The sequence below is a fragment of the Chlamydotis macqueenii genome, chromosome 3 (genome assembly GCF_036417535.1).
Source record: "Chlamydotis macqueenii isolate bChlMac1 chromosome 3, bChlMac1.mat, whole genome shotgun sequence".
Taxonomy (NCBI): Eukaryota; Metazoa; Chordata; class Aves; order Otidiformes; family Otididae; genus Chlamydotis; species Chlamydotis macqueenii.
This window is the reverse complement of record NC_141558.1, coordinates 58,567,041-59,103,547: the sequence shown is the minus strand read 5'-3', so window position 1 is coordinate 59,103,547 and position 536,507 is coordinate 58,567,041. Positions and strand designations below refer to the sequence as shown.

At 39.2% G+C, this 536,507-nt stretch overlaps 2 protein-coding genes and 1 long non-coding RNA gene across 15 annotated transcripts; 2 read left to right on the top strand and 1 right to left on the bottom strand.

Moving 5' to 3' along the window:
- The first annotated feature begins 26,745 nt into the window (after positions 1–26,745).
- LOC104475935 (vesicular inhibitory amino acid transporter-like) lies at positions 26,746–53,184 on the top strand. Its single transcript, XM_086744595.1, has 2 exons — positions 26,746–26,982; positions 52,033–53,184. Exons 1-2 carry the CDS (start codon positions 26,746–26,748, stop codon positions 53,182–53,184), a joined length of 1,389 nt encoding a protein of 462 aa, XP_086600721.1.
- A 48,565-nt stretch (positions 53,185–101,749) lies between these two features.
- LOC147601256 (uncharacterized) lies at positions 101,750–105,090 on the bottom strand. The gene is made up of 3 exons (XR_015258235.1): positions 104,563–105,090; positions 103,965–104,062; positions 101,750–103,189 (listed from the first exon to the last, which is right to left on the bottom strand). It is a non-coding gene; the product is annotated as an uncharacterized LOC147601256 (long non-coding RNA).
- A 1,127-nt stretch (positions 105,091–106,217) lies between these two features.
- On the top strand, positions 106,218–522,371 carry PTPRK (protein tyrosine phosphatase receptor type K). 13 transcript variants are annotated; one of them, XM_086743658.1, is made up of 34 exons: positions 106,218–106,409; positions 192,718–192,840; positions 240,987–241,258; positions 293,183–293,264; positions 294,985–295,100; positions 309,993–310,167; positions 347,187–347,480; positions 423,671–423,973; positions 434,442–434,551; positions 435,795–435,996; positions 438,939–439,044; positions 447,108–447,381; positions 450,355–450,391; positions 485,731–485,866; positions 486,978–487,019; positions 489,164–489,193; positions 492,669–492,829; positions 494,928–494,975; positions 498,521–498,705; positions 500,472–500,559; positions 501,369–501,445; positions 501,640–501,657; positions 504,048–504,084; positions 505,803–505,900; positions 506,612–506,728; positions 507,493–507,647; positions 508,762–508,897; positions 510,797–510,946; positions 511,518–511,691; positions 514,678–514,809; positions 515,041–515,166; positions 517,128–517,291; positions 518,531–518,666; positions 521,098–522,371. In XM_086743658.1, exons 1-34 carry the CDS (start codon positions 106,295–106,297, stop codon positions 521,149–521,151), a joined length of 4,473 nt encoding a protein of 1,490 aa, XP_086599784.1. In that variant the 5' UTR covers positions 106,218–106,294; the 3' UTR covers positions 521,152–522,371. The 13 variants fall into 13 exon arrangements, with proteins under 13 accessions (XP_086599784.1, XP_086599785.1, XP_086599783.1 ...); XM_086743659.1 differs by having other exon boundaries at positions 485,728–485,866; positions 494,928–494,963; XM_086743657.1 differs by having other exon boundaries at positions 485,728–485,866.
- The last annotated feature ends 14,136 nt before the right edge of the window (positions 522,372–536,507 follow it).

The following is a 536,507-nucleotide window of genomic DNA, read 5'->3' as shown; positions in this document are numbered from 1 at the left end:
GGAGCGGCCGCGTGGCGCTGGGAGAGCAAACCGCCGCCTCTCGGCGGCAGTGGCACGAGGCGCCGCGCGAGGCAGGCGGCACGTGCCCACCTAACGGCCGCGGCACCCGCCGTAACGGCCGCGGCACCCGCCGTAACGGCCGCGGCACCCGCCGTAACGGCCGCGGCACCCGCCGTAACGGCCGCGGCACCCGCCGTAACGGCCGCGGCACCCGCCGTAACGGCCGCGGCACCCGCCGTAACGGCCGCTGCCGCCGGCCTCTCCCCTGCCACCGGCCCGCTGCGCTGGCGGTGGGGCGGGCTCTAGGCGAGGCGGGAGGCAGCGCGGGGCCTCCCTGAAAATTCTCTTAACAATTTAAAAAGGAAACATTTATCGAGTTATCTGGGAGATATAAAAATACCTGTACCGTGGCAAAAAAAAAAAAAAAAAAAAGAAAAAGAAAAAGAAAAAAAAGCTTTCGGGTAGGCGTTTGGAAAACTAGAATTGCAAATAATCCAAATAGAGTTTCCCTGCTGTTTCTGGGAGTAGTGTATCAGTGCTAGCCATGTACGACAGGAAAAAAATCCATATTACTGCATAAAAGAAAAAGTAATGTCACATTAAAATAAAATGCTGATTAAAATCTATTGCGTAATTTTCCTAAAGGAAAAAAAAAATTACTTCAAAAACATCAATAAAAACCGATTTTGATAATGGAAGGAAGTAAACAGCAAGGCTTCCCACCTGCATATAAGCATACTGAAAAAGTACATAATAGATTGTTAGAAAAAGGGAGCTGGGCTGAACTTGCAGTGTATCTGCACGAAGGCACGAAAATAACATTGTGCTGGCAGCTCATTTCTGGCTTGCGTGGTCACCCCTGCATCTTCACAGATCTTGTAACAGCACTTCGAACTGAATGTTCTTTGTATTCCACATAGAGTTTAAGCAATTATAGGTATTTCCCGACATAAGTACTTCAGTATGTGTTTGCACACAAACACATCTTTACTTGCTGAAGTCAACAGGGAACAAGGCTAGGGATAAGTATGCGCAAGCCAGAGTTTGACACATTGTCTGTTTTAGCTCTCAGACCACAGCCTTTTCTGTTGGTAAATTTGTCTGTTGCTCCAAACCCAAATTCATGGAACAGGGCATTTTGCACATAATAGATGGTGCCATACAGCAACACAGCTCGCTTGTTTCTCTCACTGTCATCCCGCCCTGAGTAGACTCGTTCTTTCTCTCCACAGTGACTGCTCACTTTTGAGGTTTCACCCTGAATGGCCTGGGCTCTGCTGCTGGGATTGCTGCTTCCAGACTCCCATTGCTTCCGCAGCCTTCTAGAAACCGCTCCAGTACAGGGTGGCAACAATAATGCTCTTATACAGCTCGGCCATTTGTCACTCGTAAGTCAGTGGAAAATACTGCCGTCCTCTTGCCAAGAGATGATGTAGTGGCTTTCTGCACTTCTTACCGGGAAACCCAAGTTCAAGGTTCATCATGATGGTTTTCATGTTGTCAACTATTTCCTTTGTTGTGGAAGTGTACATAGCCAGTGAGCTATGAGCGGCACAGAGAGAGATGGTGTTTATGGCAACTATCCACAGTTTTTTCGCTGTTACTATTTAGTCCATGAAGTGTTTCCATACAAGCAGTATAGTTGCTAATTTCTTCTGAATGCATCTCTTTCTGCAATTCCCTTCATGCAAAAACTTTGAACGCAAAGAATTGTGCAAATATACAAGAGGAATAAGCTAGTGAATTGTTAAGTAAATTAAATAAAGTAAAACCACTTCAGCCCAAGTATACACCTGTAACTTGGAGAATTCAGTGCCGGCTTTATAGGTAGAGATTTGACTACATCTACATCAGTTTGATTCTAAAAAGACATTTATTGGTTGAATTAGGCCAAGCGTAGTTGCAGCTGCTGCATAAAAGCCATACAAGCATGAGTTGCATACTCCCCCAGCTGGAGAAATTCTTTCCAGGGCTCTGAGAGCTGCAAGTGCTATAGATTAGTTTAAGGTAATGCCCCAGAAGCAGATTGCTGAAACTGGAAGTGAGACCTGAAGGCAGGATCCTCTGCTGCCTTATGTAAAGAAGGTCTCGTCAGGGCTTAGGTAGTAGGCTCAGATATGGATTCGTTGCTTACCGGGGCTGAAAGGGGTTATAGTTTTGACTTTATGTTCAAAACTATCTTAACAACATTTTTATTGGTATCTTAAGATGAGTCAAATTCACACTTGTCAGTGCTGGTTTGTTATGTGTACCAGCCTTTCTTGCCTTTGCAGCTTCTCAGGTTGCTGTTATTCTTGAAAACAAGATAGTACTTTTTCAATGCCTGTCCCAGTATGTTTTCCTCTTTTTAGGTAACTGCAAAATATCTCCATAACTCATGAATTGTTAAGATCAACAGCAGATTGATTGTAGGGGTCCCTACTTCCTCAAATATCAATATTACACCAATATTAAACTCAGCTTATGTTATTTACCTGACTTTTTCTTCAAATGGTCTTTTTCTGCTCTTGAGCCTGTATGACCTTTAATGTGCAATGGCGTTATAAGAACTCAGCCTACTTTCAGTTGAGCTGCACTGTTGTCATACCCAGGTATCTAATCACCAGTCAGAGCCAACACTGGCATCTCTGTAACTGTATACCAGAGCTGTAAACTTTTAGTAGTTTGGGGACATAGAGAAGCAAGATATGCCAGGATAACCTACTGGCTTATTAAATCAACAACATTTTTCACATCTGAACCACAGGAAATAATTTTGTAGTATAAAATGCCAAGCTGTGTCAAGAAGCAGCAAGAGGGGGCTGCTCCGAAAGGGGAGGCAAGTTGGAAGATGAACACAATACCAAGCTGGGCAGAGCAGTGACCTCACCAACAGGGCTTGATCCCACAGTACCCAAATGCAGGAAGAGCAGGTCTGGTGATGATAACCAGGATCAGGCAAGAGTGCAGATCTCCAGACAGCTTCATAGTGAGGGGATAGATCTGAGGTCACGTCAGGAAGTCAAGTCTGTAAATCAGGATCAGTGTGGTGCAAAGCACGGCACACATGTGCAAAGTGCAGACAGAGACTGAGGGCAAAGGCTTAAGCTTAAATGCAGCACACACTCTTTAAATCCAGGGAGGCACCAACAAGGTTTCTCCAAGCTCTTCCTCACACATCACATGTGTCACCACTGCCTGACACAAGGTTATATGGCTGTGCCAGGTCCCAGGTGGCCTTGAGCACAGGCAGCCAAACCCATAGGAGTGGGGAGAAGAGGCTGCAGAGCCTGTAGGTGCCTCAGGGCTATGACAAACTGGACAAACTGGAGATAGATGTGAAGCTCTTTAGCTATAGAACTGGCTAACGGGGCAATAATGATAATGTATACTGAGGTGAGAACTGCTGGGCTGAAAGAAGGATGTGAGCAGAATCAGGTAAGGACTCATCTGGGAACCAGTATCACTTAATATTTTCATGAGCTTTGTATAAAAATGAGAGAGTTTTTTAATGAGTTTTCTGATAAAATAAGATTGAGGAAGACCAATGTATATGTTATAAATTTATACATTTATGTATACATATATACATTGTGAATTTATACAATTTTCATTCTCGATGACTGAAGGATAGAACATTAGAAGATACTAAATACTATAAGATCCAGGGTCATGCACATAAGGACTAACAGTAACAGTTTCTTATGAGAATTACCAATGGAGAATACAGTACAAAGCTCCTAGGTGGAAGTCAATGAGTCACAAGGCATTTTTGAGTTACCGGAGTGATGCAGCTACGAAATAAGGAAGTAGTGCCTAGGATACACGAGGCCAAGGATCAGACAAAATATTTCCGCTGAAGATATGAAAGTTAATACTGTTTCAGTGTTGCATCCTACCTAAGGTATTACAGGGAATTATAATCACCCATGTTCAAGAAGAATTAATTCAGACTTAAAACAGCATATCTAAGCATATCAGGGATGTTAATGGATGGAATTGTCACAAAAGGAAATGACCATAACCAAGATACAAATCAGTATAGGCTGGAAAACTGGAAGATGGTTTCTAATCATTAGGTGTGGAAACAGCCTTCTGTAATGAGAGCAGAGGGAGAAAATTTAATTGATTTAAAAATAGAGCTTGGCACATTTATGAAAGTAATTCTATGACAAACTTGCCTGCGAAAGGCAGGAGGAGTGGATTTGATGACCTGTGCTACCCTGTCCTATGTTCTTAAGAGGACTTTAGTTAAAGGATAAAGCAAATAAACATGAAAAAGAGGTTTAAAGGATAGAGAGAAGAATCAGATACAGCACTTAGGATGAGCTGAAATGTCTGAATCACAACAGTAAAAGAATTAAACCATTTTAGGGGCAAGGTGAGACATAATCTGTGATTTGGTCTCAAGTCAGGAAGAACCAGATGTGTCCTCATGCCAGGGTTGTGTTCATCCAAAGCAGGTATTAGGGAAGGGGCTGGCAAAAGACAAGATAAAGAATGACAAGGGATAAAGAAATTAGATATGTGACTAGGAATCAATATCAAAGCAGGAAACAGAATTCAAGATCAAAGTAGACACAGGAGACATGAAGAAAAGGAATAATCTAACACTGATAGCCATTCTTGTGAGACGCTCTGTTGCCAGGGTCACTGAGTATTGTCAGTTTAAAGGCTGATATGCTAGTAGATGCAGATTAACTGCAGGTAATCCTGTAAAATTAAAAGGGGAAAGAAAGGAAGAATAATTGAAAGAACAGGGGGAGAATAGGATAAACCTGGGCCTAGGTAATAAAGGGAGGGTAAATATGATCATTTGACAGGAAAGGCTGTGAAGAGAAGGATGACAACAATAGCAGTCACTATGTCCTGAAGAGGCTAGAGTCAAGAGCAGAGTTATTACTGTAATCTTTGATGAGCCACAAATGGTATCAGAATGGAGCTCATTTTGTTTCAAACCCTCCTTTTTGCCTTGCTCACCAGCCCTGTAATTAGTCAGACTATGAATCTCACGCAGCCAACCCGCCTACTGCCATTATTTTTTACTAACTCTTACAAAGCTAAATGCTCATTTGTGAATACCTCGCTATTGGTGCTTATGCATAAGGAACAGATAGGAGTCATGGTCTTGCTTGATATTTGATTCTATGTGCCGTTTGTAAGCACCACTCATTTCTTACCTTGACTTCTAATAACTTCCTTTTAAGCCATTGTCCTTTCTGACTATGCTGCTATTTTAAGTGGCGTTTGTTTTAATTTTGGTGCTATGAGAAAAACAATTTGGAGAGCAATGGTAGTGACATTGTGTTAGCTTATGTTTAGCTAAGTATATGAAGCAGAAAGCAAATAGAGTTGCTCAGCCCATAATTAATTTTAGGAACCAAGGCCTTTATATACTCTCCATAAATAATATACCTGTTGCAAAGCATTTGTGGCTCTATTTTCAGGGAATCGGGTAGCTGCCAAAAAAGACTTAATGATTTTAATAGCTACTCATTACAAAAAAAACCCTAGAACTTACTCTGAAATGACACATAATCCTTTCAGTTTTAGAATGCATTTAAAAATAGTCTCCATCATTCATTTATTTAGGAGGTCTGTTGCATGTGAGAAACTGCCAAAATTTTTAGAACTGATTAATAAGAAGAGTTAACATCTACTAATTTTGCCCTGAAGTATAACTTTGCCTCTCATGGAATGGAGATTATGATTGTTTGGCTGAATCATCAGTGTGGGTTTTATGTTTCCCTGCCAGCCATTAATGAATTGTAAAAAATAAAAATTAAATAATAATAATAAAATGGAAGATTAAACCAATTCTGTAGAATTACATTGACTTGCCTTCCTAAAAATGGATATTACTGCAAAACATGCAGACAGGGAGAGAAACAGATGGATGGTATCTGACAAATAAAATTTCCAGATACTGTCCCATCTGTTTCCTTCTACACATTTCAGCTATAAGCTTTTTAGCATTATAGGGTTGCTTAGGTGATATTCCTCTCTGCAATGACGTCACACCCAAAGACTAGCAAAAGCAGGTTGATGCAGTAATCTGAAAGCAAGGATCAGTTCACTAGATTATTACCAATTTATACCCTCGAAAATATAGGCATTACATTTCCCTCTTTTATAATGGAAAGATTTTATCTTCAAGAACTTGTTTGATAAACTCTTTGGTTTGCTTTTGAAAATGTTTTCTAGAAATACTAAGACCAGCAAAATTAGAGAAAAAAAAATCAAAATATGCAGAAAACATTGCTTCACAAAGATAGTAAAAGAGATGTACTTATAAGTATATTGGAGACATTAGGTCATTGTCAATTAAGATGCTGATGATCTCCCGTAGATTTGAAGGCTGTATTACTTTATCTGGTAAAATCTAAATTTTTAGCTCCTCTGCTTAAGTTTTATTATGTTTTCTTCACTCCCTGATACATTTCTAAAAAAAAAAGTTTATTTTTCCTCTCTGACACTCTAAATTACTTCATTTACAAAAGAAAAATATGTTATGAATATTGCTACATTTTACAAGACCAGAATGAATTAACTAGGAAGTATCATGATCCTAAGGAGGATAACCATACACGCTATCCAAAAGGCAACACAGTCCAGACTCCTCCCGATGACTTCAAGGAATCAAAAGCGGCATTAGTCTAGCAAAGTGTTTAGAGAAATGTCTTTCATCACCTGGGTATTCATGGAGACAACTGAAATGAGTATGAAGTGTTAGAATCAGTGAAATACATTACGTGGTTAAAGTTACACACAAGATTACATCTTACTGTGCTGTGGTTTGATATACTAAGGAATTAATTGAAGCTGATGACAAAGGAAGGAAGGAAGGAGAGAAGGAGGGAGTGAGTTCTGAATCCCTTAAACTACCATTGAGTTTTTCCTCAGCTGATTTACTCCCAAACATGAAGGGCCAAATAAAAGCTCTGCAAAGTGGCAGATACAGACAAATACAGGCTGGGCAGAGAATGGATTGACAGCAGCCCTGAGGAGAAGGACTTGGGGGTACTGGTGCACAAGAAGCTCAACATGAGCCGTCAATACACCCTTGCAGCCCAGAAAGCCAACTGCATCAAAATAAGTGCTGCCAGCAGGTCGAGGGAGGTGATTCCCCCACTCTACTCTGCTCTCATGAGACCCTCAGATGGAGTACTGCATCCAGCTCTGGAGCCCCCAACATAAGAAGGATGTGGACCTGTTGGAGAGAGTCCAGAGGAGGGCCACGAAGATGATCAGAGGGCTGGAGCACCTATCCTATGCAGCCCCTTCCCGGAGAAGGCTGCCTTCCAGTACCTAAAGGGGGCCTACAGGAAAGACGGAGAGAAACTCTTCAGCAGAGTCTGTTATGACAGGACAAGGGGTAATGGTTTTAAAACAGAGGGAGGTAGATTCAGACTGGACATAAGGAAAAAAATTTTTGTGGTGAGGGTGGTGGAACACTGTAACTGGTTGCCCAGAGAGGTGGTGGATGCTCCATCCCTGGAAACATTCAAGGCCAGGTTGGATGGGGCTCTGAGCAACCTGATCTGGTTGGGGATGTCCCTGCTCCTTGCAGGGTAGTTGGACTAGATGACCTTTAAAGGTCCCTTCCAACCCTAACTATTCTATGATTCTATACTAAGTGTATTCTTATCTATTTTCATGAAAGGTCAATCTATATACTTTGTTCATTAGGAAAACCTGAAGAATATTGTAAAAGAGTAGTGAAGGTCACATTTTTGTTAAATTGCCTATTTGTGTATGTGGCCAAAAGTGAACTGCTTCATTTAAGCTCTAGCATAATTTTCCATTTCATAAAGAAGCCTCCAGATCTCATCCACAGCCTTAAAACTTGGATTTTAGAAGTAGTTGGCAGAGTAGGTGTTTTTTGACTCACTGGAGTTTCAGTTTCTATTTCTGGAGTAAAAAATGTGAAAATATAGAAACTGGAAATATGCAAAAGGAAGAATTTTGAGTGCCATGCCCTCTTCAAGAGAATAGCATATAATGTACTATTTAGCAAATGCCTTTGTGTACGTCTACAAAAACATCTGTCAAAGGGTCAGTTTCTGTACTTCCTTTTAGCAGTCTTAAAAAGTAAAATTAAGGGATGTTTCTAATGTGTATGTACTTCCTCAAAGAGAAATTGCAACTTGGTGCCATCAGTAAATTATTTATTTTACAAAATTATAATATTTTTAAAATAAGATTTTAAATGGCCAGATTAGACAAGCATTTTTACTTCAAATAAATACCCAGTTGCTCAATCTTTGTTGATAGGTGCACTGTATCACTGTTGCCTGGACGATTATTGTAGTCAAAATTAGCCTATGACATGAATTCTAAATGCTTTCATTATCAGTGTACCTGCCCATCTGTTATCCTGCAGAACTGTGCACACAGTACAAAAGTATATTCTACCTGTTCTAGGCATCCAAAATAATGCCACTTCTGCACAGAACCAATAAAATACAGGAAGAAAGAGGCACATGGAAAGTAATTCTGTTAATGAATGTTCTGTTAATGATCTTGTTCTGTCTTTGTAGGCAAGAAACGGAATGTCTTACAGATCATCTCTCATCAAGCTTTAACTTGACAGCTTGACTAAGATAAACAAGATACACTTCTAGGTTTGTTTTATATGAGGCTGGTGACTAGATGTTCAGAAGAACAGAAGGCTCTTCATTCTGTTTCTCTTCCTCAGTCCAAGGTTGTAGACTTCTAGAACTTGCTCCAAAATCTACTTCTTCATGAAAGTAATGAGAAGAAAATGAGAATAAATGTTTTGAGCTTAATCTAGACAATAGAGTTCTGTATATTCTATATTGGACTGGGTTTTTTTTTTGCTTTCAGGTTATTACCCCAAAGATGTTGAGATAGAGTTATCTGATTTCTTTGCCATGTAACATTGTCTTATGGAGAGTTCATTTGTTCATGGATTCATTTCAATTTTAGGCACTATCTTTTTTTGTTTATACATAGTAAGGAATGGCTTGACACATACCAGAGCAACAAAATAAAATATGACTATATGCACTGGACAAATGCGGGTACTTTTTACTTCTCTTTGCTGGCATTTGTTGACATTTGTTGGATGTAATATACTTTTCTTTAGTAAGACTTTTGGCATCATCACCTACAGGTTTCTCATTGTGAACCTAAAGACACATGAGCTGGATGAATCAGTTGTTAGATGGGCTGAGAATTGGCTGGACTGTCAAGCTGAAAGTGTTGTAATCAATGGCTTGACATCCATATCACCATCTGATAGCAAAATAACCAAAGGATTGTGACTAGGACACATAATATTTAATTTATTCATCAAAACAGATTTGCAGATGACACTAGACTAGTTGAAGTGTCTGACAGAACAGCTGGTAGAGCTTCAGTTCAGAGGGAGTTGTAGAAACTCAAAGACTGACAAAAGCCAGACAAAGCCATGGCTGACCTGATACAATGTTGGCAGAAGGGCTGCATCAGGCAGGAGGCTGGACCATCAAACACCTCATCCAAACAACATTTCTGCCTGTGATTTCTATGATACTTGTATGGCATACTTGCTGTTGCTTAAAGAATGTGAGTCTTTCCTTTATAAATTGTGAATGATCTTGTAACAAAATAGGGAAACTCATAAATTGAAAGAGATAGAAAAAATACTTTTTCTTGGCAGATTATAGTTAATGTACTGCAAACCATTCTGTTTTTAACTAGCTTTGAAATTTGTATTCTACATCTTCTTATCCAATTACTGTGTTGATAAGACACTTGTTTTTACAAATGGATAATGAGGTATTTGACATAAACTGTTTGCGATGTTTGGAATATTAGACTCAATAAAATCTTAAAATACACATGACATTAATATTAAAACCACAGATTATGCTTTAATAACATTAAATATAACAGTAAAATAACAATGTTAAATGTGTGCATATAAATATGCTTCTAACAGTTGCTATATATGGTTTTAATTTTCTGCTGATATATGTGTATATATACACCCAATTGCTGTATGTTAAATACTTGTTTTTAATGAAAGTTACATCCAATAATGTATGTAAATTAATGAGATATATCTCTCATAAACACTATCCATACTATTTAAAGTTTTAGTAGCACCATTGGTGTAAAGTTTACTTGAGTGAAATTGGAAAAAAACCTTAAAGTTTTTTTTAAATTACCTTTACTGCTAGATATAAGGAAGCTGATAAATTAGTATAGGTAACTGCCTCCTAGTTCCATATTTTTATTTTCTTCTACTATAAACTTAACAAAATCTCACTAGGGATTTGTCAAGATTAATCTATTGTTTATGAAATCACTTAAAACCTCCCAGTTCAGATTATTAAATATAAATAAATAAAACCTCAATTGAATATGTTAAAACATAACAAATGTCCAAGAGGAGATTACTGATTCCTTACTGCTGTGGTAGAGCAACTGAAGTAATATTTAGGAAGTCCTATTCTGCAGGATAGATATACATACAGAGTGCAACAACACTGTTAAGTCAGTTCAGTTTCCTAATCTGTGGGTTAAAATAAAATGGATTCATATTCAAAGATGAACTAAATCAGTTAAGTACCAGGACAGCTGGGAACTACCAGCATGCTTCCTCCCCCATTCTGAGGATCTGGCTGCCTGGACTCAGTACCAGCTCTGATACAGTGAAGACCTTGAGGAGAGCTATGAGCAGCCTCATCAGGGAGCCTTCCCCGACTTCTCTTGGGAGCAGGACTTAAGCTCAGGCTCTCATCCTGGTTCTGTGCCAGAGTCATGCTGCAGGTATGCAGGTATGTTGCACATACGTCCTTGATTCTTACCCTGACCCACAGATTTGGCTGTCTGGCCTGGTCCCAGACCTGTCTCAGTACTACAGAGTTGTCTGGTAATCACTGGACTATGTCCAACCATGGCTACAGTCATCAGACCTGATGTACTTTCCTTGGTCAGGAACTTGGTTTGTGTCAGTAAGGCTGTTGCTCTCCCTGCCTTGGTGCTGTCGTCAGCTTCAGATTGTAGACTTTATGAAGGAAAGGGATAAGAAGATAAGCAAGAGGTGAGGAAAAGGGAAAAAAAAATCCTGAATTTTGGCACAGTAGATTTTTAACAGCTAAGATCCTTGAAGGACTTTTAAATATATGTATTTACCACTGCAGCAATTTATTGCAGAATATATTGTATGCATTTGCCAAATTGTATCAATAGTCAGTGCTGCACTCATCTAGTGCAGTCTGTGCTAGCTTTAACCCTCAGCAAGAGCTCTTCGGGCAGTCTAACCATTATTGGAAGTCCCAAAATATTTTTTTCTCCTTTGAAGCTCCACTTCCTGGAGGTAAGTGATTTCCCATGAATATCAGCTTAATTTTAAAACAAAATGTTAATTTATAGGTATATTGATTGCAGAGGAAAACTTGATCTAGGTGCTTGATCTAAAAGAATTTTTAAAACAGTAAATGAAATAACAGATATTAAAAAAATATTGGAATATTGGAATTTGTGAATGCTGGGTGCTTATTATTGTCTATACCAAGTTGAGCCTTTTTTCCAAACAAAATGTGTTTGGGTTAGGATTTGGGGACTGGGATTGGATTTGAAGGAGCAAGAAAAAGCATCTTTCAAGCAAGTAAATGTTCCTGTTGAAAGAGTTTGTTCTTACCTGTGCTTCAAAAAAAAATGAGTAGGATCAGAGATTTTCTGGGAAAACATTCGACTTTTAACTTCTTTCTCGCTTCTGCAGTAACCAAGAGAGCCTCTCCCAGGTTACACAATACCATCACCACCACTTGGCCCAAGGTTACATGCCTGCACCATGTCAGAGCTAGCCTTGAGCGCAGGCAGCCTACTGGCAGCCTACTGGCCTAGGAAGGTGTGCGGCAGACTGCACTCAGAGTCTTGACAAGGACTGAGAAAAGACACTGCCTTTTTCTGTAGGGTAAGTGTAGTCTAACTGTGTGTCAGTACAAAACCTAGTTGCAGGGTTTTCTTTAGTGTGGTTTTGGGGGCTTTCTATGTAGGGCTGTTACAGTACTACACGAAGGCTCTTGCTCTGTACTGAAGTGTCATGGCAGAAATCACAGAGCATAGCAAAAAACCCTTTTTGATTAACTGCCACTGTTACTATCAATAAAGGAAATAAGAAATCTAAGAAAAATATATGTAGATGTCTACCCACAGATATAACAGAATTACAAAATAAGACTGATACTGGTATGTCACCTGAAATCACCCAGCCTTTTTCATTTTATAAGCATGGGACCGAGTAGCCTGAATCTTTTGATAAAACAGAGGAAAGCAAATGAGCATTGTCCAAATTTCCAAAATAAAGGAAATTCAGCTTTGTTTTATCCTTGAGTTACACGTCGACTCAATTCTGAAAAACTGGTTCTCTTTGTAGAATCAGTGTGAACAATGTTGAAGGTTGTAATCAGTATGAGTAAAACAATGACCTTTTTTTTGCCTCATACATGAAAAAGAAAAAACACGTTACAGAAAGTACACATATGAAAGTTTAGGCTTCTGAGTAGCAAGTGAGGATTACTTTGGCAAGATGTGTAGGCATTTGTATCTGAAAAGCAAATGGAATTTAATTATTTTGACAAACCACTGTGGTTTTCAAGATTCATTGCTCATGAAGAAAAATTAATATGCTTAATAAGTGATCATTCTTGTTCCAGCTTAGTAGTTCTAAACTTTTCAGTACTCTTTTCTTAATTCTAGTTAGCATTAAGCGTGGAATTATATAATTTTCAATATATCATTTGAACTATAGTGATTTATTTAGGAAACGTGTTGCAGTCTTGGTCTGAGCAAAAACTGCTTTATCTTCTCTGCTACCAGGTATTAGTCTTCTTTTATCCTCAGATGTGTTTTCAAGCAATATGAGTTTTCTCATTTTTTGGATGCATTTCACCTCAGTTTCTGTCACAGTGAACTCCTCACTCACCTTCCATTGTGGCATAACATACTGTTGGTGCTCCCCAACAGCTCTTATCAGAAAGCTCCTGTATTTTATAACTAGACTGTGGCACTTAAACAACTGCAACACAGAGATCCATGTCTACATTTACAGTGTTCTCCTGGATCTGTTCCAATAGCTGTCCTAACAAGAATATTTTTGAGGACTCACAGCTCCATTCACATCCACACTTCAAATTTCTGGGGCATCTCTGATTATCACACCTGATGTGACTTCACAGTCCTGATTGAGAGGAACTCAAGCATTAATGTTTACTGATAGTACCATTTCATCTTCCAAATTCTGAGCTGATCAACAGTGAGCTACTAATTTCAATATATGCGAGGCCCTCTTCCAGGATTTAACACTAGGTCTGGTTATTTCTGGTCCCCCATCTGAAACCTAAGATGACATTATCATGTTCCAATGGGGAAACATGCCCAGCTGTTCTCGGTTTTAGGCAGATACACATTCCTTCCAACATCTATGGAAAAGAATCCACAACTAGTATAAGTAACTGAAAGAAGAGATGGCTGCTTACTATACTTTAGGGTATCTCAGTCACATCCCATCAGCATTAGACACATCAGCCATGTTTATGATGCCCAAGATTTCTGAAATGCCAAACAGACACCCTACTGTATTGATATTCATTGCATGACAGTTCTTACCTTAATTGTCAGCACTGATACTTAGCATTGTTGAATGTTTAAAGTGTTAAGGTCCACCAGCGTCTTGTGATGTTGGTTTGATGACATGTGCCCTTTATAACCTACAGAAAGCAAATGAGGAATCTTTCTCACTTACATAGTTCCAGTAAGAATGAATGTTTCCAAGACCTTTGCCCACCTGATGCTGTATTAATAGCCTTGTGGATCTGGTTCCATGCGGGAAATATTATCTATAACAGAATCTGCACTTACACTGATTCCACTTGCCCTAACTTACTCTAGAGTCATCTTTCCATCTTTTCCATCTCTCCTATCCTTTATCTCTCTTTCTTTCTGAAGAAACTAGATTTATTTCATTCTTCTTGTAACAGGTGGCAGATTGACTGGGCTGGCTAGAGTAGGGAAAAAACACTTGTTATACCTTAAATGATTACTTTCTGCTTTACTCTCACTTGTAAAATAAGTTTCATAGCACCAAGTCCAAAGTGCCTCTCACATCCGTATGTAGCATCCTGCTGTTGTGCATGCCCAGTCTTCAGAGAAGCCCAGGTCCTGTGAGAGTTGAATGAAAAACGTCATTCTATTCAATGCCTAACATAAGGCATAGTGGGTGGCTGCCCACACATGCTGCAAGTGCCAAAATCTGTCTGCAGGATGCTTCCCACACATTTCCCAAACTTCCCTTGCTCTCCTGCTACTATCCTGAACCTGGAGCCTGGAGTCAGGAAATACTAATCAAACTTTTATTCTTTTATCATCTTCTCTGAGGTCTCTACTTCTAGGTTAAAAACTGATAGAATGTGCAGAGGTTTTTGTCACTCAGCAGAAAGCCATGTAAGACTTAACTCCTTTTACAGGGACTGTAAGCAGAAGGGACAGTCAAAGATGGACTTTGAGGCATCAGTGCATGAAGCACAGGCTTATGTCTCCTTTATCTCTTCAAGTAATCTGTTTCATTTTATAGCGCCTCTGTACTTACGCACAGACCAGTTGCCAGTGTTAGAATTCCTTCCTCTGCTAAAACTTAGTCTCCTGAGAAAAACAAGTTATTTCCCATCTCGGTCTAATCATGAAATTTGGAAGAGGGGAAAGCAACCCAAAATGTAGCAGTGCTGCCTCACTGTCTCTTGGAGGCCCACTGAGGGAATGGGAACACTTACCTCCCTGAAAGCCGTTTCAGGCTGGTGGCATTTGTCCTTAATGGATATTGGCAGAGCAACAATGCTGAAAAGATTTCAGGCTGTCAAATGGCAGCCTGGCTTTGGTAGTCACCTCTGGTAACTGAAGGTGCAGGAAGACGTGAGGAACTCAGTTTCTTCCTCCTCTACATTTTCTTTTGGGTGTTTTCTGGCATAGCCTGACATTCTTACACAGGGTGCCAAGAAATAAATATGTGATGAGTGGAGTTAGGGGAAAGATTATCTCCTCCTCTTCTGATTGACAGAGAAAGGGAAAAGTTGAAGAAATACACGTTTCCAAGACAGAAGACAGCTCCACTGAGGACTGTGAAAAACATCGGAAACATCCCCCATGTCTAAAAAGCGAGCTTCTCTTTCTGTGCAGGACAGTGATGCTTGTGGCCTGGTATTTTAAGCAAGAATCAGCAAGTGAAGTGTTTCTTCTCTGGGACAGAAAAGCAGCCCTATGTTAGGCTGTGTAGAGGCAGCTCATACTCATTTCTTCGGGAAAAAGAAAACTATCTTATTTTGTGAAAGAAGAAAATCTCAGTGGGACAAGAATGAACACTTGCAAACCAGTTAAATATATGAATATTAATTTTTCACTAACTTCCATATTGTTTCCATAAGTTGAATAAAATAAATCATTCTAGGATTTGGTTGCAATGATCCAGCACTGCCTTGCTTTATAAGCGGTACTGTAAAGGGAATATTCAGCCTTCCTTTAAAATAAAAATTTCTAGCCCTTTTGCTTGCAATGACAGAATTTACAATATGTTTAAGTGCTACTACTGAATCCCTAGATTTAAGGAAATGAGCAACTGAACTTTACCTCTGTGTCAAGATACAATTAATTTTACTTTTGTGTCAAGATACAATACACAACTTTGTGTGAAGTTGGAAATATCTCTGGACACATCTTATTTCTAACCCTTAGCCCTCTTCAGAAACAGACCTTTAGCCAGGTCTGTTCATAATGAGAATTATAGGTGAATAGGACTTGCTGAGAGGTGAATTGTGAGAGCAGAACACATGGAAGTTGTTAGAGATGGGGAAAATGTTTGCTTCAGAAATCCACATCAGAAGGCTAAATTTTACTCTGGAGCAAACAGACATGGTACAACCTATACCAACACAACTGTTGTTAGTAAAAGTAAATATTTTCCTGGTCTCTGTCTAAGAAAAGAAAGTTGGGTATTTTCAGCATTCATGAAGTACTCCTTTCAATAGCTTATTGTGAAAATCCATTATACAGATGTTGTGGTTTTGTTTAGTGAAGGGGGGCCTAAGGTGGTAGCTTCTGTAGGAAACTGCTAGAAGTCGCTCCCCTTTGTTCAGTGGACTTGGCCGGGCCTAGGGCGGACCAGCTGCTGGCCAAGGCCAAGCTGATTGGTAGCAGAATGTTCCATGATAACGCCTCTGTGATAACGTATTTAAGAAGGGGAAAACAGAAAAAAAAAAAAAAAAAAAAGAGAATACGTGAAGAAGCGGAGCGGGGGCAGAGGTGCAGAGGGGGAGGCGCAGGCCTCATGGGCCTCTTGCCAGGCGGCCGACTGACTTGGCCCGGTCCGTCTGCAAGAAGTGGAGAGGAGATGAGATGGATGATGTGAAGAGATTCTGAGAGGCGTCTGCCAGCCTGTTGTGAAGAACTTTTCTTGTGAGAGGAATGGCTGCAGATGCCAAGGTCAGTTCAGAAGGAGGGGGAGCAGTAATACGGCCCCTGGCCAATATTCCCCTGCAGCCTGTGGTGATGACCATGGTGGAGCAGGTTGTCCCCCTGCAGCCCATGGAGGTCCACGGAGGAGCAGAGATTAACCTGCAGCCCGGGGAGGACCCCACGCCAGAGCAGGCAGATGCCTGAAGGTGGCTGTGGCCCGTGGAGGGCCCGCTGGGGCAGCCGTTCTGGAGGGACTGCACCCTGTGGAAGAGATGGCCCACGCCGGAGCAGTTTTAGGAAGGACTGTGGCATATGGGTGGGACCCCACAACGGAGCAGCGGAGGACTGTGAGGAGTTCTTCCCCCAACGATGAAGCAGCGGCGTAAAACAACACGTGATGAACTGACCGCAACCCCCATTCCCTCTTCCCCCCTGTGCCACTCAGGGAGGGGAAGGTAGTAGAGATAATGTTAAGCTTGGAAAGAGGGAGGGGTGGAGGGAGGTTATCTTGTTCTTTGTCTCATTATCCTGCTGTTTTTAGTAATAAATGAATAGTTTTCCCCAAGTTGAGTCTATTTTGCCCGTAACGATAATTTTAAGGATTTTCTCCCTCTCCTTATCTCAAACCTGGAGCCGTTTTTCCTTATATCATCTCCCCCTGTTCTCTCAGAGGGTGGGGGGAGTGAGAGAGAGACTGTGTAGTCTGGTCCCAATCAGGGCTGAACTACGACAACAGATAATAGGGATACTTACACTATGCTGTGGCTGCATTGCCTTAGATCAACAATAATTCACCTTAACAAAATTTCATTATAGATTTTCTGCATATGCCAAGGAAATCTTCCTTTTATTATTAATTTAAAAATTAATAATGAGAAGTCTATTCTTATTAAAAATCAGAGAAATTGGGAATATCTGCCAGAGAAAACAGCCGTATGTCCTGACCATATCAACAGGTAATTTTTTTTTCCCATTCTTCTAGTTTATATGGAACATTGTGTGAAGCCCAATATTGCTTTTCAGTCCTTTTCCCTCTTGGTTGCAGCTAACAATCTCTGGTTGGGAAAAGTGATGATGATAATACTTAAGGGTTTCATAGAGCAACAGATGCTCATCAGTCTTGTCTTGTCTTGTCTTGTCTTTGCCTTTCTTTTCCTTTCCCCTCCCCTCCCCTCCCCTCCCCAGTGGTACCCCTCTTTTCAGTGGTACCCCTCTTTTCAGTGGTACCCAGTGACAAGACAAGACACAATGGGCACACACTGGAACACAGGAGGTTCCCTCTGAACATCAGGAAGCACTTTTTTTACTGTGAGGGTGACCAAGCACTGGCACAGATTGCCCAGGGAGGCTGTGAAGTCTTCATCCTCGGAGATATTCAGAGGCCATCTGGTCATGATCCTGGGCAACTGGCTGTGCTCTGGATGGCTCTGCTTGAGAGGGGAGTTGGACCAGACGGCCTCCAGAAGTCCCTTCCAACCTCAACCATTCTGTAATTCTGTGATTCTTCTCATAGGAATAATTTAGATAAGAAACCTTAGCAGTTTAATAATCAAATTTGATCAGTTTAAGAAACAGATTATGTGAGAAATTTGTCCCCAATAAGAGAAGACTAGAACTGATGATCGTGGAAGTATCTCATTCATAGGTGTCCTACATTGAAGTTACCCTAAAAAAAAAAATCAGTAATACCTCTCATTGAAAATACTTACTGATATAGGTAGAAATGAAATATTGCAAATATTAGGAAATTATTTGTGTTTAATCATGCAGTGATATGTGTGCTATGTGTAATTTATGATAGTTTTTTACCTAGCTATTAATGAGCTAAGTATTTTACACACAAAGCTACAAGAAATCTTCCCCATAATCAAACCACTATGTCAAGTCTCTACATTTAATGAGCTAGTTCACTTAGAATATACAGCAATATCCTTTTTTATGGGTAGATGTATAATATAAAGGATCTTGATAACAAAGAAAGAGCTGCAGGAGTTGGCCAAATGTGAGTTTCAGCAGAGGGAATTACTATAGGGACACACTGTTATTTTCTTTCTCATTTCTAACTTCTACTGCTATCCCCCCTACCCTGCTCAGATTCAGAGTTTATTCAGTTCCTTTCTGTGAACGTGGAGTCAGCATCTGGATATTGTACGTACCCAGCCCTCTCATGAGTCTTAATTATGTTATCATCTTATAGACTGACCCTAACAAGTGAAAAGTCATGTGCTTGTGACTCAAAGGGAATTGTTCATGAGGGTCTGCGATTTAGCCAGAAGTGCTCAGTAATTCTGTGTTTAAAATATGAATAACTTCTTTATGCACGATCTTAGAAGTGACAATAAGTCCATTGTATTGTTACTACAGTGTGTTGCAACACAGCCTGTGCACCAGCTGTTCTTGTTTACAACATGAGAAAACCCTTCATCATAAAGACTTATGTTTAAACAGAAAGCATGTCATATATTCTGGTCATGGTATAAGTATGTAATTCTTATGAATGCTTATGTAAGCTAACCATACAATCTGATGATCATTTAGATATAATGAGGTTGTGGTTGAGTGAACCTTGATCTTTCATCTTATATTCTCCATATCTTTCTGTGCATGGATGTGTATATACAGATTTAACTTAGAAAGAACATGTTTTTATTATGCCTGCTCTACTAAACAGGTAGTAAGAATTAATTGCTTTGGTTTAATTAACCGAGTTAATTTGTATCCTCTTCTCTTTTCTCAAAATCAGCCTATTTTTTAATCTGAAAGACTGTGTCGACATATGCAATATGTAGAGTGCCCCTCTATTTATGTAATGCTGATAATAAGCCACCACACAATTCCTCTTAGGTTTTCAGTAATGAAGTGCTGGCATGTGTCTGATTTTTCTCCACATGGTTTTAACGAAGAGCTTTTCAGTTTTACTAGTACATAATTAGAATATATGCATAAATCCCACTCTATTGCTCCAATGTAATTAAAGATCTTTCTTCAAGAAGAAAATTATAAAGCTTTTTTAAGCAGAGTTGCAGAAACTTGAAATCCTTGACTAAATGCATTTTTATGCATGAATCAATCTTCTGAAATAGTTTTGAAAACAATTAATAATGGTCTGCTTACAAGAAATCATCATAGTTGTTTAATGTGGGAGAGGAGTGTCTCAACATTGTCTTCTACAGAACTTTTATAACAGTGTTGTGGTTTAGCCTGACTCACCACACAGCTTCTCGCTCACCCTCCCCCTCCTCAGTAGGATGGGGGAGAGAATTGGGAAGAAAGGAAAACTCCTGGGTTGAGATGAAGAAAATTTACTAGAATAGCAAAGGAAAATTAAAATAATAACAAAATATAGGGATACTGAAAAATACACAAAATGAGCAATGCACGATTTCTCACCACCCGGTGTCCCAAAGACCCATACAGCCAGTCCTGAACAGTGATCATGGAAACGAAACCAAGCAGCAAGCAAAGGAGCGAAAGGGAGCCAGCAAGGTAGAGAGAGCAATGCTAGCAAGCAAGAGATGCCCCTCCAGTGGGCAACTCCCACTTATATACTGAGCATGACATTTATGACATGGAATACTCTCTTTGGCCAGTTTGCGTCAATTATTCTGTTTCTCTCCCAGCTTCCTGCCCCTCCACATTAGCGAGATCTGGAAAGCTGGACAGTGTCCTTGGTCTCATTAGCAACAACTCATATAATCTGTGTGTTTATCAACATTCTTCACATATGAAATTCAAAACACACTGGCTAATGAGAGGAAAGTTAACTCCATCTCTGCCAAAACCAGGACAAACAGCATTAAGAAAAGCAGAATGTTCAGGCATTCTGCTCGTGTAGAAGATGCAAAACCCCTTAGTGATAATTAGCTTAAATAAATCTCTTGGCAGGTAAAGTTATTTACCTGTCTGGATGCCTTATTCTTTATACTTCCATAAAGTAAAAAGGAGAAGACTCACTCTTACTCAAAAAATAAGCATTCTAGGGCTAAACAAGTAATATTTATTTATTTAAACTTCACCTCCTTTGCCCAGGGTGCAGCAAACAGCGGCAGCTAACAGACACAACACTTTACACAGCAATTTCTGGGCTTCTTTTATTGCCTTCAATGATTGGAGGACTTCCTGGAATTTGTATAAGAATTTCGGGGTGTGTGCTGCCACTCAAAAAGTATGAGTACTAGAGGCTTTTGCTTCTAGGAAACTCGATCTGTAAAAATGTCTGCTAGTCTTTCTTGTTCAAAAGGCACTTAGACCTTTTGTCTGCAACTGACTTCTGATTACGGGTTGTCAAACACCCACTGAGCTAGTGCTAGCAAAAGATCTATATAACTACCACACCTACAGTGGAGCAAGTAGTAGCTAATAGATGCAGTAGGTCATGCATGAGAGTGCTTGGAAGGAAGCTGGAAGGCTGCTTAAAACAGCATAGGTCCGTTCGATAAACTTGGGCATGTGCTACAAGGCACAGTCCCTAGCATCAGCTGGCACAACTAGTGGTACAGCAGAGGCCTTGACTCGGAGTTCTGAAAAGCAGATGTGGCCATCCAGGTCTGGGGCTACAGGAAGGGCCTGGTACCACTCCCTGGGCTGGCCAGGAGAAGGTGATATCCTTGCCTGCAGAGAGTGTCCTCTGGCTGAGGACCTGTGTCCTCAACACAGAAGAAGGCAAGCAGATTGTGCAGTGTCAGAGAGCATCAAAAAGACTGACAGGTTCTCACAGAGATCCTGCAGCGACAACTGCTCAAGAGAAGAAGCAGCCAGAGACCCATACTTGTTTAAGCAGCAAGTGAGACTTTCAAGATCAGGAAGGCTGGGACTGATAGGGGAGCAGATCTGTAAGGGAAAGCTTGGGGGTCCTGGTCTTGGGATAAAGAAAACAGTAAAGAGGATTGTAGGAAACATACATCTGCGTGGTGTAAGTAAGAGAAAAGAAGAACAGGCATAGAGACAAAAGGGAAACTGGAAAAATCAAGTATTCAAGGGCAGGGTGTCATAGTATGAAGAACTTTGTTTTTTATTTACATAGAATATTGCCTAAGACATGCCAAAAAAGTCTCCATATGTAACCAGAACTATGAGTTTCTCAAAGTTGCTGTATGCTGAGACTGTTCCTATTTCTTGCAATAGAGGAAAAGAGAACCAACTCCAGCAATCTTCTTCTTTTCTCTTACTTACACCACACAGATGTATGTTTCTTACAATCCTCTTTACTGTTTTCTTTATCTCTCCACTATTGGCTGAATCTCTTTCATGTCCTTTACGCTTTGAATAGCTCCTTCTCCTTCTCTGACAAGAACTGTCCTCTACAAATTATGGCCAATGATCAAGCTCTTTCAATAAACTTTCTAGTACTGATCTGTTCAGTGTTAACCACTCCATTCTTTCCTTTTTAAATTGGTACCACATTAATTCTTTTCTGTCTGGATTTGAGTTTACCTTCTTGGGGGAGGGACTTTATCTTTTGTGCACTTCAAAAGTGCCACATGTATTTACAGTCATATACTTATATATATATTTGCATGCATGAACATAATTTTTAATAACTATTTAAGAGCTGTCAGAGTAATATGCATAGAGCAAGCAATAATACAGAAAACCTTACAAAAGCATACAAATAAATGCAAGTGAATGCAGAGAAACCTTTCCACAAACATACAATCAACTACTAATATTATCTTTCATCATATGCCATGCCTTCTCTTTGTCTGCGTTCCAAATTTGTATAATTGGCAAAAACACCTGGAGAAGATTAATTTTCAACCTGAGCATTCATAGGAAACATCGGTTACAAATATGAAAAAATGTTGCAAGAGTTTGTTTTAGGGATCTGTAGTACCAAAACTACCAAAAAATTACTCATCTCAGTCACCATTAACCCACACAGGGTAAATGTGGATGGATAGTCTGTGATATTTTTTCTGGTTATGTCTGTCAAACTGAACACTGTTTTATTTCAGGTGTTTTTTCATTTTGCACTGTCATTCAGGCAGTACTGAAAGCTAGACTAATACCTAAAAAAGAGCTTCTTTACTATTGAGCTTGTGCTGGAGGGTGAGATAGCCAGGATGTACCTAAACTGCGCAACACGGGCACTCAGTAGTGCACCTGCATTCCTGGTCACTCCATCATACAGCTTCCGGGTTCTGTAGGAATACACCACAGATCTGTCGTCTATCTTTGCGTAACTCTCAAATTTTCATGCTCTTGGACCCAGGTTTCCACAGAGGCTTAGCACCATGACATGCGAAGACTGAAGAAGCCCTTTAGTTGTAAACCGATTCTGTTATGGGAAGTAATAGCAGTCCATATCCTCTGAGTAGACATTTTTTCTAGAGAAAGTGTCTTACATTTCTAGAAGCACTGTATTTGCCCCAGCTGGCCTCATGACTAAGAATGGTGACTACTTAAGGTACCTTTTTTTGTGGAGAGACATCTCTCTTGTGAAAGAGTATGCTAAGCAGCCACGACATGCTACTACCCCATTACTTGAACCAAACCCATATGCCACAGTGAAAGTGAGATTATAAGGAAGACATAGGAGTGACCACTACAGAAAAAGATCTGTAAATACTCTGCTACATGAGATAAAAGCATATGGGGTTGAGAAACTATTTTGTTGACATGCTTTTCATTGCTGTTCTGAAACACTGTCCTTGAAGGTTGTAAATGAATGATCCTACAGTGAAATAGATTTTGAAGAAAACATGGCCAAAGCAAGTGGCAGCTCCGAAGATCTAATTCCCTCGGGCATAAGGAGCTGCACTATGAAATCCTACTGACTAAGAAAGATGTCTTTTCCAAGCCTATCCACCCATTTTTCCTGTTCCTGAAATTCAGCCCTGTCAAGCTTATAAATCACAGTGACAGTCTGCTGTTTACAAGGAGAAAATTTTAATCCCAATTTAAGTACTGAAATAGAAATAGGTGAATAGGTGATGAGGGCAATGATAACAATACTTATGGGCCTACCATAAATCAGGAAGTTTTTCCTAAGAGAAGGCATAAGTCTTATTTAAACTTATAATATTGGCTTGTGTGGATAAAGAACATCTGTAGAAAGAATATGTAGCAGAAGTAGTGCATGGGACAAGTGAAGAACTGGACTACCCTTTGACTGAGTCCAGTTCTCATTTCTTGCCTTCACTGTTTATAGATGATGGCCTGGAAGTAGCACAATAAACGTGAAATTTGCTGCAGTTATCTACACAGAAGTTTTCACTATAGTAATTAAACCAGATTTTATATATCTTCCTTTGCTTATTACTTGTCAGTGAAACAGCTAGTAGATATAGTCACATAACTGGGAGCATAATTTGTCTGCAAAAATCAAAGCTGCAGTAGTATAAAGAATGAAAACTCCATGCCCAGTAGACAAAGAAGAAGGATAGACTCCCAGATTGCCCAGTCTCTATCTGTCTTCTCTTGTTAAACTGTAAACCTTTCATAAAGAAGCTGTCTCCTGCTATTTGGTTTTAAGACAGTTAATCCAAAGGTGGCTGCTAGGATCTCTATGCAGCATTATAAATAAATAATAACAAATACTGTACAATTATAATCCGTATTGTCCTGTGATATGCTGCATGTCAGAGATTAATAATCATATTTCTTTGAAACAAATAGTCCCAACAGGATACCAAGCTTGGGAGATCTAACACAAATATTTTATTAAAATTCAGGTATTTCTGGAAACATATAAAATCTTACTTGCATTTGTATTTGGTACTCAGTAGGGAAGCAATGAATTTAAACCAACTAAAAGTTATTTTTAAAAGTAGATTTTACATTCTTTTTGAAGTTCTTTTGTGTAACTCTGAAAGAACAGTTTTTAACTCTTATTTAGTTTTTCTGAGTTCCACATGTGATGTATCTGGCAGATAAGAGATCGGGATTATTTTCACTGCTGTCAGAGGGCCTTGGATAAAACTGGACAGTTCCTCTCTAACCATGTACTGACAGATGAAATGGTCCTGTATCCAGAGGTATCTCTCTGTTCTTAAACTTGCTTATACTTCCCTTGTTTAAGATAGCTGCAGGAAACCCTGACAAGGGAAAACAAAGAAACTTAAAAAAGAAAAAAAAAACATAAAAATGAAGAAAAAAAAAAAAACACTGAGCAGCACTGATTGCTGTCTCAATAAATTCTTTTAGACAGAAAAAAATGTCCATAAACACCAGATAAACAATGCAATTTCTTATGTAATGCGTTATTTGTAAATAAACAACAAATTTTGCATTTGTTGTAATTCAGTTCCTCAGGATGTTAAAATGGTTCCTACCTATATTTAATTAATAAAAAATGGCTTTTAAAATGCTAATTGTGTGTCCTGTGAGGATATCCCTTTACATGAGATAAAGTCAATGACAACAAAATGCTTCTGTCCAGAAATGTAAACATCTACAGACTGAAAACACATACTAATATTTACCACTTCCCACGGTTCCATTTGTGTATCTCAGACCATTTCATATACATTTGGAAAAACAACGTTGTAATTTTTATGTTATTACTTCCACTCTATAGATATTGTTACCAGATTTACTTAATGTAAGCAGTATATACACCTATCATAGAGCAGCTCCCCCCAGAAATCTTCCTGAAGCTTTCTGTTGGAATGGCTTTGATGAGAGAAGGACTAAACTGAGGTCAAAATTTGCTGTAAAAAAAACATAGTTGTATTTTCAAGCACTTTCCAGGTCAGTCCAGGACATCATGATATGTTTGTGAGATGGCTAGTGACATTCACTTCAGTCTTCAGGAATACCAATAAATGGATATTTTGACAAGCAAGAGCCACTTGTTGGTCAGCTTAGGTGAACATTAGCAGATTTTACAATGTGTAAAAAAAATAGAACACCCAGTGATAAACCCATAGACATGGCCCATATAGGCCCATATAGGTGTCAGTAGTGAGGCTTGAACAAGGTAGGCACAGGAACATAGTTCCGTACTGGTAGTATTTCTAACATATTTCTATTTTTTAGAACAGATGGATAAACTGTGGAGAGCTTCAAAATATTAGTTATGTGATGAGAACAAGAGGAATTTCAGTGTCTGGTCATAAGAGACAGAACAGTGAAGGTTGTCTCCACGTTTCTTTGATCATGAGCACAAAAGAAAAAAACAGACAACAAGGCCTGCATGAAGGATATTTGGTTTTGGAAATGGACAAGACCTGAGAGTTACTAGTGAGACTGCAATTCACATATATCTGTCAGAAAAGTCTTCAGTTCAGAATACTGGTTCAGAATTCCTGAAATTTCAGCTAACAAATTCAGACCATTTACAAGCAAATACTTTTTTTTTTCAGCATGATCAGCAGTGTTGTACCTGTTATTCAGTTGTCAACGTAGAACTATAGCTGTTAAAACCCAGTACTCTTAATAAGGACACAGAGAGGGAAGAGGAATGTAGGGCAGGCATGGGGAAAAAAAAAAAAAACAAAAGAAAATGGGCATAAATAATCCTACAACTGTGTAACCCAACTCTCTCTCTTTACCTTTCTTCCACAAATTCCATGGACCATGCAAGGAAAGAAGAGGATACTTTTGTAAATATTATTTTTAGGATTTTGCAGTGTGAATAGTCATAATGTATCACCATTTACATCCATATAGTAAACATGTTATCACAGCTCTATGTCATTCCTCGAACTGTTGCCAGCAACTGTGAATTAGATATGGTTACCAACAAGATACTTTTATTTTCCTTGCAACTTTGAGCTTTTTTAAGAACATTTTAAAAGTTCTACTGACCTCTGTAGACACTAAAATACACCAGAGTATTCTCACATCTGGAAAAGTGAACTTGTTTACATGCATTTACTTAGCAGTCAGTCCATCAACTCTAGTTTTTAATGAAGCATTTTTTTTTCTTTTGGCAGAACTATTTATTTGTATTAGAAACATGCATAATTTCCAGGAAGAGATTCTTGCAGCCACCTGTAGATGCTTCATGAATGACTGATCTACGTAAATACAATAGGTAAGAGGAAAAATGATTTGAATTGTAAATTGCAGCTTGCAGACTACAAATCTCACAGCAGACTACTCTAGGCAATATGTTGAAGACCCCAGAGATATTCCTTTAGCTGCAGTTGAAACTGGCACAAATAAATGAGCTAAGGACAGCAAACTTCATTAATCATAGCTACATTATTAAGGCTAACCTAACAAAAGGATTAACAATGTGCAACTACTGAAAAAAAAAATGTAAGGGAGGATTTTACTTTAATATTTAGGATGGCTCACCTGAAGCAGACTTTTTCATCTCTTTTCAACTGCTTTAGGGAAACACCATCTCTGTTTTGGGGAATGGTGAGATGGGACAGTTGCCTAGACACTGATGAAGAGCATGTGAATTTTGCTAGAAGAGATGAACTGAACAGAGATCGCAGTGAGGAGAGAGAGGAACCAGATGGACTCCTCAACTTTGAGCTTGATGTTTGCCACCAGGATCCAGAATACAAGTCCCCAGATCCCCAGCCACATGCCCAGGTCAAACTGATCACCAGCTGGGAAGCAGGATGGAATGTAACAAATGCCATCCAGGTAACCTTTTCCTTTTCCAGTCATTACAATCATAATTTGAAAAACCTGATCATCACTTAGCCTGCTTTATTTCACTTAACCATATTGTCATTTTTCAATGTTCTTAAAGGTTTCTATGAATTTATTCCTAACATATTTCAACCTTTCTGCATAAGATTAGCACTCTGAAAAAAAAAATAGAGTTCCAAAGGGAAAAGAAGACAGATATCTAAGCTAAAGTTTAAAAAATATTTAAACTAGATGAAAATGAAAAGGTGGTGATTGGACCTGTTTTAGAAGTGCAGACATTATCTTTAATAAGTATATTTGAATTCAGTGACAGAGATGTTTGATAGAAATGTGAGGTAAACATCTAATAAAAAGAGGATAGTAAGAGCCAGACTGACGTCAGACATAAATTTACTGACATGTAAGTTAGACTAGATATAAATTGGAGCATGAAGCATAAGAAGTGTAATAATACTTGTCAATGTTAAAGAAAATAGTCAGGTTGAAAAGATTGAAAGCATCTGGTCCCAGCATTCTGTGTGGAATTTGAATATCTTTCTGAATCCTTAAATTTAGCATTAAATGTTTCAGATTCTGTTTCTCACTTTTCATGATTCATTTCCTTACATAATTCTGTCATTACCACTAACTTTCTGTCTGACATGATAAAAAGAAAGCAGTATCCACAGACACATCTAGTCCCAGTAACTGTTACTTAAACACTTTTTATGGCACTTTAATTACAGAAAAATCATCCTTCCAGTGTCACACAAATCTGTGATTATGTCTGTGATATATTTGCTTTGTATCCCGTTCAGTCCTAAGCTCTGCAAAGGAGAAGAAGAAGGACAGATTTCTAACCCTGCTGTATTTTCAAACATGAGCACCACCACATGAGAGCCAATGCAATAACATCTAGGGCACAGTAGCATATCATACTCAGAAAGTGCTCAGCTGTGAAAAAAAGTGTGAAGTCCTAAAATACCCGAGCTGCATTCTAGTAACACATTTCATCTTCAGTCTCCCTCAGCTGGGATGAGAGCCCGTTGTTGTCTCTGTGAGTTTTGCCTTTGATTTCGCCGAAGCCAAGATTTCATTCTGGAAGTCAATCTTCTCAATATTTGCTGTATGACCCTTTGGCAAGTCATGATCTCTCTCACTCATTGTTTTCCTTTCTGAAAAACAAAAGTAATAATGCCTCTGTAAATACGTCAAAGTGCCTAAAAATTTCTGAATGTTATTATGTACACAATCACTATTAATTATTAGTATTAATTAGTATTAATTAGTATTAGTTAAAAAATAGACTGATAACACAGTGTAAAAACACTATCAAACCTACAACTGCCTGTTTAAAAACAGAATAAATTTAAGTGAAATTATCCAATCACATCTGTAGCTATGGTTTTAGTCAAAACCCTCAGCATGCTGAGTGTTATATACTACTGTTGGACCTCATTTTGTCAAATATTTCCAAAATCAACATTCAAAGAGCAGTTGGCTACAGCTGTATTGAGCTTTACTCCTAAGGCAGGCTGAGGATAGCAGAGCATGGGAGCTGCAGTTCCATTAATAGTACAAGTGAAGTGTCCTAATGACACATTGTGAAACTACATCTGTGCGTGAACCTATGTACATGTGTGTATTTTTCCTATATGTGAACCTATGAACACATACGTGAACCTATGTACACGTGTGTATTTTTCCTGTTTCCCAATACCTTGGCATTTGGTTTAGGAACAAAGGTAGAAAGCAGAGAAAGACAAGGGGAAAGGCAGTAGAGGAGGAGAGAGGAGCGAATATTGAGCAGGCATCTGTCAGTAAAAAATAACAGTTTGAAGACATTTCTATGAATAGCTTTGAAGAGAAAGTCAGAGTTGTGAACAGAATTATTAAAACAGTCCAAACGTTCTTGACTGGTGCAGACAATCTATGCTAAAATGACAGTTGTTTTTGCCCTACCCAGAGGAAAGGGCAGAAGTGTTTTGCATGGCAATTAGAGGTAAACATTTCAGTAGAATTCTGAAGTGTTCTGAGCAGTTATTCTGATGAATATAATTGGTCTGAAAGTGAAATTATGTCACAATCCAGATTTATTATAGGAACAATTACATCTTTGGTCTCTGAAATTAAATACAAGGATTTTCTTACAGTGTTTTAAATGTAAACATTTCAAACAAACAGGTAGAGATTTTTTCTTTGCTTTTAACTTCAGCTGAAATAATGTGCACTTTTGGTGATGGCATTGTTCGTGTAAATGATTGCTTCAGATATTTAAAGTTTCCAGGGAAACATGCTTCATATTCCAACACTGCACAGGCAAATCCAGTTAATCTAGGTAAGGACAGTGACCGTAAAGCTGAGTTAATTCAAAAGGGAAAATTAACAGCATCATCTGGCAGAGTCATGCAAGTTGCATTTGTTTGTATATAGAAGGAAAAGGTAAAAAAAAAAATTATACTGACTTGTACAGTAGTACTGGAGAGATCAGCAAAGCAACAGTCACAAGGAAGAAGGTAGCTAAATTCTAATGGTACAGCATTTCACAGCAGAACCAAAGCACAACAAAGTCTATTTATTTGCCAGCTACATGTAGGAGGATTGCTGCAAACAGTATGGAGAATATTTGTCCAAGAAAAAGAAAGCCAAAATAAAAGAAAAAGGCACTCCCTCTATAGTGTCTTGAAGGGGAACAGGACAACAAAGAATGGGGAAAAAAGGGAGAGAAAGGGAAGAAGTGAAATAATGGCAAGAAGTGAAATAATGTTCATCTCAGCATAACTGTAATTTACACCATTGTGAGTTTATCTCCACTTAGGTCTCAGGTGCACAAACAAGTTTAACAGTACAAAAAAGTCAGCCACTTTACCAGGCAGCACCAAAGTGCTTTCAGTATTATGATGCTTGTGCAATCTTTAAAATACAGTGTAATATAAGCACACAATTCTTCCCTGGCCATTTGGTAAAACATGATGTATCAAAGCATAGTGAATGAGCTGTTTGATTCAATGCATCTGATACCTAATGTAGCCATCTTTTGTCTCCTGTCACAGAGATTAGGTTGTACAAAGACTAGAAATACCCACAGCAGAGGCAATTTTCTTGTTCCATGATGGGAATAACACAGTAGGGTGCTTGTCTACTGCGAGTGCTTCTAGAAAAAAAAAAACAATAATGCAATTAGTATTATTAATAATTATTTTAAAATGTGTCAGTAATAAATTAATAATTATGACAGTGGTGCTCGTAAATATGTTCGTTGTATTTATGTTCTGTATATCGTACATTAGTTTAGAAAAGACAACACTTCAACAATCACCATTTTTAAAAACTGAAGTATATATCTATATTGCCTTCATGGTGTGCCATTATAGGTACATTTCCATATTGAGTTCCAATTTGTTTCATCTTATTTATGTAAATCTAAAAGATTCACTTGAGAATATCTCATAGTAAATATTTATTTTTCTATGATGTTTCCTCTGAGTTTCCTGCCTTCATCTCCCTAATACAGACTAAATCTTTAGAGTGCTTACTGAATATCAACAACTCCCAAAGACTTAAGTGGAAAACACTGTGATGCTGAGAAACAGAATTAGCAGATTTGCCCCTAAAGATATAAAGGCAAACATCTTTTTAAGATGTCTAAACACCTCTCCCATTAAGCTTTACTGACACCATACTTAAGCATTTTCTAAATATAAATATGTACATGCTTGTGTGCTTAGAAAGCTAAATGTTTTCACTCTCAGGTCATTAGATGCACCAAAATACAAATCTTCTCATTCTCAGCCTTAAATAATTTATTCACATTTAACCAAATAAGCACTTAGGTCTTAACTGTGGTACTTGATCTTAAGTATTTGCTTTCCAGACTTCAGAACAAGGGTCATCCTTTCTGGTACCCAGAGCAGTAGCTTCCTTGAATTATACATGGAAGCTAAAGTCATGCTCTAAACTGAATTATAGATGTCTGAGGGAAACAAACTGCTGCATCTCATATCAAGAGGTGGTACTGAGAATTAAAGGAAGATGCCTGATGCTGATGTCTAACCTAGGACTAGCAAGTAATTCACATTTCCAAATGGAACTAGTCAAAAAATGACAGCACAAAGTAAAATTCCAGGACTGTAGGACTATTTTTATGTGGTGCACATAAAAATGCCAATAAATATGTTTTAGCTGAAATGCACCTGCAGTACTGGCCAAATTTATTTTTTGTAGGTTTGCAACTGCAAATTCATATAGCCACAACTGGAGATCCAAAAAAAAGCCTAGAGCCTGGTGAGAGCCGTTTAAACTCAGGTCTGTTTTTCCTGTGATAGGATGTCACCATTATGCAATGCAATTGATAAAAGATGTATTTTAAGGAAGAAGACTCTATAATTGATGTTTGTGCTTTGGTTTTCTCTTTGGATTTTCTCTTGAAGGAAAAAAAGGTTCCAGACATACATCACTACTTCATATAACCTTTTATTTCAGCTCAGACGCTGCAGTAGATTTCTTTAGTTTCGTGCACATATTCATATATCACAGAGAAGGCAGCATAGGGGATATATAGTCTCTCTATTCCCAACCCTTTTTATCACAAAAGCTTTTTATCAAAAATGTCTTGTCCCACAACAATGAAATTGTATCTACTTCACAGAAACCTCTTTTTAGATCTGGCATGTGAGCACTGTGCAGTGGACTCATTTTGAGTTAACTAACTGCCATTCCCATAAATCTCATTAGAGAATGCACTATATCAGTCTACTTTTCCCTTGGTCAGCTGCAAACACTAAAAGTGTTATGAAGCCAGAACTCCTAAACATAGAGAGGTGGCTCATCCAAAATTGTTCCAGGAAGAAATATTTGAATTGTTCTCATGGGATTTAAGTTGCTATTTTGTAGGTTTTGCATTCTGTGTTGTTGGTAACATCATCTGGACAATGAACAGATGGAGGGAGCATTGAATAGGTTTACATCAGCGTATTCTACTGTAACTATTATGGAAATGTTAGGAGTAGCAAATCAGCTTTCCATAGCTCCTCTGTGTCAGATTTCCCAGCAAGTAGGAATTGTGATATAACATAACTACGCCGCAAATTATTCTCTGGATATGGAGACAGTCCCCAACATACAGACAATTGGTTCAGAGAGCATCATACTAGCTCTTGAAGCATCCCAGAAGCAAGTACATGGGTTGCACTGGATTAAAGTATTGCAATTCTTGCATATTAAAAATCTTTAGAAGCTAAAGCAGTCCTTAGATGATGCTTGCCCACACCATGGGCCCAAAATTGCATTTCCTAATAGGTGAGTTGCAAGACAGTTACCAGAGGTGTCTCTATCTCCTTCATAAATTACTCTAATAGCCTCAATAGTTTGGCTATACCTGATATACAATGCTCTATAATTCATGATGTTGACATGTTTTAAGCTAATTATCATATGAGAAGAGAGGGAGACATTCCAAAATATAATACTCAACATAAACATGGAATTTAACGTGCAAGCTCAGTCTTAAATCTGAATGTCTTGATATTTATTCTTAACCAATACCTTGATTTTCTATCTTTTACTGATCTTTACTTGAGCTTTACTGACATAGCTGTCTAATATTGCATCCTTTTGATAATGGTAGCCAGAAGTGCTGCTCTGCTTAAAGAAATTGGAATAATTCTGTTCCAAACCCCAGATCATAAACTTACATTTCAAGAAAGTATTTATTTGACACTTGATTTTTAGCAATGTCAATTACTTATAATTTCCAACAACTTCAGCTGAAACTCTTCTTGGCTAGTACTTTTGAAATCTATGTATTTCAGCATCTAAATTCCAAAGCTACCATATTATCTTGCATGCTATTCTTAGAAACAGTATCTACGTCACTATAGTGCTTCTTATACTTGTCCTGGGGTTGATGTCCATTCTGTCACAGTCTGGTCAGGAACGTCTTGCAAAATTGGCAACCACCTGTTTCTTGTAAGCAAAGACTTCTTGTTGATTGTTCACTTGTCATATAAGTTTGAAAATCTTTTCATCTGGAAAATCTTTTAGAACAGTTATTTTATAAGTGTGTCATAGTTTAACCCTGCTCAAGACCAAGCTACGCAGTCTCTCACTCACTCCCCCCACCCTCCAGTGGAACAGGGAGGAGAATTGGTAAACAAAAGGCAGCAAAACTTGTGGGTTGAGATGAAACAAAAAATAAATTTAAGAGAAATAACAGAAGAAAACAAAACAGAGACAGAAAACAAATATAATACAATAGCTCAAAGAAAATCTCAAAACTCAATTTCCTCCCATTTAGCAAGAGACTCCCATTACCACCCTCCTCACTTATATACTGAGCAGATGTCACATGGGATGGAAGAGCCCTTTGGCCAATTTCACTAAACTTACCCCAGCTGTTGGCTAATTAGTAACCTATCCCAGCTAGGTGACCCAGCCATAGGGGCCACCAGCTCCAGTTCTCCTCCCAGCTCAGGTGAATGTTAACTCTATCCTAGCCAGAACTAGGACACCCTGCCATTCTTCAAAGGCCAACTACTATCAATGGTGTTGCTAGAGCTTAACAGACAGCCTGCTGAGTGACAGAGGTGTGATTTACATGGACATTTGCATATATTTGCAGAAAGGGTGTGTCAGTTTGCATTTCTCCCATGATATACATAAAATAAATGGCATGTGTGAGTAACACTTCAGAAACTTGAACATTGTGCCTCTGCCTCCCAGACCTCTTTTTCTTTAATTTAATCATTAGGAAACAAAGCAAGCCGGCTTTGTTGGGGGCCCAGCTGAAGTGTCTCCATACCAATGCACGCAGCATGGGAAATAAACAGGAAGAGATGGAGATGAGTGCATATGAGCAGGGCTATGACCTTGTTGGCATCACGGAGACATGGTGGGATGACTCATATGACTGGAGCATCAGCATGGAGGGGTACAGGCTTCTTAGAAAGGACAGGAAGGAGAGACAAGGAGGGGGTGTCGCTCTCTATGTCAGCAACCAGCTGGAGTGCGTGGAGCTCCGCTTGGGGATGGAGGAGGAGCTGACAGAGAGCTTATGGGTCAAGACTAGAGGACGGGAATGGACAGGGGACATTACGGTGGGGGTCTGTTACAGGCTGCCTGGCCAGGAGGACAGAGCAGATGAGGCGCTCTGTAGCCAGATAGGAGCAGCCTCACAGTCACAAGCCCTGGTCCTCATGGGGGACTTCAACCACCCTAACATCTGTTGGAGAGACAACACGGCAGGGCGCAGGCAGTCCAGGAGGTTCCTGGAATGCATGGATGATAACTTCCTCCTGCAGGCGATAGAGGAGTGCCATGCTCGACCTTGTGCTCACCAACAGGGAGGGACTGGTCGGGGATGTGAAACTAAAGGACAGCCTTGGCTGCAGCGACCACGACACGGTGGAGTTCAAGATCCACGGGGCAGCGAGGAAACTACATGGCAAGCTCTCTTCCCTAGACTTCAGGAAGGCGGACTTCGGCCTCTTCAGGGACCTGATGGGCCAAGTGCCATGGGAGGTGGCCCTGGAGGGAAGAGGGGCTAAGGAAAGTTGGTCTATATTCAAGGAGCACCTCCTCCAAGCTCAGCAGAGGTGCATCCCGATGAAGAACAAGTTGGGCAAAAAGGCCAGGAGGTCCGTGTGGATGAGCAAGGAGCTCCTGGACCAACTGAAAGTGAAGAGGAAACCCTGTAGAGGGTGGAAGCAGAGACAGGTAGCCTGGGAGGACTACAAAAAGGCTGTGCAAGTGGCCAGGGATCAGGTGAGGAAGGCTAAAGCCTTAACAGAGTTGAATCTGGCCAGGGATATAAAAAGCAACAAGAAAAGCTTCTATAGTTATGTAGGGGACAAAAGAAAGTCCAAGGAGAATGTAGGCCCCCTCTGGAAGGAAACCAGTGTTCTGGTTACCCGGGACATAGAGAAGGCTGAGGTACTCAATTACTTTTTTGCCTCAGTCTTCACTGATAAGGGCTCTTGTCTCACCACCCAAGCTGTGGAAGGCACAAGTAGGGACTGCAAGGATGAAGAACTGCCCATTGTACTCGAAGAGCAGGTTCAGGAACATCTGAGGAACTTGAAGGTGCACAAGTCCATGGGACCTGATGAGATCCATCTGCAGGTCCTGAGGGAACTGGCGGATGAAGTTGCCAAGCCACTGGCTGTTGTATTTGAGAAGTCATGGCAGTCTGGTGAGGTCCCCGATGACTGGAAGAGAGGGAACATAACCCCTATTTTTAAAAAGGGGAACAAGGAAGACCCGGGCAACTACAGGCCGGTCAGCCTTACCTCTGTGCCTGGCAAGGTTATGGAGCAGATTCTCCTGGAAACCATGCTAAGGCACATGGAGAGCAAGGAGATGGTTGGTGACAGCCAACATGGCTTCACTAAGGGCAGATCGTGCCTGACCAATTTGGTGGCCATCTATGATGAGGTGACAGCATCAGTGGACAAGGGACAAGCAATGGATATCATCTACCTGGACTTGTGCAAAACTTTTGACACTGTCCCGCACGACATCCTTCTCTCTAAACTAGAGAGACATGGGTTTGATGGATGGACCATTCGGTGGATAAGGAGTTGGCTGGATGGCCACACTCAGAGAGTGGTGATCAACGGCTCGATGTCCATGTGGAGACCGGTCACGAGTGGCGTCCCTCAGGGGTCAGTGTTGGGCCTGGCCCTGTTCAACATATTTGTCGGCGACGTGGACAGTGAGATAGACTGCACCCTCAGCAAGTTCGCTGAGGACACCAAGTTGTGTGGTGCCGTCGACACGCTGGAAGGGAGGGATGCCATCCAGAGGGACCTTGACAGGCTGGAGAGGTGGGCCCGTGCCAACCTCATGAAGTTCAACCAGGCCAAGTGCAAGGTCCTGCACCTGGGTCGTGGCAATCCCAGGCACAAATACAGGCTGGGCGGAGAATGGATTGAGAGCAGCCCTGGGGAGAAGGACTTGGGAGTGCTGGTGGACGAGAAGCTCAACATGAGCCAGCAATGCACTCTTGTGGCCCAGAAGGCCAACCGCATCCTGGGCTGCATCAAGAGGAGCATGGCCAGCAGGTCGAGGAAGGTGATTCTCCCCCTCTACTCTGCCCTGGTGAGACCCCACCTGGAGTACTGTGTCCAGTTCTGGAGCCCCCAACACAAGAAGGACATGGACCAGTTGGAGAAGGTCCAGAGGAGGGCCACGAAGATGATAAAAAGGGCTGGAGCACCTCTCTTATGAGGACAGGCTGAGAGAGTTGGGGCTGTTCAGCCTGGAGAAGAGGAGGCTCCGGGGAGACCTGATAGCGGTCTTCCAGTACCTCAAGGGGGCCTACAAGAAAGATGGGGAGAGGCTGTTCAGTAGGGCCTGTTGTGATAGGACAAGGGGTAATGGTTTTAAAATAGAGGGAGGTAGATTTAGATTGGCTATTAGGAAAAAATTTTTTATGATGCGAGTTGTAGAACACTGGAACAGATTGCCCAGAGAGGTGGTGGATGCCCCATCCCTGGAAACGTTCAAGGCCAGGCTGGATGAGGCTCTGAGCAAGCTGATCTAGTTGGGGATGTCCCTGCTCCTTGCAGGGGGGTTGGACTAGATGACCTTTGATGGTCCCTTCCAACTCTAACCATTCTATGATTCTATGAAACTTTCAAACCACCCAGTAGATGGCCTGCTCTGGGTGTCTTAATGTCTAAAAAAAGCTTTTGCATTGGTATGTAGATAACTGTGAGCACACACACACCACACCACTCTGTATTTTTCCTCGCAATAATTTTTCATAAGGAAAAGTATTACATTAATTAATACATAGGTTCACAATCAGCTTCCTTTGCTCTATGCTGCTGTCCATAACCAGGCACACAACAAATGCTGGCGGTCTCTCCTGAATGTTTGCCTTACACCTTCCTCCCTGAAGTGGCCATCTGCAAGCAGACTCAGGCTCACAGGGCTGCTACAGATGCTGCTGAGAGATGCCACATCCTTCACCACCTGTGGGAGCATGTGTTGACAGCAGAGTGTTTTCCTGGGCCAGTTTAAGTTCACATCTTATTTAGATCCCTCTGCTGCCCACATAAAATACTGGTCTGTCTGTTCAGCAGTCAGTAGAAGCAACTAAACTCCTTGTCTTCCATCCAGAGTCTGCCCACATCAACCTCTTTTCACCAGCTGTGAATGTCTTTGTCCTTGCTGCCTTGCAGGCCTATCTATGGTGTCATAAATACAGCATCATCTCTTTGACGATGCCTGTCTATGGCACCATCTTTCAGTCAGGCCTCTTTCTAAATCCTCACACTCAGACTATGTCCAGCTTGTGCTTTTTTTTACTGTAAAATCTCACTAATACATAGTCTGATTTACCAATCCACAAGGCTAAAACCCTTTCTTGAGTGCTAATAATTCCCCATCTGGGTCACAGTAGCACACTCTTCCCTGAACTTGCCACGCTCACCACATGCACACCCACCTGGAAAGCTGATGCAGTTCCATACCCTATGTGTCCAGCAGCACTTGCAAGCACCTTTTCAGTCACCAATTAAAATGTAAACTACTCATCTTTTCTTTAACAATCTACCATTTCTCTTTCTGCATCTATTGACTCCGAGCTCTGTTCTTCCAGTTACAATTACCGTTGACAATTTGTTAAATATTTAAATAAGCATTCCTATGAACTTTTATGAAGATATTTATTTGCACTTGTCTGATCCTCTTAGAAATGTCCTTTGGCTGAAATTTTTACAGTTATAAGTGACATTGAAACCACCACTTACTGTCTTGACTCACAGTTTCCGGTATTGACTCATGGGTTTTTTGACTCTTCTGTCTGCCTGTATTTGCTTCCTGTTATCTTACCCCTAGACTTTAAATTCTTTGGAGAAGATATCATCTTTTTGTACTTTGTTTGCACAGTGCCCTGCACAATGGGATTCCAATCAAGGACTTCCAGGTGCTCCAATAATGAAAACAATTTTTAAACTAAGTCTCAAAATGTTTTCTATTTTACAAAAACTCTTTACAAAATAATGATTGTTTAAGTGTGGCCTGTGATAAATCAGCTTGACATTTGATTCTATTTCCTCTCTTTTTTTTCTACATGGAATGGATTCTTCTTGCTATTGAGACCCATTGTAGGGTCTAATCACAGGATAAATCAGCAGATGAATGCGATAGGAGTACCGTTAGGATATTCAGCCATTCATTAAAATGGGCATTCCATCTAAAAAACATGATTTCAAAAATAAATGGATAGTAGCACTACAAAAATAATACCCTTTGAAATAGTAAATGTTACCAAACAGGATAAAGTAACTGTCAGCTGCTTGAAAGCAATGATCACTTTATTCCATGGGAGAACCCAATGCACCATGACGTGTTGTAGAACAAGGATCTCTGGCTCCCTCAGGTGAAGGGAATAGTTGATGTTCTTTCCTGCTACATTGAAATCAGATTAATCTACCATGCTTTTTGGTCTCATCAATCCATGAGAGCATTTTTAAGAAGCTGAATGAAAACAGATGGTATAATTTCTCCTTTTTGTAATTCATGGCAGGTCACATGGTATTTAAAAACACTATTATTAGGCAACTTTGAATTTCTATATCTGTTACATCTGCCTACTTTATTGTTGTGATATTGACAGTTACCTTTTCAAAACAAAGCCCAAATTACCTATTATAATTATCTACCAGCCTTCTATGCCTGAGATTGTTTGTACACTTGTGCCTCTCTAAAGCACATGCCAATGACCAGCTATCACTGATGGAAAATATTGTTCTTAAAAGTATTCTTTCTGTCCCTATTCTTAAACTTAGGAAGTGTGTAACCTCAGCAAATTTGCTTTAATAAACTGTATGTAGACATATACCTCCTCCCAAGATAACATACCTCCCAAGACAGCAAGAACATAGTGATAGGCAGCAGAAAGTAAAATATTTTGTCAGATAGCATTCCTTTCCTGATTTTTATAAACTTCCTTCACTTCCATTAGCAAATTTTCAGAAGGGAGCTATTTTTTTTCCTCATAAAAAAAGAGTGAGCCTTAGGGTTCATCAAGGAATAAAGATTGACAAACTCAACATCTGCAGGTGTGTATGAGAATTTAATGCTGAAAGTAAAGGGCGTCTGAATTATTATAATGTACCGATAGAATCAGAAACAGTAATGTTTCTCTACTAGACTTTCCAACAGTAAAACTTCTTCCACACAATGGATGGTTAATCTACAGTTTACTTCAACGTGTATTTCCTGACAGCAGGAGATTCACTGAAATGCCACAAGCTCTGTCTGAATGAGCAAATGGAGCTATTTGAGAAAATAAAAAGCCCTACACACTGGTTACACGTGGTACTGAAGATGATATATTGTAACCTAGTTTTAGCACAGTGAGCTGTATAAAACATTTTGCCCCTGATGCTAAATAAAAGAAATTTACTTCTATTTGCATCTATTCTTCCTCTTCTCCCCACACACACCATGTTTCTTGGAAGGCAATATTTCTCTGTATTCTTCGCCAATGGCACTAGTTTTACCATATGTACAATACTGTGTTCACTAAATAGCTAACAAAAAAAAATCAAATTTACTTCTCAAAAACATAAACATATGAGTCAAAGTGAAGAAACATTCACTTCAACTCATACACACATATTCTGCTGTCCATTCCAATTTCTCTCAGTCCATTTCTTGAATTGACACAAACAACAGCACCAGCAGATTATGTTTTGTATGTCCTAGAACAAACATTTCTGGTTGGTTTATGTTATCAATAGCATCAATAGCAATGGTAGCTTCAGCCTTTGTCTTTACTATACCTGGATATTTCCATTCATGGTAGGTTTTTTTATTGCTCAGTTTTGCCCTCCAGAAACATGTTTGATTCAGGCTAGTTCCTCCATGATAAGCAGGGGATTTTTTTTCAGTTTTAAAATCCATTCTCGTTTGATTATTTCAAACTATATCTGAGTATTTCAGAAATTTTGAATAGTTCTACTGAAGCATGAAGAAATGTAAATATGGGTATAAGAATTATATGTTGCAAGATACATGATTTCTCTTTCATAAGAAAGTTATTTCTATTTACAAGAAGTTGTCTTATTTTTTTCTTTTATAATGACTATTAATTGACTTATTTTACTGTGTGTATCATATTTAGAAGATGGCACTGAGGTCTATTCTATCTCACTATATTTTAAAGCCATTCTCTTGACTCATTGTCTGCATGATTTCTGCAACTCCAAATGACATCTCTCCAGCCATCTTCCCTTAAGGGACTTAAAAATCTTCTTCTATGCTTTAATTGGGATCCAGAGTTTAAAATGAGTTCCCCATTCTTGCTCTCGTTGCTTTTGCTTGCCTACTGACTTTTTTCACTTTTGCTGGAAAGCTAGCTGCTCTGAGCTCTTCCTGTATTGTTGTCATCTCAAGTTAAAAATAAAATATCTGCACAAAACTGTAGGCTTCCCTCTGCTGCTTGGATGAGATTTCAGAGAGTCTTTGCTATCTTCTAAATTGTGAGGAGCTGCCATTCCACCCCTGAAGGTTTCCTTTCCTAATCAGAAAGGATAATCAGCTGCATAATTCATACTTTCCCTCTAGCCTTCTACTTATTCCTGTCTTATGCCTATAGTTAGATATTTCTCATATCCAGTCATTTTTCCTCACAGCCTCTTGCCCATCATATTCTCCTACCCCTTATTGCTACTTCATATGTTTCAAAACCTTATGTACTAGTTTACCTAATGACACCTCCCCCGCCCCCCCCCCCCCCCCCCCCCCATCCCTATCTCCTTTGGTGCAGTCAGGTTCCCAAGTTATCCAGCTTCCTGCTCTTCCTTTGCTTTTCCTGGGCACCTCACTGTCTCAGGGCCTTCATAAAGGAATTCATCTCACTCTGTGGATAACATACATAGGCATCTGTCATGGACAGTCACAAATCCTAAAATAAGTGCCCTACTCTATCAGAATGAGCAGTCCTCTGGTGATCCTTATTTCTATCCACCCTTGCCAGAGCTAGCAGATCAGCTTTACTTTTTGTTGTATTTAGATAGGTGAAGCTAGGAATCCCATTCCTAATAGTGTGCATCAAAGCAAGGTAGATTTGTCGTGTATGTCCTTTCTGCTACTGTGTGTACTCATGTCTATTTTAGATAGAAAAAGTTGGATGAGATTAATCCAATACATAGATGCTAAGAAGTTATCATTTCCTTGGTTACCAAAGAGAGTAAAAAAAAAGTAGTCACTTCAGTAACTTTAGTAATAGTCACTGAGTTTTCACTGAAAATCCATTAATTTCACCTCACGAATAAATTGGGATTTTGCCTCAAAATTTGAATGTGAGAAATTAAAGTTATTTAGGAGAAAGGAACAGAAACTAAATGCAGTCTTAAAATAAGTTTCTCAAATATGAAATCGCTACAGCTCTCAACACAGAAGGACAAACAAAGGAGAAATCCAATACAGTTGAGTTTTCCCTGCACTGTCAGAATGGTTCAGGTTAAGAAAAAGAAATTAAACTTTTTTTTTTTTAATATGCATACTTTTACAGCAATTACTTATCTAACTTTGTTTTAATAATGAAAGAAGTGTTTTTATCTCTATCCATACAGAAAATATTTGTATCTAAAAGTTAAGAATAAACCTGAGGATTTTGTCAAAGGTCAGGAATAATCAGGATCCCCAGTTTGTTCATCCAGATTTTGTCAGCTGTTGTTCCCAGATAGCATCCTGTTTCCAAGTCTTTCCAGTGCAGCTGCAGACCAAGAACATGTTTGTTTGGTTTTTTTTTAAAGAAAAAAAAGGGAAAAAACCCACAAAAGTGGAATATTACTTACTTTATAACTTCAGTACTTTTGTTAATGGGCCAGTAGAGGTCAAGAACACTGTGTCACAGTCTTGTACAAACAGAATGAGAAATACCTCCTCAAGTAGTAATACTTCAAGTATTTTACATCTAAAGACCTTAAAAAGACATCTTCAGCATGCATTTTATATGCCATATGCCTGGTTTCACAATGCGTAAGTATATTCAATTTTATTTTTTAAAGGAGAGCTTAAATGACTTTGCTTTTATGCTGAGTATTCAGGGCATGCCAGAAAACTTAGTCACATTTATTTTCTGATCTTTATTTTTCCTCTTCATTATTAACTATACACATTTGGGAATGTTTGTCTAAGCTTGAAATTGGGGGAATTATTCTACTTTATTGAAATTTAAGAATGATGTGATCTTTTATGTCATTACAGGGCAGACACACCTCCATTATTGGAATTAATTTGAAACCTCAACTTTATCTATATCTGTGCATGATGAAATATCAGCAGTAAAATCAGTTGCTGCTTCTATTATCCTAAAGGTAGAAGCCTCTAGAGGTGCCACTGAAGTTTAACTGAGGTTAAGAGAGGAAAAGCAGTAGAGATTTGTTGTCTATACCCAGCCTAATTGTAAGGCAGTATGTTTTCTCATGTATCTCAGAAGAATATACTCTGATACTCCGTATCAGTTTACTGATTCCTAGAGACCAAAAAGAATAGTATACCACTATTTACGTCTTTTATCCAGACTATTAACTGTATTCTCTCCAGGCAGTGCTGTAAGACAAATTTCCCCTTTATACGCCGAGCTCTGGGAGTCATTATAGCTTGAGTAAGAGTCCACCTAAAATCGGTGGTTGGGTCTGGGCTGAGGAAAGAGCAGGATAATATTAGCCCAGGGAGGATTCAGTCACCTTTTATTCTGCATGCAGTCATGACGAGTCCTATGCCAGCTTTCAGAAAATACAACCCAGCTTCCAGAAGACGTAACCTGGCTAAATTTTCAGCTCTCAGAGGTGCATAAGGTTTGTTCCAGTGCAAATTTCTTTGTAGTATGGGTTTGGTTTTTCTATTTCCTCTTCAGCCTTACCTGTTAAAAGTAACAAGATCTGTGGCTTGTCCCATACGGGTAGCATTCAGGAAAAAAAAACTCCTAACAAGCCAAATGCTTTCTCCCATCCTGAGTTTGAACTTTCTATACACTTTACCTCTTCCTTTTGTTATGTCAGTTCACACTGAAATGAAGTTATTTGGCTCCCCACTGATTTGCTTTGCTTTGCTTGTAGTCTCCCAAAGTCCCCTCTCTCCCCTCAAGGTCTTTTGACCACATTTTCATGGAAACTCACTCATGTGTTTCTGTACTGGATGTCTTGAGTACTTACCTACCTTCAGGTCAAAACCTGAGAATCCATGATGAGCTATAATGTGGAAATAGGTAAGCAGCCAGCAAGTCCATGCTGTTGCCACTACTAACTTTCAAAATAATGTTTGTTTTAGTTTTGACTTCCTTACATTTTTCATCTTTTTTTCCTCTATGCTACATAATACGTAACAAAAGCTCTCATTCTTTTACCAAAGCCTGCTTTCTCCTTTCAGACCAAGGAAAATAATATATTTTCTTAAAAGGGAATTTGCTTGGAAGATGCACTGAATTCTTGCAGACAGCTCTGAATTTATGCAAACTAACATTTTCCATCAAACCAAGCAGAATTAAGCATCAAGCATATTATTTCAGTTTTAGAAGAAATATTTAAACCAATAGCAAATCCAATTGGATCAGCTGTCACACTCAGTAGCAGCAATTCCTTTTTTTGTTGAGACATTTTCATTCCTCTGTTCCTTTTCCTAATCTTTAGAAGATTCTTAAGACTAATCTGGCCACTAAAAGGAGAACAAAATCAGTGGCTTCTGTCAATCAAATGGACACATATATTTTGCAGCGCAGATCATGCTACTTCCTTACTTCCTTGTCTTATCACAGCGTCTCCTGAGCAGTCTATATGCCTTATCATCTGCTTATGGGACCTGAAGTATTGACAGAACAACACTTCTAAAGTTTCTGTCAGTATATAAGGTGATTGCAGGCATTAATCACAGCATAAACACCTTAGCCACTTTCCTCCCTGCAGGTAAACTAGGCTGACATTGGCAGAGAGAAAGAATATGAAAAACCAGGGAACACAAGATTGCTGGGGTTTAATTCAACCATCCCTGAAGTTAAAGGAAGATTTTTCACTGACATTAAAGGAGATGGATCTGCTGCTAAGGTCATACAGGCCATGGAGAATATTTGAAGTTTTCCACAGGACAGCTTGTAGTATTTTTTAATTCAAACTCAGCTGAGCTGTGAACAAACCGTGAAGCGAGTGGGGAAACAGGTGAATTCTTTTCCTGATGTCTGTAGAGCAGTGCCAGGAGTCTGGGTAGCCAGCTAGGGAACCAGAAATTCTTACTGCTGGGAAGAAATAAGATATAACTGATACTGCAAATGCATTTATGCGACTGTAATGTAAAAATTATTAGATAAACACATTTACAAAAAAAAGGAGTAGATAAAAGAAGGGAGGGTGGTGCTCTATGTTAGAGATGATTATCTGTGTTAGAGCTGTTGACTGGAAAGAAATTGTGTTGTTCTTGGTGACTTCAGTTTTAAAGACCTATGCTGGAGGTTGTATGCAGTCTGTAGTAAAACATCATTAAAGTTTCTAAAATGATAGATTATAATTACCTAACACAAAAGGTATTGAACCTAGCATAAGGTAATTCTATTTTGAGCTTCATTACATTGAATAAAGATGAGCAGATCAGTGGATCTAATTACATTCATTATGGGAAAACAGAGGACAGAAATATATATACTTGGTACTTCAAAAGAGTGAATTTTACAAATCTGGGGAAAATTATAAGAGATAATGGATTAGGAAGAATAAATACAGACAGAAAATTGTGACAGCAATTTGAAAGCTGTTTAACAAGAATTTATGAGATGTCCAGAATCCACATCTCATAATTAAGAAATAGTATGCCTATGTGTTAAAACCCCTCCTACTTCAAGTGTGAAGTGAATGTATCAATTACAATTTAAAAAAAAAATAGCAAAAGCGAGAAAGTGAGAGTGATCATTGTAAATTGTAAATTATGAAATGTGGCAAGAAAATGAAGGAACCCAAAGACAGTGGGGAAAAATGCATCTCCCAGGGATTAGGACAGTAGGAAAAAAATTTTTAGAAATTAGGAAAATAATGATAGTTTTAGTGTAAAAAATTGAAACAGAAATACTAATAGTGGTATAAATTAAGCTTGAATGGAAATGTGTGTCTCTATATGTGACTGTGTATATTTGTCTAAAGCACCAGGAGAAACAGCAGAACAAAGTTAAAAGGGAAGGTATATGTTAACTGCTACAGAGCACCATATTTGTCGTCTCATTCAAATGGAGAGGTAGAAAAACTGACCTATATAAGTGTTAAGGAAGTGAAGTAGAGGACAGTATCTATAAAACATGCAGATAAGAGAAGTGACAGTACTGTGAAATTTGGGAATTTTGTCTAATATTTATAAGGGATGAGACAAAATAATGAGGCAAAAGATTCAAAACTGCATCTACTCTAAAAGAGTACAGAAAGTAAATCCCAAATCTGTTTGTCATCACTAATGAAGATGAACCCCAGAGACATAGTGAGCAGTTGACTGCCAGCATCTCTTGTCCTCCAAATGATACTGGCAAATGATACTGGCCAAGCCACTAGGACACACACCCAAGTGCTGTCGAGTACGTGGATGTGAGAGCAGGTAAAATCAACTTGGAGGTTTTCTAATGTAAGATCACCTTCCTCTTCTCTGAGATCTCTCACTGAATTTTGCTACACTGATTTCCAACATTACCAGTAGAGGGAGGTTCTAAAATTGTTCTTATCTCTGAAAAAAGATGCAACTGTTCATACATAGTCTCTGTAGACAATCAGGAGTGAGGATGTGCTCAGAGCACAGGAGAACAGTGGGCCATTTTGTAATTTTTCAGGATGGGCATCATTTGCATAAGACTTTTAAAAGCTAACTCTCAGAGTTTCTAAGCTGGGTGTCTACGCTCCGTTGTGTACATATTCTCTTGCCCAGCAAGAGAAACAGGCACCTCTGAAAGGAACTTTGTCTTAGCTCTGCTAATGACCTCTCATAGATAGGTGTGAGTTATAAATTGAGGTGCGTATTTTTTCCAAGCTTAGACTTGAACAATTAACTGTTAGATAACTACAGTTACTATTTAAAACAGCTGTTAAAATGTATCTCATTAATATTTTGAAAGCAGAATGCCCAGCAAGTTTGCACTTGGAGACATAACAAAAGATGCATCTGACCTGATAACACTCTTATTCAATTGCTATTAGATGTGGAATTTTCTGGAGATTGTGCATATCATTCCAATATTTTAAAAGCCAGTTAAATCCTCACTAGTGAAACCTGGCAACAATTCTGAGAAAACGAATGTAATTGTTAATACAGGTTTTAATTGATACAGAATAAAAAGCTAGAAATATAATTAGTGTCAATCATTATGGTTTTGGAGACAGAGTCCTTACAGTCCTTATTAAACACACTTGATATCGTTCTTTGATGACATTGTAATATAGGCAGTGAAAGATAAATAATATATTTAGACTTTTAATAGGAATTTTGACACATTAATACACAACATTCTGATTGAAAAATTAGTGCAACAGTAGAATACATCTTAAATGGATTAACAACTGCCTAAGTGACAGATCTCAAAAAAGTAACTGTCAGTGTGGATCTATTGTCAAAGGAATTAGTTTCTAGTAGGGTTAGGAAGTTATCTAGTAGAATAATTGGTATCTGGTCCAGTATTATTCAATGTAGTCAACAGTGACCTGGAAGAATATACAAAATCAGCATTGATCACAGTAGTGGCTGAGAAAGGAAAAAGACTATAGAGGTCAATAAGTAAGTAGATCTGTTATCATGGCATGAGATTAAGAGGTTTGCTATATTTTTTAATTTAGTACTAATAACATTGTATCTTAATATAAATACCACAGCCACGCAGCCTTGCATTTGTTCTGGAAAATTATTTATTTTAAATGGCAACAAATGCTAAACAATATAATTATATATTTGGTGAAAGTGTATTGAAAAGCAGGGTTCTTGAATTTATCTCCCTATTCTTCCAAGAAGATCCACGAAGGAGGCTTTCCCATATAGTTTCTATGCCTAATCCATGTTCCTTCAGGGAATCAAATACATGGTTGGGAAAATAGTTAGGCTTAAACAAATTGTTCCAGTGGCGTAGCTACAGATGGCGAGAAAGGCAATCAGAGCTAATTCAGCAGTCTGGCATATTAGCATATATTCTGCATATAGGAAAACTGTACTAACAATAATTTTCAGTTAAATTCTTCCTAATTTCTTAATTTATTTTTTTTCCATCTGACTAAGTCTTGCAGTGAAATCTTTTTCTCTCTCTCATTTTTAGCATTGCTTTTTACTACAGTTTATTTTGTTGTCTTTTGGCATGTCTCATCTCTTACCTTGATTTGATCTTCTTTACTTTTTAATTACCTTTCAATCTGCTTTATTTTTCAAAGTGTTATATTTCAAGTTAAAACAGCCTATGAAATGAAGTGCTTTACCTGCGACTAAAAAGTCTTAAAACTGAACATTAAGGAATTTTCGTATTTTCTCAGAGTTCTTGATTGTGCTCATTTATGCATTTTTTTCTAAACACATTTTATTCCTTGGGGAGGTGCTTGCCCTGAGGTGCGGTAGTCTCAAGCAGTGGTATGATAGCAAAAGGCACACTTTTTGCATTCCACACTAATTCAGATATCTAGTGTTTTAAACAAGCAGTCAGCCTTGCTGGTTAGTTGAAATATTCAACCATCGACAAATGCAAAAATGTTTTCATGTACAGATGTGATTTGGATATCTTGATCTGCTTGTTTTGTAGTGTAGGTGGACGGGTAATTTCTGGTGGTAGCTGTCATACCTGATTGCTTCCACTTGGGGGTATTCGGACAAGGCTAATAAATAGCTTCTAGCTGAGACTGACCTCTCCTTGCATGCCCTTTCGGCTCTTTTCCTTGCCATTTCTTCAAAGGATGATCACCAGTTCAGCCCTCAGTCCTTTCTTTTTTCTAGGCCCTGCTGCAGTCTACTCTGACTGTTTGACAAGGACCTCCACCCAGGCGCATGTATTCACTCGTTGACAAAGAACAGCCCACTTTCATCCTCAATCTAGGATGAAAATACTCATGTCTTGCAAACTTCTTGGAAGACAAGGGAAGATGCAACCCACTGGGCAAGCTTGGGGTCCCTCTCAGAGTGGATAGAGTGATGGCAAATAACACAACTACTCCAACTGAGCCCTGATAGAGGACTGCTTCCAAAAACTCCATCTCCCCTGTACTCAACTATGTGAGTGCTCTTTCCCTGTGCTGTTATATTTTGTAAATAGATCACCTTAAAACATTATATTTAGAGCTAATGTATTTGACTTTGCACTGGAACAACTGGAAATAAAACCACTCGGACAGGAACAGTTCCCAGACAGAACACTAAAACTAAGAGCTAGGAGGCAATTTAAGAAATTATTCCTTTTGCTCCTTATTTTTAATTGGTGCCTCACAACTAAGGCTGTCTGTGCCATAATTTGGACTGAGAACACTGGATCAGAAGACTCAGAAAGAGCAAGTTCTGGGGCCAGGCTGGACTGCATGTGCATTGACAACTGGTGCAGGAATTGCCTGTGGCCCTATTCCACTAGCAAAGAAGCACTGAAATGTTGACACACCTTGTCTATGTTCTCTGTACACTCAGTCCTCATGAGAGGGGCACAAAAGCCACCTTCAGCAACATCCATCAAATGATTTCTTTACGGAGGAGGAATTTTCCACAGATAAGTCACTTTAAGCAATGCTCTAAGGTTGTTGAGCAGCTTTCAGATGGAGAACACGGCTTGATGTCTGTACTGTTATGTTGACAGCAAAATAAATGCTTATTAAAGATATCTTTTTCTTTGAAACTAAACTATTTAAACTTGGTGACATTCAGGAAATGGTCCTAACAGAAAGTATTGCTTTTGGAAAGGTAAGAACAGAAGACCAAATCCAAAATGAGTTTTGAAGCCTGACAAAGGGTCTTCCTATTCTTCGAGCTCTCATGGCCATCACTAACATTTTTTGATATTTTGTAGAAATTTTATAATGTGGTGATGCATGAAACTTCTTTCTTTTTAGTAGAAAAGGCATTTCTGATAATGCAGGACAAGCGCTGTCATTTCACCACATACATACTGTACTGACATGTTCAGAGTTCTCCCATTTCTCTCTACTAACCATGGTCTGTATCCAAAAAGCTGCAAAACCAGTTATGTCCACAATGTTTGCTTTCTATTATTAACTGAAAGATGAAGGGCACAGAAACCACAAGTTCCTTACACAAATCTCACCAGCTATTGTTTATAAACTCTAGTAAAAAGATGTCAAAGACATCAGCTGAAAGGAAAACTTACAATTTCTGTAGAAAGGTTCAATTGAGAAATTGTAAACTCACTGATGTGATTTGAAATAGGCAATCACTGAGACATAATTTTAAGAAAGAATATACAGAGTGCAAAAATGGATTTGTTTAACAAGGTCTGAATTCAGCAGATGAAAAAAACCCAACAAACACTTTCCCCCTCCACCATCCTGTTGTTTGTGTTAGGTACCAAGTAAAATTATTTGATATAAACAAGAGAAGGAGATGTTAGAGGTTAGAATTATGTTATGCTCTGATTAAACTAACAATTAAGCATGGAGAAGCAGACACCTGTGGGAAGGACTGTAAATGGCTGTATAATGTGATAACATCTCTGAAAGACTTATGCTTTGGGTTAGGTTGAGGCTAGTCATATAAACGTTAATAGATTAAATTCTGCAGGGGAGAAGCCATTGTGTGGGTAGGTCTGTGCTTACACGTACCTGTGGTTTAATTATACGGTGGCCCTTTGGGCCAGCAGATACTGTTTGAACTCCCAAATGCAGGTTAAGGGGCAAAATAATAATGCTGTGAGTATGGAACAAATGAGATAAGCTTGCTACAAACTGCAAGGAACTGAGAAAATATCATTTTTCTTATGTTAATATGGAAGATGATTCTCTGGCTTTTATCTTCCTAATTTTTTCATAGACTGGGTTTATTTGTGATTTTTTAAACTCCATCTGCTATGTAAAAGTTCTCCAAGGATTGTTTTCATAGGAAAGAAAACACATTTTGTTCTTTAGGCAACTACTTAATGTGCCAGTCAGTCAAAGCCACAATTAAAAATGGCATGATACCAAAAGCGACTGTTACATGTGTGTTACCTGCACTCTGGATACAGCCAGATTAATTTAGTCTTTTTAAAGAAAGTAGATTGTTTGATGGCAGAAGTGGTGGAATTTTGAACACTTCTGTGAAGTTCATGTACAAAAGAAATGCAAATTACCCTGCAAGATAATTTGGTCGTGACACCTGTGTTAGAATGAAGCTGAGCCATTGGAGTGGGGATGTCCCAGCTCCTAAATGAAATGGCACCTGTGACTTATACAAAACCATTGCTGTAAATGAAGTCATTAAAAACAACCAAAAAAGGTATCTAGTCATTAACTTTATTATTATATTGGTAATTGGGGTTCTTCTGTTTCAGCACATAAAGGCATAGACCTTTTTAATTGAAATGTACTAGGGCATGTATTTAATATGATTCTTCCAGATCTAATTCAACTGAAGAAGATATCTGCATCTAGAGGGAGGCCTGGTGAAAGAGGCAATGCTGCTCATTCATATGTTAGACTTGAGAAAAAATACTCCTCTAATTTGAGGACTTCTAATTTTTCTTCTGTGATTGATGCTCATCCCACAATCTGCTCAGAAAGGACTGCTATTTTGTGGCTGGAAGAAAGGGAAAATACTTTTTAAACATTGATGATTATTTAGTGTTTGAAAAATTGCCTCTCTTCTGAGCCCCCCTTATGGATCAGGCCTGGGAGTACTTGTACCATTTAGTACAAGTTTAGAAGTGGGGTACTAGGTATAAACCCTACAAAGCTGAGACAAGCGTCTGCCTTTGTCATGACCTCCCGCAGAGCTGGGCTCCTAAACTGCCCTCACAGAAACTGTCTGCTGGTTATAGAACCTGAGGGAGTTGACAGAAAACACCAAAGACAGAAGCATGCCTGAAGCACTTGTCCCCTACCTGGCCTCATGTCCACAACTGTGGATGGAAAAGTCTAAAATTAAGATTTAGACCGTTAAATTAACTTTTTCTGCTTTGGCTCCTGAAGGCAGTCAGTGGCACTACCCACTCAGGAACTGAGAGAAGAAGAGTGGGTTGCCTCTTCTGCAAGGATGCCTGTTTCTGTGGGGATCTATAGGTTTTGCAGAGCAGATGGAGTTGCTCTGGTTTGGTCAGAAATAGAGTTTAGATAGGTTTGATGTAAATCAAGTCTTTCTGTCAGGCTGGAATAGCAAATATGAGGACAAATGCTCATATTGCATTGTATCATCAGTGCTGTGAGAAATATTGAAGTAAAAATTTCCATGGAACTAGTTAACTGTATTTTGTATGTTTTACACTTATTTTTAAACACCTAAATAAGTTTGCACAGTCTAGAGTCTCAACTGTGAGAAGAATCACTTCAGCAGTGGACTTCACAAGAACAAAGGCTGCATGAGGCATACAGAAGCTGCAGAGGAAACATAGGCAAAGTCTGATGTCACTCTAATGCCATTTTCTTTTCAGAGGTCTGTTAGCAATTTTTAGACTGAAGAGAATTGTCATTACTGGATCTAGCTACAGTGCTATTTTTAATTTGAATGAAACTTGTACAGATGATGCTACAGTTGCTTAATTTTACTGATATTGAACCTGTTTCATTAGTATGCATGTTGACTGAATAACTGCCTATGAACCTTCTAAAATGTGCTTCTAATCACATCAGCGTTAAATATTAACTGGGAACCTGACTCTATCATTCAGTCACATTCACTTTTTCCTAGCTTATCATTACATGTGTGTCAATAGGAGCAGTTATTTTTGCTGATAATTTCATTTATCATAAACAAACACATTTCTCATGATTGTTATTTGCTTAGCTGAATGTAGCGGTACTTCCACCATGCAGTTAGGTAAAAGCAATGTTCAATGGAGGGCAGATTTGGGAGTGTGGCTTCTAGTAAACATTTTGCCTCAGGGATTTTGTGCTATCTTTTCTTTCTCTTTTTCCTTTTCAGGGAATATTTGTTCTAGGACTGCCGTATGCTCTTCTCTACAGTGGATACAGTGGCCTATTTCTTATTGTCTTGGCTGCAGCATTATGCTGTTACACAGGCAAAATCCTAATTTCTTGCCTGTATGAAGAAAATGAAGATGGGCAGCTCGTAAGAGTGAGAGACACGTATGAAGATATTGCAAATGCCTGCTGCAAAAAGCTATCTCCCAAACTAGGTGGCATAGTTGTCAACATGACCCAAGTGATAGAACTGATCATGACATGTATTTTGTATCTGGTTGTTAGTGGGAACTTGCTGTCACATAGTTTTCCATATGTACCAGTGACTGAGAAAACTTGGTCTGTAATTGCATGTGTTACACTGCTGCCTTGTGTATTTATCAGGACCCTCAAAATTGTTTCCAAACTCAGCCAGCTTTGCTCCTTGGTACATTTCATTATCATCCTTGTAGTGATGACTTACTGTCTCACACAAATACATCAGTGGTCCTGGGCAAAATTCAGGCTCTCCATTGAATTTGACGACTTCTTGGTCTCTGTAGGGGTGATCATTTTCAGCTACACTTCACAAATATTTCTTCCCACACTTGAAGGTAACATGAAAAACCCAGGGGAATTTAGATGTATGCTGAATTGGACTCACTTTTTTGCTTGTGTCTTGAAAACAACCTTTGCACTGACTGCATTCTTGACCTGGGGTGAAGAGACAAAGGAAGTTATTACTGACAACCTGCCATCATTTCTTCAAACCGTAGTGAATTTGTGTCTCCTAACCAAGGCTCTTCTTTCTTACCCTTTGCCCTTTTTTGCAGCCACAGAAATTGTGTATGCTTGTATTTCTAGAGGCAACCATTCCAATTACGGATCTCCATTATTTGCTCTGGGTGTAAGAGGCTCATTTCTCCTGTTAACTCTGCTGATGGCCATGTTCATACCACATTTTGCTCTGTTGATGGGTTTAACAGGCAGTGTAACAGGTGCTGCTATGACTTTTCTTCTTCCGTCTCTCTTCCATTTAAAACTTAAATGGAAAAAACTGTCCTTCTTAGAGAAATGTGCAGATATCTCTGTTTTTATTTTGGGTTTCCTTTGTAGCCTTGCAGGTATAGTTTGCTCAATAAAAGGGCTGCTTGAAGTATTTGAAGGAGTGTAAAAAGGTTTCCTGAAAACCAGCTAAATCCCAAATCTTAGAAATGCTTTTACTCTGTTAGTCAGTATATAAGAGATTTTGTCACTAGGTAAAATTAATCATATGCTTGAATGTTTGCAGGATCAGGTCTTTAACTGTAAAAGTTGGCTTTTGTAAATGTGGCTCTAAGCAAATTAGAAAATTTATAGTCAAAAAGTACAAAAATTACCTCTATTTAGAATGTTGAGAGGAAAGGTGGTATTAGAGATGGTTTAGCATGAAAATAATTTTAAACTAATCCTATATGGTTTTGTTCATACACAACATGCACATCCTAAAATGGTTCCTGCAAGTGATTCTACTAGTTTAACCAGAATTTCTCACGGGTTAGATACTGTTCAGTCTCAAAGCTATCAAAGCGAGCTTACAGGATATTATAGAGTTTGAGAGTGCTATTATTGCAAACAGATTAAATATGATTCCACATTATTGGCAGAATGTAATTCAACATGTGAACGGAACAAATCAGTGAACGTCATTTTTCATGTAACACAAGTTCCACTGTTTTATAAATGAGTAGGCAAAAAGAAACTCAGTTTACAACAGCTTTGAAAGCCTGCTTTTATCATGAGTTCAAATGGGAATGCAGTCAGAGTAAAATGGGCACTCTAACAGCTCACAGTCGTGGAAAAGGGAATTTGTTCTGAAAGAAGCTAGAGTCGATGACTGCAGCTTTTCTGCAAGTGTAATTCCTAAGATTCATGCCTCTGCAATGCAGTTATTCTATTGGTTGGGTTACAAAAAGTCTCACTGGTAGCATGAAAAAGTTAGTGTGCAGTTCACTTTCCCTCTCAGGCCGAAAATATTTTTGATCTCTGTATTTTACCCGATGATATTAAAAGCTCAGAGAAGTAAATCAAGTTCAATAAACAAGCACACAGTTAACTTCCTCTACAACTTGCTAGATCTTTAGCTTTAAAAGATATTGGCTTAATAAAAAGATCAACATTGCAATATATTTCACATTAGTGATAAAACATTATGACAAGAAGCAATCTAATCAGAGCACTCTAGTGAATGCATATCATCTTATTGTACTAAATCTACATTATATTAGGTAATTAAAGTAATGATTTGAAAGAAGAAAGTTTACATTTTCATTATGAATCATTTCACACAACCTTCTACTGCATCGTATGAAAAAGTCTTTGCATGTCAATGTAGAACTGGATTATAAAGTAAAAAGCCTAGTAGTCACTGCTTAACTAAACTATTTTTCTATGTAGTATCTTAGCATTAATGCTTCTGTCCTGCATGAGCAACAGTGACCTCTCAAGGCTAATTTGCTGAATGATAAATAACATGCAATTAAACTTAAGAGAGGAGTTCTGATAAGCCCTGTATGTCACCCTGTTCCTTTCTTTGTCTCCTAATGTATGCTTGTCATGTGCAGAATAGTGATGAAAAGTTTATTAAAACAAATTAATTGCATAATTACAGAATTATGAAGAAAACTGAGGAAATAACTAGTCTCTTAGAACTTTTATTACTTCTTTGGTACAAAGGGTCAAATTCTGCACTTGAATCCACACAGTTTAATTTATTGATATTAAGATTTGTGCTGGAACAAATAGGAGGTATGTTTTTAAGGAGTCTTTTTATTTTTATATAGAATGTAAAAAAATACGTTACTCATTGAAGTAGTTGAAAGCTTGTTATTACCCCTATGACACAGTCAGAAGGATATTATTACTTGGATGATACCAATGAAAGGGTATCATTACTTTTTGTGTGGAGAAGTTTCACAGATAAACAAACATGTAGGAACAGTATTTGTTCTAATTATCCTATACAAATCTCTAAGGAGAGAGGGAGGTTGTCCAAATAGTTTTGTAAAAGTTCTTTCAGCTACTTTACTTTAAAACTTTCCACAAATAGTTCACTATTTTTTTCCCATCTCCTACTTTTATTTACTGTGGGTTTTTTTCTAACTCTTCAGAAATTCTAGGAGTTACTTTAGTGCATTTGCTGTTAAGGAAAGCTTAGAAATGGGATAAGCAGTTTTATTTCTCTGGCAGTTTTAGGAATTCCCCTCACCAGTGTGATTCAAAACTGGCTTTAGTTAGGTTTTCTTCTCTCAGTGTTTTCAAGAAGCCAATGCCTATTACTTTCAAGCCAAAGATGGTCATTCCCCACCTCTAATCATGATCTCTCACTTATGCAAGCTCTTTCCTACAAGGGGAGATGATTAATATTTTATAAGTCATGTACTATTATTATCCTTATTTAATCATTTGCATTATGTCAGTTAACATCAGGGAACAGCAAGGAATATGAATAACAAGTAAATACGACTGTAAATGCACAAAAGTGAAAGAAAAGTCATCCAAGTGCAAGGCCTTAAGAAGTCACTTAGCAGAGGCCACTAGAATAAGAGAGGAAACATACTTCAAGATTCCCTTTTTGTGACCAGCACTCAGCAATTTTGAAGTGTGCCATTGCTGTGGGACACAAAAGCTGTATGAGCTTCCCTTTAAAGCCATGGCCAGACATCTTTATGAGGAACTATCTTCTGGGGTCAAGATTAAATGAACCTTCTAACTCTGAAAGGCAGAGATACATGTACAACCCTACAGTTCACACCTGATTGCGGTGCTCAGCACATGATAAAGACAAAAATAAATATTCATGATATAAAGCTGACTCACTGGATTTCATTTCCTAAAACACACAATTGCGTATTTTTAGATATGGACTTATTTCTGAATGCTTGCCAATAGCAAAATTCTATTAATAATGTACATAAAATATTTGCAACTGTCTATATTAGACATTAAAATACCATCTGTATAGTATGTTCACAGAATCTAGAAAGCTGGTATTACTATCAGTTGCAAAACCAGGAGGCACTGTATTTATCTGTATAATGACTATCAGGATTTTTTTTGTCACTAAATTTATACTACCAATCATTAGAATCACTGAAGCTAGAAAAGTAAAAGACTGACTAAATATTAATCTATTATTTTGGCCACTCCTGGATTATTCATCGTAATATGATGCTGCTTTATCAAAATTAATTCTGAAAGCAAACAACCAACAGTAGTGAACATGAAGAAAATGCTAAGGAACAAATGATGTGCTGAAATAGCACATTTTCAAACAGACTTACTTCATTTGTTGTGCCAGCAAAAGTATGAGTAAAGGAACCTGTTTCCTTTCAGCAAGAATATCACAGGCATTGCCCAAAATGTTTCTCCCATTTTATAGACATTGCAGTGTCAACATCAAACCCTGAATTCCTAGTTCTGACAGTAGTTAATGCGGATTTTAGTCAATGAGGTTACTCTAAAATTAAAATACAGACTGAACTAAGGTATCTGTTGCAGGTAAAGTGAGTAACTTCAAGTGTTTATTTATGAAGGCTTTCAGAGGTTTAAATCTGAAATTAGTGTGAAAACCTCGCTCCCACTGACTCAGTGGGAGTAAAATCATTTACTTAGGTGGATCAAGGTTCTGATGTCTGTAGTCCATTAACAATGCTTAATTTACTTTTACGTCAAAGCTTGGTTGTCACTTTACTTCATAACTGGAGGTTCTTTTCTGTATTATCACATCTTTTCTCTTTCTCCAGCAGTGAGATAAATGTTTTCCCTGTTGATGCTACCAAAATGTTAGAGAGATGTCAGAAGAGCTATTGAAAGAAGTTCTTGAGGCTAACACTATTTCTTTAACTCTTTGCCCTTGATTATTCACTTCATTTTTATTTTGTGAAGTGAATTCTGAACTACATGTACAAAATTCACTTTGCATTAACTGGTTACCTTGAAAATGTGGTTGTACAAAAATTGAACAAATAAGATGTCCTGCAAATGCTTCATTAAATCACGTTTCAATTTTCAGAATTTCTTTTCAGAACTATAGCATTTTAAAAACTGAGAGCTGATTTCTAGAAATTATTTATCCAGTTCTTCTGCATTACTATTAATTACCTGGATGGTCCTCGAAAATATTTATCTTCCAAAATTGAGTAGAAAAGGAAATGTATATCAAAAAACATTTTGATAGTAAGTTAAGATTTAGTTGTCCCAAAAGCTCATAAGAGAAATAAAATGTTGGAAAATTTATTGTGTTCTTTAGTAGCTAGCAGTGAATTTGAAAATACACAATTTGAAAACCACGTAAGTATTTTTGTCCACTGCTTAAGTATTTGTCAAGCTGTTGCCACTTTGAGTTAACAGGGCTTTTTTTCTTCTGTGGTGTCATTACGTTTTTTATGTGGTCACCCCCAAAACTTCTAATGTCTTTGTCTTCGCACTGTCTCTTTGAGGGAGAGAAATTCCAAAATCTTAATTTTACGGTTACAAACCCAGTACTCAGAATACAGATGAACCCAAAGAGGAATCCCAAGGAAGCTCTAGGTTAATACTCTTCATTACATCATGCCTTCATGGTGATCCTGACAGTCAACACTTCTTTTTTTTTCTCTCCTTCATCCTTCATTTTATGTCCTCTGCCAGTTTGTGCCAGGATAACATGAAGGTATTTAACACGACAAGCAGCCTATTATGCAGCATAAATATTTCACTGAAAGCTGCCTTTCCCGTTTAACCTTTTTGTCTTTTCAGATAGAAATATAAAGAGATTCGGGGAAATTAAGCAGCTAAATAACTATATGTAGAGAGAAGCAGCAAGTGATACGAAAAAAAAAAGGCACATGGGAGAGAAATTAAAGGTAGAGCAAATGCATCAAAAAAGGCAAAAGGGGAGAGGAGGAGAAAAAGTGTAGTGAGGGTCTGGACAAGGAAAACTGGGAACTGAGCAAAACGGGACAAGTTGAGAGTAAGTAAAATGGAAAAGAAAGATCATAGAAAGGAAAAAGCTTAGAAGGAGAGAAGGGGAAGGCAAAGCAGGGGAAATCAGCTGATTTAAGAATAACATTGCCTGTCACCATTTTCTGCAGTTTTGCACAAGCAGTAATTCAAGCTTCTCTAGTTGATGCAAGTCAATATATTCTGTGTGTGAACAGTTTTCATTTCTTTCACTTCCCCAAACCTCTCATGAATTCAAAATGTTTAAAATAAAATCCTTCTCATTTCCCTAGAATTATCTCTATGTTTAATGTTTTCTGTTTCCCAAAGGAATTTGAAACAATGCTAAATAAATAGTAAGTAAATTCTATTTCTCTGTGCATCCTTATCTATTCCTCTTCCTGACCTCTTCTACAGCAATGATTCAGAGATACGCAATGCTCCTAAGGAGTTATTGCCTTGCAGCCTCAAAGCCAGTGCAAAAAGATCTTAAAATGGGAAAAATCCTTTTGCAATAACCACCACAGAAGGTCTTTTGCACCTTAGGCCAGAACCAAAGATAGTATCCCTGTAGAATTCCCAGGCTGGGAATGGTTCAGGTGCCTGCTAACAAACTCTGGTGAGGCAGGAGCTGGGGAAAGGTAACATTGAGCGGGCATTGGACTTTACCTCCATCGCTCCTCAGGTACGCCACACATGAAATGGCAATTCCCATCAGGTTATAAATTATAGTATCCCTGTGAGCTCCTTCACGCAGGAGTAGGGACCTAATTAGCCGGTTGGTTCTCTGCCAAATCAGGAATGTGTGGGAGTGTCTTGGTTTCAGCAGGGATGGAGTTAATTTTCCTCTCAGTAGCCGGTGTGTTTTGGATTTCAGATGTCAAGAATGTTGATAAACACACTGATGATAGGAGTTGTTGCCAATGAGACCAAGGACACTGTCTGGCTTTCCAGGTCTCACTAATATGCAGATGCAGGAAGCTGGGAGAGAGACAGACAGAATAATTGACCCAAACTGGCCAAAGAGAGTATTCCATGCCATAAACCTCATGCTCAGTTTATAAACGGGGGTTGGCTGGGGCGCATATCAGCTTTCCTGGCATCCATCCCTCTCTCTCGCTCGCTGGCATCATTCCCTTTACCTTGCTGGCTCCCTGTCGCTCCTTTGCTTGCTGCTTAGTTTTGTTCCTCTGATCACTGCTTGGGACGGGCTGTATCGGTCATTGGGACATCGGGTGGTAAGAAAACCTACATTGTTCATTTTGTGTATTTTAATATCCTTATATTCTGTTATTACTATAGTTTTCCTTTGCTATTCTAGTAAATTGTCTTCATCTCAACCCATGAGTTTTCCTTTCTTCTCAGTTCTCTCTCCTACCCCACTGGGGAGGGGGAGGGGGGGGAGCAAGAAACTGTGTAGTGACTGGGGCTAAACCACAACAGGGAGCAAGATCCAGTTCCCTCCAGAGAGTATGTAATACCCCAGCGGGAGATCAGGCTGCCTTGGGATGTAACATGAGTACTAATCCAAATTCTGCATGGGTGCTTCAGAGAAAAGGATTTGCTCCAACATCAAGATGAATTTTACTGTGCACTTTCTGTGCTAATGCTAAGGCATTAATGATGGCACAGAGAATGATAAGAGAGAAAGGATTTATTAATAGCTAATCAAATAAATAAATGCAATGGGAAAGAGGATGTGATAAGGATCCTGAGGAGCAAATTTGGATGTAACTGGAGAAACAAAGCAGAGAAAGAAAATGGAAACACTAAGAGAGCAGTGGAAAAGAAATCAAAAGGTATAAGGTTAATCTTAATTTCACTCTTTGTGAAATTGGATATAATTTAAATAATAGCTGAAATTTAAGTATTCCATCAAGGTTATCTTTTACCCTTGTGTTCTGGCTTCAGTGATAGATTCAAAAGGGACTGAGTTCAATAATTAAGCCTTGCATCACGTTCTTGTCATGGGCTACCATTTAAAATCCTATTTACCCTTCCTACACAAGGCTCTTGACACTTATAAAATTGTTCCTACTCAAAGTGGAAAGCAAAGCAAAAACAAAATGAGAAAAGACAAGAAAAGTCATAATTAGTGATTAATGCAGAGTGCAGCCTACCTTAGGCCAGGAACCCAGAGAACACAGGACCATGGGGCTATGTCAACAGGTTGCCATACTGTTAGTGCTTTAGCAATGATCATAATTTGTGATAATAATGTAATGAGCAAAGATAAGGTAAAGGCAGAAGGATTAAAGGAGACCACTCAGCACACATAAGCCATGCTACATCTACCAAATTCCCAGTGCAGCTGCTTCAGGGATACTAAGCCTCACGCAGACAGCTGCATCCCCTTGTTGCCATCTGTGGCTTGCATCTCTGGTGCTACTACTCACAACAATCTGCACAGTTGCGAAGGCATAACCCTCCATCAGCAGAAAATATCTGCTCCCACACCTGCTTGCAGGGAGCATGGCTAGCACCCAATCCATAGGATACAAGGGCTTTCCTGAGATTTAATCAGCTGGTAACTAATCCTAGGAGTGATGGCTACAGAGGGGAATGTCTTGCCAGCTGAGGCATCAGATGGGAACACAGAGCAGGCATTAAGTTATCAGTTTTATTAGACAACACTAATCTCATTCGTACAGACTTGCTAATTACACTTCAGGAGAAAGTTTTCTTAAGAATGGTGTGATTGGAATCTGAACTGGGTCAAATTTTCAAAATGGGTCACCTAAATCAAAGGTGGGTCAATCTTTTTGTGAGTGTTCCCAGAACTCCTGGAGAACTGATTTCCAAAAATTGTCTTATCAGAGCACAGGAACTTAAACGAACATAGTGAAGTAGATCAGAAACAGAAGATTTATAAACAAATTTCTCCTCTGCCCCAGATGTTATTATTGGGCAGAACCCTTCCTTCAGTTACACCCTCAGTCCTGCAAATCAGAGATTTACTGGGCTGCAACAAATTCCACTGTCTCCCCTTGCTACTTTCCCTCACAGTTAAGGCCCTCACTGGTGTCTGTTCTTCTTGAGTATCCCCTCATTCTCTGCCTGTGTTGTTGAGTGCCTGGCTCTCTCACTTGCACACCACAAGCAACTCACCTCTGTGTGTTTCAGGAGTTTCAGGAAAGAAACAACTTCCTCAGGCTTTCAGAGGCTGCTCTTAATCATCTGTAGCAGCCAAAGCAAAGGAAACGTAAGTGGGCAGCCTTCTCTCCTAGCTCAGTGGTGCTGGTTCAATGTGCTGCTTTTATACGACAATCTGCAAACACATAACTAAACTCATAGGCTGGTTACCACAGGTGGTCATTTGAATAAAAAAAAAATAGAATGCTCCCATCATTTTTCTAATCGTACCAGTCACACACTTTGCTATTTTGAGCCCAGCTATCATCCTTTAGGAACAGAAGTCATGCAAAACAAGTTACTACCAAAGAAAATATATTTTCTTGACCTGAGCTTGATAGTTTATATTTCACAGTGGCTATGTGTGTGAAATGTGATAATATCAGGGCCTAAAATACCAATTCAAAGCTGTAAAGCATCACGCCTTCTTATGCTCTCAGACTCTGTTAGTCACTCAAATGAAAAAAAAAAAAATCAGTATCTTGGAAGTCTTATTATCAATTTTGCCATAACATGGCTATACAGATTTTTCCAGGCCAGTGTCTAATGAATCAATTGAGCCAGTAGTACAGCACAGCTATTTTCAGAGCCCTGGAGCAGCACCAAACAGGACATGAGGAGACAAATTGCAGTTTTGATGCTTGTTAAGGCCACAGACCTCAGAGAGGGAAGAGCTGGATCAGAAGTCCTGAAGAAGTCCTGTACTCCTCGGGTGGACAGTAGGAGGACACTTCTTAAATAAATGTCTAATGCAAAGCATCATCCCTGAATGTTGTCTATTCAGGCTCATCTTGCAGATCCAAACCCTTTAATATGAGTCAAGGCTACAATCTAAGACTCATTTGCAGGCCTGACTTGTCTGCCTACCTGGAAACAAAAGATTGACCTTGATTTTCAATGACACTTCATCTATTTTAACTCCAGAAGCTGGAAATGTTGTTATTTGAAAAGGCCATCAGCTGAAGCAAGTGCAACATCTTACTAAGTGTCTAGCTTTTCTGTCAATGCAGCATTTTAGCCTAAGGCCTGATTAGGATTCTTTTAGGGTGATTGGGCACGGTAAGCTTCTGGAATAAGGCTAAGCCCAATTGGAAGAGGCTTTTAGAGGAGATCTAGCCTCTTAATGACATATGGTCAAAAGGTTACTTTGAAAACCAAGAAGTCTTTCTGCCTTCATTTTTTCAGGTCTGCAGACGTCTTCTTGGCTGAACATGGGGATGTGGCTCTGAGACTTTCTTTTTAAGACAGAATAAGGGAAAGAAAGCCTTTGAATAAGGACTGTGTATGGTAGAAATGGTATATCAGAGCATAGAATTTTAATGCCTGGGACTACTGTATTTTACTGTTTAATATTATTAAAACTACTGATAAAACACTGCTTGATCTCAATGGTCAATTTCTAACACATAATACATAACGCATAGTATATTATATATAAGAACCATAATTTCCTTCACCATTGAACTGAAACAATCTTAGAATATGTAATATGAAATGCAGAATGGAATTGGATAAGACAGGATAGGTAAGAAAAAATAATTTTGTGTCTTCCTGAAAATAGACACCATTGATATTTTAGGGAGGGGTAATTGTAAGATAGTGTGTACTACTAATATTGGTCACATTTAAAAGTATGATTGAATCACAATATGATCAGAATCTTGCTTTTATGCAAGAATGGCTCTGTACAATATCATCTGTTTAGAAACTATAGACCTAAGTCATGTTTATTTCACTGAAGTTTTCCCCCTTTAATTAAACAGCAGAAGGAGGGAGCTCTGGAGGGAGAAAGGTACAACAAATCCACAAACCAAGACAGAGGTCTTTGACGGAATATGGAATTTCCCTGCCTAAAGTATAAATCATAAGCTTTGAAAACCTTAGCTTTGTGGAAAAATACTATTTCATATAAGAAACCTATAATATATTCTACTTTAAAGCTCCTGACAAAAACAGGTGGTAAAAACATCCAGAGCTGTTTTATGATACAGCCTACTGTATGAGAGGCAAAACAGAGAGCAATCTGCTGTTTTAATTACATGCTCGGAGCAAATGCAATATCTGCAGCTTTAATAAACATTGACCATTTAACTGAATGTGCCCTACAAACACATTAATGCCCATCTGGGAAATAATCCAATGAAATAATCCAATCACACCAACAGGGAATGACTGTTAGATTGGCAAGTGAGGGCTCATATACTTTGGGCTGGAGCAGGCTGCTCCCTATTAGCTTGTTGCCAGAGCTGTGCACCTTTTGTAGAATTTTTCATCTTTTAAAAGCAACTTGAAAAACCAGTTGTCATAAAATGAGTCAAACTAAGACCACTGTGAAATTAAGCCCTCCTGGGTTACACAGACGTTAGTTAGCATAAAAATATGTAAACTGAATTTCTCTTTGCTAGCTTCACCCCTTGCTTCACAGAGGTGCTTTTTCTCCCAGCAAAACAGGACGGATGTTGCTATTATATGCCTTCTCTTTAGTAAGTCTGCTGAATGGGGGCTGTGGTTACAGAGAAAAAAATGAATTCAGTTGAGGAAACTCTTCAGAAAATTGATTGAAACCAGAAAATCTCTCAGGCACCCCAAAGGACCCTGCTCAGTCCCAGAAGCAAAGGCTACCTGCTTAACGCCTTTGAGACTCAGAGAACACGGAGTCCAGCAATCAGAAATGAAAATTTTCTCCCCATTACCACACTGATAAGTATTGACACTAGTTGTGCCCAAACCACAATGAAAGATTCAAAACTTTCCAATTTTGATGTTAATACGAACTACAAAGCTGTAACTGGTTAGTATCTCATGGGTAAGTAAAATATCTCTGAATCAGTGAGGTCCAGCTAGACTGATATTATTATTGTATTAATTTAGAGCCAATGCATCCTGATAGTTACCAGGAATTATTGAAATGCAGAGACAGAGTTACATTGGAGGCAATATATATCTGCTGGCATAAATATTAAGCTGGCAAAAAAAATAAAGAGAGAAAGAGAGGAACAGCTAAGTAAGTGATTTGCCCAAGGTTGGAGAAAGAAATCTTGCCTTTCTATTTCCTGCCCAAATATTCTATTAATTCTTCCTATAATGGCATGTTTTTAAATTGCATGTATAGGTCCCTACCTACAGCCCATGCAAATTTTTAATAGGGATTGTCTCCAAGGAGAAAAAGTGAGCTCAGACTCCAGTCATTTGATTCACAGCAACTGGGGGCTGCTAGCGAAGCTGCCAGTCATGTTTCTGTTTGTTTGTTTGAATGTTGATTCTAGAAACCAAAAAGCGTGCAATTAATTCCTGTAAGGTCTCAAGCAATAAGCAGAAGGTAATAGTTTGCATTCATTTCTACCCTCAAAAAGCAGGGGTTGTCATGAAAGTCAAATACTCATCAGCAAAGTGCAAACTGAAGGAGCGTTTTATCCCTACCACCTTCATCAGAAACACTGTGGAAAATGCCCACACTTAAGACACAGGAAAAATTTAATTTTTTTTTTACTTCTTTTTATTTTTCAGCCTCACTTGAATGGTTCCTGGGCACAGACTTTCCTTATGGATATTCTGGAATATTTTGGTTTTGCTCTACCTTCCTTTCAAGAAATTCTCACAGTTGCTCAGATGCATGATGTGTGTGTAATTAATACAAAACAATAATTTATTACTTCAGACCAACACGTTTTTTCTCATTTACTCAAGATCTGATGAAGTAGTTTTGAGAGGTCAAATATTGGCAGTAGCCATGCAAGTCCCTTCATACCTGAAATCTAGCCACATTTATGCCTAAGAGAAACAGAATGTAGGTTTTTAATGACACTCTGCTCACACACCAGGGCATAAGGGACTTCAGAAATTAACCTTGATATCCCTTCTAACCTTGTATGGCATATCCTTATATGCAAATGAGGAACTATAAGCACAGCTTGCTGTATAAGATCAAAAGTCCATCCAGAAGTGTAACACCTCTTTGATAGTGGCCAATAACAGATATGTTGGTAATGGTGTAAAGACCAAGACAGAATATGCCAATACTTCCCCCCAATACTTTTTCGATCTCAAGTGATTAGTGGTTCAGCAAATTCCTGAGTGAGAAGTATTATCTTTATGCTTATAGTATCTGGTGGATTTTTCTTCCATTAATTACCTTTCTGAACAGCTGTACACTTTTAATATCAGAATATCCTGTGGGAAAGAGTTCCACAGTATAACTAATTTTGTTCATTTTCAACCTGCCCCTCAAAAATATCATTTGAGCTCTCACTAGCTTTTGTAGGAAAAGAGTCATTGACTGTTCACCTTCTGCAGGCCATGATAGCTGTAGAGAATTAAGTTGTTTCTCCCTGGCTGAACAGTCCTAACAATTTAGGTGTTCCTCTTATGGAAGCCATTTCATCTCTTTGATCACTGTTATTGGCCTACCTTGAACCTTTTCTAGTTCTGCTCTGGCCTTCTGGGGATGAGAGACAGGAGGGAAGACCAGAAACGTAACACAATATTTAAAAGTGGACATAGCTTGACATGGTGTTTTGTTCTTTATTCTTGCAGTAATAATTTCCTGCTTTTTTATTGGTAGCATTGTTCTTGCTGTGGTGGTCCAAGGACATATCAAAGCAGGCAGTTCGGAATTAGAGGTAATATGTTTATCAGAACAAATGAAAAGAAAAAAAAAAAAACATTTTTGGCATGAGTATTGCAAAGGGGCTTATATGGTGAAGAACAAGTGTAATATCTAAAAACTCTATCTTATTTTGTAGCTGCTTCTTTGACTTTTACTGAACATAAACCTGACTTTTTCACAGAATTATGTGTTACATTTCCAAGACCTTTCTTTTACTGAGTGGTAGCAGCTAGTACAGAGGCTGTCACCCTGCATGTAAATTAGGATTATTTTTTCCACATTGTGTGTTACTTCCCAGAAATCGAAATAACTAGTCTGTAATCCCAGAATGCCTAACTGAGATGCTTGTAAAAAAAGTTATTGTCATAGTCGCCACCTTCCACATCTTTAGTGTAGAGGCAGTTTTCAGGAAGGTAGTAGTTCAGCTATTTCATCCTCAATTTCCTTTAGATCTCCTGGGTAAATACCATATGGTCCTGGCAGTTTGCTACTGTTCATTTTGTATATTTGTTCTAAGACCTCCTCCACAGAAATTTCAGTTTAAAACAGATCTTCTGATACGTCCTTGTAAAGAGGACTTCTACAGTGTGAATCTCTTAGATCTTCCAGGATGAGGAAACATGCAAGAATCCCTTTGTTTTTTTCTCCTGTACCTTATCCTCTCATTGATATGTCAATTGACCTTAATGACTCCAAGGGAGGCTCCTCACTCCCAATGGCTTTGAAGGAAAGTTTGCTGTTCGTTTTTATGCGTTTAGCAAACAGTCCCTAAAACATTTATTGTTGGCCTGTGATTTGTGTAATTATGTTTAATTTGCCTCTTCTCGCCTTCTCTTGGCTTTTGCTTGCTTGGACAAAGCTTAGATTTTTTGAAGGCTATTTTCTTACCTGCCTACTCCAGTAAGCAGATGTTGCAAGTGTGGTACACCTGTGGAAATTCAGCTAAGACAAAAGAGGCAAGAACCATAGCTGTGCTTTGTTTCCAGTACACACTTTGCTGCTAAACTGAAGAAAAGGGAACAGTTATTGAGAAGTGTGTTCCTCTCAATTCACTCCTACTGAAAAAAAAGAAAAAAAAAAGTTTTTTTTTTTCCCCTCTATCCTAGTGTCAGGAAAATCAAATCAAATGAAGGGTTTTTTTTTTTAATCAAACGTTTCTGTATAATTCAGTGCTAGCATGATGCTTCAGCCCCAGATTACGACTATTACTCACAAGCCATCTCTCTAGATTAGTAAGAAAATGGTGACCGAGAACTTGGAAAGATGAGAATATATCTGCTTCTTTCTGTCACTGAACAGGGAGAAGAACTATTTCCTTTGCAAAACCCAAAGTGGAGAAGTGTTTCTTACCTTTGATTGTTGTGAAGAGATAAAAATATGTCTAACAGGAGAGTTTTGTTTGCATTTACTTTCTTACCACAGCTTTTTCAACCGTGCTTTCACTGCCACCTTCCCAGAACATAAATGTATCTTTACCCCATTAGAACACCCCATTAGAATCTACTTTAAGAAACTACTGGCAAAACCTTTAGCAGAAAGGGAGTGTTTCCACAGAACCACAGAACAACTGAGGTTGGAAGGCACCTCTAGAGGTCATCTGGTCCAACCCCCTTGCTCAAGCAGGGCCACCTAAAGCCAATTGTCCAGGACTAGGTTTATTTATTCTCATTGTTTGTTTCTTCATTTTCACAAGCTGATGCTTGTTTATTGTTTTCTGTTTCCTTTCCATCTTGTTACTCAGTGACTTAATACTAAGCACCTGACTTCTTTGATTTTAAGCAACTACACTTTGATTTGTAGACTGAGTTGAAGTGTGGACAAATGAGCAGCTACGGTAAGCAAAAAACCACTAAGCTAAATGAGGTAGATTTCACTATTGGTAAAATGCTAACAGTCAGTCATGTTTTTCACTTAAAACATAATTACAAAACATAATTTCCTTTCAATTACTTATACTGTAAGTTTGCCCTACATTCTTAATTGGTTTTGGCAATGAAATGTGGTAAGTTTGTTTCCTTTTACATGTCTAGCTGGTTTAATTTCCAATTTACGGGTTTTCTGGTGTTACAGCATTGGAAGGATATGTTAATCATTCATGACATTGCTTCTGAACATTTTTCAGCATTTTCTAGAATTGCTTTCTGTCCAAATCAAGTTTGTAAAACGACCTATTTAAAGAGAAAAAAAGGACAAAACTCTTTTGTGAATCATTGTTAAAAATCCTTTTTTAAAAAAAAAAATTGTTCCTTTTATTGTCTTTCTTTTCTCCATTACTTTTTAAAGACTGATTCATTAATTGCTTTCCTTTATATATGTCTTATACTGATATTCAGCTCGTTTATTGTTCTGTTCGTACTTTCCTGCCCTTTGAATTCTTCCTGGTCATAATTTGGTATAAATTGCTGCATTTCTTTACTCTCTGATTGATTTTTTTTTTTGTCAGCTGGAATGCATGGGGCACATTTTTAGGTTCACCTATGTCATATGCTGACTGCAAATGCTAATTATGATTAACATGGAAACACTAATGCATCAGAAGAAGAATGCATCATGTAAGCAAGAATTTTTCCGTGCTAATCTACTGAGTTAATGTATATGCTGTGATCTACACACTTAAATGAAAATCAATAGATGGCAATGAGAAGAAAATACCTCGGGGAGATTCAGGTTCTACTGAGAGCATTCTCTCAAGGGAGTGCAAACGTTTCAGACATGAACAAAAGCCATTGATTGCAAGCTGAAGAGGAACAGAAGTACCAAAAGTTCTTTACAGGAGGCTTATTCTGTCCTGTATCCTGAGCACCCTACAGATAAGCATCAGGTAAGTTTAATGTTTTCCTTCAACTAGTTTAGCCACAGAGAAGAATTGCTGTCCTAAGAAAACATGTGTGAAATGTCCAGCCTAAGATGACTCACCTACTTAGAAGAGAAGACCTATACTTTTATCAGAGCCACAGAAAACAAATTTTCAAAGGATGGAGTGTCTTAGATGACTGATGTAATGAATTACCTAATCAATTTTCTGCTGAAGGACAAGGCAATTTCCTGTCTAGACTGTATTGTAGAAGTGCTTGATACTAATTTTCAGCAAGCAAAAGAATAGTTGTCTGGGACTATTTTCTGTTCACACAAAGCCTGCAGAAGGGTCTGCGAGTTTTTAAACATAATACTGAGCTGACTAAAAACCAGGATACACAATAAAACTTAACATCCTGCTCTCCTCAGTGTTTTTGTTGAGAGAAGACTGTTTATTTCCGACTTAGCAATTGAAAAAAAAATTGTGTTACTAAAACTAACCGTGCTTTGGGTCTTCACTTACAACATCAAGGCTGTATGACTTAACTGTGATACTCTCCTATCTGTTATACCAATTTAATAAAACTATTTGTGAAATAAAATGCTTTTTGAAAGTAAACATATCACAATTTGACTGATACATTGATTTCCCTGCTTAGCTATTTTTGTTTCTATTATTAAACTACAATTCAAAGGACAAACTGAAACAAGGCTTTTTGTTTCTGGACTGGATTTGGCTGATTAAATATACTATTACTCTGCGAACAATTTACTTTCTTTGATTATTTGTCATACACTTGTTACCATTATATATTTGTTACCAGGTACTTGCTGTCTCTCTGGTACAGGGGAATCACCTCTTTAACATTAGTCTTAGTAGTTGTTTGGAACAACTAATTCATAAATTGCAGCACTTCAATATATCTTTATAGGTCACATAGATTCAGCTAATGACATAACAGAAAAAAAGGCTCTAAAAATCACACAAGTGGCTTAGGAGCACTGTGGTCTTGATCAAGGACATGCACACTCCATTTTATTCAGACATCAGGAGCCGATTTCCGTATATCAATACAATAAGATTTTCAGAGGTGAAGCCAAAAGAGAAATAGTTGCCACTAATCCAAGGCTGAAGAACTGAGCAGTAGAAAGGCTCTGAAATGTCTTTTAAATGTTGAGAATATCCCGTAACTATAAATAAGTTGCTCATGCTTTTCAAATGAATCACACTGCAAAGAAGTGTTTTCATTTAAAAAAAAAAGAGTCATAAACAACCTAGGCTGGAAGGGGCCTTGTGGAAGTCATCTTGTCCAATATCTCCTACTTAAAGCAGGGCCAAATCAGAAGTCAGGTCCAAAGTGGAGCTGCCTGTTTTTTCTGCACCCTGAGGCACTCGGCTCTTCACAGCCTCTGCCCTTCTGGCCTCCCAGCTCTGTCCCCTGAAAGGCAGAGCCTGGGGGTGAACCATCAAGGTAGTGATCACTGATAGAAAGGGGAGAGGGACCAGACACAACGCTGATTCTGGCAACCTCTGCAGTCCTGGAGACCACAACCTTTGACTCAGGAGCCAAGGAAACCTGCCCTGGCGCTGCCTCAGAGCTTCTCGACAATCTAAAAGGTGGTAAGGAGGGCACGCGCTTCTTCACCGCTTCAGGGATCTTTTCTTTCTAGCACATAATGCTATTTAAATCCTTAGTAGCAGAGTGTTCAACATCCTTTGATAACAAAACTTCATATGAGATGAACCAATAGGGTTATAATTTAAGTTCTGAGCTCCATTTCCAGAGCAAGTTTTTTGCTACTTAGTAGTTTCTGAATTTCAGCTTGTATTTCCTTGCCTTTGCAGTAATTTAATTTCATCATTTAAAATAAGGAAATCCCACACAGGGTTTCATTGTAGGACCAGGGAGAAAAAAAAAAAAAGATCACTTGTTCACAGAGGTTTTGAAATCCCATCCTGAAATTATGGTTATTGCTATGGCCCTACAGAAAATCTGAGAGTCTTAATCAAAAAAACATGGAGTTATTTGAGTTATTCTGTAGACACTAGAGTGTATAAAACATTTTAAATGCCTGAGATAGATAGAAACAATTACATACCTGACAGTACTGAACACACTGTTGGCACTAAACAAACACAGTTCTAATTCCTGACATGTTTAATCAGTCCTATTCAGAAAAAATCTTCTGACTTCAGGGAGAACTGTGCTGGAATAAAAAGCATGTATGGACTCCAGCGTCTAACCTTATATTAACGAACAGATAAAATGTCCACCATGTAGCCATTGAGACACTAGGACAGAGCTGGAAGGCCAGTGGTTCTGTACTGTCTCAGCACAAGCAAAGAAGGTGGATTTCTAACTGCAAAAGTATTTTCAGCGACTCTAAAGATCAAATAAAAAGAGTATTTGAAGTTTTCCAAACTTAATTACTTTGTTTTATTATGACAGAAGGAGTAACATAGGCTGTCAGCATACAGCTCAAAATAAAATCTGCATGCTATGTAAAATAATGCTCTCCTGCTTCCATGGCACTACTGTGGACTTCCTGAAATAAGACACGGCAGGAATAGCACATTTAATAATATTTTCATGTCAGAATTTTTCAAAAGAGGTGATTTTAAGAATCAAACTTTCAACATCATGTACCTAGTGAAAATCCTTTCCTAGTTATAATCTTCCTTTTAAAAAGAGTCAGATCACACTAAAGAACTACCTGTACACATCTCACCCGTGTATCACAAGTGCAGGATGGTGGTTGCTTAGTGCCAGAACAAGCGTGACTGCAAGTACCAGTGCAGCCAGAGCCAAGCTACAGTTGACTGGTACAGCTCAGATTTCTACCCATCTTCAGGCCAAATCTACTCAAGGCAAATTAATTTCAAATTTTAGGTTGTCTGCTTACAAGTCTTTCAAATATTATTTCAAACTGCCTAGCTGCTAATGCAGTGCTGATACAGCCATTTTACAAGGCACTCCATAACATACTCCATGTGCTGAATGGTGGCAGAGGTGATAAAAATATGGTGTTGTCTACGCAGTAGGCAGGTTGACTGGTAAGTCTGTACCGATAACAAGTTTTTACCTTTGCATTTAGAACATCAAGACCCTGCCTGGTCTTGGAGGCAGTGCTACGGCAGCTCCAGCATGCCAGCAGCAACGGTGTATTGCACAGCTTATGATCACCAGAAAAGGTTACACTCTCCCTTGTCTGGTGCCTTACACAGTCATTTAAATCTGCTCAGTTGAGCACAAACCTGAATCAGAGCAGTGGTGGTGCAAGTGCACACAGCTACACTTTGCATCAGCTGAGCTGCCTCAAGAAGCTGCCACCCTTTCCACCCCAGGCATTTACTGCCAACCCCTGGACTCTCCCACCACCATGCTGGCACAAGTATTTCCTCAACCGTTCATTGATCTAGGATGGGAATCTGTGCTGGATACAACTTAAAAATCAGGCCTTTCATGCCAGGGTGGGATTTTTTTTTTTTTTTTTAAACAGGTCAGTTCCCCACACCGTGTCCATGCAGAGCTGCGCAGACTCCGACTTTAGCACAAATGCAGAGGCAGCCGCACTGCTGCAAACTGTCAGATGGCAGCCTGAGGGGCAGAGTCTTGTTCCAACAAAAGGTGTGTTCAGTAGCGAAATACCAATTACAGAAAAACCTGTCAAAACTGGAATTACATATGACGTTTCCCATAACAGAGGGGAAAATTACTGGAATCTCTCACAGCAGGCAGTAGTCATGTGGCTGGTACCATCATCACACTCCATGTTTCCAGACCTGCGTTCCTGCAGGCTGGCATCACTGAACTTACATCCACTTGTAGAAGTCTTGTAAAACTCCTTTAGGAGAACAGGCACGCGTGCACACACATGCACAGCATACACACGCGCACACATGCACACACACGCGCGTGAGCACTTTCCACAAGAGGAAGATGCCACACAAACCTTTGAGCTGTGAGGCTCTGTAAGACTGTTGACAAAAAATTGCAAACTAAACCTCAGTCCCCCTGCTAAAGTGCACTTTAGCCTTTGCACTCCAACTGACTGGTTGCAAATTTTTGGGTTTCTAGAGGAGGAAAAACAGGGCAATGATCACACTTAACTGCCATTTCCCTGACTGCATCATGTATTTTATGTCCTCTACGTTAAAGAGTAGCAGTACATTAGGTGTGTTACTACAACATCCGCCTGCAGTAGGAGGGAATATGCTCTTGTATTGCATTAGAAAAAGTCTTTAAGTGGAGCTAATGTAGCTATCAACCTGTGTGAAGAAAAGCATGTCTTGAATAAATAAAAACAGGAACTAAAGAATAACCAGCGTCCTATCACATATGCAGAACTTTTCAGCCATCAGTATTCATTTTATTCTATACTAGTTATTTTTCTCTTCTAGTTCTGTGTCTTGTCAGATGCAAAGCTATATGCAGACATGTACATTTCTTCCTGATACTGGCATAGATGATACTAGATGATACTAGTATAGATAGCAGTAGATGATATCTCTGGGCCGGATCAGGAGCTGGAGGAAATTGGCTTCAGTGTATCCCTGACAGTTTATACCAGCTGAGAATCAAGATTGCTATCTCTATGTGAAATGGAGTTTCAAAGACACATCAGAGCACTTTTATAAAATGGTTTCAGTTCCTTCAGCAAAGAATTATCTTTATGCTCCCCAACTTGCCAATAGCTGCTTTCCTACTTTTTCTTCTACTTACCCTAACGATTAGTTTTGTTGATCTTTTTCTCTTCCATTTTTGTGATATGAAATTGAATTTGAGTTGCCATATTAAGAAGGTTACTTCAGACACTTAGATCTAAAAAGTTATTTAGGCATCTGCAAGTAACACACATATACCCAGAATTGCACTCCCTATAAACTACACAAGATCATTATACATCACAAATGATTATTTAAAAAATGTCATACACTGAACATGGAATTGCCTCTACACCAAGAACCACTGAGTCCTAAGGAGTATCCAAAGTAATACCCATCTCTTTAATGTTCAGGATCTAACCAGGGCTCGAAGTCTCAAAACCTCCACAAGAATCACAGAATCATAGAATAGTTTGGTTTGGAAGGGACCTTTAAAGGCCATTCGGTCCAACCCCCCTGCAAGAAGCAGGGACATCTCCAACCAGATCAGGTTGCTCAGAGCCTCATCCAACCTGGCCTTGAATGTTTCCAGGGATGGGGCATCCACAACTTCTCTGGGAAACCTGGCCCAGTGTTTCACCACTCTTATTGTAAAAATTTTTTTCCTGATGTCTGTCCTGAATCTACCTCCTTTTTTTTAACTTTAAAACCATTACCCCTCGTCCTATCTCAACAGGCCCTGCTGAAGAATTTTTTCCCATCTTTCCTATAAGCCCCATTTGGGTACTATAAGGCCACTATAAGGTCTCCTTGGAGCCTTGTCTTCTCCAGGCTGAACAACCCCAACTCTCTCAGCCTGTCCTTATAGGAGAGGTGCTCCAGCCCTCTTATTATTTTTGTAGTCCTCCTCTGGATTTACTTGTAGTAACTCATTATCTCAGGAAATTATGCATTTAGTTCAACACTTCCTCAGTTAGAGGTTTCAGACATACATCTCCCACCACCCAGGGAAGTGCTCTGACCGAGCTAGAGTGCCTGGATGGTGCAGCTAGGATGGCTGTGCGTCCCCTCCATTGCTGGTGGAAGTGGGGCACTACACAGAGGGGCACACAATCCCTATGAGGCTGGGGGCACATGGCTCTGTGGTCAAGAGGTAAGGCACACAACTGCAGAGGAGGGTCTGGAGGAATTTCTTCATCTCTGAATCCAGTGACTCTGCATTTTGTGAGAGATTCCCAGCCTGTCAGAACATATCTATACAACAGGGTAGCTCAAGGCAGCCTCTGTCCTGGAGCCTACCTCTTGCTGCGTGGCGCAGAGCATGGATGCTCCAGAGCAGAAGTACAGGACTCCACACTATCTCCAGGTCTAACAGAAAGACAGGAGGGCCCACTGTATCACGTACCTTCAGGACTAGGAGGCAGTCTGCACAGTAATTTTTCTGAACCGAGACTTTCAACTGGAGCTTTCTCATTTGAGGCCTATTCAGTTTCAACAGGTATCATCTCCATCCCTTATCCAGATACTTCCATCTAAAAGGAGACCAACAGGCTTGTTTTGTGATCTAGATTAAAGACTGTTCTTTATCCATCGCACACAATTTTAGTACTTTTGGTACCACATTTCTAAAAAAGAGTCAATATTTTATTTTTTCTTGGCCTGTACTTGTTACAAGAGAGAGTAATTTCTCAAATGCAATTGATTGCTTGCCTGAATCCTTCTAATTCCTGGATTCCTGTAAAAAATGTTTTAAATTCTTTAAAGTTCATCAAAGTACTTGAGCACATATATGAACCTTAAGCATACTCTCAAGGTAATCTCTCTTCAGAGGTGCTCTTAAGCAACACGGTTTAAGTCTACGGTAACAACAGGTTTGCTGAAAAGAGGATATGCTGCATTAGGTCCCATCTTGGTCTGGTTGAAGTCAGTATAAAATGCTATCACCAAAAGCAGTGACTATTGGATTAGGCTGTTAACCTCACTGCTTTGAGACTAATCTGGGAAAAAAATCTGATGTGCTTAATTCTACACTAACTCTTTAGAAACTCATAGAACTTCTTCCTTACATGTTAAAATACGGGGTATCTTACATGACAAAAAAAAATATTTGTAGCCTCAATTTCTTTAATGTAATTTAATTATTAAAAACTATACCCAACAACAATCTACAAGGAAGTTTCTTGCACCTATGAGGTCTAAAGCCACTTAAAATAATTAATAATATCAATTTATGTCATCTTTGTCAAACATATATATTAGAACAAATTATGTGCTGTGGCTTGTTTGGAACAGAATGATTAATCCCAAGTGCACTGGCTGAGATCACCCGCACAAGCTGCACTGACAGTACAGCACCATTTATGACTTGAGAACATTTAACAACGGCTTCAGATAAATAAATGGGGTGTTAGATTAATTAATATTTGTGAAGTATTCTGACTTCCTAAGATGAAATGTGTCAAAAGTGCACATGCTTACTTCTTATTATTTTGCACTAATGAAAAGCAAATTTACAGAATTGTAAACAAGTGCTCGTCAAGTCAGAGTTTTAAGTTATGCAAAATAATGGGAATTTTCTGCACTATGTCTGGAAATATCTACACACATAAAAACCATCTGGGGTTTTACCCACTGCTGTTGATCTGACTGGTGCTTGATGACCACAGGGCTGGAAGTCAAGCTCAGAGAGAAGGATGCCTAGGTGAGGAGGTTGCTGCCCTTGGTACGTGATGCTGAGCCTGGATCCTGCACCACGGACTCTGATGCTACCAGAGGCATCACGGGCTGTTTATCTCAACTCTCAGTTCTCCCCAGCTACAGCCTAGTTTTCAGAGGAGGTGTAAGAGGTTCCAAGTCTATCTGTTAGAAATAAAGAGACTGCCTTTCATATTTGAATGTGCAGTTTTCACCACTGGGTACAGATATTTAATGTATGTAGTTACATACATTAAGTATATTTAAAAATTAAATTTACAGTCATTTGAAGTTTGTCTATGGCCAAGTCCAAAGAACTGTTTTTGTCAGACTGCTAATCCATTCATAATTTCTGTTTTACTTTCATAAAAGATCAGATTTTCTCTGCAGAACATCTACGTATTCTCATGTTCTTTTTCCCTCCCTCTCATTTCAAGGTTCAGACAGTAAACTTCACCTGCGAGTGTCTGTTGTGTACACACTTTTACTGAAAAGATAATGGACAATCACATCATTCTTTGAATTCGTCCGGGTGAAAGTGAGGAGGGCTATAAAGCAGACTGCCTGTGAACTTGCAGTCCATCTCAAAATGGATAGTCTGTGCACTTGGATTCTGAGAAAAAATTTTTTTTTCATTTTGTAAGTTCTTCTAGATTATACCGGAGATCTAGCATTAGAGTTTCAACACTCTCTCTCTTTAAGCAAGACCGCTCATGCTGTGGCAACCTCTCCCTGACACCACATACCACTGATGTGGCCTCTGTTTCTTTACGGTGGTGTGTATGAGATGCAATAGAGATTGTAACCACTGAGAGGAGGAAGACCTTGCTTTTTTCTACTGCTATTATGCTTAATCTTCCAACAACAGTGCAGATTATTGTGCTGGGTTTAAACTCTAAGAGATTTTTTTTTTTTCTAGAACTTAGGAAGGTAACAGTTGGCCAGTGCAGTCTACTAGACAATACGTAGTTTTCTTGGTCTGGACACACTCCACCTCCTAACTGCAGCAGTCTGGGGAAGATCAAAATAAAGGTGAAAAATTCCTAACATTCACTGCAGAGGGAGAAAAAGGGCTACAACTGCTTTTCTCAAAATACCACAGATACTTTTTTATCTCTGTTAGTTAGGAAGAGGGAAGAATTTGGCAAGCTAGTGTACAATGGCCAGCAAAGCATTTACTGTCAGTACAAAAATTTCCCACAGGGAAAGTTCAGGCTTTCAAGAAGAAATCCTGCAGGAAATAGCTCCTTATCCAGCCACAAGCACCACTCACAAAGTGAAGCTCTGTTGCCAAAGGGTTCCAACAGCAGAGGGAAATTTCACTTTTCTAGAGATTTTCTTACCTCTTGCTGTTTTCTGCAGATCTGTGTAATTTTTAGTGTATCTATCAGTTAAAGGAATCTTGGCACTTGCTGTATCAACAACCCAACTTTCAAGCTGCAGCTCTGTTATCCAAAACCCATTCTCTAACTGTAACCTAGCTATTTATATATGTATTGATCCTATATGGGAAGAAAAATGGCCAGTGTAGTTTCAAGTGGTGAAAGTGCTCCTTCCCTTGATAGATTAGTCAACAGAGTAATAGATTGTAATGTAGGATCTTTTGTTTTCCCCTGTGGGTTAATTTTGCTCAGTTTTGTTCAATATTTTTAGAATTGTTACTCCTGCATCTGAAGCATGGTGTGTGATACCTCACTAACACAGTGCCTATTGTGTGTACGTGTGCATGAAGATTGGCTATTTTATCTGCTGTTGCAAATAAGGTTTAAAAACAAGCGTGGAGCATTGCTTCCCTTGCAGCTGCATGGACCACAGACTCTTATTTAGTCCTGAAATCTTTGGAAAGGTGAAGTCAACAGAAGGTTTAACCTTCTGAATTAAGGAATCTTGATTTCACAGGCTCATTGCTTATAAACTTTGTTTGAAGTAGGATTGAACTCTAAGCCACTCTGCGATCCTACTGTTGAGATTATACGAGGTGAGCACAAGATTTTGCCCCAAAATCCCAAAACCTTTTAGCAGCCTCTAGCTCTAGTAAGACACAGTAAGCTTAGCAGTGACTTCTCTCTTGTGTGCCTTATTAAAATAATTTACAACCAGAAATAGCCTCACTTGCCGAAGTTCATTGCCACCTTCTTCATGCCTTCTCTCGTCCGTCCTTGTTTTTCCTCACACCACTGTAACTCACTGCTCACACTTTTTCAATAATTTGAGTGTTTATGAGGTGAGATACTCTTCAGATTTTGAGTGGGAAATTAATTAATTAGGGATATTTTGCTTTTGAAAAAAACACCGCTTTTTAAACCTTTTAATATCCACATTTTAGACCTTCATCTCTCTTGTAATCTAATGGTTAAAACCCAGAGTGCCACCTTAGTTCAACTAAGGATGCCAAAGGGTGCTGCTTGGTTCAACTTTTAAGCATTAAGATCTCTAACACTCTCACACTAGCTACTTAAAGTTTGTGACAAAACCTTTTGTTTTCCGTAAAACTCAGTAGAATTTGAAAGTTAGGTGTTCCCTGGCCCTATTTATGGCTGTTACAAAGCCTGATCATATTGGTTTTCTGGAATTGTCTCTAATGGAAGAAAAAAGCAAAGAAGAGACAAGAGCGATCCCTCTCACCACGTCATTAGCACCGTTACAGCATTTACCTGAAAGGTAGGCACAGGCCTGGGTACAATCTTGATCTGCATGGGGAACTGGCAGCCACAACTGCACTTGGCAATACCAGCATAAATACCACACCCCTGGCAGTAACAGGAGAAGCTATTTCCCACTACTAATGCTTTCCCTCACACCCAGTAAGTCAACATACTTAAGATGTACAGAAAACTTTCATTCTTACTTGACTGCTGGTCTCTTAATTTGTCACTAAGCACATTTTTCACGAGGCTATAGTGGTTTCTAAAGTTGGTCTCTCCTGCTCTCTTCTTTGAAGCCTTTCTCTCATACACAGATGTGGAAACGCATTGGAACAGAGAGCATGAACTGCAGTCTCCCCGACCGAGCACCCATGTGGCAGACCTCCTAGTCTGGGAGGCTTCCAGATGCTCCTTGGATTGCCCTATAGCTGGTGGTTAACACATTTCTCTGAGAAACCGAAATGACCTTCAAATCCCTGCTTCAGCCCAGGCAAAGGACAGGTTTGTACCCTGTATGCTACCCCCCGTGACTGCTTTCATCACTGTAGCATTGGATTTTGGAAGTAGTGAAGAGGGAAATGGCACATCTCTGCTTTCTCTGACTTAGAAAGGGAAGAGCTTGGTCCTTAGGTCCCTATCATTAAAAAGGATTTGTGGCTGGGAAAAATGCTCATCTCTGTGAAAGGAGGAAAAAATAAATCCTATTTCTCTCTTTGAGATTTCCTTCCACTTAAGTTTTGTGACTGTACAGGGAGCCAAGGCATCTTAGAGCTGCTGCTTTCCCTAGGTTACAGCACGTAACCTTTGTTGCGGGCACCCCTTGAGCACTGCTCAGCGCTATGCTCCTCGAGTCCCTCTGTGAGGGGGGCTCTCAATCTGTTCAATTCTCTGCTGTGTTAGAAGTCACTGAAAAATCACAGACTTCAAATTTCTTCAGGAAGTTATGAAATGTTTTGGATGTCATGTTGCTCATCATAAGCAAAACCTTTGGGACCCAAAGCAGAGTAGCAATAAAAAAGATATTTTATGTTCTATGTTCTCTAATAAAAAAGAGGTAATATCTGCTTTGGAAGGAAGGATTCAGAGGAGTAACGAGACACCTCAGGGAAGGAGTACAGATAGAGATGTGCTGGTCTTTGGTAAGGTCCAATTTAAGTCTCAAGAGCAGTCCCACCATTGCAACAGTTCCCAAAGTGAATAAGCTTCCTTACAGAGGATGGGTGAGACCACAAGAATAACCATCTGCTGTCTCTCTACAAGCCAGCTGACAAACCCTTTTGGGAGCCCTGGAGTTCTTGAAGGCACACTACACTCTTCCTGACCTGGGGAAAGGCTGGAATGTATTTGAGTCATGACTGGCCTAAATTTCTCTCTTATACTTTAACTGTATTATATTGTCTCAAATATAATTAATGGGAAAATTACCTATACTCCTTCTCCCTTCTGTCTATCCGAGATAATATCCAGGGCTATTTCCTTTAGCAAATAACTTTACAGAGGGAGCTCAACTTCCTTGTTTTCCAGATTAATTCAGGTTAATTAATAACAAATTCTTAGTCATTAAACTAAGGATAATTGCTCAGGGAAAAATCCCCTTTTGTTTAATCTCATTCTTTTATCATTGTCCAAAGAGAATTTTCATTTCATAATGAGAAACCCCAAATAATTCTCTTTTGATTAAAAAAAAATCTTACCATATTATTCCTGTAATTTTGCCATTCTTGCAAAACAGCACAGGTAGCAAAAAACACCCCTGAATCAGTCCCAGCCCCAACAAATAGAAGGTGAAAATTGCCCCCTCCACCCCCCTTACTTTTCACAGAGAACTACTTGTATCGGCATGTCAGAGCAGCCTGTGAGTCAGACATTCAGAGATCTGAATCTAGACTTTGTATTCGGAGGCAACCAGCTAAAGGAACCAGGGCGTTTGGCTTTGAAACGTGCATTTTCCCCTACAATACATTTTGGAGGGCCACAATCAGGGAGTACTTGTAGAGTACTCCAAGTGAGTAGAAGTGTCTCAAGTTGTTCGTTTGTGATTTCAGTTCAATAGATTTAGTGACATTTTGGCAGTGACTGACAATCTAGGTATTTAACCTGTCTAGATACAACACAGACAAGGTCATATTAATCAGCAAGGTGAACAGCGAATTTGATGTACTATAGGGGCTGCAAAGATGTTATTGACTAAAAAATGCCAAGCTTAGTTTATTTTAAGTCACCCCAGTGCCAGGAATGTCCAATAAGAGGGATATGACTCTACATGTGATGGGTATAACCGCGTTTGCGGAGGAGGATCAGAAATGTTCTGCTGAAGCAGTCTGTTTCCTGCCACAGCGTACCTTAATGCTTGGGAGCGTACGAAACAGAGCCCTGTTCCTAATGGCTCTATCCACAAAAAAAAAATGCAATCTCTTTGTGTTGATTGCTTGCTCCGGACACCAAAACTCCCTCTAAAAAGAGGCAATTAAAGCTTTCGATTTTTGTGTTTCCTGTAAAGGCGCAGAGGGAGGAGGTGAGTGAGGTTTGGGACTGCAAATACTTTAAATCGTCTCAAAGATTGTTACAAAGGAAGTGAGGCAATTCAGAGGGCAGAATACTTTGTACCTCCTGGCAGCTGTATCTTTCCTTGTTTCAAACTACCTTGTTTGCAAAAGGGCTACGCATGGTGGTACATGAAAGCAACTAAAGCTGTTGTTCGCAGGGTTCCCTAAATACATTAACCTTGTCTTGGAACGAGGCAGGGATTTCGTTTAATGGTTACAGCAGGGGCAATGAGATTCTTGAATTGAACTATGGCTTACATCAATATTTAACTTTGAGGAAGGCTAGAATTCAGAGAGCTATTGCTTTTTTTCCCTCTTGTTTTAATTGGTATCATTCTCCTCTCCCAATATATTTGAAGGTTGTAATGAGAAACATTTAGATCCCTCTTTCCATATTCATTGAATATACTGATATTATATTTTATTAAAGAGTCTCCAATAGCTTACATCCCACTCTTAATAACCCTATGCATTACAAGCTTCTGTTTCCTCAAGCTACAGACAAATCCTATTACAGGGAGTAGATTAAACTGGGCCTTGACAGATCTTTGCAATTCACTGACAAAAAAAAAGGACAAGTTGTCTTACTAATATGACGACATCATGACCACACTAATATTACGCATTTCAGTGCTCTCAGATGCAAAAACTTTTATGCACACCCCCCTAGAGCAGGCACATTACCCAAATAAAAACCAAGCAATTTTCTTTTAACAATAAGCTAAACTATCCAGGAGACAGAAATACTTCAGATTCACGTTGTGTGAATGAGCCATCAGTCAACCACAACTGCATGCTGGAGCATGCCCTCTGGCTCCAGATCGGCAAGGGACCTGGCTCATGCAGATTTGCTTCTGCCGCTATGAATTGTGTGTATGCTTTTGTGTACAAACATCAGCCTGGAACAGAGGGCAGAGCCAGGGCTGAAGGGAGAGAGCACAAAGAAGCATTTTGTTCGACTTTCTCTTAGGCTCCACAGCGTAGCAGAGGATGGACCTCAGGTTATAAATACAAGGGAAAAGGATCACAGTGCATAGAATAAACAGTTGTATCCCTTTAAAATGCTCTGAGCTCTCTAAAAATCCCTAATATGCAGCCATTTTTTTTCTTAATCAACAGAAACTCCTCTGAGTGGTCAGGTGGTCGTAATCAGATTTTAAAAGGGGCCATGTGATTTCTCCACATTGTTTTGATGTGTGCAAGGATAAAGGAAACTTGTGGCACCACCAACAGAGTAGCAGACCAGCATTCAGGGCTGCGGTGGGAGAAGAACATGCCCTCCAGCAGCAGCCCTGTTATCCAGGATTTCCCACTCCTGGAGAATGCCCATGATGGTTAGTAATCCCCGATTCCTTAGATATTGCTGCAGTAAAGTTAATAAAACCATAAACAGTGTATACTGAACCGGGAGACTGGAACTCTTCGAGTTTTCCCAAAGATAGATTTATCAACAGATTTATTAAAAAATACCTGCAAATGATTCTTGCCCTGTTTCTCAGTAAAGGTATCTTACAACAAAACCTTAAATGTTATGCTGTCCCAGAGAAAGGCAGCAGTAACAGATCAGATCAACTACAAGTGGTTGCTTGGAAGAGGGAATTTAAAACGTTGCCCAGGCTTGTTTAAGTACAGTCTTAAGATGGATGTTCTTGAGAGAGAAGCAACGTGACCGCATGGCTAGCCGTGGTTAGAGACAGCTGCACAGCCCTCATGGGGAAGAAAGGTTCTTAGCAAACACGGAGATTGTGCATGGGTATCTTGAATGATTACAGTAGATTACTTCAGCATTATATCAGATAAAACTGGCACTGTCCTTTTCGTTCACATAGGAACCTGTTCACAGAGAACATATGTGAGCAGATAAGCACAGTTCTGAATATTATTTGTGTATTATTTACGTACTCAACCTACAATATACTTGCCAAAACAGATCTGTGATGCCACTAAAGAAACTCTGGCCCCAGCAGCTATTGCAAATGACCTAAGCTCTTCACAGGAGTGTCCCTGTGACCCATCAGCTGTACTCGTGCACTATACACAGATCAACTAGCATGTTTCTAATAGTTTGCAAAATACCCCATTCACTGAAAATAGTTATTCACTCAGTTTCAGAAACGCTTAGAAACCTGACAAAGCATTATAGGCACAGCAAGGTTACTGCATGTTTATCCAGTGTTAGTAAATAACATCTTCTGAGGTACCGTGTCGGACTTTCTTCACATTGCTGTTAACTGTATAAGGCGTAAAATTCACACAGAGGGAGTTACATCAGGGAGGGATTATGGCTGGATGGAAATCAAAGGCACAGCAATGAACCTTCTCCATCAGTATCAGCCCCTTCCTTTGGAGAGATTAGAGATGAGTTATAGGTCTCGGGTACTTTTTCCCTGGAGCCCACAGGATAGTAGTGAAATCTCTTCTGCACAGTCTGAATCTGTAGCTGAAAGAGGAATCTCCTCCTTAAATTTAAACAGTAATTTTAAAAGTGTCTATTAACATATCTACTGCTGTGTCTTTCTCTTTCTTGAGTTACAAAATGATACAGTGGTCATAACACTCTCTTTACAGGCTACAGTGTAGACTTTGCAATAAAGACAGAGAGAATAGAACTGCATTAGGATAAATATGATTGGAGAGAAAAAAAAAAGAATTTTTAAAAAATCAACCTATATTAAAAAATTGACCTTTTACCATGTTCAGCAGCTAGAGCTGAATCTCCACGCAGGAGTATGGATCCATTTTTTCTGTTCCTTTTGATAGCTATTTGTTTTCCCTTTGTAACAGACTGGCAGAAAAATCATCATGCTCAGGTGCTAGTTCAATAAAATTTGGGGCAGATATATAAAATCTGAGACATACACATACAGCAGTATGAGATCCTGTTGCCAGATTCATTTAGGTGTACTCAAACTCATCATGTTTTGCCAATTATAATTTTGTTTGCTATTTAAGACTGACATTATTTTAGATTTGTTACTCTCCCCTTGATGCTAATCATACCGACTGGAGTTCTGTTCAATATTTTTTTTGTCCAAGATCTTTCTGTACACTTTTTTTTTAAATAAAACATAGTACGGGAATAAAAAAATGAATGCATAAAAAGTCAGGAATTCAAAGTTATCGTTCCCATGGCAACATTAAGTCCCTCATGTTGCATTGTACATGCACTAAAAATAAACATGTAATGAAGTACCATATTTTGTATGTCGAGGGGAGCAAGTGACTGCAACTTTAATTTTACCTGCCTGAGTTTTATAGATTTAAGTTCTCAGCCCCAATATTGCAGGAAGGTGGTTTTAGGCTGACACAGATGTATAACGCACAGCATCTATTTACAGCAAGTACATACAGTCTGCTGGATGGGCAGTGCTGATTTACACCAGCTGAGCTCGGGACCATCTGCGCGTATACATTTGAGGGTGCACTGAGTCTGCGGAGGGGTGGGGACAGCACGTTCCTGTGCAGCACGCATTCTGGGGGGGTTCCCTTACAGCTTCAGCAGTGCCAGAGAGAGGGGGCAGGGACACCACAGACCTTACCCAGCCTGTCGTTGGCATCTCAGCACAAATACCAGCAGGAGCAGCAATAAACTGATAAGTCATCTTGCTTTTCTCTACAATTTGCATCTCCTTGGCAATCTGAAGGTATTTCTATATGGAAAAATAATTAAAGAAAAAATTAGAAATACCATGCAAATTGAGAGCTAAAGTGGCTGGGAGTGCAAAATAAGGAATAGCAGCATAAGCAAAGAGCTCCCTTGCACATTAGAAAAGGAAGAAGTATTTTGTAAATACTTCTGGTCTTCAAAGGAATTTAAATGCAATCAAGAACTTGTAGGCGCAGATAAATCTGCTTCCAAGCTATTTTTCCTCTCCAGACAATGTGAAAACCAGATCTTAAGCAATTCCAATATTTCTTATATACGAAGGCATCCTCGAACCCAGCCGGGCAACTGATGTTCAGTCACTGAGACATTATCTCCTTACCTCCAGACCTGTTTGTATGTCTTTGGTGTCCTTTGTCCTTGACCATCTCATCTTTGAAGGAGGGGTTGCTTTCCAGTTCTGGAGCCCCCAACATAAGAAGGACATGGACCAGTTGGAGAAGGTCCAGAGGAGGGCCACGAAGATGATCAGAGGGCTGGAGCAGCTTTCCTATGAGGACAGGCTGAGAGAGTTGGGGCTGTTCAGCCTGGAGAAGAGGAGGCTCCAGAGAGACCTGATAGCAGTCTTCCAGTACCTCAAGGGGGCCTACGAGAAAGATGGTGAGAGGCTGTTCAGTAGGGCCTGTTGTGATAGTGTCGTAGTTCAGCCCTGATCAGGACCAGACTACGCAGTCTGTCTCTCGCTCCCCCCACCCTCCGAGAGAATAGGAGGAGATGATATAAGAAAAAACAGCTCAAGGTTTGAGATAAGGACGGGGAGAAATCCTTAAAGTTACCGTCACGGGCAAAACAGACTCGACTTGGGGAAAACTATTCATTTATTTTCTAAAATTAGCAGGAGAATGAGACAGGGAACAAGATAACCTCCCCCCACCCCTCCCTCTTCCCGGGCTTAACATTATCTCTACCACCTTCCCCTCCCGAGCGGCACGGGGGGGGAAAAGGGAATGGGGGTCGCGGTCAGTTCATCACGCGTTGTTTTACGCCGCTGTATCATCGTCAGGGGAAGAACTCCTCGCATTCCTCCTCTGCTCCAGCGTGGGGTCCCTCCCACGGGCCACAGTCCTTCGTGAAACTGCTCCGGCGTGGGTCATCTCTTCCACGGGGTGCAGTCCCTCTAGAACAGCTGTCCCAGCGGGCCCTCCACGGGCCACAGCCTCCTTCAGGCCTCCACCTGCTCTGGCGTGGGGTCCTCCACGGGCTGCAGGTGGATCTCTGCCCCTCCGTGGACCTCCATGGGCTGCAGGGGGACAACCCGCTCCACCATGGTCTTCACCACGAGTTGCAGAGGAATCTTGGCCAGGAGCCATATTACTCCACCCCCTCCTTCTGAACTGACCTTGGCGTCTGCAGCCATTCCTCACAACAGGCTGGCAGATGCCTCTCAGGATCCTTTTTACATCTTATTCACTTCTTATCTCCTCTCCACTTCTTGCAGCCGGGCCGGGCCGAGTTGGGCCCAGTCGGCTGCCCGGCGGGAGGCCAGAGGGTGAGGCCTGCAAGGCCCATGAGGCTTGCGCCTCCCCCTCTCTGCCCCCCGCTCAGCTGCTTCACATCTTCTCCTCCTCTTTTTCCTGTTTTCCCCTACTTAAATACGTTATCGCAGAGGCGTTATCACAGGACATTCTGCTACCAATTGGCTCGGCCTTGGCCAGCAGCGGGTCCGCCCTAGGCCCGGCCGAGTCCACTGAACAAAGGGGAGCGACTTCTAGCAGTTTCCTACAGAAGCTACCACCTTAGGCCCCCCCCTCACTAACAAAACCAGAACAGATAGGATGAGGGGTAATGGTTTTAAAATAGAGGGAGGTAGATTTAGATTGGATATTAGGAAAAAATTTTTTACAATGCGAGTTGAGGAACACTGGAACAGGTTGCCCAGAGAGGTGGTGGATGCCCCATCCCTGGAAACGTTCAAGGCCAGGCTGGATGAGGCTCTGAGCAACCTGACCTAGTCGAGGATGTCCCTGCTCCTTGCAGGGGGGTTGGACTAGATGACCTTTGATGGTCCCTTCCAACTCTAACCATTCTATGATCCTATGATTCTCCTACACTGAGGATGCAGCATGAAATGCCACATGGCTTTAACTCATGACAGGGCTCTGAGATGCTGTAATACTACTAATGCATCCCATAAGCCACACTAATACAGTTTCGCTCGACCTGCAGTTATTAAATAAATAATATCCCTTGCATAGCTCCATTTAAAATAAACTGATATCTGAAGGGTAACTGTGGCATGAGATGAGTTTAGCTTAAAAACAAATAACTCTTTGGGTTTGAGGTTGTTTTTTGTTTGCTTATTTGTTTTGGTTTGTTTTGAATGACCCTAAACACCAGCATGCACAGAAAGACATAGAAACGTGCATGGTGTAAATGTTGGCAATAAGTATCACAGGCAATAGGCAGAAAAACTGGATATATTTGTTCCTGGAAGAGGACGAAGAGGCAACAGCTCTGTTACTGCACCTTTTCCTGTGTTTTGGAAAGAGGAAATCAAGACACACTCCTGACTTTCCTAATACTTGTAGTTTATGAAAGTAGTTTAACATAATGGCTGTGTCATATAAATATAATTCCTGTCCTACAGGGCAAAAACACTTTCTGAACATTTTCCTGTACTTACTAAGTACATTCGGACTCAGAAAGCAGGTATGAGTCCATAATGAGACAAGGGACATCTCTCCTACAACTGTAATGTCTAGGTTATTCAGAAATCTCTGAATATCTGAGTGGGTGAAATTCAGATGCGTGAAATCCTTTGCTTCTGAGTTATCAGAAAAGAGAACTGACCTTAGAGCTCCTCCACGACGGGTGCTTGTGCTAATGATGATAGGAGAGCCCCTCTCAAAATGTTGTGTTGAAATGGCACACTTATGAGACAACACATTTCAACAGAAAAAAAAAAAATATTGAAATGCTGTGACCTACTCAGTTGCAGAACTGTGACACCTACTTCTATGGTAATTCTAAACCAACTCCCTATAAACCAGTAATTCTCAGAAAAAAAAAAAAAAAAAAACAACAAACCCTCAGCTCTGGAAAGTTCATGACTTCACAATCTTTGTCAGTTAATTTACTTATTTAATTATTTTCTCCCTTTGTCAGTTAATTTACTTATTTAATTATTTTCTCTCTTCCATGAAACCACAGAATTCACTGATCAGTTTTATGTAACAGTAAATATCCACTTAAGACAGCAATGTCAGGGGCATATGCCTATTGAGTCTCAACCTAAGGGGTCAAAAATTAGGTTTATTTCACAGGCCAGATATTAAGTACAGTGACATTCTGTATAACAAGCTTTACTGGTACATCTGAAGTCTTGCTGATGAATGGCACAAGTTTTCAGAAAACATACTGCTAGAACTGGCCCCTCTGGAGTGTGTACCTGAAATGAACTCAGATGTAGAAGCATATTTTCCCTTTTCCAAAGAGAAAACTGTGATTGCAGCTGGATAGCAGAGCTGTTTCACACAGATGTTATTGAAGGGAGAGTTTGCATCTTAGCTGCAAATCAACATATGGTGTATTAGCTACAATTTTATTTTTCTGTCTTTACTGCTACTGACTGAAGTTATTTTTTACTGGCTATTGCAAAACTGAAGGAGGAACAAACCAGAAAGCATTCCACCACCACCACGATCGTGTGAGACACAGATATACACTCACTTTCAAATTGATGCAGTATTTTAAGACACCTCCTTGGCACTCGACAGTGCTGGTGGCATGGATCAAGGGGACATGTCTCACCTGCTTCCCTGCAACCTCGGTCTGCTTTGGGTGACTATCAGATAAGCCTTACCCTTACCTGAATGACTCTGTACCACAGTGAGGCAGAGAATGCGCAGTTATGTTCTGTCAGCAGTAGCAGGTAGTGAGAAGTGACGATATCTTTCTGGTGCAGTTAGCTATGTCCTGACAGAGGTCCATGCAAGCAGCCACTTACGGAGAACAAAACCCAAAAAACCACAAGAATGTTTCGTGTTTAGCTCTTGGAAATTTTTACTGTAGGACCTCTATCAGGCTAACTGCAGGTGTAAACACAGTGTAATTAGATGCATTTTAACACTTCTCACCTAATACTTTTATCTCCTCCAGACCAAAGATATCACCAGTTGGAGAGAAAACAAACACAAAAGCCAGTGCAGTCAGGATGTTTCTGTCTGTTAAGGCAGAGTAAACACTTGAGGGAGCCAGATTTGTGACAGGACTGATCAGTCAGAACTTAGCTTGCAATTCCCTTCATCAACCATAACCAAAATGCCCAGTGCTTTAGCAGGGCAAGTCTCCATCCAGTGCTGCCCCACCACCGCAGTGTACACCTCAGCTATAGGGCACTCACACCATCCCTGTGTCCTGTTCCACTCCTAAAGTATTCTGTCATAACAGGTCTTTTCAATCTTTTGCCTTCCTGTTTATCATAGATTAAATTATCCAGACCTCTCCCCTTGGGATTTATCTCATTATTCTCTTCTTTGCTCCCAGTCCCTCAGTCCTTAGTGGACATCCAGCTCCACAGCAGAAAAAAGCCAAAAGCCAGTGCTCAGCCTGTTGCTCTGCCCTCATCTTCCTGCAGCCTTCTCAACTTCTGCTGTTTACTGCCGTTTCATTTTCTTCCAACCCTTTGGAAAACCTGGTAAGCTTTTTCCTTTCCTTCCAGTTCTCATTTTTTTATGGTGTTTTATCTATTTACATCCTTTGGAAGACTCTTGCAAACATCTCAATCTCTCACTCCCAAGTTCCTTACAATTCCTTGTAAGAAACTGTATGTATGAGAGCATAAACTTACTGATTCACTGATGCTTGTGCACTTTTAATTCTTCTGTATATTTAATTCTTTCTTTCTGTATATCTAACTCTCTCTTCTCTCTAGTTCTTGGGGAATATCTTGATTTTTTAAATGAGATCCATACCAAGGACTATGTTTACTAGTTCAGATTAGCTGATTCTTGCTGACGACTTAACGGTAAGTGATCATGTAAGAAACACTTGGAAAGAAGCACAGAAGAATTTGCGGACCTGAAATGAGTATTTCAGAATATTATAATTGAGCAATGTACATTTGTGACATATCAATCCTAGTAGTTATGTAAGTGCCAAATTTAGATCCTTCTACATAAAGAGGGCTACTACAAATGCTGTACTTGTTTAATGTTAAAATAGTTGAAGAAATACATGTTCTTTGGACCATATACAAAGAATGAGAAACCTCCTAGGAAAAGGTAAGCTGCAGAAACAAAATTCATGTATTGAGAATTAGCTGCTGCAACAGAGATTCAGACTGAAGTAATAAGGTCATTAATTCGATCTTTCTTTAGTTTCTGTGCTTTGTGGGTTTGTGTTTTTAAACATATTTGCACAGTACCTAACTGTAAGTGGGTGCTTCTGCAAAACAGTTTACTATTAATAATGGATATCTGAAGTGAAGCCGACGTAGAGAGAAGAAATTATAAACAACTCATGCAGCTAATATGTTGACTATTAATTAACATGAGTGATTCACTCAGTGCTATATCCAGACATAATGCCAGACTGAAAGATGAAAGGGCAATTTAGAAAAAGGCTATAACTTGCACAGTTATCAGCTGCAGTATCTGAGACCTCGAATAGTGGCCTAATTACAGCTCATCTGAAAGACATCAGGGCCTTATCCTCTACAGGAAGTATTAATGCAAAATTACTTGCTTTTCAAAGCCAATAAGCCCATCTGCAGGTTCCGTATCAGCTCCCACCAGACATATATCTTTTTACACATGGATGGTCTGTCACAGGATGATTGACTCAATCTTGACAAGAAAAAGGATAGAAAAATTATCACTTTGTGCAGATATGACCACTTCAGACTTTGGCAGGTGAGGCAGTCCAGACTGCCCAACACCGACCTAATTGCAAAAGATAACATTTTCTTCAATTCTTCCATTTTCATAAGCACCAGCCAACACATCTACCCTTTCTATGTTAACTAATCCCCTCACAGATTATGACTTCTGCCATATTTTGTCCACGGGGACCAGCCATATAGGTAATGCTTTTATTCAGCAGTACCTGAATGCTGGTGATATTCCTTTGCAAAGCAAAGTAGTGCTGAGTACCATTTTGCTACATGAATACAGCTACTTGTAGCTGAGGTACTTCTAATTGTAAGCCAGTACATTTCATTTCTGCCCTTTTACTAAGGCGATATGTACAATTAAAGACAAATGAAAAACTGTTCCGCCAGGACCCTGGCACCCTGGGTTACAAGCAGAAATTGTGATGCGCAGCTGGTTTGAATACCAAGACCTGAGCAAGCTTGGGAAAAAAAAAAAACATTGCCTAGGATTAGGACATTGAGAAAGTTACCTAGGATGACAGTGCCTGGGGTCAGGGGATCCAAGCCAGTTCTGAAGTGAGTCAGTAGGATATTCAAATTGCCACAAACAATAAGCAGGACAGCATTCGTGCTCCCCTCCCGAAGGCTGGCCATTGACCATTTGACAGAGATGTTTGATACAGTGGTGTAGCTGGTCACACAGATTATTTCTAAACTTCAGTCTTGATTCACTTGCAAAGGAAGCAATCTCTATTCTTGCCTTGTGAACACAGGATTCATCTGAAACCAAAAGCAGGAGGTACTGCTATGCTAAACAGGGCCAATGCTTACTCACATTTATTTATTTACAGAACAGATGCTTTCCAAAAGTAAGGTACAAGAAAGAACACAAACAACTAGTTACCAGATCAGTCTCTAGGCTATGTTTTACAACACCTTTCAGTGCACCTGAATGTCACTGAAGCTGGAAAAAAATAATAAATCAACCACCACAACCTCACTTGAGTAGTAAAAGACCGGCAGATGTGGAACCTGAATATTCAGTAACTACTGAGCAGAAACAGTAAGTGTCTCAGTGTGGGATGTTTTTTTTGTTGTTGTTTATGTTAATTATACTAATTAGAATTAGAACTTCCACCACTCCAATTTCGTGCAGCTGTGTGGTGCTAGCTGCTATTGTTAGCTCTCATGGAAAATACTCCAACAGAGGGCACCAAGAAAATTACTTACAATCTGAACACCCACACAATCCTGTCACATTGGAAAGACTGCAGACAGCATAACTAATAAAGTTATTGTGCTATTTTGAAAGAATAATAGCATGTTTGAAGAGACCATATTAACCCTGTTGTAAAGTATTGATTGCACTCTGTAGTAAAGGAAATGAAACAACAAAGACATAGTGTTTTAATTCTTTTCCTGTTTGCTCTTGCTAGTTTTACTCTGTTTCAATTTACACCTATATTTGAGAGCACAGAAAATGTATCACCTATGGTTCACAAAGACTGTTTTATTTTCATAGACACTCTTTCAGCAACTTGATGCTTTTAAGATTGTACTTCGATTCAAGCAAACGGTTGTGAATATGAAAGAAATCCTTGTCTAAAACTGCTTGAATCCTGTTTGTCATGCTCACTTCTGTGTAAAAAAAAAAAAGTCAACAAAAATGTCAAACAATGTCAGCTGATTGGCTTCAGACATTTTGGTTTAGATATGTTACCAAAAAAAAAAGGTATAATTACCATTTCAGTCTCTAAGGAAATGCTTTAATTCCGTACCAGCGCATTACAAACAAGGAAAACAAGTAGTGTTTCTTTTGTAACAATTTGCTGTTGTTTTGAAAGCACATCTGTGTGCATACATCTAGCAATACAATGGCACTATGTACTCCTTCTAGATGAGGTTGAGGCAGATATTTAGGATGATTTTAAGATTTAACATTTTCATAGCATTTCAAGCACTGCTTCTCTCATGGAAATAACCAGGTTCAGTTAGTTCTGCTAGATTTGTTTAAACTATTTTCTTATTCTGCACTAAACTGTGAGTTTAAAGGCAAGAGGACAGCTGAATTAGCAGAGAATGACAAGCATTTCAAACATCATCTTTTATACACACCAATATATAAAAATCAGTTATCACTAGTCTATTGCAAATGAACATCATTTGTAATCATTCTCTGAGGTGATTTAGGATATACAAAATCACTTCAATGTTTTTTTTCCTTGAATGGTGCTTTTAAGAGCACGATTCCTGTAATTGCATTTCCTTCCTTTTCTATGAGAGTATCTGTAAAGACATTTGGCATCTCATCAGCAAAAACAGCAGATGGAGAAAGGCCTTCCTACATGCTCTGTCAAGGGAATTGCAAGTTTAGGTGGGGTTTTAATAGACATCAAGGATTTAGTGACACGCCAAATATTGCATGCCTTCACTGCACCTATTATTTGTGCCTTTCTCTTTTAATAGAAATGAAAACAATTACTGTGCAGAAAAGATTTAGCTTCTCTTTCAGAGTATCATACCATATGGTATGGGGGATGTATAGCTGACAAAATGAATGTAAAAATGAAGCACATACACTTCAGATGATGCTAGTTGAACTAAATTTATGTTTCAAATTTTAACTGAACTGAGAAAAGTTTACAAATAGCAAAAAAACTTCATATGCTAATAGCAATTCAAATAAGAGATAAAAATACTTGTTACTGAGTTTGGCTTTATATAAAAATGGCCTTGGGGATCAAAGAACATTTCAACAGACAACCAAGTGAGCATTGTAATTATAAGAATGAAAATCAACAGAGTTTTTCTAAATAACAGTCTTGTTATCACATGATAGCACATGAAATTGCAAACAGAGCAAATATTTTTCTCAGTTACTGAGAAAAGAGATCTTCCTGATAGGACATAATGTTCATAGATGAGGCAGGAAGATATTTGTACTGGCTATTTGAGGAGGAAAAAAAATCCCTTTTGCTAGGAGCGCAAACTCACAGCCTGTATCTTGCATATTTCTCAAGAAGCCATTAAAAAAAGCTGTATCCAATGAGTTAAACCCACAGTAAACTTACAAAAAAACCAACCCATCTATCCTGAATTTCCACATTTTGTGTGTAACCAAATGTGCTCCCAGAAAGCTCCTTCTTGTTCTCAAAATCCCGCAGCACATGAAAGCAGTGTCCAAATTCTCCATCAGGCATATATGTGAAATATTTGGGCTAGCACAGATTCTAGAGCTGGATGGAAAGGTTTTGTAAAGCAACTTCAGCAGCTCAAACTCTTTCAGTCTTTCATGATATGAGTTTCCTCCTTGTCTTGGAGGACAGAGGGAATTGCTGTCATGCTCTAGTGTTGGAATACAGAAATAACAGAGCTCCATGCTAGGTAGACATTCATCGACATGGAGAAAATATTCATATCATTGCAGCAAATGTTATTTGTAGAAAATGGGAAAAAAAAATAAAAAGAAAAGGAAGGCAAAATAAGATAGATTTGGGGAGTTTGGGAATAGAATAGCATTGAAATATTAGTTACGGTGTTATAAAAGCACAGGGGAGTTGTACCAAGAACACTGCAGCTGCAGCAAGATCTCTTGAATCAGGTTTCAGACAGCTCAGTATCTGGGTGCACAGGGGAGAAACATGAGCTATTAATTGCAATATTAATCATACAATGCCACCGTAGTAATGCAAGGTAGCACTTCACTGCATGTTCACAAAGACCAAATGTCCCCTCAGTAATTTCTGCAACTGCTGAATTTCTTGCACTAGGCCTCTACAGAACCTCATTTTCAGGAAAAAAAAAATAAAATAAAAGAAAAATAAAAGAGTGTATTTCACATGGGCTGCCTGAGCAGATCCCTGACCAAAATTCACCACAGTCGCACAATCTTAAACTCACTTTCTGAGAATGGCAGTATGACTAAACGCCAGGCATAGGAGATGAAGAAAGATGCCAAGGAGTTTCTCTGGTCACCCTTCCTCTGCCTTTTTTTTCCCTGTCTTCTATTTCTCTTTGATCACAAGAGTTTTCCTGCCTCTATCTCATCCTCTCCCTCACCAACGCCTGCTGTCCTGAGACAGCTGTATGCCCAGCCAATGCGCTCATTTTCCTATCCCCACCCCAGGATGCCAGTTTAATTTTGGCTTCCTTGAAACAGGAATGTGCTGAGAAACCGATCATTAACAATATCTCCTCATTTACATCTCCAGTATACCACTTCCCAAAATGGTACTAAAGCGTTTTACGATCTATAATCCTCCTAATCTGCATCTGTGAAAACCTCTTGCAATAATCAGTGTGCAAATAACGGCTCATTCACTATGTTATTCACTGTCACATGCTCAGGCCGCTTCCCCAGCTATTCTCTCTGAACCCACTGAATTTTATAGCTGTGCAAGAAGAGTCACAAAAAACTCATTGCGTATCCCCTTCAGTTTCAAAGAGGCACCAAAGCACTGAAATGAATGTGATCAGCCCCATGTATCATCAGCTAAGATCCCTCTCCCCGGTCAGACAAATGCAAAATATAACCTCCCTTTCTTTTCCTTTCAGACAAGGGACACTCAGAGTTGCTGGAAGGCTCAGGTGACTGGAAACAAGACATCAAGGCATTTTTTTTTTTATGAAACACAGTTCAAATTCAGACCAGATCCATCTTAAATGAAAGTCACTTCCATGTGATGGCTGCTCAATGAAAGCTGATGTTCTCAAACATCCAGATCACAGAAACTGACATCACAGTGGTGGGTAGCTTCAGCAAAGACAAAGGACCGCATAGCCTGGATAGCTAAAATAACCTCTAGCATCCCGAATGTTTCCCTGGCTGCGTAGATCGGGGCTGAAATAACATTGGCAGGGTAGCTCACGGAAAGTTGCATTTTTACTAGTTGTGTTGTATCTGCACTGGGGATAAACAGAGGGCTTTCAGCCTCCCAGGGCTGTCAATCTGTCATCTTCCACACACAGAGAGAACAGGTTTTGCCTTTTAAAAGAAAGAACACTGTGAACAGAAACTCATCGTTAATCAAGGCTTATTTCTCCACATGAAAAAAAAACGCAGAGTCAAGTCACCATCTTCACATTTGGAACTCTATTCCGCTTCACAAGCTGTGGGTAAAGAATATAAAGTAGAATCAGAAAGTTTGTCCTTAGAGAAAGGAAAAAGAAACACTTAGGTCTCTGTGTGGGATATGCTGGCCTGTGGAAGTTGAATAAACTGGTACAATACACAATGCTATGACTCACAGTGATGGATGGAAGAGCACTGTATGCTATCCATCAAACATTCACTTCAAGACAATCCTTAAAACTTTGAACACAGCAGGATGAGAAGATCACAAACCTCTCTGGAATCCATGCATGCTGCTAGGCACTCTACCTGCCTTATAGCAACTGTGGTTATAAAAACCCCTTCATGTGCTAACCTGAAATAAATTAATGAGACTGCTTGTAATTTACGACTGGATAGGTAAGCTTCCACTTTGTGATCCCCAAGATTTGTTGGAGTACTCTTTGTTAGCATAAGCCAATAGAATAATCTATCTTCTCCAGGTGTTAGAAATGCAAATTTCATCGTAAATCAGGTCTGACTCAAATCCCTGACAGTGGATGATTAAAAAATTACAGTAAAAATAAATTTAACTTAAGTGCTTGCTAACAATGTACTTTTAATAATTTTATTACTGACAACTCCCTCTGAGATCTATAGTATATAGATAAAACAATAATTAGTGTAGGCAAAAGCAAAGGCTAATTTAGAGAGACACTGTCAAGAACAATTTTTGGAACTTAAAGCTTGACACATTTTCAAAATTAAGTTGATTAGTCATCGAAACCCATTATGAGGCAAAGACTTAGACTCTTCAAAAATAAAGACTGAATGCCTTTTCAGACCTTTGATTTAGCTGAGCGTAAGTGTGGTCACTTAACAGACCTGTTACCGACCATGTTACACAGGAAGCCATCAAATGATCCCTTCTAGTGGCCTTAGAAGCTAAATCTTGAAATCTCACCAATTTTTATGGCTACTTTGTATTTTTACTGGTTTGAGTGCTTTAATATATTTTTTTTTCTCTTCCAAATGGTTTGAAAACACCCTCAGAATGGGTGTAGGGGGGAAGTGATGAGATCTGACCCCATCTAGCAAGCCATTATCATCAGGTGTGATGAATGAGGCCCTGATGTCAGTGGGACTACTCACAGTACCACGTGGAGAGGCAGTGTTGCTGGACAGGGCTTTCATTGATTGTGTAACGAAAACAACCACATAACTAGATCTGAAGTGCTAGGAGATGCGCCACGTGAACACATTGAAAAACAAGGGGAACATCTACTCTCTAATCTCTCAGGTATAATAATTTGTAAATGTTACTTGTAACTTCAAATTTTAAAATGTAGGCAGAAGTGAGATTTTAAGCAGACTATACTCCTTATTAAATGAAATATTTAGCAATTTGGAATTAACAATTCTAATCATAAATGCCAGGCAACCGCTTTTGAACTGCTACCATAGCTAATTACTCCAGTGGGAAAGGAAACAGGAGAAAGGGCATTTCAGCTTTGCAAGGACAGGTTCTCTCTGAATCTATATTTTGTCCAAATAAAACCTGTAGTTGGACCGAGTTCTTGGGAATCTTAACCCTTAATCTGTAGGAACTGCAGGGTTTCTGATAATTGTCTTTTTCTTCCTGCTGAATCAACTAGTGATTTTCTCCAAGACTGACATAATTTATATTTGTAGATTTCTTCTTTCATTTCTTTGTTGTCTGTAATCGCCTCTGGGAAAATGATTTAATGATACTGTTGTTTTAGTGGTGCTGTCACAAGTGCTGTCATTATAGTGGTGCCACATAGTCAGCAGTCATTAAGGGCTGGCACTCAGGTGGGCACTGTAAGAGGAGTAAACAACTAGCCACTGCCTCTCATTGGGACAGCAAAAATTAGACAAATGTGCCAAATTATTGTGAATAGGACCTAAAAAGTATTTTGGAATTTCCTGGAGACCAAAATCTTGCTGACTTAGAAAGCCTCAGCATCAGGTCCACTAGAATTTACTATGATACACTTTTTTTTGGGTCAGATTCATTCTTAAACACTTCCTTGAGGTGTCTGACCCTAGAAGAGAACCCTGCCCTTCTTCTCCAGAGGATGAGCAGCCAAGAGGGGAGAGGAATAGACTAGAGCGTGGAGAAAAACAGGCTGAGATCCTACAGATTGACTCAGGTCTCCTGGGGCAGTTTTGACTTAGGAAGATAATAGGCTACCCAAACCCAAGCTTGAGGTGAAAAATGTCTAGTCCTTTAGACAGGAACACCACTTTTCAAACTGCATCAACACTACTACTCTACCAGTATCATACGGATGTAGGCTTCCTTAGATGTTTGTATCTAAAATGCCCCTACTCAGAAGAGACGGCAGTTGATGAACAGCGCGGGATAATGCAGAGTGTAACAATAAGATGTATTGATCCAGCCATTCATGTAGGCCAAAGGAAGATCCATAAACACATAAACACATTTCAATATGGAGGCAAATATTGCTGAGAACCTGAGGACTATGAGTTGTTTGAGGGAAGTGACATCTGGAAAGAGTTAGGAAAAACAAAGGATTTATGAAGGGCTTATTTACAGTACATAAAAGAATGGTAATGTAGCACAATATATTTTTCACAGCCGAGGAAGGAAGGCTGGGTTTGCATTTGCCGTAAGTATTCTTGAACTGTTCTTCTGTCCCCTGGTCTGTCATCGTCGCGATAAAATGGACGGTAATACGGCTCAGCTGAGTAAGCAATAGCTATGATAATAAAGAATCACCCCAGTACAGAGAGAAAAAAAAGCAACCAGGTTCGTTATAAAAGCTGCTAGATTATTCTACATAAAATGTAAAGACATTTTCCTTGGGCCTGCATTAAAATGAAAAGAATTTCAGAAATCAGCAGAGATATATTTTTAAAACCAAAATGAACCATCAGGCCAGCTGAAACATTTTTCTCACATAAATGGCTGTGTGAACCTTCTTTTCAGGAAACAACAAACTCTATAACAAGTTTGCAGATAAATCCCACTAATTCTGCTTTACAAAGTTTTTATTTTTCAACAGTCTCCAGACTGTAATAAATTTGTTATGAAATGTATTACAGTATCCTGTCTCAGCGTTATCTTTCACAATGTTGTTTTCTCCAACTTTTCTGATTTGTTCCTATAAACTAACTCTAGAGAATGAAGAAATATTCTAGGTATTACACAACTTAAACTGGATATGAGAACTGCAAGTTTTAAATTTAGAACTAAAAAAAAAGGGAAAAAAGAAGAATAGAATAACTTTACACAGGGCTCCAACATCCTGATGTACAGTAATTCAGAGTGAGTCACTGCCATCCAGCAAAGACAAAGTATGGTAATTCAACTACCAATAAACTCTTTGGGCAGGAGTTAACCTACTTTGGATAAGATATATACACATCTATTCTTGGAGTAGGTAGCCTTTTCCATTTTAGTAGCTTATTTTAAAAAGTGGGAATTGAAGAGAATACTTTGGCTCTGAAATGAAGGAACATAAAAGTGGAAACTTAGGGTTTTATGGCAGGTATCTGAAAGTCACACTGAAATCTTGGAGTTAAAGTACACAGAACTGAGGCAGTAATATTCTAAGAGCAACCACAAGATAGCTGTCGGACCCCAGAGACAAAGTCTTTATGAGTTTGTAAGATTTATCTGATGAGACTTTTCACTTTGGAAGAGAAGTTTAGTAGCAGCTTATGAAAGACTGTTCTAATAGAGAAAGCTTTTGTGGAATGACATGAGCAATCACTATACCAGACGTCTGTCTGTTATGACTTGAGTCTGCTGAGTATGTATGTATTAATGCGGCTTGATTAAATTTCCTCAGGGATGAAATCTGCCTAAAACTATAGACAAGATGGCACCCATGAATTTTTAGCAATTTTTTCTGCAAAAGTATCTTCAGAGCATTAGCAATTCCTTGGTTTTATATGAGATAAAGAAATAATTCAATATCTACTGCTCCTTCTTTGAGAGGTCATATATCCCTACCCTAGCTGACAAATTCACATGGTAGGCTGAAGAAGAGAGGGCTATATTTTGTTTAGCATCTTTCCCTGCCCTGTTGCAGGTAATGCTGGAAAACCTCTGCCAGATGTGATGTTTCCTTTCCAAGTTGGCTCTCACTGATCGGCAGAATAGGCACAGGTATGAACTATGCATACCTGGGCCCCAGTTTTGCTTTCAGTCAGTAGCCAGTGAGATTGCAAAAATAAATGTGAGTATAGTGCTCGACTTGAAATGCCTTTAATCATACTCTTGTTCCCTTGAGTATGGACTGATGGATTGTGGATTCCAATTTTCACTCCTGGCTATTATTAAAATTTGTGAAGGTAAGGCTGAATCATATACTGGCCTTCTTGAGCTTCTTTCTTATTCAAATCATAGCCATCTCTTGGTTAACAGCAAGAACCTGAATATATTCCTTTTTAACGGATAAATGTGCTGGAGGAATGGGTAAGGTTTGTTATATTGTCACTTACTTGTGCTTGTTTATGCTCAGGGTTGTTTTCGTTAGATCATTTTATATTCAGGCGGACTCCTCAGCTACCCTTATACGTATCAATTTCCAGTTTAACAAGAAGAGGTGGAAACAGGTAAGAATTTGGATCTCATAAAAGTTTTGAATACACCACTGTAACACTAATGATTATTGCAGGGAGAGTAATTGCTCTCCTCCAAGCCAAGCTTAGCTTTCTTTAATTTCAGTAACAGGCTTTGCAGTAATCTACATTGGCCATTTTTGCCCGGATAAGCCAAACAAAGTCACTACCAATCCCAGCAGACCTGCTGAACATTACAGAGCTCTGCATTACTTAAAAGTAATTTTTGACTTACAAGCTTTATTTATTTGACTTCATGGTTTTCTCAAATAGGTCTTCTTTCAGATAAGAGTTCAGCAATGTCTGGTGTTGAGGATCTAATTGTAATCTCAAGAATGCTACTTCCATTAAGGGAAGGAAGACTGAATTCTCAATTTATTGTACTTCTAAATAATTGATTTGCCTCCAAGGCCCCTTAATAAACTGATCACTGGATGTGCCACAACTGGACATAACAGCACTGTGAACGGTCTGGAGGCTAAGGACAACTTGCATGTCATTACTCTCCCGAGATGAATCACACCATTCAAATGAAGTTGCCGAATGTTTTGTTGGTAATGGGGCCAGGGTTTGACATTTACAAATGCATTTCTGATGTCTGTTTTGTACGAGATGTCTCCCCCGCGACCTCCGAATCACTTAAACCTTGTAAAATAAAAAGCATAGGAAAGAGATATTTAAGTGTTTCCAGGCCTATCACTTGACAATGTTCACAAACTGTGTGCTCTTTAAAGGTTCTCAGGAGAAAATTACCCAGCTCTACATTTATTTTTCTGTACAAAATATTGCCATGTTGCTTGTGCCAATCACAACACACTAAGACTGGGTAAGGGCTGGATGGAAAGTGCAATGTGATTTTGGATCACATTGATTCTACTTTCAGTTTGTTCCTTTCATCCACTAACTTTTTACAAACATTCTACTCGCTGAATTTTAAATGTGCATGTTTACCCAATTAAGTCACAAATATATGCAGGTTTACCTAATAAGGGAACAGAAGCAGTACTGTGTGATTTATCCTACTGATCATAGCCAAGTATTTAGCCCAAAAAGCCGCTGCTAAAATGATCTCTCTAGATGGCATATCAAAATATTATCCTTTTACATTCATTTTTCTATCAGCTTCTAGTTTTCAATGCATCAGATTAACACCTGCAAGACCTCATCCAAATCAACTGTTCTCTACTGTTGGATTTCTTTGTCTGCTGTACTTCAGTGGCAACACATGCCCTAAGGCCATCTGTCCATTTTTCTCCCAATGCCTTATGAATCTTTGAAGACACATTGAGTGCCCTTTCGGAGCTGTTCCAAAACCTAAACGAACACCTTCAATTGAGTTCTATCTCAGCTTTAGCATTGTGGACTTTAAAGCTCTACGTGCTTTCAAACCATTGCAAGTAGCAGGTACAGGTACAATAATCTAAAAAGAATTGGCTAATCAGTACAAAAATGCAATATACCTCTGCAAATCCTCAGAAATTTCTTAAGTTTTCTTGGTGTCTTCCCCAATGGCACAAAATGATGTTGCCTCCTATGTTTCTAATGCGGAATATGAGCACACACCTGTGACGAATGGCATGGGGGGAGAAGATGACTCATAAAAGGCTTCTAGGTAATGTGAAAAGATGTATTTGCTTAAACTGATACATACAGAAAATGTGTTGCAAGAAGTTTTTAAAAACTAAACAGTTCTGAGGAGTTTAACGCATTCACAATCACTGATAGACGCACTGTGCTTCACCTACTAACTGCCTCCCAAAGACCAGATCTCAATATTCCTTGCTTTAGCCAAACAGTGTCTTACAGAAAAGGACTCTGTTGAAATAGAGACTTTTACAGAACAGTTTCTTTGATGTTTAGACAAACTCAGAGAGCAGTTTCTTTCTGGGCTGGACCCTGACATAAGGAATGCACAGTACCATGTAATTTTGAAGGGATGGAATTCAGTAAAACAATTTATTTCACAACAAGGCTATCTCTCACTCCTTCTTGAAGGCTATTCCCATGCTATATTTCAGTTGTCAACTCTTCTGTCTGCTCAAAGGAAAAATAAGACAGGATTTGGTCAATAATAGGGTATGTGCTCTTTTTTAAAAATCACAGGCTATTTTAACAGAACTGCAGAAATGACAAGCAGAACAAAGTAATATCCCTTCTCTGGGCAAAGAATGGAAAGTTCTAGCCTGAAAGGTGGACATTGCTGAGAACGGTGGTCAAGTGAGAACAGGAGGCTCAGGATGGGAAATACCACACAGCTTTCTACCATCACACAAACCTGTCACTAGCTCTGATGACACTGGGGCTGGAGAACGTGAACAAGAGCTGCAGAGGTGCCCCTACGGATTGACGGTCACAGGGCAGTTCCCCTGTTGCATGTCTTGTTCCCATCACATACCACAAGTAGCCAGGTTAATGTGGGGTGCTCCCATTTGGAAACTAATGTCCTAGTCCACCTGTGCACACATGATACAGCAGTGAATCTCCATCTGTTTTAGACTCTACCTGCCCCACATCTGCAGCCAAAAAGCAGCTGTATGAGGGGAGGCTGTTCAGAGGTATTAGTAAGATTCTCGGCATTGTCTCCTTCTCTCCAGCCCACGCATCCATGGTTTGTTAAGACAAGAGCACTGGCCGCCAGTTCTCTGTGGAATTAGTCTGCTCTAAAAAAGCCTCTGTGAGCACTAGGCAGTAAAATAATACATTTAATTGAAATTTGCAGTACATTTTACATACTTTTTTCAGAACTCAAAATACAACGAAGATCCTGCCACGGGCATTATTGGAGAACACCAAGAAAACCCGAGTCAATACAATCCTCAGTTTTCTATAGGATCTCCAACCTTGAAGAGCCAGATCTTCAAGGCCTTGGATCTTGCTAAGGCTCATCAAATAAGCAAGCAGATTTTCACAAAGAAAGCCAAAGAGCAGAGGGGTGGAAAGTTGAGTGGGAGCAGCAGGATAATGAGAATCCTTGACTATCTGATCTTTCAGCTAGAAAAATTTCATTTAAATTGCTTGAAATCCCCGTGCTCTAGGAGAATGGCTAAAAGTTCCTGAAAAAAAAAAGAGAGAAGAGGGACATATTTTTGCTGGTTAGGAATATGTATTTTACTATAACGTAACTATATTTTACATACTATTCAAATACCATGGGAAAATATCACATTAGATATGAATTCTATCATATAGTCTTGCAATATTGTTAATTTAAAATATTTTACTATGCAATAATATATTATACTAGACAACTGTCAGTCATTATGAACAAAATTAAATGATAGCCTGTGTTAAAAAAAATTTTATGAGGGGCTTTGTAACACTCAAAAGTATAATGGGAAAGTTTCAACAGGGAATGCAAAGAGGGTAGAGGCATCTAGTAGACTTTCAGAACCAAACTTTCTTGAATTTGACAGAGATTTATTCGAAGCTTTATTTAGAAGTTGTAATTTTCGGGATAAAGACTGCACCTTCCTTAAGTTCCAAACACCCCTTGGGCTGGAGGGAAAGATACTACTGTGGGGTCTCTCCATCTTTCTGCTGTTATGTTTGGCTTACATTTAGCATACAAGTTATTAGCTCAGACAGTTTTTAAAAGATGTGCAAGAGGTGAAATAAATATGCTTTGTTCTTAACTAAAAATGCGAAAGACTGTAAAACATTTAGAGCTCTAAAAACGTTAAAAGCTGGAGCAAAAATAAATCCATTCATGTCATGTAACATAAAAATGATCTCAAACCTGATGTATAAGTTTAAGTATTTGTCAGGATGCCAAGTACAGTAGAAGGACACATAGAGTGAACTACACGTAATAATTTGACAGATACATACCTGGAGGAAAAGTGGGGTCACGTGCGCGTCTCGCCCATACCTCTCAAGCTTGAACTCTCCAGTCAAGGAAAGAAAAGCAATCAAAATCCTCTTTGTTGCTTTTTATTAGGAATGTGAGTAATGGAAAAAGAAGAAATCCCAGGTGACTCCCACTGGAAGATACGGAAACTATCTGGATAAAGCACAGGTGACTGTACATCAGTGGGACCCACCACCTCACTGCAGTGAAACGGAGCAGCGAGGGGCTGCACGTCCGCCACCATCTAACAACCTTTCTCATAGTCCGGGTCTAGCAATCGGCAGTGCTGGTCACCGGAGATACCTGTGGGGCTGCCCCAGTGGTTAAGGGGGAGCAGGCATTAGCCCTCCTCTCCTCTGCCCTCCAAAACCACTCACAAGTTATCTGCCTTGAAGTCATTTTTACAGCATTGGCTGTATAGCTCCCAGCATAAAGGATCTCATCAGACACCCATGCACTCCTCTATCCCTATACCAAGATGAATTGCTGCGGCTTTTTCATTAAAAAATTCCACATAACAAGAAATGGTGATGTAGCCTAGTGCATCAGGAGCCAGGCTGGCACGCAACTTTCCCTTACCTTGCTCAAAAGAATTTCCTGTGTGTACCTGGACTTGGTACGTGGCCCATCCTTCCTGAAACACCAGGTGTTATAAGATCCGTGAGATTCACCTCACCCAGCTCCCATCCTTCTCCAAGCTCAAACAAAGAGCCGGTGTTCACCGAAGCACATCATTTCATAGTTCACAGCAAGCATGGAAGCTGGTTTTCAGCCACTCCACACAAATGGGGCAGTTCCAGGCAGAGCTTTTTTAGGGATTTTTTTTTTTTTTGAGTGTGAAGTACACGTTCTTTTGCACAACAAAGCAAACTGCTGTTTCGCCTGCCTTTTTTTTTTTCCCCGCTGCAAAATCACAAGGGTTTGCTTAGAGGCAAACCTATCAATTGCCACACATTGGCTGGACTGGATTTTGAATCACAGCAAACCTCTGATGAACCGGGATTGAATTTCGAGTTTGCAACAAAACCTTTGAGTTTCCAGTGGTTTCAGATTCTGTTGCAATCATTATACGAAATCTCCAATTACAAGCTGCCATGCAAAAAAAACCCAAACAAACCAACCCAGAAAACAAAAAAAAAAACAATTTAAAAAAAAAAAAGGTTCAAAAATTCGCAGGAAATTTATTTTAAGAGAAATTCCAGCACCGGTGCCTCGATTTGTTATTTCAAATGCTTTTTAGGGTCCCAAGCTCTGGAAGCATACGGACCTCGATTGCTTCCAGAGAGGGGGAACGGGGCCTGTATTGCCTGGCCTAACCGAGCAGGGATCTGGCCCGGAGGTCCTGCCCCACAGCCGGTGTCAGCGCCGCGTAGCCGTTATTTATCACCTGTGGTTATTTATCACCTGTGGAAACGGCCGCATGAACGGCAACACTGCTCGTTACAATCTCAGTTCCGATCGGTGTGATTTCACTGGCATTATGAGCCAGACAAGTGTTGCCAAAGAGAGGGGAGCAAAGAAAAAAAAACCCAACAAAACAACAACAAAAAAACCCCAAACCCTGGCTCGAAGATAACGCGCCGATAACGCGACGCTCGCCGCCAGACCCGCAAGGCGTTCCGAAAAGCGGGGACAGCCACCGAAATCACACCCGGGGCGGCCGGACCTTCCCCCTGCAAACAGCACCCGGGACCCACCGCCCCCCGGCCGCGCTCCCCGCCTCCCCCACCCCAGCTCGGCCGGTGCCTTCTCCCCTTGGCCCCTCTTCGCCTCCCTCCTTCCCCTTCTCCTCCTCCGAGGGCGGCAGCTTGCCCCCTGGGCGGAGGGGATTGCGAGTAGCAGGTGGTCTCGCAGAGACCATGCTGTGCCGAGCCGAGCCGAGCCGAGCTGTGCCGAGCCGAAGGAGCGGAGCTGAGGCGGTGCTGCCCCCCGCGCCTGCAGCAGGAGGCGCTGCCGGGCGCCGCTCCGCCCGCGCCGGGCTGCGGGCCGGAGTCCCACGTTCCCCCCTTGCCAAGTGCCGGGGAGCGGGGGTTGGACGTGCGCACTCGGCTCCTCCCTCCCTCCCCGCTCGCCTAGCAGCAAAGTAACTCCGGAGTACGAAGGGAGCTGCTGCCGCTGCGCTCGTCGCGCCGCAGACGGCTGCCCCAGCGGGCGGCCCCGGGGCCAGCTAGCGCCCCTCGGCGCGGGGCGGGGTGGAGGGTGGGGGGGGTCTCCTGGCGAGGCGCCGGGGCGGGCGAGGCGAGCGCCGCCCGCCGCCGCCGCGGGCCGGGGCAGCCCCGGCCTCTTTTCGGAAACTTCTCCGCGAGTCGGCATGGGCAGGGGGGCCGGCGCCGCCACCTCGCTGCCGCCGCTGCTGGCGGCGCTGGCCCTGATGGCCGGCTGCTCGCCCGCCCTGCTCGGGGCGGCCCGGGCCCAGCTCTCCGCAGGTGAGTCCTCGCTCGGCGCCCAGGTGAGGGTGGGCGGCGCGGCGGGGTCACCGCCGGGGATGGGGAGGGAGGGCCGCGGGTGGGACCGCGCCGGGACCTGGCTCCCGCTCCCGAGGAGCGGCGGTGGGGCTGCACCTCCCCAACGCCCCCCGCCGCGGTCCGGCGGGGAGGGTGACCCACGCGTGTCCGCAGCCTACCGGCGCGGGGCTCGGGCGCCGCACAAACTCTCCTTTCTCCCATCCCTCCTCCTCCTCCTTCTCCCGCCGGCCAGCCTCCCAGGTGGCGTCGGTGCCGGCGGCGGGGCCGGTGCTGCTGCCGCCCCTTCCCCCGCGCAAACTTTTCCCGGCGTTTCCCTGCCCGGCGCAGGGGGTGCAGTCCCCGGGCTGCCCCCGGCCGCTTCCCCACCCGAGCGGGGTGCGGCGCCGAGCTCCCCTCGCCCCGGGGCGGGGAGGAGCGGCCCAGGCTGCCGGGGGCTACCGGGATCCAATCCACCCCTTCAAAAAAAAAAAAAAAAAGAAAAAAAAGGGGGAGGGGGGGAAGAGTGGTGGGCGAGAGAAAGGGGAGGGAAGACAGCATGTGGGGCCGGCGTCTGTTTTGTTTGAAAGCCGCAAATTTCTCGCCCCTTGCTTACCTCCCCCCCCCGCCCCCCCCCCCCCCGCCGCCGGCGCCGCATGCCACGGGGTTTTGCAGAGTGAAAGCGGCGGGGCCGGGCGGTGGGAGCTGCGGCCGGTGAGTTGGCCCCGGGGGAGCCTTGGGGCAGAGCCCGCGGCGGGGGGTCCGGGTCTGGGGCAGGGGCAGGGTTAGGCGGTCGCTGCCGGAGGGGAGGGCGGGGGCAGGGGCAGGGGCAAGCCCCTCCTGCGCTGTGCCGGGGGATGCGGGGCGGTGGGGGCTCCTGTGCCGGACCCTGACCCCCGCTCCCCTGCTCCGTTGTAGTTTACGGAGCGTTTGCTCAGGGTGAGGCTGTAGCGTGAACGTGTGCTTCTTAGTGTTTGCCCTGTGAAGTATTACGCGGAGGACGAGCTGAAGTAGACTTCAGTTGCTTTTTGGTTTTGTTTTTTTTTTTTTTTAAATAGTACTTACAGTTGCACCGAGTGCATCAGTTGGACAAGCATTTGAAGCCTTTACCAGAGGATACTGGTTTCAAAACTGCCGTTAGTAAAAGTATCTGCACTCATGAGACTTGGAAGCATGGTTTTCCTAAGGACTGATGTGCACTTAGGAGGCTTTTTTTTTTTTTTTTTTTCCTGTCTTCTCTGGTCCTCCTATAAATTAATATTCAATTGAGACATTTGAGATGTGTCATCAATTAAGAAATGTGCTGAAGCAGTAAGAGAAATGGTCCTGGTCTGAACAGATTACATCCCTCCGATGTGGCTGACTTTGGTGTGTATGATTTAACATCTGCGTATTGGAATTGTAAAATCATGTGAGCGCCTACAAGCCTTTTTACCAGGGGAAGGGAAGGGTACCACATATGCAGCTGGTATGCTGTAGGAATAGCTAAAATAAAATATGCCCAAGTGTAATATCTTTTCATTCAAAACCATGCTGAAATCAGACCAGTGGTTTTTGCTTTACTGTAACTTGTCAAAGGTAACTCTTATGTAAAGATTTTTTAATCAGCTTGTTCTCTGGCATGAGAAGAGTAGGACGTTCTGATAACTTATATGGTCCGTGGTATTTCATGTTGAAAATGTGGCACGCAGCCCTTTTTGGAACTGCAAGTACAGGAAGCCAAGTTGGTACCGTGGGGTATGTGTTAGGTAAGCGGAGAAGAATGTTCAAGATCCTTCTGACCAGAGTAGGTGAAGCTTGACAAGGAGTTGAACAATTGTATCTAGGAAACATTAGGGTTTTTTTTTGTTTGGTTTGTTTTTTTAATAGAATGTCAGCAGCTAGAGACTTTAGTTTCTATTGCCAGGCATCAAAAAATACTGATGTGTTGCACCAGTCAGAGGTTTATTAATTGCAGACTTACTCAGACTTTCTGGACAAGGAGATCTGTTAGTAGCTGGTGCTTTCACTGTGCTCTGTTGAAGGTACGGTGCTCTGACTCTTATTAATACGTTCAGGATCCACATGTAGAACTATGCCCTACTGAACATTTACTTCTAGTTAATCTTGGTTTGAAGGCTCTGAATTTAACTACTATCACAAACTTTGGGTTTGTTCCTTATTTTAAACCAGTTCCTGAAGTGTGTTTATGTGTCTGTTGATGAGACGTCTTCATCCTGGAGTCAGTGGGTGCAGGACATGAAGGCTGGTGTTTGCCTCTTCCAGCCAGGGCCTCTCTGTAGCCTACAATATGAGATGTTTCTGTATTTGGTGCACACAGGAGCATCTGCTTTCTTCATAGTCATCCCTGCTTAACAGGAGTACTGTTTTTCAAGCACCTTCCTTTGTTTGTCCTCCTCCCTCCTCACCTTAATAAAACTTGCCTGTGCTTTTCTATATTGAACTAACACATCTTCAGCTTCCTTTATATTAGTATTCTTATTGTCTGAATTGTAAGTATTTAAAACTGTTAATTTTTCTTTGCCATTAATGAAGCTAGTAACTCAGTCTGGACCTTTCATAAATCTCTCTCTCATTGTAATTTGATTTTTATTTCCTTTTTATGATGCTTTGTACTATTCCTGAATGTGAACCTCGGCCAGATCCAGAATTCTTCATAAAGACTTTGATATGTTTATTAAGAGTCTAGTCAAATTACAGAGTATGAATTTCATGAGAGTTGGCCTTCTTCGGAAGCACGTGTGCGACGGTTGTTATCTGTTCTTCCTCATAACATATTCCATGAAAGCAAATGAGGAGGCAAGAGGAGGAGCAGCAGCAGCAAGTTATGAAAAGGAACAAGATACATCTTGTAATTTGTTGCTGTCTTAAAAATTGTGCTTGTATATCATCTCCACCCCCTTCGCTCACAGTTGAAACACTGTATATTTTGCTTTTCCCTGCGGATTTCAAATGGAGAGGAAAAAAAAAAAAACCAAACCAAGCAGCTTCTCTCTGCCGCCCTCCGCCATAATCCACAGTGTAATGTTTTCTGGTCTCTGTAGATTGTTTCTTTACACCGCTGCTTTCCATGACCCTTCAACTTGGGTGCGTGCCTGTCAGAATCTAGGCCAAAATGTTTTGGCAGCGCGTTCTCTGTTGAAGTCTAGCTATTCCTTATATAGCACCTCCTTTCATCTGCAACCCCTACAGTTCGATAAAGAACAAGTTCAGCTTGTTTTCACAACTCAGTCACTTTAAACTTAGATTTTATTTTTTAATATTATTTTTAGCAATTTGCATGTTTTCAAATTTTGGAAAAAAAAAGAAAAGGAAATATTTCAATTTTTTATTTTTTTTTTAAGAACACTGCTGGCTTGTCAACTAGCTGATGGAAATAGACATTGCAATGGCTCTGATGATGTCTGTGCAAGTGTGTGGTTTTTTAATACTAAATGAAAGATACGAGCTTAAAAATTCTAGAAACAAGTGTGGTATTTCAGACTGTAGGAATAGTTAAGCATAAAAAGGAGTGCATGTTTTACAAGTTCAAGTCCTTTATTTGAGTAGTTATTCCTCAGACTTTCTCATGCAGGCAAGAATAAATATTTCTGGATTAACCTTTTGTGTTTTCCCCCTAATAAAATAGTTGCAGTCTGACTTTGGGAGAGAATCTAACTCAGAAATTTGGATATTATAAAGTAAAACATACTGTTTTATAAGTATTTTGTAATTAGATAGATTTACAGAGAAATATCTGAGAACTGTAATAAGCATATCTACATTTTTAAAATTTGTAATCAAGTAGTTGAAGCAATTAAGGGCTCTTTGAAAATATTTTAAAATAATACTTTTAAGTAATTAAATTCAAATTAGCACTTTGCTGTCAGAACAGCAAAAGTTGCTTCAGTCATGTTTTACACTCAAATGTGCTACAATTTGCATGTGACATACAAGAGACAGTTGTGCAGGTAGGTGTGTATGTATAAGAGACTTCTCAGTAGCTTTTTTTTTTTCCCCCATCAAGCTGTTAAAATGTATTGACAAATTATGTGTAAGATGAGTGGAACTAAAATTGAAGTTACTTTCTCACTTTCACCCCCACCTTCCCAAATGTTTTCCTTTATTTTATACATTCAGCTCCTTCCATGGCACTGTTGGCTCAGAGATCACTTGTCTGCATGTATTTTCAGATGCAATATCACAACTGTAAGAGGTATATAAATTTTAAAAGTGGGACTTCACTGAATCAGATGGGATTGAAAGCACCCAGAACACAGTGACCCCAGAAGTCTTGTTTAGTCCCTTTTATCTGAGAAATCTTGATCAGTTTGGTAGCGATGTAAGCAGTGCATCTTAAACCAGGCAGATGTCTTGCCCTTATATAAGATCTGCTTAAGACAATTAAAAATAAACTTTTTTTTTTTTTTTTTAAAAAAAAGGAAGGAGGGTTAAGAAATCTGCACAGGATCAGTTCAGTATCTGGACCTGATCAGGTCTGGATACTGGCTCAGTATCCGGTCGCTGACGGTGGGCACTCAGGAGAGAGGGATTTTGGCAAGGTGAGTGACTTCCTCCAAGTACTGTCTGTGCACAGAGACAATGTGTTGGTATTGAATGTTGTAAGTGGATTCTTGTCACCATGATTATGCCTAGAAATATTGTCAGTCTATACTGCTTTTAGTGTTTGCCTCACTTTGTGACAAGGAATCTGTATGTTTTATGGAAAAAGTTACAGTCCTTTTCTTTTTTTTTTTTTTTTTTTTTTTTTTTAAATTGGTAGTTGTGTTTAATATCTCCCAGCTCTTGTATTAAGAGATGGTTGATAATTTCTCCCAATTTACCTTCTTTGTGCCATGGAGGATTGTTCCACCCTCTCTCAACTATTCATTTTCTAGTCAGAGGAGTCCAGTTGTAGCCACTTGCTAGGAAGGTATCATTGTGTATCTTCTTTTCATCCTCTATCAGCCTTCTCGTTCTTTTCTGTTCTACATTGCTCAGAGTATCCAAGAGACGGCTGCCTGATGGATTTACTTAGTGCTTAATAATTGTTTCTGTTCTGTTCCCTATCCATAGTGTGATAGTTCCTGGCATTTGCTTTGCTTTTTTGACAATTTGTCCCACTCCTGCTTGTGAGCTGACACTTCTATGAAACAATGGATTTCATTACCAAGGAGCTGAGATCTTGTGGTAAAATGATGGTCTGTGGGGTGGCTGTGGCAGCAGACAGCAGGACTCTTGGAAAGGGGAGAGTCCTTAACCAACCCTTTTGGCAAGGGGAGAGCTTTTAAGCAAGGCTCTTGAAGGACCTGTGACCTCGTGTTGGAGGTCTGGGAGAGCTGACCTGCTTAATGCTTACCATTGTGGTTTGTCTCCTCTTTCTGAAAAGCTGGTAATACAAGTGAGTTAAAAAGAGTTTATCCTCTTACATGTAAAGATTGACAGTATCTGGATTAACATGCAGAGATCTGCAACACTGCTGTATGGTTGCTTCTTGCTCTGGAGTCTTTATGGTGTCTTTGCATGACCTCTTTAGCTGGAAGACCTTTAGGTCATCTTACCTCTCAGGAGCTGGATACGTCACTAAGTATCAGCTTTGCTTTACATTAGCATCTGTTTTGGTGAAATCCCTACTCTTCCTTTTGCAACAGAGATCCTGTCGAATGTGTAATAGGAAGCTTCCAAAACTATTACTTTAGTCCCAATAACTGAGTCAGTCAGGACACGCCTGGTGTTTTCATGTGTTGATGGGATCTCATCTGTCGTAGTTTATTATTGTCATGGTAAGATGCCGTTGTAGTGCTGCTCCCAGAAGTGTGCGCTCAGATTTGGAGCTTCAGTTACAACCTGTCGATGCCGTTAAGCTAATTTATGTTACTGCTGCTGCAGAGGGAGGCCTTTCCATCACTTGAATGGCTCTTAGGTGTTTGCCTGTGCTAGATCTGGCCACCCTGTGGCCTGTGGGTGAGTTGGTTTAGCTTTATGTAAACCTTCTTGGAGGGAAGATGGGGTTTGGGATTAGTCTCCTTTTGATCGTTGAGTTTAGCTGACTTGCAGGTGCGTGGCCGCATACATTTGATGTATGGGAGGATGAGGGCTAATGGTGTGATGGCTCGCTTTGACAGCAAGTCGTAATGGCAGCACAGGTCATGTAAGATGAACCTGTGCTGTTTGGAGTCATGCTGGCTCCGCTCTCCGCTTGCTGTGCAGCACTTCGTTCACCCGAGGAAGCGCGAAGAGGAGGCAGGAGGGCGTGGAGAGGGGTGGGAAGAGAGGCCCAGTGCTCCCTCGGGTGCTGGAGGGGTTCGGCTGGGTGAAGGTGGCTGAGGCTGCCTTCTGGCTGACTGCATGCAAACCGATGACGTGGTGCCGGCGTCTCCTTCCCTGCCATGCATCTCTGAGTAAACAGGGCTTAAATACGTTGTTTTATTATAACAGATAGCTAGGGCATTAATTATATAAATATACAGGCAAGAAGTGGCCTATTAATGGCACTTAGAGAGCAGGTGTGATGGCAAGCAATAGAGAGGGCTTGGAGGAGGTGACACCTAGATATCAGGCTAGAATTAAAGGGTGTTGTGACACCGAATTTGGGGTGCAGCAGGAACCAGTTTAAAGCAGAGTTCTGCAGTTTCACCTCTTTCCGCGTGTGCCCTTCCCCATCCCCTGGGGTGTTTAAATAGGATTGCCCATGAGACCGGTGGATGTGGGTAGAAGGGGGAAAAACAGTTGTGGTTTCTGAAGGCTGGAGTGAGCCAGCTGAGGAGTGGGTAAAATGGCATTGGTGAGAATTTTGTAGCATCTGGTTGAGCGTAAGGTCCTGCTGCACCTAATTTTGTAGGTCAGAAAGGCCTTTTCCTCGTGCTGCTTCCTGGTTAGGCCTTGACCAAGTTGTCATTCAACTGCGTAGTTTAAAACTATGCAAACGTTGCCTATAGCGCATGCTTACCGTGTAGTTTAAAGTCACCTACAGTCTACTCTTACCAGAAAGCTATATAGTTCAAAGTCATGTTTGCATTTTCTAGACGTTTTATAAATATTAGAAGGTAACAGAAACATGCTGAAATCTTTTCCCAAACAAGAAGTTACTAGTATTTGTGTCAACTCAATGCTATGTTTAAACAAAGAAACAAACAAGCAAAAAAAGCCACATGCTGCTCTAACCACCAAAACACTGAATATGACCAAAAAATACCTGTTTGTTGTAGGGGCTTTTTGTAAGTACATGAGCACATACCCTCAGACTTGAAAAGCTGATGTTGGTGGAATGTGAAACTATTTTAAATCTGTTTTTTCCTTCTGAGTGTTGAGCTGCTCAATAACCATCAAAATTGTGGAACTAAGCTTAAAATTGTCCGTTATAAAGAATACTTATTTACACATTTAAGAGCTCCTTTTAGTTGACTTAATATCCAATACATTTTTTTTCTGTAAATAAGCTGCATTTGTCCATTGAAAGGTAAAAGTTAAGTATTGATCAGTGAATTTGAAACAACAGTTTTTAGGTTTGCTTTTTTTTTTTTTTAACTGGAATTTAATTTCCATAAAAAAAGTTGGAGTTTTTACTAACAAATCTCTACATGTATTTCAGCTAGGAACCATTTATTTGTTGTTCTAACCAAATCTGTTTTGTAACTGCTGTCATGGCCAAATCTTTGCCTTGACAGCCTCTGCACTGTTTTATTTTAAACAGTCTAAAAATATTCAACAGGATCCAATATATTGCCTAGTATGAAAACAATGAACTAACGGCACAGTGCTGCTATTTGTTTTATTTGAAGGGCTGCAGACAAAAAGTTGTGTGAAGCTGTTAATCAAGATAATAGCTGCTGCTGATCAAGTGGTTGTAGAATTGAGGCTGCTCAATTGAGCCTCCACAGGGGTCTCCCCTTAGAGCATGGGATGGATGGTCAGGAATTTGAGTCAATGTATTTATTGAAACATCTGTAGTACATAACTGTATTCTGGGGTAAGAACATAGCAAGACTTGTTGTAGGGTAATGATATGACATATAAATGATGCATATAGAGGAGGGAGAAGTGCTGGTTGCTGCCAAAAGTAAGGAGGGCCTGCTAAAAATCACAGCAAATGTTACAGCAGTGGGGTAACCTTGTACTGATAACTTTGCATCACTTTCTCAAGCAGAATAAGTCATAATTGTAAACTTATTTTCCTGCAGGTTTAAAACTTGGGACCGCATTAGGGTTTTTTGCTGGCATAGATATATTTGCTAATAGGTTTGTGTGTTTCTGCTCTCCTTCCCAGAATACTCAATGGTCGGTGTGGAAACAAACAGAAAAACCTTTGAGTGTGGATGAGGTATAAAAGAGATTCTTTGGTTTAATAGTCTAGAGAGAAAAAAAAAATCAGTATTTTCTGTAAGAATGAATTAACTGCAACATGTAAAAAACTTGTTTTAAGCTAGAAGGTGCTGTGCATGGGCTTGTCAGGCATTTGTTCTTTTTAAGAAGATCATATGTATATGGAATTGGCTGATATTTACAGTAAGGCACCAAGTATATGCCTCAGTAAAAGATTTGAGAGACTGAATTTCTTGAGGATTGGTGCTGTGAAAAGATTAAATTCTTTGCTCAGTACTATGGGTAATATGAGGGTATTTTTGTGAGCCAATATGTGAAAGATTGGACCCTTCAGTTTGCCAGAAAGTCATTTACTTGTGCTACCATTTACTAAAAACATGTGATTGTATTTATTAATTGAGTAGCAAAAGAAGCCATTTCTCAACTGCCATGTCATGAACTTAATTCTCCTGACTTATGAGTATGTTGTGTACTTTAAAACCAAGTTCTGCTGCAATTAAATTATGGTATGTTCATTCTAATTATTGCACACGAGTTACTCAATTTATTCTGAAGTGGAGTTGTATGCTTTCTTTTGTGTGTAAACACTTGTTTTGTAACAGTAAAAATGACTGATGACTATTAACTAGAAGAGAAAAATGTTACAAAGAACAATCATGACTGTAGTTCAAATGAATTCAAAACAGCTCAGAAGGAAAATTTTGACTGGATAGCTAACTTTTTGAACTGCTATAGGTTTTTTTTTTGTTGTTGTTGTTGTTATTTCCAGATATAGGTCATGTTTATTTGTGAATCACATACTGTGATTTAGGGTACCTGTTGCTTTTTAAATGCTTTAAGGATTTAAGTAAGAAGAAAAAAATGTACTGAAGCTCTGAAATTTTAGACTGCTTTTGTCTTCTCCACTACAGTGAAAAATTAAAATTATAAGACCTGGTGGAGACTTGTCCCATAACTATTAATCAGAAAAAATGCTGTGATGTGATATCTTATCACTTCGTTGTACCTGTATCATCTCTGTGTTGTATTAGGCTGGAGTAAGATCAAAAGTATCCTAGTATTATCTTGTTTGCCTGGTCTTTGTAAATGGGAAAGCACCTACTGGCCATGAAAGCACTGAAGAAATGTGGCTGACTTCATAGAGCAGAGAAAAGTCAGCGCTGACTGCACTTTACTTAAAGTGCTTTAAAGGGACAATTTGTTAAAACCTACTAGTGTGAAGTACTGAAGGCAGTTTCATATTTTGTTCAACTTCTGATTCCTTTGAAGAAATGCTTTTGTATATTTGTAGAGGACATTTCTTCAAGTATCTCTCAAATTAGTGTGCTGAAATCTGAGAATTGTATATGTTTTAAGTAAACTACACCAAAAGGTTGGTGTATTAACTTTTCAGTGCTTTTCATCATATCTTTTTACAGAGGAGATAATGGTGTTGGTTTAAAAATAATATTAAATAAAAAACCCCAAACCAAACTCAGAACCACTGAACCATCCCATAATCCCTTCCCTCATCTATGAAAAAAGTAGGTTGTCATTTTGCCACTGTTCTTTTTATCCTTCTCTGCCGCCCCTCTCTTTTTTTAATCTCCTTGGCTCTCCTTGGATTTTGTTGAAAGAGTTTTATGGCAATGTTACAGGGTTTCATGCTGTAATTGAAGGGAGGCAAGGTATAGAAGATACCTTACTCAGAAGTGGTTAATGAGTATAAATATAATTAGATTTTCAGGCAAGTTTTATATGCTCCTTCGCTTAACTACTTAGCTGTATCTGTCTTTGTTCACGTGACAGCATTGTTTGGTGCATTCAATGTTCAGTTTTTCAGGCTAGAAAACTTCTAGTGAAAGAGGCGTTTCACAACAGACATGTAATAAAATGGTCTTTCCATTATTCAATTCAGAAAAGCAAAAAAAATACTCTGCTTGCAGTTACTTTTTACTCGTAATCCATCCTGACCCAACTTGTGCAAACGCTAGAAACTGCAAACTAGTTCCACAGGCTTGCCAGCTCTTCAGCATATGAATGCTTTGTGTGTGTGGTCTTGTTTAGTGCAAAAGGTCTGTTTATATTAAGTTTCTTGCATTTGTAAATCTCTGCAGATTGGCTTTCCTTTTACTTGCTACCTTTTGTTTCAGTTAGCATGACAAACTATTAACAACCCCCACCCCCAATAAAACCTTTAATTTCCTTGCTACATACATACATAAAGCTATAATGTACGTACATATGTAAGTATAAAAGAAGGAGAGACTATTTCCAGGTGAGAGCAAAACTTTTAGTGTGTAATGGTTTGGATTTCTGAATTCGTTGAAACAAAGCTTGGTAATGAAAGGGAATATTATTTCCGTGGTAAACACAGACTAAATAGATGGGTGTAATGTCACAGAATGTAGAGGTGATCTTTTTTTTTTTTTTTTTTTTTTCTTCCCCCCCCTTCCCCTCCTCTCCTGGCTGAGGTGTCTGAAACCTGTCAGTGAAATGACCCTTTCTTAATATTAACTTTTGATATTTTGAAAACAATTCTATTAGTAGTTACTGAGTTTGGATATTGTTAATAGCCAAACTATTTAGCTTATATGTTTTCTTTGATAAAAGTTAGTTCAATGCTTTGATTCATTTTGCATAAGTAAGTAGCTGTTGCATTCTTATGTAGTGTGTTATTCTCAGTACTTTTTTTTTTTTTTTCTCTTTTTTTTTCCTTTCCTTTGAAATCCCTGTATACTGATTTGGTTAAATACTACAGAGTAGGTTAACAGCTCCTTCTGAGTCATGTTTAAGGCATGAAGTGCTTCCAGGTCTGCAGTCCTTTCAGGGATGTGCGAGTTCCTTGCTGGTTTGTGTATCCTGTTTCTGCACAGCAGCAGTTCAGTACCAGGCTCAGTTTATAGATTGTGTAAACATGTTGAAGTAGAAATACTAAACAGCTTTTTTTGGGGGTGGTGGTTTTTTCCCTCTGGCTCACTTATCTGTATTTCTTTGAGTTTATACTGCAAATGTGCAATTCTTCTGGTGATTTATTTGTGTTTCTGTCCACTGTTGAACAAGGAGTTGTGTGAAGTGACCAGCATTTGGGAAGAGCAAGATTATGCTTTCATTTAGAGACTGCACAGATGTTCTTTATGAGCATTCAGAAGAGGGGAGACTGTATGTTTCTTTCAATTTGACAGAAACCATGTATTTGAAAATCATTGGTCTGAGCTTTGTGGGCTACATAACAAGGCTGTGAACCTGAAAGAGTAGCATTTGTGATTAATAATGACATTTGCAGACCCTAGGAATACTGAAATAATCTGTTGGATGGCTTTGCATAGTGATACTATCCAGATGCTAACTATAAACATCTCTCTCCGTTTGCTTAAACGTGGAAATGGGAGGGAAAAGTATTAGATAGTTTGTATTTCAGGGAAAGAATTTTGGCCATCTGTCTCTTAAAACACCTCTTCTTCACTTGTCATCTGAAAGCAACCTTAGGTAATTTATAGGTCAGTCTTAATCTATGCTGTTAAAGTTAAGAGAATTAGGAAAAAAAAAAAAACACAACAGTTTAATGGAAGTGAATGCATGATTAAAAACCAAACAAAAAAAAACAAAAACCCTGCAGTTGGGTGTGAAGCATTTGCATCGTGAGCCTAAACCTAAAAAAACATTAGGCAAGCAGGAACAGAAGCAAATGTCAAAGAAACTGCTCAAATTTAATAAGCTGATGTATTAGACACTCCCTAGAGGACAAAGGAACAAGTGAATGAAGTGGTAAATGTTTAATCTCCCAAATAACAACTTGATTCACTTTTGGAGGTGCACTGCAGTACTGATTAGATTATTTAGTGAGGAAAAGCAGCTGCTCTTGGGTTTGTTGGAGGAAAAAATTATGGCCTGGGATCACAACTTTGTAATAAAAACCCCTTTAAACCATAAAGATCCCAAATATTTCGGTGTTCTTCCGTTCTTGTTATACGTCTCTTGAGTCCTGAGATGGTGTCAGCCTTGCAGCTACGCAAGTGAACTAAAAGGTTTGAAGGAGAAAGTGTTATGTTAAAAAGTGGCAGAAGAGTCTGCAAATCTGTTGTGAAGTTGATGATTTTCTTCAGCAGTGTGCCATCAATGAGGAGGATGGCTTTATCTCCATAGGATGCAAAATGTAGGCTGAGAATCAAAAGAAGTTCAGCCCGTGCTTGTTGCTCCCCTTCACCTTTTGGTACTTTAGGAATAACTCATGTTTTATCATCATCTTGTTACACTGACTATTGCAGGTGTATGGGCAGAAATAAGTAAAATTCCAAACCGCTCCACTTGTGCTGTATGTTGACTCTATCACCAGATTAAACAGGACAGAAAGATAAACCAGCGTGCTTGCCTGTGGGATGAATACCTCCTTGCTTAAGACTTCACTTCGCAGGCTTCCAGCCGCAAGTCAGGGGGTTTTGGTACCTTTCCTGATAGTTCTCCAGTTTCTTCCTTGCTTCTGCTCAGCCTTTGTTTTATTCATGTGGGGGTTTTTAAACTCCCGGGTCAGGCTATCTTTATCTTCCAGTTTACTATATTAAAAAGGCTTCGTCAAGTAGGAATCCAGGTAAAACTGGTTTCTGTTTACTTCCTAATCCTTTTCTGAGAAATTCTGCATCCGAAGTGACTGTGTCTTGCTTGTCACAGTACCCTTCCTGCCCTTCCTTTACTTTCTCTTTTATCTGCTTGTTTACTGTATCCGAACTATAGTAATCAAGCATCTGATTAAATTTACATTTCTTTGTGTAAGAATTAAGAAAGAGAAGGCAGTAGGTGGCCTCAGTATTTAAGCAAATTAGGGCCTTCTGTAAAAGATTGCTGTGGCTATGTTTAGGCCTAGAGAAGTCGCTGTTTCTTTCCTTACACTTTTGAAGTTCAGAACCCAATTTGAAAAAAGAAAAGGGGAAGGAAAAAAAAAAAAAAGAGACCAGACTTCAGAATTCTTCTCATCTTGGGGGAAGGGGAAAAAGTAGAGAAAGTGTAACAACATTGAGAACATTCGAGTTGCACATAGTGAAAATTTCTGTCTAAATAAGTTATAATTAAGAGGATCTGCCTTTAGCAGTATATGAGATAAACTACTAATGATTGTATCTTCTATGTAGATGCTCAGTAATTGATGTATAGCTCATAAATGGACCCAGTGGCTGTTTGAGGAATGTGTTTATACATGGTAAAATACATAAATACTTCTAGGTTCCTTGGAGTATTTTTGGTTTCTTTCATACCTGATTGATCAATTTACCTAAGACTTAGAGTAGTTTGTTCTCAGACACAGTTTATACAGATTCTGACATGATGAAATGTTATAATAGCAGGAGAAGCAGTGCGTGGGAAAATAAGATATTTTTAATGGGGGACTGTAATCAGTGTTTGAAAACTGGTTAATGGATTGTGGAAGATAGTAGCCTAGCAAACAGATAGTCATAAGGACCACGTATGAAAATGCAAACACATGATAACGTTAAATGAAGTCAAAGCTTTGATAAACGTTCTGAAGTGTAACTCAGTTTGCTTTCCCAAAAGTTTTGAATGGAAGAAGTGGAAAATCCACTCACCTGGACAAGTAAGAAGGCTTCCTTTTTTTAATTTAAGCTTTTAACTTGAATGGCTCTGAGTAGAAACACTTCCAAAAATTTTTTTCCAAAGGCAAAATAAGGTTATGTTTGGGTAGGCTTGTCTGCACACTTGGCTACACTGCCTTTTTGCTCTTGAACTTTTATGAGCTGCTATGGCAAGAAGTTAGAAGGATCTTGGCAATTTTATCTGTGACACTATTAACTGTCAGGGCAATTTTGTTTTGCCATGTCTTAGGAAGACTGTGGCTGTATCTACCTTGACAAGCAATTTGATGCAATTTGCTGGCCACTAAACAGAAGTGTTGAGAAAAGTGAGGATCTTGGAACCATTGCATGTGGTGTAGCCAGGCAGGGTTACCCCAAAGTAGATGGTCTCTTTCTGTAGGCCAAATATCTCTGCTGTGTTGCGTTCCTAGAGATCTCATAGTACGTAGTCTACTAACTCTGAACCAAGTTTCCCTGTGAAGTGTTGGAGTGTGCCAGATGTGGAGCTTCTGGTTTGCTCTTCTCTGAACGTGATGGTGTGTGTAGTTCATGTGTGTGAGAGCAGTGGTGAAACACAAACTAAGGTCTGATAAATGGAGGCAATCAGAGCCTCCTAACACAAGTACAGCTTATAAAAAAAAAAAAAGGTAGGCATTAGAAAGGCTCCCTGCAAGAGAGTATATAAAAATCAGTGGGGCAAAAAATTTGAGAGAAACGTGCCCTGAAAGAGTGGTGATGTTTTTGAAATAAAGTGTCTTGCCCTTTTTACGAACATGCATCTCTGTTTTTGATTTAACCATTACGCTAGTTGGTTTTTCAAGTGGTGAGCAACTGGCAGATGAAGATTATGATTATATGTTAATATGATGATAGGGAAAGTGATTATAATTTCAAGACTGAGAAGCAAACCTTGCAGGGAAAATATCCTGGTTCTGGCGAGGACAGAGTTAATTTTCACCGGAGCTGGGGCTGGTGGCATCTGTGGCTGGGGGACACAGCTGGGATAGGGTACTGATAGCTGGGGTAAGTTTACCCAAATTGGCCCAAGGGGTCTTCCACATCCTGTAACATCACATCAGTGTCTACAGCAGGGGCTGTGCTGAGGGGAACCTCTTGCTGCTGGGGCAGGAGTTGGGCATTAGGATCCACTGTGAGCTGCTGGACCGTAAATTAGATGCTTAGGTATTTCCTGTTATTGTTTGTTACTTTATTTTCCATCTCTGTTTTCTTTTCCTGTATTGTCATCTTAAACTGTTTTTTTTTTTTTTTTAATCTCAACCCTGGAGTTTTGCCTTCTTTTCTGTCCTGATTCTCCTCCCCATCCCACTGTGGGGGGTGGTGAGGGGGGACCGAGTGACTGTGTGGTATTTTAGCTGCTGAGTGGGGCTAAACCAGGACAGAAAATCAAAAGCTTGTTTAGATAGTGAAATTAAATACCATATTTGTACAATGCTTTATATTCAGTGGGAAGACCCAAGATATGGTCTGAAAGTGTTTGAGGCCAGATATCATACAGGCTAAAGCTCTCTGGTTCTGTTTTCCTCCTCTGAGATTCTTTTATCCTTTATGAGACTAATATTTGAGAGACCTGAAATACTCTCACCTCATGATGTTCCTGTGAGGTCTGTTTGCACTACACCCCTCATTTTGCAGGAGGACTGCATAACCAGAAACTTGACTGTCAATTGGAAAGTCTACAATAAGGCATTATACTTTAATTTTTTTATGTTCTAGCTTACATCCTAGTTTGTTACGCAGGTGTGGGGTTGTCCTATCCTGAAACAGGCAAGTGAAATTTTATATGAAACAAGGCTGCACAAAATTAAACCCTACTGAGAAAACTACTCCTTAATAAAGCAAGCGTTACCAGTATGTTTGCAAGTAGTGTTGATGTTAATAACACCTATTAACAAGAACACCGTTAACACCTCCACCTAGCAGTAGTGCCAATAACACCTACAATGATTTTGAGGGAAATGGTTGGTGAAAGGGACCAAATCAGTAGTTTTCCTGTGAAAATCTCTGAAAAAGAGGCAGAGGAGGAAGAGAAGAGACTTGTTGAGAAGAGCAAAGTGGAATATATTAAACTTGAAAGAGGAATATAAATCACGGGAAATTAGAATTAATATAAGAATTGACCAGAATTGGGGGGAGCTGTGCACTGAGGCCAGCCGGGATGTCTGCCCCTGTAGAGATTAATATCTCACTGTGTGTGAAGACTCTGATCTGGAAATGAGATTAAAACAAGAATTGACCAGAACCCAGAGATGAACCATTGCACCTTCACAGCGGTGTCCACCCCCATGGAGATTAATATCACACAGAATAACAAAAATCTGATTTGGAAAGAAGATAAACATGCGTTCTCCATACCAAGGGGATGATCTTATAGCACTTGCATAGTAAATAGCCTTGACTTTCTTTCAGAGACGAGTGCTCTGTTGTCTAATAGATTCTTCCAAGGCCATTTGAACATTTTACTTCAGCAGACTTAGCAGCAAAACTACTCTTGATGTTGTATTTATGTTGCAAAGGAAATCATGGCAAGTTCACTCTTCTCATTTAATCCTCTTCCTTACACAGTGTAAGTAATAAGCAGATCAGGTTTCTGCTTAAGCAATGGAGGATCGATGCTGTTATTGACATATCAAACAGTTCTTTCTACCTCTGTCATTTCAACAGCTCCTGAAAGCGTAGCATTTCAGAAGTTAGATCGTCCTTGGGGAGGAGGGAGTGCAAACTTTCCATAGTCTATGTTTATCTGTTTGAAAACTGTGTAATATGTTTTTGTATTTAGTAATTCAATGTTAAAACGCGGCTTTTTTTTTTTTTAGAAAAAAAGTAGGTGTGTGCTTACACTTAGTTTTCCTTAAACTTTATTTTAATTTATTAGGACGAATGTGTTCTTCTTGACACTTTTCCTTAAATGCCTGCAGAAATTGACTTTGAGCCAGCTCTTATTCAAAATACTAGTGTTATGGTTCATATTATGGATGAATCAGGGTAGAAACACAGATCAGTTGAAAGATACTTTTAAAAATTCCAAACTAAAGATTAGTTGCCTCTTTAAGTTCTCCTAGTGCATGTTTTCACTGAAGAAGTCAGAGAATTATTAGTGTATCAAATTAGTGATCTCAAAGTACAATTCCAGATGAGATTTATTTGGTTGCACGCTGGAGAAATCTGAAGATGGGGAAAAAAAATCAAATCCTCCCCTACCCCTGCCAGTTTTTAACTGCAGATCTTTCAGGTGTATAGCTTTGCTTTTGCTAGAAGTTATGTGGTTGTCAGCTCTCAAAGGTGTGCATTTTACTAGGCACTCAGAAGAAGAGCATAACTGTGATTCCTGTTTCAGTAACAATTCCTACTCTACCACTCATTGCTGTCTTTTAATTTTCAATGCCAGTTTTTTAATGGAGGATGACCAGTGCCCCTAACTGTTTCTGATAGGGACTGTCTGTTGCTGAATTGGCATGATTTACAAAGTGAGTTGTGGCATCTCTTTATTCTACTACAGTAGTCATGACGCATGGTATGTTACTGCAAGCCGGAATAGTTTGGGGTTAATAATTTAATTTTGAATGGAGTCATGAAGGGCATCTGGGCAGAGAGCATTGGTGCCTGGGCCAGTTTCAGCAGGAGGAATACCTGTGCCTGGGTGCAGGCTGGATGTGGCTGAGTGGTAGCCTGGACAAAAAGGGGTCTTGGATTAATATCTGACTGACTATAAGCCAGTTTTGCTTGGTTTTTTTTTTTGGTTTGGTGGGGTATGTGGGCTGTGTTGGTTGGTGGTTTTTTTTTTTTTTTTTTTTTTTTTGTGTTGAACAAAGCAAATGGTATACTGGGCTGCACTGGGAGGAGCATAGCCAGGAGACTGGGGGAAGCTGTTGTCCCGTGCTACTCAGTGTTGCTGAGGTGTGTCTGGAGTATTTTGTTGGGTGTTAGGGCTCTTGCCCTCTCCCAGGTCAAGGGAGGAGTCAAGTTACCCAGTGGGGAAACTGGCATGTGTTGAGAAGTTGATGAGGTTGAGAAGCCGAGATGGTTGGGGCCTGGATGGTGTGACCTACGAGAGGCACCTGAAGGGAGCTGGACTTGTTTGGTCTCCGGATGAAGAGTAAGGGGATAATCTTGACAGGAACTTGCAAGAACTTGAAGGGCAATTATGAAGATGACAGAGCTGATCTCTTTTTGGTAGCAGAAAAAATACAGCAAGGGGTAGTAGTCATAAATTGCAGCTTGGGAGCCTCAGAGTGGGTGCTATGAAATATTGCTCATCTGGTGGAGCAGACCAGACTGCCCTGGGGAATCCCTGTCCATGGAGGCTTCCAAGTCTCAGCTAGACAAAGCCATGGCTGACATTATAGTGTTGGTGATAGTTCTGCTTTGAAGGGGGTATTTGCCCTAGACGGCCTCTAGAGGTGCCTTACAAGCAGCAGTTCTTTGATTCTAGTAGAACTGTAGCCTGCAATTTCATGGGGTGTGGAAACAGGTCGATGCAGGTTGGAAACACTCCAGCCTGGCAGAGTGGCTGGTTGGTCTCTGCTCCAGAGAGACTTTTTCATAACCTTTGCTCCTTCTGTGAACAGCCAGACTGGATTTTTTTTTTTTTTTAAGTGATGCATTCCCAGCTAGACCAGTATCAAAGAACTTTCAAAATTATTTGTTGCAGATGAGAAATGAGTTTGCAGAAATACCTACACTTTTTTCCTTTTTGTTTTCTTTTTCTTTTTGTGTTGTGTTTTTTTTTTTTCTTTTCCTAATGCTATGGGTTGGGCAAGATGCCAAGAATTGGACAAGGTCCTGCACATGGGTCATGACAATCCCAGGCGCAAATACAGGCCTGGTGGAGAATGGATTGAGAACAGCGCTGAGAAGGACTTGGGGGTACTGGTGGATGAGAAGCTCAACCTGAGCCATCAATGTGCACTCACAGCCCAGAAAGCCAACCGCATCCTGGGCTGCATCAAAAGTGCAGACAGCAAGTTGAGGCAGGTGATTCTTCCCCTCCACTCTGCTCTCATGAGACCACATCTGGGGTACTGCGTCTTGCTCTGGAGCCCCCAAGATTAGAAGGACATGGACCTGTTGGAGCGAGTCCAGAGGAGGGCCACAAAGATGATCAGAGGGCTGGAGCACCTCTCCTATGAGGACAGGCTGAGAGAGTTTGGGCTGTTCAGGCTGGAGAAGAGAAGGGTCCAGTGAGACCTTATAGAGGTCTTCCAGTACCTCGAGGGAGCTTACAGGAAAGACGGGGAGAAACTCTTCAGTAGGGCCTGTTGCAATAGGATGAGGGGTGATGGTTTTAAACTAAAAGAGGGTAGGTAGAGTTAGATTGGATAGAAGGAAGAATTTTTTTTTACAATGAGGATGATGAAACAGTGGCACAGGTTGCCTAGAGAGGTGGTTGATGCCCCATCTCTGGAAACATTCAAGGCCAGATTGGATGTGGCTCTGAGCAACCTGATCTAGTGGAAGATGTCCCTGCTCCTTGCAGGGAATTGGACTAGATGACCTTCAAAGGTCCCTTCCAACCTTCACCATTCTGTGATGCTATGATAAGATTCATGGTTCTTAATGCAGACTCATTCACAAACATGTTACCCTGAAGGTCAGGCATGAGGACAGCTAGGGTTTGGAGTTGAACTGCTTGCTTCTGTTCTTCAGTACGCATGTTGAGATTAAACTCCTCATGCCTCTTTAACCATTGGCCTTTTAAGAAGGTGAGAAGCTGCCTTTCCAACAGGGAAGACACATGAAGTTTTCTGCCAAGTACAGTAGTGTCTGTAGATACATTGTTCCATGTTGTCAAACCTTTTTTCAAAGTATCGGTGAAGGTGACTTGTCTTTGTATAAGGTCACATTCAAATTAAAAATGAATTTGAAACAGTTTAGTTAAATCATGTTAAACTTCTGTGTGGGTTGCTTTCATTCAGTATTAAAATGATATTAAAATTCAGTTTAGTATAATTCACCTTAGGAATGGATTAGGGTAAATTGGATTAAAGTAAACGAATTCTGGAAAAAGAGGCTACACATGTTTTGCAAAGTGAAATAAATGACTTCAGGGTTAATTCAGACTAATTTTCATTGCTCTGATATGTCATCCTAGGGTGCCTATACCTTGTTTTAATCTTGACAAAGGAGTGCTTATGATCCAGCCGTTCCATGCTCTGCTGTACATAAACCTCAAATCACTTTTAAAAATGTTGAGCCACTGTTCTGTCCTTCTCTGTTGGGAAGCTTCTGAAGGCCCTGTTGAGCCTCCTTCCTCGGTATATCAGGGAGGTACATTTTTAATGTTCTCCAACTTGGTTACTTCAGAAGAATAATTAACTCAGTTGATATATTTTGATTGTTGATATTGAGCTGTGTAGACTGGGTAGCTTTCAGGACAAGGCTGCTTTTCAGGATATCAGTAAGGAAATGTGTATGAAGGGGTGGATTTCCCCAGCAAAACAGCAGTCACTTAACTGAAGGTATGGTATGAAGATAGATCAGCAGAAATGCGTTATGTGTTTGTGCAGTGCTCTAATTGAGACTTGGTTGGCTTTAGCCTCAGAAATAATTCAGATAGCTAATGTTCCCGAGGTATCTGGTGATCTGTTTTGGGGCAGTTTGAGGAGTTATTATTCTCGACTGTCTGCTCCAGTAACCCCCATCAAAGCTTGAAACCAAAACACAGATCATGGAGAGCGAAGTGTGTCTGTTCCTTTGTGGCCGCAGTTGACAGCCTGGCTTCTACTGAGGTGTAGGTGGTGGTTACAGATGATGTGCTGGACTGTGGCCTCCCCAGCTCCCATTTGCAGTTTCTGTGGGCCTTTGCTCAGCGAAGGGGGGAATTAACTCCTTCAGCCGCTTTAACCAAATCCAGTGGGAGTTGGAGCAGCGAGCGCGCTGTGTCGGCAGATTCTGAAAGGGATTAGTTTAAGTCTCCTTGAAGCTATGTACTCTGAAGTTATTATAGGCAACCTTCTCGTGGTTAAAAATCAAGAAACAAGCTGTTGCTTACCAAGGAAAACGTACCCCCTCTCCCAAACCCTCAAAACCAAACAACCCACAGAATAGCACCCTTGTGTGTGATGCATTTGATATGATGTCTACTACTATTTGGGAAGCAAGCTTTATTCATGTTGCCGGAACTTTTTGAGCTAATATATTCAGAGTGCTTGGTATTTGGGACAAATAGTTTACTGGTTTGTATTGGCTTTAATTTATGATAAATTGAATGACTTTTTTTTTTGTCAAGTTAGAATTTGAAACAGAAGCAGTTTCTGTTCCAGAAATATAGGGTTTGTCTTTTTTTTTTTTTTTTTTATTTTTTTAGCAGAAGCATTCAACTTCAACTTTAACTGTTCCGTGATCCTAAAGTCCTATCCTTGTACCAAACCTATGAGCTGTTCCTGCAGCAACCAAAGCTTCAGTCTTTGTTTTGTACAAGATCAGTACCAAATTTTGTAGTGGATAGACAACTTAGTGTAGATTCAGTGTGAAGTTTTAGTATCTGAGTAAGCAATTTTGACTGGTTATTGTATTGCTTGGTGCTTAACTAGAAGATTAAAAGAGTAGATTAAGAGTTCTGTTTTGCTTAGCTGGCACAGAATTCTTCAGTAGTTTCTACAGACAAGATGCCTTCTGTTATGGGACACTCACTACATGAAAAGATTCCTTATAGTGTCATTAAGACTGCAATTTAATATCGTATTTACCATATTTGAAGGAATAGTCCCTCCTTTAAGATACATTCAGTTCAGGGTTACATAACACTAATCTTTGAGACCGCTGTCATTGTAGGCTTTTGCTCCCACTTTTGTATCCCCTGTGTGTATTGTGTGTTGTCTTTCTTTGTCACTCTCTGTTCCTTATTTGCATGCTGCATTTTCTGTCTGGTAAGGAATTTGATGCACATTCTGGAAAACTGAGGGACTAGTAACGTGTTGTCATAAAACACGCTCTGAAGGCAACTATGCAGACAGTCACATAACTGTTACTTTCAAGTTCTGCCTTGAGAAAGATCAGGAGCTTTAGCTGTTTTAGGTGTGGAAAAAAAAAAAACAAACCTCTCTCCCACTGGTTGCTGGTAACATCTCCCATGGAAGTGATAGTACAGGTGACCCAGACATGTCTTAACTTTTTTTTTTTGTGCAGTATGTCATTTCTGATGACTCAGTGCCAATAAAAAATCCAGTAATAATGATAACTGAAATGCTTTTTAAATAGGAAAACTCCAATATTAATGGAAACGAAGAAAGAATGAAAAGCCAACAAACAATGGAAGCACCAAAGCAAGGAGATTGTGTTTAAGGTGGATAATTTTTTTCTTTTTTTTTTTTTTTTTTTTTTGTCCCTCTCAATGATTTAAAAGAAGTATGAAGTTAGGCAGGTGTTAAATTCTGATCAGATACATGAAATAGTACTGTAGGACAAGGTTTTTTTTAAAAAAAATGTTAAGACAGTATTTGTTGGCCTAGACCTTTGAATCCGCTTTTTAAATACTGACAGTGTTAGATCTTGTTAAACAACTTGAAACTTTTACCGTTCTTTGTAATTTCTGGGAAAATGCTTCAACTGTGAAGGATGTTTCTTGCTTATTCTTTTTAATCTGACTGTGCTTAGAAAAGTTAAGCAATACTGTTCAGAGAATGCTTCAGGACTACCCAAGGCAATTAGAGTAAACTTTGTGGTTTCCAGTTAAAACTTCTCTTTTAATTCCCAAGAAAATATCTCCCATTTTTGGCTTACTATTTCAAATGAAACAAAAATTCTCAGGCCTTCCAGACTGGGTTTGTAAAATAATTTAAAATACAGTATGTAGGCTTCTGGCTCACTAGTGGAAACTAGTTTGTTCAGAAGGACGTCAAAACCAATTAAACTTAAGTTCTGTGTGATTTTGTATATTGGAGAATGTTTTGTGTAGGATCTAGAGCTTTCCTTGGATTCTGTAGTGGTAATGTGTGCTGCTTGAATGAGTTGATTAACACAGCTGGCAGTTCAAGTAGAAAAGAAAAACCTGAGGAAAAATTATGTTCAAGTGGGTAGCCAGCTGCAATGTGATACCAGTCTTTAAATTCCTAGAGCCAGATTAGTATGATCTGCTTTATTCTTACAAATACGGGCCTTGGGGCTTTCTTCGTTGTCAAGTAAGTACGTTGAAGTCACAGTTCACTGCAAAGCCATATGTATTATGGATATTACATACTTCTAGCTTGAACGAGGAGGGAAAAAAATAAGGTGTGAATATTTTTGTTTTCGGGCTAGGTTGATGCAAGCTTCTGCTGTAGAGAGAGGCAGTTTTGTAGAGCGTTTGGCACTGTTAGATGAAAAACTCAAATCTGCTTACGTTCAGGAAGACTGGTACTTTATTTCTCTCTTTGTGTTTCTAGGAATACCTTAATTAAACAAGGAATCTTTCAAGCATTGCTGAAGTGATGCTGCAAGACTGTTACACCTGTTTTCACTGAAGCTATATCTGCCTCTTTCTGTAGCAAATTTGTGAATTAAACGTGACTCACTCTCCTCTTTACATGCGACAAGGACCATTTTTAAAAGTCATCAGTAAAGTGTATGTGTGTATATCTCTCTCTCTATTTTTTTAATTTTCTGCATATTTGATTACTATTATCCACCTGCTTTTTTTTTTTTTTTTTGCTATTTCTTGAGCACTCATTCAAATGGCTTTTGCTACTGGGAAGGGAAACCAGGAGAGAAATGATGAGTAAACTTTGGGTTTACTGGGTAATATGGGTTACTTTTTATGCTGGCAAGTTGAAATAATTTTATTCAGGAGCTTTGTTTCTGGGTTTTTCTGGGATAATCAACTGCAAGTTGGACTCCATTGTGTGGTTATAGATTTGCCTGGCCTAATGTAGCATTTGAAGCCTGTTTTATAGTGCTTTTTGGGGACTGCAGGGAGGGTTGCTTCCAGCTCGGCTGAAGTTTTCCAGCACCTGGAGGCAAGTGCTTGAGGGTCTTGGAGTTCCTTTGAAACAGAAACTCCAGCAAGTATGGGGTTGCTGTGGGACCAGAGATCTGTGCTTTTGCCTGTCTCCTTCAGTATTTCTGTGACCTTCCTACACAACCTGCTCTGAGAATGGTAACCAAATTGCCTACAAAGGCTCTGGGGAAAGAAGTGGGCAGAGACTGCCTGAAGCTTCTGACTTGTGAGTTGTAGAAGACTCTCTATTACTCATGGTAGCTTCAGGCTGTCATGGGATAGAGCTTGGGCTGAACTTTACATGTAGGCTGAGTGCTCTGGAAAGTAGGTGGTTCTGCTAATTGCACCTGTAAGCCTACTTCATTTCTATGAATGGAATGTGGAAGTAAGGGTATTTTTTACTTCTCCTCATGCCTGAGTAGATTTTGACTGTTGTCTAAATAACTTAAAAATGTTAATAACACATTTGGGTTAAGATGGGAAGCAGTTTTTCTTTTCCTGGTTTTCTGTGAGGTAAGGTTAGGCATCAGTTCCCTGCCAGCTGACCTGAATTGACTCTTCCCTGGTGCCTCTCTTCTTCTTTCCTTGGCATTAACCTGCCTGTTCCTGGTTTGCCAGTCCAGCCTGATAATCCAGCAGGAAACTATTCCCCGAGGTGCCATGCAAGTGGAAGGGAAGGCCAGGAGTAGTGCTGTGCCATGAGGAGGCAGCGGGGCCAGCAGTAATTCTGGGAGCACGGAGTTGAGCCCCAGTCTTTATGAACTCCCCATCTCTGGCTTTGTGGCTCAGATAAGCATGAGTACTGGCATGAAGGATGGAGGCCAGAGCTGGTGTGGCCACTAGGTAAGGGTGATGAATGTTAAACCGTGCTCCCAGGGTTTCCCTTCATCTATCCTTCTGTTTACTGACAACTCTTTCATTTTTTTTTCCTCATCAAACGTGGCTAGGTAGCTTTTTAGGACTTCAGAGGTAAGGCTGTGTGTATTGCTTTAGCTTGGGTTGACTACTCGCTGTTGGTTAGCAAGGGTGAAGTGCCCAATCCTTGTCCCTGGGCTCCATGCAGTTACAGCTCCAGCTAAAAGGTTGGAAATCCTCTGGAGTCCTCCGTTGGTTTCTGGGGAAAGAATGCCGTTTATTTCATCCTGAAACACTGCAATGCTCGTTCCCACCAGTCCTAGATGCACACCAATAAATTGTACGCTCCCATATTCAGCCGTATGCTGGCTTGACCAACTCAGATGCCAGTATCCTCTCTAAGCCTCTATGAAAACATCCCCCAGCTCCTGTGTTATGTCTCCTGTGGCCTCTTTGACACTTTATTAATATCTGTTTTCAGCTACTCAAAAAGGCTATAATGTTACCTTAAAGGGTTCTCGACGCTTGTAGTTGTGATGTTTATTTTTCTCCTGTGATTTCAAGTGATAAAAGGTCAGAACTGGTAATCAAATCTATGTTCCTTTCTGGACTCAACCTAGAATATATGCTTCCCCTATTATAAATTAGTTAGTAGTCAAACTGTTTGTAACTTTCCTGGGATAGCGTGTGGAAACTTTTTATAAACGCGAGTGTGCTATAGTTAGTATGCCAGCATATTGAATGCGTTTTTCCCATTACATTTTTTTTTTCTAAGTAGTCCTCCTTTAGTGTTATGCAAATAGGGAGGTAGTCTGTTACTGATGATACTAATTTCATGCTGAAAGACTTGGAAAGGGCAGGCAAATGAAATAGTTGAAGTGAAACTTTTTTTTTTTAACTTGAGGTAACTTTGAGATCCCTCTGAACTGCATTAGTCCCATCTGAAGGTTTCTACAGTGAATTCTGTTCAGAAATTTGAAACCAGAGAGTATTTTTATAAAAGTGGACATGTAGTTTGCCATTGTAGGTTAGTACCTTCTTTTTCATAAAAGACTGAAAATGCTGCCTATTCTAGATAAATCATCCTAATTATATCCTTCCACTGTAATTACATGAGTAGTATTATTAAGTGACGTGAAAGATTTGAATGATCAACATTTATTGTCTGCAGATTTATTCTTGTTATTGTGGCTCTATTTTCTGAATTGTTGGTCCTGACAATATTGTGTGGAGGTATAGTCTGCTTCTTCTAATCACAGTTTTGTTTTATGGGTTCCCTGTACCATTTGGTGTAGACGCAAACCGGGTTGTAACTAGAATGCTTTGAACAGATCTATATTTTTCTTGGAGTGGTTGAAGAGGGATAGTGTTACGTTATTAAAACCCCAGAGCTTATTAACTGCACCATACAGAAAGTGTGACCGTCTCTAACTGTAGGATTTTCATCAGTGACATTCTTTTTTTTTTTTTTTTAAGGGTTTTGAAGCAGTCAAGGGATACTAAGTAAAGTAATTTGATAGTCCTATTAACAGGAATATGTCATTAGGGAATGCTCTATACAGTAGCCTCTTTCTGTTACCAGCAGTAATATTATCCGTTAATATGCTACCATATTTGCATTTACTGGAGCTGTGGAGTTTGTTGTTGTTGTTCATTTCATTTATTTATTTATTGAATAAAAAAGCTATTTGCCAGTCGCCACTGTGGCCTTTACAGTTTATTTTGTAGAAAATTAGTCAGGAAATAATGTGTGTTGTATTCAGTACTGACCTTGGGGATGTAAATACACAAGTATCTGATTTTGACAAACTGCTCCTAGAAAATTTTATTTTTAATCTATTTTTTTTTTTACCTGAGAGAATCACCTGAATTTTAGCATTGTGTGTTCTTATGCCTAACCTCAGAATCAGATTTGGCACTTCAAGGGCATTTAGAAAAGAATCTTTGTTTAGAAACTTCCCAGTGATCTCATGGCAAACAGAGAAAGTGGAGTTGAAGATACAGAGTTGAAACTCCTTTCACTTTTTTTTTTTTGTTTTGTTGAAGCAGTGTTGGCTATATTTAGAAAAAACAGTAGAAAGATTTCATATTATCATTCTGTATTGTGCAGGCAAACTAGAATCTGTGGTAGTGACTTATTCTGATCGTTGAGTCATTCATCTCCAATTTGCAGTTGTGGAAAATAAAGGGGTTCTCTGGGAAGAGATAAACATAGCTGAGAGGTTGCTATGCTTGTCAGTACAGCCTGCATTTTGGCTGGCTTTGTAGGAGGGACAGGGAGCACTGTGATGTGTCTGAGAGGTGTTGGGTTTGGGCTAGTCTGTTCCACGTTGGCAATAGTATATTTATGTGATGTTAAATATGGCCATAATTGTGTAAAGACACAAAGCTTGTTTGCTGTTTAGTCCTTAGTTGAAGACTAACTCCAAGTTGGTTAACTCGGTGTTAATTGGAACATGAATTGTTTTACCAGTCGGACTCCTAACAAAATGGGATCTCTGATCTTTGACAGTGGTTGCTAAGGGGCTGAAAAGAAGGTCAAGTCAGTGTCTGGATAGATAGAGCAGCAAGCATGTTAAATATGATGTTCTTAACTAATACTTTGCTACAAAATTACTTTTAAAGGTAAAATTCTAGACTGGCCTCAACTTGAATCGTGTTGAAAGGTCAAAGTTGGTTCTAAATCTTGTAAGAGTCAAGTCTTACAGTATTTCCACTATTATTAAGTAAGATATTACTTTAATGCTTCTGGGAGATCTCAGAATAGATGACTGCGTTTCCTTATCCTTCCTGTTTAATTATTTTTTGTTGGTGATTAAATCTATGTAGATCTCTTTGTTCAAGTCATGGAAGGAGGATGAGACCAGTAGGATTTACTTAAATAATTTATAATGTTCCCGTGACTAGCAATATAATAACTGAATGCTTTATCAAAACTATTAAATTTGATGTTATAACTTCCTTGTTTTTAAATAAGATTTATGGGATTTAATACCTTCTTTCAGAGAATGTCTGCAAATGAGTAGCAGAATGCATGAAAGAAAAAAAAGAAATGAAGTTGATCACACTTTTCATTACACAAATGCATTTTATAATCTCACGTGTTACGAATGCCAAGTATCTGTGTTGGAGGTAATAGAAAACATGAAATCGCAGGTGCTTACAAGCCATGGTTACAGACAAACTTTGGAATTTCAAGGAATGTCAATTTATCTTTTTTTGAAAAGTAGTCACTTTAAAACAGCTAATTGTCATTAATGGCCTGGTACTGTGCTTCGTTGTAGGCAGAGTCACACTCATTCAGGTCTGAAGTGGAGAACCTCTAACTGAGAGCAGTGAAGTAATCTTCCTCTTCACTGACTGCTACATTTATCATGGGAGAAGTCCTTTGAGAACATGCTCCTTGTGTTCCTCTTCATTTTTGTATCTTTTGACTCCTCCATTTGACTTCTGTTCTTGCGGATAATGGAGGAAAGTTTTTCAAGGTACCAAGTTTCATAACTTCAGAGCAGTAGTACAAAGTCTCTGAGGGCTTCTACTATGAGTGGTGGTGACAGCGAGGACAAAGAGTGAACCTAAACTCTGCTACTACGAAGTTTTGGCACAGGTTTAAACTTGTAACTTGTTTTAACTTTTGAATGTTTCTAACAAAGCAATTTGTGAGGGCAATTTGTATGCATGCTGTTTGTTGTTTCTATAGAGCTGTAAATGTGAATGGCTCTTTCCTACACAAAAAATGAGTGCAATTTTCCTTCTGTAAAAAGCTTATGATCTGAGACACAAAGCAAGCTGTGGAGCAGTAGCTTAAATCAAGGAGGTAAAAGAGTGTGAGCAGGAAAAAAGGCATAATCTGCATGTGAGTTCAGATGAAATTCCTGATCTTATTTTCAGATTTTAAAAGGCTTTTCTTAATAGAAGCTTAATAGAAAACCTCTACCTGCCCATTGCAAGCAGCAATTTTTATGGGAAATAGGAAAGCTGAGCATATAGCAGGTTATGAGCCCCTAATTTGTGATCCAATGTGCAAGCACATATGAATGGAATAACATAAGTTAGTAGAGGAGGTGAAAGTGCAGTTTTTCATAGAAGTTAAATCTAGGTTATAGCATTAACTTTGTAAACATTTTCGTAAAGGTCGGTGTTAGCCAAACAGTGAATTATAAGGAATGGCATAATTTTTTTTTGATCAACATCCAAAGTAAGGTTTAACTTCCATCCATATTAGCTTATTAGTTGCTGGTGTTTCTTCCACTCCCTCTTTGTTCCTCGCCTCCCCGCATGCATTCCAAAGATAGCCCAGAAATACTCTTGGGTAAAATCAACTTGAAGGCTCTGGAGCGCTTGTTGTAAGGAAGAGATTAGATTTGTTTGGACAGGAATGTAGAGTTGAGTTGCTCATAGTGTGGTGTCACGCAAGTGCATGTAAATTGTTTTAACAAAGTTGGTCACATTTTATTTTACATGTAATGTTGTTATAAGATCTGTTTCTGTAAGCAGCCTATATTGAAGATGGTGGAAAACATCAGACAATTTCAGGTGTTTATAAATTTGAAAAGTTAGGGTTTTTTTTTTTATTTTGTGAGAGTAGTGGTTAATTTTTTTTTTTTAGGAAAAAAGCTCTTCTGTGTAATTACATGTGCACTAATTATAAATGCAACATTAACTTGAAATGTAACCACAAAATAAATGTTTTGCCAGGTGTTTAAAGTGTGATTTCACAGGTGTTCCACATGTGAATTCTGTCTTTTTTTCTGTTGATGTAAAATCTTGGGTGGCAGTCTTAGGTACAATTAGCTACAGCCACAAGAAATCTATCAGAAGAATTATCTTCTTGGGTTTTTTTTTTTACATAGTGCATACAATTTCATGTATTAATTTTCTGACTCTGAACTTCCATTTCTCTTGAAATTTCAAGCTTTGTATATGCAGCAATTTTCTTTAAAGCTGTGCCTGGCTTATTTGCAGAAGCATGTCCCTTTTGTTAATAATCAGTGACCAAGTGCAGGGAAGTAAAATTATTAAAAAGCATTGGAGAAGTCTTAAGAGAACACTTGAGGTGAATGCTTTGGTCCTCCCCACCTTGCACAAAATCACCTTTTTCTTCTCTAGCTATTTGAGTGTGGACTTGAAGGGATTTCTGGTGTTTCAACATTGTCTTTTTTCCAACTAGCTGGCACTTATCTGAATGGTGGATGAGGGAGACGTTGCCTGCTACAGTAAGGTTTAAACTTTTTCCCAGTTGAGCTCAGGTAGCCATGAAGTTGATGGAAAGCTGTGGAGATTGTCAGTGTGCGTATCTCCTCGTGGCAGCACAACCCATGAAGACCCTGTTTGGGGGCCTTTTGGGGGCCTTTAAGAAGGGAGGTGGCAAGATTATTCAGCAGATGGGTTAATGTCCAGGCAAGCTCTCCCCAGGTTCGGCTTTTAGGCTTACTGTGGAGCAGGAATTTTGTAGGTTCCTGGTGTTTTGACGCAGGTGAAGCTGCTTTGTTTTCTGTTTCAATAAAAACTAACACAGTTTGAGACTATTTTGTTCTCACCCTTTGTCTCTTCACCACATTGTTGGGAATCGGTTGGCCTAAACTTGTCAGGCTTCAGAGCCTTTGTCTCCGTGATCCTCAGCGCAGCAGTTTCTCCTCCTGCCTCCGGTGAGCCTTTTTTCCTCCTTTGCCGGGGGGGAAGCAAAAGAAGCTTTAGAAAAATAATTTTCAAACTTCCTCAGATATTGGTATGGTTTGTTTGGGTTGTGTTTTTTTTTTTTCCCCTTTTATTGAAGGGAGATGGGGAGGATGTGCATGTTTGGTTAGCTTTTGTTTACCCTGCCACTGAGTTTCTTTCAGGATCCCCCCCTTTCCCGTCCCCTTGGTTTTACCCGTCGCCTCCCAGGTGAGCGGCTTTCCCGCTCGTTTCGCGTTCGGTCGGCCTGGCGGCGGCCAGCAGGTGGCGGTAGAGAACACGCACAGGCGCCGGCCGCCTCAACGGTCGTCAGCGGCCGTTTTCTTCCCGTTGGGTGTTCGTTACCTGACGTCTGTTCCTGAGAATCGCTGTTAGAAATGGGGGTGTGTTTGTGTGTGTGTGTGTAACAACGGTTTTTGTTTTGAGATGCTATTAGCCCAAACTAGGGAGGAGAGAGCGAATACTTTAGCAATGTGTGTGTCTGTTTTAACAAGCGTATTCTTTTGAAGCTAGAGTATGGTGTAGACAGATAGTGACTGATTTATTGAAGTGTGAACTTCTTTCTCCTAAATTCCTTATCTGTCATCTGAAAAATTGGAATTCCTTGGATTTCACTTTACCAGGCATCCTTTTTTTTTTGTTTTTCCCCAAACGCTTACAGAAATTCATGAGTTTGAGGTGTGAAGCAGGAAGAATGTTAACAACTAAGGAAAGCCTGCTGGCTTTATTGAAAAGCTAGTGTAGCTGAAACAGCTGGGAATTTGAATGTGGAAACGTAGCAGTGGAATACCTCCTCCCCTGCCACTCCTATCTTCATGTTGTCATGAAAACGTAGATTTTAGTTGATCAATTTACAAGCCTATGCAACTAGTGTGTGCTGTATGAGTAGTAGTTCTTGCACACTGTCTTTCCCAGGCCCACAGCACGCTTGACAAGGGCGATCTTGTACACAATCCTACCTGTGAAGGTTGACATACCCCTGTTAGTAAACCGAAGGTCTGACTGGCTGGTGGCAAGGGCTTCCTGTCGAAATATGCTTGGTAGAAGACAGCATCATGCTGCCCTGCTGTTAAATTTGAATTTTTGAATTCTGCTGCTGATCTGGGGACAGGCACAAGGAAGGACACCTTCGTGGCCTAGGACAGCCTTTGCAATGGCTGGTGCCTTAGCTGTGTGTGCCTGCACCTCAGAAGCATGGGGGAGGCTGAAGCCGACCACCTCCTGCCTTTGGTGGGGAAAAGGCAAGGAGATCCCCTCCAGCTGTCCAGATACTTCTTAATTATCTTAACTCTTAGGTATTGGGACCACATACACTAATTTTAGGAAAGTTTTGCATAACAAATAATCTGATTCAGTCATTTGCAATCATTTCAAGAAACAGTGTGTGCGAACAGTAACTTCAGCGATAACTTGCATAAAAGTATTTGTTGTGGATTTTGAGCAGTATGTCTGTTTGACTTCTGGGACTTTGGCAATAGTTTCCTATTCAAAGTCATAATCAGCATAGCTCATTATTATTTAATAAGTGTAGTCTCTTACGTTCCCTCTGTCATCTGTACCTAGTGTTGAATCACTTACCTACAGAAGTGCAAAGCGATTCTGTTTTCATAGTTCCCCTTTCCTGCCTCTTTCCCTGCATTTTGAAGTTCTGAAATGTTCTAAAAGGCTCTTCTGGAAAATCGATTTGCTGTTTGTGTTGGTTTAATGGTTAACACTGTGTGTCCTTTGTACCGGCAGCTGTGGAATGCTCTGCTGCAGTTGAATTTGTGTGTCTTCCGACATGCTAAATACAGTGAGAAATTCCCTTACGAGAGGAAGGGATTTAAGTTTGGTTTCAGTATTTAAACAATAACTTTTCAAGTGTAATGTTTCGTTACTTCTGTGCACAAATATTTTATGCAGTCTCGTACAACTTTTCCTATGTTGCACTTTGATAATTAATTTTATATTCCACTTGGTAAACTTAAAACCATTTTAGAATAATTTTAAAGCTGAAGTGCTACTGCATTTATTTATATTGCTACCTGCCTCCTGTGTTATAGGAGAAACCTGAAGTAGGAAATGATAGAAGTTGAAGTATGCTAGGTATTGTAAAAGTGATATATTTTATTTTTTTGACTGTTCTTTTTGTTGTTTGTTTTCCACACCATAGGGAAGAGTGAATTATCATCCTGAAAACGTGCTAATTGATACTTTTGTACTTCGTATGATACAGCAAGGCTGACAGGCCTTTTAATGGACTTGCTGCTTATCTCTGGTATATGTTTTCAGGAGACAAGCTCATGTAGAATCTGCTTTGTCAAAAGGAGTAAAGGAAGCTCAGGGAGGTATTAGGAATATTGCCTGGTTATCTTGAGCTGCAGTCAGTATTTGGGCAAAGTAATACCTTAAGTTTTTTGAGGGTTCCCCCCCCCCCCCCCCCCCCCATTAAACTTGTTTTAGACTGTAGGAAAATAATCTAGTGGCTTTTTTTTTTTTCTACCCCCCCCCCCCCCCAAACTGTAACTTCAAAACTTCTTTTTCAGCAGCTTCTAAATATGAATCTTGCTGCTGATTTCATGAAGACGATCAGCTACTTTGAAGTAGTTATTGTCCTTTTGAAAACTGTACAAGGAGTAATGATGTTAGGAGACAAAAGGAGAAATAAACTTTGTAGTTGTTGGCATGTATCTTTGGACTAGCTGAGTGTGTAAATGGGAGGAACAAATGCCTAGTGGCAAGGCTTTGAAGAATATTGAGAGAGACGTTAGTTTAATTTAAAGTGTAATTTAATTTGACAATTGATAAGGGACATTCACAACATGTTAATAAAGAAGAGAAGTAGAGTTCTTTACAGGGAGGTATGAAAAATTGCAAGTGGGGAAATTTTAAATTAGTTAAAAAAAAAAGCTAAAAAAAAAAAAAAAGCTGCACACTAAGTCTGATTCTGATTGTAATTCCTTTAAGAAATTTAGTGAAATGGCTAAAAATGGGAGACATACATTTAAGCCACTGGAACGAATTCTGTGGGTCAGAGATGGTCTCCTGAGTGCTCCTAGGCCGGATTAACCTTAGAGGGTAGAAGCAAAGACCATGAAGGCGAAACTGCCTGTAGAGGAGCTTTACTGGTAAAAATAAGTTTTAAGCTGAGGGCTGTTATCAGTGGCTGGTAACAAAAAAGGAAGAGTGTGTATTTGAGACATGACTGGAAAAACTTCTGAAAACTCCTGTTGTGGAAGTGGGCGGGGGGGGGGGGGGGGGGAATGTACTGTAGACATTAGTTGGTTTCAGTGCTGGCTGCTGTAATCAAAATGAGCAATTTGTGAAGCTTTCTTTTTCCTTGATGCTAGTAGTGAGTGGTGTTTTCAAGGGTTATACTGGGAGTAGATTTCATCCAGCTCATGCAAGAGGTCCAAGGGTATAAATAGAACGAGTGCGTGGTATTGAGATACAGAGTTGCATGCTAATAAGGGCAAGCTTGGACTTTGAAGGACCGTTTTTGTGACCTCTGATGTGCCTGTGGAGAGACACTGCACACACTTGTGCGGTGTTTTGAACTAATCAGGTCTGTGCAGTAATACCTCTAAAGCGTTGCGCTGTTGGAGTGAGCCTGCCAGGATGTTTCGATCCACAAATGCCGTGTCAGCATTGTCTAGTGGAGCTGTGGTGCTAGGAGAAAAACAGGTTTTGGCTGAGAGCAATTATAGTATAGTTAATGAGGAGGGTACAGCTTAAATTCAGACCTTGAGGGTAGAGTCCACTGTAAAAGGATTTTCAAAGTTTGTCAGAAGATACGAGATAAAAAGATGTTCTATTGATAGAGGCTTTCATAGCAGTTAATCAAAGGAGGTAGTTACTGTGAAGAGCAGCTGCTTATACAGAATGCTTTCAAAGACAAATGAGGAGGTCGAACTGTGCAATGAAGGGTAATGCAGCACTACCCTTTAAGCTGGAGGAGGTGGTTCTTTAACACGTTTCTTACCCCAGAAGGACTGTTAGTTAGTGGAGAAAAAGCGTTAAAGCAAAGGTGACCTGGCCTAGCAGTATTCACCATATTCACATGCCGCGGAGTTTGGAGACTTTGATGTATATTGGCTGTGGACTGATGTCTAGGTAGCTTTGCTCTGAAGACCTACTCTATACAAGGAGCAGAATGTTTATGAGGTTTTTGTTTATTCTGATTTGGAATATCCTCAGAGGATATTTCATAGTGTGCGGGGAGGAGTAAAGCAAAAACTCAGGTTATGTTTGCGTATTCAGTGACATCATTTTTTGGCATTAGATGAATAACATAGAGGTTTTTGGTTTTTTAAAGGTTTTACAGTAGGGCGTGCCTTTTGTTTCCTGTAATCTGAGTTGCTGAGGTCTCTTCTCATTATTAGTGAGATGAGTCTCAGTCTTACAACTGAATACAAGAAAGTTCCCCCTAATACCCCCCAAAACTGGAGGAAGTATGTAGTTAGTGGATGCAGGAATCTGTATGTCTCAAAGCCTAGCAGCAAGGTGAGTGACTTTGAGGAGGGAGAACACTGAATAGCTTTTAAACCCAGGGGGAAGACTTCACTACAATGTTTGCCATGCTTGTGCTAGTCCGCTTGAAGTCGTTGGTACTGTCTTCAGGGCTACTGAAAATGTCTTGCATAGATTTTAATGAGATAATAAATTAAATGGGGCAAAGTTATACCAGGAATCAGTTGTGGGGGCCCTGTAGACATGTATCCTATCTTGTAGAAAATGAAGTTTACTGTAGTTGTAGAGCACTGTTTTCCTGTGGTGCCTGCAGCCATGCAGAAGGCCTTGTCAGCCCCAAAGGCATGGTAGCTCAGTGTTATGTTTATAAGTGAAATGTGATTATGGATCTCTTTAACTGTAGGAGTTCAGCTGTGTGAAAACAATGAGAAGCAGCAATTTTTGATGGTATCTGGTGATACTGGTCAGGGGAGGGATAAGTTGTCACACCTGACGAGAAAGGCCCAGAGCAGGATGGTGCAGTGCAGTCCTAGAAGAGTTACCCTCAGTATGTTTGGTGGCAGAGTGTCCACATATCTGTCACTTCAACTACTCTTCCAATGGAAAAAAAGTAGTCAACTATTTTTGAGAAAATATTTTCAATTTATCTACAAGATTATTGCCACCGGGGTGATTCTATAGGTTTGAGCCTTGGCGACCTAAAATTATCTTTCATTTTTAAGTTACCTGCTATTTTATTTGCCCAATATATACAAAACTATACATTTAAGTTTGCAGTGCAGTCAGATGAATTGCTGTGTTCTGTGATTGGCTGTGTTGTGTTCTTCTGTATTGGGACGTTGTCTGCATTGGTGGAGTGTCTCATCTAGTTGGTTCTCTCAAAAGGAGAAGAAATTAATGGAATTAGGAGGGAAAGGAGCCTTTAGATAAAGCTTACCATAGTCCATTTATAAGACTTTCAAATGCTTGTTGCATGTAGCAGAACGTGTAAACAGAGCTGATTACCAGGCCCGTTTGAACAGTGGCTGATAGCACACATCAGTGTAAGTATGAATTCTTGAAATTCCTCTGCTAGTCTCTGTGAAAATATGAAAAAAATGCAATGCTTAGTAGCCAAGCAACATAAAGTTAACATCCTGTTATTTGTACTTTGATCTGTTATATAAACCAGTTGATTGTAATAGGAAATGAAGTAAAGTTGTGGGTTTTTTTTCTTTTTTTTTTTTGTTGAAGACCTAATCCCATAGAGACTATACATGTTCCAGAAACAATCTTCAAGGATTGTCAGCACTGTTTGTTTTTGTCACCTGATAGAGGAAGAAATATAATGAAATAGCTGAAAATGGTGTATCTTTTCTGTAATTAGTTATGCCTTAGACCATGGAAATATCAAAAGATCAGTGTTTCTAGCGTTTTTGAAAGGGGGAAGCGATCTACTTAATTTTTAAAATGTGACGAGCCTAAAATTTTATGAACTTGAACCAAGAATCATGAGTAGTTGACAATGTAATGCCTTAAGAGATACTTTGCTATCTACAAATTAGTGGAAAACAGGAGTGACTCTTTGCTTTCAGTAATAAGAGTGTCATATACTGTACAGTACAGCAAAATATACTGTAGAGTAGCAGGCATTTGATTGTGAATTACAGGAGATGATTGCTTTAGTCAGTCTTGGGTATATGGAAATGTCGAGCCATGCTCCAATGAGCTGTATGTACCCTGCAATTGAAAGGCTTTTATTAGATAGTCCAGATACCAGTTACTTTTGTATTTGAGAAGAGACTCCTCAAATTATGGCTTTTAATCTTGTTTTAAAAGAAGAAAAATGGCAATAATGACTAGAAAAATTGAACGACCAAATACTATTTTTTATTATTATGGTGCGCTAATGTTACTGAGTCTTACATACTGAGTTTGTGTACTGCAACATGGTATACAAAGATTGTCTGCTGTGTTACTTGAGAGGTGAAACAAGTCATTAAATCACACATGGAACTGTTATGTCATGCTGTATTTTGAAGGTAAAACAAAAAGAGAGGAGAGAGCTCAACAGTAAAATTTAAAAAAAAAAAAAAGATTTTGATAAAACTGGTGTCATAGTTTGATTCCAGTAAAAAAAAAACCCAAAGACCATTGTGACTTTATTCAGTCACTTCCTCTAAACAGTTTTTTTAGATGTGTTATTGAAGAGCTGAAATCTGATCTACCTTTAGATATGGATTTTCAGAGTGATATTGGAAGACTCACTAAAAAGTTCATGCAACCTTCAAAAACCTTGTCTTGAGAAATAGCTTTGTGTTCTGTGTTCAAATACTAGCTATTTTAATTTGTCATGTCCTTTTGTACTCTGAATGTGTCAGTTGAACATTCTTGTGTAAATGCATTGGAACAGACTGCAGCAATTTGTTACCTATAGTTTAAGGCCTAGCTTTAAATTGTTGATTGAAATTGCATCTCTGAACAGATTTTTTTTTTTTATTGTTAAAAGAAAACAAAACAAAAAAATCCTAAGCCAAGCCTGAATTTAAATGCTTCAACAGTTATGTTTGTTACTGTAGACTGTACATCTTTACCATCCTCCAGATATACAGATGGTAAGCGAGGAAAATGATATTTCCTTGGAACCTTAATTTAGAAGAAAGACCTTTTTTCCCCCTCATGATTACACTCCCTCCCTCAATCACCCCACCTCCAAATTGATCTCATAGCCATTATGTTAATATGTAAAATTAATCATTGTATGCAGATTTGCAGAGAGGATTCTGCCCGAAATGAAGCAGTGGATGTTCATCACCAGGGGAAGACACCTGGAGAGAAACACACTTTTAGATTCAAGTTCAAGTTTTGTATTCAAGTCAGCTTCAAACTGGGTTGAGGTTTTTAATCACTCATGCTGAATTTTGTTTAATTATGCTAATCAAGGAATAGCTGAAGAATAGCTAACTATTAAGCTATCCTAATGGCTGTTCTATTAACAGCTAAGGGCTAATACAGCAGTTAACTCGCTGAGGTGTACTTTTTTTTTTTTTTTTTTTTTTTTTTTTTTCCCCCTCACCAAACTGTGTCTCTTCCCTTGCTTCTCTTGCACTGTATACCGCGAGTCCCACTGACTGTTTGAAGATGCTAACGGAGTAAAACGTTTCCTACTGCTTATTTGTAGCACTGGTGTAGTGATACACATTTGTTTTATGCAATGTGCTTCTAGCTATGTTTAACTTTCCTCTATTTTTAGAGATAGTGCTTAGAACATTTTAAATAACCTTAGAACCAGATTTCTTCCTTCAGCATTGTATAACTCAGCCCTTTAAAATTAGCAGAATATTTTCCAACAGAATTGAAATACCCGTGGCGATTGCCTGAGTATGTAGATATACTTATCTCCCTCTAACTACAAAGGATTAGATACAGGTCAGAAATGTGCTTGTATACCGTGTCCATGGTTCATGTGCCTGTTTATAAAATGGAGAAGGCATAAACTGAGAAATGTTGTTGACTGTCCTCTTGAATACAGAGTTTTCTGTTTGTATTTCTTAGTCTTTTGTTAGCTTGTGGGTTGGTGAATCAGGTACCGTTTCTCTGCTCAAGCTAAAAGCTTAGGAGCTTGAAAAATAATATTTCAGTATGCCATTAATGGGCTTTTCCTTCCTATAGATGCTTTAAAAATGCATTTTTAAAATTCATAGAATCTTTAATACAGCATCTCTGCTGTTAAGCCAGTCGTTTAGCAAGAGTTGGGAAACTTCGAGTTCTGTCACCAGTGTGTCTAAGCCTTTTGGTACTTGGCTTATCTAAGCAAGGAAATTGTCTGATTCTATTTGTAAAATAGCTGTGATAAAAGGTAGTCTTTTGGGGGAGGGTTAAAAGTTCTTTTGCACTGGGAGATGTTGCACCCTTCCACATAAATGTAATATTTGCTGGAATCAATTAATTTATACTTCTGGTGGAATCCTCTGCTATGTGAAGTCCGCTCGTTCTCATGGTGGATTAAGAAAGACTCAGGGAGGCTGCTCTGGCTGCTGCTTATCACAGTTGAGAGAGTGCAATCTCCAGCTGTTAGTTCCACCTTCCAGCTCTCAAATCCTTTGGTTTTACCTGGCTGCTCTTTCACTAAACCTGTGAAATACAGGTGTTTTTTTGTGAGTGTGGGTTTTTTTTTTTTAAGTGGTATGTTTACTTATTTGTTTATTAAGAAAGAAAATTGGCATAGGGAACACTTGCAGTTTTTTGTTGCTGTTGTTATTGTAGTATAGGTTAGGAAAAGAGATTTAAGTGGCGTATTAACAGTTAGACGAGGGCCAGTGATGAAAATGGGATGGGCAGTTGACAATCCAGATGTAGAGTATGTAGAAACATATATGCTGAAGTCAGGCTGCCTTCCTCACTGTATGTTCCCAGAGAAGTCTACTCCTAGTGATTATCTTCCAGATGATTTTACTGTTCTGTGCTTGCCTGTATAGGAGTTGTTTTTTTTTTCCCTTAGTGAAGGACATGAAAGAACTTGTAGGGCTACAAAAGGAAAGGTCTATTACTTGTAAGTGGATCTTTCCTTTTTATAACACCAAAAACCTCAACATAGCAAGCTTTATGGGAGTAGGAAATTTACTGTGGACGTGGTGGTACTGGTGGAGGAGGAGCCCAAAGGATGTTTTCTGTTTGTAGTGTGTAATAAAAACTTGTTTGCATATACTGTGTATTGCTGCCAGAAGGGGAGAGTTTTAAAATCTGTCCTGCTCATTTGTATCGTTTCTCTGATGCTGGTGGAAGGAAGAGTGTCTGAGGACAAGGCCACCTTTTCCGGGACAGTACCTGTTTATGCTCATTGGCTTTCCCCAAGCTGAAGTGTAGGTCTTGTATAGAGAAATGCAGCTTCAGTATAGATCTTGACAGGCTTGAATGCTTGTCAGTATTGTTTTCCTTTTATTCAAATTTGGCAACTAAACTGTTGGAAGATATGTTGGCAGATCACCTAACTGAGAGCTTTGTATTTGCTTCATTAGAAAAATTTGCTGAAATAAGATATGCCTGACAGATTGGTTTGCAGACCTCCTAGAGGGAAAGATGCCATTATCAGTGATTTAAATGCCAAATTGTAAGGATGTGTAGGATAGTTGTACGTACTGATGTATCTTCATCACATCTCAGATTAATAAGCATTTAAGCAGTGATCTCATACAGAAACAAAAAAAAGATATTGGCACTTTTTGATAAAATGGGCAATTTAATGATTCAAATCTGTAGTAATTCTTAGGTTTAACCTGTATTATTTTTATAAGCACATTTTTGTGCTCAGCATGAGTGAGTATTGCAAACTAGGAATCAGAAGTGGTAGATGTAGGGATTTTAATGGCTTTATTCATGGTTTGCAAGCACACAAAATATTATCTGAATTTATCTGATTGCATTTGAGTTTGGTGACTTCAGGGATATTGGAGAACTGAGCAATAGGACAAACAGTCTGGGGAAAACACCTTTGGAGGCAGACCCTCCTGTTCGTGTAGACCGCAGTTATTTCAGTTTTGCCATGTAGTTTGAAAGAAGGGTTGGTATGTGATGTTTAGCTTGACAACCAATTATTTGCTCTTCTGGAATTGCTAAGTAAAATTGACTAATTGTTAATGAGACTACTTACTCTTGTCTGTGCCTCACAGTTTCTCTGTAATAACTGCTGCAACAGGTCTGGGACATTCAATTCTCATAACAAATAAAGCTAAATAAGAAATACTTGCTGTCTTGCTTCAGGTGTTGTCAGACTCTCCAGAAACTAGTTTTTCAGTAATCCTGGAAGTAAGACCGGGATATAGAAAGCTACTTTGTATAAACTGAGACTTATTTTCAATAGACAAAAGCAACTAGACGAAACTTGTGAATTTCGCTGATATATGCTTACAGTAAGTTTTCATGAAAACTTTATTTCTGTAATACAGGTAGTGGGGTATTGGACTTTTTACTTTGAGATTGCAACTGCTAATGTGGTTCAGTACTCCAAAAGTCATTAGCACATGTGAAAAATAAGATAATGCAAAATGCTAGAATGGTTAATCCAAATTTATGTTCAATTGCAAAAGAATGTAAGAACAAATGCACAAAGAGAGGCTGAGTCGTCCTCTTGGTTTTAGAACTGGTCTCTCCTCAGCAGCTGCATTAGCACAATCACACATGGAGCTTTTGTCTCTGAGTTCCCATGTTGTTTTAGTTTTTAAGGAATAAATGAATGAATCTCACTGTCACTCTTGCAACTGGGAGTATTAAATTACAATTAAAAATGCTACTTGCATAAACAAAACCATTTGGATGCTAGTGGATAATGTGATGTCCAACCTTATAATAAACTTTTATCATAGATTAAATCAGTGTGGTTCAAATGCATAAGTTTTTCATATACCACCTACAGTGAACTATAAAAAACTAGATAGTCTTTTTTCTAGTTTTTTCCTTTCGAGTCTAGGAGAAGGAAACAATTAATGATCATGTGCTGTCAAAAAGTGCAAGGAAGAATGCAGTTACAGAACAATCTCCTGTACAGATATTTAGAGTGTGAAGAGGAGCTAGCGTTGACTCATAGGTAGCATAATTGACTCACACATAGCATAATTTCCCTTTCTTTTTTCATTCCCCCAGGCCTCACAGAACTGTTTTGTATCTTGAAACATGTTTAATGGAGCTATTAAAAAGTAATATCTTATGCTTAGGAGCTGCACTGGTATCATGGGATACCACCAATGAACCAAAATCACTGAGATCAAAGCCTGTTTCTAAATATTTAAAAACAATCTCTAAAGCATCAATTTTATTCCTTTTTTTTTTAATTGACATGACTTAATATATGGAAGAGTTTATTGGGCCCAAATGTCAGTTTGAGGCTTTGTGGATATATTTAGGCTCTTAGAATCACAGTTTTTTTAAATTCTGAAGTTAACTGGCTAACTGTCACAGCTGAATTAATGCTTTAGCCAAAAGAAAAAGTTATTACAGATTATTAGACCTCATAAACTGTGAAGGTAATACTAGATAGTGTTCTTCATTTTGATGTCATTTTGGAAGAGGAAAAGGCCAATTCAGATAAAAATTCTGAATGTTTACATACTTATTAAAAAAAATAAATAATGTGAAATGAGGTGAGTGTGCCTTGATGCTTCATTTGATGTTTGACTGTTATTCTAGCAATTACTGAATGTAAGTAGGTTAGGTTGTGTCCAATCATAATAAAGGTACGTGGTGATTTCTGTTTTGGAGACTTGTGGTTGCCCCAACTGGGTTTACTTTCAGTATTTAGGCGTCAGGGAAGTCCAAGTCAATAGTAGTTTTCTCACTAGGTAGGCTTGAATAAAGAAAGTATAAGGCTTTGTATTCATCTTTTGCAGTCTGAATGGCTGAGAGGCACTGTAGTGGGAGAGGGTAGCATCTCCCAAGCACTACCTTCTGCATATTTTTGGTAACTTTTATTCTGTATTAAACCAACTTGGGTTCTGCTGTACTTTCCTTAGCAAAAAAAGAAACTGAATAATAAATCAAGGTTTGTTTTTTTTTTTATCTCCTTCCTTCTTAGCAGCTCTTTGTTTCCAACGTCCCTGAATAGCTAAAGGTATAGGTATTTGAACAAGTTGCCACAGGATAAGGTAGGGCATGAACTTCAAGCATGCCAATGACAGTAGGAACTGGGGGCTCTGTGTGTGCTGCGGTACGTGTGGAAGGAACCTGGTGCTTAAGTTATGTTGAAACAGGACTTAATGGATAGTCAAGGAAGCAGGAACAGAAGCACTGGGAACTGTTTTCTTCCTTGTAATATAGCACAAAGTTGAAGGGAAGCTACTGAGGAGCAGCAGCAGCAAGAGATGAGGGAAAGGCCTGGGACTGAACTTGCTTTGCATGATTCTGCTTAGGGGGAGGTACCAGTATGTGCAATTATTTCTGCTGTGAATCAGAGGTTATTTGAAAACACTGGTTTAAACACTGTTGGATGCTTCAATAATCAAATATAAAATGACATTGCCTTTGTGGTCTACCAAGGAAATGGTTTGGGAAGGAGGTCTGTAAGACAGAAATTAACCTGGTTAAAGTTTCTTTAAAGTTCTTTGGGCAGTTTTGGAAATAGGAGTGGAAAAATGGCATGAGTTTATGTGATAGAGCTATAGATGTAGAATTATAAAATGGTGTTCATAGAAAGCCTTGTGGCTGTTATTTTGTATTCAAAATATTCATACATGAAGTGTTTTTTAGAGCACAAAATGAATTTTTTCACCATGTTTTACAAATCAAAGTGATAATTCACACACGTTGTTTCTAGATGCCTGTCACCTCTCTTTTATCTGATCATTGTGCTTGGATAAACTAACTCTACAGGAGCTCTACTTTTATGTAAGGAAATGTAAGATGTGAAGAAATAAGTGTGGTAGTGATAGCAGAGGATATGGTGTGTGACTTCATAAAAAAAAAATCAGTTTCATAAGCAACCTGTAATGTGTATGAAAAATTCGGCGTTAGAAAGTCTTGATGCAGCTACATCTGTGATGTAAATTCAGACTTCTCAGAAGGTAATTTAAAGCAGCCTTTTATCTGGGCAGTATTTCATATGAGGATTTACTTTCAGAGTATAAATTCTCATGTTTTTGTCACACTTGTGTTATTTTTCCACCAGATTACTGGAACATAATTTTGACTGTTTGCTTCTTGGAAGAGTCTATGCTCTGCTTAGCTGTCATGATTTCCCCTCTCCCTGCTGACAGTTTAAACTTTCAGAGTAAAGGCAACCTTTTCTGGAGGCCTTTCAGAGCCAGGAAGTGTTACTAAATTAGACTGACTGCCATCAGGTTACCAAATCAGTTTTGTCAGGGTGCATACATTTGACTTTGTCTTAAAAAAAAGGTCAGGTTTGTTTTCTTCAGAAGGTCTTTTAATGCTTGTGAGTTATGATGCTTCTGCTAGTAGGAAAAGTTTGGAGAACTCTTTTTCTGTGTGGAAACTTAACCTAACCTTGAAGAACAACAGGAAATGGGGTTTATTTATTTATTTAGGGTGCCATTTGTTACTGGTATTGTCTTTCCCTTCTCTAATCACCTCCAATCAATTTTATGATGCCTACACAAAGTCAGTGTCTCCTGCCCAGATTTAGTTGACTCTTTGTGAAAACTTCTGGCTTGTAGCTAAGCTGCCTTTTGTTTTCCAGGTGTGAAAATTTAATTGGATAGGGATAGTACGATATAATGTTTGTACGGTAGGTGTTTGAATTCTGCTAAGGACTTCTGAAATTTCAGAAGTGCTTTCCTGTGTTTTGCCTTGAACCCTCTTATTGTGACTTTTGTGAAAGAAGTCTTCCTGGAAGACTTGGTGATGTGCTAGCAGACAGATGTTGAGTGAAAACTTTTGTTGAAGTGGTCAGAATTTTACTTCATGTACAAGATCTTGAAAAACATCAAGACTTGTATTGCTTTGACTGCAAGAGTTTATTTCTTTTTTTTTTCTATTTTCTGATTCACTGAGAGACTTTGATACTTTATAGCTTCATGTACAGTGGAAATATTTTGTCTGTTTTTAAGAGTTTGGAGTTTTGTTTGAAATAATTTCAAATTTTAGTGGATACTTGCTTTTGAAATTAAAAAGTGCAAGCTTATGTGTTGTATCTGATACAGTGGCATTGTGTGCCAAGGAGGTAATGAAATACTAAAGAGGTACTTAGCATTCCATGTATACTTGCTTAATCTGACTGTATGACTGCCAAATGTTTCAAGGGAGTCATCTTTCCTAAGTTTGACTTCTCTAGTGAGCTTTTTGGAGTGAGGGAAACGTTCTATGTCGTTAACCTTTGATGGTATATGTTACACTTTACATAACAAGACAATTAAGTTTTCGACAATGCTTTTTTAATGTCAAAAGATGTGTGCTGCCCGGCAACAAAAGCCCTCTATTTGAGGGTATAGATACGTTTCTTTGCATAGAGTGGCAGTACACAAAGCTATACTGTCTGTAGGAGCTTATGCAAATCCTGGAGGGTGCATGCCAGCATTTTTCTACACTTGGTCAACAGGAGGTAAATAACAGTTAAAAGGAAGAGTGGTTTTATAGGCATAAAAAGCAGTGGTGGTAATTTTCATGCTATGTGTAACAGAAGGCGTTTAATTAGGTTGCAAGTTTGCAGTGGGGTTTTTGGCAATTTCTTTCTCATCAAGCCATAAATCCCTTTCTTCATGTAAAACTAAAGCTAGCTTTGTTTGTGCTTTAAAGAGCTACAGTTTATGCGACAACAAAACTGCCTTGAGTCACTTATATCTGAATGACAACATTGTCACAGGGTAGAGGGGAAGAATTGTTCGTGGTGGCTTTTTTTTCTTTCCTTTTTAGGATTGCCGGTATTGGGATACCTAGTTTATACTAAGCATATATTGGTGTACAGCAATGTGGACTGTTTCTGTTGTTTTTGTGAGCAATGGAACATTGTTGCAGGGACCTGCCTCTTAAGCAAACACAACTCTTATTTTACTAGTAAAATAGAAATGATTTGTTTACATTCACATATTAAGCATAAAGATATGTGTTGATATATATCAAGGTAAGAGAAGATGATAGGCCAGTTAGTAGAATTTATTTTACGTTTGTGGAATGCACTTGTTTTTGCAACATTTATTGTCTTTCAGTTGGGGGTCTAGCAAAATCTTCAGGGTTACATTATCAGAGCAACTTTGAGAATGAAAAGAGCCTACTGAACACCTCTTTGGAATGGATAAATACTGATTATGTACTTTGTGTCCTGCAATTTAAGTTAATGGATTACCTGGTTAATAAAGTTACCGAGTGACTTACCTGGGCCTTGCTGTTGCCTGGGAGTGGGAAGGGAACGCATTAAATGACAGCAGTTTTTGTGCAAGATCCTCCTCTCTGCAGGCTAGTGTTGATGTTTGGTACTTTTCCATTAGCTGGAAGGGCAGATAGTGCTGTCACAGCATTGAATCTTTAGCTCTACATTTTTATCTCCATGATAGCAAAGTGCCTCAGAGAACAGAAACAAGTACAGTGCTACATGAAGTGTGTCTTGCACAGTGTATCCCTGACCTTACTGTCTAGGAGCCACTGAATTCGAGCCAGCCCTCTCCTCTGGTAGTTTCACTGAGCTGTGGCTATATTAAGGTTTGTTTTGTATAGGCAGGGCTTGTGTAAAGCACTGCTGAACAGCAGGATGAAATCTGGATGGTTTTAGCCAAGCATTTGCCATCTCTCTGCTTGCAATTACCTAATTGAAGTAACCTAACACTTTTTTTTCTTGCTTCCCTCCTGAGTAGTTTTGTTACTAAAAAGATCTGGAGAAATATAGTGATGAAAACATTTCTATTTTCTGTATGCAACTTAAAGAATAGCTGTGTACTTGGTTTCAAAAGTAATAAGCAAAGATGCAAGCATAATATTCTAGAAAGCATATATAGTTTTATTTTTGTCCCTATCCCATCCACATCTCCTGATGTTCACTTTTGATGGGACCTGAGGGCAGAGATATTGACCATAGTTGGGCTTAATTCACCTTTGCTTTTTTCTCCTCCTCTGTGTCCCTGTTTGTTCACTGTATCCCATGCCCTTGCTGTTCTATAGATGAATGTAAATATCCTCTTGAGCAATCTCTAGAAGATTAAGTACTCTCTTATTTCTGGATCTCTGCTTTCCAGCTTCCACCATGCCTTAGTTAAAACAAAACAAATGAAAACCCAAGCCTGTGACATACAGCAGAAGCGGGAATCTATAAATAACTGTTAATTAAACTATCTGGCTGAGCAATGCAAAGTGATGTTAAATGCCTAAGGATTTTTCCTTTCACCTTTGGTGTAATCCTAATGATTATCAATAGCAAGTATTATTTTCTAATGAAAACAATTTCCAAACTGGAAAATGTCTACAAAAAGGAGTTTTGTATCACTGTGTTACAAACACAGGAGTGCTGCTATAGGGGAAGAGGAGAAGGAAATATGAAGAATCCCAGGTGTGCTCAAACTCAGGTACGAGTTTTCTAACTTTTAGAGCTGTAGAAGAAAATTCTTAAAAGTTGCAAGGATGCAGACAGGTCTTCCCTTCTTGCTGAAGCTTTGCTATCTGAAGAGGCTACTGCATGTAGCTGCTGTGCAGAGATGACTGCCTTTGTGTCTTCTCCCTCCCCTCTTAATGTGTTCAATCTTCAGTCCACTTGTCCAGATCAGCTAGGCGAACAGTTTTCTGTGCAGTTTTATCTGAGAGATAGATGTTAAATAACCTTATCACCTGATGGATCTGGGAGGGAGTGGGGAGTGATGGTTTCCAGTGGATAGGTGTAAACTCTTCAATCTAGGCTGTTGACATTGAACAAAATAGCACAGGGCTTGGATAGACTCCTGTGCTGTCTGCCTGAGCCTGCAGTAGTTCGCACCCCAAGTTACTGTTTTATTTTTAGTTGGGTCTAACTTAAATAAGGAATTCAAAGTGGCAATGTTCTTAAATGTTTTGGCTTATTTAAGATGTTGAGGAAGGAGAAGGAGGGGTTGGGGGAAGGAAGGAAGAGTTTAGGGATCCTGTGGAGACCTCTCCCAGCACACCAGCACGTGGTACATACTGGTTGGTGTCTCCCACCGGGGGGGGGGGGGGGGGGCGGGGGACAGGTGGCAGTGTGCGCGCTGTGTCTGGTCCTGCTGGATGGGCCAGCACACGTTTGCTTTGGAGAGGTGGAAGAGGTCCGGCAGGATGTCTTGTTTTCCAAAAACTGCAGAAATCCTGCTTTTCAGTGCAAGGCTGTGTATCTCCTGTTTCCCAAGGAAGGCTTAACTTGAGATTCAGTGATCTCTGACCACTGTGGAGAGAGGCAGCTCGCTTGATACGAGAGTGGTGCAAACTTGTGTAGACTCTGCCTCTTCTTTTGTGTGCGTGCCCGTGATTGATGTTTTTCATTGCTGATCCTGACAACTGGCACTACTGTACTGAGGTGAGGTAGAGAGAAATTGTCAGATTGCTTAAATCCCTGTGAAGCCTGACAGCAAAGCTGTGGTAGAGGAAGAGGGAATACAAATAATGTGAGGCTTGCTTATTTATTTATTTTTTTCCCCCAGCCCCCCTTCCTTCTGCCCAGCCTGTGTCTTTGCGAGTACAAGGCCAACACAAGGCGGTTCCATGTGGGAAAGTTAAGGAATTAATGTGCCATGTCTTAGTGTTACTGTACTGGGGCTAAACAGATGGTGTAATTAGCCTACAGCGGTGAAGAGCTATTTTTCTGATAAGATAAAAGGAAGTAGTTGTGGGTGGTGGAAGAAGAGTCTTTTAAATTGGCAAGGCTTACAATGTGTTTATACAAATGTATGAAGTGTATGGGTATTACAGTTCCTTTCCAATTGCAGTTCTTTTTTTTTTTTTTCTTTTTGTTTATTGAGTAGCTCATAAGGGAAAAATATTTTGTTGAATTATTTTTTCAACACTTCTACCAAGCTCATCTGGAAGAGTGAAGGAATCAAAAACAGACATTCCCTGTTCCTGGCTAACAATGATCATATTGCTTTGGAGCAATGGAGAAAGCAAGCTTCCTTCCTTTTGTTTCTTCACACCATATGTGTAGGGAGGGTGTCAGAGGATGGCAAGGGTCTGTAGGAGGTCTGTTCTTGACTGACCTCACACGTTCTGTGTTTTGAACCTGTTAGCTTTTCATTTCTGTTTCTGCCTCCCCCTTATCTTATTTTGGTTGGGATATTTTAAAAAGGACAGGAGCAATTATAAATAAAAGTTACAAGCGGTGAATAAGATTAAATTCAGACTTGCACTGTTTGAAAAAGAAAACTTCATCTAAATGTAAACAGTGGAAAAACGAATGGCAACAGGAAGAGAGGAACGAAAGGGTTATATTGGGAGAAAACACATCTGCAACTGTATCAAGATTCAGTTTTTGTTCATTTGTTTATGTCCTTTGAATCCCTTTTGCTTCCTTGTGAAAAGATACTAAACAGGTATGGTTGCTTTTCAAGCCCAGCTGTTAATGTTCTGACCTTAAATCAGTAGTATCTGGTCTATCAATGAGTTAGTAATTCTGATTTTTTTGGATGGTTTGGTTAAAAATGATACATTTTAGAAAAGACAGTATTGGTGCGTAGGAAAAGTGGCAAAAGCAATTGCTTTACAGATTTTTCCCTAGTATTTTTCTATTCTTTTTCCCAGGAAGCAGTTCGGTTTGGTACGTTGGTTTTATTTGCCCTTTGCTGATAGAGGCTGCTTTCTGTTGTGCAGTGGTGGCTCCTGCTTGTCTTCGGAGGATTTAGTTTCTCCTGTTTACCCACAGGAATCTGTGCCCTCTTTTATCTGCTTGAGAGTATATAAAGTTTCTCAATATGTTGGGTTTTTTTTTTCTTTTTGACGAAAAGAACCCCAGACCCAAACAACCATCCAATCTAAATTTAAGCCTTATTTCACAAGTCTCCTTTTTGCATCCTCCTTCTTGGGAGAGGAGGTGGGTGAGGAGGTCTGTATTTTGGTGATGGTCTGTATTAAAGCTTAAAATACTGCTTCAGGAGTGTGCTGGATTTTTTTTTTTTCTTCCCCTCAGCTTGTAGTCTAAAAAACACTAGAAGATAGTCCACAAAGTGATTTATACTCCAAAGAATGTACCTGCATGTCTCCTTTCACTGAAGCAATCAAAAGAGGAAAGAATAAAAATAATAAAGGAAGGCATAAGACTTCTATTCTCATCAATATTCAACTGTAAATGAACACCATTATGGCAACAGTTTTCATACAGGTTTTTTGGGGTACAGCTTTTTCTAAAAAGATTAGGTAGCCTTTCCATTAAAAATGTCTGAGGAAACATGGTACTAAAAGTGATTTTCATGAAGTCACGGTAGATTACCCCTGCCCCCCCCCCCCCATGTCATCAACATCAGTCGAGTGTCCAGTGTGTGAGTGTGTCATAGCTTCTTTTGGGTGATTAACAGTGCTGCAGAACTTCCAGCTTTCATAATCCCATTTTCCTCTTGCAGCTGTCAAAATTGGGCACATGTGAGTGGATGCAGCCTCTCAGTACTGCTTACTGAGATAATTTCATCTACTTCTGAGTGCGCTCAAACAGGCAAAGGGGCCAGAGGATCCAAGAGGCAGCCTTATGGTCGAACTGCAGCCCCTCGCTGTAGATGGTGCCAGCTGCCTACTTTCCTTGGCTTGGCTGTGTTCTCTGAACATGTCACTCCTGGACAGATGTAACAGGTTAGAGCACTTGAGGGTAATGGAAGAAGATGGTAAAATTTACCTCTCTTCTATACTGACTCCATTATTCCTTCAGGAAGGACTAAGGATTAAATAGAATGAGGAGGAGAAAAAAGTAAGAATGCAGTTTTTCTTCCCTGAAATGCTGTTTGTTTTCAAGGAATTATATGCAATGTAATAATATGTTATGGATATGTTTGAACGTTCACTTAATTCCTGCTTTTTAAAAAGGCTCTTATACACTAGTTGACATTTCATGTACCAGCTTTTAATGAAAGAGAGAAGGCTGGATTCAGGTTAAATGTCTTTCCAAGTTAGCTCCTCCTGCAGTTCAAAAAAGTGTGTGTGTATATATATTAAAAATATTTAATATACATACATGCTATATGTATATAGTATGTATATATAAAACCAATTATAAATAAAAAGCAGGTGTTGTAGGATGTACATTTCTTCTTTCTAGTGTTCTTTTGAGAGGATACAAACTTGAGAAATTGTGATTATGTTAACTTTTATTTGTAAAACAAGTTTATCACAAGATTTAATGAGGTATTTATTGCATCTTTTTCTGACATTGAGAAGGATGAAAAGCAGAGGTGTTCCAATGTCTCCCTGCTAGTTCTGATGTTCTGGAGGGGTTTTCCCAGCAGGTATTACCATAACATGTGTTATAGTGAGTTTCAAGGAGAGAATCCATCCCCCTTGCTTGTTCTTAGTACTGCAAGTGCTCTGTTCTTACTGCTGAATCTGCAGTTTTCAAACTACAGGACAAATTCAGAGTGTGTGTTTTTTTTTTTTTTTTTTTCTGGATATATATTAAGCTAAACAATTTTCTGCTACTATTTCAGCTATTGAATGTTATTTTCTACTTCCTTAATGTGTGTAGTTGTTTCAAATGAAGATTTTTGTGAATAAAAACATGCTTTAATTGAAGAGTCTGGCTTTGAATATCTTCTAGTTTAAAAAAACAAAAGAGGGGGAATTGAAAAACGAAGTATTTTTAAGTTAGAGTTCTCCAGTATCCAGACTGACAGGAGAATACTCAGTGGCATTACTCTTCTTGCTTGAAGGTACATGGACTAGAGTTTTATGGATAGATAATGGATATATGGTAAAAAAGGAACCTGTTTATGTAGTTATGGGGTTATGGAAGTTGTTTCTCTTGAGTTAATGAGCTCATAGTGAGGTGAAATGCATAGGCATTCTGAGAGATCAGAATTAGTCCTTGGCTAATCATTTATTGATTAAATGCGTCTCTCAAACACATCTGAACTTAATAAAATAACTTGATTTTAACATTGTGTTTTGGTTTTTTTTGGTTTTTTTTTTTTTTTTATTCAGCAAAAGACACACGTCTGCTTTGATGGGCTGAAAAAAATTCAGGCAAACTTTTAAGGTTGAAGCGTTGTCCTGAAGTTGATATGTTCTGCATTCTGTCATGCCATGCTCTTTGCCGTGGCACAAATGTGAAACCAACTGTCAGCTTTTGGGGCACAAATACCCTGGCTGTCATTTTCAAAAGACAAATAAATTGCTTTGCAAATAATACAATGTAACATGAGTTTAGAGATACTGAAGGGCAATTCCAGAGCCACTTTTATTTGATGTATTTTTATCTTTAAATAAAGATATTATTCCCAGGGAGGGGAAGACTTCTGGCTGTGGTAGTGCTGTACTGGAAACAGTAATTAGGCCATAGTTGAAGACAATGTATTTCCTTTTTAGTAGCTATTGCTTGCTCTTAAGTATGTGCACAAGCTAGTTTGGAACAAATGTTTTCAGTTGGTTACTATTTTGATATGTATACCATTGCCTAGTTTATCTACTTATTGAGTCTTCTCTCCCACCCTGCTTAACATGATGACAAAATTACAGTCACAATAGCCACTTTCTAGTTAACTATATTTACCTGTAGAGGAAGTGATTTAAATTAAATGCCATCTAAGGTTTAGCTCAGTTCACAAAAATTACTGTGTCCTCGTGCTGCTTTGCTCAAGTTAGCAAAGCTGTGTTTGTAGGCCACAAGCACAGAAGGCCCAGAAAGTTAGAGGTCACCTACTGCAGCTGGCAGATGTGGACGTGCTTTTGCCAGTGTTATCCAGCATCCTTACATCAGCATATGGACAGCAGAAAACGTTTAGGAGGTTTTAATTTATGAATATCCTCTCCCTAGAAGTGCACCAAGGTTACCTACCTTGGCGGAAATTCCCCAGTAAACTGGGACATAACTGTAAGACAGATACCTTAAGGCACTTTCAAGGGACTTAAGATCGATTGGTGATAAATCTCTTGTTTCTTTAAACTTTAGTTGAGAGTTAAAGTTAATGCTGATCTTTTGTGATATATACCTTGTATTTTCATTTAGTCTTTATGATGTATCTCAAAGGACAAACAGTGAAGCTTTGCCATGGTTATGTATCAAATAGGCTGAACACTCTGCTTTCTGTCCTCCCCTGACAAATTATTTTAGGAATTTGGAGTAGTCAGCTTTGATTCATTCAATATATTGTGCTTGTAAACTTCTGAGTTTATTATATTTCAAGAGAATAACAGGGATGATGTTGTGTTAATCGAGGACTACTCCATTTAACTTTTGTCTAAAGCAACATAATGCCTTTCACTTTGACTGGGCTGTCACTGCTACTTGCTGTTCTCATGTCTGGGGACCTGCAGCAGTGCATTGTCACTGCTTCCCAAGAGACTGAGAAAATGTAGAAGAGTTCTTGCAAAAATATGGAAAATGCCAGCTGGCTGTGATTTTTGGATAGAAGTTTGACAAAATCTCCAAGGTCCAAATGACCTGAGGAGTTGGAATAGCACTGATTTTAAAACGTGCTTGGATCCTCTGGCCTCTTTGCCTGTTTGGGAGCACTCAGAAGTAGATGAAATTATCTCAGTAAGCATCTGGCCTTGCAAGCACTCAGGCAAAGTCTTGCTTACCTTTCTAGCACAGAAAAGCAAGCATTTTTCCCATTCCTCCTCTTTCCCCCCATACTTCTGTTGTCTCTGCAGATAGTGCAATGGGCTTCCAGTCATCCGTAGTCACTGGCAGGATGTCAGAATTTCCTTAGGAGCTTTAATAGTGATTTCATGGTGTCTTGAAAGTAGATATACCTATTTATGGAAAATTTAAAACATTCTTAGGGCTTGACAAAGGGAAGTTTGTAGTTTAAGTTATATGTTTTAACTTCAAGCTGAACAAACAATAAAGTGCTGTAACGTTGCATGTGTTCATTTGGTACTTAAAGGCTTTCTTGAACTTTAAAAGTGTTTAATGCTTGAACTAAGGCCACTTTAAACCTGTAGAAGCATCTGTACAGATTTAATTTAAGATTTGTGTTTGGAATTATGCATTCCATTTTCCAGATATCTTGGGTCAGAGCAGCTTGATGAGTGGGTAGAGTATAGTAATCTTGGTTTGAATGGCTGTAGTTTGCAGTGATGCTGTTGCTATTTTTGACTGGAGGCAGATTTCTGTAAGAGCGGCTTAAAAGCACAACCGCGCACATGTTCACATTTTGAATGTTGTTTGCATTTTTCATATTCTTTTTATATCATCTTTTATCTCGCAAAACCAAATGCTTTCGCTCTTTTTCAGAGTACGTAGAAAAACTATTTTTAAAACTTATTTTCCATCTGTTGGTTTCTCTTATTAACAGAGAAGAGAGACAGTGAGGGAGATGGGAAGACTATGGCAGTGCAAGCTGGTATTTAATTCAGCTCAACAAATAAGAAAAATTTTAATTATCTGTACACAGCTAGTTCATTCAAAATTTTGCTAAAAGATTCCTTCTGTTTTGAAGAGCTTAAAATTGAACTGTCTAAGCACGTCAGTGCAGTCTTGAGTTTTATTAGTGGTTGTTCAACTAAGAGGTCATACTACTCTACTGGTGATTCTTCCTTGCCCTCTGCCTCTCTGTGGCGAAAATGAAAACAAAACTGTTCCTAATACTTCAGGATTTTTCTTCTTTAAAAAATGTCGCTTTAGACATCATTTCACAACAATTTAGACTGAATTAATAGCAAACGTGCTTAAAGTTTGCCTCTAGGTATTTTCTGACAGAATTTCAGAACACTATTTAGAACCAGGGGAAAGTCACTAAAACTTTCTAGCTAAAATCCACTTACATTGATTTCTCTGCATCTTAGACCAATAAGCATGTGCATACAAGGAGGAAACAGTATTTGCATTTTTACTAATTTACTGTATAGCGATGGATTTCATTAAGTGAAAGCAATTTTGGTGAGCTGTCCAACATTCAGCTACTTCAGCCTTGTTATAAATTTCAGTTAATGATGGAAAAAGGAATTGCATGCTTGCTGACGTACGGCAGTTTCTTCAGTTGCCCCATCACAGTGCCTCATATTGTTAATGCTAGTGTGCTGATTTTGCGTCCCTGGGGGAAGGGATGTTGGTACTCTTCACTCTGTCGAGGTACAAGATGCCTTGCAGAAGGGTGTAGATAGATTGGAGCATTGGCCAGTCATTAATGAGATGAAATTTTACAAGTCTAAATCCCAGATTCTGCACCTAGGATGGAGTAACACTTGGCACAAGTATAAATTGGGAGAGGAGTGGCTGGAGAGCAGCCCTGCAGAAAGGGATCTGGGGGTGCTGGTTGGCAGCAGGCTCAATAGGAGCCCGCAGTGTGCCCTGGCAGCCAAGAGGGGAAGCCCCATCCTGGGGGGCATCAAACACAGCATAACCTTCCGGTCAAAAGGTGATTATCCCGCTGTATTCAGCATTGGTGCAGCCTCACCTTGAGTACTCTATGCAGGACTGGGCCCCACCCTTTAAGAAGGATGTGAAGGTCCTTGAACGTGTCCAGAGGAGGACAACACAGCTGGTGAAAGGGCTGGAAGGCACGGCCTGTGAGGAGTGGCTGAGGACTTTGGGCTTGTCTAGTTTGGAGAGAAGGAGGCTGAGGGGCGACCGCAATGCAGCTTCCTGAGGAGAGGACATGGAGAGGGAGGTGCTGATCTCTTCTGCCTGGTATCCACTGATAGGATGTGTGGGAATAGTTCAGAGCTACACAGGGGAGGTGGACATTAGACTGGACATTAGGAAGCATTTCTTTACCGAGAGGGTGGTCAGACACTGGAACAGGCTTCCTAGAGAGGTGGTCAGTGCCTCAAGCCTGTCAGTGTTTAAGAGGCACTTGGACAATGCCCTCAACAACATGCTTTAACTTTTTGTCAGCTGTGAATTGATCAGGCAGTTGGACTAAATGACTGTTGTAGATCCCTTCCAACTGAAATATTCTATTCTAAGAAATAGTCATTTGGACTATCTAGTCACCACAATTTCCTGGGATATTCAGCTCAGTTCTTGATGATTGGCCAGAAGCTACTGAAACAGTATGTCCTGTCACACTGGAAAGATAATTGTATGAAATTATGAAGATGCAGTTAAATGTCTTCATGCCCACGCACTCCCCCCAGTTTGCTTTATGCTTTTTCTTTCTTACATGTTTTTGAAATGCAAAGCCTAAAGAAAGGACCAGCAGGGTGGATGCTCATGGAGTAGCAATACATAGGATATGGAGAAGGACCCCTTCAGATCAGGTCACAGTTTGTAGTACAGTACACAGATTGTGGGAGTGGAGTGGATCTATGCTTAGAGCTGTGTGGTCTCACCAGCTTTGGGTTAGGACAATGTAATTAAAAGTAAGCATGTGATCAACCCCTTCATTTACAATGTAGTGTAGCACTTTCTGCATAGAGCATCCTTTTAACAGGGTGAATGAGCTCAGTGAGAGATTAGCGTTCAGTGGAGAAGACTGTGAAACCCCTGTTCTCCCTCTGCCAGTCCTGTTGATGCTCTTCGTGTACTTTGATCCATTCTAAGACAGCTTTTATAGAACTCCATTTAGGAAGCACTTGCATGGCACAGACTTCCTCTTAGGAAATAACTATTCCTGAAATAAAACTTTCTGTAATAGCGACTGTGGGAGATGAGATTTGTAAACCTAGTTATTTTAGGTCACTTGGAAAATCTTTGGCCAATTTTGTGTGATTCTGTCACCATCTGAATGTAGAATAGATTTCTGTTTGTCAAGTGAAACTAGGCCTCTCTTAAAGATCTTACTGGACTTCTTACTCTTGGTTTGCATTTGGATATTTACAAGTTGGGCTGAGTATTGAAGTTGATGAGGAGAAGGGAAGGAATAACTTCAGGGTCATGAAATGTGGCTAATTTCAAACCTTGTAATTTAGTTTAAATTGAAACTTAACTGCATTTAAGTGGATGGGCTGCCAATTTATTTTCAATCCCAGACATACCAGCCTTCTGCTATTTGTTGTCTGTATTAAAGCCTTCGAGATGCTTGAGCTTGACAGCTTGCGCGTGACCAGCATAGTGCAGTACTGCTTGGTTACAAACCTTTCTTCTTGATGCAGCTATGTAAAGTATTTTACACGTTTTAGGTAACTTGGAATTTGGCTTCTGTAGGATTAATTGTCATAGATAAAATTCAGGCCTGCACATGCTTTGCTTTCTCTGTCACTTTGTGTGGAGTGGCAATTCTTTGTGAAGGAGAGGCTGCAGGCTGTGGATGCTGGGGGGAATATTTGAGTTTGCTAGAAAAGTGAAAAGTATCTGTGCTGCCTCTGTGGTTATATACTGTATACTTGCAGTATTTTCTTACAGATTTGAAGCTGTGGTGAGCTTTTAAAATAATTTTGGGTGGCTGATAATCTTCTCTAAAAACGCCAAAGTTCATGTGTACCCTGTTGGTACAAATTTATACTGGTGTCTGTATAAATGGACACTGCTATTAGTGTTTTGTGTCCCGTCCCCCCCCCCCCCCCCCATTACAAGAATAAGAATGCCTTATCTGAGCTTAGCTTGTGAGTTATTAGATACGTATTAATTTGCTTTTTTTTTTTTTAATTCAGCATCTTAAAGTAATTCCCACTAAACAATAGTCTTGATTTTATGCAGACTAAATGCCTCTGTGTCCTATCGTCTCCTCCTTTCTCCCTCCCTTTGTCCACACCGGCAGTTCAGGGCTTTACTCTGTCCTTTGTGACAAAGGTAGTCTTTTTAGTCCTTTGTACTCTTCCCTTGCATTTTCTCTCATACCCTCTAGACCTGTATTATATTTTTTTTCTGTCCTGTGCTACTTTCTCAAATTTCGTTTGTTCTTGTCTATTCCTACACTATTGTCAGAGTAGCAACCTCTAATACTTTTGTCTTTTGTGTCACTTAAAAACCCAAACATGTTGTGTTACATATTTAATGCTTAGTAATGCTTATCATTTAATATGAATTACTATATACGTAAAGAAAAAATACTCCAAGGACTTTCCCTCTTGTTTGGATTGGGAGGGATGCAGCTGTTGCATGTATGGACTCATTTACAGCTTATGACTTGACCCTTCTGATTTAGAAGACTTTCTTCTCAGATTTGAATATGTAGGTGTTTAGTGAATGTTAATCCTATACAGATGCAAGATGAAGAAATGTACGTGATAAGAGCCCTTAATTCTTGTTTCAGCTTAGGAAAGGCTTGTATACGTGCTTGAGAAATTTGTTACTCGCTATTACACTTAATGTGAGCACAACAGATTTTAACTGGCTCACTGTGCTATTGCAGATACACAGAACTGGCCAAGTCTGATTTGGAGTTAATAGCTATCTTAATTTCATCCTCAGTCTTAAAGATGGGACTCTCTGTTTCACAGTGATGTGAACTCAGCTGTTTAACTGGAAAAGGTAGTCTGTCATGTCAAAGATTAATTGGTCTTGTATCTTTTACTAGTGAATTAAGGATGATGTTTTTCTAGGTGTGTTTTTAGTTCCTCTTTGCTTTTAGCAGCAGGGGACTGTCATGGGACTCACTTTTCTTTCCCTTTGTAGTTCAAATTTCTTTTATTTGTTGAGAATTGTGGAGTTTTCTTCAGTAAGCAAGGCAGTAATTGTTATCAAGTCTTTTTTTCACAATGATAGATCCTCCTCTTTAATTATTTTCCTTCCTTTTTTTTTTAAATGATTTTTTGTTAGTTTTGTACTGGATGGAGTCCTTTATCAGGGCTCTCTTTACTAGTCTGCTGCAAAGAGACAGCCTAGTCTGTGAGAACCTGGTTATGAGCATAAATTGTTGGGAATGATTCCATGCTTTTAAGGAGATGCGAGGTAGACTTTGAATGAACTTTTACCCGATGACAGTTAATTCGCTTAGAGACAGTAGGCTGACTTAAACACACCTTTATTTTTCTGCATCAGTCTTCAGAGTAAAATTTAAATGTTGTATGTTGATTATTCAACCACAGAAACAGATGATGTGGTCAGTTGCCTTCCAAGTGGCGTTGCCATTATCAGGCTTATACAAGTGTGTGAAGCGGTGGTCTGGGGTCACAACGGTGTCTTTCGAGTTGGAGTATTCCACGGTGCCAGTATCAAATCTGCTGCTGGGTTGCTGCTATCCCTGCTGGATGAGGAGACAGCAGAAATTGGGTCCAAGACATGTGCCATGGCTAATGTGGGGGCTCTGCGAGTGAGCCATAAGGAATGCTCTTGGTTTCCTGCTCTTTTTTTTTTTTTTTTTTCTTTTATTTTCTGTCCCAGTTTATTCCTCAGGCCCCTCATATGGCAAATGTCACCACTCTGACCACATATGTGGTGGCTGTGCTTTTCCTTGAATGTTCAGTGCTTTTTCCAGAGAGGTGGACAGCAAGTGACCCTTACCCCTGGGTCTGCATCCTCCCCAGGCCTCAAAAGAGAAAGGGCACGGTCGTACTCCGGGGCTGGAAGGGCAGGGGTTTGAGGGAGCAATGCTGCATGCAGGCACTGCAATTCCTCACTATCCTTTGTGTCCCGAATTACAGTAGTACAGGAGTATTGATGTATAATCCCCCTAGCGTGGGAAACAGTGTTAATGTTTATTGGCTTTGTCCTTGGATTGTTAGTGCCAATTCTCGTCTATAATACGGCATGCATAAAGACATTAAAATGTGTAATGAATACTGAACATCTGTACAGAATGCTTTTGAGCTCTTATATGGTAAGGGCCTCTGAAATGCTGACTGACTATTTAAAATACCCACAAAGGAATCTTGTGATTGTAGTGATCTTACAATGTTTTATAAAACTTGTTCTAAATATTTAAAGACAATTTTGCAAAATAGCTCTATCTGGTGTAAGTGCAGTTCTTGGTTTTGAAATGTGGTTTTCCAGTTGGCATGTGTTTGAAAGAGAAAAGTAAGCCAAAATGATTAGATATTAAACTGTATGTGATGAAATATACCTTGGCTATGTAACATGTTCAGTATTTTTCCTGTTGATGTGCCTTGAATTTGAGTGCATTCCACAATAAACCTTTTTTCTTTTTTTCATCCCCCCAATTAGCCATTAGGCTTACAGATCGTTATTTAATGGATAGTGTATTAATGGACTTCCCACCCTAATTACTAAAATGAGTGCCTTCCAAATGCACTAGTCAGTCAATGATTGAATATGTGTGTTGGATCTTGAACTCTCTTTTTCACTGAACTGCCTCAGCTGTTCAGAACCGAGATACCCCGGGAATCTGTCTTCTGAATGATATCTAGAGATACCAGTTGTAAACATTTTGTCAGTGAACTCGATGTTACTGTTAAGTTCTTACCATGAACTGTTGTTTTTGATGTTAGTTTGAAATGGTGATTTTGCTGAATGAGTAGAGCGTTGTTTGCTCCTGCTCCGTAGCAGCACAGTGATAGAACACTGTGAATGTAATAAACTTGCTGGTGAAAATCCTGAGAGCTGGGAAAGCCTTGTTTTCGCCTAGGACCATGCTGCTGAGCCTGTGGCCACACAGGAAGCGAGAGGTGTGGGTTTCGTGTCGCACGTTATATGCTAAGTTGCTGAACACTTGCTTTCTGTCTTTTTTTTATTTTGTCATTGCTAAGAATGTTATGAATTGTTGCTAAGACTTACCAAAACCCCCAACAATTCCAGGTCAGATAGACTTGAAAGAAGATCATTTGCTATAGTGCAAGGCTGGACGGACAATAGTGCAGTAAGGCAGTATAATCCTAGCTTTCAAAAGACATAGTTTTCTTCCCCTCTCATGTGGATTGCTCTAGATGTGCTGAATAGCTTCTTAATGAGTCGTAGGTTGCAACCCAGGCTGTGCTGTGTGCGTAACCCTCTTTCTCCCTTTGGCCAGTTTATCACAGAGCTGACACAACACGACTCTTTCAACATAGCTTCCAGTCAATTATTTTGGGGCCTTGGAGACAGCCAATATCAAGAGATACTGATAAGAGAGCAGGCTTTGCAGAAATGTTAATGGTAGATAGGAGTGCATTTCTACCCCTCCAGGTAACCTGTCTCCTTGAACCCCTTCTGTCCTCTCCTAGTAGGAAGGAGCAAAGGACCTTCATAATTTAATAAATTTTTGTTATGAAACTTACATTTTTATGTTTTTACGCAAGCCTTTGAATTCAGAAGAAGTAAGCATGCTAGTGGTTCTCAAGCAGGCTTCAAAGACTGTTGGTTTTAGAAATGAAGTTTCCAGTGTTTGGATCTTCTGTATGCTTTATTGAGTTTATTCTCTAAGATGACTGTACCTACCATGGCCCAGCCACAGGTAAACTAGAGTTGTCTATCAACAACTCATGTTTGGCTTTTTTATTAAGGTAGATGTTTCAGTGTTTTCGCATGTTCTGAAGTTTTCCTTTTAGAACAGGAGTATCTAGCAATGTCACTGGAGGCGGTACTTGATATCTCAATACTTCTGAGAAATTACCTATCTATATTCTTAAATGAATGTGATGACCATTTTTAGTGGCTTTGATAGACTAGTTGAAAAAAAAAAAGCATGCAATGTTACAAACTAAAAAGATGCTGTATGTAGCTGCACGCCCTGAGTAAGTGTTAATGAAAAATGTCAGTGTTGCAGTAAGTAATCGGTTATTGGTTCACCAATATGTAATTCCAAAATCAAGGATTTGTGTATATGAGACAAGGAGACCTACATGGAGGAGTTGAACCCGTTGCAAAAGGTTCACTTAGTCATTTGAAAATCTGTTGGAGAAAATACCTAGTAAGTCAAACTTTTGGACTTCACATAAGTGAAAAATAACATTCACATAATGTGAAATGTGTATATAAATTTGATAAACATTTGTATATATGTAAAGTAAGCTTTACATAGGTTTATTCAAGAAGAATCTTATGGAATGAGGTTAGCTTTTGATGTGAATACAGAGAATGATGCCAGGATGAAGCAGAGTTTGGCAGAGCTGTAGTACAGATCTGTAGTACAGATCTGTTGTGATTCCAGGTGGGCATTTCCATTTGTGACCCTCTTTGCATGGCTAATGACTTCTGATGCAATGAATGCTTCTCAAATTTTACACTTGTATTATAGACTGGGCTGTTGCATGATCATTTAACTCTGTCTCCTCCAGCTGCTTTTGGAAGAAGTTTGTGTGAGGTAAGGTAGTCTCACATACCAACAGCAATACACCAGATGTTAAAAACCCAGAGTGTGCATAGGTGTAATATAGAGACTAGCAAGGCTAAGGTGATTATAATTTCAGAATGTTATTTAACCTCTATAGGATGCCTTTTATAATCTTTTTCATGGCTTAATCTGAATCTTTGTCATCTCATCCCTTCACGTACATGAAGTAAGTCTAGTTTACTCAGAGATGGAAATAGCAAGAAAGGGCTTCTTCATCCAAGAAGATGAGAACAACCTGGTGGAATGAAATGTAATTATATTTCGAAGAGTTTAGTCACATAACTATGAAAACAAAGATGTAGTGGACCTTGATTAGGGCCCAATGCACTAATTAAATATTTGAAGAGTATATTGATGTGGAGCAAAAGTTTAAATAAACTACAAATCTTTCCTGTGGTGTTTCCCCCCCCCCCCCCATGTCCTTCAGTTGATGTTGTGGCTATCAAAATGCTTCAGCTTTCTGAAATTGGATTAGCTTCTGTACAAGTGGTCTTTGCTTTGAAACAATCTGCTGTGAGACGTGTAATGACAGTTCATTGGACAAGAGACTGTCAGCTGTGCAGTCTCCACTTTAATCACTGTTTCTTATGTGCTGCAGTTCTAGACATGTTATTTAAGAAATATTAGAAGCATGGAAAGACAATTTTTTTAAACCACGATGCAGTTCAAAAATTATATGCTACAGATTTTTCTGCTGTCAACAAGGCATTATTAATCTTTTAATTGAATTCTTCCATGTAAAGAGCTGTCAATCATATCCTGCCCTGCCTTCCACTCCTCCCTCTGAAGAATAAATGCTTATTTTGAGGTGAGAAAGTTATGTTTAGTTTTTAAAAATGAAATATCTTTTTAAGGTGCTCAGGTACAGTTTTGTTTCTATGTGCTTAATCTGTTGTATAGTGACTTTTCTGATGGTTTTTACAGTTTCATCATTTTTTTCTTGTTGGTTGTTAGAATCTTTTGTCTCTGTTTTCATGACATGTACCAGCAGGACTGGATTTGGGAATCTCTGGTTGGTGCCAGTAGAAGCAGCAGCTCGAATATCACTGTTTAATTTCTTCGCAGGGCATTTAAGATGGATTATTTTGCCTTTGGGGCTGTCTACATTGATAATTTTCTAACCAGTTTTAAAACTGGTTGGAGCAGTAGTGTAGATCACGCTCTCTTTTCTTCAAATAGCACTGGTTTGTCTGACCTGTTTTCTGTTGAAATAGCTCAGTAAAATGCCCCCAGACTGCAGTGTTAATACACTCCTTATTGCTCTTCAAATGCGTTAGGAATTTCTTGTTCTACTTAGAGCTGCTCATATACAACTCCAGATTTAAAATCACTTTGCATTTATTTCTTCTTGTTTCAGTACAGTATGCTGTTGTCGAGCTCGTTATCTTAAAGGTCAAAATGATTTGTAGGTGTGAGCACAAATTTGAGAGTGGTAATTTGGGAAACAAATGTAGAAGAAGTCTGTTTGATGCATTTATCTGCTACTAAATTTAGGTTGAGTTGCCTTGAATTGTGTATAAATTTAGGTCAGACCTGCAGAACTGTTCTGATAAAAGATTTGTTCATAAATCTGGTATTTAACTGATAGCACAGTACTCTGTATTGGGAGGTCAGGATTCACTTTTCTCCACTGTCATTACTGCTGATGTAAATCTGGCTGTTTTTCTGTGTTATGTTGGCTTTTTGCTTGAGTGAGACTTTTTTTTTTTTTTTTTTTCTGAAGTGGCAAACTACATCAGAGTATTCTACGGCTTTGAGCAGAACATTTTAAGTTTGGGTCTCCTGCTGACAGCGAAGGATACCTACCATTGAGTCCTCATGGCAAGGAAGCATCATGACTTTTGAGGTTTTTTTTCCTGAGTTCCTCTTCTATGAAAAACAAAACCCAAAAAGGCACTGTGACTGGAAATGTTTTTGGCTAGGCTCTGATATCAAACTATTGTTGTTTACTGGCTTTTTGGTTTCATTTTAAGCGCTTAAAGTGATGTTCTAGTTTAATAGGTGTTTAACACATTGCATGCCAACTGAATGTTGGTTTTTTGGTTTTTGGTTTTTTTTTTTTTTTTTTTTTTTTTTTTTCTTCCTGCTTGAATTTCTAGTATAAGCCATTTATGGGCACTTTTCAGAACTGATGAACAGCTCGCTGCTGCAGTTTTTTCCATGTGGAAGACTGATACTGGGTGTGCCCATAGAGCATAGAGCGCAGCAGACACGGCGGAGCATGCTCCAAGCCTGAGGAGCATCATGTTAGCTGTCATCCAAGAGCCGTGCTGACCCAGCACAGTGCTCAGACCAGGGTAATACGATTTCTTTCCAAGCAGGGCTTTTTAGTTCAGGCTGGCTACTGTGTTAACACAGTTACAAAGCTTTCCAGCAGCTCAGAGTGCTGGCAGGGCAGACCTGCATCTGCTGTGGAGCTGGGGCAGAGGGAGTCCCTGTCTGCCCAGCGTGGATGCGCTGATTGTGTTTAGTGAGCCTGACAAATCGCTACTTTCCCGTAACCTAGTGTTCTGTGGTTATGCCAAATGGCAGAAGCTGGAGGAGAGCCTGCAGGGAAGCGTTAGGGCTGTGGGCATGCGGCTGAAGCGACAGTGGCAGCTTCATCCCTCTAATAAGTAGCTAATGAGGAGCCCACCTACTTTTGGGGAAGCAAGGATTAATTTCATCTGTGTTACTTAAGATGCAGTAACTGTAACGCTCAATTGACGATGGGAAGACAGTTTTTTGTATTGGAGAAGGGAATCTTATGTTTGCGCTCGTTAGAAAAAGATTTCACTGTTCTTCCTGGACTTGGCTTCGTTTCTTCAAAAAAAGATTGTAGATTTCAGTAATTAGTGGGATGTGAGAGTAGATGGTTTTCAGGTAATGGTGACAGACCTTTATCTGCATATGCATTTTAATTAATAAAAGACATAATTAGGCTCAGTGTTCTTTACTCTGTTAACCAAGTTCTAGTCTCAGAAACCGAAATGGCTAAGCTGTTCAGGCTGTCTCATTCCTTAAACCCTGCCAAAGAGAAAAAAATGTAGTAAGTCATAGCTACAGTTCTTGTACTGGACACTCTTACTGCTTTTGATTTTTTACAATTTTAATTCTAATTTTTTTTCTGTCAAGTCTTTAGAACATCCCCTTGCCCCAAGCAACACCAAAAATCCCCCACTTTCCTTAAAACATAGAAGTTTTTAAACTTTTATTTTACAATTGAAAAAGTACAAAGGTAGAGTTGCTCAGAGATTCAATTTAGTTTCCGTCACAAGGGAAGGCATAAAAATGTCCTCTGGAGAGAAGAGATAAATATCCATAAACGCTTTGAGAATTAAGAAAGTCTTAAAAACGTTATGTAGATACTGTGTTGTTTGTCGTACGTGAGAACTCCTTTTTGCTTGTTGTTATATTTCTTAGCAGTAGGTTAATGTATGTTCACTGTTAGGCTGAATCTATACTAACCTTTTAATCAGAACCTAATGCCAGCTGCTAATATCCTCTAGGGTGAGAAATCTCTGTTATGGGTGCCCAGGTTTTGCTTGTAGGACAGAATAAACCCCAAGTATTCTGTTTTGTGTTTTTTGTTTCATTGCTGCTATTTAAAGAATAAATTATAGAAGGAAAACTACAGTTCTTAGCATACAGAGAAATAAGATGGAAGACAATCACAAGTGCTACATTTGGAATAAAAAGCATATACATCTCTCACAGATTTCTCTAATATTACTATCAAAGCTGTTTGGTCCCCATCAGCTTGCGTATTATGGAGGAGAGATTGTGGGACTTTGATAGAAAGTAATGGTTACTGCTTGGGACACACTTCCCTTCCAAATTTGTGCTTTCCTCTCTCTGCTTAGTGAGCAAGAAGGAGGTGCTAAGTGTAGAGTAAGTTGAGTTTGAGTCCTTTAACAACCAGCTGGTTGTTTTGACTTATTAACCAGAAGAGTGGGGGATCAAGTACATCATTATATTTATGTTACTGTATGTAGGGGGAACTTTGTGTCATTTTTTTCCAGGAAGGTTTTGTACTTGTGGTACGATATCCAGGAATCCTAAACATCTAGAATATATGAATAAATTTTATATAGTTCCATAGAAATAGAAATAATTGAAAAAAGGTCTTTTTTTTTTTTCTATCAATTTAAAGCTGACTATCTACTGCTCTTTCTCAGCTAGCAAATTGTGAAGCTGTAATAAATGACTGATGCATACCCGAAAGCGTGGCAGTGACCATCATCACTGAAAATTTAATGTTCTGACACTCCAGAAAAACTGATTAGTAACAGCAGTGGCCCAGCAAGGAGCTGTTGTAGTAGCTGAAGGCAGCAAACCCCATGAGGTATCGTGGGCTCAGAGATGAACTGTAAGACAAAACTCTGATTGTTTAGGAACTGTTAATCCACTCTGTCTTATAGCTTCCTGCGAAAGCAAATGCTGCCTGCCAGTCTCTTGAGAGATTTTAGAAACAAATGAACTGGTAAGAATTAGCTTTGTTTTTTAAGCACAGTGCTGTGTTATTTAAGAATGACAACTGTCATACAGGTAGTGCTCAAGAAAAACTGGAGCTGTTCTAGTTTTTACTACACTTGGTTCTCATGACAGTGAAATGGAGCAGAAAGAGTTGTAAGAGAGTACTTCAAATAGGGTAGGTGAAAATTTCCAAGGCTTTTGCAGGAAAGCCCAAATAAGAGAGGATTGCCGTATCATAGCGGTAGCTGCTCCTGTCTGATCATCGCCCCTCTGTGTAACGAACTAAGGGAGTGAAGCAATGAGCGGTGGCATTTCAGGGCTACAAAAAGTGTCTTATTGCCAGTATTATATGTTAATGAGTATATTAGCTGGAGTGTGCTTTTGAATATTTTTATTAATTCCAATATTATACATTTGATTAACAAAAGAAATGCATAAATTTTACAGCTATTTGATCTCATATTTATATTAGGAGGATATTTAAAGTATTTTTTTCCTGCAAAACAGTACTTGAAGGCTTCTTTGTGTAAATAAGTTGGCCTAAACTTCACTAAAGCTATTTATTATTTTTTATAATTGGTATCTTTACGCACTGGATGCTCCCTAAATTGGAAGTTTGACACTTTATTGTGATAATTTGTCATGAAGTAATTGGAAACAGTGATTCTAACTAGAAATATTCTTTATAGATTTTTCCGAGTATTCATTCTGTTTAATTTGTATTGATGCCTTACATGAAAAAATTCAATATAGAGACTGTCTTATTATTTTTTCCAACAAAAAAATAATAGTAGAACATATAATGCTTATTCACTGCTATCCTTCTTTCACATTCCAATACTTATTCTTAATTTTCCATTTTTCCTTTCATCCTATTAATTTAAAGTAAGAAGCTGCCAATAAAGAGTACTGCTTCTCCTACCCATTCCCTTCTGTTTTTAACAGCCTAAGTTGAAGAAGGCTGCTGCATTAGAAGTATTAACATGTGTGTAAATAGCCCCTGTGTACATAACATCTCAACTTCAAAAAAAATCTGTGTTAAAAAGTTCTTGTAAATTTAGCATCAGTCTGCACTTATGTATTCATACTGTATTTAATCCTGAGTAACAGCCAAAGCTTACTTCACATTGGTTTTTCATATTTCGGGCACAGCTGATGAGAGAACTCTGTAGCCGGATTCTGTCCTAGGGCAGAGCTGTGTCACTCCAGTGCTGCTCCTCAGCTTCTTACTCTTCTTAAACTGACACTTTCTCCTTCTTGAATCCTTTACATCAGCAGCAATGTTCAGCGCTCCCTCCCATAGGCCAAGTAGTATGTTTGTGCAAAATTTTTACTCCTTTCTTTCTGTCAGCTAGTTCCTTGCAGATTAGAGCACCAGTGTGCTTGCATCTTGTAAAAATGTAAGAACATTTGGATTTTCATGATGAAATAAGACTGAACTGTCACCTGGTAAAAGGTCTAAACCAGAAGCCTTCCTGCTGTTACCTCGAATGATGACCACTGCATGATAATTCACTGATAAATTTTTGGATCTTAGCGAGGTAGCAGTTTTAGGGGCTTATGTAGTGACTGGCCAGCTGGAGTAATTTATCCGTCGCTGCTTACTGTGTGGGCTTTGATGATGATGGTGTCATTTGCAATTCTAAATGACAGATTCTTTAACAGATTTTTACCTGATATTCCACTTGCCTGATCTAAAGTATTTAAAAGTATTAATTAACTGTAAGATTTTTTTTTAATTGCAACTTGTGGGTTGAATAGAAAAATTAGAAACTTAAGGTACTAGCTTTTTTCATGGAAGTAGTATGAACTGAATACTACTCTGAGACTTCAAAAGAACCAAAAAAGTAAGTTCATCCTTCTTATACTTTTCAAGGTCTACAGCTACAAATATGAATTTCGTCTTCAGAGGAAAGAATGATGAAACTGAAGCAATTAGGTGACCTGAACATGTGGATTGAATAAACATAACTTCAATTCATTTATGACTATATAATTTAAAACTAACTCAAATTAGATCCTCTTCTGCTTACTTTCTGAAACTGGAGTTGTGAAAGCAGCAGAGAAATAAAAACTGCATCAAAGAATGAAGATGTCGACTTGTTCCTGAGAGCAGGAAAACACAAAATTTTGAACCTGCCTCAGAGTAGTGTTGATGCCAAAAACAATTTGGCCTAAGGAAAAATGTCCTTTGTTCTTTCTTTTGTCTCCTGACATCTTAATTGTTTCTAATTGTCTTTCAATATTTGTAAAAAGTATCACTGGTTTTGGTGGTGTAGAATTAGTATTCTTTTACGTTTCCTCTGTACAGTGTACAAATATAGCGATGGAGTGAGGTGGGAGAAAGTGCCCTGCCTCATCAACCTGGTGAAAGTTGCTTTTCAGAAAACCCACTATGTCCTAGTAGTGCTATTTATTCCTACTGTGGCAAAGGAGCTTTGAGGATTATGTGGGATTCTAATTTTTATTGGTTGTTTGTTTTTTTTTTTTTTAAATTTTTTTTTTATTCAGAGTCAATGAAGACTCTCTTTTTTGTTGTTTTTGGTATTATTATTTGAGTAACTGTAATGTGGTAGATAGTCACTTGTCTTGAAAAATATTTGAGAACATTTATCTTGTCTAGCATTTTCTTTACGAAGTATGGCGATAGATTGGGGGATGTGTGTATTTTTCTAACTGAAAGCAAAAGGACTTAAAATGTTTTCTGGCAGTCAGTCCCCTTCATTTTGTGTTCCCTGTTGACTAACAAATGAATATTTTTTACTTTTAGCACTTATATTCTTTGGCATTTACTATTTCTTTAGTTTATGGATTGAGTGTAGTAGTATTGAGTGAGTTGAAGTAGATGGATTTGGAGGGAGGTAGCAAAATATTTCCATAATCAAGTTTCAAATCCCATTACTACTGTTGTTGATGTATATACAGAAACTAAGACACAGCATTTTTTGAAATGAAATTTGTTGAATTAGACTATAACTGCCCTGGGTTGAAGCCTGTCCTCTAGGAGGCTGCCGCTCACTGTGTCTGCTTGCAGATGTGCCAGCCCCTCTGCTCAGCTGGAACCCAGCTGGGTCCTGCGCTGCCTCCCTGCACCAGGGACCTCTCTGGCCAGCACATAGGCAATTTGGGAGGATCCTGAAGTAGCGAGGCAGAGAAAAACCTAGTTTCTGAGCGCTCTTGTCCTCTTCCAGTGAGTTGCCTCTGACAAACAGCAATGTGACAAAGCTGACAGTAAGGAAAAAAAGTGAGGTTTGATACCAAAACAGATCTGGGTACAATAAGTCGAATGAGCTTTCAATCTTCGCGACTATTTTAGCAAATGTGTGTTCAAAGAGAGCAAATGGCAGAGCAGTATGACTCAGCAGTGGCAGCTGGGGTAGAGATGCCATCTGTAGTCTGAAATGACACTCATAGTAGTGCAGAGTTGCATGACAGCTAACTATGTGTAGGGTAGGTGGGCCCAGAGTGATATGTGATATTCAGGCTGTGGAGTAGTGCAGCATCTGCACTCAAGAGCAGATGTCCAGAGAGTATGAGTGATCCCTGGGTAGATCCAATATTGCTGTGTAGACTGTTATCATGATTTTTGGGTTTGGAAGGAGGATGTTGCATCCAATTTTATCAGATGGCCATGGTAAGTCAGAGACCTACTGAGAGTGATGCTGAGAGAGAGAACAGATGTAGGTTGTTTTGGTAGAGCTGTTTTTTTGGAAACACTTTGCTACCAAGTTGCAAAAGCATTACTAGAGATGGAAAATATGCCAACTGCAGTAAGAATCTGCTGTTAACTGCTGGTTTGCGATTCCTGGTTCTCTCAGGATTAGGAAAGGATTGAGATTAGATACACAGGCAGATGTTGTCAGCATAGATAAGTGTACTGTATGGATTGAAGGTTAACACTGATAAGAGCTTGGAAAATGTGGAGCACTAGTACTCATAGTAACTCTTAAGGTCTGTTTAGTTGAACTGTTCCTGTAGATGCTGAAAATGGTGGCTGGTTACAAGGGCCTTACGCAGGAGAAACAGATCACTTAGGGGTTATTCTGTGTAGGTTTGTTAGCAGGCTGTCTTAGTGTACCTTTTAAATAGAGCAACATGGCATCAATCATCAGTGTTTTTTACTATAAGTTTGCAAAATGGAGTGTCAAATAGAGACCTTCAGAACAAAGCCAGTGCTAAAACCTTGCTCTGTCTTGTTGGCTAGTCCATGAGATGGATTACTGTGATTTATTTCTACAAAATATAACTGATTTTTATCCTGATGTAATGGAGATTATTTTTATCACCAGAAGGCGATTGCTTACATTTGTGAGAGGACTATGAACAAGGAATGAATTGAGCTAATGGGATCAAAATGGTCTTGGTACGGCCCAACTTTCCCCTGCCCTCCGAGAGCACCATACCACAGGATGCATCCCTTCCTGGATTGCAGTATGCGTGTAGGTTCATTTAAAACAACTACTATGTTATGTCAGTAGGTTCTAAAACTGTTGTAAAATGAAGGATATCTCTCTGAGTTTGTATATGTAATTCTGTGTCTGCCAAGTTGACTCTAGCTGAAGCTAATTTGGACTGGAAGATCAGGAGTGTTTTCTGTGAAACTGCGCTATATAAAGAACGAGACAAAGGTGTAATGGTGCGTGGATGCCACAGTCACTGCTAGACAGAAGACTCTCCTTACGATCCAAGGACAGACTGATCACTGTTAAACTGTACCTTCACTGAGATCTGATCTGTGGGCATTAAATGCGTGTAAACATTACAAGGAGTTGTCTTGTACAAGAAGTTGCTGACAATGTGTATCTCTTTTCTTCTGGTGAAAAACATGTGCTGGCAAAGTTGCTCTTTTTCATTTCCAGTTCTCTCTAACTGGTAGGAGATGCAAGCAGTGCAAGACTGCTGAATAATGCTTCTCGACTAGGCTTGGTGAGTTTTGATATACTCGCACTTCCTCATACTCAACCCCAGTGATGGTACCAGGGCAGCTATACTTAAAATTCATCTTTAAAGAGCGGTTGCATTTGTTAGCTACCTGTGACACTTGTGCCTTTGCCAGGTGGGCTGTTCAGACTTTGAGTACATGTCGTTGGCAATGTAGATGAGTGAGATGATACCTGATTTTTGCATTGGCGACCTAGGGGCAATTGAAATCAGAAAGCCTAGCCAACCAAATGGTTTGCTTGCCCATGCTCAACACTCCATTCTCTTTCACCTCCTGCTACGCACATGTGCCTTATTCCTTATTCTAGCAGTGGTCCCGTGTCATCTCCTTTTTCTGGTGCTCATTTGACCCCTCAGTCCCCCTCCTCCTTTAGCCTCTGGGTTGTTCTAACCAGCTAAACTGGAGGAAAGCATATCCAGCAAGAAAAGGGTAGATTTGTGCCAGTTGCTGCCATGAGTTCTGTTGAGTTGAATTGGCTGGCTTTCTGTAAGTGGGCACAAACAGTGAATGGTTATAAAAATAAGTTTGTTCTGTGAAAATGGAGAGAGAGGAAGTGAAAGTGGAAGGCAGCCAAAGCAACGGGCTGTAAGGAGAGTCTTTTCAGCAGTACTGCGAATAGATAAGAGTGGGAGAAGACTCATTTGTCAAGGACAGAGAGGAGATGCTGAAGTGATTGGGTTAAGGGGAGATGAAAGCTGGAAGAGTTATAGAGAAAGTGTATCTTGGAGGAGCTTTTTAGCTATCCTTCAAAAATCAGGCATAGCTGGAGTGAAGGACACAAGAGGGTGGAATGCAGATACAGATGATGGTGTCTGTAATACTTGAGAAGAGGTGCTGACCTGAGATCAAGATTGGAGGAAAGGAGTAACAGGGTGGTTGTAACTGTGTTGTGCTGCTCATGATAGCCAGACGTTGTCCGAAGGCAGGTTCAGTTTAGGCAGGGGGAGACCGCTTTAGATCAGGGGTAACTTGTAGTCAACCTTATAGAGAAAATGTTTGCAAACAGTGTTTTGTAGATGAGGATACTCAGAGATGAGGTGCAGATGAGAAGACCTGGAGTCTGTCTTTGTCCCTTTGAAGTTTGTTTTTCACAGTTTCAGTGATCAACAGAGGACAGAACCCCTCAGTGCTGGCAGATGACGTGACTTTGTGCTTGAACTTAAACCAACAATTCTCAATAGTTTAGACTTCTTGTCCTTAGGAAATTGTGATTGATCTACTGGTATGGGTGGTATGAAAAAAACATTTCCATTTTTCCACTGTCTCAAACTTTGGTCGGATGGACTCTGATATGGCAAGAAATGGGGCAGCGGGAGGGGAAGGTCTTAGTCACACCTTGAGGCTGTTACTTTATTACAAATTACGTGTGTTCCTCTGGTACAAAAGGGTTTCAATTTAAAACGGGCAAAATTTTGTTTCGCTCGTTGCTTTATTCATTGCATCCAGATTATGTGTTAGTTATTAAATATTGATTTTTAAATGGTATTAAACATTCTTGTGCTTTTCTTGGGTGTTGGTCTTTATGAAGTATTCTCTTCTGACCCTATTGCTCTGAATTATGTTCTGTATTTTAACTTTAAAGTGATAACTTGGTACAGAGGAATTTTTACCTATCTTAAAGTTATAGTACAGAAAAAAAATAAGAAACTATCAGAGATTCTTCCTCTGTGGAGGTTTGTTTGGTGTTTTGTGTTGTGGGTTTTTTTTTTTAATATATCTAGTGGCAAGTAATTCCCACTGAAACAACTCACATTTATTCTCTTGGTTTTGAAAAAACCCAACAAACAGTACCCCCTTCCACCCCAAACCAAACATGAAACTCTTCAGATGTTTCCTCTTTCCACATGGTTTTCCTTGTCAGATAAGGTATAGTTTGAATTTTAAATTAATTGATACTTTGTAGATGCTCATCCTGCTGCTGCCTCTTTTCACTTTCACTAGCAAACTGCCCCTTTTTAGGTAATGTTGTACAAAAAAGTAAATACCTATATACCTATTTTTGTGAGTACGCTGGCAAAAAATGATTGAAAAGATGTTGTGAAAACATAGGCACAATATTTGCACAAGTTCTAGTTGAATGTGTGTCTTACCTAGCCTGAAAAAGAGAAGCTAGTGTAAGAGCCAAGTGTAAGACTTTTTTTTTAACTAGGAACAAGGAGTACAGAACATACTTTAGTACTCTGAAAAATGAGTCATAAAATGCAGCATCTTTTCCAGAGTTTAGTTTGATTCCAGCCTTAGTTACGAAGCTCTCAAGTGCTGTTTAGGGGAAAAAGTTATTAGGCGGTTGATATATTAGTGGCTGACACTTGCTGAGAAAACTGCTGTGTGTATCTCTTAATTTTATTTTATCATGTCAGAAGTACATCTGCCTCCTTAACTCATTCTCAGAGCCATGGATAGCTGTTTCCTCACAGAGACCCATATATGCTTTCCTGCACTGGCCAGTACTCTAAGGGAGCCAATCAGCGATTGCAGGTTGTGGGAGAGAGGAGAGTGATGGGGAGTTACCAGCGGAAGCCTTCAGATATTAGGCGACTTAGAACAATGTACATTCAGGACATGACTTCTTCACTACTGGTTTGTGTTGTAGTTTTCCTATTACTCTATCTTATTTTCTTCCATTCAACATATCGCTCCTCCTCTCCTTCCTTAGTTCTTACTGTCCCATTTTTGCCCTCTGAGATAGTTAAGCCTCATAATAGTATCAGATAGTCAGTTATGGCTTTATTTTGTTGTGCATTTCATACATTTTCTTCTTACTCAGTAGTATGTGCTGGTCCAAAGACTGATGAAGCTCAGTATCTGTCCTCCAAATGCCCTGATTTCATACGGACTTGCCAGAGAGGAGAGCAGGTACGCTTTCCCAAGATACTGTCTTAGTGTCACGTGGTCTTCTGAGCCAAAGATCCTTTCTGCATAGTTAGTGTTTCTCAGCTGATGCCGGTGATTCTGTGCAAACACTCCCTCCACCCCTCCATCTCTGTAACAGCCAGAGCATCCAGTGGCAAGGAGGCCCACAGCTTAACACTGTGGTGTTTAATTTGATCCTGAGGGCCGTAGCTGCATTTGAAGCCCTGTAATATTTTCACACACTCACAAAGAAGTGTTTGATGTCTGTTCTCCCCTTTTTGTCACTAAGGACACATCTGTCCTATTTCCTGTGTAATTTCTGACTGAATGTTCCTAGTCTTTTAAGTTATGTCTGATACTTTAAGCATCCTATGATCATCTTTATTGGATGTTCTCAAAGCCTTTTTCATTTCTGCTGTAACCCTTAGGAGATGGAAAACCAGAACCACACATAAGATCTGGATGTGGCTTATAATGTTACAAAGAAATGTTCTGTATTCTTTTCTAAATTTCTTTCCTTATAACTTTTAACTTTTTAATTACATTTAACTACTATTTAGCACCAAGTTGATGTTTTCATGAAAATATCTAACTCAGCTTTAAAATCTTAAGACTGAGTGGTAAATATCTGCTCAGCAACTATTGTCGGTACCCTATCAGCACCTACCAAGACAGCTTTCAGACATAGTTTTTCTTGTACTTGACTTCTGTGCAATGTGTAACATAAAAGAATAAATTTTCACTTGTGTGCTGGAATTGTAAGATTGTAGGAATCGTGTTTCTCTGTTCTCCTTACTGTGCTTTGGGCAGTGTCCCTTCAGGACACAGACAGATGATTGGCTCCAAAATACTACAACTTCATTGCACAGTGTAAAGCAGGATTCATCTAACCTTCAGGCTTATCTATTACACCATTCCACAAAGCCACCCTAGTGAGAATATTTCTTCATTTAAGAAGTGGATGGATTAAATACAACTTCAATCTGCTTGAAAAATACTATTATACAGCTAAGTGGTCTTGTAATAGTTACTTCTATTGAAAGTAAAGTGCAGATTTGCAGATAAAAATACAAGTTTCAAATCCTTTAGTTCAATTCCCTGGGGAGTCACAAAATAACATTTTCTTTGTTTGTTAGATTGTAGTAGCAATACTGTTCTGATTGTAAATATTTCTGCACTAGAACAGTAGTTTCTTGCTAGAGCTTTACACGCCTATTGCAGTTTGTCTGGAGAGGGTATTTTTTTATTGCACAAAAAAACCTAAGTTTGGCATATCAGTAAGCTTTGTCCGAAATGACATGATGACTTGTGCTCTTTGTTCACCAGAGGTCTTGTTGAGGACTGATTGGGATGAGAGGAGAGATACATGATATGCTTACATGCACAATTTATATGTTACATCAGTTCAACAGTAAGCAGTGATTTACCCACAAGATGTAAAGGAAGAGAGTGAGTTGTTACCATTGTCTCTTTCTGTGTGTGTGCTCGAAGTGTCTGACAGCTTTACTGTCAGATGACTCTTCGCTAATGAAACCTACCTAAAATATTTTCCTTACAGGTTATGAAATATTTTGATAAATCTTACTTTCCTGAAGAATGAAGTAGCAACTGATACAAAGAGTAGCATGTGAAATTAATCATTCATTTGGTTTTCATTTGCTGCCATAGGGCACCTTTAATGAAAGACTTGTAAGGCTAAAGAGGAAAGGTGAAAGACATATCAGAAAGAAAGATAAATCTTTATTTTTGTGTGTTTGCTGCACTCAGCTTGTTTAATATGAAAACTTTTCATATAATTCTGTTTTTTTTCTTTTTGTCTAAACTTTTCTCTGATACTTTATAGTCCTTGTTTAAGCAGGATATGGCAGAGGGCAATGTTATACTTGTCTGTGCGATTGAAAAAAAAAGATGTTAAAACTTGTAAGGATGTGCAGAGCTTAATTTTGATATCAGAGAACATATGAAGTATTACTGAGAAAAGTTTAAGATGAGACAATATTTTAATAGGAGATTGGGCAAGAAAGAAAACCCAGGGAAGGAGAGGCCAGTCAGTCTAACCCTAATCCTGGAAAGGTGATGGAACAGCCCGTGCTTGAAACCATTTCCAGGGACATGAAGGACAGCAGCAAATAACATCTGCCTAGACATCAGTAAGGCTTTTATCAGTGTCTCCCACACAGGGAGGGTCCCTCTGAACATCAGGAAACATTTCCTCCCTGCCTCCCCTAGCACTAGTGACTGAGCACTAGCAGAGGTTGCCCAGGGAGGTAGTGGAGTCTCCATCCTTGGAGATATTCAGAAGCCATCTGGACACATGGTCTTGGGCAGCCATCTGTAGGTGGCCCTGCTTGAGTAGAGGGATTGGACCAAGTGACCTCCAGAAGGCCCTTTCAAACTCAACTGTTCTGTAATTCTGTAGATTGAGGGCCAGTACATCTAAAATCTATTATTTGTTGGTCAGTATCTCAGCAGGTCTTTTCTCTAAATTGGGGAACTTGGCTCTTTCCTATGGTTATAGAAATCTTCACTGTGTTTTCAAAATACATTTACATTGTTCTTCTTTCTAGCTTTCTGTTCATGAGAATATTGCTGGTCTGCATGAAAAGGTATGCCAGATGTTAAAATACTTGTGACTGTTTTCTTACTATAAAATGAGAGAGCAGTAACTGTACTTCTGATACAAAAGGATTTGGCTTTTAGTTTAGCAGCGCCTGTGTGTGTGGAGATATATTTTTGGTCTCAATATTGCACCTTACCTCTTTCATTCATGTGCCTGAGTTCTGGGATTCACTACTAGCTTAATTCTTCATGTACCTTCATGTCATTTCTTGAAAGATCCCTTCTGAGAGGTTCTTGTCATCCTCCTGTGACTCTGGATTTATACCATGGCCAAACTCTCAATCATCTCTCCAGTTCCTTGGACTTACCTTCTTTTGTGGGTTCAGAAATGATCTCTTGTAACAGCATCTGTTATTTTTTACATCAGAGCCTTTTCTGTTTCCTTGCATTTGATTTGGTCTTCCTTTTTGCATGAACATTTAAAATTTTATGCACAGTCTTATGCTTGGCTCCCTCGAGCAAGTCCACAGCTTTCACCTTGGCCATATTCCTTTTGAGATCTTTGCTTCCCAGTTTCTTGAGCTCCTTTTATAGTTTAGTCTGTATAACTTAGATTCTTCCCTCATTTCCTCATTTGTTTGTCTGACTTTGGCACTGATGCTGCGGTAATTAGAGATTGTTTGTTGTCCTCAAATGATACTCCTTTCCATTCTTGAATGGTTGCTCCTACTGTCCAGCTGGGAATTCTCACTTTCGTATGTTGAACAAATTTTTCATACCTGCTATCAAAAGATGGTTTTTAGAACAAACTTTAACCAATTTTTTTCCCCGCCACCTTGTTTTATCCTTAAACTGTCAAAATTATAATAGGGTGACTAGTGTAGTTATTAGGTCTGCTTTTGGGGTTGAATTGCTGACGTAATTAGTAGAGCGTTTAGCTGTAAACTTTTTTCTTTTTTTCCTCCAAGACCTTGTTTCATCTTTTTTTTTCTTTTTTCTTTCTTTCTTTCTTTCTTGGAGACTAGGTTACAAAATAACCTAGCACTCTGAATCTATAGAAAATTTAGTGATTTCATGTAATGTATTTGGGACTGTCTTCATTCAGCACTCCTACTGAGTTTAATTGCATTCTTATCCATTAACTCTTAGCAGCATATTGTGAGAACATTTAGGAGAAATGCCAGAGACTGTGACATTTGCATAGGATTTTCTATAAATAAGCACTAACAGTGTCTTGGAAAAAGGTGTTATTTTCAGAAGCAGTGTTGTAAGACCACATATCCATAAATAATCAGTGATTAAATTCTTCTTGGAGCTCTCAATTGTATCCTTGAAGTCACAGAGTTTGCTTGCTGATGTTTTAGTTACTATTGGTGTAGTCATGAAAATATCTATTAATCTCAAGTACATGATTCCGCCCCTTACCTCCCAGTTATTTCTATTCAAGTGGTATAACTCCTCGTCACCAGTGCAATTGGTAAGAAGTCTGCGCAGTACACCAGAGGAATACTAAAGCTTGCAGCCTATGAGCTGAAATATGAAATAGCTTTGGTGTTTTGTGGATGCTGACACTTGCGTATTAATTAAGATCTGTTCATAACTTTGTGAAACTATTAAACCTCTTCATGGTTTCAGAAATATCTTGTGAACTGAAATGGCAATTGTTTTGGTAGCTTCAGTTATATAAAGTGATCTGCGTATGCAGGGTCTTTGCTTTTTGGTGCCTTGCCCATGCCGAGGAAGGGTGAAGAAAACATGAAAAAGGTATTATACAGTTGTAACTCTTCACAGCTACCCATCATTGCCTCACCAGTAAAGAACAGAAAAGCTCTCTTTCCCTGGAGAACAGGAGGAAATATAAAGACACTTTTGTTTAGATTAGATTTTGCTTAGTTTGGAAACTGAAGGACAGATACTGTAACGGAGACTGATCTTCTCCCCCCTTCATCTCTTTCCTTTTTCTATCGTGTTCATTGCTGGTGCAGTGTGGAAGGGTTTCCTGTTGGCTGTCAATATGAACGGCTTTTTGAAATCAGAGATGAAGAAGCCTTTTCCAGGCCTGGTACAGAGGGATGGAACTTAATTTAACAGAAGAAATTTAATAAGTGGCATGGCTAGGTAGACCATATCTAATTGTGAACCTTCGTGCTCTCTCAGAACTTGGGGTTAGGACAAATGCAGGGATTAATAGCGAGATCTTTCCCTCAAGATTACAGAAGAGGATGTCCACATGAGGCTTCCTGTGTTCTTGGTAACTTGTACCCGATCTTTTTCGAGTTCCCATCTTTCCTTTCTAAAATAAGCTACTATATTTTATTAGTAAGGAATATGGAATATTGGTTATGATACTACTTAATGACTGTTGAGGGGTGGGACTTGTTTTTAATGTCAAGGTGATTTACAGCATGTAATGCTTTAGGAGTGGTTTTGTCTGCTTCCTTTTCTGAAAAGTTTACATTTATAGCGATATTTAGATTATTTGACTGTTCAAATAATCTAAACCAACAAACAAAACCACCACCAAAAGCCCTACGAAAGTAAAATGATGCTAATTTCGGAATAGTTGGCCATAGTTAAGTTGTTGGTGTTTACACTCAATTGGTGGTTTTGGATGAGACTTGGAGTTCTGTGTTCAAGTTAATAAGCTAAGAGAGTGATTAAAACATTCTGATAGGGGCTAGAAACAAGGCTAGAAAATTTTGAAAAGGCATTTGTAGATAATTGAGTTTACTTGGCTTTTATTACTTTTAACTGTAATCAGTCATGTTTTGTGTAATGAATTCTAGTACTACAAAATAAAATACTACTGCAAAGAAGACAAATGTTCTTAGTATTTCTTATGACTTCTCCTTTTAGTTAAGTAGCATGGCATTTTCCTTAAGTGCTTCTGTTTTCATGATTGCTTTTTAAAAATTAAGTAGTGCTTCTGACCACCTGCCTTTTTAGATGCCATAGGTTAATTAAGGTTATTTCAGTTACATTTCAGTAGGTAATACTGAACATAAGCATTTTAACATAAGTCATTATTTTTTTCTCAAACTACATTAACAGCAATTCATAGTATATTCTTAATAGGTGTCTGAATGCTCCGCAACCAATGTGTTTTAAAATGCTCATAACAGAAGTCATGTAGTGCCTTTAGAAGATGAAAACATCCTGTGCTTTGAGGCATGCTGTGATAGAAACAGGTAAATTAATGTGGTAGGTGGGCAATTTTTAAAAGCAGAACCTTTTCCTGGATACATGACTGACAAGAGACCTGCTGTAGCACTTTTATAGTCTTCAAGTTTTGAATTCACCAGTCAATGTGAGGAGAAAAATTAAATTTTCACAAGACTTACCTGACATCTCAGATAAACATGATTTTGTACTAGGTTCTTACCATGGAGCTATCTACTTTGATAAGTTTACAGCTAGTCATTATGCTTTTACAGCAGGTGGTGGAGAAAAGTAAAAGCATACTGTTGAATAAAAGGAACCAATTGTTCCAAGTACTCATTTGAGCTGGATGAGAAAAGAGTATTTCATTCCTGGTATGACACCTTCATACGTATGAGCCCCAAAGAAACCATTGATAACTGAGCCCTGTGTAAGGGAAAAGTTGTGATTATAAAAGCTTGTTGTGTGCCTGTAGTACAACTCTTCCGTCATGGTAGAATTTTTTTTTTCTCCCGTATTGGTGATCTGCTTGTTCTTAAGGATGAATTTCTGGGCTTATAACCAGCTCCTCAAAATTGAGGAGCATGAAATTTAAGATCTTTCTAGTGCATTTTGCATAATGCCAGAAGTAGCCAGATGCAAGAACAGATCTCAGAAATAAACTCTAAAGTTGTATTCTTTTGACTGTCCTTCTATACGTGCCATTCTATGGCTGAAAAAAAAAATCCTTTGCAATGCTGGTAGATTATAGAAACAGATGATGAAGAACATTTTGAAAATCAGTTTGTTTCAGAAACCTGATCAGGTACTCCGGTTTCCTTTCTTGCTACCCTTGCCTCAAATCCAGAAGATGCAGTTTTCTTTTGTTGCTTTCCCTTATTAGTTTCTGAAACTTAGTGCCAGATTTTGGTAAGATTGTACTTGGGAGTTACAGCAGATATTGTTATTATAGGAGATTTAAAAATAAGTGCCTTGTTCCTGTTGCATATAATTTGTTATACTGATTTTTCTCTTTGTTTTTAAATCTGTAGAAAGTGTGACATAAAAGAAATATATTCTTTTTTTTGGATTTAGAAAAGCGAATGCCAGCCATTCCCTTTTCCTACCCCTGATGCTAGAGATCATCCTTTTTTGTAAAGGTAGTATAAAGCATGGCCAGTAAATGTGTATTATTCTTCAACAGCTAGTTTTATCAGTAGATATTTCATTTATTGCAATTAAGCAGTTTTCTGAACATTTTGAATTTGTTTTTTTTTACTGTCTCTTTTCTGAGTGTATTTTAAAGGGCACTGGAGTTGTTAAAGTCTAATGAAATATGAAAACTGACATACAGAATTTTTAGGTGATATGTGGGAGTAATTTCTCTTATCTAGAAGTCAGATCTTCAGTATAGCATCTCTATAATGCCATTCATAATAAATGTTATGGTTTTCTTAAATTTTATGTAATATTGGTGTGCAACCGACTGTTTCTGTTCTCAATAGTAAAAGTGACATGACCTCCAGGAAGTGTTGTGAGAGCACTGGAGTTGTTAGAGAAAGATATTTGGTTCAAAATCTGAACCAGTTTTCTTTTCTGTCCCGAGCTGATGAGCTGGGAGGCCACTGTAAATTTGTAGTAGACATCCATTTATCAGTGGGAGTTACACATACTTCTCCTAGTCTTATGGTTATTTATATTTTTACCTGGTGGGGAAAAATCCATTCAGCTCTTCTTTTTTTTTTTTTTTTTTTTTTTTTTTTTTCCTGGATTTGTAATAAAAGAATATAGGATAAATCAAAATCACGCAGCAGTGTCAGTACTGAGTGTTGCTGCTAAGCAAATATCATGCTAACATTTAAAAAAACTGTAATTTGTCTTTAAATTCAAGCATCTTTAAACAGCTTTTTATAGGTGAAATATAAACCTTAAATATATGATCTTTATTAAATTTAGGTTAATCTTTGGGATTTTAAGATTCAGATTAAATTTTGGTTAATCTTAATGACCTTGTTATTTAGTGGAGCTCTAATTTCTATCCTGAGAGTTCACTTATCTTTTAGCAGGATGTTGAAGAGGAATGTGTGAGAGTTCTAGGTGTGTTTAAGCTGAGGTTAATAACATAGTGAAGCTTATGGGAAAAGATAATAGAGACAGTGAACTGTTGATTTGCTTTGATTCTGTGGAATGTAAATGTTTCCCAAATACTTCCTTAGCAACTGAACAGATTGGATTAACCCAAAATACAGTTAGCAGTTTGACAAAATAACCATCCAGACTTAAAATTCCTTGTGTCTTCCTGGCTTACAATTCCAGCTGTTGATAGGGTGTTTGTTTCCGATGGACTAGCTGTTTTTTCTTAAATTAATTGTTGAGGCTTACTTGATGGCTACTGCAAGCCATCGCTTGGGTTGGTGCTGCCCCTCAGCAGAACATGCCGCTCATCCCTGTCCAGCCCTTCTGGACCACATTCTGAGGGCAGTATCATTTGAAGGGAGGAGATACTGCCTGCTTTGCATGTCAGTCCACAAGCCCACATAAGGCTGCTGAGGTCAAAGCAGTTTGGTGTATTGCTTTGCTGCTGCTGCCACGTTTTTCTGAAGCATATTAGAAATGTAAGGTAAACATGGATTTAGGTATTGCAAGATCTGAGAGCACTTGAATGTTGGTGCTTCCAGCTAGGAGATTGAGCGGAGGTGCACAATGCACTGTTTATGACATGGGGTGTGTGGTGTTAGGTATCCATAAATTCCAGCAGCAGGGTTGTATTGAAGACAAATTGCAGATTATACATCAGCTGTAGCTAAAGGAACGTGGTGGTGATACGTAACAGGACACTGGTTGGTAGCGAAGTACCTTTTAATTGAGTTTTGGCAGGAGTTACAGATGGCTGATTGGAGATTTCTAACTTGTTATTTGTAGGATATTAGCAGACTTGTCAAAATGTTGGGCAACAAATATGAATGTGTATTTGAGTTCAGCTGCTGAACCACATTGGAAGGTACCAAACCTTCATCAAGCTGATCCGCTTTCTTCACTGAGCGGTACTGTTACATTGCTGTAGAGAGTGGCCCAGTAGCTGAGTCAGGGTGCTAACAAGTCCTAACTTAGTGTGCTTCTGTCAGATGTGGTTTTATGTTTGAATAGTTAAAGATTGGTTTAAAATTTGTATGGTTTTGAACAAATGACTGGGAACAAAATATATTACTGCAGGTTTCACCCACTCACCACCTCCTCTTCTTGTGCTGTCCACGCAGCGTGTTACACCAGCTTTGTCTCTTAGTATCTGAGTTACTGAAATAGCACGCAGGCAGTTACTGTCAGAGAAGGGGAGAGCCAAATTTACTAATGTTTTAAATCATAAGGAGTAGTCTGTAAGGTTTAAAACTCTTAGTCTGTGTCATCGTGTTATACTGAGTAAATCACTACATCATTGGCTTTTACTTTACTTGCCTTGAAGTTTTGATAAGAGGAGGCAACGTACTACTCCATGAGAGAAAGCCTTTGGTTTAAGCGGTTGTTACAGAGTGGATTTTGTAGTGGGTTGCTTAATCTGTCCTGATAAACTTTGTTGATATGTATGCAATAAACGGACACTTGCTTGTTCTGTGGATGCAGCTGTGATGTGTACACGCAGGAGGTTTGGACTGCTTGCTGTCGATTAATGTTGTTATTGCTAATCAGAACCCTGATAACTAAAATTAATAGTGGGCACAAAGACAAGCAATTAAGGACATTCATCTTCCAAATGAGTCTGCAAGATTCATTGGTAGTTTAAATTTATATACTGAGGGCACTTAAGCCATTAAAAAGGGTAATGGGTGCCCCGCAGGCATGTGCTTCAAAGCCATGTGTCATTTTGGTGCTGGGACAGCAGACAGTGATAACTTCCCTTTAAGGAAAACCGCTATTCATTTATCAGTTAAATGTTGAAGGAAATGTACATTTTTGCTGTAGAGTGATCATAGCAGCGTATTTTAAGTTAAATCAAAGCCCAAGATTTATGCTCTAAGCTTTCTGGCTTTATCATGATAGATGTTAATTAGAAAAGTCTCTCGGTGGTAATAGGGCATTGGAGTTGGGACTTTTAAAGCCATAAATGTTTCTTTGATGTACAAATATTTCTCTTCTCGTGCCTTGCACTCTTTGACAGTGTCACTGATGTAGTAATCAACTTAGTACAGAGTAGGAAATGTTGGGGCTTTGTTGCTGTTGTTGCAGCAGTGCTTATGTTGTCACAGGGTAACATTTGAGAAGATTTTGTTAGCGTGGAGCTGAATATGAAGTTTTAAGATTTTATGGTACAAGGATTTAGCAGAAATTTTGCTACAGCATAGAGTTCTCTTTCTCTCCTCATGTTGTCCTTGCCAGCCAAAACACTGGTTAACAAGTCATTCTGGGGAGTGCCCAGGAATGAGTACCTGGCAGTGGTTTTTGGTGAGGTAGAATTAGCTAAAACTTAGTTTTGTCATTTATTGAAAATGACAAATACTCTTGCAGAAATGTGGGACTTTTTGAGTTGTCTCTAATTGAAGATGAAACATAATCTCAGTTTGGGTCACAGTCTAGATGTGTGGGTGAAATACAGTAAAAGGATCTTTCCCTTCCCCAAATGTGAACACTATTTTTACAAACTCTGCCTGTCATGTGACATTTGAATACTCCATTTAAGTAGGTAAAAAAAATATTTTTGTCCTCAGTTTGGTGATGTATGTGCCCATTCCTCCTTTCCTTCTCTGGCCTGTCCTAGTTCCAGGCCGTGTACGTCCTGTACAGAGGGCAGGAATGAGCACAGGCTGCAGTTCTTCCTGGTTCTCTCTGCAAAGAATGGAGAGAACAGATGCTGCAGAGTTGGATGCGCGATATCTGTATTTTCTTGGTTTTTGTCGTAGTTCAGCCCCGATCGGGACCAGACTACACAGTCTCTCTTGCTCTCCTCACCCTCCGAGAGAATAGGGGGAGATGATATAAGGAGAAACGGCTCAAGGTTTGAGATAAGGACAGGGAGAAATCCTTAAAGTTACCGTCATGGGCAAAACAGACTCGACTTGGGGAAAAAATACTCATTTATTTCTAAAACTAGCAGGAGAATGAGACAGGGAACAAGATAACCTCCCCCCACCCCTCCCCTCTTCTCGGGCTTAACATTATCTCTACTACCTTCCCCCGCCCCCCCCCCCCCCACCCCGAGCGGCACAGGGGGGAAGAGGGAATGGGGGTTGTGGTCAGTTCATCACGTGTTGTTTCATGCCACTGCTTCATCGCTGGGCGAAGAACTCCTCACATTCCTCCCCTGCTCCTTTGTGGGGTCCCTCCCATGGGCCACAGTCCTTCATGAAACTGCTGTGGCGCGGGTCATCTCTTCCACGGGGTGCAGTCCCTCCAGAACAGCTGCCCAGCTGCCCCAGTGGGCCCTCCACGGGCCGCAGCCTCCTTCAGGCCTCCACCTGCTCCAGCATGGGGTCCTTCATGGGCTGCAGGTGGATCTCTGCTCCTCTGTGGACCTCCATGGGCTGCAGGGGGACAACCCGCTCCACCGTGGTCATCACCACAGGCTGCAGGGGAATCTTGGCCAGGAGCCGCATTACTCCTTCCTCTCCTTCTTCACTGACCTTGGCATCTGCAGCCGTTCCTCACAACAGGCTGGCAGACGCCTCTCAGGATCCTTTTTACATCTTATTCACTTCTCATCTCCTCTCCACTTCTTGCAGCCGGGCCGGGCCGAGATGGGCCTAGTTGGCTCCCCAGAGGGAGGCCAGAGGGTGAGGCCTGCAAGCCCCACAAGGCTTGCACCTCCCCTCTCTGCCCCTGCTTAGCCGCTTCACATCTTATCTTTTTTTTTTTTTTTTTTTTTTTTTCCTGTTTTCCCCTTCTCAAATACGTTATCGCAGAAGCGTTATCATGGGACATTCTGCTACCAATTGGCTCGGCCTTGGCCAGCAGCGGGTCCGCCCTAGGCCCGGCCTAGCCCACTGAACAAAGGGGAGCGACTTCTAGCAGTTTCCTACAGAAGCTACCACCTTAGGCCCCCCCTTACTAAAGAAAACCAGAACAGTTTTATGCTCTACTTTTTCCTTGACCAGGCTCTTTTGATTCCATTGTTTCTTCTTTCTCAAACCTCTCAAATCGCTTTCTGTGATCATCGTGTTCTCTTCTCTCTTTTTCCCAGCCTACTTAACTGTCTTGAGTGAAGAAGGTAACAAAAAACTTGCTGAATGAGACAGGGCAGACATTACTGTGTTCCACAGGAGTTTTTGGGGTTTTTCCCCTTCCATCTTTTATATTCCTCCCCCTTGTTTTTTTCCCTGTCACTTCTCCTCACAGCTTTTGTTGTAAGGTTTTAATATCTGCTGTTTGTGTGACCCTGAAAAAGTGCCTTTAATTTATATTCTGTTATGCTAGATTGATTTAATAAAGCAGATTATCCAGTTCATTCTGCAGAGATTATTTCATTTCTGAGTGATTTTAATTATTTTGTCTGACTATTTTTGTGGATTGGATTTTTTTTGTATTTATCCTTGTCGGTATTTGAACCACTTATGCTTTCGGTGCATCAGAGTTGCTGATTTACACCTTTAGTTTTTGAGCCTAATCAGTCGTCGTCTCCACCCCCCCCCCACCCCCCCCTTGGTTTAGATCACGTATAGCTTTTTGTCACGCAGACACTGGACTGAGTGACTCAGCCTGTGATCTCCTGCTCTGACAGAAGGTGCTGTTGAAGGAAATGGGTTGTGTGAAACAGAGACATTTTGAAACAGAGTGGAACACTGATGGATGAGCTGTTTGCGGGTTTTAGCTTTGCACAGGCAAGCCTGTGAACGGTGCCACAGGCTGCGTGGGCTCTATAGTTGTAGTGTGCCCAGGAGGAACACCTCTGCTTGACTCTTGGAAGAGCTCTGCTTCTAAATAAACTAATACCAAGTTTCTTCCCTAGGGGGATGTACGTTCGAAGACGGTCCTGGACCGTGTGACTACCACCAAGACTTGTACGATGACTTCGACTGGGTACATGTCAGTGCTCAAGAGCCTCACTATTTGCCACCTGAGATGCCTCAAGGTGAGAAACCCCACAGATATCAAAGGGATAAGTTTCTCTATTAAGAAACTCAGAGCCTCACTGAATATGGCCTCAAGGCCATACTCTGTGATCTCTACTTTAACCTTGATAATGGAGGTAATAAAATGAAACAAAAATAATAAATACAACAGGTAATTGAGAAACCTTCTTGGATGAAATCCCCCTTGAAAGTTTGGGGGCATAGGGAAGGGAGAAAGGAAGCCATAACCTTTTCTTTATTCTGTGTGAAATTCCTGTTGACTTGCAGTGAAATTCTGCATCTTAAATGACAGCTAATGTATCGATTAAATTATTCAGGTATGCATTAGAACAAATGGTGAAAAAAAGGATACATGCAAAAACCCATACACTGATTCCTTCCCTCCCCTCCCCCCAACTGCTCATCATCTGAAGGTAATCAGAAAAGCTTTGATTTATGGAAATATTGCTGCTGTTAATTACTATTTAGGACAGGTAATGAATAACTGAAGAGGTACAGCCTACATGACCTTGCCTGCTCACCTTTGATGAACAGCTTAATCGGCACTTCCCAGACAGCATGATATGCTGAGAAAATGAAAGCATTTGAAATTCAACTACATTTTCCAATTAATAGTACATTAAGTAATTAATCATGCAGAGGAGGAAAAAAGGTCATGGCTATTTTATTTGTATCTAAAAGGTTTTGTGAAGTGAGGTATATGTGGATAAGGAGTGGGAAGTGTTGCCACACAGAAGTAACCTAACCTCTACACCGTTCCTTCCCATGCCTTTTATATATTGTTGTGCATTATTAATGGTGATTAGTGCATGTAATTTTACTTCTTACCTGCTGTCTAGCTGGACTCCCCCTGCTTTGGAGTCACTGATATGAGCAGCTGTTACCATGCCCCATATCTTACAAAATAGGTTAATTAAGCAAGATCCACACTTTATTTAATGGACTGCTTGGTATTTCAAGTTTACATATGGAAGAGTAAATTTAAGCCCTGAAGCCTCAGCATTCATGATGGTCTTGTATTAACAAATTCAATATCTCCCCTAGGAAGGCTGAAGTTAGTTGCTTTTCCACTTGGATTTTTCAGAGTCTACATGGTTTGTTAAAATGGTTGAAGTATTTTAATTGTGATGGAAGCACCATTTAGCAAAAAATATGGTATTCTCAGACCTCAGGCTCACCTTGTGTAGAAAGAACAGCAATTTCAGGAATTTTATTTTGAATTAATCTAAATGATAAGACTATTTCTGCTTGTTTCTCACAAATAATATACCTGTCATTCTTAGGCAGTTTTCAGAGTTAAATGACAGTGCTCTCTGGCTTTGGCACCTGATTTCTGATCAGTTCTACAGGCCCTTTTCTGCTGAGTGTGGCAGGTGGACTCTTCTGGAGGAAGTTCTTTTTTTCACATCTATGTGTGAAAATGTGGCTGCTCAACAGAACCTAGCAGAATAAAGGAATGTTTCAGAGATAGTCCAAAACAGATATAGAAGCTGCTCTGATTATTATTTTTTTCTTCCTCTAGTTAGAATTCTAGACTTTTTGGACCATTGTTTAAAAGTTTAATGTTTAGTAATTGAGATCCAGATTAAAAGTGAGCAATCTCATCAGATGAGCTGCCCATAAGAAGTTCACAATTTTTTAGATTCTGAAGATTTATACTGTATCTAAATACTTAAGCTCTTTTGGGTTTGAAATAGCACAGTTTTAAATCTAAGATTGTAACACAGTTCTAAAACAAATTCCTCTGGTGGCTCTGCAGGAAGTGGAGCAGCAAGAGGTTCAGGCAAAAGCAGAAGGGAAATAACTGTGTGCAATCTTCTGCTGTGTAGTTTTTTAACATTTCTGACCCTGCCTGATTACTGTTGAAACTGTAGGTTAGAAAGCAGTCCACTGCTGATGAAGAAGTTATCCAAGCAGAATAAGAAGTGGTAATGAAGGTATAGGTAAAATTAAACTACTGCTGTTTTCACTTTGAAAAATGTGGGGTTTACTAAGCTGTAGAAGCCAGGGATCTCCTAGGGACCAATGTCAGCTCACTTTATCTTGCTCAGTCAGAAAATTAGAGGAGAGAAGGGGTGCCCGGAAAAACTGAGCAGCACAGAAACTGAAGTGCCAGAGTAGGGGCTGTTCTCTCTCCCTCTCTTTTTCTCAGGCTCTATAATCCTTCAGGCACAAAGCTCCTTAATGCATGTGTTGACATCCTCTCCATGGACACCCTTTGTAGTGTTTGGAGCCCTTGTCTCTTACATCTCTCTGGAATCCAATACCATGTCCTGGCCTTGGCCTTAGTAGGGGAAATATGTATGCCAGTACAGCTTTGTCCCAGAAGGAGCACTTTTACCAGTATGTTAAAAAGATAATACCCTTATGCTGAGTATGTGGCTTTCAGGACTCTAACATTCACCCAGAACCATTGTAGTCATAAAGGATTATACTCAATTTTCAAATGTCAATTTTTAGTCTTCAAAAAGTCTCAGTTTCAAAAAGTCTCATTAAAAAAAAGAGTGATAGAGACATGTAAAAAATAAGAAAAGGGAAAAATTTGACAGTTGAGTTCATGTTTTACTTTTGATTCAAGGGAGGTATTTAACTCCATGTTGTGCATTGGAGAAGGGAAATTTCAGCCTTAATGGTACATGCTTCAGAGTGCTGTGAAAATGTGAAAACTTGTCCTAATGGAAAGCGTTTTGCAGGTATAGCAATAGCAAACACTATTGGTAAGGCAAGTGTAATTATCTCTGAGTAATTAATGCAGCTTCAGAGTTTTTTTTTATACTCACCTGCATTGTATTTCTCAAATTATGAGTAAAGACAAAAGCCACTTAGATTCTGTTATGGGAAAAATAAATGCAGTGCATCATGATTAATTTTGGAATAAAGTGAACACTTAGAGTAGCTGCTTGTGTACAGCTTTAAATACCAACTTGTAAGTTGTTTGAACTGCAGCTTATGTGATTACTTATTAAAACTTTGGAAAACACCTTATGTCCAACATTAGGTTTCTAAGAGCATATAAAAGTGACTGTGCTAGATCATGCTAAAGGTCTGCTGGTTTTGAGAGCAGCCATTAGCAATTGCGAAGGGAAGAACACGGTGGTGGAACAAATGAGCGTTGATCAGCCTCTGAACGCTCTCCCAATTTTCAGCTATTAGGCATTTAGGAATTTCCTCAACTAGAAACAATCTTTATTTGTGATGTTCTGAATGAATTCATGTTTTAGCCCTGTCACTTTTGTCTTAGTGTCTGTGACCTCCTTCACGACTTGTAGTATCCGCTGTGTCCTATAACAGAGTGCCAGCATTTAGTACAAATAATGGGAAGATGCAGCTCTTTTTACTCGTGTTGAACTTGCACATAGATTTCTGTTTGATACCTGTTGGCCTCTTGTACTGTAACAGGAAATAAGCAAAGGTGCTTCCTAATCACTTTCTCCAACCCATTCAGATTTTTAAATGCTTTTCAAATAAAACGTGCACCCATCTCCTGCCATCATTCTAGGTTGAATGATCCAAGAGTACTGAGCTGTTCCTTATGTAGAAATGATTCCACAGCTGTGGATTTGTGTTCTGTGTGAGGTGAGGTTGGTGACAAAGTTTTATATTTTTGTGCATACGATGATAAAAATGAAGTCAAAGTATTTACCTGTTGGTCTCTGTACCTCTGAGGAAAGACATCTTCTGTATGTTGAAGCAAGCCCTTTAGACCACGCATTATGTTTTCAGGTGTATGATTTTTATATATTATACTATACAAGATAGAAATTAGAGAATGCTATTAAGGTGAAGTTCCTTTATGGCTATGGATTTTTTTCAGTTGTGTTAGAGGACTATTCATTATGTGTGGATAACTTTGTTTTTGCAGAAGACTTAAATTATAGTGCTTTCTTACATCACTGGGGATGTGTGAAGGGGTGGTTTTATCCATATTAATAATACATTTACTGATATTTTTACCCTTACGTAGAGAGAAGATAGTTTATTTACCCTGTTTGGTTTCCCTGTTAAAAGCAGCATTATTCTGAGGCTATGCAGGGTCAGGGCATGAGAGCCTGTAATGGGCTGCATGATGGGGAGCCACTTAATGAAGGGCTTTTTTAATGTAAGGGCTATTACCCTCCCGGATACAAATGCAATTTGAAGAATGTCTAAATTATAGTGGACAATAGAGATGTGCTGAGATGGACGTCTGTTCCCGATCCTCTCAGACGGATAACGTGCCCAGATTGGGTGTGTGCTAATTTTTTTTTTAATTGGTTTTCTAGAAATCTGAGGAAAATAAATTAACATTAGTGAGGAGAGTCTTTAGTTGCACTTCTTGTCTAGCGTGACTAAAGCAGAATAGATTAAATAACTAAAGGTGTTTCTTAGTATTAGAGTATGTTTTGCAAATGCAAAGTTTATCTTTTACAGTGAAGAGTATTGCAGAAATTAATTTTTTACTTTGTGGAAATTATGTATGACCTTACATGTTGCCCAGTTTTAAAGAGAAAAACTAAATTCACTGCTCTTTGAAAAAAGGGAAAAGAAACAAAACAGTCCTGAACAGTAAAACATTGCATATTCTTGTTTAGACTGACATTTTGGGGTCCCTGGTGTTGCAGTTATTTCAGAATGGAGAACATATATGATGAAAGGCAATGGATGTGGAAGAAAGCTTATTGACAAGTAATCTTAGGCTGCACTTTCACAGTAATTTCTCTTGTATGACTCTTGGGTAGAATGTTGCCGGCTGCTTATTCCCGTGTCCCGTCATTCCCAGAGGCATTCCCATGTTGCTGCCTCCTCCTAGTTGTTCTGATGTACCTGTGGTTGTGCAGTAAGTCAGGTCAGGGAACTGGTGTGGATTAAAAATAATAACTTGGGGCAGTTAGGGGGGAAAAGTATGCAGTATGGGTCAGTTCCTTGATGTGCTTCATTGTGCAGCTGTAAAAATCAACCATCAGTTGCTGGTGCAGCTGATGAGGGCCATGGGAACTGGTGGTCTGGGTGGGGACAGGGGTTGTATAAACCTCTGAGGCACCTGAAAGAAATATGAAAATGATACCCTTAGATTTGCGTGCAACTTTAATTTTCCTGAACAAATAATGTTGAGTATTTGTTGTGATCTGGAAGGTCACTTGTGCGCTGTTTAAGTTCTGCCTTGTGCAGAGGGAAATGGCTTTTGTGTCACCTGTGTGACCCAAAATGTGTTTCAGCGCAGGACCAACGTAAGTGGTTATGAAGTGTGTAAATGAGAGAGGGGAGCCAGAAGGTCATGAAATCTGTGTTTTAATATAGATTTCATATGAATGTGGCTCAGGAAGGAAAGTTGTAATGCAGAGGTCATATAGATGAGACCTTTGGCCTTTTACTTCACTTAAAACTGAATTTTTCTCCTGTAGAAATGAAATCACCAGCCCATGAATAAATTTAAATTACATGAATGTGTATGGGCACAGTCAGATAAAAGTTAACTTAGGAAGCAGTATCTGGTGAAAGCTGGATGTTTCTTGAGAGTTTGGAAAGTCAAGCAGCAGAACCCTCACCACATCCAGGATTACTGAGCTCTTCTGCAGAGACACTGCTCCACACAGATGCTTCAACTTAATGTTTTGCATTATGGAAGAGTGAAGTTCAAACAGAACTCTTTCTGAGTCTCTTAACAGACAGACGAACAAAGTTTACCAGTGCACTGAGCAGCTGAGAACTGACTCTTTGCTGTATGGCTCACACTGCCAGTGTAAAGGTAACAGATCAGAGAAACTGTGCACAAGGGAATTTATTGACTGGTCCGTGGATTGGTTAATGCAATTCAGGGAGGTAATGGTGTTAAAGTTTGATCATTGAAAGCTTATCTGGATCATTACTTTATGAAATAAGTTGTAAAAGCGTGGATCTCTATTTGGGGCTGCTAAGAAATTCTGGTTGTCTCTTTTCCTTTTACATTTCTTTATGTGATGGAGTAGATATATTTTATTTAAGGTGACTGAGATAATTTTTTTTTTCTTCCTTACAAACCTCAGTCTTCATATACTGCTTGGCCTCAAAAGTTGACTGATACTTGTTTCCTGTTTAACTTGTCAATATAGTACAGAGCTGAATTTATTTATTTATTTGAAGTACTTCCTTGATCAGAAAAAAAGTGTTTTACTGCTTTTCTTATTCAGTAAGCCTTGTGGTTGGTTTCTTGTCTGTATTATTTGTTAGCAGCATCTTTCACAGAAAGAAGCCTACCTTACTAGTGTAGTGCAATTAATGTCTACCTTTAGGTACAGCTGTAAACATCCTGATCCTATTTGGCTTGCTCCATACAGCGCATTAATCAATCCATTGACCAGTTCCAAGGGTTTGCTGCTATTCTCAAGCACTTGGTATAAAGTGAAGAGAGGAGGGGTGCAGGGAAGTCTTTATAGATAATGCACAGTGTAGCAGTGCTTTAGTACGTTTAGAGAAGCTATTTTTTTATCAGGAAATGTAGGCATGGGATTAGGAAAAGTAAGGTTTTTGAGTAATGGAAATGACTTTCACATCTGAGTAAAATCTGTGTATTGTTTTTTTATTCATTGACAGAGATGGATTTATTCAGTTTCTTTTGGGTAGTGAAGCACAGAACATTTAAAAAAGATTACTTGCTGTGTTTGCACAAAATATACTTCACCTTCAAGACCAGCTGCTACGGTTGTTTATGTAGAGTGATGTTTGGCTGGTTGTGTGTTGGGTTTTTTTTTTTGTTGTTGTTGTTTGTTATTTCCCCTCCCCGCCTCCCCCCCAAAGTACTGTTTTGTTCAGCCATACCTCTTCCATGCAATATGGGCTTCCAAAAAGCTCATTAGTTCTTGAATAGCTTATTGTTTTACTCGCTTTTATGTGCCGAATGAGTGTATTTTACTGGGATTTATTACATTTTAGAAAATCTGTCAGATTGTCGCTTTGAGTATAGTGCAACCAGACACCAGTGGAAGCTATATAAAATGCTGCCTTCTGAGAAACTTCATTCTGTTTCTCCTTTTTTTTTTTTTTTCCTTCTTTTTTTTGTAGTTCGGTGTTTGAGGCATGTTAGTTCATTTCTCTGAATCTAAAGTAATAAATTAAAGCAAGGTGAGAAATCTGTTGCTACAGATAGAGTTCCAAAGTAGTAGGTAAATCTTGGGCAAATCTACCTTTCCCATGCTGTGTCGGTGCTGTCACAGCACTCACAAGAGTATTCTTGCTCATGACGCAGCCCTCTGCTGCGTGATGTGGCTTTCTGTCTTTTGATACCTGTATCACAAGAAATAAAATGGTATTGGCCAGCACTGTTGCGAGGGGAGAAATGGCCAGTTCTTGTCAACTCTTACCACTGTTAGTCAGGAGCCTGGGCTGTGAGTGGTAGTTTTTCATTGCTTATTATGAAGTCAGCTGCAGCTTGGGGAGCTGCAAATGTCAGTAAGAGGCATTACCTGAAGCCGCTATTTTGATAACATAGCGAAGGGCGAACAAAAGGCAAAATGGTACTGTGCTAGCCTTTCAGAGTTGCAGTGAAAACAAGGTTTGAATAGCACCTTGGTAGCTTGGAAGGGGTTCCAGAGTATTTGAGGCTTTTAGTGTTCAGAGTATGCAAGGTTGGAAGCCTGAAGCACAGCTGAGGAACTGAGCTAACGTACCACTGCTTCTCATGTGGCTTTGTTTGGCTCACTCACTCCTGCCCAGGGAGGGAGGTGATTCTGCTTCTCTGCTCCGCTCTCTTGTGAGACCTCACCTGGAGTGCTGCATCCAGCTCTAGAGCCCTCAGTACAGGAAAGACATGGACCTGTTGGAGCAAGCCTAGAGGAGGGCAATGAAGATGATCAGACAGGCTGAGAAAGTTGGGGCTGTTCAGGCTGGAGGAGAGGAGGCTCCGGGGAGACCTTATAGTGGCCTTCCAGTACCGAAAGGAGGCCTACAGGAAAGATGGGGAAAAACTCTTCAGTAGGGCCTGTTGTAATAGGACAAAGGGTAATGTTTTCAAAATAGAGGGAGGTACATTCAGATGAGATATTAGGAAAAAATTTTTACAATGAGGGTGGTGGAACGCTGGAACAGGTTGCCCAGAGAGGTGGTGGATGCCCCATCCCTGGAAACATTCAAGGCCAGGTTGGGCTGGGCTTTCAGCAGCCAGATCTAGTTGGAGATGTCCCTGCTTCTTGAAGGGGGGTTGGACTAGATGACCTTTAAAGGTCCCTTCCAATCCAAACCATTCTATGATTTCCCCCCTCTATCCTTGCTGGGATTATTTTCTTCCCACCTTTCTATATGGTAATACTTTGAAAAGGCAAATCTGTCATTGGTGGGTCACACAAACCTCATTTGCAAGCATGTAGGCTGTGAAGAGGGAATTACTTGGGTAGACATATTAGGGAAGGAGTAGTTTATGTCAGGTACGGGAACAGATTCAGTTGTAGTTCTTTGCTTCATATGTGATGTTTATGTCTGTTTCTGAATCTTGCTTAATCATTAGCATGGGTGATGTTGCTACCACAGATACAGCGACATCCAAAGCTGTCTTCCTTTCTCTGCTTCTCCTCTTGGACTTGAAAGCATAACCTCCTTTAAATATGTTTTAGTGTAGATATTAGAATGTTATTCAGAAATTAAATCTGTGAAGAACATGATTCACTAGAAAAAATACTACTTTTAAAATGCAGTGCATTTTTTCATTCCAAAATGTGTTGCTTCTGTCCAAAGGTGGGTGGATTTTAATCAGATTTAAACTGTAGTTAAATTAGCAAGCAAGAAAACTTGAATTAGATCATACATTTTTAACTTTGATTTGCACTTTGCACAGTGTCTATTTTGGAGAAGAAAAAAAAAAAAAGTAGTGTTCCCCCCCCCCCCCCGCCCCCCCTCCTTCTAGCCTCCCTCTTAAAGGACTCTTGTCTCCTTCAAGAAGCCATTCACCAGAGCTGTCAGTCACATCACAGGCTCAGATGGCCCAGCTGTCAAAAGTTATGTGGCTCTCTGATGAGGCAATGGCTGTGCTTTATAATACTTGGTAAGAAGTTGAGTTTTCCTTGAAGTGTTCAGAATCTCAAACTCCTCCTTTCCTGTGCAGGTGCCAGTAGGAGTACGTGTTGTAGGAAGGGCCAGCACTTGCATCTATCCAAAGGAAGATGATGAGTGTTTTACAGGGCAGCCTGCATGTGGTTTGGAAAAGGATATGCACCTCTTCCCGTCCCCTCTTTTCAGTTCATAGACTCACAGTGTGAGTTTACTCCCACTTCCCTACAAGAGCTTGAACCCTTTTCATTATCGACATAGGACATGTGCTGGTTTCTTTTTCTTCGGAAACCTGGATCTAGGTGCTGAGAACTTGAGATATTTACATAGTGGCCACGTTGCCTCAAGTTTACCACTTCCCAAATGGGGCAGTCTTCTAATGCTATTGCAGCTGTGCTTGTGTCCCAAAGTGTCCCCTCTTGTCCTGCAGTTTGACACATGTGCTGTGCCTGAGGCGTTATACTATAAATGTGTATGCAGAATGTGGGGTTTTTTTCCCCGATAGTGTGAACTGAAGAAAAAATGTCACATGGACAAGTGGTTAACAGCAGGGCTCCAGAGGAGAGCTGGGCCAGGTATGATGTGGTGTGGGAGTGAGCCAGGTGTGAGCCTGTCTTCTCCAGAAGGTGATGAACCTGGCCTACATGGACAAAGCCAGCTGTCACCAGTTAGCTCGGAAGCTAAGGTTCATTCCCCCTGCCACCCACAACAGCAGGATAGACATAGTGATACGCTGCCCAGGTCAAGTTTTCGAAGTGCAAGCAGAAAGAACAGCGATTCCTGGTAGGGCTTGAAGTAGGTTTTATAGCAGAGTCTGTGCATCAGCGGAAAACTATACGGGAAACAAATATCCTACCAGACAGCTATGAAAATTCCACTCTGTTTTCATTTAATGTTTTACACCTGTCCTGCCAGACTTGGAAAAAAGCCCTGTGTGGCATCAGGACCTGACTTTATCTGGGGAGGTATAATTAAGTAGTACACTGGACTAATAAAAGCGCAAGGGTAAGATTCCTTTCCTTTTTTTTTCTGTTTTCTTTCTGATGCGCTTTTGGTTTTGCTCTTTATTTCATGAAGGGAAGATGCATTTATCTCTTGTTTTGTTTCAGAAGAAAGAGCTTTTAAAGCTCTTAGTCTATTCTACAGTATAAAAACAGAGTTTCAGGAAAAAATAGATGAAAGTGCAGAACTTACAGGTACACTTACAATGTACAGCGCAGGATTATCCCGAGAATACTCTAGCTAACGTTGTGTTCCTGAGGTAGGAGAGATGGCCCAGCTCGCCACTTGTTATTGAATTGGCTTGGTTGTGTGCTGCACTGGAGCAGCTGTACTGGTTCAGGGACCTGTACTGCACAGCACTGTGAAGACGTGCTTGTGTTCACATGTCTAATATATTGTGGCAGCATGTATGCACCAAAATGGCAATTACCAAGGGATTCGTGAGTACTATGTCAATGCTTCAATATTTTGCAGTTTAAAAAAAAAAAAAAAAAGAAAAACCCCAAACAAAAAACAGCAAAACTCCCTCCTCCCCAAAACTCACCAAATAAAAACTTCCTCTTCTTCTTTTGTCTTTCTAAAGAGCAGCTGTCAGGATATAACAGCTATTTATTCTAATTTGGATCAAACGATTTTTAACTCCCTTGGGGAAGAAAACTTAGCCATATTTCAACACAAATGAGACATACTGTACCTTTTTAGAGGAAGTCAACAAACAGCATGATCTAAGTGTTCCTCTGGTGCTTTTGGTTTCTCTTAACTAATTCCCATGAATGAGGGATCAGCAAGCACGTGGCATTCAAACAGAATAAACTGTTGTCGTTAATTTTTCTGCTTTGGTATAGCTGACAGGTACTAACCCAGCCTTTACCTTACATCAGCTTCTCCCACTGCGCGTTTGTGCCAAGCTTATGGATCACTTTGAGATTTTGGAACTTGTGGACTTTCTTAAAAGAAATGAAGAAAACGTGCGACTGAGTGGCATCTGCAATGCCAGTAGTGAGTGTCCCTTGTGCACGCTGTACAGATGGCTTCCCGTGCTCTTTGTGCCTGTTGGGTACAGTGACTTGGGAGCAGGTTGCTTTGGCTTTGGGTTTTATAGATGAGCTCTTACCACTTTCCTCCTGACTGGCAGGAACAGCTCTGCTTTCTAATTAGACTGCAGTTGCAGGTAGATATTAAGCCAATGTAAGTTTCTAATTAGGCTACAACTTCACAGGTCACAGTGAGTCAGCCTAATACTTTGCTGTTGAGTAAAGGGATTATTCTGCTTCTATTTACTCCCTCTCCTCCTTTGCCTTCATGCTTCAGCTGGCTTCCCTAGCTAGCTTTACTCATCAGAGCTGAGAGTTGATGTAACTCATTATCCCAGAAAAAAAAATGTTGTTTTTGTTTTTCTGGATTTGTCTGGCTTAGTGAATTCAGTTGAGTCATGGAAAGGTCTGACAAGCATCAGAGCCAGCAGCACAAGGGAATGAAGGAGCTGGAAGGAGAAAAGGTGTAAAAATGAGAGGAGGCGGGGAGTTCTTGGATCGTGCCACCTGTAAGCTGTAAACAACAGCTTGTGTTTGGAGTGTCATGATAAATAGAATCTAATTTCCACCCTTCAGCCCCAAGTTTTTCATTCCATGGTCCTGATACTGCCCTTGTATTGAATCTTGGGTGAAACCAAGAGATGAGTCTGTTCATCTTGTCTGACTTCATTGAGTCAGACAATGGATATATGCATTTGTGTGTAAATGCCCTCTCCACATGTGGAGAACCATGTCAGTGGCTTCTTTGGAGGTTTCAGTCAGGTGTATAGTCCAGATCTTTTGAGTGTATTGGTAGCACAGTGTTGCAAAGAATTCTGCATTGGATTTCACTAAGTGTGTAAGGAAGTTGAGGTTATCACCAATGGAAGAAGTGATGATTCTTTAGAAGTAGGTGACTGGACAAAGAACTGCTGCATTGAGCAAATGCAGCCTACTCAATAAGAAAGTTGGTGTAGCATAGCTTAATGCAATAATGGGTAAAAGTGTACGAAGAACTTTTTAGGCAAAACAAATCAGATTATTTTCTCTGTAGTAAATACATTTTGCAATCTGATCAGCTAAACTAGTATGAAAGAAAGAAACCTTCTTAAAATTACTGTGTGAATTTACTTACATTTGTATAAAATTCATGTTACTCCTAATACGCACAATTTAATTTGCATTTATAATTTATATAAAATTCTATTCATGTAATAGTCATGTAGAATTCATATAAAGATTTTGATTAAGGAGGGTGAAAGAAGCAAAGCTACAAAACAGTAGATAGCTTATGGGTAAGGACCAGAGGATAAATTGGCACAAGTTATATTGCAGTGTGTCTGCTACAGCCTGTCAAGACAGATAAAGCCTTCTTTATGCAGCTGGTGAAAGCCTCACAATCACAGACTGAGAGGTGCTCAAACAGTTCAAACAAGAACTGGTGGCCTGTGGTTGAGGACAACCTCAACTGAAATGACCATGAGACTTACAACCTTGGACTTTTGAAAAGCAGATTTTGACCTGTTCAGGGACTTGTTTGGCAGGATCCCACTGGGAGGTGCACTGAAGGGCAAAGGGGCTCAGGAAAGCTGGTTGATTGAGGACAGCCTCTCGGGGCACAGGGGGATGGACTGTTGCCTTGTGCAGAGAGTTAAACATGGCAGAAAGCCTTAATGGAAGAACATGGTGATCCTGACTGAGCCCAAGCACAAAAAGAGAGTGCACAGAGACAGAGGCAGGGACAGGCTACTTGGGAGGGTATAGAGATGTTGCCTGCTTATATAGAGAGAGTCTGGAAATCCAAAGCTGATCTGGAGTTGGAGCTAGCAAGCGAGGTGGAGGACAACAGGAAAGGCTTCCTCCATGAGTACATTGGCAGGAAGAGGGAGGCTAAGGAGAGTGTGGGCCCAGTGAGATAGGCGTCCTACTGACAATGGAAAAGTTGATGTGCTTGGTGCCTTCTTTGTCTTAGTTTTCACAGGTAAGGCTTGTCCCCATACCTGGCAGCTGATATGATATTGTCAGCAGAGCAGTATCATGGGATGAATGACGCTTAAAGATGGTAGCATAAGTAGGTGTTTTTTTCTTTTTGTTTTATTCAGAGTATTCCTTGTTCTGGTACCTGTGTTCAGTCAGCCATTTATGACTAAATGTATTTGTGGGACTGCGGCTTGAAAAGCGGTGACTCAAAACATTTCAAGAGTCATAGACAGTCTTATAGCCACATACGGATGTAAGTACAGTTGGAGTATAAATTGATGGTGGGCAGGTGCAATTGCATCTGCAATGAGCGTTTGCCCTTGCAACGTTGTCCGTTTCGAAACCAGATGTTGGCAAATGGGAAAGAACAGAGAACAGAGCAGTGAGCAAGGTTAAGGATGCAGAAAGTGCCTCTTAGTGAGACCGAAGTGACGGTCTTGTCAGTCGATCTGAAAGAAATGTCAGCTCTTCTGAGGGTGGCCAGAAAGTGGCTGCATGAGGAAAAGGTTTAATTGGTGACAGCTATTTAACTCAGCCAACAAAGACATTGTAGTATCATAAGCAGAAGTGATATAAATTCTCCTTTGCCTCATTTTAAACATTTCTTTCCCCAGTGAGGGAAGTTAACATTAAAACATTTTTGATTAGTCTAGGGATTTTTTTGTTGCTTGCTTTGTCACTTTTTAGTTTGCAGTGACTGTAATTGGCCTACCTCAGATCCTGTTTTTGTAGCTTACTTATGCATTTATTAGTTTAGACATGTGCAGTCTGAAAACAGAACTATCGGTTTGAAGGGGAGAAGCGATTGCATGGATATGTGCTATGAAGGTGCAAAATAAGGAATGATCCAGAATGCGAAACTCTAAAGGCAGCTAGGCCTGTCCTTGTCTGTGCTGGGGAGAATTTAGTTTATTCAACTTCCAGGAGGTTGCTTGGTGGAAAGATTTGTTGATTTATTTATTTGGTTCCTTATATTGAGTGTGTGGCAGCATTTCAAAGTCCGTACCAGGGATGTCCAAAACCTTCAGATTTGCAAGCTGGGAAGCTGTGATGTGGCCAAGAGTTCAGCACCATCTCCCTAGGCCAGAATCACCCCTCACCAGCCCAGTGCTCCACCACTTTGCCAATCTGTTCCCCTTCCCATCTCCTAAAACCAACCACCCTCTCCATATTGCTTCCACACTTGACTGAGGTTCCTTTTCATAGAATCATAGAATGGTTACAGTTGGAAGGGACCTTCAAAGGTCATCTAGTCCAACCCCCCTGCAAGGAGCAGGGACATCCCCGACTAGATCAGGTTGCTCAGAGCCTCATCCAGCCTGGCCTTGAACGTTTCCAGGGATGGGGCCTCCACCACCTTTCTGGGCAACCTGTTCCAGTGTTCTATAACTCGCATCGTAAAAAATTTTTTCCTAATTTCCAATCTAAATCTACCCCCCTCTATTTTAAAACCATTACCCCTCGTCCTATTGCAACAGGCCCTACTGAACAGCCGCTCTCCATCTTTCTTGTAGGCCCCCTTGAGGTACTGGAAGACCGCTATCAGGTCTCCCTGGAGCCTCCTCTTCTGCAGGCTGAACAGCCCCAACTCTCTCAGCCTGTCCTCATAGGAAAGGTGCTCCAGCCCTCTGATCGTCTTCGTGGCTCTCCTCTGGACCTTCTCCAACTGGTCCATGTCCTTCTTGTGTTGGGGACTCCAGAACTGGACACAGTACTCCAGGTGGGGTCTCACCAGGGCAGAGTAGAGGGGGAGAATCACCTCCCTCGACCTGCTGGCCACGCTTCTCTTGATGCAGCCCAGGATGCGGTTGGCCTTCTGGGCCGTGAGGGTGTATTGCCTGCTCATGTTAGGCTTCTCATCCACCAGCACTCCCAAGTCCTCCTCCTCAGGGCTGCTCTCAATCCATGAGGCTTTGTTCCAAGCCTCATTCAGGTTTTAGATCTTAAGGGATGACCCCCCCCCCCGCTCAGTCGTGTGCACCAGCCAGCGGGTCCCAAGAGTGGAGTCGGGACCTAATGCTACAGCTGTGGTCACTCTTGAAACCACATATAGCTTGAAACCACGTAAACCACATAGCAGTTCAGCCTCTCTTTCTCCTTGGCCCAGTGTAGCTGGCCGTTAGAGGTGCTGGACAGAGACATGCATGCCTCTTCGAGGGACCTGTATGGTATTATATATTATTTGTTTAATATCTGTATGTTTAAGGTATACTTTGGTAAGATGTTAATAGAGAAGCATCATATGAAACTGCTCATTAAACTGTACAAAGCTGCTCAAGCAGTACTGGTAGCTTCTTGGTTCTGGAGCTTCATGTACAATAGAGAGTCTCTTTTAGAGGTAGTAATAGTCTGCAATTTGAACCTTTTTAAGTAGAGGAGCAGAAAGACTCTTTTCTTTGCCATCGTGACAGCTGTGGCAGGTGTGTATTTTGGTGACCAGGCCTTTGTTAAGCCATGGATTTGACCGGATCCTTCAGGTAGGCTTCCCAGCGTCAGCTAATGGGTTACAAGAAAGCAAGTGGAAATTGCGGTTGGGGGTGGTGAGGGTTGTAATTTTTCCATGAATAAATCAGAAATAGTAGCTTTGGGCGGAGAGCAACATGTTGTTGCAATACAGCATTCAGTATTTTCTGCTTAACGTGAGCAACAAGTAGTGATAGCATTAAGAAGAAGAGGGAAGCAGTACAGGTCTTTGCTAAGTGTTTCCTGTCGACTTCTGAAAAGGCAACTGGGAAAAATCTTTGCTGCTCTTTTTTGAGTCATGTGCTAACTGTTACTGGATTGCTTGGAGACTTTATCTGACTTCCCTGCTGGGAGAAACTTTCGAATATATCTGATTTAAATAGATGAACACTTATCTTCCATGTGCTTTGATAGCTCCTCTTAACGAGTTTCCTGTTAACAAAGATACTTGCATTTAAATGTTTTTCTTGCATGCCATCTGCTCCATCTCTTTGATCCTTAGCTGAAATCCTAATTATGATACCGTTTATGATTGTTCCCCAAGTAAAATGTGGTATCACTCATATAGGATCTAACATCACTAGAGCAACATTTGGAAAGGGAAAGTTGAATTTTTACTTGACTATTTTTTTAATTAAAAAAAACTGTACAAGGATTAAAATTTCATGTTTAACAGTGTAAATGAGGTATAGTAAAAGTATTTATTGAACATTCACCTCTATTCAACAATGTTTTACTGAACTGGAGAGAGATGTAATGTGATATGTAGTTGCCAGAACGAATAGGTACTGAATTTAACAGGTGAATGAAGTTTGTTTATTACAAATCTGAACATTCTTCAAGTCTAGAGTAGGTTACATTGTTTGTATTTTATTCAGGTATGCTGCATTGTGTTTTTACTTAGAAAGTTAAGTAAAACAGAAAAAAAAACATTAATTGTAAAAATAATGAAGAAAACCCTTTGTTTGTTGGAGGTAAAGAAAATAAAACTATGAAAGCCAGAATCTGGTGTAACTAAAACCTATGACACTTTCAGAATAGCCTAGAAAATAGTAATTTCTTTCAAGATTTGCATAAGGGTTTTTATAATTTTCATACCCATAATCCTGTAGATAACTGTTCAGGATGCTGCAGGATGTTTGCAGAAGAAATCCTATAGCCTTTAGAATGTAACTTTCTTTTTTGGGTTACTGTGTTAGTTCTGTTGAAGATAGATAAATATGAAAACAACTATCCTTAAGTTAGTGATACAAAAAGTTTGCTGGAGGTGTGGAGGGTGTTACATCTCCGTGATCTGTTTGTCTTCCCTGAGTTTGAGACTCAGCAGGCCTTATTAGAAATGTACTGAAATCTTTTGGGGGTATGTGGGAGTTACAATGAAGAAAATTGACTTAAAGAAACAGAAGACTAAGTATCAGCTGAAAATGAGGTCTGTTTTGTGCTTCCATCCCTTCCTCCAAATATAAATTGTAAATGTGGGACTGAGAACTCTTTAAACTTCTTTTTAAACTTCTAAGTGAGACTGGACTGTTACATGGAAAAAGAAAATCCAAAGTTAATATAAAACTGGAAGTAGAAGTCAAGGAATTTTATTGACAGGATTATAAGATCTGAAGCTGATGGACTGAATATTTAAATTATTTGTTGGGTTTCATAAATATTTCATAATTTTGTTAAAAAATTTATTTTGAAATAAAGTTTGAGAAATAAGAAAAAAAGACATGATATAATCTAAAATAAAAGTATTTTTTTTTTAATGTGGACCACTACACTTCTGTATGTTCAGTTACTAAATTCAGCTCCTAGACCAGTCTGTCCTCAGATCATTTCCAAGAATATTAGGGAATGTTTTATGCTAAACATTAATGAAAAGTTGCTTTTAATTAATCATTTACCACAACAGAGTCTTCATTCTGTAATGTTATCAGCATATTAGTTTTCTGTACCATCTAGAATGCTGTAGATCTTGAAAAAACAAACTTTGATCAAAGATCTGAACTTACGTGTACTAATTCTTCCTGTGTTTGGAGTTGATAGGCTAGTGAATATTTTTTTTCATTAAATAAGCAAGTTAATTTTAGTATTTTTAAAAACCTATGGTAATTTGCATGCTTTTCTAATGCCTCTGTACTTGATTGAAATTTATGATAGAAAGAAAAATTACATATGATGTTTGTGTTTGACCTTCCATGTTAATTAAAATGGTAACTATCTCTAGTTCTTTTTCATCACCTAAATGACGAAAAAGTTTGATTTTGTACTTTGTCATTTCCTAACCATCCCTTTCCTTTTTTACTTTCCCCCCCTCCCTCTACCACTCTCCTGAAATGCTTTAACCTACCCTTACATAGATAGGCACAAGGTCATACAATAAAAGAACATCCAAAGCTGCAGCAGTGTGACTTCAGTGCTTTACAATCAGTTTGTTTACTTACATTAATACATATGCACAAGATCTTAAAGAGTCCATTCTTCCCTTCGTTTCTTTCCCTCCCCCAAGCACCTTCCTATGTGCTAAATGAGACTAAGCGATGCACTAAGGAAGCCTGAGGCAAAAGAACAAGCAAGCATTTTTCATACATATTTGCACCGCTTATCAGAAAAAAAAAATGACTCAAGTTTTAATCTTCTCTCGATTTGATGAGATGCCAGCCGTTTGTAGAATTCTTAATTGACCTTTGAAATATAAATCAAGGAGTTATTCACCAAATTAATTCTTCTGAAAATAAGTCCTGAAGAGGAAACACTCTATGAGTAGGTGGGCTTGTTGGAATACAGTGGCCCAGAGTTTGCAGGATGATTTACTTGCTTTTTATTTACAGAAGCCTGGCTTAACATATAATGATAAAGAATTGCTCGTATTATTTTACAAGCCGGAACATAAACAGGTTTAATGTTGCCCTGGTATATGGCAAACTTTAGGTTGAATGTGTTTGATTTGGAATTTTTGGTCCTATTATGATGAGGCAGAACAGAGACACTTAATGGCTTTCTGCTTCAGGTGGTCTTCTGGTAAAATCAGTGTAACGAAGGCCAAGTCTGCTGGTGCTTCAAGCTTCATAAGATGACTGCTGATCTTCTACATCTGCATGAAATAAAAGGCTAGATTGCCGGTGAATCTATGATTACCTGGATTGGCTAGATTACCAGTGAATATAATTAGATATTTTTACTGAAAGCAGATATTTTTGTTTTTAGAAGAGTTCCTCTACTCAAGGGTTTTCTCTTGACAGCCTGCTTACGTGACAGTTCTTACGTGATGCTTCATTTTCAGTCGTGGGCTTCCTTTCATCTGGTAGGCTCTGTGCCTAACACTAGCACTATGATGATTTTCTCAAAATCTGGCCAAATGTATAGCCTTGCATGTCAGTTAACTAGGAAATTGGGGAGTCTTATCAATGTATGTAAATACCCGCAGGGAGAGTGTAAGGAAGACTGAGCTGAGCTCTCTTCAGTGCAGCCTGGTGACAGGACAGGAGGCAGTGGGCACAAACTGAAACACAAGATGTTCTGTGTGAACAGGAAACACTTCTTTACTGTGAGAGTGACTGAGCACTGGTGCAGGTTGCCCAGGGTGGTTGTGAAGTCTCCATCCTTGGAGAGATTTGGAAGTTTTCAGGGTGCATGGTCCTGGGCAACCAGCTCTAGGTGGCCCTGCCAGAGCAGGAGTTTTGGACCAGATGACTTCCAGAGGTCCCTTCCAACCTCAACATTCTCATATTCTGTGGAATTTTTAATTTGGTTTTCTTATTTTCTCTAACTGGAATATTTTAAAAATAAGATTTACTGCTTCTAAACAGCAAGACAAAGGAGCTTTCCAGCTCTGAAAGAGTTGTCCAGCTCTTTTATTTTTGCTGTCTTTATGTATAGAAGCAGATTTGTTTTGTCTGGACTTCTGTTGGGAACAAAATTGGATCATTGGAAAAACCATTCTCTTCTTAAGTGTTGCACAGCTGTGTTACTTTTCCCATCTGATACAGGCACTGTTGCTCCCAGTAAGTGTAACTCAAGCAAAATGTCTTCATCTTATGCTCCTTTTTTTTTAATAATCACAACTTTAGCATGATTTTTCTGATGGATTTTTCACATTGGCAGTGTTTAATTTATATACAGTTTCCTGAGGCAACCCAGACAGTTTTCTTACTGTTACAGCTTTTCATTATAATGAAAACTCTACAAATAAGTAGCATGCATGTCAATATTGGAGATTTATGAGACAGAGAGAGAGGAGGAAAATGTAGATTTGTTTAAATTTTCTTCAATCTTTGTCTAAGGTTTTTTTTTTTACGTTTAAATATAGTTGTAAAATAAATCACTTTCAAAGATTTAATCTACTCCGAGATAGTACAATTTTGTAAAATTGCGGAAGGTAGGTATAATTTTATTTTTACTGTTTTTAAAGTATGAGGTTTATGACTTGCCATATTGTATTAAGTGTATGCATAAATTGCAGTGCATTGTGCTGTTAACTGGCACGATACAGTAATTTCAAGTCTTTAAGCACTTTATTAAGGGAGGGAGAAATTAGAGATTTTCTGCTATCCAAGAGAAGATAACATAATTAAAGGAGGCACAAACCCACGTTTATAAGATATATGGCACATCTGGCAGCTTGTGTGAAGATAATATGTTTGTTTGGCTGTGGGAATGCCTGCAATTGTATCTGCCAATCTGACACAGCAGGAGTTTAGCTAATGAGGTTGCCTAGCAAAAAGTGCATCAGGAGGAAGTCAGGGTTAAAAATAAGCATACATATGAAGAGAGAGCAAAAGATTTATAATGGATGTAGAACTGTTCCAAGTTGTTATGGCAACTAACATTTTAGACCCATAATTACATAATAACAATGCTGCCAGTCCTAAATAGATTGCATTTTTATGTGATTTTCTTCAATATTTTTTTTAAAGTCTTGAAATATTTTCTCAAATATTCAGTGTTTGAAATGCTCTGTCAGTGATTATGTAAAGTCCATGTATTTTCATTTCTGTTTAAATACAGAACAACAAAATAAACTTAATGGAATAAATCTAAAAACTAAAATACAGGAAAACTATGTGTGATTTTGATACCAAAGCAGGTTTTTTTTTTTTTTGCTTGAAGCTGCAAAACACATCTAAAGATAGAAATCTTAGTAGTATTTGTTAGCTTAGACTTAAATAATGCATTTTTCTAACTTTAAAAAATCAAACTAGTAATGTGTTTACACTCTTGAGACAATTTGTAGGAAAACCTCTGAAAACATACAGAAATAATAACCAGAGTGCATTATGTAGTTATGCCCTAATTGTCTCAAAAGGGAGAATACATCTATTTTGTTCTTTCCACTTCTTGAAGCCAAGTTGTTCAGGAAGTCTATGATAGGTGATATGAGAAAAGTTGTCGTAGTTCAGCCCCGATCGGGACCAGACTACGCAGTCTCTCTCTCGCTCCCCCCACCCTCCGAGAGAATAGGAGGAGATGATATAAGAAAAACGGCTCAAGGTTTGAGATAAGGACAGGGAGAAATCCTTAAAGTTACCGTCACGGGCAAAACAGACTCGACTTGGGGAAAAACACTCATTTATTTCTAAAACTAGCAGGAGAATGAGACAGGGAACAAGATAACCTCCCTCCACCCCTCCCTCTTCCTGGGCTTAACATTATCTCTACTACCTCCCCTCCTGAGCGGCACGAGGCGGGGAAAAGGGAATGGGGGTTGCGGTCAGTTCATCACGCGTTGTTTTACGCCGCTGTATCATCATCTGGAGAAGAACTCCTCGCATTCCTCCCCTGCTCCTTTGTGGGGTCCCTCCCACGGGCCACAGTCCTTCGTGGAACTGCTCCGGCGTGGGTCATCTCTTCCACGGGGTGCAGTCCCTCTAGAACAGCTGTCCCAGCGGGGGCCCTCCACGGGCCACAGCTGCCTTCAGGCCTCCACCTGCTCCGGCGTGGGGTCCTCCATGGGCTGCAGGTGGATCTCTGCCCCTCCGTGGACCTCCATGGGCTGCAGGGGGACAACCCGCTCCACCATGGTCTTCACCACGAGTTGCAGAGGAATCTTGGCCAGGAGCTGCATTACTCCTCCCCCTCCTTCCTCACTGACCTTGGCATCTGCAGCTGTTCCTTACAACAGGCTGGCAGATGTCTCTCAGGATCCTTTTTACATCTTATTCACTTCTCATCTCCTCTCCACTTCTTGCAGCTGGGCCGGGCCGAGTTGGGCCCAGTTGGCTGCCTGGCGGGAGGCCAGAGGGTGAGGCCTGCAAGGCCCACAAGGCTCACGCCTTCCCCTCTCTGCCCCCGCTCAGCTGCTTCACATCTTCTCTCTTTTTTTTTTTTTCCTGTTTTCCCCTACTTAAATATGTTATCGCAGAGGTGTTATCATGGGACATTCTGCTACCAATTGGCTCGGCCTTGGCCAGCAGTGGGTCCACCCTAGGCCTGGCCGAGTCCACTGAACAAAGGGGAGCGACTTCTAGCAGTTTCCTACAGAAGCTACCACCTTAGGCCCCCCCTCACTAACAAAACCAGAACGAAAGTCTATAATAGGTAATATGAGAAACTAAATGTAATAGCCTTAGAGCTGCTGTTCTTCCAAGAGTGAAGAAAAATTTTAAGCAAGAGCTTTTTTCATAGCAGGATTTGCAAGTCTGAAGGAGAATAATGAAGCTGGTGAAGGGTGTAGAGCACAAGTCTTACGAGGAGCAGCTGAGGGAACTGGGGTTATTTAGCCTTCAAAAGAGGAGGTTGAGGAGAGACCTGATCGCTGTTTATAACTACCTGAAAGGAGGTTGTAGTGAGATGGGTGTTGGTCTCTTCTCCCAAGTAATGAGTGATAGGATGAGAGGAAATGGCCTCAAGTTGAGCCAGTGGAGGCTTAGATTGGATAAAAGAAAAAAAAAAATTCTTCACTGAAAAGATTGCCAAGTATTGGAACAGGCTGCCCAGGGAAGTTGTGGAGTCACCATCCCTGGAGGTGTTTAAAAGGTGTGGAGTTGTGGTGCTTAGAAGCATTGTTTAGTGGTGGACTTCGTAGTGTTAGGTTTATGGTTGAACTTGATGATCTTAAAGGTCCTTTCCAGCCTAAATTATTCTGTGATTCTATGGCTATTTCTTGTTTCTTAAGATTTGATATGAACATTACTAAATTCGATCAAATAATAAAAGTAATAACGACTTACACATTTACTATCTAGAAGCCCGCTTGGAGAGTGGTCATAATGTGACATATGCGTAGCCTAGTGTACCTTGATGCTGTTCTTGTTTTAGGTTTTGTCTTTTATTGGAGGAAAGCAGAATTCTATCTTGTTTTTGTGCCTGATGTAATACAGAGATCTTCCTGCATCATTTATGCAAGAAGGATGAGACAAATAAGGGAAGGTAGTCGCTGTTATCCAGAACTTGTGATTTTTTTTTTTTTTTTTTTTTTACATCATTTGGGCTGAAGCAGGGTGGTACTTAAGTTGTTTGAAGACTGTCAAGATGTTGAAGACCACTCAAAGAAAGTAAACTGTTCCAAAGACATGCTTAGGTACAGCCCTCTAAATCTCTTCCAGGAGGAACTGTGGCAAGGCACTGGATATTTAAGCAAAGGTGTCATTCTGCCCATCTCAAAAATTGTGAAATTGTTATCTCAGCTGAATGAAGCACGTTTGTGACACTTGGAGCGCTGCCTTGCTCACTGGCTGTCAAGTTTTTCTTGACTAAGAAAGAAGCAATGTGAATGCACTTAATTCTTCTTACAGCTTATGGTGATGTGTATTCAGTTCTTTAACCAGTTTTTCACATGTGTGCAAGGACTGAATTGTGTAAGTTGCTTGGAGAATGAGTGAGCTTAATATTGTTTGAATCTTACGTAAAATTCCTGTAGTGTTGAAGACTGGATTATGTTCTTCTGTGATTTGTGAAGGTCATTACTAATGTTGCAGAACTATTGGATTCATATTCCTGCCATGACAAGGACAAGCAATTACTTAATACCCCTGAGTCTAGATTCATAAGCTTTACTTAGTATAATGTAGTGAAAACTATTTATTCTCCTGTCTTTATAATAGGGGTGTATTTACAATAAGATGAAGAGAATTCCTGTTGGTAAGTGTGATGTTTGATATATCATAGGCATGTGTGCATAAAATGGTGACATCAGGTTTTCTGCTAATTTGAAAAGTAGGAAATTAAGCTGGAAAGAAAGCTTATAGCCTGACAGAGGGCTTGAGTTGCAAATTCAAGCTTTGTTAGCTATAATTGAAGAATGACGTTACCAGTACTGCTTAGGGTCTTTTTTTTTTTTTTTTTTTAATCAAATGTATTAGGAGTGTGAATTACATACCAATGAGGAAAACAGGAAAGGGTACGGACTCTGGAATGTTGAGTGCAATGCTACAATACAGCTGTCCAAGACAGATTTTTAGTAGGAACTTGCTAAAAGCTTAGAGTTTAATTAAAACCCCAACTTTTTATGAGATATCAGAAGTTAAGAGCTTGGAGGGGGCTGTTGAGGAGAACAGATATTGAAGGCTTTTAAATGAACATGCCAGGTCACCTTATTACAGTGAAGCTGAATGTGTTATTTGAACCGTATATTCACAGCAGAGGAGCTTTTTTTTTTTTTTGTATGAGAACATCTATGGCTGTGTTTATAGGAAGTCCTTATAGTGGATACTGTCCATGGCAAGGAGTCATTGGCAGCAGCGAATAATGCTCCAGACATCTGAAGGAATCTCCAGTGTGAAATTCTGGAATTATCAGCTGGTGCCCTTACTATTGCTGACCCTGCAAGGTGATGAGTCTGGTCCTAGTCTTTGAAAAGGATTAGAGTAGGAAATAGGAAAAATAGCAAGTCTTCACAGTGGGAAAAGTTACCAGTAGGATTTCCAAAGTATGTCCTCTGACCTTTGACGTTACGGTCAGAAATGTTTTGTGAAATGGCGTGGATTATTATTTAGGATGATTAAACCTGTAGCTTATTCCAGAGAGTCGCAGAAGACTCTCACTGAGTGGCTGGATAATATCAAACAAAGTATTAAAGTGTGTGAAGCACAATGCACTGATCCAGTTATCCAAGCTGTGGAATAAGTCTTCATTCACTGTAAAAAGTGCCTGGCAAATGGTCAAATATTGTGTTACTGTGAAAGTTATTGGGTGGGAAAACAGAAAGCATTTGTAGGCTACAAGAAAATTACAGTCTTGGGCTGCATGTGGACCTTGACCAATGTAGGGTAGATGCAAGAGAGACTAGTCTTATTAGAAATTCTTTTGCTAGATGAGGGCGGGGGGGAAACCTGGCAATTACTGGCACTCTCTTGTCCTGGGCAGTTTTAAGTAGCTCTTCTATGCATGTCAGTGTGTCCATGGTCGATGCTTGCGCAGATGGCATGTTTCCAGTCCAACTCAGTTTTTGTAGAACTACCTTTGCAGACATAGGTTGGCATGTATACTGCTGTTACAGGTCTGTTAAAGTACTGGTCCTTGAAACGGCCTTAGCTTTGCAGTAGTTTGTAAACCTTCTTGCATAGCATTGGTTTTCACTAATTTGCTCTGTTACTGTGAACATGCAGGAGATGTATTATGTGGTTAAGGGAGTGTCATCAGGTGGTGGGTTTGGGTTGATGGAATTTTCTTTACCAAAGTGGTTGTATAAATCAGTGGTACTTTAATCTCTTCACATGACTGGATTGAGTATTATCTGAAAGGACAGAACACATGTAAAAAATAAAGAAGCGGAGTAAAGAATGAAAAAGGACTAAAGAGTAATGACTCTATTCTACCTTTAAGTAAAGGCAATGAATTTTTGAAAAACACGAAGTAGCGTAGAGCAGCTTGGACAAGAAAAGTGAGAGAGCGTGTATGTTAGACATTACATACATGTGAAATAAACTATATATGAATATAGGGATAGTTTTTATTAGAATACCAGTAGTAGAGTGAGACAATGAAAACAAGCAACACATTGTAATGAAGGATGATACATATGTATCTTTGCGTGTAATGAGGTTTTTTTTTGACAGACGAAAGTATAGCTGAATTAAAACAGATGCAGGATGAATTAATGAATGATAGGACTCAGCCCAAGAGTTCAGTTACGAAGTGTGGCTCATCAAGTTCCTGATCTGCTTGCTGGAAGAATGAACGTGGGAAAAGATTAGTCCTGTTCTTGTACTGTTCCTTAACATCTCAAACAAACACTGCAACAATTATTATGGTATTTTAATGTTTAATGAAAGAATGTAAGAGATGGTTTCAGGAGTTCCTGCATATTGCTTTCTCTAGCTCTATCCTGGCATGACTTGGAGGGAAAGTGGCTGGTTCTAAACTACCTTTGGGAAGCAGAGGCATAGACATGATAGATTAGTATTCAGCTTTTGATTTTACTTGGGAGATCAAATTATATTATAATAGATCAAAGGGTATTAAAAATAGCTTTAAAGTGACTTGTGAAGCTGCCCCTATAAGCAGGTTCCTGCAAGTTCTGCAATTTTCCAGACAGTAGGGATGGAAGTTATTGTAAAACTCTGATTGTTTTTGTGGTGGGTAATAACAGGGCCTGAATAGTCTCAGTTTCATGCTGTATGGCTTAGTGGCAGCTGGAAGAGGTGTTCTGGGAGCTAGCTTGTAGTCACAGATGTTGCTGAAAAAGTTGGCTGTTACAGGTAAGCAAGGAGAACTGACTCGGTTTCTGCTCTTTAGAGGAGACCTGGATTATTGCAGAACTGTTGTTGTTCAGATGCACCTGAAAGGTATGGGACCTTTTTGGGTCTAGTAACGATCAATTTCCATAATGATCTCAGTGTCTTGCATTAGGGATTCTTGAAGGAGAAGCAGCTCAGAAGGGATCTGTGAGGCTGCATTCATTTTTATGAAACAACCTGTCATTTATTTTCTGAGTGGTAAGTTACATAGTTATGTGGTGTCCTTAAATTGGTAGAAATCTTGTTGAGTAATCAGAAAAGTATGAATCGCTGATTAGCATCTTTATATAGTGAAGAGTACTGTTTTCTGTCTAGAACTAATTAAAATCTGTTTTAATGGTAACAGGATGTAATTGAAACAAAACACAATAATTTTTGAAGTGCATTTAAATGCATTCTCTTTTTGCCATTCCTTCCTTTTTCTGTACTGGAAAGCGCGAAAGCAATGTTCAGCTTTTGTTTTTCTTCACTTAAGGTGTCAATTTTGATTCAGACAAAAATACTCTATAAAAAATTACAAACAGAAGTGTTGACAAGTTGTCTAGCTGTAAATGAACAATCATATTTTTGTATCCCTTTCTACTTCACAGAAGATTTTATTTCATAGTCTCAAGAGACTATGGGAAATTTTTTTTTTTTTTTTTTTTGGGGAAAAAAAATTCTGGATGATGTTTTTCTGCCCATAAGTATCTTCTCCATCTTGTTGACAGTTTAGGCATCAGCAGGCAGTTCCTGAAATTGGGAATGATGGAGAGATGCATCTTCAATCTCTGCGTTGTTAGCAGTAGATCTCTAACAAGGGAAAGGAGTCTGGTAGCCAGCTTCTAGGAAGCTGTGCATGGCAGAGTTGGCTCGTTCATATAACTTGGGTATTTCCCTTCATAGGCTTTCAAAAACTAAGTCTTTCATGTATGTACTGCCTATTCTTTTGCACTGGGAAAATAAACAGTAGTATCTTTCCTTTGTAAGTTGTACAGTCTTCCTAAAGAATGTTTTTATCTTTTTGTTTCAGTAGATGTTTTTCCCATTACTATGTTTCTCCCTAAATTTAGACCGTAGTTTCTTCAGGTTAAGGAATGTGTTTATATGTACAGAAATAGCCATACCCACTTGGATTCTCATATAATTCATTTTCTAAATAAATATTTTTAAGCTGAGAGTTGCAACTGGAGAGGATGCCTGGTTAAAAGTAAGTCTAGTCAGTAACATATGAGCTCAAGCAGCAAACTACTTTTAGATATATGCATGCGTGTTATGAAGGATTTGTCTCATTTCTTAACTTATTACAATGTATTGATCAGTTAGTTGTAAGTACTACATTGTATGAAAAATTAAATTAAAAAAATATAGCTTTTTGCATTCTCATAGCTTTTTGCATTCAATTAGTACTTGAAAAACTCAAGCGTTATCTTTCCTTGTAATTTGTAGTAGTCTGCAGGGTGTTCATGCTAGACAAGAATTGTTTTTTTTAGCAAGTGGTAATTTCACAGGTTCTTAGTTTTGCTATTTTTGCAAAATTACTTTAGCCAGTTATAAAATTAAACTGTAATCAGTTCTTTTATTAGATTCAGAGTTTTTATAGACTTGATCAATGGGGATTGTTATGAAATACGTGTTACTTTCAGTGCATTATTGCCAGCCATTATTGGTGGTGTTCTTCCCTGCTTTCCAGGCTGGTGCAAGCTCTTAGATATTCTTGAGATGTCAATTTCTTAGATATTTTTTTCAGAAGGAGTTGAAATTCAACAGGGAGTCCAGATTTGGCAAAAGAGCTTAAAATTTCATGTGAGTAGTATTCTGTGCATTATATGATGGGTGGATATGGGCTAATATCCTGTGAAATGCATTTTTGTTAGAGTTATTAATAATTTTATTTATTTAAGGTTAATACATAGGGCCCATGATGCATTTGCCTTCACAAGAAGAGCAGTGTGTATTGAGTGGGCTGTTTTAGGCAAGCAGCATTCATGGACAAAATCTTTTTGTAAGAGACCTAGTGCAACTCATACAGACCAGAAAGGAGCCGTGTCAGGCTGAATCACTTCATCAGCCTGGCATAACGTTGCTTGTCAAAAATGACAGCACAGTGTACAAGCTGGTGAGCAGGAAAAAGATGGAAAATAGAACTGGTACTTTGTCAGTGGTGGAAGATATTTTTTATCTCTGTTGCACAAAAAGGGAATCTGGGAATAAGTGGGAAAGGTCTAGTGACAAACAGAATTAAGGGGACCAGGGCTGTGTTTGCTGGGCTGTGCTGTCCATTTATGCAACTGCATTTCTCAGGTATTTCTGTATCAGTGCTGGTCTCACAGTTGCTGAGATTTTCTTTTTTTTCTCAGTTATAAGGTGAATGATAAGATATTTTAAAATGTTGGTAGTGTTTCAATACGATTGGTCGCTGTTGGAGGAATGAAAAATGAGCTTTCATCACCTCCACCCACCATCCAAAGCTGGATGTGGAAATTTCTTGTGAATGTGGGTTGGGTATAATATATATTTTATCTGAAGAACTTAGAACAAACAGTCACCTTCATTCCCTTCACACCCCTGCTCCTACTGCCCCGAACTCAGAAAATGAAGGCAGTTCCTCAAAATCTAATCTATTACAGTGTCATAAATAAAGAACTTAAAATTGCACATTTTTAGGGAAAATAGTTATCGTACAGTAGCATGCCAGTTTGCTTCGTAACGTTCACTTAGTATTGCACATTACAACTGCATCAAATATGTGAGAAAAGGGTCTTTTTTTTTTTTTGTGTTGTTATTTTACCTTGGCACTTACCAGAGTGAACAGTCTTCCTAAAGCCTCAGAATTACTATTAGAACTGCTAATACTCAATTATTTCGGAATGAACTGACAGTTTCTCTTCAACTGTCCAGTTAACTCCTGTTCTCTGCCCTCTCTTCTAGCCTGTTTTACTTACTAGACACTTTGCTCTGCTATGGTTTGGATTTACAGTTTTATTTTGTATGATTATCAAATCTTAATAAAAGACCTAAGACACTAGAGAGGCAAACTGGGAATCTTTGTGATTTTATTTCAACAATTTAAATCACTTTATACCTCCCCTACTCCTCTGTAAGATATCCATACTCTCTGTTTATATATTGTCTGTAGCTAAGCCCTTTACAGAATTACATAACACAATCAGTTAATATGAAGTATAGCAATTTGTTTGGGTTTTTTTCTTCCTAAAACGGAGCTGGAAGTGGAATAAGTAATAAAATTTTTCATTTGCACGTGTGCTTCTGAAATAAAACCAGAGGAATGTTACAGACTTTGCTTATCTGTATCTGAGCAAACAGATGGGAGAGTCATAAGAGAACTAGAAACAATTTAGCGAGAAGAAAAATAAAAAAGAAGAAAATCTGGAAATGTTATGTTAAACAAGCAAGCTTGGCAGCCCTTTAATAGTTACTTCCATAGAACTCAGAGAGAGGCAGAGAGTTTCAGAAAACCTACATTGGTCCTAATGTGTGTGTTCTCCTCCATCAGTCCTTTCGTGAGGAAGGCTGAGGAGAGCCCTGAACAGGGCTCACTTGAGGTTTTTTTAAGGCTCTTTTCACTGCCTATGAAATATTTGAAGTTTTTTTTTCTGATCTGGAGGCTTAATTATCTAGCTATCCACACATAAGGACTGGAAGAGTTGTTCCCAGTCTAGTTTTCTGTGTTGCTTGTGTGCTACTTATGTGGAACAAAAACCTCTTAAGTACTTTGCTTTTATTGCTTATTCACTTAATGACGTCTCTACTGAAATCCAAGTAATAGAGAATTTTTTTTTGTGAGGCAGATATTGGCACTAAGTGTATAGAAGTCACTAAATTGATGCTGTTTACTGAAGTATTATATTGCAAGGTACCTGCTACAACAGGGATCCTGTTCTTGAGTTGGTAGCCTAAAAGTGGAAGGTTTTGCATTCTAAATATGGGTGAGAGCTGTGTATAAGAAAAATGTATCCTGGAACTCTTGAAATATTGTTCCAACGGCATGTTGTTTTGGGAAAAAGATCCTCCCCAGGTTCAATGTGCAAAATCATTTAGCTAAAGCTCTATTGTAAGAGAACTTTAGGATCATGTAGCATCATCTTTGAACCACCCATAGTGCATAGCTGGACTTGAAGTTGTATACTCCTTAGCACTATTTGAACTATAGCTGTCTCTGTCTTGAACCCCTCTCCTCCTGCTTTTCTGTCTTTTCAGCTGTTGGAGTCTTACATCTAAAGTCTTTCATTCCAGACATATCATATTTTTTTCAACTGTATTTCACCCGTTAGTCTCCTTTCCTTTGCTACCCCTTTCTTGTTTGTTGTGCTCTCATTCTCCACTACTTTGAGATGCCTCCCAGCATTGTCTCACAAGCAGTCTTGTGGAATATTACTGCTTTTTTGTACTGTGGTGTAGTCTAGGGCTGGTCCTGTAGCACTCTGTTGTTAACTTCTCTGCAGCCTGATGATTGCCCTTTTAACAAAGTATGGGGATTTTTTTTTTGTCTAGCTATGCTTTTCTTTCCCATTTTTATATTAATTTTCACCTCTGCTGCTCTGTCTGGTTTTGTGATACTTTTTTCCACCAGTGTATTTTATGTGATTTTTATGAAGAGTTTCCGTGTGATGAAAGCCATGTTTATGTGTTAACTTCTACTGAATTTGCTCTTTGTTTATTTTTGTTTGTTGTTTTAATTTTTTTTCCCCCCTCCTTGTATTTATTTTGTTCTGGGCAATAAGATTCTTGCCATAGGAGTATGAGCTAGCTAGCAGAACAGGCCTTAAATGTGAAGATGATTTTTTTTTACCTGCTCATCTTAGTGATGAGTGATCCTGAATAGAAATTAATAAACCTAACAGTGAGTTGTGTGAAATTAAATTTGTCTATTAAATTGTCTAACTCTCAGAAATAATTCGGAGCAGTATTAAGTGTCTGCCTATGTAATTATCTGTAGCTATGTATGTTATTGTCTTGTTCCTTCCTCAGCTTGATTATACAGCACCCAAAATGATTCATGAAAGGTGAAGATGGTTTCTGTCGAATCTGATGGGACAGTTGTGTTTGGAGGGTGATGTAAGATTACCCAAGTGCTTTTCATTATTTTGGGTACTGCAGGTTGGTATGTGTTTAGTTTGAAATAAAAGGGTAAGAGTAAGAGCCTTTTTATATGACTCACTATTAACTCAAATGGAAATTTTCCAGTATGCTACTTTAAGTGAGTCTCTCTGGCAGCATGGCACTTAAAATAATGTTATGATTTATCAGGACGGAATCCTCTTATCATACCAATGTGATGCCCCTTTCAGTCTGGAGTAAGTAATCAAATTTTTAAGGCTTTGACCAGAGGTGAAACTTCATAACCTTTGCTTCTTTGAAGGCGGCAGCAATTTTTTTAATTGTTAGAGATGATAAATAGCTGTCCAAGTAATTGTACCTTGTAAAGATTGTAAGGCACTGATCACTCAGAGTAGCAAATGTGCTTGCTGACCTTTGAATTAAAGGAGAAATTGTGGCAGATATTAAAAATTATTGCCTGTTGGTAGTTTTCCTTCCCAAAAGTTAAGCCTGTCTGTGATTTTTGAACTTGAATAGCATGGTTTAGATAATGTTATCATTTCTTTTTTCATGGAAACTATTGATTCATTAGATATGTAATATGAAAGCTTTAGCAGTCTCAAGCAAATGCTAATTTGTCAAAAATTAATATATTCTCTGAATATAAATTACAAAAAAAAATAATGACAATTGATCAGTTGCTATGAGACATACAGAACTGAATAAGGTCTGGCAAAAGAGAAGCGTAAATTAAGACAGTTTGGAGTAATTGTTTTAGATAGAGTACAGGTGTCTGCCGTTACATAGGTGTTGATATTATGTGCATTCCATATATACTTTCATTTGCTTCTGTTGGCTTCACCCTCCCATATCCCTGTACACCCACAATCTCTGAAGGTGCCTTTTGTGTAGAACTGTTGAGCCTTGCAGGAGAGAGGCATTTCTCTTGATAATTATAGCAATATGCATCATTTTATATGCTGATTTTATCACACATTGTTCAAATTGGTTCATTAAAATTAAACATAATTGAATACTTCCATACCCACCTGCACTGCCTTAATTCCTGTTTTGCTGAACGACTGAGCTGTACGACTACTGCAAGCCTTGCCTCACCCTTGCTATGTTGTGCATTAACAAAAAGGCTTGATCATATTAAAGAAAAAAAATATACTTGCTTTCAAAATATCTTACATCTCTCAATGTATTATTTTTATTCCAATAAGTTTCTTAGTAGATTTACAACTAAAATGGTAATTATTACCTGACATTGAGATAAGTGATGGTTCTTGTTAGCTATATAGACTTTAACAATTATTTTTAGCTTTCGAAGATATGTAAGGTTTTTTTTTATTTTAATTTTTGTTCAGACAAAGCAGTTATGCCAAGCTCTACAGCCTAATTGCTCCTGTGGGTCCCTAAATCTTAGTGCTTGCTTATTATTTATTTCTGTATTTATGTTTTGTGTAACAATGAGGGCATTGGAGAAGGGGATGGGGGAAATTGAGATTGCAGATGTGTAGAGTCAGAATGACTTTTTGCATTTATAATAGTCACTGGAATCCTTCTCTACCTCACCTCTCTTCATCTGTGGTCACGCACTCGGTTGCTAACAACTTTCCCAAAACCAGCCAGCCAAAAAACCCCAAACCCAAACAGTTGATTCTTATAAGGTAAGTCATGAGAAGATGTGTAAGTAATTTCTGTTGTTAGTCTCTGATTTCTGCTTGATGAATTAACACTCGAAATGGAAATCGTTGTGTTGCACTAAACTTTGCTTTAATGGGGTAAACATTTTCCAGAGCTATGGGTTTCTTCACTTGCATACCATAGTCTGTGGTTCAGTAAGGCACTCCTAAAGAAAACCTGGTATGTTTACACTGTCAGCTGATCTCCTCGTTCACTCGGGGCTCCTGGTTGTGCACCCTGCTGTGCTGGCCTAGTGTTACCTGACCCCCAAGTCCTTGAGGCGCTGTTCTGGGCACTGCCCTCAGCTGGCAGCATGGATGCTGCGCTCTTCCAGTTCATGCTTTATGGTGCCCACCAGCATTACAGTGTGGCTTCTCCTTCCAAAAGGCTGGCCTGAGGCGTGCAGTGATAACCTCAGCGTTGTGCTACAAGAGCTGCTGAAGCACAGCCCCTTTCCCACTCTTTCCCATCTCTAGCATTTTGAACTGAGAAAGCACAAGGAAGGGTGTGGGGAGGGTTGTGTCTTGGAGCTGTGGAGGTGACACACAGGGCCTAGGGGCAAGCAAGCCTCGAGGAGGCTGCTTGGCTGGTCTAGGTGGCCTGGGTGGAGTTACCCATGAGCACCCAAGGGACAAGTGTCCTCGCTGATCCCTGTGGGCCTGGGAGTATCTGCTCCTGCTGCTGACTTGGACAGCCTAGGGGGTAGGCGTTGAAACAAAGTGTTTTCTGTCCAGCAGAGCTCTTTAACCACCTCTCAAGATGACTGTATATTTTATGGAGTAGGGAGCAAACGTACACGTGCTGGGGAGTGTGGAGAAGGCAATTCTCTAATATTAAAGGACGTGCAAATTTGTTTCTCTAAATATATAAGGAAAAGAGAGTGAAGCAGTAGATACCACACGTCTTAACCTGTGACACTTTCTATATTAAGCTTAGGGAAGAAACTTCTTAATGAAACTGAAACTGCTTTACAGTAGGTGAAAAGCTGCTTGGAAAATGCTGATAGAGTCCAATTGTTCTGAATGTTTTCATTAGTACCATGGATGATGGAACAACAAGTGTCATAGAATCATAGAATAGTTTGGTTTGGAAGGGACCTTCAAAGGTCATCTAGTCAAACCTCCCTGCAAGAAGCCTCCCCTCCAACCAGATCAGGTTGCTCAGAGCCCCGTCCAACCTGGCCTTGAATGTTTCCAGGGATGGGGCATCCACCACCTCTCTGGGCAACCTGTTCCAGTGTTTCACTGCCCTCATTGTAAAAAATTTCTTCCTTTTATCTAGTTTAAATCTGTCTTCTATTTTGAAACCATTACCCCCTTGTCCTGTCACAAGAGGCCCTGCTAAAAATCTGTCCCCATCTTCCTATAAGCCCCTTTATGTACTAGAAGGCTACTGTAAGGTCTCCCTGGAGCCTCCTCTTCTCCAGGCTGAACAGCCCCAACTCTCTCAGCCTGTCCTCATAGGAGAGATGCTCCAGCCCTCTGATCATCTTCATGGCCCTCCTCTGGACTTGCTTCAACAAGTCTGTCGTCCTTGTGCTGGGGGCTCTAGGGCTGGACGCAGTATTCCGGGTGGGGTCTTGAACTTTATGAGCATATCCAGATTACCAAGCCTGCGAGCCTATTTGAGGGTAATCTGGATTTCAAAATTATAATGTTGGATTGGGATACAACTAATCAAAAATAATTGAAAAATAATGAAAAATAATTAAAAATGAAATATTTGGTAAAACTGGGCAGGCTTGCAATGATGATTGGGTGGAATGATTGGCAGCATGAGTGCAAGATGAAGTAGTAGATCCGCACAAATGGTTTTGGAGGTTGCTGTGATTTACTAGTTAAATGTGAGTCCATGCTGTTGTGAAAAAGGCAGCCGTTGTGATTGCCTTGTATAGGATGTTCTGTTTCAAAATATATAAAATAGTCTTTTTGGGTTTTTTCTTAGTGTGTTTAGAATAACACGTACTTGCATTCAGTTTGGAGTGTGAAAGAGTTCCCATTCTGGGAAAGCTCAGAGGAAAGCAGCAGAAATGACAGAGGGCTAGACAGCAGCATATCCTCTCGGGAAAGAAATTAAGATTGTCTTTTCTACAGGAGAGAAAAAGGAAATGGAAATTTTCAAAAAGTAAAAGGTTGGTGCAGAGAAGGTGGTAATATAGTCTTCGTGTTGACTGGTGATAGGTTAAGCAGCAATAACCTTAAATTGCAATATAAGAGATTCAGGTTAGCAATTAGCTAAAACGTTAATTGAATTCTGGAATTGAGTGCTTAATAGCTGCCTCTTACCAGAGTCCTAAGTGTTCCTGTCTACTGTCACAGTTTCCCCCTTGAAATGTCTCTATGTGCATAAATGCCAGGAAAAGCTGTGTGTCCTCTGTTTGTGAGAAAAGATGTCAGCTAACAATACACAGACTTTATTACCTATTTTAATCTATTGTTGTTGGAAAGGATCTAGATTTCTTTTTCTTTCCTAATTTGTTGTGGATTTCCATTCTCGACAGGGAAAATTCTGGTTAGCCCCTGATTGGTTTCAGGAGGATTGATAGGTTTCTTTTATAAACTACTTTGATTAACAGTTGTGCTTGTTTCCTAAATTTGTATATTCTTTTCATAGGAAGACTTTTTTTTTTTTTTAAAGTTTAGTGTTAGAAGACAATACTGCATGATTAATCTCTTCATTTTCTGAGATGCTTCTTTACACTTGATTCTGAGAATCTTATTTGGACATTCAGAACATTTGGAGGCAGTATTAGGATTCATAATTTTTAACAACTTCAGATTTCCTTTATGGTTTTGGCAAATTCTAATTTTGAAGGAAAAATTTTAGAGACTGAAACTATACTCTTAGTTTAGGATAAATTATACATTCCTTTAGGAAATGCTATGGCAAAAACTTTATTTAAAAGCTTAATTGCCATTTAAAAAAAATAAAAGAAAATTCAGTAGCTCCTTGGATGACTTGGTACTCTGGTATCTGTACTGTGTCATTGGAGAAACCAAAATTTGAAATAACTCAGTCGTTGAAGAAATTTGCATGAAATTACATTTGGAACACAGATTAAATTCCTAGTCCTAATAAATAAGTACAATGTTTGACTAATGCATATTACTGTTAAAAGTTCAGAAGTTGCTTGAAATGGAGACTAGGTTCTCATCCGTCACATGGTACATCTTTTGGTAGATTTCTCCATTTTGTATTTTTTAGAATTCTAGGTGAATCACACTAGTTGGTGCCAAGCATTAACTGCTAACCTCACGCAAGTAGAAGAATGCTTTTATGGACTTGAATGTATACGATTAGTGTATTTTGTTGGCATTATGAACTTTAGTATTCAAAATAAAGGAGGATTTAAATAGTTTTAGCATATATGAACTAGCTATTTAGAAGAAAAACAAAAACACTTAAATTTTTATTAATTGGAAAGTGTGGTGCCAAGACGAAAGATTCTGATCTTCATGAACTGAGATGTTTTCTGAGAACAAAACAAAAATCTCCCAAACAACAACAAAGACCGCTAAACCCTTTTAATAGCTGTGAATTTCAAACTTTCTCTAAAACAGCAGTCCTAGTTTATATACAGTCTTTCTCCTTGCTGTTCGTCCCATTGCTGAACACTGAGCCCAATTATTTCTTCCAAAACAGCATCAAAAAAAAGCTAGTATGTTAGCATGAGTGATTTTTATAATAGATAGGGTTGTTTCCGTCCATCTCAAAAAATATTTCCCTGTAGAAGAAAGATGGTGTGTACTAGAGTGTAAAACTAATTGAGCTGCTAATATAATTTGAGAGGCAAGGTTTTATGGGGAGAGCTTATTTATTTATCTGTTCATTTATTTTAAAACAACTAATTCAGATGGAAAATATGATGACCTCTCGGGCATCCTAGTCTCCATCATGCTTGATGGAGATGCAGCAAACATCAGACTAAGTACAGGTTATAACTATTACTCTAGATGTAATGTGTTAATGCTAATCAGTTTAAGTATCTGGAGGAGAAGAGTCGTTGATGTCTGTGGAAGGGAGGGCTGTTAGCAAGAGGTGAAGCATGGTGAGAGTTGTCACACACCATAAAACCTGTGTGTTTTATCTGTGAGCTCCAGCATCTAGAAGAGAAATGAATTCCAATTTCTAAACTTAAATTTTTAATGTATTTTCTAAGCCTCTCTAGTGTATCAAGACAAATGTTTCAACTGCGTTTTGGGTGGGTTTTTTGTTCCATTGTTGCTTTTATTACCTGTATGAATTATTTCTGTTGCACAGCAGATATTTAGGGTTTTTACTCTTGTTTCTGTAGTATTTAATGTAATGGATTATGAATCCTCCTATTCCTGGATAGGATTCGTCAATGCATATTTTGGGTATGTAGGATCTGTGGATTTTGACTGCTCTCTTCAGGTGGCATTACTTATTATGGTTATCATGGAGAAGCATTGTAGAGCTGTTTGCATTTGCAAGATCAACATCACAGTCAGTAGCTGGAAAATCAAAGGAAATTACAGAGGTAGCTGTAGATGTTCCTTTTTTTAGCCTTTTCCTTTCTGTCTGTGTAAAATTCAGAGCTTTATGGGGAGCATTCAGTGTTAATGTACCGCGCTTGTTAAATTGCTCAGGATTTTCTTTTACAAATATTCATGACTGTGTGTAGTTGATGGTCTGAAGACGGATTGAAGACTTCCTTGGAAATAATAAACTTCAAGGTTTCCAGCTTTCTTTTCCTTTAAGCAAGTATTCAGTTCGCTAAGTAGTGCTGCAGTTGTAGTGGTAAAGACATGACTCCTGGTTATTCTCAACTGGAGCGTGAATCACTACAAAGTAAGGTGCTGTGTTGGTTTTGTTTAGTGAGGGGGGGCTATGGTGGCACCTTCTGCAAGAAGCTGCTAGAAGTCGCTCCCCTTTGTCTGGTGGACTTGTTTGGGCCTAGGACAGACCTGCTGCTGGCCAGGGCCAAGCCAATTGGTAGCAGAATGTTCCCTGATAACACCTCTGTGATAATGTATTTAAGAAGAGGAAAAATACTTTTTTTTTTTTTTTTTTTAATTAAAAAAAAAAAGATGTGAAGCAGCTGAGCGGGGGCAGAGAGAGGGAGGCGCGAGCCTTGTGGGCCTTGTGGCCCTCGCCCTCTGGGCTCCATCTGGGCCTGACCCGGCCTGGCCTGGCCTGACCACAAGAAGTGGAGAGGAGATGAGATGTGAATAGAACCTGAGAGGCATCTGCCTGAGCTGATTGTTAAGAATTTCTTGTGAGAGGAACAGCTGCAGACGCCAAAGTCAGTGAAGAAAGACCAGGAGGAGTAATGCAGCTCCTGGCCAAGATTCCCCTGCAGCCTGTGGTGAAGCAGCTTGTCCCCTTGCAGCCTGTGGAGGATCCCATGCCGGGGCAGGCGGATGCCTGAAGGAGGCTGTGGCCTGTGGATCCACGCTGGGGCAACCGTTCTGGAGGGACTGCACCCAGTGGAAAAGGACCCATGCCAGAGCAGGTTCACGAAAGACTGTAGCCCATGGGAGGGACCCCACGCTGGAACAGGGGAGGAGTGTGAGGAGTTCTTCCCCCGAGGAGGAAGGAGCAGTGTAAAGTGACAAGTGATGAACTGACCATAACCCCCATTCCCTCTCCCCACTGTGCCACTCAGGGCAGGGGCAAGGAGGTAGAGATAATTGAAATGAAGTTAAGCCTGGGAAGAGGGGAGTGGTTGGGGGAAGTTGTTTTTGTTCTCTTCCTCATTTCCTCATTATCCTGCTTTGGTTTTAATAATAAATAAATAGTTTTCCTCAAGTCGAGTCTGTTTTGCCTATAATGGTAACTTCAGTGATCTCTCCCTGTCCTTATCTCAAACCTCTAGCTTTTTTTCTTGTATTATCTCTCCCTATTCCCTTGGAGAGTGGAGGATTGAGAGAGACTGTGTAGCTTGATCTGGAGTAGGGCTAAACTATGGCAAGTGTGTACTTCAGAGGAGAGGACAGGTGATATTTTAAAGAAGAGGTAATAATTTGTTAATTATTAGATATGTCTTCTGAATCTGTATGTATTATTTCCATGGTTTAAACATCATTCTATATTATTTTTCAAAACTCTTACCAGTAGTGCGTCTTGCTAGCAGTTGTTTCTTAATTCATGTTGTGCATTTAATCAAAGGGATATACAGCTTCTTATGTGTATGTTCTACACCTGTAAAAGGAACAAAATCTGAAAGTGAAAGATGATTCTTCGGCTCACTGCTGCATAAAACAATGTTCTGAGGAAAATTGTTTTCATAACAGGGAAAATTATTATCTGATGCCAAGAAAAAGTGGTCCGAAACAAGAGAATGGATATTCTTCAGTTACCAAAAGAAAAGTTTAATGAAACTATTTTATAAACTTCCCATGCTTTAAATAAATTCCAAGACTACTTTCAAGAAATACAGGGAATATAATTTCCTCTTTTGAAAGGTCTGTAATAACATTTGTAATCTGCTGTCGTGTATGGTAATGACTACGGCTTTTGAGCCTTTATTTAACTGTTCGTGATGCTTGGGAGTGGTATTCTCAGCAGATTGTTAATTCTTATTTTCTGCTGTCACATGCTTATTCAGGGAATGACCAGTTTAATTTCTGTTTTAAATTTCAGTGTCTTGAACTAATAGGAGTATGTATCTTCTCAATGCACTTTAAATACTCTTGGTTTTGGAGGAATGATTATTGTGTTAAAGACACTCTGAATATGAATGTTCCTTCAAAAGTTTTTTGTTCCCATTCTGTTAAAATCTGAATGCCGCTTAGTACTTAGGAGAGGGAAAAAACCTAAAGACACTGTAGGACATTTATTTATTTATTTATTTATTTTAGTTGGCAATGAAGAGAAAATAATCTTAAAGCTTTTTTTTTGAGCTGTCTTTCTCTGAAGACTTTCCAGCTATTTGAAAGAAGTTACTTTATCTAATTTTTTTTGTTTTTCTTCTGGGTAAAAACTCCCTTGTCTTGTGTATGTATTACAACTTCAGTTTCCTCTTGTATCTTGACCTGGCTCTGGTGGTTTTTGGCCCATTTTAGGAGTCAGTTTGTTTCCCTCGCCTGGGAAGAAGAAAAGCTTTGCTGTCCCCTTGCCTCTCTCAAGAGAGGGCCAAGAGACCTGGGTTATTTTGTGGTGGATTTGGGTGTTGGTTTGGTTCATGCAAGAGTCAGATGAGCGCGGATGGAGGAGGAGATGGGATATGTGTGTGTGCTGGGAGGAAAGGCCTTGCATGTTTCAGTGGCAGTGAGTTAGCTTTCAGGTCACCTCGGCTGATGTCTCTGAATTCTTCGTGAACTCGTTTTTGTGCACCACAGTGAATGCACAGTACATGAAAGACCTATGCAAATGCTCAGCACTCACATTTTCTATAAGACTGTGTGCTTTAGAATACTTTTAATATTTTTAAATTTTGCTTCAATTTCTTTCCAAATAAATAATAACCTGCAGAGGAAGTGGATGATTTGATCTCCATCCGCTTGTAACGTTCTCAGTAAGGAAAAGTGTGTCTCTTTATTCAGCAATTGAAAAATCTAAATGCCCCTTGGCTTGAGAGTCTATTTAGGTATTTGATTTGTGTTCAGTAGTGGTGATACAGTGTAATCATAGTCCTATAGGTGGACACAGAATCGCCAGCACTGGTCTTTCATCCTGGAATGTCTGCTGCAAAAATGAGTGGAACAAAACTAAGATATAGGGAGACATCTGTGCATTACTATCATCTCACCCAGCCAGGTAATAGAAGTTTACAGCAATGGTGGAGCAAAATGGATTTAAACTCTTTCCTGCACCTGCATTTCATACAGTTGAAGTTGTTGCAAGTGTTTGTAAGTGTCTGTCTTCACGGGACTGAACTTTCCCCAGGAGATACAGAATGCCTTGAGGTTTGTCAGTGTCGGCTCCTGCTCTGGGAAGAGCTGCACTCTGAAACATCTTACTGGCTTTAGGCTGTGCAGGCACAAATGGTACACAGTTATTTGACATCCCAGTCAGATAACTTCATGCTGAGTTGATATTATCCTGGATTTGTATATTTCTTGGAAGTTTTGCTTAGAAAATACATTTTCTTCCAGATAGATGGTGGACCAATGTCTGTTGCTGCTTGGGCAGCCAGATCAGCCCCTGGGTGACTGAGCAGCATCCTGCAGTCACCATGCCACCACCTGTGGGATATTTGTGGCTTTCAGACAGAATTTCAGACAACTTGGAACTGTTGTTACTTTCATCTTAACCATCCATTCATGGATGCTGATGTTCTAATTCATGATGGAGTGCCACGCTTAATTCACAAAAATATGAAACTATTCCATGTGCTTTCCTGTTCAGTAGTGCTGTCCTTTCATAAGCTTACCTGATGCACCGTATCAAATGTAATTTTCTGAATGCTTTGTAGGCAGAGACTGTTCAAAGGAGTACATTGTAAGATAAATACTCCTTTGTACAGACACTGCAAGCTTCCATTACAAATTTCAGTTGCTGACTTTTTTCTGTGTCAGAGTTTGGAGTGCTTAAAGCCTATGTATTTGCTGAAGATCCACCACAAGAAAAAGTAGGGTGAAAAGACTTAAATTATCATATCTCAGAAACTGTTATCTCATCATGTGTTCTTTCTCTGCCTCAGTACAATCAAATCCACAGGAAGCTGGTGTTATGTATGAGAAAACAAGGAATTCAAACACTTCAAAAGTGTATTTTTCATGTTTATTCATATGTAAAGTGTTGATAAGGGGATCCGAACTTCTGTAGTGGCTTACAGCCTCGGGAGTGATTTTCAGTCAAAAACCTCTTCATAGACTTTACTCCAAGTACTGACATACCATAGGGTTTTTTTTCTTTTTCTTTTTTTTTTTTTTCTTTTTTTTTTAATTGGCAAATGTTTCCTTGTTCTTATTAAACAGACTACTAGCATAAGTGCTACTAGTATTGTGCCAGTAGTATCATAGGTGTAAATACTGGTAAAGTGTTCTGTTTTCCATGATAATAATTCTGTGGTTGACCTGGTGCTGCTTTGATTGACCTTGCCTGGATTGATCTTATTCTGTGCTGCCTTGTCAAGCTGTCCCCGTGTTGTTTTACCTCTGTGGGTGTGGAAAATGAGGGAATCCCAGTTACATGACCTTGCTGTAGAGCAGTGCTTTTGGCATGTTCAAGTAAGGCTGGAGGGCAGGACACCTTTTCTCATTATATGAAATTGCAGTGCCTGTGCAAAATTTGTGAGCTATTGCAGTCCATTAGGCTGGGTTTCTGTTTGAATGAGTGAGTACTCTGCCTTTATTTACACAGTGTAGCTTACTGATCTGTTTCGGGTTGGTTATTGTAATAATGCTCATTCTCTTGGGAAGTAGAAGAAGAAAATAAATGGCTACATTCTCCAGAAAAATTTCCCCTGTCTTTGGGTTGTGTGTTTTTGTTGTTGTTTTAAATATTTGTAGTAAATCCAGAGTCTGGTGTTGACTTGCATTTGAGTTGTGGTGCATTGGCAGTGAGCTATGCAGTGAAGTTGAATTTGGTGATCCTGACTTTTTTTCCTCCCTTTCATTTTTGACAATCTGTAAAGGAATTGAATCATGCCTTCAACATTTGGAGTCTTCTGTAGGGAATAAGATTGCAGGCAGGTAAAGTGTGTGGGGACATACCTCTGAATTGTAGCCATTTAAAGAAATTTTGGAGAACTCTTGTGGTGTTTACAGCAGTAACATTATTTTTGAATTTCTTTAATGAAAGCAACTGACAGGCAAATCAGAGTATAATAATGTTGCGTATTTTGTGCGTGTATAAAGTAATATTTTAATTGGGATTATAGTGTCTTTACATTTATTTCTAGATACATTCCTTAAGACATAAGACTGAACTGATGGGGCAGGGCACTAAAATTTAAAAAGCTTAAAATTGTCTCTAGTTTTTCCTCTTAATTTCTTTAATATAGTTTTTTCTCTGTCCTAGAGTGGCAGATATTCGCTGTGTGGTGGGTAATGGAAGGAGAAAGAGGAAGCTGTAACGGTTTGAGGTTCTTTAAATCCAAGCAGATGGAGGTTTACCTGGAGTATATTTAATTTATTCATTGGCTTTGTTTTTTGTTTTTTGTTTTTTTTTTTTTAAGAATATCCTTTCTGCAAGAAGAAAAAGTTAATAGCTTTTGAGATTTTATCATTAGCCTTTAATTTTTTCCTTCTTGTAAATCAGAGAAATACATGGAAGGGCCTTCTGTGAAACAATCACAGGGATATTTCTCTAAAAACAAAATAAGCATGAATACTAATGTGTGAAAAATTTAAGTTTTTTTGTGAATTAATATAGACGTTTCTGAACTTCTTCTGTTTGCAGTCTGCTTCCAGTTGCAAACCTATTTCTGTATTTCAGTGTCAGTTCATTGCCCAGTGTCTCTGGTAAAGGTTGCCCAAAACCTAACTGGGGACTATAGTGTTATATAGTAGTTATTAAAAAAAGAAATAAAAAGTCACAGTTCTGAGCTTTGGGATCATGCATTTAAGTACCTTGACTCTCCACCTCAAGTCATTGACATTGCTGTGAAGTAAAGACAACTCCTTTTACCTTCATGGGGAAGACTTCTTTTTACTGGTTCTTTTTCTGTGACCCTATTTAAGCATCTTCACTTTACTCCCTACAACAATGGGAAGTATATCAGTGTTCTTTTTCCCATCAGCAAACTGCAAAATTGAGTCCACTTCTGTACCCATAAATCTAGTTGCATGTAAAAATCAGAACTTTCAGAATTTTTTTTTTTCACCTGAAGGTGACATAATTGTGTCTTAGTAAATGAAGGAGTACTGTAGCAGGTGGAGAAGTTACCGCAGTGTGCCCTCAAAATGGAGATGGTTTGATAGTTAGTACTTGTTGAGTGGAAGACCAGCCTACTGAAAATTACAAGTTTCACACTTCAAATAGAAGCCTCTTTTTCAGGGAGCAAGGAAGTGAGAGAAAATAATTTGATCAGGAAAGTGATCTGCCACAGTGGTACATTACCACAGGCATATTTTAGCTGAGGGTTTGATTTTATTTTTTTTTTAAATTTAATCTTAGCATGATTTCTTACCTGCAATTAACTGCTAGATGATAAGAAAGTTTGGTTTTCAGTAGGGGATAAAACTACGGCTTTTCACAGGTAATTAGTTAAGGAATTAATTTATTCTGAAATGATATGTCCTTGCCAGTAAGCTAGGACATCAAGTTCAATGCTTTTCAAAATAAACAAAACATAGTGAAAGCTATGAGGAATATACAGATATATTTAGTAATATGGCTAGGGAAGAGTCTAATGTCTCTTATTCCATATATATGTAGATGACTTTTAGCAAGTTGATTAATAAGTGCTGAATAAGCATCAGAATCTGACTGAAAATCAGATTCTAAAGTTGAATTCTTGACATGAGCTGGGTAAAGGCTTAGGAGGCAGTATTATTTAGCTGTTTCATACTCTGATGTTTCTATTCTCTGCAGAAGAGAATTGGATTGACCTTTTAGATAAGGAATAATGTTAGGAGCCATTAACTGGCAAATAAATAGAAAGGCTCCACTGGGATTTAATAAAACAGCTAGTATATGCAGTGTCTAACCGCAGTTAGGTAAAACTATCTAACTGCTACTGTTTACTGTTTTGGCAACACTAATGGGTAGGCCTTGGCCAGGCCCCCACCCAGCTGCTCTTTCACTCCCTTCCTCAACAGGATAAAGGGAGAAAATGCTATGAAAAAGCTTACAGGTTGAGACAAAGACAGGTAGTTAACTTTTAAATTTTATTTTATTTTATTTTATTTTTTTTTTTTGGGAAATGACAGTTACCGACTGTCATGGGCAAAGCTTGACTTATGGAAAAATTAATTTAATTCCCCACCACCAGCACAGGGGGATGGAGACCAGAGGCTGCAGTCAGACCAAGTCAGCACTTAGTCTCTGCAGCTCCTTCCATCTCACCATGTTTCCCTGCTCCAGCCTTGAGCATCACTGTGAATAGTTGGCTCTAATAGTTGCTTTAAATTCTCACTGAAATTATAAGATAGATAGTTAGTCTTGGGGATTATAAGCTTGTGAGCATTTCCTTCACTTACACTTCGCATTTCTGCCAAGCCCCAAAGTATCTTGCCGTCTACCTTGTTATTGCCTGTGCTCTTGTTATTTCTCTGTTTTAATGTTAAATATCTGGATAGTTGTTCCTTGTTGCTTGAAGTGGTTTGCTGAGGTTTGCTTACCACCTCTTCCTTTTGTACTGTGCTGCCAGTGCCAGTAATAGTAATCCAAGGAGCTGACTAGGTCGGAAAAGTGGCCACTTGGCTGTTTTGTCATCCCTTTATTAAATACATGTATTAATTGAAAACTTATGACTTGGTAGTAATACAGTATTACGAATTTGTTTCTTCTGCATGTGATTTTTCTTTTGTATGCAGTTATGCCTGTGTTTCATCGTTTGTACATAAATATAAGTGCTATTTACCCATTTACGTGATCAGCTGAGTGTGGCAGTAGCTGTACGTGAGAGCAGGGCAGATGTTTGCCTGACCATCTGGGGTCTGTACACTAATATCTGAGTGTATGCTGGACTCTACATTACCTTTGAAAGCCTTTTTTTGTAATACTCACATATATTCCAACATTTATTTAGATAGCATTATAAATCACTATCTCAAATCAGCACAGTTCTCATTCACTGTAGCTAATAAATTATTTAAAAATAAAAGGAAACTCTTCTGGCACTAGTTTTATTTAATCCTTTTACTTCATGTTTATGAAGTACATACATTTGTTTTGGTATGTGATGGGGCATTTGGTACTGATTCTGTGAGTACATATTTTCATAGGGATACATCCTCACTCTGATCCTTCTTCCAGTGGGCATTGCTTTATAAAAGTAATGTCTAGTATTAGCCAACACCTTCCGAATTTAAAAATTTTATCGCTTGTTCTCATCAGTGCTATCCTACCTTCATCTAATTATAAATATTTTTTCTAACACTGTTCTTTCTATAATTTCTATTATTCATGTTTATTTGGCCTCATTTCTTCTAAGAGACTGCACAGCAACTTGTGCCACATACTTAGTTGTTTCGATGTTAAAGAAAATGTTTATTTAAAAAAAAAAAACAACACCTGTAGAGGGAGTATCTAGGGCTAAGGTTTTGCATAAGGTTTTAAAGTTTTGACCTAAGATACTACAATATGTATAAATGGGGAAAAAACAACCAAATCTTTCAATTCTACTTTAGTACATAGTATTTCTTTACAAATAAAGAATGACTTTATTATACAAGTTGTGAGAAAATATTTTCTGTGTCTTTCGAAGTTATAAATTTGATGTATAGTTTACTTTGGCATTTGCTTCAGATTTTCTTAGAATAGGTAGAGGACTGAGGAAGGAGTGAGGTTGTCTACATTCATAAGATACAGCCTCGGAAGAAGTTTTAAAAAGCAGGGTGAGGGGAAGTAGTTTGTGAGATGCTGAACAGATGCTTTGGCTTTGTGACAAATGGTTTATGAATGCTGTCTGGAGCATTTCACGAAATGCTGTAGGGCTAGCACATGTAGATAGATATATGCAAATTTACTACTAAGTGTTTTTAAATGATGAGAAACAAGGTTGAGAAAGTGGAGTATTATAAAATTGTGTTGATACGCAGAAGAAGGTATGTTGGAGCTTCCAAACACTGTAGTAGATTAGCTTAGTATGAGAACAAGATCTTGAAATACTTAGAGTTTATTTCTTATAATTTGATTGTGATTGTTTCATTTCCTTCCAATTATTTTATCTTGAGATAAGATGAAAGAAACAACATTTCAAAAACTCTGCAAAAGTCAGTCTTAAATTCTGCTCTTTCCAGTACTGGATGAATTTTTTTATTATTCTAAATATTAACTAGATGCTTATGTTACATTACAGTACAGTTTTCTTTAAACTGTTTTTGGTTTTTTTTTTTTTTTTTTGTTTGTTTTTTTTTTTTTTTTTAGCATTAGTATTAAAAACTATGATCCCAGGACTGTACTTTAGTAAGAACTGCTTTCGTTCTATAGTATTGCCTTCTCTTTTGTTGCAGTTTTTTTTAAGCACAGGATTACTGGTAATAACTTATATGTACTTCAGAGAAGATTTTCCAACAATAAATGCTCAGTCGTGTACATACGCTCAGGGCTTCTGTGGGGCTAGTCATTTGGTCTCAGAAATCTATCATTTTTTTTTTTTAATCTAGATTAATTTTTTGAACTATATTTTTGATAGACTTCATCTGAGCCTTCTCCAGGAGGAAAGGCTCTTTTACTATGGTACTCTTTAGGACTGGAGGTAGAAGGAAAATCTGTCAACATGAAGCTTCTGGAATCATTAAGCAGGAGGGTGGGTAAGTTCAGGTTAGGAAACTTTCCTGCAGCAAGGATTCAGATTATAGACTGAGTTGGATTTTCTTGCTTGTTTGTAAAGTTTTGCCTGGCAGGCTGTATATTGGAAACTTTTGTTCTGTGGTGTTCCTTGACTAGATAATACCTGATATGGAGTTGTTGCTCTTGAAGAAATGCTTTATGCTTTAGGGCTGGCATAGATGGTAGCCCTGTCTTAACTGTCCATTCCGCAAGAACACTAGGACAAACTTTTTCAGCGATATATCCTGTATAACCTGTTTAAATATCTGATTTCTGCTTTCAGTCTTGTAGTTAGACAGGCTCAGTAAAATAAGTTTAGAAGATGAGCTCCCTTCCAGTTACAGAAACTTCTGTCATCCCCTCAAATCCATTGGCAAATGGAGCAGCAGACCCAACTTTTCAGGACAAAGGTGGCTTGGTGTCCTAAGTTAGCTATTTCTATTGCTAATGTATCTAAAATTCAAGTCTGCCTGTCTTTCTGGGTAGAAAAAGGTGTGATGAAGTTGCACTGAGGGAGGTGGACTTTATTTCATGTTTCTCATTTTTCAGGAAACCTGTGGAGTAAGTTGATCTCAATTTTGGCCTTGGTGACCTCAGGATAATGATGGTCCTTTGCTTCTCTCTTTATTTTTATTCACTCCGTCTGTGATTCTATTTCTAATTACCTGATCCTAAAACAGGAGAGAGAAAAGTTTGTAGGTGGAAGCATCTAGATAGATCCTCAGAGAGATGTGATATTTTCTGTAGATACTTCTTCAGTGGTGTTTCTAGGCATTTTATACCGTGCTGGATTTCTTGCTACTTGAATTTTGAGATTTTGAGATATGAAAACCTATGCATTCCATCCATTTCACAGTGAACAATCAGTTTTTTGGCACTTATCTTTTTCCTTACTACTGTTTTTGGTTTTTGTTTTGTTCCCCCCACCCCCCCCCACCCCTTCTTTAGGATCATATATGATAGTCATTTCCTCAGATCACGACCCCGGAGAAAAGACTCGACTTCAGCTTCCAACAATGAAAGAGAATGATACTCACTGCATCGATTTTAGCTACCTTCTGTACAGCAAGAGCGGAGCAAACCCGGGCACTTTGAATATCCTGGTTAGGGTGAACAAAGGGCCACTGGCCAATCCCATCTGGAATGTCACCGGCTCTACTGGCAAAGACTGGCTTCGAGCGGAGTTGGCTGTCAGCACTTTCTGGCCCAACGAGTATCAGGTAAGCTTGCAATAAATTCTCACTGCTTTATAACATTTACGGCGAGGTCCTATACAATTTGTGTTTGTTCTGGTCTGTTCTGATGGAGTATTTTCCAGAATACTTAAATAAAGTATTCTGTTCAGAATAAATAATTATTTGGGGATGAGTATTTTTTCACAGAAGATGATTGCTCAAAGTTTTCTGTTATTGTATAATAGGAAGAAAGCAAGCTGGAAACAAGCCTCATTAAAATAAATGGTAAGGTTAAAGTCCAGGAACATCAAAAGAGATAAACTCCCAGAAATAAATTGCCTGTGCAACTGTAATTTGTATCTGTCTTCCCTCCTCTTTTGGATATGCCTGTGTTACTCTTTCTAATTACATGACCATAAATGGTGGGTTTTTCCACATGACATTTGCTTCGTTTGCTGTGCAGGCAGAATGGTACTCACCTAATGAGCAGCTGCTCAGGACGTGCTTTTCTTCTGTTTGCTCGCTATGGGACAGAACCACCTGCAATGTAGGGCTGTTGTTTAGAGAGAAAAATCATCGTGTTATTACTAGATGCTGTTATTTGATTTGTTTGATTAACCTGAGAAAGTACCTGCAGCTGTTTCGCTCAGTGGGTATTTGATGTGAAGGATGAATCTCATAGGCATTTTTGTCCTGGCGTGTAGGAGGAGGAAGAGCTGAATTAGATGCATTCATCTGAGTTGTTACACCGTGAGGTGTTATGTCATCGCTGTATGCAGTGCTTATAGGTCCTCATCTAAGGACACTTCAGGTCATTAGTGCTCTTGCAAACAGTTTGGATGTCTAGACTAGTTATCAAATGATGCAAAGTGATCTCTTTATTAATGAGGTTTTCTTGAATAGTGGTGTTGCAGAAATGTTTCTTAAAGTGCTTGTTTTAAAGTTCTTTGCAATTGTCCATCATCAAAATAAAAATAAAAATAAAAAACAAGCGGCGCTGCAGGCAGCCTTGCTTATAGGTTTGAAACTGGTGTAATTTACTATCATTTTGTTTTTCTTCAGTTTTTGTTTCCCTATTTTTAATATTTTTATTTATAAAGAAATTTAATCTATCAGTGACATTGAAACTGGTTGAAATTTGATTTAAAGTTCTGAAACCTGGTTTCATAAAGCTTGGCTTCTGAGGAGGTGTTTTATTAACCCTTTTATGTTGCTAGAAAGTAGCTTTCTGTGTGCTTAAAAAAACCAGGAGCCTTTTATAGCAGTATAGTAGTAATCAGGTGTAGCAGTATCATATGCAGTAAATCAGGTTTGTGCTGACAGATGGCCAGGCTTGACAATGAGATTGGTGGTTGGAGCCTTATCTTAGCAACATGGCCATTTTTCACTTACGTTACAGCTTTCACGTTCTCTCTCTGTAGGCTACGCTTAAATTCATTCTTTCCCTTGCTTGATCATCCAGCAGAATACTGAAATAATGTGTAACACAGTTTATTTTAAAATTGAAAATAAATCTGGAGGAATACTGGAGAACTGTTAATGTAACCTGCTGTGATTTTTGTACAACTTGCACAGTTGCTTTTGTTCACAGGAGAGGAAATCTGCATGCTGCCTGGGCACGCCTGCTTGTTTGCACAAACAGGGTTGGTATTTTTGTGATTTTAAGTGGTCGTTTGAGGTCTCAAAGTCAACGTTGCTCTTCATTGTTCTTTTTTTTTTTTCTTTTTTTTTTTCCTTGGTGTTGGTTTTGAATTGAGTTATTCTTCAGCATGGAAGTCTTTTTTTCACTTTTCTTATAGGAGTTCTTTGCTGTAGAGCTCTAGCTGATGACTTTGCCACTTCGATCTACGTGTTGGTCGATGAGTTAAGCTAGCACTGAAAGGAAATATGTGTCGTTTTTATAATGTGATGGAAGCAATTCCTTACTAAACTGGGAATTGGATCTCTGCCTGTACAAGCAGGGTTACTGCTTGTCCTGGTTCTGGCTAGGACAGAGTTAATTTTCACCTGAGCTGGGAGAGGAGCTGGAGCTGGTGGCACCTGTGGCTGGGGGACACAGCTGGGATAGGTTACTAATTAGCCAACAGCTGGGACAGTTCACCCAAATTGGCCAAAGGGCTTTTCCACACCTTGTGACATCATGCTCAGTGTGTACAGTGGGGATGGTGCTGAGGGGAGGCTCCTGCTACTGGGGAGGGAGCTGGGTATTGTGGTCTACTGTGAGCTATTGGACTGTAAATTATGTGCTTAGGTATTTCCTGTTACTGTTTTTTTTTTTTTTTTTTTTTTGCTTGCTTTCCATCTCTGTTTTCTTTTTCTACATTGTTATCTTAAACTGTTTTTATCTCAACCCAAAAGTTTTGCCTTCTTTTCTTTCCTGATTCTCCTCCCCATCCTGTGGTGCAGGGGTGATGAGGGGGGAATGAGTGAGAGGCTGTGCTGTATTTTAGGTGCGGAGTGGGGCTAAACCACAACAGTGCTGAAGATCACTGCAGAGCACAACAGTTTGTATGTACTTTGTTAATCAGGTCAGCTTCCTTGCCATTTTGTTCATTTAAGTGAAGGAACAGAGTAGAGATTAGCAGAGGCTGAATAGCACAGGTTGCGTTATAAGGAAATCTTGTATGGCGACTTGGAAGTTAGCAGGATGGCTGCGTTAATAGTACTGATAAAGTACCGCACCTCGGCTAATTAGCTCCTAAACGTCACTTCTGAGCTCTGCTGTGCTGGTTGAAGCTTTATTGCTTCCTGTTCAAAACTAGCACAGTGTTTTTCATGTCACTGGTCAACAGTATAGATACAGTTTATGCATTTTTGGATGGACTTAACATTTGTTTTTATTTACTCTCTCTCTCTCTCTACAGTAATCCATTTACTAGCCTTTCTTTAAATGTATTCTGTTGAGTGGGGTGTTTTTTTTTGTTTTTTTTTTTTTTTTACTTATTTATTTTCTGACAAAATATAGTACACTTTATTACAGTAGCTTTACTGGATCAATTGAATTTTTGTTTAGCATCTTATTCTGTCTCTGATGGAAGTAGATCACAGTGGAAGCTTGTAGAAGAGTTCATGAACAGGACAAACTCATGGTCATACCTCCCCTAGAATACAATTCCAGCCGTGAACCTATTTGTACGTCAGGAACTTGGAGCTGAAGAACTGAAGTACTGCCTTTATACTCTTGTAAGCCCACTGAGGCTTTTTACACTGGTTTAAGCTTGTAGTGAGTACAGTGTATATTACATGAAATTCTAATGTTAGTTACACATTAGGACCATTCCTGTGGGTTTTTCCAAGCATGGTGCGTGTAATTCCTCAGTTGTCATGTTTTGCAGCTGGGAAGTCTGAGAAGTCCTGTAATGATATAATCTGTCTTCTCTCTTCTGCTAGCAAGGCATCTGCATCTTTTATTTTGTTTGTTTAACATGTGGATGAACTGTCTAGGAAAAGGGTTTGGTTAGAGAATCCCTTGGGATCAAGGATATGATTTGATTTCGCTCCTTGTTAGTGCTGGAATCTTTTTTTATCACTCCATTGGAAATATGCCCCCTTTGACCTGCTTAAAGAGTGCTTCAAAGGAAAAATATTTTTGGATTTTTGTTGTTTAAACTTTGTAGCTGTCTGGGAGTTTTGTGTCTCTATTGTCTACGTTGGTTACTACTGTAACTCTTTAATTTGTTTTAGCTAAGATGTTTATTCCTGTCTGAATGCATTGTTTTGTCTAATGCTTCTGTTTATTTCCCCAACTTCTCTCCTGCTTTACACAGTAGGAATTATTCAGCTGCTGTGGGGGCTGTCTCTTCCTTTCTGCTTCTGTCACAGGTGTTTTTCCACTTCTCCTTTGCCAGCTATGCCATCCTTTTTTGAATTTTTTGTAAGTGTTTTTTGTTTTAGCATACTGTCTTCCGGAAGTCCCTTGTTTCCTTTTTTTATTGTGTGTGTGTGTCCCAGCAAACTAGTTTTGCTCCCACTGGGTCACATCCTTGCTCAATCGTATGTGAGGTCTGCTTTGTAATGTGAACCATGGACTTTCTGGTTTTTGTTTTATATTAAATCTCTGTTTTTTGTAACCTTTGGTCAGAAACTGATAAGCACTTGAAACTACAAATCTCAAACTTCTAATAAAATCAAGTACTTTGTTTCTTTATGATTCTTTAGAACTCCATTATACAGTAATAGATCTCTGTAGTTGAACAGAGGGGCTGACTAGGAGACCTGCTTGATAATAGGAGCGATGGTTACACCTGGAAGTACAGCTAGCAAACAAAAAAAACTGAACTGCATGTAGCAGAAGTTCTTCTGTCAATTCAGGAAGACTAACGATGCATGACCATTTTAAAAAGTGCAGGAAAACGCTAGAAAGCCAAGTATTTTTCCCGCTTAATTGTGAATCCTGATTTGGATAATGAATCTGCTCTTTGTTTTAATATTGATGGTTTATAGGATTCATAAAAGTTTAAGTAGCTCCAGGATCTTGGAAGGTTATTTTCCTTTATAATCTTAAAAGGTCTTGAAACTGTAATAGAATTATTACAGGAAGATGACAGATGGATTGAAGATTGACTAGTGATGTGTGCAGTTGGGCCATATGCCAGATAAAGTAGGAAACATTTCTTGTGAAACATGAGAATTTGTTACCTTGTTGGATATCAGTTCACTATTCTAAGCTTGCAGATGTGTGAGACTGTAAACCAGCTACATGCAGAAAAGTTTGGGAAAGCTGGGAATTTGATTTGTTTAGTCAGTTGGAACACCTAAGAAAGGAAAGCAAGTGAAATGCTAGTGAAAAGTGCAGAAGTACATACAGCCTGTGAGAACTGCGTAGAACTGAGTCACAGGCTCACTTAAAAAGAAACCCACCCTCCCAAACTCCCTCTTCCTATTTGTAAGACAGACACCCTTGATTCTGTATGGTTTCTAATGTTGAAACGCTGTGTAGCATCCAGAAAATCCAAAGCTCTTAAAAAAATTAAAGTATTCCAAAGGACTGATATTTTAAAATTATTTTATTTAAAATATATTGTAATACAGAAAGGAACTTAAAATAATAGCAAAGACATACTGGATGAATAAAACTTGGAAATAGTGTAGTTTTCTTGACTAAATGGATAACAATTGAGTATAGAAAATGTTATATTTGAACATTTTAAGAGAAACTGGCAAATAGCCAGTAATGTTGAAACTTGCTGTAAGTCTTGGATATTGAGTTGAGACACAGTGAAAGTCTTGTGGAAATCTCAGCATAAGCACGAGAGTTCAGCGCCAGAGGAGCGGTCTGTAGCCATGCGTGAGAGGCAATGCTTCTGTAGGCCAAGTTCCTCTGGCCTTGAAAAAGACACAATTCAGGGGAATGGGATAACAGTCTGCAAAAACATTGCTAGCGTGAAGCGGGGGAATCCTCTTCCAGTTCAAGAATTGGGGCCCTTTTTGGTCTGGTGAGGGAACCAGCCAGATAAGATGCAAAGGGAGGTGGGTCACGCAGCAGGCTGTAGCCCTATGAAAGTCTGTGTCAGCAGCAGCCATTCTGGACGTCAGAGGAGTGTGTAGGCTTAAGGAGATGTCTGGGCAAGTTCTTGAAAGAGAACTATTAGAAATCAGTAATTAGGCAAACAAGTCCAGAAAGTCTCATGAGCTAAAAGTAGCTGGAGGAGCAGAGACTGTTTGGTGGGCACAGAGAAGTGATGTGCATTCATTTCCTGTTCTTACCTTGCCTTATGAGCACTGTTAAAGAAAAGATATTGGGCTAAGTAGACCTTTGACCCAAACTGCTAAGGCATGGGTAAGTTTTATACAAAGGTATAAGGTAAGGTTTCTTCCTGTGCCCTTCATCCCAAGTGGATGTGTACTTAATTTGTTTCTGTATTCCTAGGCAGACTAAATGTAATTTTTATTTTCTGTGGTTACTTAAACCACTTTGGTCATATTCTGTGAAAATTTTTGTTCTGACTGTAGAAATGAAAACTAACTTCATCTGCCACTACGAGCTCTATACCCATTTCTCTTGGGTATTTTCCCCTTGTTAACACCTTTCAATCTAACTTGGGATAATAGATATTTTTAGACATTTAAAAATGAGAATTTACAAATTAAGCCTTTTAAAGTCTTCCAGTTTCTAAGGAGTCTCAAATAAAGCCTGAATTAGAACTTCTGTTTTGGTGAGTGGCTAGAATTTCATTCTAGCAGAGATAAAAACATTGTTAAGTAAAATGTGTTACCTAGGTTTATAACTAAAGAAAACTAAGTTAATATTTATTAAAGTGAGACAGCTTTTTTTTTTTTCCCTTGAACTTGCAACAGTTTGTGTTTGGTACGCAGTAGGCAGTCACTGAAATGCTTCTCGTATAGATGATTCATTCTTTAGCACTCCTTCTGTGGAATAACTCCTTTGAGAGCACTTTGCGGCTTTTAAAAATTTAAGGTGACTGTCCATAAACTATTTTGTTCCTAGTTCATTAATACACAACAAAATGGCTTATATATCTGTTTCTTTCTTTCCTCTTCCTTCTTTCCTCCATAGTTTTCATCAGTTAAAAGCACTTTGGACTGTCTCACCGCTTAGCACTGTCACTAATGGTTGAAAATTGAACCCCTTTGGAAATATCTCCAAATAGGAACGTTACTTCCTTGTCAGAAATGCTTTGTAAACCCCTAAGTGTTCTCCTGACTGTTACTTGCTAGGCAACACTTAATCAGAAGACTGAATTTCGTTGTACAGTTTATTGAAGGGTTACTTGGAGAAATGATTTTTTTATAATGAACTTGCTTATTGCTTCTCCAAGACTTGTTAGTACAAACAACACACCATCTTTTTTTAGCTGTTAGGATAAACATGAAAGTGTGCAAAGGTATCTGTCGCATTTCTGTCTCATTTCTTCCAACATGCTCATCAATTTGGTGAGGACAAAGAAAGATTAGGTTCCAGCAGAGTGACTGCCAGCAACATTTTAATTATTTAGTTCTGTAGATCACAAAGCACTTACAGCTCTCAAAGGACTTATACGAATACTATCTCATTCCAGCCTTCAAACTGGAAAATCATAGTGCACAGAGTGAAAGCAAGTGTTGTGCAAACAAACCCAGCCACAGCTGAGGTACCAGCCTCCAGTTTTGCAGTCCCACCATAAGTATTGAAGATTTCATGGAAGCTCTTTCTTTTTTCCTAGAAATGACAATGCTGGTTTTGACTGTTAGTTCAGGTCTGTGGCATTGTTTCAGTAGGGTATGTTCTGCAGGCTAGCCACAATGTGGTTTTTTTCCATCCAAAGTTAGTTCGTTTGTAAGCACAGGAAGTACCTGAGGGATAAGGGAATGATGGTGGTGGGATAGCAAGTAAAGGTTGGTGGCATATGCTGTCATTCTCTCCCCTCTTTGTTGTGTTGTGTCGTTCCACGCTTCCCTTTTTTTGAAGCCTATTTTGGAGATATCTAACTTGTTTTGAGGTCTGCTATGTTAAAAAGGGTCAAATATGATAAATTAACTTCAAAGAATTTTTACAATTAAAAATAGATTACTGTTCATCAAGTAAAATCTGTCAGCCTTGTGCAGGTCAGTGACCCAAGCCGTACTTGCCCATTGCAAGCAGAGACTGCTCTGTCTCCACAGAGAACTTCATTTCAGCAGGGACGTTAAAGAAATGACTTTGGACTTGGTTTTTACAGTCTAAGGAACTGTGGAGTCTCAGCAATTACTTATGTTGCTCTATCCTTAGTCTTGTGCTGAAGAACAAATAAATTTGCAGACTTTTGAAGCTGAAGTGTTTTTATGTCTGAAAGGGAAATTTTAGCAATAATATAGCTATTCAGAAAATAACACCCTTTCCTAAGCTTACTCCTTCCCTTTTCCTTTGTTTAAATTTTTCATCACTGTCTTTTCCACTGCTTTGTTTTCTGTTACATTACAGTTTGTGAGTAGCTTGCTTTTGTTCTACCATGTTCTGGGTTTCCTTTGCTAAATGTATGATCTGAACTTAAAACTAGAGTAGAAATGTCATACTTGAAGCACTGGAGTATTGTGAGGAACTGTGTGGCTATATATCCTGTTCAGTTCTCTTTCCATTGAATAATATAGTGTCAATGAAGCTGATGAGCATTTTGACTTTTTTCACTATTCCCTGCAAGATAGTGGATATCTTCAAAGAAAGATGATGACAATTTAGTGGATGCTTGGCATTTCCAAAGGCAGTGAAAGATGTGGAGGTTAATATGCTCTATGAATCAGTGTTATAAATTACCTTTATTTACTTAAAGGTCTCTGGTGGGAAAAATGACTGGCTGTAAACTCATGAAGACATACTTTGAGATAAATATCTAATATTTTTAACCAGTGCTTAATTTCTGATGAAATATATGTGACTTTAACCTCAATGCTCTTCCAGGAAACATTTCACTCATCAGCAAGGTAGTATGCAAATTTTATATTAGCCTTGATTACAAGGATTATGAAAAGCTTGTAGTGTTCCCCTCCCCATCATACAGCAGGCACTGTCAGGCAGTGAAGTGGCAAACACACTCTTGCTAATCAGCCACCTCAAAGTGCCTGATTCAATTTTTCAGAAACAGTGAACTGACTTAAATCATGGTGTGTAAATAAAGAAGTTTTGGATGGGTCCTTTTGTCTAGATTTTTCTTTTGTTAGGATTTTTGCCTATAGTTGGAAAGCATGATTACTTCTAATGTAGGAACCTCAGATTTTGTCGTATTTTTATCAACTTCTGGAGGATCCCGTCCCTTTATAAGAAAAATTGTGAACATCATGCTATGAAGCAGCTGGTGATGATATACTCTTCCACCTGGCTCTTCTTGAAATATGTTTTTATTAATATGAAAAGTGAAATGAAAAAGGCTTTTGACAGAAATCAGTGATATATGCTTGAAGGAGATGGTTAAAGGAAAGCAGAAATTGGTAATGCTCTATTTCATTATACAGGTTCTGAAAAGATGGAGTAATGAATTGTGCTCTGCTAGGGATTACCAGGCTACCCCTAAGTGAAAGTAAATAAAAGAAAAAGTATGATGGTGCAGTATTGAATTGTTATCAGAAAGTTCACTAAAATCTCTGTAATTCAAAAATTGGGAACCAGTCAGCCTCCAAATTTATGGGCCTTGTAGAGTCAAGGACTTTGACTTAAAAATCTGAACTTATCAAATCATCACTGATAAAATGTATTGTTAGGTAATTCTTGCTGTGAAGCATTGCATGCTGCTACATGTCTGGATTTTCCTTGACACTCCATGCCTGCGCCCCATAATGCCTATGTTAGAAAACAAAAATAGTACTGAGAATTATACAGCCACTTAACTTTCTTTTTGTCCTTTCACGCATTTTATTATTTAGGGCAAGATGAAGTACTCTAGAATAAACTTTTTTTTTGAGCATGCACTCCATGCTACGATGTGTTTGTTGTTTTGATGGGGTTTTTTGCACATTTTCTCTTTTTCTGATGCTAAATGGTGAACAAGCCTGAGGCTTGGAGTAAAGTCAAAAGGTTTGCTTTATCCAGAGTAGTATGTGATAGGAATCCCATGTTGACTGGTGATGTGACCTCCTCATAGGGAAATAAATGCCTCATATCTTTATAATTCTGCCCTGTATGTCCTACTTTTCTTTAGTTTAGACTTTGTTTGAGGTGACATTGAAAAACTGACTGAGATGGTTGCTCTGAAGGAAAAAATGTTCGGAATTCAAAGATGAGGGAAGAAGTGTGTCAATTACTTTGCATTAGGATCACATTCTGATCAATTATGCAAGGTCTGTGTATTTAAACAAATAAACAAGCAAACAAACAAACCAGTATTGTTGAATTTTCCCCTTTGTCCAGAAGATATTGCAAAGCATTTTAAAGACACCACCACCTTCCTTGCTCCCTCCTGCTGAAGTGAAATAAATTATACTCCTATTCTGGATATTCTAAAACATCATCTGAAGCAGAATAGTTTTCTGGCTCTAAGGTAATGATGGGAAGTTTGAAAACTAGTAATGGCCCTGTGGGATGCAGGGTGATGGCACAGTTGGGCAGTGTGCTCTGGGCTCAGAGCCAGGAACTGGTGCATTATAGTCTTTGCAGACGTATTATTTTCTTCTTTGAGAGCTCTCTCTTATTCTTAGTCAGTTGTGGAGCTCCTTCACTATTTTCTTTAAGTGTCTTTTTGTGCAACTCCCAGGAGGTTTGAAGAACTGGTGTAAAACTTGTTGGAGTGGATGACTTTAGCAAAGTACCTTGACTACCTAGGAGAAACTCTGTACAATCCTGTGAGCCAGGCTGGGCTTTGTTCTGGTGTTTTGATTTTGATGGGTGGGGGAGGATTTGTTTGTTTTGGAGTTTCTTGTTTGGTTGGTTTGATTTTTTTTTTTCTTTTTTTTTTTTTCTTCTCCTCAGAGTCTTCTAGAGTCTTTTGCCTGTGGATCAAGAGACCTTTTCGCTATCATTCGTTTGCTGAAATAGACTCTGTAGCTGGAAGCTTTTTTGTTTTTAGGGTTTACTGTTGTTTGCTGAGGTTTCATTGATGCATGCTCTAGGATTACTGCATCTCTGCCTGTGTCTCAAACAAGCGATAGCAAAGGGTAACCCAGCCCCTAGCTCATCCTGTGTGTTGAGCCAGGACGGTGCATTAGTTCTTGACTCTAGTGCAAGGCAGAACGAAGAAACGTTGTCCATGCTGGTGGAGGGGGCAGATCGTGTGGGCATCCCATCCATCCATTCCTGGAGTTCTGGCGATGTCACTTTACTGTCCTGCTGCAGTGTGATGATCGTTGTTTTTGCCAGATGTAGTGGCATGTGCCTGTTTGCCTGTGTAAGTTGCTACCTTTAGAAATTTCATAACTTTTTTTTTCTTTTTCTTTTTTTTTTTTTTTTTTTTTTTTTTTTTACATTTAGTCTTGGGTGATCAGCTTTTTGACTTGGATAACAAAATTAACAATTACGGCAAAATGTAGTCCTTGCTGTGATTGCCAGACAATGAATTTATCTCTCAGGTTGTCTATTCTTCAGTAGGTGTCTGTTGGAAGAAAATAACTTGTCAATTCTTTGTTTTTAACCGTATCAGATAATTATTTTTAAAAAAAAATTTCTTATTGTGCTGCATGTGGTGACTGAAATGTCAGTGCTGCAGGTTTTTAGTTCTTCAAGTACAGGAGACATGCATCTGTCACCTACAGGTAGTAAAGGTTGGCTGCTGTTTATGGAAGGAAGTAATTTACAAGCAAGGGAAGCATATTTGTTAAATTTGAGTAATTTTATGATAAGCCTTTAAAAAAAAAAAAAAGTCCTATAATGCCAGACTTCCCAGTGCACTTTTGAAGTTCTGGAAGAGAAATCAAATATTAGGTGTTCTGTGGTGGTGGTCTTGAGCTGTAAGACAGAAGAAGACAAGAAGAAATAGGAGAGAAAGGAATGAGTGGAGAATATAGCGTCTTCCAGCTGCCAAACTTCAGCAGCACAATGCTTTATATCTAATATGTGTGTGGCAACTGATTGCTGCCCTTTCAGCATGTATTATGGGCATGTCACATAACTTCGGAAGGTTTGATCATTAGTTGACTGGGTTGGTCCTGATTAATTTCCAAATTTGTGGTTGACTAGTTAACTTAAGAATTGTATTTCATCTGAAAATGCAAAAAAACCTCCCAGCTCTCACAAAAACTGAAGTCTGCTAACTTTGTGGACTGTAATGCAGAAATGGAAGCAGATAATCCTTCTTTTCTCTGATTTTTTTTTTTTCTTCCTTTTTGTGAATTTATAGGCAGACACGCATGCTCATGTGCTCACCTTCTCACATGTGAGTGAGTCCCCATTTCTTACTCTCATCTTTTCTACCATGCGTAGGTGATTACTGTGAACTTTCTAGCCTTCAGAAAATGAATTAAGAAACAACTGCAACCTGTGTAGGTCTATCGTTCCTTCCCTTTTTTATTTTCTTTTGAGTTGTTACCTTTTGTAACAAATATAAATGCACCCTTGTGTGTCTGCACTGCCAACTGGTTCACTCTTTCTGAGGTTTCGTAGTTAAAAAGAATTGGTTTCAGTGAGTGATGTGCTTGGGTTGCCATGTTGAACACTGATGAATTGAACTTTGACTCTTTAATTGTGGTTCATCGCAGTGCAGCCACGGTGTGGCGTGTCTGGAGAGGAAGCCAAGGAGCAGTGAGGTCCTCCCTTAATCTCAGACCTGCCTTCAGAAGGGCACAGAGAGCGCCAACACTGTAGTCCTTACTTCCTTCTCCTGCTCCACCTGTGGTTGCAGGCAAGAGGACTGGTTCTCCCTCCATCACCACCCCTTTTCCAGGCTTCCCAGCTGCTACCCTTGGAAATGAGTCCACGGGAGGTCAGTGTCTGTTTTCCCTCTGCACTGGCACAGGCATCCCTTCCCTGCTGTGCAATTGCAGGCTTCCAGTGTGATATTTGGTCTTCTCCTTTGGCAGAGTGAATATGTGCTGCCCTTTATGCTATGCTTGTATTTTGGATTTGTGTGTTCTTCACAAGAACACCACGTTTCTTAAAAATAAATAAACCAATAATTAGTAATAATGAATAATAATACCGCCAACAAAACAAACCCCCTTCCCTTTTTCCACCTGAGGGGATGAGAAGTTCCTGTTACCATGTTTTTTAGTGTAAATCTTAAAAGTAGGTTAGCAATCTATTGTTTGTTTTTCTACTACTCTTAATGAGAGAAGAGAGAGACTACAATGTTGAACAAATTTATCTCCTGTATGAATCAATGTTATCAATGTGGTGATCTGTTTTTTTTTTTTGGTACAGGTAAAATATAAAGCAGCTTGCAATGCATTGTTGTCAAATTTGCAGGTTATAAAATAATATTTTCTGTCATAGATCTTGACAAAAGACCAGGGTGTTTTTTTTTTTTTTTTTTTTGTTTTGTGCAGCTTAACATAGAAATAATGGAACAAAGTTGGAGTTTGCATGGCTGGCATGTTTTTATTTTAACCAAAAATGGCAAACACCAAATGCGATGATGGCTGTACATACGATGTAGTTTGTGTTTATATCAGCATATGTTTGCATGTGCCTAGGGTTTTTCTGTTTGTTTCGTTATTTCTTTTGGTTTTATAAGGATAAAAATGAACCCTAAAGCAAAGCATCATCTTTGATCCCATATATAATTATGAGATCTTAATGTCATATTTATGAACAATGAAAGGGAATACGGTTTAACAGCAGCTGTCTTCTGGTTTTCCATAAAGAATTGGAACATCAGATATACTTTTCTTGGTAGCATTGAATTCAGTCTGAATTACATTGCTCAAGTCTTGATTTATTACTAATTTGTCCAAAGTATAACATGGAATATAACCAATATTTTTCAAAAAGATATGTGAGTAGTTTCAATTTTGTGTTTGTCTTGCTTCAGAAATCCTAGTGAAATAGAACGTGGCATGCATTTTAATAAATTATTTGTTTACATATGTTAGATAAATATTGCATAGTGCATTGAAACAGAAAAATGTGTTAAGTGGGTATTTTGTCACAACAAAGCAGTTAAACTAGGCACATACGCTTTCTTTGGCTGCAGCTTTACAGAGCCAACCGTTAGGTTCAATTATGTTTAATAGAAGAACTGACCCCCCAAGTTAGAAAGGGGTTGGTTTTCTTTTTCAGAATTGTAACAGTAAAGCTTTAATCTTCCAGAAACTTACATTTTTTTCTTTTTCTGTTGTCAAGAGTATTGTGTGGTAAGACGGTTTTGAAAAATGTGCATATTTCAGAACCTTGTTGACTGTGGTCAGATCTGTAATGGGGAAGTCTGCTGAAATACAAATGTCTTCAAGTTTCTACTTCTGAAGTTAGCGTTTTGTCTTGAGCATATGTATGTCTTACTCATTCTCAAAAAGGAGTGGCAGGATCAGTAGTACAGGCAATAAGCTTGGTTTCTTTTTCTGCGAATCTGAAAATGTAAGTGTAGTCCAGGTACAGATACTCTTAATAACCATGTAGAAGGTTATAATTTTGCTCTGAAGTCAAGTCATAGGTAAGTAATTTTTTTCCTCCAGTTTAATTAGATTGTTAAATTGGGTAAACTAGCTTGTCCTTTTTTAAATCCATAGTAATTTTGCTCAGTAAGTATACCGTACTGCAAAAACCAGTTCTGTAAGTGCTATGTATGACTGAGCCTCCAGAGCAGTTTCCCTACTACAGAACACTTCCGACACAAACTCTGCAGAAACCACCTTGGTAGCTTCACTTAACTGGCAAGATTTGGCTAATGCATTCCAAATCTTTATACTTTCACAACCATCTTTTCTAATAAGTTTGAATTGGGTCAGTATGGGGGCAAAACACAGCATGTGAAAAATAATTTGTGTTGTTTTGAAAATGCTGCCTCTTTCCTTTGATACTCTTTGGCTTCCTCTCTGAGGAAGTTCTTGGTATGTCAGTGGAGGAAAAAAAAAGAATTTTAGAAAAGTAGTTAAATCCTGAAAAATTGCAAGCATCCCAAAACAAAGCCTAACCAAACCACACAGCAAAAATAAAGTCTTTGCTTGTGAGGCTGGTGAGTTGCCTAGGGTTGATGAAGAGTGATGCTTTCCCATGTGGGTATGGTAGAGTGGGCAGGGCTACACAGGGCAGCAGGGGAAAGCGAGGAGGCCATTTGGGGACCAGGAGGCTCTGTCACTTTTTAGCCCATAGGTCAGCATGGCACTGCCTTTGATACAGTGATGCTGTGACTTGCGCTTGCTTAAGCAGGGCTGTGGCAAAACTACGAGGGACTTGTAACTTGATGCTACACTATTGAGTTGTGGGGAAACAAAAGGCTTTATTTCCATTAAACATTTGTGAAGTTGTTTTCTCAGGGGTGATTGGTAGAAAAGCTTGTGCCAGCGCTGTTTCAAGGCTTTACTTTAGGCAGTTCTCCACCTTGCATGTTGGGGCAGGAAATCTTCTGAATCTGTAACAAATGCAGACTGCTTGTAGGGCATTTTTGTCAGAATTCTGCAGGAGGATGTGGAAGGGGTAAATGACAGAGAAGGCTCCAAAGGTAAGCATCAGTAGAGCACAAGCTGCTGGAGCAGGTTGGTACCAGAAGGCAAAGGCAGGGAGGACCATGGAAAGTTGTCAGCTGAGCTGCAATTTTCCGGAGCTGGGACATCAGTAACAGGCAACAAATCTTTCTGGAGGCATTATTTCATCGCCAGTTAAATTGCTTCTGGAGCACTGATGGGCACAAGAAGTGAATATCTGGGTATTTCTAGGGAGAATTTGTTTTTGGCAAAAAATGTTAGTGATCAGATACTTAACTCCAGAAAATTCATGTCAAAAAGAGAGTAGCATCTGCTTCATTAAGTGTAGTCAACATGTTTGGGGTGTTTATTTGCCTAAAATGTGACTTTAAGATTAATGTTTTTTTTTAATTGTAACAAAAATCAAGTATAGTTTTCATAAAAATGGAAAAACAGGTCAATTTCAAACCATGTAAAATAGGAAGTTCAATAATTTCAGTATTGTTTGGTAAAGTAGATTATTCCAGAGCTAGAATAGACGTGGCACTTCAGGACATGGTTTAGTAGGCGTGGAGATGTTGGGTTGACGGTTGGACTTGATGATCTTGGAGGTCTTTTCCAACCTTAATGATTCGATTTGATTCTATTCTTATATTCTGTTCTAATAGGACCAGATCCTTTATGCCTTCAAAGATCACGTAAGGGAGGTGTGCAGCAGCAAATGAACTTGTCTGTGTAAAACCCCTAAGCTGAAACTAAAGCTGAACGTCTGAAAAATGATCCAAGAAAACTTATTAAGCATTGAAGCTGGACTTCTGGTTTTCCATTGGTATCACTCATATACTTGAAAATCAGATTAGTTTATTAAAGAAAATGACACATTTTGTGTTTACGTTAAAATGTGGTTTCATTTGACTGCTTTGCTTTTATTAATTCGATTACTGTAATTTTAAAAATAGTAAATTTTCATGGTGTACAAAGGAGCTTTATGGCAGATCTTAATTGCTTTTCTAAGTTCTTTAGTTTCTTATAAATATTATGATTCTAGTTGATAAGTAATTTTTACCTATGTTATTTAATGTTGAGGTTTTTACAGGTGTTTCCTCCTTTATTTCCACAGTGATGACATTTAAGATATAATTAAAGTTTACAATTTAGAGCTGTAGGAGCTGTTATATCTCTGCTCTAATACAGTTACAAAATGAAGTTGGCTGTGTAGAGAATAGGAATAAAATTTAGTTGTAAAACTGATGCAGATTGCCTGCAGGAATATACTAAGTATTCAGGAAATAAAGTTTTTTAATTTTTTTTTGTTGTTGTACGATATTTTCAAGTCATGAAGAAAGAGTACTGAATGAGTTTCTAGTCTAGAGGATGCTGTTCTGTTGCAAAATTTTTCAGGAAGGGATTGATATTCTTCTGACATTCTCCAGGGAGAATTTTCACACTCTGTATTTAAAATAAAGCTAGAATCTGTGGCTTTTGTTAGTAAATCTAGGTGTGATTATTGGTGGGCTTTAATATGTTTTCACTTATCCTTTCTTTTGCTAGCTAATGTACTTAAGTCTTGTTTTTCTTACTGTTAGGAAGACATAGCGAGCGGATACCCTTGAATGCAAGTTCCCACATAGCAGTGGGAATAATATTTCCTATTTACTTACTTTTATTGGCATGGCAAGTAGCAGGAATTAAAGGCAACTTAAACGATGGTGTTTTAGTTTCTTTTTCAGTTAATTTTTTTCCCCAAGCCAATTAAAATAAGAAATACCTCCTCCCTTCCATCCTCTAACTGTGAATCGTTGTATTATCTCTTCCACTGTGCTTGGTGGTGGCTTTGTAGGCAGCGTAAGACACCTTTTCTGCCAAATTACAGACGATTCAAACTTCTGGCAACTTTATTCTGTCTTGTCTTCCTCATTGTCATCTACCTAACTTGCAAATTCATCACCTGTATTATGGTGTTCAGTATTTTAGTTTTACAAATGAGTCTTTGCTGTTTTTCTCAGAGGAGTAATTTGTTCCTTCAGACCCGTTTCCTTTCCTGCAAACGAGCTGTTGGTGTTGTGCTGGTTGTAAGCTGTCTTTTCTAAGTATGATTGATATTGAGCCAATATGCTATGGCTGGTCCAGACCAAGGAAAACAGTGGTCTTGAAAACAAGTAACAACAACTCAGTTTGAACATGAATGGGTCTGTCTCTTCTGGTTAGCTGCAACATCCCAGGACATGCATTTCCTGAAGTGAAATGTAAACTGTTTTTAAGAACTCTTCTTTGATAGCTGATTTAGATATTTTGTACACCATTAATCTTTGTCATATCTTGGCACGCATGTATCCATCACAGAAATCAGCCCTTTAAGAGTGTTTGGTAACATAGATTTGATATTGACGTGCATCATTGCAGCAGCTCTAGGTTGTCAGAAAAAAGGGTGAGATCTGTTAAGTGAGCAGGATACTTACTCTACGGTTAAAGAAGATTTGCATGGGGTGTGTTAAAAGTGGTCTGTAGGTACCTTCCCAGTGAAATCAAACCTGACAACTTGGGTGTATGTGAAGCCAAGTCAGAAATAAATTGCTGTCAGAATAGAGTACAATGTGACCGCCGACAGACAACTACAGTCTGACAGTGGAATTGCAAGTTCAAGAAGTCCCCAGAGTCTGCTGTGCTAACAGTGTTCAGCCTCTCATGTTCAGATTTGTAATGTAGCCAGCAGTTACAGTCTGCCTAGCATCACAGTGGAGATGGAGACACGGTCCATCCTCCACATCTTAGTCCATCAAAGGGTTCGAATATAGATGCAGCGAGCACAATGGAGAATAAAGGGATTATTCATAATCTAAGGCAACCTGCATGCTAGAGATTTTTGGTAGATGCAGTGTTAACTTAGTGTGCGTTTTCATACAGTAAACAATGAGAATTAGTGAGATACCTTACTTGGAAATAACATAGTGAGTATGTTTTGTATGTTCAGCTGTTGTATGGAGCTGGAGTCTGTGGAGGAAAGATAATACTGCCATATGTAATGTCAGCAGCTCTGAGGCTTAGCTTTTTGTGTGTGTGTGTGTGTCTTCAGTGGTTGCTTCTAATACAAGAATTTAAAAAAAAAATAGTGGTATTTGTTTGTATTTACTACTGTAGTTTCTCCACTTATGAACATTGGAGATGAATTTAATTAACACTTAGCAGGTACGTGCTTTAAACCACTATGTAGGCCGATATTCATATGTGCCTTTTTAAACATATTCATGTTAAAAATAGTCTTCTGGTTCCGCGAGGGCTTTTCTGGGCTGCTTTCAGAAGAAGCTGACATTGAGTCGGGGCTGTATTGACTTGCTCCTACCTGGGACAAGTCTACCTCAGCAGTGCCCTATGCGTTGTGGGCTTTGTTGTTATTCTTCCTGAACGGCAATTTCAGGAGAAAACTGAAAAACTCTCACAAGGCTGCAATTGCCATATTTCATCTTAAAATCACTTCCACCAGAAAGAAAAGATCGTTACTCCCAGGGTATAGTTAGAGGTAGTGTACTATCATGTCATCTTAGTTCAGATTATTTTCACTTATTCAAGAGGCCGAGGCAGGAAGGATCTGAGATGACAGTGGTGCTAAACTGAGCTCATTGGAGCTGTGAAGGTTTTACAGTTTGTCTGCCGAAGAGGCAGCTGAACTATAACAAAAAAGCAATTACTTTTCTCAAGATAAAAGAGCCTTTTGATAGAGATGTCATTTTTCAGTGTGTTTAATCCAACTTCCTAAATTAGCGTGAAACATTAAAGTAAGAAGGTTCTGTATTTGTCCATGGAGCTACACTTGTTAGACATGCAATTTCTTCTCCCTCCGATTTCTGAAGGACAAGGCCCTGCTGGCAGATTCTGCATTGTGTAGATGGTGAGCACATAAGTAGACCCTGTGTTGATGAATGATGTGGACTGGTTTATATTTAGTTATTCATAAGCACCTGCTATTGAATAGTTCTTTATTTGGGTATTCTAATTTCAAAATATCGTATTTTGGTGCACTCTTAACTACTGGTTCTGTAAGAATGCCCTCACCTTGGACTTGTTCGTGAACAGCTGTACTGAGTAACATCACGTAGACAAGACTGTAATCTTTCCTGATGAGTACAAATACATATTTATCCAAGTAGCTGAAGCTGTTAACAGATGGCAGATGGAAGTAAAAACATATTGTGTGCACTGCTCCTTCTTTCTGCGTTCTTCCCTCCACCTCTATTTGCGGAAACCAGAGAATTATCATGTGTTCTTGAAAAGTGGATGTAACTGCTCTGCCAATGAGCTTTCAAACACTCTGCTTCCAACAAAGGAGTTTTAATGTTCTCATGCCTTTGCAGAGTTGGAAAATGTTAAGTAACAGTTCTGAGAAAAACATCATAGCAATTTCTTGTCATCTGTTTAGAGCAGAACATAGATATTTGGAAGACAGAATGTCAATCAGGATTTGAAGTGATTATTTTTTTGTCCATTTGAATAGAGAAGTACTTAGTTCTGCTGATGTTATAAAGATCTTAAAATACTGAACTTAGCGTGCAGAGCAGTGATTTTTAAACAATTTTGAGGGAGTTACGGAATTTTGAACCTGTAATTATTTTTGTAAGAAGATGAGGGGAAAGTTTTCTTCCTTGAAGTGTGTTGAACAATACACCTCCTCCTCAGTTACTCTGCCTGAGGGGTCACTTTTCTGTACATTGCAGCACTTGAATGAAATCCTCTAAAATTCTGGAAGCTTGCTTTTTTTTTTTTTTTTTAAACATAATTTGTTTTCAAAATATATCTAAGATCGTTGGTCATTTGGAAGTATAAGTGCTTCTTTTTTTATAAGAAATGTTTGAGAGGGATTGAGTGTGACAGTAATTTGAAAGGACAAATACTTCTGATGTTTATTGCCATCTCATTAAATTAGTATGAGGTACACTTAAGCAACTTGCATAGGGTTAGCTGTCAGAGGTGAGTTTTGGGAATCCTGTGGCTTCCATGTAGTTTTTATCTTTCTATTTCACTGAAGATTCATTTTCTTTCTCTGAAGTGTTTCAGTTTTATATATTCTCTCCCTGTGATAACTCTTTTTTTTTCATTTGAAGTTAGGTTTAACAGTGGGTTTAGTCTACAATACTGGATAAAAATGGTAGGAAACATTCCATGATTTCTCTACTCAGCTGCTTGCCTGAATTACAGCTCATCTTCAGAGAAGTAACTATTTTTTCCACTGGAAGACTTCATTCACCTACTTTGGTCACCTAAAAAGCAGGAAACCTTTTGAGTCGGATCTACAGGAGAGCAGTACAGATAGATTAAAACTGTCAGAAGACTGACATGTGGGAATTCCAGGAGCTGCAGTTTGAACTGGAGACAATAAAATAACTTCACTTACTGAAGGAGTAGGAACGCCCTTGGGTCATGGTTGTAAAATGAGGCAGTCAAACCTCCCTGAAGTTTCATGTGAGTGAGTTTGTGAATGTGTCCCCCTCCCCACCATCCCCAGTGCGGGTCAGCCAGAGTCTCCTTGGCAGTGACAGCTGCCCAGTGTTTAGGCGGGGAAATACTTCTGGGTCACAGGGAAGTATGAAGCTGCTTTGTCTGTGATTCCAGTTTTGTTATTTCCCTGAAAAGGTGAAATTGTTACAATTCCAATTTATTTAATGTGGTTGGTTCCTTCATGTGTAGACCCATATTGTGTGAAAGCTGGATGAAGGCAGGGCTGGAGGAGAGGTGGGGGCAGCTTTACCAGCCCTGGAGCCCCAGGAAGGTTTCTCCCCTCTTTCTGGTTGTGCAGGGTCACTGCTCGCGCTCTGTGCACCTTGCGACTCGTCAGACCGATCAGCTGGTTTAACTCACTAGCCTGGCAAAAAAACCTAATGCTGCAATAAAAGTCAGTAGCGCAGAGTTGCTTTGGCTTCTGGAAGGATGTGATCAGCTTTGATGCTGGCAGAAGGAGGGATGGGAGCTGTGCAGACAGGAACAGTGAGATTAAGAGGGGAAACCTGCCCTGGCTGATGGGAAAGTGCTGGTAGGGTCAGCTGCTTGTTAAAATGTTGGCAAAGCTATCCAAATTTCAGGAAAGTATTTGGCTTTTGTCTTTGAAGTTTCTGTGCTGTAATTTATTAGCCAATTTAAAAGGTTTACTCTTACCTCTCTGTGAATCCAGAGTGTTTCTTAACGTGATCAAAAGCTGAAGGTTACAAATGGTTGCAATAGAGACACTTAGTAAAGACCAAAAATATGAAGGATCTGAAAATAATGCTATGAGTAGCATCATTATCTAGTACTTCTTTACAGTGTTTTTGGAACAAGTAGGAATGTGTTCTTGGGGTTCTGAAAGAAAATGAAGTGCTGTTTGATGGGCTGAGCATTCTATGTTAACTTCAAAAAAAAAAAGAAGTCACTTGTGTACTGTGTCACAGACATCCCTTTAATAAATGTCAATCACTGTTTACCTTGGAGTGCTTACTTTCAAAACCTTGCTCACTGTCTAAATGCACTTCCCAATGCAGTTTGACTGGTTACTCTAAAAAAAAATTCCATTTAAATCAGCTGGGTCAAATTGATACCTAATCTGGAAAATTTTTTTTTGCTGTATGTCATATCGTTGTTTCTAAACATAGTCTTCACTTTCCACTTTGCTCAATTTAGTGTCATTCAGAGTTACTGTTACCCTCTAGTTGCTACCCTAATAGTAGCTGCTACTGTCTAAAGATGGTTATTTTAAAAAATATTTAATTGTTTAAATTATTTTTAAAAACCGGAAAGCCTTTAAAAGTGTTTGAAGGTAGAACGGACCATCTAGTAAACATAGGAAAGCTGATATGGAATAAGCTATAGTTAATGTCATCTTTTTCAAAAGATAGCTTTAAGTATGTTTTTCATATTACAATGTAAAGAGACAGCTCCCAGTCAATTTGTTAAATATGGGGAAATTGCATTTCTGTACTTTGAAGAATACTTGAAGGATTGAAAATGGGAGTTTTGCACTAGAGAGCTGTTTTGTCTTGGTTGTGGTAGGTGAGATGCCACGTCCATAGTTTAGTTTAAGCTTCACTTGTGATTCAAGGAATGTTGAAGAATAAAATAACTGAAAAGCAGCTTCTCTTGGCACCTTTCAGAGAAGTTGATTATTGTTAGCTACAGTATTGTATGACCTTTTATCATTGTGGCCTGTTATGGTACCTTCTCCAGTGCACAGCAGTTTTTATTTTGCTTCCAACCATATTAATTATAATAATCTTTGTCATAGCAACCAAATCTTACAATGTTTGGTTGCTAAGCGTTTTGTTAAAATGAAGATAAAGTATGCTTAATTGGGGATTTTTTTTTTTTTGTTAAAATGAAGGCAAAGTACACTTAATTGTGTTTTTCTTTTAATTAGTGTGACTTTACATCAGAGTGTGGTTTTTTCCTTCGAGTCTTCTGACAAGCTCAGAAGCTTCTGTTCTGCTGAATCTGTAGGTTCATTTTTACTTTTTATTTCCTTTAGTAAGGTTTTAATAAAGGTTAAGATATGCAGAAGAGGAAAAAAAATTAAACTCTTTAAGAAATATTTGAGTAATATTCTGTCTGTCCTTATGGAGATATTGGAAGAATCTTTTGCTCTGAAGCAAATTACTCGCCAAAGGAGTTTAACTGAGTGCAGGGACTCTAGACCAGTTTGTTTCCAGGGCAGTGTTAGCCTCATAAAAAATTAAGTCAGCCCCGTAAAAGCATTAAAATTGTGATTTTTTCAGAGAAGCCCCCTCAAAAAGTGAAAGACATTGAGAATCAGATTAGAAGGAATACTGTGCTAGGACTGTACTTCTGACCTGGCCAGGGTGGTTACTGTTAATGGGATATACTAAGCCAGTAATATGGGTTGGTAGGGTAAATATTAAGGTGCAATGTGGAGAGTAAAATTTCACTTCTGTGAGTGGTTATTCCTTGAAGTAGGTGGTTGGGAAACCTACTAAAGAGAAACCTCTGTCTAGCAGAGGAAAATTTGGATTATGTTTGTCTCTGTGGCCGTTCCATATGAGTCATCCTTTTGCATTCCATAGGAGCAGTGTCACAGGAGTGAGACCTTTCTACAGCAAAACAAAAAGATACATTGAAAGGAGCAGCTGAAAGGTTAAAGCAATTACAGGTAACGTGGAACAACCCTCCTGTGCAAGAGAGTCAGGAAGAATAAGTGTAAGAGGACCAAGAATATCCCAACACCACTAAAACCAAAACCTGTTGCAATTTTAAGACCAGAGTGAAAGTGACTGTTGCATAGAAGAGAACATCTTTTAAACAGTGCAAGTCATGTCCTAATGAGAGTAAAAAAAAAGAGGGGGGAGGAGTGAGAATGTAAAACAGTAATACACCAGGCCCAAAACATTAATGACTGAAATAAAAATAAAACCAATTTCCCTCCTCTTTTTTTTTTCTTTTTTTTCTTTCTTTTTTTTTTTTTTTTTTTTTCTTTCCCATTCCTCCTTGTTTCCCCTAGCTTTTGTTGCTGAGGATGATGATATCCCTTTGGTCAGCTGGGGTCAGCTATCCTGGTTGTGCTCCCTCCCACCATCTTGCCCACCCCCGGCCTACTTGCTGGTGGGGCAACGTGAGAAACAGAACGCCTGGATGCCGTGCAAGCGCTGCTCAGTGATAACAAAAACATCCCTGTGTTATCAACACTGTTTTGGTTAGAAATCCAAAATGCAACACCATATGAGCTGCTATGAAGATTACCTCCATCCTCACTAAAGCCAGTACAAATAGCTAAGACGTGAATTAAGTGTGCCAAAATTGAGTATAGCGAAGTCTGCATCCGCTTTATGGAAATAAATTATTCCTTATAGATCCCTGAGTTCCTAGAAAAGAATCGTGTAAGAAAATGTGTAAGGATAATTCAGTTGATGTTTTCTGAGATTTGATATGAAAAGTTTTAACTCAAGTTTCTTTGCTAAGGCTTAATTTTCCTTCTGAAATACGTCAAAAAGACAACTTACAGGTCAGTTGCCTGTAAAATAGGAAATTATAGGTAGGAGTAAAATTTGTGGTCATGGGTTGGAAGGGTGAGAAGATCGCCTGTAGAAGCTGTGCAGTTCAACATCTTCACAAATTAATTAGAAAGTGGATGGTTAAACCAGTGGTGCTATTTTTCATGTCATTCAGAATTATTTTGGATAGTCAAAACTAAGCTCATCTACAAAGATATGCAAAAGTGTGTCTTCCAGAACAAGAGTGAGCCAGATAAACTTAATAACAAAAATATTATTGAGAACAAGAGTAAATGATGGGTTTTAGGGGGAATTCCAGCTAATAATTGTATCCTGTGATGATCATGGATGATGGCAAAGAAACTGTTGCCAGGACGAAAGAGATATTGGAGTCATTGTGGATAGTTCTGTGAAATCTCATTGCTCAGAAAGGTAATCATAAAGAAAAATAGAACGTTAGGAATTGCTAAGAGAGGAATAAAACATAAAGAATGAAGCAGAAAGCATTATGGGAATACTTTAATAGCATCTGCTTTTGATTGTTTTGAAGCGGTGTGTGCCATACAGCTATGTGAACTGTGGTTTAAAAAAAAAAAGGCAACTGAACAAAGGAAAACAACTCTCCAAACTGTGAGGGTAGGAAAAGATCCTTAAAGAGCAGGAAATATGGCGAGTATGTGGTTTCATGAAATATATATATCATAGTAATTGGAGAAAAGAATATTTTCTTACTATTTATGTTACATTAGCTGAACTCTCCTATCAATGATTTTTGGTGTAGTTAGTGCAAAATATGGAATAACTTCATTCAAGTGGTTTTTTTTGGTCTGTTTTACTTCATTTTGTAACTCTCAGTTTGACAATGAAAATTATGTTTTGGGTCAAAATACAAGAATTTTGGAGCCTGTACTCTGGAAAATATGTAATAGGATACCATATTTTATGAAGTTCTGATACCCTTAGGCAAGAGAGACTATTGCCATAGGTATTCAAGTGGTACAAATGAGAATAGTTGAGTGTACTTTTTTTATTTTAAGCTGTATAGAGGAAAGGCAAAGTTGTCTACTCTCAATGTATTCAACTTTCAAGTACTTCAGAATAAGTCCTAATCTAAAGAGATCTTCAGATATCAAATGCTATATCCATGTTGCTGAGTGTCATCCTTTCTTCCTAACTTTTTTCTTTGGTACATTAAAGAAGATGTCTTCTTGAGGGCTGTAGGTTTTGGTCGTCTTTGACTCTGAAAGGCAAAGCAATAAAATGGTGGTTCCCATCATTTCGTATCCCATAAATAATTGTACTGAGAAGGAAGAAAAATGTATAGATGTCATCAACTTTTCTCCTTGATATCTTGATAGCATTTTCTGGCGAAGGAAACATACATGTTGCTAGCTAGAAGATGGAAACCACAGAACTGCTGGTTAAAAGGGCAGGTGTTATTTAAGAATTAGTAGAGCTTGAGACCTCTCCTCCTAATAACCAGAAATCTCTGGATGATAGGCCTCCTTTTTCTTGTGAGTAGAATTGGATTCCGACCCTTTCCACTTTCTGTGACTTTCATGAAGTGTATGTGTACTTGGATAAGCATATAGATCTATAGCATACTTTCAAAAAATACGTGGAAAAGCAAACTGCAAGCCAGAGACAAAAGTATCTGAAGTTCCTAGCATTAACCTTGAATCGACTGCCTAAAGGATGTTAAAGAGAAGATGGAGCTGTATTTTTGTGAGAGGTGCATGGTAAAAGGATAAGAGGCAGCAGTTACGACTTTCTGATTGGATGTAAAGAAAAATGAGTAGTTAAGCATTGGAGTGAGTAGCCTGGAGTCCCTGTGGAATATCTCCCAGAATTTGATTGCATTAATTGGATTGTTCATGGCCTTAACTTTGAAGTTGGCTTGCTTTATGCAGCTAGTCGGATGAGATGATCTCCAGAGGTCCCATCAAACCTCAATTATTCTATGAATCTATGGAAACAAGTCTACTTGCAGCACCTTTATCTACATGAGTTGTTTGTTTGTTTGTTTGTTTTAAATGAGAGGAGGCAGTGACATCCAAAATGGTAGTCCTTGAAGTACTGTGTTCTTGTAGAACATTCTTGGTTAAGGAAGGTGTTGGATGTTCAAAAGCAACTATGATTAGTATTTGGAAGCTTTTAGAAGGATATGTTTTCACTCTTATGCCCACCCTTTCGTGGACAGAGTTTGTAGGTAGAATGATAACTCTTTATGTTGTCCCAGCATTTCATGTGTGGAGGGATCCTCATGCATTGCTGCTGGAGTTACCCAGGGGAAACTATTTGCTGCAGAAAATCTTGGCTGCTCAGTTTTGGGTGAACTGGAAAGGGGAGGCTGATACAGGGTTTTATAGTTGGAAGCAGTGGAGCAAATCTTTATGAAATTATGACATATATAAATAATCAGATTAATTTATTTACGAGACTGTGTAAGCATCAGAATAATTCAGTTCTAGACTTGTTACATTTGTGCCAACATTTGTATGTTTAACTTTATTAGTTTCCCAGACTGCACTTTGTATACCATCCTGACCATACGGATGCAGTATATCACTGCAGGACGTATTTAAGAAGCACAACTAGTCCTGTAAAAGCTAGAGCAAACTCTCAACACCTGGAGAAAACCAACTGCTCTTACTGGCAGAGGAAGGACTCAGAGCTCTCAAGGCAGCTTTCAAGGAAGGAGGAATGAATGAGTTCCTCACTTGCATGATGGATTGGAAAATACGCATGAGGAACATAATGAAGGTGAAAAAAATTTCCTTATATATGGAATGTAAAAAATTGCAGAAGAGGTGTAAAGCACTAGCTGTCTCCTAAAAAGTAGTAGTTTACGACAGGCACAAATACAGGCTGGGCGGGGAATGGATTGAGAGCAGTCCTGAGGAGAAGGACTTGGGAGTGCTGGTGGACGAGAAGCTCAACATGAGCAGGCAATGCGCCCTTGCGGCCCAGAAGGCCAACCGCATCCTGGGCTGCATCAAGAGGAGCGTGGCCAGCAGGTCGAGGGAGGTGATTCTCCCCCTCTACTCTGCCCTGGTGAGACCCCACCTGGAGTACTGTGTCCAGTTCTGGAGCCCCCAACACAAGAAGGACATGGACCAGTTGGAGAAGGTCCAGAGGAGGGCCACGAAGATGATAAAAGGGCTGGAGCACCTCTCCTATGAGGACAGGCTGAGAGAGTTGGGGCTGTTCAGCCTGGAGAAGAGGAGGCTCCGGGGAGACCTGATAGCGGTCTTCCAGTACCTCAAGGGGGCCTACAAGAAAGATGGGGAAAGGCTGTTTAGTAGGGCCTGTTGCAATAGGACGAGGGGTAATAGTTTTAAAATAGAGGGGGGTAGATTTAGATTGGAAATTAGGAAAAAAATTTTTACGATGCGAGTTATAGAACACTGGAACAGGTTGCCCAGAGACGTGGTGGATGCCCCATCTCTGGAAACGTTCAAGGCCAGGCTGGATGAGGCTCTGAGCAAGCTGATCTAGTTGGGGATGTCCCTGCTCCTTGCAGGGGGGTTGGACTAGATGACCTTTGAAGGTCCCTTCCAACTCTAACCATTCTATGATTCTGTGATTCTAATATGCTTGAATTGAGCACTCTGTGATGTTGCAGAGTCTAAGCTGTGTGTGATCTTCGTGGGTGGGCTGGAAATGGAAATGCTAGGCAGTGCTCTTTGCAGTCATTGACATGTGATGGCTCTTTGATTTGTATTTAATAGATTTATATTTTATTGATTCATAGCCAGCATGTTGTTATAGCAGCAAGCAACTTATGCACAAAGTGAAAATATGTAACGAAAATGACAGTGAATCAAAAGAAGCATAACAGAAGTGTGAGCAGTCTGATATTGTGAAGTGAAGACTGAAACAAACAAAACCACACCAGTAAAGTAAACACTAACTTGTTTGCTTGCAGTATATTCTGAAGTGTACACATTGGACCTTCTTAGATAAGAAGGAATAACTCTAGGTAGGTGCTACTTTTCAGAGATTGTGAAGATTATGAACTATTCTTTAAAGAATACAGTTCTGAGATTTAGAACGAAGAGCAAAACCAACAGCTAACAGACTTCAATCACTGAACTGATAATGTGGTTGTTAGTATGCATATCTATATTTCTAGCACTGTAAGAACTATATAACATATAGATAAATGTTACTAGATAAAATAGTTGCTCTCTTAGATATAGGCCATGTGAATTGTTTTATGAGAAAAAATACTCTTTATTTAAAGAATAATTATGTACTTCTGGTAATGTTTTGGCGCAATAAGCGTGAATTTCTTTAAAGATTTTTGCTTGGGCTCTACTTTTGAAAGGCTTTACATCAGTGTGATTGCTTTCCATTTTTCATCTTTTCTACCTGTTTGTTTTGTTTTTCAATACCTTTGTAGTGATTACTGTGAAGTTCTGTAAATCTTTTCAGACTATACAATTTTACTCGTAGTAGTTCCTAACCCAATAACTCTGGCTATTTGATTTTCATTTTAAATGGGAGAAGTTTGGTACTGCTTGGAGTCTTCGCTGCTACAGGAACACCACCTGACACTTCCTCTTTATCCTTATTTTTTTCTTTTAACCTGTATATAAGAGAGTTTTGAAAAAGTCAGTATTTTAATGTCACAGCTAAGTTCAGTACATTTATCTGAAGTTGGCAAAATATGCTAGGTCTAGGCTGAGAAAGTATATTTCCTTGCCTTTATAGTGTAACACTAATTTTTGAAACATAGACTGGAGTCTTTTTTTTAGAACTGCCCATTTATCATAACAAGACGTAAGTGCATTCCTAACAATTAATATATGTGTGAGATAATAGATTTCTTTAAGTGTGTTAAATAATATAACTTTTTTTTCCCCTGACTTGCAGGTGGAATAATTGAGGAGATGAAACAGTCTTTGTGTAACTTGTAATTCAGATCTAGAGTGAGTTAGGATTAGTAGAGGAGCAAGAAAGGGTTCGTGGCCCGGAAGACAATGAATCTCATGTTTCCAAGTACAAATCACGTACGTACTCCACGTCTGTGAGCAAAGCAGCAGACCTGCTCCTTTAGCAAGCCTTGCCTCATCTATCAACAGCAGTGTACCAGGCTACATTTTCAAGCCTTAGCCTGGGGAGCTGCTCCCTGTTCGACTGAGGAAGTCAAAGTTCAGACCTGTCTCAAGAAGCATTATCATGTTTGGTCAATGTGAGCACGTAAAAAAAATTGCAAAATCAGAACAGGTCAAAAAGAGATGTGAAAGGTCCTGTATATGCAGAGATGCGTAGTTCAGGAAGGTGGGACTAGAAAACAAACCAGTGATGGCTGCGAATACATCCAAGGGCAAAAGGTCGTATGATTAGACTGCAAATGGAGGTTTTGAATAAGTGACTGTGTAACATTGGGGAAGAAGCAGAGAGGTGGACATCCTTGTGTCATGTCAGCAGGTGATGCACAACAGGCACTGCAGGAGAAGGAGAAAAAAATAGCTTCAAGTCTTTTGAGACTTTGCTGTAGTTGTACAAGTTTGTTTTGCTTAGCAAGATGCTTTTATTACTACCACAGCAAGATTGACAAGAAACGCTTGCCCACTGTTCAGACATACTGCGTGCATGTGGCTTTTTGTTTTGCATATGTTTTATTTTGTCTTTTAGAAGTGGATTAATGGCTTTGTTCTTGGAGATGTATGTAATTGCTGGATTTGCTGGAGTCACTTAGTGAATTGGTTGCTCGATCATTTAGAAATTTACCCAGTAAACACTGAAGAGTTTTTATTTTAGTGGAGTATTTAGCAACATGTCTTACTGGTTAGACCAGTCAAAGCATATGCTTTTCCGGCAAGGAGAACCACAAATGATGAATTACAAGACTTCCCCATCTCCCAAGGGAAAAATATGGTATAGGAGTTAAGAAGAGGGATTTCATGCTCTCTTTAAGCAAAGATACTTAAATTTGTACACAGACTCCGATCTCAGTAAATTAAAGGGATGTTAAAACAGGTATTTTCAGATAGGCTCCTCACATTCCTCCACTGCTCTGTTGTAGGGTCCCACCCCTACGCCACAGTCCTTCATGAAACTGCTCTGGAGTGGGTCATCTCTTCCACGGGGTACAGTCTCTCCAGAACGGCTGTCCCAGTGGGCCCTCCACAGGCCACAGCCACCTTCAGGCATCCACCTCCCCTGGTACGGGGTCCTTCACGGGCTCCAAGTGGATCTCTGCTCCTCCGTGGACCTCCGTGGGCTGCAGGGGGACAATCTGCTCCACCATGGTCGTCACCACAGGCTGCAGGGGAATCTTGGCCAGGAGCCGTATTACTCCTCCCCCTTCTGAACTGACCTTGGTGTCTGCAGCCGTTCCTCACAACAGGCTGGCAGATGTCTCTCAGGATCTTTTTACATCTTATTCACTTCTCATCTCCTCTCCACTTCTTGCAGCCAGGCTGGACCGAGTCGGGCCCAGTCGGCGGCCTGGCAAGGGGCCGGAGGGTGAGGCCTGCAAGGCCCATGAGGCCTGCGCCTCCCCCTCTGCGCCTCTGCCCCCGCTCAGCTTCTTCACATCTTCTCTCTTCTCTTCTCTTCTTTTTTTTTTTTTTTTTTTTTTTCTGTTTTTCCCCTTCTTAAATACGTTATCGCAGAGGCTTTATCACGGAACATTCTGCTACCAATTGGCTCGGCCCTAGGCCCCGCTGAGTCCACTGAACAAAGGGTAGCGACTTCTAGCAGTTTCCTACAGAAGCTACCACCTTAGCCCTCCCCTCACTAAACAAAACCACAACAGGGTAGCAGTGTTGATCTACTTGAGGGTAGGAATGCATTATAAAGGGATCTAGTCAGGCTGGATCGATGGCCAAGGCCAACTGTATGAGGTTCAACAAGGCTAAGAGCTGGGTCCTGCACTTGGGTCACAACAATCCCATGCAAACTCTACAGGGGTGGGGAAGAGAGGCTGGAAGGCTGCCTGGTGGAAAAGGATCTGAGGGTGCTGGTCAGCAACTGGCTGAATATGAGCTGACGGTGTGCCTAGGTGGCCAAGAAAGCCAGTATCATCCTGGCTTGTGTCAGTAGCAGTGTGGCTGGCAGGAGTAGGGAAGTGACTGTCCCCCTGTACTTGGCACTGGTGAGGCTGCACCTTGAATACTGTGTGCAGTTTTAGGCCTGTCCGTATAAGAACGATGTTGAGTTGCTGGAGCTCGTCCAGAGAAAGGCAATGAAGCTGGTGAGCGGTCTGGAGCAGAAGTCTTACGAGGAGCGTCTGAGGGAACTGGAGTTATTTAGCCTGCAGAAAAGGAGGTTGAGGAGAGACCTTATCGCTCTCTATAGCTACCTGAAAGGACTTTGTAGCGAGGTGGGTGTTGGTCTCTTCTCCCAAGTGACAAGTAATAGAATAAGAGGAAATGGCTTTAATTTTTGACAGGGGAAGTTTAGATTGGATATTAGGAAAAAAAATTATTCACTAAATGGGTTGTCAAGCATTGGAACAAACTGTCCAGGGAGGTGGTTAAAGTTACCATCCCTGGAGGTATTTAAAAGACTTGTAGAGATGGTGCTTAGGGACATGGTTTAGTGGTGGTCTTGACAGTCTTAGGTTTGCAATTGGACTTGGTGATCTTAAAGGTCTTTTTCAATCTAAACAAATCTATGATTCTACATCTCTCTTTATTTATTGTTTAGCTTGATTTGACCCGAGCAAACTTATATATGAAGACATCATCTTTAATATAATGATATATATATTTTTTTTAATGGAATGTCTTTCTCAAGAAGTGACTTACTGCAACTAGTTTGACCACTAACCTATGAAAAGGGATGCTACCCTTTGCTTTGTCAGTGATAACAATTTAAGTGACCTAACCTCATTTTATTGCTGGAACTATTCATTAAGGGCTTAGGTGTGGGGTTTTTTTTGTTGTTTTTTTCCTCCCCACTTTGGTCTTACTGGTCAAAAAGGCAGCTAAGTCAAAAGAAACAATAAATTAAGGACTATGAGAATCCAGTATAAAAAAAAAAAGTTAATTTTTTTAATGTGTTATGTCTTTATTAAGTTCTAAAAGAACATTGTAAATCTGTCTTTTAGTATTTGTGTCGTTCAGTTTAGATGTACAGTTATTTGTATCGATCTGTGGTTGTAGCCATTGTTATAAACAGGGCTATTAAAATGGTGTTTTTCACAATTTTTACATCCTGTATAAAGTGTAGCATGTACTTGTCTAGCTACTTCTACCTGAAGGAGGAGGTCGTATAGTAACAGTCTTACAAGTAAGTATTGGAATACACTCTTCATTGGTTAGTTTTTAGAGATGATATGAAAATCTCTACAGGTATAATATTCCATTTCTTCTTTATTTTCACTTTCCTCAGGCCATGTCCACTAAGAAACTTAATTTCAGCTAACTGCTGTGAGCTTGATTTCACATTGCATCAATTGTAGGAACTGTTGCTGCAGTGACAATTTTTATCTAGTCCACTCATTATTTTTTCAGCAAAAGCACTGCTGGAAAATGGGGAAAAAAAAACCAAACCAAACTCCAAAACCCAAAGCCTGATTTTTTTTCCTGGTTTATCTTTTGATTAGCTCCTGTTCTGTTCCCTGAGTAGAAGAGCTTGAAAGTAAGTAAAAATTGAACAACTGAGACGACATAGTAAATATTTACAATTTTTGATGTGTGGATGTTTAAGAGCATATGTTCCAGAATGCACTGGAGGAAGCACCTCAAAGAGTATCTTCAGAATGAGTGAGCTGGTTTTTGCATGCTAGTTAATGTAATGGTTTATATTAGAGTTCTCTAAAGCATGAGATGCTGTAGTAACTTGATCACGTGGAGGCACAATGGTCTGCTGAAGAAAAGCTGCGTGGAAATAAGCACACTGCGTCTGTGTCAGGAGCATTCCCTTTAAGGATGCTTCTGGGTTTCCCCCCTTTAAATTTAAATGTTTGGTAATTACAAAGCAGCTCTTTTTGTATTAAATATTTCCGTTACAGTTAAGTACTATTCTAGATCACCATTTGTCTGGTTTTGGTACCTGATAAGTATATGTTTTTAGTTAGTTTCTTTCGTATGGATCAAAAATAACCTTTCAATGTATGTCCAGCTTGTCTATTTTTCTATTTTTTTAACTCATACTAGTGGCAGGGTGGTATTTGAGGCACAGTGAGAGATGCTAGTAAACCTCTGCAGTTTTGCAGTTTGTAGAAATATACTTTAAAGCCCTAATGACTTTTTGTCATTAACTGTGTTACTTCAGTCTTACCTTCTGGCACTCATTCAGTTTTATTTGGATACAGGATATAAAGCGTTTTGTGGGTTGAATTAAGACATTTTTAATACGTCCCACTGTGAATAAATTGTAGTTGAATTTTACGTACTACCCGTTAACATTTCCTTACCTTCAGAAGGTTAATTGTGGTGAGAACAGTATACTTTTCACCTATAGACCTTAGTGGTGAAGTTTTTAAAACAAACATGGAAAGCTTTCTTCAAGATCTCTTACAGCATCTTGAAATTTTTTATGTTGCAGAGATAGTGGCAGTAAGACAGTAAGGAGGGGGGAGATATCTGAGTGTGCATCCATGCATGTGTGTGTTAAGACCTGGACACATACCTAATAAATTGCTGAGCTTCCACTGAAAGCATTTTTCTCACAAGCACCTCCTGGATTTAAGAGTTGAGGCATTCAACAACTTAAGGTTGTAAGGTAGTAAAAGAGAGAGAGGAAGGAGGAAAGAAGTCATGACTGTTAGAAAGGGATTGTTCTATGTACCTTTCAGGCACAAGATGAATGGCACCTGCGTTGCCTAGATATTCTGACATCCACTGAATTTATTGTTCTACAAATACCTTGAATTTTTTCACATCCAGAGACCTATTTACAGCACAGAGATAGATCACACAGTTTTTTTTTCTTCTTTTGGTTTGTATTATCCTTATTCATCACTTACTTTTGTCAAGACCGTGATATTTGACTTTGTTTTTATGCACAGGATTGACTAAACTTAAGCCAAGGATAGCAGGATGCGCCAAAGGACAAAATGACTATTACTCAATATGTCATGTTTGTCGTTACTAAACAATAATCACTGTAAGGGAGGGGAACAGAAATGCTTTCAATAGCCCTGTGCTGTCACTGTTTGCCATGGTTGAAATGAAAGTCAGCTTTTGCCAGGGTATGCTGGTTATTTCCCATTCAAATTATAGAGGAGAAACTATCCTCTGAAGTATTACTGGGTTATAGCTATCAGCAAATGCTGATAATGTAAAGGTGATCTTTGACTATTTTGTAATATTTTGAGGTGTTAGTTAATGAAACATTTTCTCTTTGTCTGGTAAAGGAGCTGGCCATAAAAGTTATTGAGTTATATTTACAATTCTCTTGAGCAAGGTGTGCAAAAGTAAATTTAGCAAATGTTATGAAATAAATTAAAAAGGATAGGTTTTGTATGGTGTTTGTTTTAAAAGAATTAAGTCTGGGTAGAGCTGCTGTGCTCAAATGTCAGGAGTTGAGGTCTAAAGTAAACTTGGGCAATGAGCTAAATCTACTATTCAAGTTTACAGTTTGCGATTGCTTTTCAGAAGTAATAAAGTCTTGCTGCTTTAGGTGACACATGACTGACTGAACCTCTCTGGGAGCATTACACCACCCTGAGTCAGAAGATCTAATCACAACAGTTTTCTTAAATCTCCCAAGTGCTTCCTATTTAATATTTTGTAAGTCTTTGGATACTCCTTACTATTATTTGTTATGTATCCTTAGCCAAAACATAACTTACCTGACTGAGTGATTAAATCCAAAATTTAATGGTTGGCATTTCAGGTCAGGTCAGTTGAGGGAAAAGTACAATGCAGGAGACAGCACGTTTTGCATGTGAGTGTGTGTGTGTTTTCATATCTGGTTTCCAGTAACGGAGATTTCTTATCAACCTTCTGCAATTGGCACATCTCAAGCCCTGGTTTGTGAAAAGACAGTGATTGCAAGAATGGGGCGACTCACTCCAGCGAGAGAATATAGTTGGTGGTGCTGTATAAACACCTTGGGGAGAGAAGATCTCTTCGGAAGCTGTGGAATCCAAAGAGCTGGAGGATGTAGCCAGAAAGCTTCGAAACCTTGGACTGAGGTTTGGCTTGGCATATCTGGTCTGCAGCTGCAAGGAGAGAGGGTCTGAAACACAGGGCTGAAGTACTTGGAAGCAAAGGGAAATCCTGTTTATTGATATTTTATTTTTATTTTTATTTTTTTTTCTTTCCAGATTACTCGACTATGTTAAGTTTTATCCTTGTGGTTTGTTCATATCAAGTGACAGTATAATTTGCCTTTCTTACTGTGTAAAGGGGGACAGTGTGGAGGGGGGGAGAAGTTCAGTTTACATTTGAGGGTGAAATGGGCAGAATAACTTAGAAAAGCACTATCAGCCGAGAAAGTGTTAGAGAAGCAGCAACAAAAGGAAGTACAGCACTCCAATTTCTAAGCTGATTAGAGAGAGGTTATTAGAAGAGATTCTGAAAAACGTGAACAATACAAATAACTGGTGAAATCTGTGGCTGTTTTCTTCCTGAAATTCTTCAGATGCTGACTGTCATGTTAATGGATGTTTTGGAAGCACAGTAAAACTACCTGTAGTGTGACCTGGGGGCATTGCATGTGTGGTTTTTTTGTCCCTATTTGGTGATACCCATATTAATGACAGTAATGGACATAATGAGATGTGAAAGATTGGAGTTTGGGATTAGTGCTACCTACATCTTTCTTTGGTGTCTTTGTTGCCTCATGATATCTTGATCCTTGTGTTTCCAGTCTCATTGTCCCATTTATTTTATACATGCACTGGCCTTTTGCTCAACTGCCTGAGATTGCACCAGAAGTTTCATCACCATTTTAGTTTTTTATTTCAAAAAGTAGTGGAAATATGTTTCAGTTTATAACTATTGTAGAGCTGGAGGGTGTCAGTACTGTAACAGTTGTTGTGCTTGTTTCACTGGCTGTTCTCAGCAATGTGGTCCAACTGATGGAGCACATAGCTCTCTTGGACCTCTGCACTTGGACTAGTTTGACACTTCTTCCTCTGAGAACGTAGCAAATGGCTTTTCAGTCAGTGTGCACTGACAAAGAGCTAATACTTTCTGCCCTTATTTCTGGGATTCATCGCCATATCAGTATGGTCCATCAGAGGTAGGAAATGGAAGGGATGTTAAGAGAAGCAAGTTGTGCTGCAGTTGTCCAGGTTGTGTGTGTCTCATGGCAGGTGTTCCATTTTCAGCTCTGCTATTGCTGCGCTTCATTCTTGCAGCTTTGGCTTACGAGCAAGAAATTTGTTCCTACTTAAATACTTCAGGAGAATATGCTGTTATATAAGTTAACATCCAAATGGAAAAAGAACTAAACTTATAGACCCTCTGTTGTCTTCTCTAGATTGAGGCAAAATAACAGGCACCCCCTGTCAAGGGGAGGAATGGAATGAAAAAAATAGAAAGGAACCTCAGGTGACATCCCAAGAGAAGTAGTTTTGCTGGGGAAGATGAGCCAAGGAAATGGAGTAGTGAAATTATGCGTTTGGAAACAACTTCATTGAAAAGAGAGATAGACAGAATTAAGGAAGATGGAGCTGCGTGTGAAGGGAGCCTTGTTTTCAGATGGGCAAAGTGAGTGTACTCTTGGGAAAGAGCAAGGAGGACGAGATGGGTGAGATAACAAGTAAAGGCAGATGAGGAGAGAGTATGGAAAACGCATAGCTGCCAAGAAATATCTGATAGAAGGGAATGGAAAAATGAGGAGAAAGGAAATTTGCGTAAGGAGAAAGCCACACTTCCCCCCCCACCCCCGAAATTCTCTTATTTTTGTTTCCGAGGAGGGCTATTGGGAAGTCTGACATTGAAAAACAGGATACTGAGGTGCTGTTAGAGGATATATTAATATAAAGCATGCATTGAAAGTTATTTTAGGATGTCCATGTTTATTTTGGTAGAATATTGTGCAATGTACCTTTGAGTTAAGTGAGAGTTTCTTTTGTGGAGTGGAAGAGCTCACTGAGTGCTGTAAGTCAGGTGCAGGTCTAAAAACATGCAATCAATAGCTGTTCATCTAAAACTGCCAGGAAGCGTGGGGAGGAGGGCCTGGAGTTAGGTGGAAATGAATTGCATCTGCCGTAACAGAGGGAGACGAGAGAGGGATCTGTTACTTCCATGTGAATCAGTTGAGCAGTAGAGAAAGCTTGATTTTGACACCTCTTCACCAAAGATTTTTATGCAATCCACATTACCTGCTCCAAATCCAGTGTTGCTGAATAGAGGAGAGAATATCTGAGAACGTTGCTACTTAAAAAATACATCCAACAGTCGGACAGTTTATCAGCATTCTTTAGATAAGCATAGTTAATGTTTGCTAGGACACTATCCCCTGTTCATTGTGTGTGATCAGAACCTTGTCTAAGTTCAGTGTATGTATAGGCATGTGTAAGCACATGCATGCGTACCTCTATATAAGAATTACTAGATGCAGCAATATTTTACTATGGTGAGATCAGATGCCTTGTTCTCTTCTAATATACAGATGCTGTGTATATATATCTTGTTGTACTTGACACTTTAAGCTACTAACTTTGTTTAAAAGTTTTGTGAGACTTGGTATTCAGAAGAAATTCTGTAAGCAGATGAAGGCCTGTAGTTTTTCAGACAGACGAATTTGGGGTCATTTTTGTAGCTCTTTAGAACTGTGAAAATAAATATTTTTGCATATATGTTAAAGTGTGAGCGTAAAGTAAATTTGTGTAAATGTGGTGATCTTTGCTAGTTTAAATTTACATGGATTTTCCAGTAGGAAACAGTAGAGAATTTATTGCAGAGACACTGATGCTGCATTCAGTATTGACTGTGATGGAGCAATGTACTCTTGGCTTTTGCCTGGAGTTTGGCTGTGGCTGTTAAAGTTGTGTTTTAATGTTGGGAATTTCTTGTGTCCTGTGGTGAATGATCTACAAACCTTTGTGAACTGAATGTGATGATAATTGCCTGTGACTGTGGAAGGCTGAAACTGGTGAGGAGAGAATCACCATTTCAGTCTCAATCCCTAATTTACTCCCGTTTAAGAATTGCCTTTGTCATATTTTATAAAATACCATGTAAGTGAAAAGTGCTGTGTTTAACATAATGCAGCATGCAGTGATACAGATGTAACTGGATCCACTGGTGGGACAGTGCCCTCACTCCATGGTTGGAAAGAAGGGCGGCTTAAATATAGATTTTGACTTTCCTGTAGTGCCAGTGGCACGTTCTTTAATAACTTAGTGGTTTACAATAATGAACGATGAACCTTGAGAGCACAGATTGTAATATGTGGTTGTTTTGAGACTGAAGTTTATCTTCAGAAGGTTACTAGTAAGGATGTCCTTCTCTCTTATGTGCTTATTGTAGATAAAAATTGTGATTTTATGAGGTGAAAGGTTAGTATTCATCTCTGCAGTCTTTTTCTGCCATTTAATAATCCATCTGTTAGAAAATTATAGGAATGTTAAAAATATGTCTCAAATTAAAAGAAGCTATGGTAGAAGGTTTGTTCTGCTAGTTATAAAGCCTAAGCTGTTTCAAGAATAATAATTGCTTGGTGCTTCAGAGCTATTTTTCTGAACAATTTTTTTAAAAAAAGTTGGTGCTTTATCCTGAAAAAGTTCAAAGGAGAGTGAGTATGAATTGTTCTTGGTTATTTCTGTCTTTCAAGAGACAATATTCATTCTGGTGGTGAGTATTTTGCCTTCCTTTTCCTGTGGAGAAAAATAATAAATTTATATGCAGTACCAGAGATTGTAGACTTTTCTTATTTTGGTAGCCAAAATAGCTGAAATAGCTGATGAAGTATACATATAGAATGAACAAAGAATGTCTGCTCAGTATTAATCTTCTGTGCTTAAAAAAGCAAAAATTGATTTGTTTCAGAATTAAGAGACTCTTTTCTCTTGAATTTAGAATTCATCATTTCTTTGTTTGACTTTTCATTTTAGTTTGTTTACTCAAGGTCAGTTGACATGGCAGATGTCTTTGGAGATTGATCAATAGAGAGAAGGTAGAAGGGAAAAGGACTAATCAGATTTTAGTAGGTATATTGAAGGTAAGGGTTTTAAGGGGGACAGAGGAGGTTCTTTGCCCCCAAGTCTCTGTCTTGTTGATTTTTATCTTCCTGTGATGTGCCTGACTTGACTTGTCAGTCACTTGTCTTCTCCGCTCTGATCCAGTTTCATTTGTTCGGCTTCTTAATAACATCTAGCGCTCTCATACTTCTCCCTGCAAACTGATAATATAAGGTGAATAGCTGTAGCTTTCTGCTCCAAATAAATGGAAGAAATGACAAAATTTGTGTTAAATTATTTTTTTATTAATGATAAAATGCCCAAAAGCTCTAAAACATCACAGAAAAATGTAACAGGAAAGTCCCTTCTGAGTCGATGTTGGCCTTGGCCGGTGGTGGGGTAAACTAGATCTGTATTGTTCCTGACTGATGTTTATCTTATTGATTTCACAGACAGATTCCACAGCCGTTACTTTTGGTGGTTCATCATCTTTACTACCCGTTTCTGATGTATAAGTACTTTGAAGAAGAAATGCTTCACTGTCACAATCGCAAATGCAAGTTTCTGCTTTAACTGACAAATTAGGAAATTAATCTGACTTGTCTGCTTTCATTAGGCAAGGCATGTGATATTACACATAACCAAATAATAGTGACAGTTTAAATTATTTCAGTGTTACTGGTCTAACATTTTGAAAAGTAGGAGGATAATTTTCAGAGAGATCTGTTGAAATAGAATCTGAGTATCTGGAGGTCTGGCATATCTGGTATATCTAGATGCATTTTCAAGGTCTTTCTCTTTGTACTCTCACTGAAGGCAAAAGCGCCAAAGCTTCGTCCCAATTGTACACCCTAGACATGACATGAACAAGTATGTCAGTTAATGTACTTCGAAAGATTCAGTTAGTGATTCTGTTTTTCTGTTTGGTTTTGTTTAGTTTTGTTCTGTGGGGCTTTTTGGGATGTTTTTGTTTTGGTTTTGGGGTTTTTTTTTGTTTTTTTTTTTTTTGTTTTTTTTTGTTTTTAATTCACACAAACATCTTAAATGTAAAGAGAAAAAAGCTTTCTTCAAGTTCTCATATTTTTCAATGCATCGTGCTTTTGAGAGCCACGTTAGTTTTTTTGCTTTTTAATTCACAAATGTGAATTTGATAGGCTTCAATGTAATTTTGCCAACCATAAGGAAATTATTTCTTTCAGTTGTATTAGGCACAGAAAAAAGGAGTTGAACCAGTTATTAGGCGTGGCTTAGGGTTGTTCTTCTGTCCTAACCCTGTGTGGGAATTATGCTCCTTATGCCAAAGTGAAAGTGTTGCCTGTCAAATTGATTTGTGCAAAACTGCTGTGGAGAAATGAATTGATGTGGGCATGGTTAACAGAATTTAGCTTGCATTCTGTTGCTTCACTGTCACAAAAGCCATTTTATACTTGATATCTTTGGTATAATGTGCTTCTAGAGAACTTGCATGTGCTGCCTTCTGCATGCAGTTCTTCCACCTGTAAATTATGGTCCTATGATTATCTTTTTCTTTAATATATCTATATATAAATATATATATATATATAGAGAGAGAGAGAGGTGTTTCTTTGGTCTGTAGTCATTACTGATAAAAAAAAATGGTTATCACAGAAAAGGCAATAATGACTGCTCTCTTAAACTTCTGGTTCATTAGCTCAAAACTCAGAAAAGCTTTGATGTGCAAAAAAAACCAAGCAAGAAATTATAAAAAAAAGAGTGTACAAGATAATTTAGGAGTTATTCTATCAAGTAAACTTTGTAATCCAAGGCAGCATAATCCTTTAGGCCTACATTCTGTTATGTAAAAAAAAATTTTTTGCTACTTCCATACTTAGAGAAGTCCTTCTTGTGCCCTTGACATTCCTTGCCAGATTCAACAATGACAGATTCAGTTCAGCTTAGTGGATATTGCGAATACAAGACTGAGAGCGAGGAAATGTTTTGATGTCATACCTCCTGCGTCTTTAGACGTAAATTGTTTGTACAGATGGCTGCCATCCTCTGTGTTTGTCTAGCACCAATATTTTGTGATTAATGCAAAAATACAGAGGATAAAATAAGAATATACAGAATTTGCAGATAGAACTATTGCATCTTGAAATACATTTTGGAAAGAACATCAGGGCAATTTGCTGGGCAAACAGTGCCAGTTTCAGTATTTGTGTAGGCAGGTGCTGATCCAGTGAGTATCTCCACAGTGCTGTTTGATATAACCTGTCCATTGCTTTGAGTGAGTTGCTTTTTCTTTTTTATTACTTTTTTTCCCTTGGCAGTATTTGTTCTGTATTTATTAAATATCTGTTAAACTGTATCTGTTAAACTTCCCTCCACTTGCATTAGACCATAACTTGTCCTCACTTTCCCGAGTTAAGATGTGTTAACATTATTCCACGCTCTGTTAATGGTGACAGGAGGTACTGCACAGTTTTGCCTTTTTTTTTTTTTTTTGGGTGTTTGCTTCCTTCCTGACGCTAGCAACTGTCACAATTTAGACAACTAGATGTCTTTGGCCACTGAATTCTGCTTGCAGTTGTTCTCTGTTCTCATATTAGCAAGAACCCACACTTGGGGCTCTTTTAAAGTAATTTTTAAAAGTATTTTTGTCAAGATATGTCTCTGAAATATGGTAGGTACTATTTTTATTCTCTGCAAAAGGCTCATACTCTTCTGGACTCTACTGTGAATGGACTCCCTGCAAGAATGACTGTTCATTCAAAATCCTGTCTTCTCACTGTGTATTTTTACACTTTAATTTCTTTCTGGGAGGGGCTGTTCTTCAAGCAGGCTGAGTATGAACCCTTTTGGAGGAAGCAGCAGAGAGCGGTAGCTTCAGTTACAGCTTGTGTGAGTTTTATTATGGGGGAGCAGAGAAGAAGAGTGAGAGCAAAGGAAGCAAGGTATCTGTCAGCACCTTAATTGGTGATGGCTGGAATTAAAAAGTGGTTTTGAACAGCATCTTTTTCTGGAGCAAGCAAATGCATCAGTATGGGTTTGACTCTCTGCAGAGGTATTTCAAATTGTTTTGGCTGCTGTTCTGAAAATAGGCAATTTTTAGATAATTTTCTCTGATATGAGCTGGGAAAAGTTATTCTAGGAAGCACCATGTAGGATGCAATATGAACCTATGAATGTTGTTTACTGGTTTCAGTCTGTCTGCTTGGCTTCATTTTTTGCAGTTCTTCATACGCTACTTCTATGAAGTTGTTTGTTGTAGGGGGTTTTTTTGTGGTTTTTGGGTTGGTTTTTTGTTGTTGTTGTTGTTTGGTTTTGGTGGGTTTTTAAAAATTTGATTATGGAGAAGATCCCATGGTTGGGAAATTGAGAGTTTGATTTATCAGTATAATGTTATTGCAGGTAGTAATTTAAGGGATAAAGATTTATGATTACTGAGTGTTCAATTTTATCAGTAATTTGGCTGGGAATATATATATGGCTTGAGATAGAACATATTTTTGTATTTTTAAGAAATAAAATAAAATGCGCGCATGGTAGGAGTTCCCAAGGGTCACTGAAAGGCAAAAAGAACTGACCTCATCTCTAGATTTAGAAAAGTACGGTGGCATCATGCCAGACTTCTAGTGCTGCATTTTCTAGTAGCTATCTATGTTCACAAGATCTGCTTCTGTCCTACTGGAAAGTAGAGTTTTGGTCTGTCACAAAAATAAGCACAGTCTTAAGTACTTCATATTGATTCTTAGCTTGTGTTTCTTATTGTTACTGTCTCAGTTTTAGCCTTCAAATGCCATGATTTACAATACTGTGAAGGTTTTTGTTTCCCATGGCTAAAAGTCATGCCTTTGCATGCATTATTACTATTATTTTAAAATCTCAATCATTAAGGACTTTCACCCTTAAACAAATGTTTTGGTTTATTAAAGATCTTGTGTTTACTGACTGTGTAAGCATGTCTTGTCATTGTCTTCAGTTAGTCAAGAGCAGGGTGAGTTTTTCTAAGACTGTAAATATTCCCAGATGATAAACTACTACTACTCCAAAGTGAAAGCAGCTGTAACTCTTCTGTGTGTGGTGCTTCATCCAGATATTTTCTGGGCGCAAGCCTAGAAACGTTTGGCATAAGCAACTTAAGAGACGTAAGCACAGATAAGTGGAAGGATGTGAGGTTTTTTACTGGTGTTCCTAACGCTAACACAGGGGTTTTCAGGGTCACTGGGTCTAATCGCTAGCTGCTGCTGCATCGGATAACTGTCATACAGGCTCTTTCAAAGGCTTATTCTGCTTCTTCTTAATTACGTGTTTTCCTACAGCAAGTATGTTGTTTGTGGAGGTAAAATATTTTTACTAACTCTGCTCATGTTTAAATTGTGTAGCTCACCTAAAGCTCACCTGCAGTTATTTCTTACGTTGAAGAGACAATTTTAGGGTTGGGTTTTGTTGGTTTTTGTTTTGGTTTGGTTTTGGTTTTGTTTTTTTTCTTGGGATTAAGTAGAGGAGGTAGCTCATTTATAACTAATAAATTATCTGAAGGATTACCCTTTGGGACCCTTGGTAGGCATGTTTTCTGGTTGACTCTTCCCCAGAGAGCGTGAACTGAAATGAATCTTGGGAGTTTAGACTTCCCAGTGTTGAGTGGATCTTAAAGACACGTTTGAGGATGAGAAGGAGGTGTCTATGTCCAAGTTCCCTATGGGTGAGTGAGGTGGTCGAAGAATCTGTGAGCATTTGCTGATCGGCTCTGCTGGTAAGGATGCTAGAGAGAAGACAGGCTTAACCCCTCTGGTTTTCAGTCTCAGGAGATGCGTAATTGAGGAAGAAGTAGTAATAGGGTGTTAGCTGACTTAGCAGAATTGAGACCCCAAAATTTTCACCCGAGTGTTTAATTTGCTGTGCTGGAAATTCTCCTGGGCCCTGTCAGCAACAAAGGCTGCCTCACAGTGTTACTTACGCATTCAAATGGAAGTAATTATGTTTTCCTGGTTTCTAATTTAGTTCTGCAAAATTATCTATAACTTTCACAAGGGAAATGCTTTTTATTATGTCAACAAAATTTTTATATGTTAGGTAAAAATTTATTTAGCTGTCCCTTCTTGATTTCAGCTAGCTTTCATTGAGTATTTCTTTCATATTTTGATACTATTTTCATGCTTATATTATTTTTTAATTTCTTGGTAATGAAAAACTTTGCTTTAGTGTTTTAAGATGCCTTTAACAGTGCAAAAACATGGGATAGAATTAGAAGCTTGTCAGTGAGTAGGATTCATTAGTATTTCATCTTATGTAAAACTAGTCTTCCTGTTCATGGCTTTTCATCTGCAGAAAGTTATTTTATACAGAACAAACTTGCTCCTATGTGTTGTTTAATCTCTACCAATTCCAGTATAAGTACTAGATTCAAGTGTATCTGGTGTCACCCTACTGTGCTTTTACTAAAATTAAAATGAACCAATGAAGGAGATGTGTATGAAGTACGCATGAAGTAAGGTTACCCAGGACATGGAGAAGGCTGAGGTACTCAATGACTTCTTTGCCTCAGTCTTCACCGACAAGAGCTCTTGTCCCACCACCCAAGCTGTAGAAGGTGCAAGCAGGGACTGCGAGGATGAAGAACTGCCAACTGTACTTGAAGAGCAGGTTCGGGATCATCTGAGGAACCTAAAGGTGCACAAGTCCATGGGACCTGATGAGATCCATCTGCGGGTCCTGAGGGAACTGGCGGATGAAGTTGCCAAGCCACTGGCTGTTGTATTTGAGAAGTCATGGCAGTCTGGTGAGGTCCCCGATGACTGGAAGAGAAGGGAACATAACCCCAATTTTTATAAAGGGGAATAAGGAAGACCCAGACAACTACAGGCCGGTCAGCCTCACCTCTGTGCCTGGCAAGGTCATGGAGCAGATTCTCCTGGAAACCATGCTAAGGCACATGGAGAGCAAGGAGATGGTTGGTGACAGCCAACATGGCTTCACTAAGGGCAGATCATGCTTGATCAATTTGGTGGCCTTCTATGATGGGGTGACGGCATTGGTGGACAAGGGGCGAGTAACAGACATCATCTACCTGGACTTGTGCAAAGCTTTTGACACTGTCCCGCATGACATCCTTCTCTCTAAACTAGAGAGGCATAGGTTTGATGGATGGACCACTCGGTGGATAAAGAGTTGGCTGGATGGCCACACTCTGAGAGTGGTGGTCAACGGCTCAATGTCCATGTGGAGACCGGTCACGAGTGGTGTCCCTTAGGGGTCCGTGCTGGGCCCGGCCCTGTTCAACATCTTTGTCGGCGACAGGGACAATGGGATAGAGTGCACCCTCAGCAGGTTCGCTGACGACACCAAGTTGTGTGTTGCCATCGACATGCTGAAAGGGAGAGATGCCATCCAGAGGGACCTTGACAGGCTGGAGAAGTGTGCCCTTGCCAACCTCATGAAGTTCAACCAGGCCAAGTGCAAGGTCCTGCACCTGGGTCATGGCAATCCCAGGCACAAATACAGGCTGGGCGGAGAATGGATTGAGAGCAGCCCTGAGGAGAAGGACTTGGGAGTGCTGGTGGACGAGAAGCTTAACATGAGCTGGCAATGCGCCCTTGCGGCCCAGAAGGCCAACCGCATCCTGGGCTGCATCAAGAGAAGCGTGGCCAGCAGGTGGAGGGAGGTGATTCTCCCCCTCTACTCTGCCCTGGTGAGACCCCACCTGGAGTACTGTGTCCAGTTCTGGAGCCCCCAACACAAGAAGGACATGGACCAGTTGGAGAAGGTCCAGAGGAGGGCCACGAAGATGATAAAAGGGCTGGAGCACCTCTCTTATGAGGACAGGCTGAGAGAGTTGGGGCTGTTCAGCCTGGAGAAGAGGAGGCTCCCGGGGAGACCTTATAGCGGTCTTCCAGTACCTCAAGGCGGCCTACAAGAAAGATGGGGAAAGGCTGTTTAGTAGGGCCTGTTGCAATAGGACGAGGGGTAATAGTTTTAAAATAGAGGGGGGTGGATTTAGATTGGAAATTAGGAAAAAAATTTTTATGATGCGAGTTATAGAACACTGGAACAGGTTGCCCAGAGAGGTGGTGGAAGCCCCATCCCTGGAAACGTTCAAGGCCAGGCTGGATGAGGCTCTGAGCAACCTGATCTAGTCAGGGATGTCCCTGCTCCTTGCAGGGGGGTTGGACTAGATGACCTTTGAAGGTCCCTTCCAACTCTAACCATTCTATGATTCTATGATTCTATGAAGTAGAAAAAAATAATTTAAAATGTTTACTTTTTATATTCTTATGAAAGACTTTAAGGCTTTATATCTGGTGAAGTTAATGTAACTCATATCTGATTAGGTTAATTAATATAACTCCACTGATTCTTTTGGTTCTAAGTCATTTCTTCTTCATTTGTTTTAATCAGAAGTTGAATAGAAATTATGTGGGAGGTCCCAAAAGTAGACAGTAATGCACACCATCAGGATTGTGCATACTGGAACAGTGAGGAAAGAGCACAAAGTTTCTAGAAATGCTGGACTCTAGTTGAGGATCACCCATTATTTTTTTTTTTTTTTTTTTTCTTTCTCCTGTGCTGCAATCTATCACAGACATGATACCTTCTGTGTACTTACATGGTGCACTTTTCCAGCAGGCAGAGGAACTGATCTATTTATGTGTTTGATTTCAGATAATGAAGCTGGTAAAAACCCTCCTATAGCTGAAGAAAAAAGAATTGGAAGTTGAATGCTTGGTGGAAATGACAAGATATTATTCTTCCCCCACCATACATTTCCATCTTAAATTCCTTTTCAGCTTTCTCTAATGTGTATTAAAGACTAGCAGTAAAAATTAGTCAATGAAACACTACGTTTCTGCTGTAATGAAGCTTTTTTTAGTACTCAGTTTGATCAAATTGATGTATGGATGTTTAGTTCGTATATACAATGGTCTGACAGGACTGCTGTCAGAACTGTGGGAGATTCTCACGTTCTTTGGTATCATGAGTTGTCAGAACTAGGGAAGCTGAGGAAGGACAAGGAAGGTCTCAAACTCTACTAAAATACCCTACTTGGTGACGGTGGTGTATGGTTTACAAGAAAACAGCTTTTACAAAACCTAGGGAGAATTATGTTTGAAGGGTAGGCTTTGGAGTACAGAGTTCTTCTCTCTCTTTCCAGACTACCTTTTGTACTGAATTGACTCAGTATGATTTGGGCATACTTGTTTTGATCAGTGCCTCAAATGAGCTCATAATGCGGATACTAAATTTTTGGATCCTGATGAGAGTTAAAAATTTGGTGAGGCCAGCCTTTAAGTTGTCTATTTGGCATATTCCTGCAAGTGCAGGCAGGATGCAGTGTTAGGGCTGTGTAGGAATGTGAAGGTTTGAGTATTTCTTAAGCATTAAGCTTCAGCTATATCCTTTTGGGGGTCTCTGCTGCAATAATTACTACTTTTTCTATTTTATTCACATACTACTTAGTATTTAAGTTGTTCACAAACATTTATTTCTGGAACAATGTTAGGTGAAGAGTGATTGTCATCATCTGCATTTTAGAGCTGGAATGTGAAAACAAAGTGTGTTCTCTTTTGCAGTGCCTGACACAAAACAACTAGAATCTTTTTTTTTTTTTTTTTTTTTTTCCCCTGTATGTTGCATGTCATACACTTAATATTTCATATAGGTGATCTGATTGATACAGGCTAGTTAAATTTCAAAAAGGCTTTGATACAGTCACTAAATAAAAACTTGTAATGAAGCTAAGCTACTATTCTATGAGAAGAAAGGTACTTGCATAGATAGATAATTGTTTAAGAGGAAAAAGAGAAGGTAGGAATAAATTGTCAATATGCCCAGAAGTCACCGAGGGTATCCTGTAGAGATTTGTACCTTTCAACATGTTCATAAGGGCTCAAGGTGGGGACTGGAGAACAGCGTTAAGATAAAAGTTTGCAGGTGAAAGCTACTTTGGAATAGCAAGAACAGTATTATGAAGACCTGTAGAAGGACCATCACAGTATCACCAGATATGATTGAGTGGGTAATAAAATGGCAAACATGTTTTAGTATAGATAGACTTATAAAATAATGCACACTGCATAAAATCCTGATTTCGCACACTGAATGATGGACTTGGAGTTTATAGTTGGTACTCTGCAGCAAGATTGTGCGATGTTGTAAAAATGTCAACTTAGAGCCCAGTGATGGTCAAAAAAAGCATGTGAAGTGTTAAGAATGGTTAATAAAGTTCAGTATAAATTAGATAACTTATACAACAGTATGATATAATTATGACTCTCCCACATCTTGATTACTGTGTGCCAGCTCTGCTCTTGTTAACTTCAAGGAATACAGTGCATTTAGAAAGAGCTTTAGAGAAGGATGAGGATAATCAAAGAAAAGAAAATAATTTCTGTACTAAACTGGTTGAATAATCTATGACTCTTCACATTTGAGACAAAATTACTTGGGGACATATAATACAGGTCTACAAAGTTGCGAATGTGATAATTCAGATGATTTGGATCAATTTGTCACTGATTTCGGTCATTAAAGGAAGCCAGGTACAAAACAGACAAATGGAAATGGCTGTTAATGCTGTCAGTAGTAAACCCATGGATTTTTCCCAAATGGTTCTGCATTCACTAAAAGCTTGCGTGGTTTTAGGAGGAAAATGGACTAATATATGGACATTAGGGATGGCTAAATACGTAGGAACGTGTCCAATTCAGGGAGTTCTGACACTGTATCATCACTTGCGTCTGAATGCAGGCACTTCATAAACAAGGATATGCTATTGTATTTGGAAAAATAACTATTTGAGTATTGCCTTGGAACTGTGGAGAAAATTCAGGGATCAAATCTAATTCCCTTGAGTAGCATTTGAAGTAACTGGGGTATTCACATTTCCCATTCTCATTCACTGCAGTGACCCTGGGAAAATGAGACAGGATAGCCTTCTCCACAGCCCTGCTCTGTGCAAGGCCAGTTCATCCCCCAAAAAGTCTCTCCTCTCCATTGAAGGAAGCAAGCATCTCTCAGAAGTGCACTAGATCAGCACGCAATTAAATTGTGATAAGTGGAAGGACATTTATAGTTGCATAGGCAACTGATATTTTCTGGCTAGAGTGGTAATCTGAATTATTTTTCAGCTCAAGTTAAAGTGTTTATCCATTATTTCTAGGGCTGTAAGCTGAACAGCAGGTCAGACTACCTGCAGGATTCGCTCCCAAGGTGCTGGTTGTCTCGTTAGGATGAACCTTCTCTGGTGAAAGGAATAGCTCAACAGTCTGGTTTTTCTCAAGTAGTGTGTGTGTGAGGAAAAGAACTACCTCAGGTTCTGGTCTGACTTGTCAGCATTTTAAATTGCTGGTTTCACCTATATATGCAGTTCCCTTTTCCATTTCCCGTTATAAATGTGAACAGCTGTTATCAAATTAAAGCCTGGTAAGAATTTTTGAAACTGAGCTGCACCTTTTGCTGTATAGTGTCTACAGTTATGAATGTTTCATAGCTGTATTTATTCCAATTATGAATGTAAATAAAAATAATTTAGCACTGTATATATGAAATCTCAATTCTCTAATATCTCTCGTTTTAATAACTTTATTTTTCCTTTACTTAACTCATAAACATTACTCCCTGTAACACTTTGTAGGCTTCTTCCATGTCTGTATTTCTTCATGTTTTTTGTTTTGTTGTTGTTTCTTTTCTTCTCATGGATCTCCATGTCTTAATCTTACCCTTTCCTGTGAACTTCTCGTTTTTTGATAACTTCCCACTCTTGGAGCATGGGGATTAATTCAGTTGATCTGGAAGAGGCAGAAAAAACCAAGTAAATTCATTCCCTGCTCTGTCCCAAGAAAGGTAACTTTCTCCCCTCTGGCCTCAGTGTAGGAAGATCTTAATGTACAGGGCAAGGACACACTTCCATGAGGCCAAGCTTCCCTGGAAACTGGATCTAAGTTCCTTCTGAACGAATTAATAACAAGCCAGTTCAGAGCAAGGTGTAATTTTAGTCTTAACACTGGTGCTCAAATTTCTTAACTGGACTTTGAGCAACTAAGTGCATTCAGAGTTTGTGTATGTGATAGAACTGTTTTGTGTTGTAAAGAAATTGATTTGTCAGAAGGGATTTAAATGTAGTATTTATTTCTTACTGAGTTGTTTGTCTTCCACACCATATAACTATTAAAAAAATCCAAATTATTAAAGATACTGATGTTGATGTTCCTTACTGAGGACAAGAGCCAGGTTTCTGAAGATGCATGAGGAGCTCGCGGACGCTGTCAAATAGTACAGTGATCATAGAGGTCATGGGACAAGAGACTGAAAGTAGGACCCCCAGATACTCAATTCCTTTCCTTTCAAGCTGTTGTTGGCCAAGGCAGGAGGAGGAGGCAGAGAATGACGTGATTTCTGCAACTTAATTGCATTGGAGTGCAAATAAAAAAAAAAAACCAAAAAAAACAGTGACAAATGCAACCAGAACCTAAGCAAGAACTTCTGGAGAAGCTGCAAGAGAGATTATAGCCTGCTATTGTTAAAGTATGTGTTCCCCGCAGGCTTCCTCTTTCTGCAGTCAAAGCGCAAGTCGGGGGACCCTGTGAACGAGATCATGAACATGCCCATATCCACCTTTCCTTGGAAACTTTCCTTATTTTCCCCCCGTTTGAGGTTGTGGAATTAGTTCTGAGTATAAATAAGCCACCTGAGGTCCCTGTCTCCTTTGGTGGGAAAATAAATTGCACCTCATGTCTAGGTGGGTTGTAAGGTGAGGAAATGGATGTAAGGGTGAACGGGGTGTAAGCACACAGAAGTGTTCCTGAGGCGACATCAGAGCAGAGTTGCGTAAATGCTGGATATCTTGCCAAAGAGGGTAGGTTTTGTGAATGAGAGGTCCAAAGGAGCTTTGGAGGTAGATGGCAGCTACTTGCTCCTGGGACTCCCTTGAGACTGAACAGTACAGTGGTCATTACTTCCCAGCAAGGTGCTGTGTGGATTCTCCAGTAAGAAGACGCGATAGAGGTGTTGATGGGGACAGCATCCTCCTGCTCACCTGCTGGGTACATCGGGTTGTAAATCCATTGCCTTTGCTACTCCTTTACATTGTCCCCAAGAACGAGATGTAAGCTGCTTGAAAAGATTATGTATAGAGCAACTGACTTGCTCTAAGCCTGTCTTGCACTGAAGACCCTAACAGATACTTCTTTTTGGGCAATTATGATTGCAAGTTTATCGTATCACTTGACTCCGTCTTTACTGGTGTACTTTCCTCTTTCTGTCTTCCTTTTAGTTTAGACATTCATGCTTCATCCTTTACTTTTCCCTCTTCTAATTATTTTCTTTTTAATTGCACTATATTGTCCTTTTGGTCACTTGGCGTTGTTTTGCTCCATCTGAAGCAAAAGACAGCTCTGCGCTCTGGAGCGGTCCAAGAACAATTTTTTTGCTGTTACGACCCATTTGAGGCGGGACAAGCAGCTGGATGGGAAGACAATCTCTTCCTTCATGCACAGCAGTTTCCCCATTGCCTTGCAAGAGTGGAGAATTAAGTTAACAACTACTACATAAATGTCATGCTATAGCTGTTCTCTTCACTGCCACTGGGGAGTGCTGCACTATTTCTGTGCTGCTGCGTGCTTTCCTCTGCGATTATGCTGCAGAAGGCTGCAGGAGGCTGTGGACTATACTGTGACCCCTGACAAGAATATAAATTTTGTTAAAATTCATTGGTCATTTCTATGCTGTGATGTCGAACCTGTCTGAAAGTAATGGCATTTTTTTCAGAATTGAATCATGTATATACATTTAGCATACTGCTTTGGCTCTGCTGTTAATTGAGGTAATAAACTTGCTTTTCTGGTGTTCCATAAGCACCAAATCCAAGCAAGTCATGTATATGGATGGTATGGAACTGCAATATGTTGAGTAATAAATATTCTACTCAGTCATCAAACCTTGTAGGAACTTCAACTAAATGAAAAAGGCAATGTGTCTTATATCTACACGCTTGCCACTGTGGGAATTCTGTAGAAATGAGTGTTGTAAACATTTTTTCTTTCATTTTGACAGGTAATATTTGAAGCTGAAGTCTCAGATGGGAGAAATGGCTACATTGCCATTGATGACATCCAGGTTCTGAGTTACCCTTGTGGTAAGTAATGATTAAGAGCTGCATTTTTCTCTGTCTTTTCAGGACGTTTTTGGTATTGCTGTAGACTGCTGAGTTTTTGTCACTTGATCACTGATGTTCTTTGTTCTTTCAGTAGTGTTTTTGTTGCAGATTCCAGGGGAAAACGTAGTGTTGCAGTAGTGATTTACCTGAGTAAAATCTTTGTCTGCCAGAAGAAAAGTATACAGGAATATGACAGCAAAAATTTTTCAGTCTTTTTAGTCATACCATAGTTGGTGTGCATAATCAAAAAGGATTAAAGAAAACTGAATTGGCAGATGCATGTAGAAGGTTTATCAGATTTCGTGCCCTTGTTCTTGTGTTTTTTTGTCCTTTTTTTTTTTTTTTTTTTTCCCCTTAAATGGACACAACTAATTAAAAAAGCTTCTTGGCTATTTAACTACTGAAGGATTTGGTTTTGTTATTTTGGTTTTTTTGTGGGCAGACTTGAGGAGTTTGTGTTCGCCTTTCCCTGCTTTATCCTGAGGAACCATTGCATACATGCAAACCCAAGTTGCGATAATAAGAATTTCAACATGTAGGAAGTTGTGAGGAAGAAATTATTACTGTCACTTGTTATTATATTTTTTTTGGTAATTTGGCTATGTTCAACTCTTCTGCTCTCCCTCTACCCCAAAGACCATAGCTGTCAGGGGCTACCAAGCTTACAGGGTATTTGAGTGAGTTACCTCTCTATATTTCCAGCAGCCCAGCTATCTGATGTCTGTGCTCAGCAAAGCTCTGCTCAGATTCAGTATCTGGCTTTCATTTTTCTTCTGTTCAGCTTTTTTTGTTGTTGTTGTTTTTTTTTTTTTTTTTTTTTCCTTAGACTTTTTTTTTAAATTGCCAAAACAAAAGGCACTTGAATACAGGCATGATTGCAGATTATCAGCATGATACAGTATTCAGATAAACTCTTTTTTGTTACTGATGTTTGAACTATTTGTTCCAATTTTCTGGTTTTTACCTGTGTTTTGTTTTGGGTTGTGGGTTTTTTTGTTGGTTTTTTTTGGTTTGGTTTTTTTTTTTTTTTTAATAAGCGCAAAGAAATAACAGTTCAGCTCATGTTTTTGTTAGTCGTTCTTGAGAAAGCGATGAGCGAGAGCTGTGTAATGTACCCGTTCCTCAAATGTCTGTCAACTTTCTTCCATCTAATAAATCCTTCAGGTGGTTGTGCCACTGAGCTTTCCTAGGGGCTTTGTCCGTGTGGGAAACAGATTTGTCAGCTCCTGAAGTACTTGTATTCAATGGCACAAATTATTTCATTTAGTGAAACAAGTGAGCTCTGAGTTACATTGCGAATAATCTGAACAGTATCTCTCTATTTGCCTGAGCCGTATCCTGCTAATTGAGTTTTTCTCAGTATGATGGGTTTCATGCAATCCAAAGTCTTTGGGATAATTTTTGTGAAGTGCTGCTGACATTTTGACATTTGATCTCCTTCTCTTGGCTTTGATTTTTATAAGACTTTTATTATAACTCACATATAACGCAAAGTTAGTAGAATCACCAGGGGAGAAGGGAAAGGACTGAAAGCACTCTTTTTTTCTTGAACAGAGATGAAACAAATAATTTTCTCTCTTCTGTTTCCGCTTTTTAGCGAAAGGTTGTTAAAATATGTGTCTTCGGGGAGACAATAATGTTGCTGGCACCTTTTTTAGCAATAAGCATTATTTGTAACTTTTGTTTTCCCCCTCTGCAGATAAATCTCCACATTTCTTGAGGCTGGGGGATGTAGAGGTCAATGCAGGGCAGAATGCTACGTTTCAATGCATTGCTACGGGGAGAGATGCAGTGAATAACAAGTTATGGCTCCAGGTAAGGCCAACTCGTGCAAGTCTCTTTGGCTAGAGGACAAGCTGCTTTTCTGGAGGTGAAATATTTAAATTCCTAAGCCTTTTTTCCTTCTGCGTGTAAAATCTTTAAACACAATTTTATCTCTTTTAAATGGAGAAACTTGTAATCAATTTTCTAATGTTAAAAAGCTTGGATTAAAAATTAGAACTGTTGTGGACAGCGCAGGAGGGTTGGTCTTTAAGGCATTGTGGGCCTTCTCTCCCTGTAAATCAGCTTCTCTGCATGAAAATTTATTGTCATTAGATGCAGATAATTGGCATTTGGGATCTAGTAAAATACAGATGTAACACAGCTGTCATAAATTTTGAGGATTATTTTATCATATAAATTGCAACTAATTCTTTGTCCAAGCAGGTGGCTAGAGGGATGTGGCTGTACTCCTGTGTGCATCTCAATTTTACTCAGCAGCGTATTTAATGGGACAGCATAAAAGGATTGTTGCATGTCCTTTTTCTCTGTCTCTGTAATGGGAGGGAATTCAGCTTTTATCTGTGTGTAACTGTGGGAAGTATGATGGGTTGACCCTGGCTGGATACCAGGTGCTCACCAAAGCTGCTCTGTCGCTCCCGTCCTCAGCTGGACAGGGGAGAGAAAATATGATGAAAGCTTCATGCGTCCAAGTAAGAACAGGGGGAGAGATCATTCATGAATTACTGTCACGGGCAAAATAGACTCGACTTAGGGAAATCAGTTTTATTTGTTACCAATCAAATCAGAGTATGATCATGACAAATAAAACAAAAATCTTAGAATACCTTCCCCCAACACCTCTGTTCTTCCTGGACTCTACTTCCACTTTCTGTATCTTCTCACCCCGAGCAGCACAGGGGAACGAAGAAAGAAGGTTGCAGTCGGTCCATCACTCGTCGTTTCTCCATCCTCCTCAGGGGGAGGACTCCTCACACTCTCCCCCTGCTCCAGTGTGGGTCCATTCCACAAGGTGCGGTCCTTCTGGAACAGGCTGCTACAGCCACATGAGTGGGTCCTTCATGAGGTGTTATCACTGTCGCTGGTGGGCTCGGCCTTGGCCAGCACTGGGTCCATCTTGGAGCCAGCTGGCATTGGCTCTGTTGGACATGGGGAAAGCTTCCAGCAGCTTCTCAGAGAAGCCGCCCCTGTAGCGCCCCCAGCCCCACCCTGCTACCAAAAACTTGCCATGCAAACCCAATACAGTATGTTAGAACCTATGGGATTCCTAAAACGAGAAAATAACCCTTCTCACTAAAAAAAAAACAAGAACAAAGAAGAAAGCAACACCGCCATCCCTCAAAATCAACTACTTTGCTGTATGGTGAAGGATGGGGTTATTTACACTTAAGACTACCAGTTAAGTAGAAGGCTATCAAGGTTTCACAGTTGCTCCTTAACAAATTAAATTTTGCCACTTAATAAGGATTAAAAAATCATTTTAATTGTACGGATACCTTTATGCATATGCTTTAGTTTATGTGTAAACCTTAGGTACCAGCAGTCCTTTAGAATGGTTTCTAAATATGGCCTTTAAAACTTTATTTTTTTTTAAATGTATATTTCTGTACATTTTTAGATCTGTAAAGTATATATTCTTATGAAACATTGTACTTTGACATGAACTATAATAAAAACTTTTAAATATCTATTTTTTGGCAAGCGTTGCACTTTGAAATGAACTATAATCAGTTACTTCAATCTGCTTGATTTTTCTTTTAATAGAGAGTGGAATTGACAAACCCTGAGTAACAGCTGCATATAGGCATATGCTAAAGTTAAATTTTAAAGAAGTTCTTTTTTAATAGATAGAATGAGATTAGAAAAAATCCAATTTGCAAAATGTATTACTGAACAAATATGCTGCAACATTAAAAAAGGAGTGCAGTAATTGCATTGCATTTCATGAAAAGGTATCATAGCAGTAGGAATGATTTGTACTCTGTGTCTTTGAGTATTTACTTGTTTGAATTCAGCAAACATATAATACATTCATTGAGGAAAAGGAGTTTGGTTTCTGAGACTTGCCAAATAGAGCACACAGAGCACAAAATGAGATTAAGCTGGGTTTTGCTATGTCAAAGGCAGGACTATAACAATAGGAGCATACCAGCAAACCCATGAAACACAACCTTTAGTAGATCATGGGTCAGAAAGACCCGATAGAGACAGCCAGCTGGAAATCTTCCTATCACTCACTCCTGAGAGTGAGATAACTGACAGATTATCCTTGCTAACTTTCACTGCCCTGAGAAGCCCAGTTAGCAGCCAGAGCAACTCAGAAAACGTATGTTTTGTCCCTTCGTATACTTGATGGGTGGAGTTTTTTTTTGTGTGTGGACCACAGATGTGGCAATTTCTCTCGGTGTGAAAGATAAGGTACTTTTGAGGTTTTCACTCTGCTTGCTTGTGCTTATGAAGTGCTTTGGTGTTCTTGAAGATAGCTTGCTACTAAAATTATGTACTTGAACTTCCTTTCCTCTTCTTGTTTTCCCCTAAAGAGTGCTGAATTTTCACCAATTTGAAGGTGACCCCTTTCTTTCTTCCACCCTCATAATTCCATCTCTCCATCCATCTTTCCCAATGTAAGCGTGAATCAGCAGCTTTCCCTCTCTGAATTCCTTTCCTTAGATAACACAGCAAGTTACTGCTGTTGTGCGCAGCTAATACTGAATTGACTCATTTTCCTTAAAACCCAAGATGGGTATGTATGGGCCTCATGAGGCTCTGGAGTGTGACTTGGAAAAGGTTCACTTTAACCTTTGGCCAAACTGGAGATTCATAAAGTCCAAATACCCAGGAAGGAAGAACCAGCAGATCAAATCAAATGCCTAAGTAATTGTTTTTGAGAGCCCTGAGCTGAAACATTCCAGGAATGTACTTTTCTCATAACAAGGAACACCATTGGAGGGGGAAGAAAAAAAAAAAAAAGAGCAAAAATAAAAAATGAAAGGAGAGAGGGGGAAGAAGACACTTTCCAAGTACACTATGTTAGAGAAAATAGCTTTTGGTTATGTCCTTATTGAAAGAGAAAAGATATTTCATTGGGAAAACAAAAAGAAAAAAACAGCAAACAATTTCTTATTAAAACACGTTCTTTGATAAGTAAAAATCTGAGGTGCAATCTGGAACAGTAGAGCTTTTTGTGTCTGAAATCACCTAAGATCTCATTTGCTTGCATTGAAGTAATAGAGATGTGTAGGCATAGATTTTTTTTTTTTTTTTTTTTTTTTTTTTTTTTATATACAGACTCTACCAGTGTGCTCTCGGCCCTCTGTTTTGGAGAGGGTCTAAAGTAAATTCAGCAGCAGGAGAAAAGAAAAAAAATAGCAGCCACCCTGGTCTGTGTTCAGGGTTTTGTTGTGCCTGCGTGCAATCCCACAGCTGCTTCAGCCAGGCTTGGTCGGAGCTGCTGCAGTCTCAGCTTCGCCCTCCTCATCCCTCTGTGCTGGAGCTTTTGGAGCTTTCCAGTAAGTCAGTTTAGGAAAGTGATATGGCTGAAAGAGATTTGGGGATGAAACGGATTTTTGTTGTTCATGGGGGTGGGAAGGACTGTTTGTTTTTATTTTTCTAATTTTTTTTAATTATTGTTTTATTTTTTAGCTTAATTCATGTTTGAGTTACTTGCATAAATAGTGCCAGCACATGGAAAAACATGGGGATGTTTCATTAGAAGCAGGGAAGAGGGAAGCATTATAACAGCCTGGATGGAAGTAAAAGTGGATCTCAGCAGTGTTTCTCATTGCAGTGTCCTACATATAAACTTTAATTACTCGGTTCTTTAGTTATTGGGGAAAAAGCCCTGATCATATACTAGATGATCTGTGTGCACACACATTTCTATACTTATGTTTTTCTCAGTGTATATATATAATTGGGTGCACATACCTTTGTGTGTCTGAAAATTAAAAATGAATAAAAATAGGCATAACATTTCGATACACTGTTTCTTCTTTATTTACTGCTGTAATTACGGTCTTTTCATCAAGTACATTTTCTATAAATGTACGTCTGTAAACATTTCAGACAAATAGGAATTAACATTGAATTGAACTCCTGACTTTCATGGCTACAGACTCTGCTCTTGTTTGTTTTTAGATTGTATCTGGTCTCTTGTCCGCTTTCATACCCTTCCCTCCCACCCCTGCATTTTGCAGCCCCACTGGACCAAGGTCTGGGACAATCAGAGCTCTGGCATTGAAAGATAAGCAGTAAAGATAACACAAGTCTTTAGAAGGTGTAGCTGCATTAATACGAAACAAATATTTGCACAGATAGAGATTTAACTGGCTGAACAAGATGATCTGAAGCACACCTTTTGTGACAGTGTGAATAGAAGGTGTGGGAGTGGGAGAGAAATGCAGTTCTTAATTTTTTTTTGTTCTTCACCTTTTCAACTTAATCTACTATCAATCTATTACAGTTGTGAGCTGAAGGATTCACTTTAGGACCCACAATTATCAGCAAATTCTGAAAGAGTTTCAAAATAGTGTTAGTTTAAAGTGAGCATTGATGTTTCTGAAATACATTAATTCTTGGTGCGTATTATCTTTTTTTGCCTGCTATCTCCTTCTGGATATAATGCTGTGGGGTTTTTTTCTCATTATTTTCCCCCTTCTTTTGAAATTTCCTCTGCAATGTGTCACACACCAACAGCTGGAGTTTGGTGCCACTGTACACACTGAAGCAGTTGGATTGTGTGATGGAAATCCCCAAATCCAAAGTGTGGTAACCTAGCTTTTCTACCTGTTGTGCTTTGCTGTACCCTGTCTCATAAGCTTTAGGAGGTAGCAGAAGTTCTTGCTGAAAAATTATTTCTTGTAGGAGGTGAACTTAAGTGTATGTGTGTGTAATCTTAAAAGATGGAATATAGCATGTATAGCAATCGTAACTGCTCATTCGTTGCCTACTTCTGCTGATTTTCTTTTTTTCTAAAGCCTATGAATTGTCTTTCTTTAAAAAAGACACTTAAAGAATAAGAATTATTTCATTTATTGGTGTTTTGTGCTGCTTTGTTCTCATTGATTTGCTGAATTAGTATATATAGGGCCACCTTTTTATTCTATCCCTCCTCCCTCTGTGAAATGCCATGCATTCCAGTGGAGTTATGTCAATAAATAACCTTGCAAACAAGAATCAATTCTGCACGTTAATCCTTCACTCAGGATGGATACATGTTAAGTGTTAAATATTTGAAAGAATAGTGCATACAGGGCATTCTAAACGTGGATGTGCAGGGGTGGGGTCAGGTGGGATTGCTGTTTGCCCATTTGATTTGGAGATTTCGGTGCGGAGAAAGCTTCCAGGATTTTAACCTTCATTTCTTTACTAAGACAGTGGAGTAATAGAATTGGCTGAATAGAACAAATGACGTTTGGATACACAAAGGCTCCAGAAAGCAGTGTTCATATTGTCCAGCATTTGTTCTGTGAGTCTAATTGGGATATCAAAGCAATAGGGTTTTTTGCATAATCGGGCTGTGTTTAACGGCTTCCTGAGCTGGGAACAATTGTGGCTCCCCGAAGCCCAGTACGATTTCCAGTGTCTTATCGATGTCCGGTTTAACTGGACACTCGCACAGTGCGGAGAATAGAGCTTTTTGCTAGAACATCTGTTAAACCATATGTCTTGGCACCTGGTTCAGATGGCGATAACTGCAGCACTAATGAGTCCATCCATCATTGCTGAGCTTTGCATTAACATAGCATCGGATTAGGGAAAGCGGCTTGTTCTGGCTTTGCAGTCGGATGTGTTCTGTCACGCTTTGCAGTGATACCATTTGCTTTGGTGAATCTGAAATTCATAGGGGTACCGCATGCATTTAAAAGTTTAATACACGCCTGGTAATCCTGTGCAGATTGCCATCAGAGCGGTGGCGAGCAGGCCAATCTGTCAGCAATAGTTGTAGGTGCTGGCTAACCGCCGCTCCACTTGGGCTGCCAAGGCTGGCAAGGCAGCCCCGCTCTCGCCCGTGGAGAGGCTCATCAGCGTTAATGTGGTCTGATGCAGCTCCTCCCTCCACCAGAGGAAAATGTCGTTCCTTCTGGAATAACAGATAATTAAAGCAATTGCCTGAGAGTAATAATTGAAAAAGTGAAATTAAAAAGCATTATGGAAAATAAAATGCAAATTGCTGTAAAAACAATGGAGTCAGGCTGACCTCCCAGCAGTACCAACTGTTACCAGAGGATGAATGAGCATCTGCGTGGTCTGGTTGGGCTTAAACAACTGACTGTATCCCACTCCCTTTCTTGAGGAAACTGCCATAACCCTTAATGCCCTGTTTACCAGCATCTTGGGTTTTGGTGGTGGTTGCCATGGAACGTGATTTGATATTTAGCATTCATTTTTCTTGCTAGATGCTGCTGGGTACTCTTTAATGAGTCTTTGGACTGGGCACATGCAGATGGTACCCTGGTATGATGGATTTGGGCACATCGTTGTGCAGGACCAATGTAGTATTTCAGGAATTTAGACTGGAGGGTGTATATAAGAGTCTATGTCTCTGGCAAGAGGTTGAGGGACACAACACTGTTTTGTTTTGCTTTTTGGAAGGACAGTATTTCCTCTCAGAGGAAAGAAGTTGTGCCACACAATTCTCTTCTTCCCACTGTGCCCGGAAGGTGAAAGCATGGTTCAGTATCCAGCAGCAGGGTTTGAGTACGGGCTCTGGGCCTTTGGGGTAAACCATTTACCTGCAGTGGGGTGTTGGGAGGCTCACTTGTGGTCTCAGGAAAAAAAAAAAATCTACAATAGGAGGGTCACATCCAATTTAACTTTGTTTTACATAGTTGCATGTTTTTATACTTCAAATTTTTATTAGTTTTCTAATGTAAGTTTGCCTTTTTGATACAGTTAATTAACTGGTTAAGATACCGTTTCTTTAGTTTGATGATAAAACATTTATTGTTAAAGTGCACCTGCCTATTCACCATTTTCATTACATTTGAAGAACGTTTTTTGTTGGCTTGCACAAATTTTATGACCCCTGAAAGTTAAGGGGAGCTGAGTACACTCTGACTGTTAAGAGAAGTTTTGTTATTTTCCTTTTTCTTTGGTGGAGTCTAGAAGGAAGTTCAGAGAAGCTGCTTTGTTAGCACCCACAGGGTTTCAGCTCTGAAACAGTGATAGAGCTTTTTGGTACCCTTTTTGGTTTTAGTCAGCTGTCAAGTTTGATGCGTTTTGGTGTTGAACTGAAGTCAGTCAGCTGGGCCTGCGTGCCCTAAGGAGGAGTTGAAGCCATGATGTTGTGTGGAGGCTGTGGGAAGAGAGAGGACTGATCACTCTGGGTTCACTCTTCTCTCTCGGTGGCAGGAGTGGTGGGTCAACATCTGAGGAGCCTCTAGGGAGACAGCAGACTTCTTGGATCATCAGCATCATCTGCCCAAAACAAGTACTAATTTGTACAGCAAATTCGACTCTTTATACCAAACCACCTTTCCTGAGCTGGTAAAATACAGCTGAACACTATCTTGTCTCACCTGTTTCTTGATTACTGGCAATGACCAAGCAGTGCATAAGTTTTTTTTCTGTTGCATTTGAGGCTTGCACAGGAACTTCACTTGCCTCATTTTTCTCATCTTTGGTTGCTTTTACTTATAGAAAAGATGTTTTTTCAAAGTGACCAACAGAACAGGGGTGTGTGGAGGACAGGGCTCCACTTCTGCAGTGGCTTGTCTATTTTACCTGCACTTTCGCCTCATTGTATTTATGTTCTGTGATAGATATTCTGATTTTCCAAACTTTTTTTCAAAGATGTATAAAAAGTTGACTTGAAGTGATATATCAAGCTCCTTGTAAATGACTTGGCTTGCAGTTTACTCTGTATCACACACTGCTGACTCCGACACAGCTATAAAGAATATTCACCAATGAAAAATACAATATCCAAAACTTGGTATTTGATATTCTCCTTCTAACTTGTTTGTTTCACAAAGGTTCCCCCTCTGCCCCCCCCTTTTAACACAGTATTCACCATTGATGCTATCTGTGTCATTTAACCATGAATGAACCATTCTCCTCTTTCCTCCCTCAATTTATTGGCTTCTTGGATAAATATGGCAGTTCTCCCTAGATGCCCCGTCATCTTAGGTTTCAGCAACATGAAATAGTGTAATCATTCTAGTTCTAATGTAATTCTGCCCCAGTTAACTAAATCCTCCAGCCTGCATAGCTACCAGTCATTTAGTTGACACGGCAGCCTTCAGGGATGTCATCCCTGTAGATCTTCCCTAGAGATGCTGCTTCTCCCGCGGCAGCCGGAGCATCAGGCGCTGGGGGCTGTGCCCGCGGTCGTGCCGCGGGCAGCTCACTGACCACCTGTAACACCGGATGCCTTTTTCTCCTCCTGCCATTTTGTAGTTTACAGCTGGACCAGCTATGGTGGAAGTCTGGTCACCCTGTGTAGTGCTGGTAGGGGTAGTATTTCCTCAGCCAGCAAGTGGCTTAAACCCCTATCAATGAGACACTTGAAATTAAGATGATGTTTATAAAAACATATATTGCTATAAATCCCTTGACTGTTGAGTCCTTTGAGTCTTGTCAGTTAACACTTGCATTCGTTGTCTCTTCCTCAGTGGTGAGGTTTGTGGTAGGTAGCCTAATGCCCCAGGCCCTCATTTCCTCAAATAGCTGCAGGGCTTAGTGAAGGACAGAAGACTAGGAGCAGCTGGTACACTTGGCTGCTTTTAGAAAAGGGTAAAATCATCTGCTGAGGAGTGTTTGAGGAACTGTCTTCTGTGGTGTTTGTCTTCAGTAGTGGGGGTTTTTGCAACTTTTTTCCTTCATTGTCTTCTTGTAACTAATCAGATTTTTTGTTTGGAGCTGCAGGGTGAATACTGTAGTTCAGCATGCACTGCTCAAGGTGATATAGATCTTTAATCACTGTGTCCAGAATTCATATTGCTGTGAATTATTGTTTTTTTTTAAAAAAACCAAACCAACAAACCAAACAACACTGCATTCAAGAACTGTAACTTTCTGAAAAGCTTCTCTTTTTTTTTTTTTTAAATATAGATTTTTGTGACGTATGTTAGATTAGGCTTAAAATAAGAGGCTTTAAAATGTCCAGAAAAAGCGAGCGTCATTTTTATTTGTGTGGTGGAATGGCTAGGGACACTGTAGTATGAATTTTGCTATTTTGCCTCCAGTGGATTTTATTATAATAGAATAAATTAGGATTGCCACCTCTGAAGGGCCAGATGGCTCTCAATTAGATTATTTAATGAGAACCCTTTCTTTCTTCAGTAGGAGGTTCAGTGCAGTGTGAGAGAAATTGAGCTACTTAAAAGTGGAGAAGTTTGAGTAACAGCAGTGTATGTAACCAAGACATTTAAAGCAATCATGGATTTTTCTGTACTGCAGTGCAGTATGCAGGATAAAACTTGGCTTGTCACATGTATTCAAGATCTTCTGTATATGTTTGCATGGGAAAAGCTGTGTTGCTTTTACTGCTAATAAATGAACACGTAGTTCATGGGAAAATAGGATCTTAGTCTGATTTGCCATGGATGTAGGGAGACCAGCAAGTTAAAGCAGGTTTCATTAATTTCCTACTTAAAATGTTTAACTCCATGCTTTCTCTTAAAAATCAAACAAACAAAAGAAATTGCTACTTTATCCTCTTGTATACTAAGAAGATAGGACTACCTAGGCATGTTATTTAAACTACAGTTCCAGTTCTGTTCTGCTTGAAAAAAAAAATGATTTCTTAGGCTTAAATTATGTGTTTGTAAATAAAATTGAAAAATAGGTCCCACTTGTTCAGTCATTTGCTCTTTTTTTAGTAGGGAAAAAATTAAAATTGCATTCATAATTTCTTATGATAAATAGACGTAATGCTTTATTGTGTTTATAGTCTATTTAGTAAGTTTTAAAGTCTCAAGAATATATATTGAGAAATTTGTGAAAAAGAATATAAAGAAAATAATAATTTAAAAAAAAAGTAGACAGATTTTTCTCCATTTTGAAATTGTGTCCTAAGTGCTATAAAAGCATGTGCTGTATGTGTTGAAAAGTGCCAGACAGCAGCTACACATAAGTAAAATTTTTCAAGTATAGTTATTTATGTTGTTTATTCCCCTCGTGTTGTTTTATTTTTTCAAAAAGCTCTTTTGGCAGAGATCGCACATTATTGCTATAATTCAGCCGTTCAACCTATCCACATTCACTCCTTTTCCCTCTTGGAAAAAAAAAAAAAGAGGGCATTTCTTCCTTTACACAGTGAGTAAAACCAGGAATGTTTTGGAGCACGTTATTTACAAATTCCCTTTCTGCTCGGAGCAGCAGAGGTGCAATTCCCCAGGCTGCTGGGGGCATCCTTCCAGCCCTTCTGCTGTCTGTTGAAGTTTTGATTGCACCCTCGGGGACCAAATTGCTTAAACAAGAATCTCCGCTTGCGCCTTGCCCCCTGCACGGGATCCTGCCCTCTCCTCTGCTCCCTGTAGCCATGGAGTGAATCTGATCATGAACTAATCCATTTGGTGATGATAATAGATGGAGATGGAGTATGTTTTCCAGGAAGGTTTTCTTTTTAATTCCAGGCCAGTTTTCTGCATGAGCACGAGAATGAAGGCGAGGAGGGAGTGGGTCGGGGCCAGCTGAAGTGAGCACTGCTACCAGAGTAATGTGTGTGTCACTGCAGCCACAGCATTAACATCTTCTGATCGCTGGAGGCATCCTGATATCCAGCCGGGAGCCCGAGAAGGCAACCAGAGTTGACTGTAATTATTAGCAGTGGAGCTGACTTATTTTAAGGTGTTTACACTAAGAAAAGGATGGGAATGTGTAAGGTTGAGCTGCCCAGGCTGATAAAAATCAGTGGTATAAAAAAAAAGAGCTCAGGAAAATTTAGACAGAACATCACCGCAGAAAGTTATGGTATCTTATTGGTGGGTTTTTCTTTTTTGTTTAAACAGCTCTTTTCAACCTGAAAAGTTGAGAAAGAAATGCAGATAAATTTTTAATTTGTATTAGAAAATTAGAAAAACAAATTCTACCAATTAAGTAATGTGTAGGAGTTTAGATGCTTCTTGTTCCATTTAGGTTGTGGAAGATCCACTAACGTTTTATTTTGTTTGTTAAATGCTTGATTTGTTTCATGAGAGCAAAAAGATAAATTTAAGGGTAATTGTTCATTTGCCTGTCGTTGTTTTTTTTAAGCTGTGTAGACTTGACTTTGTTTAAATTTAGATGATCTCATTTCACTCCCTGAAAAAAAAAATAATAAAATCATGTTCATATCAAATTAAAAATGACCTTGAAGTCAGAGAGACTTATTTAAGGTCATAATTTTAAGTGCCTGAAATACTAGAACTAAGGAGGTTTTTCCACATGCTTATATTTCTTCTAATCAAGTGTTTATAGAGTGTAGTTCTTCGTGAAGCCCAGAGTTATTTTCACAAAAGGAGGAGAAATGCCTGGTGGTGACCTCTCCTAAATGAGCAATTCAGGGTTATCAAATCAGACAGCAAGGGACTGGAGGAACCAAGGATCGCACAGGGTACAGTCATTACCTATTAGTATAACTCCACATTAATTTTAAATTGAATTTTTAAAACCTAATTGAACAGCATTTTCAAGCTCTGTTCAGTGTGAGCAGGACATAAATTGAAACGGTATGTACCAGAAACCCTCTAATAAGCAGAGAGCACTGCTGCCTTTCTTTCCTCTCCTTTGAAATCAGTAGTAATGCCCTGACATTAAAAAGAAGAATTTAATTAAGAGATCATGGCAGTGCATCTGAACTCTGACTGACTAATGGCTTACTAGTGTAAGGGATACGCGCCAAAATGAATGCAGAGTATTTTCCTTAACATTCATTTTTAAGTGAGAACTCTCTTCTGTTTGAAATTTTCATCATTTTTATGATGCAAAAATATTTTAATGGATAAGCTGTGCATGAAGATAGACTTTGAAGATGTAATTGTGCAATTGGGTTCCCAAGAAACAAATCCTAATACAGAGAAATTTGAGCAACTACTGTAAGCCTTGTAAGATAAAGGGGTAGGAAATCACGATGTAAACAGAAAAGAAAATGTTAGGTTTTGTTGTTGGAGTAGAACTGTAATGCTTGTTAAATTTCATTTTGATTAATTGCTCTGAAGATGCATTAATATCTCATTTTAAGTAGGAGCCCAGTTCACTTTGTTTCTCAACATGAAGTGTGCAGATGAGCTTAAGTAAGCAAGTTCTAAATTATTTTACACAGCGAGCTTGGATGTGCTTCTCTGCTGCAGACTGAGTGCTTGGTGTTCAGATTTAAGGCACTGGACTTATTGAAGGGAGTACTTTATTTTAGAAAACTCTGTAATGTTTATTTTTCCCTTTATAGCGGAGCAAGAATGACTGCCTTACATGGGTTACTTGTCAAGTTTGCTGTCATATAATTTTTAACAATATGCCTTCTGTTTATTATATGCTGCTTGGTCATTTTAACAGTTAGGTGGCAAGTTTGTGTATAGTGGAGGAGCTTGACTTCCCTTTGCTGGCTGTGATGTGGCCATGAGAGCATGCACTGTGGGAGGGCACAGACAAGCATAAGAGGAAGAAAGTACCATGAGGTTTGTTTATTTTGGTTACTTCAAGGCACAAATCCAAGTTTTATATTAAGTTATCATTCCAGAGAGTTCAAGCCTCTGGTTAAATCTGAGGAGGGGGAAAAATGTAGCTTGAAAATCCTAATTTCGGATTTAGCTTTTGCTATCAGGAGAAGCCAGCTAACCAGAGGGAGAGGTGCCCCTCCCACGAAATCATTTTACTGTAGCTTAAGCAGCGCTGAAATAAAGCTGTTACCACACAAATGATGGGTGATGTTATTGGAATTTAATAATTTCATTGATCCCTGAAGTTTGGTAAGGGCTTTCATTCATAGGAGTCTTTGCAGGCATCAGCAAACTTCCTTAATTTTTCTTAATAGGAGTCAGATATTTGCAGAGCTGCGAAGGGAGCCAATACCTGTCGTAGCGTGACTGAACTCCGCCACAGTGGGTCCAGGTTATCCAGTGCCCAGTTTCCATTGCTTTTGCCCTGTGAACATTCCTTCAGACAGCGTCCATGTGATAAGCAGGCTTTTGGTGGTTACAGGCTGGTGACTTTGATTTAGGGAAGAGACGTACAAGTACCTTTTGGAAGCGTCTCATGCGCCATCTGCCTTTGGAGATCTGTTTTCACTCGTTGCATCTCACTGTACTTTCTCGCCCAACCCAACAGACTGCACTTTCCCTTGGGTAGCAGCTCCCTCCCATTTCTGGTGTAACGGGAAAAAGGGTGGCTAGGGGCTGGAGGAAATGGATGATGTCTTCATGAAATGAGAAGGAGTTAGGCCAATAAACTTTCTGTTATAAGGTTGATAGTGTAGTCTTTGTAGTGGAATACCAGCAACTGAAAGAACTTGAAATCTGCCAGGTTTGGTATAAACAGGCATTTTCACCCAGGACTTGCAGTGAAGCATGGGAAGGGTGCTTTGACTGCTGCAAGAAAGATGACAGAAGCTAAAATTCATCTGTTTAAACATACTAATCGTCAAAATGAATACTTGTTACAGTGAGTTTGCAGCAGTACCGAACTCCTGGCTAATCTACTGCCAAACTTGATAGAGAATGACTAACCTGTGCCAAGATCACAAAGGGTAGATGTAAAATGAAGTGTTTGAGTATTGTGAAGTAAGTATTCTGCCTGTGACCGGGGGCTTGCTAATATACACGTGCAGCATTAACTCATTGCCTTTTTCTCCCCTTTTTGTTTGCTGCAGGCTTTCCGGTTATTACATTTTGCGGCTCAGCAGTGCTGCTTCTTGTGTTAGACAGAAAGTTCAGACTTTAAGACCTCAATGAAGTTTCTCATTCCAGGCGTTGATTAGAGCTAAAAATGTCCGTGGAGGTCAGATTTTGCTATGTATCAAGCAGAGCAGGCAATACAGTTACAAGGAAATGATGGCATCTTTCTGGTGACTGAGCACAGCCGAGTGCTCAGAAACTGTGTCCTGGTTGGGGAATAACATGCAATTGATCTATGGGAGAGAGCAGGAACATTATTTGTTCAGTTGATGCGTATTTCTTTTGTTGTTTGCTTTGTTGGTTTTTTTTTAATGCTAAACTTTGATACAGGGTCTGTTCTTCGATTAAAATCAAAATTGACCATTTAATATGAATGGGAATAAGGAAAAAGGGTCACAAAAGAGCTCAAACGGTTTCTACCTTACTGACCTCTCATCCTGCCCTGCAGCTCCAGACAGATTATTTTTTTCAGTGATTTGTGGTAGCTATGATTTTTTTCAAACTCTAAGCTCCTTCCTTTAAATGAGATATACATCATTCCTCTTTTAGCAGCTTCCTTCCCTCCCCTTTTTATTTCAGCTAACTTTAGGTAGATAGGAGGTGCTTAGTGTACCAAAGGTACAGTTTTAGAAGGTGTTGAATTTAGGCAGATAAAAGGGAGCATTAAAAAGGAAATATTGGCTGGTTGCTGAAAAAGGGCTGTTGAAAACCTATCAAATCCCTCAATGCCAGGTTTGTTTAAGTGTTTTTTACAATACACCTGGATTATCTGTTACAATTTTATTTAAAGATGAACAAATTTTCTTAGGAGTACAGCTGCAACTCCTGTGGCCTCTCCTGTGGTTCCAGCTATGAAGCAATGGCGGTTGGGTGTGTCAGGGTTATGTTTTGTGGCAGTGGGAAAGCCTGATGGTGCTTTTCACCCCCAAACTTGATTCTGAAATGTTTTTTGAGTACTGCTTGTCTCTTGATGGGACCTCAGCACTGAGCTCTTTTACCCTGGAAATGCATCACAGAGCGAATGCATTTGATGTTTTTATGTACTCTTTGCATGATAAATATCTTTTGTATTCTTATGAGATAACTCTTCCTTGGTTTCTCTTATTTTCAGAGAAGAAATGGGGAAGATATTCCAGTTGCTCAGACTAAAAATATAAATCACAGAAGATTTGCTGCTACCTTTAAGTTGCAAGAGGTGACAAAAACCGACCAGGATTTATACCGCTGTGTGACTCAGTCAGAGAGAGGTTCAGGAGTGTCAAATTTTGCTCAACTTATTGTTCGAGGTAAGGTTTTAACTGCTTTCATTTTGTCCATTTAACTGCTCTTAATACCAGTGCTTTCTACTTAATCCTTTTATTTAGCCTACAGGTGCCTTGATCTGCAATGATCATACAAAGATAGCTCTCTGAGGCTTCTTAAATTTTCATAAAATTATAAACTGGTTTGCAAAACCTCTTGCAATTGCTTTCCATCGAATGCATCTGTGTAAAAACCCTGTTCTTGCAATGTGTGTAACCTGCCTGTATGCTTTTCTGTGGATGCTATTTGTTGAACATAGGGTAAAAAATGCTGAACTTTTCGTAGATATTTTTACAGATATGAGAGAATCCATTGTAGTTAGTTAGCATTCTCTTTTATAACCTGTGCCTTGGGCAGACTGTTAATACAGCAAATAATAATATATTGCTCTGTTACCTGGAAGATAGATATATAAAAATAGCTGTAAACTTTCACCTACCCTAGGACTGAGCGCATTATGTAGATATTTTATGAGGATTTCAAACCTCTGAAGTAGGAGGAAGAAAAGTAAAAACTTGCTTTTTTTCTGCTTGAAATACTTTTTTCATTGTAATTCACTCAGAATCCTGCTGCGGTTCAACTGTAGCTTGTGTGTGGCAATGTCAGGTTGATGTTTTGTTTATGCGTTTTGTGTTCTGGAAGCATGTAATCTGACCAGCAAAGGATATGGTTGAATGTAGAAGTTCAGTTTTCACTTCCAAAAGTCACTTGCTATCTGGCCTGGAATAAGCTATGAAGAAGACCCCACCTGGAGTACTGCATCCAGCTCTGGAACTCCCAACACAAGAAGGACGTGGACCTGTTGGAGTGAGTCGTAAGGAGGGCCGTGAACACGATAAGAAGGCTGGAGCGTCTCTCCTGTGAGGACAGGCTGAGAGAGTTGGGGCTGTTCAGCCTGGAGAAGAGGAGGCTCTGGGGACACCTTATAGTGGTTTTTCAGTACCTCAAGGGGGCCTACAGGAAAGATGGGGAGAAATTCTTTATCAGGGCCTGTTGTGATGGGATGAGGGGTAATGGTTTTAAACTAAAAGAAGGTAGATTTAGATTAGACATAAGTAAAAAAAAAATACAGTGAGGGTGGTGGAACACTGGAAGAGGTTGCCCAGAGAGGTGGTAGATGCCCCATCCCTGGAAACATTTAAGGCCAGGTTGGACAGGGCTCTGAGCAACCTGATCTGGTTGGAGATGTCCCTGCTCCTTGCAGGGGAGTTCGACTACACAACCTTTAAAGATCCCTTCCAACCCAAACCATTCTATGGTTCTGTAAGTCTCTCCTTGCATAGTTGCATCAGCTGCAGAATTTTCCATTTCACTCAGCTGTAGTGAGGCGTAATGTTTTTGAAGTGGGAAAAAGAAGTGGTGTACAAAATCTGCCTGTGATGCTTTGTGGTGCAGGGTCTGTTTTGGCCAGGTAAGTGGTTGGGCACATGATGGCCTCTCACTCGACTCGTTGATCTAGCAATCGGCTGTTTGGTCAGTTGGCATTTGGGAGTCAACCACTGCATCTGGAGCTGGGACAGAGAAAGGAAAGCAGGTTTGTCCTCAGCTTGTAGAAATAAAAGTAACGTAGGAAATCTCTAAGATATTTGATATGTAGTGTTTACCAGCAGAGGTCTTTTCCTTGGGAGACTAGTTGATTGAAGTCAACGAGGTTTTATGCCTTCTATATAACATCAATAAAAATGGGCTTTGCTGACCATATGAGGGTTTAGACACTATATTAACAACTTTTTTTATTACGTAGGTGTTCCTTTTGTCTAGCAAAGTGCAAGATGGTCTTCATTCTAATACAATGAAATTAGTCCTGTTGTAGCACAAAAATATTGTGTTGTTACAAAAACAAGGCAAAGGGATGTATTTATCCAGTGAAGTTTTCTATTTTTTTTCTATTACAATACAGCAATAAAATTGTGTCTATTTTTCTAAAAAGATTAGATAGCAATATCAAACTTCATAGTACTCTCTTCTTCAGTGCAGCATATTGTTCTGCTGAGAAGCTTGGGTCATTTGATAGGGAATGCCATCTTTATGGCTCGAAACATAAACTTGATATCTAACTGTATATACAACAGCTATATAGGTTTCATATTTTAAGGTTAATTTAGCTTTTGTGTGCTTTTTGCATTGGAAGCCCAAGAATTTTAAGGGTTTTCTTAATATGTATTCTTTTAAAAAGAAAAGTAAAAGAAAAAAAAATTAGTCTTCTAAAAACATTTTCATCTGTTTGACATCATGGTAGAAAAAAAGATTTATGCTTTATAGTAGGATTTATTGTTTGCTGCTCTATTTGAAAAGCAATATACAGTAATATATTTTCTTGTTTGTCTGGATAACCACTAAATAAATCTTTTTAGCCAAAAAAGCATACCCTTAGGGATCAGCTACCCTGGTGTTAAAACTGTACTGAAAATTAACCATAATGACAGGTCCTATATCTCAGTGGCACTTTAAAGCTGACATCCTGCTACATGGATACAAAAGATGATAATTTTAAAGGAAATTTTTGGGCCACTGATACGAATTGCCTTTAATAAGAGCTGGCATAGTATTGCCCGTTGTCAAAGATGACCCAGGGGGAAGAGTTTATTAGTGCATTTCCTCCTAAACTGGAAGTGACAGGGCATGCTTGGGGCCCTTTTGTTGCTGTTTGTAACAAATGAAAATTTCACTGCAGAATTCTCGTGCTGAAGAGTATTGATCTGTGTGTTCTCACAGCCAGAGGAGAGGGAAAAGCTGATGAAACACAATTTACTTTGTCATGGCTTTAGTATTGCTTCCACATCGTTTTGAGTAATGATAAGGTCTTCAGTTTGTAGAAGCCAAACTTCATTGATAACAGTGGTTATTAGAGAGTGTGGGATGAGGAACAGGAGTTGTTGCCCAGTAACTCAAAACCTGAGTGTTTACGTACATGGCCAAGATCCTTACTTATTGCACATCTACAGACGTGGTACCGTAATATAGTTGTAGAGGCATCTGGTACTTTTCTGATGGACAGTCCATAAGTTAGTCTTCGTAATGAAAATTTCCAGTTATATAATGTGCATCACATTGAAACATCATTACTTCATTTTGAGCTTTAACAGAAGAATTACTTTCAGTGGAGTTCTAAACTTTCTTGCAAATGTAGTTACCTGGGAGAGATGGTATACATTTAAAGACCCTAAAAGGGGTAACTCAGTTACTTTGCTTAATCTTTTTTAAGAAAAATCAGACTAGGATAGGATTTGTAATTCAGTTATGACTTTTTACCAAAAAGTAGCTCCAGTCAATAATTTAATGTCTCACCTTTGCTTAGAGCTGATCTTCAGCTCCAAGCTCAGTGGCTGTGTGGTATTGATTTTTATTTTTTTTTTAATCTATATATGGTTTCTATGGCATTGCTGGCATTCTTGGATACATGTAGAAGGAGCTCTCCCTTTCCCCTTCCTTTTACAGGAAGCTTAGTGCTGTCATTACTGTTAGTTGACTTACCCTCCTGAATAGGTCCATCTGATTAATTATCTATTTATATTTTCCCTTGGTGACCGGTAAATTGGCAGTTTCTGGGAAGGTCTTGAAGGTCTTCAAGGTCTTTCTTGAAGTCTTCAGGGTTGTCTGCACTGGAACTTGAGGGAGATGCAGGGAGGAACAGTAGCTTTGATATGTAAATAAGAGTAAACAAAAAACCCAGACAATTTCTTTCTTTTTACTTGCTTTTGAGAAGAAGTGTATCATGCTCTCAAACTCTTTCTGCTTCATTTACTACTTAACATGGAAATGTGAAAATTAAGTTCCCAAAGACATAACTTGTGCCCTGGTTCATGTGTATGCTTGCTATATACAGTTGTGTAGACTTTCCAAAATACAGTACCAAATAGTATTTCTCTCTTCAGTCAATAAAGATCTTTACACTTTAACCTGTTCTTGTACTGTATCTTTGTTCAGAGCTCTTAAAAACTACTGGAATGTTTGTCTGACGTTGGCAATATTTATTGGAAAAGTGACCTTGTGCATCAAGAAATGAGCTAGTTTTCATCAGAGCAATTGTGATCAACTTCCTGGTTGACTTGGTGTGTTAAAAGTAGCTGTCAGGAGGACATGAAACTCATATTGCGTTCTTATGTGGTTTGTTAACAAAACTTTGTAGAGTAATCCCAAATTGGTTTGTCCCTGTTTGGAATGCCTTACATTCAGGCAGTCCTCAGGACCTGTGAATGAAACCACCAATTTCCTTGGCTGCAGTGGATATGGAAGATCCACTTGAGTGCTAAGTCTTTCTTTTTTTAAAATTATTTTCATGAAACAGCAGTTTGTTTCTCTGATTGTCCAAAAAATCCCAAGGAAATCACTCTCTCAAATGGCATGATAAGGAATTATACTTCGTGTAAAATGATTGTAGCCACACATTGTTAAAAGACTAACTGTACAAAACCTGACATTATGCTGTTAAATACTGCAAAGTCAGCAGGAAATACAGTGTGTTTTACTTCGTACAGTGGATCTTACATAGATTAATTGGAAGAAAATGTAGGTTAGTGTTAAAGACAGGGAAGAAAAATGAGGAAAAAGACACTGTATGAATCAACTGTAATGTTTGTTAATGATCTGTGAATAGGTTTACCATATATCGGGTTCTACTGATAAGTTTCTAAGTTTTACTGGAGTCATAAATTTTGATGTTTTCGCTAGGTGAAATTAGTTTTTTCTTAACACTTCTTCATCCAACCCAAACAGCTTTTTTATGGTGAGGTCGAAGCCAGGGGAGGTCTACATCTTGATTTATAGTTTCAAGATGAAAATGTACTGGCAAATCCAAGTTAGCAACAGAAAAAAAAAAAGAAAGGCAGTTGTCTTCCACATGTTTTCCTCTATTGTCTTCTGACCCAGAAATCACAAGTTCTGGTAAACTGACCTGTTTGTATGAATTTACTATTACAAAAGAACTTATTTTGTTTCTTGTGTTTGCTTTGCCTTGGCAAGTGATCTCTCCTCTAAGTCATAGAATCATAGAATAGTTTGGTTTGGAAGAGACCTTCAAAGGTCATCTAGTCCAACCCCCCTTCAAGAAGCAGGGACATCTCCAACCAGATCAGGTTGCTGAGAGCCCCGTCCGACCTGGCCTTGAATGTTTCCAGGGATGGGGCATCTACCACCTCTCTGGGCAACCTCTTCCAGTGTTCCATCACACTCACTGTAAAATTTTTTTTTTTCTTTATATCTAGTGTGAATTTACCTCCCTCTATTTAAAACCATTACCCCTCATCCTATCACAACAGGCCCTGCTAAAGAGTTTCTCCCGATCTTTCCTGTAGGCCCCCTGTAGGTACTGGAAGGCCACTATAAGGTGTCCCCAGAGCCTCCTCTTCTCCAGGCTGAACAGCCCCAACTCTCTCAGCCTGTCCTCATAGGAGAGGTGCTCCAGCCCTCTGATCGTCTTTGTGGCCCTCCTCTGGACTCACTCCAACAGGTCTATGTACTTCTTATGTTGGGGGCTCCAGAGCTGGACACAGTACTCCAGCTGAGGGTCTCATGAGAGCGGAGTAGAAGGGCAGAATCACCTCCCTGGACCTGCTGGCCACACCTCTTTTATAGAATCATAGAATCATAGAATGGTTAGGGTTCGCTGGCTTTCTGGGCTGCAAGGGCGCACATTACCGGCTCATATTGAGCTTCCCATCCACCAGCACACCCGAGTATTTCTCCTCAGGGCTGCTCTCAATCCATTCTCTGCCCGTCCTATATTTGTGCCTGGGATTGCCCTGACCCATGTGCAGGACCTTGCACTTGGCCTGGTTGAACTTCATGAGATTTGCACAAGGTCCCTCTGGATGGCATCTCTTCCCTCCAGCATGTAATTTGTTTCAAGTTTTGGTGAAGTTTGTGGTGATTTTCTTCTTTGTTTCCCTTACTGGACTTTGTTTGCCATCAGGAGCAGTTTCTATTATGGAAGTAAGGCTGTCTCTAATACTCCTGCCTTTCTTGTCTGAAATCCCTTTAAGAATTTTATATAGGAAAACCAGCAGTTTGTCTAGTCCTCGGTGATGCTAGAACTCTGTGAAAATGGAGATTGCCTCTGGCAAATACTTCTCATATGAGCATTATTTTTTTCTCTTACAAGAGAGCGGAAGTTTTTCCTTTTGAGAAAGTTGTAGTTTGAAATTCACTAGTACTTGTTTTGTCTGGAAAAAAGTAAAATCTCTGGACTTGTTACCAATGTGTGTCCTCAATTTTTCTACATGGTTTTTTGGTTCATTATAGTTGTGGATTTAAATATATGCCTGTCTAATGACATGGAGAGCACTTGGTGGCAAATAGAAGAAAATGCAGCAGGTTATCTGAATACGTACACCTAACTCTATATGTACCAATTCTGAAAAATGACCCATATCTCTGTCCTCCAGTATTAAGTTCTCTGTGTGATGAATAGTAGGTTTTTTAACTTTTTTCTTCCCCTGTTCTGGTCATATCACCCATAAATGCTAGACAAATCTGGTTATTAGTGATACTTTACGATGTGTTCAGAAATTCGATCTCCAGGAGATAGTGGTGATATGTAATAGGGCTTTGGATTGTATCTTTGAAGAGTCTTCAGCAAGCCTTTGGGTGTATGTTTCTCTGAATTTGCTGAATTTCAGAGTGGAGGGGAAGCCGGAGATAGAAATTCCACAGTCCAAGTTGTTGAAGTTTGTGGGCTTTACATCGTTATCTTGGCTAAGTGCCCCTTTGAACCATTGCCAGACTTCTGTAGGAGCCTGCAAGCACGTTAGTTGTTGTGACTTGGAAGACCCATGTGGCTGCTATACCTGATTCATAAAGTGCCTTCCTGGAGTACAGGTATTAATACTGTTACTCTTTTGGACCCTCAGCCCACCTTCAGAACTACTTTTATAGCCCAAGTTTTCCCATTAGCCAAAACATAATTCTCTCATGGTTGTATCCTCGTAGGAAAAGCAGATGACAGTGTTTTAATGACTTTGCAGCAGTCAGAAAAATAATGCATGGTTCTGTGGAGGTTTTTAAACCTTGCTAATGAAACACAAGATATATTTTGGATACATATTTAGGTGTAAGCATCTTTCAAAGAGTCCAGGATCCAATTACCTTGATCTTTTTGTGACATCCTCTGGTTTTAATTTCTCTGCCATATTAAGATCTTATCCTCTTTAAGCAGATTTAACACAGAAATCTTCCTATTTTCAATCCTCTGTTTCTTGCAGCGGGTAAGGAGGGGCTGTCACCGTGAAGTCAAATCCTGCCGCCTTTACATAAAAGAATGAAACAAGAATATAGGAAAATACCTCAGTAAGTCTGTATGTTCATAATTAATAAATTGATCTAGATAGATGTTTCGAGCTCTTCACATATCTAACATACCAGAAAGAGTACCAGCCTCACTTTCTCATCAGGCAGCTCTTCTGTGCAAGTAACTCTGCTTTCTCCTTTGCTAAGGCAATGTTTGTCTCTGGCTTACATAATTAATATGTACATTGCCCATTTTCTTTAGAAAGCAGAGGAAAATTGCTTTTCCTGGAGAAGCAGGAGAAAATACTTTTGACTGCATTTTTAAAAGACACCAGAGACTTGGATTCTCAGGAGGCAGCAGAACTGCAGAGTGTTTGGAACAGGCTCAGTTCTGTCATTTTGTGTTGAGCAATCTTGTCTTCACAGGGCACAGGGCTACATTTAAAATCAGAATTGGAGAATGGTTGAGGTTGGAGTGAACCTTTGGATATCAACTGGTCCAGCCCCCCTTCTCAAGCAGAATCGCGTGGAGCCTTTTGCCCAAGACCATGTTCAGATGGCTTCTGAGTGTCTCCAAGTATGGAGATTTCACAGCCTGTGCCAGTGCTCGGCTACCCTCACGATGTTCCCTGGTGTGGAAAGGGAACCTCCTGTGTTCCACTTTGTGTCCATTGTCTCTGATCCTGGCACTGGGCACCACTGAAAGGAATCTGGCCCTGTTTTTTTTGCATCTTCCCTTCAGGTACTGATAAGCATTTATGAGATTCCCCTTCAGCCTTCTCTTCTCCAGGCTAATCAGTACCAGTTCTTTCAGCCTTTCCTTATAGTCCTGTCATCATCTTTGTGGTCCCTCGTTGGGCTCTCTCCAGTGTGTCCATGTCTTTCTTGTACTGAGGAGTCCAGCAGTAGATCCAGCACTCCAGATGTGGCCTCACCAGTACTGGACAGAGAGGAAGGACCACCTCCCTTGACCTGCTGGTAATGCTTTCTCTAATGCAGCTCAGAATACCTCTTTTTTTTTTTTTCTTCTACCCGGCAGGGCACATTCCTGGCTCATATTCAACTTAGTGTCCACTAGGACCCCCAGGTCCTTTTCTGCCAAGCTGCTTTCCAGCTGGATGGCTCCTAACATATGCTGGTGCATGGGATTGTTCCTCCCCATGTGCAGGACTTTGCACGTCTTTGCTGAACTTCAGCCCATTCTGTCAGCCCATTTCTCCAGCCTGTTAAGGTCCCTCTGGATGGCAGCACAACCCTATGGCATGTTAGCCACTCTTCCCAGTTTAATGTTGTCTGCAAACTTGTTGAGGATAGACTCTGCATCTTCCATATCATTAATGGATGTGTTAAAGATGAAATGCCACAATGCCTTGTGGCAGTTTACGTACTGTTTTCCAAGGGAGGAGCAAGGTGCTCTTATTTCAAAGTCTTTTCATGTATGTATGATTTCTAAAGTCTGTGTGGTAAAAGTAAAGCCAAAAAAAAAAAAAATCTTGACAAAGGTTAGTCTGCTGTTTGGTATGATGGACACTGCCTATCCGATTGCTTCATACCAATGTTACCTTAGTTTGCATGTGGAGTGTTTCTGTCTACTTATAATCCTCTTGAAGTCTTTTTACTGTGAACTGTTACTTTTTTGTAGTTCTGTGATTTGGTCTTCAGGAAGATCTGAAACATGTAAGATAAAGCATATGTTTTGCTTTTATCTCAAAAGACATGAGTTTTGTACTGCTTGATATAGTCTAGATTAATATTCTCATTACGCAAAAGCTAGCCTCTTCTGTGCCTTGTCTTACTGTATTCCGGGAACTTTGAAGTGATTGATTTGGACCAGAGCAAAAGATAAAAGTCCTGTAACCTCATGTCCTCCCTGTGGCTGGGCTCAGTATCTGGTATTTGGGGAAGAGTATCAGAGATGAGCAGATGTAGAGGTGTCCCTTGCTGGCGTAGGATTTTACCTTCCCAGGCATCTGTGGCTCAGGCATCTTTTAAGCAGGAGGTGGTACCCTCTCAGCTTGGACATCAGTGTCATGACTTCATTTCTCATTCAAGGAGAAGATGTGTGACTGTAGAGCAGAAGGGCAGAGTACGGAGGCAGAGAGAGAATATGGCTCATCTTTTTTCTTGAAAATATGCTGTTTGCTCTACATGTGAAGCCACAGAGCGTGTCAAGAGTTTATCTTATACTAAGAAAACACAAAATTAATTACTTTATCAGAGGAGAAAAGTGACCATGCAAGGTGATTAGGCTGATACGAGGTGGGTTTTTTAATTGTTATTTTTGTTAGGACATCTCCTAAACAATCTAACTCAATCCTGTTATCACTCACAAGTAAGAATGAATAACATATAAACTCTTGTGCCAAAGCATAGATTTATAACCTCTGTACAGTTTTAAGGAATCACTGTGTTCAGGTAAGTGTTGGTGAAAGGACAGCTATTGGCAGGGAGGGAGGCTTTGCTTCTCTCCCATACCCCTAGCCATGCAAAATCCCTCATCTCCTTCTCTTGGCTTAAGGGCTGTGTTGCTTCTGTGGACTGGTTCAACAAACAAAATGGGCATTGAGCTGCTCCCTCTCAGCCTGGCTGGGACACCTCTGCCTTGCTGGGGAGTGCAGTCAGCTCACCGGAGCTGGCCCGAGGGCCAGGAGCCCAGAGCAGGGAAAGGGATGGGAAAAAGATCCTCCTCTGTTTGCCAGGCAGTTGGCTGCTACTTGCTCTTGTCTGGTCTTGTGGAGACCTTGCAGTCATTTGGCAGTAAAAGAAGTACGGGTGTAGGGTCAATCAAAATCAGTGGAAGCCTATCACGGGCAGTAGTGACCGGAGATGAGCTTGGCCAGGCAGCTCACAGTTGCAGAGGAGTTACCTCTATGCCAGCAGGCTTAGTGCCAGCTTTAGGTAATGTTCTGCTGAGATCTTCTGCCTCTGTGACAAACGGGGTATTGTCAGCCACCATACAGGGAGTGTCAGCTGCGTATCCCCTGCTCTGCCTAATCTAGCAAAGCCGAGATATGATGCAGCTTCACTCAGCCTGCTTCAAAATTGTGTTACCAGTGATACCACAGATGTGGCATTAATGATTGGTTGTGTGAGCGTGGTCTCACCATTTCGGTGTTGTCATTCTCACGTGGCTCCTTATTGGGAAAGTACATAGGTGAGTTCAAACAGCAAATAAAGCATTCAAACAGCAAATAAAGCATCTTTGTTTCTTATATCTTCATTTTATCCGAGTACAATGACATGAAGATTGTTTACAGTAACATGATTTTTCTCATCTTAGAGATGTCTCCAGACTGCCCCACTATAACCGTGCTGTATTTTACTTGGAGAATTTCCCTTCCAGTATCTGATCTGTCTCTACATTTATTTAAATCAAGTGTTTTCTTGGAATACTGCAGCTCAGTACTGTCTCAGTTTAAATGCCATTGACATTAGTGGGGAGGTTAAGAAAAAATTTACTTCAGAGTAGACAAAGTTCCCTTACCTGCCATCATTTTCTAGTTTGGGGGAGGGGAAAACATATCTGTGTATTGTGCAGGGTTGTTAAAAAGTGTGCCAATGACTAGATGCATGGTAATGATGAAAAGGAGTGCATTTGGAATTCAATATAGATGGCAGAAAATGCAGGATGTCGGAGAAGCCATATATTAAAGGGAATTTGAATTGGAAACTGAATCCCAACCTGCCACTGGGGGCATTTTGATCATTTTGATTTATTAAACTTTTATAACAGCATTCAGATGAAGCTGAATTAAAATGCTTAGTCTTGGGTGGTTTATGGTATACAAGTTATCACGCTGGTAAAGGCTTGCCATGATCAATGTAGAGTTAATCTAAGTTCCTTTTTGAATGCAGGTGCACCTGTGTGCTTTAGTATGTATTTAAAAATCTAATAGTGTTCTAATACTGAATCACTTAACAAAAATACAAAGTGAAGCCACCCCTGACATTAATTTTCAGCTGCATTTGAGTGAATCTTGCTATTAAATTGTAGATGAACTGCAGGAACACAAACTGCATATATATTCCTATAGCAATTTAATATATTGATAAATATGCATACGTTATAAAATAGCTATGGAAGTATAGCAATATTTCCTTGGAAATGGCTCGTATTCTTAAAGACATAAGAAGCTTGCATGGTAGTACTGTCCTGACCATCTCCTGGCTTCAGCAACCGTCTTACTGAGCATTGTCTCTGCAATAAAAAGAAATCAATTACTATTAGAGTGGCACTGCGGGTTAAAGGCATTACAGGTTCACACTCAGTTTTGCAGCGGGGAGATGATACTTAGCTGCAAATGGGGACTGATGCAAAAGACGGATGAGACAGAGTTCAAGGAGCAGTAATGTGAGGGTCCAGCACTATCATTCCAAGCTGTCTCAGAGACATGATGGATGGTTTGGTGGCAAGAAGCAATAATACTAGATGATGAGAAATTCATCTCCAGATATTGAACCCATTGCATGCTGTCTACCTGTTGGTGTTCTAGTGGCATAATGATTCCTGATGTGTTATGAAGAGCTAAATTACTGTACTTAAGCAACTAAACTGGTATGTCGAATTTAGTAACCCAGATTTTTTGGCAGCTGCTAGAAAAGCAAGTAGCATATCAAAAGCTCCTGCACATTGTAAATTTAATTACCTCATATTTATGCATAGTACTTGTTGACAGGATCTTGTAAGCTATGCTAATATGGTAGGTAATTTGTTACCTCCAGAAATCACTTTCCATGTGCCTTCTGATCATTATCATGAAACATGATAAATGATCTAGCCCATGAGGTGTAAATGAAAATGAAATGGATAATTGGATTCTATGTCTAAATTGTGGCTGGAATAGTTGTTGCAATTATAATGGAATTTATCTCATAAAAATATACTTTGCAATGTACTAGTGACCTTTAATCATCTTAGTTGGGGAGTTATCTGAGAATAATTTTAAAGAGATTACAAAAAGTTTACTCACCATAGTTTGGATAGAAGGTTTTATTTCTTTCCTAAAGAATTTTGAATATTTGTCTGTTTAATAATTCATATTACAGGATTATCCTGCAGTATTAACTTGCTGGAAGATAGTATATTTGTAGAATTATATAGAAAATGGTGAGAAATATATCTGTCTCTCCTGAAGAGGAGGGAAGCTTAGCTACGTGCGGAAAGGAAGATTTCTTCCTGCTGAGATGCAGTGTTGAATTTGGATGTGCTGATTTGCTAGAGAGCTTGTCGTCGAGACTGATATGGTACTGCAAACAGGCATGTCTTGGAGAAGATTTAAGGAGTGTTATAAGGAAAATGAATGCGTTTCTCTCCCCTGTTCCCCACGTATGTGGATGTTGCTAATGGCAGAGTTTGTGCCGTACCTCCTGGAAGAGGAAGGATGACACTGCTGTGTTGGGACTGAAGTTTGAATTTTCAGCTCTTCCCTGAACTTTGTGTGTGTGTGTGTGTATATATATATGTGTCCGTGGCCTCATCTATAACATTTCATGTAGTTATTGTGTCCCCTTTTCTTAGCTGTTTAACTTTTGAAATTTGTAGCATATCTTGTACTGCCAAGTGTTTGGAATTTACCATCCCAGTTGATGTCTGTGCATGCTAAGAAGTGCAACTTTTCACTTTCTGAATTCTTTACTAGTAAATGAAAGAGAAAATTTCCACTCATGAGCTTGTGAACTAAACAGAGACAAATCTGAGTGAACAGTTCTAGAAAAAAGTGAGAGTACCTTCTTAGGAATCAAAAATTGCCTAGAATTGACTTAAATTAGAAACCTTAAGGCCTAATAAAACAGTCAAATTTTATGCATTACCTTTATCCTCCAAGAAAGGAGGATTTAAGTACAAAATTTGTTCTTAGCCATTGTGATCTGAAAGACTTAGACATTGCATGGTGTTGGTTCAAGGCTTATAAAATAAAGTTCACATCCGATTTGGAGTTCTAGTATTATTAAGAATGACAGTCCTAACTTTGTGTGGATTACTTAATTTGAATAAATAAATAACAGCAAAAATACTTTGCTCAGTTTAGAGTTTTTGGTTAGATTTTTTTTTTCCCCCCCATATAAATGGATTATTACTTAACTGAATTTAATCTTTATTTGAAATTGCCAAGCTTCTTGTAAGGTAATTTCTGTAACCTAGTGGAATGTTTTATTCAGATTTTTGAGTATTTATATTAGCTTTTTGCTCTTTGTGTCTGTTTTGTGGTAGATTTTTGGTTTTGGTTTTTTGTTTGTTTTTTTTTTTTTTTTTAACCTGAAGTTGCAGTTCACAATTTATTGCAAAATCTCGATTTTATTCTTACATTGACATCCTCATGGTAATATAAGTTGTGGTTTTTAACAACTGGAGATGTAAAGGTTACTACTTTTGAAGGGAGATGTGAGTAAACCAAATGATTTTCTTTGGCTTAAAAATTGAGATTGTAGTCTCATGATTTTTAATGCCTGCTTTGAACTTCAGTTTGACTTTGAAATGTGTTGACAGCAGTTGGAAATGTCTTGACTAATGATTTCTTCTTTGACTTTCCACTTGTTTTGGACTAGATGACTTGCATGTCCTAGAGAAAACAAGACACACTTGATGTGATCAGGCTTGTGATCTATAGGTTGCATCACCAGCCATGGGAATGTTTTCCTCTTCCCTTTGTTGAGGATAGAAAAGAGCAGCTGTCTGGCAATGTCCAAAACACTACTGCTTGTTGGCAGCCAGATACTTTCAGGGTACAGTTGTAAGGTGGGGGTTTTTTTTTGTTTGTTTTTGGTTTTTTTTTTTTGTTGGATTCTTGTTGGTTTTGGTTTTGTTTTTAAATATGTGGGGTTGTGGCACAGTTCTTCCTTTGGACCTATGCAGCATAGCGCTTGGTCACCTTAGTGGACCAAAGGGGAGAAGAGATCTCTCGTATTCTTGTAGTTGAAGGCTTGAATCATCTTACAGTATAGAGGTTTCCTCTTGAAAGCCAGCCAGAAACATCCTTTAGTATTTCTGTGTCTTTTTACCCCTTTCTAGTCTAGTCCCCCCCGCCTCAGAGCAAGGGGAAAGGCACGAGTTCAGAATATAGGGACAGGGAAAGCAGCATCTCTGCAGATGACCCTCCCATGCCCTCAAACCAACTTCTGATCTCTGCAAGGTCTGAATACAAAAGATTGAGGAAAGCCAGCACAGTTTTTCCAAGTATAATAATGATTGTAGCAACAACTCCTGCTCAGCTCTTGAACAAGTTAAAACAACTTGGATGAGATCAATGGAGTTCAGCATTTTGGTAGTGAGTAAGCTAGACTCCTTGTCTGTGATGTTTTTTCTCCATTTTGCTTTTACTTAGGTGAAAAATGGCATATATTCCAAGAAGCAAGTAAAGTAGACAACTTTGGGGAAAAAAAACCTGCTGCAAACTTGCTATCAGTATTTCTGCAAAAGATAGTTCTCTTCTAGTTGTTCTAGGAACAGCTTTAGCCTGTTATTTAAAGCAAGAGACTCAAACCTTACTCCTGTGGCAACTTTGTCAGCTCATGGACTGCCAAGTCCACTTGTCATCCTCTCAAACCGGGCCATTTGACCTGTGCTCCCACTCAAGAAAGTACAACTGAATCAGCTTTGCTATTAATTTTTGGTTGGCATCACATTAATGCAGCATCAAGAGTATGCTCCCCTCCTCTCGGGTTCTGCAGAGGGACCTGTTGCACCAGTTTTCTGATGCCTCTGGACTCCTTGTGTTGGCTGTCCTTCAGCAAGTTAACAAAGTGATGTGGTGCACGCTTACAGGTTTCTGTTGCTACCCTTCTCTGCTAGTTCTCACAAGCATGATGTGCTGCAGTCCTCACTTTTCCCACTGCCTTCTCTCTATATTTTTTCAATTTTGCACCAATAGACCCTCTGGTGGACTTCCTGCAATGTGATTTAACTCAACTGTCTTTTGTGCTGTAGCTGCTGGTTGCAACTTTTATCAGTGGAGCAGAGAAAACACTGTGAGGTTGGATGTGCCAGTAAGTGACAATGACATAACTGGAAGGTTGGTTGGATGTGCCAGTAAGTGACAACGAGGTAACTGGAAGGTTGTTAAAAAGTCCTATTTTACTAGAAAGAGTAACTCCTTTTCCAAAAGGTTTTGTAAAGGCATATAATTGAACACTTCAAGAAGATTGGACTATGCCAGCTTTCTGGCTGGCTGCAGACGTGTTTTAAGATGTATTTTGAGTTTAGACTTATGGACTTTTTTTCTTTCCTGAAATTTGTTGTTTTATGTGAGAACTTGCTTCGACTTTTTTTTTTTTTTTTTTTTACTGCTTATGTTCTTTAACTTCAGCTATTTCTTAATACCACTTCAGGAATCTGTTTGACCTTCCTCTTCCGTTTTTCATTTAACATGGCTGCTTGAAGAAATAGTTAATGAGTCTTATTTTTCCCAGGAATACATCCAATACTTGACCTCTAAGTATGTGGACTTTGCAACAGAAAGAATTGCGTCCCAGTGACACTTCTTTTTCCTTCCAAATTACCCTTGTTATCAGTGACATTTTCACAATTAGAAACAAAGTGATCCTCCTGTTCCAGTTCCAGGAGCGGCTTTAGCTTATTCTTTGACCGATATAAAAGGTTAAAGAATTGATTGAAAGAGCACAGATTGGATTTTATTCAGGCCAAGCCAAGTGGCTGTTCCAAGGAGTTCACCAAGGAACTTTCTGGAATTGCAGGCGGATAAGAGTGGTTTAATTCATATTTTGTTGTGACCAAATTTTGTTACCCTTTTATGTAAAAACGAAATGAATTCCAAAATGGGAATTTAATGGTATGTCAGTGCTTCCAGACTGGAACAGAGAACTTGTTAAAAATGTGTAATGAAAGGAGGAGAATGTTCTTTCTTTGAAGCTTAGTGCTTTGTACAGCTGCTGTTGCTTACATTAAAAAGGGGAGGTACAGTGTGTGCCAGACAGTACATGGTACATGCAAACTGTCACCTTATTAAGGAGATTCTGTCCCCTAAGACATTTGCACCATTAGGGCTTCTGATAATTAAGACGAACTGTGTTTCAGCAAGAAGATAGCCTTCTGGCCAACTGACTAAGCAGATGCCAAATGGAAGCAAATGAAACTAGGTTGAGCTTTTAGGCAATTAACAGAATTTAATGGACCAGGTACCTACAGTCTGTTTCCTGCGGGTGTCAGTTCGGTGTCCTTGCACTTCCTGCACTTCCAGCTCTCCTAACTTTCAGGATTTGGCACCTGAAGTTTCCTTATTGAAATTTGCTGGGATTTATCACTTGCTTAGCAGAGCTCCTGAGATTCCTGTTGGGGATTAAAAATGTCATAGGATTCTGTTACTTTAAGGGATTGAGAGGGAATCATTGAAGCAGCATCTTTGATGGCAAGAGTCCTGTTGTGACTCACGGCACTGGGATACAAAGGAGGTCTTCCAGAGGGACTGGCAATCAGTAAAGAGCTGAAGCCTACCAGTCACCATTTGTTTTGGTTTCAACCTGATTGCTGAAAGGTGTGTCTCCATACTGCCATAATTAATCAAGCTTCTTAATATGTAGAGGAATTTTTTACACTTTCTGTTTTTGACCGACTCATGAACAGGTTCATACACTCATTAGTTGTTTATTTGTTGAACCCTTCCTGAAATACATATGTAGGCATGGGCAAGGTCTGTATATGTGCATCAGTACCTGATGTTACATCAGATGCACCAGAAGACATGGTCATACTTCTCTTGCCTGTCCTGCTCCTGGTGACATTTTGTTCCTATTTCTTTTCCACCAGAACTGTACTTGTCCCTCTCTGCAGTGAGCTGACTGGGGAGCTAAACTAACAAAAGGCAGACACTGTAGAAAGAAGTGGGCATTTTTATGTCAGAATAGTTTTCTCACAGTAGAACCACTGGTCTAGAAAAGGTGGAGAGACCAGGGAAGAGGTAGTAGTTCACTCCCCAAGATGATGTGGTCATTTTAGGTTGGCTTAGCTATAATGTGAAACTGCATCCTCAGTCTGCTTAGCAAGTGGATTACACTACACTGCAAAAATCTTTGTGCCTACAGGGAAAAGTGGTGTGGAATGGTTCCTGAGATAAATACTGTTGTCTTGGGGTTTTCTTTCTGTAGCAGCTTCCTTGTATGAACATGCCCTTAGAGGAGCTGATACAACAGAAGGGGGCTGACAGGAGTTACTAGTACGTTCCCTCAAGCCCACATTATCTTGTCATAGTAGAGGAAATAACCAGATACCAGAATGATAGTGCTTAATGCAATAGCCTTGAATAGAAAAAGTTGCAGTAAACCTTATCTTTGGATTGTTAAGAAAAATAACAGTTGGACTTGGTGTGGAAGAGGAGGGAATCTACAAAAAAAAAAAAAAAAAGTAAGTAATAAGGAAAAGGAAGATTAAGGGAAGTAAAATGTCTCTCTTAAACTGAATGTCCAATTCAATTCCAGTTCAGAATGCTAATCAGGGCGTGTAAATACATAAGTAAAATAACACTAGCTTACTTCATTAGGATACTATGATTTGTATAAATATAATTAAGCTGTGGAAAAGCAAACATATCTGTACAATTGTTGTAGTAGTCAATGAGTAATAACAGACAGCTATGCACACATCACTGCGCTGCTATAAAGTGAATTTGAAATTTGCGTCCAGGATAAACCCTTAAAAAGAACAATAGTAGGGAAAAATGCATTCTTCTCAAATGATTTTTTGAGTCTAAATTAAAAATATTGATCTGCTGAAGAAAAAGTGACTGGTTGTGATATTAGAAGTAATTCAAGTTGCTCAAAAAGACATTTAAAATGAGGGAGGCAACCACAGAGTACTGTTAAGGTGTTCATAATTTAGACAAGGAGAGAAGATAATACAAAGACAAAAGTAGTATACTGAAGAGCAAGCGGATGTCATCTGTCTGGTCTTCTGCAAGCCCTTTTACACAGTCCTCCACAACATCCTTTTCTCTAAATTGGAGAGATATGGATTTGATGGCTGGACTGTTTGGTGGATGAGGAATTGGTTGAATGGTCACATCCAGAGGGTAGTGGTCAACAACTCTGTGCCCCAATGGACATCAGTGACAAGTAGCATCCCTCAGAGGTCCGTATTGGGATTAGTAGTGTTTAATATCTTCATTGATGATAGAGACATTGGGATCGAGTGCACTCTCAGCAAGTTTGCAGACGACACCAAGCTGAGTAGTGCCATTGACATGCCTTAGGGATGAGATGCCACCTGGACAAGCTTGAGAAGTGGGCCTCATGAGGTTCAACAAGGCCAAGTGCAAGGTCCTGTACCTGGGTCAGGGCAACTGTGCTATGAATACAGGCTAGGGGATGAAGAGATTGAGAGCAGCCCTGTGGAGGAGGACTTGAGGGTACTGATGGATGTAAAGCTGGACATGAGCTGGCAATGTATGTTCGCAGCCCAGAAGGCCAACTGTTCTGTTGAGACCTCACCTGGAGTACTGTGTACAGCTCTGGAGTCCTCAGCACAAGAAAGACATGGACCTGCTGGAGCAGATCCAGAGGAGGGTTATGGATATGATTAGGGGAATGGACCACCTGTCCCACAAGAAAAGGCTGAGAGAGTTGGGGTTGTTCAGCCTGGAGAAAAGGAGGCTCCAGGGAAACCTTATTGTGCTCTTCCAGTACCTAACGGGAGCCTATAAGAAAGACGAGGACAAACTTTTTAGCAGGGCCTGTTTTGATAGGGCAAGGGGTAATGGTTTTATAACTAAAAGAAGGTAGATTTATACTAGATATAAGGAAGAAATGTTTTGGAATGAGGGTGGTGAAACGCTGGCACAGGTTGCCCAGAGAGGTGGTAGATGCCCCATGCCTGGAAACATTCAAGGCCAGGTTGGATGGGGCTCTGAGCAACCTGATCTGGTTGGAGATGTCCCTGCTCCTTGCAGGGAGTTGGACTAGATGACCTTTGAAGGTCCCTTCCAATCCAAACCATTCTGTGATTCTATTCTACTGGCCCCCTTCCATTACCCATTTTTTTCTTTTATGTATTGTAGAGAAGGAAATTATAAATAATTCAGGCCAAGGAAAGTATAAACACCACAGGGTTAGAATACTTACCAGTAAGGGAACTGTTTATGCTAACTGTGAAACAAAGGCAGACAGCAGAGCAAAACATTTTGCCTTGGCAGGAGAGGCTGTGTAGACAAGTGGTAATTTTATCTTCTTTTTAGATATTTAACAATTGTACACCCCAGTAATACTAATGGATTGGCCTGCAGTGAAAGGAAGAGTTAAAGGAGTTCAAACAAGCTTTTTTACTTGCTGTCTTTGTTTAACTTCACTGTTTATTTCCCTCCACACATTACAGGGATGATGGAATGGGAGAAAGTTTTTCGTAAGATATTATGTACGTGGGATGACTTAGTGCAGGTACAACATAATTATCTTACCGTATCTGTATTATGTTAACCATTGAAGGATGTAAATCAACAGAAAATGAATCTCTCTTTTTTTCAGTTGGTTAGCTTATACTGCTTTAGCTCTGCAAAATAGCTTTTGTTTTAAAACCAAGAGCTTTCCATTCAAGCATCAAAAAAAAAAAAAAAGAAACTTGATAATTCATAATAAAATGGGAAGGAAATGTGGCCATACAGCCACGCACCATTCACACCCTGAAAGAAGAGATGCGTCAGAGCGTTTATAATTTTATGCTGAGAGCACTCACCTAGAATGGACTGAAGCCTGTGTTTGTCTCTTTGTCCAGCATTCAATCAATAACTTGAATGCTGCTGGTTTTTTTTCCTCTGGAAAAAATGATAGCAACTTAAGAAAAGACTGCTACTGGGCAGGATATAAGCTTAGGGAAGGATATAAGAATGGGAGAGGCACACCGGGATGCACTCCCTTCATATGTCATCATAGCATCTAGCAATCTACAGCTTAAGATTTATCAAGCCAGAGACTGCATCAACATATTTTTGTGTAATATCCTTCATGAAACTGCTATGAATATGTCAAATTGTTTTTGAACTCGTGTTTTTGTCCATTATCCTGCAGCAATGAATTCCCGCAGTTAACTCGAGTTAGAAAAGAAAGTACTTCCCTCTGAAGCTGTAGGCTACTTTTTTTTTTTGAAAAAAAAAAAAAAAATTGTTATGCACCATCATGTTTTCACTGTAAGAAATGGCAAAAGTTATTCTGTATTAATCTTTTTCATGCCACTTGTCGTTTCATAAACATCTAGAATGTATTCCTTCTATCATTATTCTTTCATGTTGAGTAATCCAGACTTATTAAATATCTCCACATGTGGAAGTTGTCCTAGATCTTTGATAACTTCTCTTTGGCCTTTTCTGCGTCATACCTTCTGGCTCATGCAGCAGGAGATAGGAAGACCAGCTCTATATTTTTTATTTCGGATGAGAGAACATTATGAGCTTACACAGTAGCACAAGATACTATGCTTTCTTCTGTTCCTAGTAATCACCAATATCTTATCTGGTTTTTTTGTCTTAACTGAGGTGATATGGTCATGAAATTCCACACAGAGAGGTTATCCCTGTCTGATTATACTAATCTAGAGTCCATAAGGGATTGCCCACCCCCGACATGTATTGCTTTGTATTTATCAGCTTTTATTTATTTGTCATTTTATTTCTTAATTCTTTAGTATCTTTAGAAGAATTACATAGGTTGGATGTATCCATGCACAAAATACTACCACCACAAGTAGAAATATTGCTGCACTAATTGGAGCCATGACTAAAAACCACGTGTTCTTCCTGACCTTCTAGGTAGACATGCGACTTAATGTGTTGCAGAAAATGGTTCAGATTCAAAAGGAGGAATGTAGACGCTCTTCTGAGAATCCCTGAGTCTATAGCTTAAGGCACTGTCCTGGGAAATAGAAAGTCTGCTCAAATCCTTGCTCCATTTCAGTCAGACAAGAGGAACGGATGTGGAACGTCCTGATGCTGACAGACTGAATAAGCCGTTTCTCTACAGACACAGTCCCGAACTATCTGCTGAGTTCCCCATGTTATTATCTAGTACCCCAAATGCAAATAGGCTGAAAAGTCATTTTGGAAATGTTAATATAAATGTTTTTTTATTGCAGCTGTTTGGTAGATTTGGATGAATTATCTAATTTTTTAATCTTAACCCTCTCAACCCCAACGTCACCCTATGTAGCCCATTTCATTCCCAAGGAGAAGCAAGATTTTTGTATGTGGAGTTATTCTGTTTTCAATTTCTAAGCCTTTGCACTTACGAAGATATAAAATATGTGTGTGTGTGTGATTGGTTTCTGGTACCTCTATATTCTTGGCTGTAACCAAAGTTAACTATAAAATAGATTTCCTGCACTTGTGTGGCCCTGAGAAAGAAATTATTTGAGGAATGGAGAAAAAGCCAGAATTGGGTTTGTGCTCAGGGTTGCCTAGCCTCTGAATTTTCACTGGCTGGATGTGGGTATTAAACAGAAGGGTTTGCACCCTGAGAACGTGCCTCAGAAGTCAGGGAAAGAGGCTGTGCCAGCCTGTTGTGTTGGTGGGGAGAGCTGAGACGGACACATCTAGCTGGTTGCTGACTTCTCAGTTCAGTGGCCAAACCATTTAACTTCTTAAAGTAAAAGTGAAGTGAATTTTGGAAGGAAAAGCTATTTTAAGTAAAAAGAAGACGGGTTAGGGGATTTTTTTTGTAAATGTTAAAATGCTGTGTTGTGGCTTGTTATGCTTGGAAAAAGGTTATGTGCACCTATTCTGAATGTTTCTGTAAACCCAGCTTGCCTTTCACATTTCATGGTGGGGAGGAGGGTGAATAATAGGCCAAGACTTTCTTGAAAGCAAGCACGGTAATTATTTGGATCCAGAGGTAGAAGCCTAAATAGAGTTCAGTGGGGTAACTTCACCAGTCCTCTGACTGAGTTGACAGAACTGCTTTTTTTTTCCTGAAACCCACATTTATCAGAAGGGTAGCAGGTCCCATGAGAGGGGTTTGCTGGTGCTTGCAGTTATTTAAAAAAACAAACAAAAAAACCCATCAAAAAAACAAACAAAATCCTTCAAAGAACACTTACTCATCAAAAGTTAGTGGCAGGACTTTCCTTGTCTTCATGAAAAGCAGTATTTTAAATTCCTGGAAAAGTGCTGCTAGCTTGTGTGCTGTGGTCAACAGAGCTTGCTGATAAAATTATGCCACATTTTCTCCCTGTGGTTACATGCTTTTGTTACCTACCCTTATGTAAAATGTAAGGGCTTCTTTAAGGTATCATTCCTATTTATTTAACTGGTAATATGGTGACATGTGATTTATTTTTGTCTCGAAGTACTATTGTAACGTGCAGCTTGGTTCAACATGCAGAACCAGCAAACACAGTCTTAGATAAAATGCCCATATGCATAGACAGTCTGAATTTAATAAATAACATAGTTTACTTGTGTAATCTTTGAAGGTAGCAGTCTCCATAATGGTGTGTATTATTATAAACTGTATTATTAGCGGTGGGTCTTGTATTGAGAGAGGAAAGCAGTACTGTCCGATTTCTGCCCTAGTAATTTTCTTTCTCATTTCTGTAGCGTTGTTGATTCTGTTTGCCTTTCTAACATGTATACACGAGCCTAGTTACTGAACTTTGAATGTACTAGCTCAACCTGAAGAGATGTTGATTAGCATCATGTTCAAGAATTAAAGTATGTAGTAGTAGGCTGTACGTTCTTAAGTTTGGTTATAAAAAATTAATAAGATAATATACAGTGGTTAAAATAAGGCAGCAAAAAGAATTTTGTTTTTCTTTGTTTGACTGTTATAGAAACGTGTTTTATTTCAGATATTAAAGCTGTGATGAGATGGGAGTTGCCTGAATTAGAGCAGTGTATAAAAATTATCATTTATCTTGCCCCATATTTGATATCTTTGTCTTTGGTTTAGCCATTCAATACTAAAATTCCTGAATTTCAGTAGAGAGATATTAACAGAATACAGGAGCGTAGCAGGGGACGATCACAACTGTTCAAACCAAGGATCAACTAAATCAAGATTCTTTTTCAAGCAGTGGCCAGAGTGGGACTTCTCAGGAGGAGAAAGAGCTTAATAAGCATACATGACATTTCCCCTGATACCTCTCAGCATCTGATTCCTTTCAGCAAGGGTACTGAGCTTGGTGCTTGTCTGATTAGTAAGAGGTGACCTTCTAGCACTATTTGGCAGTGAAACTACTATCTTTTTCGGCATGTAGACCCTTTCCTTCATTCTTTATTTTTGAGCTTACCTTCTGCTAGCTTCACTTGATGACCTATATTTGCTGTATTGGAAAAGGTGAATATTAATTAAATCCTAGGGTTTTTTTTGGGGGGGGGGGGGTGTTTTTTGTTTTGGTTTGTTTTGGGTTTGGTTTTTTGTTTTGGTTTGTTGTTTTTTGTTTGTTTTTTTTACCCTCAGATCATGTCTTTTCCAATGTGAAGATCCCTACCCTACTCAGCTGTTTCTCATATTGGGAGTGTTCCATGATTTTGGTCTCTGACATTGCCGTTTACAAAAACCTAGTCATAAATAGGCAGATGCCTTGACATAAACAGGCAGATTTGGAGGGTTGTTCAGGATGGTACAATTCTTTAGGTGATGAGCGCAGTATTTAACAGTGCTGCCCCATCCTCCCACCCAGTGGAAGTGCAGACTGGATTTCTAAGTCAAGCTTCCCCATTGCTCTACCCTCATATTGTCCATTTGTTCTGAGGGAACGTTTCTACAAACTTGAGTGCAAGAGCTTCAGCCTCTCAGATGAGTGGTATAGACAGCGTACACAACCCATATCTTAAGGTACGTTTAACTCTTAATTGCTAATGAGTAAACATCAAGCACTGTAGCTTAGTTGTACTGTAGATCTACAGACACTTGAGCTGGCTTTTGTTGGTTGTCCAGTTGGGTTATGACTGAATGGGTCTATTTCTCATGAGACCAGAAGAATAATTGGTGACTTTCCCAGTGTAAGCGTTCGCAGTAATCACATAAATATTACTGCAGAAAAGCAGATGTTTGTGTCAGTGGAAATAAGATGCAAACTTTTGACTCTGTTAACTGTATTTAGGGAGTTGCTATTCCGGAGTAAATATTTGTTAGTTTTTTGTCATATTGATACTTTGACTCTTTGTTGCAACAAACCAAAGACAGTAGGATATTATCAACTCATAAAAAGCTTCTACAAACTATTCCTGAGAACATACTTTTATAATCTAAATAATTTAATGCACAGACTAATTTTTAAGCTGTCTATGCTTTTATGTCTTGTAGTGAATTTGGGATTAAATGTACTGCGTGTCAATTTAATTACGAGGACGCCCTCTTCACAGCAGTGCTATGATACTTGATAATATACACGTTTTCAAACTCTCTTAACAGAACAGCCCCACCTAAAAAGTAGTTTATGAAAGTATCCAAATAAAATCAGTCTAGATACTTTTTAGGTCAAAAAACTGCCATATTTTCTGTTAATCTAGTGTGCTACTTTCTCTTTCAAAGGCAAATATTCCCCATTTTTGTTGCACTGGCTGAAAAAAAAAAAAAAAGCAAGCCCTTAAATGAACTTGGCCTCTCAGGAGTGAAGTTGTTCTCATGATATAAATTAAATGGTCACCCTTCTCCATTGACTAAGTAAGAATTTAATCACCAACTTCAGTCTTCCATTTCTACCTCACAACACTGCATTATCAAAGCTCTTAATCATTATATTTTGTTCATTCCTGTACAGAAACGTTTATCACAATGTGTTTCTTATTAGCATACAGAAGAAGCAGTGAGGATTTTTGTTCTGGTTTGTTTTTCTAGAAAGCTCTTCCAGGCTTTTCATCAGTGAAAATCCATTTGGCAATAAGAAGGTGGGCAGCTGCTTTGCTACCTGTTCCCTTCATTTCATAAGTTTTTCTTACCATCTGTCTTAGGTGCTGCGGCAAGGATGTTGATTCCTTTTGTAAAGCTGAGCAGATGCAAGGGTCAGCACCTGCTGAAAAGGCCTTGCTCTCCCTTTTCCTCTCTCTCAAAGCACCTGGATTTGTGCTCCTGCTTCTGTGCTGACACTGGCTCTTGTCTAAAGCCACTGGCAGCTGCTTCAGGGACCCAGGAAAGCAGGAAACCTCCATGTAAACCCACTCCCAAGATCATTTTTAAACCTAAACTGCCTTGAATGTAGAGTAAATGGGTGGCACTGTGAGCAATGCTGATGGTGGGAAGTGAGGAGCAGGGTTGCCCTTTCAGGTAGGCGTTAGATGATGTGTAATTTACATCTGTGATCTAAAACTGTGGTGTAAAAATTAACCAAGTGGGTTTCCATTTTGGTTTCTTTTGGTTCATTGCATAGATCAAGGGAGGTGTCTCAGTGCCTCCTAAAATTAGCCCCCTGCTCCGTCAATCCAGTGGGCTGCCTTCTGGCATTTTTGGCAAGAAACATTTGGGCATGCTGTAATAAGAAATGTGAAGACATTGCTAGTGGGAACATCTAAAAGTGTCTTGGAAAATATTATGAATAGAAATAGAGGGTTTTGAGCAAGGAAACAGTCCCTCAAAAATAAGTTTGCTCAAAAGTGATGGATTCAGTCATTTTTCCATATTGACTTGAATAGTCTGAGCACACACAGAATTTCTAGATAATCACTAACGTGTAACCTGTATACTAAATTGTATCCATTTTTCCTTTGATGATAGTATTTAAGTGCTGATAGGAAGCTTTTGACGTCAATGAAATGGGATACGTGAGGAAGAACTTTGGAGAAGGGAGACATTATTTATCCTGTTCTGCAGACATTCCTGAATGCACTGCTGGTCTGAAGGGGAGGGTTTTAGGTTCGTCTCTGCCCCCTGCCCATTTGTAAGGGTCTTGCCTCAATAATATGGTGTGTGAGCTGTTTTCCTTCCTTCCTTCTCCCACCTCCGTGCATCAAGATCCATGGTTTGGGTTAATGCTTACAGTAAAATCTGTGTCTAAAGTAAGTCGCTTCCTTCATTTGATGGATCAAATAACCAAATGAAATAGACACAGAGACACAAGAAGGAGGAATTGGGGCTGCTTAGACGGGCCCAAGGGTGTTGCTGGGCAGGTAAAGTTGAGGGAGAACAGTGCAGGGTGAAGGAATAGGAGCAGCCTCAAGCAAGTGATTTGGCACGTAGCACTGTAGACGTGCAAACAGCTTGCAGGCGCTTGGCTGTCATAATTAAAAACCTACACAAGTACTACAGGGCAGTGAGCAGTTCTGGGATTGCTGATGGTATTTTAGGTGCCAGGTGAGCAGGTATATGGCAGAGGATGAGGAGGACTGGTACCTACTTGAAGTTTCTGTGGTTACTATTAAATAAAGCTGTAAATGCTGGTAACTTTGAATTCTGTCTCAACAGCACGTGGAACATTTATCTCCATCATTTAAAAGGCACGCAGGAAAGCTCATGATAAAAACTGGGATTAGTGCTGGCTGGATATAATCTGACTTCCAAAGTGCCTTCCAGGATAGGCAAACAGGCCAGGAGCAGAGTCACTCGGTACGCAGGAAAATGCAGATCTCCCAGGTGGCGCAGTTGTGTCATCAGGTGAAGTCCATCATACCTAGGAGAGCTTCGGCTACTTGGGCTGTGTGTAGGTAATTCCAAGTGGTTATCGATAGCCTCATGTAGGTAGGGTAGATGGCTTTCCCTGAACTCCAGGAGTTCTGACTGGGCGAGGTTTTTTTTAGCTTTGAAGTTTTATAGAGATGTAGGGCTAGTAAGGCATAAATCTATGATAGTGGTTTGATTTTTTTGTCACTGAATTTTACTGAAATGCTCTAGTTTTGTCACAGGGTGTTTGAAATATTTGAGTTTTATTATAAATATGTCACTTGTCCAACAGAAAGTTTCTGCTTAGTTTGTTTAGACAGTAAACTGAATGTCAGTGTGACTAGAGCATCAACAGATACAAGAACACTGCAAAAATCTTTGCGATATAAGTTTATTGGGCCAGTTAGAACTTGAAATTCTCTCTCAACTCCAGTTGAGAGTAATTCTTTCTTGGTAAGTATCAGTTTTTGAAGAAGACATTCAATTTTGTTCTTCACCTACTGCTTCCTGATAATGAAGCAGATAAAATGTTTATTTCCAACACCAACCCCAACATTGAGATCTCAGCGGAATTACTGATACATGTGAATAATGAAGTCATTGTGATCAGGTTCTTTGCCTGAGATATTCCTGTAGCTGGCTCATTTATACTGAGTGATTTTTTTTTTTTTTTTTAAGATCTGAATGTCTTTTCATTACAGGTGCCTCTTTCTTACATATGTTCATTTTTTTTTTCTGTAGAAGTGTACTGCATAAATGTCTTCAACACAATGCAGTCTTTTTGACAAAATGTGTCATACTCTTCTAATTGATTCCCAGAGTAGCATGGCCTACTATTGTTCAGTAAATAGGCATGTATTCTGTTCATAAATTGTGTAGAGGGATGTCATGCTCCAATTTTTAGAATTTTTTTCCACTTGTAAGCTGGGCATGAGCTTAACCTTGTTTACAGTTTCTGCTGACGATGCTAAAGCTGCACACTGTTCCTTTTATTTAAAAGAAGATAATAAAATGAATGTGGTGGTGTCTCAAATCAAGGTGAATAAAATGCCACAGTGATGCATAGGATTTAAAATCACTATGCAGAAGTTAGCAGTTTTCACTGTTGAAATAATTCTTATTTCACCGCTTCAGGTGGTCAGTAACTGCCATGTCACGTAAATTAAGTGCATTTTAGCTGCATAAGCTTGCAGACTTTGTACTTACTACACAAACTTGATATATATTAGGCAGGTGCTCAAAGATAAATCGGTAGTTTGAGGTGAGCTTGTGACATAGTGACTCCATCTGCAGACCCAGAATTAGAGATGATATTACGGTGAAATACGTCAGTATCCTACCTAAGCCAACGTCGTGAGCTTACTGTTCAGTTTATGGTTTCTGTTTGTTACTGGTTTTTCTCCAGTGACTGATTCTTGAGGTAATAATCTGAAGCTCGCTGTGTTCCAGATATTTATTTTGAATGTTTGTTTAAAATAGATTCTTTCAGTTTTTCCATTCCAAGTAATAAAAGACAATGAAAACGGTCTTGCAGGCTCTCTGAAGTGAGTTGGATGAATCACTTGATACAACCTGGTCGCTAAGCTATTGCTTAGAATGAGTTCTTTTGTTCCAGACAACTAACTCTCTTAATTGAAATGTAAGATTTTGCAGGTATTGTGTCTCAGCCTTAGGACGAGCAACCAGTGCCAGATACTGAATAACTGTGATAAACTGTATTTTAAAGTCACAGAGAGAATGTTTCTGAAGTCACTGGAATTAAGTCTGCATAAGCACCATTAAAAAGAAAAAAAAAAGAGCTGGAGAAAAAGCTTTGTGGCAAAATACTAGATCACAAGGTGTTCAAGCTTTTCCGTGCAGCGACCATCATTTATGGTTGCAGGTGAGATAAGTCTGAATTAGCTTTTGATTGTTTTGTTTTGTTTTGTTTTTTAAATATAAAGAGAGGCTTGTGGCTATTTGGAACACTTTAACTGTAAAAACCTACCAATTTCTACATGATTTTCTACATTAAATCCTTGCATGGTGTAGTACGTTAAAGTCAGTTATTTGCTGACAAGGTTTTTGCTGCCTTCTCTTCAATGTACTTTTGGAGGGAGATGTTAACTTGCATGAACAGCAGGAACCCACAATAAATGCTTCCTCCAAGTTGTCTGCAGAAGACAAACATTGGAGCAATAGCAACTTTTCAATCAGAAAAAATAATAACAATATACAAGAATAAACCAGCTGTTAGAATGAGTTAAACTTATGAGTAGAGAAGTTTTTTATCATTGGGGAAAACAAACAAACAAATTTTTTGCAAAAATGGTAAATGAGTTTATGAAGAAATAGAGAAGCTAAGCAGTGGCTTAGGGAAATAGTAATTAAACCTGAAGAATGACCAGGGCTTGTGAGAACTCCAAAGGGCTTGCAGCTGGTGCATTTCTTATTGTATGAATCTACAACCAGCATTTGGTCTTGGAGTACAGGAGGTGATTCTAAAACTCCTTTGAGGTCTCTGTGTGTTATTTTGAGTGTTACAGCTTGTTTAAGCAAGTGTACCCTCCTGCAGCATTTGCTGCATCTTGCTGAAGCCTGGTTTTGACTGCCGTCATACCTAGGTCTTTCAAGGTGAGACACAGGACCAAGCGTGGGTTTGGGTGGTGGTGGCTCGTACCCAGCTGGCAGCGTGTAACTGGTACAATCTACCCAACTGGTGGAGTAGGAAGTGGTAGACAGGAATGTAACCCTTGGAGAATCAAGAGGCTGGGAGCTGACTGGGAACAGAGAAGGCTGTTGTGGCAGCTGCCTCTCACTCCAACCCCTCCATTTTCCATAGGCGACCCTACAACAACTGGAGTTAAGATTATCCTGATGTAACTTTTGTTTATTGAACTTCTCACCTGAAGTCTCAGCTAGTAGTTAGAAGGTCTCAGAGCAATGTACATCTAGAGATGGGTTCTTGAGGGCTGGAGCAGCCCTCCTATGAGGACAGGCTGAGAGATTTGGGGCTGTTCAGCCTGGAGAAGAGGAATCTCCGGGGAGACCTGATAGCGATCTTCCAGTATCTCAAGAGGGCCTACAAGAAAGATGGGGAGAGGTTGTTCAGTAGGGCCTGTTGTGATAGGACAAGGGGTAATGGTTTTAAAATAGAGGGAGGTAGATTTAGATTGGATATTAGGAAAAAAATTTTTACAATGCGAGTTGTAGAACACTGGCACAGGTTGCCCAGAGAGGTGGTGGAAGCCCCATCCCTGGAAACGTTCACGGCCAGGCTGGATGAGGCTCTGAGCAACCTGATCTAGTTGGGGATGTCCCTGCTCCTTGCAAGGGGGTTGGACTAGATGACCTTTGAAGGTCCCTTCCAACCCTAACCATTCTATGATTCTATAAAATACAAGTTAGAAGTTGTCTTTTTTTCGTTTGTTTGTTTTTGTTTTGGGTTTTTTTTGTTCTTTATTTTCAAAGCCCAGTAGAGTACTCAGCTCCCATTAATGAACTGTCCTCAGTGTGTTGGGCAATCTCTTTGATACATAGGCTGCTGGGTTTTTTATTTGCCTTCAGTGTGTGATACAACAAAACCATTATAAAGACCTAACTAGAGATGGCATGTATAGGGTAGCAGACTGTGCTGTGTGTAGTCTGTCATGCAGAGAAAGTGAAAACTTGAGATCTTGTTGAAAATTAAAAAATAAACTATAGAGACTTTCTGTGATTCTAAGGTTCAGGATACCTCTGCCGTCAGTCAGATTCGTGCTTTCAGTTTGAGATCCCTCAGTCTCCTGCATTAACCTGCTTTCTTAACTGAGTAGAAGAGTTCCTCATCAGGCAAGTACTGCTTTCTGTAATGCTTCTCCCCTCACTTGGCCAAGCCCCCTGTTTGTAAAAGCACAGTGTTAATACAGCTTTTGTTGGCACTGGGGGCAAAAGGTCTTGTCAGGCTGCTGTCAGAATAGAAGACAGACAGGTGTCCTTCCAGGCAGGCACAAGTCCAAAATCAACCTTTTTGTCTTAAATTCTGGATTTTTTTTCTTTTTTTTTTTTTTTTTTTTTTCATCGCAGAGCAGTACTTCCTAACCATTTTGGAGAGATGAATGAAAATATTTCTAGTTCATATTAAAGATATGCCACATGTAGAAGGATTTTTTCCTAAAAATAAAAGGAACCCAATATTTGTGCTGAAAATCTCTATGGTTTGTTTTTATGCTTAAATTTTTCATAGCTGATATTGTGACCACCTTCATGACCATGCAATTTCTTTCAGTTGTACTTTTTAAGAGCCTTACATACTGTTATCATCTGCTATTTTTTCCCCCAGCATGTAATTTATAAGACGACATCTAGCCTTGACTGAAAACACTCAGAGAATGCAGCATTTCCTACAGTATTACCAGTTATTGTTCTTCAGTTATTATTCTTACTGTTAAATTTGTGACTTAATACCTTATTTGAATTTAAGCTTTCAGTCACTGCTTCTTGTTAATTCTTTTTTTTTTTTTTTCCATTGGATTAACCAGCTTTTAACACTGAGAATTTAGTTTCCCTGCAAGTACTCAACTGCTGTAATTCTTTCTGCGAAATCTCATACATTTTCTCCAACTTTTAAACAAACATTCCTGGTTCTTCAGTTTTTCAGTATTTTTTTAAAATGTGTGAATCCCTAAAGCCATATGTAATCTTCCAGTACAGGAAGAGTACTGAAATAGTATTGCTGTTGCATGGCGTTGGCAGCCTGCTTCCCCACGCTATTCTGGCTGCGCGCCGTGAGTCTTCTGACACAGCTTTGCCACATCATCTCCATGTGCAGTCTGGAGCGCAGCACAGAGGCACCAGCACCCTTCTGCACTGGGCCACCTCCTGGCAAGCAGGGATTTTCCACTTGGCCCGTGCCCTGGTTCCTTCAAGGAACCTTGGTTGTCTCAGACTGCACTCCCTAGGGCCCCTGGTCCCAGGGGGCTTCATACAGCAAAGATCAATCTCTAACTATATATAGCTAGTGCATGTCAGGCACTGAACCTGAACTAGAAACCCAGAGTACTTGCAAGAAATGTGCAGACATTCCTTAAATAGCTTTGTAAGAAATTGCCCTAGAAGAGGAAATGAGTTTGAGCTAGGTGGGAACTGAGTCAGCCTTGAGTCATTTGTGGAGGCATCTCTGCTGTACTCCCTGGAACATCCAGTATTAGCTGTATTACTGTGAACTGGTTTTGTTTTTTTCTCTGAATTATGAAAAAAATTTAAAGGAGATTTTTATTTTTTTTATTTATTTTTTTTTTTAATTTACCTGCTTTTTTGACAGTTTCTGAAGTAGATACAACATACAGATTTTAATTTCTGGAGAGATGTGGCAGATGGTTGGCATTCTTTAAAACGTGTATGCTTTGTTATGATATGCTTGTAAAAAAAAAAAAGCTTTTTATAGAATTTAATATTTCAGTTGTAAGGGATCTACAAGGATCATCTAGTCCAACTGCCTGACCAATTCAGGGCTGACCAAGTTAAAGCATGTTATTAAGGATGTTCTCCAAATGCCTCTTAAACACTGACAGACTTGGGGCATTGATCGCCTCTCTAGGAAGCCTGTTCCAGTGTTTGACCACCCTCTCAGTAAAGAAATGCTTCCTACTGTCCAGTCTAAAACTCCCTTGGCACAGTTTGAACCATTCCCAGGCATCCTATCAGTGAATACCAGGCAGAAGAGATCACCACCTCCCTCTCCACGTCCCCTCCTCAGGAAGCTGGGGAGAGCAGCTCTGTGATTAACCTCTGCTGTATGTATTGAGTGAAACTGTTGATAAGATGTCAGCATACCAACTGTATAGCTTTGTGTAAGGTATTTGACCGAGAAGACCAGAACATGCCATGACCAGAGGGAATGCACAGCACCTGTGAGCAGAAAGAATTTGCAGGATATTAATTTTTGGAGGCTCTGGACGAGGCAAGGATGGGAAGGAGAGTGGCAAGAATGAACACGTGTCTTCCATGGTTGGGCTGTGTGGTGACCAGCACTCTCCTCAAACCCTTCTGCTGTGAGCAAGGCAACAGTCTCCTGTGACTGGTCTATGTTATGCTCAGCAAAACATGACTTCATGTGGATAAATAAGATTTTATCAAACGTATCCAGTATCAGCTTTTCCTCCAAAGTGGACCAACTTGTAGGATTCTAGTTTAGTTTGATTTTTTTTTTTTCCCCCCTGCTTTCTACTGAGCATTAACACTATATGATTAACACTAAGATAATAATGAAACTCCCTTCCTTTATTTTAAATTTAGGAGATGTTTAGACTTGTAGGCAATGTAGTAGGGCTTTTGTCACCGAGGCTGGGTAAATAGTATGAAGCAGCATAGTATGCATATGTTACTTGGGAATATAGGAAGTTTAGTTGCTGTACTAATAATATTCGTCACCTTTTCTAATTTTTTTTTCTGTCTATGAATATTTATTTGCATATAATATTTAACATTAAGAATATGACAAAACTGCTTAAATGTAGAAAGACTTATAGCTGGGGTTGATGCTGCATGCTTATTCTAGTCATTGGTGCCTAAATATCACAGTATGTTTAATACATAATGTCATATACATACTGATGTGAGCATAATGTACTGCTAGTAGCTCAGCAGAATGAGAACTTTGTACTGATGAAATGTCAGTCTTAATTTTTTATTACCTTAGCTGTGGGCATTTTATGTCAAAACCAGAACTGGCCAAGTACTGCAAAATGCTATGTATGAAAATACTTTCGTTTCTTTAGTGTCTTGCAGTTGTACAAGTGCTCTCTTCATATAGTCTTTCAGAGATCTTAGTGGCCATGTGTACTGAAAGGGATTTAATCAGATTTAACACCCTTAAGCAGTGGCTGAAAAATACAGTCAGAAAATGAGTCAGTAATTAAACTAGTCACACTGGAAAAAGAATTCTAAAGTTTGTGCTTAGCAAAGGAAGAAATGAAACTCGCCATGCAGGGTCTTCATTCAAACTGTCTAGTGTGTGAGTGTCTTAAATACCTATTGATTGTGGTTCTACTGATGAGTTAATAAACAATCCTTGGATTGAAATATTTTTTTCATAAAACGTTGTTTAGAACCTTCATGGCTATTCACAGAGGGTTCATGGCTGAGAAAAAGAGAACCATGCTCAGTTAAAATTGCTTGCTAGGAATACTGTGTGCCTTAGCCATGTCTGCTCATCATAATTGAGGGAGGTGGGGCTTTTTTAAACAGAAATGAAGGGTACTGTTCCCCGGTTTGGTCGCAGTGACCAGAGCAGCAGGGACATGCAGGGAGGTCACCGTGCTGCCTCACCTGGATGTGGGTGACTGGAAGGCACAAAACGCATTTGCCGTAGTGGCCATCCGCAGCAGATGCCTCGACAGGGCCGGGCTGGATGAAGGCTGCTGCGACAGGTAACTGGTGAGCCTCAGCATCCTGCAACGCTGCCTCTGATCCAAGCTCCGACCTCTAAAGCTGTCACTTGGCTCGACTGAAGCTGAGTTTTTAGATTGTTTATAAACCATACAAAACTTCTGAGAGGGTGATTTTCTTTGGGGTTCTCTCTCATGCATCTCTCTTTTTGTTTGGTGGTTTGGTGGTGGGGTTTGGTTTTTTTTTTTTTTTGTTTTTGTTTTTTTTTTCCTTTTTCCCCCCATACCTCATATAACAGATTTTTTGGTTTTGACAGATTTACTTCTCGGGACACTGCAAAACCATTAGACAGACCCAGATTCTACAGTGAAAAGCCAGCAACGTCACTTCCTTGAAGGATGTGAATTGTGTTTAAAAACCCACTGAAAGAAGAATATTGTGCATGTGTGATGCTTGCTATGGGAATGGCAACCAAAACATGAATAATGGCTTTGTTCTGTCTTTTAGTTATCAATGGCAATTTTTAAGCCCTAAAAGTTTCAGGTTGCTGATACATAAAAGGAACTTATGTGATTTGAATTTACAATTGGGGAATATTTGATGGATCTGGTTATAGAATAACGAATGAGAATAATTAATAGAAAGTTAATTGGGTAACATCAGAAAAGTTTATCTAGTATATTGGGATTGCATGCTTCAGTTGATACTTAGTGTACTTCTGGGATTTCTGGTTGCACCTCACCTCTGGTTCTGATAGTATATTGTATTATGAAGAATATTAATAATGCTGCAGAACAATTACTTGTTCATTTGCTAACTGATTAAAATTCATGCATAAATAATTGGAACTGGGAGAGACTTTATAAATAAGTCTCCTTGTCCTCAAGAGCTTAAAAACAAAATGCATATGCTAATATAAGAATATGCTTTACCTCTCAACATAAAAATTTAATATGCAATGGTATATTAGTCTCATTAATGTGAGGTTTTATTTGTGATAATCATACTCTTAATCAAAGTATATACTTCTAAACATAGCCTTATGTTTTAGAGGTTTGTAAGTCAGAGTTGGTAGTGCATCAACATTTGTTTTCTGCTGTAATATATACTGACCTTAGTATCTGTTAGTTTGACATTTAATGTCTTGGTTCCGCAGCAAATAAACTGCCCTCATTAAGCCTGGCTGCATTTCTGAACTTTGATGCAGGTAAATTAGTTCATATGCACATTTCCTGCCAAAACAGGGTGAAACATGTCACTAATTAATTGAGATACTTTCTAGAGTTTTGTATATCCCAAAGCAGAAACGAGAGCACCTTGGAGGATTCACCTTTTCACTCAGGGAGCAGAAAATGAGCTCCACTCGCCACTGCTGCAGCACATTCACAAATTCCCTGATCTCCAAACTGAATGGCTTGAGATGCAGCTAATTTAGAAAAACATCTGCAAGAAGTGCTTTTGTACCAAAATGTGGGAAACTTGGTTACTTCCGGAGCTAGTAAATGCTCTCTTGGAAGCCAGCTCCGGTATCTGGATGGAAAACTGCTGGACATAGAGAACCAGGGAATCGTTAGCTGGACTTCACCATTCAGGGAGGGTGGGATGTCAGAGGAGATCTAGGAGGCCCTCTGTGAGCCCCTCCATCCCCACTCCCTGCTGTGAGCTCTCTAGTGACACTGGTGGGGTCACTCGCAGGAGGCAGAATCTGTGCAATGCTTCTGTGTCTTGGCTTCTCTTTTGCAGAGGGGTGGGGGGAGCGGTGGTGAGAAGGACCTTCCTCTAGGGAAATCTTATGGTCTGGGGTTAAATGTGATTTTTAATGTACCGCCCATGAGATCCCTCTACCTGCTCAGGGTTGCCACGTTGTTAGGTCTGCATCGCTGCTGTGCGAAACCCCTGTGTGAAACCCCTGTGTGCATTGAATTTAGCATTGTTGCCTAATTAACTGAAACAAATTAGTTGAAATATGAGCCATCTGGAATGAAAATGAACCTTCTGTGTTTATCAGTGGGTTCATTTTATTAGAAAAGTACATGTTGCTTGTGATTTGTTTCTTAAAATAAATCACGGCAAGGCATTGTGCTGCTCCTCTACGTAAACATTTCTCAGGGTAAGGGGGACCTCACTTCCCCGTTTGGTCTGTTGGTCTGTCGTTACCTTTTCACTTTGCAGCTGCATTGAAATACTTAAGCAGGCAGAAGCTGATGAGAACAGAGGAAGACAAAAGGCAACATACGCCTATTGTTTGAGTTTCTAAATCAGTAGCAAGTTATTGAAAAATAAAATAATATGTTGTTGCTGTACATCTTTATTTTGTCGTTCTCCTGGCAGTTTTACTCAGTTTTGAGTGTTCAGAATGTCTCTATTAGGCATCTGTATCTTTTACCCTAACTGCATCTGGTGGGTTTCAAATGAACTGCAGCAATACTCATTTTTAGTAATGTTCTGTGCAGGGCTAGTGTATCAACTATTGCAGCTGTTTCTTTCTTTAGGGAAAGTATGCTGTGTGGCTTCTGTCAGAAAACCAGTTCTGTTTCTGAAAATCTCAAGTTATTGCCATAGTAAATTATATAAATGAGCATGAACTCAGATTATTTATTTTTTTTTCAGAAAAAAAAAAGTTAAGTAGCAGCAATATATAAATCAGATAGGATTTTGTGGTCCCTGGCTGAGATTTTTAAATGGAAAAAATAGCATTGGGCAGATGCCAGTAGTGTGCCACTCGCTTCCATCAGCTGGAATTCTCCTCAGCTCTTCTTTGTTGATATCAGTTTGATTTTGCTTTAGAGTTTTGAAGTCTTTACTGACTAAAATCTGTCAACTTTCTGTGCAAAGAGCCCTCTTCTTAATGGGTTTTCCAACTTTTGTTTTATCGCTGGCTTTTTTTTTTATTTTGTCTCCCTTACAGAGCCGCCTCGGCCGATAGCACCCCCGCAGCTGCTGGGCGTTGGGCCCACGTACTTGCTCATTCAGCTGAATGCCAACTCAATCATTGGGGATGGACCTATTATCCTGAAAGAAGTGGAGTACCGAATGACATCTGGGACCTGGACTGAAACCCATGCCGTCAACGCGCCGACTTACAAGCTCTGGCACTTGGACCCCGACACCGAATATGAGATTCGGGTCCTGCTCACCAGACCGGGCGAAGGTGGGACTGGACAGCCAGGACCACCGCTCATCACCAGGACCAAATGTGCGGGTGAGTGCTGCTTTGAAATACAACCAAACAAAACAATTTATTTAATGATTTAGTTGGTTGTTGGGCTTGTTGGCTCTTAACAGAAGGAACAATGCAGGATCCCCACGTGTCTGGGCCAATATGGATTTGCTGTGTCCCCTGCTTTGACTAGTCGTTGTCTAGGCTGCTGTTTGGTAACCTTGGGAGGTCGGTTAGGAGATGGGATGTTAGAAAGCGAAGAAAACATTTAACTTCTCCTCCTGCGAGGAAAGAGGCATTATGGTTTCTAGAAAGGACAAGCCATCTATTTTTTCACCTACACTTTAAGTAAACTTGCACGTAAAGGTACTTGCATGGAAGAAGAATCTGTTTAAGAAATAAAATTTAAAAAAAAATACAGTATATTTTTGGATAACTTTTCTTTTTCCAAGCACATATGTATGGCTTGCCAGAATCTCTAACAACTCCTAAAATACAATAGCAAATATTAATAGAGTGTTTTATTTTTTCTATTTTTGACCTACCACTACCAAAATCTTGTGCAGCTGAATCTTGCAGTCCGCTTCTGGCTTTTTAGAGTGCCCCTGCGTGGCCAGCACCAGGAAGATTAAGCACTGCCAACTTGTGTTACATGCTCTTTCTTCTAAAGCTACTTAAAGTTATTTTAATCTTGGCTTTCTTAAGAAGAGGGATAATACCTATGTCTCATAGTTGCAGAGGAGAAAAATTATAGATTTGAACATCGGACTTGGAGGCAAATAAGTGGGAATTAAATTGTGGGGTTTTTTTTCCCTAATCTCAGGATATTTAGGGCCTGACAGTGTTTTAAAGTTTGCACATTTAGCAAGGAATGCTGATAACCATCTATTCAAAACTGCATTAAAAAAATAAGAAAGAGCGGTGGTTTTCTGTGTGTCGTGTGTATGTATGCATATATAAAACAAATATAAATGAAATAGTTTTTTCACAAATTGGTGACAGACCTCAGTGGGAATGCTATTTGAGTTTTCATCTAAGCGTGGATGACCAGTCATTTTGTTTACTTGAGGAAGAGGGTCAGGATCTGGATCAGAAGCCAGAACTTCAAGCGGACTAGGTCAGTAGGTATGAATCCCAGAAAACTGGACAGTCTTTTTTGAAACTGGGCATAATACTGTTGGAAGCTGAGGCACATGACTGGAGCAAGACTAACCTGAAGGCATTTTTTTTTTTTTTTTTTTTAATTTAATCTGTCTTTCCTGTGAAGTAAAATGATCTGTGTGTGTATCTCAGTTAAGATGACAGTCGTTAAGATCTAAGTAAGGTTAACGTATTGATTTACTGTACTGAAATGGTTTAGGCATTGTTCTGAAAAAGTAGGAACTTGAAAACAGCTTGTATTTTAAAGAGACTAAGCCAAGATTAACAAATCTCAAATGTTTGGCTTCTTTTTCCCAGCACTTGAAAAAATATAATTTCATTTACACAGTGTGTGACAGACTAAAGCTTTCTAATGGGAAAGGAAAAGAAAGGAAGTCATTATTTATGTGACATATTTTTAGAAGCCAGTTAAGGGAAACAACGTTATTGTGGGTCTAATTTTTTTTTTTTAATTTGTTTTTAACTTAACACTCACGTCTAAGGCTCTAAAATATAGTCTGCCTGGAGGCAAATTTTCAACTCAATTTAATCCACTATGAAATGAACCAGATTAAAAAAAAAATACTTGAGAAGAAAAATCTGAACTTCCATGGAAATATTATTTTACTACTAATAAAATTTCAGCTGTTTACCTTGCAGTAAGACTGGTTCTTCTTATTCCATGAAAGCAAAGGCACATAAATGTTCCAGTTAACCAGTTTCCGTTAGAAGAAAGTGAGTAAGCAAGGGTTTGTGGAGACTGAAAGATTGTGCTCATCATCAGGGATGGGTCAGGGACGGCACCGAATTGAGCGGCAGGTCGCCCTGCTGCCTCCTCACCTGTCTAGAAAATGCAGGCAGACCTTTCTTTTCCGCATTGTTCTCCCAAGGCTTCTGTAAGATAAATGCAAGCCCAAGTCAATATGAATATTTTTTTTTAATATTTTGCTCATGAAAGGCAAACTATAAACATAAAAATTAGTCTCTTCCAAAGAGAAGATTTATAAGAAAAGGTAAAGCTAATAATGGAATAGCTCACCCCGCAGTCTCTGCTCCTGCTGGTATTGTATGAGTGACTGGCAGGTGATTTACTGTGCTATATTAGATGCCATCTCTGCAGCAATATCTTCTTTCTGGAGATTCTTCAATTATTCCTAATTCTTGTTTCTGACAAGATCATTTATTTTTCAGACAGATACTCTCTTTTCTGTCGATGTTCTTTGTCAGTTTTGTCTTTCTGTAAGTTTTTTACGTGTTAGTTCAAATTCTGAAACAAGTTATAATTGATTGTCTGCTCAGTGTCAAGTGGAGGGCGGGAAATAAATGACTTTTCAGCATGAAGTTTGACTGCTCTCTGTGCGGATTAGAAAGCACGCAGTAGCAAACGTTGATCCTGATGAGTTTTTAATGTTTACATTCCGAGCAGTAGCAATAGCAGACTCACTGACACATCAATAAGAACAGGTTAGTATTCTGCTTCTGTTTATTTAATATCTAAGGAAATATTAGCATTGTTTTCAAATGAAGATTGAAAATTATTCTTTCCATAATTCATTCAGTGTTTATAATTTCATGACATTTCCTAATAACATATTATTGATCGGTTGTACTGTGCTTTGCTGGAGATGTATCCTACATCTGAACAATTTCAGCGATGACTGTACTTACCTCAGTATCAGACATGCACTTTTATTATTAGGTATTTAGATAATTTTCCATCTTTCTTGTAGCAAAAACAGTGTCTGGTGACTCGTTTAGTAATTTTTTCTGCTAATGGTAAACAAAATTGTTTTCTAATGAAGAGATAATTCTTCCTCTAGTTAAAAGTCCTGTTTGTCTACCTGGCGTTTCCCAGGTAATCTGTTCTGCGCTGAAGCTGCGTGATGGCATTTTGCTAGAAAACTTGCATGTTGTTTTATCAGTCTGCAGTTAAAGATAGTGCTGAGCAGTCAAATATGTGAAACCACTGAGTGTTTTTAAATGGCTGAAGTAAGACTAAAACACGTGAAGCAAAACAACATTTTCTGGCATTATCCTTCTTAGTAGGCAGGTGTACGCTTTGTATTTCTGTTTCTAAGCACAGTTAAGGTCGATGCGGAGCGCAGCGTTGTGTTCCTGGCTGCATTTGGTTAGGCACAAATAATTTCAATCTGCTGGTGCTGAAGGCTCCTTTCTCCCTATCAATCCTCATGGTGCACCTGGACTTCATTTCAGTATGACTACACCTCTTGCCTGGTGTCATTTCGCAAGTTAGTCACTTCTCAAGCATTTAAAACTGAAACAAAAGGCAGAGGGCAGTACTTTAATCAGTACTTTTTTTTCTGTGGCTTTGGGGTGTGTTGTCCTTCTGAGCGTATCCTCTGAGTTGTGATTGCCTTTCTTTTCGGGGCATGTAGAAAATATGTGGCAATCTAAAATTATCCACTCAGCCTGCTTTATCAATGTAAGTTAGAAATTACTCTGTTCCCTTGACTGCTGCTTCTGAGTAACAGCTCACAGCTCAGTTTTATGATTAACTGGTATTTTAGTGGCAAAGGAGGTCAATAGTTCAGCCTGTCCAGAGCTTAATATATGTGCACAGTGGAATTGCTCACTCCTACTTTACTGAAGTTCAGTGCAAGGATGTGATTTTCAGTAAAACATGAGGAATTGTAGAGCAGTTGGAGAAAACGTCCTGTGTGTTTTCTTTTTTTTTTTTCCAAATTACTTGATTTTAGTGAACTGTTGCCTGTATTACTTGATTTTGATAATAAAATGAGTAAGAGGGAGAGGATTTTTTTTATAGCTTTATCAGAGTTGAGAATGGAACAATGTGTAATCATGTTCTGTTGTTGTAATAATTCTTATTATTTCTCGTTCAAAGTTGTTATCTGTCACAGAGACCTAGCTGTGGATAAGTCAGCGTCAAGACACGATAGCAGAGATGCTGGTTCAGCAGTGCAGCGCTGGTGTGTGATCGCCTGCAGTTGAAGGCTTGGGAGCTGGGCTGCTTTCTGTCTGCCCTTTTCAAGTGCAGAATGTTTGTTTACAATTTGCAGATTTATTATATTTTGAAAATAGTATACACAGGATACTGTTGAATTCACCTCTAGCAAAAGAAAATCCCAAAACATGGGGGGACATTGGAAAACAAAAGCAAGCTTAAGGTTTTTGTTGATTTTCATGGGATTTTAAACAGAAGGACCCCAATGATGTTGTCATTGAGCAAGTGACCTTGCATGGCCATCTGGAGAACTAAAATGTTGTTCTGGTTACATAAAAATTATAATTGATTTTTTTTAAATGAGTGGAGTGGATTTTTATGAAAGTGAGAGGATTTTTAAAATGAGTGGATGGTGCAGTACAAAATCTGCTTGTGGTGATGTGGGATGCTTACAGTGCTACTTTAGTCAGTGTTGTTGCCTTTTACACTTGCAGAGTGGAGGTGGAGGGTTCAAGGTGATGAACTTGATTTATAGGCTTTGCTGTGTGCTGTACGTGAGAATTTAGGATGTTGGTATTGAGGCAGTGGGCTTGTAACATTTGGTACAGTCAGCATCACAGGAGGGTTCTCTAAAATACAGCACCAAATGGATGAACTTGGTCTTCATTTGTGTATCTTGAAGTAGTGCATCTTAAATTCTTTCTTAAATCTTTGAAAGCTAATAAAAGTACAGATAAATGTGTAATTTTCTATTATTTTTTTCAAGTGGACACAGAGAAAATATTTACCTTTACAGCAAAGCAGTTATCTTAATGTATCAGACAGAATCTTTGCCTTTTTTCCTTCAAGGATATACTATTAGTGACTTACAATATAGCTTCAAGGGGAGCTTAAATACATTTTGAGCGCTTAAATTACGTGTTTATATTACTCGTGTTTTTGTTGTTTACAAGTTGAACACTTTCTTAGAATAAACTAAAGATGAACAACTTGAAACTAAATGAATGTGATACTTTTAAAGATTATTTCACATTTGTCATTGCAGAAGGGTCCACGTTACACCAATATTTATAAGTTGCTGTTGTCTTTACAAATGTGTTTGGCACTCATGAGTGTTTCTGGGCTTTTGGCCAAGTACTAATTGTGGAAATATTTAAGATCTCGCTATCAGATACCAAATGCACCAGTCTCTTGTTACATATAGGTTTACTAGTTGTCTATAATATTTAAAAAAAAAAAAAAAGAAAAAAGAAAAAAAAGAAAAGGGTGTTTAAACAATAGAGAAAGTCTGGACTAAGGGACTTCATCATATTCCCTTTAGGATTGAATAGAATACCAGAATTGTTATTGAGAGAGCATGCTGTGTAAGTGCTATCTGATTTAGACCATTAGCTGGCACGTGCCACCATACTCTGCTTATTGTCCTGCTTGCCGCTGTTCAGATACCCATGCCACATATAGAATCCTAATGATGCTTATATCCATAAGAAAGGACTGTAGTGCAGCTGAGCTACCTAGCAGGAGACCAGACAGGCTGCCTAGCCAAGTTCTTGTCAGAGTGTATAAATTAAGCGTGGTATCCTCTTTTTCAAAGGAGTGCAATGCTGATGACTCAGTTGAATTGGCAGTAAACTGCAAGTTCAGATACTGACCTCCAGTGAATTAGTTTTCAACTTATTTTGTTTGCTATATTCAGCCTTGCTTAGTGTAATTTTTTATTTTTTTTTATATTTGCAGCTGCAGGCTCCCTCTGCACTAATGGGAAACTTTCTTCCTGTGACATTGCGAGTGCCATGTTATCCAATGAGATGTGGGTTTCCTGAATTCTCCCGTGCTTCGTTTTTAGGATGAGCTTTTTTCCTGACTAGTTCTTTATTGTATAGGGTCATATTCAGCAGTAAATCACACTGTGGCTATTTAATCACACCGGTGCTTTTCACTTGGGGTTAGGGAGCAGATCGAGGTAGGTGGGTTCCTCTGGCATGGCCAACTGCTTTTCAAAGCCTCTGTTGTGTGCAGTGACCTCTTCCTTTGCCTTCTTTCTGAAGTCTCTACCTGTGGGCAGGTTGGGACGAGTTACCTACAGCAAGACATGGTTATGGTCATTGCCACCTAGCCTGCTGGCCCGTCAAGGGCTTTGGTGCAAAGTACGCACCAAGTTGAGGGAAGGCCTTCAGTTGAAGTTAGTGGCTCTCCTTCTGGCAGTAGGTCAGGATACCACTTCAGCTGTGTGACAGAGGCGGGGGAGGAAAAGGAGCAGCTACCAACCCCATCCAGAGCTCCCCTGTCTTGCAGGTGATTTCTTCATCTCCTGTCTCATCTCAGGTTGTTCGGCAGCTTTTCCGAGAGCAGAGCATGCCGCAGCACCGAGACCATCATGATTTATCCAAAGTGCGTGTAACTAGTCAATAGATCACACTTCCACGAGGAGCACTGTCTGTGGCAAGAAAATGTATTGCAGTACATTAATCCACGGCGCCCATTCCAGCTGTAAAAGAGTGGACGTGGGCGATAATTCATACTGCAGCACTCAAAAATACTCTGGGTGCACCCGGGTCAGATAACTCAGAGCCTGATTATAGCTTCTCCAGAGTCTGGGGGCTGGTATTCACAGATTTTTGATCCGTGTTTGCTTCCAAAGAACAGGACTACAGGTTGAGATAATCTTACCCTTTCAGAAGACTGGAGCTCTTTTTTTTTTCATTTTACTTGAAATAAATCATTTTTAGTATGATTCATTAGTGTGCTTGATAATTTAATTTAGTTTGCTTTCATAATTAAGGTCTCTCAACTGTTTAGGAGTGCAGTATTATTTTTATAGTGTTTGAGAATTGTTAAGTACCGAAATAAAACAAACTTTCATAGGACTGGCTTTTATTGTACTTTCATTTATCACTCTATTAAAAATTAAGCAGGAAAAAAAATTAGTAAGGTTTTGAAAGTTGCTCTGGTCGTTGCAGCACTTAAATGCACAGTTTTGGGAGCACACTGATTCTTTACTGTTTTTTTTTTTTCAGTAGCAGCAGAGTATTGTGGAGTAGATCGGGAGGGCTGGGAGTAGCAGTAGTGTTGATATGGAAGGCTGGAAGAATGAGCCATGTGCTGATCGAGGGATGTCGATGACATTTCCTAAATGCATTCATTGTTCTTTCTCTCTCTCCCATATGTCTTTCTCCTCTGAAGGCATTACAATCAAATATAATGTCAGTCATGCTAGTGTGAGATCTGGATAAAGTTCACGTTAACGTCCTCCAAAGGCTAGGACAGGCTTCCCAAAAGCCCCAATTCTTATCAATACTGGTTCTTTGGGCATTATTCTGCTATATGAATCTGTGTTTTTAATTTAATTCTTGTTTTGTGTTTATATCTTTTTCAACTTTGTTTTGTTTTAAAAGTAGGCAGCATCATTCTTTCCTCCTAATTTGAACCTAGATTGTGTGAGGCAGTACTGAGTGAATTTTACTCTCCTCATTTTATTTCTCAGTAAATCCTCCTGCTGATGCTGAGACGGGAAATGGACCAGGTAATGCTTTTGTATGGTATGATAAGGAAATAGTTTCCATTCTAACAGTAAGCTGAGGAGCATGTTAAGCAGTAGCTGATGTCAAGTTACACCTCAGGTGATCAGTAAGTCCAGAGTCCTCAAATGGCTTGTCAAGACTCTTAGTATGACCTGGTTTTGTTTACTGTTTTTTAAAAAAGTTAAAATACAAATAAAACTCTGGAGCAGTCCTGGAAAGTTCTAGATGACCTGAAAACAAACATTAAAAATACTGACATGAAGGATCAGGTTCACCCATATAATTAAAAGGTTGTCATCTTGACTTTAATTCCAATCAGAATAATGGAACAGCCAATACAAGAGTTGATTAATGAAGGATTAAGAAAGTAATATAATTAGAGACAGTCAACAGGTTTATGGAATACTGATCTTGTCAGAATAACTTCATTTTTTAAAATTAGATTACAGATTTGGTTAATAAAGGCGATATTGTTCTTCTCTAATGCATTTAATTTGATATAAAACATTTTGATTAAGAAACCAGAATAAAATCAACTCAAATGGAGAAGAACTGGCTGATATATCTAAACCTGTTTGCATAGCTTAACTGAATAAACATTTTTATTTGAGTCCTATCAGGAACAATTCCATGTAATTTATAAAGAAATATGTAACTACGATAAAATTTACAAATTGCAGAAGATTTTGAAAGTGGTAGGAAAAAACCCACTCCAAAAAAGAATTTGGTTACTAATCTACAGTAGTTTGAATTGAGTGCTGCTAATCTGTTTCAGCTAGGCCAACTGCAGTATAATAAAACTGGAGCAATCCCTAAGTGCGGAGTGGGAAAAAGAGGGGTGGTGTCTGGGGCTCAGACACCAGGCATGGGCTGACGGGATGTAGGGATCACTGGCCATTAGGACTGTCATTTGGCTGTATAAACCAGAGTGAAATTTCTCACCCTTTCCTGAATATTGGAGAATGTTTTAAAGCTTTTGAAGGTGAATATTTGAAATTGCTTGCCAAATTACTTTCCTTCTGACCCAAGCCCTTTTATCTCCTCAATCCCTTCCCAAATCTGCGTAGCATCATGTTCTGTAGAATTAAAGATAATGTGTTGTATAAGAGGTTCCTATCAGGAGGATTAGGAAACCAGAATAAAAGAATTCTGGCAGAAACTTAAGATCTGGAAACAAAATTTTGTGGTTAAGGTGGTGTGATGTGGCCAGTATTAATAGTGTTTATAGAGATGCAGATGTGATTTAAGGCGATGATTTCTCGTGTGATTGAAATTTATTACCCTTGTTTCACATGTCTAATCCCACTGTGTAAACAACATACCATTTCATTTGTGTACCAGTATTTTTCATTTCATGTTACTGCTTAAAACTATTTCATTTTATGCATTTTGTTTTCCAGGTCATTATTAATTGCTGAAAGCTATTTCATTACTCTTGGAAATGGCAACATGTTTAATTATCATTCAGATAATCAAACATTTCAGATACTAACAGTACCATAAGCATGCATTTTGCAATTTATTATCTTTATTTTAGAGAATTATGCTCAATGTGAGAGACTGGTAAAAGTATATTTGACAATGTACCTTCTTTTGTCTGTAAAATGAACTCTTATCGAGTAGACTGAAATGTCAGAACACAAGCACCCACTGGGAATACAACTTGCTGTATTCACAGTTTACAACTTGTAGCAACTTAGATGAGTACAAATAAGTGAACTAGTTCAACTGCACAGTATTTCCTTAAAGTAGCGACCTCTGAACATAGCGCAGAACTGCGATTCAAGAAACCTACTTTCTGTTTGTGACTCTTTTGTCACCTTTGACAAATAAATTCACTTGGCATCTCAATGCTGTTTGGAAAGCCGGGTTAATACACGTGTTTCCTCAGCAATTTCTCTTATGTTCATTTACTTAGTGATATTTTTTTTTCTTCAGCGCAAACACTTCTCTTATTTTATTGTGCTGATTGCAGTGAGATCTTGGTTTTATCTGTCTGAATGCTTTCCATGGATAAATAGTTTGTAATTAGGATTTGGTACAATGAATATCACATGTTAGAGAAGAAATTTTTATTCATTCTGTGACAAATGTTGTTATATAATTTTTGTGGTTCTGTGGACGTACCCCCCTTGAAAATAAACAAGTACAACTGCTCTGCATTCAGCTCTTAGTGTGAACAACATTTCTTTGTGTCTGTCCATGGAGAGTCTACTCTTGCTCTTCACTTGATGCAGTAAGGTGGGAAGAATGCAGCAATCATACTGTATAGAAATCAGTGGAGATCAATTTATTCCTGAACTTAATTTTTTCTTGGACTGACTTAGCACTTGTCTCTTATCCTCTGATTGCCCATAATTAAGTATCATGCTAGTTGAGCATGTTCATTTTTTTTTGTACGTGTGCCACTTCACCTCTGAGACTTCTTAGGTTGCCATTACCAAGTTTTCTTTTTCTATTGCTGAGCTTTTTGGGTTTTTTGAATGCAACCATACCTCCCTTCCAACACCAGCTATTGCTTCCCTTCAGCTGTGAAACAGTTTAAAAGTTAGAAGCAAAAATACAGATGCTTCTGTCTGATCTATGGATGAGGGAATGAATAATGTTGTAGAAATTATTCACATCAGGTAATGTGCTTGTAGAAGGTTCACAGATCATACAGTGATGAATATAGTATAACAAAGTAGACAGAAAAGAAACAAGTAAAAAATTTCGTAGGCAGACTTACCTTGTCTAGCGGTAATTGGAAAAGGTGGTGAATGCATATTTGAAAGACAACTTAAGATGGTAGATGTTTTTCATTGTCACTTTGCTGATGGGCATATTCAGAGCATATACCCACATTTTATACAATGAGAAGAATATATACAACAGTAATATTGTATAGAAATCAATAAACATATATAACCTTGATCTTTATGTCTTACTGTGAATTATTTAGTCCTGAATTTACTAGTTGCCATGTGCTTTAAATAAAGGCAGTTCACAAACAGGTTTTTTTCCCTGTGTTAATTCGATCCGATTCCCACAGTGGAAGCAAAAGTCCTACCACTCTTCAGTATTGCCTTCACAAATCAACTTACTGTCTCTGTGTTTAAGAAAGGATTTGCAAGTTGAAGGTGGAATTCTGAGTCTGTATGATGATTTCTGCAATGACTCTAGGTGATTTAAAGATCTCTTGTATATAGATATGCTGTGGATTCAAAGGGCTGAGGCTTCAGCTGGCTGCTGCAACCCACGGGGAGCAGGTTCTGTGGAAGCTCTGCTCTCCGTTCAGCACACTCTGAAAATCTGCCTTCTGGACAGACTTAAATTAGGAAATGTCAAATACTTCCATTATACACTTCATTCTCTTAAAGCTAATCTCTTAGACACTTTACATATTCTCTCAGTGGGCACACATGTGGCCGTGTGTGTTTCTTCCAGCCTGTGAAGAGCAGCCGTCCTGCACCGCTAGTTCCATGTAAGGCTCGCTGGTGTGATGGGCGTCATTCCTTCTGCCAGTCTAGACAGCAACTCAGGCCGGGAAACAAATTTGCAGTAATTGTAATAGAACAACAACTACCGAAAACTTGTAGCCTTTACAATATGTTTTTTTCAACCTTGGATTGCAAAAATCTGAGTTTAAATATCCTACTAATTACTCTTACCATCCTTTTTGTGTTTCATCCTATGCCTTACTCTGGCTGGTGTGGGCCTGTAGTGGGGGTTGAGTACCGCATAGCACTGACTCCTTATGAAGAAGCTCTTTTGTCTCTGGTGCTGAAGGTCTGTTTTTTGGAGTGGGGTTTGCTGAGTTGTTTTCTGCACAAAATAATTGCTGGTGAGAGAAAATGGGGTAGCAAAGCCGTGCAACTTCTGTAATAGATGTTCCTCTTAGTGGATGTGATGGCATTTAAAAGAATGCGGAAGTCATTGTATTTTGTTGTTTGAAATTTTAATACTTGACTCCATCTCTTTTGAATTCAGCCATGTCAGGAGTAGTCTCCTTTATGAGAAACAAGAACATAAAGGAGGGCATGAGCCTGGGCTGCTGCAGAGCGGGCAGTGCTGGGAAGCAGAGCTCTAATGTAGTGGCCAGCCTGTAGTGTTTTGATTTCTGCAAGTGAAGTGTAACATTTCATCCTTGGTAAAGTGAGTGTCTAGCTATTTAGCAAGGGACAAAGCATAATGTCATCATTGGAGAGATGTATTGTCAACTTGGACAGGTGATATTTAAGGAGCCTGAAGAGAGAAATGACCTGGCAGTGTAACAAGACATATCACAAGTGACTGTCTCAGAAAGAATGAGAACAAGACAGACAATTTCCATTACTCCTCAGTGTTAAGGTGCTAGCATTATCCCCTAAACAACCACATGCTCCAAGCAATAATCATGCGCTGTCGTCTTCTGTACTAATATGAAAGTGGAATTCAATCTCTTTGACACATATTGCTTCAGCTTCTGACTTGTCAAGTTGTTTCTCTGCTGATGCTCAGCTAATATATAGTGAATGGGCTTTGTGTACGGGCTGAAATGGGGAAATAGTTATCCAGTTTCCTTTGAAGCTGGCTGCAGAGGTGCCTAGAATATGCTAGAAGAGAGAGGCTTTCTGGTAGTCTGTAAGTTATTGTCGGTTAGGAAAACTGGCTCCTCTCTTGGAGTCCGTTCTCCAGTCTGAACCGAGTAGCCTGTTAGCTGTGTACTAATTGCCATCATAGCTTGGAGAGAAGCAGTCATTATTTTTCCACTGTCTTCTCAGCAGCGTGTGTGTGCGCACTGGGTTTTATAACAGCATTTCATGCTTTTTTTTATAACTTCTCAGTGGGAACCTATTTTTGCAGTAGCTGATAGACAGGCTCTACATCTTCTGCGTCAGTCAGATCCTGCCTATCAGTAATGATATTCACTGTCATCATGATACTGTGCAGGCTGACGAAATAAATTTTATGGTAAACTTGCTTTAATTCTGAAGTAATAAATACTACTGTTGCAACTGTTACATTTCTGTATATGTAAGGATAAATTAAATTATCATCTCTAAAAATGAGGAATTGCTCTTCTGTGTGCTATTAAAAAAAAACAAAACAAAACAAAAGAAAAAAACCCCTCCAGTAATATTCAGTGCCATCCTGGAACTTGCTGCTTTTTCTTAACCTGTAGTGCGGTGGAACAACCCACCATTCCTGTATTTGAAGGATTTCAAAATTCAAATACTTGATCTGAATCAGATATAAGAAAAATTGAAAAAAAAAATCTTTTGTGTAACTAGATTAATTTCTCTCATAAGCTAATATATATTTAGTGTGCCTGTGTTTTTGTTCTTTTCGTTTTAAAGCAGCAATGTAAGCTTTTCTTAGCTGCAATTACAAGATCAATTTGTTAACTGGCTTTTATTTTACATTTACGGAGCAAATTGAGGATGTTTTTCTGTAATGTGACTGCATCAGTACAGAAAACTGATAGACAAACTACCCTCGTGTGCTGAATCAAATGGTAGGTTGTGAAGCTGATATTACCACAAACATCAGTAGCTTACAGGGCAGGCAAACCTTTCGGGATGTTCTCTGATGAATACCTGGTGGACTATGTGCTTCTGTGTACAAAATGTGTGTGAGGGTAAAACACTGATGCTGCTGCACTCACTTTTTCCTACAGCTGTCAGTAATGTGTATTCTCTGATATGCCTTTTGCAATCTAGTTTGATTATTTAAAAGCTATATACAAGGAATGCAGGAAAAATACCTACACAGTTGTATTTATTGCTTTTTTTTTTTCCAGCTTGTGCTGCCTATATTAGTTGGCACTGTATTTTTATGTATAGATTTTTCCATGTTGCCTTAAGGAAAACCATGTGTTTTAACATAATATCATAAAGCATATGCATTAGAAAATTGAATTAAGCTTGTTACTGATAACTCAAAGGTGACATTTCTTAACTTTTGAATATTTGATTTTGCTTTCTTACTGTCATATAGCTTTTGTGCATATAAGTTGCTGTAAACAACAACAGACAAGAAAATCCTTCAAATTCTTTCACTTGTAAGTTTTTACTGGCACTTGGAGAAAAAGAAAATTAATAAAAAATGCATTTTGACATTTAAAAGAGAATTACTTGCCTTAAAATGCATGAAACATGCAAAAACTTAAACTGCTTGAGTTTGCACATTTTAGAGCACTACTCTGTGACTGACGTTTATTAGGAAGTTAAAGCATGTGTAGCAGATTTCTGTGTAGCAAGCTTCACCTTTGTTTTGTAAACTAAATTGCATTAGGAGAAGGTAGCCTTCCAAGTCTGAGAAGGCTACAGAAATATTTTGTCATCAATATGCCTTTCCCCTTCCTATTTAGATCTTGGATGTGAAGCCAGACACAACGAAGTCTGTTTCCCTGTGACTTTTTGTCTTTTGGACTTGCACAGTCAGTGCCCACCTCACTGATACCTGCGGTTTTTGTTGCTCTTTTTGTGGTGTTCTTGGAGAATCTTTAAATCAATTTCTTTATAGCAATCCGTAACCTCAGGATTTGTGTTAGAGGTACTGCTCTGTATGTGTGAAGAGTTAACAGACTGCTGCTGCCCCTCAGGCCTTTTGCTTTGTCTGAAGGATCCTTCTGCTCTCTCCACAGCTACACAGTGACAGAGCAAATCTCAGAAGTGGTGAGGTCTTTTGCTTACCAAAGCCCTTCCCCCCCATCCTCTACTGTGTCAGCATCAACTGAAGTCCTTATCCAGGAGGACAGCATTTCATGTTTAAAAGTAAATATGGAGAGAGAGCGAGAGAGATCTTGAAATTCTCACTGCTATCTTAGGAATGAACTAGTTGATAGACTTTATCATCATGTAGCTACTGAAGCTCCCCTCTCCCAGCTGCTTCTAGGCCATGTAATTCACCTCCTGTTGTCTCAGAAGGTGGTGGACTCTGGTTTTTTTTCCTTCATGAGACCACTAATGTGAGGAGGCAGTTGCTGGCATCCCAGGCCCTTCAAAGGCATATGGGCAGGGTAGAGACGTGTATGGGCTGAAGGGACGAGAGGAGATGCAGGTAGTGAGACCTAGATTTAGCAGCTAAGATCTACTGTATTGAAAAGCTGAAGAAGAAATCAAGGCACTACAGGACATGAGAACCAACCTGTCCCTTTCAAATCCTTGTTGCTCTTGTAGAAAAGGGGCAGCTCATCCTTGAAGCTGGGGTCAGGAAACAGCATGTGTCAGTGAAGGGTAGTATGTCTTCTCATCTGCCTTTTCTATGGAAATTGTCCAAGGCATGTCCAGCATAAACAGTTCCTGAAGGAGTCACGGTGAAATACATGTTTGAAAATCAGTCGTTCTTGCTTCACTACTTTAAAAAAAAAAAAATAATAATAATAATAAACCAAGCCAGTATTCTCTGCAACATTCAAGGACAGGAAAAGACCTAGCTTTGTTTGGACTTCAGTGTTGAATTGAAATCTTGCAGTCTCTGCTTCCAGGAATTCCTTGCGAATGACCGTCATCATTCATAGGTGTTGCTGGTGATATTTTCTGCAAAAAGATATGAAAGAAATAGAGAAACCTTTGTTTTGAGATTTAAAACCGTGTATATGCACACAAAGACATAGATGTGTTGAAATATATCTCAATTTCAAGAAAAATATTCTGATAGCTTTGTAAAAAAAAAATTGGTTTCATCTTACTGGAACATTTTTCTGTGCATTGTTATAATACCTTTAATAACAGTCAGATGGTTGAAACTATTTTCTCTCCCCAGTGTATTACAATAGGTAGGAAGGAAAAAAAAATCCATACCTGCAGTATTTTATGAATTTGAAAAAATAGACAAAACTGTATGTTCCTGCCAGGTATCATTTGCAAAGAAGCAGCCACTTATTTTCAGCGCATTTTTCCAAATTGTCATCTCTGTGTCGTAGTCATGTGTTGGTCTCAGTCACTGATGGGAGCAAGGTACATAAATTACCCCAGCTGCGTGGCTGCCTGTACCAACCGGAATTCACCTTACTATTTAGAAACCCTCACGTTGTAAGGGTTAATCTTAACAATTCGTGTCAGACAGTTACATTAGGAGTAAATATAAAAATAAACAAGAGTTGTCATATAGATTAAAAATAAATGTAATTTGGAAGTTAGAAAAAATGATCTAACCATCCAAGAGATTTGGTTTTGCAATTAAAGATGGGGAAGGAGAGATCTTTTTAAAGTTTATGGAAAAGGTTTTGGAGATAATCTAAGACAGTTGCTAGAGATGGAAAATTATCCTTGTGACATGAGTGTTTGGATGTCCCAGTTGCTGGAAGGAAATCAGTGTTGCAGTAATCCTGTGTGTCAAGATTGCTGCTGATCTCTGCTGGCCCTTTGTCCTCCCCTTCTCCATCCCCCTTTTGGTGTATAATTTGCCTTTTAGGTGCTTTTAATCTTTCCCAGAAGTATTGGTCACTGATTTTGCGTTCCCATCTGGTATCATCAGGACTGAACCAGTCTTTGGATCTGTGATCAGAACATCAAACTTTGTTAAGGGTAGACTCATCATTCCATCGGTGGTGTATCTGGTAGGTCATGAACGCTTACTGAAAGGCTAGCAGAGCTTTTAACGTTGCTATTGCAAGTAATTTCAGTTTTCCAAGTACAGGTTTAATGATGTTTCCCTTGCGAGTGTTGTTTAGTGATCTTCTCGAAACCGAGCTCCCACTGAGGCATGGCCAGTGAAACCTGACCTTGAATGATAATGCAAGCCGTGCTGAAAATTAATTGCTGGTAGCATTCTCTCTGCTGTTTGATTTTTAATGAATAAAGAGTTGCTGCAAGTTTTAAAGTTTTTATAGACAGGATGGAAATTTACTCTTTTTGAATTTTTTTATTTCAAAATGATGGCTCAGTAGCTCTTGGTGCAGATTATTGAAGACATCTTTTAAGAACTATTTTTGTTTTTAAAGTTTCATTATAAAATAAAAAGGAAATACAATGGTTTAATGGCATTTAGAAGCTTACTTCATCAGTGTAGTATTATACTTGCAAAGCACATAAGCACAATACCATTCTTGCATTACTTTGAATTTAATTTAACAGTATTTTTATAAAAAATTGTGCAAGTCTAATTTATGTTGACAAAGGCAATACGAAAGTATTTTGTAATAAGCAAGGCACTAATACAGCTCACAAAAAATCGATTTCATATTACATTTTTGTATAATTAAGTAAAGTGCTAACTCCAAGCTATTTCTTATGACAGCCCATAAGGTTGTATTTTTTTTTGCATTCTTGCCGTTAGTGTTTAAGTTGAAAAGCACATTTAATTTAAAAATGTTTGCTACACAGTATGCTAATATAATTGGCACTGAAGTAATTTAGCTTTATATATTTTGTTATTAAGTAGAAGGAATTCTGTATAGTCTTTGTTTCCTTGTTGCTGTAATTTTAATTGCAATATTGGGAATATCCCACATTTGAAACATTACTCAACTTTATCTTTTCCAAAGTGAAGGGATGTAAGATAAAAACATCTGCACTTCATTTCACCCTATATTCCTCTCAAGCATTTATATTACTACACAGCCTTTTCCTCTTACTCAACATTGCTTGCTTTCATAGACTTTCCTTTTTCTTTTAAGAGTAGATTTATTAGCTTCATAAATTTACCTTCAAGTTTTAGAAGTGAGTTATGGAAGTATAGCTTTGGGAAGGTCTTATCTCAGACTCCCACTTCTTTGTCGCTTTTTTTCTGGGGATGAGGTTAAGGGGTTTTGTGATGGGTTGGTTGGTGGGTTTTTTGGGGGAGTTTGTTTTTTTTGTTGTTGTTGTTTTGAAAATATAAAACAAGACATGGGATGCAAGGCTATTGTACTTAATTTTCTTCCTTTCAGCCATTTTTTCCCTAGTGCTGATGGCAATGAATTGGATGTGCTTTACCACTTTTCATGTTTTTCTCATCAACTATCTGACCCTCAGGTATTCACTTTCCACCTTTCTATTGTATTAGGATTTCAATTTCCAGTTAAGTATCTGATACTGAACCTGGAAATTGAAATACATCTACAGATGTGGACTACTGTGAATTGAAGGAAGGCTGTAGTTCTGTCCTACCAGCATCGACATCTGCTTTTATTCCAGTTGTATTCACTTTTCTCTGTAACTCCTGGCTCAGGCTGCCTTAGCAATACATATAATTTTACATTTCTGTTTTTCTTTTTTTTTTTTTATGCTTTTTTTGTCCTCTGCTGACAAGGCAGAAGAAACAAATTATCAGAAGAAGACAGGAGGCCAACCTTTTCCTTTCTTGTTAAGAACCATCTGATGCAAAAGAAACAAGGAAATTATCATATTCAAAACAAAATAATGAGCAATTATTGACTGTTTCAGTTTACTATTCAGTCGGAGTATCTTTAGTTGTGCCTGATTTTTCAAGGATGTGTTCAGCACTTGTTGAAAATAGAGAAGGGGCTTCCCAAGGCACAGCTTCCTAGGCTTTCAGTAATGATTTTTCTTATTTTTATCCTTTACTTTAAGCATCAATAGAGTGAAACCAGATGCTTGGCATAAAATCTGACATAAAGCTGTCAGGCACTTTCTGCTCCGCAGTGGCCACAGAATTCTTGGTGTAACCAATGCTCTAGCTGATCGGAATGACCTTGATGCATAACAGTGCCATCATGTATGACCCATATGGTTTGCAGTTTTATCTGGAAATACCCTCTCATCATATTTGGACTAGCTAGAAAACTTAGTATTTGGAGAATATTGCATTCCTTGGGTAGAACGTTCAGCTGATGCTTCAGATTTGTTATTAATAGTCAAAAATGTTCATCAGGTCAGCTTTTAGCATGCAAACCTTGGGTCAGGAAATTGCATGCATTCTCAAAATGTAGGGACTGCACCACCGGGATTGTTTCCTGTTAGGAGGAAGATACTCTATAAAGGTATGAATCTTACTTCTGTGTTGTTTCTGTATATATGTAATGAAGAAGTTTTCTTCAGGATGCTTCTGAAAAACCATTGACTCTGTGACTTATTGTTGTAGTTCAGCCCTGATCGGGACCAGATGACGCAGTCTCTTTCTCACTCCCCCCACCCTCCAGTGGGACAGAAGGGAGAATTGGTAAACAAAAAAAAAAAACAAAACAGCAAAAACACATGGGTTGAGATTGAACAAAAAGTAAATTTAACAGCAATAACAGAAGAAAACAAAACAGTGATGGAATACAAATACAGTATAATGCCTTACAACAAATCTCCACACCTAGTTTCTTCCAAGTAGCAGGAAGCTCCCCTCAGCACCCTCCTCACTTATATACTGAGCATGATGTCATATGGGATGGAATAGCCCTTTGGCTAATTTGGGTAAATTAACCCCCGCTGTTAGCTAATTAGTTAATTATCCCAGTTGGGTGCCCAAGCCATAGGGGCTATCGGCTCCAGTTCTCCACCCAGCTCAGGTGAATATTAACTCTGTCTTAGCCAGAACAGGACACTTATCAACTTGACACAAAGATTTTACAATTATAAGTTCCCAAATGCCATTTGTTGCCTTTCTAAATAGCTCAGTTCAGACAGTTGAAAGAAAGTCATAAAGATAACTAGTTTGTTTTTCCTGAGGTTCCTATTGCTGTAGTGCAGTTTTTACAGAAAAGAGCTGAAACAAGGGTATAGAATAACATTAAAGTTCCGTTATCTTGAGAAACTAACAATGCAGATTGATTGAAAGAGAACAGATTGAATTACTGCAAATGTGATATAGGTAATAAATAAGTGCAAGAAGCCTGCCTTTTGAAAGACAAAGTTTGCCCATTCTACTGGAAAGTGAAAATAGCAAAAGTTAAATAACCCCTTTGAGTCATTATTCCCTTTTGTCAAAAATTTAAAAAACAAGTATTATCAAGTGTTGTAAATTAGTCAGAATAATCAACTTCCAAGTTTTAACCAGTACCATTGTAGTGGTAGGCCCCCCCTCACTAACAAAACCACGACAACCATATAATGAGTAATAATGATATTTGATGCCTTGAGAGAGTGGACAATCAGCAATAAAGTACCGTACAATATTATTTTTACTAATGTATATGATATCTGAGACTTTAAATTCTCTAATATTTAAGCTTTTTTGTCAAAAAGATTTTGTTTTCATTTTCTGCATTTCCAATCCCAAAGAGCTAGAGGCCTTGCAAGGCTTTGACAGCAGTATGATCTATGTCACATAAAATGGTCCCCAAGTTCTGGAATGCAAGAAAAAAAAATGTGAGATTTGCCACGTGGGTACTTGAGACATCCTAACTCAGAAGAGCAAGAAGATAAAATCAGTCCGGGAGCCTCTGTGGTTTGTTAGAAGTGTGGAGGTACGTCAGCTGTATGGACATAATTAGAATTATGTGTCTTAAAGACTTCCAAAAACCTCATCATGTTCCTGTACATGTTTTTATCTCAGAGTATTTTTCTGATTAATAGTGAGTTCTTTCCTTAAAACCAAACAACGTTTAAATTGCTTAATTTGCTTCTAATAATTTTACCTTATTTTATTGCTGTATATTGACTGCAAACTTTGCTTTACATATAGATCGTTTCAGACATTACTGTTCTTCATCTTCTTACCATTACATCTCTCTTGGATGGTACCCCTTTGCCTTCCTCACACTTCTTTTCAGCAGGGACAGCGCAGAAGATCACACAAGGCCCCTTTGCCTACCGGCTGCTGTGCAAAGCCAGCCGTGCACGTTAGCTTGAATCCCCCTTGTTGGCAATTTAATCGGAGCTGCTTAACTTTTTCACTGAAGAAAATGAGATCTGCTCATTGTACTGGTGGAGATTTTAGGGGAGACAATTACTGGCTGACAGGCATTAATTAACTAACTGCTGGACTGGTAATACTTTTGGGGCAGTACTAAGGTTTTGATTCTCTCTCCTTACCTTGGACATATATCTGAGAAAGTATATTCTGCCTATATCAAGAAATGCGAATGTATTAAAATTAACTGTGATGAAACTGCCTAGAGAGAGTGGTACAGGCCAACTGGCACAAACACTAAAACTGGAATCGTAAGTCAAGTTTCTAGTTCCCAGCTCCATGCTGAATCTACTAGTAAAAATAGTGATGTTAATATAAGGCAGTAGGTCAAATTCTTTTGTAACCGTTAACTGCTTTAACTACGGTGTTCGGTTTTTGATGTGTCCTGCATGTTACGGTGATGCCAAGCCTCCTGTCTTACTGTGGAGTTTTCCCAAAGGTGCTGACATCTTGACACGCACTGCAAAATACAGAAAATTATTTGGCTGGGTAAAGAAATGTCAAGTTTGTGTAACAGGGTCTGATGTCTGAGCTGTAGACATCAGGTTCATGTTAACCCATCTAATTTAGCCTATAAACTCGCTATTGTCCCCAAACTGTTCAAAGTTAATTATTGTCTGTAATTTTTTTGCTGATAGTTTTAAAATAATGACTGTACAGCAGTTGTGCAGTACTGAGCTTTACTATTTTAATTTCTGTAGCATGTAGGAGATTACTTGGTTTTTTTCTTGGCCTGAATTATGCTGTGCCATAAAGGACTATAACAGTACTAATTTGCTTGAAATGTGTTTGAATTTATCACAGCGAGCACAGACTTGTATGTGGTTTCTTTTCTGTCTAATTTCAAAAATACAAAAAAAAAAAATTACTTTCCTCCCTCTATTCTTGCAGTTCCCCCCCCTCCTCAACCCATATGAAAAGTCATCTTTTGGAGCATATTCTGAATTCACATTAGTAATACGACTTACAGTGTGTTTTGTTCTTAAATACATTATATAAAAAAAAAGTTAGGCTGAGTAGATGTCTTGTGGGGTTTTTTGTTTATTTTATTTAACTACTAGAGAAACTATAAAAGCATTTTACTAGTGAGTGTCCTATGAAGAAAAAGTATTGATGAAAGCCAGCCTCTCCTCAGTGTCTGTCGGAGCCGTCTGTGACAGCTACTGTTGTTGGCCCATCTAACCTACTTCCTCTTCTCGCTGTAGACATTAACCTTATAAACCCAAAGTATTTGGAAGTTAATGACCTGTTATACAAGTCTAAGCATTCATAGTGATGGGATATTAAGTTATTAAATGTATTTTGCTGTGTAACTAAACCTCAAGCTGTGCTCGTAAATAATGGCTTAATTTGTTAGTTTAAATTGAGCGCATCTATTTTTCTGCCTCCGTAGTCCTTGTGTTAGGAATAGTATTAAAATGCGAATCTGGTAAACATCAGCATAAATCTCTTACCTTCCTTGAGAAAGAAATGCAGATCATCGGGGTTTTTTTTCCCCCTTGAAAATAGAAATTTCAAAATTAACAGATTAAGGAAGATAAATTCAGTAGTAGTATGTTCTGTCAAGACCCGTACGTGTCCCTGTCAAGCCTCACTGAATTTCATTTTACATTTTGAAATTTGTGAAGAGTTAAATTTGAATTGAAGCTAATGTTACTGACAAGAGGAAAATAGAAGCAATTGGTTTGCACTAAACAAGTTTGAATGGTTGTTAATGTGAATGACTTTCAGGCAGCGAATGTCAGAGAACAGTAGATTACTTTCTTTACCTCGGGCATTTTAAACCATCTCCTGTGGTAGGCCTGACTTTTTTTTTTTTCTTCTTCTTCTTTTTTTTTTTTTTTTTTTTCTCTTGAACACGGGAAGCAAAGTAATTGGAGTCTGGTAATTTCAGCCCATGGCTGATGAAGATAAATCATAACGAGCTACTGGAATGCACACTGACAGTCCACATAGGGCTACTAGAACGTGAACTCTCACTAATGCATTATTCAGATTTTGTTTCCTTCTGATTCATATTCTAGAAGGCCCTTGGAACTGTTAATTATGAAGCCAAACACAATTTGTTATTATGTAGAAATTTCATGCAATAAACCAATTGCTTCAAAATGCCTTCGCTTTGTTTCCAGAACTTGTGCACCCAAGCATCCTGCTGCTCACTCGCTGGTGCCGTTGCGCAGGCTTGGCTTATTTGTCTGCAGGGAGTGAGAGCTCGTTTTGTAGCTTCTGCGCAAAGTTGCCCTCCATCCAAAACAGGCAACTGCTCCTTCTGACAGATGGTCAAGTTGTTCCATCTTGGCATTTGTTTCCATTAAAGCGTGCCTGGCTGCCTGCAGAAACTCATCTCAGCCTCCTTGGGTTTCAGCTGGATCCACCTCGTTGCTTGGGGTTGGTTAATGCTTGGCTGGAGGGAAGGAATGCAAAACCGGCCTCGGGGCAGGAGTGTGGAGATGCAGTTTTAGGCTGGGTTAAGGTTCCAGGGAATTGTACCCTTTGTGACTTTTTGCCTTTTCAAACCTTACTAGCCAGCGATCCTCTCCTAGCTTTGATCCTGGTGACTGGTCTGGGCAGTCTTCAGTAGCAGGACCATACGTGATGACTCTACCTCTGTACTTCTCTGGGAAGCAAAAGCAGATACATCCCAAATATTTTTCACATAAAAAACTCTGTTACAATTAAAGCAGACACCGGTGGCAGTGCTGCATCACCAGCGGGGGGAAGGCAGAGGGGGACCAATGGGAATGTCATTTTCTCTTCAGCTACTCCATCTCGTGTCTTTGAATTTAAGCAATGGCATAGTTTGCATCTCACAGCAAATTACCCAGTAGGCAGACTTATTTCTGTGGTCTTGACTGCACTCGTAGTAATGCCTGATGAAATTGTTTATGCAAATAGTGTATTAACTGAAACACACCGTGCTGTATTGATCAAAGCTATTTTCTTGTTTTGATGCAATTCATCCAGTAGTTTCAGCTGAGGATAAATATTGGGAGCCTAAATATTTCATTTCAGTGGTTTCAAAATGAAATGGTTCCACTTCTTTGATTTTGAAACAATGTTTTGTTTTGAAATTGAGCTAAGCTAAATTTTTTAAATGATAAAAACTACCTGGCAACAATTCTATTGTGAGACATCCAGAGACAAAGTTTTACTTCAGTTTTACTGGAACTAATTTTTTTTTTTTTTTTTTTTACTTTTGAACTGAAAATACCTCACAGCTTTGTATGTGAGCGTTCCTTGGGGTCATACAGAGAATTGTTTCATTTTACATCTTAGTACCTTGTTTCCTTCCCTTGTGTTTCACAGCCAGGGAGCGGTACGCTGACACTGGTAATTTTCAGGGGACCAGAAAACAGAGAGAAGGCGAATGAATGCTTTTGTCCAGGGAGAAGCCTTCTCCTCTGATTCAGGATGAAGCCTTCCTGTGTTTCTGATTGAAGATTTCCCCTGCCACTTGCTATCAAAAGCCCTATGTGTATCCAAAGAGGATGTTTATGTGAAGAAATGCTTGAGGATAAAGCCCCCCCTTTTGAAAGAAAGAGGGAAATCAACCATCGTGTTTCACAAAAATACTGAATAAATGATTCACAAGTCTACTGGCTTCCCCCCCAAATTCAGCATTTCACTTGTGCCTGGGAAATTTTGCTGTGAGCACTGTGAGGTTTATTCTCCGCAGGGAACCATGCCAGTGCAGAATAGCTCTCCTGGTTAGTTGGACCCTCTCCAGCACCTCTGCTTTGTGGATAGAAAGCTGTGATTTGGCATTGAACTCTTGAGCTTGCCTGCAGAATCGCACCATATTTGCTTCTGCTGTTGCCATGTGCTTCAGGAAGCTGTTTGTACCTACATGAACCTGGGTTTTGAGGCTTGTGGTGGGAAAAGGAAGACCCTGGGGCAGCAGGAGGGGGAGTTTGGGGGATTCTAAAGCTTGAAAGATTTTTCAGCACCAGAAGTGTACCTGTGGGAAAGGTGCACACGGACTGAAGCATTCAGCCTAGGCATTTAAAATGTTAGCCAACTCGCTCATTTTCCTTATAGCTCTGTGTTTATAAACCTTATTGCAGTTGCAGAGATTGTGTGCAGGCTGGCTTAGTGGAGATGCTCCATCAGTCTCTGACCACCAAACCAGTGTTTAACTGGTGGTATATAGTTGATGCTTCCATGTAGATCTAATTTCACTTTCTGGCTGATAATTAATTGGTAGCTTCATCTAATGGACCTCTGAGGATGTTTTATTACTCGGTATGGATAGCCTGGCACGTGAGATAAAGGACTGACCAGAAGGAAATTTGGTCTTGACATTTGCAGCTTTTTTTTCTGCAGAGAGCTTAAGACCATCTGGGCAATGATTATGATTTATAGCCCTTTTGGTTGAATCATTTTATTTGAAGCCTTAGAGCTTTAAATTGTTATGAAGGACTGCTGCTTGCTAGAAAGAAGCCGTATTTTAAAGTGCGAGTATTTTAACAATTGCTAAAAAAAAAAAGTCATGTGAACCAAGAACAGTGGAAGCCTGTTTTTTAAAATGGTAGTCATCAGAAAGGAAGTTTGTCATAAATCTCAAATCTGCTTTATCCTAGTCATTGATTTCTTAAAAAATTGTCACTGTGTCATATTGAAAAGAAAAAAAAATATTTTTAAACAGTGTGTACCACTTCACTGACCACTTCTTGAGATGTTTTAAAGGCCTTTTAAAAATTATTTCTAGTATGTTACTTTTAAAATTATTTGTTATGTGAAGTGATGAAAGTTTGGGAAAATCTACTTATTATATGGGAAGACATGCATTAATATGAATAGTAATGCCAGGCTTGTGAGCCTGTATTGTTTCACGCTTAGTCAAAAACTTAAGTGTTTATGAACAATATGATAGTGAACACAAAAACAAACAAAAAGGGAAGAAGTTAGAAAAATAAACAACTTTTTACAAATGAACAATGTGTCTCATGTCATTCAGTAAGTAATGGATCCGCTTTTTTAATGGCTGATACTAAGCTAAATAATTATAACAAACCCCAGTAAGCAATGAGGATACTATATAATTTTAAATAAAAATTAAAATGTAGCAGTGCTTAAATTACTTCCTTCTATAATCATAAAACACATAATTATCTAGTAGGCATGTGTGGAGAAGTAGGATGAGTGAGAACTGGGAAAAATATTTGTTTGCTTGCATTTGCATACAGACTGGGGATTTCTGAAATCTCTCATGCCAGTTGTCAGCCTTCAAAAGAAGGCTTTTATCGTAAGACCTACTGCTCACACGTACAGAGAAGGAAAATCACAAGTTGATTAGATCATCATAGTCTTTGTGTTTTATCCTTTTATTCCAAAATGCTGAATCTTACTCAGGGGGCTTGTGAGGTTGTTTGGGGTCTTTTTTTTTTTTTAATTTGTTTTATTATTATTTGGGTTTTTTGTTTGATTTGGGTTGAGTTTGGGATTTTTTGAGTACCCTGGTCTTTTCTACTGTATGATTTAGCAGTGAATTGAAAATGTTGTGTTTGATCTTTCAATCTATTGCCATGGAAATGAAGGGTATTCCAGAAATTCTTGCTCTCTGCATTTGTTGGCTGATTCAGAAGGGATAAAAGGTGGAAAAAACCCCTATCCTTGATGAAGCAGGGGCAAAAATGAGACTGTTTCAAGTGTTATATTAGGATTACTATTTTGCATTCTTAAAACCTTTATTGCATTTAAATTCCATGCCATTTTTAGTGCTGTGACTCTAACTATTTTAAATTCTATTTTTAACATGATCTGATAGTGGAATTTCAGCATTAAGTGTGCATTCATTTGTGACTTTTAATACATGATTAACTGCTTTGCTAGTACATTTGAGTGCTAGTCAGCATTTGAGTCAGCAAAAATATTAATGATTTGTAATGATGTTTGGCTTTTAAGATAACTAGCTAGAACTAGTCTTATTTGGTGTCTTATGTTAGACAGGGCTTCAGTTAAACTTCAGCATTAAATGGTGCCTATTTCTCTCAAATTCCACGATTTCCACCAATTTCTAAATAGAATGGGAAATCATGAAAGATTAATGATAGGAACAGAAGAATTCAGATCTTGAAGTCCAGCCCAGGTAAAAGCTAACAGAAATGGGGACAACTAACAGAGCTTTTAAGCACTTTGTTCTTTAACTGCAGTAGAGTTTCAAACACTAGAAAACAGTCATAAAGAAGCTGGGGAATTCTGGAGAAAAAATACATCTCAGAAATGTGAGGGACATAGCACTCACGTGAGACATGTTGCATCTCCAAAAGAGAGCTCAGGTGGAAGGTAAAGGCATGGAGAATTTGGCTGTACTCAACCATCTGTTTTCTTTTTTCATGGTGGAGAACAGTGTCACAGGATAGAGAAGGGCTTTGACTAGAAACCACAGATCATCACCAGTTGGTAGATAGACTATTAGGAGACTTGCAATTAACCCAAGATAAGGCAGCAAATGTGTCAAATAAAATACAATACTGTGAGTGGACCAAAACTTGTGGAGAATAAAGCTCTGATGGCGAGTGCTAAAGAAAACTCACAGTGGTTGTATTATTGAGAAAGAGAGGCAAGTAGGGCCTTAAGTCCAATCTCTAGAAATAGCAAGGACAGTGGTGTGCAAGAAGTGTTACCTGTAAAATGTAGTGGTAGACCAGAACTGTGGTTGTGAAGCCGTTCTGGAACATAGGTCCCACATGTCTTTGGAGCACTCGTGGGATATGGAGAACTGCTAAGAGCACTCCAGACATCAACACCAAAATAGGAGAAGGGAACAAGACTATATGTACAGGTGTTGCTGTCTTGTTCATGGGCTAGCAAACAAAAAACCAAAAGTGGAGAGGAGCAGCAGTGCCTAAAGGTTAGCCTGTCTTACTTGACTTTGGAAATGAACAGCACCATTCTGCAAAGCTGGCTATATACTTCTCCCGTCTCATGCCTGCAGAGTCCAGGGGATTTTTCAGGTAATCTAATCCAAAAACCTGTGCTCTTATTCTTCAGCATTTGACAAAAATGCAGGAAAGTGAAGTCTGGAGCTAAACAACGGAAAGATACACAGCTAGCTGAATACATTTGGAAAGAGGTAGCTGCAGCTGTGATTTACCTCAAATAGTTTCTGATTATTTCCTTGTGCCGTTTCCGCAGTTAGGAATTTGTGGGATAGTCTATAGGTTGTGGGAAGCTGCTCTTGGGGTGGTGGCCTCGTGAATTGCATGGTTGAACTAACTTCTAAAGAGAGAGATAAATACTGCACAGCTACCTTCACTGGGATATTAGCAGTGTGTGGGAGAAGTCTGGGTGGTGATTTTTTGGCAGCACCTGTTCCTGAGCAAGTACCTATTCCCAAGCAGACTTCGTTGGGTATGCAGCTTCATTCCTAGCCAATGCCTGCCTCGCACTCTTTGTGAGGTCTCTTTCCCTCCCTGTTCTTTTTGTCATTGTGTATCTCTTTTGCTATCCAGCCAGGGAATTGCTGTGAATAAAGGGTCATAAGAGAAGAGAACCTAATTTGCTCTGCCCACAAGAGATACTCTGTGTAAATAAAGAGAGATAATGGAAAACTACCTTCTGTCCTGAAAAGTTAATGTGAATGGCACAGCTGGTATTTGAAAGAGATTTTTGTGACAGTGACTAATCTTCTTTTCCTTGTGTAGGAAGGCAGGGATGCCATACAGAATACTGAGGCTCCCTCAGATTTTTTTTTTTTTTTTTCTTGTTTAGTTCTAAAAGTGAGGAGGACTGGAACATAAACCTTTTGTAAACTCTTGTTATTAAGCCCTGGAAAAGTGCTATTTTGACTATGCTGATGCTTCTTCTTTCAAACTTGAGTGTATTGTGTTTTAGAGCCCTATCCTGTATGACTACCCTGAGGAATAAGAGAGAGGTGGGGAACTTGTAAGGTCAGAGACAGTACAGTATAGAAATCTGCTGCTTTTGTTTCATAATCTCAAGTATGTATTTCCTGCCTCTTTCCTTATTCAGTCAAAATACGTAAAGGCTAAATGTAGCAGAAATTGAGCTTGGAGAAAGTTTCGAACATTAAAAACACAGATTTATAATAGGACTTGGCAAGTGGATGTTATCTTTCATCCAGAGATCACAATCTACAGTGTGTACTTTGGGGATTACAGCCACGCCTGGCCAGTCAGGAGGATTCTGAGTTCTTCTCTGCCTTTCCTCTCTTTAAAAAGAAAAAATAGATCTATATTCTTTTAATTGCTTTTGACCACAGGATACGCGTGTGAAAAATTCTGCCTTTTTTGGGGGCGGGGGAAAAGGGCACCTGGAGGTTAGTGACTACATTTCTTGCACCTGAAGAAAAGGGAAGGAAACTCATTTCACTTGCTGCAAAACACATGCCTCAGCCAGACCGCAGAATCCATTTTCCATGAACATTAGACACACTGTATGTTTTATATACATATGCACAATGTATTTGTTGAAGCAGCAGAAAGCCGCCATTTCTACGTCAGTTAAGACCAGAATGCCACTATGAAAACTACTTTACAGCTGGCAGGCACCCTATACTGTTTGCAAAGCAGCAGTTACTGTAACCCACATTTTTGGGGGAGTTCTTTTGTCTAGCTTTACACTTTTGGTTCTGAGGTTCCCTTGTGGAAATGAGGGGTTTGTTAATAAGTAGCACAGTCTACTGGGTACATGTCTTAATATTTGGAAGGCTGCTGATGTTGAGTTGAGCACAGAAAAACTTACAGTAAGTTCCTGGCTTACAGCCATGGTTTTTTAAAGTGGCTTTGTAATTTCTAAATATGCGTGTGCTGTTCCTTTGACTAATCTTTCTGAAGTTTTTAGCTTATCTGTTTCCAACAGATTCCTTAGATGGAGATATTATTTGAATGGTCTGTTAGATGTCCCCTCCCTTGATAGTTGCTCCAGAAATCTCTGACTTTCAGCAGGGAGGAGGAAAATAGCAACTTGGCCTGTGCATAAGCCGGATCAAAGGCAGGTCAGTTGCTCATGGCTATGCACACTTGTCCAAGTGGAACTGCCTTGCCCTTCTTGTGTGCAGGGGCTCGTCCCTCCTCCGAAGAAGAGGGGGAGACCCTCTATTCAGTGGATTTCTTGGCATATAGGTGAAGCTTTCTGAAACTATGTTGTATTTCTTAGTCTGTACCAGGATCAGTTATAGCATGGCTAAAGAATTAATATTTTAAAGTTGTCAACACAGTCTATTTTTTGGCATTTGTCCCTGTACTTTGTTGGAATTCTGCCCCTGCCAAAGGAGGTCGGACTTCAAACCAATCAATACACACCGTATATTGGTGCAAAATGCTGAAGAAATCAGCAGAAGAAAATTACTTCCTTTACCATACATTGCAGTTGCATCTTCAGTGATTATTTTCTGACACAGTGATCCAAGCATTTATTGACGAGACTGCAAAATTTTGATGGCATTGTGTTTTTCAGGAGGAAACATTTCTCAGGATTAGAACTTAGGGGCCAGCTAATGATTTAAATGCCATCTTAGGTGGTGGCATAAAAGTATTGTTTATTTCTAGATACTTTTCAGCCCATATTGTGCCCTGTTACTTACGTTGGCTGTAGCATAATTGAGTGCTGCAGTAATTCTTTTATATCTAGTCGATGAAGCATGCTAGGATGAAAATTTTTTTAGAAATCTTTTATAATTGCAAGCTGTTATTTTCATTAGATGATAGTTGTGAAGCATTTTTTAAGCCTGGAAGCCAATCTACAAATGTAGGTAAATTCTGCTAGGGGGGTGATAAGGGGGTGGAGGCTGAAGCAGTAATAATAGGAGAGCCAGGCAGGAGGTAAAGTTGATGCTGCCTTCAGACCCATGTGGTGTTTATGCAAATTTCTGCCCAAGAGAACTGAAGCCTTTGCTTCATTATCTTAGTTGTATGCTCTGTCCTGAGACCAAAATTAAGCCCTGTATTTCTACTACAGAATATGCAAAGTCAGTGGGGAGCTATAAGTCAATAGATAGGTCTTTCTAGTGAGCAAATAAAGAGTCCATTTTTCAGCTACAGGTTTTTCTTGTGGTTGTGATGACTGGTGTGTTTTATGGAGGCCATCACCTACTCCAGGAGCGATACAGCAAAGAATACTTTCATGCTGTTGTCTGAACTGTGATGAAATCCAACCTCTGCATGTTGCTGCTCTTGGATGGGGGGGGCGGGGGGGGGGGGGGGGGAGGGGGGAGGTTAAGATCTGACAGGTGGTTTAGATGCTGCGCTGGATTGTTGAGGGATTTGAATGTCCCTTGCATATACTGGCTTCAAAAGTCGTATCTTGGAAGCTCATAAATTGAAAAGCATAAAAATTATCCCTGTGTTCAGTAATCACACGCATCTGAGCAGAAGTTAATTGAAGGACAAATATACAGGAGGCAGCCTGGTGGTGGAGTTTTGTAGCAAAGAGTTTGGTGTCCATATTATTTAAGGTATAGGAGTGGAGGTCTTCACTTACGGTTTTTTGAAAGCCAAATGAGTTCCTTGACTGGGTTTGCAGCACAACATAAACATAGTTATATCAGCACATCTGCAGGGCTGGTTTCTGAAATGCAGGAACTGTAGGGGTGGCTGCATGTGCAGTCAAGATCTCTCTAGACCTTTATCGGGTTGAAGGCCCGTGTAGCTTTTCACCCCAAGTGTGGACGGACGTGTAAACAGAAGTTTACAAATTCCCATGGGAAGGAGAAGTAGGAGGTGTTCAATATTCCCAGTTAGTTTTCTGGTTTAGGAGCAACTTGAGTTACAGGATCTCAGTTACTGCTGCAAAACCCTTTCTGGAAGTAAAACAGACTTGCTGGTGGGCAGCGGGGAGCTGATGGGCAGGGAGGAGCTGAAGGAAGGAGATTGGGAAAATGGTTGTAGGTGTTCACTTGCAGTTTTCTCAACTAGCTTTTACAAGTTTTTCTACATAGCACAAGTCATTTTTTAAAACCCTACTCTAGTATTCCAGAAATGGTGCTTGTTACATAGCTGAGTATCACATGGTGCCTTTTTCAGGTGAGTGAAGACTTCAGAGGTGAGCTGAAGAATGAACCATTAGTAGTTCCCGGCGGTGGGATGGCTCACTGAAATGCCCAGTGCAGCTGTATTGTCTACTATATAGAACTGTATTTTTGGTTGTTTTGTTTTGTTCAGAGGCCCCTTGTTCCAAGAGGAGTGCAATCGTATTTAAGAGCACATGTTCAGCTGTTATTACAATATTGCTGCTGCTTGATCTTGATCTGCTTAGAAGTTACTTTTCTGCAGGAGCGTGCCAGAGCCATGGAAGCTTAAATCTAAATTGTGACATACAGAGCAATAACTTTGCAGGAGAACATAAATTGGTTGAGTTATAATGAACAATTGCTGCTCACTTGTAACAAATGAAACTCCAAGGCACAGCACCAAGCATATTTTAAAAAGAAAATGTCGTCTTGTTGTTTTCATTCTTTCAGTTGGACCCGTGGAGAACACACTGTGGTGTTTTTCCTGCGTGCAGTGCAGTCGGCTGGCCGTCTGCTGTTAGGAGAATCACAGAATGATTACAGGATGGGACAAAGTACTTCTCAGCCGTAAAAATGTGTCAGTACGTGTTTATTGAACGCTAAGGTTTACTTTTATCACCCATAACACTTAACTTTGTATAAGGATTGCAGGGATTTCAACAGAGAAGATTCTGCATTTTGAATCGTCTTCAGAACTGGCCTTGATTTATGCGAAATAAGTAATTAAGGATTTATAGGATATGATGGGACATAGTTTTATAGAACTCTGCAGCAGAGTGAATATATGTTGTGCATGCCAAGTGTAGCGGTAGTAAAGCTGTACAAACTGTGATAAGTAACAAGTAAACCCTCAGATTATTTTTTTTGTTTTGTTTTTACTGAAATGTATAGTATTTTCTGACTGCTTAGAAACTAATGCCTGGCATGTATTACCGCTTAATGATATCCTGTTGGGTGATTTACAATACACACAACCTGATACGGGAAAGCAATAGTCTTTTAAAATTATAATGTGTTCTTCATCCTTATTAAATCTTCGGATTCTGTTGGAATGTGAGCGTGGGCTACTTTCACTCTCTCTCGTTTGCCCTTGTAAAAATTAAAAAGTTGTTGTTTTTTTTTTTTTTTTCAGTCTGGCTCTAATGGTAGATCTTCCCCTGTCAGATTGTCAGCTATTTCAAACCCTTAAAATCCCCAAACAAATTTAATTACAGATCTTTCTCTGACTGTTCGTTTCCAACAGGCTTCTGTTATCTTTCAATCTGTAACTTTATTAGGGATGATTGCCCTGTAATTCCTTGCTTTTTGCTCCCCCTCTGGCTGAGCAGTCAGACTCTTAGAGGTGCAAAAATGTGTAACCCCTTCTCTGCTGAATCTTTTGAGAAGACTTTGAAGAACTATGACATTAAGGTGGAATATATAAACAGTTTCTGTTAAAAAACAAAACAAAACAAAACAAAAACCCACAACCCAACCAAACAAAAACCAAAAACCTCCAAACAAAAAAAACCCAAAACCCAACATCAAAACAAAAGAAACCCGAAAAACTCCCGAAAATCTTTCAAGTATCAAGACTCAATGCCTTTAGCAGGATTTTGAATAGGATTTAGTAGCTTCTTGGTTATTTATTTGGCTATTGTAGGCTGCTTCTAAGGCTACCAACAGTGTGGTTTGAGTATTTGCTAATGTTAGAGAAACATAGCTAGGCCAGCTGATATGTTCCAGGGGCTATTTTCCTTCATGTTTGTTAATTGTGAACGGTTAGCTTGAGTGGGCTTTGTTTTTGACAGCCTTCAGAAGAGCATTGCAAAAAAAAAAAAAAAAAAAGTCATTCCAAACCCCCTGCTTGAGTATGGTACAGACTACAGGGATAGGACATCCCTTTTGTGTTTTTTGGTCTTGAGTATCTTGGCCTTCTCTAACTGATCTTGTTTTTCACAGCACAGGCAACTTTGATGTGGTCTTTGTCGTATAAAACAAAAGTACAGAATTTAATACAAAAGCTGTAGGATAGCTGAAAAAGCACCTTAGTGACTCCAGAGCCCCAAGTGTCTGAACTGCTTTTGAAATCTTTTTTCACGCGTTTGTCTGTATTTCTGTAGCATTGACTGTGATCGTTCTGAAAATTCAGGTGGCATTATCATTACATCCCAGCCCTGCGAATAAAAATGTCTGTAACTATCTGTTTGAGTATTCCCAGCAGAATTGGAGCAATTCAGCTGAACTGTGTTTGTATGCAAGGTTAAGACCAAAGAGACTGAGGATGATGCTAGCCATGTTGAAGGGAGTATCTTACGGACCTAGAAATGGATTCTGAAAGGGTAAACCTTAATTTAGGATCCTGGCAGGGTTCTCTGAATAACAACCTGGATATAGAAGAAAACATGGACACGTTTGAAAACAAAAGAAGAAAAAGTAGATACTAATGGTATCTATTAGTTGCTAATCTGTTTTTCATGCTGCAGCATTGACTTTTTTTTCTGGTCCTTGGCCATCCTTAAATGCCAAACTGACAAGATTTATCATGGTTCTACTTTGCATGTGAAATGGTGAGTAATCAGTAGCATCTTCCATGAGAACAGATCTATATTTTGTAACATTACTTCCTTATAATATCCGAACAGTCATTACTTTTTGAAGACAGTGGATGATGATTGAGAGACAGGGAAGAGCACACACACAGCCTGCCCCAGGGGGTCAGGAAGCCCGTGGGATTTGTCCCTCTTCCTCCTGTGCTGCTACTACCACCAGAGAACGGAACATCTGTACTGAGGTTTTAATGGGAAGAGGAGGAGATACGTGGTCTTCCCTGCTGTTCTGGTTTTGTTAGTGAGGGGGGGCCTAAGGTTGTAGCTTCTGTAGGAAACTGCTAGAAGTTGCTCCCCTTTGTTCAGTGGACTCGGCCAGGCCTAGGGCGGACCCACTGCTGGCCAAGGCCGAGCCAATTGGTAGCAGAATGTTCTGTGATAATGCCTCTGCGATAACGTATTTAAGAAGGGGAAAACAGAAAAAAATAGAGGAGGAGATGTGAAGCAGCTGAGCAGGGGCAGAGAGGGGGAGGCGCAGGCCTCATGGGCCTTGCAGGCCTCACCCTCTGGCCTCCCGCCGGACAGCCGACTGGGCCCAACTTGGTCCAGCCTGGCTGCAAGAAGTGGAGAGGAGATGAGCAGTTGAAGTGAATAAGATGTAAAAAGGATCCTGAGAGGCGTCTGCCAGCCTGTTGTGAGGAACGGCTGCAGACGCCAAGGTCAGTGAAGAAGGAGGGGGAGGAGTAATGCGGCTCCTGGCCAAGATTCCTCTGCAACTCGTGGTGAAGACCATGGTGGAGCGGGTTGTCCCCCTGCAGCCCATAGAGGTCCACGAAGGGGCAGAGATCCACCTGCAGCCCATGGAGGACCCCATGCCGGAGCAGGTGGAGGCCTGAAGGAGGCTGTGGCCCGTGGAGGGCCCGCTGGGACAGCTGTTCTAGAGGGACTGCACCCTGTGGAAGAGATGACCCACGCCGGAGCAGTTTCATGAAGGACTGTGGCCCATGGGAGGGACCCCACGCTGGAGCAGAGGAGGAATGCGAGGAGTTCTTCCCCTGACGATGACACAGTGGCATAAAACAATGCGTGATGAACTGACCGTGACCCCCATTCCCTTTCCCCCCGCCCCGTGCCGCTCAGGAGGGGAGGTAGTATAGATAATGTTAAGCCTGGGAAGAGGGAGGGGTAGGGGGAGGTTATCTTGTTCCTTGTCTCATTCTCCTGCTAGTTTTAGAAATAAATGAGTGTTTTTCCCCAAGTCGAGTCTGTTTTGCCCGTAACGGTAACTTTAAGGATTTCTCCCTGTCCTTATCTCAAACCTCAAGCCGTTTTCCTTATATCATCTCCTCCTATTCTCTCAGAGGGTGGGGGGAGCGAGAGAGAGACTGTGTAGTCTGGTCCCGATCAGGGCTGAACTATGACACCTGCATTTGCCAATCTTTTCATGGCATTCATTTCATTTTGTTTTCGTGGTATTTCAGTATTTTCTTTCCACCCTCAGAGGGATAAAATTCAATTATGAAAGTATAAAAGATGAGAAAAAAAATGGCATTACGGCTAGCTTATCAGAAATTAACATCTAGAGCATGCTTACTTCTTCTTTCCCCTATGCCCCCAATTGCACAGCTCATTGTTGCTTTAAAATGTCTTTTGAACTGTTATCCCTAAATTGGTTGAGGTAGCCCAGGTAAAGTTAAAGCATCCGTGTCAGACTTTGGGGGGGCTGTACAGACTGTGGGGTTGGGAGGGAAACTCCCCTCAGGTCTGCCCTGCCTGCCGAGCATCCATTACACAGCACCCCTGGTCCTTTCTGATGGATATTGGGAAAAGCTGTGCTGTGAGGCTACTGCCAGGAACATGGTGAAACATGCCTTGCTGCTTCACAGTGCCCTTGGCTTTTTTGTGGTTTTGGAGCCTGCTTATCAGATCCAGCTGGTTAATAGGCTAATGAGTGTGTGAAGTGAGAGTCAGGAGAACGAGCAAGCTGCTTCTGCTGTGGCAAGAGAGGAGGAAATGAGACCCAGGGGAAGGTTAAGCTTCCTGCGCTGGAGTCATGCCTGACTTGGATTACACGTTTTAGTTTAACAGTCCTGTAGATTAGGCTTAAGGTTCAACAGGCTTGGTAGTTTCTGGTTCAGCAGAGTTTGAAAACAGAATGAAATTTTGTGTTACAGAAGTTGGATGGGCCATAAAGGGAAGAATTCTAGTTTTCCGGACATAAAACCCAAACAACCTTTTTAATATATGTAGTTGTTAAGCGAGTATGACATTTGGGTAAATTCAAATACCACTGGGCACTGAAAAAGACATTATACAAAGGATTTTAACATTCTGTTTTACATTTGCTGTCCCAGTTTGTCTGCCTAAAGATAAAAGAGAATGAAAATAGGGAAAGAAATATGGAACTTAATGACTGTTTAGGCTATTTAACCTGTTTTGTTGGTTGACTGCTGAGGATTTTCTCTGTGTTCATCAGAGATCTGTAATTTGAGCCCGTCTTCCCTCCTGCACTTTTTGTTATGTTGGAATACTCTTTCTGGTCATGCTTTGGACTGTATAGTTGCAAACAGGTCCACAGGGAGGAATCGGGTAGTCTTTGTTCAGAAATGTTGATGTTTTTCGTGGTGATTACTACAACAAGATTTGAGACAGAGTAAGCTCTCCTTTTTTCCCCTCATTATCCCTTGCAAAATACACCCTTTCCACCACAGCCTTTGTCCTTCTGTTTTGTTAAATTTATAACATTTAAGGAGCCACTAAATTGCTTCGTGATGTCTATTATTCTTTCTTTTTCCTTTATATATTGTAAATAAACATTTTCTATATGGCTGTGCATGACTAACCTCAGCTAGTTATGCATGGCAGATCAAACCACCACCCAGCCCAGCTTTGGCCAAACCCTCCCACCGTCTGTTGCTGTTGGCCAACATAGATTTCAGATCTCGTTAGTCTCTGAAATACCCATGTCTTGCCTCACCGTCATAACCAGGTCTGGTGACTACCCTAGTTTTGTGCCACCTAGTGCTTGTGTTTACATTTTAAGTTAATTTAGCAATATGTTCTGATCTGGATTCTCAAGGGAAAGCAGAAACAAAGTGTGAGGCCACTTTAGGGAGAATGAGCTTTCTCGTACCATCGTGCATATGGCAGGCAACTGCTGTCAAGTGGATATCCTGGCCCCATGTAGGATGTGGAGATAGGAGTCCAGAGCTGTCTTGCAAGGAAAGGGTATGGCAGGTTTCTGTTCTCAAAAATCAGGAAATCGGGGAGAAATGCTTGCCAGGTTGTTGTCATGGCCCCTGTGCCCCTCTGCAGAATACAAGCACCTGCAAATAATTTGCTTCACCAAAGGGGATGGATACACTTACTGATTGAGCTACAGAGCTGCATTTGCCAGTACCTTTCCACTGCATTAGGTGTAATTTGGAGGGGGATAAATGGCAATTGATGAGGGGAATTAAAATTGTGAATATATGCTAAAACAGAATTGCTTCAGAGCTGAGAATCTGAAAGCCAGATCTACTCTTTCGGTGAACTTCTGGCGTGTTTGCTCATTTGTATGCAAGAGTTAAAATTCAGCATAGATTAAAGGAACGTAGAAGCTATATCTCAAAAGATAACAATGGTACTGAGCTAAAGTAAATGATTTGCTAATTATAACAAAACAGGGAGAATGTTTCCATTTTACGCCTCCGGTGGATGTTTTTTAGGCTGTTCATTTGTATTGAAAAATGTTCGTGTTTGAAGCAATTGCACATTGCTTGTAGATTTTGCAAACAAGATATGAAACTAGTTTCACTACTCTAGAAAGAATATTAAAGTATTAATTCTACAACTTGTCATTGCCCCAGTGCACATTTCCAAATGCAGCAGTAAAGAAGGACTAGTTTTCTGAGAATTTACCCATATGTAGTGAGCCCAAAATAAGAAATTTAATGGAACAGAATTGCAGCCAGTGCTAATTTACAGTCCAGCTCACTTATCATATATTTTTTTCCTTAAATGGTATTTTTGAAATCGTTTAAGAATATTGGTATACTTTAGGATATTTGCTAATATGCTGTGAATTACCAGAGTGAACAGGACTCACTAATGTTTGTTCCAACTAATTATACTTGGGTTTTCTTCCTTTTTAACTCATTTCCTTCCAGTGTTTGGAGATTTAAAAATTATCTCCTCCGTGTTGCAGAAAATCATCAGTTTTCCTCTGAAATAGCATAGAGCTCCTCTCTGCTGTACCCAGTACAAGTGTGAGGAGGGGAAAAGCTGGTCCTTGCTGTAAATAATTTAGAAGCTAAGATTAAAACAAGGGACTGACAGAGATAGAGGTGAAAACAGAAGGAAACATGGGGCATTGTTGGTCTAGCCACCTTAGCTTAATGGTTGTCTTTTTTTTTTCTTTTGAGGCATTGTGGTCAGGAAAGGTTTTAGATAAAGAACAAGGAGCTTTATATTTCTTTATGAGGAATTGGACGAAAGCCAATGGGTGAAAGCACCTAGGAACTTGGATTAATGCTATTGCCTGCTTTGCAGCTGTGGCTCCATTGGAGATCGAGGTGTTATGTGAAAGACAGTGCATGACAACGTTGAATATATGCATGAGTTGCAATAAATAAGCAATTATTCAAGCAAGCCAGAGTGGGATAGAGACCCTTGTTAGTTTGGAGGAGTTGTCACAGCAGAAGAGGTGCAGACCAACAAGGACTGAGATAAGGCTTCTGCAACCAAGTGGGGTCACCAGGACAGCCTTCTCTAACCTCAGCAGGCTTCCTGGTTTCCTTCCACCTTCAACAGCAGCTTCACTCTTTGGGACAAACAGTGGCCGCCTCTTCCTTTCCCGTTTTATACCTCCTGGGCCCTGGCAGGCACAGCGGTGCTGGGTTAGAGGGGGCAGCTGTGGTTAACGTACATGCGGTGAGGGTAGGCTGGTGCTGATTAAAGGATGGGAGAGACCAAGCTGCCATTGGGAGAGGGGCAGGATGAGAGGAGGAGGGGAGATGTGAAGGGAGATACACCTTCATAAAACATCAATCCAATCCTTCTGACAAATGAGCCTGGACTGTCTCCTTAGTTATAATTACTCTGGTTTTGTTGCCAGCTCCCAGAGCTCTTGCAGTATAATCACTGTTCAGCGACAAAGCAGCAACACTACATGGCGTAATTTCAGAGGGCTTTTTGTGAATTCCCACTGGTTTTATGGAAGAGAAGCTGGGTATGAGTGTTCATTCCTTGATTCTGTCACACTTTGGTGTGTTAGCAGCTTGCTGTAGTACGTTTCACTCCAAAGTTGATCAGATGAAAGACAACAGCAATAAATACTGTGAAATACAGCATTGTTTTAATATTAGAAAAACTTGCATTTGTTAACATTAAGTCTTCTTGCCGTGTTATGACAGATGGACAGAAAATGGTGTTTATTATGATATCTGTTGATTTAAAGTGAGAAATCCATCATTAAAACAACTGATTTTGTCTTGAAAAATGTAATGCAGGACGCTCTTGGGTTTGGCTTTGACAGTGCTGGTTACAGCCTGTAATATATTATTGACATTACTTGATAAATAAGAATTTCCCCAGAATTTTTCCGTATTTTACCATGGACATTACATATTTTCCTGTTGTCAAACTGTAAGCTATTACTGAAAATAAATACATGGAAGTACAAATGCTGAAGCAGCTCTTTGTCCAGATCAAAACACTTTCATACGTGCGTGCAGGAGGATACATGTACCTGGGATGCTAAGTCTGTTTCGGATCTAAGCTCTGGTTCAACATTTATATTTTCTTGGTGCAAAGAAGTTTAGGACGTTTTCAGGTTATAATGTGTGCAGTTTGGCAACTATATAAGAATGAATATTGATGTTTCTTCTTTGTTGACTGCAGTAGGCTAGCCTGTTAGCTGTGAATTTAAAAAAAAAAAAGCCACAAAAAACCAAACACATTTTTATTTCATTTTTTTACTAAGTCATGTGTAAAGTGTGGATGTAAACACTAATTCTGAAGAAATACATTGTTTTTAAATAAGTAAGTGTGACTGATTTATCTTGGTGACATGTCTAAAGATAAACGCTTCATGTTATAGCCAGTTGGCTAACAGACCTTTCGTAGAAAAAAGCAGGATGACTTCCTCTTTCTCATGTTTGGGTTGAGGTGTTTTTGTTGGTTTTTTTTTTTTTATTTAAAAAAAAAAAAAAAGTTGAGAATGGTGACAATTTATGCTCCTTAACTTACCTCCTTTAAAAAATCTCCTTCCTGCTTCTGGTCACTCTTTGTAAACCTGACGGTTGAAGAAGAAAACTCCTGGACTTCTCTTTGTGTTCTCCTAAAAATATAATGTGTACCGTAGAACTCCATTTTACTCAGAACTCTGAGGCCTATTCTTGTAAATGTAATATTTGTGTACTCTTTGAGATATTTATATTCGTAACTCTGGCTGCATTTTGTGCTTTGTTTTGCTTGCATGGGTAAGAGTGGCGATGGATTCGTTCACCCTAGACGATATTTATTCCTTTTACTTCATTACACATAATCCACCTGTGCTAGATCTTAAGGTCTGTGTACACTTTATACTCTACTAGAGAGCTTATCAGCTTCTCTGCAGGCAGCTCAATTTGAATTTTAAAACTGAAAATGAATGAATTTGTGCTGCTTCTTGAGCTTCTGCACAGAGCTGCTCTTGCACCCTTCTATTGCTGTGATAACTGGAGGATATCAGGCTTGCAGTTGTTGCTGATTTTGGCTGAAGGGTTTATGATTTCATTCTGATCAGTAGCTACTTCTGGTTTTTTTTTTTTTGTGCACTCCCCCACCTCTTTCCCCTTATGAGAAAGTCTGAGTTGTGTTGGTTAGGATAAAGACATCAGGAAGAACAAGAGCAATTGGTACTTTTAATTTTAGACAGCATCAAAGCCCAGACCCAAGTGTATGAAGTACAAATAATGTTTGTGTAAATCATTCACTTTGCTATCCTGTAAGACAGATGTTAAATCATGCTTGGCTTCCGAGTCAGGTAGGTGTTTAAGAAGTTGCTGAACATCATTGGAATTTCTTACTGGTAGCCTAAGTTTCTGCACCTTCTTCTGTACGAGGCACGCCTAAAGTCATCATAACATCAGATTTTAAAATCAAGTCAAATTCAATTTGTGAATGCATTAAATTTTTTAAACTTAGCAGTGTACCGTAATGCACTCAAGCTAATAATCATTGAAACATCTTAGGGATTATACATATTCTAGCATTCCACAGCATATAGTGGAGAAGTACCTTTACTGTTAAATCAGCTGTTTCAAGAAAGGAATAATTAATCAAACCAGTACTTACAATTCCTTAGTATGATTATCTTATCTACCTTAATTGTGGGTAAGTAAAGTATATGACGTAATTGGACTCACAAGACGTTTGTTCTTTGCCCTGACAATAATATCCATATTACACTGTCCTTATTAAGGTGTTGTTTTTTAATCTACATATTCTAAGAAAATTCTGCAAATTTGTCCTGATCTTTCATTCCCTAAGTTAAGACTACAAAGACAGCAGCAGAAGGCAGGTGCTTGTTCTTGATGTCTTGATAGGGGGGTTTTGGGGTTTGGTTATGGAGTGGCTTTTTTGTTTCTTCTCCGAGGGGGTCTAACTTCCTAGCTAGTTGTCCAGAACTTGTGTTTGTGTCCTTGATGAACTGGAATACTGGTATTTCCTTTTATAATGTGATGGGCTTCCTAGTGCTCTTGAAGAGGTTTCCCACTCCAGTCAATATGTACTGGAGCAAGGGAGAGATAAACCTGCTACAAAACATTTTTTGCTCTTCTTCTGCATCTACTGTCTAGTAACTGAGCTGCAAGCATTATTTTCAGTACATGGTTTGATGTAACACTGATCCTTTATTGAGTGATTGTCAGTCAAATAGTACCATCTATTTGAGTCATGCTCTTCTGTGAATATAGAGTCACAGAATGGTTTGGCTTAGAAAGGACCTTTAAAGATCATCTAGTCGAACCCCTCTGCCATAAGCAGGGACATCTTTCCCTAGATCAGGTTGCTCAAAGACCCATCCAACCTGACCTTGAACACTTCCAGGGATGGGGCATCCACAACTTCCCTGGGCAACCTCTTCCAGAGTCTCACCACGCTTTCAGTATTGAAAGAGGTATTTGCGAGCTATTGTTCCTCCTGTGGACTGGAGGATGCCTTTCTTCCTACAAAAGTTTTAAGCAATGGGAAGGATGATGGTGTTGAAGTAGAAAATTTTCTTTAGTCTCTTATTTTGATTTTTCTGGTAAAAAAAAAAAGACACTTTTATCAGCTCTTAGGAGTCACTTTATAAAATGATGGGCAGAGGGAAACAGGGGGAAGACAGACTATGAGAAATAAACATATGTAGTTAGCATCCAGTTCCTTTTGTAGAAAATTGTGATACGCTGATGAAAGATGAAGTTAGAGATAGTTGCTTTTTATGTTTAACTAGAAGTGATTTTGTCTTCAAATATTCTAATATGTTTTGACACTGGAAAACTCCTGTATTGTATTTCCAGTTTTCTCAGATAGCATATCCATTATTTTGAAATACATTTTTATTTTTTGTATTCTCCATATTTATTCTTTAAAACATCTAAAGCTGTATTAAATACAGATCTGACTGTGACTTAAGCTACTTATCGTGAAAGGTAGCTTAATTACGTCTTTATTGGAATTAATGGAATTAATACAACTATTTCCTTACCTGTACTTGCAGGAGAGGTGGAAGCAAGAATACATTTTTTGACAATTGTTATCAATTCTTCCTTAAACAGATCTGCTACTTTTGTTTCCTGACCCCAGATTTATCTACTCTGGAAACAAGTTTGTATTTTTCATCTTAATTTATTTTTCATCTTAATTTATTTTTCTTCTTTTTCATCTTGGTGCTCAAAGAATGTCAGTGATTTAACTGCTTACAGTCATAGACACACGTGCGGATTATGACCAGTGATGTTCTTTTTTTGTCACGTCAAAATGAAAGCAAGCAATATTCATGAAATGTTAACTTATTTGATGGTGCCCTTTTAAACTTTGCTTCTTGAAAGTTTTTGTCTATTTCTTCTTATTTTAATCCTAATCCCATTAATGTGTTAAGGTGGTGTTGGGTGGGGTTTTCTTTTTTTGCACATTTGAAGAAAACTCGCACCATTCCATTTGAGTTGCAAGTAACAGCTATTTTTTTCTGAGTTTCCCTTTTACCTTGCAGAAAATCAAATGATGCAAAATCATAGTGCTGAGATCAGTTGGATTACATTCATGTTAACGCCTAAAAGACTCTATGTATGGCATCTGTTTCATCTTAAGTGGCTAATGATTTGAAGGAGCCTGCAGTAAGTGAAGGAACTTCATTAGCCTGTCGATGCACGAGTACTGAGTTAAGTGATGGAATACCTTCCATTCTGTACAGTGTAATTTTGTTGAGGAGATAAATTTCAGGGTGCATTTTGTCATGTTGTGTTTTCGTGTTAGCTGATTGTAATTATTGTTCATGGGGTTACTGAAGTTAATTTCTATATGGGAGAGATATGTAATTTTCCTAGCTATATAATGCAAAACATGTTCAACTGTCACTAATACATTTAAGTTTCATTAGAGTGAATTGTTTATCCTGATTAGACAGAACCATTGCATGCCTGAAAGAAAAGCAGAGAGATTATAGGATGTGCTCATAGCTATGCACTCCACATTGACACAAGGTTTTAAAAGGAAACAGTCTCCAAAGTTTAAGTAAACCAAGTGGGCAGCATTGTGACCTTCCCAGCTGTCCCCAGTCATGGTGTGCTTTCATTGATACTTTCCTTTCCCCTCTACTTTCCTTTTGGCTGCTGGCTACCAGTTAGTTGCTTTCCGTCCTATTCATTAGTAGGAAGATGATGTGTTAGTTCTTGATCATTTCTAATGTTGCTCTCTTTTTTTATGCTCTTAATTTCTGATCCCTGTGACTTGCACCTTCTCACAGCAGATCCGTAGAACTTGAAGAACAAATAATTCCGCAGCTATTGGTAAGATAAATTGAGTATGGCACGGGCTGCAAGTAAGATCTCAGAGTTTTTCTATGAGACTGGAAGGGAATCTAAAGTGCCGGTGGCCTTCAAGTGAAATAGTGAGCAGCCTTTTTGGGAATACAAAGCTTTTGAGAGACTGAACTTAACATCAGTAAAACTAAGTTGAATTAGCCGATGCTAGATAGCAGTTGTAAGCAAATATGTATCATTTGCGCAGCCATGGCATTCAAGAAAGCTGCTCATGAGTTGTCTGCCCTGCTGCCTGCTGTACAAGCATCTGTACAACACCATACGTATTCTTTGAAGGCCAGGTTGGATGAGGCTCTGAGCAATCTGATCTAGTTGAAGATATCCCTGCTCCTTGCCAGGGGCTTGGACTAGATGACCTTTAAAGGTCCCTTCCAACCCTAACCATTCTATGATTATAAGGTGAAGAGAAGGATGAGTCTGATTTCTACTCCTACCAATGCACTCATGTTTATCCCCTGAAGAGACAATACACATTTTTCATGAGGAACACAAATATCCTTACTTGGGGAATATTTGAGTAAAAGGGACTCATTTTAGTTTCTCTTGGTAACTACTAGAGCCTGCTGTGGTGGAGGAGCTGATATGAAGAACTATGGAAATCTGCTGGAATAGGTGGCATTAGCCTCTTTTTAGAAGCCTAGCAGTTATCTAGATTTTGTAGTTGGCCTTGTGATAAGTTGGTTTTATATTGAAAGAGTTCTTCCTGCCTGGTGAGGAGAGAGTGAGAAGAAAGTTAATAAAAGAAACACTGTTTCTCTTTTTCTGTAGGTCGGGTTTTCATTAAAAAGAACTGTATTTCTATCATTTTGTAACAAGACCTTTGAAGGCAGAATTTCACTTGCTCAAAAGGTAGCAGGACTGTATAGTTTATTGTTGTTTTCTGTCAACAGGGAAAGCTCCACAGGCACTTAATGTCACATGCTACACTTGCCTTATAAACAGTAGGCCAAGGGAGGGGATCAAATCTTATCATAGTCTTTTTTCGTATGGACCTTTGTTTAATATCACTGTTTCCTAGCTCTCTGTTATTTTAGCAATAAGGCAATTTGTTGACTGATTGGTGGGACTCCAAGGTGAAAAGTTAAATGGCCTTTTTGAAAAAAATCTGCCTTTTTTTCTCAAGAATGTTGTGATAATGAAGTAGAAAGTCTGGTCAGAATAATTACAAATATTATTTGTATGTATCTGTCAACTCTAGACTCACTATACTTGCATTGTAAATACCAGCAAAGAGTTCTTCAGTTATTTCTCTCTGCATTTTTGTCATGTTGACTCTGTATCTGGTTATAGGCCTGTTTCTTCTTCATTAGTTATGCAATGACGCCAAAAATAAATCTTTGTTAAAACTTACAGTAGTGGAATGTCAAACATTAACTTTGGGAAAAACTTTTGGTGGGTGAATTTAAGTATTAGCTGGCATTTCCCTCTGTGCTTCCTTACCCTTATGCAAAATCATGCGGTCATGATTTATTTTCCCTAAGTTTTTCAAGTTCTATGGGAAAATATACCTTTGAAAAATACCCTTTAAGACTGTAAGATTTTGAACGTCTGTAACACTGTCCATTAACTGTGCACAGTTTTGTTCTGAGGTTTTGTTGCATTGTCTTAAATTACCGTAGTAAATTATAACAATGGAAGTGCTTTATCATTTTTGAATTGAAAAAAAAAAAGCCCTATTTTTATCTTTAAAGAAGGGATGCATATGCATAAGTGAGTCTAATTTATTTAAATGTTTTGTGTATGAGCTACCTGGGGTAGTTGTCTACTTTAGGGAAAAGATCAGAGTAAAAAAGAGCAGCTAATAACACCACTTAAAACTTCTGAATCCTGTTATGAAGCATTGCAGCATTAGTTAGCACTGATTTGATGTAATGAAGAAGTGGTAGAGACCTATTCTTTGTGTTTAAATGGTTCACTATACTTAGTTTGTAAGAGAAGAGGAAGGAAATTCTCTCCTTTCTACAAAATTCAGTTACTTGCATGCATATTCCTTATGTACACACTGTATAGGTGTTTTTATCACAAAATTGTGCAGTAGCACCTAAGGGATGTCATTGTGTTTTCTGTCAAATTCCCTTTTTCCTTTCTTTTCTTGTTTTTATCCCCTCATAACTGAAAGCTCTTCAGCTATACCTTCAATGAGATAGGAGTGCAGTTATCTATTACAGAGCTCGGTGTTGAGAGAAGCTTTCAGGGGAAAATCAGTGAATTTCAACAGCGATGCCTAATTAATTGATTACGTGCATCTAAATGACTCTCCATCCTGTACACAGAGTACATTGTGTACCTCCTATGTCAAAGTTTCTTATTGATCTCCATTAGGTCAGGTTTCCTTTCAGCCCCCCACCATTAGTAGTTCGTGTTTAGTTACCAAGGCAAGGAGTTATTCCTGTCAGGAACATCTCGGAGCTGGAAAACTGCCATAATTACAGACACTCGCTTGTCTTTCAGTGCTTGAAAGAATGCCAGGATTAGAACTGCTTTTAATTATACAAAGGCTGTGTGATTTCTTGATCTTTTACATAGCAGATCCATTGTAGATTTCTACTTTAGAGTACCATGGACTTTCTCCAAGGAGGAGGAGGTCTTACTCATAACTGTATTTCTTAATTTATCTATGCAGAGTAGCAATCTATCCTTACCTCTGAGCAAAGATTTAACAGTGGGTGACTTACATGAAAGTTCTCATTATTGCAAGATTTCCTGGCTCTTCCAAAATATGCTGCAAACTTTCTTGGGAATTTAAAGCTATGCTATATTTGTCAAGTGAGAACAGTATATTTTATGATGCATTATCCCTGCTGTTTCATTAATTTTAGAATTGAATCCCCCAAAGTGTAGCTTGAATGAGATTCTACTGAGGTCCGTTTTAGTGAAAAGTATAAATGGATTTATTTATGCAAGTTTAAAGGAGTATGAAAACTGAAAGTTAATGCAACATCTGTTCGTAAATACTGCTTCCACCTGGAGTCCCCTGAATAACACTGATTTATAAATCTGTAAGATTATATAAGAGGACAAGTATTAATAAACACCTTGTTATTTCGTAGGTGTATATTCTCACACTTGTAAATTTCTTCCTTTCCTTTGCTTCTTGTAGTTTATTCTGATGCTAAATTCAGAAAGTAACTTGTGGAATAATCCATTTTGCACATTTTTTTTAATTATGATATTGGAAAGTATCTTTCCAGTGATAAAATTATATTCAGAAAAAGCAGCATTCTGGGCTGTCATGAGAGTTAGAAATGGATCCTCGATGGTGATGAAAAGCAGACCAAAAAAGTTCCTATCCTCCTAAATATATTTAAGACTTGTAAAGTTAAGTTAAAAATGCACTATGTTGAAAAAGAAGTACTGAATTGTTAAAATCTCTTTCAGTGCAGTTGATGTCGAGCTGTATATTCAGGATTGGCAAGACAATTGTCTGGACGTGGCATTATCTGATGACACACAGTAAACCCTTACGCATAAAAAGATACGGAGAAAAATGTTTCATTGGTTACCTTGGATTCTTTTTTTTTCGTTTTTTTTTTCTGGAGTATGAACATGATTAATGTCCTCAACTACCTTGTCTTACACAAGAAAGCATAAAGACTAAAGGGAAGAGAGGTGTGGGCAAAAGAGGTGCGACATATCTTTAAAAAAATATATATACACAGACTTCTCCTGGCATTCCTGGCTTTTACTAAACATTATTAAATTTAAATTTAGGATTATGTTTGTTACTATCTGTGCTTGAGAAGTCTATAGGTCTTGACTGAACTAATTTTATAAATGGAAAGTCTTTCTTTAACAAGACTAGGAGTAAAAGTTTGCAGGAGCTGTTCGGTGGGATTGGCTGTGTTTACCCAGCTGGCTGCCACTTCCCATTAGTTACAGAAATGTTCTCAGTAGCATGTAACTTTGGGTTGAAGTTTTCAGTGCCAGGTGTTTAGAGGTTTAATTGTCTTTTGCATGGGGAAGGAAGGAAAAAAAACCAAACAGGCAAAAGATTCTAGATATTTCTGAAAGCAATGACTAAAAGATATGTGTTTTGTTTGTGTCGAAAATATGGAAACAGTACGATGTCCCTAAGCTTTCAAGCAAGGACTTGACTCTTCACAAGGAATTTGTGTCAAGGGAGTGCCTTTTTCTGTTCCTGTGAGAATCCCATTGGAGTTGTAAGTCTTTGAAATAGCACATCTCAGCAGAGACTTGTTAAGAACTCAAAGTCTAATTCCCCATAGATTCTGTCTGCATTAGCACGTTGCTGACCAGTACTGTAAGACGCTGAGCAGATCTTTATTGCTGTCGTTCTGGACTGTTAAAAGCAGTTTCCGTCTAAACGCTGGAACAGAATAGGACACACATGTGTCTCCCTGTGCTCTTCATAGTCTGGTGGTTCCCTGGCATCATGGGAAGGGAGTGAAAAAAGGAAAAAGAGATGAACCTGCAAACCAGGAAAAAACTTGGCAGAAGAGCTGTATGAGGGAGAGAATGGAGACTGAAGGTCAGTTCAACAGAGCGTAGGTTGAACAGGATCTGGAAAGGAGCAATGCAGATTTGCTGAGGGTAGGGGCTGTTAATAGCTGGGTAAGAGCCAATGGGATCTGGGTCTGCTAAGAGAGAAAAATGGTTAGAGAGCTGGTGCAGACAACAAAGATGGGGCTAGAAAGAAGAAGCTAGTGGGATGACTAGGGCCACAAAGACTGGGGTATCTGTCACAAGAGGAGGCTGAGAGAGCTTGCACTGTTTAGTCTGGAGAAGAGAAAGTTCAGGGGGATCTTATCCATGTGTACAAGTTACCTCATGAGGGGAATAAAGAAGATGGAGCCAGGCTCTTCTGAGTAGTACGCGTTGAAAGTGGAAGAGGCAGTGGGCATAAACTGCAATAAAGGAAATACGTAAGAAGAAACTTTTTTACTGTGAGGTGGTTGAACACTGGATAAGGTTGGCCAGAGGGATTCTGGAGTCTCCATCTGTGGAGATACTCAACACCTGACTGGGCAGTGCCCTGAGCAGCCTACTCCAGTTGACCCTACTTTAGCCAGAGGGGATTGTTTTAGACAGTCTCCAGAGGTGCCTTCTGACCTCAGACGTTGTGTGATTCTGTGAGTAGGGCAGACTGGAAAGTGAGCACTGTGATGAGAAGCCTGAAGTCAAAACAAGAGAATCTGTATGGGAGAAGTAATACTGGCAAGAGAAGTGAATTCAGGGGAAAATTAGATGTGGGTCATGGACAGCCTAGAGGGTAGATAAGAAAGGATCAGATTTGGAGAAAGCTGTGAAGTGAGCCTGAAATGTAGTCCAAGATCACTGCATGTCACTATTTTTTAAATGCCAGCATAAGACTACAAAACTGACAACAAAGTATGTCTTCCCCCCAAAGTGATGTTCCACATATCTGCACCAGGTTGTCAGTCCCTCTCTGTTACCTCAGAGCTAGAGCTGTCTCTGCTGGGAACTTGAAAAGCTCAAAAGCTATTGATGATTCTGATGGATATCTGCATAATAGTGCAAATTGTTCTGTGAAGGAAAAGAAGTTGTACACAGGTGTCAAAGCCTTTGTTAGTTAGGAAATGCCAGGTTTTTGATTGCTAGTGGAATCTCTTACTTGCTCCTCTTCAGGGTACGCGCAGAAATAATGTGCAGTTGTCTCATTAGCAGTAATCTTTAGCTTGTTCAGTGAAGAGGATGATTGTGCTCTGGGGTGTCTCTTAAAGAATCAGTTATTTAATAAAGGGGTCTCTTGGCCATAAGACCCTTACTGGATTTGTAGAAAGCTTAGACTCATTGGCAAACAAGGCAAAAGACTTCGGGAAGAGAGAATCCCATTTTGTGAAAGAAATAGAGCTCTGCTCTCAAAAACCTGGATTCTCTGTAAATTTTGGAGTGATGCTAGGTAGGTCTTATTAACCTGGATATTTCACAAGTGGTCATTGATAGAATTTAATTTGGGCCCCTGCACTGGGATCCCAAGGAGCGACCTACAGAATTGCTCATTTTTCTCAGTTACAACTGCAGTCAGTGGGAACTTCACCCTGCAAAATCTTTAAGAATAGTAGCACTGTTGTATTTGTGACGGACAGTGATATAGAGAGGTAGCTTTATGGGGGGAAATTATATAATTTATTAGACCCAGCAGTACACTTGGGGGAAAAAAAAAAGGGAAAAAAAAAAAACCCAAAACTTCAGGGCATGCAGGCTCGTGCTGAGAATGGGTGGCTCTGTGTGCAGAACAGCCCTTGGACTGTGTGCGGCTCGCCAGGCCAGGCGAGAGGCACGGCTCAGCCTGTACGAGAGGCGAGGGAGGCATATTCTGGGGAAAAAGGAGTTCTCGGCGTAGAAAATGAATAATTTTTCTCTAGCATGTTTAATACACTATTGATATGGTTGGTTATGTGCCTGTGTGAGTTGCAAATGTGAAAATAATGGGTTGTTATCTGCTTTGACATATGGAAGGAAATAATAGGAAATAAGCAGTTTAGCATCAAATTCAGCTATTAATTACCAAGATGTCTAAGCAGAGAATGTAGTTCAATTCTAAGCTCGATAACTTTTCCTGAATTCATTTACAGTTTTATTGTCTTTAACAATACAAAAAATTCCTGCAGTGATTGGTAATGAAAGCTTGTCTGTTTTCAGTTGAGCTGCTTGTGTGTACTGTAAGTGTATTTAAATGGATCCTTTGGCTCTATCTGTGCCACGTTGATTTTTGCCAGTGTCTTCCCTGAATCTCTAGTTTCAGACTAGTTTTCTTTTTTTTCTTCTTTTGAATCGGTGTTCAGACCGTTGTGTTTTTCTCTTTCTCAGCTGCTTCTGAGCATTCATAGTCCTTGGCAAAGTGCCCGGCAGTGCTTGTCCTCTCTAAAATACCGTTTGCATGCTTTTAAAGTTGACACTTGCCTGAGAAAAAGGGAAAACTAGTATCAAAATAAATGGTAAGATCAATACAGGCATAGCTAGAATGTTAGATCTTGAGCCCATAGCTCTTGGTGAAATATTTGTGATCCCCGATGAAGTCCTATTAATTTTTAAAATCCTTGCTGAAAAAGTCACAGTGTGTGACTTAGATTTATTTCTCTTTTCTCTAGAGAAAGTTTGATGTTTTAGCAAGTTATCTTTGCATAGGGAACCTCTGAGCAATGCGGAGAGACAATTAACGGTCTCGGGCTTTGTTTTACACCCGGGCATCCCTTCGACATTTTTTATGTTACTTGCTGACCTCTTTATTAATTGCGGCATTTGAGTTAATCATAATTGATTCAAATAAAGTGTACTTCATTTTCTTCTAATATCTATAGAGACATCGTTTGCATATCTAAAGAAGTTTTTGCAGGTATCTGAGGTCTCTGTGGTGTGCATGGGAAGATAGCATCTGTGTACTTAGGGGCCCAAGCTGCGAGGCTCTGCCCAGCCCTCCTTGGGCGTTTCCCACCACTCGCAGCCCTCAGGGAGCCCCTAGACCCCCCAACACCCTGATGTGACTACTGGTAGCTTTTTGCTGACTTTTTTCAAAGACAGCGTCCTCCATCCTGCCTTTTCTAGTCCCTTTTTCCTCCTGGAAGAAGGAGGTTGGATATGTGTTTCAGTTGACCATGGCTCCAGCCCCATGCGTTGCCTTTCTGCATGGAAAGTGCGATGGGATGTTGCAGCTGCTTCCCAGGAGAGGGTGAGAAGCTTGAGAAATATGGGATCTCCACTAGAAATGAAGGGGACACCTACATGTCTTTTGCCTTTCCAAGCAAAGAAATGCAGTTGTAGTCCTGATCTAAGCAAGGTTCTGGTTTTGCAGCCCATTTCTGGGTATTATGGACAATAAAATAACTCACTGCAGTTTCTATCTAGACGATTCAATAGATACTATTCATCAGCTAGGGGACATGCAAAGTAGCTGCAAATTAGGGTAGGTAGATTGCTCTGAATTCATTTATTTGGATTTTGAACCAAATTGTTAGAAAAATACTTACTTTTATGTTACAGGAACATCTCAACTTTTGCCCAGCTGGGTGCTGCTGATTTTCTGCAAGCTGTATTTGCATTTGTCACATCAAAACCACTAATATTTGCCTGATAGGCTGCTGTCTTTGTAGGATAGAGATGACCACGAGTTGTACCTGTCCCAGTATTTCCCAGGCTTCTAGGGGCCAAACCAGGTTATATTCCCTGTGCCTGCACGGCTGCTATCCCACCACCACCACACTGGGCTGGAAACAATGCCCTAGCTATTTGAACTTGATCACCAGCAGAGTTCAATTGTGAGTTCTGGATTAATGTTCAAGCAGCAGAGGAAATTTTCAGGCAGCTTTAGGAAAGGTCAGCAGTTTTGAGCAGTGTGGAGTATAACCAACTGTGAAGATGGAGAGATAAGATGGGGCTCGCTTTATTATACCGGGTTATAAATTGATTTCTGGGAGATGACAGCTATCCTCAGACTTGCATGAATTTTTATGCATGTTTCATACCTACTGTTAGTTTTAATGATATACAGAAGGTTTTTTTAAAAAAGTTAAATTTCCCTTAATTAAAGTTCAAGTTTTTTTATCTCCAAGATAGAAAGAAGTGAGGATATGTTCATACGTGTGCAAATATTACCTGGTAAAATAATTATTTAAATTTACAAATTATAAGAGCCTGCCTTAAAATCTAGATACTTTTTTTTTAAGATATTTTTTTTTTTTTTTAACTTGGGGACACCTTTTCCAACAGTGCTGTATTAGCAGCAGTGCTAATGTTTTAATGGATCTGTATTTGCACCAGAAACTCAGAGAGGTAATTCTAGAGCTGCTGAATTTTGCATCAAAAGTTTCAGAGTATTTTAGGTTGCTGATCTCCAAAATATGCACGCACAGCACTGTTTTCTGCTGTGTCTGGTATTGAAGCAGTTTTCAGGGAAATCATGCTCCATGTTGCAGTAAGTTGTTCCCATTTCCTTATTTCACTTCTCCTGGACTTGCTGTAGCTGGACACAGTTTGCTAGGAACAAGGTGGCTGCAGATGCAGATGGAGTAGGCAGCTGTGTAAAATGTCTAAATACCTGGTGTGGTTGTACCTTTACTGTCTTCATTCCCACCTCTGCTGCAACAGCTATCCAAGGCTGAGAGCTTGAGTTGTGTCAAGGAAGGGAATCTTGACTTACCTGCAGCTCTTGTCTTTTATCCCTCCTAGACTGAGAGCAGAGGGAGACAGGTCATGATCTGCTTTTTCTTTCTACCACCATTCTTATGCTTTCAGTACCACCAGGAGTGAGAGGGAGGCAGAATGGAGCTTGTTTGGGCTGGGATGCATGTGTCAAGTCAGCAGGAGGGCTAAGGGGACTAGCTCTGAGGTGTGAGGGGGGGTGTTTTCATCAGAGATCCCCTCCAAGGGCCCCCTCCACCACTACAGCAAAGGCAATGCAAATTCTGTCTCCTCTTATCCTTGAAGGACAGCAAAATTCAATTTTGCCTGCAGTTCTGCAGTGTTTTAAAGCAACCTCAGCCAGACAACACTGGTAGGTGCTTTAGAATGACTAGAGAGGACAGAGCAAGCTCAGTGCCAAAGCTGTGATGTGGATTGTACGTTGTGGATGTTCTGCATGGATTCCTTGTCTTTAGATGTTTGGAAGCAGCAATCATTAAGCTGAGAAACACTTGGGTGGCTTTCATAGTAAGCTAGGGTTGTACTGTTCCTCCCTCCACATCCCAACCCACCAGCTTCCTCCCTTCTCCCCTGGGTCTTCACTCCAGCTGGAACAATGCCCCCGTTGGTCCCTGTGGCTGTTAGCCGGCATGGGCCGGCTGGGAGATGCCTAGCACTAACGGCCACCTTACCTTGTCGAGCTGCTGCAAAACCTGCCTTGCGTGTGTGTAACCGTGTTGTTTCCTTGTGGGACGCATAAATGGTGACTTAGTTCTACCTGAGCACCAGGATAGTGTTTGCAAAAGCTATTAAAAAGTTTGTCGATGTCATGTAAATGTATATAATTAAATAAGTGATTCAACTAGTATAATTAACAGATGGCAGTAACAATTATATATTCATATTTCAGGCCAGCAACATTTGGTAGGTATAATTACTTTGCAGGTGTTAACTGCCCTTTACCGTGGAGCAAGGTGTCTCTAAACACTGGAGGTCCTCTGCAAAGTGACTTGTGGTTGTAAACTTACAAGGAGGTTAACGGCTCTCCTTTTGCATGCAGTGTTGGAAAGCTAAATTCAGCTCCTGTCTGATACCAAATCTAAGAAAATGGAGAGAAAGAGATGAGCAGGTGTTGTTATCTGATTTCTGGAAAAAGCCACTGAATATTACAATGGGTTTAAAATTCGCTTTGACATTTGAGAGATGTGAAGTCCAAACAGGCAGGCATTCAGGGAGGAAGAAACAGCTGGTAGCAAGACCTCCTTTGACTTTTTTCAAAATTACTTTTTTTTTCTCCAAATGTAGAAGAGTAAATCGCGTTTAATTTGAATTGGATGCTGCTACAGATTGTGATTACTTGTGGCCAGAAGAGCAAAAATGAATAAGGTTATAAGTTTATACTTATAAGTTTAACTGATTTCTAAAATAGAATCAAAAAGTGTTAATTCACTGTAAGCTTTACATAATAAACTTTGCCAAAGATGGTAAGTCGCATACACGGAACACTTAGAAAAGCAATAAATAGTATTTTTTCAAGGTTCCTTGTTTTATGCCTTACCTTTAATATTTGCATAAACAAGAACAACTAAAAGAATCCATGGAAAATGAAATACTTTTCATTGGCAGATAAATAGGAAGTTAATAAAACTTCACCATTTCCATAGATGGAGGGAATAAGGTTGATCCTTCATTTTCACCTTTTCTTGATATTTGGTACCTGGAACTATCAAAACCTAATTTTTATTGTATGGATTATGAATTATTATTATGATTATTATTAATCATTTCAGCATTACATTATTTTGATTCAGGCAATTAGGTTTGTAGACTAGTTTTTTGTTTTTGTTTTACATCATAGAATCATAGAATGGTTAGGGTTGAAAGGGACTTTCAAAGGTCATCTAGTCCAACCCCCCTGCAAGGAGCAGGGACATCCCTGACTAGGTCAGGTTGCTCAGAGCCTCATCCAGCCTGGCCTTGAACGTTTCCTTAAACACTAGCTTACAAGATCACATTTAATATGTCTGTATTGAAAGAACTGTATTTATACACAGTGGTTTTTTTGTGTTGACACTGGTGATGGTTTTCAGCTGTGTTTAGGGACACAGCAATGTTTCTCTTCAAGGTGTGAGAAAGTGCATGTTAGGGAAGAGGGAGCAGAAATGGCGTTGAAGAGGGAGGGAAACCAGTCTGGGAACTTATCTTTCTGATATAAACTGGGGTAGAATGATTAATCGTAACGTTTGTCGGTTCTACCAGCTGTGCTGTAGCACAGGTTACATACATTTGTGCAGTATTAAAGCCTGCTGCAATGCTTGTAAGAGTTGGGAGGGCCTGGGTGGTGTGCAGCACTCAATATGCACCCTGGGCTCGCTGTCTGCGCTGGGGGTGGCATGGGCTGCATTGCCATAGTCTTGTCTGTCTCCATGGGTGCTAGAATCTTGAGACCTGGAGCGTAAAAAAAACCTTCTTAATCATTAAAATGTTTATCTCTTTCGTAAGTTTTCCTGTAGTAAAAATGTTACATGCATTATTCTTGTTATGCAAAATCACAGCAAATGGCAAAAGGTCAACAGTAACTGTCAAGATTATCAAAGAGTAATTGTAGCAGCTTCGTGGTGTATCAAATGTGAAGGCTTGTATTTTATAATAGTTCACATGGAGTAGCTGGGAAGTAAGTATCAAATGCAAAACAAATGCTATACGAAAGGAAAGCAAGAGGTTTATTTTTTTCACTTGGTGGGTTTGTTGCTCTTGCTCAATCATTTTGAATCGCTCCATCACTACAGCAGATGTTTCATCTCTTCCATCTCTGATTATGTATTTTTGACAGTTTTGAGATCTCTGAGCATGTGAGCTGGTTGCATCTTAATTTCTTTCATTTATAACCTTCAGGGGTTTTTTTTTGTTTTGGTTTTTTTTTGTTCTGTTTTTTTTTTTTTTTTCATTTTTACTCTGACTACAGAGCATGGAAATGTATGATTTCAGCAAAAAGACATTCTATACTGAAGTGGTCTTATAGTGTGCCATACTTCCAAACTGAAAGGCTATCCTGAGCATACAGAATTATATTTTCTTGGAACAGTTTTGACAAATGCTATTTGACTTGAGTTGTACATTAGAGGCAAACAGGATTGCTGATAGTTTGCCATTTTCTTACAAAAGTGTCATATATATGAAAATAAAATAATGCTGCAGACTTCATCCTGTATGATTGAGAGAAGGGAAAGAATTGTGTATTATGTACTACAAAGCATGAAAGTATAGGACAATATGAAATAAAAGGAAAAACTGAAGAAATTTATTTACAAAATATGGTAGGTGCCTTCCCAACTCCAGAAAAAAAAAAATATATATATGTATACAGTTTTCTCCTTTTTTACTGTTTTCTATTAAAAGAGCATCAAATTAAATATGTGGATTACTTTTCAAATGTGTTCATTTATTATCATAAGTGATAATAAATTGTTGAGGGTAGCTCATTCATTATGCAGTGGGTACATGGTAGAACTAACCGATTAAAGCTTGGTTTAAGCAACTTAGATTGCTGTGTAATTCAGTGCTGAGTGACGTTTCTTCCCTACTGTTTTAGCATTGAGTCAATCTGCTGAACCTACTTTCAAGGTTAGGAAGCACCTCACTAATTTTGAACTGGAGTATTTGTCTTTTATGAATTGTAGTTTTACTTCTTTTGAATTCCACTAATAATTTTTTTTAAAGTAGTTTAGGTAGAGATTCCTTGCAATAGAAAATAGCATTCAACTTTTTACTTGATTGAGTTTATTGGGCTGATATTCAGAGACAGAATTGGCTAGGAAAACGTAACAAGTTTTAGAAATACCATATCAGAGCTTTAACAGTAATTTATTAATTCTGGCACTATTACAGGGAATTAATGAATTTTCTATAATGATTATTCAATATGGATTGCTATGCCTATGCTACGCATTGTTGCTATTGCAAAACTTCTAATCTGCTTGCATCTGTGAAAAAAATAGTTAAATTTTTCTTATAAAAACATTCTTTTTACAAAGTATTGTTTTGTTCTGTGTGTTTGGAGGGGAAATAAGTAATTCTGATGTTTTTCCTATTTACTGAGTTACTCTGTATAGCACACCTGAGAAGGAAGCTAACTGTGCAGTATTTGTACACAAAACTGGAGACTGATATTGCCAGGGACAAATAGAAAAGTGTGTTGGAGGAGGCTTTCCAGGACATTTGATAACAGTGTCATGAGACACATCTGTTAAACAGCTGAAAGATATGGATGCAAATACATACTTCATATGGCAAGAAGTTGATTCTGAAATGTGATAGTAAGTGTACAGTATACTGGTTTTCTACTGATTATCTACAAAGGAATTACAAAAGCTGCTTTTTAAGGGTTAGTTGTCTATCACTATATCAACAAATGAAGTTCAAAGGTGGAGGAGAAATAAAGTACAAGGAATAATTTACAGTACTTGTATACTGTGATATGAATTAGCCATAACCATAACTCATAGGATTTTCCTTGATGTGTTTGGGAAGTTTATAGTGTGCCATTACTAGAGATTTTGTTTTGATTTACCCAGACTTCAGCTCCTAGTGTAAAGTAGAAGAGGGTGAAAACTTGGGAAGTTTTTTGACTGTGTTAATTCAATTCAGAGCGTGAAATTTCCTCTGCTGGAATTTTGTTTTATTTAAGGCTTAGTTAATCCAGCATCTAATGTCTTGACAAAAGAAAAAAAAATCAATTGAACAGCTTGTATATTGATTTATAGAGTTCAATTGCAAGACTTAAGGAAAATGGATGGAGGAGGCAATCCATTCCTTCACGCAGCGTAGGCCGAAGAGTGACTGCACCTGCGATGGTTCCTCTGTGTTAGTGTATCTCATTTTGACATGGAAAGGAGGTGGGCAGAGGGGAATGGGAGACTGCCATCCCAGTTGTAATTTTGGTTGGTGTTGCTTCTGGTCTGTTTTTGTCCATACAAGACATGAGCTCTTTAGAGATGCCCCATTCAGGTCGAAGCTGGGGGAAACACAGAGAAGGTAGGAGAGATCCTGGCACTGGTGGAGAGAAGGCATAGAGTCCGAAGTATATTAGTCCTGATTTTTAAAATGCATTTCTGCTTGTTGTGAAGACTATAAACACATTTTGTGACATTTTTATGTTCACAGTGAATGCTTCAGTTCTGTATCTCTTGTTTGCGGGTAATACAATGCAGAGTACCTTAGATTTTTGCCTTGGTGTGGGATACAAGTATCTGAAATTGCTGTATTTGTATTTGGAGTTGCTGATGACATTGTTAGATCAAACTGAGAGCAGGGAAATATTTTTTCCACTGTGGCAGGAGAATGCAACACACTTGAGCCTTCAAGATGGAGCTTTTCTGGAGTGTAGGGATTAAGGGAGCCAGGTGGGGCAGGGGGTAGATGAGTGTTTAAGGAGAAAGCGAAGAGACTGTGGATGCCTGGAGTCTGCTGAGGACCCCAGCAAGCTGTTCACCATGTCCAGAAAGACCCTGAGCAGTTCTTGTTCTGTGACAGGCAAAGACTCTGTTGAAATGATTTTCTGACTGAAGACATTTTTTTATTTTATCCAGATGATGTATAAGTGCTTGCCTTGCTCTAATTACTTACTACTTGATTTTTTTTCTGTAGAGCTCATTTATGAACGAATATGGCTGGTTTTTATGGGGTACTAGTGTCAACAAATGTGCTATGCTTTCAGGCTCAGCCTAAGTCTGAAAAAACACAGGGCTCATTTTTATACCTAAATTCATGCCTGGACAGGAGTATCTCAGAAGGGTGATGGAGAAGCCAGCAACTAGGAATCCCCTTTCATATAAACCCGCAGAAGTAACACTTAAATTTCTAATGCATTTTTGTCTTTTAAACACCGTTGCGTTAATAGTGCCAGAAGATAATCTGGAAGGGAAGAAATCTGATACAAAGTGGCAAAAGGAGGTTAACTGAACCCATCTGATTTTGTTTTAGTCTAGTTGATACTTGTTCAGGTATTCATTTGGTTTTGAAAACTCTAAAGAAAAACAAACAGAACTGCCAGTGCAATCCCAGTGGTGTGTTTTCCTGACCAGGAGCTGCAGGAACATTTTAAATGGGCAAGGGGATTGAATTTCTGAGAGGTGTCTTTACATTTGGCCTCTGACTCTAATTCAGGTTGTCCTTGGGGAACTTCAGTGACTTTCAGTGAGACACTAGTCCTCAAGAAAAAAATTATATGATTGTTTTTTTGCAGTCAAGCATGACTTCTTTTTTTTTTTTTTTTTTTTTTTTGTGTTGTTTGTACAGCGAGATGGCATAACCCGCTTTCCCACTGTGTTGGTGTTCTTTTCTGGTTTTGTTTTATTTTTCTCTGCAGTTGATAATATGACATAATTGTCAGATTTTAATTCAGACAAATGTGTGTATATGTAGTCTTCATTTTGGACGATGAGCGAAGTAAATTAGTAAATAAATAAGTTTGCAGATAAGGTTTACTGCCCTTCACGTTAGCATGTTGTGTTTACCTTTAATCTTTTGCATCTTTTGATTGCAAAATGTAATCAAAATTGCATTTTGAGCTCTGAAGTGAGAATCTGCAAAGGTGAGACAGCTCACTATTTGAGTTTATGACATTACACTTGTTCAAATTTTTTACTTCCTTTGAGACTTATATTTGAAGTTTGAATTTTGCTTTTTTCCCCTCCTCTGATAATTTAAAATAGAGATGGTATAGATAATATGGTTTGCTATCTACACACAAATGTAAATCAATGCATGTGTTTGGAAAAAGTAGTACAGAAACCTAAAAAGAATTTCGGGGGTCAGCAGTAGTTCTTTGTGTAGTGCTATGACAAAAAAAAAAAAAAGTGTTGTAGCTAGGATTTTGGGGGCATGACCAGTATTGATATACTGCATGCACATCTGGTGTCCGTACTTGTAACACCCTGATGAAGATTTGGGAGGAATGGAGAAAATGCCACAAAAAGTGTTATGGCTTAAGATGCAGTCTTACAGTGGGTAACTGAAAGATCTCAGTCATTTAAGTGTATCAGAGAGAAGGTGAGAAGTGAATATACAGTATTTGTATATAGGGGAAAAATAATACCAGGTACAAAAGGCCACTTTCCTCTAGAGGAGGAAAAATGTAAGAACCTCAAATGGCTGCATGCTGAGGTCAGGCTCATTCAAATTAGCAGTAAAGCACACTTATTTATCTTTAACAGTGAGGCTATTAATCATTGAAACAAATTACTGAGAAAAGTGGTGGGAACAGACAGTTGCCGTAAATTATAACTCCCTGAGGAATTACCACTTGATTCAGTTATTGGTTTCACCGAAGAGGCATATTATGGAATCCAAATACATTTTCTGAAGGAAATTGAATTCAAGCAGTAGCACAAGCCACATAACACTAGGATATTATCAGCTGTGTGGTACCAAAGCATAGTCATAATTGTAATCGTAGCTCCAGCTCCATCATTTGTTTTTACTTCATACCAGTATCATTAAAATGTTTTCTCATTCTTTTGTCTTTTTTTTCAAGGAATGTTAAGGAAATAACAGTTGTTGAATTTTCATACTGAAGTGGAGATGAGGATAACACAAATTTTACAACTTCGCTTACCTTTACAGGGAGCCAGTATCATTTTGTTGTCAATATAATCTGGTATCTTTTGGCTTTGTTATGTGTCCCTTCTAAATGCCAAATGATGGTTGTTATAATAGGGCTTTTAAACCACTGTGTAAATGGCAGGCTGCGTAAAACTATTTCCCACTCTCTTAAAGACAAAACTGTTCATTTTGGGGCTCTTTAAATTAATCTCGTACAAGTCTATGGATAACTTCCTCTTCTGATATGTTATATTTAGGTGAATTTGGATAAATGTAGGATCTATTAATCATGATAAAAATTATTAAAACCAACTCAGATAATTTTGGATCCTTTCTAAGAGAGAGAGCAGTTTTCCTAGCACGCTGCTCAATCATGGCCTGATCAAGATAGCTAGGCAAGAAGGAGAGTTCAGAGCCAGCAACAACAAAGAAACAAACCAGGCGTTTCAAATAAATTTCCTTAAGGATTTTTGTTTCTAGAAAAAAAAATCTGAATTTAAATGGAGAGTAGCTTTAAAAAAAAACAAAAACAAACAAACAAAAAAACAACGACCAAACTTCTCAGCAAATGAAGGAAACTTCATTTTGTATGCCCTGCTTTAATTAGGCAGTAGCATTTGTATCCAAAAAAAACCCAACAAGCAGCCTGTTGTCCCTTTGGGATGAGTGCTTACTGGTCATGTTTCTTGACGGACACGTTCCTCGGGAGCCAAACTGCAAGTGGAGCATGGATTACATTCTTTGCTTGGAAATTTCTGTAGCCGTGGTGACTTTTTCTCTGAAACCGTTTAGGAGTTATGCTTGAAATACAACCTGTGCACTCTCCTCTCAGATTATGTGTCCCCTTTTGTGGCATTTAGATAAGCCAGTCCTGCAGCCCTGGCAGAAATATCTGATGATAGACTTCATTTTTAAATAAGCTGCTTTACCCTCTCAGTAACTGGCTTGGTTTAAATGCTTAGCTGTGAAAATCATATATTATATCAGCCTCTTGAATCACTGTATAAAGCCTTCATCAAAACCAGTTAATAGAGATTATTCATTTTGTTGTGATGGTGAAAAGAGCACTGCACCACCATGGTGCTATAGCTGTTAGAATAGAGACTGAAACCATAAATTTCATTATTCATACTGATGATTTCAACAGTAGTACAGATCACAAAATTTTAAGGATATTAGCCAGTTTGTTATAAGACTCAGATATGCACAATTTTGTCTAGGTGCCAAAACATTGGCTTCTTTGCCATGTATGTTCAGATTTAAACTGTTGGCCTTTCCCATCATTCTTTTCATTTCATGAAGGAGCAAAAGCAACGTACTTAGTTGCATCGCTGCACACTTGCGATGACTGAGTTCTGCTCCTGAGTTTTATTATAATGTCCAGCAGAAGTACAAACCAGTCCAGTCCCTCCAAACAAAAAACCAAACCAAACAAAAAAACTCTACTCGGCAACAAATTTCAAGTAGATATGTGTAGTAACCTAAAGGTTGTTAAACAGGATAACCCCAATCCATTTTGTTTAGGCAGTTGCCCCTTGCCAAGCGTCTCTAATGGTGGAAAATATGCCGAGTAGAGTACAGTGGATTGATCGATTCTGTTCTTTATCATCAGGTAGTTTGCCAAGAGGAGAGCCGAATTTTTCGGTTTAGCGTTTTCTGCACATTTAATTTAAATACTGCAATTTTTTTTTTTTTTTTTTTTACATAGGAAGCAATGCTTCTGATATTCTGTGAACTATGTAGATGTATGTCAAACAAGGTGAAGGAAGGTGAAATTTAAATGAAATGTTTTCAGTCTTGCTATCTACAAGAGGTGCCAGATGCTGTGAATCACAATTTTTAAAATTCAGGTTTTTTAGGGAGTTGTGGAACACTGCTCTTCTGTCTTTTTCCAAACACCAAATAGTTAGAAATCAGTTCAAACCTTGAAATTGCATTTGTATCTCCTATATAGTTTCTGTATCTGCTGTCCTGAGAGGATGTAAAATCTTCCTCCTTGGAGATATGCCAAAACAGGCTGTGCAACTTCCTGAGCAACCTGATATAATTGCTTTGAGCTAGAGGTTGGGTTATGTGACCTCCAGGGGTCCCTTCCAAGTTGAACTATTCTATGATGCCGTGATTCAATCTCTCTTCCAGATATCCAGGGCAAAAACAATAAGTGAAAGGCTGCTGGGAAAGGCAAATATGTATTTGAGGCTTTGGTTTTTTTTTTCCTGTTAGCACATGTCCTTCCTACATCTCAAATTAATAATAATATGTTAAAGTAGCAGTGAACTTGGCAAGAGCTGCCGTAACTTTAAGGTTCCGTTTAAGCAGAAAGGGAGAAGATGGTTATGGAGAATATGGCCCATGGGAGATGAAGGCTCACATCACTAGCCAGTATGAATATGAATAGAGTGACCACAAAAGGGAAAACAAAAGATATCAAGAATCAGATATATTTGGAATTCAAGTACCAGTCATGAAGTCTTCAAACCAACTCTGAGGAATTTCGTATTTGTCAACATTCTACAGCAAATTCTTAATCCTGCAAATTGTCTTAGTTGTCGTTGAAGGTTTTGAGCTAGTGGGTTGACTGTCATGACAAGAGGGGATGGTAGTAGTTTGCATGTGTGCTCATTATGCCAGTCTCCAGAAGGTTAACAGTTACATGAGATGTAAAAGAAAAAAAAAAAAAGAAAAAAATCTAGAAGAGAGAAGCTGGCTCTAAAATTGCATAACAGACTCTCACGAGAATTTTAAAGCCTTTCAGTAATAAGTTGGGAGGTTGGGATTGTTCTTCTTATTATTCTTAAGCATTTATTACATTCAGCAATAAATCTGATGTAAGTGACATAATGCGAGTGTCCAGCAATTAGCCTGCGCTTCCAAATTAATACCGTCTTCGTATGTGTGGCCTTGACTTGACTAATTGGCTGCCTTTCCTTTTTGTATTCTGTTGTGATTGTGTGCTGACAGTGATTCAGCATGTACAACATAGACATAAAAAAATAATTTAATGCTCCACTTACTCAGCAGACGTGATTGACACTCTCTTGGGTGACTGTTACAGTAGTGCTGCTTGGAGTAGCACGTCGGCAGTTGCTTTGCAGCAACAGTGAAGCCAAGACAACTGTGCTAGTACAATATCTTTTTGAAAGTCAGAACGTGGTAAAATTATTGAATATGATTGACAGCTTGAACTGGATAGATGTCTAAATGGGTATCTAGAATAAGAACACACATAGTAAAGAGTGATGACTCCTCCTGCAAGTGAAGAGCTACTCCTTTACATTTGCATGTGAATGAAAAGTAGGTGTGTTGGGTTTGCATTTAACACCACCACCTGTTCTGTATAAAGCAAGATAAATTGCACATTAATTAATCACTTTTTATAAACCACCTTGTTTTGAAAGGCGTATAAGTTATTATCAACAGCATCGAAAATTGGTTTTCTTTTGCTGCTTTCAATAAGCTGCTGGGTTTGCCATCTTTTTCTGTTATCACTCATCCAGCTTTACTGTTGACTGAAAATACTCTGCGATAATTTTTCAGGAGCATTTTTGTGTCTTGGGATCATGGAATAAACCAGCAGTGTTCACAGGAAGTTTGCAAATAGAAAATTATTTCTAAGATAAATTACCTTATTTTACTGTAGGGTGAGTTATTTTATATTTTCTGAGTTTCTGCTTAGATGGGAAATAATAGCTTTGAGAAACACTAGCTTGCTGAAAGTAAAGCCACAGAGCAATTTCCTTAGAGTATTTTATCCAGCTAAATGTTAAATGGAAATACATTATTTGGATTTTGTGGCCTGTTGTAGAAAGCACTTCCTCAGCTTGCCTGTGCCTCCTTTTGCGAGCGAGGCTTTTTTGTTGCTTTTGCATTCTTTTGTCGCAAAGACCCCGTTTACAGGAGAGCACGTGAGCTCACATCTATGGAGCCCTGCTCCTTTTGAGCCAAGGCAGCTCCAGGAACAAAAGGTTTGCGGGATTAGGTCCCGGTTCCCAAAATGGCCACATAGCCAGACGGTGATAGGAAAGAGAATTGATACCGTGTGAATTCTGCCGAGACAGAGCAAGTCGACATAAAAAGCAAATATTCTTTGTCATCCTTTTCCTTTTTGAAAACAAAAATTTTAAAGAACTTTTTTTTAAAAAAAAAATAAAATCCTCTGTGGTAATTAACAACTTTGCACTGTATTTTCTAATGAAAATTTCACAACTGTTCCATTAGCAAATCATAGAATCATAGAATCGTAGAATGGTTAGGGTTGGAAGGGACCTTCAAAGGTCATCTAGTCCAACCCCCCTGCAAGGAGCAGGGACATCCCCAACTAGATCAGGTTGCTCACAGCCTCATCCAGCCTGGCCTTGAACATTTCCAGAGATGGGGCCTCCACCACCTTTCTGGGCAACGTGTTCCAGTGTTCTATAACTTGCATCGTAAAAAATTTTTTCCTAATTTCTAATCTAAATCTACCCCCTTCTATTTTAAAACCATTACCTCTCATCCTATCGCAACAGGCCCTACTAAACAGCCTTTCCCCATCTTTCTTGTAGGCCCCCTTGAGGTACTGGAAGACCGCTTTCAGGTCACCCGGAGCCTCCTCTTCTCCAGGCTGAACAGCCCCAACTCTCTCAGCCTGTCCTCATAAGAGAGGTGCTCCAGCCCTTTTATCATCTTCATGGCCCTCCCCTGGACCTTCTCCAACTGGTCCATGTCCTTCTTGTGTTGGGGGCTCCAGAACTGGACACAGTACTCCAGGTGGGGTCTCACCAGGGCAGAGTAGAGGGGGAGAATCACCTCCCTCGACCTGCTGGCCACGCTTCTCTTGATGCAGCCCAGGATGCGGTTGGCCTTCTGGGCCGCAAGGGCGCATTGCCTGCTCATGTTGAGCTTCTTGTCCACCAGCACTCCCAAGTCCTTCTCCTCAGGGCTGTTCTCGATCCATTCCCCGCCCAGCCTGTATTTGTGCCTGGGATTGCCATGACCCAGGTGCAGGACCTTGCACTTGGCCTGGTTGAACTTCATGAGGTTGGCACAGGCCCACCTCTCCAGCCTGTCAAGGTCCCTCTGGATGGCATCCCTCCCTTCCAGCGAGTCGACGGCACCACACAGCTTGGTGTCGTCAGCGAACTTGCTGAGGGTGCACTCTATCCCACTGTCCATGTCACCGACAAAGATGTTGAACAGGGCCGGGCCCAGCACGGACCCCTGAGGGACACCACTCGTGACCGGTCTCCACATGGACATTGAGCCGTTGACCACCACTCTCAGAGTGCGGCCATCCAGCCAACTCCTTATCCACCGAGTGGTCCATCCATCAAACCCATGCCTCCCTAGTTTAGAGAGAAGGATGTCGTGCGGGACAGTGTCAAAAGCTTTGCACAAATCATAAACAGTGCTTTGCCTGTTTATTCAAAAATACTTTTTTTTTCATTGTAGTTGCATCAAGGGACACTTGAATTGAAATTGGATTACTTAAAATAGACAAAGTTTTTTGTTGCATAAAATATCTGTAAAGAAATAGCAGCTTAAGGTGTGCTGGAAGCGTAAGGAAAAAAGATTCTTAATACTCGGATGAGTATTACATTTTCATAATGTCTTGGCGTTGGTCATTGGCCAATAGATTGGGAAGGTTTTTTAGTCATATTTAGTCAGATTTTCGCAGGTGACTGAGTGACTTGAGTAACAAAATTTCATCAAAATTCAAAGGTGGTAAAAATTCATGGTAATTACATATCTAACTTAAAAATAATTTGCCTGTTGGCACCTTACCAGCATTTTTAGAGTTCTGAGTACCTTTGGTTTATGATTTTCTTCAATACTTTAATGTCAGAGGAATTCTTCTTTGCCCACCTGTTATTTTTGTCTGCTTTTATGAAGAAAACAAGCTTGCTTATATTTTCAGCTTGCATTCTTAACTTTGTGTGAACCAGTGAAGGAAATCAAGCCAATTTACTACATAAATTTCCAAGTGCTTAAGGGAAACTTTTCTGTACAGTAGAAGCTACAAGTTTGATCATTTGGAGGGAGGGAAAAAAAAAAAGAAAAGATAAAATATCAGGATTGTTTCACTGGCAGGACAAGAGACATACAGCAGATTCCTTATATGGTACAATGTCATTTCTGGTCTTAAGCTACTTAATGAATTTGTGTTTCAGCCAAAGTTTATCATATACATTATATGACAGATATATATCACTATGCAATATATACATTTTATGGTGGTGTTATTGCTCAGTTTTACCATACAAACACAGCATTGGAAGGGCAAGTTCATGGGCTGTGACCCAGATTGAAATTCGAGGCTTTGCTGGCAGTGGGGAGTGGGGTTGGAGGGTGGATGGTTTCAGCCAGGGCCCCAGGGCTACAGAAGCCAGGTGGGGCAAATGGGAATGGGGGCAAATCATATGGAGAAAGTTCCACCTGGAGACAGAGAGGATGTATTTTGAATGGGTTTTTGTCTGCATGTGGGGAAATCCACGTATGTGCGCAAGTATCTGTGTGTACATACATACGTGCACATATATGTGTAAAAGTTTTAAGTGGATATTGTGATTACTGCTTGCAGTTTTCAGTTCTTAGTCATCACAGGTGAACTTTATTCGCGGTCTGAGTCTCTTCTCTCCTTATTATTTATTTACTATAGACTGCGTTCTACATTGGATCACTTTATTTCATGTGATGGTATTTATGCTTCCTGACTTGGAAGACTGAAATTTTTGAAAATATAGGAGAAAGGAACCGAACCTTTAACGATATCCATAGAAACCTCTTGTTTTGCTTATTCACACTCCAACTTAGGCATTTTGCATACTACTCATAACATCCTAAGCTCCCAAATATATTGTTTGTAAACAAAACCATAAAAAGATGTTTATGAATGTGCATTGGAGAGAAATGAAAAGTATATCATCTAAGCAAACTGGTGATTTATGTTCAAATAAATGTTTAAAATACTTTCTTCATAATGTTGAATGATTAGGTTCACTGTTAAGGTGGGTAAAAAATGTGTATATGTGTGTGTACCTACATATTATATATTCATTTTAAATATATTCTTTATATTATAATTGTTATTGTTTTAGATGATGTCTTCCATTCTGATCTTATGTATGCATGCCCCAAATATTTTAGTCAAAGTCCTCCTTCACTATTAATTTTGTAATTGACTTTACACAATAAATCTTCACCATTGCAGTCTTGGACAGATTTCCTAGCTATTATGTAATGTCAGACTTGCCCTATGTTTACTCTTGCAGTCTGATGCTTGTTGACATGCTGATTCATGTTTTACACCACCAGATAGGTTTTGTTCATCTGGAGGAATGAGCTTAAAGAGATCATGCCAGCTTTTCCTCTCTCCTGCTAGACTATATATCTACTTTTAATTTCAGCTGAGAGGGGGGGGGGGGGGGGAAAGAAAAAAGTTAATTTCTGCAGCTAAGCTAAATGGGAGGAATCAATGGAATTTATTATCAAGGGATGTCTAATCTCTAAAGCTAATACAAGACTTCACAGCTATTGATTACATGCTAAACCGTTAATCACACACGGAGGCAACAGAATAAACATACTATCAAGAGGGAATGGGCAAATAATTGTCAGTAGTGCAGTTATTATATTTTCTCTTTACTATACCTCTGAAGCAAGGACAGCTATATTTTGCATCCAAAAAGATACATCCTAAAATATATTGAATATCCCCTCATTGCTACTGAAGCTAGTGTAGTATAGCTGATTATCTGTGTAATAATTCAGATGTTTTCTTCAGCTCCCTGAGGTCAATAAGACATTTGTAAGCTGGCTTAATAAGTCAGTCACTAGATGAAGCAAAAAGAGAAAAAGCTTATAGATTTTCATGCAATCACATTATAACCTTCGTTTGCCACAAAATAAATCTGTAGTGCTAGTACAGTGTAAATACTATTGTTTCATTTATTATGGATTCATATTTTACATGATAAATAGATGGACGTATTAACGTACACAAAGCGGGTTCTTTTTGTGTTTCCGTCTGTATTTGTTTCGTATCCTATATGTGTTACGCATCTGAGAAAGGAGATGCCCAGTAATCCCTTTGATTTTTATTGTGGGCATACACACCTGTTAATTTGTCATTTTCCCTCTGAGCTGAAATTACTTCAAATTGTATGACACTTCAACTTCATTTGAATTTTCTTTCTTTGATGTTCACTATTTCTTAATCCTTCTAAGTTTTAAAAGACTGAAGGCCTGAGTTTTCAAATTCAGTTGCCTAGTCAGGCCTCTAAACTGATGATATGGAACAATATTTTGGGGGGGGGGGGTGGAATTAGCACCTCAAGTTAGACTTTCCAACCTGTATTTGTATATGTGGCAGGTGTCCTGATTTTTGTCTGTTCTAAGTATGAGGAACTGCAGATACTCCAACACTGGAATATCTGTAAAAATGACATCTTTCACTAACTTAGAATAAGTCCATATTGATCCAGTTAGTAATATGATGTTGTGTGGGTTTGGCTTGGAATACGCATAAGTAGGTAGGCAAGAGGTCCTTACTGAGGATGGGCAGTTCATGAACTGTCATTAAGTAGTTGTTAAAGGACTGAGGCCAGCACTGTTAATTGATTTTTGCCTTTAGCTCCGAGCTGGCCTTTAACTTTACTTGAAATGGTCAAAAAATCTGCCAGAGATACAGAGGAGAAACTTGAATACAATTTACAAGAATTATTTTGTCATAAAGACAGACTGGTTCAAGGAAATCAGAGTGAAATGCCTGACATTCTTGGGATGTCTGAATAAATTGGATCTTCCTGTATTATCATCATATTGTTAAATAATGGAGTTATTGGGAGTTATTCTGAACTAAATTCTTTTGGATTTGTAGATTAATAATCCTTGAAATATAAGGGTTTCATCATGGATACTCTAGGACAGCTCACCTTGCCTAGGGATTGTTGTTCACTTTGTTGATAATATAACTTAAATTGTATGAAGACAAGCTGAGAGAGCTGGGGCTGTTCATCCTGGAGAAGAAGAAGGTCCAGGGAGACCTTATAGCGCCCTTGCAGTACCTCAAGGGTATAAGAAAGATGGGGAGAACTCTTTAGCAGGGCCTGATGTGATAGGATGAGGGGTAATGGTTTTAAAATAGAGGGAGGTAGATTCAGACAGGACATCAGGAAAATTTTTTTTATAATGAGAGTAGTGTTACCCTGGAAGAGGTTGCCCAGAGAGGTGGTTGATGCCCCATCCCTGGAAACTTTGAAGGCCAGGTTGGACAGGGCTCTGAGCAACGTGATCTGGTTGAAGGTGTCTCTGCCCCTTGCAAGAGGGTTGGACTAGATGACCTTTAAAGGTCCCTTCCAACCCAAACCATTCTGTGATTCTATGATCCTCCTTTGACAGGCAGCCGATCATCCACAGAAGTGCAGAAGAGATCATAGTCAATGCGCGTAGTTCTTGCTCAGAGTTTGGTTGCCTGTTGAATGTGTAACTCTAGTCCTGGCCTTTTCAATGAATGATACACTTTCATAAACAGCAATCTTAACTAAGTTTCTGATGTAAGGGAACTTAGTATCTATATAAAACCTTTCAACATGATTTGTCATTCACTGATAACAAAAGTAATAATTGAGAGTAATGCAACTGAAATGAGCAAGTGAGGAACCTTTCTTTATTGTTTTCTGACTGGACATTTGATAGCTAGTCCGGTTTGGATTGTACGTTCTAAAAATCACGGAATGATTTGGGTTGGAAAGGACTTTAAGGATCATCCAGTACCCATGCCCTGGGCAGGGACACCTTCCACTAGACCAGGTCGCTCAAAGCTCCATCCAACCTGGCCTTGAACACTTCCAGGGATGGGGCATCCACAGCTTCTCTAAGCAACCTGGTCCAGTGCCTCACCACTCCCGCAGTAAAGAACCACCTCCAGTGGTTTTCACTTACACCATTGCTCCGTGCTCTTATTAGGGGTCTTTTTAGAAGAATTCTTTAGAGCACCGGGACTGTAATGTTTCTTTTGAGTTTTGGGAACATTTTGTTTTGGTAGAACCTTGCATGAACCGAGGAAGCAGCAGGAGCCAGAGTGACATCTTACAATAATCCTCTTTTTATTTCCCACATGCCAAGGAGAGACCTATCCTGGAAAGGTCAGAAGAAGCCACAGGACGGAGAGGCTCATGTACTCATAAGAAGTAGTCTGGGGAATTCCAGTGGCTGTTCAGACTGAGAATATTAGAACAAAAATGAGAACTTTTTTTTTTCCTGTGTCATTTTTGGTTTAAAATGTAAGGGCAAGATAATTAAAGGAACCTCTGTTAGAAACACTGTGTTTTAAATTACAGGGTTACTATCTTAAGCCAGATGTACTCTACTTCTTTAATATTGTCATACATTTGCTTTTCTATGTCTTTATTTAATATAAGCCCCGCATCCCTTCACAGTTCCCTCAAACCTTATGCAAATGTATGCGTTATCTCACTCTCCAAGTCCAGGCAGCTTTCACCTCCTGTGTCACCAATGAAGGCAACAGGGGTCACTCTTAAACTTGATATGAATTTCAGTCCATGTGGTTAAAGCAGAAATTTGAAGTCAATTCCTCAGTGTAATGCTATACCAGAAAGAGTTCAAGGAGGGGGGATGGGGAGAAAGATCTGAAAGCCAACCCCAGTTAAAGAATTCTATACACAGGCAGTATATAGACAGTATATGGTGGTGTTCAGAAAGCACTGTCTTTATCTGAAATGTTTATGCTTTAAAATTTATCTGATTGTTTTCCATTTCATACGAACAAATGTGTGGTTCTTTCTGCTGGTCGGAAGATCTGATTCCCCCTCCGCTGCTAGGTAAATGGAAATGAAACAGTGTCTCACAATCAACATTTAGAATTTCTGAGAAAAGGCAGGATAAGGAAAGGACTTGTCATGCTTTACTAGCCTCATTTTATGGGATTTTTGTCACGATTTCAGGACATGTATGTGATTGACAGCAGGGTAATAAGTATTAGCATTAAACATAGGTTCTGAGGAAATGTATGCTTTCACCTCGCTGCTTCTGCAACTGTGACGGCTTTTGTTTTCACTGCCATCTCTGTGAAGGTAATCTCTGCAAAGAGGCTCTGATATTGACCTATTGTATCATGTGTTGCTTATCAAGCACTAAAGAAATTGAATTTCATTTTATCTATTACCTGGAGTGTCTTATTAAATCATCCTGCAGTTGAGAGGTGGTACGAGGTCAACAGGTTCAGTCTCTGTTGCCATCTATCCCTGGATTATTAACCTTTGGAGAATTACTAAAGCTGTTCTTTATTTTATCCCGTAAAGTTGGGTTAAATCTTCTCGATCCATAAATTGTTACGAGTGAGTACCACATGCATGTAATTATTTTACTTAATGCAGTTTTTTTTTGATAAGGAATGAGGACTTGGTTATCTCTATAAGCGTAGAGGTCTCTTCTATTATTCTGTTTTTTTCTTTTTTTCTTTTTTTCTTTTTTTCTTTTTTTTTTTTTAATATTCTCCCACTGCCTCTGTTTTTTGTTGGTTCAGTGAGAGTAAAAACAGTCAGATCAGATGATGGATCTGAGTCAGCTTGGTAGTATTCGTTTTCCAAGAGACAAAGGGAGGGTGATGAGGAGGAAGATAACTGAGTTGGATATTGCCAGGCATTGAGAAGAAAGGGCAGTTAGAGAAGCTGGCCATAAGCAGTGATGGGAATGGTGTGGAGGTCGTGGCAGCAGCCCTTGGGCAGGAAGGGTCTGGCAGAAAGGAGCCTGCCCTTAGCAGAGGGACTTGGGATGATATAAAGGTCAACTCCACCCGTCACCACCACCACCAAGTCGTCCGTATGCCTTTTTGCTGTATTTGTGTTGGAAGGCATGACTCTGCTAGTCAGGATGTTCACATTTAAGAGCTTGATACAGTCACAGGATACTGAATTTCCTGCCACAGCAAGAAGCCCTAAGTACTTTCTGCTATCACCACAAGGAACTGCCTCCAACGTTAAATATATTTTCTGCTGGACAAAGAGACTTGAAAAAAATAAATTATGAATATACCCTTCCTGAAATTTTAATTCTAAATACAAGGTTTAATGCAAAAAAAATATGCTATTTCACTCAAATTTCAAGCTATCAATCAAGAAATCTCTCAAATTGAGTAAGCCAAACTATTGTTTTTCAAATAACTTGTCCTTATGCTCAGATATTCGCTTAGTGTCTGGGCACTGTTACGCTTTTTCAAATTTGTTCTAAGAAAATCTGCAAAAACTCTTTAAAAAAGAACTGGAATTGAGGAGTGGAGTCAACATTTTGGTGGAGGCCCTAGCAAATAGAGTGTAAATGAGCTCTCTGAATTGCTGCTGCCAGCTGATGCTGTCTGATGGCCAGAGCACGGTGACCTGGGAGCTGGGTACTGTGTTGTGTTCTTATGGCCCCTGACAGTAAATTACCTTGTAGCTGTTAACCTTTTTGTGTCTTTTTCTTCGTTTCAGAAAAGGAATAACACCACTTCCCTGTCTCACAGGTGTAATTGGTAGATTAATGTTTGGAAAATATTAAGGGCACTCTGCTATTAATATTGAAGCTCCAACTGATAGGTTAAGAAATGCATAGAGATTTTGGGAGTGTCTTATTTCTTCCTTCTTTGGCATAGGGTGCTGATTTGACATCAGTAGTTCAACAAAAAAAAAAAAAAAGAGAAGTTATGGGCTTGAATGTCCATGTATTTTGGATAAAAGTTCTGGAAATGACTGAAAGAGGAAAGGTGAGAAAACAACAACTGGGAAGACAAGATATAAATTGATTTATTGTGATTAGTAGTACTGAAAAAGTGTCCAGATCTCTGGAAGAGAATGCATGAATTGAAATTAAATCATAGGAGGATTAAGAAAATGTTTCAGTAAAATGCAAACCCTTAAGTGTGATGGGGAGAGGGAAGAATGGCAGATGAGCACTTTTTTCTGCCCTCATCAAGAACAGACTTACTCTTAATGAGATGCTGAGATTTTTGGGAAACCCACTAAAAATTCAATAGTGTTTTACCTGAGAAAAATAATTATTTGAGATTGCTTCCTACTGAGGTGTTACAGATGGAGGCTTTGTGGTGTGGTAGTTTAAAACAATTGGTCTTTACCTCTAGAGATCCCCGAGATGAATGTTGCCCAGAAGCAAGAGTAAAATTGTATTTTTAAAGCATCGTTTTAGGAGCAGTGGGACAGTTGGCAGACTTTACCAAAGCTGTTGAGAGACTCTGCAGACTTTAATTACCATCTCAATATTGCAGAAGTTGTTTAATTTCTGCCAAAGAAGGGAATAGTTGTGAGAAATCGAGATCACACTCTGTCTTTCATTCTTTCCTTTCTGACATGTGAATAAAGGATGCTTTTCAGTATCTCCTCTGATGCTGTGACACATTTGTAAAATTTGCATAGAATTGTAAAATAATTTTTCTTTAAGATTAACAAAGGTTTTATTTTTTTCATCTCTTTTGAAAGTGCCATACAGCATAGTGAGAATGCAGTTTAAGTCTTGTCATGAAAGAAGCAAGATTAAAATGGAGTGCATTTTCTGTTACTGATTAGTCAGCGTCAGGCATTAATAGTTTCAGCCTTCGTGGCCAGACAACATGTATTATATCGTGTTTATTTCAGAGGCTCCAATAAATTTTGAATTCAGATTTGAATTCCAACTCTGGTGTGAGCGGTTGAAGACGCAACCTGGATTAGTAGAATAAAGAGGAAGTTATTAAAATGAGAAGAATCATTCAGTTTTAGAAGGAAAAATAAGCCTATACAAAAATTCCGTGGTGAAGGACATGTTTACTCTTTCAGGCCTCAAACTCTAGATCAGAGTATGTGTAACTAAGTTTTCCACTGGTGTTCATATGTGGAAAAGTCTGATGACATTTTTTTTTCTCTTTTAGCAGTTCTCTTCCTCTGTGACACTTGAGTGACTTCAGGTTTTTTCTAAGTGCTTGCAGTAGCCAAGGAAGTGCTGATTCTTTGAAGACTCTTAGAAGCTCCTTCAGTAGATTTACTGTGTTGCTACTTTTTTTTTTTTAATGACTGCCTCACACCTGTCTGTACTTGCTAAAGCACCAGCCATTGTTTACTCTGTAAAACCCCTTTTTTCCCCTCCTTCCCGTCAAGTCTTTTATCTCTCAAGGACCTTTTCAGTGCTGTCTTTCAGCTTCCAATCTCTATTGTCACAGTATACAATATGTTCACAAAGCTACTGCCCAGGAAGTCTGCTTATTCATTTGTATTTTTCACCATATATGAGATAAATCGGTAGTTAAGGGCAAAGGGAACCTGCTTCTCCAAAATCCAGAAAGGGAAGGATACATCATGGAAACAAATAGGTACAGTTTTAATCCTTAACAATCACCATGTTATTAGGAATACCTTTATGTTATATTTAGAATTCGATTGTTTTGGTGCTTGAAACTAAATGTTTGCAGTTTGTCTGGCAAACTACAGTGCTGAATGGATTACACTGATTCACATTTCCTTATTTCAATATGCCATCTGTGCTGTTGGCTGGCTGTTAGCCTGGCTGGGACTCTCAGTTCGTAAATGCAAGTTACAAAGAACTGTTATGCCCAGAAAGAGAAATCTTATATCTCACTTACTTGAATAATCTCGACTGTTTTGACCTTACACCAGCAAGGACACAAGGCTGAAGCTGTGCCTACAGCAGGCTTTATTTTCTCTGGTGAAGGAGGATATTTTAGCAGAGTATAAAGATCTCCTTGGTATATTTCCAGTGATACTCTAGTATATACAGTCATGGTCATGATTTTCATTGTGTAATTATTTTAATTAAGTTCAATGATAAAAGTTAGTCTTGCGTGAGGAAGGAGTGCACTAGAGAGACAATGAAAGATTGATGACAGCTTGGGGAGCATCACCTGCTCTGCTGGTGGAAATGTATGTGTGGAGGGCAGCTGAGCTTGGGTAGCAGGGCAGAGATTGCCATCTCAGAGCAATGTCCAAGCCAAGTTTTGGGGACCTGAAAAAAGTGGGATACAATGGGAATATAAAAAAAAAAATTTGTAATATTTCTGAAGGATTTTACTTGAATGAATAGCTTCATTACTGAAATAATACACGTTAATTAATATCTGCATCATTTTTTAACTGCTAGCTTAATAAGGTAATTAATATAATTAGTATACAGCGTTGCTTGGTGGCATGATAAATCATAGTGTAGTGAATGTTGACTCTATACCACTATGATGTATTATCTAATTTACACAGGTAAAAAAGAAAACGTAAGGGGGAAATCAAGATGGGAAGCCAGCAGTGGCAGCTGGGTGGCCTTTTGGACACTCTTCTTGCATCTACTTGCCTGTATTCTCAATTGCTTTGAATCAGTGCAATGTTAATTAACAGCTCTTTTTCTCACTGTTGCTTAGTCTTAATCACTGAAAATATCAGTGCAGATTGAAACCTGCAAAGACAGCCTGGAAAATAACGAAATGAAAACACAGAGACTGTGACAGGTTTTTTCTCTTCAGGGTACCTGTACAAAGGATGATACTTCTGGTAATAAGTCTGTATGTATTGGGTATGTCCTTTGCTTTCACATTCCTGGAGGTGTCATCTACCAGTTACAGTTCAATGCAAGGATGAAGATTGTTAATGATGTTTTTCTTCATTATACTCTGTCTTCTAGAACCTATGAGAACACCGAAAACTCTGAAGATTGCTGAGATTCAGGCCAGACATATAGCTGTGGACTGGGAATCTCTGGGTTACAACATCACTCGTTGCCACACTTTCAATGTCACTATATGCTACCACTACTTCTGTGGACACAACGAGAGCAAGGCAGACTGCTTGGATATGGATCCCAAAGCACCCCAGCACGTTGTGGATCATCTGCCTCCCTACACAAATGTCAGCCTCAAAATGATCTTAACCAACCCGGAAGGGAGGAAGGAGAGCGAGGAGACCATTATCCAGACAGATGAAGATGGTATGTGTAAACGCTGTTATGGAAATTACATCCAAGTCCAGTCTGGACAGGTGGAAGGAAATGACTGTGTGTTACAATATGTGTCCCAAAGGATGGAAGTTCTCTTCTATTAATGTACTAATTAGCCCTAAAACAGTAGCTTTAAAAGTATTGTAGCTGTCACCCTGCATATATAGCCCAAACGGTCCATGTAGCACAAGCCAAACTCAATCTGGAGCACCTCTCTTATGAGGACAGGCTGAGAGAGTTGGGGCTGTTCAGCCTGGAGAAGAGGAGGCTCCGGGGAGACCTGATAGTGGTCTTCCAGTACCTCAAGGGGGCCTACAAGAAAGATAGGGAAAGGCTGTTTAGTAGGGCCTGTTGCAATAGGACGAGAGGTAATGGTTTTAAAATAGAGGGGGGTAGATTTAGATTGGAAATTAGGAAGAAATTTTTTACGATGCGAGTTATAGAACACTGGAACAGGTTGCCCATAGGGGTGGTGGAGGCTCCATCCCTGGAAACGTTCAAGGCCAGGCTGGATGAGGCTCTGAGCAACCTGATCTAGTTGGGGATGTCCCTGCTCCTTGCAGGGGGGTTGGACTAGATGACCTTTGAAGGTCCCTTCCAACCCTAACCATTCTATGATTCTATGATTCAATCTCTCTCTTGCAAGAAAAAGGAGGGTGGCTTCCCCGTCATTCCAAAAATGTGCTAATGCAGGTGACAAGAAACACGTGGTGGTGTTAGGTGAAGGCTTCTTCACAGTATTAAGTGTAGTATTTGGAAATTAATTTAATTCTGTAAATTTATATTTAATATTGAGTTCAGTTCTAAAGACTATTCACGATTTAAAACCTCTTCAACAAGTGTATTTGAGCAATAGTTTATGTTGCAGGTTACAGCATATAGTATGTGTTAACTGTTTGGAGATGATCAGAGGGCTGGAGCATCTCTCCTATGAAAACAAGTTGAGAGATTTGGGGTTGTTCACCCTGGAAGAAGAGAAGGCTCCGGGGAGACGTTATAGCAGCCTTCCAATACCTGAAGGGGGCTTATAGGAAAGATGGAGAGAAACTCTTCAGCAGGGCCTGTTGTGATAGGACGAGGGGTAAAGGTTTTAAAATCAAAAAGGGTAGATTTAGACTAGATACAAGGAAAAAAATGTTTTGGAATGAGGGTGGTGGAACACTGGAACAGGTTGCCCAGAGGGGTGGTAGATGCCACATCGCTGGAAACATTCAAGGCCAGGTTGGATAGGGCTCTGAGCAACGTGATCTGGTTGGAGATGTCCCTGCTCCTTGCAAGAGGGTTGGACTAGATGGCCTTTCAAGGTCCCTTCCAACCAAAACTACTTAGATTTCATTAAAATATTTGTAAAAACAAAATGATAGTAGATACTGCCAGTGGTGGAATGGAGGCTTTCAGCCATCTCAGAGGATCAAAGGTGTGTTCACACCTGCATCTCTCCTTGAGGTCTCATAGCAATAGAAAACTGAGTTCTGTAGTTGACTGCTGATGTGTATACTGCTAGTTTAGTCCCGTGTCCAGGTGATGAAGTATCTGTCTAAAACTGTTTTAAAACACAGTTTGCAGCCTGAAGCAGAACTCAGATTAAAAATTTGAGAGCTACAGGAAGACACATGACTCTGTGCCCTGCGTATTTCACATGTGATCAAAAGTAGCCTCATTGTCGTGATGATTTTTTGCAGATTTTGTAGAATTATCATGATGTTAATTACATAGTGGGATTATTATCAGTGATTCATTTATGAGAAGGAAAATAGAGGGCTCAGGATTTTTCTACATTTTTACAAAAAACATTATTTAGAAGTAGCCACTAATTACATGATTATCTGAAACTGTGCACTTGTGTTCTGTACTTTTCATAAATAGGAACTTTGAAAACTCCAGATGACAACAACAGATAATTAACTTTTTTCTTAGCTTTTCTGTAGTGCAGCTTTCTTTCCAATGCCATTCTTTCTTACAAGGATCTGCTAATCAAGTAAAAACTTTGTAGACTGTTGGAGTTAAAGGTGTCTACCCCACATTTTCTTGTCTGTCTTTATCTTTGCCATTTTGCCTTCATCTTCCGTTGCTTTGCACATCTTTCCCCATGCTCCTAGCTCTCTGTCTCTTCTCTTTTCTTTTTTTGGTGTTGTTTTGTTTTAATCTTTCCCTTTGTCTCTCTTCTTCTATAATTTCACCTCCTCCCTTCTGCTAGGAGCTTTACACACATTTGAAATTCTGGGATTCCCTAAATGCAGAGGATTTCAGACTTTTGTGGGGCTTTGATATGAGCCAGCGAGGATCTCTGGTTGTCTTTCACAAAGATTCACTTTTATGTAAGGCTGCGAAGCTGGGCCAGACCTCCCAGAGTGGTGAGTGATAACTGAGCAGTATATGGTACTAAGAGTAGAATTAACTCAGGAAACAGTTAGTAGAAGAACAGGGTAAGATTCAGCAGCTGTGCTTCACACCTTTGGAGCCGTGACTGATAAATGAAGGTTTTAATAGCTTGTAATTCAGTATCTGCAAGAAGGCAAAGCCAGGAATATCAGTCTGAAGATAACCTCCTTTCTGACCAGAGCTGGATCTGAATACTTGGTAGTTTTAAGTATTTCTGTTTAACTTGGATAGATGGAATTATTCTTTAAAATATATTGCAGTAATTTGCAAAAAGCTGTATTCCACATAAAAATTAAGCCCTTGAGCAATACACTGCTAAACAAGTTATGCAAAAAGATGAAAACAAGGAGATTTGTCAGTGTTTTATGGGTGAAACAACATCTTTCATGTTGGGGAGAAACCACACCATCACTAAGATTTGGGAGAAAGCTCTTCTGAGTACCCAGGCTCTCAGCATTATCCGTGCCATGACAGGGACTCACTGCTTCACCTGGCTTGTGTAGGAGATGGACAGTGTTTGAAGGATTTGATAAAGGAAAAAGGGTGAGGCTTGCACAAGCTGGGGATGCATATGTGCTGGGCCATGATGATGTTTGGCATTTCAAACAAAGTACAAGAACCAGCAGTGAATTTATCCCTTAGCCTGAATCAGCAGCATGCACATGTTCTCGGAGCTGCTTGTTCACAAGGGCACTGCGAAACTCAGAGGGACCCTTTTAGGAGCAGTGGATGGTGAATGGGTTTAAAGCAGATAAATGCTTCCTTAATTTTTAATTGGAAACAGATGCAAAAAGCAGTAGATTAACAGGAATAGTGGCATGAGCTCTGAGAGGGCAGCTACAGAGAGAGCAAATCGTGAAGCTCAAAGTGTTCAGTGGTGATTTTATAACTAGTAAGGGAGTGTGTCAGCTAACAGCAGGCAAACAGCTAATTGAAAAAGATCGTTTGGAATAAGATAAGTACCCATTTTGGGGCTTAAAGTATACCAAAGCTTTGGTCTAAGCCAAAGGACACGCTCATTGGACACAAATGAGGCCCCCTGATCTTTCAGAGAGTATGGCTCATTTCAGCTCCACGCAGAGAGATCTAGACCTGCGATGCAGGGTTAAGACACCAACTGTCCAACCATTACTCATACTTCTGGGAAAACTCCAGCAGACTCTCTGGGAAACAGCAGAGAAAGGGAGAAGTGTTATAATTAGAGGATCAAAAAAAAAAAAAAAAGAAATACTTAGCGTACTTTCTAAATGTTTGAAGAGGAAATACCTTCCACCTACTTTGAGGGAGGATTTAATGGAAATAGTTGACATTTAGTATTTTTCTGTGGTTGATACTAGGGCTGTAAGTTACCTTTACAAAAAAAAAAGAAAAAAATTTTTTCTCCTCCATTCCCTGTTTGATATGAGAAGCACTTTTCCTTTGTACTTTTTCGGGTTGTTCTGGCATCCCAGGAAAATATTGGGAGGGGAAAAAGAGGAGGTAGAAAATATGCTTGGATCAAAGAAAACTAACAAATAAACAGTGTTTAAAGGCACTTTGGAAAAATATAGATATAAAACTCTGCTAGTAGCATTGTAAAAGTAACACAGATTATCCCACCTGAGTGAAAAGTTAATGCAGTGAGATGAGCAGGCAGTCTGTCCAGTGCTGCGAAGATTGCTTGAAATGGCCAACTGTCTCAAAAAATGTGTGACACATCTGGCCGAGTGGCGTGTGCATGGATGTCAAGTGAACCTGGTATACTAATCCTATTGGGAAAAAAATGGCAAATGATTATGCTTAATAAAGAGAAACCCATGACTAAGAGATGAAAGTTTACATGTGAAATTGTCTGTAAATGCCGCTGCTAAAGGTTTTGACACCCCAGTCCTTGACCAAAAAGGGAGACCAGTGACCTAAGTGTCATGAGCAGTGACAAAATTTAGTGTCAATAGTTTTATGTTTTAGCAGCAGTGAACTGAAACTGATTGTAGCTGACCTACTGCCATTGGTAAGAGGAGCCTGGGATAACCTATTTGTCCTTCAGCTCGTGAAAATAACCCCACTTTTTTTTTTCCAGATGGTAGGTAAGATTTGCTATCGGCATATCATCAAGAGAGAGAAAAAATGGTTGCAGAAAGACATGTGAGCACTTTTTGTTAAAGACATCAGGAAAGCTGATTTGTGAGAAAGTAAGAAAAATATTGAAATTATTAGCAGGGATTTATTTTAAACTTACACTAAACAAATGACAAATGAATTAAGCTGTTTTTAAGATATTGCAGAAACTAGAAATACAAGATAGGTTTTATATTAATAGCTCAGGAAAAATTGGCCTGAAAACACAGAATTATTTACCCTGGCTGAAACAACCTCCTGCTTTTGTTTCCTTTAGATACCTATATTAGAAGCATTATAGCTGAAAAAGTGATACTGCATATGGAATTTGTTGTTGAGATAGTGTGTTTGATATAATGATGCCCAGAAATTGGCCAGAATTAGCAGCTACTTCAGCAGTGCGCAGTGGAATGAGGGCTTACACCCGGCCCCATGAGTTCCCATTATTCCTAAGCCATGTGCTAGCTGAAAGCACTCTCCAAATATTGATTTGCTTATTTTTAGGAAGTTGTAACGTGTGTGACTATGTGAGGTTATTTCACCCTGACGTGGAGAAACATTTCCAAATTCCAGAAATGAGGAGTAATTAAGTCAGCATTTGGTGTAAAAAGGCTTTAAACAAAATACTGCGTTAGGTGCCTGAGCGCCCGAATTCAACAAATCCAGAACTCATGAATTTAATCCCTTTTGATATTTGTGCCAGTATCCACAGTGATTGCTGCTGCTGCTGAGACTAATCAGTCTCTATCAGCTTGCTTACTAGCTTGATTGTAAGCATTTATGTTTGGTTTGTTACGTTAGTAATTTCACATAGGCTGGAAGGTAAGGGGTCTCGTCACAGGCATGAGCGGGTCGATGCCCGTGCAGTCCAGCAGTGGCCCCAGGTGGGTGACACAGACATGTGCAGGGTTGTGGGCCTTTGCCTGGGGAGCACAGCCCAGTGGTCCCCTGATGCCCACCGCCTGGGGAAGGCAGCACCCCTGCCACCTCTTAGGGCGCCCATGCCAGCCCTGCTGCTCCAGGAGGGGAGAGATGATGGACCAAAGAGCACGTGCAGCAAAGGAGACTGTTGATAGACAACCAATTTTCTTCTCAGTAGCACTGAATAGCATTTTGTTCTTCACTGCAAATGGTACAACTTGAGTGGTCAACTTGAGTGGTCAGGGCCACGAAGATGATAAAAGCGCTGGAGCACCTCTCCTATGAGGACAGGCTGAGAGAGTTGGGGCTGTTCAGCCTGGAGAAGAGGAGGCTCCGGGGAGACCTGATAGCGGTCTTCCAGTACCTCAAGGGGGCCTACAAGAAAGATGGGGAAAGGCTGTTCAGTAGGGCCCGTTGCGATAGGACGAGGGGTAGTGGTTTTAAAATAGAGGGGGGTAGATTTAGATTAGAAATTAGGAAAAAATTTTTTACGATGCGAGTTATAGAACACTGGAACAGGTTGCCCAGAAAGGTGGTGGAGGCCTCATCCCTGGAAACGTTCAAGGCCAGGCTGGATGAGGCTCTGAGCAACCTGATCTAGTTGGGGATGTCCCTGCTCCTTGCAGGGGGTTTGGACTAGATGACCTTTGAAGGTCCCTTCCAACCCGAACCATTCTATGATCCTATGATTCTATGGTTTCCAAATAAGTCATTTTTTGTCACCACCTTTGGTGTAAATACTCTCATGGTAAAGACTAGTAATAGCAATTCTGATTTTTTTTTTTTTCCTTTTTATTGTTTAAAATTTGCTTCCGTTTAAGCCTTAGTCTGGAGTTGTAATAAAGCATGAACTTAAAATGGTAAATCCCTCAGACAAAGCCAGTGGAAAGGTGGGCCATTTTAATTGCTTGTAATATTTAAACAGTAGAAGAGATTGACTGTCACTATCTCCTGAAAATGAGCATCTGCCTTTGGAGAAAGGCTGTAAGTTTGCTGATACACTTTACTTTTTGAGTACCACAAATGAATTTTTCCCAGTATAACCATGCATGTATCTGCACATAGCCTTTATGTATAGCATAATAATACTCTGCACGGCTTTCATGGAGTATAATAATAATAAAAATACTCCGTTTACACGCACTTTTGTTGTGTAGCAGGAAAACTGAAGCAATATAAATTCATTTATATAGTGGTTGGTGTCAGTTAATATGTTTTTCTTCCAGAAGTCATGTATTGTAATATAAATTTCCCATTAAGTTAGTGTAGGACAATGTTTAGGTGACAGTAGTTGTAAATAACTATTTGTGACTGTGACATAATTTACTACAAATATATTACTTTAAAATGAATTGGTTTGATGTCAGATTGATGGCTTGTACTTTTATTATGCATAGTATTTATAAAAGTCCACCATCCCACATGTCTATAGAAGAAAATACTATCAGTTATTCACCATACGAATATATAACTTCATTTAAAGGGCGCTGGAGATGCACGTAAATAGTGAAAGAAAAGCTTGTGATGTTTCTGCTATAAAATCTTGCTGAAATTCCCTTTGAATTTGTTTTATGTTAATTTTATATATACCTCTTTGTATACGTATTTATAGGAAGAATTTTTTTTTTTTTAATTTAAGTTCAGAATTTTCTGAAACCCCATACAGTTAAACCCACCTAAATGATTTCACTTTTTCAGAGAAGTGTAAATCTTGACTTGTTGGAAGTTTAGCATAGAATAATGCATGTGAAAGAAAAAATGATTACTGTTGTCACTGAGAGATGGTGGGGTCACACTTCACAAGGTCAGCAGATGGAAAGAAAATCAATGGGACCAGAATCTTTTTAAAGAGAGGCCAAAAGGTCCAAGTCCAACTCCTCTAACAGCTACTTACACTTTTTAAATTATTCAGATACCTGCCCATTGATAGGGCATCTTAAGTAACATACTTCACCTTAATATACACTTGTAATAGTCCTGAGTGTTTTAATTTAGTCTAGACTATCTGTAAGTCCAAGGCGAAGCACAAGAGCTCGCGTAGGAAGAAGAATGGGAGTTGAGAGGGCAGGAAGGAGGCACTATGTTGGTTGATGGCGCTTCTGCAGATGCATGCACCAGCCTGAAGAAGGCCTTTTGGGCTGTTTGTGAGGAGGTTTCCAAAAGCTGTTATTGGCACAAGGATGATGTTTACCTGACTTTTCCACCTGAGTCCTTGCTAAATATCGTGTAAAAGAGAAGGCTCTTAACACTGATTTGGAAAGGTGAAGCTAAGGTATTTCTGAAGTCCTTAGAGTTCTGCTGGGAGTCATAGGGAATAGACAGCAATAGTTACCTCCATGGAGAGATGCAGTTTGAGTCTTCAAAGTAGTGTTACCAACAAATTACCTTGCTGTTTTTCTTTTGTTGGTGGTTTTTTATTTGTTTGGTTTTTTTTTTTAATTAATTTTAGGCTTTTTTAAATTTCTGCTTTTAACTAATTCTCACCTGAGAACAAAAACATAAAACCACAAATAATGACATTTAGGCATTATTTTAACTAACCCAACTGTTGAGTGTGCCTACTCACAGATACTCTATTCTTAAGCAAATTCCTTTGCTCCTGGTTTTTATCTTTGCTCACTTCCCTTTGCCCCTGTGGGAAAGCTGTGCAATTATAAGATGTTTTTACTGTGGTTGAACTGAAAAGTAGAAGGGAAAAAATAATTTAAAATCCATCAAAACATGTCCTTCAAACTAAAATTAATATATATTCCTTTTTCTAGGCATTTGAATTTTTATTTCTTTCTTTGTTTTAATTCCACTTGAGCTCTGAAATAATTTAAGCTGATCCCAAGCTTCGTTTTTCGTGAATTTGTGGGGTTGGGTGAGGTTTGTGGGAACTACTGTTCTCTTTTACTAGACACTTGCTGTCTTTTACATTCTGACATTATTTTTACTGGGATTCCCAGCAATCTGCTCATTGCTGTGCTAACTTCTGTTCTTACGCCCTTCCCATGCCAGTGGGAAGAGAAGCATGAAACTAACTGGGATCATGTAGTTCCAGTCAGTTTAACATTGCTGCTGCTGCCACAAGCAACGAGTTTGATATTGCAGGAGAAGAAAACAGTCATGCTATGTGATGAGCCTAGAGGCTTCTCCCACTTGGGTGTTTAAACAGAAAATGTAGGAGGCTTTATGCAACCCTCAAACGTAGAGCCCTGCACCCAGTTTCAATTGAATATGAAACATGTTCTTTAAAAGCACCATGCAAAAAATATTTTGTAGGTTTTTGAGCAATTGTGTCTTTTTTTCTTTTTACCTCACATGCTTTAATGGTCTTTAATGTCAAATTTCATATTCGATGTCCATGCCCCGGTGTATTTCTGTGTTTTCTCCCACACACAGATGTACATGCATGCACGTGAACATACGCACACACCCTGCCCCCGCTACATGTGCATACATCTTCCAGGGAAAATGTCATGTGCATCGGGGCATACCTCACTTGATGTAGAGGAGAAAAACAGAAGAGCATTCCCATGAAAAACAAGGCGTTGCCTACAGTGAATCTCTCTGTGCCACGTAGGGCATAGAGGGGCTGTCATGGCCTGTCAGCCTTCATCCACTGCCCGGTTGGTATTGGGACACTGCAGCAAAGCAGCAGCATATGATTTTAGTGAATTTCTCCTAAATCTTCCTTTGACAGATGGATGAACAGTTTCTGTGAAACTCTCATCTGTTTACTTGTGGGCTTTTTTTGACTCCATAAATTTATTATTAATGTGCCAAATTTTGTTGTTTGTACTGAGGGTCAGATCATCGTTTATAGCTTCTGTGCAGACTGAATTAAATCCCACTGTTGAGACAGACCGTTCACTCCCTGGTGCTGCTAGCACAGTGCCTGGCGCTTCCTTTGATCCAGCAGGTTTTAATTTATTTTTACTCTTTGTAAAACTTCAATCTGCTTTGATAATTAATACCCAAGAAATGTCATGTGTGAGGCTCACTGAAAGTTGCATTGAAGAAAACAGGCTGATTAAGAAGGGGAGAGAAATACAAGTCAATACATTAAACAGAAGTAACATTTTAGCTTTAAAGACTGCAGATGTGGGCAACTTTGGGGGCTTTTTGAGAAGGGAGGGTGTTTCCTTGGGTTCAGGGTTTCTTCAGGCACTCTCTTATGCTCGTCCCTGTCTTTCAGCATGTGTGCATTCAAATCTAGGTGAGCTGCTGTGGTTGAAAAGGAGCCATATGTGAAGGCAAAAATATCTCATAAGCTGAAATGGGAGATAACTAAGCACTCCCACCTGGTGTTGATGGGATTACCAGGTACTGTGAATCACTCAGGCAGAGAGGCCTGAGGTGACACTTCAGACTTGTTATTACACCAGGGATATTGGTTCGTTTTAAAATAAGAAAGTAGGGTCGTCTTAGTGTGGTTCAGTTCAAAGCTTTGAAAATGTCTCTTACTGGAAAGATTTGAGGTAAAGCAGTTTTGATCTTTCTGCAGCACAAGCGTGTCAGTGGCTGAGAGACGTGGCAGCTGAGCTGGTGTGTTTGCCCCTTGCCCAGCCTCCTCTTTAGACGAGGATTTATTTTAAAACAACAAATCATAAGAAGGGATGACTGAAAACTGTTTTGTAAGCATTTCTTTAGTTTGGAAAAATGCTGTAGAACAGAGGCTCTTCCTTGCCTTTGATTTTTCTTTTTAACGGGATTTTAAAACCATGTAGTCCTTGTCCTAGGTTACGCTTATTACAGAGTTCAGTGATGTTCCCTGAAGTGGTAATCTAGCTTGAACTGTTTCCCCTGGCTATACTATGAGACAATTTGACTTTGCATGAAGTTTTGAGAAGCGTATGTGGGGATAATGTTTCAACTTCATGCTCTCTGCACTGCAAATCACAAAATACACTTTGAAGTGCTTTTTCATATTCTCTACCACTGCCTTTTGCATGCAAATGAATATTAATAAAAATAGACCTGCGCTCCCTTTTGGTTTTAATAGGATGTCCTGTCATCTCTTTAATTTTTCTGTCTCTTGAATTTCCTATTTTTAAAAGTTTTGTTTTGTTTGTAGTGCCAGGCCCTATACCTGCCAAGTCGGTGAAGGGAACTCCTTTTGAAGATAAGATTTTCCTCAACTGGAAGGAGCCTATGGATCCAAATGGCATCATTACTCAGTATGAGGTAATTAAACAGCTAACAAGTGTAGGATAGGGCTAGGAAAGTTTAGCAAGAGAGAGGTGGCTGATAGTGGGTGTTTATGCTCTGTAGGCAGCTATTCAATTCTATGCTGCTTTTATTTACAGATTTTGTGTAGTGATGAGATATTGAAAAATCATAATTATAGTGCATACATTGTTGGCTGGCCAGCCCTGTCAAGTGGCTTTGGCATGTGAGTATAACAATATTACAGTCCACATTGGGAGGTGCTAGTTTTAAAAATCTTGTATCATTACTATGCACTCTTCCAAAGCCATGACAGCCATGATGTATGAAATCTTGTTTGTTGGAAGAGCAGGTTACGTGAAAAGTAAGATGGTTATTAAATTTGGAGCCATGTTTTTTAGCTTTGTAAGGTCTTGAGATATCACCCTTCAAACCTCTATATATATTCTATTTGAAGAGTATTTAATATATGAGCCTTTTGGAGACCTCCACAGGAGGCTGGCAGGAAACACGAGCTGATTTGAGGAGCAAACAGAGTCCTCTCCAGCACTCCTTTGTTTCTAAAGAAAGAGAAGATACCATTTTGTGTGCTCATGATTTATAGGAGGAAGACAAACCACCTAACCAAACAAAACCCCATTAAATCTGTTTGTTTATCTGTTTAATTCTAACAAAGTTCTTTAAATAGAGTGGGTTAACCCTGGTGGGCAGCTCAGCCCCATTCAGCTGCTTGCTCACTCCCCTGCACTGGGGGGAGAATTGGAAGGGTAAAAGCGTGAGCTTTTGTGTTTTAATCACAAATCCAAAACACAGCAGCGTACAAGCTGCTGTGAAGAAAACTAACTCCATCCCAATCAAAATCAGTAAATTAAGATATCGTTGCTGGCTTTAAATACATTAGCTTGGTTTGGACAGCATTTAAATATGATTACTAGAAGAGGAGAAGGAAATGTATTACAGGAAGTGAAAAATAAAGGGTTTTGGTGGAGATGGGAAGGATGGTGGGGTGTCCTAATTTAAATTTAACAGTAAAATTTTCCATACATGAACTAAAATAATGAAGAAAGAGACATGAAAGGCACCTGCATAGCCTTTCAAGTGAAGCAAGCTCTGCGATAATGCACATCATGTCCTCATGGTATCTCCAAGATAGCTGGGTGTCTAGATGAGCATGTATGTTTTGTTTCTTTTCCTACCAAGCTACCCTAATCCCCTTGTGCCAAAAACTGTAACAATTATTACAAAAATAATTGTTTCACAGGTCAGCTATAGCAGCATACGGTCGTTTGATCCTGCAGTTCCAGTCGCAGGACCTCCGCAAACAGTGTCAAAGTTGTGGAACAGCACACACCACGTCTTCTCACACTTGCATCCTGGTACTACTTATCAGTTCTTTATACGTGCAAGCACTGTCAAAGGATTTGGACCAGCAACCACAATCAATGTAACAACCAACATCTCAGGTAAAAAAAAAAAACTAAACAAAACAAAAAAAAACCACCAGAAAAAAAAAAAAAAAGGACAGTGTGGGGGGGTGATTTTTTTTTTTATTTTTTTTTAAGACTTGAAAAATCATGAAATGGGAAAGAACCCCTCTTCCCCCAAAATCCTATGATGTTGTGAAACTGTATTACTGAAATGTTTTTGAGCTTATTTGCCAAACAGTAGCATAAGTTCGGGCATAAATCCTTGTGTGGGGTGGAAATTGCACACCTGTTGTTATTAACTGTTTGATTTTGTGTAATCTTGTACTTTCACCTAAAGATTTTGAAGTGCTGTATAAACCTTAACTAATTAAGCCTCACAGCACTCCATAGGTCACTAAGTACTGTATTTGTTTTGCAGATTAGTAAAGTCAGATGCAGAAAATTAACTGACTTACTCAAGGTGACACCACTTAACAGCACGCAGCTATTACAGAATTGGGGTGGTTGGGAGGAAGCGTGAATTTCTTTTGCCAGATTCATATAGGTCTGCTTCATCGTGCCTTTATTCACTTACTGCAATGCACCAAGAATGAGACTATTTGTCTTAATAAGGCACTGCAAACTCTAGAGAAAGTAACATCAAATGGAATGCTCTAGTATTTTTATTTTCTTAAATTTCAGTAGTATTCTCAAAGAATAAGATAGTAGCTTATGCACTTGATAGCAGAAGTTAAGTCAATGGTGTATCTAGAGAGACTTGATTTTATGACACGGTGACTTCAGAGTTTGGCAGAGATCAAAGAAGTCAGTCATTTAGAAATGTAAACAGCATAAAGCCAATTATTTTCCTTATTATCTCCCATAATAAAACTTATATTGTCCTGTAAAGGGAAGTTAATAATGTATTGGAACGCACCTACCATTTCTGTACGAAACTATTCCTTTAGTCTCATCACCCAGTTCCCAAAAACATCCATATAAATCAAAATGTGAGAAAATTCAAGGCAGAATTCCTTGAATTATGTAGCAAGTGAAATGCTGTAGTTGTCCTAGTTAACTGGAATAATTTCTTGAATTCCATCCCAGCACATAAGCACTAGCACTTCTCATACCCCAACCCAACCAAACAGCAAAAAAAAAAACCAACACGTTCTATTCTGTTTATTTAGCTATTAGGTTTTTTTGAACTCTAATGTTTTACTCAGGTTGTTTTAAGGTCCTTGTGTTTCTTCACAACAAATTCCAGTTTATAAATTTTCAGGGATAATGGTGGTGTAGTGCTTGCATACTTGTCTTCTAACCTCTTTGCAGGAAGAAAAAAAAAAAGGTATAACTATGTAATATCTTGGTAGCATGTCAGTCAGACATTTCAGTATTTTCAGAAATAACCACTTCAATGTGTTTGAATTTTTTAGGACTACAATGTGTTCAGACTTCTTAAGGTATGCCCTCCTTTTCCACCCAGAAATTTGGGGAATTTTGTCCAGAATCCAGTCTACCACACTTTGTAGACACAATATGAGTCTGTTAGTTGCCAAAACGTGGTTAATACTAGGAAAGCTTAAGGGCAGACTTTGTGTTTGAAGTTCAGCCTGTTTTTTTTTTTTTTTTATCTTGCTTTATGCTGTTGTCTAGTTTTGCTCTGCATAACTGATACTTTTTATGAAGCAACACATGTATTTCAGAAAATGCTAGCTTTATATTAATGAGGAGTGAAATTACGCTTTTTAAGCAAGCTTACACGTGGTTACTGAGATCCTAGTTAACATGCTGTAAACAACATACAACATGTATGCTGTAACATTAAATGAACATTATTTCCATAAAATAATTTTTCCTGAAATAAGAGCAATTTTTGTGTTTATCTAGGATCTCAGGCTAATGAAGCAAGGATTTTAATCTTTCAGTGCTCTTCTATCTATTTATATATTATTGTAAAATTATTATGAATTAGTGATTGGCATCATGCTAGGAAACATTTTTTTTTTTGTGAAAGTTCAGTTGGAAACATACAAGCATCATTAACAATTTTATAAAGATACAACCACATATAAAAAAAACCCCATGCAGATAGTTTTCGAGCTTGTTAAAGTTTAGTAATTAATAGAAACCTTTTATTTTCTGAATCACAAAAAATACTATTTCTTTCCTTGCAATAGAGTTGAAGTCAGCAACAGTATTACCAGTGAGGACTGTAGCAAGTTTGTGGCAGCAGACTATAGTTGAAGTAATCACCAACACCAGCCATCCCACCCGCAACAAATATTGCTGCCACAAAGGCCTGACAGCCAGTCCATTGGTGAATCAATTCCTGAACTGCTTCTAGTTTTGAATTTAATTTTGTTTTTTTCTTAATAGCAGGGGCTGAAAACTGCAGTGGTTCAGAAACTGATTAATGAGCAGCTTGGCCATCCATTGTTAGAAATGGAAGGAGAAATGGGTGTGGGAATGGACTTCTCCATCCAGTTCTAGTCCGGAGATGCATGTCTGTCCAAGCTCAATTTTCTTGCGCTGTGATTGGTATTGGCATGGTCTCCCATGACATTTAAGAGGAAACGTGAAAGATTCTTAAATTGTTGGAGGAGGAAAAAGGGAGGTGGTAGAAGCTGGGTCTGCAAGGTAGGAAATTTAGTTGTTTGTAGGGTAGAAAGTGTGAGGCCAAAATGGGATTTTGTAGTCTTAGGGTGTCTTGGCAGTCACCTCCTCCTTCTATTTCTGTCCTCCTTGAATAAACCTGTTTAGTTTGATAGATCTCATGATTTGAGGGGAAGCAGTTAGGGGTGGGTTTATCAATTGTTGGTGAAGTCCCATTCATGCTATAGTAACAGATTGTGACTGACTGGAAAATCATTAAAAAAGACTCACGTAGCTCATGAAGATCGTGACTTTATACTATACTGTGAACTGCCACATGAAAATTCAAAATGTTTTCACTGGTTTGTTTCTCGTTCTTTTCCTTCCCACTCAACATTAATCAGCTCCCACTTTACCGGACTATGAAGGAGTCGATGCATCTCTCAATGAAACTGCTACTACAATAACTGTACTCTTGAGACCGGCACAGGCCAAAGGTGCACCTATCAGGTAAAATAAAATAAAATAAAATTTTAAAAATCAAGAGAAGATATATTTTTTTAGTTGATTATATGCTGTCTTGCAGCTCATAGAGCTGTTAATTTCCAAGTGATATTCATTTAACATTACTATTGTTTTTCTTAGTCTGAGCTAGCCAATGTAATTATAAAGAAAAAAAAAATTTGGTTTTTTTTTTGTTGATTTTTTGGGGGTTTGTTTTGTTTTTATTTTTTCAAGTGTCGTGACCTGAATCATCTAGCTGTCTGTCCTGTTTGATTTAGGGTTCCCAGGACCACCTCCTATGCATTATCACTTCATTTTACTTTCTCACAGCGTCTCAGAAATATGAGGTTGAAAGGTGTTTGTCAGAAAATAGATTGGAAAATAACACTTCCTTTCCAGTGCTTCAAATCAGCTATTCTGTAGCATATATGTATGATTGGAAAATTGGAAGCTCAGAGGAAATGGGAGAATAATAGTGATGAATACAGACTATTTGACCTTTTTCCTCTCAGAGTGCTTCTTACTAGAAATCATGTAGCAAGCTATTAAATTTTATTTGACGTGTCCCATAATCATATTAAAGTGTTTCATTTATGTTAACTTTGAGGGGTCTTTCCCTTTCTGCTCTCTATTGAGAGATAATTTAATTCTGTTTGCAAAGATTGGTCCACATCCACATCCTGCTCTTTACTTATACTTATTAGTGCAAAAGTTTTGTGATATTATTTGATTCCCTTTGTGTTTTACTGATGTGACTGCATCAGCAATATTCAGGGACAGGGTTGACTAATTGGGGTTAATTAGCTGCTGAGCATCAGAACCTTTTCATGCTCTTACCCTTGGACATTTAAGAGAAGTACAGGCTAATGCATTTCATTCTGTGTTACATTAAGTCGATTACCATGGCTCAGCTGATGTCAAGTAATGTGCCTGAGCCCTGAAAGTAAAGGAAAATTAACTGTTTCTTAAGTCTGTTTCCATTAAGATGGAAACAGACGTTGTGGGGATGAGTCACGTACCTGTAAGCGTTTTCGTGTGCTTGTCATATAGTCACCCTTACGATTTATATGGTCATGTTATTTATTTATTTTCTGTCATGGAAGATAATCCCTATTCACCCCCTTCATAGGAGATATTGATGTCTCATATTCATAAATAAAATTGTAACCACATACATCATTAGTTCCTGAAAGATTGCCGTGAAGCAAACCTAGGATTTTTTGGGGTGTGAAGAATGATAAAATGTACAGGACTACATTCAGTACAGGACTTGGATTCCTAAAATAGAGGTTTTATTGAATTGATACAGTAGAAACTTAGACCTGTGATCTGAAAATGCTCCCAAGCTATGCAGGTGCTTAAAATCACTATATGCCTTTGTAGGTGCTTTTAAAGCCTTTCAGGTGTCCTGCTGCTGGCCATATCCAAAGCTGACCCTGTCTGAGAAACATGGCATCTCCTTCATCTACTTCATGCTAAATCCATTCAGTCTTGTGCCTCGTCCCTTGAGGGGGCTCATGCGGGTACTCACCCAGAGTACGCTTGCCAGACACCACTGGGATCTGCTGATGGTGGTGCACATCTTCTCTACACCGGCTGGTCCATGGCGTATTTGTGCAGGCAGCAGTGGTTCCCGCCTTCAGTCCCTCCACTTACTCTGAGGGAGTTCATTCTCGTATCCCAGGTTTCTCTCCTAGGGGTTTTCCTTTAGAAATTGGTAGCGTGTGGGATGTGGCTAGAGGATTACTTGTACCTGGCTCAGGGAACTCTGGTTTCTTTGCACTCTACCGGCAGGCACGTAATGCGTGACAGAGTAAACCTGCAGCACACCACCTCACATTTAGTCTCTCAGTTTTCCTTACAGCATCCTCAGTCCTATGACCTTGTCACTGTGGGCTATGAAAATTGTGAAGGGATGTGTGTCCTAAACATTAATAGATAGCTAGATAGGATAGTTTGATAAAGTACTAATAACTATTGTTTGAGCATGTTCTCAAAAAAATGTGCATCTTCCTTTCCCATCTTCCCTCTCCACTGTAATTAATTTCTGAAACCTAAAAGATTGCATTACATTTCTAACATCGGGAGGCCGAGGAAATAAAACCTTCACTGTGACTGGAAAGCTGGGCTCTCCAGTCACAGTGAAGGTTTCACAGTCTCATTTCATCCAAATGAAACAGATATTTTGCTTTGAATGCGGAGCATTCTCCATGGGAATGCAGAAGACAGGGTCGCATTCCCTTTCCTGAAGTTATGCATATCACAGTCAGGTATTTTTCAGCAGCTTCTTAATAGGGATAATATATGTAGCACACTGAAATTCTGAATTGATTCAATGTATTTTGCTAAACTTTACGATGTGTTTTAGTGAAGCGTCACTCCATCCACACTGCAGTTGTGTCTCCACTACAAGCTGGCTTGGTGCCATAATGAGTGTTACTAGGTAGGTGGGAGAAATGCATCGCTGTGCCTGCAGCTGTGATTGAGTAAAAGGGACTCAAATACTATTCTTTAGCCTGACACTGAGGAATACAGTTGGCTTTTTGAAAAGATTTGTTTGCACCCAGTTCTCTAATCCCTGGAGCTGTAGATGGTCAAAAGATCATTCTATTAAATAGCAATAGGTCCATGTTAAAAAAAAAAAATAAAAAGAAAAAAAAAAAGCTTAGTCTGATACTCTTTTGCTTTTACAAACAGAATTATACTGTGATTGGATTTGTTGTACCTCAGCCTCTCCATCAGCACAGGCCCTCAGGAAATAGGTGTTCCTTGACTCAGGTGAAATCTATATGCGGCTGTCAGTTGTTTCTTTAAGATAGTACATGTCGAAGTTGTCACAGTTTAAACGTGACTCTCATCTTGTTTTCCCTGTCAAGTGTTATCATGTAATCTCTAGCATTCCTTCCTGAAGTTTTAAACCAAATTACAAACCAGAAATGCAAAGGGCTGGATGGCTCAGGCTCACTGTGAAGCACATACTGTTTCACCATCAATCTTGTGGATGAGATCCCAGTCAGCAGCGCCAATGGTGCTTCAGTGATTCATGTGACAATGGGACTTGTCACGGTAGTTTTTTGAAGGATCCTAACTGAGCAGCAGCAAAACAATCTTTTATTTTCAAATCCTACTGCAGATGATTATTACAAAGAGCATCTATCAGAATCAGCATAGACAACTTTGTAATGATGAAATGTATTTTATTTGATTGGTAAAATGTTTTTCTTATACCTCTGTACAAAAGATGAGGTTGTTTTCATTTTGCAACAAGACTTAATTAAGCGAACCATGCAAGGGAGCAGCTAAAACTTAGTTGTTGGTCAGAATTCCAAGAGCAGGCATTGTAACTTGGGCTGTCAGTCAGTCTGGCACCTGTCAAAGGAGAGGACGCTGTGTCTCCACTAGACACGTAGAAGGAAATCTCCAACTGATATTAAAGCCTTGTCAGAATAGGGCTGAAGTATGAACAGCATATTCACCACTGTCGTACCTCTTTGGGAGCCTGAATTTTTAGGGAGGGATGAAAAAGAAGATCTGTTGACAGGGACAGGCTGTCATTATCTTGGTCAATAGGGAGGTAGTGTGCAGATGTTAAGTTAAAAAAGGAAAAAAAGGATTTTGGCATGTAAAATAATGTCTTCGTGCAAAATCTCAGTTGAGGAGCTCTTCACCTGCTATATCTTCAACACCTTTATCTGCTTACCTGAGTGTCTCAGACAACTGTTTAGTCTTTATGATCTCAATGACTTATGTAGTAGGTTCTGAAATTTGTCTGACTCTTCAGAATTTATTTTAGTCATCAAGGAGAAGGAATATTGTCATCTAAGTTTTCCACTTCTCTCTATTTCTTGCTTTTATTCCTCCTTTGCTGTATGGGAAGACTGGAAAAAAATGTTGTTAAAGGAATGCCCTCAGCTCCAATTACAAGAAAACCCTCTCGGTAATTGAATTCCCACCATTACACAAAAAATATGTAGAAAACATAAGATAATTGAAGCTAGGTTTAGTAATATGTAAAAATGCAAGGATAAGCGGAGTACATAGCCTTTAAACTTTCACTTACAGCCTGGTATCAGACCACATTTGCAGCCGGTGAACACCTCGCTTTTCAAGTTGCAAATTTAACTTTGGCTTTTTTCTCCACATCATACAGCAGTGTGTCCTCTCTGAACATTCTTACGTGTACATAGAGTAACAGGGCTTCTTTGGAGACACTGTGGTGTTAGTAACTGGGTTTAAACAGATGGTATCACAAAGGGCCCAGAGGTAAATGACTGTATTCCTCGCTGTCTTGTTAGCCTGTAGCGTTACATGAAAAACACTGCCAGGTCTCCTTCCCAAAGAGGATAGGCACGTCTTTTATTTAAAAAATACTTTGTGGGGAAAAAAAAAAGCCTTGTTGGAGACTTTAAAGACTTTCTGTCATGTGCTATTCTTTCTTTAACTAATAGTAATTATATAAATGCAGATGGCTACAATATCTATTTCTCATTTTCCACATTATGTAGCTTTTCAGATATAGAGGCCCAAAAGCATTAGTTTTGGAAGCATATTTTATATAAATTACTTTATTTGAAATTTTTTTCAGAATCTTCATATTTTATTGTGATCTCACACTTAATATTTTCCAATACTTTTTATATCCCATTCTAAAATTACTGCATATTTTTCAAGAATACTGTTAAGAGACTTTCCTAATACTGAACTCTCATGCCCTTCGTCTTTGATTTTTGGTTTGTTTTGGTCTCCAGAGAGACTTGACCTTTAAGAAGGACGTGTGCCTTATTGAAAAATAAAAAAGAAGATACCTCATTTACCCCTTGTTCTGTAAAATGAGAGGGGGGAAGGGAAAGAGGTTTAATTTGGTGACTGTGGTAGATCTCAGCTTCTGAGCTGTGTGACAAACTGGGATGTTTCAGGGGATGATTGCCTCCATCCCATGCAGACGTTGCACTGTCCTTCCGCTCTCCCTGCTGGCTTTCTCCTCCTAAGTTGGCAGGATGTCACATATGACAAGTTTCCTGCTCTCCTGGCACTTTAGAGAGCAGGATTTGTGTCAGTCCTAGTCCTTTGGCAGCTCATGAGAGAAGAATGGAAGGAGCAGAGACATGGTGTCTGTGTTCCCAGTACTCCCCAGTTGGTTGGCTGCCCAGTTTGGGAGCAGTGGTTTTAACTCCTCCTGGGTCCAGGGCCAGGCCTGGGAGAGAATAAACACAGGTAGTCATTTCTTCCCTTGGCACATTAAAAACAAATTATTTTACTATTTTATATCCTGTCAAGTTTGTAAAATATCAGTGCTCTTAGGGTTTTTTGCTAATACATTAATATTGAAGCATAAAGATTCTGGGTGCAGAGGGGTCTTGTGAAAGTGATTTGTTGGTGCAGGCCACGTTAGCTGGACATGGTTAATACATAGAGTTTACCACAGGACATGATTTATAACCAAGCTCAGTTCACAGACTGTTTATGAGAAGCAGAGATCCTTGTAACTAACTCATTATTTTTTTGTTTACGTTTTTCTTTTTACTTGGAGTTTAAAAAATGAGGTGACTTTGTAAATTCTCTGGGACACTTTGAAAGGGAAGAGGCTTTCCTCAATTTTTTAGGTGCTAGGAAAAGAGGATGCTAACTTTTTCTTTCAGCTCAAGAAAGGCATGAAACTAAATTCTTGGTTTTTCTTCTCTCTTTTCTTCCATTCCCCAGTATCATACTTAATCTCTGCCACTACAGTTATTGGGTTTTCTGGGCAGTAGTAGCAGAGAAAATTGACAAAATAATTTAATGCTGCCCCATAAGTTCTGATAGAAGGAGGATTGTCTTTGCCTTTGCCTTTCAGAGTCCCTGCAGCAGTGCAATGATATTTGGAAAACTCCATTCAGTTTTACTTTTTCTGTTTAGAAAGCTTTAAAACAAAACCAAGACAGGCAATTCTATCAGTTTAATTGAATAGCTTCAGGTCTCGTCTACATGCATAGGCATATTTTCTTACTACTCTTTTGTAAGGTCCTCAAATGTATCTGCGTATAAATGAGAGATTGTGTCCATGTATACACGTCTATGTACATGTGCATATGCATACATATAATTCTTAGAAGCCAAATAATGCCTTTGCGTGCCTTTGCGTGCCTTTGCGTGCCTTTGCGTGCCTTTGCGTGCCTTTGCGTGCCTTTGCGTGCCTTTGCGTGCCTTTGCGTGCCTTTCCTTGCCTTTCCTTGCCTTTCCTTGCCTTTCCTTGCCTTTCCTTGCCTTTCCTTGCCTTTCCTTGCCTTTCCTTGCCTTTCCTTGCCTTTCCTTGCCTTTCCTTGCCTTTCCTTGCCTTTCCTTGCCTTTCCTTGCCTTTCCTTGCCTTTCCTTGCCTTTCCTTGCCTTTCCTTGCCTTTCCTTGCCTTTCCTTGCCTTTCCTTGCCTTTCCTTGCCTTTCCTTGCCTTTCCTTGCCTTTCCTTGCCTTTCCTTGCCTTTCCTTGCCTTTCCTTGCCTTTCCTTGCCTTTCCTTGCCTTTCCTTGCCTTTCCTTGCCTTTCCTTGCCTTTCCTTGCCTTTCCTTGCCTTTCCTTGCCTTTCCTTGCCTTTCCTTGCCTTTCCTTGCCTTTCCTTGCCTTTCCTTGCCTTTCCTTGCCTTTCCTTGCCTTTCCTTGCCTTTCCTTGCCTTTCCTTGCCTTTCCTTGCCTTTCCTTGCCTTTCCTTGCCTTTCCTTGCCTTTCCTTGCCTTTCCTTGCCTTTCCTTGCCTTTCCTTGCCTTTCCTTGCCTTTCCTTGCCTTTCCTTGCCTTTCCTTGCCTTTCCTTGCCTTTCCTTGCCTTTCCTTGCCTTTCCTTGCCTTTCCTTGCCTTTCCTTGCCTTTCCTTGCCTTTCCTTGCCTTTCCTTGCCTTTCCTTGCCTTTCCTTGCCTTTCCTTGCCTTTCCTTGCCTTTCCTTGCCTTTCCTTGCCTTTCTTTCCTTGCCTTTCTTTCCTTGCCTTTCTTTCCTTGCCTTTCTTTCCTTGCCTTTCTTTCCTTGCCTTTCTTTCCTTGCCTTTCTTTCCTTGCCTTTCTTTCCTTGCCTTTCTTTCCTTGCCTTTCTTTCCTTGCCTTTCCTTGCCTTTCCTTGCCTTTCCTTGCCTTCTTATGAACTGAAGAATTGCCTCCTGCTCTCAGTATGTAAGTTCTGTACTTCTGCAGAGAGGAGGAAGCTGATAATGAGTTGGTAACGTCCTGCAGTTAAGTAGTTCCCCTAAAGCAGAAAGATTTATAATTACCTGTTCTATTTTGAGCAGGTGTTTTTGAAAAGTGACCAAGCCGTGGAGAGGTATTGGGAGGTTGGGATGGTGTTTTAGTAGGCCAAATGCCATCTGCTTCAGCGATTTGTAACGTTTTGTCGTTGACAACTGTAGAGGAATGAGGCGGTCTATTTTGGTGGAATGGACAGATTTCTGTCCATCTGTGCTTGTATTACAGCATGTCACTTGTACTTTAGATCTGCATAGCTCTGAGCCAAGATAGAAGCCACAGCAAGGTCAAGAGGTGGAGAAGCCTGTCAGCACATTCTGTCTCTAATGATATGACAACTGCAAATTGGTGCTTCAAGCATAGCCTGGAGGCAGTCATTATGTTGGGCCTTGAAGCTCAGCTTTCTCTAATATCATTTCAAAGGGAAATGCTAACTTCAGATGCTTCCGATTAGCCATGAGTTTAATCTATTGTAATTTGAAGTCAGATTCATTCCTGTGTTTCTGCAAAAGAAAAAAAAAACCTTTAAAAAAAAAAGAAAAACAACCAAAAAACAACCAGAAAAGCCCCCAACGTTGCTAGGAGGTTGTGTATAGATTTGTATTGTTGTTTTTCCTGAAAAAAAGAGGGATGCTGCTTCTTTCCAATGGCTGAATTAGACAGCTTTGCTGTATTTCAAGTCTTTGTTTCTTCTCTGCATCCATGCATCTGCTGTCTTTTCCTTTTTTACTTTCTTTATTTTCTTTTTACATTTACACAAAGCAATTGGGTTAATATTTTTAATTTTTATTTTTTTTTTAAATGAGACTAGAGATCTGAGCCTAGCAGGTAACCTTAAAGTTATGCTGATGTTCCTCTGTCTCACTAGTGCCTACCAGATTGTTGTTGAGGAGCTACACCCACACCGAACAAAGCGAGAAACGGGTGCCATGGAGTGCTACCAAATCCCCGTCACCTATCAGACCGCTCTTAGTGGAGGGTCACCGTATTATTTTGCTGCTGAGCTGCCCCCAGGAAACTTGCCGGAGCCATCTCCCTTTACCGTGGGTGACAACAGGACTTACCAGGGTTTCTGGAACCCGCCACTGGCTCCTCGGAAAGGCTACAACATCTATTTCCAGGCCATGAGTAGCGTTGAGAAGGTAAGTGCTAACCACACCTTTCTCTTGGAAGGAGTCAAAGACATGCCCATGGTGACAATTAGGGCTGTCAGAGTTGGATGTAGTAGGTGTTGACAGTGGCACACTGTAATCACTTCCATACTGTGACAGCACGGCAGCATACCATTCACATTTCACACTGCCCTTGTGTCGTAGTAACTGCTACTAGACGAGAGTTTAATACATCTTGTAGCAATTGTCATGAGTGAAGTAACTTCAGTGCTGTGACTCTTCCTCCTCGGTAAATAACAGCCACAGTCCTTTCTCCCAATTCTCAGTACTTGCACACTTCAGAAGATTAAATTACTGCAAGATAAACAGAATGTTGGCTGCGTAGCGGGCTAAAAAAAAGTTACAAACTTTTTGAGACTCTCGCACTGAAAATCAGGTAAAAAGTAAAAATCTACTTGAGCAAAAGTAACCCCAGGCCCATAGCAAGTGTACGAGAGCCTTTCTGAAAAGGTGTACTTCAGGCTTGCTCCACTGCTGTGCAGTAGTAGAAGTACGGCTGTCACTCACCTTCATTACCTCCATGGTGTTTCATTTTTAACTCTGTGGCTGAGTTCTGCCATATGTGTGTGGTGAGGGGGAAACATGTCAGGGAGAGAGGTCCCAGGTGGGAAGAGCAACTGTGGCTCTGCAAGCCCTGTGCTATTGCTCTTGAGTGGTTTTTCCTCTCGTAAATGAAAAATTTCATTTACGAGAGGGAGGGGGAAATTATTGGTGAGGAAGAAAAATATGCTAAACACAGAAGCCTCAGGTATTTAAAAACTTAAAATTTTGATTTTTAGTTTAGAAAACTAAGGAAATTGCAGTAATATGTCCATAGGAGTCTCCATGTGAGGTGCCCAGGCAGGTCAGGAAGGAACTAGAAAGGACAGCTAGACTGATAGCCACTGAGATGCACCAGAGCCATCAGAAAGGAGCAGAAGCCATGTTTACCCTGCTTTACATTTGAGTTGCTGCGGTGACTGAACAAATTCTAGCTAACAGGCAGCCTTGCCTTGGAGCCTTTTGAAGAAAATCTCACCTTCTGCCTATGGTTATGAAAATTGCATATGCATCAAGTCAAAATGAGGACAAAGCAGGAGCTAATGAAACTGTACTGGAGCTGCTTGAGAACTGAATGCTTTTTCTGATGGAAGAGACCATTCCCTCTTTTTAGTTCTTACCTGTAGACCTCTATGAAGCAAACAAAGCAAAATAAAAGGTAACTGCTAGACACTCATCCATATTTCCCTCACTTGTCACAAATAATTTCCTTTACTTTTGTTGTCTTCCAGCAGAGTAAATTGTAAGAAAATTTGTTTCATTCCCCAAGAAACAAATGAGAGAGAAAAGTAAAATAAAAATATTAACTACAAAATAGATCTTCATTTTGACAGACAAGCAGAAGATGGGGGAAGAATACGTTATTTTTTACTTGAACTTGGTTTCACTTTATGAGAGAGTGTAATCCTAAAATGGTTTTCTCTGGTATGATTTAAAACTTTGGGTCAGATTTCTGTTCCTAGAGGGATGTGGGGGGAGGTTTTGAGTGGATAGCACGGCATTCTGCCAGGACGGAGATCTAGTGGTTGTAAGATAACCTCTGAGCTGCAGAATATTTAAACAAGTGTTTTACTATAAACTAGTGAGGTCATCAAAATAGTCAAGAGGATATAAAGTATGCTCTGAAATGCACTGTAGGGTTGGGATGAGAGTAACTCTGTGATCCTCACAGACATTTTGAACAAAAGCAGATAAGTAAATCCAGTAACTGGGGAGAATGCTAATTAGATAAGATTATATCAATTAACTTTGTGGGACTTTCATTTAGGATGAAAAATTGTCTTTGTGGAACACTTACGGGAAGCCTCAACTCACAGCTTTGCTCACTCTTTACACTCTGTGTTTGCAAAACAGCATTAACATATTCTACCTCTTGCTCGGGAATCTTCAAGAGGAGAGAGATCCCAGGGGATGTATTCGGGGATGGAGTGCTGGGGAGTGCAGGACAAGAGGGAGCATATTTTGTAGAATGAAACTGTCATTATTATATTTTCTAATTGCATGCTAATGTTGTTTAGAGTGATCTAATACAACAGCAGCTGCATCCTCTCACGCAACCTTATGCTATTTCAGTATGTTTGCCTTTAAAACGACTGCACATTGTACAAAAAGGTCAAAAAACTCATTTATGACTGACCCTCATCTGTTCAAGTTGTCTAAACTGTGCATAACCAAATAATTTCTCTGTTCATTTGTTTCTGTTGCTGACCAGACTTCTGAAGGCGGAAAAAAAAGATGTAAAATACATACAAATTGTCTCTGCATGTGCAGCTTCTTCTGAAGCACATTAGTGCCAAATCACTGTCTTTCCTGGGCACATTATATAGGTTGTAGATTAACTCTGTCCTGTGTGAAGGGATACCTGGGCTGCTTTTGTGTTTCCTTCCACACTCAGAAGCATGAGGGAGTGCACTACTGATGTGCTTCACGTGGCTCTGTTGAAGACAGACTGTCAGGATGCGACAAGATTTAAGTTTGGAGACAGTGCTGAGCAGTGTACCTAGTTTGCTGCACTGCGCTGTTGGAGGTCAACACTGGCTCAGGATTTCTCTGCCATGACATAAATAGGAGCACCAGTCCTCCCCTTTTCTTCCACTGCACTGTCTCTCTGTATTCTTATGGCGTGATTTCCATTTGATTTGTATAATCTGAAATTTTGCTATATTTGGACTGTCCTGCACCTTTTCTCCCCATCATTCTTCTGGATAGCACAGACCAATGTCTAGATTTTATCCAGCTTTTGTAAAGGCAAAATCACGCAGCCTCCTCCCTTGCTAAGCCTAGAGCCCTGAGCCACCTTGTTGGGTTGCCCCAGCTGATGAGCAGACCTAGGACAAATTTGTGGAGCAGGCGGGGCAAGAAGAAGCAACCTGATCTAACAGTCTACTTTTCCCTCCTCAACAGGAAACCAAAACTCAGTGTGTTCGAATAGCTACAAAAGGTAAGAGGTTCGTCCCTCCACATAAAGTAGCTTTTTTAATAAAATGTGGCATTTCTGTGAAATGTTTTGAACCAGAGCAAGTACTATCCCTCTTTTGTGAATCACTTGATTGTCTTAAAATGTAATGGGCTACTGCTTTTTATCTTTGGTATTGGGCCAAGAGAGTACTGTTCTAGCAATACTCAGAATTTAGACAAAATAAGCACTTTTTTTTCCCCTCTATCTATGATTTTCAAGGTCTGCTTTTAGGCTGCTGGAGCATTGCAGGCAGCAGCAGATAGATGGACTGGACACTAGAAAGCATACTTGATTAAACTGTTAGGCTAACAATTATTTCCAAGCAGGAGTGGAAATAATTTAAAGGAAGGACACGGCAGTTAATTTTCCTAAGTAAGAGCTCCAAGTGTTTGCTAGATATAGGGGAGGGTTGATTTGAGGAAGGCTTGTGTCTTTGACAGCAAGTGAGGCCCAGGGCTAAGACTGACTGCATAGCTGCGAGAATAAATCATATTGACCCCTCACGCAGCGGGTTAATCACATACTGCTCAGTCAAAAATGATGTTTCATCTTCAAATGAGGACTTAGTTGTTCTTATTGTTATCTCTTTCTTTGACTGTGTTTATAGCTATTCATTTGGGTTGCGTGATTGTGTCAACATGAGAGTTGTTTGATAGGCTCTGACAGCACAAACAAGAAAGGAGCTTACAAAGGCGGAAAGAGTGCTCTGCAGAGGCCTAGCACTACTCACATTGTCTCTTTCTAATTGCATATTGATATTCAGCATAAAAACAACTTTAGATATGAGCAAGCGGGCATTTAAAGTGCTGTGGTGGCACATCAGCACCATTTTTTTTCAACCACTTCTTTCAATTTAAAACTTGTTCCAATTAAAAGCTGGTGCCTCTAATGAGGTGGTAGCAACAAAGCATTTTCTTGAGAAACCAGAAAATAAAAGGTACTTCTCAGAATGTGTTAATATTTTCACCAAGTGAGGTAAGCTAATAAAAACAGGAAATTAAAACCGTGTGCTAAGTCTTCTGTGAAAAGTACATCAGCGTTATCTTTCTTATGTTTACCTGCCAAGATTAAATGTTTGAATTAAAATATATTTGCATAAACAAATATTTATGTACCACAAGCATGTACTGCTAGGATTTGAGTCAAGGGAGAGTCTTGAAAGGCTCAGAAATATCCTAAAATACTGCAGAAATGTAGAATGAGGAAGAGGAGAGCAGTAATCTCTTTCATCATAAATTTTCTGGATAGTAATAACAAAATGAGGAAGAACTTCACTTGACTTATGAAGAAATTATTTTTCAATTAACCATATTCAGTCCACCAATGTCAAAGCAATATTCACAGGAGCAATGGTCCTGGCAGTTGCTTGTATGTCTTCCTCTGGCGTGACAGCCACCAGCACCCCAGTGGATGTAGTCTGAAGGAAAGGGGGATTGAGTAGCATGTTTCTTACCATCGTGCTATAAGTCTTGCCTTTGCCACTCTGGCTAAAGACATGTTTTCATGAAGTAACTGCATTGCATGATATGTCAGTACTATACTCCTTGGATGTGGAACTAAAACCTAAAATGTCTTCTTTGACTTTATTTTAATTGATAGATGTGAAATGCGGGGGCGGGCAGCATTAGGAGCAAATGCTTTCTCTTGCTTTGAAGGACTGTATTTAATAGGGCATCATCACTTCAAAGTCACATGCATTCATACCCCTCAAGCTAGTTATGCAGGTATTGTAAATAATTTTTTAAGAAGCTGATACTGAATTTTTTTCCCATGTTTTCATCGTAAAAAATAATACCATGATTTGTTGTCCTTGAAGAAAAGTGTACTTGATACACTGATTTATGTCTATGTTCATCTAGTTATGCTGATTTTTTCATAGTGTGTAAGTTTGCTTTGAATCGTTGACCTAGGAGACGTCTGGGTACATTTGCATTATATTCATAGGGCAGAGAGGAGTATCTCACCTTACCTAACGCACCCCAGTGAAGCTGATGTACCCTTTTAAAATCCAGCAAATTGTCTAAACTTACGTAATCAGTTATGAAAGCACAGCGTAGTTCTGTGTCATGTCCTGTGACCTGAAGCAACTGACAGCTGGCCAAACTGAATTGTGCCTTGAACATGTTGAAAAGGCATTAAAAATCATAAAGAACTGGAGTGGAAGTGGCGGGGAGAGAAGAACGATATTAAACGTGCATGCAAAGGCCAGGCAAAATTTACCTGGGAGTGAAGTTCAGTATTGCCATCAAAGATACTTTCTTATTTTTACCTCCTTCAAGGGTCTGGTGTTATCTACTATATATATTCACACCGATAAGATGTAAAGATGGAAAAAATATGGTAGTAATGTCATGGTTTGGTGCTGGAGAAGTTCATATCCCTGAAATTATAATCTTGATAATTTAACTTTCTTAAAAATGAGTGACTTTTTTTTTTTTTATTTTTTTTTTTTGCTTGGGCAGTTCCCTGTTAACGTAATTTACATCTATTTTAATGCGTAAGGGGTCTTGCACATATATATCATTCCCATAGGTTGCCTTCTACCTTTGAGAATGGATGAAATGGTTTGTTTATTGATGCCAAACTAATGAAAGTCAGCAAATTTAAATTGAAGCACTCATACTTTTTCAGTCTGTATATTCCACGTGCAATGTTCTTGTTCGCTTCTGATAACAAAATGCACTGAAGTGTGTACTAATCTAAAAGATGGTGCCAAATAATGACTAAAGTATGTTGCTGCTTTGGTGTGTCTTAAAAAAAGTGTTTTTAGAGTAAGCTGAGAGTCTTCCTAGTGTCTGGTGTATTAAAATACACTGAGTTAATTTTTCGTGGAAGAAAATATTGGAACAGCACCAGATTAAAAAAGTAGTCTCCTGAGCGGTTCCTGTGTACTTGCAGCTGAAGGATGAATGCCAGAGTGATTCTTTCATGGCCTTGCTTTAGGGTAATAACAAGATTCCCCATTTATCTGGACACCTATTTCCACAAAACTTGTAAGCATTTAATGGCTTTGTGACTTCTCCCCTTCTGCAGATTGGACTGAATTGGCCCAGAGAGTCCCACGTTATTAGATGTGGTGAGAGGGTATGAAAGTTGCACACATGTACACAGTTTGTTCATGTAAGCTTTAATTCTTGAGGAAGCCAGGTTAAAAATAAGTCCTTGTGATGCAGGAGGTGAGTAGGACATATCTAAAGCACCATTTCCATTACAGGTATACAGAAAATATATGAACTGTGAACCATTTTAATTCCTTGGATACTTTTAGCCAATATTGCCTTCCTCTGTCAACCTGCATTTCCTTCCCATTCAGATCCTCTTAGTAACCAGTGATCAGCATCAAATTTATTTTTTTTTTAAGAAAATCAACAGTTAATTGTTCTCTACCTCATTCTTTTTCAAATCTAGCTTATAGCATTATTCAGTCACTGCTCTGGTTTCCCACACATAGTAACTGAAAAATGAGAAAAAAGAAATCTTGTTTTCTGAAGTGCAGAGAAGGGTACAGAGACTGAGGTAATAGGTCAGATATTCATTAGGAAAGAAAAGATGGAGTTATGCTAGGAAATGGGTGTTATTTGGAAAAAAAAAAAGTGTTACATATAATTTCATAAAGTTCTCAAACTTCCTAAAACTGATTTGCTAAGGCAGAGTTCAGCCAGTCTGTAACATGCTTATAGCACAGTGAAGAAGGAGGACATTGAGGTGCTGGAGCATGTCAAGAGAAGGGCAGTGAAGCTGGTGAAGGGTCTGGAGAACAAGTCTTACGAGGAGCGAATGGAGGAGCTGGAGTGATTCGGTCTGGAGAAGAGGAGGCTGAAGGGAGACATCATTACTCTCTACAACTACCTGAAAGGAGGTTGTAGCAAGGTGGATGTTGGTCTCTTCTCCCAAGTACCAAGTGGCAGAACGAGAGGAAATGGCCTCAAGTTGCGGCAGGGGAGGTTTAGGTTGGATATTAGGAAAAATTTATTTACTGAAAGAGCAGTCAGGCACTGGAACAGGCTACCCAAGGAAGTGGTGGAGTCACCATCCCTTGAGGTATTCAAAGAGCGCGTAGACGTGGCACTTCGGGATATTATTTAGCAGACATGGTGGTGTTGGGTTGACAATTGGACTTGATGATCTTAGAGGTCTTTTCCAAACTTGGTGAATCTATGATTCTATGAATATGTGATAACCGAACCTGCCTAACCAAAGTATTGCTAGAGGAGTGAATAAAAGATGTGTGATTCCCATAGCATGCCCTTCAGAATAACACACAATGTTGACGACTGATCAGTCAGTTGGAGTTGAGTTGGACTGTGTAAAACTTGGAGTGGATTTCAACTTGCACACGACGTTGGCATTTCATTTTACAGTTTAAAATGTTATTGACTGCTAAGGGAATGAAACTAGATTAACATGGTCAGAGAAGAGTGATGCTTCAAATTACTTAGCATGTAAATAGACATTTAAGAGGACAGAAGGGACAGCAGAGCTGTTATTAAGCACAGAGTGTATGAACTTGACATTTCTGACAGCTTTTAGGCTGCCAGATTTCAGGCTAACCCTTATTTGAATGTATTCTTTTGTTTTGTTTAGGGAACTAGAGAAAAATATTGAAAATTTAATTAGAAGAAGTCTACTGTGGCAGTAAATAAAAAAGTGGTGGGCCTGGCAGCTTTATCCCAAAGTAGTTAGAAGGAATAAATGTCCAAGGTTTGTATTTAAAACATGAACTTCATCACCTCCAAAATTATTTTCCCTTGTGGCTTTCATTTGTATTATTAGTTCAGGCAGTGTAGAACCTCTCTGTCTCTATGCACATTTGGTTCATAGAGATGGATGAAAATGCCACTTGGGATGATGCGCATCTGGAAGTAATTGTGAAATAGCAGAAAATGACTTTTTAATCTGATTTGAGGAATAAAAAGGTCTGGGTGGTAACATTTCAACTGCAAGTGTACATTTAGTCCACCATCATTATTGCTCTGAATTCGTTCCCACAGCAGTTGGGGATTGATCCAAAGGCCTCTGATGTCAATGGGAGTCCTTCCACTGACATTAATGTGCTTTGGATTAGGTCTTTAGAAGTCATAAATCTGTCTAGCCCATAATTATTTCCTTGAAATTGTTCCTGATGATGTGTCTGCTCTTAGGGAAATTTGTGAAAGTCAAATCACCTCCTGTAGCAGGATGCTCAGATATGTCTGTTACTGATTAATGCACAAATGGGGGAAGATGTCAGATGCTAAATGTATACGAAACAAAGCTGCTCTCGCTGTTGTTTTTATGTTTGGATCAATGCTCCTGCAATGACTCTTAGCTGTACCATCGTAATAGATACTGGAGACCTAAGTGGCAATAAAAATTTAGAGAATAATGCCGATGTTGCCTAAGTTACATCTTTCTTTTCACCCATTCATAGGAAAAAGCTATTAATATGTTTAAACTTCAGTGGTCTTTTACATAATGTTTTTTATCTCGCAAAGAGGAGATTTTAGCTGACTTGCTGAGCTTTCCAAAGATGGAAACAGAATATTAGCATGGCATATTTTCCTCTTTTTGTATGTGAAATTGCAGTAGCTCGCCAAGAAACCACATCTGCCAGTTTTAATAAGTGATACCTGATACCTTTGGTTGTAAATAAAAAAAATTGAATGATCCTTTGATGGAATATTTGATGATTATTATTAAAAAAGCAGTTAACTGAGGGACACCTCCAGATTTCCAGACACAAAGCCTATAATGTGGGTACTTTCATATAAGTGCAGAGAGTAACAAAATCTTGGAATTCAATTAGCAAAATTTAAGTAAAAAGGAATTTAATGTTAGAACAGTATTTATTAGGTGAAGCCACCTAATTGATATGCATGGGACAACAATTTTCAGAAAATATTTCCCATTCTTTATTATAAGGCACCAAAGAGAAGTACTCTTTTCTGCTTGTTATCTCTAAGAAATAAGGATTCCTTCTGAGGGTAACAGCAAAAAACTCTGAATTACATAGTGCTTTGTATGCTTATGACATTGACTGAGCTGAAACATTTGTTTTAACTGTATTTGTAAATAATTATGATTAAACGTATTTTCTAGTTTCTGACCTCTTTCCTAAGTCTTCAGGAGTATGGGTTTATTCCTATGTTTTGAAAGAGTAGTTGAGTACTTTTGATCAGAAAAATTTCATGGATGAGTAAATCTAGTAAATACGATTAATAAATCTAATTGCTTTACTAGAGAACTTTATTTTAAAATACATTGCTTAGTGAATAAGTGTATTACATGCAAATTTTGTTTTATTAAATTTAGTTTGGTTTTGAAAGTCAGCTTTTTTAAAATGGGTAAGTTTGTAAGAGGAAACGTTAATGATACATTTCAATGTTTTAAAAAGATCAACCATTAGAATGAAGAAATGTTAAGTCCAAAGATATATATATATTAGTTTTCCTTGAATTTAAAATGTTTCAGTATTTCTTTTGGCCTAGATACTTAAGAAATTACTTTGTGCAGATGCTATAAGCAGATCAAAATCTTAGGAACCTTAAAGATTTTCTAAAGGATAAGAATTTCTAAAGTAAGAATTCAGGTAGGGGATTCTAGTTTCTATTTAAATATTAGAGAATAAATGTTGATACATTACCTGCTCTATGTGAAGGATCACCACCTTAGTACATGTGCTCGTTTAGTAGGTGCCTGGTTTCTTAGGTCTCTTCAGCTATTTAATGTGTTATTTAATGAATCCGATTGTAGGCATTGACTATTTTGTATCCATTTTTTAAAAATATGGAGACATGAAGGAAGAAATCTACTGTTTTCACAAAACCCATTAGACTTTTAACTGCAATAGAAAATTCTTGATTCCCCTTATAATAGACATGCAATTAAAAGGACAAGTTAAAATTACCGTTTGCTAGTACTGCAGTGTTGGTTGGGGTTTTTTGTTTTATTTTAGCTCCCCTTTTTTTTCTATTATTTCATCATTTCTTACTTACCTTTTTTATGTCTTTACCTCCTTTGTGTCATTGTAAAATTACAAGTGTTTAGAGAAAGTAAACTCATCACCACCTGATAGGACTGGGCTCATTGGCCCCTTTTCACACGGACAGCCTGTGTCTACTTTCGGTTTATGTCGTGATTAACTCTTTTGTTGGAGAAAATGGCCCCTTGCAATGCCCAGGGTCGAAGAGTGTGCGAAGTGGCACAGGCAGATCGCTGCCGCGAACAGTCTGTCACAGGCATCTCGCATGCACGTTTGGCCCAGGAGCGACAGGAGTTCGGCGTGTCTGTGCAGCAGTGGAGCTTTAGAGCAGCCCCGTTAAGGGACAGTGCTGTTTCACCTTTTCAAAGAAAAGAGGAGAAAGGGATCTCTGGGAATTACTAGTTGTGTTTACATCCAGACAGTTATCTTCAGCCAGATTGATACTTTCTCCACATTAGCAGGTAGGTAAACACTGACAATCCAGAGTAGGTTTTGCCATACACATCATTGACATGTAAGTTGAATTCTGTACCCAATAAAGCAACCAATTGCGGATGCTAGAAATATCCCTACGTACATGTGTCTTACCACTGTTGCTAGTGCCCGTACAGAAACTACCATTCAAACCGGATTACGTAAAAATCAGTCATGGTTGAAACTGATTCCATTAAATGGTGCATTAGATTTAGGAGATTTTCCAATAAATGTGTATATATTATTTGTAAGTTTGTAGGGAAGTCTCAGATTGTTTTGGAAGTGGTAGTGAAAATTTGAATGGCACTCCAGTAGCGATGGTATGCTCTGAACCCTAGCTGGTCATCACTGTCCTGTAGGTCTGGTGTGCTGTCATTACGGAAGACACTGTGGATGCATTCAGTGTTGAAATAGTAGCAGCTTCCTTCCTGCACTATGACTTAGCACTGATGAAGTAAAAACCATTTATGTGGCAGATTGATGATATGATCATTAACAATGAGGAGCTGATGTCAGTAGATCACACATAAGCCAACACAGATAGAAAATCTTATTCTTGGAGAGTACGTATGGCTGGTGGTCACAGAGCTGGTAAAAAAAAAGTGTGTGTCAGCAGCTGATTTCTATCCTTGTTACAAATGACTGATCTTACTCAGGTTCTCCAAAATAAACTAAGTTAACATAGTCAAAATAATTATAAATGTTTCCTAGGTTAGAACAATTGCATGAGCAGTTCTGAAAGCAGGGTAGAAATGACAGTACATGCTGGAGTCGTGGTGAAAGGCAAGAGGGAGAGGTAGTCTTCACCATCTTCAGGTGCAGCCAAAACGTCTTGAGGTCATGTTTAAAATGGCTAGAAGAAATTGAACCTCAAGGACAAAGCTGCTTCAGTCCAACTTCAAAAAAACAAACATAAATAACAAACATCAATATGTGACACCTTAGCACAGAGATTATAATCTTTGCAATTATCTGTCCTTGTATTAACAGCTACCTAACACAGAGAGATTTTGGATAGAAGACAAAGTATTTTTGAGCAATAAAGCTGCTCACTGTGCACCTGGACAGGAAGGACAAGCAGGACTTAATCTCAGAAAAGAATGAATGATGCCCAAAGAATGCAGAACTTTGGCAACATCTAAGTCAGAAATGTGCTTATTGATTTTTATGAAAGCCGCTTATGGCCCTAAAATCAGCATCACTACTTTTCTCTGTATCTAATCAAACACTTTTAACTAAATGAAAAGAAGTTCCACCTCGTTGTCATGAGTGTTACAAGGGTTTATTAAACTGCTTGCTTGTCATCTCTGACAGAGTGCTAAGTGAAGTTCTGCAGTTAGTCATCTAGAAACGAGGAGCAGCATTGCCAAGCGTAGTAGCACTTCCTAAACACTGTCAAATGTGTTGCAGAGCAAGTCACTATGGCTGATTGACACTGCTGCCAAATTACTTGAATACAGAGATTGATGCTTTGTCAGCTCTGTAAGGAGACAGTGGCTCTGAAGTTCAGGAGCACAGACTCCTTTCTGTTCTGATGGAGAGTTGTGTGCTAACTGCACTATTTCTGGAAAGATCCTGACCAGAAGGGTATGCAGATGGGCCTCACAGGAGGGATGATCTTTCTAGAAATTGTGTGGTTATTGCACATCTGTCTGTTGGAGCAGGAGGTAGCTACAGGCACTGTTAAAGCGTTTTTTGTAGCCAGATAAAATCAAAGTGTAGGGAACAGAATTACAACCCCGTGTGTGGTTTTCAATGCTGTTGACTTTGGAAGTGCATGGAGGGTTTTGCGCAGATTCAGCAGCCTGGAAAGGACTATGAATATTCTCCATGCTTCACAGTGGCATGGTGATAAAGGTTCTTGATCAGGATGGACTTCCACAACCCTTTGCTGTCAAAGAGGTCATGAAACAAATTGCATCCTTTGCCATTTATGATTAACATTTGCTTTGTTGAGTCAACAGGAAAGGTAACCACATTCAATACCATATAGATGCCAGAATATTTAACCTGAACATTAAATCAGAGGTCCCATATCTGCTGACTTGTGTTTCTTGCTCTTTGCTGATGACTGAGTATTGGTTATTCACATGTATGTAAGCAGACTACGTATTATTGACTGTTTCAGCCCCTCTGCCAAGTGATTTGGCCAGGCCATTAGCACAGAGGTAAAAGAGTTCCTGGTCTAACCTTGCTGTGGTGGAAAATAGCCTGAGGCAGTAGTCTGCACTGACAATACATGACTGTGATTTGTGAGAACAGCAGTGCTACTTCAGCAGCATACTTTTTTCAAAACACCACAGTTAATAGCAAAGTCATGCAGGGAATAGCAAAAGCTGGTCTAGTATTTAGGACATTAAAGCAGCATGTCTGAAATAAGAGACATCTGGCTTCAAATAAAAGTAAACATCTACTGTGCATTAGTTGTTGCTGCTCTTTGTATGGCCACAAAACTTGGACTGTTTATGGTCTGCACATTGAGCATCCAAACCATGTCCAATGCACTGCTTTCACGGCCTTGCTGTGATAAAACTGCAGGATGTTACCTTGAATGCTCCGCTCCTAAATTGCTGCCATATTGTCAGCACTGAAGCAAGATTACAGGATGACCAGTTATGCCAGACATAGTTCTCATGTTGGACAACAGATTGCCCAAAGCCGGTTGCCATAGGCAGTCGAAATGCAGAGAAAAGGTCAGAGGTAGCATCATGAGGTGGTTAAATGGGCAAGTTTACGGCAAATCCTCAGTTATGTGTCATCAGCTTCACCGTGTGGGAAATTACATGTGAAGATTTTCTGCTTTGGCAAAGAATAGATACTTATGCCACCATAACATGCAAATAAAATCAGAATGGTGCTGTATAGTAAAAGTGAATATGGTAGCGAAACAGATTATGTCTGTACGACTTCACAGTGTCATGAAAATGGGCCTCTTTCTGGGACAATAAAACCAAGTCCTTATGTACTAATGGAAAACAAACATCATAATAACTTTCTTTTCATCTCTGGTGCTACTGTATTTCTGACTTTGCCATTTCAAAGGGCTATTTACAGAAGATGTAGAAAACACTGGACCAGGTTGGCCAGAGAGGTGGTGGATGCCCCATCCCTGGAAACATTCAAGGCCAGATTGGATGAGGCTCTGAGCAACCTAATCTGGTTGGAAATATCCCTGTTCTTTGCAGGAGGGTTGGATTAGATGGCCTTTAAAGGTCCTTTCCAACCCAAACTATTCTGTGATTCTATTATATGAAGATACATTTATAACATTTTTTGATGGTACATCTTTTGTTGGGACCGTTAGATAATGGTAGGAAAACCACATTGCTGACTGTTTGCTGTAACTGTTGGAGGAGTTTTTGCTATTATATCCCTGTTTTTAACAATAGCGAAAGGATTACACTTTTTCCATATGAGAGAGAGAGATTGGGATTCTTCAGTCACATTATTTGGCATTCAGATTGCCTCCACATATGGAAGGCGGTTGATTTGCACAAGTACAGGCATTTTTTTTAATGTGAACCTTAATTTTTAGGTACACTAACAGCACCCAGATATTCTGAATTGCCTGCTTGTTTTGTTGACTCATTACATTAGAAAATATGTAGTCAAGCAAATTACAAATTAATCCTTGATCTATTTCTTATTTCTCAGATTTTCCTGAATTGAGGCTATCATTCCTGTTTTGAAATGACAGTGCTACGTTCCCTAGAATTTTGTAACAAATTTTATAAGGACTGGTAATTCAACAAGCTGTTGTAATTTTCTGCAGATGTAAAAAGATTTTTCTCATAGTTCTTTGGTATTTCTCACTTCTGGTAGTTCGTAAAGATTTAATCCTGAAGAGCTTAGTGTCTGGTATTCCAAAATCTAGAAGGGTTGTCAACTAGTTCCCATTCTGCTTGAAATCACTGAGCCATAATGTTTATACTGGGATTTATATCCATGTGTTCATCTTTCATAGCACTTCCTTTTGTACACCTAATGGGAAAGGTTACCATTCCTTGCCCTGGTGTAAAGGTTTTTAAGATACTGAACTGTGAAACGTGGGCACTGGGTGCTTCATCTGCTCAGTGAAATAGGTAGAAAGAGTCTCTGTCCTCTGTATCTCAAATGTGATTAAAGATGACGATAGCCATATGTAATAATACATTTCATTTTCTACTCACGCATTTACAGAGAATGCTGCTATAGATATCAGATAGGAAGTTTGATTTTTTTCGGATTACTTTGTCTATGGAGGAATATATGTCACAAGTCCCCAGGAATAGCCATCAAATATTAACCATCAGGGTTAGATTGAATTTTTGAGCAGTAACTTGAACTGTGGAGCGTGCCATTGCTATTACCAACCACTTACATGTTTCAGCCTAAATCACGCTGCACACTAAGATGTGAAAGGATGGTGGCTATTGGCAGCAGTCACTACCTATTTGTAAATTTCCCAAGTTTTTATTACGCTTTTGAATAGAATTTAGAAACCCTCATTTTACATTAATAGCTGGCAGTTCAGGGACTGAGAGATGGCAAACTGAATCTCATTATATGTTTGTCCAAGTATGAAAGCTGGTAATCCATTTGCCTTTGTATGAAAAGATATTGCTTACTCGGCATAAGCTTTGAAACATGATGTGACTTAGCCAAATCAAATAGCTTTACTAATATAGATTGAATTCAAACTGAGCTGAAGAGTTTTCTCAGACTCAGAAAGTGAAATCAATTTGTGCATGCAGAGAACAGAGCAACAGAAATCGTAATTTCCTGGATGGTCCTCTTTTTAAGTAGTAGTGGTGAAATTTAGACAGTGAAATTTTATACCCATGGTACAGAACCAGCTGAAAGTATTTTTCCAGATCGTTTTGGAAAGTACAAATCTTTTGTACTTCATTTTTGAGTAGCCCATGGAAAGAACTGTTTTGGATGAACGAAAGCAATTTGTTAGGTAAAACAATTTGGTTTGATGCAGGAGGAGGTCTGTGGTGCTTAGATCATAATGTCACATGACAGATCATAGGCACACAGCACTGCAACGTTTGGAGGCCAGTGGGTTGACTTGCAGAAGCTGATCTGGAGGAAGGCCTGTTCAGTTGTTCACGGCAGGCCTCCTGAGTCATCTTGTGTTTGTGATTAGAAAAGCTCAGCAGATGCCTTGTTCTTCAGAGATAGCATAGCTGCGTTGTGTTTTGAGTGTAGTCTGAGGATCATAGAATCGTTAAGGTTGCAAAAGACCTCCAAGATCATCAAGTCCAACCATCAATGGGATGTGGGACTTATAGATTGAATGTCTAACTGCTGACCCTGCTTTTGGACCTGAACCTGATAGACTTTTGCATGAACTAGTGCCTGTAGCTTGGAGGAGAAGACGAACGGCCACCTGGGTATCTTGCTGCCTGATACTGCAAGTGTGTGTGTACTGCCTCGCCTGCCACCAGCCAGCCCGTAGAGACGATGCACTGTTCAGGCAGATGTGTAGTACATTGTGCATAGCTGAACCTGCACCATAAACTTGTCAGGGACTCAACTGTGGGATGTAGCCCCTGTCGCTGCTGAGGTGGGGTCATGTTGCCAGAACAATAGAGCCCTGATTGCTGTAATTACTCATTCTGAGATTTGGGAAAATGAGGATGTGTCCATATGCTGAACAGGACACTTGACTAGTTTTCAAAACTATAAAACCAAGTCACAGCTGCTTTTTATCAAGTGATAGAATTTCTTAAGATATTACTCCTTCCACTTTTGAGCTGCTTACTCAACCTCTCTTCAAAGCAAAACGTATCAGCTGTACGGCATACTCTGCTCAGCCGTTTGTGGAGGCTCCTTGAGCCCTACTCAATATAGAAGTATTTTGTCAAGCCAAATTTTGTTGTTGACATCACTGGCCACAACATAATAAGAAATGCAATATTTGCAACAAATTGTCTTAACATTTGTTAGGCTAAAGGGGAAATACAGTCATGCAGGATAAGCTGACTGTAAGTCTTTTATCATTTTCTCTCCTTTCTCAGGATGAGCTGTTCCCTGTTAGAACGTGGTTAAGGTGATTAGAACCAATTTATAGAGTGGTGTAAATGTTTGAGACTGAAATGTAAATGCAACGTCCCTAAACTGGAAGCTAAGTACAGATTTAAGATACATTTATTTTGTCAGCTTTGAAACTGGCTACTGTGTTTTAAATTATTTTTTTTTTAATGAGAACAGATGCTCTCAACTCTTTGCTTATCCTGCTGGTGTTTGTGTAACAATAATTTTGAGAACTGTGTAGTCTTTGTCTCCTGATTGACTGTCTAACTAGGTGTTTTACAGCAAAGTGAGAAAAGATATCATCATAATGAACACTAAAAAATACTTTATCTGTAAACGTGATGGCTAGCTTGTGATATTTACAGTCCCGCAGTATATTTTTAACTTGGTTAAACAACTTTGAGGACTTGTTTCTGGTTTGGGGTAGGGCATATGAAATTTGAATGCATGCTTTCATGTTTGTACTGAGGCCTTTCCGCTGTCTCTTCCGTTTTGTTATTATTACTGTCCAGCTTAATATGAGGTATTTTAACTTTTCTGATGGGAGTTCTTTATTAAAGAGAAAGGTGTTGTTTCTGTTGTGTATACGGCATTTCCTTTTCTAGCCGTGCCTGTGCTCTCTGCACAGTGTATCAGAGTGGCTTTTCTGCAAACAGAATGGCTCATTTCTTTAACAGCAAACTCATACAAAAATTAATATTGCAACATCATTTTCAGCAAACAAGCAGTGGCAATGTAACAAGTATCAGGAGGCAAAAGAGAATGTAGGTTTTTGTACCTGAACAATTTGCTGCATTTCTGGAGATACGTTAGGGATTCAAGGCTGAATGCTGGATATTGCCCCATTTCTCTCTGTAGCTGTAGATTTCTCTTTTGGAAGTGGGTATCTCATTGGGATCAGAGCATGAAGTTTTGGTTGGAGAACTGCTCTACTCTGTTTTTTAACTATGGAGTAAAGCGAAAAAATAGATACTTCACCTCTATAGAGTGAGCATAGTTATTGCAGCTGTGTATATGTTGAACAGTAACTTGCAAAGTAACAATAGCCAACTGTTTTTTCTATGCTGTGAGGACTTTCTTTCAGTTTAAAGTCTGGCTTTTATTCCACGTACTCAGTTTCTCCACTCACATCTAACAATGTGATTATTAGTAAATTCCCATGAGTAGTATTGAAAAAAAAGATGGGATATTTTAAGTTTTTCTAGACAAAAAGGGCCTGGTATCAGAATTATTATTGATTTCCAGTCACTGTAAAGTACACACACATCACAGTAAAGGTTAAGTGCCTAGAAGAATGTAAAAAAGCAGTGACTTTAAGTAAAAAGAAATTCCAGATCAAAAAGAAATCAGACTAAATGCAGTGAAGTACTTTCTTTGAGTAAGTCTGGAATGTTTTCTTCAAACAGCTACTGTAAACAGGATGTTTTCTCTTTTTTCTTCTTAATACAGACATGAACACATCAGTATTTCATTTGACCACAAGTACTGTATGTATTGCATTTAACCCCAAATATATTTCAGACTTTGTGTGTTTTTATAATGATGATATGAATTTATAAATCCTTAATGCCCTTAATGCCTCCCATATGTTGTGCTGAAATCCTTAGAAATCTGTAAAAATGAAAATCAAGAAGATAGTTATGGGCTCCAAAAGCTGAAAACAGACCTAAGCCAGTCTAACAGCTAAAGATATGTCAGCTGGATCTTAATGTTCCTAAACCTTTGGCATAATAAATGTTGCCTTTGAGAACTTATGCCGTTATATTTGGGCATCTTAAATCACTTTACAGATCAGCACGAGCTTTTCTTAGATTTATGCTTATGGGCATATGGAGAACTGGAAGTCATATGGAGATGCCAGTTGTCCTAATTTTTTTCTTTTATCTGTATCCACTGTCAGTTGCTAAGGATGATACTAGTTTTACTCTCAGGCAGCATGCAGTCAGATTGCATCGTGTACATTTTAGAATTTCAGAAGCAGGGAGCGAGAGAAACCATTATAAGGACTAGCATGTGTGCAGATACAGGTATTTTCCACCAACAGAAGATGGTGTTGATTCCTCACCCTGTGTAAAAGCTCTGTCTCAGGTTTTTACATACACTTGCCCAGTACCTGCTGAAGACTAGTCAAATAGAAGCAATCAGATGCTCTCATCAATTTATAGACTTTCCATGCCCATTTGAAACCCAAAACTTTTAAAAACTATGGATCATTACTGGTTTGGAGGCTACCCTGGGACTAAGGATTTCTGCCAGTCGCTCTATCCTTTGTTGGTAGCCTTTTGTTAGGCAACAATTGCTTTCTTTCTTTCACACCAACTATTCATGTTGCTGCGTTTCATTTTCCCATCCACTCATAGTAAACTGATGCACCAGCACAGCATTATAATGAATTTCTATTTGGTTAGGCAAAAGTTGGATTGTCATGAGTAATCGAATTACTCCTCTGGAGACAGGATTTCTAAGTAAAGTGATGAGGTGAAGCGATTACAGCTGTAACCCTTACAAGCATAAAAAGATGTGTTATGCTAATCCTTTGTGAATGGGTTGAATTGAAAGCGAGGGGAATAAAAAAAAGAATACTCTTGGAAAAAGAAGGGGGTATGAAGGGACTACTGTGTCATTTATCCCCTTTTCATTCATCCTCTGTTGCTATAAAGAAAAAAAAATAGTAGTGGCAAACCGGAGTGCCTTACGTTTCAAGTCTGTCATTCAAATCATTTAATCTTAAGCTGCCTGAAATGTTGTGTAAAAAACATTGGGGTTGGACTAGATGACCTTTGAAGGTCCCTTCCAACTCTACCTATTCTATGATTCTAAAAAAACAAGGAAGGAAGAAAAAAACTTGAGGAAGGATAGGTATAGGAAAAAGAAATGTGTGAAGAAGTGCCAGTAAGTGTAGGTTGCTTTTTTAAAATTACTAAAGCTGGTATGACCTTATCTTACCTTAGTGTAAAAAAAGCAGAGTGAGTAGTGGGGGGAAAAGGAGGAAACTGAGTTACGCCAAGCATTACCTTTCTCCACAAACATTTATGGCCTGAGTGAGAGATCCTTATTACCCCCAAGTTTGTTGATTTTCTGTTTCAGCTTTTTCAACTGTTAAATAGGAATACTCTGTCTCAAGTTAATACCTGAAAATACTTTAAAAGTTTCAGCTAGAAGGAGAGTCAGCATGTGAATGACAAAGTAGTAATTAACTGACTGGAGCGGTGTAAATAGCTTTAGTTAATTGGAGAAGAAGAAATAGCATTTTGTTTTTAGACAACCAACCTGAATATAAATGGCCGATGGTATAAGCTCTTTGGGGTTGGTTTTTTTTTTTGTTTTATTTTCTAAGAGTTAAAACAATTTTCATTGTTGCTCTTTTTGCTCCTCTTGGTACACTTTTTGGGAGGGGAGGGGTGGGATGGTTGACCCCAGCCAGCAACTAAGCACCCACCCAGTTGCTCACTCGCTCCGTCCACCAGCAGAATGGTGAAGAAAATCAGAAGAGCAAAAGTAAGAACTTGTGGGCTGAGATAAAGATGGGTTAGTAAGTGAAGGAAAGATTTAGTTATTTTTTAAAAAGTGATGCAAAGCAGTCACTCACCACTTCCTGGAGACAGCTCAATGCCCAGTCAGTCTGTGAGCTATCGTTACTTTGGAAATTCAAAACTCCCAGCTTTTATTGCTAGGCACAGTCTTATACAGCATGGGATATCCCTTTGGTCAGTTGAGGTCGGCTGTCCTGGTTGTGCCCCCTCCCAACCTCTTGCCCACTCTCAGCCTACTCGCTGGGAGACAGCATGAAAACAGGGAAAGCCTTGACGCTGTGCAAGCACTGCTCGGCAATAGCTAAAACATCAACACCATTCAGGTTACAAATCCAAAACACAGCACCATACTACAGACTGCAGTAAGGAAATTTAACTCCATCCCAGCCAGACCCAGTACATTCTCAAAGAATGCTTACATTTTATAGTCATGTTTTTTGGCATACTGTCTTTCCAAGGAGAGGACTGGGGAAAGCTTGGGCAACAATTCTTCCACTTTGAATCATCTGCCTACAGGGCTGATTCAAATTTTGTGTTCTGAAAGTTTCATGTTAATGAAATCCTCTGTTAGCTCTAAATTTGGAAAAAAATACCAATGGGCACAGGAGAATGAACTGTTCATTTTCCCCTGTTCGGGTATCCGAAACTAACTGGAGTTTAAGAGCAGAGCCTTTGAAGGAAAAGGAGAAAAAAAAAAAAAAATTTGAGAACTACTAATTTACACTTGCATTTCCCCAAAATTCCTTGATTTTAACCTCCCTGGAAACTCTGTTTCCTACTCTCTTACTGTTTTGAGTACGTCTCTCTTGAAATTTTTAAGATACCAGCCAAGGTGAAAAGACTTACTTTCACCTTAGAAGTGCTTTTCAAACCATTCCTGTTCACTTCATCGTGGCTGGAACAGACTCTTGTGCGCAAGGAGCCTTCTAAAAAGAAGGGGATAACTCAACTCTGAACCTAACTCGCCCTGATTGCAGCAGTAATCTTCTCTCATCCAGCATTAGACAGGAATGAAATCCAGGCTGAATTGTTACCAGAGTATTTGATGGGACAAACAGGTGAGAAAGGTCTTTGCGAAACAAAAAGCAGGAGTCTCTTATGCTTGTTCCTCACCTGCAGTAGCACAGGCATGGTGGCAATACTACGGGAGACTTTGATTTTAATATGGGATATTTGGTTTTAATGAGGGAATGCATGCTGGTGTAAAAAGCTAGTTGTTCTAGGTTTCCAGGAGGAGGAAAATACGGCTTCTTCAAAAAAATAGAGTTTAAATTTGGCTGTTGTTGTCACTGAGTTTTCAATGAGCAGTTGTAATTAAAGTTTCTTAAGTATTCATGGTACTTTTTACCCTTGCCAAAAGTTAAGATCAGTGTAAGATGGTTCAATGCAATGAAACTTGGTTTGAATTCAGGTTCACTAAGTAAACATTGTTAAGTCAATGAGCTGAGTGAGAATGAAATTTAGCTAGTGTATTGCTATGCAATACACTAGCATTCGTGCATTTTACTGTTTCTTGAAAAAGACTTTACAAGCTCTCAATAGACAGAAAATTGATACTGTATTAAAAATATCTTCTGGTATTGAAACTGATTTAATAAATATCTGCAGTATCTATGAATGTTTAATAAAGTATTTTTTGGTTCATGGGCATAAATACATTTTGCTGTAAATGAATGAAAATAAGATTTTGTGTGTGTGTGTGTGTATGATTTTGCTGGTAGCTTAGAGCCAATATATCTAACAAATTGTTAAAATTTTTGCAGTAGCTATTGCTTTTATGTAAACTGAAAGTTCTCAAATTGTCATCTTTATCCACTACATTTGATGAAGCAGAAGATTAAGAGACTTGAAATAAGGCTTTTCTTTTAGTAGTTTGTATTAATTGTGGTAGGAGCACTCCTCTGTTTGTCCATCCTGGCATAGTCCCACTGATTTCCACTGAAGGTCTGCTCTTTAAAGGCGTATGTAGTAGTTTGATTTCCCAGGTCTCAAGAGAGTAGCTAAATGTAGAAAATAATTTCAGCAAACTGGAACATTTTGAGTTTAAAAAACAGTTCACACTTTTAAAGAAAATGCCTCTGTGTTTACAACACAAATAAAAAAAGTTTTTTTAAAGAGTAAATGGAGTCTGAAATTTGGTCCTTGCTTTACTTATGTTTAGGCTTAAGTTCACTTTGATTCATTTATTTGGTCAGTAGAGATTACTTTGAGAAATAATTTCTTTATGCTTAGAAAGAAGTTTACGTGCTTAAAAACCTTTTAAGAAGCATTAAGGATAAAAGCAGTGCAGTAGTTTGAGGAAGAAGTTGTTTGATTTGGATGGGGGAAAGGAAGGTTAAATGATGAGATCTACATTGATATTTTTTTCTGTTAAGTAGAAGGTAACACCACTTCCCTCATTTCAGTGATGTTGGTTGGTTTATTTTTACCTGCATGGTAAGAAATAGAAAGGAACGTATTTGCTACAATTAAAGTTCAAGACTTAGTAGCAGTGAGTCGAGGTAATATATAGCACAAGGAGATTGGTCTGTAAATCACTCCGTGCAGATCTGACAGTGCACTTCAGTCATGATTTGTAACACTATTTACGTTCTTGTTCTGCTCGCCTCACAAAAAGGCACACAAATTATGCAGAGTTATGTGATAGTTTTGTGTTGTGGCCACACCACGTGTAGTAGCATCTGGAGTCCCTGTTGCTAACTAGCACAGGGGATGGCCTTTCTCGAGTGCAGAAAGTAATGTTTGTAACAGGTCTGGTATTTTGCCTTCTAAGAGAAGGAAATAAAGAAGCTGCTTCTTTTGCTGACAGAGATCCACTTTTGGGTTTGCTTATCTTCATTGGCACGAATCCCTTGGATTCATATAGCAAGGGATTACTATTCAAGTCTAATTAAAATTGACGTTTGCAACCAAAAATAATTTATTTCATCAAAAATAGTTTATTTTTATCACTAAATAATTTTAAAGATTTTCTATATAAACCATTACCCTTTCGTCTTTTATATATTTTATCCTTTCATTCTTCTGCTGTTCTTTGCTTTCTCTGTTTTCTTAAAGAGTCCAGTTCTTTTGTCATCATGTTTTTCTTGTTCTGCATATCTGTTTTCCAGACTCTCTTTCTTTTCACTTCTCATTTCGCTTGCCATGTCTCTGTATTTTCATTCTCCTGTCAGACCTAGGGCAGCTCCTTTAACACCAAGCTGTCTTTCTGCTGCTAACCCCCGAATCCCCCCTCTTTTATCTCCACACTCATTCTTATGGCAGGGTTTCTCCAGCCCTGGAGAACCCCTGGGGAGTGGTCCACAAGCAAATGAGGAGAGCGTTTTAGGGAGGAAAGCAATCACATGCTATAGGCAGTAAAGTTTTGTGGGTTTTTTTTTTTTTTTTTTTTTTTTTACCCAGTATGTAGCCTTATTAATAGCAGCTTGAAAGGATGCTTTCTATCACCTTTCCCAGTTAATGGAACTTCAGCTGATCAAGATGCTTTCTGGTAAGGAAGGACTAACTCAGCTGATGTCTCTTCTCTGCTGGCTTTCTGCACTTCTTTGCGTAGAGAGGCTGGATCTGAAGAGCAGTCTTCCTCTATACAAGCAATCAGTGGCCACTGAGACTCTTTTAGCAAACCAGAGCATGAGGTTTTTTTCTTAAAGAATCAGGGACAGATGCTTAAAGTTACAGTTTGCTTTTAAAAGTGCCTAGGAGCCAACTCTGATTGAAACTTAGAGGGTTGCTTTTGAAATTGTGACAACCTAGGAAAAAGCCTCAAACATGAATCTAAGGCAAATACTGAAACTGGAAGAGCTACAGTTAAAACTGCATTCCCTGCATTTCAGAGAATACTGCTTCACACATTTATTTATTTATGAAAACAAGGCAATAGTGACTACTTAGAGCAATGACGTGAAGTGTCTCTGTTGGTGTCTTCATGTATAAAGTAGGAATCTTGGAATAATTACAGTTGGAAGGGACCTCTGGAGGATGTCTGGTCCAACCCTTGCTCAGAGCAGGATCTAACTTGGAAGTTAAATCAGATTGCTCCAGGCCTTGTCAGGCTGAGTTATGAATGTCTCCAAGGCTGGAGATTCCTGTCTGAGCACCAGTGTTTGACCACCTTTGTTGATATTTTATTTTTTTAATTTTTTTTTTTTTTTTTTTTTTTTTTTTTTTTAGTGCTCTCTGTTTGGGATTTCCCTTGTTGCAAGTCACATCTCTTGCCCCTAGTCCTTTTGCTGTGCATGTGTCAGAGCAGAGTCTGGCTGTTTTTCTCTACGTTCGTCCACCTATGAGGCAGCTGAAGATGACATTAAAATCCTCTACCCCTTCCCGAAAGTGTCTTTGCTCCAGGCTGAACAGAGTTGGTTCCCTCAGTACTCTGTACATCCACGTACATTATTTTCCCTGGAGACTATCATGTGTAGCTGAGTGATGATATAAAAGTTCTGGTGCAAGTTTGGGAGCACAGGATCGAATTTTTATTTTTACCACTCACTAAGTAAAACTTCTTCCTAGGTCTACAAAATTGGAAGGTTACTAGGTCCCTTCTGCTTTCTCAGTAGGTGTACTTACCTCTAAATGATCAGGGAGATGACAGAAATGGTTGACCTTTAATACTTTAGGTTTTCTAAGGTTTGTATTTATTGCATGGTGAAAACACGTTAGTGTTCTATGTGATTTTTAGATCAAAACTACATTTTTATTTCTTGCTTTTTGGCATTTTGTTCTACTGAAAGAACTGTTAGATAAACATTTACCTTCTAAAGTGTTCTAGCAAAAAATGTTTTTGTTTTTTCTTATGAAGTTTAACATAGTAGCAAGTTGTTTCATGTTTTGTTCAGAAATACATTATTGTTATCCACTTTATATTTCTTGAATGGCGAGTTATGCAAACAATCTTGTATTTAATTTTACTTTTGAGATGTTCTGTAAGTAGCAAACATGATCATACAGGATTGCACTGTTTTCATTTAATACTTACTAGTGTTTTTATTGTACGACAGTCAGGGAAGAGGAGGTCTTATTTGGAGATGTCATTGCATTAATTGGCTAATATGTTTTCCCAGGTGTACATTTTTTTTTAAATATTATTTAAAATATGACGGCCTATCTCATCTATGAGAGGTGTTCAAGCCTTCTGAAAGTCACCTCCTGAATATGTCAGAGTGACTTCCTCTGCCCAACTTTGAAAATTTTGGCTGGCTGTCGCTAAGAAAGCTGGTAGATACATTGCTTGGTTTTTAAGAAGTAAGAAGCTGAAGTGAGTAATTCGTTAAAGTCTTATTAAGTCAGCCACTGAGTAAAGCCATTTTTCACTTCCTTGAAGAGAGGAAAGGCCATTTTCACTGTGGATGGTCAGGAATATCCACTTGTAAACGGCAGCTCCTACTGCGGAGTGGCTTGTGTGTTTGAAATTGCAAGTCACGTTTTTCCAAAGGGACAGTTTAAATGAGTTACATACAGGTGTGTCTTAGCCTGTGTCTCTGAACACTGGAGCATGTTGTTCTCATGTCCTTGTTCCATTCAATTTTTTGCTTCTATTTTAAAATGCAAATTTGTGTTAGCTTGTTGTTAGGCAAAGCTTGGTGCCTCAGTATAGATATTTTTGCCACCTCATCTGCAAGACTTCTTTGGCACTCCTTCAGTTTAAGGTGATTTTCTGCTCTAAATCAGTCACATTTTAATCAGATCACAACTGACTGAAAACCCTAAAACCAGATTTAAAGCATAAATACCAGTACCATAATCTTCTTTGCCAGCAACCCATTACATAAATCATAATACAATATTTGCATATTATAGTTGGCTTCATTTATTTTGATTTCCGTGTGGATTTGAAGCTTTTGTTAGATATATTCTTTTTTCCCCTTTGATACAGTTGTATTTTCCTGGAGAATCTAGCTGGGAAAGCAACAGCCCAAGGCAAATCCAACACAGAGCAGCTAATTTCATCCTCTGGATAAAAACGACTAAATGCTTCACTACTCACAAAACATGCAGCCGAGGGGGCCACAAATCCACTTTCAAACTGATACCTTTTAGTTCTGCATCCTGCACAACCCAGTACTAGTTTTTCTACAGCCTGGCTGCCTTCAGTCGGAGTAAGCTTTGTGCAGTTAAAAACTGATCCATCTTTACTTTTTATGAAGCAGTGTAACAGTAGGTATGAAAAGTTCATCTAACTTTAATCATAGAAGCTGTTTATTACATCTGGTTCCCCCATCACAGTTTTGTGTCAGTATTTAGTTGAATAATGGAAATAACAAATCTGTTATTTCTTTCAGAAGAGAGAAATTGATTAGAGTTTTAGGTTTGACGGCAAAAGACCTCTGTGTGAAAAGAAAAATATACCTAAGAGTAAAGCCAAAGATTCAGAAAGTGGCAATACACTTTAACAGTCGTCTTTCTGCAGGAGTGCTTTGTCCAGTAGTTTGCAGGACTGCCACCTCTTCCTCCTGCTTGAAAGTTTCTTTGAAATCTTAGTGATTTAGGGAGATGTCACTATGGAAAGAGAGGCAGTGAGACAGTACAAAAGGCTTTTAATGCCATTACAAGACCTGATCTGAACTCGTTAGTCAATGGTAATCAACCTGCTGTGAACATCAGTGTGTTTTTTTCATACAGTTGTCATTGCATTAGCTGCGTGTCGTTGCAGTGCCATTACAAATGTGGTAAACAAGCCTATAAACAGGCCTGTGACTTCTTACACAGGGTTTAAGGCTTAGGTAACATGTTTGTTTTGCAAATGCTTGGTGTAGAGGAAGATGTCAAAGCTTTCAGGCAGCTAAAGGCTGTTGCCCTCACGTCACAGCTGGTAGACTAGCATGGAAAAGCAGCGCTGCTTTGATGTTTCAGTGCAAAATCAGGTGGCCTAGCTTGAAGTGCTGACATAAGACCTTTCAGATAAATTTGGGAGCAACTGCATGGTTAGGATAACGGCTGAGACAGTACTTGCAGGTCCCTGTGATGTGCAACTGGGAGATACCCTCTTCCAAACCAACTGTGTATTTGCCTTTCTCTCGTCCTCCCAGGCCTCCAGCTGCTTGGACCCCTGTTAGTGCTAAGAAGTTCAGCAGAAGCTCAAGAATTTTGACCCATGTAACTTTGTGAGAGTGGATACTCTTCAGAGGGAAAGATTTTAAAGAGAAAGGAAGTTCTGTGCCATGAGCGTTGCACACCAGTGCATGCTGTCTTTTTTGCCAGCTGTCCCAGTGGACTCCTATGAACACTGAATCACATCAGACAAGTATTGTATAGCTGAAAAAGTTGCAAACAGTTTTTCTAGATGGAAGAATAGAATTCATGTGAAAGCAAGCATCTTTGATTCTTTTGGTACTTACATTTACTCTTTCACTTTATTTGAGAAAGTACCAAAATTTACAGGAAACAAAATGCTGAAGGCTGGCAGTCATGACAGTAAGAATCTGGGATACTAATAACTGATGGGTCTATTAAAGACTAGTTTTAGCCTTCTGTAAATCTAAATCTATGTGGGTTTGGAAAAACTGGGACCTAACTCCAAAGGAAGAACTAACTATTCATTTTCTTGAAGGAGATTCTATGTATGTTCTCAACTTTTGCCATTCTAAATGGCAAATAATAACTGGTGGGTGCTCTTAAAGACTAGTTTTAGCACTGTATAAACTTTAATCTGTGTGGGATTGGTTTTTTTGAAAGGGTGAAGGAAAGACATTTTCTATTCCTCGATGTTATTAGCACTGCATTTGATCTAAGATAATTTTTCATCTTGGGAATGTCTGTTTTTTGAGCTAGTCTGAGTATAGTTTGGGTTGAGAGTTTGCAGTTTTGTGGTGGAGGAGAGTTAAGCTATCCTTGCTTCCTTCAGTGAAATTGCACAGGTCTGCAATAACTTTGCAACTCCTACACTACCAGTAAATTCTCAGTTACAAGTTTATAGTTGCTTAAATTGGCAGAAGTTATTCACAGAATGTTATTTTCAATAAATATAACAAAATGGAACTTCAGACATTGGAGAGTAATATTTTTCCCCATAAACCATGTTGTGTGCATACATAAATGATAACGATCATTATAATATACATTCTCTACTAAACTTCTTAAATGTTACCTGGTGGAAGGACATATAAAGATGAAGTATTTTGTGTATTTGTTACCAAGCATTACTTTTGTAGTGATTTTTCTTTCAGTTTAATTCTGAGCTAACAAGCCATACAGGAGTCATTGTCAAAACCAGATAATTTCTTATTGCAGTGTTTTGCATGGTTGAAATTTTATAACTAACGTCAAGTGAGAATCTGTTATTGAAAACATATATTTTTGAAAGCACACTGTTTGTTCAGACTAAAATGTGAAAGTTTTTTAAGTTGTAATATGGCCAAGCACTAATACTTCTTTTTTCCCCCAAAAAAAGTTACTAAATTACCTCATTACCAAAAGGCAAGCTGCCTTTATGTGTTCTTAGGAAAAAATACTACAACAGGTCTAACAACAGACACATTGTACACAGGAAGTAATCACAGTGACCTTAAGAAATGGTACCAGTCCATCCAACAAGTTGTTGCTAAATGGTTTTGATCAGGTGGATCAGTGTGTTAGGGGACCATTCTCAACCAGTACCCCTTTCCAGAAAGTCAGGAAGAAATACTGATTTAGATTTCATTGTGTAAGTCTGGTACTTTACAGCATGCATGTTAAGTGTTTCTACAACTGTTTTTTCATGTATCCTTTTCAAGGTTTGTTAGTACTGAGGAAATAAAAAAATACGTATGAGTCTTTAGAACTCCATATCCGTATTGGCTTCTGAAAGAACTGCATCAAGTGTCTCAAGAAAGTCTCATTCTAAGAACTTATTTTTTTCCAAGACACACAAAATTAACCAGATTTCAAACAAAAGAAATTGCATTAGGTATTTCTCTTAATTTTTCCAACATTTCAAACATGCAGCTGTTACGAGATGAGACCTGGTACTTTGAAACAAGCACTTAGTGTTGTCCATAGCTTGTATGTTAGGAGATCCTGTAGCTTTCTAAAACCTGAGTTCTGGCACCGATTAGGATTCTTTTCACGGTAAGGCTCTAGCCTTTGCACAGTCGGTGACAATTTTGAAATGATGACCTGAGAGGGAACTTCAAAGGTCAAAAAAACACAGTACCAAAACTCTGAAATAGGGTATTCTGATTGCTTTTAAAGATTTTTTCTCATTTAGTTTGATGGTAAGGCAAGCCAGGAGGGGAGGGGAGAAAAAAGGTTGTCTCATAGATTTTTCAGATGTCCAACAGACTAATAAATAGACTCTAATTTATACACAGGATGTATTTCCCTTGTGTAAACCCAACAACATCGTTTGTTCTGTACGTTTTGGAGTTGATGGTTCTCAAGGCAAGCACAGCTCTGCCTGGACTTAGTGATGCACTGCAGCCGGGAGTCATCTCCCCTCATCGACAGAGAGCTCATCTGCTGTGTCAGTGTGACCTGTGGACAGCAGGGCAGTGTGTTGCTGGAACATTGTCTCCTCGGCGTTGTTCCTGCTTTGGCTCTGTTCATCTGCCCATGTCCAGGGCTTCACAGTTAGTGAGGGAAAGGGATTCAACACTTTCTTCACTTGATACTTTGAATCTTTTAAGGTCAGCTCTTTCATAATTGGTTATAGAGTCATGGACATGACTGTTTTCAGCATAGTCATTGTGAATTTAAATTGCTTCTCAGTGGAACATTGCAAGAGTAGGTCCTCATTAATTTCAGTTTCAGTCCCAAGTAGTAGCAGACACTTAGTTCACTTCATTCTGTTTTTCTTGTAGTTTCCTACCAAAGCAGCACCAGTCCATGGACTGATCTGAAAGTCTTGGAAAGCAGTAAAGATGGGATTGATCTTTTCATTATATATAACTTATCAAAACAATATGTATCTGCACTTGTGAGGGCTTAACAATACAGTCAGGAACCAGTCTTTTGTGTATAAATGTGTATAATATACTGGAATTTCAAAGTAAAATTCTCATTATTGTATATCAAGATATGCTGTGCTAGCTTGTTTAATTAATTTAAATGCATATAAATACTTACAAGCTGCATGTTCATAATTTAAAAAGCATCCAGTAGCATAAGCTTAGGATATTTTTTTTTGCATTATCTGGAAGAAGGATGTGTAAGTAGGTGGTCAGATGTTTACCTGGTACTGTATTTGTATGCAGAGCAATCTGTGGGACTTCCTGTGCTTATCTTCTACAGCATCTTATACCATCCCAAATCTGGCTAGAGGTTAGCCTGGCCTGAAGCTGCATTTATTTCATTTTTGCGTGTAAGCCATCCTTTGCGAGAGATCAAAAAGCTCTTTCAGAAGGAGTTGTAGGGGCCCATGAAACAGTATCTCTATCCATTTCTGCAGCAGTGACCTTTCATGTAGAGAACAGTGGTATCTTTTCTTTTCTTTTCTTTTTTTTTTTTTTTTTCCATATGAGGGCTTAATTTATAATATCACAAAGCTTTCGGGCTTTGAGGACCTCCTCTATTAGGCATGGCTAATAGCTTCTGTAACACCTCCCCCTCTCCCCTGGCAAGGGACACATGTAAGGACAAAGATGGACACAGTATGTCACAACACAAAGTGAGGCATATTTTCTTTTGGTCTCACCTCACTACCCTCCTCTGTCAGGATGGGTCCAGAGAAGAGACTGGTGGTACCAGGCATCCCTCTTTTCACTGGCAGAGCCTGTTAAGCTCTTTTCCTTGGGGCAGCTGTGGACCCTGGTTACCATAGTGACAGGGATGAACCTGACACTTCAGAGCACAGCTCTGGGAATCACGTTTTCAGTTTATAATCAAATACATTTTTTCTTTTTAATAATGCTACCTTATAAAGCTGTAATTTAGAGTCCTGGAAACAACAGCTCAGATGTACCCAAACTGTAGTGAATTTCTGGCATGCCTTCATCTCCCAGAAGCTGTACTCTGAAATAGAAGCTCTTTGAAAAATGTAGAGATGGGAGAATTGTGGGAATTCCTTTCCCAGTAAAAGTATGTCCAGCTTTCAATATGAAAAAGAAAAATCTCAAAGAGAGACCAAAAGTGTACCAAACTGACTCACGTGAGGAAACCTGTAAGACTTCAGGAATCATGTGCATATTTTGCTGAAACAATATGTGCATCCTGTCTCCCCCATCCCTGCAAAAGCACATTCAAGTGTTCTCATCAAATGGAATCATCTGGGACTTTCTTTTTTTCATGCAATTAAGCTAAAAGGGTTTATGGATCTTCTCTCTCTGAACTTGAATTTATTAATTAACTTACAGAGTTCTAAAAATTTCCTTAATTGCACAATGATTATCATTTAGCAAAGCAGTAACAAAACAAAACTGATGGAGACAGAATGGTCTTTCTGGGCAGATGATTAAAACATGGGGCAGACCAATCTGAAAGAAATTCTCTGAAAGAGAATTCCACTTAGTTTCTCTAAGAGCCCTTTTCTCAGGTGGTAGACTGACATCACCAGAGCTGGCTAGAACTGCAGTTTCATTTGATGTTATCCTGCTGTTACCTTGTTGAATTCATTCAGATGTCATTTCTGGTTTTAATTAAAAGTTTTTGAATGGCACATAACAAAGGTGCAGAACAGATTATCTTGAGCAGAGCTATTTTGAATATCAACTATGCAGCAATAACTCCAGTTTGTGAGAATTCAAAGATCTGCCACAAACAGAAATTAACATTCAAAGAAAATAGTGTGATAAAATAGCAGCTTTAATCGTGCATAAAACAGAGTTTCTTCCCTTGCTCACACAAAGGAAACCCGGCATAAAATCTTGTGAATGTTGAGAGAGTCAAATGGTATGGTGAGAAGATTATGTATAAAATCTTGTTCAAAACCTCTGATTTAAAAGCTGTATTTTACAATATACTGACTGTTCTCTGAGTTGTACCATACAAGCAGTCCTGCAAAATCCTACCAGAATTTTCTACTTGAATAATTTTCTTTGGATGAACGAGTGGAATATCATTATTTTGACTCCAACACCATCTCCTTCGGAAGGTATAGGTGAATAGATTTTGTGCTGAGTCTCATAAATTCTCTGACAATTTTGCAAGGCTGTGTGTAAATTCTGAGCAACAGAAGGAAGAAGACGGGAAAGTAATATGTGCTGTGACTGGATTCCTTATGTCACGATGTACTTTAAGAATTAAGTACGAATATTAGGCAAAGACTCAATTTTAGAAGTGAGTGTTGTATTTTTAGGTGTATTTGATTAAAGACATTGTAAAAAATTTAGAGGAATTACATACATCAGCAGATTGTGAGAATAAGATGTGCTTTGCCTCACCAACTGTTTAGAATTTTACTATCCCTGAGAGCGTTACCAATCTTCATCTAATTTAATGATGTTCACAGTTGAATTTCATGCTATTGATCATGGAAGTCAACTGGTTGAATATTGTCCTTAACTAGGACAATAGGAAAACAAGGAAAACTATTTCTTCTGTGGTGACTTTTATTGGCAGTGTGCAGAGCCAGAATCACTGGATCAAGTTATTTTATAAATTTTGTGAATGGGACTGTGGAATATGATTGTTGTTACTGTACATTAATTCAGATGAAATGCAAGTGGATAAGTTGCCAAATCAAGTATTCTTCTCCCAGTTTAGCTCATAAATCTTCCCTGCAGCTGTTCTCAGGAGCAAGGGAAATGTAGTTAACTCCTTGTTTCACAGCAGAAACTTTTCTTGTGCGTTTTATGCAAGATGACTTTGCACTGGTTGAAAACTGTAAGGCTATCTCTTTTTAGATTTACACAGTCAAATAGTGAAAAATATAGCAATATGCAATAATATTATAAACATGTAACACTTAATTAAAGGTCTATTAGAGTAAGGCTGACCATAGTGACTACATTGGTGAAAGAGCTATGGATGTCGTCTACCTGGACTTCTTTAAGGCCTTTGACACAGTTTCCCCACAACATCCTTCTCTCTAAATTGGGGAGAGAGGAATTTGATGGATGGACTGTTTGGTGGATGAGGAATTGGTTGGTTGGTCGTATGCAGAGGGTAGTGGTCAGTGACTCAGTGTCCAGATGGAGATCAGTGACAAATGGTGTCCTTCAGGGGTCCATCTTGGGACCAGTACTGTTCAACAGCTTCATCAGTGACATAGTGGGATCAAGTGTACCCTCATCAAGTTTGCAGAAAACACCAAGCTGAGTAGTGCAGTTGGCGTGCCTGAGGGACAGGATGCCATCCAGAGGGACCTGGACAAGCTTGAGAACTGCGCCCATGTGAACTTCATGAGGTTCACCAAGGCCAAGTGCAAGGTACTGCAGCTGAGTCAGGCCAACCCCTGGTATCATTACAGGCGAGTGAATGAAGAGATCGAGAGCAGCCCTGTGGAGAAGGACTTGAGGGTACTGGTGGGTGAAAGCTGGACAGGAGCCATCAATGTGTGTTTGCAGCCCAGAAGGCCAACCATATTCTGGGCCGCATCCAAAGAAGCATGGCCAGCAGGCCCAGGGAGGTGATTCTGTCCATCTACTCTGCTCTGGTGAGACCCCACCTGGAGTACTGCATCCAGCTCTGGAGCTCCTGACATTAGGACATGGACCTGTTGGAGCGAGTCCAGAGGAGGGCCATGAAGATGATCAGAGGGCTGGAGCACCTCTTCTATGAGGAGAGGCTGAGAGAGTTGGGGCTGTTCAGCCTGGAGAAGGCTCTGGGGAGACCTTATAGCGGCCTACAAGAAAGCTGGAGAGGGACTTTTGACAAGGTCGTGTAGTGGTAGGATGAGGGTTAACGGTTTTAAACTGAAAGATGATAGATTTAGATTAGATATTAGGAAGAAATTCTTTACTGTGAGGATGGTGAGGCACTGGAACACGTTGCCCAGAGAAGCTGTGGATGCCCTGACCCTGGAAGTGTTCAAGGCCAGATTGGATGGGACTATGAGTGACCTGGTCTAGTGGAAGGTGTCTTTGCCGATGGCAGGGCCGTTGGAAGTAGATGATCTTTAAGGTCCCTTCCAACCCAAACCATTCTATGATTCTGTAACTTAAATAATTTTAGAACATTTTTACCTCCAATTATAAAAATAATTCTATTTTTAACTACTCCAATTTAGAGAGAAGGATGTTGTGGGGGGACCATGTCAAAGGCCTTACAGAATTCCAGGTAGATGACATCTGCAGCTCTTCCCTTGTCCACTGACTTAGTCACTCCATCATAGAAGGCCACTAGGTTGGTCAGGCAAGATTTGCCCTTGGTGAAGCCTCAGTTAGTTGAGTTGCTTTGTTTGGCAAAACCAGAAGTTCAGCCTATAGAAGAGCCACTTCAGAGAAAGAAGAATCTTGACAATCTTGTAATCTAGAGGACAGAGAAAGCGAATCATCAGAGTAAGCCGAATTTCTCTTGCTGCTGTATTCCTTGTGTGATCAGCAACTAGGAGAACACTGACTTCTACACGTACATTTAACACATAGGCACAAGATTTCTATGTTTTTGTCCTTTGGTTGTGCATGTGTAAGCTCACATATGCTTATTACAATACACTTTGAATTATCAGAACACAAATAATATGAAATGCTTTCAAATTCATAAGTTTCATTACATGATTCTCTGCTACATTCAATGGCTTCCTCAAAATAATATACTTTATTGCATACAATGCACATATAAATAATAGATTACAATGTGATTTATGTCTATAACTGTTTTCATTTAGTCCCCAAATGTAACATTTAGTCTAGAGAATGCATCTATTATCTCTTGCTGGAAATACACATATAATAATCCTGGCTTCATTTAAGTCAAAAGCAATTTTTCTGTTCATACTGGGGAGAAGAGGGGTAGTGTTTTGCCCATAGATTTTAGCATTTTGGATATAGTAGGCTCAGCCACTGGCTGTACGCTTGTTCAGTCTATGACTATTCAATACAATTTTTCTCCACTAATTTAGGACTCTGTGGTACATTTCCAGTGGGCAGCAGCTTTATCTCATAATGAGTCTCTTTATCTCATGGAATGAGTCTCTTACTTCAAACAGCTTAGTGTAAGGAAACCAGAATAAATGGACAAGCAGTTGATATCCTTCTGGCTTTCCACTGGTGTTCTGTAAACTTGGACAGAGCGCTGCATTTTGAACAGTTACTGATGATCCAAACTCAATTTTTTTTGTTACAGAATATATTAAAAAACCTCCCAGTGCCTAACTTAGGGAAATAAGTGAACTCCCTCAGTAATCTTTCCTTCAGATTTTCTGGAAAATGTATAGTTGTTTCTCTGAGTTAGCTTTTCTGAATGATACAACATTATGAGTGGCCAAGCAATAATTTTAAAGATGACTCTGAGAAGCACCTGTATTGCAGCTCGCTCAATCAAGCAGTAAGGATCTTATGTTTCTCCAGGGAAGCGTGAGACACAGGTCTCTCATTCTTTCCCCTGTACTCTCTCATCTCTCACTGATACTCCTGTGAAAATACCACTGTCCCGATCCAGGCTCAAAGCCTGGCCTTCTGGATGTATTTTTGAGCCTTCAGCTTCTGAAGTGCATCTTCAGGTCACATCCAATCCTTATGATTCGTATTTTGAAATTTCTCAAAGATATGGCCTTAGATCTCCATCCGCACAACTAAATCTCTTGCTCAAGCCTTAGTTACTTTGCAACTTGGGTAGTTCTTACTTTTGCTAGGTCAGACCTACCCAGCTAGCGATTCCAGACACAGTGACTATTCCACTCCTGCATGCTCCCCTCTCTACCCTTTCCATGTCCCTGCTGTTTCTCAGTACCCCTTACAGCAAGCATGAGGTTTTTTTTCCTGTTGGCGTATATAGAGACGTTTTTATTTTAGCTTTGATTGGTCTTTTGACTCTACTGATTGGCCTTTTGACTCTACTGCTTACCAAATGTTCATTCCTATTTGTCACATCCAGTCCAACTAATAGTAGACTGGGAGTTGATTCATTTTCAGCACGGAGAATCTCTAACACCTTGTTCTTCCAGTTCCACCTCAGAAGTCATCTCCCTCGTTTCCTCTGTTAGACAGCATCATATGTATATCCAGCATTACTTCTAGCTTCTGTGCAAGTATCTGTTGTGTGTACACAGCTACACGTAGGCATGCCACTTACTTGATCCTGACTCTTACCCCTACACACCTCAACAACACACATAATACAAACAAAATACATAGTATTGAGTCCCTGCAGGTTATATATGCAAGTGTGCGTGCAGGCATGTGTTTACACAAAGGAGGAAGCATTTGGTATCTCTCAGCAGATAGAGCTCAAGCTGTAGGGAAAAGAGATTATTATGATGATGAAGTCTTATGATGATGATTAAGTTCTATGATTAAAGCACTGCCAGATCTCTTACTGTCTGCCTAGCTCTCACATGGGTGTCTGGAAGAGAGCATGTTCCTTACTCAGAAGATTGTTCTGAGGGTAAGTTGTTAGTAAGTGGTTTGGATACTGAGATGGAGGTTTCAGAAACAAGTAATAAAGCGTGATTTTAAACGGCATGACCCTTCCCTCAAAAGATAATGTGAATTCCTGTAAATGGAACCCAGACAGAAACACTCCAAGTAACGTGGTTAAAACCAGAAAGCGTTAGATACCGATTATCCCTGGTGCTGACTACACTGGCTTTCTGAAAGGCCAATGGAACAGATTTTCAGGAGAGCAGTAGTCTTTCTCTGGCGTGGCTTCATGGCTTCACCTCGTTTTTCATTCTGCTTGTTTTGGTGATGTGTTGAGAAGCATCCTAGTTTCAGAGTAAAGGACATTTTCTGTGTAACGACGTAGGCGTGATGATACCAACAGCTTGTAACTCCATGTGCAGCTGCTGTGAGGGGGGAGAGGTTGCGGCATCTGCTGCATGCCGAGCGGAGAGTGAGAGAAGAAGGGTCAGAGAGAGAGCAAGCACACGTACCGATCCGTGCCTGTGAGCAGGGGAAAGGCAAAATGCTGAGCCACAGCCTTAGAAAGTAAGAAACAGAGAACTGAAGAGCCATTTCCTATTTTACAAGTAAACACCTCATGAGATTTTACCCCTGGCTGAAACCTATTTATATATTTTGATATTTTTGCCAGGCTGGAAAACCCCATGTTCCTGATCCTTTGTACACCAGGCTGTGAGGCAAAGAGGTGCAGACTGAATGGCTGTGCACTTTTCATATATATTCTGTTTTCCTCTCAGCTGTAACCTGTGGCCTCAGCCCACTCAGCTCTGTTACAAACTGGTTTCATCTCTGTCTAGAACAGCGATTTTTTTTTTTTTTTTTTTTTTTTTTTTCCCCCCAGAGCCTATGAACAGAAATAAAACTACTGCTGACTTTAGACTTGGCTTTCTGGATGACCTTATTTGGAGAATCAAAATTCCCAGTAGAATGCAAATCTCAGGCCGGATGCTGTAAAGTGATCTAATATACAAGGTGGCCTGAAACTGGGTAAAGGAGAGAAGGATTCGAGTTTAGGGTGCCAGCTGCAACTTGAAAAAGAGAGTTTAATTTACAGTTTGTGACTTAGCATAATCTTACTGGTCTATGTTAAATATTCCATATTTAATATATGAAAAAATAGCATTAAAGGAAGTAATGGTGATTTAGTTAATAGATTGTCTCTACTTTGTCTTCTGCTTTGTAATACAGTAACTTGTTTGGAAATCCAGACACATATATACCTCTTCTGTGTATGTGAAGTTATATATATGTATGTGCACCGGTATACACACATATATAGTCATAGATTTGGTGTTGCAAATGTATGGCCTATATATTGAAATTTATAGTGTGTCTATATATATATATATATATAGCATGTCTCTCCTATGAGGACAGGCTGAGAGAGTTGGGGCTGTTCAGCCTGGAGAAGAGGAGGCTCCAGGGAGACCTTACAGCAGTCTTCCAGTACCTCAAGGGGGCCTACAAGAAAGGTGGGGAGAGGCTGTTCAGTAGGGCCTGTTGCAACAGAACGAGGAGTAATGGTTTTAAAATAGATAATTAGATATTAGGAATTTTTTTTTTTTTTTTACAGTTAGTGTGGTAGAACACTGGACCAGATTGCCCATAGAGGTGGTAGATGCCCCATCCGTGGAAACATTCAAGGCCAGGTTGGATGAGGCTCTGAGCAACCTGATCTGGTTGGAGATGTCCCTGCTCCTTGCAGGGGGGTTGAACTAGGTGACCTTTAAAAGTCCCTTCCAACCCAAACTATTCTGTGATTCTATATACATATGTAGGTGTATAAACACATGATGCATGTATCTATGTTCTGGCTACTGTATTAAAACACACACATACTTGGAAATTATCACCAATTATGATTTTCTTGTCTCTAGTGCTTATGCATTTAACTAACTTCTTTTTTCATTCATTTAGCAGCAGCAACAGAAGAACCTGAGGTGATTCCAGATCCAGCTAAACAGACAGATCGAGTGGTAAAAATAGCAGGAATAAGTGCTGGCATTCTGGTATTCATCCTGCTTCTCCTTGTTGTCATATTGATTGTCAAAAAAAGGTAAGAAAATTATCTGTGCTGATCCCTCTTTTTTTTCCTCAATATCAGTCAATACTTAAATGAGTTTTTCTTACAGATCTGTTAAAAAGTTTCAGAACCACTCACATCAGTTTTTGAATGAGTTCTTTGTGTTTCCTGTTGGTTTTGCTGTGATTCTTATGATGGATTTAAAGAGAGGATTACTTTTTATTTGGGATCTGATAGCTATACGTTTTCTCATACTTCCTTATTTCCAAGTAGTTTTAAGTTGCAGTTGGAGGAATGTACAGAATGTACAAAATGGGTGGAATGGAAGTTCATGGAGCCTTTATTTTTAAAGCAAAGAAAAAAAAAAAGAATAACTTACTACAACTTTGATGTAGTAATCACCTAATGAATTTGATTTTCTATATGCAACTCTAATGAGTTATTTGTATCTGTATGTTCTCCAACTTGCAAAATAATGTAATTTTATATCTCTATTTATGCTCTTGTAAACCTGGAATTCTTTCTTAAAAGTCATACCACATCACTGTGAAATTTTCTAGCGAGTCCTTAGTGCATGAAATTGTTTAAAAGTGTATTAATTTGAATGAATTTTAATTTTTTACCACTTTCTTAGACTGTAAGCAATATCGCCATCTTCTGGCATTGTACAGTGCTAACTCTGCTTCCAGACGCTCGTACCTATATAGTAAATTGTGCTGCCCTGTTGCTCAGTCAGTTTTTAAACGTCTCTACTTCTCAGCAGTTGCAATTCTTTTAACCTGGTGTAAAAGTTCTTCATATGGCTCTGTAAATCCATAGTTACAGCATCAAAACCAATTCCTCTCTTTCTGTGCGCCCCCTCCCCGGCGGGTCCCCTTTGCAGGGCACAAGCTGATTTCTCTTGGGTAGAACGAGACCTTTATCTTCCAGTGGTGTGTGCATTGCATTCCCTTGCCTTTTGCAGAAGTTTTAATGGAAAGTGTATGTGTAAATGTTGCGAATGTTCCTCTGAAATACAGCTTGCTGTTATTTTTAAAGATTAAGAAAAAAATGAAAATTGTGCCTAAAATCATTCTATATGTTATAATTACTGGTTTGCATTAGATTTTTTTAATTTATTGCCTCTTTACAATTATCCCTGGAGATATATAACTTGGAGAAGAAACGTCTGCATTAGAAACATTAGGTATGCTTCCAGTGTTCTGTGTTAGTTAGCTACATATGTGATTTTTCCCAAAAGTGCTTTTACTTTTATCTGTTGTTTACCTTTGTGGTTGAGAATTAACACACCTGAGAAAGGTTCAACTCATCATATGCAAAAAAAAAGACATAGAGACAGCCAATTTCCTTATTGACACATCTTTTGAAAAACAAACAAACAAAGAGTTGTTTTTCAGCTTTCAGGAAAGAATCTCTATTTTATAGTTTTATTGCAAGATATGTGCTGGGGAGTGTCACCTTCTCAGTGCGTGTTGCAGTGATCCCCTTACGTTTAATAGAAGACCCTGTGTGTGTGTGTATGAGAGGAAGAGAGTGAGAGGCTGTGTGCTGCTGTGTAGTGTCAGTCACTTCCAGATGGGATTGACTAGTTTTTGCAGGTAACAAAAAAAGAGTAAGCTTTAAATTCAATGTGTTCATTTTTCCAATCCTTTTTACCTTCTGCATTCAGAGTCCTTTTAGACTCGTACTTTCCCTGTTGAGTTGTTCGGTAAAAGTAAGTTAATTATGTCCATGAAATGGTATTTTTAAATTTCCCCTTTTTCCCCCTTCCCTCTTCTGAACTTGCGAAGGCAGTACCCTCTTAGGAATGATACTTGATCATCATTCTAAAGCACATAACATTTCTAAACTCCTGTGCTGTTTTGTATTCAAAATAGGTGAGAAGTTAACCTGTTTAATGAATTTTTAATGTTTGGCAATTTTTCATCATGATAGTTTAATTGGTTGTCTATTGCGTATGTTATAGGTGTGCCGTTCCCCCCTCCCCTCCTTAGGGAAAGTGGATAGGGTTTTTTTTAATACCAGCTTTAGGCAAGATCTCTTATAAAAAGCCTGTAAAACCTTTGTGTATCTGAGTTAATTCAGCCCATCTAGTGAATGAGGGCAATTCATATAACGAAGCCAGGAACAGCTGTACAAACCCTGAGACATTCACACATACATAAACACACTTCACTTAGTTGTGGTGGGACTGAACACTGATCTGTTTGAATCATCTTCTGTAGTGTACATATTCAGTGATCCATTATGTAGTATCCCTTTTGGCACCTGAATTGACCACAGCTTGTTACACGGAAACATCAGTAAAACCGTGATTTCTGCATTTTCATTGGTTTATTAAGTCGTACCCACAGCCATTGCTATCTCAATCTGATTAAATGCGGCATTACATTTTATTGAAAAATGGAGTACTAAGCACTTTTGTTCACCAGTTTGAGATGTTTTAGGCTTTGCCTGATCATTTTGTACAAATTGGTTTGAAGTTTTCCCGAATGAAGCTCTTAACAGCTTTTCAGAGTTTTACTGGAGTAATCAAACCAACTAAGAAAAGGGATACTGCATCTTTAACAAGCAATTCCATTTCTGTTTTCTAAATCATTGTTGGACTATTTCCAAGCGTCCTTCATTTCCTTCCATGTGTTTACCTTCCACATTTTTACTGCTTTAGCATGACTACATCAGCATTTCTAATTGTAAGATCTTAAAATAGAAAGCATATGTTTGCGTTCAGGACATGTGTGGTATATATGTCAGTACACACATACCTGTTGTAAACGTGCCTTCTTGGCAACGTGTGTACTCATATAGCTGCACATAGCACGCATACAAACATATCCATATACACCTGTGTACCGACAAAGATGTCAAAATGAAATTTGTTTTCTGATTAAATGTACTTATTAGTGCAATCTTTAGTTTTTGTAACTGAAAAGTAAAAAGCATATTTACTGCACAAGATTTGTACACAGCTGTTCATTTCTCATGACATCTAGGTGGTAATCATTATAGTACGCTGAACTGCATGTTGAAAATACACAATCCATTTAATTTTCAAATTTTTTGGCAATAAATGAAATCTCAGCATGTAATTTTCTCAAGTGATCTTTCTCAAAAACAAATCATTTTTATATGCTAGTGTATTTTTTTTAATTGCATGGCAAAGTAAGGCTAGTTTGTGCATGAGCAAGTTGAAATGCTAACCAAAGAAACATAAATTTTTCAATTTTTTTTTTTTAAACGCACATTTCTCTGCTTTATTGAATGTGACAGAGTCACGCTTTTCATTCACCATTGCTTCTCTTTTTCCACTGTCTGTGATTTGCTTGCCAGGAGGAGCTACTATTCTTACTCCTACTATCTGTAAGTAAAATACGGGTGACTTACTCTTTTACATGTTTTAAAGATGCAGTATCCCTTTTTAAAAAAGAAAAACAGTCTCTATAATTGTCCTAAAGTTTTATTGATAGTTGCCTTTCTTTATTCTCAAGCTTGAAAAATTGCTTCTGTCATTGTTCCTGTTACTCTGACCCTCCCTGTGTTTTTTTTTTTTTTAAAGGGATATTGTATTTCTAACTGTATATTGAGACTTCTGCTTTTTGCTACAGTTTTTCCCATAACTATCATTTTGGTTTATTGTAATCATAATTTAATTTGCATTATGATTCACAGCAACACATCACACTAAGGAAAAAAAACCTCTTTTTCCATTTCCTAGCTAGAGAACTGTGCTGGTAAATCACAAATTGTTCTTTCTTAGCGTATCAGTTCAGGAACGATCCCGTGCACCACTTGTCCTACACAGATCGTAGGCTGATGCCGGACCTTTATAAGTAGGTCTCTGCCCTACCAATGACAGAGCAATATGTCTGCCTCTGTGGTACCAACCTTTTTTTTTTTTTTTTTTTTTTCAGAAATTTTTTTTGAGAAGTGGTCTGCGTCTGTCGCTTGTGAGGTGCTTTGCATACACATTTTAAAGTGTGGATCTTACTTTATGACTTTGGTTTACATAAAGTTTTGCTTCACTGAAGCAAAATTGACTTTTTTTTAATATGTGTTGATGAAATGAGTTTTTGTGAGGGCTGCAGCAGTTTTGGCTGTGATTGAGCAGAGCAGTTACACACATTCTTAATTTTAAATAAATCCACAAAGCCCTTGACTTCAGAGGGAATCCAAGAATGCACTCAAGTGCTTTGATGAACCGGTGGTGTCTGATGATGCTCTTCCACATTTTTAAGCAGATTAGTTGACGACTTTAAACAAACTGAAATTTTTTAAAAACTAAGCTGGCTTAGCTAACTGCCATTCTCCGGTTTATTGTGACAAATTATAATTTCCTTGTTAAATAACAATTGCTTCAGCTTGATATAATTAACTGCACAGCTTCACTCTATGACGGAGCACTTTTCCCCTCCAGCTCCCACTGAAACACCCACCTGCGCAGGTTCACCCAACTGGATCCTTCAGCAAATAATGAGGATCATTTATACTTTCTGGCAGCCTCAAGTACTTTAACCTAATGGTTTGCTTAACTATCATGAAGCATAGATTGGATGTGCCTTTAGCAGAGTGAGGGAAGGGGAAAAAAAAAAAAAAAAGAAAAAGAAGTTGTCAAATCCTGAGGGAGCCAGGAGCTGTTGAACAATAAAGCTGTCCTCCCATTTCCTGGCAGCTTTGGGTTGTGGTGCTACAACACAATAGACCTTTTTAGGAGTTGAAGCAGAACATAAGAATTAGAAAGTAGCTACTGTAATAAGCTAATAACTTGAAAGCCTTAATAGCTGTTGATTTATTTAGCATAGCTAGCAAGTTTTGTTACAAAGTGATGCTTCAAAGAAGGGCTTAATGTAGCTGAGAGATGAGATGTAATAGTCTCTTTGTTCCGTTTCTGAGGTGGCATTAGAAAAAGGCAATCTCCAGTGTGTAGAGCCTGAAAGGCTTTGAAACTTAAAAACCAGTCTAAACTAGAAATGCCAGATTTATGAAAGCTTTGATAGTACTGGGAACCTGTTAAAAAGCTCCAGCAGTTTCACTTCTGGAAGTTCTGATGGTCTTCCTTTGTTCGACCAGAGTATCATTTAAACCAACTTTTTGTAAGTAAATAGGAATGTGTGAAGTAAATGGATAAAATAAAGCATTTTAGAGGGGACGTCCAACTGTCTGTTTAGTTTTTACCGAACAACTGATACGCACAAAACTCTCATGTACACCACACGGGTCTGCTGAAAATATGATGGGTTTAGAGTCCAACTTTGGGATTTTTGTAGCGAGGAGGTTATTGAGGAAAAAATTTTCAACTAGACTATCTGTAAATGGGGAAAAGAAGGGAGGAGGAGATAAAATAAGGAGATAAGAAGAGAATCTTTGTTATTCTCAGGAGTGCTTTGTCCATCTCTGTTCTACTTTGTGGCCCCTTATTGTGAACCAGGACTATTGACTTAAGAAATTATCTTCTAACATTTTCTTAAATATGCAAAAACATGAAATGCTTCCTGCCCTAGCGAGTTGTGTAGATGCTTTCTGGTAGATGTTCCCAGGACTTAGTAAATAGATGGATACCTTACAGTGATATTCTTTTTGTCTGCTGTTAGAGTGCAGCACAGAGTATTAAAAGTTATTGGAGAATAGGGGAAGAGCAAGCAGTCCTTTTAGTCAAAGAAATTTAAGATAAACACTGTCTAAACAGTTGACAGAATATTTGATGATATTTTATGCAGAAAAAGCTTGTGAAGATAAGCTGTGTTCTAAACATACATTTTCAAGAACCCAGTATTTTCAGTGATGATTGTCTCTCTCCCACGTGGTGTCAGATTAATCCAAATAAGCAGGTTGGCTATCTATTATATTGCAGTCACAGCTTCAGATGAAAGCAGAGATTTCAGAACAGTCTAATGTGTGTCACAGATTCCTGCAGAATCAGGGTAAACTTCATGCTGCTCTGCATCCTCCCTGCTACTTGGGATATATGCTTTAAGAGTAGTAGCCTTTAAGTGATAACTAAATATATTGTTAGCTTCCATCTGACTTCTAGAGACAGTGAAAATCACTTCCAGTTTTTCATCAAAAGGAAAGAATTGAGAGATATTTCTGAAGTGTGCACTTTAAGGGCGTTGGCTGTTAATTTGGGGAGTTTAGCTGTACAGATGAGGTTGCTGTTTAACTGTGGTACACTTAGAGTGTAAGACTGTTAATGTCAAAATCTACGATGTTCCCAAACTGCATGAAAGGGTAAAGTGGTGAGGGGAGTTTTGTCTGTTTTTTAAAGAACCAAAGTTCAGTGTCAGGAACAAAGTATGGTATCATGTATCTTGTGTACTGAATGGGAAGAACAGCTTTTAACATAGAATGTAATATGAATCCATATTGAATTTCTTGTGTTATTTCATAGAATTTTTGACTAACAAAGTAATTTAGGTTAAATGATTTCTTCCTAACAAGGGAAGCAAGGGGAATGAATTATCCATTTATAAAATCAAAACACAGATTTAAATGAAGACGGTTGATAAAACCACATGCACAGATGCTTCTTATTTATCATTTCAGTTAAAATGTAATTATATTCTCTAATTTGTTTATATTAGTGTAATTACTCCACAGGAAAAAAAAAAATTACCAGGGTACAGAAGTTAGCACTTCCATTACAGCATTTGTGTGCGTACAGAAAACACATGATCGTGACTCTTCCCTAGCAAGGTGCATAGTTTTATCAATTTCACGCTGGAAAAGTTGTACACAGGAAAATCAGCCAAACTTTTCAGCATTATAGTTAATGATTACTGCAGACATCAATGTTCATCAAATATTAAGGTGGTTTGGGTTTTTTTTTTCGGCTGGGCAGCAAACTTGCAAAGAAGCGCAAGGATGCCATGGGGACCACCCGCCAGGAGATGACACACATGGTGAACGCGATGGATAGGAGTTACGCTGACCAGAGCACCCTGCACGCAGAGGATCCCCTTTCAATCACATTTATGGACTCACATAACTTCAGCCCCAGATGTAAGTACGGCAGTGACAGATACTCTGGAGTGTAGGTGAATATAGAAACATAGAAAACAATTCTACTTTTTAAGGAAAATTGTTCTAAGCCTCAGGTTTTCTAGGAACACTGGTAAACCCAAAGGTTGAGTAGGGATGTTCATCTGTTATCCTTATTGGTTTGTGGCCAGTCATTTAAATAATTACACATGCTCTCAGTATGCGTTGATACTTGTTCTAGGAAACATATTACACTTCTAGAGTATCTCAATTATAATCTGAATTGAGTTTTCCTTCATGAGGATATTTAATACCAACATGTTAAATATTGCTGCGGAACACCATGTCTGTAACGAATAATTATGAGGTCCAAATTAATTTATTTCTTTTGGCAGTAAGAATGTTATAACAGAAGGAAACATTGACAATTTTCGTTGCTGTTTATGAAGTTTAGGAACAAGCTTGTTAATATATCTGCACATTTGCTCTATATTTGTATTCCTTTTTTGTAGACTTGCCAACTGTCTGATTCTGACAAAGTTTGGCAGTTTGGGTTTCTAACTGTTAAGTGTCTGGGTTTACAGCTACCACAGTCCAGCACGCCTGCCTGCCAGCATTTGCACTGTGCCTTGCACAAAAGCAAGATACTCCACTGGCAGACTCAGAATATCTCAAAACTAAGGTGTAAGTTACCTCAGGGATACAATTGTGCCATGGAGCTGGTGGGAACTTGACCTTCTCACAGCCACATGGACTGAGCAGCCTGAGCTGCTTCTGAATCGCCATCTTTTGGGAATGGCACTCCATCTCCCTCCTCTTGCCTCCCTTACTGCTTAGCATGCTTGAGCAAAATACGTCCCCTAAGGCTCTTAAGTTCTTTTCTGATTGTTGTAAGGGAAATGGATTTTGGAGGAGAGTTTATTGCTCAGTTTAATGAAGCTTACCAAACTGCAGAGTGCTAGCATTTTAAGTGTCTCTTAACCAATTATAAATGGGGGTTTAGTATCAGCCTGTGAGTTTTTCTACAGTTTTGGATGGATTTGTTTGAAAATTCTCCAAAGTTTGATGTCTTATTGGCACTGAAATTTGTGGAGGCAGGTTTGCAAAGATGATTTGATTTGGACTAAATGTTATGGTGAATCCCAGGCAAAGTATCCGTCAGGAACCTACATGGCTGTTAGTGACCAGGGGCTGCCAGGCACTTGGGCAGCCTTCCAGAAGGGCTGGAAGGGCTGGATGTGACAGCATGAGCCCCAGCCACCACAGCTGCCCTGGTTGGTTGGCAAAGAAGTTTGGTCTCACTGTTTTACAGCATCCTAGGTGTGTGATTTTTGGGTGTTGGAGGATTCAATTCTCCTGATAACAGTCTGTGCTGAGGCAAAGAACCTTCCAACCTTCTGAGGTTTCCTGCTATGCAACAAACTTTTAGACAGACTGCTTGAAAACTGGAGCTCAGTTTTGTCACAGAGCTGTTGATAGTTTAAATTTTTGTTCCAGATTGGAACAAAAACAACTTCAGCATTCTACCATTTCTGTCCAAAACAGCACATTTGTCTCTGTGCAGTTCTAGTTCTGATAACAAGTGATTAAATTCTATAAATTTTATTTGAACATCTGCCATCTGTGAGAGCAGTGTCTTTGACATTGCACATAAAAAAAGCTATTAACTGTAAATATGTATATAATTTTTTTAATTATCTGGAAGACTTTAAAGATACACCATTTTATTTTGAGATCAGCTATTCAAGTATTACATGAGAGGATGGGTTTAAAAGGAAAGGAGTTGATTCTGTGAAAGTGAACCTTTATTATGAGGCTAAAGAACAATAGTGAAGGAGGAGCCCTTTCAAAAACTAAATTGCATGTAATGTCTTCTTTATTTCATTTCAGTAAGAATCTCTTTGCCTTTATCGTTATATTTCTGAAGTCCAAAATCACTACCTTTCCTCTTTTATTCAGAGTGCTTTCTAGAACTGTGTATTCATTCTGGTTTTCTCTTATAACAAAATTAATGGGGTTTAGTTATCACTTGGTTATACTCTGAAGTATATTGTTTTTATTCTTTAAAATACACAAATTGAGGGTAATGTATTTCTTCATGAGCTTTGTTTTCCTGCAGTGCCCAATGATCCACTTGTGCCGACAGCTGTGTTAGGTGAGGACCCTAGTCCTTCATTATCCACTCCTGCATGAGTTTCATCTCCTTGCATGGTTGAATGTTGAAACAGTTTGTTTTATGTAAAAGATAGCTATGCTGTTGTCAGAAAATAACTCTACACTCAGTTTATCAATTCAGAATTAAACTGACACTGCTTTTAGAATAAAAATTATTTTGTTCTCATTAAGAAGGTGTTCCTAGTCAGTACTAACTGAAGAGTAAATGAGGAAATAGGTGAATGGAAAATACTAGGACTTTTCTCCCCGTAGCATTCAGACTGAGTTCCAATGAACTGACATGTGAAGCTAGAACTCTATTAAGAGATATGTAAAAATAAAATTCAGATCCATGTTAGTATTATTTGGCACCCTAATCTCAATTTTCTGAGTATTAGTTACTAGTAACTGGGTGTTATTATTGAGTATTATTACTGCTCACTCCTAGTTTGTCCTAACTAGACTCATCTAGACTAAATCTTCAATGCTGTGGATTCAGCCATTTCCTTTTGAGATACTCACAGAAAATATGCAGAACTGACAAAGTCCTGTTCTTTTAAAACAGTCTTTTACACATTGAAAGGCTCATGTGTCCTCAGTTGTCTCTCTTCTAGTTGAGTTCATCTCAGTTCTTTCACTCATCATCTTGTAGCTGATGTTTTCTAAACTTACCATTCTTTTCCTCTGAACACTTCCCGACTCATAGGTGATTTTTTTTTTAAATTGTGGTGCCCCAAATCAGGTGCAGTTCTTAGAAGAAGTCTCAATGCTGAGCTGAGTGGAATAGGCAGCCCCGTGCCCTACTTGTAGTGTTCCTGCTGCTAGAACTGTATTTTGTCCTTTTTATTGTGCTTATGTTGCTGTCTTGCATTGAGTTACCTGCAAAAATCCCAGTTATCATTACCCTGTTTTGTAGGTATGTATTTGACTTCCCTTTCCTACACACAGTATGTTGCGATCACTGTTTAATTCACCTTGTTTAATTCACCTTTTGCAGTGTCTCCCAAGTAATCAAAATAATTTTGAAATCTAATCGTGTACTTGTCAGGTACTTGTGGTGCCTTACCACTCAGTGCCTTCTGCCCATACTGTCAGGGCATTTTCTATCCCATTATGCAAGTTGTGGGTAAAAATAGTGATAGAAATATACCCAGGAGGAGCCTTTGCAGATCTTCATGTAAAGTGTCCTCTGAGACTGACAGCAAATCACTATTTGTGAGTACTCTTTGGTCTTTGTCAAGCTGAATATGCTCACCATGTGGAAGATTATTATCAAGTCATATTCTGCCCATTTCCTGTTAATAATGTTGCAAATGCCATTCTCTTGACTACAGTAATGTCTGAGAAAGTTTATAACTATCAGAGCAAGTAGATGCTGCAGCCTTCCACTTTGGGCCCGAGGGAACCTAACCAGATGATTTAAGAAGTTTAGGAGAGGTGGAGAAATAGCACCATTGCCTGAAAGAGCAAAGGGTTAAACTCAGTAATTCTGAATACTTACTGAAATTAGATCAATAGACTTACATAAAATGAGTCTTTTCCTGAAATTCTTCTAAGATCTGCTTGTCTCCTTTAGCTTTATTTCAGGCACTTACAAGCTACATAGGTACTTTCTGGTGATACTTGTCAAGCTGTTCCTACTAGCTCATTTAGGCTATAAGCATATCCCAAATGCAGACATCGTGGCAGACACAGATATGGGCAGCTGTGAACAGCCAGGACAAGGAATTAATTGAAAAACAATGTAATAGTTCCTGTCTGCTTTCCATGTACTGGTAATGGTGTTTTGGGTATAGTAGTCTCCTGGTATAAGCAAAGTAATGCTAGTTGGAAGAGGTAATATTTTTCACTGTGCAGACTGAAGTCCACATGGAGAGAAGCATACAAGCTTTTGGGCACACCACGCAGAAGGGGTTGGATACCCGTCAGCTTGTTCCTTTGGAACTAGATCATTTGGTCTATTGCATACAGTCCTGGCTTGGCCTAGCATCACAAAAGAGTTTTCCTCTGTTTTATTTAGAGATAAGCAAAATTTTATGGGCTCTAAATTATAGAACATGTTATTTTATAGGATGCTCTTATTACTTTGTAGCTATACTAGGTTTCTTTTTCTTCATGTATGGATTATTAATGCTATTCTCCATTCTGTGTACATTAGCACTAAGTTAGTCTGGCAATTTTGCTTTTCTCAAGTCCCTATCATTACACTGATGGCATAATAATGTGGCCCTTACATTTTTAAAACGGCTTTCATTGTTACCTATTGTGAAGCTTTAACAACTTTTAATGTCATTTTCTTTTAGTCATTTTCTAATATAGTCCTGAAATAAATTTCTTATGTTCTGTTCACTCATTGTTTTTTGCTGCTTCAATGGGTTAAAGTGCCTATTACTGGTAAGTATACTGCGAGGAATGGGGAGAACTGCAAATACTGAGATGGTTTGAAATGTGTGTGGTTTAATATGGGTAACACTACAATAAAAAGTGACTGCCGCACGTCACTCACATTATTAGGCAGTTTAGTGAGGCGTAAGTGTACTGAAATTAACAACTTGTGTGACAGTTCAAAGAATCAGGTTTCTTACTAGGAGATCTAATTTCAGAAGGCATTAACAGGGTTTGCATTTTGACAGAATTGTAGAAAATCCGACCCTTGAGGTGTTCATTTTTTTCCTTGTGTGTTTAACTTCCTTTGCGAGGAAAATTGTAACCTGATTTCAAAGTAGCGTAGAAGTGGTTGACTACCCACTTTTCATTTCAGTAGCTACTTTCCAAAAAGATTTCAATTAGAATTTTTCTTTCTCTTTAAATTCATTTGAACTGCTGATTGCTAATTTAAAAAAAAATATTTCACAGAAGGGATTGACGATATGTGATAATTTCCTGCAGCTTTGACATTTGGTTTTGATAAGAGCATTGGTGTAGCACAGGGCACTGGAGGAGACTTCTTTGTTTATACAGAGGAAAAACTGCGGCTGAAATCAGCACACTCAGCAGTTTCGTTTCTCTACTAAAAGACCTGAGTTAAATTGACCACTCTGAAGTGCTGATTCTTCTTCCCAAATGGATGTGGTGTTCTGAAGTGGTAGCATAATTGCTTCTCCTTTTGGTTTTTTTTTTTCTTTTTTTCCCCTGGGATCTCAATTTACTGTTTGTTGACTTCAGGCGAATGGTGTGCTGATACCACTGCGGGGTTATTCTAATTTACTGTTTAAGGTGTAGTATTGCTGTTGATACATATTAGCCATTAAAAAAGTTACTTTGGGTGATAGAGGCTGGGGTTCCCGAGTACATTAATGTCATAAAGTTTGTAGCTTCAAATAAAATGCCCTTCAGACGTCTTTATTGCAGCATGAAGGATGGCAAACTTTTGTATGTGTTTGCAGTTAAATTCCTTTATGTACTTCACAATATTTATGTGCTGGAGAGTAAGGGCTTTGCTTTTTCAGAAATTAGACATCTTTTTGAGGGAATAGGTTGAAAATAGATGTTGATCTGTATAGCAGCAGGTGTTACCACCCCGTGGGTACCTAATGCCTTGATTTCTTGTGAATACAGATGAAAATCACAGTGCGACAGCAGAGTCTAGCCGGCTCCTGGATGTCCCTCGTTACCTCTGTGAAGGCACAGAATCCCCGTACCAGACTGGGCAGCTGCACCCTGCCATCAGGGTGGCTGATCTCCTGCAGCATATTAACCTAATGAAGACCTCTGACAGCTATGGATTTAAAGAGGAGTATGAGGTGAGATCTTCAGTGGTGGGTTTTTGTTAGGAAAAATCCCTTTGAAAGAGGCAGCCTTTTGTTTGCATTGCATTGCAAAAGGATGCAACTAAATGTCATGGGTTTAAGTGAAAAACAGATAAAGATAAGCAGACATAAGATTCCTATATATGTAACCCAAAAGTGAAATAGTGAATGGAGTCCAATGGTTTATGCCTTTACAAGTGACTGGGAAAAAACCTATGTGTGTTCCTTTGGGTGTAAGAAGATGTGCCCTGCTGAATCTTTTCAACACGTTGTAAGAAGTTGCCAACCTTTTGTTGCTGCTTTTTAGTTGAAATGCTGTAATTAGTTACATGAGCTTTCTGAGCCATCTTCAGTGTGGATCTTCTGGATTAGGTTAAAGTAAAGATTTAACCTGGCTGGTTTTGCAAGAAGCACTGACTGGAAGCACTCTCATGATTTATTATAGCATCTCAGTAGAGCAATGCTGGGACTAAACTCCGGCTGAGAAACAGTGAAGACGTGCCGAGGGTAGTAACATCCTGAAGTTCTAATTAGACCTGCCTGAGCATGTCTACTTACAACTTTAATGTTATAAATGGAAGCAAAAAATTCCCAGCACTGGAGCTAGAAGTTAAGTACAGATTCATTTAGCTTCTAATCTCTGAATCTGCTGTGATTCTTTGGGATTAGAATATCAGATAGGACACACGGTAAAGACAGGAATGGTACTGCCAAGGTCGCTCGCAGTACAGCTAGATATAAAATGAGTTTTCTCTGAGTAAGTAATCTCTTCTGACTCAGTTTTCAACCTTCTTTTCTTTCTGCAGCTGTCTCTACTGTAATATAAGAACTGGAATAAATAAATGTGTGCTTTTTAAAAGAATATTATTCTCTTTTCCTCTCTTTTCCTTTAATACGCTTTGTTATGCTCTACCTAACATCAGGGCTAAGCCCAAGTGTCAACCACTGCTGGGGGGGAGGGTGGTCCTTGGTGCCACATCAGGTGCTTTCCTACTTGCTGCTACTTCTGTTACCATACATGACATCTTTGCCCTGGCTTGGGCTTCTGAATGTGCATTAAAGTTTTGTTTCTGTGGCTACTATGTGCTTTCTGGAGGTAACTTACCCAGATCAGGATACGAGAATATCTGGAAGGAAAGAATAGCATAGATCTGCAACAGCTGTAAAATGTCTACGGGCAATGAAGAAAAAGCCAAGGAGGAACAAAAGCTGCTTCTGTCACTACTGAGAGATTAAACTCTTAAGAATAAGAGTTCAAAAATATAGAATAATTTTGCTAGTGGCTAGAGGGAGGGATATGAGGAAAACCAACATGAACAATGAACATTGGCAGAGGAGGCTTCGTGATGGGCTCTGTAGAAAGAAAAGCTGTTTTACTAAGCGATATGAGGAAAGCTATGTAATGCTGTAGTCAACAGGCTGTGTATTATTGTATCTTGATAAGAAGGGCGATGGGTCTCCCTGTGCTTTCTCAGCTTACCGTCAGATGGATGTTAGAGCCAGTTTAGCTTTCCAGTGATTCCAGGATTTGAAATCCCTCTGGAGTCTCTCAGTGACTTGCCCATTGACCCATAGCAGTCAGAGGGGAGAGAACCTCACATCTTCTCTAGATGTATTTCTGTACCATGGTACCACCTGGGTGACCAGAGCGGGCGAGCAAAGCTGAGCTTACTTTATGGTAGGGCAGTTCTTTTAAACTGTTAATTTTGGAGATAAATTAATGGTCAGAATGTTTTCTTTCGGAACATTTTTATTTATAGAGTTTCTTTGAGGGGCAGTCAGCTTCTTGGGATGTCGCTAAGAAGGATCAAAACAGAACAAAGAACCGCTATGGCAACATTATAGCATGTGAGTATCCGTGTGCTTGGTCTGAGCGAGAGCCGTAGTCGTGCGTTACTCGTGCCGTGTTCTCTCTTTCTTTACAAGTCTCCAGTGGCAGAGCTGCTTAACAACCCAAGTGGAGAAGGAGGACAGTGCCTTTTCCAGCATTTTTTTTTGTCCTTCACAGTTCAACTTTCTTCCTTTTATAACTCAGGCTGAATTTCACATTTGCATCTCTGTTGTGCAGGCTGTGGTAAGCATATAACAGTGACAAGCTAGCACTCATGTGGATGTTAATTCTGCTAATTCACAACTTGTTATTGTTTTACAAATGCAATTGAACACACAGGAATGAAGCTACTGGAGAAGTCCCTGAATGGGTAGAGTTACCTCATCATCGAATCCCAAGTGCATTGCTAACCCCTATGTTGTGACTTCCTTATTTTTTTTTAATGTCTCAATATAAACTTAAGCAGACTGGGGTCGTAAGTAAGGAAACAGTAATCAGGATTTTTGGTTTTCTAGATTACCATCAGTGGAGCTGATGTTGAAAGGGACTTTGAGCAAGTAACCTGGCTTCTTTGTGTCTTTTTAACCGCATGTAACAGTGTGATACCTTTCAGCAACGCTTAATGAAGTTTAGTGAATGTTTTTGCAGTAATTGGAGACCTCAGACAAAATGGTTCTTTGTAATTCTGTGTAAACACTTGCTATTTAAGGGTTGTAAATGGTGAGGCGCTTATGCCAGCTCATTTTGGTTTTCTAGATGACTTACTGTAATATCTTACTTAAAAATCACGCTTCAAAAAGGCACTGTAACCACTTGGTTTTTACAGATGACCACTCCAGGGTGATTTTGCAACCTGTTGAAGATGATCCATCTTCAGATTACATTAATGCCAACTACATAGATGTGAGTGGATTGCACAGCTTTCTCCCTCTCAATTTCCCAGCTTCTCTATGTGAAACTATTGCATGTTATACCTACAAATTTATTGAAAGCTTTCTTTTATTAAGAACAAAATGTACACTTTCCTTGTTCTACGTCCTAGTACTCACTGACATTGTTGTGCTTTCTTTCACATCTGACTTTGGTTTGGGCTGTAGATTTGGCTGTACAGGGATGTAAGTACCACTATATGTGAATAATGGCATCCTATTGTAAATATTTAATATAGATATTGTTATTAATTCTTTCCTCTTCTATTTTTATTGGTCGATAAGTATGCATGCCTCATCTAATTTATCTCATCTGTTCCTTTAAAAAATTTCCTTTTGTGTGAATATTTTTTGTACCTGTTTTGAAAAGATAATTTAGCCTTTTAACATAACTGGGAATATTATTAGATATTGCTAGATAACTAAGGTGGACCTGTCTGTTACAGAGAATTTGCTGTTCTTTTTTTTTTTTTTATGATGGTTTTGGCCACTAGCTTTTCTTTTCCCCTTCCCATTTATGTGTGAGAAGCTGGATAGTAGGCTGTACTGTAGTCGTCTGAAAATGTACCTGTGAAGTAGTTGTAATATGTGTTTGGCAAACAGAGAGGGATGATGGCCATTTATGGGGAGTTTCTTGTTTGTTTTTAACAATTATTTAGATAAACAATATTTAGCTGATATTTGTCTTACAAAGTATATACACAAACATACATATGAAAATATTTTAACGTAGTAGAAATTTCCTTGCTTTTGCAGAAAACCTCTGAAGTTTCAAATTCCATAGTTTGATTAAAATACAAATTAAATTACAAATGTTTTAAAAATCTGATACAAATAGGAAAATTTCAACGAAGTCTGCCAGGTGTTTTGATTAACAAAATATAACTTTTATCCAATTAAAGCCTTAGGAATAAGCAAGTTGTTGTATTCAAAGTAATTTGAAAGATACTGGAATAGCTAGCACAAGTGTTTTTAAAATAAATGGCTTTGGTTACTTTTCTTTATAATTGCACCTTACTAATTTTTCCTGCCCACTGTTAGTTTATAAATTATTTAAGACCCTCTTGACTTCCCAGGATATTAAGATATAGCTCGAGGTGTATTGCTGTCTTTTTATTTTGATATTTTAGCATGACAATTTCTGTGAAGTGTTAGGCTCGTGATATTTTTGCCTGGGGCCTTAAACAAGAAAGCTTTCCCAGATTTGTGATAATTCCAGTTCCTTGAGGATGTTGTTTCTCTTATTTAGGAGTAAATTGAATCTCATTCTAAGCAGACAGGAAAGCTACAAGTTAAAACTGGCACTTCGCAGTTTTAAAGTGACACTTTTACCTTTTTCTGGAAAGCATTACTGAGTGTGTAACAGTGTAGCTCAGGTTCCACTTTAATAATTTGAAGATGTGGCTTGATATTAAGGACTCCAGGAGAATATTTTTAGTCATTTGATGCAATCCTGGTCTCTTGTAAAGCCAAGAGTAAGATACTCAGCACGTTTTTTTCGTAAGCCCCAGAGGAAGGTGCTCTCACTCTAGACAGGATAATGAAGCAGTCCATGGAAAAGGATGTAAACTGCTTGCGTACACTGAAATCCTTCCCTTTAGTAGCCTCTTGTAAATACCAGGAATCCATGGACTCGTGCTCACCTGTAATGCAATACTTGAATCAAGTGGCCTAATAAAACTCTAACCTAGAAAATAATTGGAGTTATTTCTTCAACATTTGCACATTGTGAAATTCTGTATTGTTTTCCCACTGGCAATACTAAAGTTTCCTTCCCCTTTGTAGCTAACGTTGCCGGCACTGGTCAGACTATATTCTGAATTATTTCCTCAAGAGCAGCAGCCCTTTGTCTTGTAGTTTGCAGACAATTAATGCTGTACACTAACTCTGGCATGCACCCAGCTAACTGGAAAGGCTTAGTCAAGTAGGGTTGTCTATCTATCTATCTATATGTATGTATGTATGTGTATATACTTGTGTGTATCATGTCCAGTATAATTGATGCACGCTTTGTGCAGTAGCGCAAAATATTTTGTGGAAGATTCCACTGCAGTAGAGCCTTGATTCTGTGCAGACACCACAGTGTCCAGCTCTGCCTGTTAGTTATGGCTTGGGTACATATCTCATTGTGCCTTACAGTAATTCTCTATTTAGAAGAAAAAAGGTATTTTTTTTCTTATTGGATAAGTTGGGAACACAGATAAACTATTGAGATAATGTACTGGCAAAGACAATTTTTACTAAATTTAAAATAAACACCCCAACATATTCAAATGGCGAGATAATGTCAATAGAGGAGTAATTTTTAGGCCCAAGGGACCCATCTAGAATACTCCTTCCTGGTACACTACAATGTCTGTTCAAGTCAGATGTTCTTATCTCCATTTTATCTGTTGTCATTCAAACCTTTTCAGTATTAACTGGTTTTTTAGGTTTTGAGCTTCATGCTGCTCTTAAATATTGGTTTGTTCTGAACACGTTGTCTAGAGATAAGAATTCTGTAGTACCCTTATGCTTTTATTTTCCACTCTCTGTTAGTAATATGGTACTTAAACCAACTTATATTGCTGTTTTAGGGATATCAGAGACCAAGTCACTACATTGCTACCCAAGGTAAGAATCTGCCAGCATTAATCAAACTGAACAAGTGGTCTCTAGTGTCCAGCAGTGTTTTGGAAAAATGGAAGTAGATGAAAACAAAGCATATCCAATATTGTGAGTTGTCATCTTGTGTTATGGCAAATTAACATAGCATGTTCAGGTGGAATGTGAATAAATGCAAAAATTGCACTAATTTATCATGTTAATTAGCTATTGAGCAACTCTTTCAGTGATAAATTCAGCTGATAAAGTCAGAAGCTACTACCATGATTTCCAATTATGAAGATGAATAGAGAAAAGAGGCGTGGGAACAGAGAAGAGAACAGTTTCAACCTACCTTGAAATATTTTTCTTTCTATATTACAATGTATTATTTTACTGTCTAGGATTTAGTCCAGGATGCCGACAATGAAGATGGTAATGATAAATTAAATGCTATCTCAGAAAATCTGGGTGAAGTAAGGCCAGAAGAGGACAAAGCCCCTTTGTAGGAAGAAGTGAGGGAAATCTTTATCATAAAACACCCTGCTAATAAAAAGGGGAGTTAGAGGAAAAAATTGAATTTCTATGGAAATTATTCTTTTTGTATTTCTGATAAAACTCCTCACAATGAGAAAAAACAAATAGATTAGTCCAAGATTGCACTGAAATATCAGAGGCTATGAATTAAAGTGAAAATAATTAGATTTAGATGTGTTATTATTTGATCTGTGAGTATAATCAGATAGCTGGCTGGAAATATCTTGTTATTTGAGCCCTCAGTTGATTGTAGCTGCCCACAGGAAAGACAAACTAAAGGTTTGTTTTAAAGCAGGATGCTCAAATTTCTGTCCACTTTTTATTTTTGTGTAAGTACTGTCCAAACAGGTCTCTCTATGGCAGTTAAGTCTGCATTTGTATTTTATTTCTGTTTTACTATGTAAATCAATGAACACAGTAGTGTGTAAAGTACACAAAAATTTATTGCTGCTTTAGTATGCAACCTTCGACCTAGCATATGAAGGAATATGGTAAAGTCTTCAGATGTGTGGTATATAAAGTAATATTTATACTACCGCTAGAATGTGGTCAGGGAGCTGTTTCTGAGATTATTGCAACAGGGTAAAAGCCTCTGTTGCTCAACTGAACGTGTTTTGTCTCTGCAGCAGAGCAGGAGGCAAAGCTTAGACAAATGTTCCTCATTTGCTTCCCAGAAAAGTAGTTAAGTTAGTTTGAATAGCCTTCAGTGAGAAGTTTGTGGCTCAGCACCTACTTGTGCTGGTGCACTTGACCGTGAGCTAGATGGTAAGAGCACAGTATCTGCACCACCAGCCCTTCTGACGTTTCACTCTAGTGTGGGCGTCTCCTCAGTGAACATGTGAAGAAACTCACACTCAACACATATATTTAACAAATGTAAAACAAACCTAGAAATGTAACTATAGATGTAGTCACACATTGCTGTGTCCTTGTAGTTTTCACGCAGCTTCTGGCATTCCGCAGGTGAAACACCTGCTATTAATTTCTTTCAAGTGGTAATTCAGTTAAACTGAGAAGATTCAGCGTTGGTTAGAAGTAACAATGTAGTCTGGAAACTGGCATGATGGTACGATGATGTGGTTTTATGAAGCTTTCATCTTTGAGCGAGAGTGTTCACGTGTATCAGCCCTGAAAAGCACTGGATTTTATTTTTAGCATTCTCTTTGACTGTTTTTTTTTTGCAGAGTATTACCTGGAATTTTTTCTTACAGGTCCAGTTCATGAGACTGTCTATGACTTTTGGAGAATGATATGGCAGGAGCAATCAGCTTGTGTTGTGATGGTCACAAATTTAGTGGAAGTTGGGAGAGTAAGTTTTAAAGTTGTTTTTTTTTTTTTCTTTTAATGCTATAAGCCTAAAGGAAAAGTTGCTGACAAGACACACTATCAGCAGAATGTAGAAGAGTTGTGAAGGACAACCCTTGAGAGGAGAGGAAGGGGGAGAATCCAGCTGTTGTTGCAGTTACAGTATTGTGTAAAACCAAAGCTAACATCTGAAGAAGACTGATGCTGTGTTGCTTTCACAAGTAGTGAAAAATTATCTGAATCCAAAATTAATATTTCAGCAAAATAGATTTGTATATTGTCACTGAAATGAGAAGAGTAAGAGGACTAGTGAGCAAATATGCTTCTATATCAATGGCTAGAAATCAGCAAATTCTGTACAGTTTAGCAGTAACACATCCCTCAAGGAGTAATATAAAGTATCTGGGATTACCTGCAATGGTTTGGTTACTGATGTGAAATGCATCCCAGTTTAACACAAGTGGAAATGTATTCCATAGCTCAGCACTAAAAAAAAATGCTCATTTAGAAATGAATTTAGCATCAAAGTACAGCTGTGTAAAGCAGTGGAAACTCCTTGTTGCTAGTGCTTAACTTGACAGAACAGCTATTAGCTGTGAGAAGCCACATGAGCGCGTGGTCATTTTGGAAATAAATGTGGTGTTATGCAGTACATGCGGTAACCTCAAGCTTTTATTTTCCTTCGGTGTAAAATGCGTTCCCATTTCGTATTTAGGTCAAGTGTTACAAGTACTGGCCTGACGACACAGAAGTTTATGGGGACTTCAAAGTGACTTGTGTAGAGATGGAACCCCTCGCGGAGTACGTCGTCAGGACCTTCACTCTGGGAAGGGTGAGCAGGTTTTAAAAAGGCTCAGCAAAAATACTGCTCCCTGGTAGCAAGGAGTATGAAGGAGGCTACGTGTGTCCCTGTACAATACCAAATCCCTCTGTCCAGTTAGCAGCTCCACAGTGTAGGCAATGTTACCTTGCCATGGGAGTCATGCTGTCCAAACACACATCTCGCTGTGGGATTTAGAATTTTCCCAGAAATGTTGACTGCTACCCTCCCCGCTCTGCCAGTCACGTCTTTTCTGTAGCCACACTTCTGAGCTGAGCACAAATATCGGGTAATGAGTCATGCCTGTCATTCATCTCCATTCACTCTGCCCTGAATGCCGCTGAGTCAATCCCACTTAATCAAAGAACAAACTCTGTGAATGCAGTATGTGTGATACAGTTGTGGTCTTCTGGTAAATCATTATACTTGCCTGTAAATGCAGCAGGCCATTGTCTTAATTAGCAAAACTTTTGAAAATCTAAATGAATTGCCTCTGAGTCTATTAAAAAAAATCTAATGAGGCAAAACTAGCATACTTAATGGCTAAAGTAAAAATTATGAACTTCAAAATGAAAAAAAAACCCAACATTGACACCTTTAAGCTTCATAAGGTCTTTGCTTTAAATAATTGGTGAAACAATGAAAACAGCATGTAGATTCTCTCAGTGTGTGTTATTATTATTTGAGTCAGAGAATACCTAGTCTGTGAAATACTTTGAATTTCATAACATGGGTTGTTTTGTTGTTTGTTTGGGTGTTTTTTTTACCTTTTACAGAGGGGCTACAATGAAATCCGTGAAGTTAAACAGTTTCATTTCACTGGCTGGCCAGATCATGGAGTTCCTTACAATGCCACAGGCCTGCTGTCCTTTATACGGAGAGTCAAACTATCTAACCCTCCTAGTGCGGGGCCTATTGTTGTCCATTGCAGGTGTGTACAGAAGAGGTAGATTGATGTTTTCCACATCTGTGTATGTGAGCATTTACAGTATTCTCTTGTGAAGCATCCATCATTTTGAAGTGTTTTGTTTTTGTTGTTCCCTTTTTGAATTGCCTAATTCACACTGCGGTAGGATTTGGCTGTCTACAGCAACATTTGGAAATGACTGGCTTCTCGTACACTTTTCCTAATTAGAATAGCCAGAGATTTTCTTTTTCCTGCAAGAACTGCACCAGCTAAATCATGTGATACTTCAGGCTATCGTTTTCGGTAGCCTAAAATAATTTTGTGACAGCATTCAAGAATAAGTGTAGATAGGGCTGCTTTGACAGCTTGGTGTTGCATATAATGTCTGAACAGATTATTAATTTAAATTGAAGTAAACAAGTAGATGAAGGAAGACGGAATGAGGCTAATGACAACAAATACAGAATGTTGGTTTTCCTGTGCAAGTTTTGCAAGGTTTGTGTTGTTGGGACACAGTCCTTCGACAAACGGATTTTTCTTTCAGTGTCATCAAATGTTTGATTACATTCTATAGATAAAGTTACTCAGCCTTTACAGATTTTATGAATTCACTGTGCAAAACCTGTCCGTAGCTTTATATAAAATGAAAATAAATCAAGAGAAATTCTTCTGGATACTGTTAAATGTGCTCCCTGAACCAGCTTAGAGCTTGGCTGGTAAAACATACACTTGAGTTCCTTATTGTAATATATCACTTAAAAAATCATCCTTATTCTTATTAAATAAAAACAAGATTATCATATTTTGAAGTGCATGATCTTAATCATCCTCCAGATTTCACTTTAAGTAATTTTTTTTTTTTTTTTTTTTACTTTAAGTATTGATCTGGATGATAAAAGGAGGAAAACCAATTTTTTTTTTTTTTCCTTAGTGGATCAGATCTGATGGAAAATGGTAGTTTTGGGCATGTCAAAAGATTTAAAGGACATTATGAAGGGAAGGAGAGATGATAAAAATTGGATAGTGTCATGATGAAAGAACTGAGTGACTTTATAAAAATGCTCTCAGTAATGGGTTTATAAAGTTCATAGGCGTCTTCATGGGACTATTCCTAACAGTATTTACTGATTCCTTTTAGTGCCGGTGCTGGGCGAACAGGCTGTTATATTGTGATCGATATCATGTTAGATATGGCAGAAAGAGAAGGTGTTGTGGATATCTACAACTGCGTCAAAGCCTTACGGTCCCGTCGCATCAACATGGTACAGACAGAGGTATGGCAGTTTACCTTCGAAGCACTTGGTGCTTTCTGGAACATGACAGGTCAGAATTTCCCGGTTACTCTGAAAAGAGCAGGCAGTGGTCCTGTTGAGAGGTTATCTCCGTTGCAGGGGGAGCATTGCTGAGTACAAACAGTGCCCAGAAGTAGGATGCTGCAACAAACCTGCTGCTTCTTTCAGTCTTCACACTAACAAGTGCCCGCCTAACTTTACCAAAAGGAAAGCAAGGAGGATTTTTTTTAGGGAGGACTGTACAGTAGGCCTGTCTGGCATGACCCTCCCCAGCTCTGTTATCTGCAATTCCAGGCACTGAAAGTTGGAATTTTAGCAGATTGCTACCGGTTTTAGATTGTCTCCAACCACCTTATCCATAATTTGACTTGCCTGTGGAACATTTCTCTCTCCCTTTTCAACTCTGATTTTATTTGCTTTATTAATCTCATTGTCAAGCCTTCTTCCTTTTCTACCCTTTTTGTCTTTTGTCGTGCCTTCAGCAACTCCACAGTAAAACCACTGCCTTAGTGATGAAGCTATAACAACTCCCATTCTGCCACCTGAGTATCATTGAGCTTCCACAGGAACATAGGTTATTGATTTATATTAAGACAGATTACCTGAAGTGGTTTGCCACTTCTCTCTCCTGTCTCCCATGTGGACATCTATTTGAGAAGTTATTTCACATGTGACCACGTGCAAATCATTGCATCTGGCAACCAGGCATATCAATGTAATTTGATGTAGTTTTTATTCCAGGCTGCAACCTGTGGTAGTTGAACAAATAAATGTTCCAAATCAAGTACCCCTGCTACGGGGCCATTAAGCTTCGGGAACTGCATAGGGTGAAGTGTTTAAATGTGACTGGTTTAGCCATCCAGTTTAATCTGCTCTTGCATGTGAATTAACACCTCTAGTGCTGTTGCTTTCTCTTCCTCTCCCTTTTGCCTCTTGCCTCTTATCTTCTCTCAGAGGTTCCTGCTTATACAGCAAAATAAAGCTGTAATTGCAGCAAGTTCTAGTGATGGTCATCTAGACAACAGTGGTGGCAATAGCTCTGTAGCTACGTGGGTAGGGCAGCACAGGCTGCAGAGCCAGAATACGACTGTGGTCCCTGAACATGTGGTCCTGTTACAGGCATGTGTTAAAAGTCTGTGCTGTTAATAACCTCATCAGTATCCACAATAGCTAGGTGAGGCTGGCACGGTTCTCGTACTTTGCTGTATAGACATGATGTACATCTGTTACTCTGGGGGTGAGTAAATATAATAGGCATTGTGTAAAAATTGACAGGAGGCCTGATTGAAATAGTAATGCAGTTGTCTAGGACTCAGAATATCTAAAGATAAGTCAGGGGAAAAAAAAAAAAACCAACAGGAAGAAATGCTGTTTCTGTTGGGACACACTTGAGTTTATTACTGGCTGAGGGCCAGCTATCAGACAGTCGGTGTACTAGCTCGCACAGGCGTAAGGAGAATGCAGCATGACAAATAATTGCTAATCACACTAGTAGTGCTTGAAGCAGTTTACACTTTCTGCTAGTATTATAAGACTGAAAGCTATTTAAAAAAAATAAAATAAGTAAAGCCAACATGTTACTGGCATATACATAGACACCCACAAGCATCACAAGAAAACTGAAAACCTTCTATTAAATAAATTGCTATGCCTGTTCTGTTAAGTTTTACGGAATTTAAATTGGTTCTGAAGAAAACATCCTTGTTAACTGCATCTCAATTAGGACAACATTGTTTTTGTACTAAAGCGTTATTTAATGGGTTGATGGACACTACCTTGAATGAGTTTTATGGTATGGAGAGGATCTGTTTATCCTAAAAGGAGGAAAGACCTGTTGTTTTTAAATGACTATAATTTTTGTTTCTTTGCCTAATTTGGTAGGAGCAGTACATCTTTATTCACGATGCCATTCTAGAAGCTTGCCTATGTGGAGAAACTGCCATTCCTGTCTGCGAATTCAAAGCTGCTTATTTTGATATGATTAGAATAGACTCTCAGACAAACTCTTCGCATCTCAAAGATGAGTTTCAGGTATTCGCAGTTCCTACTAACTCTTCATGTGACAGCAATTTTTTTGCCTCTAGATATATTTAATTTATTTTAAGGAAAAGTAATTTCATGTCACGTTCATAGCATTTAGTCCCTTACTTTTAGTCCACAAAATAAAGCATCCCGTGTTTATGTGCTTTGCAAAGTTGTTTTCAATATGGAGTATCCTCAGTTGAATAAAATTGCAGTAAACTTGTGTCTGGAATAGAGCACTGTCTAGGAACCACAAAGAGTTTTGTCTTGCATTTGCACAGCTATGGCATAGCTCTTTAGGGCTCCAAAGGATCCTCTTTGTTTTATTCCTTTCGGAGGGGATGGTATCATGCGGAATCTCTTCAGTGGTACACAGAGTGCCTTTTACACCTGCAGCTCAATGCCCCTGGAAAAGCCCCAGTATGTCCATCAAACAGATAGGAGCTCTTATTTGTTGTTGTCTTCTTGCTAATCCCTCACGTTTTCCCATATTGCACTATTTTAAATTAAAACTTGGGGAATCTCGAGTCCATTGTCTATAAGTTGAGCGTGCTAAAGTGAGCATCCTCTCTCATCACAGACCTTGAATTCTGTGACCCCTCGCCTGCAAGCGGAGGACTGCAGCATAGCCTGCTTGCCAAGGAACCACGACAAGAACCGCTTCATGGATATGCTGCCACCTGACAGATGTCTGCCTTTCTTAATTACTATTGATGGGGAGAGCAGCAACTACATCAATGCTGCTCTTATGGACGTAAGAGACTATCTCCTTTGTCTGCGTAGTGTGCCGTGAAAAGCTGTGTGATACGAGAGAGAGCGCTTGCTGGTATAAGAAAGGGTAATTCTTTCTTACTGCAGTGCCAGTAAAACAGTCCTAACAAAGAAGGGTGGGGGGAGTGGGTAAGAAACCCCACCAGCTTGTGTTGCTTGTTCAAGTTTGTTATCTTTAATCTTTTGCGTCCTGGTGGGACCCACTGGAAATCTCTTTTCAACAACATTATATAATGCTCTAGTTTCCAGCCCTCCAAATCTCAGATCTCAGCAGGATCTCAAGAATATACTGTTTGTTGGGAAGTAAATATTACTACCTGAGCACGAGGTTACTATCATTGTTTGAGCAGAAAGGCTACGTGTATTGAGGCAGGAGAGACAGAGGGAGAAGGAAAAAAAAAAAATGTTTGGCTGTTTTTTTGTTCTTCATATTTTGAATTGCAGCTCTTTAAAGATCCTTGAGGTTTGAGTGACAGAAATATTGTCAGGGGAAAGGTGAATTAATGGGAAGAATGGAGGTGAACCTGCTTCTAGGTGTCTGGTCGATAAAGCAGTTCATCACATGTACTGTCAGATACCTGCCTGTGCCAGCCATTAGCGTTTCCAAAGTTAGGCCCTAAAGCCACCCTTACAGTAAATACTTAAATAAGTGGCCTGATTTCCAGGAACATCTCACTTTCCTCAAAAATAAAGTGCTGTCAAAAACTGTGGTGTTCAAGAAGAGATGCTGGAATAAAATAGCAAGTAGCAGCAGAAATCGTTGGGGCTGAATGGTATTCGTCCCGGAGTTCTGCCTGAGCTAGTGCAGGAAACATTTGAACTGCTAGCAAAATGCAGTCCCTAATCTCACAATTAGCTATTGTGCCACAAAAATAGAGGAGTAGCATGTGTGAGACCAGTCTATTTTAGGGAGTCACTGGGGCTGGATGGGTGGATTAAAGCCATGAGCAGAATTTTGGTAGGAACCAAGATTGTTTAAAATTGCAGTTAAAATTACATTAAGCACCTGGATAAAATTGATGTGCTATGGACCGACCAACACAGCTGCATAGAGGAGTGTGGTTTGGGGAACCCTTGGGTGGCAGGAGGACGCTGTGTGTGTAACAGTGTGTGGCAGGCAGGGACAGGAACCCAGCAGTATGTTAATGGATGAGCAATGAGAGGCAAGTAAGGAAAGACAGAAATGGTTGTAATAAAGGGGAAAAAAGCAACAGAAAAAAAAAAGTAATATATTACAGTGAAGGCATATAACAAGGCTGTAACTACAGGGTTAAAACTTCAAGTAATTAATGTTTTTTCTGGCCCTTTTTCTACTGTTTTGTGTTTGGGTTTGTTTTTTTTTTAAAAGGCTGGTATATTTAGAGAGGGGGACCCCACTGCTGGGCAAGGAAAGGAGACTTTTGATAGCAAAACAGAATTGGAAACTTTCCTGTTTCCACAATGTACTTGTCCCTGTGTTCCCACAAAAGTGTCTCCTTCCCAGTGTGACAGCAGTTCTCCTACCTGTTCTTTTTGAAAACCTGATCATCTCAATCTCAGTTAGTTCTCAGGTCTCAGGAAAGACCAGAAAATTGATGGGAAAGAGGGCTAGGAAAACATCAGCTAGTACGTGTTTTATTTCTTAAAAATACAAGGGAAGAATCAATAATGGTTATTCCTTTTTGCTCCCTCGGCAGATCTGGGACGTAGTATACAAGTTATGTGTCTGTGCTACTACCCCGATAGGCTTCCAGCATTAGGAACAGATAGCAAACGTAGATAAAAAAAAATTGTCAACCCTTTTATTGTGCTGTCAAATAAGTACTGATGCTAAAGGCATTACTTAGTTATCTTCACAGTTTACAACAAGTAGAAGGGTGAATAAAGTTCTGGTTTTTCCTTCTGGGCCTCACACTGTGCTCTCCAAGGTTGTGTTGATACATTGCATGTGAAGATCCCTCATGTCAACTCACAAACAAGCAAGCTGCCGGACTAGAAGTGGTTTAGCTACCCTACCAGGTCTTTCTCCAAGATTAATTTACTCATTTCAGTAAAAAAATCAGCCAAACTGCTTTTAGTACCAGCATGGCTGCTAAACAGGGGGACCTCTGTGTTGCATATAGCAGTCCCAGCATTTAATCTTCAAACTGGTGACTTACAATCCCATCTGCCTACAAGAATATTCACCATCTTACTCTGTTTCTCAGATTAACCTGTTGGTGCTTCCTTACCAATTCCTATCTGTATTCCTTCAGTGCATAGTTGCAAATTGCCTGCAAAAAACTTCTGATCTCTCTTCTGCTTGTGATACATGTGCTGCAGGGACTTAGCCCCTCTGCCATTAGTTGTATCTCAGCCAACCCATGTAAGGCTGGAAAATACCTATTTGCAGTTGTGTATAATGCAGCACACTGAAAATGGAATCTGCTGTTGTGACAGGAGATAGTATTTTACTGTCTAACTTCTGCTTTCTGCTGGAAATTGGCTGCAGTAATCCTGAAGGTCAGTTCTCCCTGGGTGATCCTGTGGTTGTGGCATCAAAACAGAATTTGGCATTGAGCTTAGTCCCTGGTTCAGTCACAGAGCTCACGTGTAACCTGCTGTGGATGAGGTGACCTTCTGAGACCTCTGCACCCCACTCTGCAACACAGGGAGAAGGTTTCCTGCTCCGTCTCCTGGACACAGTGCCTGCAGCGGAGCTGCCCGAGCCTCAGTTCAGCAGAGCCCTGCAGAGCATCTTCAGTGCTCCGTGCGTATCTGAACTGAAACAGGGCTTGGCCTGTAACGAAGCAGAAGGCAGACCTGAGCAGAGTAACCTCTTTGTTCTTACTGGAGATGGCAATGTATTTTTAACATCAGCTTTGGTGAAATCTGGTGTAATTGATGTTGCGGCTTTGTTCTATTTATATGGTTTTTTCTGTTGCAGTGTTTGAGTGGAAGTTATTAAGTACTTCCTCTACCGGTGCTAATAAAATTGTTTGCCTTTACAGAGCTACAGGCAGCCAGCAGCTTTTATTGTCACACAACATCCTTTACCAAACACTGTGAAAGATTTCTGGAGATTAGTGTATGACTACGGCTGTACTTCTCTTGTGATGTTAAATGAAGTCGACTTAGCACAGGTTAGTTTGGGGCTTGAGTTTTACGTGTACCGTCGCATGCTTTAATCACTCTGGATCCACTACATGATAAAAAAGTAGAGCAGTGCAGTGACTTTACAGTTATTCTCTGCTTTACAGGAACTAATTAACACTAGTTGCTCAGTAAAGGTTAGGTGACACGTCTGCAGTGGAATAAGGCGATGCTCAAGCTGTAACTCACCATTTAATTATGCCCATTTTGCTCTGGTGCAGGGCTGCCCGCAATACTGGCCCGAGGAGGGGATACTACGGTACGGTCCCATCCAAGTGGAATGCATGTCGTGTTCAATGGACTGCGATGTCATAAACCGAATTTTCAGGATATGTAATCTAACAAGAGTAAGCATTATTGTAACAATATGTAACAGGAAAATAAGTCATTTTTAACACTCTCTAGGCTCATGTGGTTTTTAATTTTGAATAATAGTAAAATACTAATGTTCTCAAGACATTACCCAGAAAAGAGTCAGTCAAGCATCAATATCTAATACTAATTTCTAGTACTTTTCTATAGCTGCACGTTAAGTAGAGAGAGTGGTAAGGTGAATGACTTGTTCTATGGCATCCCTGATGAGCAGATGTGTGCGAAGTATTCTGTCTGTTCGGTGTGCAGTGAAAGAAATATCCCTGTAATGAACATGTGGTGACAGCTATTTAATTTGTAGCTTCAGTAAGACATCTTCTGTGGTGAATCAGGAACAGGAGCATTGAGGTTTTGCAGCCAGCACCTTCTCAGCCTAAGATGCAAGAACTACAACATAAAAGGAGGATTGTGGCATCCTGTAAAGCAGGGTGTGAAAAAACCTCTGTGAAAGCTCCTCTGCCTCTGAAGGGTTCTGCACCTCTGTGCCTTGACCTACATTCATCATCTTTTTCTCAACTTCAGTAGCAGTGCCTGTCTTGCATTCTTGTTGGCTCTTTCACACCTTGCACCATCTTGTCTTTTTGCTGTTCCCATAGTCTTTCGCACTAGCGCAGCATCTTCTTGAACCCTGTTTGCCACGCAGTGTCTCCTCCTTTAGCTCACCTCTATAAATCACTTCTTTATGTTGCCTACAGGTGAAGAGTTATAGCTGCGTGTGCCACTGTTACATGCAAGTTAAGCAGCAATCTCTATCGCACTTAACTATTACTGCTTAGTGTCTTTCATCTAATACTGACTTGGCACGCCACCAATTGCTACTTGGAGTATATCTTTAACTTTCATTAATGTTGAAGAATAGGTGTGGGGAAAACTGATACATATATTTTTTTAATTTTATTTTGGTCACATTTTCATTTTTCAAAGTGCAGAGATCGCTTTGCATGTGGCCAGTATTTTATCCAAACCTTTATTTTGCCTATATTTGAGCTAAGAAAAACATTTTGAGCTCTCCATACCTTGTTTGGAAGCTACAGGAAGCTAAAGTGTAGGCACACTGGCAAATATTACGCTGTAGTGCTTTTTTTTGTTGTGTTTTGAGACTTCCTCCTTTTTTTTTGGTTCATTTCTTATTTTCACTTTTTTCCATTTCTTGGGGTTTTTTTGCAATGTTTTGATTTTCTGCTCCTCTGCTTCTCTTTGTCTCCCATGCCTTTTGGCCTTTATGTCTTGTTTATACATTTCTTTCTCCTCTATTCTTCCTTTTCTAAAATCCACATTCCTACTTCTTTTTGTCTTCTTCAGCTCCAAGAAACTGAATAGACTTTTTATTCTTCCAATTATTGAGGTCTTTCTTCTGACAGTCTAATTCTATTCAAAGCTCTCCCTGTGTAACATCTAGCACGTGGAAGGCTCAGAGACTGGCAGCAAGGCTCTCGTGATTATCATAGTCTGGCAAAAAGGGAAGACTTAAAGGAAAATAGTCAAATTTGAGCACCAGTATTACTTGTTTGTTTATAGTGGGGTCAGTTCATGCATGGGAGCCAAAGGTATGTTTCTTCATTTCTGTAGGTATAAGAATTTAACAGTGATGTTTTTTAATTGATTGTTGGTGTTAAGGACAAAATCCCTTGACATGTAGAGTCTAGGGAGTTTGTCCATTTAGAAGAAGTCAGGATAGGTTAAGTCAGTGATTTGTAAATTGTGGATTGATAAACTGTGATGTTGTCTTCAGTGTCGGTCCCTTTTTTACCTTTTTCGACACCTTCCTTGAGCTCAAGTGACAGGAATTAATGGAGACCCTACCATGCAATGTATATACATGTTGGAGTCTTTCCATCATATAAACACTTCAGTTTTGTGTTAGTTTTATAGTTTGGTTTTCTAAACCAAGATGTAAAGGTGCCATATTGACCTAAAGCCCTTCGGTTTCCCTCAGCCGCAAGAGGGCTATCTGATGGTGCAGCAATTCCAGTATTTGGGATGGGCTTCTCACAGAGATGTACCAGCTTCCAAGAGATCCTTCTTGAAGTTAATTCTCCAGGTTGAAAAATGGCAAGAGGAATGTGAAGAAGGGGAGGGCCGGACCATTATCCATTGCCTGTGAGTAACTGGGAGAAAGTCAAACTTCTGCTCCTCAAATAAATACTTATAAATTAGTTCCTGTTTTAAGTTCAAGCAGTATTCTTACGGCTACCTTCTTTTGCACATGCCTTTGTTTCTTTTTTAATAAAAACAAATAAAAACCCACCCAGCCAAACAAAAAGGTACCACTGCTACTGTAGGCTGCCTTTTGGTCAACTTTCAAATCTGTCTGTATCAGGTGAAGGTACCATAAGGATTTGGGCATGATACTACAGTGATACTCGTCTTCTGTACATAGTAGCATGTTTTTCAGGTACAAAATGTGTACAGATCAATTTCTTATGCACGGTTTCAATAAGGAAGCCTTTTATGCTGAGTGCCAAGTGGTTATTTTTTGTGTATCTCTTGCATATCGCATGTTGCATTTTTTTCAGAAGGCCTACTGTATTTTGAGGGTTTTAGACTGAAAGCTATGGATATATGAAATCAGAGAAAAGTTCTGTAATACAGTACGTGATCTTAAAACTATTGTTGGTGAGTGACCGCTGGCTGCTTAGGCTGAGCCTGATATTTAAATGAGAGCTGGTTTGGGAGTTTGGAAAAGGCAGCATCTGTTAATCCCAAAGCAGTGAATGACCAATCTCTCTCCTACCTTATTTAAATATGAAGTTTAATACTTACAAATTGAGTTATGCATTTCTTCCTACCTTTTGTTTAAATGTTCAGAATTAATTTGTGGCCTCTCTGCCCACCCCTCCTCATTATCCGTGGAACCTTCTGGCTAATTTAAACTTAGTAAGAAGAAATATCTACCTTAATTTCTTTGAAGTAAAGATTAAAATAGTTCATAAGTGTCCCCAAAGGTCAACAAGGTATCAAATCAGTGATATCTTGGCATTACTGTGGCTAGATAATCCTCATAGCATAGAAACATTTAAGTGATTCGCTTTCCAGAACTAATTGGAAAATGTTGTACCTGCCATTGAACGTAGTTTTTTATTACTCATGCCTGTGTAAATTAGGCTATAGCATAGTTGGGCAGCGTCATGGGCTGTAAGGGCAGAATTCAAAAGAAGTCATTGAGAGGAAGGTGAGAAACAGCAAATGTCTCAGACCAAACGCACTGAAGCTGCAAGGAAATTGCTAAAGCCTGGTCTCCCTCTGGGACTCACGAATAATTCGTGCTTAACAGAAATGCATTTTGGATGCCATCTTATACCATAGTGACATTTAACCAGCTCTTTTCCTTGTGTACAGAAACGGTGGTGGCCGGAGTGGGATGTTCTGTGCCATTGGCATTGTGGTTGAGATGGTAAAAAGGCAGAACGTGGTGGACGTTTTCCATGCCGTGAAGACTTTGCGGAACAGTAAGCCTAACATGGTAGAAACTCCGGTAAGCATCAGCCCATCGGGCTTACTGCAAACTACCAGGGAGCCAGAGGCTCTTCTGTTGTGTGAGCTGCATTCTCAGTCCTATGCCCACAAAACAGAGCAAAGCTATGTGGGGCCACAAGAGGAAAGGGACATTTATTGAGTGTACACACAAGTCAGCATCATGAGAGGCCAGGCTAAGCATTTTTTGCTACTTTCCTTGTAGTGGTACCATGCTTTTCACAGAAAACATTCTGAGTTAACAGAATGCACTTTAATCTCCCAAAATAACCTGGTCTATTTGAAGAGAAGTTGCAGCGAGTTGTGCTCACACAAACCATCTTGAAATTTTACGGAGCAAGGCATTTCTGCTTCATAGCAATAAGCTGTAAAGTCCAGATTACTAGCTGGAGAATATTTTGCTTCCTAATAACAACTTCTGCTTTGGAAGCTGTAGTGAATAATGATAACGTTTTTTACTCGAATTTGTAGTAGTCAAAATGATATGTCCAAACTTTAAAATCAAAGACTTGGATCTAGTATGTTGGAAATGAATATAGAGAATCATAGAATCATTTAGGTTGGAAAAGACTCTTAAGACCATTGAGTCCAACAGTTAACCTAAATAATAAACAATATAAGCAGTAAACTAATAAAAACAATATGAGCCTGAATTAGGAAAACCACAAGACTAAATATTTGTATGTACCTTCCCAGAACTCAGAATAACCTTCGCTCTTATGGTCAATTTTTATGCGTGCAGTATGATTACGTGTCCATCTGTGTGATCACTTCAGTCACGAAAACTGAACATTGTGGAAAGTCCTTAAAAAATTCTCCCAAGTGGATATTTTTTTTTCTTCCTCTAGGTGAATGTGAAGGCAGGTTAGTGTTTGGGAGTTTCTGCCATTTGACTCTCACAGTAACAGTAGCCACTGTCACTTTTCAGCCAGATGGCTGCCTACAGCATAAAAATCAGGGATGCCAATTGAAATTAGAAGTGTTTTGCAGTTTATGCGTAGTGAAAATTGCTTCTGACCTTGTTAACTTGCATATTGAGCAAAAGAGCTGTAGCTGCCTCTTCCCATATTGCCCTTTTTTCCAGGTGTCACTGTTTGCTTGGTATCAAGTAGCTTCTGTGGCATGATTTGCTTAGTTATTGTACATCACTTCTATCCCTTACCACCACATAAGTTCAGAAGATATTTAAAATGTTAACAGATAGAGCATCCTGTAGCAGCAGTGACATTGGGCTAGGTTTTGCTGCAAATACTTTGCAGTCTGCTGTGCCATAGACATCTGAGACACAACACATTGAATTGCTGCCTGGATTTCAGTTTACTGCTGTGAAGAAAACAGGTCAGATCACATGGAAAATTACTTGTGTCACTGTAAAGCGAGGCCAAGGTAGATTGTGTGTGTTTCTGATAAATGGTCTGTAAACTTATATTTTGTTTCAAAATAGTCCTGAATTCCATAGTAGCTTTAATCTGCAGCTACTGAATTTCCGTAGTTACGTGTTTCTGCTGTGTGGGTTTTTATTCAGAACTCATGAACAGCAGCAGCTATTGAGTCGTTAGTTAGAAAACAAAACAGAAAAACCAATATATAACACTGTCATGTGCCCTACATTCAGCAACGTGATCAGATAACAAAAATGAACAGTGCAATAAAGCCTTTAAGATATCCCCACCACTTCCTGCTAATGGATCACGCTGGCTTCCTTTGCAAACAAAAATAAATCACAAAAGCAGATCCGTTTTGTTAGGTCTCAAGGACAATAAAGATTGAATTAATTTCCTTGGTTTTTCTTCTCCTTGTTTCCCTCTTCTCTCTCCTCCCTCTTCCCTCTCCCCCAGTATCAGCTCTGAAGAGCAGCCTTGTTAAGGAGAAATACAAACCACAATGAAATTTTGAGCTTTAACTTCTCTTTTAAGTGTGCATCTGATCTCTTGGACGTTACATCGACACAACTATACAAACGGGCTGTGGGCCCAGAGCAGCTTTGTATCCCAGCTCAGTATTCCCTAGCCGCTCCCTGGCTGTCCCAGCAGCAGGCACTAGTTAACTGCTCAGCATCAGCTAACTTAAATAGAAATGCTGTATCAGTCAAGGCGCTTTCACTGCAAGAATGCTCTGACTGATAGGAGAACTTTTCATGTTTGATAAACCAGTTCAGAAACTGAAAAAAAAAGCAGAGAAGCACATCGTTGCATTTCATGGTCAGGTTTTTTTTCCACTTCGTTGGTTAGGGTGAGTTTTTAAATCAGAGCTGGTAATACACTTGTATAGTAGGGGGGGAAAAAAAAAGAAAGAAAACCCAAGCATGTCAGGCTTGAAATTGAAATTGCGTAGTAGTTAGCAAAGACTAATCTTGTTCGTAGATATTGCTGCTAAGACTTTAGAATCTTAATTTAACTTCTTCTCTTTTTTTTCCCTCTTTCCCCTTAAAGGAGCAATACCGCTTTTGCTATGATGTTGCATTGGAGTACCTGGAATCCTCTTAGTCGGAACGGATGTGACAAAGTTCACAGAATACATGAATCTCAATAAGCTGTTTTGACAACAGTTCTTGATCCTGTGAAGAAAGATTTTAGGGGAAGAGGGGGGTGGGAGGGATTTTAAATTTTAAATGCAAAGTATTTTTCTTATGAAGTTGTGTATCTTAATAAAAAAGGACTCAATCTGTTTCTATGCTTGTATACAGTATCAACATTTAGTGCCACATAAATACTATTTAATGAAAACCAGAGTCAGAAGAGATTTGCGCAAATTAGGACTTTTCAGTGTTTGTATATGCAGCCGTCTCTCAATTACAGTAGAGCGACCATCTGTTGCATGTATCAATATTTCCTATATGGTATTAATTTTTCTTTTTTTTTTCTTTTGATACATTGTTAAAGTACAATAACAGTGCAAATTGATAGTAAGGTTCATTCTTTATACGTTTCAAGTGTTGCATATATATATTATATATAGTAAAAAAAAAAACTGGCTTATTTTGTTTTAATGTGCAATGATGGCTGGATCACATAAAGATCTTTATAAAGAAACTTAAACATAAGCCAAAGACTCAAGTGTAAATATGTCTATATGGAGAAAGCACATGTATTTATTGTTTACTTGCATTCCTTTTTTGATGGCTGAAAAAAGAAGAATCATTTTTCTTGAAGAAAGCTTTTTTTGCTGAAATCAAGTGTAAACAATTTTTGTAGTTTATTTTTTGTATGTTTTAGTGTAAGTAGAAGACATACTTTTTATGCATAGACCAAGAAACATTGGTATAGTGGTTTTGTTGTGTACATGCTTGTGATTCAAATCCATGTAAACAACTCCGTTATAGAAGGTCTGTAACTACAGGACCAAAATCAAAACATTTTCCTGAAAATGTATAGTTTTTCACAGTTGCAGTAGTTAAGTACTGATCAAAAAACTATGTAAGGAAGGGCACGCATCAAAATGGCCTTGCCTAGGACTTGCACAATATTGGAAGAAATTTTTAAGCACCATTAAAATTGTAAAGGAACCAGTTGTTTAAAAAAGAATTGAAGCAAAGGTCAACAGGAGAACTGCAAGACAAATAGATGGCTCTACATATGCCCATCAGGGTAAAAAAGTATTTGTTTAGCAAATTGTAAAATTAAGCAGTGTTTAATTTGATGTTTACAAATATGTAAGCTTTGCTTCCAAGAAAGCAACATTTGAATAAACCAATGCCAGATTCTGATTATGGTTGTGGTGTACAAAGTATTACTGTGCTTTCACTTAACTCGTATCCGTTTGTTCACAGGGTTTCCTATATTTTAACCAGGTAAATATTCCAGTCTCTTGTTGGTTTTTTTTTTTAGAACTGACAGTAAAATTATAAGATACTTTGAAATATTCTGTAAAGTAAGAGTAAATTAAACTTTTATTTAAAGATTATTTTATATTATTTCCTATTTTGATACCCTCTCGCTGTCTTTGTTAAGGAGTCATTCTGGTCTGGAAGACCGATGCATTTGGATAAGGAAAATCTTAAAAGGAAATTGTCTTAGTTTTGACCCAAGTGTTTCAGGGGGTATTTGAGAAGACTCTCTGTCATCTGAATGCCCTAAGTTTCTTCCTTTACTTCAGACACATGGAATTACCCATCTGACACTATAAATGGCAGGAAAATGTTTAGAGAAATTCTACTCAGATTTTTTTCAGTGCCTCCATCTGTATTGCACAGCTCCACCTCTTCCAGATCTTAAAAAAAAAAAGGGCTTTCTTTTGTCATCCATTGTTAATTCCTACCTATGAACAGCAAGGTAAACAAATCAAATTTGAAAAGGTTCACTGGGACTGTGTTCTTAATACTCAGAATTGCTCTTTTTTCCTTTTGCCACATTGGAAAGAGGATTATAAGATGCACGCAACAGAATTGCAACATTCCAGCTTTCTCTGTGAGGCCATGGTGTTCAGCTAACTTTGTCAGTCAAAGCGCTGGATGTATCATCTAAAGCTAGCTGTCTGGTCACCACGTTTTGTGGAAACAATTCACCATCTCCACAGAGTGATGCATCCTGCCTGTTAGACATGTGTCTGGGACTAAATGTATTGGACTCTGGAAGAACCTTTCTCTTTTGTCCATAAAGGGTGTTGAGAAGATTAGTCTAGAAGTCTAGATTAATTTTTTTAACAGATAAGATGAATAGCTCTTACGGTTGTTGAATGAAAAAGCCACATTCCATACTGACCAGAGTGATTTTTATGGAGCTTTTTTAGTTTTCTGATAAAAAATGTAGCATTACTACTAGGCTGAATGAATAGTTATTTTCAGGGAGAGCTCGTGTGTTGGGGACAGAAGGGCCCATCTCCATCAGTGCTTCATAATCCTTGTTAAGATCTCAGTGTCCAGTTTTCCCAGTACATTAAGCATGACTGGTACAAATGCCAGTATGAATCCTGGCATCGCAGTGCACTGTGCCTGCACAGGAGTCCTGCATGGGAGCATGCCCTGCAACTAGAAGGTGTTACAGCTGCTAGTGGTTATCCTGCAAATGGGAAATCTGCCTACATAGTTCAAGTACTCTTGAGAGTCCCTATAACTATAGCTGACTGTGGTGACTTAATGAGCTTTTGCAATTGCTCATGAGTGAAAAACTTGCGGAAAGTTCTTCTTTGCAAGGCCAGGGAAGAGTATCCAGAGCGACTGTAGTGTGTGAGAAGCAGATCAGAAATATTCTCCAGGTATGGTATATTGTGGGAGTCTCTTAAGCAAAAGACAATATGAGAATTGGCTTTTTAGTATAAAATCAGGAAGCAAGAGTTTGCTTTCATTGTGGCACCTGTGTTCCCCCAAATGGATGCTGCTCCAGTATCCTTTTCTCATACCTGTGCAAGACAGAAAAAGGAGAAGGGGGGAACTATGAAAACCTGCCCCAGAGAGAGAACACATTACTCATAAAGGAACTGTGCAGTGGAGGGAGAGAAATATTCCTGACCTTGGACACTTGAAGAGGGAAGTATTTTACTCCCTGAGGCAGTGAAAAGCGACCAGCACCAGTTTTGCAATGTTTCGGCAGCTCTTCCCCTGCAGAAGTCTATAGGTTTCAAGACTCCTCCTCAAAATCTTTCTGCTTGCTACTGCCTTTGCTGAAATATTAGCACAGGCTCGGTCAAGTGGCTACAGCCTGCAAGGCACACGGGCTCTGCTTTCCTCAGTGGCATGAAATGAAGGCAGGACCTACATGAGCAGTAAAAACAGAGAGAGCGGATGGGCATCAAGCCGGAGTACAAAGAAGAGGCCCAGAAGACTTCATCCGTGGAGGAGTATGAGATGATTCAAATTTGAAATGAATGAACTGAAACTGAACTAATGTCACATAACGAAAGGAACCAAAGGAATGTACAAGTTCCCCAAAACATGATTGCTCTGTGAGAGAACATATTCTTTGCTCTAAAACTGAGAAGTGATGATTCTGGTGTCCTAGTCTCCATAGTTGCTAGTGGAAGGAGTTATGAATGTTGCCTTGGGTTCATTTCTGTAGAACAGTAACTGAAGAGGTAACTTAGGGATATATTCAAACTATCTGAATTTTCCCTAAATAATCAGATCTTAGGATCTAGCACTGAAGGACTACATCAGGCCTCGAGCACCTTAAATACTTGGAGGTGTCTAAAACAGTGTCATGGAGATCAAAGTTTGCTAAAAACAAGAGCTACTAAATCTCAGCACCCTGTATGGAGAGAGAGGCTTCTCTGGGGCTTTTTGGGGGGTTGGTTTTTCTGGTTTTTGTTTTGTTTTGGTTTTAGCCTCCTTAAGTTGCCTTCTGTGATCATAGTGACCCAGCTCCAGCAAAAGCAGGTGCAAACAGGCAGTTTTTGAACTTTTATCTGAGTCTTGAAAGATCAGACCCCAGCTGGTTGATGAGATTCTAGAATTTACATATCCTGCTTTCTGAAAAAATGCTGCCATCAGGAAACAACAGCTTTGAAATAGGCTTTTCCCTCCTGTAAAATGATCACCAGCATAAGTTTGAAGCTTGAAGCTTACTTAGTAACCTCAATATATGCAAGCAGTTACTGGGATTTATTTCTTTCAGGAAGTCGCTCAGCTCATAGAATTACGTAGTTATGGTACGTCCTTGCCGTGCCCAAGGTACTATGTTAAGAAACACAATATTCTTTAGAGAAACATGAAAGCAAGTGCTGCCACAGGAGTATACTCTTTCAAATGGGTTAACAATTTCCAAAATCGAAGGTCTAAAAAGGCAAACTGAGGAAGCAATGGTAGGCAAGTGCTATGTCATTGAGCCTCCAGCATGAATTGAAATGTTAAAGGACAAGGAAGGGGCAGCCTGAGAAAAAATGCTGCAGAATCATTGCCTGGCCAGGCCACCTGGACTGACAAATGACTGCATAAAGGGCCTCTTTCAAGCTTCATTCTGCTGCCCTGTCAGAAGAAACCCTGAGATCTTGAAATAAATTTAAAAGCTGCTTTTATAGTGCCCTGCTCTGTACTGAAAAGAAAAGTAACTCATTTTCTGCTGTACTTTCCTGTGTCACGTAGAGGTCTGAATGAAGTGATCCTAATCTCACAAAAGAACCTTTGTGGTGGTTTATTGCTAGTGCTCTTCCTCTGCTAAACAGTCAAAGGTCTTGTAACCTCTGCAGATCCAGGATAGTCAAGGGTATCTGTGAATATTCACTTCTGTCTTTACCTTTTCAGGTTGAATAATCTGCTAGTAACAGGTTGTGTATACTGAGGCGGAGACTTTCAGAATATGCAGAGGTTTAGTCCTATAAATTTCCCTTCAACTTCATGCAGCAAAACCTTGTCTTTGTTATTTTTTTAACTAGAGGCTCTGTTTGAACAAAATTTGAGATGCTGACAATATAGAAGAAATGTTTCTAAATTATTTTAAGTTTACTGCATGCTTTTTCTTTGAGTAAAAAAAAATTATGTGAGATTATGGTGGTGGTGGTTGACAGGCATAAATGTTATTTTGGCCTATGCTTCTCAGAAATTAATTCTTTCCCTGCTGTTGGGTTTAGACTCCTAATTTATGCAGCAATTGACATGTATGATGACAGGCACAATAGGATGCTTACCTAATAATAATGTTTATTAACTGTGTCTTGGCCAACAAAGAACAGATGTTTTTGTGCCTTGTTGAGACACACAAGCTTGATTTCAATAGTCTTTTGTAACCCTTCTAGCTTCCATCTGGATCAGAAAATAGTCCTGACTTCACAAATTATATCAAGATAAAATTTAAATCCCCATATGCCTAGAGATCTTTTCACATCCTCACTAAGTAAGCAGGAAAGATTAAGACTATGTTAAAAAAAAAAAACAAAACAGCAACAAAAACCCCTCTTCTGGACATGGAACCAAAAAGTGCTCTTTTTGCAAGCCTTGGAATACCCTGGAGCTTTTTGGTAATGAGCACAAAATGATATCTGGCAAAACACAGTACCTCCAGATTTTGATAATATGTATGTATTTTTCTGCCAGGTGCAAACCAACGTGAGCTCTTTCCATTTCACAGTGGAAAACGTTTGTCTTCCTTTTGTGTATCTAATCTTTTGTAGCATAGTAACGGAAACGACAGAGTAGTTTGCAGAGTCCTGAAATTTTGAAGAAAGTTACTGTCGTTTTGCACTCCAATAGCAAAGGTGAAACTAGAGATTTGTAGTATCGTTAAGAGTTTCTCTCTCAAGGTAACTGGCGTGAGTTGTTTTTTGTAGCGGCCATAAAGCCAAACAATGATAAGTTTCAGAAAAGTTTTGAAATACTTTTTTTTTTTTCTTGCTACAAGTGTGTGGACTCAAGTCCCAGCAGGTGAAATCCCCCTTCATTTGTGGTCAAGGACATTAAGTCTGGCTACTCGTGTTTTATTAGTTTTTCTGATCTACTTGCTGTATCCATGAGTAGGCACAATAAATGGCCCATCTGTGCCCTCAATTCGAACTCTATTCAGCACAGAACCTGGTGCCTTTTTCCCCAGTTTCAGGATGCAGTTGTTACGAATCTTGCTGATGATACAGATTAGCAAGACAAAATTGCCTCTATTTACTGAAAGCGCTTGAAACCACCTGCTGAAGGGGTGTATGCATTCATTTTGAGTTAGGTGGAAATCATAGACTTAGGAAGCTGTGGCACTGCTGCAACCTTTTCTGTTGTACAAAATTGTATCATTGAAGCTTCGGTTGATACGGTTTAAACTGTATAAATATGTTGCTCCGTAGTTTGATCTTCTGAAATGATCAAGGTTTCCAGTTTCCCCTGCATTAAGAAATACAGCCATGTTTGAGCAGTAGTTCTCACAGGTCAGACAACTTCAGGGATGAAGATAGAAATGGAGCATAAAAGTACTAGGCATAGTATTGGTTCTTCTAATATTTCTCCTCCAGCAAGACGAGCTGGTTCAGCTGGTGTGACAGTGAACTGTAATTACAGCTGTGAGAAAATAGCTGTGTGGTTTTGTCTGTGGCAAAGGCTTTTAAATATTTCTTTTGAAAAAAAAAAAAAAACAGGGAAGAAGTGCAGTCTTTGTTTCTACTTCACTGTGCCTTCTTTTCAGGCACTTGTTTACTTCAAATAATAGCCTTGCTTAGCACAGACCCTTTCTAAGATGACAGTCCTTTAAGCAGTCAGAGTCACAGCCTGCAGCACTTTCTGTCCTTAAATACAAGTAAACTGTTGGTAGGTGGATTAAAGGTAGCAGGCACAGGTATGACGGATGCTAGAGTGCATTCAGGGGGAACTGCGATGGGCAGAGGCCCAGGGAATAGGCCTTTTGCTTTTACACAGGGGGATTTATAAACTTTGTGCAAGATAAAGAGAGTAAAATCATCAGTGGCGCCAGCTTGAAGATAGGAATCCCATTCACTCGTTATTTGGGCAACAACATAAAAAGGACTGGCTTTCGATGGAAGAATAGGCAGGATGGAGAATGTAAAAAATCTAGACGAGGTGGGAACTTCCCAAAAAGCATGCAGTTATGAAATACACGGAAGGAAAAAAAAATCCTGAATGTCCTAGTCAGTGAGAAAGTTCCAAGTATTGAGAGTGTGTTGTACTTGTGGTCAAGCAAGGTTGAATAGATTATTTAGGCCACTGAGGGTAAAAGATGCTGAGCAAGGGACAGTGCCAAGGAAAGAAATGAGCAGTTTATGTGAGCAGCTCCTTCAATAAAGGAGAGATCTGAGTAAGTATCACGAAAGACTCAAAAAAAAAAAAAAAATTCCCACAAAATCAGACTTAGCACAGGCAAGAGACTTGAGGATCGGTTGACATACCTCATTTTCCACCTGTGACCTCCACTTGATTTTTGGACTCTGGTAGTTAGCTGCCTTGAAGCCCAAATGGTGCAAGTTCTGTGATACCATATTTGTCATTGCTGATCAAGAAAAGGAGAACACCACTGGTGTGATGCTGAACTGATTGTTCTGATAGTCCTTATCTTAGTTTTGAGGATAAGCAACAAATGAGAAGTAAAGGTGTGACTGCAAGGTACAGCTCAGGCATGTTTTCAGAGGCATGATCTCAGCCCCTGCTCCACAGTTAACTGAGAGCCAAAAGCTGCTTTGCAGGCTTGTTTCTGATGCTTTTTTAAAACATAATTATGGTTTTCCTTTCTTAGAAGAAGAAAATTTATACTGAGAAAAGCAAAAGTAGAGAGTGGGAGTGAGAAGGGAAAGAATTTTGGGAGAGCACTCTGAGAGGCAGCTACTTCACTATGGCCTTAGAGGAGCCACTGTAAAGGAAGATGTTGAAGAATTCTGAGTGTCTTGAAAACATAAGCCAACTTGATAAATGAAATAGCTTCAGAGTCCTAGGCTATTTAGCATTTGGCGAAAATTGTAAAAATTGGGTGTGGGAAGAGCACATGCCTTGCAAGTTGTTATCTATGTCCAGCGTGCCAAAATAAAAACTGAATTAGCACACAGCCCCAGGAAAAGAAGAGAATAAAATGTGACAACTACTTACTGATGATACACACGTACAAGCTTGTGTTTTCCACATCTTTACTTTTAAGACTTTAAGTAAAACACCTACTTAGTCATGCAAGGACTCACTACAATCACAGTATCTTGATGTCTTGATCATTACCTTGAGCTTGCTAGTGAGGTGTCTATTCTGGACTTGTCGAAGACCACACAAATATTTAAGGAGAACAGATACTCATTTCTTTTCAAGATTGTGTGTTTTTCAGACTAGACTTTACACTCACGTCCTGGTTTTGGCTAGGACAGAGTTAATTTTCACCTGAGCTGGGAGAGGAGCTGGAGCTGGTGGCACCTGTGGCTGGGGGACACAGCTGGGACAGGTTACTCATTAGCCAACAGCTGGGACAGTTCACCCAAATTGGCCAAAGGGCTTTTCCACACCTTGTGACATCATGCTCAGTGTGTACAGTGGGGATGGTGCTGAGGGGAGGCTCCTGCTACTGAGGAGGGAGCTGGGTATCAGGATCTACCGTGAGCTGTTGTATGGGAAATTATATGCTTAGGTATTTCCTGTTATTGGGGTTTTTTTTGTTTGTTTTCCATTTCTGTTTTCTTTTTCTTCTGTTATTCTCAAAGTGTTTTTTATCTCAGCCCACAAGTTTTGCCTTCTTTTCTTTCTTGAGTCTCCTCCCCATCCCATTGTTGGGGGGTGGTGAGGGGGGAGCGAGTCAGTGACTGTGTGGTATTTTAGCTGTTGAGAAGGGCTAAACCTCATCATCTTTCTTGATTGTTTTTCCTCTTCTTCCGGTGGTCTTTTTGCATGGCTGGCATCCAACAAATGGACATTGTGTACTGCTCTTTCCAAAAATGTGGTTTAGGTTGCTTGATTTTGTTGAATTTGTTTAGGTTTTTTTAATTCTTGTTTTCACTGATGGTTTTTTCCTCCTCTACTCTTTTATTTTCTACACCTTAGCACAGGCTGAATCTGAAGCTAAGCAGGTAAGGATGGGACATTATATTCTCTCCGTAACACATTTCAACTTCTCATCAGAAAAGATTTCAAGGATTAGTTTCAAATTTACATGAAATGGCTGGACCAACACATCACACCCTTCAGTTTCACCTGAGCCAGGATCAGGTGGCATCTCTGAAAGCAAGCTTCTTCCTGTTTCTCATTCAAAATCTGCTGAGTGTGTTAAGCAGGATGACAATAACATAATTATAAAGTGAAACAACTGTAACTGCTCTTTTGTTCTTTCCAGTGCTTCTCTGGAGTGGGAAGAAGGCAAAAAAATCCTATTCCCTTCCAATTCTTTAAAGGTCTGTGGGCTTTAAAAGCAATGTGAAACAGCACAGAAAGGTTTGGTTAGTGATGTGTTCAGGTGTGTTTGATTTGAAGAAAAATATTAACTCAACAATATACGAGGGGATTGGTCAACTCAATAGAAGATCCTAGGTGTTGAGGGAAGGGAAACAGGAATATCTGGGCATATGTACCCCAGTGTGTATGGTGTAATCGACTTTCTTTTGTGATAGCTCCTGAAATGTACTACAGTGATGTGATTTTGACGTGAGACTTAAATATTAACTAGTAAAGGAATGTGTCAAAAATCAGTTTTCCCACATTCAATTTCCAGTAATGTTACTGTAGTTTGTGCCCATGTGGGAGTGGGGAGGCATGCTCTTGTCTCTTTGCCGTGGTGCTGGAATAAAACACATGGTCTGGGGACAGAATTCACAAATACAACTGTTTTGGGAAGACCATAACCTCCCAAAATGAGGGAGGCACCCCACGTTACAAACATCTCTTGAGTCTACTGTCCAAGCAAGGAGAGAGGACAACCCCAGAGCGTAGCATTGTGATGAGTGCCTGGCATACAGCGGGCTTGGATGAGCAAGGGGGTCTGGTTATCTGCTAGTTTTAAGAAGCTGTACAGCATCCTTAACCATGTATTAAAACAGGAATTGGCCTATTTTTTTCAGCATTTTTGTTCAACCTTTGGGCTGTTTTTTTTTGCTGTAACTCTGCTTGCTTTGATTTTATTTTATTCTCTCTTCTCTGAAGAGTTCAAGTGTTTGGACTGCATGCTTCCCCCCCCACCTTTTTTAAGTACCTTCTTTTATATGACATATTAAATCTTCCTTCTTTTATATGACGTATTAAATCTTCCTTGGCAAGCTTGTCTTCAGCCATAGTGTGTTGGTGGTTTTGTAGGTGAGCAGAGAGCAGAACACAGAAAAATAAATGAGCAAAATATGTTTGTAAAATGGACTTTGGTATAAGTAATGGCTTTGCAGCTTGCAGATTTCATCCTCCAGCCATGGGACATCTGTTTGAATTAATTTGCTGACATAATTCTACAAGAACACTTATAAATACATTCCTCAGAGAGATGAGAAGGGAGCTGTAGAATTTTGGTTTTCAAAATGCATCTATGTTCATGCTGGCTGTTTCTTAGATCTCACAATGTACTAAGTACCAGAAGGTCCAGGATGCTGTAGTGCCCCACAGGCTCTCAGCACCCCCTGGCTTGGCATCTTTAGCAGTATGGTGAGGTGAAGGAAGGAGAAGGGTCCAACTGCTGCGCTGTATGCTTCACCCAGAAGAACATGTGCTGGGAACACATTGAAGGAGATGCCCGAGGGTCACAAATGCTCTTGGATGTCAAATAAATGTAGATGCAACAAACTGAAAACAAGACAAAAGGCTGGCAGAAAGACTTAAACTCCAAAGTGAGAGCCTCAGGAAGTTTCCTTACAGACTGTTTGAAATGTTAGATAATTTAAATGAAGTTTGTGGAGAAGGACAAGGTGAAAGAGCCTTGGCTGGATTGTAACATATGTTCCACATTGCAAAGCTGCCTACAAGAAGAAATGGATGCAGTGTATCCTGTTCAGAGAAGTAATGAGATTTATTTAGCTTTGGAAAAGCAGAAAAAAAAATAGGTAAGAAAACACATGGTGAAGCTTCTGGAATGAGTATTTTAATAGGCAAAGACTAAAATACACACTAGAAAAGTTAGAATAAATGCCACCTATGGGTTCTTCAAGAAAAAAAAAATATGGAGTTTTGCAGTCTTTCTATAGGCTGTTCTGGAGAAGAGCCCCTGTGCTCTTTCCTCCTCCACAGCTGGGAAGACAGGCCTATTGACCAACTCAATAAGGAGATACCTTTGTTTTCCAGCACTTTTCCCAAACGAGTCTCTAAAGGCTTAGTTTCTCACAGTGTGCTGCCTGCCATTGGTGATCTCCCTGTTTGCTGTAGTCTACCACAAAGATGGTGAAGGCTGTGTAAGATTGTTCTGCAGCAGCCATTGCATGTACTTCGTCTCTCTCTTGTGTGAGGTAGAGGATGAGACGTGTGCCACCATTGAGGGCATTAGAGGGATTTGGGTGACTGCTCTTTTTATGTTAATGGTACAAGACCCGGTGGAAAAGACAACACTCTGCTTTCGGGAAGGGAGAAATAGGGCTGGAAAAGAGGGGGATAGTGCTTATTTTTGCTTGATAAGAAGCAAACGTACATTGCTTGGGCTACTCCCAGACTTTTTATAGCCAAGTGTACCAGATTCTGCATTAATTTAAAAACCAATCTATTTAATTGCACTGTGACTCTCCTGAAACCAAATGGCTGATAAGTAAAAAAAAAAAAAAAAAAACAAAAACATAAAGCACAAACAACAGACTAGAGCACCAGTTGTATATGTGCCTGTGACAAAAAGGGGACAAGCCCTGGCCTCCAGCCCCACTGTCCCTAGGGCTGTGGACTCATGAGGGCAGACTGAGACCTCCCTGGGTGTCCTCTTCTCCCACAGGCTGAAAATCTGGTGGGTGCCAGCCCAAGAGTCTGGCTGCCTCTTCCAATGAAATGACCCTTTAGCCTCTCTTTATTTCAGATCTTCACTTTCCCACAGCTTGCTTAGACTTTTTCAATTCCCTTCATCTATGTTCAGTTCTCCTGTGTATTACCCAAGGGAAAAAAAAAAAAAGCCTCCAAGAAAGAGGTCCACCAATTACTGAAATGTCTTTCTTAAGAAGCAGCAATATAAAGCAAGGGACACCTGGAACAAGGCCATAGAAGCAGATCACTTAAGCAGCAAATGTATCTAAGCTTTCATATGGTAAAATGCCTTGCAGCAGGGTAATATCAATGCCTTGAAAAAGGTAAGAAGTTAGAATCAATTTATCTGATACATCAGTAAGTGTTAACTGTGTTTCATCTGACACCTTTATTCTTTGATGAACACCCAGTTTTGCTGCAGAAACAATCTGCTTTTAGATTCAACTTCATACACAGAGTGGAAGTAATTGCAATTAAGTAATTGCTCTCCAACTTCATGAAGCTGTTTCCAAAATCAGGCCAATAAAATTGTGTGCATGACAGGCTGCATCTTTCTGTGTACCTTTTTTTTTTTAAACCATTAATGGTTAAAGAAAGAGGAAAAGATAAGTTATTGGTTTTGTATGTATTGTAAAATGACAGCTGATATTTCTGTTTCCATTAAAACAGATAAACACATTCAGTGCCACTACTTTATCATTAATTCGAAAGTCAGACAACAACTGTGTTATTTAAGATAAATATTGAGGATGACAAAAAATTCAGGGTAACCATTCTTAAAATAAATGTGTTTTTTTTTTTCTTTTCCCAGCTGCTTAAGCTAAACTCTGGGTTCTAATGCTCACACATTACTTTCTTCAAGTAATGTAGACATGAGAGAGGTAAAGGGTGTGAGATACCAGTTTTCATTCTACTTTCTCAAAGCTCTTTGCTGTCAGGGAAAGTCAAACTGTTTTGCTTCCTTTCTGTAGAAAATTGTCAGTTGATAGGTGAAACTTCAGGAATAATTAGTGAAAGCAGATGCGTAAATTCCATTGGGGTAATCAATCTTTCACAAATATATTTAAATTAATTCAGTGTCCTTTTCTTTGAACAATGGCAGGGTGCAAAAAATTTTTTAATTCCTTTAACAGCATCTAGAAACTTGCATTGCCTCTTTAAAAATAAATTACAGCACACCTCACTCAAGAAATCACAAAGGGAGAGAGTGATATTTAAAATTAGTTCAAAAAATTTCTCCAACATGTCTCCAGCTGTCAAAAATGCATTGAAGATATGCCAAACATATTTCAAAACACTTTTTATAATTTGAAGATATCTCAAGTAATTTTTCCTCCCAAAGTAAATCTTTTATGGACCTGTACTTCTCTCTAAAACTGTGGGATCTTTTTTTTTTGTTTTAGGTCCCTCCTTTCCTTTCTCTTTCTACTCCAAAAAAAAAAAAAAACAACCCAGAGAAACAAGATACTTAATGGAATCTGCAAAGGTGGTTGGGTTTGACTTTTGTAGAAAAATAGTACTGTTGTGAGAGCACTTAGGTTGGGCTTTGGAGATCTGAACATAATCCATGACTCGGCTCTATGTCTACCATGTAGTCCTGGAAAAGTTGTAAGGTCTGTACTTTGGGTCCACTCCAGCAAAACAATGCCCAAAACTGAATATGGAAGATAGAGAACAAAAATGTTAAATATTTGCTTACCTATTCATAGAATCTTTAAGGTTGGAAGAGACCTCCAAGATTATCAAGTCCAACCATCAACCTAACACCACCATGCCTACTAAAACCATGTCCTGAATGGTTCCTATTGGAAAGGTGCCCATTAGTCAAGTGCCTGGATAGATTTTATAGTGTGACGCTATATACAACGATATTAATATTACCATGTGAATACTGAACTCACATTCTGTGTTGCTAAATAAAAAGTGATAATGCTAATTGGAGGTCACCTATATGGCCCACTTTGTGTAAACAACCATTTTGACAGGTTCCTCTTTGTATTGGAAAGGCCTGGAACTCCTATGGTATTAAACATTCATGTTCTACCTTATCTTCAAAGTACTTTATAAACAGATAGGAATAAATCATCTTAATATATTTACACAGGCAGGTAACATTAATTAAATACTTGTCAATAGATGGGAGAATTTTTAGCTTGAAATTTTGAGTCCATGCTAGTATAGAGCTTAGAAATCTCACATCATGTCCTTCCCTCTGTTCTTGAAAAAAAATTAGTAAAGCTGCCGATGTAGCCCTTGAACCTTTCAGGGTTTTGGGTGTCCATTTTATAAACAGTGCTAAAACTTCAGATGTATTTATTAAGACCATGGTGCTAATCACACTTACCAATAGTTGGAGAGGGAGTTCTGGAGATATATTTCCTGTAGTTAACTGATGTATGCAAAGCAATTACTCTTTGTTGAAGAAACTTTGGAAGAATGCATGTCAATATTCTTTGCAAGACTAACTAAATGCCATTATCAGCAAGGTGTTTCTATTGGAAGCCACAACCAACTAAAAGCCGTAACTCTCTCTGATTAAGAACGTACTCCAGTCCCTATTAAAATCAATGGAAAGACCTTTCTGACTCCAGTAGGTACAGAATTGCTCAATAAAACGCAGAAAATACCCACAGGTTATTATTGTTCAGTTCATAAAAACAGTCAGCCAAAAACTTACTATTTTTCAAAATGTAATATGTGTACATGTGCTTTAGTTCTTCTAAAAGCACTGGGGGATCCTTGTTCTTCAATAGACTGTTCACTGGAGTCAAACATTGGCAAACAACCCTCTGGGTTCAGAAGCTTTTACTAACAGCCTTTTGTTCACACCTGCTAAGCCATTTAAATTTCATATGAAGAGCACGTCTAAGATCTCTCTGCTGAGCTGTAAGGAAATGTCAAAGAACTCAAATGTAGTTCCTGAAAACATAAAGGAAAGTCCACAATACAATCACAGGACATTAAAATGTTCCAAGATTTTAAAGCCAGGAGTCATCACAATTCATTGAGGTGACTGCCTGCTTCGTGAAGGTCTTCTTAGGATTTTCAACCCAACCATTTTTGTACCAAGTCCAAAAACTTAGCAGATCAAAACAATATCTTTATAAGGGTAGATTTTATCTTTATTTACAGGTTTCAGCTGATGGTGAAAGAGTATACAATTCTGTGGGTAATGTTCCTTGCTTTTTAACCCAGGTCCTCATTTTAAATTTCAGCAGGATCTTCCTTTGCCTTTGTCTGCAGGATTCAAAAGTTCTCTACACAAACTGACTCATCCTAGGGAGAGCCTGAGCAGAGGCTGCATGTGGAAGTAGGAATGTTAAAAAAAAAAAAAACAAACCACCCTCATATCTTTTTGGAGTCATAGAAAAATGCTGTGCAATGAGTGCTTTGTATTTTCAGGTGAAGTCAAAAGCAATTGTTGCAGATGCGTTTCTTTGGAAGGAATTATTTCAGTGTTTAAGAGGTGATAATTTTGGCTTTATTTGGCATTTCATCCTGTCCACCTATACATACAGAAGCAATAGAAAAAAACTTGTACACAAAGATCCATCCATCATGTTGCAAGTCATATTACCACAGCTTATGTTGTTGTTTCTT

Coding starts and splice junctions, on each gene's coding strand:
- LOC104475935 (XM_086744595.1), top strand. CDS start 26,746: ATGGTGAGATGGGACAGTTGCCTAGACACTGATGAAGAGCATGTGAAT. Junction 26,983..52,032: donor ATGTAACAAATGCCATCCAG/GTAACCTTTTCC, acceptor TTTCCTTTTCAG/GGAATATTTGTTCTAGGACT.
- PTPRK (XM_086743657.1), top strand. CDS start 106,295: ATGGGCAGGGGGGCCGGCGCCGCCACCTCGCTGCCGCCGCTGCTGGCG. Junction 192,841..240,986: donor GCCACCTGAGATGCCTCAAG/GTGAGAAACCCC, acceptor CCCCTTCTTTAG/GATCATATATGATAGTCATT. Junction 492,830..494,927: donor ACATAACTTCAGCCCCAGAT/GTAAGTACGGCA, acceptor GTTTTCCTGCAG/TGCCCAATGATCCACTTGTG.